This window comes from Phyllostomus discolor, chromosome 10 (genome assembly GCF_004126475.2).
Source record: "Phyllostomus discolor isolate MPI-MPIP mPhyDis1 chromosome 10, mPhyDis1.pri.v3, whole genome shotgun sequence".
Classification (NCBI taxonomy): Eukaryota; Metazoa; Chordata; class Mammalia; order Chiroptera; family Phyllostomidae; genus Phyllostomus; species Phyllostomus discolor.
Genome location: NC_040912.2, coordinates 7,641,352 through 8,218,067, shown reverse-complemented (window position 1 = coordinate 8,218,067; position 576,716 = coordinate 7,641,352). Strand labels below are relative to the sequence as shown.

General features: G+C 45.8%; 7 protein-coding genes, 2 long non-coding RNA genes, 1 other non-coding gene and 1 pseudogene across 16 annotated transcripts; 4 read left to right on the top strand and 7 right to left on the bottom strand.

Annotated features, from left to right (window-relative positions):
• Positions 1-19,445: 19,445 nt before the first annotated feature.
• Positions 19,446-39,435, bottom strand: KBTBD2 (kelch repeat and BTB domain containing 2). Of its 2 annotated transcripts, none has more exons than XM_028525533.2 (4): positions 39,317-39,435; positions 29,919-30,432; positions 24,183-24,348; positions 19,446-22,140 (listed from the first exon to the last, which is right to left on the bottom strand). In XM_028525533.2, exons 2-4 carry the CDS (start codon positions 30,086-30,088, stop codon positions 20,605-20,607), a joined length of 1,872 nt encoding a protein of 623 aa, XP_028381334.1. In that variant the 5' UTR covers positions 30,089-30,432; positions 39,317-39,435; the 3' UTR covers positions 19,446-20,604. The 2 variants fall into 2 exon arrangements, with proteins under 2 accessions (XP_028381334.1, XP_028381333.1); XM_028525532.2 differs by lacking the exon at positions 39,317-39,435 and adding an exon at positions 38,761-39,094.
• Positions 39,436-49,088: 9,653 nt separating this feature from the next.
• Positions 49,089-64,482, bottom strand: LOC114507763 (retinitis pigmentosa 9 protein). The gene is made up of 6 exons (XM_028525752.2): positions 63,798-64,482; positions 60,049-60,079; positions 58,661-58,790; positions 53,160-53,251; positions 50,984-51,045; positions 49,089-49,704 (listed from the first exon to the last, which is right to left on the bottom strand). The coding sequence occupies exons 1-6, from the start codon at positions 63,965-63,967 to the stop codon at positions 49,506-49,508; spliced, it is 684 nt and encodes a 227-aa protein (XP_028381553.1). The 5' UTR covers positions 63,968-64,482; the 3' UTR covers positions 49,089-49,505.
• A 3,373-nt stretch (positions 64,483-67,855) lies between these two features.
• On the top strand, positions 67,856-102,122 carry FKBP9 (FKBP prolyl isomerase 9). The gene is made up of 10 exons (XM_028526084.2): positions 67,856-68,272; positions 77,635-77,780; positions 78,185-78,374; positions 79,019-79,164; positions 83,651-83,840; positions 89,763-89,908; positions 92,717-92,903; positions 96,481-96,626; positions 99,003-99,166; positions 100,785-102,122. Exons 1-10 carry the CDS (start codon positions 67,878-67,880, stop codon positions 100,959-100,961), a joined length of 1,887 nt encoding a protein of 628 aa, XP_028381885.1. The 5' UTR covers positions 67,856-67,877; the 3' UTR covers positions 100,962-102,122.
• Positions 102,123-105,239: 3,117 nt separating this feature from the next.
• On the bottom strand, positions 105,240-154,447 carry NT5C3A (5'-nucleotidase, cytosolic IIIA). Of its 6 annotated transcripts, none has more exons than XM_036010432.1 (11): positions 126,241-126,353; positions 125,453-125,543; positions 121,990-122,044; positions 113,821-113,919; positions 112,499-112,568; positions 111,088-111,134; positions 110,256-110,341; positions 108,626-108,715; positions 107,382-107,544; positions 106,416-106,616; positions 105,240-105,860 (listed from the first exon to the last, which is right to left on the bottom strand). In XM_036010432.1, the coding sequence occupies exons 3-11, from the start codon at positions 122,023-122,025 to the stop codon at positions 105,753-105,755; spliced, it is 900 nt and encodes a 299-aa protein (XP_035866325.1). In that variant the 5' UTR covers positions 122,026-122,044; positions 125,453-125,543; positions 126,241-126,353; the 3' UTR covers positions 105,240-105,752. The 6 variants fall into 6 exon arrangements, with proteins under 6 accessions (XP_035866325.1, XP_028381627.1, XP_035866322.1 ...); XM_036010429.1 differs by lacking the exons at positions 105,240-105,860; positions 126,241-126,353 and adding exons at positions 106,142-106,336; positions 154,184-154,311; XM_036010430.1 differs by lacking the exons at positions 105,240-105,860; positions 125,453-125,543; positions 126,241-126,353 and adding exons at positions 106,142-106,336; positions 154,184-154,307.
• Positions 119,438-119,918, bottom strand: LOC114507816 (60S ribosomal protein L36a-like). Its single transcript, XM_028525827.2, has one exon. It carries the CDS (start codon positions 119,857-119,859, stop codon positions 119,539-119,541), a length of 321 nt encoding a protein of 106 aa, XP_028381628.1. The 5' UTR covers positions 119,860-119,918; the 3' UTR covers positions 119,438-119,538.
• Positions 126,399-136,713, top strand: LOC118497024. The gene is made up of 3 exons (XR_004899566.1): positions 126,399-126,527; positions 135,750-136,000; positions 136,361-136,713. It is a non-coding gene; the product is annotated as an uncharacterized LOC118497024 (long non-coding RNA).
• LOC114508289 lies at positions 144,069-144,197 on the bottom strand (annotated as a pseudogene).
• Positions 147,805-147,919, bottom strand: LOC114508263. The gene has a single exon (XR_003685510.1). It is a non-coding gene; the product is annotated as a small nucleolar RNA SNORA32 (small nucleolar RNA).
• Positions 154,448-157,273: 2,826 nt separating the features above from the next.
• Positions 157,274-159,528, top strand: LOC118497025. Its single transcript, XR_004899567.1, has 2 exons — positions 157,274-158,137; positions 158,543-159,528. It is a non-coding gene; the product is annotated as an uncharacterized LOC118497025 (long non-coding RNA).
• Positions 159,529-159,911: 383 nt separating this feature from the next.
• On the bottom strand, positions 159,912-173,865 carry RP9 (RP9 pre-mRNA splicing factor). The gene is made up of 6 exons (XM_028526183.2): positions 173,610-173,865; positions 167,501-167,531; positions 166,422-166,551; positions 163,066-163,157; positions 161,072-161,133; positions 159,912-160,524 (listed from the first exon to the last, which is right to left on the bottom strand). The coding sequence occupies exons 1-6, from the start codon at positions 173,759-173,761 to the stop codon at positions 160,329-160,331; spliced, it is 663 nt and encodes a 220-aa protein (XP_028381984.1). The 5' UTR covers positions 173,762-173,865; the 3' UTR covers positions 159,912-160,328.
• A 1,928-nt stretch (positions 173,866-175,793) lies between these two features.
• BBS9 (Bardet-Biedl syndrome 9) lies at positions 175,794-507,755 on the top strand. Its single transcript, XM_028525469.2, has 23 exons — positions 175,794-176,461; positions 186,976-187,098; positions 191,050-191,200; positions 194,390-194,454; positions 202,114-202,227; positions 256,663-256,837; positions 263,343-263,427; positions 266,726-266,909; positions 267,553-267,682; positions 308,006-308,187; positions 313,323-313,399; positions 316,303-316,356; positions 324,977-325,079; positions 326,568-326,672; positions 329,504-329,518; positions 336,379-336,519; positions 340,763-340,858; positions 353,126-353,298; positions 355,318-355,470; positions 442,531-442,713; positions 457,934-458,156; positions 507,003-507,113; positions 507,343-507,755. Exons 2-23 carry the CDS (start codon positions 186,987-186,989, stop codon positions 507,372-507,374), a joined length of 2,664 nt encoding a protein of 887 aa, XP_028381270.1. The 5' UTR covers positions 175,794-176,461; positions 186,976-186,986; the 3' UTR covers positions 507,375-507,755.
• Positions 507,756-576,716: the final 68,961 nt, after the last annotated feature.

The window sequence follows — 576,716 nt, the reverse complement described above, 5'->3', positions numbered from 1 at the left end:
CTGAGGAACAGGGAGCATTTAATATGATAAAGGTGGTCAGGATCCTGTTACAAAGAAGTTCTCCTTTGAATCTGCCAGTTACAAGTTTAAGTGAAGCTGGAATGTTACCTTCCTGGCAAGCAGGTTTTGTTCTTCTTTCGTGTTTTGTGGAAGCTGCAGTCGGTGGTCCCATCCCCTACCCCACCCCACCCCCGCCTCCCCTGCCTCCCCCTGGGCCGGGGGCTGTGTTCGGGAGCCTTGGGCTCCGAGAGAAGCCAGCCGGCAGATCCTGAGTCTCAAGAACTCGCGTCTGCTCCAGCAGTTTGGGAAAGCAGCCTGTTGGATGGTGACCGCTGAGTGTGGCCGGTTATTTTATCAGGGATTTGGTTGGGGCTCGAAATGGCAGCCACGTTTTCATGATCTGATTCTCTGACCAGAGGCGTCTCGGTGTTCGGGGCCTCCCACCCGTCCTGGGGGAGCCTTTCATGACAGAGAACACAGCCCTGGTTCCTAGAACATGACGGTTATTCCATGTAGTGTGCAATGTGCCACTAGGAATTTGTCCATTCCAAGTCTTTGAACTTCAATTCAGAACATTGGAATTGTCTTTTCATAATTTCCAACATTCCATCAAGGACAAAGAAGAGGAATGTGAATCTTTGTTCTTTTCACATAAACACCTTTGTACACGTGACTTCCTGCTTTCATATATGAAGGAGAAGAAACTAGCTCCCTTGTATGGTGACACCAGAATTATAAATATCGTGCACGTATAAGGGGTTGGATATATTTTGTAAAATAATACATTTGTATTTCTGTGCTGTTCTAAAGTTTACCTTTTTACTTAAATTAAAGATATAGAAACTATATATTTAAGTCACATACATGGGACACCACTTAGGGGTTTTCCAGTCTTCATCAGCTTCTCACACACACAGGATGCTGCTGGCATCTCTGTGTGAGCAGTGCAAACATTTGAACATTTCAGTGACGTACTGAGCCAGGAAAGGTCGTGGAAGTTTTTCAAGAGCTTCTGTGCTTAGAGAATACTTTGCTTTCTTGAGACATTAGTAATTGACAGCTGGAAAAATAGGGTCGTTTTCAGGGCACTCGGTCATTTGTTCCTCAACTCTGGAAGCATTTGATGAACAAGTTGGTCAAGGCATTTAGTGGTTAGAAAAACAGTTTAAATATTTGCAATTCAAGGCTTCCCACATACCCTTTCTAGGGAAGTCTAGCTTAGAAATCTTAGAAAGTTTTCCTGAGGAAGATTCGCTGTGGCGCGTGTTTTGATCAGGACGGCACTTTCTCTTTGCTCTAGTAAATTGTATCATTTATACCAGGTCTCTGTTTCTGTTGCCATTCGTTTAAAAAGAATGTTAAAAATTACAAATCACGTCTAATCACGCCGAATTGCAAAATTCCTACTGTATCTCTATTTTATAAAGGAAAATAAGAATAAAGTTACCCGTCTGTCCTGCCTACATTTGTGCTTGCCCTGCCTCCTGAGAGGTCCCCTTCATGGTGTCAGCGTGGGTGCTGGTGGTTCCCTAAGAGAGCTGCGCCCAGAATGGCCCGGAGGACTCCTGGCTGACGTCACCTCTCATTCCGACACTGCTCAAGGCGGTGGCTCCATTTTCAAGCTGGTGGCCCCGCAGGCGCGCTCCCTCATTTGTGAGCGGCCCCTGGACTGGGGAGGTGCATAATAGCCCTTCGCCATTTCCTTGACGGCTGGCACATTTTCACGCACGAGTCTAGGTGCCATGCTTTTCTACAAAACAGGAGCTTTGTGCTGTGTCTCACAGAAGAAGCAGACTCCTTTGTCCCCTGGGGAGGCCTGCTTCCTTGAGCCCAGGGTTCAGCTGAAGGGCCCAATGTTCTCTGGCATGGACTGTGGACACCGTGGAGCTGAAGGGGTAACTGGGGCGGAGAGCTGGGCACTGTGGGCATCCCCCCTTTTCAGGGGACCTAATATTTGACAGTCGCTCAGTTCCCTCTGCCTGCTTGCTCACATGCTCCAGTGCTGTCTCTCTGTAGCTTTACTCCCAGCATCCCCAGTGTGCTGTGCCCGAAGGACTGGTTTCCCTATTTGCACTCCTCTCTACCCTCCACACCCAGACTCATCTCCCTGAAACACGAGGACGTTTTTAATGTGCACTGCACTGCACGGTAACCCTCAGTGTCTCCAGCACTAGATCCAAATGCCTAAACCAGGCACGCTGGGGCCACCACACAGTCACCCCTGTCCCATTAGCTTCGCTGCTGATGCCTGGCCTCCACGAGCCTGCCCCCTGGCCATCTGACACCTCTGCGGTGCCTCTGCCTTCCCACCCTCGGGTTGTCAGAGAAGCATTATTAAGAGAACCTGTAACAGACACTAATCAGAGACCCAGCTCCAGCCTCTCTTCCTCATGAGGGCCTCCCCTGGGGCTACTTCGAGTCCTTTCTACAGCACTTGAACTGAGCACTGATGGAGCATTTCATACATAAGTGCTCCCAGTCTTGGAGATTTGCAGTTAGTAAAAAAGAAAGGGGATGGGCAACTTAAGTGTGGAAAACATACAGAAAAGAACAAGAAACACACTGAAATGAATGTCAGGGAACCATTCATGCATCCACAACCCAGGTGAGAAATGGCATATCGCCAGCACCTGAAAACCCTCACCCGTGTGTCTCTCCCAGGCCATACTCTTCCTCCTCTAGAAGTATGTGGTACTTAGCATTTTAAGAAAATTTTTTATTTGGGATCCCCCAAAGATGGCGGAGAAGTAAGTGGAAGCTACACTAATTGTCACAGGACCAAACTGGATTTACAACTAAATTATAGACAAATCATCCTGAATAACAAACAGAACACCAACTAGAGAGAAGCCATAGACAGACAGACAGAAGAAGCTACTTCAATACGAGACTGGTAGGGACTGCGGAGGAGGCATGAGAGGACTGGCTGGCTCCCACGGGCAGCAGCTGAAGTGCTGGAAGGATATTCCAGTGGCTGGGGGCTTCTCCCTGAGAAGTATGGAGCTCTAGCTGAGCTACTCAGCCTACAGCACCAGAACCAGGAAAGGAACCAAAATAACATGGCTGTGAAAAGCAGCAGGGTTTCTGTCCGACAGGGAGAGATGACAGGAGACCCAGAGAGCTCTTAAAGGGCCAATGCACAAAATTCCATTTGCAGCCACTTACCATGTGCTCTGGCAGAGGGCAGAGTGGACTAGACACTTGAGGAGAGTCTGAGGTTGGTGGCTCTGGGGAGAGAAGTGAAGGAACAGCCACCAGGATGCCTGTGCTGAGTCATTCCCCATACTGCAGGAGCCATCTCCCTAAAGCAGAGCACTCCTCTCCGAATGGCATCAGCCTGACCGGAAGCAACAGCCCCACCTTCACAGATTACTCTGCCCCGCCTCGTGGTGCTTAAGCCCCACCGCTGAAGAGTACAGCTGGAAGATGTTCACTGATTATCCCTACAGAAAGTCTGCCTGCAGGGGCCAATCCCCCCAGGCCTGGTGCCAATCCAAGTCGGTCTTTTTGCACAGCCTGGTTCTTTCTGCACACAAACAGGCCCAGCAGAGGGAGCCATAAGCTGTGCTCCCAGCAGCTCAGAGCCAGTCACAGGCAGGGTTTGACTTAGACCTGCACCAGAGTCTTGCAGATCTACTCATTACATGGAAACAAACACAAAGAGGCAGCCAAAATGGGAAAACAAAGAAACAGACCCCAAATGAAAGAACAAGAGAATTCTCCAGAAGAACTAGATGAAGTGGAGGTAAACAATTTATCAGAGAGTTTAGGGTAATGATTATAAGGATAATCAACAGCATGAAAAAGGACACAGAAACCATTAAAAAGGACCAATTGGAAATAAAGCAATATCTGAAATGAATAATACAGTGGAAGGAATAAACAGTAGGTTAGGTGAAGCAGAGGATTTGAGTCAGTAAAGATAGAAAAAAAAAAAAAAACACCCAATCAGAGCAGCAAAAAGAAAAAAAGTTAAAAAATGAGGCAAGCTTAAGAAAGCTTTGGGTCAACATGAAGCATAACAACATCCACATATTGGGAATACCAGAAGGAGAAGAGAATGAGTAAGGGATTGAGAACCTATTTGAATAATGACTGAGCCCTGGCTGGTGTGGCTCAGTGGACTGAGTGCCGGCCTGTGAACTGGAGGGTTGCTGCTTTGATTCCCAGTCAGGGCACATGCCTGGATTGTGGGCCAGGTCCTCAGGTGGGGATATGTGAGAGGGAAAAAAATCAATATGTCTCTCACACATCAATGTTGCTCACCCTCTCTTTCTCCCTCTTTCCCCTCTCTCTAAAAATAAATACATAAAATCTTTAAAAATTAAAAAAAAAATGTCTGAACACTTCCCAATTTGGTGAAGGAAAAAGACACACAAGTCCAGGAAGTGCATCCCAAACAAGATGGGCCAAAAGAAGCCTACACCAAGACACATCACGATTAAAGTGACAAGGCTTAACAAGGAGAGAGTGCTGAAAGCAGCAAGAGAAAAGCAGGTAGTTACCTACAAGGCAACACCAATTAGACTGTCATCTGATTTCTCAACAGAATCATTTCAGGCCAGAGGGGGTGGCATGAAATATTCAAGGGGATGAAAAGCCAGAACCTAAAACCAAGGCTACTTTACCCAGGAAAGGTATCATTTAAAATCAAAGGAGAAATAAGGAGCTTCACAGAGAAGAAAAAACTAAACGAGTTTGTTAACACCAAACTAGTACTACAAAAAATGTTAAAGGGCTAGCTTAAAGAGGTAAAGAAAGAAGAAAACAGGAAAATACTCTAACAACAAAATGGCACTAAATAAATATGTATCAATCAATAAGCACCTTAAATATAAATGGCTTAAATGCTGCAAACAAAAGACATAGAGTAGCTGAATGGATAGAAAAACAAGACCCATATATCTGCTGCAAAAAGTATTTTTATTTTTAAAAAATAAATTTAAAAAAATGAAATTAAAAAAAGAATGATGAAAAATACACAAGACCTGGAGGCTAGATAGCATGTTATTGAACAAGAATGGATCGACAAAGAGATCAAGGAAGAAATCAAAAGGTACCTAGAAACAAATGAAAATGAGAACACAACAATAAAAAATCTGTGGGACACAGAGAAAGCAATCCTAAGAGGGAAATTCATAGCATTACAGGCCTATCCAAAAAAAAAAAAAAAAAGTGTAAACAATCTAACTTTACACTTAAAGGAACTTGAAAAGGAACAACATACAAAGCCCAATGTGAGTAGAAAGAAGGAAACAATTCCTATTAGAGCAGAAATAAATGAAATATAAAAAATGTAAATAAATGAAGTCTTAAATCTAAATAAATGAAGTCTAAAAATGACAAAAAGGGCCCTGGCTGGTGTGGCTCAGTGGACTGAATGCCAGCCTGTGAACCAAAGGGTCGCCATTTCGATTCCCAGTTAGGGCACATGTGACCCAGGTCCCCACTGGGGAATGCATGAGAGGCAACCACACACTGATGTTTCTCTCCCTCTCTTTCTCTCTTCCCCTCTCCGAAAGTTAATAAATAAAATCTTTTTAAAAAATGACAAAAAGGATCAACGAATCCAAGAACTGGTTCTTTGAAAAGATAAATAAGATTGGCAAAACTTTAACCAGACTCATCAAGAAAAAAGAGGACTTCTGGCCAAGATGGAGGCATAGGTAGACACACTGTGCCTCCTCACACAACCAAAATAAGGACAACAACAATTTGGAAACAAAATAACAACCAGAACTGATAGAAAATTGAACTGTATGGAAGTCCAACAACCAAGGAGTTAAAATAGACACTCATCCAGACTGATTAATCAGGCAAAACCCAGGGTCCCAGCACCAGGAAATAAAGCCTCAAAAACATCGATTGAAAACACTGTGGGGGGTTGAGGCGCAGGGAGAGACTCCCAGCCTCACAGGAGAGTTCGTTGGAAAGACCCATGGGGTCCTAGAACGTGCACAAGCCCACCCACATGGGAATCAGCACCAGAAGGGCCCAGTTTGCTTGGGCGAAGCAGCGCAAGGGACTGAAACCTGACAGAGTAGAGCAAGCACCATTGCTCCCTCTTGGCCCCTGCCCCCACATACAGCATCACAGCCCAGCGACTGGGTTGCCCTGCCCTGGTGAACACCTAAGGCTCCGCCCCTCATACATAACAGGCGCAATGAGACCAAAAAAAAAAAAAAAAAAAAAAAGGCCGAATGGAAGAACAGATCAAAGCACTGGAACAAATACAACTAAATGACGAAGAAACAGCCAACCTATGAGATGCACAGTTCAAAGCACTGGTGATCAGGATGTTCACGAATTGGTGAATTTGGTCGCAAATGAGATGAAAAAATGAAGGCTACACTAAATGAAGGAAAATGCACAGGGAACCAATAGTGATGGCAAGAAAACTGGGACTCAGATCAATGGAGTGGACCAGAAGAAAGAAAGAAACAACCAAACAGAAAAGAATGAAGAAACAAGAATTAAAAAAAAAAATGAGGAGAGGCTTAGGAATCTCCAGGACATCTTTAAATGTTCCAATATCTGAATTATAGGGGTACCAGAAGGGGAAGAGGAAGAGCAACAAGTGAAGTTATTTGAACAAATAATAAAGGAGAACTTCCCCAATCTGGCAAAGGAAATAGACTTCCAGGAAGTCCAAGAAGCTCAGAATCCCAAAGAAGTTGGACCCAAGGAGGAACACACCAAGGCACATCATAATTACATTACCCAAGATTAAAATGAAGGAGAGAATCCTAGAAGCAGCAAGAGATAAGGAGGCAGTAACCTACAGTAACCTACAAAGGAGTTCCCATCAGACTGTCAGCTGATTTCTCAGAAGAGACCTTGCAGGCAAGAAGGGGCTGTAAAGAAGTATTCCAAGTCATGAAAGGCAAGGACCTACATCCAAGATTGCTCTGTCCAGCAAGGCTTTCATTTAGAATGGAAGGGCAGATGAAGTGCTTCTCAGATAAGGTCAAGTTAAAGGAGTTCATCATTACCAAGCCCTTATTATATGAAATGTTAAAGAGACTTATCTAAGAAAAAGATCAAAAACATGTACAGTAAAATGACAGCAAATCACAATTATTAACAACCACACCTAAAACAAAAACAAAAATGAACTAAGCAAATAACTAGAACAGGAACAGAATCACAGAAATGGAGATCACATGGAGGGTTAGCAACAGGGGAGTGGGAGGAGGAAAAAGGGGGAAAAGGTATGGAGAATAAGTAGCATGGATGGTAGGTAGAACATAGACAGGGGGAGGGCAGGAATAGTATGGGAAATGTAGAAGTTAAAGAACTTACTTCATGGACATGAACTAAAATGGGGGAGAATGTGGGTGGGAGAGGGTATGCAGGGTGGAGGGGAATGAAAGGGGGTAATGGGACAATTGTAATAGCATAATCAATAAAATATATTTAAAAAAAAAAAAGAAGACCCAAATAAAATCAGAAATGAGAGAGGAGAAATAACCAGCACCAATGAAATAAATACAAAGGATTGTAATAAAATAGTATGAACAACTAGACACCAACAACCCGGACAAACTGGATGAAATGGATAAATTCCTAGGAACATAACAATCTTCTAAAACTAAATCAGGAAGAATCAGAGAATCTGAATAGACAGATTTCCCCTAGTGAAATTGAAGCAGTAATCAAAAAACTCCCAATAAACAAAAGCCCTGGACCTGGTAGCTCATAAGTGAATGTTACCAAACATTCTGAGAAGAACTAACACTTCTCCTTCTCACACTATTTCAAAAAATTCAAGAGGAGAGAAGGTTCCCAAGCTCATTTTATGAGACCAGCATTATCCTAATTCCAAAACCGGACAAAGACACTTAAAAAAATGTATAAGCCAATATCCCTGATGAACACAGATGATAAAATCCCCAACAAAATATTAGCAAACCAAATACAGCAATGCCTCAAAAAGATCATACACCATGATCAAGTGGGATTTATTGTGGGAATGAAAATTTGGTACAACACTCACAAATAAATGTGATCCATCACATAAACAAAATGAAGGATAAAAAAAACAATATAATCATTATCAATACATGCAGAAAATGCATCTTATAGTATCCAACATCCATTTGTGATCAAATAAAAACCTCTCAGCAAAATGTAAATAGAGGGAATATACCTAAACATAATAAAGGCCATATATCACAAACCCACAGCCAGCAACATACTCAATGGGCAAAAACTACAAGTGTTCCCTTTGAGACTGGGAAGAAGACAGAGATGCTGCTTACACCTCTCTTATTCAACACAGTACAGGAAGTCCTAGCCATAACAATCAGACAAGAAGAAGATGTAAAAGACATCCAAACTGGAAAGGAAGAAGTATTTATTTGCAGAAGACATAATACTGTACATAGAGAATTCCAAAGATTCCATGAAGAAACTACTAGAACTGACAAATGAATTCAGCAAAGTAGCAGGATGCAGAATTAATATCCAGAAATCAGTTGCATTTTTACATGCCAATAATGAACTAACAGAAATGGAAATTAAGAAAATAATCTCATTTATAATCACTTCAAGAAGAATGAAATACATAGGAATCAACCTAATCAAGGTTGTAAATGACTTGTACCTGGAAAATTATAGGACATTGAAGAAAGAAATTGAAGAAGATACAAATAGTGGATTAAATAAGGGGAAGCACATGCTGTTTTCATGGAAAGGAAGAATTAATTAAACCATTAAAATGTCCACACTGCCCAAAGAAATCTATAGATTCAACACAATTCCTATCAAGATTCCAATGACATATTTCACAGAAGTAAAACAAATATTTCAAAAATTTATATGGAACCACAAAATGCCCCACATAGCAACAGTGATCTGAGAAAGAATAAAGTTGGAGGAATCACACTACCTAACATGAAACTATACCACAAGGCCATAGTAATCAAAACAGCATGGTACTGGCCTAAAAACAGACACATAGATCAATGGAACAGAATAGAGAACTCAGAAATAAATCCACACCTTTGCAGTCGATTAATATTTGACAGAGGAAGCAAGTACATACAGTTGGCTAAAGGTAGTTTATTCGATAAATACTGTTGGGAAAATTGGACAGATATGTGCAGAAAAATGAAATTAGACCACCCCCTTACAACACACAAGAATAAATTAAAAGTGGACTAAAGATTTAAACATTAGACCAAAAACCATAAAAATCCTAGAAGAAAACATAGCAAAATCTCAAACATAGCTCGCAGCAATATTTTATCAGATATATCTCCCCAGGCAAGGGAAACAAGAGAAAAAAAAAAAAACAAACAAATGGGACCACATCAAACTAAAAATTCTTTTCACAGCAAAGGGAAATATCAACAAAATAAAAAGACAACACACAGAATTGGGACAGCATATTTGCCAATACATCTGTTAAGGGGTTAATATCCAAAAATTATAAAGAACTTACAAAACTCAACACTAAAAAAAAAAACAAAAAAAACACAACCCCATTAAAAATGGGTGAAGGACCTGAATAGACACTTCTCCAAAGAAGACATGCAGATGGCCAATAGACATATGAAAATATGCTCAATATCACTAGCCATCAGAGAGAGGCAAATTAAAACCACAATGAGATAGCACCTCACACCTGTCAGAATGGCCATCGTCAATAAATCAACAACCAACAAGTGCTGGTGAGGGAGTGAGAAACGGGGACCCTAGTGCCCTGTTGGTGGGAATGTATATTGGTGTAGCCCCTGTGGAAAGCAGTATGGAGATACTTCAAAAAATTAAAAATGGATCTGCCTTTTGACCCAGCGGTCCCACTTTTGGGAATATATCTGAAGGAACCCAAAACACTAATCTGAAAGAACATAAGCACCCCTATGTTTACTGCAGCATTATTTACAATCACCAAGATATGGAAGCAGCCCAAGTGTCCTTCAATAGATGAGTAGATAAAACAACTATTTACACAATGGGATACTACTCAGCCATAAAAAAGAAGAAAGTTTTACCCTTTGTGACAGTATGAAAGGACCAGAGAACATTGTGCTAAGTGAAATAAGCCAGTCGGGGAAAGACAAACACTGTATGATCTCATTCATATGTGGAATCTAATGAACAAACTGAACTAACATGCAAAACAGAGACTCGATGACAGAGAGCAGGCTGACAGCTAGAGGGTTGGGGGAGGTTAGGAGTGGAGCGACTGAGCAAGAAGGAAAAAGGACTCATGGACATGGACAACAGTGTGGTGATGGCAGGGTGGAGGGGGTATAAGGGGACTAAATGGTAACGAAAAAATACGATAAAAATAAACAAATTTTTATGTATTGATCTGAGAGAGATTAGTTGTTCCACTTACTTATGCACTCATTGGTTGATGCTTGTGTGAGCCCTGGGTGGGGATCAAACCCACAACCTTGGCATATCAGGAGGATGCTCTAACCAACTGAGCCACCAGCCAGGGTGAGACAGTCATTTCTGTATAATTTTACCTCCTTCCTCTTGTGTTTGTAGTCCAAACAGCACGGTTGATTTTTTTTTGTCTGTTTTTGAACTGGTATCAATGGAGTTGCAGCATTTGTTGTATGTCTTTTCTGGTTAATTTTGGTTGTTAACAAATCATTCTCTTTCACTGCCCGGTAACCCCACTCCACTGCGTACTCGGCCGCAGTGCCCCCCATCTGCTGTAGGGGGCAGCAGCTGTTCCAGGGGGAGCTACCGTGCAGAACGTGCTGCTGTGACCGAGCCGGAGTGCACATCCCACTCACCTGTGCACGTTTCTCTGTGGCATACACGTGTGAACACGCGCATCTGGACATTCTTAGTTAATCCAGCTTGCCCTTCCGAGGGGTGCTGCCGTGGGTCCCCCAGCAGCACAGCATCAAAGGCCCTCGTTCCACATTGTCTCCAACGCTGTGGTCTCCCCGGGGATTCACATTTTTGCTGATCTGCAGTGGTATCTCTTTGTGGGGTTTCATTTGTATTTCCCTGAGTACTCATAAGGTGGACTACTTGCTCATCTAGTCATCGATCATTTCCATTTCCACGCTTGTGAAATGCCTGTTTAAGGCTTGTACCCCAGCTTTTTTACCAGGTTGTCAGTTCCTTGTTTGTTTCAGTTTTTTATTTTATGAGTATGTATGTATGTATGTATGTATGTATTTTTCGGGGTCCTATGTCTTTGTCAGTTATGTGTGTTGCATGTAGCTCATTCAGTGACTTATCTTCATTCTTGATGGTGTCTTTTGATGAGCTGAGTTCTTAATGTAGCCAGATTTGTCTTTCTTGATTAGAAGAAATCCTATCTCTGTGTCTTATGTAAGGAACTCTTCTCTACCTCAAGTCATCAGAATATTCTCTATAATCTTCTAGTTTTTCAGTTTACCTTTCACATTTAGGACTTCATTCATCCGGAATTTCTCTTTTAGGATGGTGTGGAATAGGGGTCAAATTTCTGCGGCCCCCTGCCCCGCAATATGGATAGAAAGTTTGGGCACTTCATACAAAGAAACTTTAATACCATAATATGGGAAGAATAAAGGGTCAGAGTAAAGGAGAATCCTTTTAATCAAGTAATTAACTGGATTGTACTGGTTTAATTTGTGCATATTTTTCTCATTGTTACAGGTTCTGTGCGAAAGCTTTGCCTCAGTACTGGCTCATGGAGATGGATGAAAGAACCTATTTTTTTTTTTTTTACTCTGAAGGGCTGACGGTCCCCAAGTCTAACAATCACATAAACACCCAGCGTCTCAAGAACAGTCCTGGGCAGCCGCAAACCCCAAGGACTAACGTTGCACCAGAGACTCACACTGGCCTCAGAGGCCCAGGGTTCTCACTTGGGATGTGAACCTTAAGATGAACCCAAGTCCCTCACACTGAACTTGAAGCCCTGCCTTCCCCCAGTGAAGTACGCAGTGCCTACTGTGTACTTGGTGCCTACCGTCTCCGTGCCTAGTAGGTGCCCCCCACACAGTTCTAGCTCTTGCTGTTCAGCGGGAGGAGATGGAAAGTTGCCAGAGGGGGAGAAGAGGGCCGGCCAAGGGCAAGCCAGGGTGTGTGCAAGTGCATCGTGGTGGCCAGCTTCTCTCTGATGAGGAAGAGTGGGTGTCTCTTCCCCTGGGAGACCAGAAGTCTAAGTACTAGTTTTAGGGGAGAAGTGGGCTGGGGAGGAGGTTGTAAGAGTGAAGGTCTTCAGGACCTAGGAGAGCAGCGCAGGCAAAGACTCGGAAGCAACGGCTGCTCTTCAGTGTGGCCCAAACCTGAATGGCAAGGAGGGACCGACAAGAGATGAGGCTGGAAAAAATAAGGCCAAGTCAGAACAGGGGATCCCTGTTGGCCTGGCTGGAGGGGTATGGGCTTGACCTAAGGGCAAGAGACCCCTCAAGCAAGTAGCCAGTTGGGTGCTGCACCAGAGAAAGTCCACTCTGGGTTAGGGCCCCCCCCTGCATCCGCATTGCCCTAATTTATAAATTCATCACCGTTTCTCTGAACCCCACAAGCTACCCCTTTCCCCTCTGCAAGGGCCCAGTCTCACGACTTTGCATGCCTTGAGATCACAGGTGCCTCCAACAAAACCCAGCCCCCAGGAGAACTCGTTTTCCTTTGATTTTGCCAGAGGTTCCATGGGGGGAGGGGGCTGGTCCATGCAAGCTGCTACTACACTGTGATTGGAGGCTATGCCGGGGGTAACCCAGAGGACCCTCCATTCCTCTGTCTGGCCAAGTGGAGACCCGAGACACACGTGCCACCAGGGCTGTGTCAGCGTGTTTAAACTTCGGTAAAACTCACTTCTTCTTCGTGTAGTTTACAACCAGGAAGGCAGTGCTGTGTACATTCAAAATGTCCGCGGGCAGAGAACACCCGGATCCTCGTTTATATTTGATCTAATCCGTGGGATTTTTTTTCCCCCTGTTCAACTTCTGCGGAGGAACCACATGCTGTTGCTAGCTCTGGGGAGGGACTAGGTCCAACTAGGCCATCGGAGAATTTGACAAGCAGCCCCTCCCGGCTGTGCCCTAGAAAACCGTCACCCAGCAGCCCTTCCTCGAAACCACGGCGGCGGCACCCCTGAATGGCTGCTTTGTGCAAGCCTGGGTGCCCTCAATAGATCGCTCACGACCCCCCCCCCACCACCACCTTCGGAATGGAAATTCCCAGGTACAGTGTTAACAGGTGAAGATGGAGAGTGAGTGTGTCTTGTGTGGGGGTCCCCTACTTCACGGTCATCTGACAGCACCAGGTCAGCGGGGCTGGGATTTTTCAATCTTGCCTATTTTACAACCTTTCGTGTGTGTGTGTGTGTGTGTGTGTGTGTGTGTGTTTTATTAGCAATAGATCCCTCGTCTTTATTTTGAACGCCATTGATTCTACCCCTTTGAACACCTGGGATTAATGAGTCCTGAGCAGTTTTCTTTGGGGGCCTCATTGGAAATGAAGGATACGAGTCCCTGCTGCTCTGGTTCTGTTATTGTTCCCGTTGACGTTATCAGGTTAAACCCTGTGACTGTTCTCCGTCGAAGAGCAGGCCACGTATCCGAAGTCTCTGTTGCAACTTCCAGGGAACACGGCTTCCTACGTGGACAGCGTTGTGTGTGGGAGCTGTGTCTCAGTGCATGAGCCTGTACCCCTGAGAGCCAGTGTGCACACAAAATGTACTGAAACGCTGCTGGAGAAGGGGGATGCTCTGTATGACAGGCAAACGTCAACGTGTCACCGTACCACCTGACAGCTAGCGCTGGGGCTCCCCTCCGCTGCACCTCCCCTCTGCTGCACCTCCAGCGGGAGGAAGTGAACACTCACTCAGGCACAAAACCCCTTATTGTGGGTGGGCCGCTCTCTGGGCCAGAAGACAGGAGACCTGCTCAAAAACTTTACATAAGGAAAGGGATGAGCCTTGGCTGGTGTGGCTCAGTAGGTAGACTCAGTGCAGACCTGCGAACCAGAGGATCCCCTGTTCGATTCCCAGTCTAGAGCACATGCCTGGGTTGCAGGCCAGGTCCCCCAGTAGGGGGCATGGGAGAGGCAACCACACACTGATGTTTCTTTCCATTCCTCCCCCACCCTTCTCCTCTCTAAAAATAAATAAACAATCTTTTACAAATAAAATAAAGTGATGAGTGTCTTGAGAGGTCCAGGAACATATCATCCAGTCCTTTCAGCTGGAACAATCAAGGAAGGCTTCCTGGAGGAAGGTGGTGTTTGCGCCACTCCTTGAGTGAAGGTGGTAAGATTTTGTAGAGCAGCTTTCCATTCCACCCTGGGGTGTGGGTATGGCCTGTGATGCAGGGGAGGAGTAGGTCAGAGTAAACGAGGCTCTCGGAAGCAGTAAGAAGTGACGACAGCGGAGGACTAGGGCAGAAAGTAGTCTCCGAGGATGCTAAAGCCAGAAGCAACCTGCAGAGTACAGAAACCCCAGGACATTACTCCTGGTGAGAACACCAGGATTCAGGAAGAGAGGGTGAGGAGAGGAGAACCCCGGGGCAGATACGAGAAAGAAAAGAAGTCCCTGGAAGGGGCCATCTGTCCGTGGAAGACCTGTGTGATATGAGACGGCTCCCTTCCCAGGCCAGGAGCACAGAACTTCCATCAGGTAAGCTGGGAAGTTTTGGAAAGTGCAGTTCACTGTATATCAACCTCACAAACCAAAACATGTTGTAAAGAAACCTCACTTTTTTTTCTTCAGGGACCCAAAGACGTTCTACCCGCTTTCAAGCTGACAGATTTCCAGGCCAAGCAGTGTCGATTAAATCAACTGTTTCACTTGACCTACGTAGTTACACAGGTGTGCGCATAGTTAAAATCAAGTTCCAGCTCTGAGTGGCGTAGCTCAGTGGATTGAGCTCGGGCTGCGAACCAAAGTGTCGCAGGTTCGATTCCCAGTCAGGGCACATGCCTGGGTTGCAGACCATCACCCCCAGCAACCACACATTGATGTTTCTCTATCTCTCTGTCTCTCTCTCCCTCCCTTCCCTCTCTAAAAATAAATAAAATCTTTAAAAAAAAAATCAAGTTCCATGTGTAAGACGTATTTTAAAATTTCTAATTATAAGCAAACCCAACCATTTAAAGATGCAGTTTATTCCTGAAGTTAGGGAGACATGGTCAATGGGAAGAATATGGTTTATGTTTGTCAGGCGCATTTTTCAAGAAAATGGCAAGCCCCGGAAGGCTGGAGCATCTGACAAGCAAAAATGACAACCACCTGCCTGCACTTCCATTTTGCTCGGCTTCCTCTGTTAACAGGAAGTCTTCCTCTGTGAAAGGAAGGCCCTTTGCATTTGCTCGGGGCTTTATAATTTACAAGGTAGGCCCCCCTGAAATTTGAGGTACCCAGCACCCACACTCACTCGTCACCTAACCTCTCTGAACCTTGGGCTGTCCTTGGGTGCGATGCGTCACGACGAACGTGTAGATCCACTGGCTTTGGTTCGTGGGCAACCCTCCCCCACAGAATGTGAGCAGGGGGGTCTGTCCGGTTTCCTCACTGCTCTGTTGTCAGGGACGAGAGCGGTGCCTGGCACATAGGAAGCACTCAGGAAACATTGGCCGAACGGGCAGACAGTTCCGATCTGTGCCTGGGTGTGGGGGGGACGGGACTGGAAGACGGAGGGACACCATCGGCAAGCAGAACGAAGAAGGAAGAGAAGCATGCGCTCCTGGAGGAGGCAGGTACCAGAGAGGAAGGACAAGATTGGACGTGAAAAGGAAGTGTGAACTCACACATACGCACACTGACATTGTATCTGACACATGCTTAACTGACTACACACTTGCTATTACTATTCCTTTTAATTACACTAACAAAGGGATCTGAACTATCGAATGTGTAGGCTATAAAGGAAAACAATACAATGAATGCTCACACCCCACTCGGGGCCGTGTTTCTCATCCCTCTGAGTTAGAAAAGGGACGGAAAGAGATGGGGCATGCCGAGAGTGCACACCAAACTCTTCCCTGGGCTCCCAGGCCACTCACTGCCTCAGTTTCCCTCACTTACTAGATTTCTGTGTGCAGAGAACCCCAAAAGGTGAAGGCAGAATACAGCCCTAGGTTGCCGTGTGACCTTGGGCAAGTTCAATAACAGACCTCTCTGAGCCTTTGTCCTGAATGAAGTAAGAGGAGGGGGAATCAGAGGTTTCCAAATGCACTCTTTGATGGGAAACAGCTCCAAGGAAGCCCTGTCCCAGATGAGCGAGTAAGGCCCCTCTGAGGGGAGAGGACCACCCCCTGCAGCCAGCACCTGAGCACTGACGGCTCCTTCCTGGCTGTGGCCCCTGTGACTCACTCTGTGCACCCCGTACTCTATCAAGCTCCCACATGCCAGCGGCAGCCCTTTTCTTCCAGGTGTTTGAATGCTAACACTTGTTTCACTGCCTTGAGAGAGACGTGTGTTTAAGAAGCTTGGTCAATAAAGGGAGCGTGAACATTTTTATGGCCCTTACCTCCATCCGGAGAGCAACGAACTCATTTTAAATGGACCTAACCCCATCCTGAGCCTGGCCAGCATTCCATTCCTTGGAACGGATACCAAGAAAAGAATCCAAAAGGAAGAAAAAGCGATGTGCACGGAGATCTTGGTCATGGCATTTTTCTTCATACTGAATCCTGAGAAATTGGGACCAACCCACAGCCCAGGACTGAGTCATGGCACCTGAGTGTAATGCGGGGAGTATGATGCTCCCTGTAACGTCAGCCACCGCGACAAGGGCTGTGAAAGCTGGGGCAATGTGGAGAAGGGGGAATGCCGCATACAAACATGCAGAGGGAGGGTGGGGGTCCAGCGTGCTCCCCTCTGCATTTCTTCCTCTCCCTTCCCGTCTCTTAGTGTCTTTCACGTTGCCAACACAGAAAAATGAGTTGCTTTATGGGGTCAACGACACCACGATTTCCTTCTGCTTCAACTATTGTGCTGGGGAGGGAACAGCACCAAGGCACAAATAGAGGCAGAGAAGACACTGCATGTGAGTCAAGGCCTCCTGGGCCTTGAGCTAGGCCAGTGCCTCTTCCTCCCCATAGGCACAGAACGTACCTCCATCACCACCCTTCCTGGCCGGGGGTCACCGTCTGCTTTTGAGCTGTGAGCACGTGGAGGCTGGCACTCAGCAGGCACCAGACCGCTGCGACATGAACAAAACCTTCCGACACAAGCAAGGCTCCGTGCCTGTGGCTTTGCAAGGAGCACACGGGACTGACGCGGTGAAAAAGGAAAAGAAAGCAGTGCTTTCAACTGCCAGCTTTACCAAGGGCAGGGTGAAACTGTAAAAGGATAGTGAGTGCCACAAGAAGTAGGCCAAGGGTAAGACACACTCTCCATACCCAAGAGAGCTCAGCTGACCAAATTAAGTCGGATCCAGAATAAACAGTTCTCGTGTGGAAATCCAGCAGTTTCAGAAAGTCCTGTCCCAGGGTAAGAAGGCGCACAGTGCTGATCTGCACAATTACGCAACCCTTTCGGGAAGAGGAAGCGCCGTCGCACTAGGGTGCGTGGGGAAAATCAAGTGAGAAAAGAACAATTCTCAGGCCTCCAAGGACAGGACGTTGTTACTGAAGCGAAGCCAGGCGAATATGCCCTTTCCCATGAACTTGACCAACTTCAGTTTTCCCCGTGTTCACCCAGCATCCAAGGCCTAAAACAAGGTTTCTATTATCAAACCCCTCCAGCGGGAAAATCTTCCCAACAGTCATGAGGAGCGCCGCACGTGAAGGAATGCATGAGACTGAAGCTCAGCTGTTACAAACAGGTCAGGGCCACGCACACTCACAAGCTCCAGGCTTTGCCGGTTATAACATGAGGCGGCTAAGGATTTAGGGCAGAGCCGAGAGTGGCCGAAGCACTGAGATAACAGATGTGAGATGGACAGGTCAGTGGAAATGGAAAAAGGGTCTCATGAAACTTCTGAGGACAATGAAGAATTTGTTACATTGGGTTTGGCTTTTTCTCACCAGCTCTGCTCCAGGGCAGGGGAGGCAGCCCCTATCAGAAAGACATGGACCACTTCGCAGAGGGGCATTCAGACCGGTAAGAACGTCCGATACGAATGCATAGGTCAGGGTACAAGGTCCCAGGGCAGTGAGAAGGGACTCCCTTCAGCAGTGGGTATGGGGTGGTTATCGGGGAGGGAAGCCTTCATTTAAAAACTACCTTAAACAGACAGATCAGAGCGAGCCACAGGCAGGAGAGTAAGCGAAAGCCTGGTTCGAGTTCAAGCCTGTGGGTAAACAATGTAAGACAAGGCCGTCAAGGTAACTGGAAGCCAGATTTACAAGACAGCCCTAAATGAGCTCGAGAATTTGGACTTCCCTCCCGAACACCGTGTGAGAACCCCGGCCATCTGCAGGCCAGGAGGGCTGCGTTCACCAGAGATCAACCCTGTCTATCGGACTTTGGTGTGGGACTCCCAGGCCAGCCCCGAGTTGTGCATACCAAACCCCCCTACGTGAAAAGGACAGTGGTGTTTGTCCATGGAACGATGATGTTAAGACTCAAGGATACTTCACCAAATGGTTTTGTGCCTGAGACATTTTCAATGTTTCTCTCGTTCCCCTTTTCGCTTTACAATTCTTAGGCCAGAGGTCCCACTTCTTCCACCAATTTCCCCACTTCCTTTTACGCTCACAACCTACCAGAAAGTGTGGTGACTCCTTAGGGTCAAGGAGGGACGTCTCTCACCTGTCATTCTTTTCCTCGTCACTGGACTGTGGTGCTGGGACAGACTGAAGCCGCCTCAGTTTCTGATAATCTGTGTTCAAGTTTTACAGAGTAATTTGCCTCAAATAGAAGGCTTATGTTTACTTGTTAAATAGGTCTTTCACTCTGAAAACCACTTTTATAGATTGACACCTGGATAAAACATTTACTACCCATGGAATGAAATTTCTTAAGTGCTAAAACTTGCCAAAAAATGAATCTGGTTCATTCAGTAGGCAGAGGGAGGCAGTTCGAGTCTGTAAACATTACGGAGCAAGACGGGTCATCTGGAATGAAACCCTTACACAGGCACGCCTCATTTCACCATGCCTCACGGATGTCGCCTTTTTATGAATGGAAGGGAAGACCCTCCACCAGCGAAAGGATTACAGCTCAACTCACTGCGGTGGTCTGGAACTGAGAGCGCGGTGTCTGAGGCGTGCCTGTATCTAAACCAGTGGTTCTCAAAGGGACTGACTGCTTTCAAAGATACCGGTGCTAGGTCCACTCGGAAGACTGCACTTCACTGTGTTTGGGATGAGGCTCGGTGCCACCCCACGCTTCTGAAAGCACCTCAGATGGTTCTACTATGCAACTGGGGCTGAAAGGCATTGTGTTCGATCTGTACTTTCCATTGACACAGTCAGGCTCAAGTCACAGTAAGATATAACTCTGGAGACACCACACATAACAAGCCAACCTGACCCGGTAAAACCAAAAGCACACCATTCATTACACCACCTCCACCACAGAAGAAAAACAAATATTGAATATATACAATTTATTTAATAAATTAATGTCATTCAAAATACAGTGCCAGAACATGATGCAGCTGAACATGCTAGTGATGTCTGTCGTGAAGCACCTGTGCTCGTGGTGGGCCGGCAGCGCGGCCGCTGCTAGTGGTTCCCGGGGCTGAGTGCTCGGACCCGCTCGCCCGCACAGTCCGCCTTTCCGACCCCACCCCCCACACAACAGGTTAAGAAAGCACACCCTGACGGCTAACGGAGATCTACACACAATCACTCTACAGTAATGCCTGTTATTAAGTTAAGATGTGATGACCTGGTTGACCCACTTGGAGTCGTTAGGATGGAGAAGTACAACAGCAGCAGGTAGTCGTATGCATGAGCCAATGGTAACGTAATACAGAAAGTGGCGGCCTTTACTGGCAAAGGCCCCACCCGGACCCGCACGATGAGGGACTAGCAACTTCTATTGCAAGTCCAGCGACTTAAGTCCACACCTGGTGAGTGACCAGCTGGTTGGAAGACCTGTGTTCTAGAGAGAGGGGTGTAAGTTAGTGAGAGGAGGACGCATGCACCTAACAGTCTGGTCAGACCGGGCCTGCAGTCGTGGCTTTCCCTGTGCACTGCCGCCAACGGAAGCTCTCCCTCAGCTCTAGGGCAGGACTCAGACATTCCGCTTCCAACATGGACATTAGTGTTAAGTGCAGCAGAACTAATTACACTGAAAAAACAAAACAAAACAAAACAAAAAACCCAAAAACCTGTATTCCAGGACTTCAGAACAGAAGCACAGGAATGGAATACATACACTAACAGAACCTCAGCACAACTTGTGATAGACCACGCTAGGGAACAGGAAACTAGTTTAATAAGTGAACTTTCTGAACTGTACATACACAGGGCTAACAATGTTAGATACTCCAGATTCTATGTTCTCATGATACACATAAAAGTTTCTCAGTTAGTGGATACTCTATTTCATATTATGGAAGCATATCTTTCTGCAAGACTCACTGATATATATTATACTGATGCAAATATTAAGTAGGGCATAAAAATAAAATTTATCAAAGATAGATTTTTATGTACTCCTATGTAGTCCTTTCATAGCCTCTCTCGTTGAGCAAAGAAAATGACAAAGCACAGGAATCCGACGTGCACCTCCTGACCTCCCCACTATACAGGTGGCAGCGCGACCATCTCTCCATCCAGTTCGAACTCCTCGGTCCCGTCCGGTGAGAAGAGATAGGTCGGTGGTTTCCAGGGAGACTCTTCGAGGCAGGATGGATAGAGTTTCCCCACAGTGCATCGGAAGTCTCTCCCCAAGTCCCACAGTACGCGCTCAGATATGTGCTGCCGCAGAGACCACCGGTCGAGCTCCAGATCGTACTGGTAGGTGACGTATTTAGCTCTTTCATTTAGGTGAGTTTCTCGCATGAACACACACAGAGAATTTGAGATCACAACAGCTCGAACACAGGGGTCTGAGTACCTCTTCGCAGGGATGTTGGCTGCCATCTTCCACTCATTTTTATTCACATCATAAATTTCCACAGTTACCGAAGATCCATCTACAGTGCCGGAGGGGAGTCTTATGCCAGAATTGGTAGCAATGTGTAACCCTCCAATATAGAAAATTTTATCACCAAAGGCTGCAGCTGAAGCAAAAGACCTGCTAGTCTGTCTCATGGCCATTTCTACCCATGAATCAGACCTCGGGAAGTAACAGTACATGAGGTTCAGGGTCATCACATAAATGCAGTCATGAACCACAACTGCCGCGCTCCACTGCCAAGCACAGGGCAAAGGGCTTACCATCGTCCACTCGTCCTTCTCAGTGTCGTATCTTTCTACGGTCCTCCGATTAAGTTCTCCACCTACACTATCTCCTCCGATTGCATAGATGTAGCCTTCACAGCAAACCAGGGATGGCTTTACGCGGACGAAAAGCATCGGGGTCTTTGGAAACCAGGTATTTTGCTGTGCATCAAACCAATAAAAGCAATTCACAGTTCTGAAGGCAGTCTGCAGTTTGCTTGTCTTACTGTGATTTGTTTTTGTGTTTTTCAAAGGAATTTGACCACCTGCTATGTAGATGTCATTATCAGGAGTTACAACGGTCCCAACTTTATGCAAATCAGCTGGTGGGCTGCACAGCTTGTAAACTTTTTCTGCTTGGGGACTGTAACAGACAGAAGAGTAAAGACTACAGGAATTTTCTGAAGATGCTTCGATAAAAATCATCATCTCCTCTTTAGTCATCCCAAGTCTTGGTTTGAAAAACTTGGGCATGGATTTGTACAGCCCTTGAACCACAACGGACTTATCATTGGGCGGCAGACCTTGAAACCAGGCCCGCTGGGTTACTTCTGAAAGTGCGTCAATTCTGATTTGGCTGAGAACTGAAGACAAATACTGGGATCGTGACTCTGTGTTGTACTCTAGCCACAGCATAGCAGCTTCGCGAACTGTCTCCTCCTTCTCTACGTTTAAATTGTCACTACTGAGGATGTCTATCAGCAGGTCATGTGACAGCTGCATGAAAGCCTCCTGGTGATACACGGCAGTGAACTTGTGCTCCACCATTCTTTTAGCGCTTTGCTTCAACTCCTCACAACTGAACAAATCGGCAAAACTGAGCAATCGCACACAATTCTCTGCATTTATTTTTTTAATTAAATATTCTCGACAACGTTGTAACACATCTTCTACCTAAAATTAAAAAAAAAAAAAGTTGACAAAGGCATAATAGACAAATTTTATTTTTTGTTACAGAATCAGATCCCTATACTATAAATATTATTTTCGGATACATATTATGGGCTAAGAGATGTTTTATGCAATAACAAAATTAGAAAGACTATGCATAAAGCTTTGCGTTTTTTCCTACCTGTCCAATGGCCTACTTAATTGCCCTATTTAGGAGTCAGTGATACATCAAATAGACTCTTAAAAACCTAAAGGGAAAGGTAAGCAAATTCATGTATAAGTCATATTAGGCTTTAAAAAATATGTAACTGAGAGAACTAAATGAAAACAATGTGAATAAATCATAGTACAAAAAATGATTATTGCTGAGTAGCTGGAATCTGGTTTATGAACAAGGACAAGACAGTCAAATAAAAGCAGAAAATCGTGCACAAGGACTAAGAATAGCTCTACATGCCTTTCTTATCTGGAGAGCTAAAACAGCCAATCACAGGAACAACAAACAACACTTTATGTAGTTACAGATGATCTACAGTCAGGCGTCCTATCTTAGCCATCCTGTAAGCTGACTTATTTTTTCTTAAAAAAGGGAAAGTAGATCTCAGATGAATCAGGAGGGCTACCTCCTGTACTTATTCAACATTACAGTGGTTAAAAAGGAAAAAAATCACAGTGATTAACTAGAAGCAATTTATGAAGAAGTTGGGTTGCTTGGATTCAAAACGTGGGTTGGCCAGCCAGTACTCACTTGCACACTATCAGACAAGCAGCTACTTGTCTAGGCCTCAATTATCTCTCACATAAAATGGGGAATCTCTACAAATAATTATTGTAAGAATTAGATGAGAACCTACATAAAGCATAGTATCTGGCATATAAAAACATCATCACGCCACATGGTTAACAGTGAAAGTCCTAAAGGACCTGCCCCAGGCTCGCCAGGACGACCTGGCCCACCAGGCAGAGTCTGATTTTGCACCTGGACGAGCACGTGCACAGGACAGGAAGAAAACGGCTCGGACAGTGTCACTATGCATAGTGCCACAGTGTTCTGGAATCCACATTGCTTTAAATTCCTCAATTTTTTCTCAATTCTGAAAACACCTGCTTTTAGCTCTGGCTTCATAAAAGTTAATGAAAATTTGTAAGTTGTAGAAAGACAGCACTTCCTCATTTCAAGTTTGGATTTAGGATATGAGTGCCTTTGACCCTGAAGTACCAAGAAGCTACTACCATAGCCTCAGTTTCCCTAGAAATAGGTGTAATTGGCACCTACTACAGGGACGGTATTTTAGTTTAAATACTTCTCCTTAAGAGCTCAATGTGGCCACATGGCTACTGTCCTCATTTAAGTTTGATAATTTCCATTAGAATCTTAAAATTTTCTGTGACAGAAATGGAGATCACATGGAGGGCTAGCAACAGGGAAATGGGAGGGGGAGAGGGGGAAAAGATATGGAGAATAAGTAGCATAGATGGTAGGCAGAAAATAGGGAGAGGGCAAGAATAGTATGGGACATGTAGAAGCTAAATAACTCACGACACATGGACATGAACTAAAGGGGGGGAATGTGGGTGGGAGAGGGTGTGCAGGGTGGAGGGGAATGAAGAGGGGGTAACGGGACAACTGTAATAGCATAATAAAATATATTTTTAAATTTTTTTTCTGTGAAAAAAAGAGAAAATAAAAATTTTCTGCGAAAATACCGTAAGAAATTAGTACATCTAAGGTGTGGCCAAAAACCCCTGAAATACTTAAATTAATAAACACTGTTTAAAATTTACTTGTACTTGAGATCTAAACTCTCAGGTACATTAGGCAGAAATATAAGTTTCATTTTATTTTTTTACAATAATTAAGTTCCCATGATAAAACTGGAGTTTAATGGCTAATCAAATCCTACTGTTTTTCCCTTACACATTTTAAAAAGATAAGAAACCTTTTATCTTCTACGATCTTCAACAAGAAAAGCACACGTTACTGACGAGTCCACGTCCAGGAAGAAACCAACCCAGCCAGCGCCACAAGAGAAGGCCCCGCTGACCTGCAGGAAGCACGCCGTCTCGTAGAGCTGCTCCACGGTGCCGTCGCTCATCGCCAAGTTACCCGTGTACGCGTACGTGATGATCACCTGCAGCGTGGCTGCGTCCACATTCCGCAGGTGGACGTGTGTCTGTTTGCTTTCACTTAGGCCACTCATAAACATGGCCCTACAGCAGAGAGAGGGAAAAACCACCCTTTGGGTTTTGTGTAAAACAAATGCAAAGCTAAAGAGACAAATCAGACAACATGGGACGTTTACACAAGGTGTTTGCTGATGAGCAACCTACTGGGAAATCTTCTGAGGGAGGACACAGGGAAGTATAACCCAGTCCCGAAAATACACCGAACTATTCTGCTATGCCCAGGTGAGCGACATGACAATCCGTTTGCAGGCAAACCTCCTTTTATTGCATTTTGCCTTACAGCACTCTGCAGATATTTTTTACAAATAAAAGGCAAGATGCTCCATCAGCAAAAAGATTTTAATTCCCTGAAGGCTCAGAGCATGGCTAGCATTTTTTATCAAGTGTTTTTAAATTAAGGTATGTGCAGCCCTGGCTGGTGTGGCTCGGTTGGAGCACTGGTCCGTAAACCAAAAGGTCATGGGTTCGATTCCTGGTCAGAGCACACACCTAGATTGTGGGTTCGGTCCTTGGTCAGGGTGCGAATGAGAGGCAACTGATCAATGTTTCTTTCTCAGGGCAACTGATCAATGTTTCTTTCTCACATTGATGTTTCTCCCCCTCTCTCTCACCCTCCCTTCTCCGCTCTCTAAAATCAATAAGCATGTCCTTGGGTGAGGATTAAAAAAATTAAGGTATGTACATTCCCTTTTTACACATAATGCTACCACACACTTAATAGACTATAATATACATGTAACTTTTACATGCACTGGCAAACAAAAAATGTCATGTGACTTGCTTCATGATGTTCACTTTATTGCAGTGGCCTGGAACTGAACCCACAGTATCTCTGAGGGCCGTCTATGCTTCTTATATTCATACAGTGGAACACTATTCATAAACGAATAGGAACTAAGCACTAATATGTATTACAGCACAGACAAACCTCAACAACATTACGCTCAGGGAAAGAAGCCAAATACAAAAGGCCATGTTTACAGGAAATGTCTAAATACAAAGACAAAGGGGGTTGAGTAGTTACCTAGGGCTGTAAGAATGGTAAGTGTAAAAGGGCAAAGATGATGGAAATGTCTTAAATTAGATTATAGAGGTGGTTGTATTATCTCTGTAAATACACTAACATTCATTTAGTTATATGCTTCAAAAATGGGTAGATTTTATAGTCTATAAATTACATCTCAATGGACCTGCTAAAAATTTCCTTTACTGAAATGATTTCCTAACAATATGCAGGGCAGTTTCCTAAAAATCTATTATAAATGGGAAACGATGCTGGAAAGGCAATCGGCACTGCAGAGACACAAAGCAGAATGCTCACATAGAAAAGAGATGAAAAAACAATGCACAGTGTATTCCTATTTGCATAAAAGAGAAGCACCTTTAGTGATCAAAAGTAGGTATCACAACAGTCACTAGCCTGGGCCCCTGGAGGACGAGATGAGGAAAGCATTCAGATCAAGAAATGGTGTCTCTGGATTGAACCTGAGATCGGTTTTCCCCCGGGGGCACGGCTGAACGTGAGTAAGGCTCATGCTGGAGACTAGAATGTGAATGGAAAGATGAATGGCAGTCAGATCAGAGAGGGCTTTCAAAATGAGACACAGAAGTCTGAGCTTTTCCTTGTAATCAATCAGTGGAGCACACTGAAGGGTTCTGAGCATGCATTTATCAGATAATGAAATGTTTTCTAGGTGACTACTTTGTTCTCACAGACCTCAAGGGCCAAAGGCTAGAAACAGGAAAACTAGTTCTGAGGCTACTACTGCAATAATCCTGATGAGAAGCAAGAACATGAGCTAAGATGGCAGAAATGGATGCAAAAGCTATTACAAAGAACCAAGATCTGGTGGTTTTCTCAACATAGGGAATAGGATAGAGTAGGAAGTAGATAAGGAAACAATCAAAGCTACTTATTTTCAAGTAAATGCCTTAAAAATTATTATTAACTTGCCTCAGTTGGTGTGGCTCAGTGGATTGAAAGCTGGACTATGAAGCAAAGGGTTGCTGGTTCAATCCCTGGTCAGGGCACATGCCTGGGTTGCGGGCCAGGTCACCAGTACGGGGCACGTGAGAGGCAACCGCACACTGATGTTTCTTCCCCTTTCTTTCTCCCTGCCTCCTCCTCTCTCCAAAAATAAATAAATAAAATCTTTAAAAAAATTATTGTTAACCATTGAGAGAAAAAAATGTAAGGACAAGGGAGGAAGTCCTGATAAAAAAGAAAGTTAAATGCTGGATATACCTGAGGTAAGGACAGTTGGGTCAAATGGAAATAATACACTAATCCATTAAGCACATAATGTTACCGGAACTTTGGAAGTGAGGCATTAGTGCAGTGAACTATAAACTACCTTATGAAGTGAGGTGTGAAAGCTGAATGAGTTATCTGAGGGGACTAAAAACCTAAAGAAAAACCCACCCAGAAGCCCAATGACGAACCTGAGATAGAATTCAATTAGGATAAAAAAAGTAAAAGCCAGAAGGCTAAGAAAGCTCCACCAGAGAAGCAGGAACCAGCCGGCCAGTGCAGGGCCACTCGCACGGAGAGGCGGGGTCAGCACTGCGGGTCAGGGCAGCAACCCTGCAGAGGCACTGCGGTGGTGGCCTGCGGCTTCTGCTCGGGGCGCTCGGGGCGGCTCCGAACCAGCGGCAGGGAAGGCAGCTTCCGGCCACCAGGGAGTGGCGGGGCACTAACACCATCCATCACGGGGACTGAGGACTCCCCCCCGCAAGGAGACAGGGCGGCCATAAGCAAACCCAACGCATCACTGGAGGCAGCAAGGGTTCTTGAACAACACCCAGGGCCTGACGACAAACTCCCTACAACACACCCTGTGCCCCTGGCTTCCCCTGTTGACGTGCGAGAGTGGGGGAAAGTATAATGCAACCTGGGAAAGAATCATCAGAGCCCTGAGGAACAACAGACGCCTCAGGGGTCACGAGCAGCTTCTGCATCTGTCCCAGAAGAAGGGGGTAACTCTGGAAGAGGGAGCAGGGTGCGGGGAACACTGACTGTCCAGAAGACGGACACCGGACGTCCCAGGCTTGGCTTATGACTCCAGAGTGATGAACCGCCGTGAAACACTGGGCTTCCTGTAGCAGCCTTGACAAGCTGATCGTGAACATTGTAATTTTTTAAATTTATTTCTATTTTTAAAATATATAATCTTTATTATATTTTTTCCATGACTATTGAGTCCCCTTACACCCTGTGAAAATTTTAAACCTTTTTAAGAAAGAGCAAATAATGAATTACGTAACATCGTAACAGACTGAAGTAGCACGACGGAAGAGATGCTAAGTACTTCTCTCACTCGGGGTCTCAAATGAAGTGTACATGTCACCCAAGAGTAGAAACTACTATTTCAGAGGTCCTACGTATTTTTGGTAGGGTGGCATAGTAATTCAAACTACACAGGAAGACTGTATCTAGTTTAAAAGGCAAAATTTCTCAAAGTAAATTTCTAACGGTAAAGACAGAGAGTAGCATTCCGTAAACGCAAAGATAGTGAAATTACAAACCTGCAAACAGAATCCAGTGGAAGAATGCTTGGAAAAGGATCCAATTATTATTGTGGTAGTGTATGATAATCTACTCAATCCAGAGAAATGATATACGTGGGAGGAAAAAATTGAGTGTTTTTTATATTGTGGATTATGAAACTGCCCCAGAAACAGGATTTTAAAGACGAGTGGCTTTAATTCCAGCAAGTACTGGACTATCTTTCTACTTATTATCTGACTTGCTTTCGGGTGAACATACTCTCTCAGAAGACCAAGGATGCTGAAGGCTGGAGCCGGCCAGTGGTAAGGAAGTAACAGCAGCCTTGAAATGTGTTGTCTGTGATTAATGGAAGACTTATTTAAGTTTCTTGGTCTTAAAAGAAAAGCAACTGCAATCCAATCCACTAAAGATGAATAACCTCAGGACTAGACAATGTAAACAGCGTTGTCTATAATAATCACAGCTAAACTAAAGAGGAAAGACATGTGAATAAACCCACGTGTTACTTCCTGATGAAAGATCACAGCCAGCACTTCCGCAGAGGTCGGGAGGTGAGAGAGCCACGGCTGAGGTTATCACCACCAAAGACTCTACTCTGATTACCAACGTCAATCTGGAAATCTGCAGCCAAGGCGTAAAGCTCTTTCCAACAATGGGTAATCAATTTATAGTTAATGGTCATTAAAAAGGGAAAGCAAATCGGGCCCAGGGTCTTGACCGATTCTGTAACCTCCAATTTCTAATACCCTTTAAGCCAATATATCTGGGAAGCTTTTAAATACACAACTTGTGAAATTGTAACTTGACCACTGAATCAGAATTTCTAGGCTTGAAATCCAAGAATCTTTATTTGTAAAAGCACCCAACAGGGTTCTGATGACCAATCAGGTTTCAGAGCTGCTGTCTGCAAACATGCTAAGCTTTGTAAGGTAAGAACACCAGTGTCTGAAATCACATGAAAACCCCACAGTTTAAACGGAAACAACTGTGGGCACAGCGCAGGCCACCGGCACCTGGACCACTGCGGCCCCTGCAGCCGGCACGAGATGTGTCACCCCGAGGCAGGCAGGGGCTCTACACCCACCACATCCTCTCGACAGATGCTGCCGAAGGGCGTCCCCGTGCACATTCGTTGCTGATCCCCACCTGTGACCTAGTATCTGAATCAGACAGAGAGTGGTGGTCCACATTTAACTCATCTTTACTCACGCTGTCCCTTCCAAACACTGAGTAAACTTCAACTTAAGGGCAGAAAATAAAAGACTTTCTATGCCTCAGCTTCTATTCCTCTCATGAAACATAATAAAGGGTAACCCACTTCAAAAAGATTAAAAGTTGCAAAAGATTACAAAAATGTAAACTTATTTGTAATTAGCAAACAACTAAATCGACTTCTAAATTCTGAGGCATAGAGAACACCAGCAATGTTATTCATTATTAAATATTTAAATCTGGCAAAGAGTCTGGTAAGGCTGGAGGATAACACGAATGGAAACAGTAACAGAGAGTGAGGAAAAAATGTATTTTTGTAAAGAAAATACAAGTCCTTAACATGTCTAAATAGAACCAATGATCCTCTAAAAGTTATTATTGAGCCTACTGTCCTCTTCAATTTATAAACAATGACCACTGTTTTTAAGTTTATTTTAAAATCTCAAATGGGAGTAAAAGGGAGAAAACTGTACTTGAACAATGATTAAAATAAAAAAAAATCTCAAGAATAAATGAAAATTACCCTATTCGTTTCTTATGCTATATTATTTTTGATTAAGTACGAAGACTTTTGTTTTTCTTTTTATTGTAAAATAACATCCTGAGCCTTTTTGCTTCACTTGATTAAAACTTTTCCTTAATTTCAACAATTTTTTTGTAGTTAATAAACCTCTGTAATAAAAACTACTTTCACCTGTCCCTTACATATGCAAGAAAGTGATTTAGAAAGTACTACATCCTCTGAATAAAAAATGTAAATAAAACATTAAGACATCCATTTAAAAAATTTTTTTAAATGTCTTAAAAATTCCTGTTGAAATAAGCTACTGTCCTGCATTTGAAATGGCACAATAATGAAGATTACGGTACTTACCTAAAATAAGAGCTGCATGTTGCAAGAACCATCTTATGACAAGGGAACTCAGTGCCCTCAACAATTAATACTATGTCAGTAAACAACTGCTGTTCATAAAACAGTTTTAACTGCTCCAACAGGGACACAGCATACTCAGTGTTGATCTGCCTCTCGTCTTGAGTGGACATGACTGTATCCCACTAACATGCCCCAGAGCAGATTAGAAAAGTCAGTCTCACTGATGGAAGGTCAAGCGAATGTTTCAGGAATAAAGAAAGGAGAAACTCCACTTGCTGTTATCTGCAGCATTCAGGACCAAGACTGACGCCTTCACTAATGAATAGTATCTCATTAAGACTGAAGACTACTCCTAGGTCATCCTGTGTTAATTAGGTTCTTCAGAGTTTTTCAACACAGTCTGCAGACATCTTGCTCAGATTTGCAATCGCTGTACAGCTCATGACTGAAAGACAGTAATACACGAGGTAGGTTTTGTGGCAACATCCTATGTTCTGTGGATCTTCTGAAGTAACTAAAAAGAAAAAAAGTTCAGTTAGAGTATTCATGCCAGTACATTTTAGAATATCATTTTTAAGCAGCAGACTTAAATATAAATCTAGCCCTGGCTGGTGTGGCTCAGTGGGCTGAGTGCTGGTCTGTGAACCGGAGGGTTGCCAGTGTGATTCCCAGTCAGGGCACACGCCTGGGATTCGGGCTGGGTCCCCAGTCAGGGTCAGGGACACGCCAGAGACAACCACACATTGACGTTTCTCTCCTTCCCCCTCCCCCCCGTCTACAAATAAATAAAACCTACAAACAAACAAAAATTTAACCAAATGAAGTACCCGGCCAGGGCTGTATTAATCTTCATACAGTGATCCCTTCCTATAAATCTTTGTAAGAGCATACAGTTTTATTGGGGGAAAAACCGGAGACACAAAACAAGATAATATAGACATGTATTCTTACGCAGAAGACTCCGTATTATATAAATATGAATGTCCTCCAAATTAACTTGTAAGTTTAATACAAACCCAATCTAAGTCCTATTTGCAGAGGACCCACCGGAAGAACGTACAAAAGCTGCCAAGACATTTGGGGGAAGGGAGGGCAAGTTTATCCTCACGGCTTATTTCAGCAATAACGCTGGAACCACTGGCTATCCGCTTGAGGATCAAAACCTAACTTTTAGTCATACTGCATGACATCCATCCACAGAAACTCAAGCTGAATTAGTGTTTAACTTTATTTGTAAATCAGTATTTACCACGTATGGCAAAGAAATTACAAATAATGAACAGAAGAGGGAAAACCCATACAGGAAGCTAGTAACAGTTAAAAACCACCACCTCTTTTCCAAACAGATGACTCTTAGTCCCTCTAATCCAAAAGTCAAGTGGCTGATACCAAACCTGTACATATGAGGATCACTGGAACAACCAACCCTTTCCACAAAATTATCATCCATGTCAAAGAGATCACCTTGTACTTCCTGCCCAGCTATACAATTACAGGAACTGCTAACTTGATATAACTGTCAAATTTCCAGCCAAGTTAACTATGGAAGTAACTAAGACACAGGCACAGGCAGTGTGACTTGGAGTCAGGTAAGGTAATGACTTTGCTCTTCCAGATCTGAAAGTTACACTATAAATCCAAGTTCTGGTATTTACTACAACCTCTCAGACTAGTAATAGCAGGTCAGGTTTTGCAGGCCAACATTTTAGTAAAAACTTGATTTAAAGAGCTTTTTGAATTTTAGAATTGCCAGTGAAGTACTGTATAGGTATAATATTTGGCACTGTAAATGCTTAATAAGTCAACCTGTGAGTTCTACTTCTAGAAATTTTCCTTATAGAAACGTATGCATTAGCAAACAAAGTCCTAACCCCAGCTGAAGGCCCAAACTCATCCCTGTCCACATTTAAGCCAGGTGACAGGAACTGGCGCCCAGGGCCAGGGCGGGCTTGGCTGACACTGCTAGCTCCCAGAATTCCTTGCAGGCTTAGCTGTTCAGGCTCACTCTGGTAGTTTCTTTAACTTCCTACTATGACCTAATTTTTTTTTGTAGTGACCTTTTTGGGCTCCCTTTAATTTGTTATGTCTGAATTTTACTAGATTTGATTTTCTAAATCACATAAGACACTGTATTAAAACAAATGAAGCCTGCTTTCAGAATTTGACAGTTAGCCAATTTTATGTAATCCTCATTACCACATATTTATACAATTCTATTTTCCACCACTTCTGTGATTTAGGATACATTTTCTTCCTGATAAGTTTTATTCTGGATACTTCAGTATTTAAATAGGCAGGAAAGAAGTCATTCAGACATCACATTAAGTAAATGAACAATTAGAACAGATCTGTATCTACTACAATTCAAAATAAAATTAAGTGTCACTTCTCTGGGAACACAGACTTCAAAATGTATTAACTAAAAATAGAAAAAGTTACAAAATTTAAGATGACCAGCCTTCAAATGCCTTTGGCACCCACTTTTCTATAAGATTTCTTCTCCCCTAAAAATAAAACTTGAAATCAATATCCTAAACACTCCGAAACATTTCACAAAGTTTGTACTACCTTACTTAACCACTAATGATCTGACACATTTTACAAATTTTACTTTTAACAAATATGTTGTCATATATCATTCTGTATTTTACTAAAATTTGCTTCAAAATAAGTGACACATTCTATTACCTGCAGAGGTTAGCATCCTCACACTGAGTAATTTTCAGATATCTAAGAAATTGTCTATGCAATCTTCTTTTTTAAATTAACAGCTACTGAAATCCCACCTAACAGACACTGACTGTTCGCCGAGTGCTGGCCATTGCACTCTCAGCACTCACACGGCGCTGCCTACCGCCAGAGCGCCTCACCACCGAGCGCTTTGCTCTTGGTGTAGACCACAGCCCAAACCATAACCATCGCTTCAAAACAGGGTGTTTCAAAACCAAACTAGACAAACTCAATAGCCAAAAAAGGTATGGGCAAATGCAAGCTGGGTGTAAGAAACATTTTTCTTGATATCTAGCTGTCTCGGTCTTTCATTTTCAAACTTTTGACAAAATTTATTCTGTACCGTAAGGAAAACTGTATGAGCAAAGTAGGTAGTTGGCACCTGCCCCCCACCAACAGCAGTTCATAATTGTAGAGGAAAAAAATTTACTGAAGACGTATGACTTTATTAACATATGCAATGATTTCCTAATTTTTTTAAAACCACAAACTTTCGAGAGGTGTACTACTTTCTCTTCTCATCATAAAGACAAAATATTTTAGACTTTATAAGCCATCAAGTCTGTCTCAAATACTTAACTATCCTGTTGTAGCCTGTAAGCAGCAAAAGATAGTATGTAAACAAATGGACATGATTGTTCCAATAAAACTTTATTTACAACAATAGGCTACAGACCACATGTACCAATCTCTGCTGTCAGACTGCTTCTTGATCAATTAAGAATCAGCAAAAACCAGTTATCTGGCTTACATTTTGTCCATTGCTTACGTTTGTTCCTGGTGTCCAAACTGTCCCTCCCCGTAACCCCTCATGCTCATCCCACAAAGCAAAAGGCGGCCTGTTCTTCCTGGTCAGGGCACATGCCTGGGCTGCGGTTTCTTCCCCAGTCCCACCCATGGAAGAGAGACAACCGATCAATGTTTGTCTCTCATATTAATGTTCCTCTCCCTCTTTCTCCCTTTCTTCCTATCTAAAACCAAATAAAAATCTTAAAAAAAAAATAACTGTGTCCCCCAAATGGTGTGACACATGCTCATACATATTATATTAAAATGAATACATCTTTGTATTTCTATTTTTGTTTTCAACACTGCCAAGGTGCTATGGGAAATTAAAATAACAAAAATTAGAAAACATCATTTAAAAGCAAAAAAGACCAGCAAATAATATACATAACTTGTTTTTCTTGGGAAAATGTTTTCCCTTCAGATCACAACGACAAGGAAAAAGCACAAAACCTAAATGCTCGAAAGCTGAATTAAATGTAATTCTTTATCTAACCTGTATATACTTGTATTCCACTTTCTTTTCAACTGAAATATTTTAACATCTCATACCTAATCACACAACTATTTTTGCCACCTGTTGCAGGTTCAGTGGAACATGAAATATTTTTGCTTATCTAGTGTAAGTACCCTTTACTAAAGGTTTAAAAAAAGGGACATTCCTCTCCAAGATAATCTGTTGAAAAAAATCCACAATGAGAAAAAAACTATTGTAGTCAGAAACACTTAAATCATTTTTAAAAAGATTTTACTTATTTTTAGAGAGAAGGAAAGGAAGAGAGAAAGAGAGGGAGTTCCCTCTTTCAATGTGTGGCTGCCTCTCGCACACCCCCTACTGGGGACCTGGCCTGCAACCCAGGCATGTGCCCTGATTGGGAATCAAACCAGCGACCCCTTGGTTCACAAGCCAGTGCTCTATCCACTGAGTCACCCCAGCCAGGGCTGTTTTTAATTTATCAGCTACAGTATGTACATACATTTGAAAAAGAGATGCACACAAGACAGTGCTTGTATGGTGACATTTAGTGGACACACGGATTCATTAGTGGAACCAAGGGGCAGGCTGGGAAAGCTCTGTTGCATGCTGCAATTCCTGGCACAAGGAACTTCAAGATTAGTAGGAGAGTCCTGTATTTTATTTTACTTATAACTGATTACTTCTAATTTTTATTTTTTCCATCACCATTTATTCCCCTTATACTCTGTTCCACGCCCACCCACCCCTCCCCTCAAACATCCTGTATTTTAAAGCAAGTTATCAGAACAGATTTCACAGTGAAAAATGCCTGCTAGAATAAGAAAGAGTCATATAAACATGGTATGAGATTCAGAATTTAATAAAGTGCAATATACTTTGACATGAAATTTGGGGTCTAAATAAATTTTGTCTAGAATATCCAAGCCTCTAAGGTTCTAAATGAGTGAATTCTACCACACAAAATAATTTCAAAACATTCCGTTATTAAATAATCATTAGGATTAAGTCAGTAAGCAACCCATAGTAAATATATAATTCTATTTAAAAATCTGAAACAACTCTTATGGAAAATTATTACAACTGGTTTTCCCCCGCTTAAGGAATCAATGAGACTGATCGGCAGTTAACCGAGCTGTGAACCTCAAAAGGAGGGAGGACACAAGGCGGGGAGAAGGCGGCAAATGAGGGCTGCGCACAAGGCACGGCAGGGACGAGACAGCGGCAGAGAAGAAGGGCGGTGGGTGCAGGCCGTCCCCTGCACACAACACCTTGACGTGTGTATCACTGATTTGGGCAGTGCTGGCGTCTGCCGTCGCCACCCCGGTCAACACAGAGCCTGGAAGCTTTTGTTGGAAAAGAGTCGAGGTGTTCTGAATGTTAAATACTGCCAAAAAATTAAGAGCACGAACTGCGGAGCCAAATTACTTGAGCCGAAAACCCAATTTACAACTTACTAGTTGTTTGACCTTTGTAAAGTTATTTACTTTTTGTACTGGAAAATAGGGGATAAAAATAAACTATGCAGCATGGATTAAGGGTTAGAAGAGTATAAAGAGCTGGGAAGAGCGCCCGACACCTGGCACTACTGTACAAACATGTGCAGCGATTGGTATGAATGTGTCCCTGGTGAAGCTTTCGGCAGCACCTTCCCAACTCCTCACCTCCAGGCCTGCACGCGCCTCGGGGTCCCAGTCGCATGGTCTCAGCACTTACACGCAGCTCTCTTCAACCTGGGTGAACGGTCTTTCGGATAAGGGAACGTCATTCAAGGACTTCAGGGAGTATTTTCTTCACGGTACAAATCATGAAACAAAGTAATTCAACAAAAACTAATCTTGAGAAAGCTGATGCCGGTGCAGAAAAATGAAATGAAGGCCAGGAAATGAAGGTCTCGAAACAAGCCCCCCGTCCCTCCAGCGAGGAGACAGGCTGCCCCTCAGGGAGACCCAGAGGCTGGTGCCGGAGCAGTTGGCTTTCAAGTTACCAAAGCGATCCCGACAGCTGAGGATGTCCGGAAGACCGCGTCTTTAGATTGCCAACCACTACACAGACACTTTTTTTGAGTTGTGACAAACATCAATTAAAAAACAAACACCTTGTCCTTTGAAGAATTTATCCAGTTTGACCAATTTCAGTATGGTGTCCCTACTCAAATCAAATTCAGAGTGTAGGCCTATTCTTCTGTGTCCCTCCTTTCAAACCACATGGCTCCATTGGGTAAATTATGCCCAGCACCCTAAGTAAATTCAGGTCTCAAGTTTAAGCTTCTGTAGCATGTTATGATTAATAAGTTACCTCACTCTTAAAAAATTAAACAAGAACATAAAGGAGACCATGGGGACAGAAACAATTATGAATATAGTATGTCATTTTTATTTTGGATATCACTTTTTTCCCCTCTCAGCTCTGCACAATGACTAAAGAAAGCTTTCTCTAAATTCTGGCTAAAGGGAACTTGGCCTCTAACTTTTTCACTGGGATTTCATTTTCCACCAAGTCAATTATTTTTTCAATTATAAAAGCAGAAAAAAAGATTTCCCAGATAATCAAACGTACTCATGGGGTCATTAAGGAAATAACTCCTTAATGATTACAACTACTGAACATTTCTTGGTTTCTAGATAAATAAAATAAAGTAAAATAAAATAAAGTATAAAGTGAGAAATACTTAGAATGTTCTGCCTACCATGGATGCTACTACATGTCGCCACTTGTCAGAAGTATGGGATGGAGCAGAGAAAGGGAAAAATCTTTAAAGCACTCTTCATCAAATGATTTCCTCCAAATCTCCTACAATAATCCCTTCTTTCCACACTAAGGAATCTAGGTACTGCACATTTCTAGCAAGGGAACCAGGAGTAACCTTCAGATACGTAAAAAGTTACTTGAAATCAACCTGTCATTTCTAGTATTGAGGTAGTCAAATGTTAGCTGTGCACTTCAAACGTCACAAAACTGAACACAGTAAGACTGAGTTACTATGAAGGACTTCGGCATTTTCATTCATGTACTTTATGACAGCAGGATCCACCCTTTCCCCTAGCCTTAGGAATGTGACCAAGGAGAAAAACGACTCTTCTAAATGCGTGAAATCTCCAGGAAAACCAAGGTATCTTTTCATTCAAGTTCCCAGGAACTGACCACCCACCTTAAACACATTCAGTGTTCAGTTTGGACCTACGGTGAAATACCTCATTATTCCCATTAATCGGGAGAAAGAAAAGTTATGGAGGAGTGCAGGCTGAAGTACTAGGACACCTGTGTTCCCACCCACCGGCGCTGTAAATCACTATTTACAGCATCTTACGGCAGTGCTTCCCGTGAGAGCAAAGAGGGGAGCAGAGTTCCATACAGCGTGTGGGACTCTTCCTACAGAACCGCGTAGGGAAACAGCACTGACTCACTACGTGGGAAAGCGTGGACCGTAAGGCACGCTCAGCAGCACTGCCCTCGTCCCGTGGATTGAGCCCCCCCCCCCCCCAAGGCCTCAATAAGCACTAGACCAACAAAAAGATCAAAGCAGAAAAGCAAGCTTCACGCTAGTTAGCAGCCAGATGGGAAGAATAACAAAATCCCACATCAACGAGACTGGAAAATAAGGGACTGGTTTTCTTTTTAATTTACTTTAGGTCAGAGAAAACAAATCCTTATGAAAAAACGCCAGGGAAAAAGGTCCTTACCAAAGGTTAACTCAAGTCAGTCACCAATGGCTGAGAGATCTGTAGTCCACGCTACTCCAACTCAGGCAAGAAATAACAATGAAGTAAAATAAAAAAAAAACCCCGAACTCAGAAGAAGGCAAACACCCACCGCGTTAATCAGAAGAAAATGTAATTTGGGTCCGACCACATTGCTGATACGGCTTGATTTCCGAATGCCAGAAGGCTCAGCGGTCAGACAGAGACCCGTACACAAGCAACACGTGACCAGCCCTGTCCTCTCCGTTTTTACAAGGCTAAGTGACAGAGAGACTCGACACTTCACACGAACATACCCTCTTAGACTTAGTTTCACATTTTTTGGATTCTTTTACTATTTTCACTTGAAAGGGCCATCACGGTAGCGGGTAAATTCTACAGATCTGTAGCCCACGGAGTGTGTGTTCCGCTCCCCTCGAGGTAGATATAAAGAGATCTTGAATTACTACTCCCCCCCAAAAAAGACATGAACTCGAAATTAACTACTCCACATCAAACTAAGGGATATTCTTCTACGCCGTGGTTTCTCAATTCAGAGGGCGAGGGCGGTGGTCGAGTTCAAATAAGTTACCGATTTCAGGCTAAAGTAAACATGTACACAATTTTCCGTTTCAAAGGGCAGCCTCTGCTTTCTTGTTAAAAGTCATCAGATCACAACTAGACCCCGTTAACCTAGACGTCTTTTGGTAACTACTTCAGATGCACAGAGAAACAAAACAAGCCAGGAAGGACTGGCCCTCCTCCGGCCCACCATCTCGCGCACACGTCGCGAGTCGTTAAGGGAAACGGCTTTATTTTGGCAAAGGCGGGCGCTCGCCGAAGCCGGGACGCCGCCCGGGCGACCCGCGGCCGAGGAGGCGCCCCGGGGCTGGGGCCGGAAACGCCCCCGCGAGCTGCGCGCCCAGCGCCCCGGCCCCGCGAAGCCGCAGCGCGCGGGGCAGCGAAGGGGCCGCCGCGGGGTGCGCCAGGCAGCGCCGGCCCCCTGCCCCTTCCCCCGCCCGCGGCGGAAATGTCTCGGGTTTGAAAGATGCCGCCGCCCCCCGCCCGCCAAGCCACAAAGGGCCGAGCCTCCTCCCCTAGTTCCGCCACAGGTCGTCGCGGGCTCCCCCCGCCTGTCCCCTCTCTCCCGGCGCCGGTGACGCTCGCTTACCCGGGTCCTGCGGTCCCAACGGCCGGGATCCGGTGTGGCCCACGGCCCGAAGACGCTGGGCCCTTAGGGCGCGGCGGCGGGGGCGTGGCCCTCCCGCCGCGGCCGAGGCCGGGGTCTCGCCGGGGAAAGCTGGGGCCGCCGCCGCCTCTCCCTTCCGGCTTCCCCTCGCGCCCTCCCTCGGCGGTCCGCGCGGCGCGGAAATCGGCGTCCTCTGCGGGCGCCGCCGCACGCTCCTCGGGGCCCGACCACCGCCAGACTCCTCCCCCGGGAGCCGCGCCGTCCGCCCGCGCCGCCTCGTCAGCCCGGGCCCCGAGACGCCCGGCCCGCCGCCCCCGCCCCGCCCCTGCGGCGCGCTCTCGCCCCCTCGGCGGGCCCCTCTCTCCGCCCCGGAACGTGCGGACCGCGGGCTGCCAGCCAGCCCTTGCCAGGTTTCCCTTTCCCCGCTCGCGCGCGCCTAGCGGCACAGGCGGCAATTTTGCAGTTTCCCGGGTTCTCGAGCCCCCCCTCCCCCGCCCTCTCCCAGGCTCCCCCCCCCTTTTCCTTGGCTAGTGCCTACCGGAAAGCCAAAACAATCGGGGCCGCGCAGGCGCAAACAAGGAAGCGGAAATGGCAGGAAGGGCGGGGGCGACGCGAGGTGACGGGGAAGCGCTATTGAAGGGGTTTCCCGGGAAGGTCAGCGGAGGGCGCGTGCGCGGCGGCGGGTGGGCTGCCCTGCACCCCCTCCCCCGAGACGCGCGGGCCTGGGTTCGCCCGCGGCTTCCGGCGGGCGCTTCTGGCTCGCCCTGCGGGAAGGAGAGGCCGGAGAATTTTACCGCTAGGAAATCCGGGAAGCCAAGTACCAGCTGTTATGCCCTAGGCTGTTTTCTCCCCCTTGAAATATGAAATTTTCAGGGTGGGTCGGGGAAGAGGAATGAGGACTAGACAACACTAGACCGAGGGAATCAGGGAGACCCTGGGCGCTGGTTCAGTGGGCTTTGTCTTTCAGCCCCTTCCCTCCAAAACGCCCTCCACTTTGCCGAGCGAGTTCGGTTTTCCCGATCTCATCCAGAAAGGCTTCAAGTCCGGGTTTCCCAAGGCCAAGGCACAACTCTAAGCAGCACCGGAGCGGCCCGCAGTTCCGGGTGTGGAGGGAGCCTGTCTGCAAGTGAAGCTTTCCAGACAGTTTTGTGCCGCAATGCGGGTTGGTACCTGTCCCGCCGCCGCCGCCCCCGCGGCCCCCAGCAAATTCCAAAGGAGCACCTTCAACTTTAAAAGCCAAGCCTTAGCGGCAGCTGAAGGTGTGGCCCACACTGGATTGGTTAACTTGGCACACAGTTTGGTCTTGCATTCGATGAAATTTATGGATCAGAGATTGTCAGAAAAACCCACACAGGCGTCACCTACCTTCATAACTTCACTCCTGGCACAGACCCTACCTGCAGAACATACACGACTAATTATAAACTAAAAGCACAATGCATAAAGTGTTAACTGTAGAGCCTCTTCCTACAAACTAGGCTGGGCTAGATCAACTGAATGCACACCAAGATGTGTGTATTTGGGACTACAACTGATTAAGGATTTTCCAGTAGGATTTAGAAACTAGATTCATTAAACAAATCTTTATGGAGTGCCCAGTATGTTTAATCAGACTTTGCTCAGTTTGATTAAATGTTTAAGTGTTTTGATATTAACAAAAAAGCCATGCAAAATATTCAGTCATTTAACAAACGTTTGAGAACCTGGTCTGTGCCAGACTGGACCCTGGAGATGCAAGGTCTAAACAGGAAGGCGGAAACAAGCGATACCTGTGGTAAGAGTGTGTTTCATCCTGTAGAAGAGCCATTTAAGATTTTTAAGGAGGAGAATATCTTGAAAAGGTTTTTAGAGGCCTGGCTGGGTAGCTCAGTTGGTTAGAGAGTTGTCTTGATGTGGCGAAGTCACGGGTTCTATCCCTGGTCAGGGCACAAACAAGAGTCAAGCAATGGGCCCTGGCTGGTGTAGTTCAGTGGATTGAGGGGGCACTGCGAACCAAAAGGTTGCTGGTTCAATACCCAGTCAGGGCACATGCCTGGGTTGCAGGCCTGGTTCCCCCCACCCTGTGAGGGCCACATGAGAGGCAACCACACATTGATGTTTCTCTCCCTCTCTCCGCTCTTCTCTAAAAATAAAAAAAATGTGTAAAAAAAATCAAGCAGTGAACATGTAAATAAGTGGAACAACAAATGGATGTCTCTCTCTCCCCCCTCCTCCCTCTCCCTTATTCCTTTCTCTGTAAAAAATAAATAATTTTTTAAGTTAAAAAGTTTTAGAAAAATAATTCTGAAGCATGGTGGATTTCCAACTGGAAGCTGAAATGCTAATTAGGAGGCTGTTAAAATAGTCCAGACCAGAGGTAGAGAGTCTAAACTCATTTAGTGGCAGTGAAGAATGTGAAGGGCAGATTTGAAACTAGCTAAATATAATAAGGGGATGAGGGAACATGGAGTGATTAGATAGTAATATCAGTAACTATGTAACGGCAGGCTAATTGTGAGGATGAAAGAGAACAGTAAAAACGTGTAGTTTTAATAGCTGTAGAGTTAGGAATACATTTGGCTGCAAGTAAAAAAAAAAGATTCCGTTGCAAGGACTTAAATAAGGGTCTATTGGTCACAAAACCAACCTGCAGGTAGGCAGGTACCCTTGTCCATTCAACAGCTTAAGAACAACAAAGCCACAATCTTGATTCTCTTGACATTTCCCTTATGGTTGCAAGATGGTTGCAGCACTTCTAGCCTTCACTCCAGAAGATGGAGAAAGGAATGGTTTCAGACACCTGAGCTTATTTTTTTCAGGAAAGTAAAAATATTTTTAATGTTAATTTTAACTAGTTCTAGATAATCTTATGCAAACTACTCTAAGAGAACAGAAAAAGATGGCAAGTTATCTAACTGATTGTATGAGAGTAACTGATGACGTGAAACCAAGGAAAGGTAACACTAGTATTGAAAATTATAAAACAGTTCTATTTGTAACCTTAGATCCCAAAGTCCTAAATGAAATACCAGCAAATGGAATCCTGCAGTGCATGCTAAAGTATATCAAAACCAAGTTTGGTGTATCCCTGGAATATAAGGATTGTTCAATTAGAGGAAAATCTATTAAGGAATCTGCTTTATTATAAAGTGAAGATTTTAAAAATTATAACTACTTCAATAGATTCAGGCAAACCATTTGCTAAAACTCAACATTCATTCAAAATTTTAAAACTGCTAATCTGGAATAAAAGAGATCTTACTAACTTGATAAAGAATATCTGGAAAATAGCCTACAATAATCCTTTGTGATGAATCATTAGGAATTAAGATAAAACAATGGTATCTGCTACCAGTTTTTTAATTGAATATTGTATTGAAGATCTTAGAAGCTTAAGACCGATAAGAGAAATGAGAACACAGTCATTGAAAAGAAGAAACAAAACTGTCATTATTTGCTGATGGCTTGAGTGTCCACATAAAAAAAATCTAGTCAAGTCTACCAAAAATTGAAACTTAGGAGGGTTCAGCAAGGTTCCTAGAATATAAAATCAACATATAAATATCAATAGTACCCCTGTACACCACCAACAGAAAATGTAATTTGAATCAATCATTTTCAAGGGTAAGAAAAACTATAGAAGATATTTATAAAAGAAATTACAAATTAGAACCTTGTATTTTAAGATCTATCCATGAAGACAGAATCATTTATTCCTATGTAACATCCCACAATCTGTCTCTACTACATTTACCCATTCTCTTTTTCCTGAACATTTAGGTAGTTTTCAACTTTTACATATTATGTGCTATGCCACTGCAACGAACATTTTAAATAAATGTCTCCTTGTGTATATGTGCAAGATTTTATTCTAGGGTATTTCTATAAAAAGAATTGCTAGTTCATGGAGTGTGACGCATTTCCCACTTTTTTTAGATGCTGTCAACTTGCTCTCCAAAGTGGTTTTACCGATTCACGCTCGCACCAGCAGCGCCTGTGCGTTCTCGTCACTCCACTTCCGCCTTCCGCCTTGCTGTTGTCAGACTTGTGTTTCCCCCCACCCCCAAGTCTGCTGGTTATGGATGGCATCTCCCTGCAGATCCCGCAGAACACGAGCTCCCTAGGAATTATGGTTCCGGTTTTCTTAGGGCCAGCGTTGTGCTGAGCCCGTTGCAGGGACTCAGTATTTGTGAAGGGAAGGAGCGCACGGAGGAAGGATCACTGGTGAGGCTGAGCGTCCTGGGTGTGTTTTTTACTGACCAAGGAGGCTCAAGGTGTGGAAACACAGACTGTTATTACAGGTGTGTTTAAACTGCCAAGTTGCCACAAGGGGTGTGACGGACCACCCAAGCACTAGAAAAGGCCCCAGGCCCTGAGAACCCAAAGATCTTAGCCCACTCCTCTTCCAACTAGTAGGACAGCGACTTCAAGCATATGGGCAGATTAATCTCCCTGAATCTCAGGTGTCCTTATCTTAAAATAGAGATGATGATGATGATACCCATTTGGAATCCTGGGCAGAGAACACCCAGTTCACCAGCTGGACCTTAACACCAAAATAACCACCACCGTCTAACCTCAGATACCCCACCGCGCTCCAAACGCCCCAGTTAGCACAAACCTCCTCACAGGGGAGGTCTTGCTGCGGTCTCCCGACCAGGCGGAGCCACTCTGTTCCGTCCTTGACGCGAGCTGGTACTGCCTCCAGCCCCAAACCCAGTTAGCTGGCACCTCCGGGACGTTCTCAGTCCGCTCCTGCCCCTGGTGACCTCCCCGCCAGCCCTCTCAACTGTGCCACCTGGAAGGCCTGTTTGGCCACGCGTGAGCCACCAGAGCCCTCAACCTATTTGCTGAGTAGCCCCTAACTGTGTCGCCGCCCAAGGAGGTTCTTCATTGTCCCCTTCTCCATGCACATCAGGGTCCAGATAGGGCCACTAGCTCCTGGCAGATCCGAGTTTGAGGAGGACTGAATATGGAGAGATTTAGGGGGGCTCTGTTCAAGAAAAGCAGTACAGAAGTATGAATGCAAACACCTTGTGATGTTTCTCTCTCTCACCTTGCTGCACAGTCCGCCACACTCACTGAAGACCTGGGATCCTGCAAATGACTACAATGTGACGGAGGGGGTGACTCATCCTGCCCCCCCCCCCCTTTCCAGATGGTTTCCTGCCTCAGCACCAGCGACCTTCGCCCCCATAGCACTTCAGCAAGCCACTGCCGCGGACCCTGTTCTAATGGGCAGCTGCCCCCACTCTGAAATCGTGCGCTTCCCCTTTTTATTCTCTGACCGCAGTCCCTCTCCTCTGGCTCTTTGGCTGCCATGCGGAAGACCTCCCTCCTTCACTTATTCCCCACTGTTTCACTCCTGTCTGACATTATTTGCTTTCTCTTCCTGACTACATAGGAGGCCACTAACTAGGGTGGAGTAAGGCACCCAGGGTGCAAAATTTAAGGAGGCACTCAGGCGGGGTCACGCCAGTGCAGGATATACACTATGCGCCGTGAGGCAGTCCTTTCATTTCTCACCACCGCACTGAACTTTCTCGAACCCTTGACTTTTCTTCCCACAAAGCCCGCAAAACCGCAGTCCTTGATCCTTCCACCCAATCAGCGTCTCTCCCAGCTGCCTGCGTGTGGCTGAGCGAGGGAGAGAGCACTGCAGGTGGGGGCCGGCACCAGTAGTTACTGACCCCCGACCCCGTGCAGCCCTCCGTGCCACCAGCAACCCTTCTGCGCATCCGTGAATTCCTGCTTCTTCCCATCCCCGCAGCAACCGGGCAGACGCTCTTCTCGGCTCAGTCCACACCCGTTCTCTTCCTCGGCCTCAGGATCCCCGGTTATTCCACTTGCCCAGCTCTAAGAGGGCGTTTCCCTCAGCAAAATGCCCTCCAGCTCCATGTATTGTCACAAATGGCAGATTTCTTTTCCTTTATTTTTCTTTTTAAGGAGTTAGGTTTCAGCAGCAGCTGGAAGAGAGTTGTTGGGAAGGATGTCGAGAACAGGGAAGAGGGGTCCGTGTGGTGGAGGAACCCACACCCGGCTAGAGCCTGGGGTGTTAGAGGGGAGGAATGAGATGATGGGGTGTGACACCGGATAGTGAGGGGCTTCACCCTAAGGAATCTGGTCCTAGTTCCCCACTTCCCTGGCGGGCTGTGATACGCCATTCAAGCACTGCAACTGGAGCGAGTGAATCCAAGGGGGTCAGAAAGAGTGTTCGGGCAGTGGTGTGGGTTACAGATTCGGGAGAGGGGTCAGGAAGGCTACTAGTTACTCAGGTGAAAACTCGGAGAGGACTTGAAGCCCCTTGTATTGATGAACAGAATAGGGAAAGCTTTAAGAGAACAGACTGATAGCTTTGGGCGATTAGTGAGGGTGAAAACATAATCGACACCTGCGTTTCTGCTGTGGGTGATTGGATAGTGGTCCCCTGGTGGTGGTTTCTGGTGACAGCGACCTGCTATCACAGCATTTTGTAGTTTCTCACGCTGTACGATGTGCAAGGTCAGACTGTTACTGGGGAAGTTATCTGTCTCTGCAGTTTCATGAACACCATTCTGTTGGCATTTTACTCCTCAAAGGCAGAGTTAAACCGTGAGCTGAGACTTTGCTCGTTTCTTTCAATAAAGAAAAAAGAAATCCAACGGCCTGTATAAATATACGTGCTAGATACGAGAGGCACTTTGTAGCATTCCTCAACAGTGAGACTGAGTTTTTAAGATCAGCCCCGCAATGCTGACTAAATGGTCTCAAGAACACTGATTTGAATGTAACGTGTTTCCTTTATTTACTGAGAACTTTTATCTTGTCTTCGTTTGTCAGTTATATAAATCTGCATTGCAAAATCAAATGCCGTTGCCAAGAATGTATTTGTATGAGAAAAATGTCTTGTGTTAACCGACACCATTGCACTGATCACCCATGGAGAGTGGAGATGGGGGAGGGGTGTGTGTGTGTGTGTGTATGAATACTGCCAAATAAGGAAGCTTAGAAAGGCAACCAGTTCCCAAGAATGTTTGTTCCCCTTCATTTTGTGGGGATTTTTTTTATTGATCTGAAAGAGAGGGAGGGGGGAGAGGCAGGGGCAGGGAGAGAGATTGAGATTGTTTTGTTGTGCCCTGATTGGGGATCGAACCTGCAACCCTGGTGTATCGGGATAACGCTCTAACCAGCTGAGATGCCCAGCCAGGGTCCTGACATGAATTCTCTCTGAAGCCATGACAGTCCTGAATTATGCTGAATGTGTGTTTGGACGGACTCTTTTTTAAAAAGAGCTGTTAAGTACAAGTGACATTCATAATATGCTGACTCACTAACGTGGCCCAGGAACGTGCCAGTCAGAACAGAGAGCTCCCCTGGCGCTGAAGAAGGGTTTGGGGCGGGTCCCACTGTTCCACCCACGGCCCATCATTTGCCGAGTCCTGGGAGACCCAGGGAGGAACTGGGGGCCGTGAGCTGCCGCACAAGCACATGCTGTCTGAGTGTGGCGAGGGCCTGCGGGAGACGAAGTGACTGACGACCCTGTTTACTTTCTAGGGTTCAGAAATGAATGTTTCCCACGTTCAGCAGTGCCCAGTGAGGGTCCTGGCTTCCTCGCGCCTCGGTCCCCGTTTCCCCACTACACTTAACCACCGACCCGTATTCCCTGGGTGCTGTGACCGGGCCTGATTCCCGCACGACAGTGGCTGTGGGAGAACGTGAAAATGAACTTCAGCAGGCTGAGAGCACACGGCAGAAACAAGACTGGCACTCAGACGGCAACGGCCTACCTGGCCTACCTGGCCATGACCTAGGTAGGGTGGCCGGGATCTCTACTGCCACCGTCGGCAGAGAAATTGACCGCATCCCCGGGAGCAGATGGGACAGATGGGGCCTTGTCTCCTGTTGCCCAGGAGAGGGAGCTGCGTGGTAAGAGCTGCAGTCGGGACATTCTGTGTGGAAACACACCTCAAGGAACCTCGAGAACAAGATGATGGGGATGCCAGAGGGTGAAGGGTCCCGTGCAGTGCAGTGCTGGAAGACTGAAAGGAGCTGGGCTGCATTTGTGCCACCTGGTTCGGGGCAAAGCCACGCCAGACAACGTGGTGCAGCCCAATGGAACTGGACAGAGTTCGTGTAGAAGCTGGGGTGCTCTCGATAACTCCTGTGAGGGTGAAGACCACTCCCTCGAGGGAGTGTAGGAGGAGGAAGTGGGAGAGGGGGCGGCCCCCCGGAGGCCTGTTCCCCCTGCGGCCTGGCCTGCCCAGTCTGACAGAGCTGATGTAGCCGTTCAGTGTGACCCGGGCTGGGGACAGGATGCTGAGCTGGAAAGTCCCCCCGGGTCACTACCAGGAGGGAGTAGAAAGGGAACAGGGGAGAAGTCCAGACCTTTAGCTTTGTCTTAAAGGCGAAAACAAAAGATATTTGTAATGATTCTCTGTATAAGATGTCTTGAGACTCTCATACAACCAACTGAAGGAATAGTAGCATTCCACTGTTATTTCATAGGAAACTAATTTCTGAGTTCCGGCTACAAAGAATAGCTAAAGAGTGCACAGGCATGATGTTTGGTTCGGAACATTGATATTTGTCTTGATTGGAACTAATAAAGTGATTATACCAGCAACCAAGTTAAGAAATTGTGACATTGTAAAGCCTTTGGAATGATAAATTGTAAAACAGTAAATAAGTTGAATTTGCAGATGGGTGTGATTCTTACACATTTTCTCCCCTTCCCCTAATGCCCACATCCCTGGAAACACCACCAATAGGGTTGGGTCATTTGCATATATTGCTGCCTTCATTCCTGTCTTGTGATATTCAGGGACCGTTAGATAAAGTGGAAAGGATGGTGCAGTTGAGGACGGAAGAAACAGAGGTGGATTCTCCATTACAGGACCTTCCCAGAGGACAGGGACCATCCATCCCTGGCTCATTTTCACAGACAAGACACCAGGCACATCGCGGGTCCCTGGTAATGACACTGACAGACATGCCCGAGGGTGGGTTCCAGTGCCCGCTCGTCTTCCGACCCGAGTGCCCGCCTACAAACAAAGGAAGCTGTAGGCGAACACATGTTCTTTCTACCCAGAGCCTGGGACCTAGCCGGTCAGTTGTGGAGCCAGTCTTCTCCCAACACATCGTGCAGGGTAAGTCTGACAAGGCACCAAATGTTTGTACGTGGTTTGTATTGAAGTCTCTCCCAGGGGTGTTCGAAAAAACAGGGCAGGTGTGGGAGAATGGAGGCGGGGAGAGGGCTCTCCAGGAAGGCTCCCTGGGTGACAGTGTGACGGCACACATAGACTGGCTTACCAGAGTTGCCTCTAAGTCATCCTGTTGGGAAATGGCCTTTATTTTTAACTCTCCGTGGGACCGAGGACTTCTCGAGATGGTGTGAGCCCGAGGTACAGCTTGGTAGCCGTACAATTATTCCAGGTGAGATGCAAAAAGGCAAACGAAAACGAAAGGAACTGCTTTCGAGGTTTGCAGGTTCGGTCCCAGTCGGAGCATGGACGAGAGGCAACCAATCCCTGTCTCTCCCACATCAGCTTTTCTCTCTCTCTTTCTCCCCCCCCCCCAAAATAAATAAGATCTTAAGAAAACAAAAAGAGAGACAGGGAATCCAACGCCCAGGGGAAGGGACCAGAAGAGGGAATGCTGAGTTCCGGGGACCCCGAGGGTGAAAGCAGCAACAGACCCTGGCAGAGAGGGGGAGACATTCGCTCTGGAACAACATCCGGCCCCCCTGTGGCCGTCAGAGAACAGACACTGCCCCCACCCCCAAACCTCCTGAGCTGCCTGGGCTGTGCAGTCAAAGCTGGGCATTTCCAGGTAGGCTGTGCCTAACCAACAGGGCAATGTGAGCAGTTCACGCAGTACAGTCATCCCTAATCCCTTAAAATGTGTCTAACTCAATTATTCTGGGGAAAATAATCATCATGGGAAAATGGCCGTAAGATCCAAGTAAGTTAAATGCATGCTTTTTCATTGTTATTACAGGATATTCAACTCCCCCCCCTCAAAAAAACAAACTCGACCCGTGGTGCCAGGGTTTACGAACACGGGTCTTTTCTGTGCAGCAAGGCCCGTCGCCCTGCACACGCTGGGTTAAAAGTGAAAACTAAAAACAGTGCCGACAAGTGTGGACAGCATGCTCGCACTTATGTCAAAAGAGAAACCCCCCCATTTGCTTAAGGTACTTTAAGTATTTCTAGACAGCTCCCCCCAACCTGGTGCTGTTCCCATTGGGGAAGCGAACTGAGTAGCTGGGGAAGAAGGATTTTCATAATTGAACCTTATGTACCTTTTACATTTCAAACACACAGGTATTATTCAGAAATAAAGAAATAAACACATTTGAAAAAATAAATAACGACCTTTTATTACTATCTTGAAGAACAGAGGAAGGTCCAGCCTGCAGGCTGGGAACTCAGCAGCCTCACGGTGGAGGGTGACAGCACCCGGGGTGTGTCCTCAGAGCCCCCTCGGTCCTGCCATCCCGCAGGAATCACACACCCCAGTGACCAGCAGGACGACACCGGAAAGAGCTTTCCTGCCAGAAGTCAGCTGCCGCCTGGAGCAGGCACCTGGGAAGGTGTGAGTCCCTCTCCGCTGGTCACACCTCCACTGGAAGGTAGGTGAGAACGCACGTGTGTGACCCCAGGCAGCCTCACTGGTGTCCTCTCTCCCGGCCTCGCCGACCCCGCGGTCCCCTGCTCTCTGGCCCCAGTGTCCGATCCCCGAGACGAGAGTCTGAACAAGCCCAGTGCCTGTCAGTCCGAGTCCGAGCTCTCGTGTGACTTGGAAGACTTGTGCTTTCGTTTCTTCTTCTTCTTCTTCTCTTTCTTCTTTTTCTTATGCTTTTCTTTCTTCCTCCTTTTCTTGGGTCTCTCCTTGTCCTCTGAGGAGCTAGAGCTGCTCCCATCATCATCTGAGGTGGAATCTTCCAGTAACTGCTTTAGCTGTTGTATCCTGAACAGGTAAGATTGGTCAGAGGACCATAAACCGTAACTTAAAATTTTTTTAGGTGTAAGATTAGCAGTGAGGGTAACAAAAGCCACAAACTTATCACCCCAGTAAGCACATTAAGTACTTAGTTTTGGGTGTTTTCCGCAGCCTCAACCCCATCCACGGCTACTCCCCAGGGCTGGAACCAGGGTGCAAGCATTCTGTGCTCTTTTCAGTGCCCTGAATATTTCTGCATGCTTCTTCTTTGACTTTGGGAAAATGCTGGTTAGAGCTGGGGACAGTGACACAAGGAAGGGCCCGACACAGAAGAAGCAACGGGAGAGCGCCCCAGCAGGGCTGCTGGCAGTTCACTGGAAGGTGCCAGAAAGGGGGGCCTTGGGGACAGGTGCAGGGGGTCGTCCCAGGATGAGCTGTCGCTGCCCACTGCTCCCCTGGTTGCAAGTCTTATGGGGACCCTTATGGTTTAGGAGACAGAGAATTCACTTGAAAAGGAGATTCGAAAGCCCTGGCTGGCGTAGCTCAGTGGATTGAGCGTGGGCTGCGAACCAAAGTGTCGCAAGTTTGATTCCCAGTCAGGGTACACGCCTGGGTTGCAGGCCATGACCCCCAGCAACCGCACATTGATGTTTCTCTCTCTCTCTCTTAGTCCCTCCCTTCCCTCTCTAAAAATAATAAATAAAATCTTTAAAAAAAAAAAAGAAAAAGAAAAGGAGATTCGAGTGGGCGTGCCCAAGGAGAGCGTGTCTACGTGTTTCCATAGTCCCTGCTGTTACGACTTCTAACAGATGCATACATTCCTAAATCACCCCCCACTGCTCCAGTGCGTACCAGCTGATCTACCTCTTCCAGATTTATAACTCGGGACCACCAACTTTTGGGGGGAAAATCACCCTCCTGTGTTTTCACTATCTTTTTTTTATGTTTAAGAATAATATTAACAATGGCTCAAATCCCTAAAGACGTGGGAGAAGATACACTAAATGAGATGTAAGAGAACCAATCACGCGGCTGATCCAGACGCCACAGCGCAGGCTGCCAGCACCAACCCTCCGCGGTGGGAGCGGGCCGGGCCACGCCCACTGCCTTCAGCTAACCCGAGAGGAAGGGGCTGCCCCACTCCTTCCCCGCGCACCCGCCCGTGCAGGGATCACTCCTGCTCCAAGTTTGTCACTGTTTGAAGCGCCATATTTATTAGTCTAACACTGGAATGGTTGTTTCCCATTTACGGTAATACAATTTAAAACTTTAAGAGGATGTTGTTATCATCGTCAGGGAACCTCACCTTATATCCTTCTCGTGTCTTTTATTCTCCCGTATGATGTCATACATGGGATCCTCATGTGCCTTGAGGGTTAGACAAGGTTAAGGTTGGGTTAGGCTGCATGGACCATAGGTAAATAAACATTACGTCCTTATGTTACTAAAACCAGTTATTTTTTTCCAATTTGCTATAGTTTTTTTTTTTTAACATGTTCTAAGACTTCCTAAGGCTAACCATCACTGCAAACTCATTGAGGCTATGAAAAGAGTTTTCCAATTGGAAAAATATAGCATGCAATTTAAATATCCTTTATAAGGAAATAAACCCTGGCAGAATCATGAATCACTATTCAAGGGAGAAATATTGAGGTTATTCTCTTTGCTCTATGTGGATACATGACTAAGAGATGGCGTTTAAAAAAACAAATGGATTATAAGAATGAAACATTTACAGGTACACAAAAATAGATCTTAAATACACTAAACAAAGCCTTGAACTATATAGCAAGTACAGATAATTTAAAATGACTTGAATTCCTAAAAAATAAGTATACATTTATGGGAAATGTTATGGTATGTGAATTTCCTCAATTTTTAAAAAGAAGAAATATTTATTATAGAAACTTTAGATATTACCAAAAAATCAATTAAAAATCTATTACCTTACTACCCAAGGGATAATTACTATTAACATTTGGTCTCTTTCCTTCGATCATTATTCATAATTTATGAAAAATCATACTCATTTTACATATACAACTCTATTGCTTTTCAGTTGTTGTCATGAACATTTTCCTATTAACATTACACATTCTTCTAAAACATCATCCCTAATGGCTAAATAATTTTTGCTACAGTATTTTATGTTGCTATGTTGGACTATTATTTCCTATTTTCCTTTAGTTTCCAATTTTTCAATCATATAATTAATTATGAAAGTTATCCTGATACATACATACTCAGTTGTGTATATAGTGATGTTCTCTTATGTCCTTAAGGTAAATTCTTAGAAGTGGGATTTCTGAGTCAAAAAATAAAACAAGAATGTGTTTAAAGTTTTTGAGGTTTATTACCACTCTGTGTTCTATAGTAGCTATAAGAATTGACACTCCATGTAGAAGTGGAATGGTTGATCAAAATTATTTGAGATTATTAGAAAGGAAAACGGTATTTTCAATGGCTACAACACTTTGGGGAATGCCTGTGGATCCTGGTTGGACACATGCTGACGGCCTTGGCCGTCCAGACGGCAGCGTGCCTCACGTGGGAGATGCAACTACTGGATGGTCAGTTAATACCTCGGGGAAGTGACCATTAAAAAAAAGTGAGGAAAGGAAAGCTTTCTTTTACTGTCATCTAAAGTGAATCTATAGCCCTGGCTGGTATGGCTCAGAAGATTGGACAACCGAAAGGTCACCAGTTCGATTCCCAGTCATGGCACATGCCTGGGCTGTGGGCCAGGTGCCCAGATGGGGGTGTGCGAGAAGCTCTTGCACATTGGGGTTTCTCTCCCTCTCCTTCTCCCTCCCTTTCCCTCTCTTTAAAAATAAGTAAATAAAATCTTTAAAAAATAAAGAGCATATATAACTTATATATACACTTCTAGCTTATAATTTAAAGACATCTACTTTTAGATAAAGACTGGGAAACTAAAACCCTAATTTTAATTTCACAAATCATGTTTCATAACATAATATTTTATGTAAGTTAAAAAATGATTGAATAAATAACAGTGTCTGCTTCAGAAAAAGAAGCACCATTTCCAAGGCATAAGTGAATAACACTTCAGTAAGAAGTTAGTTTTTTCACCCTGGCTGGTGTGGCTCAGTGGACTGAGCACTGGTCTGCAAACCAAAGGGTCGCTGGTTTGATTCCCAGTCAGGGCACATGACTGGGTTGTGAGCCAGGTTCCCAGTTGAGGGGTGCATGAGGGGCAACTACACAGTGATGTTTCTCTCCCTCCCTTCCCCTCTCTCTGGAAATAAATAAATAAAAATCTTTAAAAAAAAACAAGTTAGTTTTTTCATTAATGTAGCTAATCTGTTACAAATTTTCAACTTAACAGAGATGCAGGTATTTGGCCAAAAAGTTTCTGTGAATATATTTTCCATGAACCTCCAGCTCACTCGTGACTGCCCGATTCATGGGTATTCACCGTGTTTTGTAAACATACATTGACACTCTGGGGTCCTACTTACCACTCGGAACTGTTCTAGCTTTTGGTTGCCTTTGATAAAGAAGGGGCACTCTTTGTCGCCCGTTCGGTGACCATAGCGCTTACAGCGCCAACCTAAAGACACAGAAGAAAAGGAAATACTGCTGTAGGATGACGTGGTCTCAGTTAGTGAAGGTAAAGAATCAGTAGATCACATTAAAGTTTTTGTCATTAAACTCCCATTCTAAGAACAAATGCCATCAGCAAATGAACCATGTAAGATCCTAGAAAATCGAGATTGTCAGAAACATAGAATAGTAGGCCCACCCAGAAATAATGATGCAAACTTGAATTTCGAAAGATTTACTGGTGATTTGTAGACATATTAAAGTTTAAGAACCCCTGTTCTAGATAACACTACAACCAATAAAATGAATGAAAGTATGTATAGGATATATATATAGATAGATATGTCTTTTATCATGTCAGGGATGAATCTAAGCTTTGTGGGGACTGGGAAGCAGGGGATCTTTAGGAGGAAAGAATATCTTGCCTTGACAAATTTTACAAAGTCGTATGATTATGTCAGTATCTCGATGGGTCCCTGCAGGCCTCTGACAGGCACAACCGAGGTGCCCAGAAGCTTAAATGCCATTTATTTCTCGGTGAAACTGGCTCTGCTCCCAGCCCAAAGACTCTTATTTTCCAAGTCAGTGCAAATAACTACTGTACAAAATGGTAAGTGAAATGCAACGACCTCATCAGAGTAGTGATTTTCACACTTAAAAAAAAAAAAAAGCTGTAGACTTCTGGGTAAAGATGGCATCTAAACATATTTATCTGCTTCCATTCCCTTCCTGAGAAATCATAAAAATGATAATGAAGAGAATTCTTTTCCAAAGGAATAACCCAGGAAGTATGTCAACAATGGCCAAGGGGCGGTCTCCATAAATCCGTTCCTGCACACGAGCATTGACGGTAGCTGCAAATTTGCCCAAATCGACTTCGGCGAAACCCTGGGAATTTTTAACCGAAGGCTGGCCACCACCTGCGGAGCATTCATGCAAGGAAAACTAGTAAACCTTGATAAGAACAGCAAATTCCAGGCATTTCAACTGGACCCACTCCCAAGCCCCTCCCACCCCTCGTACAAGTTTTGACAAGCAGCAGCCTTACAACCGCGGAGCTGTGCCAGCAGCAGGTTGTACCCTCGGAGGGGGAAGACGCGGTTTGTGCAACCCTTGAAAAGCCCCAATGTCAGCTGAAAATCCACAAATATCTTTTGAGTCCGCCAAAACTTAACTTCCTATTGCTGACTGAGAAAGGCTTGCTGATAACTTACATAGCTGGTGAACACATATTTTGTATGTGGTATGTGTTGTGTACATATAAATAGAAGCCCTGGCCGGCATAGCTCAGTGGATTGAGCGCGGGCTGGGAACCAAAGTGTCCCAGGTTCGAGTCCCAGCCAGGGTACATTCCTGGGTTGCAGGCCATAACCCCCAGCAACCGCACATTGATGTTTCTCTCTCTCTCTCTCTCTTTCTCCCTCCCTTCCCTCCCTAAAAATTAATAAATAAAATCTTTAAAAAAATAGAGTAAGCTAGAGAAAGGAAAATGTTATTAAGAAAATCATACAGAAGAGGAAATACATTTATAATACTCATTGAAAAAGATCTGTGTACAAGTGGACCCATGCAGTTCAAACCCACACTGGGGTTCCATCTACTACTCTGTAACTGTTCAGATTTTTTAAAAAAAATTGTGGTAAACTGCAGGCAGACCTTGGAGATGCTGTGGGTCTGGTTCCAGACCATCACAATAAAGTGAGCATTGCAATACAGCAAGTCGTAATCTTTTCGTTGGCGAAAGGACTTGCCTTCCATTTGTAAATAACACAATAAAACGACGTTTGCCTGTACACATAACATACAATTTACCACCATCGCCATCCATCTCCACGACTCTATTCTTCTGTAAAACCGAAACTCTATTCCTGTTAAGCAGTGACTCCCCATTCCCCACCCCACCCCTGCCCCAGGGATTCGGCAGCAATCACTGTTCTTGTTCCTGTCTCTAGGACTGTGAGTACCCTACGTTCGTCACGTAAGCGAAATCAGACAGTGTCTGTCTTTTTGTGACTAGCTTATGTCACTCAGGGTACTGCTCTCAGGGTTCACCCTTGTTGTGGCATGTGACAGATTCCCTCCCCTTTTTAAGACTTGATATTATTTCATTGTCCATATTCTCTGTATTTCATCTTCCCATGCATCTGGCGATGGGCACAGGCTGCTTCTGCCTTTTGGCTGTTGGGAATCATGCTGCTGTAAACACGGGTGTCCAAACATCTCAAGACCCGGCTTTCAGTTCTTCTCGGTGTACGCCCAGAAGCGGAATCGCTGAGTCACGCGGTCATTTTATTTTTAGTTTTTTGAAGGAAGCACAATACTTTTTCCCATAGTGGCTGTTGTACCACTCACAGTCCCAGCAACACTATGCCAAGGTTCCAGTTCCTCCACATTCTTGCCAACATTTTATTTCTGGGGTTTTTTTTGATAGTAGCCACCCTAGTGGGTATGAGGTGGCAGGTGCCTCAGTGTGGTTTTCATTTGCATTCCCCTAATGATTAGTGGTGTTGAGCATGTTTTTGTGAGCTTATTGGTCATTTGTATATACACTCATATCCTCCTTGGAAGAATGTCTATTCAAATCCTTTGCCAAATTTTAATCAGGTTGTCCTTTTGTTGTTGTGTTATTTAGGAATTCTCTGTACATTCTTTATCAGGTATATGATTTGCAAATGTTAATGTTTTCTCCCATTTTGTGGATTGCCTTTTTATGCTATTGATCATATTTTTTATTCATGGGATTTTTAATTTTTCATGAAGTCAGATTTGTCTATTTTTTCCTTTGGTCCCTGTGCCTTTGGCGTTTCATCCAAGAAGTCATTGCCAAGTCCAATTTCGTGCAGCCTCAGCTCTATGTTTTCTTCTAGGAGTTTTGTAGTTTTAGGTCTTACATTGAAGTCTTTGATCCACTCAGAGTTCATTTTTGTGAATATTAGAGAACGGCCCAACTTCATTCGTTGGCAAATGGAGATCCAGTTTTCCCAGCACCATTTGCTGAAAGGACTGTCCTGTCCCCACTCAATGGCCTTGACACCACTGTCACCACCGTCAAAAGTGATTCCACCCCATAAGCAGGGTTTTATTTCTGCGCCCTCTCCTCCCTTCCATTGGTCCACGTGTCTGTCTTTCCACCAGGACCACACTGTTCTGATTACCGTAACTTTTGAAATCAGGAAGTGTGAGTCCTCCAGCTGTGTTCTCTTTTCCCCAAGATTCTTCAGGCTATGTGGGGTCCCTGAGATTCCAGATGGATTTTACGATGGGTTTTTCTATTTCCAAAAAAAAAAAAAAGTGACATTGGGATTATCATAGTAATTGCACTGAACCTGGAGATCACTTTGGGTGTATCAATATCTTCACAACATCAAGTCTTCCAACCACGAACATGGGATGTGCTGCCATTTACTTACGTTACCTTTCATTAATTTTGGCACTGGTTACAGTTTTCATTGCGTCAGTCTTTCACCTCTTTGGTTAATTCCTAAGCATGTTGTACGGCTTTGATGTTACTATACATGGCAGCATCATTTCTGTGTGTTCCTTTTCAGATTGTCCGTTGCCGGTGTAGAGAAATGCAACGGATTTTTGTGTGTTGACTTTGTATCTTGCTACTTTACCAAATTCACTTACTAGTTCCACAAGTTTTTATTTTTGTAGCATCATTAGGTGTTTCTATATACAAAATCGTATCAAAGAAGCTGATTTTTTAAACCAAGCAAATCGTAGAATCTGTAAAATAAAGATATTCCTTTAAAGGTCCTGAAAATTGGATCCCCTACAAAGCCATGTCAAAGGCAGCTGTGAGAGGATGCACTCCACCGTAACAAGAGAATGTAACAACAAAGAGGATCAACACGCAGGAAGCAGGCCTTGGACTCAGGAAGAGGACAACGGAAACTGCAGAAGGACGGTGTCTTAGAGTCAGCTCGGGCTGCCGCAGCAAAATGCAGACCTTTATTTCCTCCAGGTGCTGGAGATGGGAAGTCCAAGGTCAGGGCGCCAGCGAGGTCAGTTTCTGATGAGTGCTCTCTGTGTGCTCACACAGTGGAGACAGAGAGGATGGCTCTCTGGCTTCTCTTCTTTTAAAACAAACTAATCGCACCAGGAGGGCCACCCTTATTGCTGCATCTCACCCTGATCATCTCCCAAGGGCCCCATCTCCCAATACCATCTCAGTGGGAGTCAGGGCTGGAACATAGGAACTTGCGGGGTGCAGGTGAGGTGGGGTAGGGGCGAGGGGACACAGATATTCAATCCCTAACACACACTGAAGCGAGACTCCTGGAGGATTGGCAGCAAATACATTCAGAAACATGAAACAGACTGAATACCTCAAGCATCTGAAGGTCTTAAGATCCAAGCTTGGGAACGATTTCGGGTTGAATAAGAAATAATGTACATGGAAATAAAAAAAACAATAAAAATCACAAATGAACAAAACAAACACTGCTCCGCAAAAACAAAACAACAGCAACAACAGAATAAGATGACCATTAATTCTGGGGGAAGTAAGAGCGTTATTCAGGATGCTTGAGAGAAAAAGCAGTCAGTTTACTATGTGACTCAGTTCTGAATATTTGTTCTCAGTAAGAGAACAAATACCAAAGAGTGACTGAGCCAAAATTATGACAACACTATTCCCAGGAGGATGAGGTATAATAAGGGCATGTGTATGGTGTGAGCAGGAGTGAGCCCAGTTTTCATCATCCATTGTACAATGTCAGCAGGTAATGCCCACACCTGAAAAATCCATACAGTACAGGCACAACCTTCAGACATAAGACATATCAAGATAACCAACCAAAAGTGCTTCGGTGGGAGTGGAGAAAAAGAGACAAGGAACAGCTATTTTAATTATGTGCACGAAGAACCTCTGTACGCACAGATGTCTTTAACAGGCTGCGGGACCCTTCCTTCCAACGCCACCTTGTGCAGGACGCAGGTGCTGCTGCTCTGCAGGGGTGCGGGTGTGCACGCAGAGCTCTGCCCGGCCCAAACCCACCCTCTGTGGCCTGTGGCTCCTCTCTGGGTGAACCTCAACACCGCCGACGGAGGGGACTGACTGAGGCAAGACCCAAAGGGACCTGCCGTCTGATGCACCCCTTGTGCCCCACGGCACTGCTGCCTCGCAAGACCCTCTCTGTTGCAGGAGTACTGCACACGAGTGCACTCCGCAGGCAGCTCCGTCCTGTGGGGAGGCCGCTGCCCTTGGAGGCAGGAGCCCCGGAGTCACACCTTTGCTGCACCTCTTACCTCGGGCCACTTACTGACACGTGCGCGTTGGTGTCTGACTCTACAAAACAGATCATGCCATGACTTTAACGGAGTGAGGTGAGTGAAAGGGTAAATGTGCTTTGTGACTGGTGGTCCGTAACTTGCGTGTGTTCAGGAGGGCTGGACGCACTTCCACACTCACACTGCATGACTTTGACCTCCTTCCCCAGCGGCATCCAAAGGCCTTTTGTCGGTGCATGAGCCAGAAACTCCCTGGCATGTTCATTGCCTGGTACATCTGGTATGCAGTCTTCTGGCCTCGTCTCATCTTCCTAGAACAGAAAACGGTGTGTAACCGATACGGCCAAAAAGCGCCGGAATTCTCTCCCACCTGCTTGAGAACACAGCATTGCCGGGCTTTCTCAGGGGGTGGAGCTCCCATGGTCATCATTACTTACCCTCCCAGGAACCAGAAAGACAATGAGACCAGACAGACAAATGGAAATGACTGCACCAGAGGAATTACATCATGAGAATGAAGCAAATGTTTTTGGAGAAAAGTTACTAGTGAAGTAAAATAGAAATCTGTCCTTCACAGGAATGACTTGTGAGCTCTATCTAAATTCTAATGCATATTACATTCTAAGACCACAAAAAGGATTTTCAACTGGCCTGGCTGGGTGGTTCAGTTAGTTGGAGCATTGTCCCATAACCAAAAGACTGTGGGTTTGATTCCCGGTCAGGACACATACCTAGGTTGTGGGTTTGTGCCCCTAGGTTGGGTCACGTATGGGAGGCGACCAATTGATGTTTCTCTCTCACATCAATGTTTCTCTCTCTCTCCCCGTTCCGCTCTCTTCAAATCGATAAACATATTCTCAGGTGAGGATTAAAAAAATAAAAGGTTTCGCTACCTCATACTCTTTGTGGAAGGAGACAAGGTATGCGGCCCATTACATGAAGTTGTCGAGAATAGAAATAGCTTATTTTACCTTAAAGGTCACTGTCATGCTTTCCAGTCCCACACATGCTGTATCTCTGATACGCATCTTCACCCCTGAGTAACTGCATTGACAATTAAGGAGCTTTTTTGTCCAGCTTCCGTGAATATTAAATTTACAATGAAATAATTTTAAATCATTTTTTTAATTGAAAGTGTAAATCCTTATACTGAAAAGGCTGCTTTGGCCTTGAACCACTCCTCTAAGTCTCTCTCCCCACTGTGAGAGGATGCCCGGGGCCAGGCTGCTGGAGGGGGGGGGGGGGCTCCTGCACCAGGGACTTGGGGCTGGACCAGTGCCAGGGCTCCCCAGGGCCTGCTGGGGAAGAAGGGGGTGATGATGGCTGAGGGGGAAACGTGGACCTGTCCCGGTTTCCTAGGGACAGACACTGGGTTGATGAAACTTCTACAAAGGACCAGGCTCCTGAGAAAGCCCGAAGTGTGTGACTGGCGTCTGCAGGGAAGAAACAGGACCATCGTGGAGGAGAATCAGAAACCACGGGCAGCTGTTCTCATAACAAGTGACTGAGCCGGAGCACTGAGTCTGACACGCCTAAGAGAGTAACCGAAGGGACGAACTTCACACTGACCTTGATAAGCCCAGGAGGAGGTTTCTCGTAGCTAGAAGGAAAAGAAAAAACCATCATCAACCATGTTATCAGGAACACGACACATTTTAATGAGCAAAAAGCAACTGTAGGCTGAAATAAAAAGGATGTTTTTAATTAAAACCTAAAATTACATATGCCTAAAACAGGGAATATGAAACATGCCCAGCACGCAAGAGATCACATACAAATAAACCGACGCTATACCCCATCCCGCTGAGATCTACAACTTCAACTCACTGAAATTGTAACTAACTGGGTGTCTTAGCGCAATGATTTCATTTTGGGAAGAAGGGAAAGCAAGAGGTTACGGGAGAGACGAGAGGTAAGAAGGCCCTTGCGTTCATTATGGTTCCAAATTGTCACCATAGTTGTCAGGCTGTGGACCTAGCATAAATTTCACTTACTCAATGCTGCAGAGGCTTGCGCTGGCTGGGTGGGCTGAGCGGGCTGAGCATCTGGCTCTCAGTTAGCTTAGGTGGGTGGGGTCAGGGGGCGGAGCAAAGCTGGAGGGAAGGGCCTATCGTAGGGGGAGGAGTGATGGTGATCTGTCCCAGAGGCTCCCCCTTCCATTTCCAAGCCGGACTTCATTCAAGATCCTCCTACCCACCCCTCTGCCCAGAGTGAGCCCACCCGATCCACGCCAGCTGCCCCTGCTCCTCAGCTCTCTGACAGCGCTCCTCTCCCGCCCTGACCTCACTGGATTCCAGGCGCAGGACCCCCGCAGGAGGCCTGGGCGACAGGCAGCATTCAGTAAAGAAAACTGCCAGATTAAGCACCAGAATGGCTGCGTGGGAACGCATTCTCCCTTCGGTCTGCAGACTGCCTGGGCCCTGAGGACACACGTCCCCCAGGGGCTCCCAGTGCGCCTGAACTTCCCACAACTCTGCGGGAGCTGCCGGAAGAGGCTTCTGGATTCCAAATCGGCGAATCTGCCCTGAAAGCTCATGCTCATTTTAAACACTGTACTCACTATTGGCTATCAACAGGAAACCACACGTCCCAGGCCTGCCCAATGCCTCCACAAGGAACATTTCATTTGTGAGGACATCTGGGCACTGGCGCTGGCTTAAAGGTGTGTCTTAACTCCAGAAACATGGAAATGGGCGGGGGGCACCTACATGGTGGGTGCAGGGCTAATTTTCCAAGTTCTCTGTAATGTAATGTATCGCTTCCATCCCCAGCAAAACATGAATAAATGTCAAAAGAGAGAATTAGACATTGATATGGGCCAATACCTTTTTATCACTGCCCCAATAGAGGATGTTCTGTCCTCCGGGGGTGAAAGACCCCTCGCCCCCCAGCAGCATGCTCCAGTCCTACAACGATGTGGCTGTGACCCCGTCCGGGGCGCCACGACAGAGCAGAATCCCATGGGCTTTGGAGACAAAGACTCTTGGCTGAATTCGGATTTGTTCTCCCTGCTGTGCACCTTGGGCAAGTTACTTAACCCCCTCCCCCCCCGGAGCCTCCACTTCCTCACGGGTGGATATTTCACAGCACACACGGGAGGGGCACTCCACAGCGCCGGCTTCCGCCCGGTCTGTGGAGGACGTTCTGATGTTCTCGGGGGCCTCCTGAGGCAGCTCAAGACCGGACCGCTAGCATCGCAAAGGCCACGGCCTGGGCCGGGCACAGGGGGGAGACAAGGGCTTGAGGGGAGGTAAATAACCAATGCCAGAGCTTTCCTAAGCGGACAGAGCAGGACCTGCCCCCCGAATATCACACCATGAACACCTGGGCATGAGCAGACTTAGCTGCTTAGGTGCGAGGCAGTACTTTTCCAAAGCAAATGCATAAAGTATTTTCCAACACAAAGTGGTAGCAAGACATAGCTAAAGCTTAGCAATCACACTGGAAATCTGCATACATTGGGAAAGTGATACAGTTCACCTACAAGCGCTCATTAGAAACACAACTGGTGCGCCTCACACAAGGGAGTTTGGGAGTTCCAGCCTATCAACCCAGTAATCCTTCCAGCCACAGGAGCTGTACACACAGCAACACATGGCCAAGCTGAAATCCAAGTTCCTGAAAAATATGTAACTGTTGTTGCCAAGATGAAAAGAAGTGTGATGGAAATACACATTTGGAAATCTATTATTAGCAATCGCATTGCCTCAAAAGTCCGTTTCACAATCGTTTTCACAAATTTAAAGGAAGGTGGTTCATGATTTTTCCTAGGGCTGAACAATTCATTGATTTAACCTATTAAGGATAATTCTCAAAGTTTAAAGTAACAGTTGACTCCTATATATAAACAGATTTGGAAATGGAAGTGTGTTAATGTGCAGTTTGGCTTCTGAATTCTGAACGTCAAGAAGTCCACATGTATCTTTGCAGTACTTTTTAAGATTTTATTTATTTTTTTTAGAGAAAGAGGAAGGAAAGGAGAGAGGGAGAGAAACATTGATGGGTTGCCTATTGCATGCCCCCAGCTTGGGACCTGGCCAGCAACCTAGGCATGTGCCCTGACTGGGAATCGAACTGGTGACCTTTTGGTTTGCAGGCAGGGGCTCAACCCACTGAACCACACCAGCCAGGGCACAGTTAATTCTTAATACTGAAAAAAGTTAGTGGAGGTCATTCATTACTTTGTACCATCTGAGAAGCCAATTGTTCATTCATTCAGATGGCAATAAATTGCTCTGTGTAGTAAGAAGACTACATTTATGTAAGAGGGGAAAAACGTTGTCTTCCCCATTGTGTATGGGGTAAGAAACCTTTAATTTGGCAGACAGCACCAAACAGAGAGCCTCAGGGGGCCAGCACTGTGGGTGCCCTATCCTGCCACCACTGCCCTACTGAGGTGACATTCAGCTCAAGAGCCACACTGGGAAGAGCAGGCGGGTCTCCAAGAAAGCAAAGCATCGGGTGTCATAGCTCAAGAGGCACTGACTCCTACAGCTGCTTCCAGGATCGCAGAATGACGGACAAGAACGGGAAGGTCATTAATGCAACCTCCCACCTGATGTTTCAATCTCCTGCACAACCTACCCTCCTGCCAGTGGTTACCTGGACTCTCCTTGACTTCTCAGAAGCTGGGAGCCCAGTGCCTCTTAAGTCGGGCTAGGCTCACCTGCAAGAGTGTGTGTGTGACTCTGGTCCTAACTCTTTTCTTGAGCTTCCACCCCTAATCCGGGTTCAAGTCCTCAGGGCTGGAGAGCAACCCTAACACTCTTCTACCTGTCCGGCCGCCTTCGCAGTAGTTAGGGACAGGTCCCTCACCCCTTTGTTTACTCTTACCACACTAACGTTACAGGACTGCGTTTTCTCTTTCCTTAGTAACAGAAACGAAAAGACTGTACCGGGGTCACAGTGGGTCCTGTGACCTGAACACCGTGAAAAGACAGGGACCGAAGCGCACTTCTCGCGTATTCAGTCTCCAAATCCAGAGAGAGCGCGTAATAGAGGCCAGGCGAAACTCTGACAGTGGCACGTGGACAGCAACAGCCGCTCCACGCTGTGGGAGCGCCCCCTGCTCCCCGCCCCCGAGTGCGCCCCGGAACCTGGGGGTGGGGCTTGCGTTCCCTCTTGGCTCTGGCGGCTGGGGGGAGCCGGGCGCCGACCTTCCCTCCCTCTGCGGGGCGGCTGCGAGGCGAGTGCCAGGGGCCCGGGATCCTAAGCGAGCTGGGCCGCCTGCCCCCTACAGGCGGGTCTCCGAAGACCCGCCTATGGCGTCCAGGCGGCGCCCATTTCTCGCAGGAGCCCGGAGGCGGGCGGGGACTCACAAGGACTCCAGGTGCTTGAGCTGCTGCAGCTGCTGCGCGTCTCGTCGCCGCCGCTTCTGCTCCCGGCGCCGCTGCAGCTCCTGATCCCGGGGCTCCCGCGGCTCCCTCGGCTCCCGCGGCCGCCGGGTGCCCCCGGCCCCCGAGTCGGCGTGCCCGGGCCGGGACGACATCGTGGCCCGCGCAGCTCAGGCGGCGGCGAGGACGACACTTCCTCCGCGCCGCGCCCGCCGAGTCACTGCAGCGCCCCCTCCCGCCGCCGCCACCACCCCGCCGCCTGAGCCCGGTGTCCCGGCCGAGGCCGCTGGTCCCCGCCTCCCCGCGGCGGGGCCTTCAGTCCTGGCTCGGACAGCAGAGTCTCCCGCTGCTGGGCGGGTGGGTGCCCGGACGTCGGAGCGCGCCCCCTGGCGGCGGCCGACAGCTACGGATGCTGGCGGTTGGAAGCCCTTCCCCGCTGCCCGGGGACCGCTAGAGCGTGCGATCCCTGGTTAAAATAGTGTGTGTTGCTTTTAGACAAGGTTTGGGTGCGGAAAATGGAAAAGCTAATATATACTGAGTGCTTTTATGTGCTGGTCATTGAGCTAAGCCCTTAATAGGATCTGATTTAATCTTTAAACACTTAATTTCTGGTACTACCTTTATGTATTACCGTACACTAATATTAGATATGGAGACTGAGGCCCAGAGACAGGATGCAAAAGTGTTCGGTGCTTAGCTAGACTGTATTTTTAAAGTTTTATCTGATATGTGGTTATAATAATTGGTTTAGTTTTAACATAATGGAATAAACCACGAAGGAAGTGAAAGTAATTGCATAGGGAATATTTCCCTCAAACGTGGCATTCAACATAATTAATACCTAAAATATCTGGGGAGATGTTTCATATTTATTACAGGAAATCCAAATAAACACACACACACAAAGGACTATGAACAGACATGCAGTGTCACACTGATGTGTCCCAAAACTTGGAAACCAGGTCTCCACAATCCAGCTGTTCATGCAAATGGCCTGGGCCTAGAAATGCCTTGCAAGACATTCTGCATCTAGTCAAGAAGAATGCAGTCTCAGGAAGCTGAGAAGCAAAGAAAATGTAATTTAACAGAAGGAAGTGGGGCGTGGGGTGTGGTGGCTACAGAATCTACAAAGGGAGAGCCCAAGGAAAGCAATGAGGTGGCGTTAGCTCAGCAAATAAACTCTAAGCGCACCTGTGAGTGTCCTGGTGGCTAGAGGAAAATGTGCAGTATGTGGAATAAGGTACAAAATGGATCAAACTTGGTCCCATGTTAAAGAAAACAGCCTCCAAGTCTAGGCACGCCCCTGTGCTGACTCCATTCTCACCCAGCAACATTCGGACAGTGTACCGCATCAGACCGCACCACGAGGAGTAGGGTGTTTAGTCCAATCTCAGGACTGGGGTCAGGGGAAAGGCAGCTCTCCTACCATAAGTGAAAAAGTTGACATTGTGATTTAAAATGTAATATGACTTTGGCCATTGTGGCAAATTGTACTCTACACGTTGGCTGCCATCGTCTCTCCGATCTCGCTTGTTTTCTGCAAATGAGCTTGACCCTCCTCCCGTGGAGAGGTAAGCCCTGTGCCTCTTTCCTTGAATCCAGACCACCTTTAGTGATATGCTTGTAACCAGTAGACAGGAGTGGAAGGGAGGTCTCCTGTTTGAGTGTAGGTCAGAAAAGGGCATTCGGCCTCCGCTTGGTTCTTTTGAAATGTTCCCTCCTTCAGAAAGTTTCCACTGCCCTGGAGGCCACTACGCTGGGAGGAGGCCCCAACTAACTCCTGGGGAGAGATCCCGTGAAGAGACCCTGAAAAACACACAATAATAAAGAACAAACAAAAACAACAACCATGACGACAAAAGAACAAAACAAAGAGGCTTTGAGACTCAACAGACAGAGGGATGTCAGCGCAGGCCCCACTGCCTGACACGGTGCACGCCAGAGAGGAATCTAAGTGGCTCCCATCAAACAGGCTGGGCTGGAACAGCCCGGCCCCTCCTAGGGCGGCTTTGTTGCTGGCCAAGATATGCCCCTAACATAAAAGAAAAGAAGGAAAACATAAAAAGAAAAAATACAAACAGTCTTCAACCACAACCAGGGACCCTATAGCAAGCAAGCAAGCAAAAAAGCTGAAAACTTCAGGATATACTTCTACACAGAAACTAATTGAGCTCTTCACTCTTGCAATTGAGTCTTAACTGATTCAAATATTTGCCTAACACAATGATTTTATGTCTTAGCAGAAAGACCCAGGGATTGGTAATTCCATTTTAGCAATTATTTTAGTCAAGACTCTTGAAAACAAAAAACCGAAATCCAAATCAAACTGTTTTTAAAAAAATGCATTTATTGTCTCATATATTTGAGATGTCATGGGGTAGAGCTTCAGGAATGGCTGGATCTAGGTGCTGAAATGTTAGAGTCAGCAATTTCTCTCTCCGCTTCACTTTCTTTTGTATTGCCTCATTCTGATGGAGGTTCTCCCATTGTGGGGGCAAAGACGGCAACAACTTAGCAGCCCCAGCTGGTAGAAACTTTTCTCAGTTCCATGTATTACACTCACTGGCTTAGCAAGGGTCATGTAGTTGTCATGGAAACAATCAGTGTGGTCAGGGAGAAACAGTACTCAGTCTAGCCAAGCCTATGCCATGTGCCCACCCTAATTCCCAGGGGTGGGATCGGCTTTACCCAAGCCATATAGACTAACAGCATTAACAGGATGAATTATATTAGTAGGCTTTCTATTTCAATAGAATAAGCTCTAGTAGGAACAGTGAACACTTCTTTAGGGCTACACGAAGTTTCTCATTGGATTCTGGGATTGAATAAGGTCTGTAATAATCTTACAATGATCATGTTTTATCTTCATCTTACAGGGGAAACATCCCTTGCTGAAGGTCATTTAGGTAGTCCGTATGTGATATGTATTATTCCTTCGATAAATTGTTGAATTCGGCTTGCTCATATTTTATTTAGTTTTTCTGAATTTGTTTTTATACATGAGATTGGTGCCCAGTTTCTCTCTCACTGTCATTGCCACATTTTAGTATCAGGTCTGTTTGCATCTGCCGACCCTGAGAAAGAAGATGCCTACTAAGTAGGGCTCCTGGGGGCTAACTGAGCTGGAATTTGAAAAACAGAGCCTAGCAGCCGTTCCTACCCAGGGGCCTCTCATGCAAACTGAACTTCAGGGAGAAGCCTGAACTGGATGGGTTGCCTGCTTCGTGTTCCTGCCTTCTGAGCCACGTCCTGGGCAGAGCGAAGTGGAGCGTGGCACAATGGAGAGGACCGGAGCAGAGCTGTCTGGCTGGAGAGGGGCCTCACTCAGGGCCAGGCCCGGGAAGGTGTCTCACAACTGTGCTCTTCATAACTGAGCTGTAATACTCTTGAGCTGTTCCACAGCTGCGCTGTCCTCACGGCCACGCTGTATTTCTTAAGCTAAATGCGCTGAACGACTCCAGTGAATTTCTTGGGGCATCTGAGTCTATTGTGAAGTCACGTGTGTGAGAGCGTGTGGGATGTTTGCTGATAAGTCAGCGGGCCGCCCTGCTCAAAGGCTTGGGGAACACTCACCACCAGCCATTTAGAACTTTCCTCAGTGCGACCGTGAAGGCGGGGTCTGGCAGCACAGGCCTCCCCCTTTCTAAGTATTAAAGGAAATTCCTGACAAAAAGTCCTGAAGAATGGTTTCGGTCTTTTTCAGTGTAGAAGCCATCCTTGTAACTAAGTTAAAAAAAAAAATCTAAGTTTCTCTCCCTCCCCAAAGCAGCAAGGGGTAACTGGATCCGCAGCCACGTAGGGGCCTCTCCTGCTTCTAAATCCGGAGTCTCCAGGGACAGGCGGAGACCAGCGGGTCTGCTTAGGCGGTAAATGCTTTTCTCTCCCAACTTTGGGCCAATGCCCAGTCCCGAGGAGTGCACGATTTCTCCCGCGGGGACGGGTTCCCTCAGTTGCTGCCAGCCCTCTTCCCAGGGCGGGCCAGCGGGTCGGAGGGCTGGGCCAGGCGGCGGCGCAGGGCGCAGCCGGCCCGCCCCGCGCAGGGCCGCAGCTCCTCCCCTCGCTCGGATGTGGCCGGGGGCGGGGGGACCAGGGCGAGGGGGTGGTGGCTGCGGTCCGGGGAGGGCCGGGAGTCTTTTCCACGTTTGCAAACGCAGCTGCTTCCAGGCCCGACCGGCGCACCGCCCGAGCTCCGCGTGCCCTCGCCCGCTCCTTTCCCCGCTGCCCCCGATGGCGTTCAGGGCCCGGGGCTGGCGGCCCCCACTGCCGCCGCTGCTCCTGCTGCTGCTCTGGGTGACCGGGCAGGCAGCGCCCGTCGCCGGCCTGGGCCTGGGCTCCGACACGGAGCTGCAGATCGAACAGCGCTTCGTGCCTGACGAGTGCCCGCGCACCGCGCGAAGCGGTGACTTCGTGCGCTACCACTACGTGGGAACGTTCCCCGATGGTCAGAAGTTCGACTCCAGGTACCGCGCCCCGAGCGCCCCCGGGGCTCTCCCGCTTCCCGCTCTCCGGGCAGGCCTTTCGCTCCCGACGGACCTCCCCCAGCTCCGCCCCGCGCCTCCCGCGCGCCTCCCTCTCTCTCCTCCTACTCAGGCGCTCTCGGACCCTAAACCCCCTACGCTGCGGGGAGAGCCTCCCCGCCCTCGTGGTCCCAGGGTCCTCTCACCCAGGGCTGGAATCTTGGAGAAGACCTTGCGCAGCGCAGTTGGGACGAGTCACGCCTTCCCTCTGCGCCCTGCTCGTTTACTTACGCGAAATCTACGTGGGACGGCCACTCCGCGGGTCGACCCACCGGGTCCACGTGGATGTGCGCCTGCCGCCCCTTCCCGGTTCCTTCTCGCAGGCACCTTCCCACAGATGATGCGCGGCCGTTTATGGAGATACCATAACGTGCCAGGGTAGTTCTAAGTGCTTTCCATAAGAAACTCCTTTAATTCTTACAACTTGAGGCCACTGAGGCTAGGAAACTCGTTTAAGTGGAGTCGGGTTGAAACCCGGACAATCCGAGTCCAGAGTCTGTGCGGCTAACTACGACCACCCCCTTCTGGCCTTAGAAAACCTCCCCTAGGCGGGAGGCAGTCCAGAGCAGCCTCCGAGCTTTGCTGCGGGTCCTGCGCCGTGCCCACGGTTCCTTCCCTTAACCCAAGACCACAGCCCCTCTGCCTCACTTCACTCCAGTTCAGCTTCCTGAGTTAACAGCCCCCTTTGGCTCGAGCTCCAGGCCGTCGCCCCGAGACTTTGTCACCACCAGCCCAGGTGCGGGCCGTCTGAGTGAACCAACGGAGTAGGCTCAGAGAACTGTTGAGCATCTGCTCTGCGCCCTAGGCTGGGCTAGGCTCCTTAATGAAGTTATCTTTTAAAAAAATGCTCTTATCACCCGGGTCGGTGTGGCCAGTTGGTTGGGGCGTCCTCCCGTACACCAAAAGCTCTCGGGTTCAATTCTCCATCCGACACATACGCAGGTTGCAGGTTCGATCCCCAGTCGAGGCCTCTACAAGAGGGCAGCCAATCGGTGTTTCTCTCTCTTCCTCTCCCTTCCTCTCTCCCTAAGAGCAATGAAAAAATGTCGGGTGAGGATTTTTAAAAAATGCTCTCCCTTTGCCTTTTTTGAAATGACAGTGTGTGGATCTATAAAAGCTGTTTAGCCTGCTACAGGGCACACAGCCAGTGCTTAGAAATGCTCGTTTTTACTATTGCTTCAATCACTTCTTTCTTTGGAGATATAATTCACATGCTGTAAACCGCCCATTTACAGTGTGCAATTCAGTGGTTTTCGGTGTAGTGGCAGAGTTGTGCAATCACCATGGCTCTCTAATTCCAGAGCATTTTATCACTCCAAGAAGGAAAAGCTGGACCCCTTAGCCACCAGTCAGCCCCTTCCCCGCCAGCCATAGGTAGCCATTCACTTACTCCTCGTCTCTTACTGGCCTGGTTTCTGGCTTCTTTCGCTTCATGTTTTCAAGGTCTGTCCATGCTCCAGCCTGTATACTACTTCATTCATTTGTATGGGTGTCTATTTCATTATAGGGCTGTACCCCATTTTGCTTGTCCATCAGTTGATGGGCACTTGGGTCGATAACCCTCTTTGGCTGTTATGAATAATGATGTGTGAACATTCATGTACGAGGTTTTGTGTGGATGTATGTTTTCATTTCTTTTGGACATATGCCTAGGAGTGCAATTGCTGGGTCCTTATGGTGACCATATTTAACTTTCTGAAGAATTGCCAGACTGTCTTCCGATGCGGCTGTCCTGTTTTACGTTCCGGCCAGCCGTGCACGAGGCTTCCCATTTCTCCACATTCTCCCAACGCCTGCAATGGTCGGTGTCTTTACTTACGGCCGTCCTAGGTGGGTGTGAAGTGGAATCTCACTGTGGTGTTAAGTGGCATTTCCCTCACAGCTGCTGATGCTGAGCATGTTTTCACGTGTTTATGGACCATATGTGTGTCTTCTTTCATTTGCTTCTTCAGTTAGAAATAGGGAGGAGTTTCCTGCTCGTGCTGATGGTATTTAGGAACGCCCACTGGCACCCGTCGTCTGGCACTTTCTACCCTGCAGGCACGGCTGCCCCTCGGAGACAGTGTGGGGCAGCGCAGAGAATGCAGAGCAGCGACCATCCATTCAGCAAACGTGTGTGCGGTGTCTGCTCCTGCCACTAATAGTTCAGGCAGTTACCTGGTGGGATATGCACAGAAAAAGTAATAGCACACTCTGCTTCTCACATAGAGCTCACATACAGTTTTTACCACATGCCTTTACTTATAATTCATTGGATCTCAAATAAGTTCATTTAACCTTGTAAGACAGTGAGGTAGATATCTCATGACGAACGAAGAAACTGAGGCTCAGAAAGTTCAAGTAATTTGCCCAAGGTAGCCAGCTGCCGAGTGGTGGAGCAGGGCTTTGAACCGAGGCATTTCAGTGCCAGAGTGTATGGTCTAACACATACACGATGGAAGGCAAGCTCGGAGCTGTGGAAGCACACAGAGGGCCTAACTAACTGTGTGTGGGCCGAGGTCGGGGCGTGGGGTCAGGATAAGTCTCAGAATGGCAGGGATAAGAGCTGAGGGGATTATAGTTTACAGGGAGATGCGGAGGGGTGCGGGTTGCAGGCAGCGGAGGACGTGGCTGGTGGAGGGAGACGCATAGTGGAGGCCTGGAGGTGAGGGCATCATGTAGGGGGACAGTCAGGCTCTTCAGTGTGGCCTGAGCTTGGAGTGGTGACATGGCAGTGACCGGGGGCAATAAAAGGACCAGGGAGAGGAGACAGGGGAGGAAGGCTGGGCCAGCTTTAGAGGGATGTTGCCTGCTTGCGTATATGGAGTTTGGACTTGGTCTAAGGATGACGGAAAACCCTTGAAGAATTTTAATCCGGGGAGTGAGGGACCAGACTTGTATTTTACAAAGGTCCCTGTGGCTGCAGTGTGGACAGTGGAGGGGAAGCGGCAGGGCACACAGTAGGTCCTTCACTAATGTGAGTTTTTCTCTAGGGCCCCCACTCCTTGGGGAATTGATGAAGTGCTAGGGCATGACTTTGCCATTCCTGCTCAAGGGCCTTGAGCGAGGGGAACTCGAAGGTTTTTGGGCTCTGGGATTTGCAGACTTTGCCCGGAAGGAAACAATGGCTGTCACCCTGTCCAGAGTCATAAACCTCAGAGGGCCTTTCTTTCCGCGGAGCTTTCTTCCTGCCTCTCTGCCTGGTGCTTGGGAGCAGTTGGTATCGTTTCAGCGGCTGGGCATTTGCAGTTGCCAAGGGCTGGACCTTCAGCCCTCGGCCAGTGGCTCGGACATGGCTTGGTTTCATTTGGAGCTGCCATGGGCTCTTGAGCATGCCCCCGTGGCACCCAGGGAGGAGAGGCCAGCTCTTGCCTGCGGGTGTCTGCGGGCTCTTGCTCTCACGCTCCAGGTCTTGGAGCACCTTGTCCGCCACTCCTGTCCTGAGCCAGCTGTTAGGATTTTTATAGCATTCCTAGTGCCACCCCCTAGAAGGGAGCGATCCCTTTGTTTGCTCTGATTCCCTCCTAGGGACTGATATTTAATGCGTTCCTATTATCTTTAGCAGGCAAACTAGCATCTGCCCAGCTCATCCCCAGCCTCCAGGCCTCTCTGCAGGCCCTTACAGTCCAGACACTCAGTCAACATTCTTGGGGGCATACTGTGTGCCCCATTATGGGTGGGGGATGCTCTAACACAGCGGAGTTCAAACTGTGCATGCATCAGAATGCCCTGGGGAGCTGCACAGTTCCTGCTTCCGTGGTTCTGGGGGAGACCTGAGAAACTGCATTCCTAGCAGCTTTCCAGGTGGTGCTGACTCCGCTGGGCTGAGGACCACACTTGGACAACCACACAGACTCACATTTACTTACTTACTTATTTTTTATCCTCACTTGAGGACATTTTTTTTTCATTGCTTTCAGAGAGAGAGAGGGAGGGAGAGAGAGAAACATCGGTGCAAGAGAGAAGCATTGATTGGTTGCCTCCCGTACATGCCTGGACTGGGAGTTGAACCCACCACCTAGGTATGTGCCCTGACTGGGAATCGAACCCGCAGCCCTTCAGTTACGGGATGACGCTCCAACCAACTGAGCCATACCGACCAGGGCTCATAGACTCATGAACAGAGGTCAACTCTATTTTATATATTCATTCATTCATTTGTTCATTCATCAAGTATTTACTGAACACCTACTGTTGTAGATGCTGGGATGTAGCAGAGAATAAGACAGGCAGAAATCCCTGTCTGTCAGGGAAACTGCTCTGTATGATGATGCTACAGTGGTGGCTACGTGTCATAGCTTGGTCCACACCTGTGGGATGCACAACCCAAGAGAGAACCCTCGTGTAAACCGCAGACGTGGGGTGGCAGTGCTGTGTCAGTCACAGTGTAGGTCACCATGACGAATGGACCGCTGAGGTGTGTGATGGCGATCGCGGGGCGAGCGGAGCTCATGGAGGAGCAGGGGGGTTTGTGGGAGGTCTCCGTACCTTCTCCATTTTGCCGTGAACCTAAAACTTCTTTAAAAAATGAAGTCTGTCTGAAATAAAACTCCTGCCCTTGAGTTGGGGAGGGGAGGAGACACACACCTGTTCCAGTTGGCTTTAGCAGAAAGGGAGGGAATTTTTGGATGGATCTCTGAGTCCTCCCGAGGGTGCAGAGTCATGAAGCCAGGTGACCTTCTGCATGTCCCCGAGGGGCTGCAGAGGGGCTTCCTTCTTCCCCTCCCTGAAAGGCGAGCTCCTGCAGACTTCCACACTGCACACGCGGCTTCTAGCGACGCTAACCGGAATCTGATTCAGGTCCGCACTCCAGGAGAGCATCTGATTGGTCCGGTCTAGCGATGCTAACAGGAATCTGATTCAGGTCTACACTCCAGGAGAGCATCTGATTGGTCCGGTCTGGGTCAGGGGCGCACCCCCGTGGGTGGCAAGGGAAGGGGTGGTAAGGCTCCCCGCGTCTGCAGGCCTGGTTCTCAGAGAGGAGCCAGTGGGCAGGGCAGCACCCTGGATGGTACGTTTTAAGTGTTCTCAGCACAATAAGGTAAGAAAATGGTAATTGTGCGACATGATGAATATGTTAATTAGCTTGATGTGGCAATAATCTTATACTGTATACATAGATCAAAACATCCAATCGTACATAGTTATTTGTCAATTATATCTCAGTATAAAATTATACCTCAGTGAAAATGGGGGATGTAATGTATCCAGTTTTGTTTTGTTTTTTTTTGGTTTAGAACTCGCATTGACAGCGAGCTGACTTTTCCTTCAGTTCTCACGGCAGGGCAGTTTTCTCCCCGCTGTGTGATGGCTGTTCTGTTGTTTCTGGATCTGAGATCAGAATCATCTCAGCAACACGTAACTATATATGTATATCAGTTTTGCTGAAAGTGTAAAAGTTAGTTTTGAAGAGTAATACATGTGGTAATTAAAAACCAGTTAAATAACTCCACAAAGCTTAAAATTATAGTCGCCAGGCTGCTAGGACTGGGGAAGGGGCTCCGGGGTGGGGTGTAGCTGATCTGAATGCAGACTCGCCAGCTCCAGCTCCCGGCTTGGCCACGCCCCCTTTGCGTGCACGAGATTCTCTGTCTTCCCTTCCAGGTCAGTCCCTGCTGCTCCGTTCCCTTTCCACCCTCCAAAATGCTGTTGCCATCTCTTCACACCAACGGTCTCGTTTCCGGTGTTCTGAGTCCTTGTTTCAAAAGAGGAGTTTAGGAGCTCGGGGAGGAATGGGCTGTGGGGGCCCGAGAGAGGAAATGTGTTCAGTTTGCCATATGTTCTCCTAAAGGTTCGTCCTCGTTGCAGATTGAAACTTACACTTAGAAATAGAGCCACGGTGTTTATGGCGAATACGATGGTTTTACATGACGTCTCCAGTCTTAGTGGGTTTAGGGCTGCTCTTCTTGAAGAGCGCCACTGAAGGGTGCCATAGCCACCTCCCAGCACCCCATGGGGCAGGGGAGGGTAGGCGTGTCAGGGGAAGGATGGAAGGGTCTGCAGCAGAGAATGAGCAGGAGAGAAAGATAAGCTGGGGGAGAGGAGAGGGGGTAGGGAGAGGTGGAGGTAATGGATGATTTCCATTGGCCTTTCCAGGCCCACTTCGCCCTGTCCAGTGATACAAGAGGTTTGTTTTAGTGACCCCCTTGTCATCAGGCTTCTGATTGGGTTCAGCCAATGGGGCATCAGCAGCAGAACAGAGGGAGGGAGGGAGGTGTGCAGAATGGAGACGTTTATCCCCAGGCTCCCTGTCTGCAGAGTCGCTGTGGACCGTGCCCCTAGACCAGAGGTCCTGCCTTAGCTTCTGTCTGGTGCCCCGAGCTACCCTCTCTGTCCCTGGATCCTTCCGGCCTGTCTGTGACAACAGCACCCCCTACTTGTCCTCAGAGGTACTGAATGTCCCTGTCTTTTCCCTGCACCCTGTGCACACACACTTTTGCACACAGCCTCTTCTATAATACTTTCTTGGAACTGCCTAGTTTGGGCATATCATCCTGCAGGGCCTGAGCCGGGATGTCTGCAAAGGGTGTCAGTCCGTCTGCCAGATACTGGGACAGGTTGTGTAACTGCTCCTTCCCGAGCTTCCTTTTCATGACCGGTTCTGGACGGGACGCTGCGCATGAATGCGTGCCAGGTGTAGTGATCAGCACACATTTGCCACATTTGCTCAGAACGACTCTATTTTTCCAGATGGGCAGAGTTTTCAGCAGTAGGTAAGACCGGTCTTGCATTGTTAGTTTCTCACGCATGTGGATTACACGTTTTCTTACAGAAGGGTGCTTTTTGTTTTTAGCACTTTGCTCAGGGAGGCATCAGGTGAAGAAATAGTACTGCAAAGCACGAGCAGTCCTTTGTTTTTTGTTTGTTTGTTTGTTTTTTAAGATTTTATTTGTTTTTTAGAGAGAGGGGAAGGGAGGGAGAAAGGGAGAGAACCATTGATCAGTTGCCTCTTGAGTGCCCCCTACTGGGGACCTGGCCTGTAACTCAGGCATGTGCCCTGACTGGGAATCGAACCTGCAACCTTTCGGTTTGCAGGCTGGCACTCAATCCACTGAGCCACACCAGCCAGGGCAGCAGCAGCAGTTCTTACAGATCATCTAGGGAGGCGCTGTGCCTGGAGGGTAAGAATTGAACAGTCCTGGGTTCTAGCTTTTCTCCCCACTTGGCTAACTGTGAGTGTGGGAGATTTTTCACCTCTGAGGAGCCTGAGTATCAGCACCCACCCGAAAGTGTTGTATGAGGATCCAGTGAGGTAGTGTATGGAAAAGGCAGTTTGCCACTGTGCCTGACGTCATAAACACTCTCTAAGTAGTAGTTACTATTCAGGTGCTGTGGATGTAAACAGTTATAAAGTAATTTTCAGCCTGTACATTGGTGCTGTTTGCACATGTTCTGTGTCCAGAGAGTCTCTGAAGCTTTGAGTTCTGGTCCGTTATTAACACAAACCCTCCAGTTTGATGTTTGTTCAGGGCATGGCGGCCGGGCCACGTGAAATTCAAGAGCAGCCATTCGAGGGGGCGGGTGTCTGTCCTCCGGAGGTTGAGGGTGGAGGTGTAAAGCCAGCTAGGGTACAAAGCTGGCCATGTTGTTTTGTCCTCTGGCTTGTTGGCCTGAACTTGGAATCTTGCTTTCTGTTCACTGACCTTGGAGAAAGGAAGGCTATTAAAATGGGCCTTAAAACTGGGAGGACAAAGGGAAGTGGGGTGGGGGGGGAGGGGGGTTGGGTGTGCGGAAGCTGCTGTGGCGGGTCCTGAGGGAGACTGCGGTGTTTTCCTGAACTTTTTTTTAAGAGGAAATGAATAAAGGGTGGATAACCAAACAAAGGGCAGTGCATCCTAATGGGGTAAATTCCAATGTTTTCGTACACAGCTGTTACATGATCATTTCGAAAATTAAGAGAGAGTGAAAGAGAAAAAAATTAAATCACCTAAAATCTACCCATAGATTATCACTGATAATATTTTCAGGTATCATCTTGTGGATTTTTTTCATGTGCATCTATCTAAATAAATTCAAAGTGGGATTATTTTCCATCGTGGCTGTGTAACCCACACTTTCTTCTTTGCCAGTGAATAAAAATGTGTTTTCTTTCAAATTTTTCATTGATGTGTGATTGGGATACAGCGTATCAGTTTTGGGTGTAGAACATAGGGATGTGATGTTTGTATAGACTGCAGAATGGTCACTGCGGTAAGTGCAGGTAACATCTGTCACCAGCCATGGTTACAAAAATGTTTTTCTTGTGATGGGAGTTTTTAAGATCTACTCTCTTGGCCCCTTGCAAATGTGAAATACATGCACATTACTAACTGCAGACCTCAGACTGTGTATCACATCCCCGTAACAGAAGTCTGTTGTTTTTAAATGGCCATACACCCTTCATTGTGTGTCCTTGCTTTAAATGCGGCCAGCACCGTACCCTTGACCTTGAAAGTCATCTCCAGGGTTTCGTTGTTGCGCACCAAGCCCTGCTCTGCAGCACAGTGTCTGACACTCTAGGGGTGTCTCGGCCAGATTGTTTTTGTAGCCAAGGTCCATGCCTTGCTCTTCTTTCACACCCCCCGAAGCACCCAGCGGTCTCCTCTTAGGCTAACCCTGGTTGTGTGCTGACTTGGACACTGCAGAGGGTGAGAGCAGGAGTCATAGTCGTGAGTCCGTGGTTTACCTTCCAACCTAATGGCCTCAGCAGTCAGCCTTTAAATCCCATGTATTACTGATTTGGAGACTACATCGGACTTTCTCTTACCTACAATAGTTATATAACATTGGCATGACCCTTAGGTGTTCAGAGCACTTTTCATGTTATTATGTCATACAGATCTGGGGGTGGCTATAATTAGTTACTCCTGGTTTTTGTTTGTTTGTTTTTTGCAGTGGAAGAACCAGGCTAAGAGAGTCTGCATACCCTTTATGCTGCCCTATGCTGCTGCCTCTCGTTAGACTCACTGACTTAAAAGAAAAGAACTGTATCTTAACCTGGGCCTTAGTGTGTAGGGTGTTGCTTTTAGGGACCGATCACACAGCAATGGCGTAAACTGTATTTTTGGTAGAATATTGGGAGCTGTTTTGCAAAATAAACTTAATATATATTTGCAGGGGGAGGGGAGAGTCGTGCTGATGCTCTCTAACTAGATCTTCGGGCAGCGTTCACAGGAACTTAAAAATTCCACCCTGCAAGAACTCTTCCTGGGCCCGGAGCCCCCCTGCCGGCCGAGTGCCTCGCAGGGCCCTCGCTCTGGCCACGGGTGCATTTTCCCAGGGTGGTTCCACCGAGGGAAGGGTTAGTGACACTTTCCTTTCTCTCTCCCCACCTTTCGGGCCACCAGCTATGACAGAGACTCCACGTTCAACGTGTTCGTGGGGAAAGGACAGCTGATCGCGGGGATGGACCAGGCCCTGGTGGGCATGTGCGTGAACGAGAGGCGCTTTGTGAAGATCCCCCCGAGGCTGGCGTACGGCAGTGAAGGCGTCTGTAAGTTTCCACTCCGTGCTCGTAATCAGGTGTGCAGAAGCCACCAGAGCATTTGCAGGCTGTCTGGTCAGGCCAACTGGAGAATCTTTGGAAGCTCCAGGTTGGGAAATAGGCAGTGAACACACACAGAGCTAAAAGTTCTCTCTGTTTTAGGTTTATTTCTTCTAGCTACCAAGGAAGGTGGTATTGACACAGGGGTAGTGAATGTTACCCTTGTTGAGAGAAAAATTTTGTTTTTTCTCCTTTCCTTCAGTTTCTCATTTAGTGGCAGGGGGGCGGGGGCGGGGAGTGTGGCTTATGCTGGACTTGGGCGCCAGCGTCTTCGAGAGCCCTTGGCAGGACCCTAGGTGTTTACGTGGCCCAGAAGGCAGCAGCTTCTCAGCGTGAGCTTTCTTTATTCCTAGCGGGTGTGATCCCCCCCAACTCAGTGCTGCATTTCGATGTGCTTCTGATGGATATTTGGAACTCCGAAGATCAGGTGCAGGTCCACACTTACTTCAAGCCCCCGAGTTGCCCCCGGACCATCCAGGTGTCTGATTTTGTGAGGTACCACTACAACGGGACGTTCTTGGACGGGACGCTGTTCGACTCGAGGTAAGTCCCGCACTCATGCTGCTCTCCGTGAAACGCCCCCGAGCTCCTCCGTCTGGCCTGCTTTTCACGCCCCCAGAGAATCCTGAACACAGACCCTTCCCAGCTTTCGCCAGCACCGACTTCTCCCCTTGAGGCTTTTGGGTAATACTTGGTGCTCTGCAGTACCAGGGCCAACAGTGTAATACATCTTCGAGACATCTCAGAGTGATGTCTATCTAAATTAACAGTATTTTCAGGTCTCATGGAGTGAAAGGCTCTATTACCAAGCCGTTCGGGCATTTTTGGTTCATGTTTGTAGTGTTTCCGTGGAAGGAGGAGGGTGAAGGCAGGAGGCACATGAAATGATGGAGAAGCGTGGGTGTAAGGTGCAAAACTGGGCACAGGGAACCCTTTCCTCTATTCCCGAGTATTTGGTTAGACAGAAGAACAGGCTTTTTTTTGTGAATCGCTGTGGCTTCATTGCACGCTTTTATAAATTTGAGGACATCTGCCCCGAGATTGGGAGCAGAGATCCACGTAGGCTGGTCTCCGGGGACGGGGGTGGGCCCTTCGTTAGCCGAGATGTGGGTGACAAACACCCTATGGGGAGTGAGCCGCAAACGTCCTCACGGTATGGGGCTTCCCCGTCTCTCATTGGCTTTCAGTCATAATCGCATGAAAACATACGACACGTACGTGGGAATCGGCTGGTTGATCCCTGGAATGGACAAAGGGCTGCTGGGCATGTGTGTGGGGGAGAAGCGCCTCATCACCATCCCGCCCTTCCTGGCCTACGGAGAAGACGGAGACGGTGAGTCCTTCTCGCCCTTCAAGCCGCGCCCGGCGGTCTCTGTTTTTACTGTGGAAGTGAATTCAACTTGCTCTGCGAAACCCCCAGACCTTTCAGTCTGGATCAGCAGTTTTCGGCCACCAGAATTTTTGAAACAGGCAATACATACTTGGCCATTCAGTCAAGGGGCACTGACCTCTTTTCCCTTAGACTGTCAAATTAAAAAGTGACAACGGCCAACACAGCAATAGCCATCTGGTGTGAATGCCCTGTCTTGAACCAGAAATATGGGTCATACAGTCGAGTTGCATCTTGTTGGTCGTGTTGCATAATAAGGTTTCATCTGGTTCATTCTTGGTACCAGCGATCCTTGTAGACAAGTATAGGCACATGATTTTATTTTTTTTTATTTTTAGTTTTTTATTTTTTTAAAGATTTTATTTATTTTTAGAGAGGGAAGAGAGGGAGGGAGAGAGAGACAGAGAGAGAGAGAGAGAGAGAGAGAGAGAGAGAGAGAAACATCAATGTGTGGTTGCTGGGGGTTATGGCCTGCAACCCAGGCATGTGCCCTGGCTGGGAATCGAACCTGGGACACTTTGGTTCGCAGCCCGCGCTCAATCCACTGAGCTACGCCAGCCAGGGCTGTTTTTTTTAAAAAGTCACTTTGGAGCAAAAAGGTAGGTGATTGCTATTATTGTTTTTTGTAAGTCAATCAAAATTATACATTTTTTTTTCATATTGGTAAAAACTATATTTTTTGGTGGGCCGCAGAGGTTTACTCATCAGTTGAGGGGTGCCACAAGACGAAAAGGGCTGAAAATCGCTGGTCAGACTTGCGCTGTCCAGCATGGCAGCCGTTAGGTCCGTGTGGCCGTTTACGCCGCCCAGTGCTCCTGTGCTGGGTGGGGCGGACAGTGAGCACTTCCCCGGGGCGAAGGGCTGTGGGGGACAGTGCGAGTCTGGGTCACCCGCTGCCTGATGACTGCGGGACGGCGACTCCACCTGTTCACGGTCTCGGGCGTTCACCATCTGCCGCTGCCTCGTCAGCTATAACCTTGGGCGTCAGGCTCTCTGGCCCTTTTTCCCATCTGTGAAGTATTTGAACTAGACCGTGTGGAGATTGTAGACCTCAAAGTAGAAGTTTAGCATTGGATGCCAGAATTGCCACTTTTTCCCCAGATTTGTGCCTCCACTTCCAGTATGATGAGTTTCACCTGGGACATTAACACCTGGGACATTAACTCCATGCAAAGATATTTACTGTTAGAAAAAAATTAAAAGCATAGACTATTGGCATAAATGGAATTACTCAGTTACTCGTATTTTGGATTTCAGGCACAGTTAATTGTGCTGATAGGCTGGTAGAACAAGAGGCACCTAGGCCTTTGAACAAGCAGATACATATGTAGTTAAGAAGAGAAATGAGGGGGCAGGCAGGGCAGGAGCGAGTGGTGGGGGGCAATGGGGACAACTGTCATTGAACGGCAATAAAAAAAAAAAGACTAGGAATGAAAACCTGATGCTATTAAGGAATTCTGCTGACAGTGCTACCCAACTTATAATAACCCCCTAGTACAATGTTTTCCAAGACACAGAGCTGGAAAGGAGGAGAACTTGAGTGGATGGGGCTCAGCCTTCTCCCCTTCCCTCCACTTTTATTTATTCACACGCTGGGGACCTGCAGATGGAGTCTTTAAGAAATGGGGTTGGGGGTGGGGTGGTGGGGGAGTTCCCCGCTGAAAGAAAAGTTTGGGGACGATTTCTGTAAAGATGTCTTACTTCTCCCTTTCCCGAGACGTGTCGTTATCCTTGCCAGTGCTCCAGTGGTCTGTCTCCTCCTTGCCCAGTGGCCATGCATTCACCCGGGCGCCCGGATTCTTTTCACGTTGTCCACACGCACCCGGTATATATGATAAAACTAGATGCCTAGCCTACTATGAGGAATATTACTTACTTATGTTAAAGAATTAATAATTTAAATATTTAAAATACATAATGTATTTAACATAGTTACTTTTTAAATACTTTATACTTTAATACTGTACGGAGCTATCCAGGTATTCCTTTGAATAGGTGAATTGTATGGTATGGGAATTATAACTCAATAAAGTTGTTTAAAAAACCCCCTAAATAGTCAATTAGTACACAATAATGCCAGAAACATGTAAACCCTGGGGTGACTTTGAAGGTTTTCTTTTTTTCTCTCTCTTTTTTTATTTAAAAGATTTTATTTATTTATTTTTAGAGAGGGAAGGAAGGGAGGAAGAGAGAGAGAAACATCAATATGTGGTTGCTGGGGGCCCTAGCCTGCAACCCAGGCATGTGCCCTGACTGGGAATCGAACCTGCGATGCTTTGGTTCATAGCCCGCACTCAATCCACTGAGCTACGCCAGCCAGGGCCTTTTTTTCTCTCTTCAATTAAAAGATAGAAAAGGGAAGCCTGGTGAAAAGGATGGTGTGATGGGAGCAACAGGGGTTCACATCTATACGAAGGAGAAGAAGATGCAGGAAAGTGGGAAGGACGAATGTTGGGCTGCACAGCCTCCCCCGTGCACGCCCACGTTGCAGGGACAGACAGCGCATTCCAGAGGCTGACTCAGCAGCCTGGTGGCACGGATTTCATCATCTTGGCCCTCCCCACCCCTCATGGGGGTGGGGCAGATAGCCAGCTGGAAGAGCACAGGCCTGGCTTGCCACGTGGTTCACGCGCCCAGGCCCACTCCTTCGCATGGTATAACAAAAGTGAGGAAGAGGGTTGAGTTGGTGGTTCATCCTTTAACTTCCTCTTATCCCCAAGTACTGGATTTAGAGTTGTTTACTGGTTGATGCTGATCTTTGCGGGAAGAGTTAGTGCCCAATAATCTCGCCCTGGGAGTATCGCCCCGTGAGAGTCAATGTATCTTTCCCGTTAGAAAGATCTGAAAGAGGCAGTGCCATCCAGAAGTGAGATAGAAATGATTTAGGACTATTTTTATTTTAGATCATGGGTGCCATTTTTCCCTCCTACCTTGGCTAACTTTACTTTTATTTATATCTTGTTTTGGGGGGCATTTAGAGGATTGAATTTTGCATATTATCTCAAAAAATTGGCTGTGGCTTCCAGAGAACACGTGTAGGTAGTGTTCTCTACCAGGTAGTGTTCTCAGGACCAGACCTGAGCTTGGGAATTTGTGCTTTTCGATAGCTGTCATTTGCGTTTGTACACAGACTGGGGTTTGCATGTGCTGCACCTGGGTGCACCCACAGAGCCTTGATTTGCCAGCACAAGCATAGAAAATAGGGCCACAGTGTTACTGGGATCTGGCCTGTAGGGGTCTGCCTCGGGCCGGCCTGTAGTGTGTGGGTTCTTGACTTTGTATAAGACATATTTCACAACTCGAGTCCAGGTGACTTTACCAGCACATTTATTACGGCTGGGGGGCATGAAACAAAGGAAAGGCTTAGGGCAGAGGAAGTAACTGGGTGAGAGCCTGGGAGGTGGTCTGCTTTGGCTCCCTAGAGAAGGTAGAGGCAGGAGTGAAGGTCGCAGAGAGAGAGGTCAGCTAAGGCGGGGGCTGCTGGTAGCTAACCACGGAGTCAGAGGAACAGGGGGCTCTGGAGACAGGATTGGGGAGTAAGCCTGGGTCCAGCTGCCTCTTCCCACTGCTCCCTTAGCTGCAGGCCTCCTCGGGACCCTTAGAGTTTGGGAGGAGATAAAAGGTTTGTGTGCGGGAAGGGTCGTGGGTGAGCTCTAGCGTGAGCCACCCGCCTAAGTCTTTGTCCCGAGGGCTTTTTACCTGTTTTTGTGTGGGTGCGAGTCTTAGGGGAGGGTTTCAGCAGAATGGTCATCAGTTTTCTGGGTGCATTTTTGATACCCCAATGTGTCCAAATGAGCGCGTAGCGGGGTTTGGGAATAGTCTTTGATCTATTACAGTGTTTTACTTTTATCTTGGGTCTGTCTGGCTTTCAACGGTGTTTTTGTTACTTGTTCCCCTGACTTCATCTGTCCTTGGGTGTAGTTGGCACAGATGGCATTAACTGGGTCTCTGTTTTCTATTTTCCCAGACCAGGGTGAATTAAGCTATGTATTCTCTCCGGTCAGGGAGGAGAGGTGGGAACCATTGGCCCTCGCGTGTCCTTGGTTAGGGAAGATGAAGTCTTGTAATTCACAGCTGGCTGTGAGCTGCTCAAAGTGATTGGCCATGTTTACGTTTCTCGTCTCAGTTTCCCCGTTCCACGTGCCCAGGAATGTCCCTAGCTTCCTACTGCCCTGCCTCCCCAGTAGTCTCTCGTGTCATGACTAGCACTGTGCTCCTTTTCCTAAAGAAGTCAGGCTTCAAATTACACCTGCTGGCCCATGGCGAGACACCGGGGAAACCGCCCCAGACGGGGGAGAACAGGTGTTTCCTTGGCTTGAAAACGTCAGGGAGGGCGTTGCCCCACCACGGAGGGCGTTGAGTTGAGGTCGCAGTGCCTCCTGGGTCTCCTGTCCTGATCTCACCATGAGCCTCCTCTGCTGCCCTCTAGGGAAGGACATCCCGGGACAGGCGTCACTGGTGTTCGATGTTGCCCTGTTGGACCTTCACAACCCCAAGGACGGCATTTCCATCGAGAACAAGGTGGTGCCTGAAAACTGTGAGCGACGAAGCCAGAGCGGGGACTTTCTCCGGTATCACTACAACGGCACGCTGCTGGACGGCACCCTCTTTGATTCCAGGTGAGGACCAGGGGCTGCAGACTGTCAGTGTAGATTTTATGTACTTGTAGAGAGAGGGGAAGAGAGGGAGAGAGAGAGAGAAACATCGATGCGTGAGATTCTATCGTTTGCTTCTCGCCAGCCCCTGCCTGGGGACCTGGCCTGAAACCCCTGGCCTGGCCCTGGGGACCTGGCCTGCAACCCCTGGCCTGCAACCCCTGGCCTGCCCTGACTGGGAATCGAACCGGCCACCTTTCGGTTCGCAGGCCAGTGCTCAATCCACTGAGCCACTCCAGCCAGGGCAGGTTTCTCTTTTCTGATACTGAATTCCTTCAGGGGCTGTTAGAACTGTCTCCTTGGGACCTGAGGGAGACCAGTCTGAAGGAAAGCAGGAAGACCTCACCCTAGACACCCACTGTCCCCATTTACCGTGCTCAGTTCCTCCAGCATGAACTCAGCAACGGGGCCCGGGGTGGGAAGTGGCCAGAGGGAGGTCCAGGCGGTAGCAGGGGAAACAGCAGACCTGGTGCCAGGAGATGTGGGTTCCAGGCCCTGGGCACCGTGCACTGGCCGTGTGATTCTGGGCAGCAGTTGAGCTCCCTGTGCTTCAGTTTCTTACCCGTTATTAGCACCTTCCTCGAAGAGATGGTGTAAGAGATATAAGGGAGCTAAAAGTGCTCCGCAGACTTTAAAGGATTTTTTTTAACGCAGGGGACTGGTTGGATATACTCACCTTCCTTCCTGCTGTGGACAGGGCTAATGACGGAGCCTCCGTCGCTCTTCAGAGCTGTGTGTTGTTTACGAGGCTCAGCCTGCGGTGTGCGGAGGGCTGGGCGCGCCTGGCATCCGCCGTGTCTTGCTCCTTCAAATGGCATGTGTTGTTCGGAAACCGCTCCTCGAGGGCGAGCAAGTCGTGACAGCCTGCTGCCTGTCTCTCTGAGGTGGTGGACTTCGAGCTTGTTTAGTTATCCAGAAACATCACTGAAGAGTTGTTATACGGTATTATTTTACATGAAGCTCAGAATTACAGTATGCATTAAGATACCTTGTACCACCTGCCCCTGCCTCCCTCACATCCCCTGTAGCCACCACAAGCTAACCACTTTTATTAATAAGTTCCTTTTTGTTTTTTTTACTGTGTGGATTTTTTTTTCTAATGCAGATATAAGTAAATGCAAATGTTATGTTCTCACATTTATGGTATATAGCATAAAGAATATGGTACACGGTATTGTTAGCAGCACAACGGCACCAGAATGTTCCTGGCAGTTCAGCCACCTCTGTTGTTGAGTTCTGGAGCCAGGACTCAGATACAAGCAAAAGTTTATTTAGAAAGTCACAGGGGGAGAAGAAGTGAGCTGTGGAAGAAGTGAGCCAGCTGGGCTGCGTGGGCTCAGGAAACGAGTTACAGAGACAAAAGAAGGGCCCTTAGGAGACAGCAAAGATACACACCTTGGGGAAAGAAGAAGGGGGAAGGGTGCAGGCATGCCCCAGGGAGAGTGCGCAGGGGACAGGAGGGGGCGGGGGAAGAAGCAGGTGTGCTCCGGAGAGAGGAAGAGCAAGCACTGGGTCCTCCATCCCGAGGGTTTTCATCCCCTCTCCAAAGCAGGAGATCTTAGGGGAGGGTGCCCCCTCCATACTGGAGGGTGCCAAGAGAATATGCATCAGCACTTCCAGGTGTGTGCTTTCAGGCTCCTGGTCTCTCCTGATTGGTTGGCTCCAGGGCAGGGGTTCATTAGTCATTGTATCTGGTCCTCACGTCGGCTGTGTGTTGCTCTGTCTGGTTTTGCTGCTTTTCTCGGCCTGGAGCTGAAACACAACTGAGGCCTGGATGTCACCTCCAGTTGGACCAAAACTCGGGCTCTGTGGCCAACAGACCGGAAGCTTCGTTCCTAAGATTGTCTGATTCGGGTCAGAATCCCATCGTCCGGAGGGCTTACTGCTTAAGGCGGTGGTCGTGCAGGGGCTTGTACGGGGGTCATGTGAGGCTGTTCTCCATCCCCTTGTTCCTCCTCTAAGGGAGTCTGCCACAGGACTAGTGAGACATGCCTCCCTGGGGGTGAGGCCCACCCTACACTTGTCCACGCTAGGCTCCCAGGGCCCTGGGGACTTCCGGTACCTCGCCTCCTGTCCTTGCTTTCTGCTCGTGCCTAACTGCCTGCCACAGTATGTCCACTATGAAATCTTCTTGCTTTCTTTCCCCTTGAGATTCTTCTGTGTTAATACTTAGAGAGAAATCATTTATTTCTTATGTCTGCCTGGTGTTTCATTGGGTGAATGTACCATATTTATTTAGGCATTTCTCTGCTGATGGCCAATTGAGTTTTCTTTTTCTATTATAGTAATCCTCCAGTATGTGTGTGTATATATTATTACTTGTCATATATGAGCTTGGTTCTGTCCTTTATTGCCTGGAATTCTATTTCAATTTAAAGGCCCTTTTTCTTACGGATATGAGATTTCTTTCCATATTAATGGAACCACAGTTTTCTCAGATTTCAAATAGGTTTCATTTTAGTATGTCGGGATCCAGTCTGTACTAACGGCTAAATAATATTCCACTGGAGAGATGTGTCTTAATTTGGGTAATCAGTCCCTGTTGCTTTCTACCTTTTGACATTTTAGGTAGGGCCCAGTAATTATTTGTTGCTAAATCTTAAAGGATCTGATAAATTATTTCCTTGGGATAAGTATCTGGAGGAATCTCTGGTCTCCAGTTACGAGTATTTTTACAGCTGTTGGAAAACACCACCAAGTTGTCTGTAAGGAAAGTTCCATCAGTAAGAGTGCCCGTTCCCTGCAGACTTGGAGACGCTGGGCATCCTTTTAAACTAATCATTGACAATTCCTAGAAGAAAAATCCAACTTTAGAGCTATAATCAGAATTTCTCTGATTGGTCTTGAGGTTGAAATTCTTTAAAATATTTATTCACTTTTTGGATGTTTTCTTTTGTGACTTACCTATTTATTTCTTTTGCCTGATTTTATGTCAAGGGTATTGGTATGTGCCTTTTTCTTATCGATTTGAAGATTCTATACTAAAGGTATTAACCTTTTTATGGCTGTATGTATTGTTGAACATATTTTCTATTTATTTGTATTTTAACTTTGGTTATTGTGATTTTTGACCTGTTTAAATATAAACGTTCTTGTTGTTAAATGTATTCTACTTCTCCTTTATGACTCCTTTATTCTTATAAAAATTCTTATATATTCTGTCTTCGGTGACTTCCTAAGAAGTCTCTCTCCTCCTTTAGAGTATATAAATATTCACTTGCATTTTTCTCATGTCCTTTTTTCTTCATTAAAATTTTTTTAAAAAAATTTATTGATTTTTTTTTTTAGAGAGAGAGAAACACTGACCTGTTGTTCCATGTGTTCATGATTCATTGGTTGATTCCTGATTGGGCCCTGACTGGGGATCGAACCCATAACCTTCGTGTATTGGGACAACACTCTAACCAACTGAGCTACCCAGTCAGGACTCTCATGCCCTTTTAATGGTTTTATTTTTTTATCCTGTAAAATATCCTTTATTAAAAAATTTATAAGGTATTATGTTCTTATTATTCAGGTGAAATAATGCAAAGATATATAGTTAAATATAATAATTTCCCATCAGCCCCTTCTATTCTCGCTACCCAGAATAAACACTAATAACCTTCCACAGTCTCTCTCCATGCTTATAAATGCATTCATGTTTAAATCTTCAATCCATCTGGAATTTGTTGTGGTGTTCAGTTCGGATCTGACTATTTTTTTTCCAGATGGTGAGCTAGTGCTTCCAACACCCTTTATTGAATAATTCTGGTTTTTCCCCCACTCATCACAAATCTGACTTTTATTAGGCACGAAATGCTTAGGTACACTCCTGGGCCTTTGTCTGGAATTTCTGTCCCTCACCATTGGTCTGACTCTCCCTGGGCCAGTGTCGCCCCTTTAACGGGTGTGGCCTTTTAGTCTGTATGATAGAGAGCGTTCTTTTCCTTTTTTACACATTATTATCTTCCGCTACGTGACACGTGGACGTGGTTCCGGAACCCGCAGAGGATAAGAGGGTATGCCATGAAGACTTTAACTCCGATTCTTGCTCCTCGGTCACCCCGCTCCCCTCTTGACAGGGAAGGGGTGTTATGAGCGTCACAGGTCTTGCACGCACACGCCGTGAAATGCGTAGCCCCCCATTTAAATTTTTTACAGGGATGAGAGCTTGCCATATCCTGCACCCTCAAGACTGTGGCCTTGATTATTCCTTTTTCCAGGTGAATTTTAGGGCCCCTCCGCTCCCCCATACACACACCACTCAGATATTGACTGGAATTGTTTTCAGATTCGTGAATTAGTTTTGGGGAACATGGATAACTTGACACACTGCAGCTTTCTCATTAGGGAACAGGATGGTTTCCCATTTATCTCTGTCTTCTTATAAAGTTGTTTCAAGTTCTTTGCATGTCAAGCCCACCCTGTCCCTCCAGTCTCTTTCCTGCCTCTTGGCCTTGACCCAGCTGCTCCCCATCAGCCGGTCCCTGCATCCCCCAGTGTCCACCATCTCCCCCAAACCCATGGAACCTTGGCCAACTATTCCAGTGGGTGGCTTTTCCCAGCTCTGAGGGACCTGCCATCTCTCCTGCCACCTGGTGCCCCTAAGGGGATCCCACCGCACAGGTAGCCTCCTCTGTCCTGAACAGCTGGGGCTGAGCAGCTCATGGCTGAGGGTCACCAAACACCTGCTGGCGAGGCAGCCCCCTGGGGACGGGGAGGGGATGCAGAGAGCCCCCTCCAGGGGGAGGGGAATTGGCTGTCACTACCGTTTCTTCACGGCTGGGGCTGTGTGGTCTCCGAGGGGTGTGAGAGGGAAGGCCCCTCCCTGCCCTCCTGGCACCCCCCCCACCATGCCCCTAGCCGGCATCCTTCGGCTATATTCGGGGAGGTAACGTGGATCCGACCGGCTCTTTCAGGGCAGCCTTTTCACCACGGGGTGGAGGCTGGCACAGACCGCTGTGGCTCGGGGCTGGGGAGTCGACGTGGCAGATGAAGTTTCATCACTTTATTGCGGAGTCATCCGTCTTTGGGAAGCTGCTTCTGCCCTCACCAAACTCATGATACTTGAACTCCCTTGGCAATGGGCACAGAGGCTGGAATGCCTGGGCCCCCGCCAGCGGCGTGGGGAAACCCAGGTCCCCACCCGCAGGCAGCGCGGTGAGCCGGGGCAGAGCCGGGAGCTTCCCCGGGCTCTCTGAGCACCTGCTGCTTTTCGGGACTGGAATACTCGTGTGCCATGTGCACAGGTATTCTCATCTTTTGATGCTGGAGACATTGTCCTTGGACACACCGTTAGTTTCTTTTTTTATTGATTGGTTTTAGAGAGAGGAAAGGAGAGACAAGAAGGGGGTGAGAGAGAGAGATAGAGAGAGAGAGAAAAACATCAATTTGTTGTTCCCCTTATATATTTTTTTTCTTTTTGATTGTTCCACTTATTTGTGCATTCCTTGGTTGTTTCTTGTGTGTGTCCTGACCAGGGATTGAACCTGCAGCCTTGGCATATTGGGAAGATGAGCTAACTGAGCTCTTAGCTGGGGCCCACTTTTAGTTTCTGATAAGGGCTCCCCTCGATGCTGTTTTCATGAACTGGACACAGTTGCCCAGTGTACCGTCCAGCTGGCATGAGCTACATTTGTGTGGTTGCTCCTCATCACCGCATCCCATTCATAACCTGACCGGAGGGTTGGAGGGCTCGTTTCTGGGGGTGCTTTTGTAGATGGCCACCTCCACGCTGTGTGTGGACAGAGGGGCCTGCTTCCTGAGATTGTGAGGACACAGCCTGAGGGTTCCCTGTGTCCCCGGGGCTGGTGGCTTCTGTCTCCTGTTGCCTCACGGTGCTGACTAATGTCACGGCTGTGTGGTGTCCCTGGTGCAGAACCTCTGTCTTTTCTTCTTTTCTAGCTACTCACGGAACCGCACCTTTGACACGTACATCGGGCAGGGCTACGTGATTGCTGGGATGGACGAAGGTTTACTTGGCGTTTGCATCGGAGAGAAGCGGAGGGTTGTGGTCCCCCCTCACCTGGGGTACGGGGAGGAAGGGAGAGGTGAGTGCCCGCTGCCTTCTCCAGGTCCCACAAAGCAGCACCGATGGCTGCTTGCGCCCCGGTTCCAAGCATCCAGGGCTTCTTGAGCGAAATGTCAAAACTGAATCCACCTGGCTGGTGTGGCTCAGTGGACTGAGTGCCGGCCTGCAAACCAAAGGGTCGCTGGTTCAGTTCCAAGTCAGGGCACATGCCTGGGTTGCCCGTCAGGCCAGGTCCCCAGTAGGGGGCGTGTGAGAGACAACCACACATTGATGTTCCTCCTCTTCTTTTTCTCTCTTCCTTCCTCTCTCTAAAATAAATAAATAAAATCTTTAGAAAAAAAAGTAAATTCCAAGGCACCCCTTTTTGCTCTTTAACAGCTTTATTCGAGTTATAATGTGTATACCATAAAACTCACCCATCTTAGGTATCCATTCAGAGACTGGTAGTAAAGGTAGTGAGTTAAGGCACCCCTCCCTTAGTCCCGTTTCAGAACAGTTTTGTCACTCTCATCACCAGCTCCCTTCAGAAATCACACAAATAGTACACGTTGACTTAGACACTACAGACAGAGAAAATGAAAATCGCCCCTAATTTCACCACCCAGGAATATGCATTGTAACACGGTAGAGGAAGAGTGGACCCAGAAGAAGTCCATGTCAGTCCCAGACCCTGTGAGTATGTGACCTTTCATGCCAAAAGGGACTTGGCAGATGTGAGGAAGGTAAAGATCTTGAGACGGGGACGTGATCCTGGGTCACTCAGGTGCCCTTGGTGGCCTTACAGGAGTCTTTGTACGAGGGACACAGGAGGTCAGAGAGAGGAGGACTCGCTGAACTGCTGTCTTGGGAGAGGGAAGAAGGGACCGCACGTCCAGGGAGGAGGGTGGCCTCGGGAAGCCGGACAGAGCAAGGACACGGGTCCTGCCCGGAAGCCTCCAGAAGGAATGCACCCCTGCCAGCACCTTGGAATTAGACTTCGGGCCTCGGGTTAGGAGAATAAATCTGCACTGTTTTAAGCCACTAAGTTTGTTGTGAGTTGTTACAGCAGCGAGAGCAAACTAATACAGCCGTGAAGTGCGGGCTGTTCTGCCCCTTGGGTGTCTGTGGATCTGCGTCGATGAGAGGAAGCACGTGTCCACCGATGCAGGTGCTGGCAACACGGGGCCCATCTCCACACGCGACTTCGTGCTTTCTCTCGCCACCTAATGAGCTGTCAGTGGCTCTCTGTGCCTTCAGGCAGTTTTGATGGTTGCATAGTATTCCACGCCAGACTTCCTTTCTTAATTATGTTTCTTCTCACATGCCATTTTTTTTGGCTAGCTTGCTTAGAAATAGTGGATACAGCGTTTATTTTGCTCTTGTTCTCTTTTTGCTGATGGGATTCTGGCTGGCCTGGCAGGCTGTACACATTCCTTTTATTAACCTGGATCTTTGGAATTTCCCCAGTAGGGTATGTCCAGAGTATCTATGAAAAAACAGGTTGGTTGTACCGTGGATAAACGTAATTTATCTCCTGACTTAAATTTCTGATTTATAAAGCCACAACCGACTGCAGCTTAAGACACATTCAACAGTCTTGCCTCAGGTCCAGTTTGTCTAGGGTCTTGATGCTCTGTCGTTTTGTAGCATATAAAGTTCTACTTCTAGCCAAATGCATGCAGAAACAGAAAACGACTTTCCGAGTGCTTGTGTTGTGTAATAATGCCCTCAGGACTAATCCTTCCTCTCTCGAAAAAGACTACATTGATGGAAAACATTTGCTGAAATGACTTTTCTCCTTTTGGCTTTCTATCAACTATGAGACAGAGCTCTGCAGAGAATTATATAAGGTTGTGGGAAGCATCGGAAGGCTCGTAAACTTTCTGGGCAGGAGGCTGCTGCATCCCGTGTCATTCGTGGCCTCGGGGGAGGGGCACCCTGCCCTGTAACACCCAGGTGCTTCTGTGCCAGGTCCACCTCTGTCTCCCCGTGGCTGGCACCCATGCCCACTCAGTAGTGGGGTGTGGCAGGACCCACTGCTAACCCCAGAAGGGTGCTGGAGCAGAGGGGAAGCACTCAGTGGCCGTCTGTGGAAGGAGGCAGTGCTGGGCCCTGCACGGGGCTCTCGGGCTCCGTCCCTGGCACGGTGCTCCCTTGCAGCCATTTTTCTCACCGGGTTGCTGCGGAGGCTGAGAGAGAACACGTATGGAAACGACTTCTGCAAGGGAGAGCGTTGCTCAGAGGTCACGTTTCCAGGCGGAGGTAACAATGGAGGAGGAAAGCACCTCCGTGGTTTTGTGTCGACCAAACAGATAGGACGGCTGTAAAGGCGCTTGGGGAACCCCGGGTGTTCTGTGTCGTCGTAAGGGGTGTGGGTGGGCAGTTTGGGCCGGGGGTCTTTCCCCACGAACGTTCCGTAGGTTTTCTCTCTCTTGAGCAGTGACTCTCACCCTCATCTCACCTCTTACTTCTGGGAGGAGCAGGGTGAGCCTTAATGTGGCTGAGCTCCAGTCTCCCGGTCTGCGGGGAACTTAGCCCTAAATCTTTCAGGCTCAATGGCTGCATGGGGCTGGAGCTCATCAGCTTGCATTGTAGTCCAAACGGTGCTCCTAACTGGCTGCGTGACCCTGGCCAAATCAGTGCCTCCGTTTCCCCACCTGTTAAGTGAGGGTTAGGTAACCTCCAACAGCCCTTGCATCTTCATTCCTCCAGAATGCTGTAGGGTTTCGTGTCTGAGTCCCCTGGGCTCCTCAGTGGACACCTGTGAGGACTTACGTGGTGATGCGAGGAGACACGTGTCCCGCTGCTTGGAGCGTTCCCTCATTCATTTCCCGCGTGTGTCCTCCAGGGAATATCCCCGGCTCGGCCGTGCTGGTGTTCGACATCCACGTGATCGACTTCCACAACCCTTCAGACTCCATCAGCATCACCTCCCACTACAAGCCCCCCGACTGCTCCGTGCTGAGTAAGAAGGGGGACTACCTCAAGTACCACTACAACGCGTCGCTTCTGGACGGGACCCTGCTGGATTCCACGTAAGGGCCCCCCCTCCTGGGATTGAGGGGGGAGGTGAGCCTGGGGGGCAACAGTCGTGCAGTCCCAGGATCCTCCTTCTCTTCTCATCAGATACTGGCTGAGAACTTCCGTCTCTGTTCTGCCTGTGCCCGCCCCCCAGCCTTAACTGCCCCGCCCCCCTTAGCCCCGCCCCCCGCCCCCAGTGCAAAGAGCTAAGCCTCTTTCCCTGCTCAGGAGCGTCATTCCGAGTTCCCGGTGCTCATCCTCAGTTCTGGGAAGTTGTCTTTCTGAGAAACAGCTCTCAAAGCTACTGTCTTTACTGCTTCTTTAAACATGAGCCTGCAGATGGCTCCAGACTCAGAGCCAGGCGCGTCCTTGTGCCCTGCGTCCTGCCCCACTCCTCTCCTCTTCTGCTGGGGCCGGCCCCCCCCTGCCTCCCGCCTCCCGCGCCCCTGCAGTGGGGCAGGATGCGGCTGCCTGTCCTTTCCTTCCGTAAGCTTCTGCCCCGGCTCCCTCCCTCTCCTCAGAGCCTCTCCTGAGTCCTGGGGAAGAACCAGCTGCTCCCTCCTCTGCAGTCTCCTCGTGTCTTCGGCAGTGCCCGCCTTTTGTTTTCGTGTCTGTCTCGGTGGCCGGTCTGAATGCCCGAGGGACGCCCGCGGTATTGATTCGTGTTTTCGTTCCTCACACCTCGCCCGGAGCCCAGCACCGAGGGAGCGTTTCGTAAACGTTAACCGATTGAGAGGACTCTGAAAAGGCATTAGAGGAGTCAACAGTCTACACTAGCATCAGGGGCGCTAAAGGAGCTTTGCTTCTTATGCATCTGCGTCTTCAGGTGTCTCTGCGAGTTAATACAATATTCCTTTCTCTGGGAAAGAGACGCTTTGAGCCTTTCTTTGTATCTCCATGTAAGTGCATCTGTTTTTGTGCTGAGTCTGGCTCAGGTTCCTGTTGGGTCCTGGGGAGAGGAAGGACCTCACATACACAGTGTGTGCTGCACTTATTCCAGATGCGGGGGTCTTCCCTCCCTCCCCCAGGTCCCTCTGCCTCCTGGCTTCCGGTGACAGCGTGCGTCTGGGGAGAGCCAGGCCTGGAGGGCCAGCCCTGGGGACGCACCGCCCAGGCCTCTCTCTGCCTCTGGGAGACCCTGTGCACTCACGCCGTGGGCCTGCTTGATCGCATCCAAACGTGTTAATTATTATCAGCAGCAGCATCTGATGAATCTCTAAGAAAGTAAAAATGCTTCCAAGAAATTATGACATGCGGTCCCTTGTAGCATGTACCCCAGTTACAGAGATGTTAAAATGTGAGAAAATATGCATCACAGAGTCAGTGAAACAGGGACTGGCTTCTGGGGCAAAGGCGTCCATGGACGAGGCCGAACGCAAGCCTCCTTGCCCCCGTGTCGGAGGCCTGCGGAGGGCCGTGCGGGGGAAGACTGGCTCATGGTTGTTTTAGGGCTTCAGTGAGTTCACGGGGTTAGAACAGTCTGCAAGGTCAAGGGCATAGGTCATTGTTCTTGCTAGTGTTCACATTTTCGCCTGGCCGTGGAAAGGGGGCGCAGGGGCGGGAACTGAGCAAAGGAATTCCGACTTGGTGTGTTCGGGATGTGCCTCTTTCTCGGGGTGGGGAGCATCCGCTTCCCAGCCTTCTCCTGTGTGTTTGGTGGGTTCACACTCTTCCACAGCAGCTGGGAGCCACGTGACACTCCCTCCTCTTATCTGAGACTCCATTCTGCATCATGAGGGTCATTTGTGGGGACTGAGTCCTTGCTGGACTCTTCCCGGCGTGAGCTTCAGCATCCTGGGGCCAAGGGCCGTGCGGTGGGGTTCTGCCTACCTGTGTGTTCTGGAAGGTGGGACCTGGTCGCACCCCAGCCCTGGGAGGACCCTACGAACAAAGGAGGCAGCCAGCTGCTGGGAAGATAGAGGGAATGTTGGAGGGAAGCCAGCGAGGCCGGATGCAGGCAGGAGGCAGGAGGCAGGAAGCCTTCCAGAAGCTGGGAATGCCCGGAAGGAATGAGAAGAATGTCTGAGAGACAGACTGGGGGCAAAGGAAGAAAAGAAGGGCCCCGGGGAAGAGAGTCAGTGGGGTTTTCAGACATGACACATGGAGACACGTCGCTTGCTCAGAGGGTTTTCTTAATGTGTGTTGAAACTGGCCTGGGAGAGGAAGAATGGAGATTGGTCATGCGATGCCTGAGCGCGTTCCTGAAACCCAGTCGTCCCCTGGGGGGTCCTGGGGGTCCCAGCAGAAAAGCAGTGTGAAGGCACCTGTGTGCCAGGGACAAAGGAGGGATTGTGTGGGCAGCGGCTGCGCAGGGGCGGCTCCCCTCGGGCTGCGGGCTGCGGGCTGCGGGCTGAGGCATCCTGTAGCAGTTGGTTTTCTTTCTGTTTTGTCCCAGGTAGGACAAATGCAAACCCTGTTTGGGTTTCCCAGCCCCAGAGGACCCACTGGGCCCTGGGAACCCGCTGGAGGAGGGAAGGAGCTGGCAGCCCTGTGCCCTGGGGAGGGTGGGAAAGCAGAGGAGGGGATGTGACCCAAAGGGGCTGACCCTTCCGTGTTGTCCCCGCCTGGTGAGGGGTGCCAAGGGGCCTCTAAGATACTGGGAGGCTCTCCTCCTTGGCAGTGAAGAGCATGCTCACTGTTAGCTGGCAGGAAGTGACGGGAAGGCCATGGGTTTGGAAACACATTTATTTTCAGCAGTGATGGGGGTGAGGGAGCCCAGGGACCGTGGCTGTCAGTGATGGCGAAGACCATGGTTCGGGTGAAACTCTGTGTTATTTTTCTGCAAAGACTGTTACAGACCCAGGCACTCGACACCCCCCCCCCCGCCCCCGACCGAGGCCACCTGTCAGTGGAGTTCTGGGCACTTCCTCTCCGCCCAGCCAAGCGCAGTGTGTCACCTCCTGTTTAGAGCGTTCCCGGGTGACAGCTCTCCTTGTCTCCATCCTGCAGATGAGGAAACTGAGGCCATGCCTCCCAGGGGCAGATTACGGGGCCTGAACCAGGATTCACACGCAGGCCTCACTGAGTCTGCAACCCAGGGTGTAACTGCATTTCCTGTTTATAAAATTCCCATGGAAATGCCTGACGAGACTATTGACTAAAACCTAAAAAAGGAATTGTAAGAGCAGCAGAAAGAGCTTTGTCTTCTCTGAACCACTGGAGAGTCCGTTGTCCCCACGCTGTCCTGTCACCGCTGAGCGCTTTCCTGGGCTGTTCCCAGCGCCAGGGCCCTTCTCCTGCGTAACTCAACCCAGGCATTAAAATCAGGAAGGCGACATCGGTCTCTCGCTACCTGTTCGTTTTCAGACACCACTTCGGTTTGGCTAAATGTTCCCAGACGGTCTTCGCTCGCCAGAGGACCCCGCTCCCGTCTGTTCTCACACTGAACCGTGCCTCTGTCTTCCTCTGATTTTCCCCTGGACGCTTTAGAAGACGGTCGGTGTTTTGCTGCTGTTTTTTGCAAAGTGCCCCCCGTGTGGGTTTGTTGGTTGCCTCGTGACCCAAGAGGGGCTCTGTGTCTCCGGCAGCGACCTGACGTGCCGGAGAAGTGGATGACCTACCTAACCAGGGACTCTCCTCTTCCTCTTTCAGGTGGGATTTAGGCAAGACGTACAACATCGTCCTGGGGTCCGGACAGGTCGTGCTGGGCATGGACATGGGTCTCCGGGAGATGTGTGTCGGAGAGAAGCGGACGGTGGTGGTCCCGCCCCACCTGGGCTACGGGGAGGCTGGCGTGGGTACGTGGCGGCGTGAAGGGGTGTTTGGGGCACGTTCCTCTGAAGTCTGTGCTTTTGGGGTGCCATATTTAGAATCACGATATGCTTCTTCTACTTTGTTTTTTTTAATGTTTTTAATTCTTATTTTTCAATTACAGTTTACTTTCAATATTAGTTTGTTATCGGTTTCAGGAATACAGCATAGTGGCTAGACCACAATGTGGAATCACATACGTTACAAAGATCCCCCCTCGATACTCCCAGTGCCCACCTGGCACCATGCATAGCTATGGCGATGTTATCGACTCTGGTCCCTGTGCTGGACTTAACCCCTGTGACCCTTCGGTGACAACCGGTCTGTCCTTCTCTGTCCCTTCACCTTTTTTGCCTGGGTGCCCAGCCCTGCTTCTTCCCTTTTGAACCCCAAGAATCTGTTGGATTTTTTAAAAAGCATCGAGCATTTTTGTATAAAGACCCGTGTGATTTCTGAGTTGGTGCCACGGTAATGCCCCACGCCCTCTTGAGAAAGCGGGGTTTCCATGAAGTGAACTTGGACCTTCGAGCCCACGTGTGGGAAATGCCCCTGCAGGAGCTGACAGGCAGCGTCTTGTAGGCGGGGCGAGGCCAGGCGCTCCCTTCGGACCTGTGTCCGGGGACAGCGGAAGGCTACCGGCCTCTGCTTTTCACTTGTCCTGGTTTATCTGTCCAAGGAGGCTTCCTATCATGAGAGATGAATTCACGTTCTAGAAGTGCTAGCTTTATCTTTCTCACTCTCACAGCTGTCAGGGTTCATGTACTTGACGGTTTTGGCCAGAGTGAGTCCCCGGGGAGGGCTTGGGAACCACCACCTCCCCCTCCGGTGCGTGAATGCTCCTGCTGTCTGGAGGGGGAGGCGGCGGGGAGTGCTGACTCGTAAAAGTGATGGGCGTTTTGGACTGATTTTCTGTTTTCAACAATTCTTAAATAACTGTAAAAATACTCCCTGCCACTCCTTCCCAATCCGAAAAGAAACAAAAAAAATATGTTGTGTATCCTATAATAGGGTACTCCTGTGATTATATATTAAATAATTATAACATAATCTGTAGTAACAATTTTAGGTAATACAGATTACATTTGTATGTATAGTCACATACTTATATAACTTCTTTTGGGTCCATGCTACATACAAGGTCCATCCAGAAAGTATCCAGCCATGCACTATGAAAAATAGAGACATTTATTGAAGAAGATACAAGAAACACTGTACATAGGACAGTGACCCCTCAGTCCCTTTAGAAATAGGCACCTTGGGACCTCACACAGTTCTCCCAATTGCTATCAGCTGCCCCTTCCGAATTTCCTGAATCTGGTTGGTGATCTGAAATCTCTTCCCTCTCAAAGGTGATGTTAGTTTTGGGAAAAGCCAGAAGTTGCAGGGCGTTAAATCTGGGCTGTAGCAGGGTGGGGCTGAGTCACCTGGGTGACTTGATGTTTTGCAAAAAAACTGCACGAGACGTGATGCACGAGGAGTGCATTGTAGCAAGGAAGCTGCCAAACACTAGTTGCCCACAGCTGCGGCCTTCTGGATCATCTGAATAGTTTCCACAGAAGAATGTTCAAACTTAATGCAAAATTTGGTGCAGATTCATTACTGTACTCGCTCAGTCATTTTGAAGGCAACAGCCACACAGTACACGTGCTCATTCAATGGCATGTACTGCCCCTACTGACTAGTACAGTGAAGTTGTCATTGTTCACGCATGCACAATGGTCCACTCTTGGTCCACTCTTGGTCCACTCTTGGTCCACTCTCCTTGTCCACCAGGTTACATCAATGTTGCTGAAACCATTCTCATTATATTAACAACAGTTGGATTTTTCCTGGACAGACCTCGTATGTTGTTTTTGACTTTGTGTGTACAGTCCTATCTTGGATCATGATTTTAAGGCATACTCTATTATTCTTACAGTTCTGCTGTTAGATTTATTCAAAAGTTCCTCCATCGGAGTCCTTACTAGTTAGTGGCTTTCAAACATTTTCCACCCAGATACACAGTAAGAAATACGTGTATCTCCTGATCTCGGTTACAAATAAATATGTACACGTACATTTAGTTTTATATATAAAGGTGAACCTCAAGTTTCATAAAATGATGCTTAACCTTTCTATGTGCAAGGTACCTGGATCTGCTTTATTCTGTTCCTTCATTTAAACAAAAAATGCAGGTCACCATCCTCTCAAGTGACTTGGTGACTGCCTGGTAGTCACTGCCTACTGTTTGGAGAAACCAGGTGCTGATGCTGAATGTTCTGGCCTGCCCCGCGGCAGCGAGAGCCCAGGGGGAGGTGGGGAGTGGAGGGGGCCCGTCGGCTGCCGAGGGGCGCTGACCCGCCCCCTCCCTGTCGCCGAGGCAGATGGAGAGGTGCCGGGCAGCGCCGTGTTGGTGTTCGACATCGAGCTGCTGGAGCTGGTGGCCGGCCTGCCCGAGGGGTACATGTTCATCTGGAATGGCGAGGTGTCCCCGAACCTCTTCGAGGAAATCGACAGGGACGGCAACGGAGAAGTCCTGCTGGAAGAGGTAACCGACCTTTGAAGGCGAGCAAGTGGGACTGAAGGAGCTCAGGGGGCCTGACCGGGCCGGGGACCCATTCCGAAGGGGAAGGCTTCTCCGGGTGCGGGGACACCTGTGTTTGGTTTGTTTCCTGTGGTGACCGTGACCTGTGCACTCACGTGCCCGGCTCTGTCCCGTGTGCTCTCTAAGGTGAGGCTCTTTGAGGAAACTGAGGCCCCGAGAGGAACAGGCACGGATTCAGGGCTCACAGATCTGGATGGGTTCCCAGTTCCGGGGGGCCCACACACACCTGCCCTGGGCTAAGTGTGCTTCACACACGTTATTTTGGTTGGCCCTCTGGAATCGTCCCTGTTTTTTCAGAAGAAGCCACTATGCCCAAGCTCACACGGCTCCCCATGGTTGGAGCCAGGACCCACAGCCCTGTTTGAGCTTCCGGATCCTGTGTTGTTTCTCCCGTATTGGTTGCCCCTGTGTGGACCTGTCACAGCCCTGGGGAGTCCAGCTGTCATCCTTTCCCCGCCTGCTTGCCCAAGGACATCCCTCCAGCCTTCTCCGCTTTCTCGCATGTCATCTGCACGTCCCCGGCAGCTGGCCTGCTCGCACTAGTGCTGAACCTGGCCGTGCGAGGGGACCAGTGCCCTCCCATTGCTGGGCCAAGTAGTCGGTCCTCACTGTCTGACTCCTTAGCACGATGCCTTCTTTCCCCAGCTCCCAGACACCGCCACTTTCTTAGTGCTCCTTCCGTAGCACCGGCAGCTCCTCAGGAGTCTGTTTCCTGATCTACAATGGGAGTCGGATCATGGCCCGCTGCAACTCAGAGTGCTGTGGCAGCCCCCTCCCCACCTCCCAGGTCCGTACAGTGGCCGGTAAAGGCCCGGCAGAGGCCTCCCACAGCCTGCTCGCTGTGGCCTCCCCGCCCGCTACTCTCCTCCTGCTGGTCTGTGAACACACCTGGCACGCAGGCACCGGCCTCCGCACCAGCTCTGTGCTCTGCTCCGGACACTCTTGCCCTAGATGACTGGCTCCTTCCCTCACTTCCTTCACCCCTTTTCCCAGGCCTTCCTTCTTCACCGGGTCTCACCCTGACCACCGAGTTGATACTTTGCCCCCTTCGCCCCCTTGTACTTTTGATCTTCCTTACTTGGCTCTGCTTTTTTGTTTTTCTAGAGCATTTTACTTTCCAACTTAACATGTAACTTAGTGGTGGTACTCATTCTGAATGTGTCTTTACTATGAGAATATGCTAGAATGACTAGGGCAGGATGTACCTCCAGGATGCTGCTCCACATACAGCGGACGATGGGTTTCTCTTGTGTGAATGAACGGATGTGGGCAGCAGGGTTCTCCCAGGCTGGGTGGCCGGGGGCCAGCCCTGGGGAAGAACTGGGGGCGGGGGGTTGATGTGGGGAGACGGGACGGCTCCAGGAGCCACACCGCTCGTTGCCTGCCTGGACGTTGGGGGATTTTGATCTGCACCTGGCGAACAAGCCAGGCTGCGGAGCCGCCACGATTCTTCTGTCTGCTTCGCCGCCAGCTCAGACGCGGGTTCCGTCCTGTTCGGGCCGGGGCTCAGCGCCCTCGGCTGCTCTGTCTCAGGGTCTGTCCTGTCCTGTCCTCTTTCCAGTTCTCCGAGTACATCCATGCCCAGGTGGCCTCTGGCAAAGGGAAACTCGCTCCTGGTTTTGACACCGAGATGATTGTGAAGAATATGTTCACCAACCAGGACCGGAATGGCGATGGCAAGGTCACGGCGGAGGAATTTAAACTCAAAGACCAGGAGGCCAAGCACGACGAACTCTAACTCAGATACAAGCCACCATGTGACACCAGGGCCCCCGTCACGACACGGCGTGCCGTGAGGGCGTGAGGGTCTCTCAGCAGGTGAATTGTCAGTAAGCGGTGGTGGGTCCCATATCAGGGGTGCGTCGATGCACGTGCTGAGAATTTTAGGCCGCATGCCGGTGATATTAGACAAAATCGGGGCGCAGTGCCTTAGCGTGGGCTGTGTAGGACATGGAAAAGGCTGTCCTGCCAACCGTTGTGTGTGGGTCTCCTGGGTAGTTTTGTTGCTAAAGGAAAATAGTGTCACACAGAAGTTACAGCCATCTTGGAGGGAACAGAAGGGTCCAGGATATTTATGTAAAGAGGATGAAGAAAATTTTTTTTAACTTGTTGGTATTTTGCAGCGTTGCCCAGACGGGCAGAAAAAAATAAAGGGCGTGTCCCAGCAGGGTTCCCAGAAAGCCCCAGAAAACTCAGCGGCCTGTACAGCCTTCTAGTGAGGCCCAACCTCCACCTTCCCCCGACACACACACACACACACACACACACACACCCCCACCCCCTTACCCTTCTAGTTATTCACGCCCCTCACCATTGCGGTCCTCTGGTTGGCTGGGTAACTTGGGTGTCAGTGGGCCAAACTAAAGGCATCTAGGACCACGGGTAGAGAACTTGATTCTGCATCTGCCACATGGGGTTCCCTGCGTCCCTCTTTCTTGTCCCCATCACTCTGTCCCGTAGTGCACTGAACCCTTTGGTCATCAGATACGCCCCGGGCTGGTGGCCAAGCCGAGCTCCACAGTATGTCACTGTGGCCGAGGTGGGTGTGTCTTCCCAACAGGTGAGCGTGAACAAGGTGACACACTTCTGCTGCTCATCTGTGTCCTGGACAGGGAGGTGCCCGAAAGCCGGGGCCTCGCTCTGCAGAGGACGATGAGGACACCACACCTGCCGGCCTGTCCCCCCCGTTTCTTGGTAACCACCCTGTGTCCTCTGTTCCCAACTGGTGGTGGCTCTCACCCTGAAGTCATGCAGGATTTCCCTTCTGAAACTGCTTTGTTTTACTAATTTAAACCGTTTTGTACTGACGTAGCTGTGAGGTAGTCCGTGAAAACGCCAAGCACTCGTTCAGTTGAATGTTGGAAAACTGACCTTTTCCGTGTATAAAATGTTGAAGTCTGTCGTCCGGCTCTGTGGTGGCTTATTTGAATGGAGGCTGAGAGGAGCCCGTGGGAACAAACCGGGCAGTCAGACGAGAACCCGGTGGGACTGGGCCGGTGGAACCGGGAGAGCGCCGAACAGTATAGCATAGGGGGTGCAGGGCCCGGGTCCCGGCAGGAGGCACCCTCCTAGGGACTTCTGCAGAGCAGCTAACTAACGAGAGGGCTGTTGCAGAGGTGTGGACAGGACTGGGGGACCCAGGACAGCCGGTGGCCAGCAACCCCGGGAGGCCATCCTACCACCTGGGTTGGAGGGTCTCGGGAGCCCAGGCAGGGCCGTGCGGTGGGAGCGGTGGAGGGCCTGAGCCGCTCCCGGCACTGGGTCTGCTGTGGCAGCAGAGACGCGTGTCCACCCCGCCACGGCCCCAGGAGCTGAAACCGCTCGGAACCAGGAGGGAAGGGAGCGGAGGGGCTGGTGGTGGAGGTCAGAGAAAGGTGGAGGACGAATCAGGCAGGGTCGGGGCGGGAGCAAATGGAGAGTAACAGGCACAAGGGTGTGAGGAACTGTTAATATATGTATGTATGGACTCAGGTTTTTAAAAAGCAAATGTTTACTTTTTTGCAGAAGCCACCTCAGGGGCTCGGGGTGCTTTTGGGAAAGGAGATGCCCAGGCTTTCTGCCTGCTGCCGCCAGGGTCACTGACACTCCTTACCCGTCTCCCGGTGGGTGCAGCCGGTCACTCAGTTTCACTGCACGGGGTTCCCTCCTCCCGTGCCCGGCAGGCCGATGACCGTGCTCCGTGGAACTGCCCTCGGAGCGCTCAGGCCTGTCACCCCGCACCACCCTCACATGTCTGCGCAGAGAAAAGCCTTGTGCTTATCCTCTACCCCAGTTTTTAGCTGCTCCTGCTTGCGTGTCTTCACTGGGGGACACGGGTTGGGTTGCTCTGGAGGACTTACGGACTGTGGGCCGTACAGCTTCAAGAAGAGACGGACCTTTTAGCGTGTCTTTGTTTGTAAACTCTGCCTGCCTGCCTGTAGGTCCCTTGTTATTTGTGTTCTCTTCAAAATACTTGTCTTAGGTATAACAGCTTCTTTTCTCCTCCTGAGCCATCCACTAGGATGCAGGAAGGTGCAGGAGGGCAGGAAGCAAGTCTCATTGGTCAAGGACTGTTTCTCTAGAACCCCATTCACAGTAAGGACTTCCCTGTTTGTTCACTAGTCATTCCATCCTCACCTCCAGAGCTAATACCTACCTGACTTTACAGATGAGGAAACCAAAGCTTAGAAAGGTTAAGAAACTTGCTCCACATCATAGGATCAAAGACTCAGATCCAAGTTTAACTGATTTCAAAGCTTGTGTCCCTTACAACTCAGGCGTTTTGTAATCAACTTTGTGCTGAAATATCAGACTAAGTACAGAACTTAGCGTGATGGTTGAATTTCCAGGAACCTCGAGCAGTGTCAGGATTAGTCATTCAAGGTCACATGCATCTTCCTTTCTGATTCTCTGTAGTGTATACCAGAGAAAACCCTGAACCTGAACTCTGGATGGAAGAAGTGCCAGCATTCTAATCTGCCTGATCAACACTGGTGTCTGTTACACCAGGGGGCGGTGGTATCTCATGAAATCTCTCTGGAATGAGCTAGTACAGCTGACAGGTTTTTTTTTCCCCCAGTTTCATCAAAATTGTTCATCTTAGCACTAAAACCTGCTTTGCCTCATAAAGTAAAACTTGAAATTCTTTAGAGATGTGGCAGTTACTGTACACTCTCAATGATCAGTAGGGCTGCAAAAGGTATTTTTGTTTTATCAATTCACCCAGGCTACGCTGGGGGATATAACAGCTTACACTTTCGTGGGTGGATAACCTAACAATATTGAGTACTTGTGCGAAGCTATTCTGAATGCAAATACGAGTTTTAAATGCACACACAGATGTCACAGGAAACGATGCACTTCTCTCCAGCTCCCCCGCCCCAGGGCACAGCTCCCCCGCCCATCTAGAGCCCGCATCATCACCCCGGCGCACAGGTGAGCAGACTGAGAGGCAGATTAAACAGCTCGCCCTGGTCTCACACGGAGGGGTAGGAGGAGAAGCCAAGTCCAGGCTCTACGGCCCCTTTCCTCCTGGCTGCATCCCGCAGCTCTGAAAGCCGAAGTTGGAACCAAGTATTTTCCACATCAGTAGTAGCAGGGGCAGCGAGCTGTGACAGGGTCACAGGCACACAGTGGAAGAGGCAGGGGCCTTGGCTCAGTCAGTCGTCAGGGTACCGTGGACGTGGCTAGGAGGGCTGTGGAGACCATGCCTTCATTTTATAGGGCAGTGAGTGACCTACAGTCTTGGTAAAGGACTGATGCATGACTTGAATGCAGTTCAGCGTCCTTGACACGGATACTCTGCAATATGCTTTTTTGTGGAAGCATCCGATAAACTCCTCTGGAAAACAGCCAGGGGGGCAAGCAAGCTCCAACAGAAATATAGGGGTAAAAAGCTATCATGAGATTAGAGACTCCCAATTTTGTTCGGCGTGAGAAAGTCCTCCCGGTAATTCTGACACTCCCGTGCATGCTGCCTGCTTTCATTCAGGACCCTGTGTGTGTGTTTGGGGTTTGATTTTGGAAATATCTAAGCAGGGAATAGTCTGCTTTTTCACCAGCCCTCACTTGCACTGTTGACTGTGGCAACCACGAGAAGTAGTACTGGTTGGGATGGGCAGCCTCAGGACAAAGGTTTGCATCTCTGAGATCTTGCCTCCCCGCCACCTGATTGGGCTACAGATGGTGACCACACCGGGTGTCCAGAACCAGCTGGCTCGTGCTTTGTGCATATCAGCGCAGCTGTTTTAAGAAAACCAATTAGCTGCTCATCGGCGCTGGAGTTACAGGGTTGGAATCGGGGTCAGAGTCATCACAATGGCAAGTCTAAGCCATTTATGGGGCAGCAGAAATTTGCGGCAGGAAGTAAGACTACAGAGGGCAACGAAGGTTCCTGACTCTGTAGTAGGACACCCAGCTACGCTTTGTTTCCCGACAGCCTCTAGGCCACGGATTCATAGGTCACGCACACACAAGCCGGACCTGGTGGGTGCTTAATAAATATGTGTTGAATGAATGAAGAATAACAGTTTTGCTGTAGAATTTAAAAGGCCTTTCATGTTTATTTTCAGTGCATCAATATACAACATCTTATTATAATTAGTGGTATGTGGATTTCAAGTTTTTTTCAAACACCAAGTGCTAGTATGTTTGGGTAAATTTCAATTTTCCCAGAACAAAATAACAAAACACAATTTCAGGAGATGGTGATCAGCATAATTCACTCAAAATACAAAAATGGCAGTACTTAAAACCACACATGTAAAAAACTCCAAAACTTCAATGATAACGTTAAACTACAAAAGTCACTCTGGAAATGCGGGGAGTTACTTTTCAAATTTTGACGTAGAGGTATTTTAATGTTAAAAACATGGTGAGGAGTGTTTTGGGAGACGTGGAGGAAGAGGAACTGCTGGTTGACGGATTCAACATGTCTGAAAATACTTCAAGAGCAAGGATGTGTCATAAATAAAAGTCTTTCCGCAAGACGAACACACGAGCAGTCCTTGCGCTGGCTGAGCCCGCGCGAGAGACGTCTTCTCGGAGGCTGTTATTTATACAGAATCTTCTGTAGGATGGAGTTGGCTAGCTCCAGGGACTCCTCTTTTACTAGAACAATGTCGTACGAGTCCATGTAGTTGTCTAGAAGCTCATCCACCTGATCAACGACAGCAAAAAGCCATTTGGATTAATACACACGAGGAAGCAAATCATTCCTGTACGAACCTCATCATTTTATCTTAGACCTGCTGGGCAGCATGTGGTAAATTAAAATCACTTTCTTAAAACGTCTGAAATGAAGCAATACTTTTAAGTATTCTGAGTTTTAAGGCTCACAGAGAAACTTTCCCCCGTGGGGGCTTTTCTCCCCAGAGGAGGTCTCTCTGGTCTGGCGGTTTCCCAGCGGGCACACGGTGCCCAAGGGACACTGGGCGGCGTCTAAAGTTCTGATTCTCACGACGAGGGAATGCCACTGGCGTCCAGCGGGGAGAGGCCAGTGAGGCCTTTCACGTGCACACCCTCCCCCGCCCACAGCTGTGAGCATGCGCCCTGCATCCCAACCCCCTCACTCATCGCCGAAGGAAGCAGGAAGAGCATGCCTGATGGCTCCAAAGGAACGGCTTTCTCAAGGACCTGATGGAAACCATCGCCTATCAAGTTTCACTCTGGTCTCCTCTTAGAAGGAAATTAGATGACAGACCTGTATACTCACTCTATCATTTAGATACCCAATTTTCAGGATGTGTTCAACATTGGCTACTCCGTCCGCCATTCGCAAGTCGCCCTGGGAGTCCCCCAGCAGAATTATGTTGCTGTTGTCCTTCAGCTGGCTGAAGTATTTTGAGTTCTTCAAGGCACCATCATGTTTGTTAAACACGTGAATCAGATCTCCTTTGAATCCTTTGAGCACGCCCTGTTAAAGACATATAACTGCTTTGAAGTAACAGGTTTTGCAAGTTGTATTTGCTGTAGTTTCATACTCACAATAGATAAGTACTCTGAGAATTAACTTTCCAGAGACTTTAAATGGTGAACACGAGTTGAAAGTCCAATTTTTACTTTTCATTTGGTTCCTAACCGAAAGGTCCTGTTTTATGTATCATATATTGTCTTCATTAGAAGAACTTGTTCAAATGACATCAGTTCTAATTCATTCCCCCACCCACCCACCCACCCACAGATGTTAATTCCTTAGCGTTGTTGTATTAAGTTGCATTTTTAAAAGTTTTGCTAATTGTTATATTAGTCTATAGCTTGGGAAACAAAAGTGTAAGAAGTTAATTTTAAAATATGGATGTGGGGGAGGTGGGAGGGGATAATGGGGGATAATGGGGGAGAGGGGGAAGGGTTTTCAGGAACAGGTATAAAGGACACAGGGACAAAACCAGAGGGGGGTAGGATCGAGGGGGGCAAGTGGGATGGCTGGGGTGGGAGGAGTGGTGGGAGGAAAATGGAGACAACTGTACTTGAGTAACAATAAAAGAAATTTTAAAAATAAATAAAAGTAAAGCAGGGATGTAGACATAAGACTGGGGGAGATGATGAGTCCCACAGTGGGCCTCTCAATGTGGCCCCATTTAGTGAGTACATATGGAATCATAAATAACAAATGCATTTACATGAGCAAAATAGTTACAGATTTTAAAAGTAATGATAAAGAGTAACTTGATATTCTTACATTGTCATCAAAATCCATGAAGTTGGACACTACTTTGACATTTGAATAATAAACCCCAGCTTGACGCATAATCTCCTCCAGTACATCTCCGATACCAGCCGAAAATATGAACACAGGGATATTGTGTTGTTGGAGCTTACTGAAAAAGTTCTCATATCCTTCCCTGCAAGGTGGAGGTACAATATGACCATTAAAGCGGGGATTATCTCCCTCTCCCTTAGGTGATAAAAAAGCTCACATATTTCTACCTCATTCTGTGGCTCACTTGGTTCTCATTTGAAAGCACTGCCCAAGGGGGCTGTTACTGGTTTCCTACACTGGGACAAGTTTTTCAAACAACGGTTAACTTTTACCCTCCTTTTAATAAATTCTAAAAAAAATTAGGTGATTTTAGACTCGTACTGAATGTGCATAAGCCTACGGTTCAGAATTTACACTACTGAACAGCAAATAATCAAACCGTACCTGGAAAAGCCCATTTAGGGTGAGCGGGCAGACCTCTTGCTTGCCATGCTGCTCAAGCAGTCCCTATCGTTAGCGGCAGGGACTGGGCTGCGTTCTCTTCTCGTCTGGCACCTCCTGCCGGAGACCTGGAGCTACAGGTCATGTTTTCATCTGAAAATCTTTTCCTCCCTCTCTACTCTTCCTGGGCTACTGGATAAGCTGCCCAACACAGGAATGAAACACTTAAGAGCTGTCCTCTCACTCCTTCTGACAGTTAATGCTTCCTGCTCAGAAGTCGGTTGCCTTACAAACGTAGCATCATCACAAAAAAAGCATCGTATTTGCCCAGTGAGTTGAAGAAGTTAAGAGGTAGTAAACAGAATTGAAAAGTAAGCTTTTAAATGTTAATATTTTATAATTCGTGTTATTAGAAGTATATTCATTATTTGCAAAAATAGATTCACCTTCCTGGAGATAGCTTTCAAGGGGCTTGCAGGGTTTGCAGGGTGATGCCCACCCCACTGAGCCACACCAAGTCAGGGCAGTTTTGAAATTTTTAATTTGGAGAAAGGAAATGCAAATTAGTACTTTAAGCTCACAGGCTTTTATTCTCTACATCAAGATCTAACACGTCATTCTAAATTCCTTAACCACTTTTACTCTGTGACAGGTGGCATAGTCTGTGTGTTATATGGATATTCTTATATATTATTTTAATAAAAATACACACTTCAATGCAACATGTAACAACAGTTCAAGTCTGTATACCGTTAACAACAAAAAATACACAAGAAACTTACTTGAGCATAACGTTAGATTCCGCTACGACTTCTTGAAGTTTGGCTTTCGGTAAAGCCTGTTCAACAAGCAAACCATGTGATATAGTGTACCTGGAGTTTACGACCAAAGAAAAACAAAGTCAAGGAAAGGAAATGAAAATATCTTTATTACAAAGCATTCTTCAGTATGAGAAAATGCAGTATTTCACTTGTGGTATTTTGGAATTAAATTTCAGATCTTTAAATTCACCGCTAATGAATGTATACCCCACGTGTCTCAAAAGGCGATACACACGTTTTTGCTGGATTTCCTGGTTCTCCCTAATCTCTGGCTTACTTTAAATGCGTTAATAAAACAACGGAAGGATACTAGGTGTCAGCCTGTCCTGGGTCTACAGGTGAGACCTACAACCTCACGGGGCATTATCATTTCTTTGATTTCAACAGGAATTAAAACAAAGCCATTTTTTCACCTGTCTGTGGTCTGAATTTTCATGAAATGCCTAAGTACTGAAGATGCTGCTTAGTGAGCAAGAGGGAAAGTCCTTGTTGTGGGAAGTTTTATACAGGGGTGGGCAAAAGTGGGTTTATGGTTGTTTGCATGGAAAAACAGCACAAGGATAACACTGTGCTTCATGTATTCACAACTGCAAACCTACTTTTGTCCATCATATCCAGGTGCTTTATCATTCCATAAAAGCACCTATAATCACAGCATCTCAGTGGAACAGGCCGTTAGAGGCTCGCTACCTGATACCTGACAATCCCCTCTGTAATACTCCTCAGTGAAACCCCTTCTCTGGTTCGGTTCCCACCCTGTCAGTGAGCTCATTCTCCCAGGGAACCTTATATCACTGCTAGAAAATTCTAACTGCTAGACAGTCCTTCCGTCATGCTGAAAACCAGTGTTAGACCGCCTTCTGAGTCTGCTTCCAATTCCGCATGTTGAGTGAGTCTGGCCTCTCTTCAACATCTTATACCGTAAACATTGATGAAGTGTGCCAGGTACTCAGGTGATGGGATAATGACTACAAATGCATCATTTTTGGTCTCTTAAGATTTTAACACCACCAGATGTTGCTTCTCGAATCAGAGCTCTCTGTTCGTGGAAACACTCCTTGAGTGGGACGGCCCCAGCTCCCAGGATTGTCTCAGTGGACTCTTCTCGACCCACTTGCTAAGTCTGCCAGCATTTCTCTTAACAGAGCCCTCCCAGGGTTCGACGCAGTGTTTCAGCAGGCCCTGCCGCCACCAGCACAGGGCCACGTCTCAGAAACTGTCACCTGCTGGCCCCACGTCAGTTCAGAGTCCATCTACAGCCTAGCGCTTTTTCATTACACACCCAGCCACATCTTGTCCATATACTTTAATGAAAAAAAATTCTTGTTTTAGGTTTAAGGCTTAAGTGCAGAATTATAAATTTATTCCTATCAATCTGCATCTAAACAACAACAAAAAAACAAAACTAATGCCAGACTGAAAATGATGAGAGAATTAGAGCTTATTATTAGAGAAATAGAGATTATATTTAGTTACTGCTGTAAGTCATTGGACAATTCATCAATCTATTCACATGCGGAACACAGGGAAGCAAACCATGAGTATAACTAATACAGTTTTTTAACCCTCCCACTGTCCAATACACACTTACCATTCTACCATATAAGGGTACTTCTGTTCTACAGTGAGAACAGGGTCAACTTCAATAGCATAGTATTTTTCCTTTAGCTGCAGTAACTAGAAAGAAGCACATAGTGTAATCATGAAGACTGCAGAGATGTCATTACTCTGCTTAATTTTATAAAGCAAAACAACAGAAACAAGCATTAAATGGTAAAGATTAGATCATGAGTACCTAATACATATATCAACGGAAAAGACCTTTGTTAATTTCAGTTTACATGTAACTAAATATACCTGCAAAAAGCTACTTTTCTTGTCTCTCTTTTTTTAAGTACTTTCAGGTCAGCAATCAGTGAAACTAATAACCTATCAGTACCAAAACAAATCTTCATTCTCATGTGAAAGTACTAAATTTGATTCACCTTTGGACTCTTACTTTGTTATGACAGACACAGAGACACCTACTCAAAAAAGCAGAGCATTAAGGCAATTTCCTGATAAATTTAAGGGAGCAAAACCTGCATACAACCAAAGTAGTTTAGTTTTAACTTTCCAGGTAAGGTAAGGACACCAGGATATTCTGGCAATCATTTAAAACTTTTTGTGTACATTTTGTTGCTATTAAAAACTAAAATAAAAACAACAAAACCAAAACCACTGTTATATTTTTTTCTCTAAAATATGTTTGAGTGCTATGATCCACAGAATAAGCCTAACATTTATTGAGTGTTTACTGTATACCACGTTTGGCTATAAGCACTTTGCATTCATTCTTGTCTGTGTGAATGAACCTGAAGAAATTCTCCGGCAAAAAGAGTAATGATGTCTTTCAGTAACCGGATTACTGTCAGTGCTCTTACCTTTTTCCGACATTCATCTGAAACCAGCTTACAGTTGTCAATGACATCTAAAGAGAAAGAGCAAACAGCTCATGAAAAGAAGAAACACTCTCACTGATGAGTGACGTACTACTTTAAAATTTAAACGCCAAGTCAAATAGCATGGTCAGGACGATTTTGTTGGTGTGGTGCTTTAATCCACATGGCATCACTAGAGAATCTAATGGTTTTAAAATCCATGGTTTAGTGATTGCTCGTTGAGACCGCTGAGCTAGATACTTCAAAGTCTTCACTGTGAGTTGTATACTGACTAGTCCCCTTAACACCATCCTTTGTAATTAAATAGAAGCAAGGAATGCAGCTGTAAAATACATGATTTTTCTTAATAAAATGTTAATAAACAATGTGAAAATCTGGAAAATATAGATTGTAAAAAAAACCCAAAACATTATAATTTTACCTTTTAATCAATTACTAAAATTTTAGTATATTTCCTTTCCGTCTTAAAGTTTTATGCATTATCAATCAGATAAGAGATTGAACTAAATCTATACATCTGAAGTCTGCTTTTTTTTTTACTTCACAGTATAGTCTGTATTTTTTAAATATGATCACAAGCTCTCCATGAATATCATTCATGATGGCGATATACTCTGTCACGTGGGCATGGCATCATTGATACTATTTCTATAGTGTTAAAATTCTTAGGTTGTTTCCAAGCTTTTGCTAGTATAGATGATTTTATATTGAAGTTAGTTACCACTATTTCTGTGAATACAGCCCCCGCCCCCCCGCAACTTTTGGGGTTAACTGATTAGAAACTTCCCAAAGAGGAACCACTGGGGCACAGGCTATGATTTTCAGGTTCTGATGGAGCTGATCAGGATGATGTCCCAAAGTGTACGCGCACCGGCTGTGAGTGAGAGGGCAGCGCCGCCGCTTCTCGGTCAGGGTGAGGAGTATTGTTTGAGAAACTCACCGCCAAGTTCAGAAAATGAGAACAAAAAGGGTGTCTTGCCTTAGCAACACATTTTAACTTTGTAGCTATTTCCTCACTTACTCTTTAACTTAATTTACACATAAATGATACAGAAGTTTAGTAACATTCCTAGAAAATGGAACTAATGGGTAAATAGTGTTTCTTAAGTTTAATCCAAAATTTTAAATCCATTTCTTGAATAATGAATAGACCACGTTTGGAGAAAAAAAATTCTGAAGCCTTTATTCCTCTTGCAACCAAAACCATACAGGAAATAGCCATTTATGTGACCCGGGGAAAGACAAATCCTCCAAATGCAATAGGAAAAAGCAGGTCCCCTCACTTCCAATGTCCAAAAAGAAGGAAAACTCCTGATCTTATAGATAATGTTATAGGTAGAGGATCTTAAAATAATGATTACTTTCATGATTTTGTTACGTGTGCCACACTTACTGTGACATGTTGGACATCTTTTCCCTTTGTAGGAAAACCTACTCAGTGTCATGTCAAAGTCTGTAATTATCTGTAAGAGAAGGGAAGAGGCATTATAAAAACACAGCTGCAAGGCCAGACCCATGCTGCAAGCTTCCTAAAGGCTCGGCACTGTGCTTGGTACCTGGTCCCCACTGTAAGTTATTCCCTGTACATGGCGTTTTCTAAAGCAGTTCATATACAAAGTCCTGAAAATTACCTTACTACGACTTGCATGCCTGATCCCTGAACCACATAAAATCTGATTAATCAGTATGGGAATGTACAATCGCAGGTAATATGGTTACAGTTATCCAACAGAAAGAAAACACTGCACAATTTCAACACACTTGGTCGCTGTACAAAAATGTAGTGAAAGCAATTAAACTAGTAAGAGGCCTGACTGGTGTGGCTCAGTGGACTGAGTGCCGGTCTGCGAACTGAAAGGTCGCAGGTTAGATTCCCAGTCAGGGCACATGCCTGGGTTGTGGCCAGGTCCTCTGTTGGGGTGTGCAAGAGGCAACCCATCACATTGATGTTTCTCTCCCTTTCCTCCTCCCTCACTTACCCTCTCTCTAAAAATAAATAAATAAAATCTTTTTTTCCTATTTTTTATTTTAATCATTGTTCAAGTACAGTTTTCTCCCTTTTACTTCCATTCCAGCCCACCCTACCAACCCTGCCCACTTCCCTCCCATTACCACCCTCCCCCTAGTTTTTGTCCATGTGTCCTTTAAATTTGTTCCTGTAAATAAATAAAATCTTTAAAAAAAAGATGGAAGAGCAACTTGAAACTGTACATACTTGATATTATTCTTTTTTTAAAAGATTTTATTTATTTATTTTTAGAGAGGGAAGGGAGGGAGATAGAGAGAGAGAGAGAAACATCAATGTGCGGTTGCTGGGGGTTCTGGCCTGCAACCCAGGCATGTACCCTGGCTGGGAATCGAACCTGCGACACTTTGGTTCGCAGCCTGCGCTCAATCCACTGAGCTATGCCAGCCAGGGCAATATTATTCTTAAAATAGTTTAATACTTATGCACAGTATTAGTTAACTTAGTACTTGATATTAAAGAACAGCTAAATTTATTTTAAGACTATTAATTTTTGTTTCCAACATGGTAGTCTATATATTTTTTACCAACTCTAGATATATCCTTCAGATTTTACATTCTGCAAGGACAGGCAAAACTCATCTATCTAAACTTTCTTGGCTCAGATTTCAGCAAAACAGGAGATGAACGTGTCCACCTGAACATCAGAAATGAGGGTCAGCAATAAAGGCTTCTTGATAATTGTTCACCTGAAGTTTATTAGCTCCTCCTTTGATGAGACCACAGATAATTTCTTCTACTCTTGCAGGGTTCTTGATGCGAACTGAAGTTTTCTGAAATTCTGGCATCTAAAAACAAAAGGACATTACATGACTATTTTTAACTCCTCTTTTCTCAGGTTCCTTTGATACCAAGCAGAAGCTTATATTATTTAAAGGTTTTAAAATGTTGAGGCATTATACACAAACAAGCCAACCACTTGTTTGCTTGTTTGTGTATAAATGGTATCAAATTACCATTCATCACCATGTCAAGAATTTTAACAGCACATCAGTAGCTTTCCATCTAGAAGATTAAGACAAAACTACATTTGTAATTAATACATTATCAGAGAGTGTAATTTTTCTAATTATAAAAGTCATGCAGGCTTATGACAGACATTACAGAAAAAATGTCTGGGATTCTATTACCCAAAGATAAACAAATGACCATTTTATTTTTCATGATTTTCATATCTTGGATTGCAAACATGCATATATATGCACACGGTTCATCTCCTCATAGTATACTTTTGCATCTGGCTGTCTGACATTAGTATTATTACACATGCAGTTATAAGAAAATGTTTTCAACAGAGTTCATTAACCAAAATGGAACATAAAAATTGAATGGAGAATATATTTGAACTTTGTGATAAAGAATTTCCTTCTGAGAATCTTTCTGCTTAAGATTTAGTTTGTATTCATATTTACTTTTCCAAAAATTTTTTAGCAGGAAGGAATCAAATATTACAAGCTTATTCCCCACAATTTACCTTTGTACAGATAATTAAATTATATTTAATTTGAAAAGTTACTTCAAGATGTTTGCTCCTTTATTGTACTATATCCCAAATAATTTCACTGTTCTCGGCATAACTTTTACAACAGATTTATTCCAAGTCAGAACAACCACTGAAGAGCATTAGATTTATTTCAAATCAGAACAACCACTGAAGAGCATTAGATTTATTTCAAGTCAGGACAACCACTGAAGGGGCTTAGGCTGCCACAGGGATGGTTTATGCAGGCTTTAGTGTTTCTCAACAATTTAATGTTTTTTTTCCCCTACCATGGATCAAAGTAACTTCAGCACAAGTACAACACTTACAGCCCATGTACAAGTAGACGGGGAGGAGGAAATTATGGGTCACTTAGTAGTAGGCTCCACAGTATAAAAAGACAGTAACAGAACCTCAGATCAAGGTTCTATACTGGCTTGTACCTGACAATCTCTATTTATTTGACATCTTATTATCTGGGTGTGTTATCACCAATGTTAACATACTTTCCCTGGGTGATGGACACAGTTATGAAAAACTCCCTAGATCTAGTATCTGTGCTACAATAGAACCTGACTGGGTAAGTCTATTGGGTCCCATGCTGTCTCTACATAATGGACAAAATTAGAAAAACCAGAGAAAGGCTAAAATGTTCTCCAAAGACTGGAAGATGGGTTCAGAAGTGTACAGGAAAGAGAAATGCAGACATTAAGATTTTCTCCATAACTGAAAGTCTTGGACCCACAATACACTTACTTTTACAGAGCTGCATTTAAGTAGGAGAGGATAAGCTACAATGCAACTGACCTTCATACAGTGATCCTTTTAATGTAACTGGGCTTTAAAGGGTTTTAACTGATGAAGGAAGGTTATCTGAATATATATAGAGCGATTTTTCATTGGATGAGACAAGCAGATAGGCACTTGTTTCTCGATTCCTTTTTTCATTCATTATTCTATTCACCTGCTTAACGGAGACTTACCGGTGCCCACTCTGTGTCAGACGGCCTGACCAGATGCTATGGATGTGATGAGGGGGGCACCACTTTACAGGTTTCCCGTTGAGTTTTAGGAGCCACTGATACTTTGGAATGGCAGCTCCACGGCACTGGAAGTTACAAATGTCTCAGCCAGTAAGTTCATCTCCTAACAACTAAATTCTGCTCTTACCTCTACCTTAAGAGACAGATGCCTGGTAATCAATACATGCTTGACCCAGTAACTAACTCATACGAAAGCAACAGGAGATCGATGTCACTGACTGTACTTTCACCAAGAAAATGGAACACTGTATTGCAGTAAACCCAGGCTGAGGAAGACATCCTGCCTCAAGCAGGTCACATCCTCTGGTTTCCGAGAACGGACAGGAGGGGAGCACCAATGCTTTGGCCAGGCTGACAACTTCTAGACGGGCTTATTCTTGACAACTGTGGTCCGAAAGAGACCCCACGGCTAGAGGCACTCGTGCCCCTGCTTCTGCACCACACACAACCTTTCCTTTTAAGATGGGTCAGAAGTTAATTCCCAGATACCACTGGATGAAATAGCAGTGGTGAGAACGGATTAAAGAGCAGCTACTTTTCCTAGAGAACACAAGAGGGTGGTGGACACAGGTGTAAGAAATGTGAAAGTCATAATTACATCTGCCTTGGGTTACGTGGATACACTACCCTCCACCCCGCAGTACACATAAAATGTCACTAAAATAGACTTTGGGCCAAAATGGAGGCATAGGTAGACACAGTGTGCCTCCTCGCACAACCAAAATAAGAAACAATTTAGAAACAAAATAACAACCAGAACTGGCAGAAAACTGAACTGTATGGAAGTCAGACAACCAAGAAGTTAAAACAGACACATTCATCCAAACTGGTAGGAAGGGTGGAGTCAGGCGGCTGGGAGAGGGGTCGCAGCACAAAAAGTGGTGGCACCCGGCATGTAAGGCATCCCAGGTGTGCAAGACTGCAGCGGGAGGACCCTGGGTGCGCAGGTGGCTGCTGGCAGACCCCAGGTGGCAATGGGCAGACCCAGCGAGGTGGCGATTGTGAAGCAAGGCTCTGCCAGCAACCCAGGGTCTCAGCGCAAGGAAACAGAGCCTCGGGGCACCGATTGAAAACACCTGTGGGGGGTTGCGTTGCGGGAGAGACTCCCAGCCTCACAGGAGAGTTCGTTGGAGAGACCCACAGGGTCCTAGAATGTGCACAAGCCCACCCACATGGGAATCAGCACCAGAAAGGGCCAGTATGCTTGGGGGAAGTGGCGGAAGGGAATAAGATCCGACAGAGAGCGGAGCAAGCACCATTGTTTCCTCTCGGACCCCGCCCCCCCATACAACGTCACAACCCAGCGACTGGATCCTCCCGCCCTGAGGAGCACCTAAGGCTCCGCCCCTCATACCTAACAGGTGCAAAAAACAAATCAAAAATATTGCCCAAATGAAGAACAGATCAAAGCTCCACAGCAAATACAACTAAGCGACCAACAGATAGCCAACCTATCAGATGCACAGTTCAAAGCACTGGTGATCAGGATGCTCACAGAATTGGTTGAATTTGGTCACAAATTAGAGGAAAAAATGAAGGCTACGCTAAGTCAAATGAAGGAAAATGCACAGGAAACCAATAGTGATGGCAAGAAAACTGGGACCCAGATCAATGGGAGGGACCTGAAGGAAGAAAGAAACAACCAAATAGAAAAGAATGAAGAAACAAGAATTCAAAAAAATGAAGAGAGGCTTAGGAATCTCCAGGACATCTTAAACATTCCAACATCCGAATGACAGAGGTACCAGAAGGGGAAGAGGAAGAGCAACAAGTGGAAAAGTTATTTGAACAAATAATAAAAGAGAACTTCCCCAATCTGGCAAAGGAAACAGACTTTCAGGAAGTCCCGGAAGCTCAGAGAGTCCCAAAGAAGCTGGACCCAAGGAGGAACACACCAAGGCACATCATAATTACATTACTCAAGATTAAAATGAAGGAGAGAATCCTAGAAGCAGCAAGAGATAAGGGGACAGTTACCTACAAAGGAGTTCCCATCAGAATGTCAGCTGATTTCTCAAAAGAGACCTTGCAGGCAAGAAGGGGCTGGAAAGTATTCCAAATCATGAAAGGCAAGGACCTATATCCAAGACTGCTCTATCCAGCAAAGCTTTCATTTAGAATGGAAGGGCAGATAAAGTGCTTCTCAGATAAGGTCAAGTTAAAGGAGTTCATCATCACCAAACCCTTATTTTATGAAATGTTAAAGGGACTTATCTAAGAAAAAGAAGATAAAAAAACATGTATAGTAAAATGACAGCAAACTCACAATTATTAACAACCACACCTAAAGCAAGCAAGCAAACAAACAAACAAAGCAAAAAACTAGAACAGGAACAGAACCACAGAAATGGAGATCACATGGAGGGTTAGCAACAGGGGAGTGGGAGGAAGAGAGAGGGGGAAAAGGTACGGAGAATAAGTGGCATAGATGGTAGGTAGAAAATAGACAGAGGGAGGGCAAGAATAGTCTGGGACATGTAGAAGCTAAAGAACTCATGACACATGGACATGAACCAAAGGGGGGAATGTGGGTGGGAGAGGGTGTGCAGGGTGAAGGGGAATGAAGAGGGGTAATGGGACAACTGTAATAGCATAATTAATCAAATATATTTAAAATTTAAAAAAAATGTCACTAAAATATTTCTAAGATATTGGAAATTTTACTTAAATATTTTAGAATGGACCTAAGAAATATAACATTTTGAAATACACCTGAGATGTGTGAAAAATTATCAGAATATCAGAACATTAAGAAGCACACTCAGGAGTGTGCATTTCGTCACACCTCTGTCACTTGCTCAAACCCTGTGCGGTGCACACGTGCCTGTTTGGTGCGTATGAAGTCATGACCCCTTGGATCTGAAGGGCAGGTTACTATGAGTTGTCCAAAGACCTCTGAATTTGATTATGATACAATTTTATGGAAGACAAATACAAGGCTGAAAATTCCCATCATCTGTGAACAAAAGAAAACGAACCATTCCATGAGGCCATGAGGCACAAGGCCGGGGCAGGGGCAAGGCTTCCCCGACAACGATCGGGACGTGCTGCTGCTTGACTGGAGCCTAATCGGCACCAATACCGAAGACGACTATGAAAAACCCAACATGCCTTTATTCTGGCCGATCTTTAGAATATTGTATTTGTGCAGAGCAAACAAACTCCTATTTGTCTACTTCCCTGTTCAAAAACCAATGATTTCTAAAGAAGCTGATGTCAAAGAAACACAGGTTTATTCAAAGCTCTACAGCAATGTTGGATTATTTGATATTATCTTACAGATACATTTATTCAATTATATACATGGCAAGACATAAACGAGCAGCTCCATGGCACAGCCACAAAACTGTCTTAGTAGTCTTCTGAAAATAGCCTACATAAAAGTCACTGTAAATTACTTAAGAATTTCTGCCCAAAACACATCTCAGGGGATGTGTTTTTTCCTTTGTTTTCTAATGTTAACATCTGGTGTAAGCAAAAGACTTCACTGCACGGTACAAAGGAGTGGGCACTACGATTTTTATGAAACTACACAAAAAGTATAGGTTTACTGAGACTGGCACATTTACTCACAGATGACTGATTCTATGATTTACTAGAGATTATGCACGACTGAACTGTAGTGACCGCCATCTCCCTCGCCTCCCCCATATTTGGCCAGTCTCCAGGGTAAGGTCCTATAGGCCAAATTCTCCCACTCATTCACTTACCATATAGTCATTAAGTATAAGGCACTATGTTAAGCAGGTCTGTAAGTGATACAAAAGTTTTAGTAAGATATACTTTTTTTTTTGAGTAAGAATACCACTGCATTTATTTTCATACAGGTAATTTTTCGACTGCTTCAACATCTTCCTTTCGAAAATAAAACAGAATCCCAAAGCTTAGAACTGGATCACTTGGCCCTTTCTCTTCTTATCTCCGCCCAGTTCAAAATGCTTGCATCTTTTAATGGCCAGCATCCTCTTGGATCTGCAGTTAGGCTCAACACATTCAAGCCTCAGCACAATCTTCTTTGTGGTTTTAGCCTTCTTCCGGAAAATCGGCTTGGTCTGCCCACCGTAGCCACTCTGCTTCCCATCATAGCACCTTTTCCCCTGGGCATACAGGGATTCCTTGCCCTTCTTATACTGGGTCACTTTGTGAGGCTGATGCTTTCCACACTTCTTACAGAAAGTCCTTCGGGTTTTAGGCACATTGACCATCTTTGCAGTAAAGCTGGAAACTCGGCGTTCACACTTCTTCAGTTTTAGTAAGATATACTTCTTATACTCAAGATACATATTCTATAACAGATTATAACAGGGAACCCAAATAACTACTACCTTGCCAAGACGCCCAGATACAATACCAATGGAACAGAAGAAACGGAGATTATTTATGTTGAGGTCAGAGGATGACGAGCCAGCTGAGCTAGGCTTTCAAAGAGAAGCAGGGTTTGGCTCGGCTGAGACTGGGGAGGAATCAAAGTGCAGGGTCTAATGTGGGAAAAGATAAGCAGCTCTGTTCGTCTAAACCCCAGTGTACGTGGAAAGGGGTGGGGGAGAGACAGTCAGTCAGTCTAGAAGAAGAGATGCGGAGCCAGACCATGAAAAGTTGAGGCTAACATCCTAAGGAGTTTTTAGCTTACAAGATGTATCATCATTTGTAGAAAAGCAAACCCAAGGCAAAAAGTGTGTAAATTAATGTGATGATAGCAAAAAATAGTAAGTACACTTCATCTTTGGCTTCTCTTCCTTCCATAGTCTTTTTGTGGGTTGACTACATGGTTACTTGCTTCAAAAACAAGGTTCTGGGACCCAAATAACGAAAAGGCATATAGTAGGGCATTCCTACACCACTTTGGTTAAAAAAATAAACTGACCCAAGCAAGAAAAGTTTCTACTGATTTAATGCTACATATCAGATACTCAAGCTCAATTATCAAAGAATCAAATAGCAATCATGCAATGGAGGCAAAGTTCACATCCATGAGTTCGGCTGAACCATATGAAATTGCCAATACTGGACCACATCTGACATATAAAACAGCCATTTCATTGCATGATTCATATGCTTCACCCTAACAGCAGTAACTACACTGATGACAGCTTACCCAGAACTTTGAGTCAGCTCTCTCCTCCCATCACACACTAGATGGAAACTGAGGCTGAACAAGAAATTTACGAACTGTGACACACTACAGCTGTGTGAGTGCTAAGTCTGTTCTGGTTTGTAAGCTCAAACCAGGAAGCTAGAAAGAAACAGTGAAAAAATAGAGAAGAGGAAGAACAGGAAAAAAAAACAAAAAGAAAAAATAAGAAAGATCATGGGAGAAATTGTGAGTTTTAGGATTTTAAAACTGTGAATATGGAGAATGGATATAATTTTTTCCACATGTACAAATAAACATGGTACCTACCTAATTAAGACATTCACTAATGTAATACAGGAGAGTGCTTACTATGTGCTAGCAGGCACTTTACATATTTTTTCACTAATATGAATAAGGACATTTCAGTTACAAGACGAGTAAGGTCTGAGGGTCTAATGTATAACATGGTAATTATAGTTTATAACTATAAACTATGATATAGTTGACATTTATATTTTTGTATAATTGAGATTTGCTGAAAGAGAACTTCAATGTTCTCACCAAAAAATAAAACAGTGAACATGTGAAAAGTAATGGATGTGTTAACTATAAAGGAATCTTTTTACATTCTATACATACATTAAATCATACATTGTACATGTCAAATATCTTATAATTTTATTTTTCTGTTATACCTCAGTAGAGATGGGGGAAAACTGTAAGAACAACATGAGGTCGTTGGCGGTTCCTTCTTCTACCTTAAAGCTGAGGTCCTCGCCCTCCTTCCAGGGAAGCATGGCTCTGAAGGACGGAGGTAAGATTTGAAGCCAGTTCTGCCTCCAAAGGCTACGTTTTTCCCACCTCACCCTGATGTCCACAATGTAAGGAACTATACTGTTGACCAAAAAGGTTTTTTTTAAATGTAAATGCTTGTTGTTTTCTGTTCAGAGGCCTGAGATAAGATGTCTCATGCTGTATGATTTAAGTGTGTTAAGCAAGGAAAATTTAACATGAAAAAAATGGGGTAACCATCTTATATGCTGAGAAACACGGTAATGCACATTATATTTCAAGCAAAAAGATGTCAAAGGTAAGTGGAAATTCAATTCAACAAATTTTTGAGGGTCCACGGTGTGTCAAACATTATGGAGAAAGAGCTGCAGAAAGTTACAGCCCCGTAAGTAACTGTCTGGTTAGAGGAGGGGGGAAAAGTGGTGAATTCACCATTAATAAATAGAATGGGAAATGTTTAAATACCCACCATTTTCACATGTACAGCAGAATCTTGATTAGTCATATCTCGGTTATCCAGTCTTCTGGATTTCCCCGGGTGATGTCACAGTAGGAGAGAGAGAGAAAAGGTACACGTGACACACATGCATTTCAGTCTCTTCCTGTATGTTAATGACTCACGAAGGTGGTACTTGGGGAGTGGTTTCAATGCCAAGTTCCTGGAGCCATCTTCTTTTTCCCTAAGGAGCTCCATAAAGATTTCACTCTGTCTCACACATCTGGGGTTAAAAGTTCGGTATGGAGAATTTGCAGCTTTCCTTTAAGAACTATGTTGTTAAGAAGATTTGAATAGGTGGGTGGATTGGGATGGGAGTAAAAGATAGAAAATTGTACTGCAACAACAATTAAAATAAAGAATATTAAAAAAGAAGATTTGAATAGAGTTAAAGTGAAGTAGATATTTGCAAGAAAATGCTTTACTACAAGAATGTTTTATCAGCATTTCCTCTACATGTCAGGATGAAGTTTGTGGGAAGACTATGCATTACTATTACTGAATCAATGAAGGACTATATCAAAAGAATGTAAAGGAGAAACATGATATACATACTTCATCTTTAAATGTCTCACATTAAAATTTTTAATTTTGTGAAATGATGTGGCTAAGATATGAATTGTGTTTAAATCTAGCATAGTATCCCGTACAAAACAGATATGTAATATTGCTTGTTAATGATCATTTTAGGGGTTTGGATAAAATTTATACATGTTTAGTTTTTAAAATATCTCATTATAATTTTTTTCATTTTTGCAGTATAAAGCATAAGGAAATTACTTATTTACTTTTTGATACTCAATGACTTTACTTTTACTTTATTCTACGTAAGTAAAATTTTATAATAAAAGCATTATTTAAAAAGGGCAACTTTGTTGAAAGATGAAAAAATCAGACTTTTTCTTAAACTTTAGTAATAGAAGTTGGACATTAGATCTGTGTTCTTGATAATTAGAATGTGTTATAACAGATAATATAAAGATTTATTAAATTCTTAAACACACCCCCACCTTCCATTTTAAGTGCATAAAACTGGGAAACGTCTTAAAAAAAAGTATTTTCACTCCTTTCTCAGAAAGGCGATTATTACTAAGGTGATGATGATCTTGTAATTGATGGCATCCTAGAGTTGAGTAAAAAGTATTTCCAAATAGTAAGATGCCTCCAATTTTTCACATGTGAAAAAATAATGTATCTGCTATCCACATATATATATATATATACATACACTTTATATAACTCATAAAAATTTGATCACCACCCCCAAATGTAATTATGATGGTAGTCTGGAGGTTAGTAGATAATTGCAGATACAGTCAAATGGTCAAATTTAAGTCACCTTTGGTCTACCTTCTGTCTGTCCGAGTCAGCTCTCTTAAACACACACCATGGAAGCTGCCTACGAGCCCACTTCCTTACTTATAAAACCAAAGCATAGAACATTGAGTGCTTATGATTTTCCTTTGATGTTTAATATCTGAAAAGGAGACTACGTTTCCAGAAGGCACTATTTAAATAAAAGCATTTTATTAGCTTGAGGAAGAGGAGGGAGAATGTGGAAAAGTACAATCGAGTTTATAAAAATACCATATGCTCTGTGGAACACTGGAAAGGCCCAACGAAAACAGAACTCAAGCAGTGACAGTACAGTTCAGTATCCGGGAGTCTGAGCTCTTTTTGTTGCACATGGCCAGGGAGCCCGATTTCTCTCCACCCCCAACCCCCAAGTTTGGTTCCTTTGGTAGCGTTTGTGCTTAGTTAGAAAAGTAAAAAAAGGCTGTGTTATTAGTTGAAAGAGTAATCGTCTTTCTCATGGTCTCTTTAAATTGTATTTAAGCAAAACGCACACCAAACAGAGTAATGAGAAATTTGCAACTGCTAAGTTTCCAACTCCAGGGCATTATTTTTGATAATCTGGATACTCTGCAAGTTTCAAGTGCAGGTCTTAACGCTCTTCCCAGTCCCCACTGGCAATCTGACCAAAATTTATCTGTGTTAAAAATAATCTCGTATTAACAAAGTGATACTGCAGGCGTAATACAAAAAACAGCCTGAGGTCACTAGCATTATAAAAGTGTAAAGACTAAGGCGCAAATGTCAGCATTCTGGCACAATTCTAAAGAAGACACAGAAAATGAGGGCAGGGTATTTTTAAACCAATCGGCTTGTAAACCTATACTCGGTATATAAAGTTCTGGCTCGCTCTGCCAACAGTCATCTGTCGCAGATGCTTCAGGAGGAGAGTTGTTGGAAAAAACGCATCGAGTGCACAAGACCTGTTCAAAAATAGAAAATACCACCCTTGAACTATGAACTCTCTTCAAAGGATGTCTGGAAGCCTGCCATCTTTGGAATCTTTCATCGTGGACCGGATCGTGTGGAAGGTGGAAGAGAGTTGCTGTGTGCTCTCCGGGGGGGAGTGGGGGGGAGGGGCTGAGGTCTCTGCTGCAGGACCAGGCTAAGGCTGAAGCCAGAGGGAAGACCTGCACTTGAAGAGCAGAGACTTGGAAACCGGAGGTTTCGGCTATCCCGGTCTTTCATTCTGAAATGATTAACTTTACCTTGAAAATACATTTACAAATCAATAAACTGAAAAGTTCGATGGCCACATTGACAATCTCTACTTGTCTTTACACAAGTTTTAAAGAATCTGAATGAAAGTTGGATACTTCTAAAAGCCCATGATGTTCTGTTTTGTGGGGAAATGAAAAAGACCAAATTCCTTATTCTAATTAGCTCAAAAAGTTACAATGCTGCTTTAATTTTGATCTTGAGTCATTTAAACTAAATACCAATAAGGCAATGGAATCTTGGCAAACGGCGTACTATTTGCCTAAGGAAAGGCGTGCGGTGCTGTAACACAGACCGGGTGTCAGTAACTCCACTGGACATCCACAATGAACCCATTTCACTGCCCTTCTCCACCAGCCTGCATTACTTGTCCTGTGCTTGGTCTGTTAATAATAACAACAACAACACTTTCTTAGGGTAATTAGCACGTGGAATAATATCAAACTATAAGTTTATTATTTCCATAGCACTATAAATCAGTTGCTCAAGGCATTTAAATAATTCTCCCTAATTAAAATTTCAAGGCAACAGTAAAAAAACAAACTAGAAAGTGAAACTTTCTCGATACAAATATAAGACAGAAATGAATCTGAACAGCAAAAGGTGGGAGAAGAGAAAGAGGGAGAAGAGGAAAAACGGATTTCAAAGGCCAGTTATTTAAAAATTGGCAATTTACAGCAATTTTCTTAAATAGTAAAACTTAGCTCCTTGTCAGAATTTAATGAATACTTGTGAAAATACGTAATTTCAGAGCCTAGGATTTATTCATCCACCCTTACCATCTACACTGCCCGAATACATAATAGCATGTTTCAAGATGAGTTAAACCAAGACACACAGAAATTAAATAATTTATTCTGATTACCCTTAAGGCACTCTGAGTTCTTCTCTCCTTGATTCTGTCCTAGAACCACAGCACAGGTGGTAAGCAATATCCAGAGATGCTTGGATATAGGCTGCCAATAAAAACCAAGTAAAATACTTTAAGAAATGGCCTGCTGCATTCACTAATTTTCCTGATTTAAAAAAAACTATTAAAATGAGGTAAATTCAATTATTTACATGTGACTTAGTCATAATGTTCACCCTTTCATGGTAATATGTATGTTGAATCTCAATTTTACCACGTGTAATTTGTCATAAGCCTGAGAGACAGTGACCCAGCTTTTAGCAACTCATGAAACATACCAGTATAATCCTATTTCATGATATCCTGGATAAAGCTCAGAGGCACAAAATAAAAAAAATTAATTACCTTTATTATTAGCTATAATAAATAGTTTCTAATTCACAAAGTATGTGGCTATCAGCAAAATTGAGCCACAGCAACTGAATGAACAACAAAACTGGATCTGACAATATTTTTCCCTTAGGAAGAGATTTTCTGAGGATTCTTTGCTTTTCCTTAACATCTAGATGTCAAACAAGAAGCTCTTAAAATTAGATCCTATAAATTTCTGAGACCTAAGACACTGCGAAGTTTTATATATTCAGATCTTTGCAAATTACAGTTTTGCATTATACATTCTATCTTCAGTTTCTTCATTTATGCTTTTAAATGCCTAAAATGTCAATCAGATACTAAACCGAATAAGGATCAGATAAAGTTAAGCAAGAGAAGCTCATTTGTTTGCATGAACTGCACACACTCACCCCGAAGGTAACCGGACCCGCTACGCCAGCAAAAGAAAATTATTCCTGTCTGAGAAGCCCTAATATAGCACAGGTGCAGCTGAGGGGCGGTCCCGAAAGCCTTGGCGAGGCTGCCTGCGAGGACAGGCTGCTGACGCATTACTATGCTCTGCTGACAGGCCTCCTGGCTCGACTGAAGTACCGTGCCAGTTAAGAGAAGGTAAATTTGTAGCATTAGAGCACTGGCAACTTCATGTGCAAAGGGAAAAAGGAACTGCAATATGAACACCAGTATTTCCTTCCTCACGGTGGGTTTTCTTGCGGGGGGCAGGGGTGGGTGTCAGTGTACTTGTGGCATGTGTGTTTTTCTGTGTGAATATTGTATTTCAGTGCAGGGTAAAAAAGATCCGGTTTGTAGTTGGCTGGGGAAGGGGCCACGCATATTGCCCACTGGGCACCGAGTTTCGGTCTGGAAGGTGAAAGGACTTCTGAGAGGGATGGTGCTGACGGTTGCCCAACTGTGTGAGTGTACTTGAAGCCACCGCACTTCCAACTAGTTCAAATGGTTAAGTTTTTTGATATGAATGTTTTACAATTTTTAAAAGATTAGCTCATGTAAGACACGTGGGAAAAAAAGATATGATGCATGTATGTATGGTCAACAGAATACTAACAGTCTTTATTGCAGGAGAGTGGGAATTGAAGTGTTTTTTAATGTTTTGTTTCACATTTTCCTAGTGGTTTGACAATTTTAACAGGACCATGCATGGATCTGCTAAAAAGAAAAAAAATTCTGATCACAAAATGTGAAAACGAATTTTTATGGTGAAAAAAGTTCCTTTCCTGCTGGAAATTAAAGCAGCCAATCTGTTGTGAAGGAATACATTTTTAACTTTTATGATTTATTTTTTTCAGTGCATTTCCAACGTTTGAGCGGAGCTGGTCTCGGTTTCACCCGAGTAGTGCTCGCACCGTGTGCCAGGGCCTGATAAAGGCCGCCACGGGCTCCGGGCGGCTTTATCGTCAGGAACAGGCAGGGCCCAGCCACCCTTCCGTAAATGCACTTTTCTATCAGTCTCCTCTCCTTTGCACTCGAGAGAAATCAAACCCACACAACGCTTCAGTAGTCAACTTGGTGAAGCAGCATTCTCTGTTAGGAACAATCCTCCAAATTTAAGAACTGCTTTAAAAAAAGGACACTAACAAATTACCCAAACTTGGTCTGTACCAAATGCTACAAACCCAGCACTGCTCCCTTGTTGTAGTAAGATGAGAAGACACAATCCATTCGCCTCTAAGAGCAAGTCTGTACTCTGGTCGTGGGGGCTCGAGGGTGACGAGGTGGTTCATTTGGAAAATACGTCTGTGTCAATGGGTGAATATGATGACTTAACTCCTGGTCATGTATTAACACAGTTAGCGATGATAAGAATTTTTGAGCCATCACTTTGAAAGATGACTTCAGATAAATCACCTTCAACAACAACTGCTACAGAATGCTGGAGTTAAGGCTCCACCTCAATGACCAATATCTAAATGTTCAGAAGAATTCAGGAGAGGTGCATAAATTGTGGTATATACATAAGATGTAAAAGTACAGTTTTAAAAATAATTTTTAAAAATAGCCAAAATATACTGTACATGTACGATGTGCCAGATACTGCTAAGCACCCGACATTCCTCACCCCATGTGACGCTCATAACCCTGGACAGTATGCATTACTATCAGCCTCATGTCATGGGCAGATAAATTCAGGCTTGCAGCTGGCAAGTGGCAGAACTGATGCAACCTCAGGCCTCTCTGATTTCAGAACCTGTGCTTATAAATCACTGGACAGTACTGCTCTGTCAGAGCAGTATTCACAGATGCAGAGGTGTGCATGATCAGCCGCTGAGGGGAAAAAGTCATGGGTGTCTACAGCAAGAGTTCCATTTGCAGATTAAATCTTCATCCAAACATGGGAGGTCTAAGACAGAATACACACGACAGTATCAGTGATGGAATTAAGAGGCCATTTTTATCTTCTGAGCTTTATAAAATAAACGAGTTCCTTGGAAAATTAAAAAAAGTGGCTTATTATTAAAAACGTTATAGCCCCGACCAGTATGGCTCAGTTGGATGGAGCATCATTCTGCAAAGCAAAAGGTCGCTGGTTTGCTTCCTAATCAAGGCACATGCCTGGGTTGTGGTTCGATCCCAGGTCTGAGCACCCACGAGAGAGATGATTGATGGATGCTTCTCTCTCACATCAATGTTTCTCTCTCCCTTTCTCCCTCCCTCCTCTTCTCTCTAAACATAAGTAACAGGGATGCTTGGGTCTCTGAGACGGCTTTGGCTCTGCTGGTGTTCTGCATGCTAGTCAAAGGACAGTAGAACACAGGAAGTATGAGTTGCTTGCTCCCTATAGGGGGCTTCTGCTTTTTAGTCCCACCCAGTAAGTGTTACCAAATATCCGCACGGGAGTGGGATGGTGAGGCTGGCGAAGTGTCCCTCCAGCGGGAACTAGCATTCTTCGAGTACTTTCTTACCCCTGTCAGTCCCAGAAGCACGCAAGAGCCCTCTATATGCATACTAATTTATATCAATGAGTAGGCTTAAAATAAAGGTAATAGTTCCCTGTTTTGATAGATAAAGAATCTAAGGTTTGGAGAGGTTAAGTCACATTACTTAGTGTCACAAGAGCTGTTAACACTTTTTAAAAAAATACTACATCGTGTTGTTTCTAGGCAATAACAATGCACAGAGCAATTACACGAGAGGGCTAGAGATGTTTTGAATGTTTTGAAACTGCCACCAAAAAGAGAAACAGGATACAAAGAAGACACTGAATTTAAAAAGTGAATTTGGTTTCAATTAGCTGTAGGGCACTTTTGTTGAGAAGGGATATAAAGGAGCTACAAGTAAGACGTCATAAAGGCAGCTTCTTCAGCGGCACAGTGGACACAATGACTGGGCCCTGTTGCCTGGGAGTTTCTTTACTCATTGTCATAAAAACAGAAACCACTTATTCATGGCTCCTAATGCAAACATGGCTCCTAATGCAAACTCGAGACCCCAGTTAGACGTGCCAAAGAGCAAATAACTTCTCAGACAGGACACAACTTTTTGGAAGATTTTTCTCTCCTTCTCACATTGAAACTGGCTGTTTTTAATCAATGGAGAAAGGGATATCCATTTGTATTTCTGAATAGTTACATCTTTTTAGATACTGTCAATTATCCAATCAATTTAAAAACCTATAATTAGTTCAGTTTGTCATCACAAAGTTTCTGAGAATTATAAAAAGAACAAAAAAGCCCACAGAAAATAAAATCTCTCAATTTAACCTTAATTATTTATTGATTAGTTCATTTCACCTTTAATCTTGGGATAGAGGAGTAAAGGGTATAAAATTATTACATTAATTAATAGTGGTGTGTGAAAGAAAAAACTTCATAATCCCACATAAAACCTGTATTATTTCTCAATAATCTGATCTAAGAGTTAACTACTAACTCACAGTCTACCATAATCCAATTATCATTCAGTCGTGCAACGTACTTTTTAAACTTCAGTATGAACTTGACTGAAACCCTAAGGAAGTTATTTCAAACCAAACGCTAAAGCCATATACAGAAGACAATTCAGTAGGAGGTGAGATGCAGTACTCTGTTTACAACTCTTGTAAAACTTGTTCTGGTTAATTGCTGCACCATGTAAATAGAAGGATGACTTTGTAAACATGCAAGACACCTACCCAAGCACGTGATCTCTCTTAAAACTACTCTGAGAACAGCCAACTAAGCTCCACACTGTGACTATTTAAAACAAAATTAAAACAAGGTGCTGTACATGTTTACATGAATACAGTTTAAAATGTTTGAGGAGCAAAAACAAAGATGAAACAATAAATTACTACATTTTGGGAAAATGAAAAGCAAGTAAAGATCATCTCATAAGTTTTTTATTGAAAATCATTCCTAAAGTTTATTGTTTAGGTTACTGCTGGTAAAGCTGATTGCTGCATTTATGAATTTACACACATATGTGCAAGCTGAGGAAAACCTATGGTTCTGATCTCAGTGCATTCTTAAAAATTGTACACAAAAATCTAAGGCTGAGTAACTTAATTTTCAGAAACTCAAAGTTCTTGAATGGGGTGTATCTCATTTTTACTTTCTTACACAAAAAGTAATATATTCTGTAGTTTAAACTTGTGTGAAAGAGCCCTGACTTGCAGGCCAGGTTCCCCAGTGTGAAACATGCGAGAGGCAACCACACATTGATGTTTCTCTCCCTCCCTTCCCCTCTCTCTAGAAATAAATAAAATCTTAAAAAAAAAAAGAGCAGGCCTTCTTTAAAAAATTAAACTACCGTAGAAGAAGAAACAACATTGTTGCAACAGGAAGGTCAAGTTCAAGAAAATGGGATGTAAGACAGTATCATAAATGAATGGAGTCTTTCTTAGCTCTCCTCTCAAATGCATTATGTTCTAATACTTCAAGGTGCTTAGCACTGAAATTGTTTCCATTTTATATCTGAATCTTTGTGCATGAAATGGAACAAGATGAAAAATTTTGTTTTAATTTTGAACTCTTTCCACATTACACAGTTGGTATTCTGTCTGTTGAAAAGAAGCAGCATTGTTTAGGATTGCTATTTTGGTATGGGTTACATTACAGATGGCAAAAGGTTATTTTGTTTAAGCTTTTATTTTATTATCGGTGTATTATATCCAATATATTTAAATAGAGAGTACAAAGACTTAACTCACTATGCCCTTTTTGATGTGCCAAATAAACTCATTTAAAAAATAATAAGGCAGGAAAATGATAAAAAAAAAACTGTAGCAAAGAGTTACTAGAAATTATATGGAAGAGTAGTAGGTGATAACTTGAGTTTTAAAAGTATATAAGGTTTTGAAAATGTTCATAGGTTTGAAAAGAACCTAAAGAATAGACTTTAAAATTTTTAGGAATTCACGTAGATTTCTCACTTTCAATTTCTGTGAATATTTGAAATTTCTCATGATAAAATATGGAAAAATAGATTAACTTACTTCTGTTTCACTTTTTTACAGTTTGTTCATTCAAGAAACAACAAAAGATAGCCCTTAAAAACTTCTTTGAAAATAAACTCAATGTAGTAAACCAAAGTATGTAATTTAACCGTAGAAAAGTTTTGATGACATGTATTACATTCAACAATATATGTCGTAGAATAGAACTTACAGCCTTCCAAAGCTTTATGGACAAATTTTAGAGTGGTGAGCTCTTTCAAACTTTTAGAGAACAGATGCCTCCTATGTCAGACAGGCTATTTAAAAATACATGGAAAGAAGGTAAGTGATTCAATTCTGTTCATGAAACTAATTAGTACAAAACCCTGAAACCAGCTTGTCAAAAACAGCACAAGAAGAGGAAACATGCCTAACTTCAAGCATGAATACAGACATAAGAGTTCTTAAATAATCAGCGAGTGACAAACGAAACCCAACAGTATAAGGGTCATCTAACACAACTGCATCAAACGTAGTCTAACCATCCACAGCCACCACACAGGAATGATAGGAGCGTGGGGGCCCGCATGTTCTTCTTCATACTCCGTGGTACTTTCTAAATTGTCTGTAATGAATATATTGTACATCCACAAGGAAACAGAGATTATTTTTTAAATCAAAGCTACACATTCCAAAATATAAGAAATTAAGACTGTATGTGTATGATGCTGCTACATTTTGGAAGAAATGAGTTTGGCATATGTTGTCACACTTATGAAGGTAAAGTGAAAAATTATCTATGGGAGCGAAATCATGCCTCGCTGTTTTTGCCTGCAGCAGCCTTCCTCATTCTATGGCTGGGAGGGTAAACTAAGGATTAAGAAATACACACTATTCAAACAGTATGCTATCTTCTCCACCCACTCTGACTACAGCATGAAGTCATAATGTGTCAAAGTGCAAAGGACGCTCTGCAAAACATTCTAAAGAATTAGTACATTGGTTGAAAGATGCCATGGAAAGGTTTGAAAAGGAGGGTCACATTTAAATTGCTCAAAAATGGGACTAAAACAAAAAACACTTGGAACGATACATTTCTAACATACTGTCATGGTTAAACTCATTTTATAAAGAGCCTCTGCAAATCAAGAAAAAAGAACTTATAGGACTCAGAAAAGGAGATAATAAACGGCCATTTATTTTCAAATATTTATTTATTTATTTGTTTGTTTGTTTGTTTATTTATTTATCAGAGAGGGGAAAAAGAGGAGAAAGAGAAGGAGAGAAATATTGATACACAAGAGAAACATGGGTTGGTTGCCTCTTGCACGTCCCCAGCTGGGGACCTGGCCTGCAACCCAGGCATGTGGCCTGATGGGGAATCAAACCTGCAAACCCTCCATCCACAGGCCTGTGCTCAATCCACTGAGCCACACCAACCAGGGCTATTTTTAAAAGCTCGACTTCAAAAGTAATAGAAATACTTAAAAATAACTACTATTTGCAGAGATGAGAAAACAAAATCCCTACTCCCAGGAAAACAGGGACCTCGGGACTCGAATGACGGTGGAAATGTGAACCAGTCCAGCCCTTCCAGAGGGTAACCTGACAGCACATTAAAAGCCTTGGATTTGTGCTTGCCCCTTGACCTGCAATTCCACTCAAACAACCGTGGGGGTGCACAACTGCTGTAAGACTGTTCATGGGTCTATTTATCGTAACAAAAAAACAGGGAAACGTAAAGGTTCAAAATGACGAACTGGCTAAATAAATTATGATATCAGTATATGGTACAATAACATAAAGTAATATAGTAGCTATTAAAATAAGTATAAATTTACTACTAAGGAATAAATTAAGTGAATAATCTTGTTAAAAACAATGTCACAGTATGATCCAATTTTGGGAAAAATTATACTTAATATTTATATGCATAGAGAAAGAAGGGAGTATGCTTATTAAAATATGGGGGTGGTTTAAGGGGTGTAAATTGTGGCTTACCTTTTTCCTTATATAGATTTAGTTATTTTTATATCAGAAAAAAAAAAGAGAATCAAGGGGGAAATGGAGCTTAAAATACATAAATAATTAAAATGGACAAATTCCTTACAAAAAGCGGATCTTAATTCAGGTACTGATGAGTCCTTAATTATTAAAACGTCCCTAATGCTGAGTCACAGGCCTGGAAATCCCTGTGTATGGGTGGACCCCATGAGTTAATTTTTGGAAATCTACAGTGAATCACAGAATCTTTTTTCGTTGTGAGTGGACCAGAGGGGATTCAAAAGTGAGTCAAACACATATAGAAGCTTTATCCTTTACAAGAACCCATGTTTTCCACACAGTTTTAGTGAAATTAAATCTCAGTAACTGAAAACAACTTATGTAATTATACACGCCCAAGAGCGCGACCCGGACTGGTCCTGCAACGAGGACCGCAGGTGCAGCGGGATTAGGCCCTGTTTTCTAGCCTAGATGCTCAGGTTAAAAATTGTTCCTGAAAATTTAGTGTAATGCAGGACGTCTTCCTATCCCCAACCTTTTTAAAGTTAAGAAAGATTATGTTATAACTAGACATCCTATGTTTATTTTATTTACAAATCTGAAAGCTCAAAGAGAATACTGTTTAGAGACCATTTTTAAACATGTTACTTAATTTGACCCTACCACAGGATAACATGATGTCTGAAAGAAAGTTGTGAAAAGAATAGCTTTGTTTATTAATAGAAGGGAGGAGGTAAGAGAATTAACATTTATTGAATAAGTACTATGTGATAAATACTGTTTGGCACTCTATGTATATCACCTCTTTTTAAATTTTAATAACCCTGGAAGGTATTGAGAATAGTATACTGTTGGAATTATCCCATAGTGCAATAAAAAATACAACACAGGCCTGACCTGGTAGCTCAGTTGGTTATAGCATCGGCCCAACACACCAAGGTTGCAGGTTCGATTCCAGGTCAGAGCACATATAAGCATCAACCAATGAATGCATCAATAAGCAGAATGGCAAATCAATGTCTCTCTCAAATCAATTAAAAAAATACAACACAAAGATGGAACATACTGTTTTTTAAAAAAGATTTATTTATATATTTATTTATTTATGAGAGAGATGGGAAGGGAGGGAGAAAGAGAGGGAGAGAAACAGTGATGTGAGGGAGAAACATCAATCAGTTGCCTTTTGTACATGCCCAGAGCTGGCAATGAACCCACAATCTAGGCATGTGCCCAGACCAGGAATCGAACTGCCAACCCTTGGCTTCTCAGGCTGATGCCTAACCAACGTCTTTGAGCCACACCAGCCAGGACTGGAACATATTCTTAATATAACACCCTGAAGGAATCAAAGGGGTAGGAGAATTTTTAGATGAATCCTCTCCACTCCAGAGAACTGGAAATGGAGGCTTAGAAAAGCACGGTGACTTGTCTGAGGCGAAGCCATTATTAGACTGTGGCCCCACTGAGACACGGACCAAGCGCACGCTAAACTCTCAAACATTGTATAGTACACAAGAGGGAATAAGTACAGTACATATTCCCTTACAAGACTGCCTAGTGTTCAAATCACAGATTACTTTACTTTTTAAAGAAAGAAAACACTGTATATCTTTACTGGATAAGCCACAATACTTACAATATAGAGAATAACAGAACAATAATTATGGGACACTAGGTAGGTTTTCCTATTCTACCCAAACTAGGGACGAATGTGACAAAATCATATCCACAGTACACAGTTATGCACAAAGGACAAAATAGAATAGAATATTTAATTAGCTTGGAAAGACAAAAAAATTACAGCTCAGCAACACAGCGACACTTTGCTAACAAAGCAATTCTCATCCCAACTGGGAAGTCTGCTTTACCAAAAAGCTTCGGAGAGCTAGACTCAGACTGGACGCTGACCCTGCTGCTTACTGGTTGTTCCCAGGCAAGTACAGAAATCTACAGTAACCAGCTGGACCGTGTTTTAAGGATTAAAGAAAGTAAACATGCAGTGGGTACTTGGCGCAAAGTTTCCATTCCTTCCTCCTGGTTACAGGATAATCGGACATGGCCAAATTAACCCAAATGGGAATCCGTTTCCAATTGTTTTCTAGTCCTAGTCCCAGTGCAGCCCAGTGTTTTCTAAAGATAACTCAGTGGGTTTCTATTTTATAACATTTTGGTATTCGATACTGTGCTCAGGTTCTCAATCTTTCCCTGTCTCCCTCCATCTGAATCAATCAGGGTCTCAATTCCCTAAGAACCCTAAGCGTTTGACAGAGAAATCTAGGTAAGTTGATAAATTGTTCACGGAGGAAACTGGGTAGGAGCATGATGATTTTTGTTTTGGATGACAGTGCTCTGACTCAGGGTGTTGGGGTGTGGTGGGGAGGGCTGTGCCCTGACAGGCTGCGGAGCAGATAAAATGCGGGCAGGAAGGAGCTGGCGGAAGCCACAACATGTGGCTCTAGCCACCTCCACCTACTGATAGGCAGGAACTTGCCAAACAGTGTAAGCAATCCTCCCGTGAATTACTAAACAATCTTGTCATTTACTAAGCACCCTGAAAATGAGGAAGACAAACAACATGCATGGAAAAACAAAGTAGACAAACAGCATTTACAGCTATAATGTCAGAACGCTGTCCTCCTTGCGTGCAACAAAAATTCTGACTTCCACGGATAAAAGTCTTCTTTAAAAGAAAGGGTTTATTAGGCCACGGCTAGCAAGAAAAAGAAGACAGGTCCTGGGGCGTGGCGCCTACGCCACCAGCATCCGTTCTGGAGTTGGCAAGAGTTTTCACACAACACGTAAGTTGTTCTGAAATAATTTACCGGCACATTAGCTGTAGACAAGAGGGGCTGCAAGCAGCCGACGCCCAGCGCAGGCCAGTTCTGGGACAGGTGCAGAAACTCATAAGGAGGAACGGTCTGCATTAGCTGTGGGTACTGGTTTGGAAAATTCAAGAAGCAGAGGCTCCTGGCTATCTTCTCTCTTAGACAATTGTGAAAATAACCACCTGAAAATGAATCCAAAATTCCAATTTACACTCAGGAGTGTGGGCAGTCTTCTGTGGGTTTAGCCCTGCACTTGTTTCTTTTGGCTCTTCCTCCCACCCTCTGGCCTGCTGTAATTTGATTTAGGACATCTTACCATTGTCTTCTTGTCAGGTCCTTTAAATTGCATGGATCGGTTTAAACAACACCAAAAGAGTAAACAAAAATGCACAAACAAGAAAGGTAATTTAAGCATGCAGCATAGCTCCACTGTGCCATAGCAAGGACAGAAGTCTGCCACCTGCTGACAAAAGTGATAATTGTACAGGCTTCCCGGATTGACATTTCAGGTAAGGTTCATGACACTAGATTTCAAATTAATTATTATATCAAAGACGTAAATTACAGCCTCTAATTTAAAAGAGAATAAAGGTGAAAAGGATTCAAGATTACATACATGCTTCTTTTCACAAAAAATATTCCTTGATCATTTATTTAATCCTCAGCTGAGGACATGCTTATGGCTTTTCAGAGAGAGGGGGAAGGAGGAAGAGGGAGAGAAATGTTGATGTGAGAGAGAAACTGGGGGCTGACCCTGCAAACCAGGGATGTGTCCTGACCAGGAATCAAACCTGCTAACTTTTGGTTTACGGGACAACGCTCTAACAGAGACGCTCCGGCCAGGGCAAGATCACTTATATGCTGAAATCAGTAAGTACACATACTGTGATGCCTGAATTATTTTAAATGAGCAAACAAAATAGGGATCTCCGGAAATGATTCAACAGAAACTACAGGAAACATCCAAACTACTGTAAGTTAAGGATAATCTAAAACACTTCGCAAAAGTCGTAAGGCCTATAGATTTCACCCTGTCATTCTGTGTCTCTCTTTCTGTTTAAAAATTTTTATTCATTGATTTAAGAGAAAGAGAAAGAGGCAGAGAGAGAAAACATCACTTTATTGTTCCTCTTGATTTTTTTGTTTCACTTATTGATGCATTCATTCGTTGATTCGTGGATGTGCCCTGACCGAGACTGAACCTTGCCATACAGGGCGATGCTCTAGCCAACTGACCTGTCCGGCCAGGGAAATCCCTCTCTTTTCTGTCCTCGCTTTCTGCTGCTCTCAGGGCAGTCTTGGATTTCATGACCTTTCATCCAGGCTTTAATCCATTTTTTAATCAAAGGTGGCAGACTGTGCCACCCCAGTGTATGCCTTTTTGGCCTAAGGATTACTTTGAGTAGATTATTTACAGAAACAGCAGACACAGGGAAGGCTCAGAAAACACAGAAATTACCTTTTGTAAAAAAAAAAAAAAGTAAATTTATAAAGGAAATCTCCATTTGTAAGGGTGTCTTTTACTCTGTACCAGAAGGAGGACAACGAAATCACAGGTAATTCTTAACAGCAGGGGAGCACGGCCTTCAATCTGCATATGCACCTGTCGTCACCCCGCCACATTCCCCTCCCCCGTCCCGTAACAGACCTCCCCCACCCCCTCCTCCCTTGTTTCACTGCACCTGTCATAACGCCAAGTCACCTAGCAGAGTCCCTCATCTCCCCAAGGGTGTCTCCCATGTGTATATGGACAGAACAAAAGGGGCGGTTCTGTGCGAAGTTACCTCACAGGGTGATATGACCATAAATTCCTAACTGGGCAGGTCAAGGTCACAGCCCAACCTATAACTTCCTTAGTAAAAGGTTAACCTTACCTTAAACAAGCCTTGTCCATGGTTCTGGTGCAAAGGTTAACACACCTTTGCAGTAAGTATAACCACCCTCAAGAGAGCACATAAGGTTAACTGTGCCATAATCCCGTCCTCACCTTGCTTTCTCCCACCCTCATGTGAGGTTCCTTACACTCCCTCCTTAATCCAGTTTGGCTCAAAGAAATTCTTATAAAAATTATTTACAGATTTGGACGTTTCTTATGTTGACATATACATGCGAATAAACTTCAGTTTTGTTAAAGAAAAAATTCACAGCCCAAAATGCCTTTGCTCATGCTAAATGTCCATGATACCAAACCTAGATTTAATACCTGATGTAACTGTAGCTCTAACCCTCTTCCAGGCACAGTTTTTTTTTTTTAAATGGAGGTGATATTTATTTATTTAGATTTTATTTATTTTTAGAGTGAGGTAAAGGGAGGGAGAAGGAGAGGGAGAGAAACATCCATCAGCTGCCTCTTGCATACCCACAATGGGGGACCTGGCCTAAAACCCAAACACATGTCCTGACTGGGAACTGAACCAGTGACCTTTCAGTTGGCAAGCTGGTGCTCAATCCACTGAGCCACACCAGCCAGGGCGAAACACAGCCTTAATCAACCACGATAGAATTTTCTGGTCAGGTACCATGAGGTGATCTGTCATACAGGCCCTCTCCATCCACCACACAGAGAGGCAATCTATATAAAAACTGTTCCCCTAAAGAAAAGAGGTACTACTGCAAAAGAATTGTTCTTCCTACAAGATCCTTCCGTTTTTTTACCACCCCTCATACAACCCTTCGAAACTGGAAAAGTTACAGAGTCCACACTGCCTGTCACCACCAGAGCCAACAAGTAGAGACAAGGATTGAGTTTTGATGGGTGCTTTATTCAGATGCCAGCAACGTGAGAAGATAGTGGGTTATGTACACTCAAAAAGTGCCTTAACATCTCATCTCAAGCCGGCCTTTATATAAGGAGAAGAAAGGGTAGGTAAGGGGTTTGGAAAAAAGGTTAATGGGATAAGAGTCACAGTCCAGCATGACTTTCCTAGTACTTCAGCACAATTTTTGCAGTATTTCCTTATCTGTTGATTGACAATTCTAAAACTGCATCCCTCCTTGGAATCCAATGGCTCGGACACCTTGTCCATCACTTGCAGACACAAAGGCCCACACAAAGGTCACATTGCTTGTCCACCTTCTGGAGTCAGGTAGGTCACGCATTCCAGTTCTTGGAATACCAGCTTTCTGAATGCCTCAGTCACTTAAGCCTAAGAAGTACGGCTGAAGCTAAAATCTTTAACTCCTGAGTTCCCCATCTATTTGCTCGATGGGATGCTGCTCCATTCATGAATCACCTACTAAGGCCAATGAGGTCTTCAAATTTACTTGGGTGAATTTTGTTTTTTAAGTTTTTTTTTCTCTTGTTAGTCTGTCTTTTTGTAGGTGTTTTTTCTTTATAACCATTTATCTCCCTTATATTCTCTAGTCTGTCTTTCCTTTTAAGGGTTCCCAGGGGAGAATTTAGAAAGGTAGACAGAAAATTAGTTTTCCCTTGATCCACTCCTCACCTCCTGATTCTAGTAAAGCCACATTAAATGTACTTAGTTACCACGTCAATCACACTAAAATGCACTCCAGGCCTGGGAGCACTGCCAACCCCGGGAGGACTTCAACATTAGCTCATGGGATCGGCTACTTCACAGAATCAGGTCTGCCCATCTTTGTCGTGGTTTGTGGTTTAATCAAGTCAACACTCAGGAGATAGTAAAAAAATCGCCCTATTGAGGGGAGAAATGCAGCTCATCGCCTTGAAGTAACACAAATGAATAAAGTAAAGGTACCTAAGGGCATTCAGCCAGAAAAGAAAACTTCTGGACAGATTAAAAAAACTAGTGCCCAGTTCAAGTGTAGCTCCTGCTGAGTTCTTTGTTCTTTCTGGCACTTCTTTCTCTGCTGATCAACAATTCTTTACCCACATCACTGGCGTTTCTTCCCTGGAACACAATGGCTCAGATGCCATCTCCATTACTTGCAGACCCCCTGGGGCACCAGTCTGAATCGACTGTCAACTCCCCGGAGTCCCACACCTCATGCATTCCAGCTTCTGCAATAACAGCTTTCCACATACACATCAACTATAAACTACAGGTAAAATCTTTAACTGCTGAGTTCCCCTTTCACGATCATGATTGCTACCCTTCAAATACCACCATATCCATCAAATATTACCAAATTCCTTTGAAATCCACATAGCCTTTCATCAGTATCTCGTGTTTGTAACTCATTCATGCTAAAGTACTCTAGCTGTTAAGCTAGTTGTGACACGTAATTGTGGGAGCAGCTTCTACACCTCATTAGCATGTATGAAGCCAGTGGCCATGTCTCCAGAACTACGTAAGGTCTAGGTATTTAAGTATGAATGGAAATGTCTTTTGTCTTGACATAGCCAGAAGAACAAAGCTAGTCTGTGTTTGTGTCCTTCACTGCTGTAGTACCAAGTACCTGGACTCGTTGGAATGCTCTATTTTTGGAATGCTACTGACCACTGGTAATACCAGACTGTATACATGTGTTTTACTTTGATCAAACATTAAGTCAATATATACTGAATGGCAACTGGCATGGAAAAAGAAGAGGCACTATGGTGTGGTGTGGCAGACTGTTAATAACTGATTAACGCACCCCTTCCCTTCCTTCTTACTGACGGAATCTCATTTTTTTCAGTGTGGCAATTTGCTCAACCAAAAAGTAAAATAAAATAAAAAGATCTCAGCTTCCCTTGAGTTGGGTGACCATGTGACACTGTTCTCTGAAATGACATGTAAGAAGAAAGTTCTACCTTATTTGAAATAGGTTTCCTCCTTCCTGCTACCTGAAAAATAGGTGTGTGGCCAGGACTGCAACACCATCTCACGACCATAAGAAAAGCTAAGAAAATTTCACAGACTTCTGCTGTGATGTCCTTGTACCCTCTAAATAACACCAACAACTGCCTGCTTTTTGGACTTCTCGTTAAATTACAAAAATAAAAATAGTATCTGTTTATTGGGGTCACTGTTTTGGGGGGTCTTCATTTACCTAAGTCAAATGCAAGTAGCAAAACAGAAAGAACAAGAAATATGTACCAGTTCAGACACTTAAAGAACATATATGACAGTAAATAATTTGACAGAATATAAATTGCTAAATTTTGAGGAAATCATCAGGAAATGCCACAGGAGCTCAGGGAATATGCTTCGTGGAACATAACAGGAATTCAACACATTAAGTAACAATAAAATGGATTCATATCTCAAAAAAAAAAAAAAAGAATTCAACACGGGTTCTAAAAGGTCATAAATCTGAGCAGTGTTATAAATTACATAAATGCTGAGCTAGGGAGATACTTTAAAAACCCTAAATATGAATCCACTTTCCAGTGTAAGAAACATTCAAACCCGCAGAGAATTTTTGGTGAGTCCGAGCCAAACTGACAGACAACTGCCGAGAAGCAGTAGCTCAATGGGTTGAGAAGTGCCCAGGAGAATGGCAGCTCAGCCCCTTACTTTACGCATTAGACTCAAAGGAGGAGCTCTAAGGGGGGTTACACGAAGTCCGCTGGCGACGGATTAGGGAGGTGGGGGAAAGCAAAGCAGGGAAACCTCTGGGATTGGATGAAAGGTAAAACCGAACTTTTACTTGATAAATTTTAATTTTAGACCATCCTTTGAGCTCATCAGGTTAACGTGGCCCCTTTTCTTTCACACACTAAAGCAGTTACGTCTTGGTTTTCCCCCCTCCATTTTCTAAGTATAGACTCAAGACTTGCCTCTTACTCAGTTACAGTGTCCAGACAACATCTGCTACTACCTTACCACAGAAGAAAGGAGGAAGTTTTGTTATAGGTGTATCTCCAGGAAGGAAACACACTAAAGTTCCAAAAGCAGCACCAACTATTTAGGGAGTAACCCTGGGTGTTCACGAGGAAGCTGTAAGTTGCTGAGATGTGGTTAAATTAGAAATGACAATTTTAATGTCATTTGGGGAGCTTTTAAAGACAGCTCCATCTCCCCTACCCTGTGGTCCAAGTAAGTCCCATCCTCCTTGTTGCTCTCTAGGGGATAACGTTAAAGACTATACGTTTGTTCTGGTTTTGTGCTTGCATTTTATTGCATTTGACAGGTAATTGTACTTAGGGAGAATTTAATAAAGGAGATGAGAAGAACTGAGTAAGATTAAACCATCTCGTCTTTTTTTAAAAAGATTTTATTTATTTATTTTTAGAGAGGGAAGGGGGGGAGAGAGAGAGAGAGAGAGGGAGGGAGGGAGGGAGGGAGGGAAACATCAATACATCAATGTGCGGTTGCTGGGGGCCATGGCCTGCAACCTAGGCATGTACCCTCACTGGGAATCGAACCTGTGATGTGTGGTTCGCAGCCTGCACTCAATCCACTGAGCTACGCCACCCAGGGCTCTCATCTTTTTTTGAAAGATTAGTTTCCTATTACAGAAAAAATAAGTAATTTGTTGGTAAATAAAACCAAAAAACCAGAATTGGAATATACCCATATTTTGCTGTGTATAATGTACACTTTTTTTGCCCAAATTTTTGAGGGAAAAATAAGGATGCACATCATACATGGCTATAATGACTACATACCATGGGCATGATAATCCTGTGTATAATGCACACGAAACGTGGGTGTGCATCGCATGTGGTAAAGTATGGTAATCCAGTAATGCAGGAGAAATCAGTGGAGGTTCAGAATGAGTCACCCAAGGTGTGCCTCTAGAGGGCTCAAGAGAAACCTCTGTCCTCCCTTAATCGACGTGAACTTGACATAGGGGCCCTACCCATCAGAAGAGGTGATCAGAGATAACCTTTGACCTATCTGTAGGGCAGAGCAAACTTCTATTTACTTAACATCTGCTCTTATCACCCTGCAATGCAGTCCCCAAGGCACCTTAACTCACCCCCAGCTCAGAATGTCTCAGACACCCACGTTCCCTTTGTGTCTCTGGACCTCCCTGCACACAGGGTCCCTGGCTGTCTCATGTATGTGGGCTTCCATACACATGTATGTATTAAATTTGGTTATTTTCTCGCGTCTTTTCCCCCCAGGGGACAGCGTGAACTCAGTCCCTTACAGTTACAGAACAGACCTGGGGTGGGAGTGGGGGGAGAGCGATATACTATTACCGAATGAACCCACCTGTGTGCTCTGGGGGCCTCCCCCACTGCTAGGTTTGCCTTGCCTGCCACCAGGGAAAGATGTCTCTCAGTGCTAGAGACTGGTAAAAAGGAGAGGGATTATTATTTATTTAAAAAGTCATATAGACTTACACTAATGACTTAATGTCTTCATTAAAAATCCTGAAGTCCTTTAGAATGCCTACAACTGCACAGTCCTTCCTTCTCCCCTTTGCCCAGTCCAGGGTACTGTATCTCGGGAAAAGAAGTAGAAGTCCATGGTTCAGGGTCCCGGCACCAACAGCTGTGCCACCGCCATGATCTCCAGTTAATCTAAAACCACGTGGCACCTTCTCACGGCCCACCGGCAAGAATCTTTTCACCCCTTTTCTTCCAGGCAAAGTGTCTCCTGCTTCCTAAGCCACATGGCCAAAAGGAAGCACCCTAAAGCAGCATGGTCCCAACCAAAAAGCCCCAGCATGGCTGCCGCACTGGGTTTAAATCCCAGCGCCAATCTTCCTCTGCAGCCCTATTTCTGACTCCTCCCACAATCCGTTACTCCTGCCAGCATTTCCGTATTCTTCCAGCTCTACTGCACTGCCATAGTAAGTCTGGGCAGGTGTGGCCCCATGGCGTGGAGCCAATCATCTCCAAGCTCTCATGCAACCAGGGGAAGTTGCCTCCCAGTTCCATCATGTGTTGAAGTCACTCCCATCCCCCTGGCTCGAAGCATGGCCACAGCTGTTTAACATATCCATGAAACCAGTTAAAGGTTACAGATAATGTTAAATGACCGCTCTAGAGGTTACCTGCAAAACTGTTGCTATCCAAAACAACTCTCAATGGCTCTGCTCCATGTGTCCCATTCCCCAACTCATACTTGTGGGGGTGAGGACATCCTATATATATTTTTCTAATATTTCCTGGACACCCTGAGTTCTAGACCCCATTACAAATTCCCATTTGGGGGTCCCCCCTTGGCTGCACCCTGTTACATTACTACCACAAATTACGCTGTCCAATTTCCCACTTTGGGGGAAATCCTAGGGCTCAGCAATAGATAAGCGTCACCCCAGGAAAATCACCTTCGTGACCAGGGTATCTCCCCTGCCAGGTAAGTAAGCTTATCTTCTCTTGTAATCTCGTCATGTCTGTTTGATTATTAAACCAGCTAGAGGAACCTTGAGGGTAAAGTTTCTTCCTTCCCACATTAGGAAAGCAAGGTGGTATGTAAAATTAGGAAAAAGAAGCAATTTAATAGAAGAAATTAGGTCACATGGACAGAAATACAGAATTAAATAGGTAGAGGCAGGTACCATATGGCTGAAAAGAGTAAAACATAATGTAAATAAGAATTTGCAGAAACAAGCAACTGAAGTCAATGAGTATACACTTGTTCAGAGGCAAGGATGTCCCTTATTCTTTCCCAAGGACATCTGTGCACCTGTGTTCTCTATCCCCTGACTTCCTATCTCCTCTGCAAATTGGCTTCATCATTTCCTCATCTTTCTTACATCTTGAATCACTTGCTTTTCACCACCCTCCTGCCTACCATCAGGCTCCTGCATCAATCATTCAAAGACAAAACAAAACACATGCCCCCAGCACACGTATTTCTTACACTCGACAATCACTTTCTGGTTTTCATCACTTCGCTGTCTTTCTAGTGGCTGCTCAAACCACCGCCACAATAGCCTTTCAGTCCAACTTATGACCTCTGCAGTCTGATACTGATTCTGTCCCTAGTTTTGGAAACACTTCCTATTAGTCCACCTCTAACAGCTGTTTTCCCACTGAACACCCCTCAAACGGCACAATTCCCAAGATTTCCCTTTTCTTCTTGCTCTAACATTATGGATAAGATACAATATTCAGCCCTGGCCGGGTAGCTCGGTGGGTCAGAGCAGTGTCCTTAATGAGCCAAGGTTGCAGGTTTGATCCCCAGTCAGGGCACATAACAGAATCAACCAATGAATGCACAAATAAGTAGAACAACAAGTTGATGTTTCTCTTCCCCTTCCTCTCTCTAAAATCAATCAAAAAATAATTTAAAAGAAAACATATCCATCCCCACAATCAATTTTTTAAAATTTCTTTTTATAGGGGAAGGGAGGGAGAGAGGGAAAGAAACATTGTTGCCTCTCACCGCCTGATAGGGGACCAAATACTTGCAACCCAGGCACGGACTCTAACTGGGAATCCAACTGGGCCTCACTGTTGGGGCCCCACAACCAACTTCTTGATGTCATAAACTGGTTGTTCCATCTCTAATATGAAGTGAAAACGTGAATATATCAAATCTAACAGGTTTTTTTTTGCCACTTCTGAAACTGTAGTAGGGGAAGCTCTTCCCAAAGGATCACTGCCATCTCAAGTATCACGAGAGGAGTACTCTAAGGGTAATTGGAAATACTCAGTTCACTCACAGCAAAACCTAAGATTAGGCAAAAATAATCTTAAATGATGCTATAAGCATCATCCTAAAAGTACTATATAATTTTGTGTGCTATGTTCTTAACAAATAAATTTGTGTGAATCTTTTTAATGAATGGTAATTTAAGATACCATTACAAGTAACTGTTATCCAAATTATATTTTATATGAATCATGGACATAAGAACCTTTCCTTTGGGAAAAAAAGTAAACCCTTTTGCTTGATTCCATTTTTCTCTGATTATCACCCCTTTCTTTTTACAAAAAAAGTTCTCAAAAGGAGTGGTGTACCTTGACCACCCTCCTCCTCCTCCTACTAAGTCACCCTATTAAAACTCTGACTAAATCTCATTTCCCTCCTGTCACTGTTTGATTATTCTTTTTCTTAAACTACCTGTATTCACATTCCTTTAGGCTTTGGGAAAGCTATCCAGTATCTTGATACTCCTAAAACCATGCTTCTTTTTTTCTCCAGCAACTTATCTGAGCATTTTCTGCAAAATTCACTCTCTGGCCTTTAGCTCTTTTCTCCTTCTCAGAACACCTTCTGGACTGTTTCAATTTTAACTTCTATGTGGCTCCCCAAATACTCTCCCCCTGGTACAGCCCTCTGTCTCTAAGTGCCTGATGGGCATTTCCACTCAAGTGTCTGAAAACAGGCTCCTCTTCTGTCTGAAGCCGCCCTCCTGCCTCATCTGCTTCTGCTAATTGTATGGTGCCACCTGGGAAGAAACATTTTGGAATCTTTCAAAAAATATCTATTTTTTAAATGTGTTGATTGGAGAGAGAAGAAGGACAGGGAGGAGAAGGGTAAGGGGGGAGAGAGAGACATCAATTTGTTATTCCACTTATTTATGCATTCACTGGCTGATTTTTATAAAAGATTTTTTCTTTAGAGAGAGGGGGAGGGAGGAAGAGAGGGAGGGAAACATGGATGTGTGAGAGAAACACCAGTCAGCTGCCTCTTGCACCCACCATCTGGGGACCTGGCCTGCAACCCAGGCACGTGCCCTGACTCACAACTGAACCAGCACTCTTTCGGTTCACAGAGCCACAGAGCCACACCCGCCACGACACTGGTCGATTCTTGTATGTACCCTGACCGGGTATTGAATCTGTAACCTTGGTATATCTGGAACAAAGCTCTAACCAGCTGAGCTGCCTGGCCCGGTGGAATGAACTCTGAACCTCATTCTGTTGTCTCCACATCCAGTCAAGTAGAATTTGTAAAAGGGTACTTTCAATGAACAACCCATTATAAGAAAAACTTAAAGCATATAGTATTGAAGGTCTGAAATTTGACTCCAACTTGCTTTCAAACTTTGTCTTCTACTCTCCCTAAATTCATAACCCGCATTTGTCCCAACCGGATCTGACCATCCACTGTTCGCTTCACTCTCTTCCTCTGGCTACACTCACTTTACCAGGTACCTCTCATATCCTTCATTCCTCTGAATTTCATTGAACCTGTGGCCCAGCTCGAGTCCTACTTCTTCCAGCTTTCCTTTCTCTGACCACCCCAATCCCAGCACCCACCAGGACAGTGCTGTTTTGCTTTCTTAACTGATGGACCCAAATGCCCATGACAGTGGCTGCATGCAAAGGATATGCAAAAGTCTGAATATCCGGAGGGTTTGTCTTCTATCTATCCTCACATTTGTACATGCCTCGTTTCCTTCAAACTCAAGGTCTTACATTCCTCCTAGTGTTTTTACTTTTTTCCTGGTCGCTACTGTGAACAGGACTCTTTCTATTGCAACTTTGTTTTTGCTGGCATATTAGAATGTTAAATGATTCTAACCTGTTAGAATGATTTTTGTACTTCAATCTGGTTTCTGGTCACCTTAATGAACTCATTAATTCTAACAGGTTTTCAGTTGGATCATTAGGATTTTCTTCTTTATTTTTTAAAGGATTTTTAAAAATTATCTGTAACATAGGCACAATTACTTAAAGTTCATAAATTTTTATTTAAGGTATTTCACATGTTCTGAGTCCTCCATTTCCTCATGAGTTTGAGTCTTAATCCCTTTTTTTGCTCAACCCAGTCAGGTGCCATGACAGTGGGTCCTATGTAACAGGAACAGAGATGACCATGTGCTGGCAAACTATTTGGTCAGTAGCAACCTGCAAGGATTCACTAGACAAAGGACATCTGGAAGATTCCAGAAACCTAAGACAGCTATTATAAAATCTTACTAATTACCAGTGGCCATTACAAAAATCACATACAGCTTGTGTTGTATTTATATCGGACAGCGCTGATCTAGGCAATGAAAATAAGTAAGGGTTAATAAAATGTCCCCAGTAGGCTGAATGCTAGCGATGAAGCAGAAAGAAAATCTAGTGGAAAAATGTTTCGTGGTCATGTCCACGGCACATGAGAAACTGCAGGTTCATTAGGATTTCCAAGGCAGACAATTATGTTGTCTTTAACTAGGGAGTTTAGAATATTCCTTTCAAATATGTATATTTTTCTTTCTTTTTTCCTTAGAATTTTTATGAGTTTACTTGAGCCAACCTGATGACATACTGCGAACCAAGATCTCCAATGCTCAGCTACCTTTTTTCTTTAACATATTGACTAGATCAGATTTATCGTTTTTTTTTACATCTCAGAAGGCACGAGCAAGGTGTCAATCCCTTACTCCTGTTACACAGCAGTCCTCACATTAATGCCGCACACGAGAATATGACGTGTATTTTAATAATAAACTCAAGTGATTTCACACTCATTTTTAATTCGAATTCAGTGATATAGAGGGTTTGCCGAAAATATAATACTTTACAGCCTTCATTTTCTTTGGGGTGGGCTCAGTTTCTTCTTATAACAGATGGAATATATCTGACCTTCTGAAGGCCGAGTGATCTCCTTTTCTTCGAGTGCTACACATTAGTTAATGTGCTACACATTAGTTAATGGGCAAGGATAGCTTCAGAGAAAAAAGGACACAGAAAAAAGAAAGAGATGACACATGCTCATTAAGTAACAACAACAAAAACCCCAAACCACATGTATGTGTGAACCTCTCTTTAAACAAACAAACAAACAAACATACGAACAAACAAACAAACAGGAGTTCTGCTTAGGGAAGGCTGCCACTGCCAGATACCAGACTGGGCAGTGTAGGCGACTGAAATTTATTTTGTCACAGTTCTGGAGGCTGGAAGTCCAAGATTAGATATCGGTCACAGTTCTGGGGGCCGGAAATCCAAGGTTAGTTGGTGGGGTTGGTTTTCTCTGAGGCCTCTCTCCTTGGCTTGTGGGCGGCAACCCACTTGCTGCCTCTTTCACGAAGCTGTCCTCCGTGCACAAATGGCCCTGGTTTTCCTTCCGCTTCTTATAAGGACACAGTGCTGTTGGCTCAGGGCTGCTTCCTAACAACCTCATTTTAGTTTCATCACCTCTCTGAAGGCCTTGTGGGGCTCCAAATGGGCTCGCATTCTGATGTTGCGGGGGTTGGGGCTTCGACATTTGAAGACACAATTCAGTTCCTAACAAAAGGTGACATCTAAAAGTTTTCATAGAATGTTAGGCTGTAAGAGGATGTTAAATTCTGAACCTGCCTGTTGAGGTTCAAGCCAGGAACCAATGTGATGGGTATCACACTTAAGGCAAGGGGAGGAGACCTCCATGCACACTCTGTAATGAGGAAAGGGAGAGACTTGGTTTCATGACTCTTGGGCCCTCACCCATTTAAAGAATAAAAAAGGGGTGAAAAAAGTGATGGAAGACACATCTGTGAAGAGCTGTTTAAGGAGGTGATTTGTTAAGGTGAACTTGACAGCAGGCTGGCGCAAGGGCCTTTGGAGGGGTCCTTTGGAGAACTTAAAATGTGTTTGCTCTGCAGGACTGATGCGTGACCCATGCTACAGAAAGACATGCAGGGGATCTGTTGCGCTGTGTCATGAGGAGTTCCCTATTTTTAGTGTTTGTTTTTTTAAAGATTTTATTTATTTACTTCTTAGAGAGAGCAGAGGGGAGGGAGAAAGAGGGGAAGAGAAAGATCAATGTGTGTGAGATACATCAGTTGGTTGCCTCTCACACGCCCTCAACTTGGGAACCTGGCCTGCAACCCAGGCATGTGCCCTGACTGGGAGTCGAACCTGCAACCTTTTGGTTTGCAAGCCAGCACTCAATCCACTAAGCCACACCAGCCAGGGCAACTTCCATATTTTTCACAATTTGTTAACACTGTACTGTTTAATGGATATTTGCTAAGAGTATAGAATTGAAATGTCCTCACAAAAAAAAAAAGAAAAAAGAAAAGAAAAAGATAAATATGCAAGGTGATGGATGTGTCAGTTAATTTAGATGGAGGGAATTCTTTCACAATGTGAATGTATATCAAATCACCACTATGTGCACTTAAATACCTTACAGTTTTGTCAATTATATCTCAATACAGCTGGAATTTGAAAAAGAAAAGAAAAGGGGGTTCTGTCCTAATGAGCCTGTAATCCTAGAGTTTGTCAGAGCTGGGGCTGAATGAACAGCTCCAGAGAGGCTGGGCGGGGAGAACCTAATGAAGTCCAGCCTCGGAACCCTGTCCTTCAACGCCTAACCCTGTTGGGGTGAGTTTCTCTGCCTGGCAGCATGTGTTCAGTGAGGGCTCAAGCTTTGCTCCTGAAACTTTGTTTTTAGGGAGAGTGGCCATTCCTGGCTGCAAAGGCCTTATCTGAGTCCTGGGAGAGAGCTGGTTGAACCTGGTTGGCTTGCTTGATGGGACTGGGAAGCTAAAACTGAGAAGTGATGGTCAGCAGATATGAGGAAGGACTCGATACTGCATGACTCCAAGACAGACTGGAAGAAGGAAGGAATTCAGGCTTGCAGTTATATAATTCTTTCCCCAATACCAGTTTCATTCGTGCAAACTTCAATTGTATGTGTATAAACTTACAGATGCACATGTTTGGTAACCTCAACCCTTTTAGTGCAGTTTACAAAAACTGCAAGTCATCCTTATGGGGATAATCAGAAAGGGCAGTTTTCACAATAAGCCTTAGAAGAGAGAAACAAAGATGAAAGAAAATAAGTTCAGTGTACAAAGATTATGCCCCACTGGTAGTATCCATGAGGAAAAATGACGGTACAATGTCAGAGAAGCTGACAGTCTGTGCTCTGTATAATAATTACAGCTCCCTCTGAAAGGATAAAGCCAGCCCCAGTTGCTATTGTGGCAGCATTTGCCTAGCATTTGCCTCTGACCCTGTGAAACATGACTGACATTTTACTCTGCTGAGCTTCTGTCCCAGGACAGGAAGTTACTGGAAGCAAGAACAGAACTCACCAACTGCTCCCTACAGCCACAGGCGGAAGATGACACTGGAGCAAACGGCAGCCTCGCCTTCCAATGCCCCAGTGCCCAGGGGCCTCACAGCAGCACCCCCCCACCCCAACCAACCTTTTAAAATCCACTTATAATCCAATAAAAGCTCAAAGCCCCCACCCCTCAATGCTGGTGCATCTCTCCACTCCATGCCCCTCTCCTTTCCTGAAAAGTGAATAAAAACTTGACACCTGTCTTTGTGAGTTCTCTCACAGCTGGCATCACCGACCACCCTAACACCATGTTCAAGTTACAGCGCTTGACACTGAACTGTTTTTATACACAGCGCTGCTGGCACCAAATGTGTTAACGTTTTTCTTCACACCAACCAATTCAACTCTCCGGCAGACTTGATTTTGACACTATTGACAGTAAGTGTCTGATCCCAGGAGTAAAGGGCTCAGTCCCACAAGTCTGTCCCCTACTTCAGATGCCAGTCAGCAAGTCCTGGGTTGCCACCCACAAGTCTGACGGCCTGGGTGAAAATTTGAGAGTTCCCACAATCCCTTCTTTAGGTCCCATTATTTGCACACAACTGGGGAGAGTGCTTTTTTTTTTTTTTTTTTTGGTTTACCATTACAGGTTTATTACAAACCAGGCAGCTTTCCTTTAGGGGTTTTTATGGAGGCTCTGTTTTACAGGCAAAGTTGATTAAGTGATTGGCCAGGGGCCATTAGTCCAAACTCCACAGAAAGGGAGAGGGGCACTGAAAGTCCCCATCCTGTGATCACGCCTGATCTTTCTGGATGCGCCGGCCCACACCCACATCCTGAGGCCACCTTGGGGCCACCAGATGGCAGAGTCCATCTCATTAGCGTGCAAGAGACACGCTTAACACTCCCCAGAATCCAAGTGTGTTCTGAGCTATGAGTGTTCCAGGAACCTGGGACAAACAACAAATGTGCTAGTTCTTATTGTATCGCAGACATAAAAAAAAACCAAAAACAAGGAAAATCTGAGAAACTGTCACTGCCAAGATGAGGTACAGAGGCATGATGACTAAATATGATATGATATTCTAGATGAGATCCTGGGACAGAGAAGGAAATTAGGTAAAAGCAAAGAAAATCTGAACAAAGTATGGATATTAAAAATGAATAATGATTAATTTTAACAAATGCTCCATGCTAATGATAATAACAAAGGAAACTGGTTGTGGAGTATAAGAGGACTCTACTAACCTGCTCTACTTTTCTGTAAATTTAAAAATTTTCCAGAATAAAAAGTTTATTTAAAAATTAACATACGTTGACGATGGTAAATTAATCAGTAATCTTCAAGAGATTTGGGGTACAAGGAAGAGAAACCTGCCCACGCCAGCTCCACTGTTTGGCTGGCCGTTACGACGCCTTGGGGAGCACACAGAATGATGAATTAGGCTTGAGGGGGACGAGACACCAGCTACGTGAAGGGCTCCTCTGGTCTCCGAACATCTCCAGCACGTGTTCTGACCGGCTTCCCCGGTATGTGCATCCTGCTGCCTTGGAGCGCAGTGTAGCTGCACTGCGAGCAGCCCACTAGCAACTGCCTGTGTCTCTCACTTAAAACTTAACAGCAGTACAACCTATCAATCCCAGTGCCAGAGGTCATTTATTGACCTCGTCAGCTTGGGGTGGGCCCACAGGGTTGGGCAGTTACTGCTGGTTCCATCACCTGTGACCAGTATGAGCTACGTTCATTGGATATCCATGGGTTTGTACCGATTCTCTAAGGGGGGGGGATTTCCAGGGTGAGGTCGGGGGGGTGGGTGGGCAGGGCATGCCTCCTAAAACACATCTATTACCAAGAGATAAAACCAGCATTTGAATCCAGGTCTTCAGATTCCCAGTCAAATGTTTATCTCATTTGTATACGTAACCCATTCAAGTTACAAGTTAAAAACATCAAGCTCTTCAGACTTTTTTCCTTTTAACAGCTAGTAGCAGTCTGCACAGATATAAATTAATACAACAGTGGGTCCACATATGTGTATGTCAAGGCTGACCGGTTTCTATACTACAAGTAAGTCAAGTCAGTCTGCCTGACGGCCTTCATTAAGAGAAGTGACGTAGCAGACCACACAGGAAGGTATGGCACTCAGTTTTCTTTTCACATGCACAGTGCAAATTTTCTTTTCCTTTAAACATCAATGTGCGGTTGCCGGGGGCCGTGGCCTGCAACCTAGGCAGGTGCCCTGACTGAGAATCGAACTTGCGATTCCTGGTTCGCAGCCTGCGCTCAATCCACTGAGCTACACCAGCCAGGTCCAAATTTTGTAACAGAAAATTAAGTTTTATGAGTCATATAAAGATACTCATGAATAAATTTTTGGTTTGGGTCCCACCAAAGTTCTCTAAGCAGGACGGCACCATAAACAAAATGAAATGTCTGAGATAAAAATCGGCTGCTGTGGTTATACAAGTGTAGAAAAGAAGTAATAACCCAATACTAATTTAATTCTAGCAATAAACAAAACCTATAGATATTACTGGCATTAGAGACATGTAGTGGTAAACATTTTTTTACTTTCAGTTACAGGAAATATTTCTGTATTCCACTTCCGTCCAGTAGCAACCTAACAGTTTTTTAGATTCCTCGGCTGACAAATTGTAAGTAACACCTGAAACTAAAATAATTAATATTTAGTAGAGTTGTAGGTTGTCAACTGACTTGTCATAAATATTTAACCGCATATGCTCACGTGTGCAGCGCATGATCGGGAGTACACCTGGAGTCTACGCTCCATCCAGAAAGTGTATCAGAAGCAAGGCAGTGAGTAACCTATCTTGACTCTAAAAAAACAAAAATCCCCGACTTTGCAGCAGATACTGCTTACACTGTACCTCAAACAGAATACTTGAAACACTCTTAATACAATACAATTGTAGACAGATTTCTAAAACGTTATGCAAGACGTTTGGGAAGAAAAGGACACAAAGATGCATCCTGGCGGTTCGAGAGCAGAAGAAATAATATCCAAATACAATAGCACTCCAACTGGATAGATGGCATTCTTGCAACCACTGCGAAGTTACACCTATGCATAATCTGGCTCATCCTAGCCGCGGTGCAGAAAGCATTGCTCTGTTAGAACTGGATGAACTGCAAGGGCTTGCGGGGGACGCGGGAGGAGGGAGGAACCCGTCCCGGCGTTCAGTTCATTCCTAGAGAAACTCACTTTGCAGCGGGAGGCAGCTCGCGGTCTCATCACCCATTTGCTGCCCGTTTCCAAAGGAGACCCAACAAAGGCCCGCCTGCCGCCGTCGAGGGCCCAGATCGGGTCCCTTGGGCTCCCCGAGCATTTCTACGGCGGCCGGAGCCCCACCAGCCGTCTCGCGCCCCGGCGCGCCGCGCCCCTGCACTCACCATCTCGATGATCTTGGTCTTCCTCCCCGTCCTCCTTTTCATGGTGAATAGGTACTGGGCCAGCACCACCCCCGCCACCAGGGCGCACACGCTGGCGCTCGCTACCGCGCCCACCCGCGCCACGGCCGCCCGGTCCATGAACAGAGAGCTTCGCGCGCCTCCCGAGCGGAAAAGACCAGGCCGTGGGGCGGCTCAGGGGCCCCCACAGGCGCGAGCCTAGCGACGGGGCCGAGACGCTCTGCGCGAGCCCCGCCCCCGCGGAGAGCCCCAACCGCGAGCGTGGAGGGGCGGGGACCGGGGGGGGGGGGAGGCGGGGAGGGGGCGTGGCCTGGTGGGTGGGGGTGCCGCTACTGTCCGAGTCCTGAAAACGGACTTGTGTTGTGTTAAGTATCCGCCTCTGCGAGAGGGAACCCAGCATTGGTTCGTTCCAGCCCCGCCCAATAGAAATCCGATGCCAACCTTGGCCCTTTGGGAAAGAAAGCCTCCAACTTCCATCCTCCTCAGCCGCTCCGGACTACAACCCCCAGCAGGCCACGCGCGGCGCAGCCTTCGCGGTTGCGCAGTAGTGTAGGCCGGCCAGGGGAAGGGACACGGCGGAGTGAAAAGGCGAACGAGGGTACGTGAGAAAATATTTTCAAACCATATACCTGACGGGGGTTAATATCAAGACTCCGTAGCCCTGGTAGGGTGCTTAGTGGGTTAGAGCAGCGGTTTTCAAGCCATGCGCCTCAAGAGCTTTTAAAACATGCAATATCAGGTTATTTAGTCGGGGAAACTGACCTCGTTCCCTTAGGTTGTCAAAACCAACAACAACAACAACAACAGACCCGACAGCTGCCAAGACAACAATAGCCCTCTGGTGTGAATGAATGGAAATTATACCCGTTTTTGGTCAGCTTTGCAAAAAATGTATTTTTAGTGTACCGCAGAATTCGGTGATTCGATTCTGCGTGCCGTGAGATGAAAAAGGTGGAAAATGGCTGGGTTAGAGCACCGCGCGGACGGGCCGAGCGTGTGTGTTCGATCCCGGGTCGGGGGACACCCGGGAGACGTCTGTGAGAACTGGTCAACGAGTGCATAAATAAGTGGAACAACAAATCGATGCTTCTCTGTCTCTCAAAGCGACAGATATTTTTTAAAAGATTTTATTTATTTATTTTTAGAGAGGGAAGGGAGGGAGAAAGAGAGAGAGAGAGAAACATCAGTGTGCGGTTGCTGGGGGTCACGGCCTGCAACCCAGGCATGTGCCCTGACTGGGAATCGAACCTGTGATGCTTTGGTTTGCAGCCTGAGCTCAATCCACTGAGCTACGCCAGCCAGGGCACGATAAATATTTTTTAAAGAGTATATAAGGAACTCCAACAACTAAACAACAGAAAACAACCCGGTTAAAAAATGGGCGACAGGCTCCGCTAGACGAATGGCCAGCAAGCTTGTGCAAAGACGGTCGAGGTCTCCAGGCATCAGGGACGTGAAGTGGAAACCCCGAAGAGACGTGACGTCGCACAGCTAGGATGCCCGCTGTAAAACAGAGCAAAACAAACAAACAAAAAAAACGGAAAGCAGCAAGCGCCGGTGAGGAGGTGGACAAACGGGAGCCTCGTCCGCCGGTGGCAGGAATGTGAGCTGCTGCAGCCGCTGCAGCGGTCAGGGTGGGCGTGCCTCCTGCTGTTACACCTTGAGCCGCCACCCCTCCTCTGGGTGTCCGTCTGGAAGAAGAGAAAGGGGGCGCTCGGGACCCAGCCCTCCTGGGCTCATTCCCAGCAGCCCCGTTGGAAAGACGTGGAAGTCGCCCACATGCCCGTCAGCAGGTGAACGGCTAAAGGAAATGTGGCCCCTACTTCAAGTGGAGTACCGCTCCGCTGATGCGTGGGTCACCGGCCAGCAGTGATCACGGAACGCTGCGGATGGCTCGTCGAAATGCAAGAAAAAACATGCACAGAGACAGACCAGTTTCTGTGGGGAAGTAGGGACGCAATGGCCACCCCCTCTAGTGGGGAGCGCGCCAAATACTGACCAAACCTGCTTTTAGTGGGCTCGTTTTGCATTAGAATTCGGGTAAAGTGCAGTACTCATTTCGAGAAAGTAAGGAACAATAGATAACAAGGAACTCTGCTGGTCTATTGAGTCGGGGTCAAAGAGCTGTAAGACTTTTAAGGAACAAACTAACTTCCTCCTTGGACCCTTCTCATTCAACTGAGAGCATTCTAAACAAAGCAGGTTTCACAGGATTTTACATGTTCTTTCTAAGCCTGATCACCCAGGGAACCCACCCTTTTCAGCACAGAGCTGCACCACCCTGTCATTGTTTCAGGCTTAGGTGGACCACGGGAACTAAGGCAGCCAAGAGATAAGGAGATTTTTCTCCCAAACAATGAGAACTCAGGCTATGTCAAAGCCAAGGAGCGAGGGTCCATCACCCCCTTTTGCTGTAGCCCCCAAAGTCCTTCTTTTGGGGGGCCTCCCAAAGTGATCGTGCCTAGCTTAGGTCATTCCCCCCTTGGGGAATCTTACCTGTCATTGGCTAACTGACCAAGCTTTGGGGTTCAGTTATGAATGAAGCAGCAGAAGCAGTGCTCCTGCCAGGGAGATAAGCTTTTGTCTCCTTGCTGGCATATGGTTCCAAGGGCGTTCCCTAAGCTTTAGCCTAGGCGGGGGTTACAGCTTCTGATACCAGGCAGGGCAGTTCCCAACACTCAGCCTTGGAAAAGAAGGAACGTCTGCCAAGTTCGAGGGCAAGGGTGACCCTTACGGCATGTTCCCGAGTCACTCCTCTTGTTTGATGAAGTCGTCAGACTGTTAGAAACCGAAAGCAGGACGGTGGTTGAGGGGCCGGCCGAAGAGGAAACGGGGGAGTTGTTCGACTCTATTATTGAGTTTCGGTTTTGCAGGATGAGAAAGTTCTGGAGGAGCCCTGACTGGTGTGGCTGAGTGCACTGGGTGTCGTCCTGCAAAGCGAAAGGTCGTCAGCTGGACTCTGGTCAGGGCACAGGCCTGGGCTGACGGCTCGTCCCCGCCTGGGGGCGTGGGAGAGGCAATCCCTCTCCCTGGCTTTCTTCCTCCCTGCCTCTCTGTGTGCTGTAAAATAAAAAACCCAGAGCTCTGTTTCACCACCAGGGGCCTTTCAGTAACACTTCTGTACGGTACATTTGAGAATGGTTAAGTGGGTAAATTGTATGTGTTTTATACCACACTTTTCTAGAAAGTGCTATGACAGCAGGGCAAAGATGGCTTGAAGTGAGAAGGTGTCCCTTCCTCCACTGCTGTCTTTTTCTGCCGCATCCCACTTACCACCTTTTCCAACCTTTCCTCTTTGTGAGCAGCAGGACTCACTCTCACCTGCCCGGTGTCTTTCAAGGGATTAATGCATGTTCCCTTCTGGTCTCGGTGGTGACAGAGAAGGGATGCAGGGGGATCCTTGGGGTGATCCCTCCAACTCTGTCCTACCTGGTGAGGCTCTCTCTTTGCCTGGGACAGGGAACCAGTTGGAGCAGAAGGAGAGGGACATTTAGGGCAAGAGGTTCTTAGGAAGATGGAGCACATGCATCTAGTGAGAAAACTAGCCTGGCATTAACCGTCATGGGCACGAATGCCCTCTTTTGTGTTTCCTTTGGTGGAGAAGAAGGATCCTGTGACACTCGTCACCTTGTGGCTCTGAAGTGACTTCAGGTAATAAAGATGAGAGACAAAATACAATGAAAAGCTATTGCTCCATTGCTCTTACTGCTCATGAAATTCCAAGGGTTTGGGAACTGTGAGCCAGGAACGGTGGACTAAGTCCAAATATGAGAAGTAAGCATTTGGCCACCTGAGGAACCAAATACATACTCCTTGTAAATCACAGTGTCACAGAAGGACCAATGGAAACCACTGAACTGTGACAGAGGGAAGGTTAAATGGATCAGCACATTCACACCAAGGACTGTTGTGGCCATGTGAAGCTCACAGTAAGCAGTAAGATTGCCCAGGTATACAAAGTGAAAGGAAGTCATAGGACAGTATTCGAAGTGTTACTCAGTTATGTAAAACAAGTGTGTGTTTGGTAATGCATTTTTAAAAATATTGGGAAGGATATATACATAAAACCACTTAAGCAGATGCTCATTTTATACTGTATAATGGCTCTGAATTGGGAACTTTTTATGAACATACATTACTTCTATAATTTTAAAACAATTTTTAAATTCTCACCTGAGGTTATGTTTATTGATTTAAAAGAGAGAAGAGGGGGGAGAAAAGGTAGGGGGAGAAAGAGAGAGAGATCTGTTGCTTCCCATACGCATCACAACCAGGGATCGAGCCCCCAACCTAGGTATGTTCCCTGACTGGGGATCGAACCTGCAACCTTTTGGTGTATAGGACAATGCTCCAATCAACTGAGCCACCCAGCCAGGGCTTAAAACAGTTTTTAAGTGTTTGCAACACAGCAGTTGAAAGAATTTGAGCACATGAGTGAGCAGGGAAAATGAAAGGAAGAAGATTCCCTGAGGAAGCAGGAATACGTAATGATAGCATAGGTAGTAGCAGAAGCAGCTCATATTCAGTTAGGAATCGAAAGGGACCAGACTGTGTTCTAAATGCTTTACAAGCATTAACGCCAATTCCTGATGACTGTGAAGTCAGTGTTGTCAGTCAGGGAAATGGAGACACAAGGAAGGTCAAGCAGCTGGCCCAATCTGATATGCCCAACCCAAATGAACCACTGTATTAATTTTCTGTTGCTGCATGACAAGTTAGCACACAGTGGTTTAAAACAACCACCATCTGTTATCTTACAGTCCTGTAGGTCACCAGTCTGGGCAGGTTCAACTGGATTCTCTGCTTAGCATCTCCCATGACCAAAATCAAGGTGTCTGCAGGGCTGGGCTTTTATCTAGAGGCTCTGGTGAAGAGTATGCATTCGTTATTGGGGTTGGAAAAACTGAATTCCCTTAGCTCTGGGACTGACTTCCCCTCTCCTTGCTAGCCTGTGAGTTAGAATCTGCTACAGTTAGTAATTCCAGTCTGTGGTACCCCGTGCATCGCAGCTCTTCGTCTTTACCTTTGAAGTCAGCAGCAGCATGTGGAATATTTTGCTGGCTTGGAATTGGTAAAAACTCTGGAACTTTACAGGGCCCTTACGATTTGGCTAGGAACACCCAGGTAATTTCCCTCTTCTTATGCTTGTAACAATGATCAAATCATAAGAATAAAATTCATCACGTTAACAGTCTTGGAGATTAAGGGAGAAATCTTGGGGCTGTTTTAGAATTCTGCCTCCCATAACTATGATGATGGATTGGTAGGTTGGCAGGTTGGCAGGTTGTCTTTGTGAAGGGAGGTCTGAGTGCTCCCAAAACCTTCCTTGGAGAGGAGTAGAAAATACTCAGCTTGAAGGACGATGTCTGAGGATGAACTTTAAGGACTCAGTTGAGTTTGGAGATGATGAATTTGTGGGGGTACCAATCTGCACGGCTGTGTGATTACTCTCTAGCAGTGTGGGTTTAGGTGCAGAGGAGGTCTGAGGTTCTGAGACAGCTGGACAAAAGGACTGCAGCTCAGGAAGGGGCAGGGCTAGTAGCTAACTTGTAGGGGGTGCGGTGGCTGCCCAGATTCCAGTTAAAGCAAGAAGTGGAGGGAGGCTCCCGTAAGAGGGGGAGAGAAGGAAGTGTTTTCATAATTGAACCTTATGTACCTTTTACATTTCAAACACACACATATATTATTCAGAAATAAAGAAATAAACACATTTGAAAAAATAAATAACGACCTTTTATTATCATCTTGAAGAACAGAGGAAGGTCCAGCCTGCAGGCTGGGAACTCAGCAGCCTCACAGTGGAGGGTGACAGCACCCGGGGCGCGTCCTCAGAGCCCCCTCCGTCCCGCCATGTCTCAGGAATCACACACCCCAGTGACCAGCAGGACGACACCGGAGAGAGCTTTCCTGCCAGAAGTCAGCTGCTGCTTGGAGCAGGCACCTGGGAAGGTGTGAGTCCCTCTCTGCTGGTCACACCTCCACTGGAAGGTAGGTGAGAACACACACGTCTGACCCCAGGCAGCCTCACTGGCGTCCTCTCTCCCGTCCTCGCCGACCCCGAGGTCCCCTGCTCTTTGGCCCCAGTGTCCGATCCCCGAGACCGGAGTCTGAATGAGCCCGGCGCCTGTCAGTCCGAGTCCGAGCTCTCGTGTGACTTGGAAGACTTGTGCTTTCGTTTCTTCTTCTTCTTCTTCTCTTTCTTCTTCTTCTTATGCTTTTCTTTCTTCCTTTTTTTCTTGGGTCTCTCATCCTCTGAGGAGCTGGAGCTGCTCCCATCGTCATCTGAGGTGGAATCTTCCAGTAACTGCTTTAGCTGTTGTATCCTGAACAGGTAAGATTGGTCAGAGGAACATAAACCGTAACTTAACTTAAATTTTTTTTTAGATGGAAGATTAGCAGTGAGGGTAACAAAAATCACAAAATAATCACCTCGTTAAGCATAGTTATCATTTTTATTTTTGCATGTTTTCCACATCCTTGTTCCCATCCACAGCTATTTCACAGGACTGTACCCAATGTGCAAGCATTCTGCACTCTTCATTGTGCTACATATTTCTGCATGTTTCTATAGTCCCTACTATTATAACGTCTTTTAGAATGTAACAGTTTACAAAAACTTTTAGTCTTCATAGTCTACACTCACTTTGGTATGGTTTTTATTTTAATGTTCTATTGTTTATGCTATTACAGTTGTCCCTTATTGTTACAACTTCTAACAGAGACATACTTCCTAAATCACTCCCCCACTGTGCAAGTTCATACTAAGTAATCTACCTCCTCAAAACCACTCCTCTGATACTGGAATGGTTCTTTCCCACTTAATATAATTTAAAACTTTAAAAGGATATTGTCATCGTCAGGGAACCTCACCTTATATCCTTCTCGTGTCTTTTATTCTCCCGTATGATGTCATACATGGGATCCTCATGTGCCTTGAGGGTTAGACAAGGTTAAGGTTTCGTTAGGCTTAATAGATTGTTAGTTAAATTAAAATTAAATCCCTGTTTCACTGAAATTGGCCCTCCCCCCTGGTTTGGTGTAATTTTATATTTTCTATGTTCTAATTCTTCCTGAGGGTCACCATACTTCAAACTCACAGAGAGTATAAAAAAGATTTTCCAATTATACAAATACAGGATTATAATTTAAATATTCTTTATAAGGAAATAAACCTGGCAAAGTCATTAATAAATAATTCAAGGTTAGAAATATGGAGGTAATTCTCATTGTTGATGTGGACAGATGATCAAGAGAAATTATGGAAAATAAGTGAGGTGGAAAATGATATGTAAGAATGATTCATTTGTCAACCAATGATTGTATGGGTCGGTGGAACAACAAATCGACATTTTTCTCTCTCAAATCAATAAGTAAAAAAAAAGAATGATTCATTTATAGATGCACAAAAAACCTGTGCCCAAAAAGAAGTCTGGAAGCATACTCATCAAGCTACTTACTGTAAGTTCCCTTTGGGGAGAGCAGCAAGTTTGGACTTGAAGAATCAATTTTGGAAAAGCTTATTGAAATGTTTTCATTTTGTTAAAATAAGGCAAATGTAGTAGTGCAGTAGCTATATAATTTAAAATCATTTAAAGTACTTAAAAATATGAATGCACATAGAGTGAATTTTATGGTATGTGAATTATCTTTGAAAATGTTTTTCATAACAATTTCACATAGTAAATACAAAAATAAAGTTAAAAATAGCTATTATTTTACCACCTGGGAATATCCACTGCTAGCAGTTTAGTGTGTTCTTAAAGTCATTATATAATTTACAAAAAATTATAACCATATTATATATGGCTCTATTTTCTTTTTCACTTATGTTTCCATGAACACCTTCCCATGACATTACACCTTCTTCTAAAACATATAATTCTGAAAGTGATCCTACTATAGTCATAAAAATTTGTGTATATTGATGTTCTGTTATATCCTTAGGGTTAATTCTTAGCATTTAGGTTTCTAAATTTAAAAATATTGAATGTTTTTTAAGTTTTTGAGATTTATCACCAAATTATCTGTTAGAGGAACTATAAAAACTGATCCAGCTATCAATGTTAGCCAGATAAATGAAAGCACAATGTCAGCTTGATACGTGCCGACAATCCCAATATACCAGATACACATAGTGAAAATGGCCGAAACTGTTACTCAACAGTGAATTTTAGCAATAACTGAATGGTGAATTAACACCCCTGAGAGGTGACTCTGTTAAAATAAAGTGAGGAAATGACAGGTCTACTTTACTGTTATCTAATGGGGACATATCACTTATGCACACTTCTAGTTTATAATGTAAAGATATCTAATCTGTAGATAAGAACAGGAAACTAGCCCTGGCTGGAGTAGCTCAGTGGATTGAGCAGGGGCTGCGAACCAAAGTGTCGCAGGTTCGATTCCCAGTCAGGGCACATGCCTGGGTTGCAGGCCACGGCCCCCAGCAGCTGCACATTGATGTTTCTCTCTCTCTCTCTTTCTCTCTCCCTTCCCTCTCTAAAAATAAAAAGAAATAAAATCTTTAAAAAAAAAAGAACAGGAAACTAGAACCCTGTTTTTTTGTTATGAAATATTTTTTTACATAATAAAAAACAAGTGAATAACTGTCTGCTTCAGAAAAAGAATCAGTGTCCCCAAGGCATAAGCAAATAACACTTCAATAAGAAGTTAGTTTTTTTGTTAATGTAACTAATCTGTCACAAATTTTCAATTTAACAGAGATGCAGTTAACACCAGATATTTGGCCAAAAGGTTTCTGTGAATATATTTTCCATAAACCTCCAGTTCACGTGTGATTGCCTGATTCATGGGTATTCACCATCTTTTGTAAACGTACATTGACACTCTAGGGTTTTACTTACTACTCTGAACTGTTCTAACTTTTGGTTGCCTTTGATAAAGAAAGGGCACTCTTTGTCGCCCGTTCGGTGACCATACCGTTTACAACGCCAACCTAAAAACAAAGAAAAAGGGGATATATTTTTGTGAGATAATGTATTTTTACTTAATAAGATAAAGTTATCAGTAGCTCATATTAAAAGTATTCTTCATTAGATTCCGATTTTAAAAGCAAATGCAATCAGTAGAGGAAACACGTAGGATCCCAAAAATAGGGGAAAATGAATTACTTCCTCAAGCATCCTTGAATCTTGGAGCTTTAGAAGTGAACCAAACACTTACTAAGCAATCCCATGCAAAAAGCAAAGTGTAATTTCATTTTATTTTTTAACTGTGTGTTACGGGTTGAGTTGTGTCATGCTTCTTTCCCCTTCCCCTCATTAGGTTGAATGTCTTAACTCCTAGTACTTCAAAATGTGGTCTTACTGGGAGATAAGGGCTTTAGGGAGGCCCTCAGTAGGAACAAATGCTGCTGGCACCCATTTCAGACTTTTAGCCTCTAGGACCATGAGACAATAATTTACCTGCTTTAAGTCACCCAGTCTGCAGTACCTGGTTTCAGCAGCCCTAGCAAACTCTAGAGGCATCAGTGTCAACCAAGGAGTCAGGAAGAGGCATTATAACTAAGGTCAGCCAATTCTGCTCCATGCTGGCTGCTCCTGAATATGTGTAGTGACAGGAAAATAATCCTGTTCCCTTTCTATTTTTGAGAGTTGGTAGTAGGAAACCATGGGAAAAAATGAAGTTTAGGGACTCTTGATTGCCACTGACATGCCCCTGACCCTCATCGCCTCACTATTTTGGTTTCCTTCCAGCTGGGGAAGAAGGAATGCACTAAATGCAAATGCAGACCCCTTAAACAGATGTCTGCCTTTATGACAAGGATGGAGGAATGGTCAGTGCCATGGATTGGTGTGTGGGTATCAAGGATCCAGACCATCTGTGATCAAAACTCTGTTAAAGGAAAGGTGATCCCTGTAACTCAAAGGGTGGTTGATGGACCAGTCACGTGGGAGCCTGTTATAAACACAGAGTATTGGGCCCACCCCAGGTGTGAGGAGCTCTGCTCTAGATAGCACTCAGATCACGGAAATCAGTGAGAGTGAGAGTGAGGGTTATATGTATGTTTTTTCTCACCTGGGACAGATCCATGTTTTGTGGAGTCTGAAGCCTACATAACCTAAGGGGAGGTGAGGGTTTTTAGGGAAAAGAAAAATCTTGCCTTGGCAAGACACGGCCGTATGAGCTCATTTTTGGGACGTCACAGGCCTTTAGAAGGTGCAAGTAAGGGGCCCTAAAGCTCAGCTTCATTAACTTCATGGTAAAACTGGTTCTGGTCCTAACCAAACACTCTTAATTTGCAAGTCAGTGAAAAGAACTGAAAATAGTAAGTGAAACACAACTAACTACCTCATTAAACAGAACAGTGATTTATAAAATTTTTAAAAAAAAACTTCAGTGGACTTCTGGGTAAAGATGGCAGACTGAAACAGTCATTTACTTTCACCACTTTCCATCCCATAAAAATGACAACAAAGAGAATACCTTTAAAAGGGCATGAACCACAAGGACAGGGACAATAGGAAAAGAGACAGCAGTAAAAAATGTTGGACGTTAGAAGGCAGGTAAAGTGTGCAAAATGAACAGCAGATCCCAGGAAACTTGATTCTAACCCAGTACAAGGGAGAACTGAGAACCAACTCAGTTCCATTTGGGGAATGCCCTGCATCTCAGGAACTTGCAGCATCCTCTGGAGATGGAATTGAAGGGGTAGCGTAAGTAAGGGGGATTGCACCTCTCCCCAGCCCTGGAGCAGAGGTGCATTCTTCGGAGAAGGTGAAAGGGGGGTTTCTGGCCGTGGAGGCGCCAGGCCCCTTGGAAGGCAAGGTGCCACACTGAACACAGGAAGGGGAGGAGGACGACCGATTGCTGATGCTGAGACTTCAGAGCCTCGTTCCTCACGTCAGGTCCTGAGACACAAGAATGCGGCCTTCACCTTTGGCCAGAAACAACTTTTCTGTTAACCAGCCCAATGAGAGTCAGAGATACTGTTTACAGTAAAATGACAATCTCAGAGCTTACTGTTTACAACAATACATATTTTGTTATCTGTTAATCAGCTCAGAAAGGTCACCCTACAGTGAAATTCAGTTACCAATCTCTGCTCAAAAGTGAACTCAGCCCTTCTACCTCTCTCACTCCTGGACAGGAGGTGGTGTGGTGCCAGCCTCCAAGAGGACCCCAGCAGGCCCAGGTCCTGGCATGCTCACCGTCATGCAGGCGCCTTGCACAGCGAACAGGCCTCGGCTGTGCAAGCAACAGCAAATTATGGAAACAACAGCTTGTAATTGTTGAGGGTAGGCCATGAGATCCAGTGTGGCTTGCACCTTGCTGTCTCTTGGATCACTGGCTCTGGGGGAAGCCTGCTCTAATAAAACATCCGTAGAGGCGGGGATACGTAGAAAAACTGAGGGTTTTGTATAGGAAGAAGTCAACAGATAATGAAGAAATGTGAAAAATCAAGGGGCAGGAATATAAGGGTAGGCAAAAGTGGGTTTGCAGTTGTGAGTACATGAGAGGGTTCATTCTTGTATTATTATTTATTAATTATGGTATTACTTATAACTGTAAACCTACTTTTGCCCACCCTTGTATAATCATGTTATTTAGAAAATGTGAAGCTAAGCTTCAAAATACCCTAAGAGAGGTTCAGGTGGTTAACTTTGAAGTGCGGGGAACGGGGAAAAGCTATTTTAATTATGTGCACGAAGAACCTCTGTACACACAGATGCCTTTAACAGGCTGCGGGACCCTTCCTTCCAACGCCACCTTGTGCAGGACGCAGGTGCTGCTGCTCCGGAGGGGTGCGGGTGTGCACGCAGAGCTCTGCCCGGCCCAAACCCACCCTCTGTGGCCTGTGGCTCCTCTCAGGGTGAACCTCAACACCGCCAATGGAGGGGACTGACTGAGGCAAGACCCAAAGGGACCTGCCGTCTGATGCACCCCTTGTCCCCCATGGCACTGCTGCCTCGCAAGACCCTCTCTGTTGCAGGAGTACTGCACACGAGTGCACTCCGCAGGCAGCTCCGTCCTGTGGGGAGGCCGCTGCCCTTGGAGGCAGAAGCCCCGGAGTCACACCTTTGCTGCACCTCTCACCTCGGGCCACTTACTGACACGTGTGCGTTGGTGTCTGACTCCACAAAACAGATCATGCCGTGACTTTAACGGAGTGAGGTGAGTGAAAGGGTAAACGTGCTTTGTGACTGGTGGTCCGTAACTTGCGTGTGTTCAGGAGGGCTGGACGCACTTCCACACTCACATTGCATGACTTTGACCTCCTTCCCCAGCGGCATCCAAAGGCCTTTTGTCGGTGCGTGAGCCAGAAACTCCCTGGCGTGTTCATTGCCCGGTACATCTGGTATACAGTCTTCTGGCCTCGTCTCATCTTCCTAGAACAGAAAACGGTGTGTAACCGATATGGCCAAAAAGCGCGGGAATTCTCTCCCACCTGCTTGAGAACACAGCATTGCCGGGCTTTCTCAGGGGGTGGAGCTCCCACGGTCATCATTACTTACCCTCCCAGGAACCGGAAAGACAATGAGACCAGACAGACAAATGGAAATGACTGCATCAGAGGAATTACATCATGAGAATGAAGCAGCTGTTCTTGGAGAAAGGTTACTAGTGTTCACTAGTAACGCAGAAATCGTGTGCACAGAAATGATTTGTGAGTTCCAGTTCTGATTCTAAGATTACAAGTTTTCTGCTAACTTTCATGAAATGTATTTTCACCACCAAAGAATTGTATTACAAAATTAATGATTTTTTTAACCTTTTGATTTTTTTCACATTTCCATGGATATTAAGTTTGTAATGAAATTTTTTTTTTAAAAATTGAATGTTAGCAAACCGAGAAGGCTGCTTTGGTCTTGAACCAGTCTTCCAAGTTTCTCTCTCCCAGAGAGGCTGCCCTGGGCCAGGCTGCTGGAGGAGGGGCTCCTCCATCAGGGACTGGGGGCTGGATGAGCGCCAGGGCTCCCCAGGGTCTGCTGGTCTCTGAGCTGGTGACACTTAGGGGACCAGCACCAGGTGAGTCAGAGTTGGCACTGTGGCAGCAGAGCTTGGAGGAGGAGAGAGAAGGGAGTGGCGATGGCTGAGGAGCACACATGGGCCTGCCCCGGTTTCCTAGGGACAGACACTGGGCTGATGAAACTTCTACAAAGGACCAGGCCCGTGACAGAGCCCGAAGTGTGTGACTGGCGTCTGCAGGGAAGAAACAGGACCATCGTGGAGGAGATTCAAAACCACGGGCAGCTGTTCTCATAACAAGTGGCTGAGCCGGAGCACTGAGTCTGACACGCCTAAGAGAGTAACCGAAGGGACAAACTTCACACTGACCTTGATAAGCCCAGGAGGAGGTTTCTCGTAACTAGAAAGAAAAGAAAAAACCGTCATCAACCATGTTATCAGGAACATGACACATTTTATTATTATTACTTTTAATTCTCACCCAAGGTTATGTTTACTGATTTTAGAGAGAGAGGAAGGGAGGTGGAGAGGGGAAGAGAGAGAGATGAGAAACATCGATTGGTTGCATCTTGCATGTCCCCTGACCCGGGATGAACCCCCTCAACCTTTCTGTGTACGGGATGATGCTCCAACCAAGCCACCTGGCCAGGGCAAAAAGTATACTTTTTAATGAAAACTTAAAAATATGTTATATCTAAAACAGTTAATAAAATATGTCCAGCACTCAAGAGATCACAGGTAATGAAACTGATGGTATACCACATCATGTTGAGATCTAGAACTTAAATTCACTGAAATAATAACTAACTTGGGTCTTACCACAATTTTATTTTCGGAAGAAGGGAAAGCAAGAGATTATAGGGAAAATGTGAAGTAAGAAGACCTTTGAGTTGATTATGGTTGTAAACTGTTATAGCAGTCAGATTGTTTACCTAGCATAACCTTCTCTTATTCAACATTGAATAGGGTAGCTCCTAAAACCCTTCTAACAACGATTTAATGTTTTCCCCATCCGGACCCTTTTCTTACGCAACCCCTGTAAAGGCCATTTAAAAGAGAGTAAATATGGGGGTGCAGTGGTTAGCACGCTTGGGTGAGGGGAAAGTGAAATGCTTCTCCTGCCCTCTGAGCCGTGAACAAAAGCATCTCTGGCGGTGTGATACTCTGGTTTGTAATAGGAAATACATTCCTGGTCTTCATTCACTGCTCCTGGCAAAGAGCTCCTAAAACCCTTGTAATTCTTACATAAAGCCATAAGGGCATCTTTCGTTATAATGTTGAGTTTTGTTCCCAATTCCTGATACAGCTCTAAAGCAATAAAGGTGAATATAGTTTCTTTTGTTATTTATAAGAAGCATCTTTCAGTGAAACTGAGTTTATGTTAATGCTGTGACTTTTGGGAAGCTCCTGAGGATGGGGGCTGGGTGCCAGGGGAAGTACCCAGGTGATTAGAGGGTTGGACTTTCAGTCCCGCGTCTAGGGTGGTTGAATTAATCACCAATGCCAAAGATTAATCAGTCATGCCTACGTAATGAAGCCTCTATAAAATCCCAAAGGATGGGGTTCAGAGAGCTCCAGGGTGGGTGAACACATGGAGTGTGGCACCCCTGCATAGGGCATGGGTGGGAGCTCCCTGCCCCTTCCCACGTCTCTTGCCCATCTATCTCTTCCATCTGGCTGCTCCCAGAGCTACCATCCTTTTATAAAAAACCAGTAATCTAGTAAGTGAAATGTTTTCCTGAGTTTCATGGGCTACTCTAGCAAATGAACCAAAATGCAGGAGGGGGCTGCAGGAACCTCTCATTTATAGCTGATCAGAAACACAGGTGACAACCTGGATTTGGCGATTGGCACCTAAAGTGTGTGTGGGTGAGGCAGTCTTGTGGGACCGTTCCTTTAACTTGTAGGTTCTGATGCTCTGTCTCCAGGTAGACAGTGTCGGAATTAAGTTAAATGTGTAAGACATCTACTGGGTGTCCTCTGAGAACAGGGGAGTTGCTCGGTGGTGCTGGACACCCGCCACACAGCTGGACTGTAGTGTGGTGTTGTGAGTGAAGTCCGAGTGTAGCGAGGGAGAACAGGGGTGTTTTTTCCTCAGCAGGAGGTGATGGATGAGAAGTGCCGTGAGCAGCCGCAGCAAGAAGCACTTCCCTTTGGCTTCCTCTCTGCACCTTTGCAAATAAGGAGTGGGAGGGAGCCTTCTCTGAGCGCCTTCTCACCATCCCTGATCCAGAGCTTTTCTGAAGGGATGGAGTGGGAATTATCCCCGAAAGGTTACACAGTAATGGGCAACAGTGTGGTGATCGTGGGGGGAGGGGGCCTAAGGGGGATATGTGGTTATGGAAGAAAATACAGTAAAAATGAATAAATGATTTTTAAAAAGTGAAAAAAATAAATAAAATGATTTACAGTCCCTTAAAAAAAAAAAAGGATTACATAGTAAATAACTTTTGAGGTATGCTGTTTTCCAAAGCAAATACTGAAAATATTTTCCAGTGGAAAGCTGTGGCATGTCTTAAGCCCAGGCTTCTCTTAGCAGCAACCGTTTGCACAAGTTGGGAAGGGGCTGTATTTCACTGGCAGCCAGACCCTAGCAACAGAAATGCTGTGCTGTAGGCAAGGGAGTCTGGAAGGGAAGTGGTCAGTCTATGCACGTGTCCCGCAACCTGATGATAAAGACTAAGGGAAACTCCAAGCAAACATAATTGGTGGGGAGGGTCTCCGGGGAGAGCCAGGGCTTGTGGCAGTTCTGGCACTGTTCAACATCAGGAGGGCCCTACCTGGGAGAACCCTGCAGGAGGAACTATGTTTATAATAAAGCTCTCTGGTCCCAGCTTCCCTTTTCCGAAACCTCCATTTCTCTTCTATGAAAGCCCCTCCACCTTGGCACACAGGCCGGAGTGTGCACGCGGCTTGCCATGTCTTTGTGCACTGGTTGCAACCCTTTCCTTTTCTTGAGTAAATTCTTTTTGGTGACAAAACACTTAGCTGATGTTTTTCGGCTGACTCAAACAGTGCTTTCTTTTTTGCCATAGGAGCTGTACAAATAACATATGGCCAAACAAGCCAAGATCCAAATTCCTGAACAGTATGTAAATGGTTTTTTCCTAGGTGAAAAAGGAATTGGGTGGAACTGCATATTTTGAAATCAATTATTATTAGCAATGGCCTTCCCTAAAAGGTACATTTTCCAACTGTTTCCACAAATTTAAGGACATATGGTTAGTGTTTTTTTCCTAGTGCTAAAGAATTCCTTAGTTTATGCAGCATGTTAAAAAAGATATTTCTCAAATTAGTAAGATGATACTTAACTATTAAAAATAATAGATTTGGCCCTGGCTGGTGTGGCACCAGCCTTTGAATGGAAAGGTTGCTGGTTCAGTTCTCTGTCAGGGCACTTTGATTGGTTGCTTCTTGTACAGGGCCTGATTGGGAACCGAACCTGCAACCTAGGCACACACCATAACTGGGAATTGAACCGACAACCTTTCTTTTTGCATGACAACACCCAACTGACTGAGCCGCACCGGTCAGGGCTATAATGCCTCACTGTTAATGAGGAAGACCTAAGGATCCCTACACAATAGAAAAAACCTCTCAGTAAAAAAGATCAAAAGAAAAGGCAAATAAGAAACAGGTAATGGAAGATGAAGAAGACACAGACTAATGAGTATCCTCAAAGATGAGAGAAGATATGTCATTGATGAAGTTAGCAATAGGATTCTATGAAAAAAAAAAAGGATTCTCAGAACAAAGAAAATCTCTTGAAAATTAAAAATATAATTGGAACTTAAAAAAGTGCAATGGTGGAAGTACTGGAAGATAAATCTTACAGAAAGTAGAATGAAAAGACAAAAAGATGTAAAATAGGAGAGAAAGACAGAGGATCAACAGAAATCTAAGGAAAAAAATGGAGGGAAGGAAATTAAAACACAAATCATGTATGAACATTAAATAGCCATGAAATGTTAAGAAAATTAAAATTTTTAAAAATCCAGGGAGAGGAGGAATAAAAAAAGAGAGAGAGAGAAAAATCCAGTGAGGAAAAAGTTTACATTATCATAAAACTGCAAAATACCAGGATGAAGAATTTTTTAAAGCCTCCAAAGGCAGGGTGAGATAGAACAAGTAACTTATAAGGGAAAGGGAACCAGAGCGGCGTCAGATTTCTGAGCAGTATTGGGAGTTAAAAATGATGCACACCAGCTCTGAAGCTGGGTGAAAACAATTTTAACCTGGAATTCTGTACCTAGCCAAACTCTTATCATATGTGAGAGAATAAAGACATTTTCAGGTATGAAAGGACTCAACAAATTTACCCCGAATGCACTTTTTTATAGGAAGTTACTGAATGTGCTTCAACAAAAATGATTTAAGGACAGAAGGAGGAAGACAGGGGACCCAGGAATGGGATCCAAGGCTGGACAGTGGTGGGGGCAGTCGCAGGATGGTTGCTGTGCACGGGGGGTCTGGAAGGGAACCAGAGTCTACTGGAGGAGAACAGAAGTTAGATTCTAGGTTTAAAAAAATTAACTGACAGATGCTCTGATGTGGAAAAAGTACTCTCACTTTCAGACCCTTTGGAATAAAATTAGCACTCAGTAATAGGAAATTAAGCAAATTAATAGAAGAAACCCCCGAGGCTCTTATTAACTACCTGAAAAACAACACTGGTATGAAAGCAAAAGAAATCATAGAACACCATTTGGCTCAAAAGTGAAAAGTACTGCATAGTTTTAATAACGTTAATACTAACTTTATTTAACAGAATTATAATTGGAAGGGTGGAGACAAGAAAGTTAGGGAAAGAGAGCTGAAGCCTCACTTTCTATGACATGAGGTTGAGAGGGAATGTCTATTGTTTAATAAAAAACAGTATAAGCAGATAATTTCAAAATATGTAGCTGAATCCCAGTAGGAGAAAAACTCCTAATAGTTTACTAATTGCGGCTCTTGGAGGGAGCAGAGAGTGTGTGAAGTGTGTGGGGTGAATGAAGAGTAGGGATGCAGAACCACTCCCCCCCACCCCCTTTTTAATCAGTCTTTTAGGAGTATTTGATATTTGAACTACATGACTCTGGAAATATAAGTTTTTATTTAAATGTAAACAAGTTTGAGAACTAGCCAAACCAAATAAGTGAGCAACCAGAAAGTTTTAAGTTGCAAACTGAAAAATCTCATTGGTCTGGGAATCAGACACCTGGGTTCCTCTTTAGTTTTACTGTGTATAGGTTGATGATTCCTTGATCAGACTACTTGACTCTTGAACCTGCACTTTCTTATCTGCAAAAAGGAGGTTATAATCTCTCTGACGTCTGTGAATTGCACAATAAATGTATAGCATTAACCGCTGTCTGGCACCCTACAGTTAAAGATATTGAGAGGTGGGCTAGGCTGGGCTAGGCCTTGCCTGAGCTTAAGCTGGGAAAGATTTTTGAGTATCTGCCTTATTGAGCAGCTGGAATGAGCCAAACAGAGTCCCTGACCGGGCCAGGACTGTGGGTGCCTGCCATGCAAGGGCCCTATCCTGCAACCACTGGCCTACTGAGGTGACATTCAGCTCAAGGGCCACACTAGAAAGAGCAGGCAGGGCTCCAAGAAAGCAAAGCATCGTGTGTCATAGCTCAAGAGGCACTGACTTCTACAGCTGCTTACAGGATTGCAGAATGACGGACAAGAATGGAAGGTCATTAATGCAACCTCCCACCTGATGTTTCAATCTCCTGCACAACCTACCCTCCTCCCAGTGGTTACCTGGACTCTCCTTGACCCCTCAGAAGCTGGGAGCCCAGTGCCTCTTAAGCCGGGCTAGGCTCACCTGCAAGAGTGTATGTGTGACTCTGGCCCTAACTCTTTTTTTGAGCTTCCACCCCTAATCCGGGTTCCAGGCATCCGGGCTGGAGAGCAACCCTAACACTCTTCTACCTGTCTGGCGACCTTCGCAATAGTTAGGGACAGGTCCCTCACCCCTTTGTTTCTTCTTACCACACTAACGTTACAGGACTGCGTTTTCTCTTTCCTTGGTAACAGAAACGAAAAGACTGTACCGGGGTCACAGTGGGTCCTGTGACCTGAACACCGTGCAAGGACAGGGACCGAAGCGCACTTCTCGCGTATTCAGTCTCCAAATCCAGAGAGAGCGCGTAATAGAGGCCAGGCGAAACTCTGACAGCGGCACGTGGACAGCAACAGCCACTCAGTTCTGCGGAAGCGCCTCCTGTCCCCTGTCCCCCGCCTCCCGCTCCCCGCCAGCGCCCCGGAACCAGGGGGTGGGGCCCGCGCTCCCTCCCAGCTCGGGCGGCTCGCGGGAGCCGGGCACTGACTTTCCCTCCCGCTGCGGGGCGGCTGCAAGGCGACTGCGCGCCGCACTTGATCAAAAACCCAGCCGGGCCGCCTGCCCCCTACAGGCGGGTCTCGGACTGTGGCGTCCAGGCGGCGCCCATTCCTGGCAGGGGCCCGGAGGCGGGCGGGGACTCACAAGGACTCCAGGTGCTTGAGCTGCTGCAGCTGCTGCGCGTCTCGTCGCCGCCGTTTCTGCTCCCGGCGCCGCTGCAGCTCCTGATCCCGCGGCTCCCGCGGCCGCCGTGTGCCCTCGGCCCCCGAGTCGGCGTGCCCGTGCCTGGAGGACATCGCTGCCTGCGCAGCTCAGGCGGCGGCGAGGACGACACTTCCTCCGCGCCGCGCCCGCCGGGTCACCGCAGCGCCCCCTCCCGCCGTCGCCCGGGTCGTCCTCCCGAGGCGCGGTCTGGAGTTCTGGCTGGGAGCACCGGCCCACCGCCTGGCCGGCTCGTGCTGGAGGTTGGATCGCGCCCCCTGGCGGCAGCTGAGGGGCCGGGATGCCGGCGGTGGGACGTTGGGAGTCCTTTTCTTCTGCCTGAGGACCTCTCTGGGCTAGGAGGCTCCCCTCGCGTTGTTTTGATGGTTTAATATCAGTATTAAAAAGTAATGCTTTTCATGATCATGAAATATTTCTATCTATAAGAAAAGTAACTTCTAGGGTAATGTTAATTGGTGGTGACAAACAGGACCTTTAAAGCGTAAGCTAAGATCCAATGAAAGAAGTTTCAAGGTTGGTTACTCGGAGGGTATTATACCTACAGTGAATTTGAAAGCAAAGCTGTGTAGACCCTGAGAAAAAAGGCAGCTACCAAGAAATACTCTTGGTAGCTAACTGGGTTTAAATATAAAAAATGAAAATAGCACTCATTGCTAAATAGGGGCCTATCAGACAAGCCAGTTTCGGGGAGAAGACTTTACTGGACCTACCTCCTACCCTGAACTGTCTGCCTACACTGTGTGGGGGACGGCTGAGCCAGTCTTTATAAGTGAGAGCCTGGAATCCCAGCTGAACCAATAGGACTGAGAATTTCACTGTCTAATCAAAGTTGCACAGCTATATCCCTGACCAATCAGAGCAGCTCCATTCTGACCAATCTGAACAGTGCTGTTTGGACCAATCAAACTGCGAGGATTTGGAGTCCTCGTTTGCATGAGGGTGGACCAATGATGGATCAGGAGTAGGACTTTCTTTTCTATTTATTATTATTATTATTTTTATTTTGAGAGTGTGTTTATTAAAGCTGGTGACCCTGAAATAAAGAGGTGGCTAAGAAGCAACAGGATAGACTAGGCAGGGCTGCGGTCAGCTCACTGGGCAGAGAAAAGTGGGCCTTGGAGACAGTTCAGGGTGTTAGCGGAGGAAATGCTGCTGCTGCCGCCCATTGCTCCCCTGGTTGCAAATCCTGTGGGGGGCCTTTGGAGTTTGAGTTGAAGGCCTGTGGGGGGGATAAGAGGTGGAAGGGAAAGGTGCTAGCATGCTCTCGGACTTCTTTCTATATAGGTTAGCTCCCCTCTGGATTGAGGAGTAGGCTTCCCCCTTTCCCCTGAAGGCTGTGTTTTTCCCTTTGGAGCTGAAGACGTCTCCCTGGAGCGTCTCCCAGGGCTGCCTCTTTGCCACAGCTGTGCTAGGTGGTCCGTGAGTTGTAATGCCATGGAGCTGTTCTACAGCTGTGCTGTATCATAATTGAGCTGTTCGCCATGAATCAAGTTTCCTGCTTCACAGCACCCCCATTTGGGGATTCCTGTTGGTGTTGAATTGGCGCCGATGGTCAACAGATGAAAAAAAATTTGAAAAATGGGCATTTTTGTTATGCTCAATTGTAAAGTTGAGTATTTGCACACCTATATACTAGGAATCCAATCCAATGTATATGCGAAAGAGAATGTTTAGCACGTGATCAGGAGAAATGTACATATAACTTTCTAGCAGCACTTTTTCCACTAGGAAAAAGATTAAACAACCAGAAATGTGCCCCACCATCTCAGTGATCTTGGTCTTCTGATCTACCTCTTCCAGGTAAGCACTGGGCCAGCACTACCCTCACGCGCACCTGGGCCACTGCAGCTCAGCTGGACAGAGCCTCGTGGGTCTCTTAGGGGAAAAGAGGAGGTCGCTCCTGGAGGCTGTGTCCCTGGGAACCCGGATCCTGTGGAAGGGCGCGGACGACCCGCCCCCGCAGAAAGCCCCACCCACGAGCGCCGAGGGGAGGGGACAGAGAGGCTGCTGGAGGTTAGCCGCTTAAGTCCGCGGCCGAGACTCGGTGGGGAGGGTGGCGAATCTACTTCAGCGCAGAAGTCGAAGAACCGTCCAAGGCCTGCAGAGGGAATTTGATTAATTATCTTTCTCTGCTAACGAGCACCCAACAGTTCATCCCAGCCCCGCCCAGTAGAAACCTGACTCCCAGCACCGCCTACTCAGAAAAAATATTCCTTCTTCCGGCTTCTTGGCCTCCCCGGACTACATCCCCCAGAAGGCATCGGGGCTCAGCCATCTGACCTGTGCAGTAGCCTTCGTTGAAAAGTGCTATGACAACAGGGCGAAGATGGCTTGGAGTTAGGCGGGAGCCGGGAGGTGTCCCTTCCGCCGCTGCCGTCCTTTCTCTGCTACATCTCACTCACTGCCTCCTCCTTCATCCTGTCCCGTTCTTCGTGAGCTGCAGCTCTCGCCGTTGTTCTTGCCTGCCTGGTCTCTTCCAAGCGATCGATGCCGCTTTCCCTGCTTGTCTCTGGGGGTGACAGAGAAGGGATGCAGAGGAGCTCCTTGGGGTGATCCCTCCGACTCTGTGGAGCTGGCAGTGCTCTTTGCCTGGGACGTGGGACGAGTTGGAGCCGGAGAGCAAGAGGGAGTAGCGAAGTTAGGGTTGCTTTTCTCTGCACTCTCGGCTCCCGCTCCCGCCGTTCCCCAGGACCCCGGCTGGCGCCCTTAAAGGGAAATCGGCGGAAGGAGAGTTCGAAGAAAGGTGGGGCAGGACCCACCTGATTCGGCATCAGGTAAGAAAGTAGGTGTGGTATTAAACATCGAGGGCATGGATTCCCTTTGTGAGTTTTGTTTGTGGGCAAAATTGATCCTCTATTGCCGTGTAATGGTTTGGGGGGATATGGGGTGATAGGTTTCTTAGGAAGGATGTTTGCGTTGAAAACAAAACGAAACACAACTACGAGCACGATGTGTGTGAAGTCCCGTAAACATTTTACAGAAAGGGTGGTAAGAATTCTTAAAAGATTGCATTCAGGAGTGTCACGTGGTGCACGAGCATCCTGCTCCTGTGGCACTTGAACAGGTCTTGTGAGCAAATGGTCAAAGCAGTTCCCAGCCTATGACTGAAGTGGGATGCACGTACTTATATCCTCTTGTTCCTTCTTGCAACAGGATTATTGCTTCCCGCTCTCCCTTTACACTGCAGACCACAACAGCGTCGATGAACTGACCCGATTTTATTAGCATCTCCGTCCTCCAGCCAAGTCCTGAAGTTGACTAAGATTTCCTGGAGAAATTCAGTTTTTTTTTTTCCTAGCTCACTTTTACTTAAAAAAATGAAACCATGTCACACACGTGCACGAAACTATGAGTCTTAACTAAAGTCTGCCAGCATTCAGAGAGGGAGAGATTTTTCTAACTCATTAGGAATATGTAAGTTGAGAACATGAGAATAATTGGTAGATTTTTTTTTTGGTGAATAGACGGAATCATTATTCAGAAGAATCTAAAAAACTTAAAAAGAATTGCAAATAATTTACAAGCTATTTATGAGAGTTTAAGGGATTTTTCACTTTGTGTAATTGTTGTTCTTAAATTACAACTACACTTATGTTTATCGTACAACTTAACCGATGGAAACATCACTGAAGGGAAAAAAGTCCGATATCAACAGTATATAATAATTTTAAAAGTTTTCCAAGGGTGTCCAACTTATTGCATCTCTGGGCCACACATCAAATACATTGCAACACGTGATCACAAAAAAATCTTGTACTGTTTTAAGTAAATTTATGTACGGTTTTGTGTTGGGCCGCATTCATAGCCACCCTGGGCTGCATGTGGCTCACAGGCTGCAGGTTGGACATTCCTGTACACCTTTTGATGTATGTAAGCAAGTCTTACCTTGCAGGATTAAGACTTTCAAATCTTTCTCAAAAATATTGAAACATACGAACTTATAAAACATCTCTGCTGATTGACAACATATCTATGAAAGATTACTGTCAGCCTTTTGAATGTCCCATTTAAACTTCAGTCCAGAGGGTCGGATTGGCCCTGTCTTGCTCACAGCACACCGGCACCACCATTACTTCTTGTAAGTCACCACTGGCATTTATCTGATGCGTCCTGTGGGTTGGGTATTGAGCTAAGCAGCTACATGTTAGGCCATTTTATCCTCCCCCACCCAGAACAGTTGGGAGACTGGGTGGTAAGGAACTTGTCTAAGGTCACATCGCTGGAGTATGGGGTCAGAAAGACTCCCTGTCCTGTGCTCTCTGCCTTTTGTGTCTTTTACTGAAAGTTCCAACACTCAACCCTTATCATTATGTCTTTGAAAGCAGCATTCTGCTGCCTGTATGTGCGCTTGCCATCTTTCTTGGACTGGAAGACCTGAGTCCTATTTTGCAGAATTTGCGGCAGCTTTAGCACGACCCAGAGAAAGCAAAGCTGCAAATATGAACAACGGCAGTGTCAGAGCCTTAGCCTCCTAATCCCAGAATCTGCCTTCCTGACCACATGTCCCTGCACAGGCATTTCTCCAGCCACCCTTCCGTATTGTAGCACCAGGCCAGTGAGGTGTTGGAATATGCATATCTTAAATAAAAACTCAGGCTGAGCAGACTCTGTGTGGGAGATAATATGTGTGTAAGTAGGTATTAAAAACAAAAAAAAAATTGTAAAGTGATAAGTAGGGAGGAGAATTTCTGGAGCTTAGGGGATAAAAAGATTATCTTCTATTTATCATTCTAATGAAGCATATGAAATAAATCTTTTGTGGCTATTTATAGGTATGCACCTGTTAAAACCCTGTTAAACCTGTTAAAATTATTGTTTTCTAATCATCCTTTAACCCTTTAATTAAATGTATGAACTGCTTTTCTGCATTTTGAACTTGCAGGGATTAGGGTTATTGTGAACAGAGGTGCGGCCTTTCAGTCTTTGTGGTGTGGCTGCACGGGTCTGGGTCCTGGACCAGACAGCCTGGGTTGGGGTACTACTTCCACCACTTACTAGTTGTGAGCCCCTGGGCAGGTTTCTTAACCTTTCTGTATGCAAGGGATACCTGAATAATACTACCTATGACTGATTTTGTATTCTGTTAGGAAGATTAACATAGAATACTTGCAAGGCACTGAGAACCCTGCCTGGGACTAGTCAATGATTAGTAAATTGTAGTTATTCATTTAATTTCCGGGGAGGGGAGATGATGGCCATTGAAAACCCGATTTCTGGGTTTTGTTTTTCATTTGCTTGGAAATAGAAACTCACCGAGGAGCTGGAACTCAACCCTGAATGAATAGGGGATAAAGTATGAATTCTTGTTTCTTCTTTTTAAAATTTTTTTTCTTTATTTTAGAGAGAGGAGAAGGGAGGGAGAAAGAGGGGGAGAGAAACATCAATGTGTGGTTGCCTCTCCAGCGCCCCCAACTGGGCACCTGGCCTGGTGGGCAACTCAGGCATGTGTCTTGACTGGGAATCCAACCAGGTATCTTTCTATTTACAGGCTGGCACTCAGTCCACTGAGCCACACCGCCCAGGGCCTCTTGTTTCTTTTTTTTTGTTTAAGACTAAACCAAGTAAAAGCCAATTTTATACACACTTAATTTTTGTTATTTAGAATACTTTTTATTTTTATAACAGAAAAGTAAGGTTTTATGATTGAAAAATGCCCTGTTATTATTTTTCTTTATCTTCTTTCTTCCTAACCTGCCAGTAACTGACTTCCTCTACCTGCTGTTTACCTTAGTATCTTAAAGTCAAGACCTGTATCTTTCTGAGCTTGGAAGATTCTAAATTTATGGTTAGTTTTTCTTTCTCTCAATGTGGTGGTGGTTCTTCCAAGAGGAAGGGTAAAGTGCATTTTGCTGACTTTCTGGATTTAATGTGCTAACTCACTGTTCTTCTGAGAGAGTGGGAAATGCGACCAAAATATAGGCGCATCCTACTTTAAAAAAGGGAAACTTTATTGTATTATGAGAAAATGTAAACATAAACAAAAGCATAAGGAATACTCAGAAACAACCCCTCATGTACCCAACACCATTTACTCTTTCAAAAATAACCGTTTTATTGAAACATAATTCATATATTATATAATTCACCCTTTTAATAGGTACAATTCAGTGTTTTTTTTGTATATTCACAGATATGTGCGACCATCCATCATACTGCAAATTTTGAATGTTTTCATCACTCAAAAAGAAACCTTTCATCCTTCCTCTATAACCTTCCTGTGCTCTCATTCCATCAGACCTAAGCAACCACTAATTAGTTACTTTATGTCTCTATGGATTTGCCTATTCTGTACACTCTATGTAAATGGAATCATACAATAGGCGGCCTTTTGTGGCTGCCTTCTTTCTCTTAGTATAATGGTTTCGAGGTCCATCCCTGTGGTAGCCTGTCTCAGTACTTCATTCCAACAAGGGTATCTGGCAGCCTTAGGTTGTTCAGACTTGCTATCAGACCCATCTTTAAGAGCAAAGTGGAAAGGAACTCCCCTTTGTCATCTGTTGTCCTGCAGCTAAGTTGTATTTTAAAGTTCAACAGTTTTTGGAAAGGGAATCAGTGGTACGCCAGCTGAACACAGATGAGTGAGTGAGTGAGTGGTTCCTCACTTCTCTGAGAGTAGGCAGTGTGTCCTTCTGTGCGTCTGTCTGTCTTTCAAGTCAGAGAGAAGCACTCGGGGACTATTACTGGGTACTGGCCATCAGCCCAAATTGTTGGTTTTCCTGTTGTTCCTTAACTTTTTAAAGATATAAGTCCTTATGTCCTTATGTAATAAATTATTGTTCACAACGGTGCACCGTACCACCCGGGACATGGGGAACCAGTATGAAGAATTTGGACATTTATGCACTTTTGGAATAATGGAATTTATGCACTTTTGCTATGCATTACCTATGTTTTGCCCTGGGATGAAAGTGGACTTAAGATAGTTGTGGTCTTGTGAGGAAGAGCCATTTGTTGGACCTAGGTTTCAGTTAGCATTGTCCCCACTTCCTTTTAAAATTGTCATAAAGTAGGTCCTGACCAGGTAGCTCAGTTGGTTAGAGTGTCGTCCCCGTGTGCCAAGGTTGCAGATTTGATTCCTGGTCAGGGCACATACAAGAACCAACCAACAAATGCATAAATAAGTGGAACAACAAACTGATGTCTTTCTAAAAATCAGTAAATGAAAAAAATGTAAAGCAAAACAAAGAAATCCTTTCACTGACCTATGCTTTTTCAATTAAATTGCAGGAAGTAGCAGCCCCATAAGACAGGGGGCTAGAGTCCAGAAAGCGGTATGCTGAAGCCAGTTTCTGCCATTAGTTGTGGGGTTTAGGAGAGTCACAACCTCTCTGGGTCTCTCCTATAGAATGGGAGGATCAGCTGGTTGATGGATGCCTTCTAGCTGTTAAAACTTTGTGAGTTGAAAAAACAAGTCTCTTTTCCAAGCTTTGGAAAGGTAACTCGTGGCAGGTGTCCCAGGAAGAAGAAAGGGCAGGGTGAGGGGCGGGGAAGAAGCGCTGTACTCTTAAGAAAACATCTACTTAGGCTGTCAGCTCCCAGTTCAGCCAGTGCTTTTCAAAGTTTAAGATGCATGTGAATCTCCTGGGAAGTTGCGTGGGGCACGCTGAGGTTTTGCATTTCTGAAAGGCTTTCAGGTGATGCTGCTGCTGCTGATCCAGGGACCGCAAGGAGGTAAACTGCCTGGGAAAGGAGGACTTTCAGAAGCCAACAAAGTGCTGGGTGACGAAGGAGAGGTCGATAGAGCAGGAAACACAAGAAGGAAGTCAGTGTTGCCTGTGCTATTTTTTTAAATCAGGATACGTCTTTAATTTTATGATAGAAGACCGTGAGAAATTAGTGCATGATGCAGAACATTTCCACTTACAATGTTGGAGAGTTAGTTTTTACATTGCAGATTTTTTCCCCTTTATTCTAGGAAGCTAAAAAAGTTTGTTGACTAACAAAGGTTTTTAAGGCCATTTTCACATAATAGCTATTTTCACTGAGCCCAGTTATGTGTTTATGTTCCAGCTGCAGCTACGTCTCTTGTGGTCCCTCATCTAAGCATTTTGCTTTTTTACGTACCATTCAATAGGACTGATGGGGAAAACTCATCTCTTTCACCCTTGCTTGGGTATTTGGTGCGCTCCGTAGGCAGACCCTGTGAAGACCACAGTCGGACCCCTTTGAGGAACAGATCTTCCCTTCTTCTCTTCAAGACTCCTTTTAAACTGGCTGACGCAGAATGTGTGCAAAGGCTCCCCTGCTTGTGTGTGAGCCTGCTGATTTCTGTCCTGGCCGAGTCTTCCAGTGGAGCTTGTACCCCCACACCCACCGAGTCTTCATTCTTCATGACGTGTCAGCAGCATTTCACATTGCTGATCACTCTCTTTTTCTAGATCCACTTTTTCCCACTTCCTTCCAGACATCAATCCTGGTTTTCCTTTGATCTCAGTGGAAGCTCCTGTTCAGTTTTCTGGCACATTCCTCCTCTTCTGCCTTACCTCTCGCCCCGGAGCCCTGTCCTTCCACCTTGGAAGCTTGGAAGCTTGTGCTCGGTTTCCTCCAGATTTCCCCCTTCACTCCACCTCATGCACCTTTTCCTTTTCCTGGTTAAGCTTTGTGTCCTTTCTCTGTAACAAGCCATTGCCGTGGTGCTGGTTATATGCTGAGTGCTGTGCATCCTAGGGATTCACCGAGTGGTACTGCGTGTGAGTCATTTTCTGTTCTGGGCGAGAGAACGATGTACCTTCATCTTGGTCGTCCAACAAGTGTGGCATATTACAATTTCCCAATGTATCTGGAGTGCGTGCTGAAAATACATGGTGTTTACTAAATACTGTTACTTCCCTCTCATATACAAACTCCAGTGGAAGTGTGTGAAAGTGTGTGAAAGTGTATTATTACACGTTTTGAATACTTGTGCCAGATTCGAAGCTCAGTCATCTGACAACTTGTATGGTTATATAGTGCTCTTAGTAATAACAAGTGATACAGATGTTTTCCAGAAACCCTTGCGTGTATATTAAAACTCATTATGAGTTTATCTGCTATGTGTCTTTCTTTCGCTTTCTTTAATATCTTGCCCATATCTGACTCATTTCTTTTTTAGCATAAAAAGAGGGTCTGGAATGGAGTTTTCCTTCTTTCTATCTTTTTTATTTCATGTAGTTTGTTTCTTTAAACTTGTCATTTTGAAATAATTTTACACTCACATGGAAGTTGCAAAAATAGAGGCTTCTTAATACCGATGATCAAAACCATTAAATTCACATTAGTACAATATAATACACATCTTATTTCAATTTCACCATGTTTTACATTACAGACATTTTCCTTTTTGAAATATAGTTCTAAGAAGTTAAAATTTATCCCATGAAACCATCACTAATGCCCTGACTGGCGTGCCTCTGTTGGTTGAGTGTTGTCCTGCAAAGGGAAGGGTTACTAGTTTGATTCCCGGGCAGGATACATTGCCTGGGCTGTGGGCAGGTTCCCGGTTGGGGGCGTGCCAAAGGTGGCTGATCAGTGTTTGGAGTCCCTCCCTCTCTTTTTCCCTCCCTTCCCTTCTCTCTAAAAATAAATAAATAAAATCTTCAAAAAAAGGGAGAAACCATCACCAAAGTCGGGTCATGGAACTTTCCCATCATCCCAGAGAAATTTCCCTGTACTAGCTCCTTAAAGGCACACCCTCCCTTAACCCTGCAACCAGCGATCTGTTCTCCATCAGTTCAATTTTGTCGTTTTGAAAGTGTTATAGAAATGGAATTATTTAATATGTGGCCTTTTGGGATTGGGTGTGTTTTTTCACTCAACATCGTGTCCTTTAAGACCCATCCAAGTTGTTGTTACTTTGACTTTAAAAATTGCCGAGTTTTATTCCATGGTGCGGATGTATCATAGTTCGTTTAGCCATTCACATGTTGAAGGCCTTTTTTTTTTTTTTGTTAATGTAGCTTTTAAAAACAATCATTAAAAGGGTAAAAACCATAGCGATAGCAAATATTTATTGAGTGCTTACTATGTGCCAAGTGTTGTGCTAATACTACTATATTCCATCTTAACCACTTTTAAGTATAGTTTAGTGGTGTTAATTAAGTACATTAACATTTTTGTGCAGCTAATCTCCGAAACTCTTCATCTTGCCAAACTGAAATGCTATACACCATAAATAACTCCCATGTTCCCCTCCCCGAACCCTGGCAGCCACGGCTCTGCTCTCTGTGAATTTGACGGCTCTTGGTATCTCCTGTGAATGGGATAATGCGGCACTTGTCCTTGTGGCTGGCTTATTTCAGTAGCTTAATGAAGGTTCACCCATGTCCCGGGGCATGTGTTTGAGTTCCCTTCCTAATTTTTAAGGCCGATTATATTCCATTGTCTGTACATGTCACATTTTGTTTTTCTACTCATTCGTCGATGGACACTTGGGTTGCTTCTGGCTTTCGGCGGCTGTGGATGATGCTGCTGTGAACCTGGGTGTACACGTATTTCTCCAAGAACTTGCTTTCAGTTCTTCTGGATATATGTGCAGAAGTGGGATTGCTGGGTCATATGGTAGTTTTTATTTTTATCTTTATTTTTTTGGTGGTTTTTATCTTTAATATTTTGAGGAACCACCATACTGTGTCCACTGTGGCTGCACCATTATATATACTTGCTAAGAGTGTGAAAGAGTTTCAGTTACTCCACATCCTTGCCAACAATGATTATTTTCTGTGCGTTTTTTTCAAGGATTTTATTTATTTATTTTTAGACGGGGGTGGAGGAGGGAGAGAGAGAGGGAGAGAAGCAGTGTGTGGTTGCCTCTTGCACTCCCCACACCGGGGAACCTGGCCCGCAACCCGGGCATGTGCCCTGACTGGGAATTGAAGCAGTGACCCTTTGCTTCACAGGCTGGCACTCAGTCCACCCAGCCACATCAGCCGGGGCTCTGTGTGTTTTTTTAATAGCCATCCTGGTGGGTATGAGGTGGTATCTCACTATGGTTTTGATTTGAATTCCCCAATGATTAAATCTTTTTCTGATGGGCATCTTTTCATGGGCTTACTGGTCATTTATATATCTCCTTTGGAGAAATAGCAAGTCAAGTCCTTTGCCCATTAAAAAGATTTTTTTTTTGGTTGAGTTGTATGAGTTCTTTATGTATTCTATATATTAACCTTTTATCAGATACAGATTTGCACATATTTTTTCCTATCCATCAGGTTGCCTTTGTGTTCTTTAGTCTTCACGGCACCATTCTTACCTGGATCTTACAGATGAGGAAGCTGAAGTATAGAGAGGGTCAGGGACTGTCAGTAGCCTGGCCCTGGCTGCCTGGTGGTTACGGGCGGAGCAGGGATTCAGACTCATGCTGACAGCCTCCATAGTCTGCACTTGTCACCATCATGTCTTCTCAGCTAATGTCTTGGCCAGCTGTAAGCAAACGAGTCACCTTGGTTACTGCGGTTAGCCTCTGTGGAGGCCTCCTTTAAGAAGCAGGTTGAGCCCTGACTGGTGTGGCTCAACTGGGTGGGCGTTGTGCCGCAAAGCAGAAGGTCGCCAGTTTGATTCCCGCTCAGGGCACGTGCCTGGGTTGTGCGGTTTGGTCCTTCAGGCACGTGCGAGGCAGCTGACTGCCGTTTCTCCCTCACACTGATGTGTCTCTTCCTCTCTTTCTCCCTCCATTCCCCTCTCTCTCTCTAAAAATAAATAAAATCTTTAAAAAAAAAGAAGTAGGTTGATCTACGATTTTTTAAAAAGTAGTTGATCCTCGTTATTTACAAATTCCATATTTGTAAGTTTGCCCATTTGCTAAATTTTATCCACGATCCCAAAATCCATACTCATGGTGCTTTGAGGGCCTTTCATGGTCGTGTGCAGGCTGGCAAAAACCTGAGCCACCTGATGCACACTTCCCCAGCTGATGCGAAACAGTGACTCTGTCGCCTTGTTTCAGCTCAGACTGTAAGCAGATATCCTTTCCGCGGCCTCTTTAGCACCATGCTTGTTTGTGTTTTTGGTGATTTTGCTATGCAAAATGCAAAATCAAATGCCATGCTGAAGTATTGTCTAATGTTCTTAAGTATAAGAATGCTGTGATGAAGGTACCTTATGGAGAAAATGCATGTAAGCTTCATTCAGATGAGTTTTAGTGTTTTTGGCCATTGAGTTCAATGTTGACGGGTCAACAATAAAGTGGCTTTAAGCAGAAACACACATGCACAGAAGTTACGTGTTCAATGGTGGGTGAAAATGTTGTGACTGGAGGCTCGAGGCCACCTAGCACTGTATTTCCCCAGGACCAGTGATTCCGTATTTGCTAATTCAGTGTTTGTCGTGTGACTTTATGGAACAAAACTTTGAATAGGGAGAATTGACTGTGCTTTCTACTAGCATTTAAGTCAGTGCAGCAGGAAGGAAAGCCTCATTTCTGTTCCGTTGACTCTCGTAGCATCCCGGGGTATGTGATGTTGTGTTGTGATTCGGAAGGTCCAGTGGGCGTTCCCATGCTCCCTGTCCAGAACTCAGTGGTGGGTGTGGTGGGTACACCCTCCCTCTAGACAAGGAGTCAAAGCACAGAGAGGTGGTGTGGGGTGCCTGTGGACACACCGGTAGTGAGTGGTGTGACTGGGCCTGCGACCCAGTTTTCTTGCTTCTTTTTTTTTGGTGTGAGTTTCCTCTTTCATCTTGCCTTTCCACAGTTAGAACGGGGAAAGGGAGTGAGTGCTTTCTGGGCGCCTGTCCCACGCGAGTTCCAGCGTTAGGCGTTTGAGGCGTTTGATCTCGTCCGCTCTTCTCTGCAGCTCAGTGCGACAGCAGATGCTGCAGTCTTTCCCGTGACCAGACTGGAGGGAGGTCAGGTGTCTTGCTAAGGAATTACGTGCTAACTAGTGATGGTAGAATTAGAATCTTGATCCTCCCAAGAATATATTTTTTGTCACTTTGTGCTAACTAGTGATGGTAGAATTAGAATTTTGATCCTCCCAAGAATATATTTTTTGTCACTTTGTGCAGTTGTGTACTGACTCTCCCAGAAGGGAGGACTGGCCCAACACACACGTATAATTTCTTAGCCTGACTTTCCAACGTCCTTGCAAAACATCTGATTAATGCTTCCACCTGTTTGGATTTGTGTTTCACATAGGTCCGCAAAAATACAAGAAATTAAAGTTAATGCAGCACTGGTTTTGTCAAAGTTGTCCAAATTTCATTTGCTGTGCCTTAAGAGAGAATTAATTCATAATTCATGTTGTGAAGAGGGTTTTTTGTGTGTGTGTGTGAAGTGGATTTTTTTTATTATAAACACACTTCTTTTGCTTTTTAGAGTGAACAAAAATGTCCTTGTTTAAAGCCCGTGATTGGTGGTCTGCTGTTCTGGGAGAAAAAGAGGAATTTGATCAAGGCTGTTTGTGTCTGGCTGATGTTGACAATACTGGAAGTGGACAAGGTGAGTAACTCACGGCCACGCATCTTGGAGCAAAGCATTACATGGATGAAACAAAAGCAACTTCCTTTTAAATATGTACTTTATAGAACCTAGGTGAACTGTCATAATTATGCACTAATTTTATTTTTTTAAATTATTTTTAAAAGATTTTATTTATTTATTTTTAGAGAAAGGAGAAGGGAGAGAGAAGGAGAGAGAGAGAAACATCAGTGTGTGGTTGCCTCTCCTGTGCCCCCTAGTGGGGACCTGCCCCACAACCCAGGCGTGTGCCCTGACTGGGAATGAAACTGGAGACCCTTTGGTTTGCAGGCCGGTGCTCAGTCCACCGAGCCACACCAGCCAGGGCTTAAAAAGAATACTTATCACAAAGGTTGTTCCTTTGTTCAGTGTGGCTAAGTATTGTCCCCTAACATTTTTCTTCACTGTGTTTTTCTTGCCTGTAATGAAAACAGTGAATCTGGGGGACGAGGTGAGAGGAGAAGATTATGTTGCCAAGGAAGAGCGGGGGGCACTAAAGTGCAGTGGGCACCTGCCCAGTTGTGTCTAAGGGCAGTCGGGGCCCTGTCCTCTCAGTGACAGGAGACAGGAAGGCCTTCTGTTCAGCGGGTCTCCTGGGACCAGGGTCCTCAAAGATCGCCAACCTTGCCTCCTGCCCAATTCTCTGTGAAAGCTCATGATTCCCCTATTATTTGGCAACGTAAAAGGGTCACCCCATGAAAACACCTGCCAGAGAGAGCAATGTCAAAGCCATTTCTGCCCAAACGATCTCATGCCCCTGTGGGTTGTAAACTGTACTTCCTGATTGTCATACCGTGGATGACACACCTGGATGACATACCGTGCACTCATCATTTCTCTCAGGGCTCCTCAGTGGGGTGCCACCCGTGGGTTCCCAACATGCTGACATGTTGCTTCCCCCCGATTTGTGGATCAGCTGTGAGCCACTTCGTCTGTTCACCCGAGCCTGCTGTACACGTCATCCTGTGTGTGTCCCACACAGAAATAAACCACTGATTTTTGTCACTCAGAGGCTGGACCACTGTGTGTCATAGTGTCCTGGGGTGATTGTTATGTATGGAGACTTCCCGTTCCAGATGTACAGGACCCTGGAGGATCATGTTCTCTGGGGGTCGGTGGATCAGAGGGGAGCTTAGGTGTCTGCACTTCGGACAGGCTTTCAAGTTGAACGGTGGCATGCTAAAGTCTACGCATCGTTATCGCTGACCTCACGGAGGGGAAGGTTAATGGGAGGAGAAGTGTGGGACACGCTGTGTTTGAGGAAGCAATGTCGAGCAGGCAGAGCAGAGGGAGAGCTTCGGGAGGGAGCAGCGTGCTGGTCGTGTTTGACGCTGTGAGAACGGGTGAAGTGCAGGGAGACAAGGTGGGATAAGAGGGCGGGAACCTTAGCTCCACGACCCACCCGGAGAGTTAGCGCATTAAAGCGGGGTGGGGGGGGGGGGGCTGGGAAGGGTGGTCAGTGATGGATTCCGAGAAGGGCGCAGGGCTGGGACCTGGGAGGTGAGGTTTGGTGGCATGAAGACTAAAGGGGTTCATCACTGCCCTTGGGTAGGGTGGATGAGTGGGCACAACAGTAGCAAAGTCAGATCTTCACTGAGTGAGGGAGTGGGAGGGTGGGAAGACCAAGTTAAAGAAACTGAGGGGTACAGGCAGGGGGAGAAGAGGGGATGGTTGAGGGCAATGTCGGGTAAGGAGGGTGGACAGAACTCAGCGGGTCACATAGAGGATATAGTTGGTAAAGCAGGCACCCAGAGAAGATGGTCCAAGACGGGGTCCGGTGTGCTGATGGAAGGGGTTAAGCTGACACAGGCCTGAAGGCTCTTTCACTGTGGCCCAAGGCGGGAAGGTCAGGGTGGAAATAGAGGAGGAAGGGGCATTTGCCGTCAGGCTGGGAAGCTGAGGCAGGCATGCCAGTTGACCCCTACTTTGAAGAGATTCGAGAGGGAAGCGATTCTATTAGGCATCCTGATACTGTTTTAGGTGAAGCTGACTCAGTACACATAAGGATCCCTCGCTCACCTGGAGATCCTCGTTGAAATTAGACACTGGGTGTTCAAAGTGGTGCCCACTCTCCTCCAGTTCTCCTCAGTTCAAGACTCAGACCCTCGAGACAGACAACGGGAGTGGGGGTGAGAGGGAGAATCTGACTGGTCCGGGTGGGGTTCCGTGCCAACCTGTAGCCCCGAGGCTGACTGAAAAACGGCTCCTCCGTTTACCTTTCAGCTGCTCAGCCTTCAGACCAGCCTCCTTCGGGCAGCTGTCCCTGGTACCGCTGCACCTGCACGTGGGCGTCCCCTCTGCGGTGGGGACGGCAGGTGCACCCGCTGCCTTGGGGGGGGCACTTTCAGGGAGCGCTGGCTCTTCAAGACCAGCGTGCCTGGGTGCTCCCCCTTTCCCTTGTCATTCAGCCATGGCCGCGGTCCAGTCTCTGCCGCCTCCAGACTAAGTGGTGCGTCCGTCTGTGCTCACAGCCTGTGGGCAGTTGAGAAGAAGAAGAGAAGGAAACATTTAATAGTGTGAGGATGATGGAGAAGTAGGAGAAATTGCATGGCAACCCGAAGAAGTCATGTTGGGGGCCCCCTTCTCTTTTGCGACTGGTCAGCTGGCAGTGTGATCCTGCTACTACGTTTTCTTCCAGCCTTAAGCCTTGCTGGCCATCTGTCTGGTTGGTGTTGGCAGGGCCAGCCCCCTGGGACGCCTCTAGGACCCTTCTGTGCCTCTGGCAGCTGCTGAGACCCCAGTTTGGCTGGTAGAGCTTTCACTCCACGCCCTGCCTGCGTTGTCCCTCCATTGTCACATGATCTTCTTGTATGTCCGCGTCCTCGCGTGGCACTCGCCTCCCTGGCTGTTTTCTTGTCTGATAAGGGTGCTGATAGAGTGCTGCCACACACCTGATCAAGTGGGACCTCATCTTAGTTCAATTACATCTGCAAAGACCCTGTTTCCAAATAAAGTCACAGGTGCTTGGGGCTAGGACCTCAGCCTATCTTTCTGGGGACACCTGCTAGAGGTATAGTCTTCTGGTGAACGGTGAGACCTAGGAATCCCTTTTTTTTTAAAAAATAAGAATTTTACTTATTTATTTTTTAGAGAGGGGGAGAAAGGGAGAAGGAGAGAGACATTGATGTGAGAGAAACATTGATGGGCTGCCTCTTGCATGCACCCTGACCGGGGGCCTGGCCCGTAACCCAGGCATGTGCCCTGACCGGGAATCAAACCAGTAACTTTTCGCCTTGTGGAACGACACTCAACCAACTGAGCCACACTTGTCAGGGTGTCAGAATCCTTTTTAACACAGTGTTTCCAGTAGCTGCAACCAGCTGTAGAGTTGACATTGATTAAATCAGTTTACAGCCTTATACCAGTCCTTTGATAAAACAGCTTGCTTTGACCCAGTTAAATGATTACTACTGATAACCAAATTGAGGCTTAGGAAAAAATGTGATATGTTAATACATTTGACTGTTGGTAAACATAAAGCTACTTTTGAAAAGCTGTATGTTATTAAATAAGCTCACTTTGATGACATGTTCTGTTGGCAGATTGGGCTTTGTATATAAAGCAAGACTCAATTCTTTTACTTTTTTTTAATCTTTAGTTTTTTAGAAATTTTTCTCTTTTTTTCCCTTTTTTTAAAGATTTATTTATTTATTTTTAGAGAGGGAAGGGAGGGAGAAAGAGAGAAAGAGAGAGAAACATCAATGTGCAGTTGCTGGGGGCTGTGGCCTGCAACCCTGGCATGTGCCCTGGCTGGGAATCGAACCTGTGATACTTTGGTTCTCAGCCTATGCTCAATCCACTGAGCTACGCCAGCCAGGGCCAATTCATTTAATTCTTAGATTTGTTTTTTAACATTAAAAAGTTTATTTCCAAAGAAATGTTGTTGCTGTTTGTTTCTTCCTAATTCTTTTTTTTAAAAAAATCTCTCCACAGATAAAATAATTGTGGGTAGCTTTATGGGATACCTGCGAATCTTTAACCCCCACCCTGTAAAAACAGGAGATGGGGCTCAAGCTGAAGATTTGCTTCTAGAAGTTCATCTACAAGATCCAATACTGCAAGTGGAAGTAGGAAAATTTGTCTCGTAAGTACAGCCCACAAGTTCGGGTATTTTATTTTACTTGGAATATATCAGTCCCTTACTGTGTCACATTTATGGATTCTTTAAAGAAGAAAAGACTATCCATGAATTTAATATATTTTCTGGATATTGTCACCTAGATGTTCCTCATTTACTGAATTTTTTTTTTAATGTGGAAACCTATACATTTAAGGTCAAATCATTTAAGACAATTTTTATAGTGACAGACCTAAGATTCCTGGTGGATCAGAAACTTAAAAGAATAGAGATAAGCTTTTGAAAATAACCAAATAAACAAATAGAAAATATTCATTTAAAACACTAAATGTCTAGTTTATAAAAGTGTTTCTTCAAATAATTAGACAAAGTAACAGTTACGCTATTTGGCACATAGCTTTGAAGCTTTAAAACGAATTATGTGTTTGGGGTAGAGAGGTCCTTAGATCGACCTGCAAAATTAAGTCTTCCCTTACAAGAGCTTCATTTTAGAAAACTGTTTATTAGTTCACATTTTGTTTAATATGACCGCTTTTTATTTACTGATGATAGTGCTGATTTCATCTTATTTTCATACATGAATTTTCTTAAAACAAGTCTGTATTTCTTTTTTTTAAAATTAAGTTTGTTGGGCAACGTTGGTTAATAATAACATTATATCAGTTTCAAGTGTACATGTCTATGATATATCATCTGTATATTGCATTGTATGCTCAGCACCCAAAAAGTACTTCTGTCACCATATATGTCACCCCCTTTACTCTCTTTACTCTCCACCCTACCCTTTCCCTCTGGCAACCTTTTATGATTTGGTTTTGTTTGTTCCTTTGTTGCTTTCTGTTTTGTGTCCCACATACGCGAGAAAGCATATGGTTCTTGTCCTTTCCTGTCCGATTTTGCTTGCATGATACCCTCAGGATCCATCCATGTTGTTGAAATGGCAATATTTTATCCTGAAGCCTGTGTTTCTTAATCATTTATGAAAGTATCCATTGTGGAAAGTTACGGAGGCGGTGGTGGTCTTGTTTTCTCTGCCTCTTCTTTTTGACCCCGTTTTGCCTTCTTAGGTCGGGGAGTGCCCTGAACTCTGGATTTTGGCTCACTCCATTCACTTGTCATAATAATTAAAAATTATTTATTGATTGATGTTTTAGAGAGCTTGAGAGGAAAGGACGGAGGGAGGGAAAGAGAGAGAGAGAGAGAAACATTGATTTGTTGTTCCGTCCGTCTGTGTGTTCATTGGTTGTTTCCTGTATGTGCCCTGACCGGGGATCAGACGCATGACCTCGGTGCATCAGGATGCTGCTCCAACTGTCTGAGCTACCCGGCCAGGGCTGCTCATCATGATTTATTGGCCCCAGCTTCCATTTCTTCAGGGCCCTGAGTCCTGCTAGAAAACCCAACTGTTCCCCCTCTTTTCCTGCTGTGTTTCATTCTGAGGGAAGCTGCTTCATGGACGTGCCCGCCTAGGGCTTTCACACACTGCCACAGGGTGCAGGGGGAGATGCCGTGACCGGCGTGGTTGGTAAACACCTACTCCGTCTAAAAGCTGCTGGTGATAAGGTGCCCCTGGTGTACTTCTCTCCTATTGTATGGGATGGGTTTATACCATAAGGAGATGAAAGGATTCCTGCCTCTAAAAAGCATGTCTACCTTTCTGTCTTTTTTTTTTTTTCAAAAAGTGAAGTGCTGTGACAGCTCTTCTGCCCAGCAGCGCTGTGTGTGGCCTCCGTTGCTGTGGTCAGTTGTGGGAAGGGAGGAGGTCAGCCGTAGGGAGTGGGTTCTGTGTTAGCACTAGTGAACTAGCCCTGTGTCCTGCTCTGCCTTTGGAGATGAGGAAGCTCGCAGGAGCTCAGGCTTCAGGTCACACGGCTGGGGTCCAGACCCAGATCTGCCTGACTCCACGCTTTACTGGCTCCGCGTGATGTCTTTTCCTGTGCGTGATGGAAAAAGTATTTGGAGTGTTCAGGGCACATATAAGAAATTTTGAAGGCCATATTGATTATTTGATCATTGTGTATTTGATCAAATACATGTATTTGCATTTTCTGATAGTACAGTGAGTGGTTTTTATATATTCATTATGACAATGTTTTACAGGTGTTATCTCATATAATCCTTGTTTTCTAAATGAGAGACTAGCCTTCTGAAAGATCGAGTGATCACACAAATATCAAGCTGCAGGGTCAGCACCCTAACCAGGACTTCAGATTTCAGCGACAGTCCCTGACCTTTAGAACAGAATCTCCAGGACGCAGGCATACACTGAGGCCTGCTTGCAGATGTGTCTGAAACGGAAGACACTTGCCAGCATTTGAGAGCCACGAGCAGATCTTGCTCCGCAGCGTATGTCAGTGTGGCTCAAATGAACTCATTTATGTGTATATGCAGTTGAGCCAGGAGATGTCACATACAATCCTTGCATTCTGGCTTTTCTTGAAAAAAAAAAAAAATGTGGAGGTGTGGCCATAGCCCAGACCTGAGTAGTAGTGGCCTGCGTTAGCCTGGCCCCTGCCGCAGTGGGTCCTAGCCACTTATACCCCTTACTGACTTATATGTGCTGGCTTGACCCTCGAAGACTTTGGAGTTCGGATTTCTAGACCCTGCCTTCCTTGTCTCTCGAAACCACTCAAGAGGGGCAGGGCGGCAGAGTGGTGACAGTGGTCAAACTGAAATACTTTCAGTGCCTTTCGTTACGCTCAGAACTGGAAGTAATACACGCCATTTAAAACCATCACTGTTATTTAATAATGATTAGTGTTTTGTGGTGCTTTGCACTTTGCAAGGTGCTTTCCCATGATTTCATTTCATGCAATTGAAAACCCTTCTTTTCCAGAAGGGGAAACAGTTCGGAGAGCTTAGGTGACGTGCTGAAGGTCACAGGTTAATGAGCTGGAGAGGCAGGGCCTGCCGGGAGAGCCCTCATGAAGGGGCCCCTAGGCGCCTCCTCTGGGGAGGGGGGGAGGTCCCTGGGCTTCCCTCTGAAGGTGGCTCCGTAGCCCAGCTCCTTCGCCTCCAGGACTGTCAGACTGGCTGTTGGCTATCTCTGTTTTCCAGCGTGGAATGTCATCTGGTGAACTGTTCAGATTGCTCATGGTAGACCGTGGTGATAATCCCTTGTAAAAATTATTGTGTCATTTTTTGGTTATGCCTGAAACTAATATTTAAATTTTTAAAACTTTCCCCATTTTTCAGAGGTACTGAAATGCTTCATTTGGCCGTGCTGCATTCTAGAAAACTTTGTGTCTACTCTGTCTCAGGTAAGGAACATATTTTTCTAATGTCAAATTTCTATTAAAATTGGCTTTTTATTTATTTATTTATTTTTTATTTCTTAAATATATATTATTGACTGTGCTATTACAGTTGTCCCAATTTTTACCTTTTGTGTCCCTCTGCCCAGTACCCCCATTCCTTCTAGCAATCTGCGCCCTGCCCCCTGCCTGCCTTAGTTCATGTCCATCGGTCATGCATGCAACTTCTTTGGCTACTCCATTTCCTATACTGTTCTTAACATCGCCCTGTCTATTTTGTACCCACCAATTTGTAGTCCTTAATTCCTACACCTTTCCCTGATTCACCCCCATTCCCCTTCCAGCTGATAGCCTTCCAAATGATTTCCATATCTATGATTCTGTTCCTGTTCTGGTGGTTTGCTTAGTTTGTTTTTTTGTTTTTATTTTTTAAATGATTTTATTTATTTACTTGTAGAAAGAGGGGAAGGGAATTAGAAAGAGAGGGAGAGAAACAACAATGTGTGAGAGGTACATCAGTCGGTTGCCTCTTGAACGCCCCCAGCTGGGAACCTAGCCCACAACTCAGGCATGTGCCCTGACAGGGAATTAATGGAACCAGTGACCTTTCGGTTTGCAGGCCTGCACTCAGTGATCCACTGAGCCACACCAGCCAGGGCACTTAGCATTTTTTTTAGATTCAGTTGTTGATAGTTGTGAATTTGTTGCCTTTTGAATGTTCATAGTTTTGGTCTTCTTTTTCTTATATAGTTCCCTTTAACATTTCATATAATAATAGCTTGGTGATGATGAATTCCTTTAATTTGACCTTGTCTGGGAAGCACTTTATCTGCCCTTCCATTCTAAGTGATAGCTTTACTAGATAAAGTAATCTAGGTTGTAGGTCCTTGCTTTTCATCACTTCTTGCCAGTCCCTTGTAGCCTGCAAAGTTTCTTTTGAGACATCAGCTGACAGTCTTATGGGAACTCCTTGTAGGTAACTATCTGCTTTTCTCTTGCTGCTTTTAAGATTCTCTCCTTATCTTTAATTTTGGGCATTTTAATTATGATGTGTCTTGGTGTGGTCCTCTTTGGGTCCAACTTGTTTGGAATTTTCTGTGATTTCTGGACTTGTATGTTTATTTCCTTCACCAAATTAGGGAAGTTTGTCCCTCCCTCCCTTCCTTCCTTCAAGGGTTTTTATTTTTACTTTCCCAAGGGAGGGAAAGGGCTAGGTGTGGGGGGATACACCAGCCAGGAAAGTGTTCTTTCATTACTTTTTCAATTAAGTTTTCAATTTCTCGCTCTTCTTCTGGCACCCCTATGATTCGGATGTTAGTACATTTGGAGATGTCCCAGAGGCTCCTTAGTCTATCCTCATTTTTTTGAAGTCTTTTTTTCTTCTTGCTGTTTTGATTGAATGTTTTTTTCTTCCTTATGGCCCAAATTGTCAATTTGATTTTTGGCTTCATCCCCTCCACTGTGGGTTCCCTGTAGATTTTTCTTTATTTCACTTAATGCAATCTCATTTCTGCCTGGGTCTTTTTTATACTGTTGAAGTACCCAATGAGTTCTTTGAGCATCCTAATAACCTGTGTTTTTGAGCTCTGCATCTGGTAGGTTGCTTATCTGTATTTTGTTTTGTTCTTTTTCTGGAGTTTTGTTCTGTTTTTTTTTCCCCCCATTTGGGCCATATTTCTTTGTCTCCTCAATTTGGCAGCCTCCCTGTATCTGTTTCTGTGTATTAGGTAGAGGTGCTTTGACTCCCTGACTTATTAGCATGGCCTATTATAGAAAAGCTCACCTGTAAATTGTGTGGGGCAGAGCTTTGGGTAGTCATCAGGACAGGGCAACCTGTTTCACTGCCTCATGGCTCTGTGTGGGCGAGGACTCAGTAAGGGGATAATGCCACTGCCTGGCTTCTGGAGATTAGCCCAGGAGGAAGCTGTCTCCCAGCACTCACCCTGTTGCCAGTCACTTCACTTTCTCCCCCTGTGCCACTGGTGCCCTTCCAGCTGTTTGCCCTGGTGCTGAATCCCAGCGGGGGTCAGTCTGCATAAGTCCTGAGACCTTTGTGGCCCTTTAAGAGTAGTCTCCTGAGAATCCTAGAGTTTCTTCTGCTGCCCCAACCCCCACTGGTTTTTACAGCCAGAAGTTATAGGGACTTATCTTTCTGGCACTGAACCCTGGGCTTGTTCATCTGGCCTGGGCCTGGGATCCCTCGCTCCTGAGATATCCCTCCTGATTTTTATCTGCCACACATGAATGTGAGACCTCCTGTTCAGTCGTCTCTCCACACCACTCTGTGTCTCCATGCCTCTCCGCTCCTCTCCACCTCTCTGTGTGTCTCCGTGTCTCTGCCCCTCCTACCTGTCTGGATGAATGTGGCTTCTTTAAATCTTTGGTTGTTAGACTTCCATACAGCTTGATTTTCTGATGAGTCTGGGTGATATTTGTTTTGTAGTCTAGTTGTAGTTTTTACTGTAGTTGTGTAAGGAGGCGAAGCATGTTTACCTATACCTCCATCTTCACTGGAAGTCTGGGCTTTTGAATATTATGAAGGAATAGATATTCTCTAATGCTGACTTGGTGGAGAACACAAGACATTCGGTTGAAGGTTTTCTTATTTTTTATTTTTTATAGATTTTATTTATTTTTAGAGATAAGGGCAGGAGAAAGAGGGAGAGAAACACCAATCGGTTGCCTCTTGCATGCCCCTAATCAGGGACCTGGCCTGCAACCCAGGCATGTGCCCTGACTGGGAATTGAACCAGAGAACTTTCAGTTCATAGGCTGGCTCTCAGCATACTGAGCCACACCAGTCATGCCAAGGTTTTGCTATCTTGGTTAGAATTTTCCCTTTGTTCATTTGTTCTCTTGGGTGCTTAGGCTGTTACATTTTCTTGGTCTGCTATTTCCATGCATACTCAAAATTCTCATAGAGGGTTCCTTGTAATCCCCTTTCTTTTAAGGATCGCATCCAGGATTGCTCTAATAGGGCCCACTTCTGGGTATTTAGGACACTTCAGTCTTAAGGAATATTCAGTATCAGTAACAAATTCATTAGAGGCCGAGTCGTAGTGGTTTAAAGTACATTTTCTTTGGTGAACCTCAAGTGCTTTTTCTTTACAGTTCCGCCTTCTTGGCCTCTGGTTTTCTTCACTCAACCTGACCTCGAGGCAGTTATCTGATACTTAATCGGGTTTCATTCTCAACACTGCTCTCTGGGTGCAAGAATGGTAGTTAAATGTGGAATAGTTTCAGCATTTTGGCCTTTATTAAATATAAAAGGTAACTTAAAAAACTTTGTTTCCGTTATTAGATAAATTTTAGTTCAGGTTGAGAAAGTTCTTTTAATGGATATTAATATTGGGAAGTTTTTAATGGGTACTATAATAAAGCCAAAGTCTGTGTGCTTATTCCTTATCCAAATAATACGCATCTTTGGAGTTTGCTGTAAATGTAAGCTTTTAGGATTTGTATTTCTCACACTCATTCTCTTGATTTGGGCTTTCCTCATATTTTTCTTTCATTTCAAATACCGATTTGTTTTCCCCATCCCTCAGCTGGATGTTGTTAGGCAGTCTCTTTCTGGGGGGAAGGTCTGTTGGGTCCCTAAGGCAGGCTCAGTATCTGGCACGTGGTATGTGGTAGGCACACTTGTTGCATGAATGAGTGAACTAGCTTCCGGGTGGTGCTGAGGTTGTTGATCATGGCTCATTATTATTCTCTTCGTGTTACTTTCTCCCTTCCTTTTCCTTCTCTGTTACCCCTATTATTTCCTTTTCCACTCTTTTTACATCAGGGGCCTGGATAGTACCTCTCATGGTCACTGTGGAACATTCTCGTTGGTTCCAGGGTAAAAGAGGTTGCTCCTCCTGGTGGAGGGCAAATACTGAGTGTTGCAGAGTCAGCGGGAAGGCATGGTATAGGCCACTCCATTGCATGAGTGCCGTTGTCCTTTCGTTTTCCCCAGTAAACCTGTTGACTGCTAGTACCCTTAACTGTGTTACATGGACCACGGAAGAGGAAGTCTTGGCCACGGTCACCCCTGAAGACTTCTTAGAGAGTTGATTCCTTCTGGGGGCCCCGTGGCAGCCCCGAGAGGGCAGGAGAGGGAAGCGTGCTGAAAACTAGAAATGAGTTAGACTCAGGGCCTTCCCTTTGGTGGCCAAGGTGGCCCCCTTCGGCGGGTGGGTGTCCGAAGACAGGGGCCTTTAGAGCTGCACTCAGGCATAGGGCACAGTCGGGGGCAGGATGTGTACATTTATTAAAGAAGCCCACGGAAAGAAACTGGCACGTTTGCTCAGAACTTGTCCATGGGACACGCGTGCCCCCCTTCAAACCAGTGTTGAAAATGAGAGTTTCTCGTCACCGGAACGGTGACTCTTACTGCTCTTCTGTGCGTGGCGTTTGCTCACAAGCCGCGTGTTCTGCGGGGATGAAGAGGCGTCTAGACGGCCTTCCCTCACGCCCGCCTCACTTCCCCCTCCGTCTCCTTTCGGCAGCCTCTTACAATACTTGTAGTCTGACCATTTGTATATTTTTCCTGGCTTGGCTTAAATCCACAAGCAGGGAAGTTCATGTTTTTGTTCTTGAAAAATGTTCCTTGAAGTTCCTGCTGAACTTTTACCTAGCTTTTACCGTAACAGGGGGTGCACAAACATTCTCTAGTTTAAGCGAAACCACCGGTGTCTGCAGATGCAAGTGTTGCTGAACTTGACATCCTTACCCTCAAGTGTCCCTCCCCAATTATTTTCTGTCTGTTTTTTTTTACGCCCTGTGTGTGGCTAAAAAAGATTTGAAGCAAACTAGTGGAGGCCTCCTGGACACACCAGACACCCCTTAGTAGTCAGAGGCTACCGTGCCGACTTGGTTTTGGTGGGTGAGTGACGTCAGCGGTGCGCTTACTCTGGGCAGCCAGCAGGCCCCCCGCTGGCCTGTAGGTAGCCCACCTTACCGGACTCAGGGAGAGAAAGCATCACGTGTCATCTGAGGCTCCTCTGGGATGGGCTTTAGCTTCTGAGCAAGTGGTTACAGATGCGTGAGCGTAAGCCATGCTGATTATGTCCTCTTAAATATTCTTTCCCGAAACTTGTGTACTTCTCAACAAGCATTTACTAAGCATTAGACATATTTATGGAATTTTAATGTTTGCCACAAGAGGGCAAAAACATGTGGTTCCTTACTTTTGACAGACTTATATAATCTAATTTGGTTATTTAACACAATGAACCTTTTAACTTACTCTGTAAAGGTTTTTATTTTATTTAACATCATTAGATTTTTCAACAGTTATTTCAAATGGCTCCAAAAACTGTTGTCAGGGTGACTTTTGATTTCTCACAGGATTATTAAAGATTTAAATCAGATTCTGTTTATAGAAGCTCAAACAGCACAAATGTTCTAACATCCGTTTACTTTCTAACTGAGGAAACTTTACAGTAGCTTTAGCTATATGCAGACTGTAATTATGGGTATATACTTACTATATTCAGTCTGTCTCCAAGGGCAAAACCTGTGTAAGTAATTTCAATCGTTTGTCATTGGTGCTTCTCTAGAAAAAAAATGGCCAGAGGTTTCAGGTTTTCAGACACCACTTTGGTTATAAGATGGTAGCTATGGCCAGATTGCTAAGAAAACTGCTAAGTTTTCAAGTGCTGTCACCTGAAATGTGGACGTTTTCCCATGTGAGCGGCGCGCTGTCAGGACACAGGCCCCAGTGTCACGGCAGGTCCGCTTTGTGTCGTGTCCCCGCTCAGCCCCACGTTCGCCGACCCTTCGGCTGGCGGGTGTGCACGAGCTCCTTCCTTCCTCAAAGGGTGTGACCTGCTTTTGGGTGAAGAGTGAGGTTTGTAATTTTTGTAGGGACAAACCAAATGTTTCTTGGAACTTCTTTTTCTTAGGTTAATGCCAGGAGTTACTTGGTTGGTGGCTCCCCGCACCCCCCACCCCACGTGGCTCGTGTGGTGGTCACTCTTCCTCAGTCGTTGCCTTACGGGTTTCACTGCCGTTGGCACTCCAGAAAGCTTTCATCTCCTATCAGGGTTAGCTGGAAAAGTTGAGTCTTTCTCTTTTTTTTTTATTTTATTGGCATGCAAAGCCTATTATTACCATTTTCAGGGGCACAGATCTGAGTAGAAGTGATTCTACCCCAAGAAGTCCCCCTCCGGTAGTTTTTCTCTCTCAACCCTCCTCCACCTTCCAGATGAGTAAGAAAGGCCAGGCTGGGAAGGGAGGAGGTGGAAGCGACACTCGTCATGCCATTCTCCTTCGGGACACTGTCATCGGCTCACCAGGTTCCTGGGGAGTGGTTCAGTGAGGGACACCCAGGTGCCAGGATGTGTGGTTCTGGATCTAAAGACCTAGTTTGAGTGCTGTGCCCTTTAGCAGCTACGTGATTTGGGGAGAAATTTCTTAATTTCTTTTTAATCCTCACCTGAGGACATGCTTACTGTTTTCAGAGAAAGGAAGGGAGGGAGAGAGAGGGACAGAAACATTGATGTGAGAGAGAAACAGATGCCGCTCTTTTGCACCTTGTGCCCTGACTGGGGATTGAACCTGCAACCTTTTGGGTTAAGGGATGATGCTCCAACCAACTGAGCCACCCTAGCCAGGAGTTAAATTTTTTTTTGAATGTACGGTGCCTCAATTCTAAAATGGAAGTAGACATATTTGTATTCTTACAACCTCAGGGAATGTTGGTCAGTCCTTCTGGTCAAAAAGCAAATGCTCGTGTGCACATACATGTCTGCATGTGTGTACACACACCGTCTATATTTAGGTTGTTTTAACGATCTAATACTGTATAGTTTGGGGACTGTCTTATTGGCTTTTTGATATATTAAGTTTTTTTCCTTTAACTTTTACGTTTTTGAATGAGTGAGAAAGAGGTGTCTTCATGGAAAAGCTGTATTCTTAATCGGTTTTCTTTTGAGCACCTCTTTTAACCCTGACCATTTCCAGCTGATCTCTGGGATACAGCTTCAACTGTAAGTGCTCTAGAAAGGCCAACAAACAGAGTAAACTACAGGTAAATAATCTTTTCTTATTTGGAAAGAACTAGAAAGTGTTTACAGCACATATGATTTGTTAAATGCAGGGAAAGCATCCTCCTTTGTTTTTAAGGAGATTTTTCTTGTCAGGCTTAAAATAAAACATCATTGTCCTATTTACTTGCTGAGGGAAGCTCTAGAAAAATCTCTCCATTAAATTAGAATATAACGCATTAGGGCTTGAGTATTTTGCAAATTGGGACAGAAAATTGAATTGCTTGCAAGTGTGGGGAATTTTTTTCCTTAGACACTTTGAGTCATATCCTTGCTCTATTATTGCTTGTAAGTGCAGGGAACTTAATCTCATTTATTTCAGAACTGAAATTGGAAGGTTTGTTGTTATTTAAATAATTGCACGCTACTCATACATAATGAAAATAGATAACAAAGTGTTACCCAGGGTGTGTTTCATCTAGTGGTATAACCTAGCTGGGCGGAAATTGTTTCAACTGTGCTGGCGTTCTTTGTCCTCAGTATGGTGATTGTTCATAATGCACAATGTTTCAGTGTTTGGTCATTTAAAATTTTTTGAAATTCAATTACTTGGAATTGGTGTGGAGGTTGAGAAGAAATTAATATTTTTTAGTGTAAACAAACACAAAGCAATAAAAGGATTTCTTTTTCTCCGTAGGAACCTTGGGTAATGTGGAGCATGGGAACCAATATCAGATCAAATTGATGTATGAACATAATCTTCAGAGAACGGCCTGCAATATGACTTACGGGTCATTTGGTGGTGTAAAAGGTAATTTGCATTTATTCGTGAATGCGTTATTGCCAGTACCAGGTTTGGAATACAGCAGGTCCTCAACTCATAACATCATTTTGTTCAATGTGGCTTAGTTGTAACGTTGATGAAATGTCGTAGACATTTAACTTTTGTTTCTCTCAGCCTCTGGTGAAACTGGTCCCATTATGTGTTGTCTGGCTTACAGTTGAAGAACCTATCTGTGATGTTAAGTGAGAATGTATTTGGCCATGTAGAAAGGGATGATTATGTGGTATGAATCTCAGAAAGAGTTAAACGTGTTTTACCAAAAGCTTTATATTCAAATACCCAAGCAAAATAATAAGGAAAAACTTTACACATGAATGTGTTCGATTTTCCTATAACCAACATTTTTATGTGGTCTACGGAGACATTTCTAAAACTGACTTTTCTTCAGAGTCTGTCTTTTATTCGTGGGCCCATGGAAGTGGAGCTTTCTTGTGGTGGAGCTGTGTGCCTGCCTCTTGGTGGAAAAAGGGGTGGATCTCACTGAAGGGGGTCCCTGCTCCGCCTGCGCTAGTGCAGCCGGCCTGCCGAGCCCTCTGTCCGCCCTCCTGTCTCCAGGCCCGTTGGCACCAGGGCTCTAGGCCCAGGGACCAGGAGAGACTGAAATGCAGGCCTGATCCTGCTGCTCAAGCCCTGCGCCCCCAGAGGAAGGGTGCATTTTCTGAATGGCACAGAGCCATCACCTTTACCAAGGTCAGCTCAGTGCGGCTGGGTTCCCCTCACCTTGGGGGTAAATGTTTCTGATTAGCACAAGGGCTACCCGCAGTGCCGGCGCCCTAGTCCCAGGGCCTCAGGGTGCCTGCAGTTTGGTGCTTGCTTCCGGGCACCAGTGCTGTTGCTGCCGGAGGGTTTTTGTGTGGAAGCAAATGCCTTTCGCGCGACAGCGTCATCAAGCTGTTGGTGCTCACTGGAGGACCAGCAGCCCACTGGTGACACATACTTGTGTGACTTTGTGTGGCCCCTGCAGAATGTGCAACTAGGGATTTTAGAACACATTCACCCTTTTCTAGCTGCTGTTTGTATGAGTTGATTAGCCATTGTATTAAAAAGTAGCCTACCTATTTAGATTTTTCTTCAGTGACAGGAAAAAACAACGTTATTTTGGAAGTATCTTTCATTCCTATGAATTCAGGGTTTTTTAGAAGATTTTGCGTATTTATTTTTAGAGAGAGGGGAAGGGAGGGAGAAAGAGAAGGAGAGAAGCATCAATGTGTGGTTGTCTCTCACACGACTCCCACTGGAGACCTGGCCTTTGATTCCCAGGCATGTGCCCTGACTGGGAATCGAGCCGGCGACCCTTTGGTTGGCAGGCCTGCACTCCATCCACTGAGCCACACCAGCCAGGGCCTGTGAATTCAGTTTTGTCTTACCTAGAGGTGACTGTAAGGAACGGGTGAACTCGAGCACACCAGTTAGCAGTCGGGGGTGTTTTGGGTGGTAATGTGCAAAGAAACCATTTGAGTAATTAATATGAACCGATACAAAACCCTGGGCTGGAATGCATAATTGCTGAACTTGAGTAACAGGAATTCTTTGAGAAATATGGGCAAAGTCTAGGGTTAGGTGAATAGAGGACAGAAGGAGCTAAAATGTGATGAGCGGCTAACTGCTGTCAGTGAAGTCTCCCCTCCCAGCCGCAGCTGCTGGAACTGATTTTCATTGTTCTAAAAAAAATGTCTGACATGATCGGGAGACCTAGGCCTCCCTCCTTTAATTGACATTTTCAATTCTTTTTTGCCTACGAAATCCCCAAAAGCCAAATCGCTAAATTCTGTATATCTGAAGTCCAAAAATTAAGACAGGAGAAAAAAGTGTTTTGGCTAAGTGGACATAAGGATTTTTTTTGGTAGCATCACAACAGTTCTTTAGATCACATGTTAAATGTCATCTTTTATAGATTGCACTGTCCTTTTAATTTTATTGTCAGGTCATAAAATAAAAAGTTTTAAACTAATCAAAGAAAAATAAATTCTTTGATTTTGTGTGACATTTTTGCTGGATTTAATAATGGACTTCCTAAGTGATAGAGTTGCTGTTTTGAAAAGAACAGATAACTTTGTATTTATATGATACCTTCTCTTAGTTCTTAAACTATGCCTTACATTTCAGAAGTGCCTTCAGAAGAAACAAGAGGATATTCTGACATGTTTTACTTTCCTGTGGTTGAGCAGAATAGTACAGATCGAAACAGAGAAATAGCTGAATAGTAGAAGGAATTTTTTCATTTCATGAGTTTGAAACACTTACCCTTGAGGTATCTACAAGAAAACATGAAAAATTGTGGGGTGGTAAATTAGTAATAATTAGACATATTGGGGAGGTTCTTGGGGGTCTGAGGGGTTACTGCTACTGGGTTTCTTTTTGGGATAATGAAAATGTTCCAAAATTAGATTGTGGTGACAGTTTCATAGTTTTGTCAATATACTAACAATTATTGAGTTATATTCTTAAAAGGGTGGTATGTAAATGACATGCCAATCAAACTTAAAAAAAATTAGCCATGGGATAAACCTAATGCTGGAGAGGTTATGGTGGTCTCTGTCCTACATTGCTCATGGTCGTGTAAAATGATACAACATTCTTATAAGGCAGCTGGGCTATTAAGAGCCATGGAAATGTTCTTGGGTACTAAAATGCATGTGAGGAAATAATGCAAAATGTGGGACAGTCACATCAGGTTGCCCTGTGTTAATTTATTCTTCACTCTTTCTATCCTCCCTTCTTTCCTTTTGTAGCTACCTATGTGCATTTACTTGTAGACAATTAGAAGTGATTAAATTGTGTAATAGAGGAGAATGACTAAGTTTTGATGCATCGATTCAGTGGGTTACTATGAAGCTATGAAGATTAAGTTTTGTTTGCTTGAATGAACATCTTCTAACATAATCTTTGTTTGCCTTTCTGATTGTTTCATTAGGATAGACTGTAGGAATAAAATTATTCAGTCAGAAGGTCATAATTTTTTTTCTCACTTTGGAAGCTCAAATGCTATATACATAAATTGTAAAAAGTACAGAATTTAGAAAGCAGAAAATAAGTCACTCCAAGATATACATATGCCAAAAGAAAGCCCATTTTCTAAGTCTGTCTCTAGTGTTTTCTTTTTCTTTATTTTTTTAAAAAGGTTTTATTTATTTATTTTTAGAGAGAGGGTAAGGAAGGGAGAAAGAGAGGGAGAGAGACATCGATGTGCAGGAGATACATCGATTCGTTGCCTCTTGCGGGTTCTCAACTGGGGACCCAGCCCACAACCCCGGCCTGTGCTCTGGTTGGGAATCGAAATGGCCGCTGTTTGTTTTACAGGCTGGTGCTCACTCTGCTGAGCCACACCAGCCAGGGCTCTGGTGTTGTTTGAATGTGTGTTTTTCTAGGTGCGAGCAGATCATTCTCTTGCAGGGGTGTCCAATGGTTTGGCGCCTTTGTGTCACACTGGAAGAAGAGTTGTCTTGGGCCACACATTAAATACATTGTGCCACGTCATCACAAAATAATCGCATCATGTTTTAGGTAAATTTACGACTTTGTGTTGAGCCGCATCACAGCCATCCTGGGCTGCATGTGGCCCACAGGCTGCAGGTTGGACACCCCTGGGTGAAAACTCCCCTACACTTCATCTGGGTTTTAAAGAGGACGCTAAAAACCTCGAATTTTACCTTCCTTGGTATTTATGACGGCTTCTTGTGGAGTTATTAAGTTGGGTAACTAGGTTTAGCAGTCCTCAAGAAAGGAATTAAGTAAAAAGGAAACCTGGCCGTATTGTAAACGAATGGAAGGCAGTGGAGTTTTGGTGTGTGCATCGAACCACCACTAGATGGCAGTCCTCTACAGCCTTGGGCCTTAGTCGGTACTGCTTTTGAGTAGGGTATGGTTAGGAATCAAAAATGGAGGAATTTTGATCCCAGCTAATACTTTGCCTTTTACTAAAAATAAATGCACTTTCTCCAACTTGCAAAAAAGTAATGGAGTGGTTTTTTTAAAAAAAAAATTAATTATAGTAGGCAATGCCTGAATATAATGTAAAAATGCATTTAGGTATGCTTTTTAAATTTTATTTTATTATTATTATCATTATATTTTTTTTATAAGAGAAAGTTTATTTAGAAGGTCACAGAGGCAGAAGGAGTGAGCCAGCTGGGCTGCGTAGGCTGAGAAACAAGTTACAGAGGCCGAAGAAGGCCCTTGGAGCTTAGGAGAGAGAAAGGTAAAGGCAACACACCTGGTGGGGGGGGCGGCAGGGGGAGGATTCACATCAGATCACAATGGGCTCTTGATAAAAATGCAGCTTCAGCCCTGACCTTCCTGGCTCAGTTGGCTGAGCTTCTACCAGCAAAGGAAAGGTTGCCGGTTCGATTTCAGTTCCAGTGGGTCAAGGCTCATGCCTGGGTTGTGGGGCAGGTTCCTGTTTGGCTCCCATGCGCGAGGCAACCAACCCATGTTTCTCTGTCACATTGATGTTTTTCTCCCTCTCATCCTCCCTTCCCCTCTTCCTAAAACGAAATAAGTGAACTCTTTAAAAATGCAGGTTCTGATTCTGTAAGTCTGGAACTGTACCTGAGAGCCTGAATTTCTGACCATCTCCCAGGTGATGCCAAATCTCGGGTTCTAGACTGCTGCCATCTGGCTCTGCGCCAACCGAGTGCTTATCACGTGCCTGCCAGCGCTGCCAGTGCTTTATAGGTTGAGTATCTTACTCAGATACGCTTCTTGAGGGGCAGCGGAGGGATTCTAATCCAGACTCTGCCTCCAGAAGCTTATGCTGTTAATCATACTGAGCTGCCTCCCTTTCCGGGCTGTGAGTCAGTTCACCCTCTTCCTAGTTCAGAAGCAAACTGTCCCATTACAAAGGGCTGTGCTTTGGTTTGGCCACAGTCAGTGCCTGACTTTGATTCTTTGTGGATTGTGGAACACGTGTCGAATAAGCTTTTTGGAAAAGTGCCCTCCTCCAACAATCAGGGAGGTTATAGGTAGGAAGGTAATACAGGATTTGAAACTAGCAAAAGAGTAAGTACTGGCTTTTTTTTTTTTAACTTTTTTTTGCTTGTCTGTTAAAGCAATCTTTTGAAAGCACCTTTTATACATTTGCAGTAACTCAAAGGTACATTCATTTGATGCAGTAAGGTTTGGTTTTACCTTCAGCCGTGTGCAGTGCTTATTAATGAGAAAGAAGTGATAAAGAAATAGGAACTCTAGTTTTATGAACTAGTTGGAGAATATTTGCCTAATATCTTCCATTATTCACTCTACTACGTACCGTTCCAGAACTTAAATTATGACATTTTCCATATTATACATTTTAGAGGGAAATAACTGAAATGTCAATATTAATGGCTGTATTGGGCTTTTTTTTTTATTACAGAGGGGGTGGAGGGCAACGTCTTGAAGTTAAAAAGTGTTGTTCGTTTGATTTGAATCTAAGCTACTTTTATTTTAAAGGGGCATGTGGCTGTGAGTATCTATAAAAACGTTAGTTTATCTTTGCTTCTTACGCTATTGACAGGTTAGTGCTTGTAAAATTTAATGGGTGGCGTAGCATGGGCAATCAAATTACGGTTTGGAAACATACTAAACAATTTTGAAAGGTGGATTCAAATTGATTTTAAACTATGTTAGTAAAATTGATGGAATTTATTTGGTTTGGTTCGTTGAACTCTACTTGGTTTTGAAAAAAAGGAACAAATGATAGTTCTGCCAGATTTTTCTCTGATTTTGTGTTCCTGGTGTCACTACAGCTTCCGGTGGTTGTGGACGTGGTGTTTTACCTGGTTAACAAGCTCGCCGTGTTAGAGCAGTGCCGGGTCTGCGCCCGGAGGGCGTTGGCACTGACTGGCAGAGAGCCAGTGGCGGGGGGAAGAAGGAGCGTCACTGTCCAGGGAGCACAACTGCACGTGCTCGGCTTGGTGAGACACGCCGCTTTGTGCAGTCAGTCCGCTGTGATGCGTCTTGCTACCGTCGAGAGTTGAGCGAGAATTTCCTTTGCTCATGATTTGACTTCGAGACCCTATAGTTAGTTCCATCCTCAGTTACACAAAATTTGCCCTGTAGGACTGTGACAGGTTGCTGAACCGTATGATGCGTGGGAATCTTTCAGGTGCACGACGGGGACACTGAGATGAAATTGCTGATTTGTTGGAGATGTGTGGGAATTTTCAGGGACTGAAGCGAGTCTGGCATTAGTGCTCCCTTGCATCACTTCCTCCTCTGTCTGTCTGTCTGTCTGTCCTTTCTTCCATCCCTGCATCTATCCAGCGTGCATGCACTGAGAGCCTTCTGGGTGCTCAGGCCCTGTACTAGCTTCTTGGAGTGAACAGATGAATGAAAGGCACTTTATGTTCTCAAGAAGCTCACAACCTGGTGGGGGGGGGCAGTACAGACTAAGAACTAACTGGACTGTAATAGAGATGGACATTGCAACGTTATGCTGGGGCCCTGGGGGTAGCACAGCTCTTCCAGGCTGAGTGTGTGTGTGTGTGCGTGTGTGAGGGGAGGGGAGGGGAGTATATGAGGGTGAGCAAGTGTGCCGTTCCCCTTTTTATTCCAGCTCTTCATTTTTTATCCACCTTGATCTGGAGACTACTAATTCCAGTTTCTGGTACATGAGCAGTTGTGTGGCCTTTGGTATAAAGCCTTCAGTGCCCATGGGATGGGCCTCCCAGGTTTCTTCTGGGACAGTTTGTTCCTCTCGGGCAGTGTATTCTTCAGACTTCAGAGCACTTTTAAAATTTTACTTTGATTTAAAAACCTTGGTATTCTCAGGCTACTAATCTGATTTTTTACTTATAGCTGAAAGCCCCGAGTAAGGCAGAGCGGTCTCCGTAACTCCCAGCTGCGCTTTGCCGGAGAAGGATGATGATGCAGTGTGCGTAGGGTCCGTGCAGTGGCCATGGTGCTGAGAACGGCAGACCGCAGGGCGGGGGTAGGAAGAGAAACCAACGCCAGAGAGAGCCGACCCGAGAGAGAGCCTTTGCTCGAGAGACGTGCAGAGACAGGAGGGGGAGGGGAGAGAGTTTGAGGAGTAGCAGGGGGTCTGGAGTGTCAGAGGTCAAGCAGCCGGAGTGTTCCTTGAGAGGAGAGCCCTGGATTTTGCATTTGGAGGCCAGTGTTGATCATGAGCAGTTTATAGAGGAGAGGAACGTCAGTCTGGCTGCTCCGTGGAGGAGCAGCAGAAACCCCGAAGGGCAGCTCTTTCGGGAAGAGGTTTGGCCACGAAGGGGAGACAGAGGGGAGGCCCCAGCCGGAGGGCCCGGCTCCACGCCAGGGGCCGTCTTCCAGGGCGCAGGGCAACATCTTGGTCCGAGGAGCAAATGCCTCCCGTGGTGTTTCTGGAAGGGCGGGCTGGAATGCACTTTTAATGAAACATTATGCTGTTTGGATTATGAAGGGCCAGTTTTGTTCCTTAAGATTTTATTTCTTATCACATAATTTGTGCTTTAGTCACGTTGAATTGCCTTCTTTTCGTGATGAATTTGTGGTTTATGGAAAAAGGCTTTTAGATACTTCATTAGAGATTATGACCGTCGTATGGTTCTCTCTTCAGTTTTCCCCCCGTCTCCAACATTTTTTGCTTTCATCTTACTTATTTAACCCATATATGTTTTAAAGACTTTTATTTATTTGTTTTAGAGGAAGGGAAGGAGAAAGAGAGGGAGAGAAACACTGACGTGTGAGAGAGACCTTTGACTGCCTCTCGCACTCCCCGAACTTGGGTTCCGGCCCGCGGCCCAGGCGCGCGCCTGACCAGGAGTTGAACAGGCGACTCTTCGGTTTGCGGGGTGATGTGCCATCCACTGAGCCGCACCAGCCTGGGCCCCATCTATCTTTCTACATATTATCCCTCTGTCTGTCTGTCTATTATAATTTTACTGTGGTAAGAACAATGAACATGAGACCTACTCTTAACAGATTTTAAAGTATGATACACTATTGTTACCTGTAGGCCCCTCTAGGTTTCTTGATCATACATTTCTGTTTTACATGAGGGTATTTATTTTTTGAGCTTGTCTGGTAACAGCCAACTCAAGCCTTAGAGGACCATTAACATCAAAGCCCAGAACCTCCCAGTTTCTGCGTAGGCCACAGTTGTGCTTTTCCCTTGGGTGTGTTCCTGTTCTCTTTCTAACCTCGCCTTTGGCACCCTGAGGGTTCTTTTGACTGCACTTGACCGTTGGCTTAAGCAAGAATAGGAGACGTGTTGCTTATCATCACCTGGGTCTCCGGTGTGATCGGACCTCTTGCTTCCGTCTCCTCAGACAGGCTCTTCCATTCTGGTCCCACGATGGCTATAGTAGCTCTCAGTCTTGCTTCTCCCATTCTGGTCCACACGGAAAAGTGCCCGCCTCCCTCCAAGGAGGCTCCGCCAAGGCCTTTCCCCAACTGATTGGCTCTGGTTTGCCGTCTCGGAACCAGTCTCTGGCAGCAGGGGCATAAGAGTGAGGGTGGTCAGTCCTCCTCTGGCCGCTGAGACTAAGGGTGGGGAGGAGTGGCTCCTCAGTGGAATAGCGGGGAGTAGTAATCCGTGGCCAGTTGCAGGGCTCTGGAGCTGGCCAAGGAGCAAGACGCGGCTGCCAGATGGCAGTGGTACACCGTGAACTTCATTTTGGGTGTGCTTTGACAGGAGTGCCCATGAGGGAAGGTCCTCAGAGCAGGACACCTTCCACAGACAGCGACACAGGACAGCCACCCAGACTGGGGAGAGGGCAGGAAACCTGTGGCAGGGGTGGGGGAAGGGGGACGACCAGTGGGGCTCTGTGCGGAGGTGACATTGCTCAGGTGCAGGATGGGCGTCTGCGTCAGGGAGCTGTGACGGGCGGCGGTGACTCAGCCTCTCACAGCGTCGGGGTTTGTCTTCTCTGTGGCTAGCGGGCAGGTGTTGGGTGCACTTCCGCAGGCTGTGCTAAGCAGGCACGTGCTAAATGGCCAGAAATATGCTAATCTGGGCTCTATTTAAAGCAACTGGAGGTCTAAAAATTTGAGTGTGGCATCTGTGGGCTTCGAGTTCACAGTCAGCCTGCTGCAACGGAGTCAACAGCAGGGGCCCAGGATGCAGGGGCCACCTCGGACCCATTTATGTAATGTTGACAAAAGAGAGTGCAGTGGGTACTGGGTGGCCCAAAAAGTGCGCGTGTCCACTGCACTTGATTTCTCTTTCTCTCCCAGAACTTCTCTGGTGCTGCTGTGGGACTGATGGGAGAGGCAGCCCACGGTGGGGGGCGGGAGGGTGCGCACGGGGTCAGAGGGTCAGGGCCCAGCCGTCCAGGGTGCGCTCTGCTCTGGGCTGTACACAGCCTCGTGCTGGCTTCATTGTGGGGGGCTCGAGGGTGACCGGCGCTCCAGATGTTTGTTTGTATTTAGGGATTTGCTGTAGTCCAGTTTGAGTGCTTTTCAAGGCCGTTTGTCCGTTTTTAGTCCTGGTGTGCATAGCTATGGCGGGCATGTCCCCAGATTCGTGCTAGACAGAGTGGAACTTGCAATAGTTTGGGCATGATTTTTACTTTGTCCTCTCCTCCCTTCCAATACTCACAAAACCAACATGTGTATGCTCTGGTGAAAAAGTAACCGTGTTCACAAAGGGACATTTGAACACACGGACCTGCGGGAAAGAGAAAGTCAATGGCTCAGTGCCATCGCCCAAACACGACCACCGACGGTGCTCCAGGGCTCCACGGACTGCGACCCACGTGCTCTGAGCGAACCCCGAGTGACCTTATCTCACTGGAGTTCACTGTCCTGCCATCCGAAGGGCACAAACACGGAAAACGCACGCTTATCGTGCGGAGTCTGGTGCTGTACTACGTGGAATGTCAGCGAGTTGTGGAAATAAGTGTGTTGAATAGATGTATTTCTTAGGAAAGCTTTCACTTCACATGACTGTGTCCCGAAATCAGTTGAGGAATTTATTAAATGTTGGTCCTCATTTTGCTTCGGTTGTAAACACATGGATTTACTAGCAAAGGAAAAAAAGACATTAGTTAGGTTTGTCTGTAAGCAGCAGAAATAGCATGGTGTTTGACATTCCTAAATGTTTGGTGGTACATCTATTATACCTGTCAGTTTTTGCATGCCAAGTCACGCTTGCCTTTTCTTTCAAATGGCAAAAAATTTTATATGGTGAGTTAAAAACTGTGCACATTTTAAACTCTGGGAAACTCTTCAGCTACATGTACTGTGTGTCTGAATCACACTTGAGGATTCCTGGTAATGGCGTCCGCAGGTGTGTGGGGAGTACCCTGCACTGGTACCCTGGGGCTGGTGGGGGGTATCCTGGTGAAGTACCCTGGAACTGGTAGGGAGGACTCTGCACTGGTACCCTGGGACTGGTGGGGAGTGCCCTGTGCCTGGACTCGGGGACTGATGGGAGGACCCTAGACAGGCACTCTGGGACTGGTGGGGAGTGCCCTGTGCCTGGACTCTGGGGCTGATGGGAGGACCCTGGACAGGCACTCTGGGACTGGTGGGGAGTGCCCTGTGCCTGGACTCTGGGACTGAGGGGAGGACCCTGGACAGGCACTCTGGGACTGGTGGGGAGTGTGCACAGCAGCCCTTCTGACAGACAACACCCTCTGCTTGTTCGGTCACCTTGCCTAGTCAGGCTCCTTTCCCGGTCTGTACACTTGGAACAGTGCTTGTGAATGACGCCTGTTCCGCGGAATTTGAGGTTTACTGCCATGAAGTCGTTCTGAGAGTCATTCTGCATCTGTCCCTTCGCTTCCTGTCTACATTATGTGGATGGTCCGCAGGTCATTTGAGACTGGGTAGATGACACCAAGCCATGTGTCACTTGTTCGCAGATTGTCCCTCAGTTATGACAGTGCTGATTTGCATACAGAGTGGCAGGGTTTCGGTTAGGTTTTTATTTTGTTGGTTTAGTTCTGCAGCCTGCCATAGCAGCCTGCTGTTGCCCGCCTTTAAAATTTAATTTATGTTCTTAAACTGCTCAGTAGTGTGAAATGTTTTCTGAGAGCTCTCTTCTGGTTCTTGGCTCTGTTTTTTTCTTCTGTTTTTTTTTTTGCACGGTATCTTCCTTTCTCCCTGCCATTTTTCTGCAGTGCGAGTGTGGGTTTGTTAGGCCAATCTCTTCTGGTCTTGCTCAGGCTCAGCTTGACCAGCTCCTGGGGGGCTAGTTTGTTTTTTGAGGAGCTGGTGAATTTACCTTGCTTTGGTGTTCCCCTCTGCCGCCCCCCCAACCCCCCCTCAGTCAGAGATGAGTTCGTTTTCCTTTTGGTGACACACCTTCTTGAGGGCTGGGTGCTGCTCAGTGTCTCTGGCCTGTCCCTTGTCTGTGGGGGCGGTAGGGATGGGAGGGGCAGGCGAAATGGGTGTCTGCCACCAGGGCACCTTGCTGGATGATCTGGCCTTAGTCCCGTCTTCTGTGGTTTTGCTAAGTGTCTCCAATCAGTGTTCATGCCCCCTGGATGGTCTGTAACCTGTTAATCTTGGAAGGTGGGGAGATGTTCTCAGACTTCGGAGGTTTTCTTAGAGTCAGCCCCATCTGTTCCTTCCCCTGTTTGACAGGCCTCATCAGGACCTGTTTGTGTCTCCACTCCCCCTCCTCCTCACCCCCACTTTTCTCCCGACCCCTGGGGGTGTGTGTAGGACTAGGCGAGGCAGCTCCCCTCCAGTCCATCCTGCTCCCCGGACTCATCACTGTTGCCGAAGGTGTTTCACCTGACTGCTATTTCTGTGGTTTATGGCCTCCACTGCTCTCTCTCTCTGCAGAAGATCACCAGCAGTGGTAAAATGTGCTTTTCTTGTCCAGTAGAAGGGAATGTGGTGAAGGTAGAGCTTCTGGCGTTCCGGGCATTTCCGTTTCACCAGGCTGTCTGCGTCCCCCTGGGTCCTTTGTTTTTCACAGCCTTTGTGGAGTTCCGAGTTCTCACCTTCACCAGGGCTCTCTGAGTCCAGCTACCCAGATTTTTGGAAACATTTGTTTCTTGACGGCTACCGTTTTTTGAAGGTTATAGCATGGAACTATGTTCTTTCCTTTGATTCACTGCTGCCAGAGAGTGTTTAGTGTTTAGTATCATGTACTCACTTATTGATTTGTTTAATACACAATATTGCATTTGAAAGAGTTTTTGAAAGTAGGCCTTGGATTGCCAGATTTGAGAACTGGATGTTCAGAAAAGTTCTGTAGATTCAGCAGTTCAGTTGTTTGGATGATTCTGGTGGACTCCTTGAAAGATAATCTTTAAAACATTTTTTATATTATATGATCTATTTATTTAGTGTGGGTTGATTTCTTTGTACTTGATGTGAATGTCTTTTTGCCAGATTATTCTTGGCTTTTAAGTTGTGTGTTTTTTAATGCGGTCCAGTCATTGCTTTCCTATAGGATTTATTTCATTTCTTTTAAGCTTAGAAAGTTGTCTCCCGTGCAGTTTAAAAAAAATTTTTTTATTGCATTTTTTTCCCATTATGATTTAGTCCCCTTTTATACTCCTTTCCTCTCTCATGTGCAGTTTTAAGATTTCTATCTTTTGTGTTTTGATTTTCTAGCAGGAATTTTTATATTATTCATAGAGAAGACAACGTGGAGAGAGAGCTAATGTTTGTTATCTCCTGCACTGCAGTGTGCTGTGCTGTTGCGTGCAACCCTGTGAGAGAGCTGACTTAATCGTTCTTTCCCAGACTGGGAAACAAGCTCAGAGAACATGAGGGTCTTGCTGCAAATCATACCTGGGCATCGGGAGGCTCTGGACCCAGAGTTACCTGATTTTGAAGTCCATGTTCTTTCTTTCTTTCTTTTTTTTTAAAAATTTTATTTTAATCATTGTTCAATTACAGTTTTCTCCTTTTTACTCCCAATCCAGCCCCCCCTCCTACCCCTCCTCACTTCCCTCCCATTACCACCCTCCCCTTAGTTTATGACCATGTGTCCTTTAAGTTTGTACCTGTGAACCCTTCCCATTCTCCCCTGAAATTCCCTCTTCTCTCCCCTCTGGTCACTCTCAGCCTGTCCTCTATTTCAGTGTCTTTGGTTATATTTTGGTTGTTTCTTTGTTTTGTTGTTTAGATTCCTGTTAAAGGTGATATCATGTGGTATTTGTCTTTCACTGCCTGGCTTGTTTCACTTAGCATAATGCTCTCCAGCTCCATCCAAGCTGTTGCAAAGGATAGGAGCTCCTTCTTTCTTTCTGCTGCATAGAATTCCATTGTGTAAATGCACCATAGTTTTTTGATCCATTCATTCACTGATGGGCATCTAGGTTGCTTCCAGCACTTGGCTATTGTAAATTGTGCTGGTATGAACATTGGGATGCATAGGTTCTTTCGTGTTGGTGTTTTAGTGTTCTTAGGATAGAGTCCCAGCAGTGGAATCGCAGGGTCCATGTTCTTTCTGATGCACGCCCCTCATTTAAGGGCCTTGCTAGTTAGAGGGTTGGTGAGAATGGAGAGGAAGGACAGGGCGGCATTTCTGTGAGCTTTGTGAGGGCAGAGGCCACGCCCTTCCTTCTCCACTGGACCTGAGGTCTGGCGGGTCCTTCACCCATAGTGGATGCTGAGTAAGTATCTGTCGAGTGAATGCACCCAAGCAGCCATGTGATTGGACAGGACTGATGTTACACACATGAGGCTTTAGGGGATATTTTTCCACAGAAACAAACATTAGCTAGTGCCTTCCTTTTAGCCATATTCTGAGTTTTGTTTTCTTCTTTCACAAACACATGTTGAGCCGGTGCCACGGTGCAAGACCCGTGGCAGTTACTGCCTCCCGCTGTGGCCAAAGTGGAGGGAGCACCCGGGGCCCCTGGACTCCCCACTGCTCAGGTCCGTTCCCCGTGTGCCCGAGAGGCAGCGCTTACACCAGGCACCAGGCAGGCTCACCAGTGGGAATCACGAGTGTTCCCATCTAGTTGGAGTCGTGGTTCTGCGTGTTATTCATCCTTTTGTTGTAATAATGTTCTTCTGCATAAAACGTGATATGCAGAATTACTGAGTATTTGTGATAACATTCACAGATTGAAAAGTTTTAAGTTTAAAACAATTATTTAATTTCCTTAATTTTTAGTATAAAAGACATTCCTTCTTCCCTTTAACCCTTTATCTCTCTTTTTTGTGTGTGCCTTGTAAAAGCTCATTTTCCTTTAATGCTTCCAGTCCTTTTATTTTATTTTGATGTTTTTGCAGTCAGGTGGAGCTTTAGAAAAGTAGAATTTTTTCAGGGAAGGTTTAATGTAAGAGTGTAGACATACTGTGGGTGTGGCATAGACTCTAAAGGTTGACAGCACAGTGGTCCCACGTTTGTGAGCGAGGTGGAAAGAAAGTACGGCATAGGAAAGTTTCATATGCTTGGAAAGTAATTGTCAGTAAATGAGGTGAACAGATTTTACTGACATATATATATATATATATATGAGTATGGTAGAATGTTTTTTAATGATAAAAATAACTTCTATAAGCTTGTATGGGATTACATTGTCACATAAATAAAAACTTTTGAATTCTTTGGAATAAGAAGCCCGCCAGAGAAAATAGTGAACTCCAGAATCAGTGAGTTGCCTTTTGCCTCATCTGGAGGATGCGTGGATGGCCAGAACACAGCCTTGCTCTTTCGTGTGGGGATGTTAGTGCGAGTGAAAGCTGAGCAGTATTTTCCTTCTGGGGCGTCCACAGATAAGGTTCTGAAAACCCTTGTTTCAGCAGTGAGCCGTATGGCCTTGCACTGGAATAGATGTGGTTGACACTCCAGAGAATAACGTTGGAGCAGAATTCCTATGGCGTGCTGGCCCCTGTTCCTTGCCTAAGCACTAACCTGTAGGTGTTTTATAATACTGGAGAGCTCCCTCATTTGTTTTTAAGATCATTTATGGATCCACAGTGACAAGTCAGAAGATCAAGGGGACCGTAGGACTGATTCTCATTCTGTGCTGGTGTTTCTCATATGTATGGTATTCATTTATAGACTTTCTGGTCCAAGACCCATAAAACAATGTTACTTTGAAACAGCGTCTTCCTGTATGTTACGTCGTATAAAACCTTTAGTTCCTGGGGGAAGGTTATAAAAGAGGATTCCCTGTCATCTGCAAATTCATTTCTTACGTGGCCATTTAAAGCTGTTACTTTTCCTGAAAGGTGGGTTCTCATTCCTCCCCTGCACACACCGTCCATGTTCGGTGGTTCAATACTACACTGCCTGCTGTGGCTAACAGCGGGGAGAGGCTGGGAAGAATGTTTGAAGTTTCTTGGTGTTGTTTGAAAAAAATAATAGTGTCTTTCGTGGTGGCTGGATGCCAAGACTGGAAAAGTATGAATGGGAACGTCTGTGGTCAGGACTGCTTTTGACGAGAGGGTGGTTGAATGTGTGGTCATCCTGATAGGAGCCGACAGCCATTCCTGACCCATGCACATCATGGTCCCCTTCCTTGCACTGGAGAGCTATTAAACATTTTACTCAATTGAGGAGGAAAGGATTACCATACAACTACTTTGTATTTAAATGACACTGAGATATAAAGGTCTCCAACAGTTCCAGAATTCATCTACGGAGCACACTGTCATGGGAAATGGACACTCTTTCCCTCCCCCAGTCTCTCTCGAATTGATTCAGCAACGCTTTAATATTCTATATGGAAACTCTTGCTTGCAGATTTAAATTCTAAAACACAAGGGAGAGGTTTATGCTAATGTTTGTGTTTACTACTACAATGTTAAAGGTATTTTAAAAGTATTGCATTAGTAATACTCTGGATAGAAGAGATATATAACTATATATCTATATAGTCTGTTTGGAAAAAGTCCATTGTTAATATAATGAGAATGGTTTGCACGACATTGATGTACCGTGGCAGCCAAGCAGAGTGGACTGGAATGCACATGCATGAACGATGATGACTTCACTGTACTAGTCAGTGGGGGCGGTAGCCACTGTTGAGTGAGCACGTGTCCTGTGTGGCCATTGCATTCAAAATGACCGAGTGAGTAGAGCAACGAATCTGCATCAGATTTTGCATTAAGCTTGAACATTCCTCTGTGGAAACTATCTGGATGATTCAGAAGGCCACAGCTGTGGGCAACTGGTGATTGGCAGCTTCATCACGACAACATACCTGCTCATGCATTATGTCTTGTGCAGAGTGTTTTTGGAGAAACATCAAATCACCCAGGCAACTCAGCCCCACTACAGCCTAGATTTGGTGCCCTGCAACTTCTGGCTTTTCCCAAAACTAAAATCACCTTTGAAAGGGAAGAGATTTCAGATTCTTGATGAAATTCAGGTACATACGACGGGGCAGCTGGTGGCAATTAGAGCTGTGTGAAGTCCCAAGGCACCTACTTTGAAGGGGTCTGCGGTGTCATTGTCCTATGTACAATGTTTCTTGTATCTTCTTCAATAAATGTCTCTTTTTTATATTACATAGTTGGGTGCTTTCTTGACAGGCCATATATATATTTATATACACACACATATATGTGTATATATATATATGACTAATGTGAATGAAGCTGCTATGAACATCCTTACATAATTTTTATGTGGACTCTACAAAAATAAAAATCTCATATAAATGTAGGGCGACTTTTTAAATTATAGTTCTAGAAAGATTTCCAATTCTTTTTGGTATTGTAATATTTTAAGACACTCAAGATTATTGAGAGTAGAGTTCTAATTTGCATCTTCAGTATTTCATATAGTACATAATTTAAATCCCTTCTGGCTAACTTAGAATATTAGAAATGATTAATGGCATATCAGAATAAGTCTCCCTGTATTATATTAATGTTTAAACTGTAGTTAAAATAAGCAGGGTTTTAAACCTGAGTTTCCTTGCATTGAAATTTGTGACTAAGAACCTTTCAAAGCAGCATTTCTGGATCTTTGCTAAAATAAGACAGTGCTATTTGATATGGAAACAATAACTGTGAAGTGTTCCTAAATCTAATTTAGAAAATTACGTTCATGATTTTAGGGGACTGTGAACGTAAAAATGTGTGAGTGGAAAATAAAGATTTCCTATGGCATTTTGCAGCTGGTTGATGAAGTCCCGTCCAGTTCATTGTCCTGTAGACGGAATTTGTGCAAGGTTTTGGAAGGCAGGGGTTGTGTGTTAAAAGTGCTCGTTTCCAAGGTGGTACAAACTGGTTTTAACAACCCATCATCTTTCATTTACCAAAGGAAATATGTAAAAAGAAAAAGGAAAGTGTTCAGTGGGAGCAAAATGTTGAGATGATGAAAAGCTACAAGGAAAGAAAAAAGACTTTAGAAGGACTACTAAAAAGAAACTAGCTTTTTTCCTCAACAATCTGTCTGAGTTCATTTTGCTTTCATTACATATCTAGCCTGGAGGCAAAGTATGCCGGGTATTACAACAAAGAGGGTGTTATAAGGAGTCCTTTTTTTCAATAATAAAGTATAACATATGTGTACACCATGCAACTTTGTAACAGGAAACTTTATAATAAGGGAGGACTGGGCTTAGCTTTTCCACAATTTTGGAAGAATGAGTTTTATTGGGTGTTAGACAAAGAAATTATCAACTGACTTTTATGTTGTAAGGTTGAAAGATTTGTTACGACCATTTCTAGACTTCAGCAGCGGTTTTAATGTGGGTCCTGATATATTAGGAACAGTGCCTGGCACTATTAATATGTCTACTGTTGCTAGTCCTCTTAAGGGATATGATGTTTAACTTTTGCCTTTCAGTGAAAGATTATTCAAAATCCTGTTATTCTGTGGTTTTTCTCAGTAGTATTAGGCTGTTCTTGAATTGATCAACACATAATATAATTTGGGAACCCAATCAATGGTTCTTTTCTTTTTAAAAGATGGTGACAAATTCTTTTGCAACGTGGGAAATTGGCTCCATCATTCATCCCTTACTCTTTCTTTGCTCCTGCTGCCCGACTTCCTGAAAACCATATTGTTTTGATGTCAGTATGTAGAATAGATTATCTGTTGGGGATTCAGTGTGTGTTAATTATATTGGAAGAAATGTAAACTGGACAAATGATATAGGCTAGTGGGCATCGGGCTTAATAGGTTATTCAGTGAATGAGCACACAATTAGGGATCTTTAATATGCCCAAACCATATTTCTTGTAAAAATTTCCCCTGCTTTGAGATTAACTGGCAATAGCTCTGTTTTTGGCCTTTAAAGGCCAATATATTATGGTAGAGTTTTAGGGTTTATATAGTGCTTATTATAGAATAGTTGAGCTGTCTGTATTTATCACGAAATTACTGAAGTAAGCCAGAAGAAGTGTAGAAGTCAGTCTTTTTACCTTTTGCCTCTCCAGTAATCTATTTTTAAAATCATTATACATACTTTTATTCTGTCCTCTCTCCCACTTAAAAATGATTACACACCATGCACATTTATATCCTATTTTAAATGGAAGGTGGGGGAATGTAACGATACCCTTTTATGTGGTTCCGTCCACTGCAGGGCAGTTAGGTGCGAAGTCCCTAGGCTTAGAAGAGAGACGGCAGGAGTGTGCGAGCCAGATATATTATTGCGTCTTTAAAAATAGACCCTTTAAACCTTGCAAGATCACAGAAGCATTCAAAACAGCTTTTAACTACATGCAGTTAATTTGATAAAAATAGAACAAACGGTACAGACACGCTGATGGAGGCATCGGCACCCTCAGTTCCCCTCCTCTCCAGCGTGATTCATATCTGCCCTTTTTCCTGATTTTTGTCTATTGCTGTACCTCAGTGATAAGGGTTTTGATTAATGGGGCACCTGTTTTCTTATCCTTTTCCCAGTTATATCACTCTTCTCACTTCTGTGCCTACAAACCAGACACTTAAACTTCTGTTTCTTGGTCCGTCCACTCTCAACACCTTGATCCCATAGTTTACAAAACGAGCACGTTAACCACTTGATGTTTACCATTCTTTCTTTCTACCTTAAGTCGCTTCTTCCCGCTCCACCTTTGTTCTTGCCTTGTCAAGCCTCGTGTTCACCTACTGGTCGGTAGTAATAGCGAAGTCTTCCGTGGCTCCTCTGTAGGTGTGTAAAAGTGAAATTGTAGCGGGTTTGAAGCACGTGAGTGAGTGGTGTTCAGTACGTGAGTGTACCAGGGCCCCATTTCCCGCTGTGAGCACAGTGTTCTCTGCTACTCAAAGGAAAATGCTGCTGTGGTTTTTTTTTTTTTTTTTAAACATACTTTTCTTCACGGGTTTGTAGGCATTCTATCATCTGTTTTTTGTAAGAATTCAGTTTTTATCAAATGTGCTACAGAAGAGTTTTGGTCAAAAAGACCAAAGCCGTGTCATGGTCAGACTCCTCGGATTCTTCTGCCTCTGCTTCTGCTGCCTTGTCCTCAGCTGCACAGAGGTGGTGGAGGGGACCGACCCGCTGCTGCTGGGGCAGGTCCCCGGGCCCCTGCATTGCAGACGAGGCTCCCGGTGGGGACACGGGCCAGAGCCTTTGCAAGTGAGCCTGGCCAGAAGGCTCAACATTTCCCCCAGCCACTTTAATGAGGGCATTGACCTCATCCTCCTTGAGCAGCGCCAGGTCGTGGGGCAGGGTGTGGGCCCAACAGATGCAGGCAAGCTCAGAGGCGAGGCCAAGGGGAAGCACAGCCTCGCCCCAGAGGGTGGAGCATCTTATCAGCGGCTGCGGAGAAGCCCGTCCTCCTGTGGAATCTGTCAGCTCCCTCTAGTTCCTGGAGACCGTCCTGTCATCCTGGAGATCTGGGATTTTTCCCTCCTAAGTTTTTAGCTTTCGAATTATCCTTTTTTTCCCTGGAGTAATTTTTTTGTTCTTTCGTTTTTCTGGGGCTTTTCTTATTTCAGGCTTTCCTCAAATGTCTGGTGGTCAGTCTTCATTTGAGGATGGATCAATAGAAAGACTAAGTAGTATGGCTGTTGACCAGCTGGCCTAGCTTTAAAGTGAGTAGACCGGGAGGGGGCTCACAGGGAGGGTCTCCAGACGCGAGGATGCGGGCGGGCAGGCTGTGCACTCTCAGGGGCTGGCGTCTGTGCCAGGCTGTGGTTCGTCCCAGGCAGGTCAACGTGTTTCCAAAAGAGAATCTTCCTCCTCTCTGCCCCGTTTTCTTTTTTGTTTTGGGCCTGAGGGACAGTCAATACCTGGCTGCTGAGTGTGTGACAAGTGGAAGGAAGACAAGAAAATGGGCTGTTGGCATCTGTCCTTGTTGATTGTTTAGCAATCTGTTTATGTATTTGCGTGTTTATCTAATCTTTCTTTCAAAACACTTTTTTGGGATATGTCACATATGCAGTTTGCATATCTGAGGTACACAATTCAGTGGTTTTTAGGATACTCCCAGACTTATGCGGCCACCACCACATCGATTTTAGAACATTTACACCCCTCCAGAATAAACTCGTGGCCCATCGGGGTGGTTCGGAGACTCCGTTTCCAATGTGTGCAGGGGTGGTTTCCCGCACGGCACCCAGTGATTCTCACGGACCAGCCGGGCCCCGTGACCTCCTCCTTGGTTCAGTTAATTTGCTAGAGTGGCTCACAGGACTTAGAAACCAGTTTGCTTACGAGGTCACTTGCTTTCCATAAGAAGATATGACTCGGGAACAGCTGGATGGAAAAGGTGCCCGTGCACAGAGCAAGGTGTGTGGAGAGGGTGTGGAGCTTCCATGCCCTCCCCTAGCAAGCCACCCTCCCCACGCCTCCACATGTTTAACAACCAAGAACTTCTCTGAGCCTCCTTCTTTTGTTTTTTTTTTTTATGGAGGCTTCATTACACAGCATGATTGATTAAATGTTTGACCATTGGTGATCGATTCCAATCTCCAGCCCCCCTTTCCTCCCCAGAGGTCAGAAGGTGCCGCTGAAAGTTCCACCCTTCTCTGATCACATGGTTGGGTCACTGTATCTTTAGATGAGGTTCAGCCACCTCATTAACATAAAAACACCTTCATTAATTTCAACACTTACTAAATTCCAAGGATTTTGGTCAAGAACTGTGGATAAAGACCAAATACATATGAGATGTATATTTTGGTCATTTGAATGACCACATACATATTTCTTATAAATTACAATATTGCACCCATTAACCGTCTCTCCCCATTTCCATCCGAGCTCCTCAGTCCCTAGGCAGTAACACTCTGTCTCACTAGATTTGCATATTCTGGGCATTTCATGTAAATGAAGTCCTACAATATGAGATCTTGGTGATGGTTTTCTTTCACTTAGCACATGATTTCAAGGTTTATCCACAGCGCAGCGTGTACCAGTACTTCATCCCTTTTATTGCAGGTGGCATTTCATTGTGTGGGTAGACCACAATGTATGTATTCATCAGTTGACGGGCATTTAGATTTTCTATGTTACGGCTATTGTGAATAATGCTGTGATGAACATCTACATATGAGTTTTTGTGTGGACAGAAGTTCTCATTTCTCTCGGGCATAGGAGTGGAATTCCTGGGTCCTGTGGTAACTCGATGTTTCACCTTTGGAGGAATGGCCGAACTGTCTTCCAAAGTTGCTACGCTGACTTTAATTCCTACCAGCAGTGCACAAGGGCTCCACTGAAGGATGAAGCTCTCCAGGGCCTTGTCAGCACTTGTTACTGCCCATCTTTTTGATTATAGCAACCCTAGTGGGGGTGTGGCGGTATCTTACTGTGGTCTTGATTTGGATTTCTATGGTGGTTACTGGTGTTGAACCTCTTTTTATTTGCTATTGGCTGCTTGTTTACACCTAACAGTAGCAGTAAAGGCTGGGTGCAAGCTGTATGTCCCTGGGGCCAGGGGCCAGCACTGGTCACCTGGTGGGCTTCCCTTTAGGACAGTTAGGGAGCTATCTGGCTGTTTCACTGAGGACTCTAATACCTGTAGGTGTAGGTCATTTCTCTTGAGGTGTTTTTTCCTTCCCTGGAGATTTAACCCCTGTCCAGGGAGCATGGGCCTGGCCCCATGTACTCTGGAGCCGGGTGGGGAATGGAGGTAGAGGGTTGACTCCCCAGGATGTGGACTTCTTCTTCGCCCGTGTATTTTCAGGAGCTGGCCCCGTTCCCGTGCTGTTGCATACCTGGCCTTCCCCTCACCTGGAGTCCCCTCACCTGGAGTCCCCTGTTCAGCTGAGCGCTTCCAAAGATTGTGCTCTCTGTGTCCTGTGGCGGTCTGGGGGTCTGTCCCTCACGCAGACTTGTGGATAACCCGCTTGTCTTCAGGTCACGGCTCTCCCCTCGTTTTGGGGTGCCTGGTGCTTTCACTTCCTGAGCCCTTTCAGCATTTTAAGGGTGAATAAATCTATTCCTCTGTAGGCACTTGGATTTGACCTTGCTCTGGTTCCCATTCCACCTTCACAGATGGCTACCGCCGGTCTTCCCATTTCTCTGAAGGAGCTGATGTCTGCTTATTTTATTCTTCGTTGTTTGGAGTGGGGTTTTTAATTTCTTTTTTTAGTGGAGGAGGGGATGTAAGAGTCTTTAATTCACTATCTTGAAATATCAAGTCATACTTAGTCTTTTGATATAATGCTCTATAAAATATGGGGGAGAAACTTTTTCTCAGAGTCACTAGTCCAGTGAAAGAACATGTGAGTGGCTGTCTCCACAGGCTCCTAGTTTTTCCCCTGAGTGAATCCATAATGAAGGGGTCAGAGTGGTTGCCAGGCCATGATTACAGAAGCTTGGCTGTAAGTCATGGGCAGAAAGCTTGGTTGTCTGCCCCCGGGGGTGAGTGAGTTACTTCACCTCTGGGACCCAGCGAATGTTCAGACAGTTGAGTAATACCACGCAAAGGCACATGGTTGGCAGCAGGGCAAGTAATATCTGAGGACTTGGCATAATAGTGGACGTGGGATACAAGGGGCACGTAAATGTTTGATGGGACTCTGTCTCTTAGTTTCCTGCAGTTTCGTTCTCAGTGCTGTCAACGGGATTCGTTTTGCTCAGAGAATGGGGGTGGGGGCGGTTTGGACGGACGCTGGGGTAAATCTCATTCTCATTCGGTTTCTGGAGGGAGAGGAGGTGAACGCAGTGTTAGTCCACAGGCTGCCATCAGCATTTTCCTCCAGTGTTTGGGACAGAGTCTGACTGCCCCAGGTTTCAGTTTTTCACTTCCAGTTGGGAGGCCTGGCTCTGTCTCATAACAGCACGTGAGTCATTTCTCACGGTTCTTCCCTGCCACCCAGCGCTTGCCGTGCCCGCAAGAGTCAGCGTCTGAGATAACATCCACGCACACTCAGTGCTGCGCCTGGGTCCGTTCCCCCATTGTCAGCCTCTGGTGTAGAAGATAAGAGTCTCTCCTACTCATTCTAACCAACAGAGACCTGCCAAGGACTTTGAGTAGCTCAAGTCGGAGCATATGCTCCTTCTTGAGCCCACTCCTAAGGTTGGAGGATGGTCTGCCCTTATGGGTCAGGTCTTGGTTACGTGCTCAGCTCTTTGGTGGGCGGTGTGGGTTGGGGAGGTGGTTAGCAGTATTTGGATCACATAGAGTTTGGAACAGATGCCGTCTGACAAAAACTGCACGTTGGCTGTACAGAGAGAAGACCAACGTCTAGAGCAGTGGCTGTCAAACTTCAGTGTCCACCAGGGTGACCTAGAAGGCTTGTTGGAACACAGATCTCTGGGCCCCCTCTCAGATCGTCTGACTCCGGGGGGCTGGGGTGGGGCCCGAGAGTCTGCATTTGTAGCAGGTTCCTGGTGATGCCGATGCTGCTGGTGTGGGGGGGAACCACCCTCTGACAACCCCTACTTTTGAACAGTGGGCCCTAAACTTCAGTGTGCATGCAGTTCTCTGGGAGGGCTTGCCAGAAGTATTCCTTCTAGGGCTTCACTTCCAAAAATTCAGAGTGGAGAAGTTTGGGACGGAGCCTGGGAGTCTGCATTTTGAGCGTCCCGACTAATTCTCGTGCAGGAGCCACAGGAGTTCAGCAGGCCATGCGATGGCAGCTGCTGCTGTGGAGGCTGCACGGAACAAAGACTGTGAGTCAGCGGTCCTCATTTACCGATTTCCAGTGAGTTGGAAATGAGTTTTTATTTATTTTTATACTTTTGTATTTATTTCATTTTTAGGGAGTTGGGGAGTGGGGAGAAAGAGAGGGAGGGAAACATTGATGAGAAAAACATAGATCAGACATGTGCCCTGACTGGGAATCGAACTGACACCTTTTGGCTTGTAGGCTGGTGCTCAGTCCACTGAGCCACACCAGCGCCACACCAGCGGCTCAGGGGCAGAAGCTACTTTTTAAATGTCCACACGTACATTCGTGTCTGCGTGAATATGGGTCTCAGGCCTTGTCACAATTGTGGTGAAGTGATGGACCAGATGTGTTGCTCAAAGTTAAACTCACTGGGAAGATTTTCCTTAGAAGGTTTTCTGTTTTTCAGGGGTACGCTGGGGTGGGAGACTGATAGCACAGCCGGCCATCAGTACTGGGTGGACCCCCCAGTGAACCACGTCTGTGTGTTTTCTCTTCTTCCGTTCGGAGCTCCTAGGGACCCACTCCCTGGGGACCTTGGAAGAGGCAGTGGAGCAGCAGGAGTGGGCCCTGTGGGAATTTGAGCCTCTTGCTCCGTCAACTTATGCTTGCTTTTCCTATATTTCATTTCTACTTAATGTTGAAATGCTGCTTCCCATGCTCAGTTTCATGACTCAGGTACCCACTTCGTGATGGGCAGCTCTGGTCTTGGGTCACATCGCTGCTTGGTGTCCTACAGCGAGGTGTTCAGTCTGTACCATAGCCCAGCAGAACGAGAAGCTGTTTCTCAGGGGGGAACGATTGTTGACTGAAGACTCTGTGGTCTGTGCAGTGACTCTCCCTTTGGGGCTTTTTGGAGGTGCTGTGCGCGTCTCCAGCGGACCTGCCTTCCGCTGCAGTAATTCAGGTACCACGGGGCCCGCCTGCTGGGCCATAAGGCAGGAGGCTCCCATTGCAGCCTCGGTCAGCTGTGGCGCCCTCTCCTGCTCTGCACTCTACCTAAAAATAGTAACCTACTCGACTGTGCTATACCTTGCTTCTGGGTTTCAAAGAGACTCTCCAACTTATGTGCTTTTTTTCTTTTTGGCAGCCAGTGTAACACAACATTTTTTTAGAGGGCGGACCCTGACATGCCCCAGACGTTCCTGGAAACTTCATGGTGTGCAGGCCCTTGAGTTGTTATGGGGTACTTGCCGTTTCCTGCCCACCACGTCTAGTTATAATGTCATCAATGGGTTTGGACTAGCGTTGAGTTCCTTGGGATGGATGGCAGGATGACCAAGTTCCTCGAGGACAGTCTTGTAACAAAGATCAGGAGAACGGAAATAGACCGGAAGCAAGAGAGTGAAGATATCGGTTTTGTTTTTTTTTGCATCACAAAGTGTCTTTGCTTTTAAATGATTATCAGTATACCAAGTAATAACATGTGACATGTAAAACTTCTTGAATTCTATAATCTAGGAATTCTGATGAAGATAAACTAAAAGCAGCCCAAACAGTTACACTAGTCCTCATTGTTCTAACCCTTAGTCAGAAAAGACTGTTTTCAGGTTGGGGACTGATTCACACAGGTTACAGATAACTATTTACTACTTTTTCGTGGATAAAGTCCCTGATCTTTAAGAAAGCTGTAGGGAAAAAAATTAATCTCCATCTTCAAAATATCTTTAAAAAAGTGTATATAAGAAAAAGCCAGTATTGATATAAATGTTGCTCGGGCTGAAAGGCATAGAAAAACAGACATTTCTGTAATGAAAAAAATCACTACATTTCTAAGAAATACAAGGTAAAAAGATGAAATCTTTGGATAAGCTGTAAGTTTGTACAAAGAAGCTAGATTTGCTATTCTCCGAGAAGTAAAGGAACCCACTCTCTGTTACACAGGAAGAATGTGGTGCTGTTTCACAACGGGACATTCTGTCTCACAGCATGTAGGTTGAGCTGTGCTGCAGCTTCGTGTTCCGTGAAGGCACTGGATTGCCGTCCATGGGACAGGGACTTCGTTCTCTTTACCCTGCCCATTTGTGCGGCAGTGTTGATCCCCGGCCAGAAGTCACAGACCGAGGCCGGGAAGTTACCCGGAACTTCATCCCTGTTCTGCCAGAAATAGGCCTGGCGGATGGCCATGCCCTGCGTCTTCGCCACGGCAGCGCTGCAGCTGACAGTCCTGGGATCCCAGAGCCGCAGCGTCCTCGGCCTTAAACCTTTTCTCCCTCTGCGGGTGGTTCTGTTCAATTTCAGCCTGAGCTGCTGGGCCTGCGTCCACCTCGGGCTTGTGGGTATCAGACGCCCTCTGGGCAGCTGCCGGGTGCCCTGTGGCTGACGACCATGGCCACGGCCTGTTCTGCCATCTTCAGCGGACGACGGGAACAGCTTCTGACTGTCTTTGTTAATTTGGATTAAAACAATATACTAGGTTAATATTTGTACCAGGTTTCATGGGATGTGTTGACCTTTTCCACTAAATATACCGTATTTTTAAATAGTAGCTATAATTGGAACCTCTCTGAACTAAGTTTATGATAATCCACAGTCACTATCCAGGATCCATTTGGCTTTTTCACGGGCCACACAGGACACAGAATGAGGGTGCGTCGTTGTTGTGTCTTTCAAGTCTTGGGTGGTGGCACTAGGCTGTGCAGTCCCCTCAGAGAAGGTGCTGAGTTTGAAAAGAGTGCTGTGTTGGTGGGCTGGGGGCAGTCCCGAGGGATTCCAGTTAGCCCTGCTATCACCAGAGCCTTTGTAATAAATGCTCGTCACCAGGCAGGACCTAGTGCAGGTCTCCAGCCAGGTCCTGAGTGTGTCTGTCCCAGCTGTGCACTGAGCAGATGGGACAATCACGGCAGGAAGAGCCGGCCGGCACACTCATCGGGTTCACTCTGAGAAAGACCGTGACCAAGCCTTCATTTGTAACCGGAATTCCGGCAGCCCAGTTTGACTGGTGAATCCTGAGGTGTTTGAATTCTCAGGGATTAGCCAGCCCTAAAAAGGCCTGTGTGTTTTCCTCTTTGTTCGAGGTTACCCTATCCCTCGGCTTCCTCTGGCATTTTTTTTCCCCTCTCTGAAGTGTTTTCTTCTCACATTTTATCCACTTGTTTGTGTACAGATTCTAAGGGGTGCCCCATGGTAAGGATGCCTTGTGTGAGGGAGTATCACCTTGAGAGGCAGGGGGGTCTGATTCCCTCGCCAACAACTAACGGCACCTGCCCAACTTCTGTGCTGTTTGGGGATTAAATGTTATGGTTGATTCCATAGACACTTACTCTCATGACCAGACAACAGTTCAGAATGCAGTTATTACTCACTGGACCCATGTTCTTAAATTCCCAAGTGAGTGGAGGTCATTCTTCTCCAGTAAGGGGTCTAAAGTGCCCCCGTTTGCTGCTCACCCCCACTTCTGTTTGGTTAGAGGAAGAAACTTCACGTGTCTTTATGGCATGTGTTGGAGCCAACGTGGGGGACCAAGAGAGACAGTAGAGGCCTGATGAGAGGAGAAACTTAGAACCATTTTATCATTAAATTTATAAATATACTCTATAAAAATATATAAATATAGATTATGAGGTCGTTTCTCTTTGATTTGCATCCTGTCCCTTTTTCTTGACATTTTTTCTTAGAAAAATTTTATGCTTTTGGGAGACTAACATAAAAGGGAAGACCTGAGTGCTGGTTCCTGCGTTAGACAGGGGAAGGGTTGTTATTACCATCTGTAATTCACTATTATTAGCTCTCTTGTTCTTGCCCTCTTGAGGATCAAAGGCATTGTTTAATGCCATTGAACTCTGATCCCTTATAAGGCAGCACATACTTCTGAGACGAGGCCACCAGGCCTTTTGTGTTCTTGTTAGACGCACGTTGTCATAATGTACACACTGTTCTTTTGGCTAGTATAATGACATCCACACTTCTGCTTTTAATAAGAATAAGAGTACTGTAACCTCTTTGCACATTCTGCCATTAAAAATAGAACGGTTCTTCCATTAGTAGCAGAAGTTCTTTACCGATGGTTGACACTGTTTTTGGTCCCAAACCGAGGCCTCAGTCCAATCCTTGCAAAAAACAACGCCGTACTCGATGTTGTCTGTTGACCAGGGAAAGAGATTAGTGTCCCTCTGTATGGAGAAAAGTGATTATTTTCCGTACAAGTGTGGATACTCTGTTCCACTCAAGGAAGCAAACCACTGGAGTAAAAAAGAATTGCCTTTTAATAATGAATACAGTTCCTCATCTCTTGGAAAAAAAGAAGATTATCTGTGGGGAGCAGGAAGGCTATCAGGTAATAAGAACCGTGCTGGAAATCGGTTTCAGTGCCTGCGGGTTTACCGTGCTCGGCTTCCTCCCCGGTCAGAGCCGTGGGGCGGCTTCGACCTCATTCAGCGTGCGTGTGTGCCTCACAAGACCCCCGTGGGAAGGCAGCGGGCTCTTGGACGGGCCAAACTGCTTTTTTCCCTTCATTGTTTGTTGGTGAAAGTGGGATAGCCTTTCTTTTGAAAATAGTTACCCAATAAAAATGCAGCCTTTTGGAAAAACAGTGAATATATTTAGTGAAATTTGACACTTCATTTTTAATAACTGAAATTTTCTCATACTTGATGTACTTATGGTAATTTTTACTAAAAAGGCTATATGCTAATTATTTGTTATGTTACAGAAAAGAATGTAAGATAATTTTCAGTCCCTAATTTTTTAACACTAAAGATGCTTTTTTTTTTTGGACATTTAGCATTTCTGCTTATATGAGCCATTATTTTATCGGTCAAGTGTTTTGGGCTTAAAGAATCTTTGAAAACAGAGGAAATTATTAAAATTAAAATTTTTAGCTTCCCAAACTCTATGCACTGGTTACTTAAATTTTATACAGACTTCATACAGTGTTTATACTGCGAACATATTCTAATTATATTTTGATACAGAGTAACGTGTAATTCTCAAACTACACATATACTTTAATAACGTGGATCTAGATAACACCGGCGTGCAAACAACAGTAGCTGATCTGAGGTTCAGAAGAAACACTTGCTAGATGAAGGACTTTCCTCTTGAGGCACAGGCTGGAAACCATGTTGAGGCTGCTAAGTGATTCCATCTGACCTGCAGAAAATCGCTCGGTTACATTTTCACTTTGCACATGTCACCCACAAAGCCAGCTGGCTGGAGTGAGCTTTCCGAAATGGACATTTCTGGCTGAGCTTTTGGAAGACTGCATTTTTTAAAATGTAAAACATAAAAAAACTCATTGTTCACCGGTTGCGCATTAAAAGCAAATGGCCAACGGAAACAAGATGGACTGTATAAAGCTCATAGGATAAAAACATCACATTTTGTGTACAATTTTAATTCTATTTGTAGGAGGTTTAAAAATAATAATGCTTAATATAATAAATCAACCTCCCTGAAAAAGTGAAAAGATTTAGAATCAACCTCAGATGTTACAGAGAAGGGTGCGTTGGTATAGCTTCATAAAGAAAAGATTTTGACATTGTTCCTTTTGTAAACATTTAATCACAGCTGTATACAGATTTCATACTTACTGCGTGGAGACTTGGGAAATTGATGTGAATCAATGAACTTTTGTACTTTGAGGAAATGCAATCTGGGCTGGAAAAAAACTCTCCATTCCGGCAAAAATTTCTGAGTTTGAGTCCTTGTTTTGCCATTGATTGACTTTGTGGTATAAAGCACGTCCTCTTTTAGCCTTGGGTTTCCCTCAAAATATGGTTGTATATTTGCCCGATCCTGTCATTGTTAGTAATGAACTGTTATTTAGACGTGGCTTATGCGCCTGGTAAGAAAGCCGATTGTGTGAATGCAGGGGATTATTTTTGCAGTAACGGAACTGGCCCAGCCCGAGCTTGCGCACCACGCCTGGCACTGAGAAATTGTCGAGTGAGTTTTCAGAAGCTGCACAGGCCTTGTTAGGTAGTTAGGATGGACCAGAGGCTTCCTTTGTGAAACTCTTCTCTAGTAGATCCTGCTAGAAGGACGAGATAAGTGAATGCTAGTGTCCCAGCCCTAAGACAGGAAAGAAACCAACAGGAGAAGGCGGCATGCCCGAGTCAGTACTGACTTGTGCCCAGCGCTCTGCTGGCAATCGACAGACCTCACGGACTCACCTGTGTAAGTTGAAGGGCCTCACAACACCGTTTCCTGAGTACCTACTGTGTGCTGGGCATTTTGCCAAGAGTCACTTAACTGTAGTTTGTTTTACAGATGAGGAAGCTAAGGGTTAAGAAATTGCCTTAAGGGTGTATAACCGACAGGTGGGCAGAGGGCACATTTCACACCTGTATTGCTTCACAGCTGTGGGCAACATCTTCAAATGAGAAGTCTTTTGAGTTAGGTATCATGACATGAAAAAAAAAAGACACATTTCCAGGTTGAGGGATAGTCAGAACAGATGTCACTGATATATTTTATTGACACTGTGCTGCCGAACGCGAGAAGCTCTCGGGGGTTGGGATGGCGGGGCTATTCCTCCTTGACCTGCACTTGGGATTTGCTTGAGATGTTGCGAGAGTCCTGCTGTGGTGAGACTGAGTCCTCACCGTTGTAGTGATTCCTATTATATATAAAACTACTTGGCACACAATTGTGTCCCTAAACACAAAGGCTAGATTTAAGCAGTTTTGAGCAGCATCATGATCATGAAATGTGAAGATAATTGTTTCTCAGGCAAGCACACTGTGATTTTTTTTTTATTAGTGAAGGAATGAGTTCTAGTGATATCTTCTTTTGTACATGTATTGATTGCCTATTGTAAGTTACGCAATTCACATGTTTACCAATTTACATTCAGCCTTATACCTCCTAGTACTAAACAAATGCCAATACCCTTCTTAATTTTGAAATTAGCATGGAGTAATAATAAAATCAAATACTCTGAGCCCCTTTTAAATGCAAGTTATACACTTTCACTTGGCTAAGGATAGGGGGAAAGAAATTAGGTTTCATGGTTTTGGTTTAGACTAAGAAATTGGTTTTACAGCTACAAAATTAAAGCCATGCACCTTTTCTAAAGTGTAAGGGCTGAGCCTAAAGCCCCTCACATGGTCAGCAGTGCTTTCTGCACATGCAGTTTCTCCTGTCCTGACTGCGCTTACCTGTTCTGACCTGAGGGCTCCCCAGTGCAGCCAGCACCTGCTCAGAGGCCCTGCTCTGCTGGTGCCACTTTCTCTGGGAAGCCCTCCTGGTCTGGCCTTTGGGTTTGGTTGTGTATGCTGCTTTATTTCTATAGAATTTTTAAAAAGATTTTATTTATATTTAGAGAGAGGGGAAGGGTAGAGAAAGAGAGGGAGAGAAACATCAATGCGTGGTTGCCTCTCATGCACCCCCTTACTGGGAACCTAGTCCACAACCCAGGCATGTGCCCTGACTGGGAATCAAACGGGCGACCCTTTAGTTCACAGGTCCATGCTCAATCCACTGAGGTACACCAGCCAGGGCTATGTCTATAGAATTTGTTTATACATTACCTTTATTATTGCATGTATTAATAATGATTAATTGGTTTTAGTATTCCTTGATTCCCGGTATTTTTCTTGAGATCAAGGGCTATATTTTATTCATGTTTTTAATCTTCAGTACATAGCCCAATTCTGGATGTACAGCAAGTAATTAATGTCTGGAATGAATGAACATGCTAATTATATCTTGATTTAAAAAATATGTATAAGATTGAAATCAAACACAGTACACTCCATGCAAGCAGTATTTATTTAAAACAGCCCAGCTTGAAATTAAAATGTCTTCTTTTGGTCATTTCATTTTAACAAGAAGAAAACAGTATTAGGGAAACTGCTCTCTACTGTGAGAGGTCATGTTCTTGATCAAACCATTCTCTCATTTTTCGAGCAGACAGAATTATTTGTCCGATTCCCACTGTCTGGGTCTTGCTCATTGCATCCGCAGCGTGTCTTGTAGATGTCTTCCTTTATCCTTCAAATTTGTAAATTGTAGTTAGGCATAGAAGGCTTATTAGATTCTGGTTGGATTTTTTTTTTTTGGCAAGATGACTTTACAGCTGGTACCATGTCCTTCCATAAGGAGGCATGAGATACCTGATCAGATATCTGTCTGTTTGTGTTGTCCCTAGCCATTGGCGATCATTGTTTTATTAGGGGTTCAAAATGGTATATCCTGATTTTATCATTCCTTTATTATACATCACCTAAAATATATTAAAAGAACAAGTCTTTAATAAATTACCAACTCTCTGGTTCCCCGAAGGTACATTTCATACAGGAAAGGCAGGGTAAAAGCTTGGTTCTCCCTTTGTTTTCAAAATACAGGGTTGGTTCGCTTGCATCCTCCAAAGATGACAGAGTAGTTGTTTTTGTTATTTGCTTATTATTATGAAGTCATGGATTTAAATATTTGATGCACTTGAATGTATTAGAGTTATTGTTTTTAAATCCTCACCCAAGGGTATCTTTATTGATTTTAGAGAGAGGAAGAGAGGGAGAGGGAGAAAGAAAGAAAGAGAAAGAAAGAAAGAAAGAAAGAAAGAAAGAAAGAAAGAAAAAAAGAGAGAGAAAGGTACATTTATTGCATCCCATACACACCCTGACCAGGGATCCAATTTGCAACCTAGGTATGTGCCCTGACCAGCAATTGAACCTACTACCTTTTTGGTGCACAAGATGTCTCTCCAGCCAGCTGAGCCACCTGGCCAGGGCAAAGTTACTGTTTTTATTAGTGCTGAAAATTATCGCACGTTTGGCTAAGAGAGGTTTTCCAAGTTTGCTCCAGAGCCCTTTAGACATAGTTCCAGTAATCTTTGTCAGCTTTCTTGCTCTCTGTTACGAGATGTTCCAGACTCATCTCGTATATTTCCTCCTCCAGAACTAGAATCAATCATTTTTTAAAGGAGTCTGCTTCTTTTTTGGTGGGAAATGACATTTACAATCTGGGTGCTAGTGGTGCTCATTGCTCCTGAACCTTTTTGGTGGATAGAATATATAAATACTTTTTAAAGGTAAAATATATTATGGGTTCATATTGATTATACTTCTAACTCACATTCAGAACTACAGAACTTTTCTTACCTCACGGATCTTGCATATACATGCACGTGTGTTCTAGACCACTTTGGGAAACACTGTTCTAGTTGTTGGTTTGCAGACTTTTTTTTCCTCCTGAAATACTCAAAGCTACAGCACACCCCTTTGGTAATAATGGCTTGGTGGCAATGATTCTCATTCTCAAGGGAAAACAGAGATGGAGGGAGTATCTATAGATTCTCACTGGTGGGTGGATGTTAGGGCTGTTTGAAAAAGCAGCCCTTACCCAGACCCCTTTGAGAATTCATACCCAGAAAAGGAAAATTTTCCTATGCTCTCCATAATAGATTTTTAATGTTAGAATTTTGAATGTTGGCATGGAAGATCATTTTTAATACATTTTTAACTGTTAGATAGTGTCAGCTTTAAGGTTTAAACAAATACACAGGTCTGTTTTTATATTTTGTAGGTCTTTTATTGACAAGTGTTAGGTAAGTACTGCTAGATTAGAGAAATCTTTCTTAAATAGTAGACAGAACAAATTAGAGGGTGGAAAAGTCATAAATTCATAGATTAGCCTTTTGGTGCTACACATTTTATTGGGAGGGAATGACTAATACCATATTCTCCGATTTATAGTTCATACTCAGAAGTTTTAATTATTGCTTAAAAATCACTTTTTAAAATTACCAAGGCAATATATAATTTGGAGAAAAATTGGAAAAATACAGGAAATTATTAAGAAATTTAAATCACCTTTAATCCTAAAATTTAGACATAAACAAAAATACATATGTTTGTAAATCAAGTATTGATTTAAAAGCTTTGTTTTTTTTTTAAATTGAATTCATCAAGGTGACATAGGTTAATAAAATCATACAGGTTTCAAGTGTACAATTCTATAACACATGATCTGTATACTGTACTGTGTGTTCACTGCTCAAAGTCCAGTCTCCATCCATCACCATTTACCACCCCTTCACCCTCTTCTACCTCCCCCACTCCTTTGTCCCCCTGGTGTCAATGAGGTTTTGCTTGTTGCTGTTTTCGTGGTATGTATGTGTGCGTGTATGTATATTTTCTTTCTTTTTTTGAAAGAGCCATGGGATTTTGATGAGCACTTAAAACCGTAGATTAAAATAGAGTCCTCCCTTTCTGGGTGAAAATGGCAACAATGATCGTAAATTCTTATTTAAAAAAAAATAGAGATGCTAGAGCTCATCAGTATTTTCACGTAATTTTGACTGTATAAATTCTTGTGATGGCACATGCAAGGATATCTTTGAAATTGGAAGAGTCTTGTTTATGAATGAATTATCCACTTGAAAGATTAAAGTTAATTTCCTTGTATGTGTGTCAACTACCATCTTATATAACACATTAAACCTTGCAACTGTTCTATATAATATATAGCCTAGGTGTATATGTGTGTACATATATTTATATATATTTGTATCTGTTTCTAATTTTATAAACAATAAAAGCTAGGTTTGAACAGAAGCCATAGTCTTTGCGATATAATTGAAAACACATGTGTTTCCATATAGGCAAACCTAAGGCAAGTCGTAACACTCAAACAACTCATGTGTTTAGAAAATGCTTTCAGGACTTTACATGTTAAATCCATAATTCTATTACAAATATTGAATTTTGTAATGAGAAGCATTTGTTCATTGACTTAAACTTTTAACAGTATTTAACAATGAGATATTTAACAGAATTTAACAATGAGAATGATGCATCATGCTGTGTCTATTAGAGAAATAGCAGGGATTGAGAAATGAGACATTGGTTAAATCTGAAGCTTGGCATTGATAGTTTAGGTAGGTGTTGATGATGTTGAAATATCAATTTATTTTATTTTATTTTTTAAAAATCAAGTGTCTCTTTTTTTCCCCTTTATTTTTATAGAGGGGAAGGTGGGGGAGAGAGAGTGAGAGAAACATCAATGTGTGGTTGCCTCTTGCATGACCCTTACTGGGGGCCTGGCCCGCAGCCCAGGTGTGTGCCGTGACTGGAATCGAACTGGTGACTCTTTGGTTCTCAGGCCAGCACTCAATCCACTGAGCCACACTAGCCAGGGCTATTTTTGTTTTTAATATTTTTCTTAGAATGTACCATTGATTTTGACTGATTTCAAGTAGTTAGTAACATGTAACCAGGTCACAAATACATTTTAAAAAATTATAAGTAATGTGTTCAGAATCTTATTTATTTTATCTAGGAGAGGGAAAGTTTTCATTATTAACTTTTTCCCATCTCTTTCTTAGAGAGATGGAGTCATTAGAGATTTATTGACTAATGATGTATTTTATTTCATATAATGTTAAAGGATATGAACATTTTTTAAATTTTATTTTTTTTATCCTCACTTGAGGACATGTTTTCAATGCTATTTTTAGGGAGAGAGGAAGGGGGAGAGAGAAACATCAATGTGAGGGAGAAGGATCAATTGGTTGCCTCCCGGACACACCTAGACCAGGGATCAATCGCACCTGGACTGGAGATGGAACCCGCAACCCGGGTATGTGCCCTGACTGGCAATCCAACCCGCAACCTTTTGGTTACCGGAGGATGCTCTCCATACCTGTCAGGGCGAGGGTGGACTTTCTATGAGGAGGAACAACACTGCGTCTCATACATCAGTTTATGTTTTTGTTATGCCAACCATTCTTTTTTAAAATGAAAGCTACTGGTATTATATAGCTGGCACCCCAAAGTGTGAAGTCAGTAAAGAACTATTAAAATATCTTAGATGGAGAGTAGATGTGTATTTGATGAAGAAAGAAAAAACAAAAGACAGCTGCTGATATTATTACTTTTTCTTATGTTATAGATATCTTTTAAAGAAGGCTGTTAACTTGTAAACTTCTATTGTCTTTCCAAGGGCTGAGAAAAACAAACACTTTTCGGGACTGCAGGTTATAGTTATGGGTCTGGCACTGTGCCAGGTGCTCTCATCTGTTTGCGTTTAGTTCTTAAAACAACCTGTGAAGTGTGTATTATTTTCATCCCGCAGATGAGGAAATTGGCAGAGTCAGAGTTCTATAGTTCTGTATACTTGTGTATGTACAGATATGTATGCATGTGTATGTACAGATACATATAAATACACACACAGATATTAAAGATTAAAAAATTTCAAGGTTTAAATATCATAATGGCAATCTCAAGGGAACAGAGAAGAATGAAGTCTTGGAAATACTGATTTTTTTTTTTTTTTTGAAAACAGTGATTGTACCATTAGAGGAATTTGAATGGACAATAATAAAACTAGTGGTGTTATAGTGCACTCTCATTTTTCTCCTTGAAATTGTCATTGCCGCTATATTCTGATTTTGAATTTGACATGTGACAAGTATATTGCAATATTTTATTAGAGGAGTGCCATCAAGTCAGGGGTCCTTCTAGTGATCTGAGTGTGGATCCAGAGAGCAGGAGGTTCTGCTTTTTCGGGGAGTGAGGATGGCACCTTAGGCAGCATGAATGGTTTGTTTAAGCGGCTTCACTTGCCTTCCCACCTGTGAACATGTAGTTTTCTGTTCCCCTTTCCTCTTTCTGTCCTTAACTAAGTCGGGGTTCAGATCTGAGGTTTCTGGGAAATCCACTTGAGGTAGGTCATGAACGACTTGCCTTTCTCTTCTGAAGGAGGTGGCAGTCTTAGCACATTGACTTCTAATTAAAACCAGAGCTCGAGGTTTCACTAGGGAATTTATTATTAGTTTCAAGCAATGAGAATTTGGAACTTGGGAGTGGAGTTTTCTCTTATAAATCTTATAGTGCATTTGGGCCTCAGGATTTAAAAAACCTGTGGACTGGCCACTGTTCATTAAAAAGGTTGAAAGTCATCATTTTAAATAGTTTTGTGGCACTTAAACTTTCATTATAATGCTTGGTTTATGTTTTTATTTTTATTTTTTTATAAAGGTACATTAAATGTAGCAGCTTCTGTTGGAATGATACTAAATTGAGTTCTTGGCTTTTCTGGCAACATTTTTTTGTCTTTGACAAAATTGGCTAGATTTGTAAAGTTATACATATGACCGAAGACGGAAATATTTGTGCCCTGACATATACAAAGTAATTGTGTATGTTGTGTGTGCACGTACAGGAAGTGAGGTGGACAAGTGGAGGTGCCCACCTGGGTAATTCAGACTCTGACGTCTAGGAAATGCTTGGCTCCTTTCTGTCTTTCTGTGTGTATATATATCCATATATCTATATACCTACGTATGTATATCTATATATCTACATATCTATTTATACATGTATAGAAACTTAGATATATGTGTGTGTATGTGTCTAGGTATAGATATATACCCATATACATACCTACATACATACATGGGTGGGCAAAAATAGGTTTACATAATACAAAAATAAATAATAATACAAGAATCAACTCATGTACTCAGAACTGTAAACTTATTTTTGCCAGCCCCTGTATATATGGTATGTAAAAAATTCATTATATTTTTTACTCACTTTGTGTGGCTAGAAACCATATTAACAATTATATATTCATGAACTTTTAGATATATAGCTTTTTTTTGTGGAATGAAACTGCTTTAAGGAGTATTTTTCCTTATAACACTGGTACTTTGTAGATTATTTATAAACTAGAGAATACAGCCAAATGAATAAACACAATTATATGAAGGGTTACTATTAATTTTTATGATAATTGTGGTTATGAATTCACTTTTATATATTTATTTCTACACACATACATACTTTAAACAAAATGGGTTATACTCTTTATTCTCCCTTTTTTTGCCATATAAATTGTGACTATCTTCTCATGTCAATAAATATAAATCTACTACCCTGGCTGGTGTGGCTCAGTAGATTTAGTGCCAGACTGGGAACCAAAGAGTCACTGGTTCGATTCCCAGTCAGGGCACATGCTTGGGTTATGGGCCCGGTCCCCAGTTGGGGGGAGCATGGGAGCCAACCACACATTGATGTTTCTCTCCCTCTTTCTCCTTCCCTTCCCCTCTTTAAAAATAAATAAATAAAATTGAAAAAAGAAATATAGATCTACTTCATTTTTAATGGCATAGAATTTGTGTTATATACATAACTATATATCAGTTAATGTCTGTTGCTATATCTACTGCTTCTCGTATTTTTCTTCATATTCTGTGGCAGAGCCAATCATCAGTGGAGTCTGAGCTTTGGGAATGGCGGGGAGTTTGATGGATGCTTATCCTTCACAAAAGTTGTTTTTTTAAAAATAAGTAGCCTGTTTATTTTAAAAAATCCTTAGATGAGGTTTATATGAGGAGGGAAATAAAATAATCTCTACTGTTGCTGCGAAGCACTAACTAATCATCATGACTATTTTAGTGTATTTATGTTGCCTTTTTACTCTGACTTTTTATGCCATAAAACTGGATTCATGTTGTATTTACTCTTTTAAGGTCTTTTTTTCTCATTTAACAATATCATGAGCATTTATTTACCAAATCAAGAACAATCTACTGTAATATAATTCTAAATGATTGTAGAGAATTCTGTGATATACCTCTGCTGGTGGAATTGTTTCTAATATTTTACTCTCAAAGATTCTATAGCCAGCCTGAAATTTGTATGGAACCACAAAGGAACTGAAGTAGCCACAGCAATCTTTAGAAAGAACAGGTGGAGGAGGATATGGGGGGTGGTACATGGTGATGGATGGAGACTTTGCTTGGGGTGATGAACACACAATACAGTGTACAGATAATGTGTTGTAGAACTGTGCATCTGAAACCTGTGCAATTTTGTTAACCAGTGTCACCCCAATAAATTTAATAAAGAGGAAAAAAAAGAAAGAAGAACAAAGCTAGAGGCATGATACTTTGTGATTTCAAACTATATCTATAGTAATCAAAACAATCTGGTACTGGCATAAAAACAGACACGGAGATCAATGGAACAGGAAAGAGAGCCCAGAAATTAATTTAAGACCAAGGAGCAAAGAACCTATAATGGGGAAAAGACAGCCTTTTCAATAAATAGTATTGGAAAGATTGGATTGCCACATGCAAAGGAGTGAAACTTGGACCCCATTTATACCATATACAAAAATCAGTTCCAAAGAGATTAAAGATTTGATTGTAAGACCTGAAACCATAAACTCCTTGAAGACATAGGGGGTAAGCTCCTTGACATCAGTCTTGGCAATGCTTTTTTTTTGGATTTGATACCAAAGCAAAAAAAAAAAGGGGGGGGGCAACAAAAGCAAAAATGAACAAGTGGCAAATAACACTGTATGAGTTTAAGATGTATGGCATAAATTATCTGACTTACATATATTGTGAAATGGTTACCATAATAAGTTTAGTTAGTATTCATCATGTCATAGATACCAAAAAAAAAAAAAAAAAGGAAAAGAAAAAAATGTTTTTTTTACTAGCGATGAAACTCTTAGGATATACTCTGATAACAACTTTCAAATATTGTATCTCACTAAAACTGGAAAGGAAAAATGAAAGAACAGTTAGCACCACAAAAATCAAAAGGGAAATAGAAATACAGAAATTTTATATTCAAAACAAAGTTGCCTAATGATCAAAAGTGAGAGTAATAAGAGTAGCAAGGAGTAGGTAGTATACATTTTTCTTACTGATCAAAGGATGACCATCTGGATTTACTATTTCTGTTATATTTTTGTTAAACTCTTTGGAATGAAAAGTGGGGTTAGGCGGGACCTTCTCTTGGACTGCATCATTATCATCATTATGGCAAAATGTGTTTATGAGATTACTTGTGACTTTAGAAATAATCACTGCCTATTAAAAAAAAACTGAAACGAAATAACCAAGTAGGACTACATCAAACCAAAAAGCTTCTGTGCAGCAAAGAAAACTATCAACAGAATGAAAAGGCATCCAATGGAATGGCAGAAAACATTTGCAAATTGTGTATCTGATGAAGGGTTAATATTCAAAGTATATAAAGAGCCCGTACAATTCAATGGGAAAAAAATGCCATAGGAATGAGAGTATATTTTAGGGATATATTGCTTAACTTGGCTTTGCTTAATTTGACCTACCTAAGGAAGTTAAGGTGTGGGAGTTGAGTTAGAGTCAGTGTGTTAGGAACCTAATTGCTTCGGTTGCCATTGTGAATGGAATCTTTGTTCCATCCCATTAAAATTGCTTTTAGGGGGGACAGGAGGGAGGACGGTACACAGTGCTACACTGCAGTTACTTTTCCTGCTGTCCCCACTGGTGTTAAGAAGTCAGCTTACAGTCTAGCAGCTCTAGCTGTTACTCCTCTGCTTGTTGATCTGTTTTCTTTCCTTTTTTTTTTCCTATTGCTTTTAAGAGCTTCTTTGGTGTTCCTCAGTGTTTCTCTTGGATATCTAAGGAAGGATTTATTTTTCCTTACCCAACTTGGAATTTATTTGGCGTAACACTGGATCTTAGCATTGGAACCCTTCAAACACTCAGCCATTCTTCCTTTGAATATTACCTCTTCCGTATTCTCTCCTTTGTCTCCTAGGGGGAATCCGAAGGGGCACGCGTTGGACTGTCTTACCCTGGTTTCATGTCCCACTTGTCCTTTGTGTCTCTGTTTCCTGTTCATGCATTCTAGGTTATTTCCTTAGACTTTGTTTCCATTCCCTAAACCACTGCTATTTCCAGGTAATTTCTATTGAAACTACCTTGGAATTTTGTTAACTTTGTTAAGTCTAATTATATTTTTAACTTCTCAAAGTTTATTTGGTCCTTAGAAATCTCCTTGGTCATCAATTAAGTCTCTTGATGATATTTTTAATACCTGTTTTTGTTTCTTTGACTATAAAATGTAGTACTTTTGTATTCTCTCTGGATAATGTCAGTATATGAAATGTTTGCCGTTCTGATTCGGCATGCTATTATTTTTGCTGTCTCATGCTCAGTTTGCCTTAATTCCTTGTATATTGTGATCTTGCCAGTGAGGCCGTATTCCTTGGAGCTTAACCCATGGGGGTGGTCTGTCTGTTCCTTCAGAGACCTGCATTCCTTGTGTCAGGTGCTTGCTGGTACTTCTAACCCAGAATCTCTTTATAGGAAAGTCACAGACCGAGTCTTCGTGGGCAGTGATTAGAGTGAATTTGGTCTGAAAACCCACAGTAAGATCAGCTTGATGTTTGTGAATTCTTTGGAGAGATTTTTTTTTTCCTTTGTCTGGTTCCAGGTTTTGAGATGTGCATTTCATTTTGCTCTTTCCTGGCCTTGAGGGTGAATGCTGCTTCGGAGTTCTCCGTGCACTAAGGGTAGGGCCCTTTGCAGACTTGGCTTTGTGCTGGGAGGAAGACGGTCGTGCCCGGGATCAAGTAGGTGCCCCACACAGTGCGGGCTCCCAGACCTTTCTCCTTCACCGGATGTCATCTGTCACCCTGAACACTGAGGCTGACCCAGACTTGTTTTAGGACAATGCCCCAGGAGCTCTGTTGACCTTTGTGGGGTCCCACTTTCACTTAGTGTTGAGCTTCTGAACATGACTTCCGTTTTTGGGCAGCATATTGATGTGCTTAAAAGCTTTGCTTTAACCTGCCATTTTGCATAAGCATTTTAATGGGAGAGTCAGGGTCTATTTGCTCTTCTCCTCATCTACTTATTTTTAATATTTGTTTTATTTATGTTTGTAAGCAGTTCTTTCAGAAATCAGGCAAGAATAAATGCATTATAACAAGGAATTCACCAAGCAGCTCTCAAGTTTTATCTGCTCAAGTGAAATAGTTAACATTTTGTATTCAAACCTGATGATACCTACGAACACACAATTAATTATGTCCAGTTATGCTGATAGGCCATGCTGAATTTGAAAACAGAACGGGAGTGAGTACATCATTAGGGTACCTCCTTTATGCGTATTTGCAGCCGAGGAGACAGACTGGAGATCGAAAGGGCTGAGTTCTGGCCCTCCCCTTAACCAGTGTGCGTCCTCGGCAGGTCATCAGACTTCCCCAAGCCTTGGGTCTCCCCACCTTTGAATGAGAACAATGGTTCTTGACCTTTCCAAGTTACAGCATAGTTGCTGGCGTTGGATGCACTAATAATGTGTGGGCCAGCGCTCGAAAACTGTCATTATTACTTTGAGGTCTTTAATTTGCTTCCATTAATCTCCTGAGACTTGGTCATCAATGCATTCATTGATTGCTACCTTTGTTCCATATAACCTCTTGAAACCTACCTCAATTTTTAAGCCTTCTTTAATTTCCTCTTTGTATGACATTGTAGCTCAGTTAACCTTAGGGCATAGAGCAGAAACCGAGAAATGTGAAAGCTGGTTGAGAAAGACGTATTGAATTGTACTTGGAGTGTTACTGCGTTAATACATGTCTTTCATGTTAGTATCAGACGGAGCTGTAGTCCAGGGTTTTAGGGCACAAGCACGAGTCTCCATAGGGAGCAGTGAAAGCATGTGTACTGTCCAGCCAGTGTGGTGACAGCCTTTCCAGCCTTTCACTAGGGTTCGACTCTTCGTGTACTCGTCAGCAGAGGGAGCCTTTGGCTCACTTTTCGGTTTCAGAAGCCTGTCGGTGGTGAGTTTGTAAAGAGCCAAAATGTTTATGGAAAATGCTTGTTTCCTCACCCAGGTTTGAAAAGGTTTTGGAACCAGTTTTTCCTTTGTTCCTATAAAGGAAAGGCTTTCTGTCCGAGTTCTTTGTGATAGTGGTTCTTAAGAGCTGGTTGGGGTGTCCTTTGACAGTGCTTCATGCTGGGATAGAGCAGTGGTTCTCAAATGCCATGCCCTGTTAACGTTTTGACGGGCCTTGAGGTAATGAAGGTAAAATCAGCTGACGTACTAACTTTTTTTTAAAGTACTGGCAGAAGCCATTGTACCTTTTTTTAAAGATTTTATTTATTTGTTTTTAGAGAGGGAAGGGAGGGAGAAAGAGAGAGAGAGAGAGAAACATCAATGTGCGGTTGCTGGGGGTCATGGCCTGCAACCCAGGAGTATACCCTGACTGGGAATCGAACCTGGGACCCTTTGGTTTGCAGCCCGCACTCAATCCACTGAGCTATGCCAGCTAGGGCTTGATGTACTAAATTTTTCATGGAGCTACATTTTGTTCAGTTAAAGGGTTTACGCAGTGCTAACATTTTCTACTTTGTACTTGCATGTGTCATATTGTTTTTGCAGAAGCTGTTGGTGATGTTAGTCTCTTTGTTATTTAAGAAAAAAATCCTGATTGGGCAATTCACAAGGTTCACAACCCTATGATGATCCCCAAGAATTTCTGAAATTTTATAGATCAGTGAAATTCAAGAGCCTGGGAATCACTGCTTTAGCAAGTACTTGAGCAAATAAAGACTGGAATTTCTGAACTGAACCATTTCCAACTTTCTGGTCAATTTTTGTCCCAACTTTCCCCAAGATGTTTTCTACCCTTTTATACCTAAAGAGCGAGATGTGATGATCAAATCATCTGCTATCCAAGATACAGATAAGGGCAGGTACGAGGGAAAGTCGTTTGGTGGTTTTCCTTGAGCCTGCGAAATTTAGGATGAAGGTCGGCACACGTTTCTGTCGTGCTCCAGTTACTGTGCTTCGCAGTTGGCACATGTCCCCTTCTGTAATCGTCACAGCCACGTCACAGACTGAATGAAATTAAGCAAAGTAGCTAAAGTCACACACCTGGGATGTGTCAGAGCCAGGATTCAAAACCATATCATCTTACCTTTCTGATTCAAAATCCCGGCTCTTTCCACTACGTGTTAATACTTGAGTCCACATTCGCATCTTTCCCGCATGTGCTCAGTTTGTTCTTTGGTGTCGTGCTGTCCTGCCCTGGCAGCAGCATGCCCCCAGAGAGTATCCTGTGTGGCAGCCTTTTGGGGGTACTTTTCCTGCTGGCAATAATTCCTCATTTCATATCACCCAGAAAAAGACTCTGTGGCCAGGGCTCTAATAATTACTAACGCTTTAAAGTTTATTCTGTGCATGTGTTTGAGGGTAGAGTTTTATATAATGCCAAAGGATGTAAAGATCAGGTTACCCCTTTGGTTTCCTCTTCCAGCGTCCACAGTTTACTCTTACATTTGGGTGGTTTCCCACGGACACGTATCTGTTCCTGTTGGGGGTCCTCCTGCATCTCACCTTCATTTCCTGTGTCTTTCCAATAGGCTTTATCTTTCTTAAGGGCAGAGTTATCCTTGGCCTGTCCTCTTCTTAATATTCCTTCATGTAGCTAGCGTTGGGCATACAATGAGTTCTTCGCCTTTTGCCATAGAGCTAAGCCGTAAAATAATTTAGAGTTACAATTTGTGAAGTGTCATGTATTAAAAACAAATCATTTCGGGGCTTTTACCATACCATTTTTACTTCAATGCCATTCATTCATCCATTCACCAAATATTTGCTGAGCTCAACTGTACACGAGGGACTGTGGCAGGAACGGAGGTGCAGTGGGTAAAGCAAAATGCCAGATCTCAAGGCGTCTCCATGTGAATGTGGGGATGTTGCCAACTATCTTGGCTCACGTGATGATCATTGGTGTCTTATTACAGCAGTCTGACGTGAGTTTTACTTTTATGAGAGTTCCGTTGACTTGAAAACATAGTTTCGGAGCACCAACGTCCCCGGGACTGTACTCAGTGCGGTGAGCCAGACAAGGAAAAGAAAGTAGACTTATCTTCAAGGAATTGATGCTTCAGTTGTGGATGTTGGAATATGCCACATTTAGCTGTGTCAGTAGGAAAAATATTGTCAGTGCTAATGAGGAGCGAGGCAGGATGTCCTAAGAAAGAATGGGGGCGTGGGTGGTTGGTGTCTACAGTGGACGGGGAGGCCGTGACGTGGTGGCACCGGACCTGGGGGTCGAGGCCGTGTGGGAGGGTTTGTGAAGCCAAGACGGGGGAATGGCACCCGAGGTGAGCTGAACCCGACTGACCAACGCGTAAGGCATCCAGGGCTCATGTTACCCGAAGTATCTGGTGCCCGGGACCAGAGGGGAGGCAGTTGTCCAAGTCCATTTAGCAGACTCATCGGAAGAGGTCTTTGCAAGTCCAGCTTGTTCATTTGTGCTTGCTTCTGGAGACACTGAGGTGCCTGGGAAGTTCTTGAGTGTGTTATGGTACGATTGTTATATTCGTTTTTGTGACTTCTATTAAAGATATGGCATATTAACTGCTTCTTTTAGAAGAACCCAAGGAGATTGAATAGACCAAAGGTTGAATGGCACATTGAACTTAGTGATGTGAGCTGACATTTGAGGAAGGTGAAAGCTACATTTGTCATTCTCTTTAACTCACTTTGGTTTGCCTTTTAAAATGGTATGAGTTTAGATAAAGTCGAACCTCAGTTGAGGATTTCCTGACTTTAGTTATTTTTTTTCACCACTTAATTTAATTGGTTATAGTGAGCTCAGCGTTTTTTTTTCCTTGTCCCTTCTTTCGATAAACTGATGATTTTAGGATTAAGAGACTTAACAGTATATAAAAAGCAAATACTGAGCTTTTGGAGTTCTTTATGGGACTGATAATATTGCAAATGGGGAATATTTGTACACAATGAAGAGGTATTTAAACATTTTTCTCTTTTTAATATTTCTGGGGGGAGGGTCTCTGGGTTTCTCATCACAACTGGTTATTATGTTGAGAAAGTTACCTCCCTTTGAAACTAGTTATTTAAAAGCAAAATCAGGCCCCCGGCATTATATTCACACTCGAAGACTTTTTCCTTCGGGTGAGCTAGAAGAAAGGAATGCTGATACGTAGTGGGCACCTCTGTGTGACATCACCTGTCCTGTCTTTCCTGTGTCACTCGGGGTCGTCCTGCGAAGAGCATCAATAAGAGAGGATGGGGAAGAACACGGGTGTGTGGGGGGCGGTGTGGAGGCAGAGCCGGCTCATTCCCAGACGGGGCTGTGGGGACACCCGCTGCGTGCACACTTCTCTAGGGGCTTCAGCAGTTATCACTGAAGGGAAATTGCCGTTTTGAGAAAAGTGAATCTAAAATGGGCAGATAATCATGTTGAATAGCCAGCGGCTGACATGGACCTAAGTTTTGAAAGATTTTTTTTTTTTATAGTTCTTAACATCTTAAAAACCCTTTGCTTTGGCAAAAAAGGAGAATTTCTGATTGTGTGTGTGCTTCTCACGTTAAACTTTATTTTATCTTTTTTGCTTGGCAGGATTTTACTCCTTAATTGTAAGTTTTTCACCTAACTTGGTTTGTAGGGAATAGGGTAATCCAGTAATATCATTTACTTATCATTCATCACATGCTTACCAGCACTGAGTAGTACGTAGTATTTTTATTGCATTTTGTCACAGCAGCAGCATGTGATCTCCTCATGCCACTGCTTTACGGACCAGGAAACTGATGTTGCTTCTGAGATTGAAAAGAGAAGGCAGCAGATCTCGTCTCAGGTTGCAGCTTTGTCGTGGGTTCTGAGGAGCAGACCGCCTCTTCAGCAGCAGCAGCAGCCGCCCCCTCCCCCAGCCCCTCCCCCAGAGTTCTCTGGTCTCAGGCACTCCTTTCTGCACCTGCTCCCTGATGACCGCCTGTCTCTGCACAGAGGGCCTCTGCTTCTGCTTCTCCGTTTGTCTGGCCAGGTCTTTCTCAGTCTGCAAGGCCCTAATCTTCCACCTCTGTTCTTGATTCTTGATTCTTGAGTCTTCCAGACACTGTTAACCATGCTCCCATAGCCTTTTAAATTATTTGAATACGCCTCTGTTCTCGTATTGTTGCCGTATTGGTTAACTCCCATAGTCACTGAATTTCCGAGGGTAGCAACTGTGTCTCTCCTAGCACATACTAGGTGCACAGGGGATTTGCTGAACAAATGTGAGACCCAGAGAATGTTATCAAGCCTGTCGTGATGTTTACATCTCACGAAGTAATTTATGCCGTATTTTGTGATGCAAGTGATGATATAATGTTCAGGGCCTTCTTTCAGACCCAACCTTGCGTTCACATTGAATCCATCACATACAATGCTAACTTAATGAATGGCTGTAATTTCTTTATAATATGTTATTGACCTTGTTCATGGTTCAGGGGGAAAAACTGATAAATAGTTTGGTGGCGCACACACTGGTGGTCTTTGTCGGGCTGTTACAGTTCCCATGAAAATGAGACACATTAAAATGTCAAAAGGCAAGTTCATAGGAAGAGTTAGTGTGTAGACCCAATTTTTATTTTCCTGAGTTTTAAAGTAATTAGTTTCATGAAGTTATTTATTGGGGTAACACTTGCATAATAGTTGAGAATTTGTGCAATTTTTCCCTGGTAATATTTAAAAATATTAGCTATTTAGCTCAACACATACATTCTATTTATTGGTTTATTCTGCTGAGGGCTTTAAAATTTATCTCTTTATTTCTAACTAAGGTTTTAAGCTTAGAGTCTTCTTGAGTATTACATATTATCAGGCACTAATTTTAGAATGCTCAAATAAAATAGGATATGAGGAAGAGAATCATTAGAAAGAAGTTAGCTATTTTTATTCAATTAATTACTAATTGTTAATTATTAAGCATAGCCAAATTGTAGCATGCATCTCAAAACAATTGTGGTAGTCATATTTGTATGATAATATGAGTGAAAAAGCACAAAAAGGTTACTTCATGGCAAATTTACAATCCTGCAAGCTCTAGAAATACATCTACCTTTTGTTTTTAAGTAAGTATGTGTTGAAATCCCCCTCTGAACATTTTTATGTCCTTGCTCATAGCAAACATGTTGTATCATTTTTGAATTAGGTTTGCAATAAAGATTAACGAGTTAGGGTTTCAAGTTTTTATGTAACAACAACAACAAACATTTTTCCGAGCGTGTGTAAAACCAGCGGAAGTTCCACAGACTTTTGGACTCTTCTGTTCTTCTGTATCAGTCTCTCGATGTTTCCTGTCTGCCTTTTTGACTACCTGTACAGCTGTTTTTCATGTGTTCCTGAGACTTGGAGAAAGACCAAGTAGTTTTGACAGCTGCATGCTGAACTGCAATATATGCTTGGCCACAGGTCACGTTTGCATTTCTTCACCTGTGTTTTTACTCATGGTGTAAAAGAAATATGAGCGTAGAGAGAGTCAGAAAACATGGAGCATGCTGAGTAATGGTAGTCTTCTTTCACGCACGCCACCCCACTTCCTGTGCTGCGTCGATTCCGCAGGAAGAAAAAGACAGCAGAGAAGTGGAGGAAATGGTGTTCGGGACTGAACCTCCGTGGGACCCTTGTTGCTATAGTCGTGAATGATGGAAAATGCTGTGGGCCAGCGCGGGGGAAAGAACTCCTGGGCACGAACACACACACACACACACACACACACACACACCCCATTTTAGTGACCAGACTATAATTTAGTAGAGAAAACTGTTAATCTAGCAGTCCGTCCAGCATGTAATTGATTACCAGTTTATGCATCATGGTAAAGCTTCGGCTACATGATATTTTAACACCAGGAAATGAGACACACTATTTAATAAATATTCATTTCATGGGGCTGCCGTAATGGAACTTTCCTGCCTTCACCCCTCAGCTCCGCAGGCGCAACAATTTTCTTTGCCTTTGAAAATGAAAAAATACTGATTTCCAAAATCTTTTCAAAATGGTTTTGGTAGGTCCTTTCTCAAACTGTTCCGAGATCTTGCAAATCAAAAATGGTTGTTTTTCTCTCTTCATGGTCTTAACCAATGGGAGAAGCATCCAGATTTAAAATTCTGATGAAATCTCTAACTTTCCTAATTATTTCAACATTAAAAGATATTTTTCTCTGTATGGTTTAGGCATACTTTTTGGGGAAGAATCATTAAGATGTTGTCATCCATTCATTCAGTTGATTTTACATTTCATGCCCTGTTGGTAAAACTTGATCCATTCATTGGATCAAGTCTGACTGCCTCTGCATGTTTTTCTAATATGTTCCTTTTGCCTCCCAGAAAATTCCTCTTCTTTTACCTTAGACCCCTATTCTTGCTACCTATCCTTCTCAGTCCTGCCTCTATCACGAGACCTTTCCCAGGAAGTTCACTGCCATTGAGCTCTTTGATTTCCTGTAGCACTGAGTCTGTTTCACCTCATTTAGATGGTCTCCGTTAACTTACGTTACTTTTAAAAATGGATTCAGGGTGGTATCAGGGAGCCTCCCGGGGAACAATCATGGTAAAATGGAGCCAGAGAGATTCTGACTTGAGTACTAGCACTGTCCTTTTCTAACTTTTTTTGGCATTAGGCAAATTATTTAAGCTTTGTGAGTTTCACTCTTCTTATGTGTAAAATGGGACAATTGTCCACCTTTTAGAGTGATCGAAGGTTATTGCTAATTGGCTGGATAAATGGTTTGTCAAAGACCGGGGTCAAACAGGTGCTTGGGAAATGGCTGTAGTGGCTGTGGCTCTTGCTGTGGCTCTGCGCTCCTTGCAGCTCCTAATGTGGCACTGCGCGTGTGGGGCGGCACCACGGAGCGCGGTTCACCGCCGGGTCACTTAAATAGCTCCCGCAGCCCCATCGCTTTTATGAAGGCTTCCCGTTGGCTCTGTTCTATCAGAGCTACAGAACTTGCGTGGTGTCTCTGGACTGTTCTTTCCGTTCCCATTATCTGCAAGGGGAGCCTCTGGTATGTCTTCTGAAGTGGCTTCCAAAACAGTGATTGGGAGGATTTATTTATTTATTTAGTTTTGAGTAATGTTTTGGATCGGCCCCTGCATTTTTCTAAACGTCAGCAGCCAGGATTGTAATAAATAAAGCATCTTTCACTTACTTCAAAGGCAATATGTGAAACACATAGAATAAAATCTCAGCCAGTGGAGCTGCAGATGAAGAAACTATTTTGCCTAGCTTACTTCAGCCCAACAGACGCTTATTAGCGTATCTCTGATGTGCCAGGCATTTTATAGTTGTTGGATTACAAAGATGAGCAAGAGTCGGCTCCCGCCTGTGAGGGGAAGACATAGAAATTGATCATTTCAGTCGTTGATCAGTTGCGTGGGGATCCCTGGGATCACAGATGGAGGGTGGTTGAGGGGGAAAGAGAAGAATTCTAGGAAGACAGGAACCTCAGCCCGTGATGTCTCTTTGAGGACAAACGGGATGATCCCCTTGGTTTAGGGACAGAGACCCAACTCAGAGAGACGCCCACATTTATGGGAATTTATTGCCTGCAAAGGTCACCGGTAGGATTGACCCCAGGTGGGCTCGAGGCACCGGCTCAGCAGTGACTCCCGTGGCCCTGTCCTAACTGTGCCCTTGTGCGGTCACATGGCCTCTCCTCTGTGATTCCATACCCGATCCTCCGCACACACTCCTCCCCAAGGTGCAGGAGTGAGGTTTTCTCTCGTTCCAGCTCAACCTAAGGATTTAGTTTCTCTCACTGGCGGTAAATTGTACCTGTCCCTGAGCCAGTCACTGTGACTAGTGACATCCTAACTGGTTTCCGTAAGTCAGGGCCTACCCTCAAGCGTAGAATAAAGTCAGTCTCACTCAAGCCTCGGGGCTAAAGGTGAGTGAGGAAGGGGATGGATGACCAGGAGGCAGCCAGCAAGTGTTTACTAGAGCTGGGGAAGAGAAATGAAAGAGCCTTTTGGGAAAAGGTAGTAATGTAAGCGAAAGCAGGAAGCATGCCCCATCCCAGTGCGTGTGGGAAACAGCAAGCAGGTAAACGCTAATTTGACATGTAGTAAGAGACGTAGAAAATAATTATAAAATAATAATGTGATGCTACATTTACCATCTGTGGGATCTAGTTTCCATGTATTATTTCACTGAATTCTCCCAACAACTAAGTTAGGCATGTCATCTTGCAGGTAAAGAAACTTGAGCCCAAGCTCACAGCTAATAACCGGGGGAGCTGGACTCAAACTCAGATCACCCGCCTTTGGCGGCAGTCCACGTGGACATTGCAGTGCAGTAAGCTGTCCTCTAGCTTGCTGGAGCTTCAGAAAGAAGCCCTCACCCACCACGCTGAGGAGCCGGGTTTCCTCTGGGGCTCCAGTTTTCTTCAAGCTCTAACTCCTTGCCCTGCCACGCACCACAAGGCACTGGCTCTCAAACTTGAGCGTGCATCAGATAGCTTTTTAAGGGGGTCCTAACACCAGGTTTTTCTGATTCAGTAGATCTAGAGTGGGACTCCAGAATTTGCATTTCTTTTCTCTTCTTTTCTTTTTACAATTTGCATTTCTAAGAAGTTTCTAAATGAAGCTGAGGCTGGTGGTCTGGGAGCCACACTTTGAGATCTTTGGGAACTGAAGATTTGTGGTTCAATGATATTCTAACGTATCGAAATGCTGCTTGGAAATACGCATGTTCTTACCTCACATTCTTTAATAATACAGGAAGCAAGACTACATTTGGTCTTAGTGATGTCCTCCCCCAAAGGTCAAGATCATTGCATACGTGTTTTATTGATTGAATTTCTTCTGTCTCTCTGATTCTTGATTTATTAAAACTAAATTTATTGCTCTCTTTCTAGGGCTTGCTCAGTTCGCTAATGCTCAGTTCCCCCTTGACTGCTCAAAGGTATATTTGTGTAGAAAAGACATATGTTTAAACACTTTACTTTATTGGTCTACATTTTTAGTATGAGAAATTAAAATATCAGAAAAAGTAACATGAATACTCATATTTCCACCATCTAGAGTCAACAGTTGTAAATGTATATATGTGTGTTTACACACATTTTACTTTTATGAACCATTTTAAAATAAGTTCCAGACCTTGTGCCAGTTCACCCACAAGTAGAACAGGGCATATCGCTTGGGAAGAACGTTCTCTTCTGTAATCACAGTTCCATGATCACATTTAAGAAAATTAACAATAATTCCTAATGTTTTCTAACACGTAGGCATATTCTAATTTCTGCAGTTGTCCCAATATTTCCTGTGTGTGCGTGTATGTGTGCGTGTGCGTGCATGCATTTGGTATCAGGATCCCATCGAGTGAAACTAAATCCTAAGGTTCAGCAATACTGAACGGACCTTTTGGCTCAGATAAATTCTGTGTTATTTAAATAACTGACTTGATTGCTTTCAGGAAAACCCACCTTAATGATGGCTTGAATAAGGAAGATGTTTATTTCTTTCCTTTGTAACCAACTGGAGATAAAGTGGTCCGGGGCTGGTTGGGGAGCTCTGTTTTACTCAATACGTGGCTTCCGTTTTTGAGGCCAAGATAGCTGTTTCAGCCCTAGCATCCTGCGGGACAGAGGGGAGGGGAGTGCACACTCAGCCCTGTTACAGGCACGCTTGGATGTCGCGCATGTCGCCTCTGCTCCCGTCTCATTGGTAAGAATGTAATCACGTGATGTTTCTGCATGTTAGAGGCCTGGGAATGCAGGCCGTGTTCTGGATGGCCATGCGTGCGGTGATAGTTCAAGTGCCCGAAGCAAGACCGACTCCTGGGGTGACAGGCTGCATCTCTGCCCTAAGTTCTCCTTTTGCAAATGACTGAGCTGTTCCAAACGATATTAAACCCATTTGATTACCCTGAATCCACGGTGATATGGCATTTCTCTTCTGAGCTGTAATCGGGCTTGTAATTGCTCCTATGCTGAGCCCAGAATGTTATTTTTAAAAAATTATTTTACAGATGTTCTGTCATCTTTTTTTATTTAGGGCATAGCTGTTGTTGCCGACAGCGTCAGTGTGTTCACACTTTTCTGATTTGCTATTTTCTTTTCTCTGGGCTGGGAAAGCAGGTGACAGTCCCCATCATAATAATGCTGTGATTGTGTGTTTTATGCGTGCTGTCCAGTACTAGGGACTTGGACATCTTATAGCTAACTTTGGAACTCTTACACAAACTGTCATTTTGCGAGTGAGGAGGCTCCAGCTCCTGGGATCTCAGCAACCTGTGTGTCAGAACTGCACTGTTAGAACCAGAACTGACGTAAGAACTGAGGCCCTGAGTGAGGCCTGGGAATCTACCCGTAAAAAGTTTCATGGTTTTCATTACAAAGACATTGAAGCATCTTTTTCAATGATGATTTAGAGGCATTTTCATACTTTTTTATTTTTGCTGGCTACAGACAAATGGGATTGCTAAATAGTTAAATTCTCAGTAGACAAAGTTCTCATTGCCTAAAGAGATCTCGGTGACTATACTTGTATAACATGCATACAAACTCATAGCTTCTAGGGACACCTTTAAGAAGCATAGTAGAGAAATACTAGATTTTAAAAAGCTTAAAACAGTGATTGCAAAGCCCAGTAAGCATCATAAAAGAATGAGTATTGAGGGAATACTCTTCAAAACAGCTTCAGTGGGAATAATCCTTTCCTCTCTAGGGAGATCCTGGAGTGGTTTAGGTCTCTGTTTAACAGTGGGCATTCTTATGCTGAGGCAGAATTCAACCTGGAGCATCTCTGGTGATAGAACTGTCGAGCAATCAAGGTGGGGTAGGGCATGTGGCAGTAACAAACACCCCCAAATCTTAGTCTTCTTTTTCAAAAAGCTCCTTTGGCAACACATTTTCTTTTTAGAAATTGCCCCGAGTCCATAGTCAGATACCATAATTAGAATATCATCCATTTCAATGCAATTTAATTTTATTTGACCAAAATATTCTTTAAATTTCAAAATTTAAGTGTACTATATTGGCACTTATATCCAAGGTATTATGGAATAGTTCTACAGGACTTGCTGTATGTGGTAGGTATGGGTTAGAGATGACAAATTAATTAGAGGATTGACCTTTTATTTATTTCCTTAGTGAGTAGCTTAACTGTGTTTTTTGGACCATAGGACATACCTAGGTTTTAGAGGAGGAAAATAGGGGAAAAAATTTGCAGCAAAAAATGTAAAATATTTAATAACATACATAACACAATATTTCACCAATATAAATGTAAACAGAACTCAACAGCGGCATTAACAACCGTTATTCCTCCCAAACTGGGGGGGGGGTGCATCTTGTTGTCCGAAAAATATGGTAATTGTTCTTTGACATTGTTCCTCCGTATATAATCCCACCAGCGGAACGTGAAAAGTTACAGCCACCAGATCTTTTTCAGATTAGGGATACTACAGTGTCATGGAAGTCATCATCATTATCATCCTCTCAATCTATTTTAAGAACTGTGAATTTCATGGTTGGTACTTGTAGACTGATAGTAGGAGATCCTTTAAAATCAATCTGTAGTTTAGGGCAATCAATGATTATTAGTATTTTTGACTGTGTATATTTTTTTCACTCCCAACAGTGATTAACACTGTGACTTGTGTAGAGTGTGCTGTGTTCGACGGGCGCCCAGGTCACTGGAAAGAATGAGGCTGGTGTGTTCTGAAGAAAAGTAGCCCTGTGCAGAGCAGTTATCGTATTTCTGATTTTGGGGAACATGATATATTGCAAAGAGTCCTGATTGTCGTTGAGAATTATCTTGAGCTAGGGATTTTAACATACAGTAAATGAGAGTAATTGTACTTAAAAAATATAGACATCTAAATCCTTTAAAATGGAGAGGCATATATATATTGATACACAATAATCTGATAGCTTCATCAGTTCATAATTTAAAGTTTGAACTGCTCCTTTTCCCCCTGGGGGAAAAAATAAACTTATGACATATTTGTGGTGGGTAGCGATAAATATTTAAGAATAGGTCAACTAATTTTCTCTAATTCTTCTTCAGGTCGAGATCTGATTTGCATCCAGTCTGTGGATGGGATGCTGATGGTGTTTGAGCAGGAGAGCTATGCTTTTGGGCGGTTTCTCCCCGGTTCTCTCTTGCCTGGCCCTCTTGCCTACAGTTCCCGGACAGACTCCTTCATCACCGTCTCTTCCTGCCGACACGTGGAAAGTTACAAGTAAGTTTGGATGTCCGGCCTTTGAAATCATGGTTTTTCGGTGTGTACGTTGCTCATTAGTTCTTTTCCACAAAGAGCTTCAATATCACAAATAAAGAAGACCTTCCCCCCGCTTTAAAATAAAATGTACTTTCGGTGACGTAGAGGTATCATTTACGTGTGGTAAGATACTTGAAAGGCGGTCCGGTGCAGAGGCTGAGAGGAGGGGTTTGCAGAGAGGTGGACCTGGACTGGAACCATGACTTTGCTACTCCCGGCTGTTGGGTGGTCAGTGTCCTGGCTGCAACGTGGATAATAACAGCTGTTTGACAAGTTTTTTATGAGGATGACATGGTGTTACGTTGCCATCCTGTAGAAAATGTTCAACAATTATTGGGACTGTTCCCTGAAGTATAAATAATAAAACACAGGGTCAGTGAGAAAAGCCCAATATAAAGATGCATATATGGAATTGTTTTATAAAAAAAAAAAGAATGTATGTGTACATAGGAAGAAGTCTGGCAAGACATACAAACGTTGTTACAAATGTTTATAAAAGAATGATGATAATAGAAGTGAAGTATGAAAACGGCACTGTGAAAGCAGTTTATATTTTTTACTAGAAATCCTTACTGATCTTGGTGACTTGTGTTTAGACAGAGAACTTTTTCTCCTCTATCAGCCACATTTCAATAAAAGTTAAGGTTTTGAGGTTTTAGAGGCTGTGTTTTACGTTGGAAGGGAGAATGAGGAAAAGAAATCCATGCTGGGAAAGAAATCGGCCTGGGGACTTAACAGTGTCTTCAGTAACATTTTTTGTCGTTATCTTACTGATGGCAACAGTTAGAACAATAAATGTCTAAGTAACACTTCATTATAGTTTTTCGGTATTGTTTTTGGCTGCACGTTTTTCCCAGGGCAGGAAGAAAATATAAATCCATCAGGCAACAGCTGTACATTTTTGTCTTCAAGTTTCAATACAGCATCCATAGCAAGGCGGTGCAGTTTTCCCTTCGCACGTGGCAACCTGGCTTTTGTGGATTACTGTCAGGGCACCCAGGACCCAGAACTCTGAAAACAGGCCAGTGTTTGTGACGAAGAAGTTGACGGGTAGAGGTAGTGGATCATTCTGTCACATTCCTGCCGTCGCTCCTGCGGCCCTTGTCCAAAGGAGATGAATGAGTTGTGGCATTGCTACTGTAATAAATAAAATATTATAGTTGTCTTGAGAGGCCGAGCAAAGTATCTGTATAATGCATTCAGGCCTGTCAAAACCTAAGTAGCATTGAGGAGATCTGCTTTTCAGCTTTCCACCCAGTGCTGTGTCTCAACTCCTGCCAAGCAGTGATACTGGTGGTGCTAGACAAGGGTCACAGCACGGAGATCTGAGTGCTCCATGACCTACTCTTTGAAATATGTGCATAGGAATTAACTTGGTAATAACCCCGGGAGCGACTGGATGAGGAAGCGATGTGTAGGTTCCCTTAATGCGTAAGTTTAATCCCACCGAAGCTCACGCTGTTTTAACTGCGGTGATTCAGCATGCCAATCTGTTAAATTCATCTCCATTTAGGACTAAAGAATTCACCACTTGATCCGTCATGTGGGTCTTTGATAGTGGTAAACATGCACGGGTGATGTGATTATTGCGCAATGGTGACAGTCAGGAGGGTTTATAACATTAAATAGTGCGTTGTATTTACCTGCGCTTTCAAGTTGAATAGATAAAAATTGAATGATAATCACAGGTGCTGTTTGGGATGGGAGGAAGCGTGGAAGCCGTAGGTTCTTTTGAAGCTTCACTAAACGTATTTATAATCAGTTAATAGAGTTTAATCAGTTAGTATAAAAGGCTTTTCACACAGGATTCATTTTCATTTTTGATACTGACGTTTAGTTACTTTAAAACAAGCTCGGTTCTGTTCAGATAGGAGCTAGGGGAGGCCGTGGGTCTCCGAGGTCAGTGTGGGGAGCCTGCTATCAGACGCTCATTTGCAGATTCCCAGTCCCCAAAACTCTAGATCTGGATTTAGTAATTTTGGGGAATGTCCCAGAAATTGTCATTGCAAACACACGGGAGTAGAATCCAGGTAGGATTCTAATTCAGGGACACACGTTGAGAGTTGTTTTTCTTTTGAAGTGAGGGAATCGTTGGCCTTTTTTTGGAGGGGTGGCTTCTGTACCACTGTACTTTTGGCCATATTTATCAAACCTGAGAATCGTTTTTTATTCTCTTTTTTTTCCTTGTCAGAGTTATTTAGGCAGTAGATCCTGACCTTTCTACCTTTTTTTCCTCTTAGTCAACCCTTACTTCCTGTTCCCATTGGCACTGAGGCCTTTATTTTTTCACTTAGATTTCTGGTTTTCTTGACTCTAGATTTTAGGGTCCTTCTTATAGCTATCTTAAAATATTTTTTTATCCTCACCTGAGGACATTTTTTCATTGCTTTTAGAGGGAGCGGGAGGGACAGAGAAACACCAATGTGAGAGAGAAACATCAATGGAATGCCTCCAGTATGCGCCTGGTGGGTGGGTCAAATCTATAACCCAGGCTGTGCCCTGACTGAGAATCGAACCCACAGCCTTTTGGCTATGGGATGGTGCTCCCAACCAGCTGCACCACACCAGTCAGGGCTATAGCTATCTTTTTAAAACACCCTTTAAGCCAGAATTTTGGTTTCTCATTAAAAAATCCAAACTTTTTTATATTGACATTTAGTGCTCTCTATAATCCAGTCCCATTTTATCTCTGTTATGTTGACTTTCAGATTTGAATAGACCTTTAAAGTTAACTGGTTCGATTATCCCTCCTTTTTCACCTCCTAGAGATATTTTTTGCCTAGTAAAGTGATTTTTGCACAATATCGTATATTGCCTTCTAATACTGTGTGAAATGTTCCAGAGGATGGCTTGCATTATCAGGTTCCTGAGAGCAGAATCTGTCTTAAATATCTGCTCACTGATGGGATAATTTGGTTTGTTTGTTCAATCTTTCATTTAGAAAACATTTTTTCAAGAGGCTTCTATGTGCCACACACTGTGCAAAGTACAGGAAATGCAAAGTTAAATGAGACTTGTCTCTTGTTCTCAAGTAGAATGTAAGCAAGTGGGGGAGGTGGCAAATCAGTTGGCAGTTTCAGTTCGTTGTGATCCAGACTGCAGCAGAACTGTGCACAGGGTACTGAGGAGGCCTGCAGGGGACTCCTTTAAATAAGAGTCGGTTGTGGGGAGGCTCCCTGAAGAAGTGTATGTATTTGCCATGAGTTTTGTTTTTCTCCTTTGTGACATACACTTTCCCTGCACTCTTATAGTGGCTCCCAGTACATTGTAAATAGATAATAGGCTTTAAATTCATATTTTGAAAAATACATTTGTCAAATTTAATTGACAATACTTAAAAAAGAAGAGTATGTTCTTTGCCAGTCTTAGCCCCTTGTTGAATTGAAATATCTGGGGTTCTCCCTATACATCCACTTTTTCTCTCTCTCCTTTCTTGCACAGGCTGTTCTCTTTCTGAAATGCTCCCCCCCCCACCACTCCCCCTTCTCTGCGCATGGCAATCCCGTCTGGAAGCCTCCCTTCAGGTCTTCTGTGACTTGGGTCTAGGCCGCATCTCCTCCTCCTCACTTCAGAGTAGTTTTTCACATTTTCCACGAGTGCTGTTCATGCTTTCATTGATGCTACATATTTGCTTCTTTTTCTCCTCAACTGAGTTACATGATCCTTGGTGGCAGGGATTTTCTCTCTCTTAAAGTGCTCAGCACTGTACCTGCCTGAAAGTAGGTGTTTAAGAAGATCTTGATGAAGGTGCAAGGTTTGTAGGGGATGTTTCTCTTTTGCTACTGGCTTCTTTCAATGACAAGAAGTCATTGCTTCTCTCTGGCACACTCAAGGATGTTTTAGCTACAGTTGGAAAGGAACAACGTGAGGCTTTGTGTCCAGAGCCTCCATGTCTAGTAGAGTTCCCCGAGTTTAAATATCAAGGGTCCAAATATCCTGCTATCCTTTGAGGTGCCAGCTATGTTTCATTGGAAAATAAATGATTTTGGAGGGTTTCCCTTTTGTACTCCATGACACCTCAGTCTATATTTTAGTTCCTTGCTGCCGTTTTTACGATGTGACACAGAAGAGCACTAAATTACGTGGTTGAGTGTGTCACTGGTGCTCCCCAGGACCCATTAAACACTCGTGGTTATTGAGCTAAAAAGCACTGCCATTCACCTGGACCTGCTGCGTTTGTGATCACCCCGTCTCTGCTCTGGGAACCATGTGTGACAGTCTTTCATGAGATCTTGTTGCCCTGGGCCACACTGTTCCTCGGCAGTCTCAGCAAGGGGAGTGTGTTCTTTAGCTTATATCACTGAGCACTTGCCTGGTAAGGAAAAAATCCAAGAGTTTGCTTTATTTTAGAATTTCTAAGTGTGCTTGGAATTCCTTGGTTCTGGAAATAGATCACCATGTACATTATTGGTCACAGTTCAGAGGCTTTAAAGGAGAACCATAAAATAGATGCCGCTGTAGGTTTGTCGTCATCCGCATTTACTGTCAGCTCTGCTCAGTAATAAAATACTCTTCTGGGTCACCTTCCAGGGAGAGACAGGATCTGGACTTGGACATCTGCAGGCAGTTTGGCTGCGTCTCTGCTCGCTGTTCTGATGTTAACGAGGCCACTTTAGGGGCTCACCCCTTCCTCAGATGAAATAAGAACTCTTTGTAGTTCTGTACGAAGCTTCAAACAACTCAGAAGCTTTGGATTTTTGCAGTGATCTCATTAATATCTCTATCTTCTGGTAGGGTGGTGTCTGCAGGAGATTAACCATGTAGGTAATTAGTTGCCTAAGGTGAGATCCTCAGCAGGACCAGCTCTGGGCTCCTGTTCCAGTCACCAGTGCATGAACCGCGAAGAGTAAAACAATCCTGTTTGGAGGTTGGAATGCGAGGTCTAATTATTTGGCACTTTTGGGGACATAGGCATTTTGAAAGTCAGTCTCAGTTGGTATGGAGACATTTGCTGCAGCTGCCCATGGGATTTTTTCACAGGGTTTTCCAAGGCTGAGCTCCTCCCCCTCCTGCCTGCGGGTCTCATTGCCCGTGACTCAGTCCTCCCTGCCGTGTGTCTGTCCTAAACTCCTCTCACGGCCTTTCATGTCTCTTACTGCCGCATGCCTTCGCACGTGCTGTTTGTTTTGCCGTGACGCCTTCACCTCTTTACCAGCACGATGAGTTTTCACTCGCTCTTTAAAATGTAGTTAGTGTTCTCCTCCTGAACCTAGAGCAAGAACATGTACGTTCTTCCACTGCAGTGTCTGTTCCTGCCACCTTGTTCCCTTGGTACTTACTGTGTGCACACCTTCTGCTAGCACTGTGCATTCTAAGTTACACTTATTTGTACATGAATCTCCACCACTTTGGGGGGTCCTGGTGGGTATAGACCATGTAGTAGTTTTTCCTTTGTTCATGCTTGTATTAGACCCCTGCTCTATGTTTAGTGAATGAATGAAATTCGTATACTTTTTCTCAGGCAACGTGAGGTGTCTTCCTAGAGCTTTTACTGGTTTTCCTCTTAGCTGTGGAAGAACAATGCAAGGAGTTGTGCTTCAGTAGGAGGGACAGGAATCTATAAGTCTTAAGTTTCTTCATTGACAGTAGGATTATTACTCTAACATATCATTGATTAATGGGAAACACGCAAATTTAAACTTTCTGGCTAAATCAGTCATTTCTAGAGTGAATGACATTTACAAGTTAAATAATGATTTGTTCTAAATGTTACTACTGAAATAAAAGCTGTAAAACACTTATAGAAAGTAATAATATCCATTATTGAGAACTTATTACATAGATAGACTACTAGGTTATTGATCTCTCTGCTTATATAGACCTTTATCTGTCTGTTACTTTATCAATGAGTGTTTAAGCACCTAAAATATACCAGATACTGTACTAGACACTCCATTATTTTTTAAATTCTTTTAACAATGCTTGAGTTAGAGATTCTTCTTCCCATTTTATCTATGGGGAAGATCAGACACAGAGTGTTTAACTTTCCACAATTCACTGAACTAGTAAGTGATTTAGCTGGGGCTTAGACTCAGGTCTTCTGAGCTCCATATTATGTGTTAATAATTTCTGCTACATGTGGCTGCCTTGCATTATTTACATTTTTTTCTGTTTGGTGTTTTGGTCCTAGATCTTCCTTGAGTATTGCCATTCGTGACACAAAATTTTAATGGAAATGCTTTGATAGTTGGCAGAACTATTTTCCCAGTATTGGATTTTAGGACATATATGGTTATCATTTCTTGATCATGACAGTTTACATAGTCTTACATCAGTGTCATTCCATAAGAATTCAGTCCTCAATTTTAGTTTTTAAAACCAAGGTCAAAGTGGTTCGTACAGTTTATAGATTAAGTGCTTTATCTTTTTGATCGGCTTTACTGAGATAATATGCATTTAAAGTTTAAAATAATTTACACTTTTTAATTATAAAGTCACTTTTAATTATTCTTTATCTTTTTTACAGGTACCAAGTACTTGCTTTTGCAACAGATGCAGATAAAAGACAGGAGACTGAACAGCAGAAACTTGGTTCTGGAAAAAGACTTGTTGTAAGGCCATTTTTTTAGTATATAAAAATTTCAGTAATGTTACATTTATTTTTTTATTAATTTATTTTCTATTTTTTAGAGATTTTATTTATTTTTAGAGAATGGGGAGGGAAGGAGAAAGAGAGAGAGAACAACATTACTGTGTGTTTGCCTCTCATGTGCTCCCTACTGGGGACCTGGCCCACAACCCAGACATGTGTCCTGACTGGGAATTGAACCGGTGACACTTTGGTTTGCAGGCCCGTGCTCAATCCACTGAACCACACCAGCCAGGGCTTTATTTTCTATTTTTTAAATTAATTTTTTCTATTTTTCAATTAGTGTTGACATTCAAGATTATTTTATATTAGTTCCAGGTGTACAGCATAGTGGTTAGACATTTATGTAATTTACAAAGTGATCCCCCACCCCCACCCCCACCCCTGCAAGTCTAGTACCCACCTGGCACCACACATCATTATTCCAATGTTGTTCACTGTGTTTCCTGTCCTACGCTTTACATCCCCGTGGCTATTTTGTAACTGCCAATTTGTAGTTCCTAACCCCTTCTACCCAGCTGCCCAACCCCTCTCCCATCTAGAAAACATCAGTATCTATGAGTCTGTTTGTTTTGTGTCTTTTATTCTTTAGACCCCACATATAAGTGAAATGATATGATATTTGTCTTTCTCTTTCTGACTTATTTCACTTAGTATAATACCATCTAGGTCCATCCATGTTGTCACAAATGGTAAGATTTCACTCTTTCTCGCTGAGTAATACTCCATTGTATATCTGTGCCACATCTTCTTTATCCACTCAGCCATCAGTGGGCGCTTAGATTGCTTCCGTATTTTGGCTATTGTAAATAATTCTGTAATGAACATAGGGGGTGCCTATATCTTTTCACATTCGTGTTTTGGATTTTTTCAAATACCCGGAAGTGGAATTGCCGAGTCATTAGGTAGTTTATTTCAATTTTTTAAGGAACCTCCATACTATTTCCCATGTTGGCCGCACCAATCTGCAGTCCCACCAACAGTGGGCCAAGGTTCCCTTTTCTCCACATCCTTGCCAGCACTTGTGTTTTATTGATTAATTGGTGGTATCCATTCTGACAGGTGTGAGGTGATAGCTCATTGTGGTTTTAATTTGCATTTCTGTGATGATTAGTGATGTGAGCATCTTTTCATGTATCTGTTGGCCGTCTGTTGTCTTCTTGGGGGAATGTCTGTTCACGTTCTCTGCCCACTATTTAAGTGGATCTTTTGTTTTTTGGTGTTAAGCTATGTGAGTTCTTTGTAAATTTTGGATTTTAACTCCTTGTTGGATGTGTCATTAGTGAATGTCTTCTCCAGTTCAGAAGGTTGTCTTTATTAATTATGCTATTACAGTTGCCTCATTTTTTTCTCCTCTTCATTCCCCTCCACCCTGCACCCCTGTCACCAGCCGTCCCTGTTCATGTCCGTGGGTCGTACATGTAAGTTCTTTGGCTTCTCCACTTTGTAGACTATTCTTACCCTCCCCCTGTCTGTTTTGTATCTACCATTTACACTTCTTATTCCCTTTACTTTTCCCCTTATTATCCCTCCGACTCCTCCCCACTGATAATCCTCCATGTGAACTCCTTTTCTGTGAGTCTATTCCTGTTCTAGTTGTTTGCTTAGTTTGTTTTTGTTTTTCTTTTTAGGTTCAGTTGTTGATAGTTGTGTGTTTGATGTCATTTTACTATTCACATTTTTGATCATCTTCTTTTTCTTAGATAAGTTTCTTTAACATTTCATATAATAAGGGCTTGGTGATGATGAGCTCCTTTAACTTGACCTTGCCTGGGAAGCACTTTATCTGCCCTTCCATTCTAAATAATAGCTTTGCTGGATAGAGTCATCTTGGATGGAGGTCCTTGCCTTTCATGACTTGGAATACTTCTTTCCAGCTCCTTCTTGCCTACAAGATTTCTTTTGAGAAATTAGCTGATAGTCTTATGTGAACTCCTTTGTAAGTAACTGTCTTGTTTTCTGTTGTTTTTAAGGTTCTTTCCTTATTTTTAATCTTGGGTAATGTAATTATGATGTGTCTTAGTGTGTTCCTCTTTGGGTCCAACTTCTTTGGGACTCTCTGAGCTTCCTGGGCTTCCTGGAAGTCTATTTCCTTTGCCAGATTAGGGAGGTTCTCCTTCATTATGTTTTCAAATAAATTCTCAATTTCTTGCTCTTCCTTTTCTCCTTCTGGCACCCCTAAGATTCAGATGTTGGAACATTTAAAGTTGTCCCTGAGGTTCCTAAGCCTGTCCTCATTTTTTTTGAATTTTTGTTTCTTCATTCTGTTCTGGTTAAACAGAATGGTTCTGTTTATTTCTTCCTTCTGGTCCACACCATTGATTTGAGTCCTGGTGTCCTTCCCTTCACTGTTGGTTCCCTGTACATTTTTCCTTACTTTACTTCACATAGCCTTCACTTTTTCCTCTATTTTGTGACCATAGTCCACCATTTCCGTGACCATCCTGATTACCACTGTTTTGAACTGTGCATCTGATAGGTTGGCTATCTCTTCATTGCTTAGTTATATTTTTTCTGGAGCTTTGATCTGTTCTTTCATTTAGGCCATATTTCTTTGTCTGGGCACAGCTATTACATAGTAAGGGGTGGAGCCTTAGGTATTTGCCAGAGTGAGGCAACCCACATCACTGTGCCATGGTGCTCTATGTGGGGGAGGGGTACCAGAGGGAACAATGCCACTTGTTTGGCTCTCTGCTGGCTTTCAGTCACTTCCCCTACTATCCACAAGCAAATTGGGCCTTTCTGGTGCTGATTCCTGGGTGGGTGGGCTTGTATATATTCTAGGACCCTATGGGTCTCTTCAATGGGCTCTCCTGTGAGGCTGGGAGTTTCTCCTGCCCTCGCAACCCCTGCAGGTTTTTTCAGTCAGAGGTTTTGAGGCTTTATTTCCCTGTGTTGGAACCCTAGGTAGTGCGATCTGTCTCACTCCCCAGTTGTTCCTCCTGGTTTATCTGCATGTGAATGTGGTACAACAGCCGCTGCCTTACCCTACATGGTCTTCCAGCCACTGCCTTGCCGCACATCTGCTCCACCCTGGTTGCCTGTCTTCGCCCCTTCTACTGGTCTGGATGAATGTTTCTTCCTTAACTCCTTCATTATCGGACTTCCATACAGTTGTCCTTCTTTTGCTAGTGTGAGGAGGCGAAGTGTATCTACCTACCCTTCCATCTTGCCCGGAAGGCAGAAATTTCTTAATAAGTATTGATATGAAAGTGTTCTGTTTTTTAGCAACTAAATTGATCTTAGGTTTTCCTTTGCAGGTAGATTGGACTTTAAACATTGGAGAGCAAGCCCTTGATATAAGGATTATGTCTTTCAATCAGTCAGCATCTTCTGTTTTTGTTCTTGGTGAAAGAAACTTTTTTTGCCTGAAGGATAATGGACAAATTCAGTTCATGAAGAAACTTGATTATAGCCCAAGTTGTTTTCTCCCGTACTGCTCAGGTGTGTAGAAAGATTCTCTTTTATCTTTTCCATATGTTAAAGCTGTGTTATATACATCAGGAAAAGGCAAACTCACACATGTACATTTTAAACCTCTAGGAAAATAGTTTTATACTGAGCATGTAATGGAAATTTTAACCTTTAAAGTTTGAATAGAAGTTTGATATAAAGCACACATTTGGGTTTGTCGGTCATTTTACTTTGTACAAAATGTTTTGTAGAATGGGCCTCAGGCATACATTAATGCTTTCCAAAACGTGGCAGTTCAAGATGCTTCCAAGAGAACATCAGACTCTTTTTTATGGGCAGAATGGAGCATAGCAATGCCCAATAGAATGACTTTTCTGTAGTGAATGCCCAGTAAATCACTAGCTTAACTGTGTTAAATATTAATGAAATTCATGCTTGCTAGATGAAATGCAAAAATGTTGGCCGCTCTTTCATTATAGTTTCCAAGTCTATAATTTTTTCTTTTAAATGTTAGTTTGCAGTTGAAAAATCATGTCTTATTACTTAAAATCTTGACACTTTAACATCAAGACATTATAATTGGTTTGTATCATAAATCCCCTGAAAGGAATATAATATACTGTGGCAAAGGACAGTTTCCTCATTATCCTCTTTTTCTGTCTTCAACCTCCAGTTTCTGAAGGGACAGTGAACACGCTGATTGGGAACCATCACAGCCTGCTGCATGTTTTTCAGGACGTGACACTGAAGTGGGCCACGCAGCTCCCCCACGTCCCCGTGGCTGTGAGAGTGGGCTCTCTGCAGTAAGTGACTCAGTTAACATTTTTTAAAAAAGAGAATCCTGGCCATGGGGTTCTCAAGAAGTTTTATGGAACAATGGCAAGTGATGTTACTGAGAAATGAATTTTACTGAAAAAGTGGCCCTGCAGTGTGAGTGTCAATGGTAGAAATAATTTAAAACATAACTGTAATTGGAAAAGAGGAATGTAAAAATTCTTTTTTTTTTAAGATTTTATTTATTTATTTTTAGAGAGGGAAGGGAGGGAGAAAGAGAGAGAGAGAAACATCAATGTATGGTTGCTGGGGGCCATGGCCTGCAACCCAGGCATGTGCCCTGACTGGGAATCGAACCTGCGGCACTTTGGTTCACAGCCTGTGCTCAATCCACTGAGCTATGCCAGCGAGGGCGGAATGTAAAAATTCTTAATTCGAACCATTGATAATTTTTATGTAGTATTTCTAGTGATATACCCTTTGTAAATAAAATATTTCAAGAAAATGGTTTGCCTGATAGATTTCTTTTTCAAAACAGGAAAGAATTTCTGTAAGCATTGGATGCTTAGCATCTAGAGATCCCTTGTTGTTGGACTGTGAGACCGTTACACTTCAGACTTGCATTCGACCTTGTGCCCAATGGGGCGGATCCCTAATGGTGATGTGTGTGAGACAGTTTAGGTATTAAATAGGGTTGCTTTGTATTTATAATGAAAGGCAAAATTTATGTCTTGATATTCAATTTGCAAAAGTTACCAAAAATGAGAAAGGTAATGGGAAGTGTGTATTTTTTTAGATTGTCAGTATAAACGGCAAGATCTCAGATTATGCTTAGGACTTAAAAATCTTGGTAAATATATAGAGACACACTTTCTATAAAGTGTTGTAGGTTTCTGGATTTATTCAATTTTGCCTATTATATCATGTTATTGAACATTTATAAACTACACATAGAATTCTTCAGTGGCATGTACAGGATCTTATCAGTAGGACTTACCCCCTCAAATTAGGAGCTTGAATGTTATGCATCACATAAGGCATGTTGGCTGACAACCGTGGTCCCGTAAGATTATGATGGGGCTGAAGAATTTGTATAGCCTAGTGATGATGGAGCTGTCGTCCCATGTAGAACAACACACCACTCACGTGTTTGTGGTGAAGCTGGTGTAAGCCAATCTGCTGACCTGCCAGCTGTATACAAGTATAGCACATACAGTTATGTACAGTGCATAATACTTGACAATGACAATAAATGAAAATGTTACTGGTTTATGTATTTATTATACTACACTTTTTACTGTTATTTTAGTGTAGTCTTCCTATTTATGAAAAATAGTTTGCTGTATAACAGTATGCCGTATTACTTCGACAACAGCCTCATACACCTCATGATTACCGAGTCTCTTAATTGTATCATTTTCTATTGCGTTGGATTTAATTTTACGTTATTTTGTCCATCGTGGTTCCTGAACACACACAACCCACTGCTAATGTTGCTAGTAAGAGGCCACATCGAGGACTGGCCTGGAAACAAAATTAGTGTTGATTAAGAACTAAGAAGGTGGAAGATCAGCGATGGTTATTGATTCCAGTCAGGCCTGTCCCCTTCACCATAGTTACGAACTTGAAGAATAAGAACCAAGTGACAGAAGCTGTGAAAGGGTCTGCTTCACCGAAGGCAACAAGACTTAACAGAGATGGAAGGAGGATCTCTATCAGACGTGCGGAATCCTCTGATGGCCAGACACAGGCGTGTATTCCTTTCAGCACCAGGCTGGCCACGGGCAGAGCAAAAGTGTTTGCAATGTTGGAAGATGAGGCTGGACCCGACTACAGTGCTGAGTTTCTGCTAGCTCTGGGTGGTTTAAATGTATCAAAATTTGTGATTCAAGCTATGTATGGTGGCAGGTGGGTACTAGACTTTTCAGGATAATCACATGGTAAGTTGTATAACATCTAACTACTCGGTTGTATACCTCAAACTAATATTATATGTGAACTGTAATTAAAAAATAAAAAAGGTTCGAGAATTGAAAAAATTACTATTCATCCCATAATGTACAAGTGAGTGGCAAGCCTGTGAGTGCTGATGTGAAGGCAGCGGAGGAATTTTTGGAAATTCTAGATAAGCTGACTGTGGAGGAAAATTATTTACCAGAGCAAATATTCAGTGTGGATGAAGCCTTCGTCTTCTGCAGAGGGAGGCCTGAAAGGACTTCCATCCACAAGAAGGCCAAGTCAATGCCAGGTTTCAAGGCTCGTAAGGACAGGGTAGCAGCCTTGCTTGGGGACATGCTACAGGCTACAGATGGAAGCCCTCTGTGATCTGGCTCAGTGGGAACCCAGGGCCTTTAGAAACAGGAGTCACCCCCCAGCCCCCCAGGGAACTACAGGCACAGTAAGAGGGCATGAGGATGCAGCTCCTCTCCCAAGATGCCCTCTTGAGTTGCTCTGCAGCAAAATTGCGGAGTAATATTTGGGGAATTAAATACCTTTCAAGGCATTTCTTGTTGTTGATAATACTCCTGGATACTCTCCTTTTATTGGCCTTCTTCATCCCAATATCAACATGGTGTTTCTCCCTCCAACCATCACCTCTTTGATTCAGCCAATGGATTGAGGAGTTATATCAGCCTCTAAGACCTCTACCTTGGGAGGACTTTTGCCCAGGCTGTTGCTGCAACTGAGGAAAACACTGAGAGGACACTGATACAATTCTGGAAGGATGGCCACATGCATGATGGTATCAAGAACCTTGCTTGGGCGTCGGGTGATGTCACCAAGAAGCGTATGAATGACATCTGGTAGAAGTCACTCAAGAGGTGTGTCCATGACTTCAAAAGACTTGCTGATGGTGGAGAAGTTGCAAAAATCCACAAGGCTGTGGTGGAGATGGCAAAGAGCTTTCACCCGGGTGTGGGTGAGGATGACACTGAGGAGCTTCTGGAGGTGGCTCCTGAGGAATTGGCTACTGGGGAGGAGTTGGAACTGGAACAAGGAATGCAGAGCTGAAGGAGGGACAAGAGGAAGGGAAACTGCAAGAGAAGAAAAAGAAGAACCCAAATAAAATTCACAGTGAGAGGTGTAACTGCAGTTTTTGCAGATCTCAACAAGCTCCTTCAAAACTTTGAAAACATGGACCCCAATAGCAAAAAGTTTTCATTATTAGGGAAGAATGTTTGTGGTGCATTATATGCGTACAAGCAAATCTACGACGAAAAAAAGAGGCAAACTCAGCAACCCCCTGTAGCCATACTTCTGAAAAGAGGGGCACCTTCTCAATAAGGGCCTCAGGCAGGCCCTTCAGGGGGTGTGCCAGGGGAAGGCTTTGTTATCACAGGAGAGGGAGGCTCTGCCCAAGTTATTGCCCCGAAGACCTTCCAGTGGGACAAGTCGTGGAGGAGGAAGACGGTGATGTTAATGATCCCAGCCCTGTGTAGGCTTCGGCTGATGTGTGTGTTTGTGTGTTAGTTTTTTAAAAATTTTATCGTCCCTTGAGGCTATGTTCATTGATTCTAGAGAGAGAGGAAGGGAGAGACAGAGACAGAGAGATCAGTGTGAGAGACATCAATTGGTTGCCTCCTGTATGCGCCCTGGCTGGGGATCGAACCCACAAACTAGGTATGTGCCCTGACTGGGAATCAAACCTGCAACCACTCGGTGTACAAGATGATGTTCCAACCAGCTGAGCCACTTGGCCAGGGCAGTGTCTTAGTTTTTAATAAAAAATAAATAAAAAATACTTTTTACAGCCATACACAGTATTTGTGTTTTAAGCTAAGTGTTATTACAAAAGAGTTGAAAATTGAAAACTTGTAAAGGGAAAAAGTTACAGTAACCTGAGGTTAATTTATTATTAAAGAAAGGAAAGTATTTTAAAGTAAGTTTAGTGTAGCCTCAGTCATGTCCCAGGCCTCCACATTCACTCACCACTCACTCACTGACTCACCCAGAGCAACTCCCCATCCTGCAGGCTCCATGCATGGTAAGCGCCCTGTATAGCTGCACTGTCTTTCATCTTTTACTGAACCTTTTCTGTGTGTAGATACACAGATACTTACCATCGTGTACAACCACCTTCAGCATTCTGCACAGTGGCCTGCTGTGCAGGTCTGTAGCCTAGGGGCAAAGGTATGGAGCAGGTATGCTCAGCCCAGGTATGCAGCAGGCCAGGCCATCCAAGGTCTGTGTAGGCACACTCCATGATGCTCACACATGACACAGTTGCCTGATGACTCAGAATGTGTCCCTGTTGTTAAGGGACGCATGCCTGTGTTGTTGTTGAAGCTCAGTTAAGCGCATTCATATTTGCATTAGTGGTTAATCCGAAACCCGAATATTGGAAAAAAAGTTTCAATAGAAACTTTTGAAAACATTGAATATTTTCAAAAAAGTTGCTTTTTCATGTTTTATGGGAAGACACCATCATAGAATTCTAATCGGTATCCAGTTAACACAAATTGTAGTTATTTTGTACCTGAAGAAAAATGTAAAGTTTTGAGGTTGACTTTTGCAGTGTTCACAAAATGGTCTTTTAAGTTCAAGCAAACACTCAGACTCACCAGACATGTTGCATACGATTTACTTAGAAGGATTTAGAACAGGAAAAACGTCTTGCCAGCAGGGCCATGTCAAGTATTTCTCTTCGGGGAGAGAAATTCTCGCAACAGCACATCTATCCTTCCAAGAGCTGTTCTCTTTGGCCCCCGAGTGACAGCGCAGGTGCAAGAAGACAGGTCCACGCGGGTGGGTGTGGATTGCAGCCTCCGCGCTCCCCCCCGCCCCCCCGACTGCAGCCAGTGTCTTCAAACACTGAAAGGTCATCGTGGTTTGTGTAGGTGTGTGCAGCATGGGAGAGTGATGTGTGGAAAGGCGTTATTGAGACCTTTTGATTGACCCTCTTACTCTACACGTATGTTATTTACAAGGAACGTGCCTATTTCGAGTCCCCATACTCGGAAGCTCCGAGTTATGGCTCCTCAGCAGACAGGTATAGTTAATGTACTATAGTTGCTGGTCCAGATGCAACTGACAAGTCAAGGGTCTAATAGTAGCTGAAATTATTATGAGTAAAAAATCAAATTTCTATATAGTGCACATCAAGATGCCTATATGAAAAAAATAGCCTGTCACATCTAGACTTTGGTGCTCGTGAAACTTCTATTTCTCATAGCTTTCTTTTAATTGTCTAAAATGATGCCATTAATGTTGCCATTCATGATTTCCCCAGTTAATATATAGCAGCAACTCATTGGAAGATTTTTCTTGTTTTTTATATACTTTAACATAAAAGTATGGGATTAGACTGTTTGAAAGAATTTCATTGTAACTTTTGGAAAAATTTTAAAAGTGATTATTACCGACTTAGCTATAGCGTATTTATATTTAGAAGTTATTGTTTGAAATTAGAAACACTGAAATAATTTGGCTTCTGCTTTTAATTACTTCTGGGGTTCAACTTTTTGGGTAGAAGCTTCCTTGGCTGAATGTGTTTATTTGTAAAGGAAATTGCTGCTATTTTAATATGTTTCTTTTTAGTGAATAAGAAATATTGGATTTGGATCAAGTTGATGCAATTATACTTAATAACAGCATTTTGCTCAGAAACTAAGACGCTTTATTTCTCCCACTCCCACCTACTTGGCAGTCCTAGCCCTCTCCACCTCGTTTATTAGAAGCCAATTCTAAATCCGTCTGTGTTTCCTTCTTTTTTTTTTTTTTTTTTTTTTTTTTTAGGGTAGACGGGCTTCTTGATGAGATAGAGTTCTTTCAGTTTAGTTATTTTAATTTTGGGTTAGACTATGGGAATGTGAAATAAGCATATAGTTTACACAGTCAGAAGAGTCTGAATGTGACAATGTTCTTTAAATTCTTAGCTGTGGTTGCTTTCCATTTATACGGAAGCCAGGCCGAGCATCACACGTCTGCTGTGGTCGGTTTCCCAACTGGCAAATAAAGATCATCATTTATCGGTGACGTATTCTCTCTGGAGATATGAACTGTACCTAAAAGGGGAAGTGGATTTGACTGCAAGTTCAAAGTGGTGGTGGCCTCTCCAAACTTCAGCTGGCAGCCACAGCCGCTGCGCTTTAAAATCTTGTTGCAGCTCATTTTATAGTATAAACAATTTGGTCTGGTACTTCGGAGTTTTTCTTCCTAGACTGTATCCACAATAGTAACTTATGTCAGTGTTTACCATGATAATTTTTAGCCTTCATTGATGTAATACCAGAATGTTTTCCCCATTTCTTCTCTGGATTTTCAGATTTCTTGTCTTCAAGTTCTAATTCGAGTCACATAAAGAAGCCTTCCCTATCCACCCTGGTCTCGATAAATACGTAAAAGCCATTGTTGTGTGTGTGTGTGTGTGGAGGGGGTTGGCTAGGAAGACCACATAAGAGTTTTAAGTTGAAGAGCTTCTCTTACATATAAAAAATGGAGACTCAGAGATGAAAGGATATTATTTCTCTGAAAACAAATTTATTAGGATCATTTTTTAAAATTTCAAAGTGACTTTTTCTTTCTTTTTTACTTTTTCTTTTTGCTGGTAATTGTCATCATTTTTTTTATGCTTTGTAGCAGTGGGCCTAGATAATGTACACTTTTTGCTATCTTATAGTTTTAAGGATTTCTTTTGTTGTTTAATAATTAACAGTCCACATGAAATTGGTAAGTGTTCCTTGAATTGGGGTAGAGCAGAGATTCTGTTTTGAGAGCTTCTGCATTTCGTTAACAGTGCCGAGGTCCTTTTGTCCCACGCGCCTCCCACGCCACGAGTTCACAGGGGTGCGACCGCCTGGCTCCTTCCCCGGGCTGCACGGCACGTGCCCCTCGGGTGCAGCCGGCCGCCGCTGCAGCTGAGCCCACGCCCCTTTGTCTTGGGAAGGAATAAGTGAATCTTGCATAAATGTTTCTCTGCAGCAGTATGTTTTAGTTTCTGAAAGACCCCTTTAAAGAAGAACAGAAAAAAGTAAAATGTTAATCATTTTTTAAAGCTGCATTTCCGTTTTGGGCGGTGTCTGTTGACTCTGCTATAGGCGATAAAGCAAGCAGCTCACCTGTGCTTTCTCCCGCCTCTCTTCCTGCCATGTTCTTGAACGTCTGCACACATTTTAGTGAACATAATTTTCACAGCCCTTTCAACCTGTTCATACATCTAAAAGGACTCAACACTTATCCCAGTTCTTTGACTATTCCTGAATTATCTCAACTTACTTCCTGGTAAGTTGAATTTAATCATCCGGTAGTTTCTGAGGAAAAGCATATAAATCTCCTTGCATTCTTGACAATTGTTTATTGCTCTTATACTTGAAGGTTATCTTGGCTTTCCTCAGAAATTTGGACATCCCATTTGGTATTGATAGTTGCTGTGGGAAAGCCTGAGCTTGGCTTCATTTTTTTTTTTTTTTGGTTAACATCTTATTGAGTGAATTATTTTTCTGTCTTGATGCCTATATCTGACTTATTTTTAAAAATTTTTAAAGGACTGCAAATTCTCTAGAATTGTCTCACAATTGATTAATTCTGTACCAGTTTGTCCTGGGACAAGTGAAATTCAAAAGATTCAAGTTTTTATTCACTACAAGAAAAAATTTTCCAACTATACCTGTGACTATGGGTTCTGCTAGGTTAGTTGTCTTGGTCAATGTTGTTATAAATATGTTAGCCCTACCTTGTCTTCTGCTCATGAGCTAGCAACTGCTCACTGATTATTTGTGTATATATTTTTCTATTTTGATTTGTGTGATTTTTCCCATGTCTCTCTCCCATGCTCTTCAGTTTGTTTTTAGTATATTCTGATTTTTTTCTTGTTATTGTTCCTTAATGTGGCTTTCATCGCTGTAGCTTTTGTTTGAGCTTTTTTAAACAAAGAGAAAATTGTTTCGTTTATTTTACTGATATACTTCTGGTTGTCTGATTTCTTCTTTTGTTACCTTAGAAAGTTCTTGGTGTGGATAGTTCCTGCCTTTTACTTATGTTCCTAACCCCCCTCATCTCCACCTCTTTCTTTATTTGCAATTTCTGCACATAGATCCTCTGTTAAATACTTTGTGATTATTGCTCATTTTAAAAACGGTGACAGCAGTTTGCTCTAGAATCACGTGGGAAGTGATGGGAGAGAGTAACGAGCTCCGACCAACTGGGTCTTTTCACCATCTCACTGGGTTTATTTTCTCTTTTGCCCTGGGGGCCCAGTTTCCAGGGTCCAGGAGTCTGGCGTGTGTAACAGAAGCCCCCTGTGCCCCCAGTCTCAGGCCCTTGGTGCTATGAATCTGTGGCTACTGCTTGGCCTCTGACCTTCCTTGATTAGGCGGCTACCTGATTAATAAATGCATCTTTCACTTTGACTCTGGTTCTCTGAGGTTGTGTCTCCTGCATGCACCTGTGCCCTTCGGTCTCAGTATGCTGGTCTGAGACCCAACTGTGTTCCACCCGGGGCCTGGGAGCCCAGGTCGCCTCTGAGCATCCTGTCCCACTGTGGTCCAGACTTTAACATGTTCAGCAGGAGCAGATGGGCCTCAGAGTTCGTTGGTTGTGAGTATAGCCATTTCCTTGTTCAGTTTCCCTTTTCCAGGCATCAGTGGCGGTGGTTGTTATTGTCGTCCTTTCTGCTGTTGTGATGAGTTTTGAGCAGTTCTGCTCCACCACCTTTGCCTGGGAGTCATTTCTTTATCAGTGGATGTTATTGTTGCTAGGGAGAGAATTATGGACAAGTTGATGTTTGTTGTGTTTGTAAGTAACTAGTTCTTCAGGTATGGTTGCTTGTAGAACGTTTCTCATTTTCTATGTAAACGTCACATTTGTCCCCATATGCTTTGTATGCTATTGTTTCCCTGGATACAGGTGGCAGTGCAGTGAATTTAATCTGTTTAAACCATTTGTCTGCTGAAGAAAGCTTCCTTATGTTATGCATTTGATTAGTCCTTCAGTTCTGTTTGATAGAGTCCACCCTTCAGGGAAACTAATACATTTTGGTTGGCTATTCATTTTCTTTTCCCCATATCTGCTGTCTTCTTCCTTGTAATTTTCATTTCTTTGTCATGCCCGCCCCCCTGTTTTCTGGGAGAGTGTTTTGTATCCCTGGTTTGAGCTTCCACATCATTTGTTTTGCTCTTTTCTGTGTCTCCATGGGAGATTTATGTAGTCTACTGAGCTGTTACCTTTTACCTACCACCTCCTGCATCTTTGGTGTTATTAACCACTGTAGTGCATGGCAGACCATAATATCCATGGTGCACTTGTGCCAGGTATGCCTTACTTTGGAATATTTGATAGTGTTTATTTTGGGACTCTATCTAGGAACATATAATGTCCTACTATTAATTTCTGTTCACTACTTGGCCAGTTATTAGATATAATTTGTTACCTCTGTGTGGATGTAGATAGCATAGGAGGGACCGAGGGCCATGGTCAATTCTATTGAAGCAATTTGGGAGTAGGTGAGTTGCATTATTTTTGATGGCCATCATTATTTACATGCACATATTTCCATTGTGTGAGGTCAAGATCCTTAATGAGGCGATCTGTAGGTTTTATGTTGATTGATTTTCTATTGATTAATCAAGAATTGTGCTTGTAATGTCCTTAGAGCTGTGTGGCTAAGCCAGCCTATCATTTGGTAAGCCACTTTTATAAACTTCCTTATTGCTGCTTTAGAAGTTTTATTCACATGAAAAAGACTTGCAGTAATCTTATAAATAAATTAGGAAACCATGTCTTTATTGTTATTTGCCAGTTGGAGTTATGACCCTCAGAAAAACTATCCTCATGAAATCTTCTGCTTGGTCCTGTGTTTTCACTGTCATTTTATTTTTTATGTAATAATGTAAAACACAGCATCTTCCATTCTCATGAAAAGTTTATTAGTAATTACAGTTCCAGATTGTTTGACTTTGTAACATTCCGTAGTAAACCTGTTCAGTTTGCCTGCCAGAGGTTTTGGAAGTACCGTATGGCCAAGGATAAGGAGTTGCACTTAGAGTGCTGGTTGGGTTTAAGCTTCTCTGTTTTATAAATTAACTGTTTTAATGGCAGAATTCTTATTACCATGTATTTCCACTGAAAGATTTCTTTGGACATATTGTCCCTGAGCCTGGGAACTTCTCTTGAAAAACGAAGCTCTTAGTCTAAATGGAAAAGTGCCTTTGCGTGTTGGGTTTGAATCTCGCACTGTTGACTGGTAGGGGAGTTAACACGATAGTGGCTCCGGGGTGGGGGTGTGGGTGGGGGAGTCAGTGCCCTCTAGAATGGTGGCCAGCGGGAAGGTGCTAGCTTTCCACTCGGTGTGGCGGGCTCTGCCTCAGCAGTGAGCACACGTCTCCCTGACCCTTTCGTTCTAGAGATCCCGTGTCTCAGGTCGGTGGCTTGCTCTCAGCTTTCTTGGAAATAAATACATGCCATTGAGCATCTTCTCTCCTCATTTCAAAGACTCTAATTTCAAAGGTAGAATGAGTTTCTTTTACCGTCTCTGTGGTCCCGTGGAAAACGCTTACATCTTCTAAGTGGCTTCCTGGAGAATGTAAACAGGAAACAAAGTGATGTTTGGGGCGGTGTTAGATTTATATGCTGCCTAGAACTTTGGAACCTCAGGTGGACTGAGTTCCCCTTCCCAGTTCACCGGTAATGGCCTTTATTTTAGAACTGGCTTTGGAGCGCAAATCTGGGCTATCGCCAACATAAAAAGAAACGTTTTCAAATGCGTACATCTTACTGTACAGGCTAAAGCGGATTAAATTAGAATGATCAGCTTATAATTATCTAAAAATCTAACTTATGATTAGAATCCACCGTTACCTGACAGGAAACGCCAGAGCTGCAGCCCGTGCACTGGCGTTGTTGCATCACTGGGGTCTTCGCTTCTGGCACGGACTAAGTCAGTAGCTCACTCCAAACCTTCGAAGTGCTTAAGTGTCAGGTGCGATAGAAACTGCCGATACCTCCCTACATGTTTAAAAAACACATTTGGGCGAAAGATGGTGCATTTCTTCATTTTAAGAGAAGAGCATATTCATTAAAATTACTAAGAAATGTAACATAGTCAATAATCATGTCATCTTTTAGGTCTTCTTTGTAACTTGAACTTGAAATCTGTAAGTACACCAAATCTCGCCTGCTAAGTGGGGCTTTAGCTTTCCATGATCTGACCTCTGTGATCCACTGAATGTGCCCCTGGGCAGACAGGGTTCCCATGTCTTCTGAATGGAGATCTGTGTTCAGTGCTTTTCCTGCCTGTAGATAAAGTCTACTGACTCTTGTTCACTGAACTACAGTGTGAAATAAAAACAGGCAGAAAGAGTTGTCTCCCTGCCTCTTTGATTTCTGCAGGCTTCTAGACGGCAGCCACTGCTCTGTTCCTCCCTGCGGCCCACCTGTCAGTGATCAGTGTGGCCGACAGCAGGCCCCCGCGCCGTGTCAGCATCACTGTGTGCAAACGGCACCGTGCGGGGCTTGCTGCATAGTTGCGTGGAGGAGGATCGTGAGGACCCGCATTATAGCTTGTTGGAATATTTGCCCTTTTAATTTTTTGGTGTTTTGGTGTGTGTGGCATAGTGGTACGAGGAAGTGATGCCCAGGGGTGACGTGCTCCAAGACGGGAACAGGTTTCCCTTGGTTCGGGTGGTGCAGCAAGTTTCTCGTGATTGAGAATTAGTTTATGGATCATTTTTAAATGTATCATTGAAATGAATTACTTTTAAAATAAGGGAATCTATTAATGTATTTTTTATTCCTTGTGTTTTCTCAGATGATAGTATTCTTTTTTGCCAGAAATAGAAATGTGTATTACTGTTTGCTACAAAAAGTTATTTTAAAGAAAATAGTTATAATAAGTAATTTGTGCCAATTTTAGTTCAGCAAATATAGCACTTTTGTAGTTTCTTAAAAGTTAAAAAATTAGGGTGTTAAGCAAAGTAAATTTCTTTTTTTTTTTAAAGATTTTATTTATTTATTTTTAGAGAGGAAGAGAGGGAGATAGAGAGAGAGAAAGAGAGAGAGAGAGAGACATCAATGTGCGGTTGCTGGGGGTTATGGCCTGCAACCCAGACATGTACCCTGGCTGGGAATCGAACCTGGGACACTTTGGTTCCCAGCCCGCGCTCAATCCACTGAGCTACGCCAGCCAGGGCTGTAAATTTCTTTTTAAATAACATGAAATACTATCAAATAATTTTTATCTATTTTACCTGCCTAAAGGCAGACCTCATAGATTTTAGTTATTTCTCTTTTTAAAAAATTTTATTCTAATCATTGTTCAAGTACAGTTTTCTGCCTTTTACTCCCATTCAAGCCCACCCACCTATCCCTCCCCTTCTGTTCCTTCGTGCTCGGCCATGAGTTCGTGCTCAGTGGACGGCGGCTGAGCGAGTGACTGGCTGACAACAGGGGGCGCTCTGCAGATGAGTGACCATTAGAGGACGGCTCAGAGGCACATTCTGCGGCAGAGCCGGGATGCTTTGCCTGTGGAAAATTAAAGGAGCACTTGCCTTCGCTACTTAGGTTTTTTTGACCGTGATGCATTTGTTACGAGAGTAGGTTAAAACTATGGCCTAACACAAGGGTTTTCAGTTTTGTGGGAATTTAATTTAGTGTCAGTAATCCTGTCTTCTCTTCTTTGGATGACGAGCATTTGTTTGTGGAACGTTTATTTGTTTGTTTAGGTCAAACATTTCACTGACCTTTTTTTAATTCTGTTAGACATAGATGAATACCTCATGAAGAGTCTTGGATGCGTCTTCCACAAAGGGCATGATTGCAGTTTGGATTTCTTGTATGCGTAATTATTCACTATGCTAAAGAGCATGCCTGTACTGTTACTTTAGATCATAGAAAAGAAATTTTAAAAGAATTATGTTTTTATTGGCCTTGACTTTGTGTCAGCAGTCACGAGTTCACGTATTTTTATGTACAAAATGTCTCATACCACTTTACGGAAAGTTTATTTGGTTATTTCTAATGGACTTTGTCAAAATTTCTTTCACTTATATAATTGGCATAAAGATATTTATAGGCTTATCAAACTTGTATCCATATATGTTAGCACTGATGACTTAAAATGCATAATTTTTCAAAAAGATTTTATTAATTTATTTTTAGGGAGAAGGGAAGGAGAAAGAGAGGGAGAGAAACAGCAATGTGTGGTTGCTTCTCAGCATGACCCCTACTGGGGACCTGGCCTGCAACCCAGGCATGTGCCCTGGCTGGGAATCGAACCAGTGACTCTTTGGTTTGCAGGCCTGCGCTCAATCCACTGAGCTACACCAGTCAGGGCAAAATGTATAATTATAAGAAAGCTAAATATCTGAAGGGACTGTGGCAAAAAGAATTGATAATCAGAAGTACACAGTATGATTGTTCTCTGGGAAGAACACCAGACTTTTAAATGGTGAAGTGGACACGCGGAGGTCTCACAAGCAGAAGAAAAAGGACCTATAATTTGTCCCAAGGGAGGAGCTGAGTTAATGCATGTCAGAGTACACATAGATTCTACCTAGGCCTTGAACAATCTCACACCTTTAACGGAAACATCTGTTGTTTCTATTGAAATACTGTTTCTTGAGGTCACATAATATCTAGGAAACAGTGTAAGCAAAGAGAAGTTGTAATAACATCAAGTATATTTTTGGGTAGGTCCAACAGTGCGGTGCATCGTCCATCATGTCCTTCCATACTGTCTGTGGTTTGTCTCCTTTTCTGTGGGTCTAAATAATGTGTCTTGTTCCATCAATAAGAACCTGTATCTGTAGACCACTGTGTCACAGGGGTTCATGTGTTTTTAATTCCTAGAACTGTTATTGAGTAATGTATTTATTTTCCCACAATGTCTTCCATTCTCCATGACATACCTCTTTCCTTCATGACCCTCTGCTTCTGGGAGACTTTGTCTTAAAGGAAACTTCCTTACTCTCGGAGTGGCCTCGAACATTTGAACCGAAGGCACAGAAACACAGAACTGCGCATCTCAGTTTAATGCATATTTTCTTAGAAGCCTTTCCAGGGACGTACTTTACTCTGGATTATCTGATGCTGCGACCATAAGAGCCCGTCTGAGCATCTTTCCGTTCGGTGATGTCTGCTGCTGTCACCGGCAGCAGTGCCCTCCCCTCCCCCACAACCACCTCCCACACGCGGACGTGTGTGGGCGAGAATGTCTGTCTGTATTCCCATCGGCTGCCCTCCCCTTCACAGTGTTGGCACGTGGGTGGCTTTCTGGAGAGGGGACAGGGAAGGAGGCTGTGGAGTGAGGGCAGCGAGCCTCTGTGCCCTCGCTTCTGTGATGCCGCTCAGCTTGGCGGTCCCAGCTGCCGGGGACCCGCGCGGGCGCTGGAAGTGGCAGCTTTAATGGGATGCCTTAGGGTTGCGTTCCTACTGAATAAATCATGTTTAGAAGCTTTCAGGCAGTCGTAGTCAGGCTTGTATTTTAAAAAGTCTAAACGAGGCACACATTAAAAATGAATGTATATTCATGGAGCCAAATTTGATTTTCTAGGTAATGACCCATTCATCTAGAAATTCAAATGGTTGCTTCTAGGGTTCGTCTGTGTCAAGTGACAACGTTGAAACAGTCAGCTGTGCTGAGGGGGTCTGCGCTTCGTCGCAAGTGGTTTTCTGGATGGTGCATTTGCCTGCTGCTTTTTCAAACGACCTCTTCTTTCCTGAGCAGACCTGGCTCTAGTTGGAAATAACTTAATCATATGTTTACTCTTCGAATAAGACCGACAGGATCTTTACTTAGTCTTCCATTTAGATCTCTGGTTTAGGAGCTTTTCCTTCGGTTAGCACCACCTGAGTGGGTGCATTGAAAATGTGAAGCACGGTTGCCGATGAAAGGGTGCACAGAGGCGGTCTGAAGCCTCGTGGATTTCTGCCTTTTAAACCACACAGTGCTGGAGTCTGTGCTCAGTGAGGTCGGGTCTGAAATTGGATCAAAGAGGGGAGAGAATTGGCGGCATTTGGGCCCACTAACGTGCAGTGTGAGAGAAAGAGGTGACTTGTCATCGGGGTTGAAGAGTCCCCAACCAGAATGGGGACGTTCCTGATGCTTTGCTCCTCCTCTCCTTCTCCTGATGTTATTTGTGTGCAGTTTTGGCATTTAATCTTATATTTGAAATGGGAAATTGCCAAAAAGCATTTAAAAAATGGAACCTCAAAGATTGACTGTATAGTTAAAATTATTTAAAAAGCAATAAAGTAGACAAAATTAAGAAATAAATTTAAGAAAACCCCAACATTTTTATGAGACTTAAATGTTAAACTTTAGTTTTCCTTTACTTAATTACAGTTACAGCTTTTCCCTCATCTCTTTAAATTTCTAGTTTCCTACCCCCCACCTCTAGGTTTTTTTTAAAACCGTATAGTCTATTATTATTTTAGTTTATGGAAAGAAAACATAGTCCCAGATAATATTGGAGTAGAGCAGCTTTCTATTTTAGAAAACATTGACGCTGAAGAACAGATGTGAGAATTTACAACATGGCCATAGCAGGCAGAGAAATTAAGAAAAAGTTATTGAAAAATACATTGCTGTATGATTTAATCACTACCGCAATGATTATTTACTTCAGATTATTGACAAAATAGTTCAGAGAATATTACAATTGAATTTATTTTTGTTCATTTACAACTCTTGATAGTAGTTTTCTGAACAAGATCTCAGAATTGGTTAGTACTTTTAAGTTACGGATCTGTGGAAAATATTACATACCACATATAAAGTCCTACATCATTATAATTTAATTTGTGCATAGATGATATTTGATCATATTTTGATACATTTTTATTGAGATTATAAACAAACTTGACACCTCATTAATCTAATGCAATTATTTAATATTCACAAATTGCATTATTTGGCATGCTTTCATTTTGGGTTTATGATTTGGGAATTCTTTTAAGCCAGGGAATGGCCACCAGCTCAACGAGCGGTCTGCAAGAGCAAGACGCAGCTCCTGCCGAAATTCGACCTGTGACCCGAAGTTGGCAGGTCTCGTGGCCGGCCAGGGAAAACACTCTCAGGGTTCATGACTTTCTTCCGTCATCTCGAGAGATTCTGCCCCACTTTTCTCCTCCAGTAACTAACCTTTGACCTCCCAGACCTGCGCTTCTTTCCAGCGCGGGTGAATAAACACTCCTGGTATGTGGAGAGGAAAGGTCCAGGGCCCCTGCAGGTGCCCTGGAGCAGAGTCCTTCAGGATTAATCTGGCACCTCCAGCCGTGGTTTGTTTGGGACAGGAAGCCAGATAGAATTCAATAGTTTATCTTGACTCTGAGGACTTAGGACTTTTGTTACAAACAACAGAAGAGAAGAAGACCAATTCCGTTGCCAGTAACATTTACTCTTCAAAGGAAAGTTTTTTTTGTCTTTCTGCGCCTGGTTATCTTCAAGAGTTGCAGAGTGAAAAATAAAATTTCAGTGGAAATATATTTCTGCCTCTGATATAGAAAAGGCATTTAAAAGAGTCATTGTTGACAGGAAAGGGAAAACATTCTGATTTTCTTGGGATGTAAGCCTTAGAAAACAAGCCAAAGTAAAAAAAAAACAAGTAGAAATGAAAAAATCTTATGATTCCAGGGATGACCTGTTGTGAATTATTTCAGAACTCACTGGCTATCTCAGATGGCTGATTTTCCTCTGGAGCTCACCTTCCTGAGCGGGCATCCACTTTGTTTTCTAGGTAAAAACCACTGACAAACACCACTATTCTGGAAACATAAAGCGGTTGCTATAGACAACATATTGTAAATACTGTAAAGAACAAAATAAGTTCATGACTCAAGAATACAAAGAGGCATTTCTTAAAGAAATTGTACCTATTGAGTGGTCTCTGTAGGAGGTGACTTTGGCACATCGACACTTAGAATCTAAAAGTAGGGAGTGCATTCTGCCAGTTCCAGTTAGGTGCTTCTGGCGGCAGACCCGGGAGTCTGGAAGCAATAGAGGAGTCACCAAGCTGAGCAGCAAGAAGGGATAGATCCTTTCTGAGGCATGTACTTTCCACCTTTCTGTAAAATAAACGGACGGCAGGAGATATGTTTCACAATACTACCAAAGCAGCTGACGCCTGAAGTTTAGTTGATTATATTCTATGTAGGAACAGAAACCGCTAAGGACAGAGGTTTGAATGCATTCGGTAAGTTCTGAGTTGGGTTGGTAAAATAGTACAAAATGCAAAATGATGAAAGGGTGCTTTTCTTTAAATACAGAACATAGGACAGAATCCACTTCGTTCGATGCGAGTACCATCATGTTACTGACAACTTCTTGAATAATTGGGCTCCTTAGAAATAGTTATCAAAGACATTTTATAAACATTCTGCAGTTTCATTGAATAGAAATTTTATTATAACCACTCTTTTGGGAAAGATATGCTTGGTTGTTTTATTTATTTGTGAATCTAGACTTCACATTCATTTGATAATAAATGGATAAGAAGAATCAAAGTGCAGTAATAGCATGGTCCAGGACTGGTCTAAAAAGCCATGTTTTTGCTGTGGGGGTGCTGTGATGGTTAAAGAGAGGACTCGCACCACTAGCTTACTCAACAGCTCTGACAGCAAGCTGTTTGAGTTCTCTGGGCCTCGGGCCCCTTGCGGTGAATGGGGCTAATAATAGTACCTCCCTCATGGGGTTATGAGCATCGAATAAGCTAATATTAGCACTTAGAGGAGTGCCTGGCAATAGCACTCTACATACATGTTTTAGTCAACATTACTGCTAGATTTGGTGCATTTACCAATATGCTCACTTTGACACTTATTTTACTTACAGAGCCTATAACTGTAGTTAGTGAATCCGATTTCTTGCAGAAATACTGTTGTCTCTGAAGTAAATCTCTCTTGAAGATTAAGCCTAAGACAGCAACGCTAGGCAAACGTATTTCCTGGTAAATGCTCTATAATTGTTAGCCAGCAACATCCTTTCATGCCCACGGGTACAGAGTTTTATTTAACTTCCTCTGCTTGCTCGATCGCACCAAGTTGAAACAGTTCCAGTCAGAGGGGTTTGGAACTGTGTGTCGTAGAGGGGTTTGGTTCAGGAAGGCTCGAGTGACGGTCTCTGCGAGCAAGGACTTGAGCTGCAGTCCACATGGAAGCCACGTCGAACTGGTACCTCGACACAGTACAAAGGAACAAGTCACACTTTTGTTTTCCTACCTACTGAACCAGGACCATAACCAACCTGGAGAAAAACTACGTTGGTTCATGGTTTAAATTAGGAGCCAGGAGCCTTTTATTGTAGTCGATACTGTTTTTCACTCAGAGAAAATTTGGAAGATGCTTATCTGTTTCGTGCTGCCAAGTGTGTTATTAGTATGCAGACCCCGCAGGCAGCAGCTGAAGTTGTTTTCCAAACACACGCAACCTGTGTAGCTGTTGTGCACTTGGCTTTAGTACTGCCAGCCGCGTTGGGTCTTCTACCCACAGTTGCATGCATGCTAACAAACACTGCTGGTCACAAGAGTAAAATGGAAGGATGGGTACTGCATTGTGATGGTTTTTATCTTTTTCATCGTTCTTGGTTTTAGTTCTTAAAGTACTGCCATTATTTTGCGGCATTTCCGATCACGAGTGTACATTGGAGTTCTGTCTAACATATGGATTTTCTTTTTGTTCAGGGCAGTTATGTAAGTGTATGTTGTTGTGAAATGGTTTGCTTTGATTCGACCCGATCAGAACTTACTTTAGCCCTGAGCCGGCTGAAACAAGAGTGAGCTAATGTATAGCACTGTTTTCCCCCGTGATGCTGAATGGGAGCAGAACCACTTCCTGTGCTCACGTTCTCTTCTAAGATGTATGGATGCTTATTTTATAGGCAGGAGAATTATCCGTACTAGGTACATTTTCATCTTGTGGTAGGCAAAGTAGACTATTGTAAAAGGCATAGTTTGCTTCTTTGCCTCTGGTATGAAACATGACTTGTTAAGTATTAGTCAAAAAGTTGGAGTGGGATGGGTCTATTTACTTCATAGCTGAGTCATGTGGTCCATTTTGCACCATACCTGTGAAACAAAAAGTAATCAAAAATAATAATGACAATAACAATAATTTAGTATTTATTAAGCCCATATTCTGTACCAGGAACCAGTTTAAGCTCTTTGCATTAAATAGTTGACACTACATAACAATTTTTGAAGCAGATGCTAGTATTAGCATTATTTTTTACAGACGAGATAACAGAGGCTTAGAGATGTTAGCATGCTCTTTTGAGGTCCCAGTTTTGGAGCTGGGGTCCAATTCCAGGTGCTTCTGACTTTAGAGTCTGAGCTGTTAGTGTCTATTCTGCTTTTACGACCTTGGATGTTACAAATAGGCCTGACTGTATAGGTCCAGTGCTTGGCACGCTCCTGTAGGGCACTTGAGAAAGCAGTTGTGAACAAGGGTAAGAGGTAATACTGGGGGGTGATGAGACTAGCAGCGGTGGGAACTAGTGTCATCGTATGTGTGAAGGCACAAGAAAAGGCACTGCTTACTGGGTCCTGGAGTAGAGCTGGAGCTGTCGGAGGGGGCCATCTGGCAGGACTGTTGCCTTAGGCTGAGGGACACAGCCAGCCTTGGTGACCTCGCAGGGAAAGTGCTGAGGAAATAAATACCGTGACCCCAATTTCCTCCCTCTCTCCAGTCTCTTGCCAATGATTCCCATTGGCCAAACTCAACTGGAAGCCAGAGGAAAAGGGATCTTTTGATGCAATGGTCAGCTTCTTCTGGCACAGAGCAAATTGGAAACAGATGGAAAGTTTGCAGGACAGACGGAAAATATCCAGTTCATGGATGCACTGCCACAGAAATGGTCTCTCAAAGTCAAAGCGTCAGTGAATCCAGGATTCCCTACTTCTGTCTCTAATCATTTAACCTGCTTCTTTTTAATTTTGCGTTCTATTTTGTCTCCTTAATTACAGATTCCAGAAACAGCGTGGGTTGGTAGGGAGGATGTAGACTAAGATCCTTTTCTTCTAATTTTCTGGGTTACCCTTAGGATTTCAAACAAATGAATATTGGATATGCCTTTTCTTTTTCTTTTTTCCTTCTTCTTAAAGATAGGAATAATATCAGTACTACCTATTCTAGGTAGATGCAATGAGGGTTCGTGCAATAGTAATGAACTTTTGAACTTTGGACATTAAATAATACATAAATACATAAACATTTTAATTTTCATCTGTCTTCTTCCTTCCTAAATCTTTAAGCTTCTGTCTGGGATTATTTTCCATCTGCCTAAAAAATATTTACTTTTTTTTTGTATGGATCTGCTGGTAGGTAAATCTTTCAGTTTTTTATATGTCTGAAAAGATTTCTTTATGTTCATTTTTTTGTTTTATTTTTTTAATCATTTTTTTTATTGTTGTTTGAATACAGTTGTCTCCATTTTCCCACCACTACTTTCCCCCACCCCACTCACCCTCACCCCTACCCTCTATCCTACCCACTTTTGGCATTTTTGAAGGATATTTTTGCTAGGTATAGAATTTTAGATTAGCAAGTTATTTTCTTTTAGCACATTGAAAATATAAATCTGGTGGTTATCTGGCTTCTGAAGTTACTATTGGGAATTTAGCTATGTTATTCTTTTTTCTTAATCTCAAAACTTATTTTTTATTATATTTTTTCCATTACCATTTAGTCCTTTTATACCACTCTTTACCACACAATCACCACACTGTTGTCCATGTCCATGAGTCCTTTTTCCTTTTCACTCGATTCCCCCATTCCCTAACCTCCCCTGTAGCTCTCAGCCTGCTCTCCATCTATGAGTCTGTTTCTATTTAGTTTGGTAGTTCAGTTTGTTCATTAGAGTCCACAGATGAGCGAGATCATATGGTATTTGTCTTTCTCTGACTGGCTTATTTCACTTAGCATAATGTTCTCCAGGTCTATCCATGTTGTCGCAAAGGATAAAATTTTTTTCTTTTTTTATAGCTAAGTAGTATTCCATTGTGTAAATGTCCCATAGTTGTTTTATCCACTCATCTACTAAAGGACACTTGGGCTGCTTCCATATCTTGATGATAGAAATAATGCTGCAATGAACATAGGGATGCTTATGTTCTTTTAAATTAGTGTTTTTGGGTTTGTTCTGTTATATTCTCAGAAGTGAAATTGCTGGGTTGAAAGGCAGATCCATGTTTAATTTTTTGAGGTATCTCCGTACTGCTTTCCACAGTGGCTGCACCAGTCTGCATTCCCCCCAATAACACAAAAGGCTTCCCCCCTTTTCCACATCCTCACTAGCGCTTGTTGTTTGTTGGCTTATTGGTGGTAGCCATTCCGACCTGTGTGAGGTGATCTAGTTATTTTTTTGGTTCTTTTCTGACTGCGTTTAAGATTTTTCTCTTTTTGATTTTCAGCAGTTTTAGTATGACTTTTTTACAACTTGATTCTTTCCAAATTTCTTGTTTCAAGAAGACCTGAAATGTTGGGGTATTGTTATTTTTAAAAAAGAAAATTGATTAAAAAAACAGTAGGTAATGAGGGTTGATGTAGGTAAGTGAACAGGTTCCACTTTTAAATACTTTCATGTATTCTTAACATTGCTTCTTTTTCTTCTCAGATTTATTGAGGTAGACTTGACAAATTAAATAGCATATATTTGAGGAATACAGTAATGGTTTGATACACAGCCATATCTTGGTACTTGTTGGCTTCAGAACTTGTCAGAAGGGTTTGCATATCACCCGTCGCGTGTTGATGAGAAAAAGGTTTCAGCACTCGGCGCTTGCTCACCACTCGGCGCCCCTGCCTTGCGCTGAAACAGAGGTCGATGCCAGTCGCACGGTAGCTCATGAGCTGTTAGGTACGTGTCGGTGTTTGGCATTCGTCGAGAGTTCCGGAATGAATTAATGAGTGTGTATGTGATCACCGCCATCAAGCTAGCTAACACATTCATTACCTCACATGACTACCATTTGTGTGTGTGTTAATATTGCTTCTTAACCGAAGAATGATGAGAGTGCAGGAAGTCAGAAAAGGTCAAAGGGAGTCTAACAAGGTTCCTCCTTTCCTTTATCCAATGCCAGAAAAGTGGAAGACGGGGAAAGGGTAGACTTTCCCCCCTTTACCTGGAGTACCAGGAGAGGAGAGAAGAGAGGCAGGTGATTTTTAGGGATCTTATTGTTTGCTACAGTATAGTGTATATATAGACTTGTTAGTATTCTCATTAGTCTTCATCATTTCATGGTGAAATAATTCATGTTAAAGGGACAGATGCCTTTTAATGAAAAGCATTACATTAATTCAGAAGTATCACACAAAGCGAAGGAACTTGAGAATGGTAGAAGACTGTTTATTTTAAAAGACAAATTACTTTATCTAATGACTGTCAATCTGTAGTCAAGGCCACAGGCTTCTGAAGCCAGGTTTTCTTCCAAACCCCAAATTGATCTTCTGTTAGCACCAGGGAGCCTCCCATACCCGATCCCACCAGGGCAAGGACATGTAGGGAAAGGAAAACAAGGAACTTTAAGATTTCAAATGTGAGAGTCTTTTTTGCCGTCACTAAACTGTGTGGGAGGGACGATGAGGAATGCTTTCTTCTGATAGTAATCTGAAGTAGTTGCCCTAAATCCTGTAAGCCACACCTTGGAGTTCCTGGACTGACAGTGTGTGATGGAAAGTACCCGAAGCATTTTGATTTCTTGAAAGGTTATGTTGTGAAAGAATTTGTTTTGTAAGAGAAGACATACAAAAAGCATGTGCCATTGTTACTACCTAGAATCCAGTAAAAGATAGCTTTTGCAAATTCATTCCACATGTGTGTAGGGGTTGTTTTCACAGTTAGGTTTTTTAGATGCCAGAGTAATTTGTTACATATTTTAAGCTTCAAAATGCTCCTTGAAATTCAGTGTTCCTGTGATTCTAGCATGGTATATAGTAGAAATAGCACAAAATAAAATATTTCAGTGTGTAATTGCAACAGCAAATTCTATGGGCACTGTACTGGATGAGATGATATTTGCAGGGACATCATAGCAGTGAGTATCTGTGAGGGGTCCTCCCCAAAAGCTACTACCTTTAAGAGTTATGTTCTTAAATGATGTAATTTTTTAAAAAAGCAAGAACACAAAACAATTTGATTGAATGACAAGCAATTCAGTGATTACCACAGTATAGTATAGTTTTCAGCTCGTAACATATATTTGCTTTTAAAATACCACTTAGCTGTGTATGTGCAGCAGCAAAATTAGGATTTTTTTCCCCCTTCTTCCTGTGGTGTGTTTATTGGATTTTAAGTGATGGCAAAATCCTGAGGTCATTTGAACCCTAAGGAATTTACAGTCTGCAGTAATAGTAGTAGCAGAAGTTCTCAGGAACTATAAAGGCTGTTCTCCTTTCCCACTTAAAAGGGCACATGCCTGTGTGGTCTGCTACTATTGACGACTTATCAGAGACCATGTAGCATTTTTAAAAATTTCCTGTTGGTACTGAAATGTGTTTTAAAAATGGACTGTCCAGGTTAGGAGCACAATCTCTGCCTTACCTGTTGAATTTTTGTGTATATTTGTTAGCAGTGATTCCTCAGCTGTAGGCACTTTTACAACCTAAAGCTGCTACTACCTTTGGCTCAGTTCCAGTAGATGTAGATGATTTGTTTACTGTTAAATGTGATTGCATGTAAGTCAGTTCTGTAGGCCTAAAAAGGAGATAGATTTGTACTTCAATAAATACCTTTGGAGCTATTTAATTTATATTATGTTCTGGTGCAGTATTATCCCTTGATACTGTACAAAAATGAAGTTTTAAAACAAACCAATTGACATTGTTAGCAGGTCTGCAAAATGGCCTCAATCATGGAATGAAGAAGTTAAAAGCCAAGAAGGAGTAATAAACTAAGAAGTGTTCGTTCATTGGAGGGTATGTGTGCAGAGAGGTGGGAACCGAGATGCACACGTGAATACGCTTCATCCTCTGCCTGGTGAGGGGAGCGTAGGCAGGATGTTGTTGGCCGGCTGCTCTCGGCGGCTCGGGCAGCTGTCCGCCTGTACGCCCCGCGAAGACCACATCGACCACGAAGACCACAAGGTCTGCTGAGAGGGTGGCCATCGAGTTAGGGAAGATTGGGGTTGGAGGATGCAGCTCATCACAGAACCTTCTGCCCTCCCAGAGGAGAGAGTAAGGCCTGCATCAAGAGATTAGCTGCTCAGAAAGACTCATGAATACAAATTCAGAGGTTGATTTGTCAAGATGAGCCTAAGCTTTCAGGCAGGAGTAATGTAGGTGAGAAAATAGACATCAGTGAGCTTCTGAAATTTTTTGTTTTGACTCATTTGGGCTGCAGAATTATCACTACTAAGGTGTGTACTCACAAGATTTGTTTCTTTGCTAAAGGTCTGAAGTTTGGAAGCCTGAGTTTATAGAACTTTAGGAAAACACCATTTATCACAATTCTGAGTATGGGAATTTTCCTTCCCTTCCAAACTGTGTGCCACCCTGATTCTCTATCTCAGCCAGCTGACGGTGTCCCTTAATTATTGTGGCAGTTTTCAAAAGATGAATAGATCTCTTATTGGTATTTTTGAAAATGCAAGCCCAAATCACTACTTAATCAGAGATGTTTTTTAAAAAAGACTTTGGACTTACTGTCCTCAATCCTGACATAGTTTCTGGGGGGGAAATTAGAAGATTCCAATTCTGACTTACGGCCTTTGAGGAGACAGCAGCCATATACTTGCAGAGGGGAAAAAATAAAACACTTTAAAAGCAACATGAAGGCAAGCATCACATCAGTTGGCATAGACTGTAAGTTTAAGTACCAGTTGGTTTTTGGCATAATGGACATTAATGAGCTCTGCAATCAGAACTCAGTCCGTTTACTAGCCATAAAACCTTGGGCTACCTTTGTTCCTTCTCGGATTCTGAATTTCATCCTCTGGGAAAGGTAGGTGACAATAAGGAGGGCTTAGTTTTGTGATTCTTAGTTTCGGAAACATTAGCATCGCCGGAGCAGGTTGTCTTTAAGGAACTTTCACGTCTGGACCCCAGAAGGACCAGGTGAAGGTGGTTTTTAGAAGTTTCCCCAGGAGATTCTCATGTGCTCCTGGCACGGAGAATCACTAGCCTGGACTGAGGTAGTGGTGAATGAGTCCAAGACTTTTGAAGACTTAAAATCCCAATTACAGTTGAGCTACAAGGGCATTGAATCATCTGGTTTAACTGCTTCATTTTGCAAATGAGGAAACTCAGAAGCAAGTAAATAATTTGATTTAGTGACTTATAGAGGGCATGAAGCTGGGAAAGAATTATGGTCATTCTTCGGAACACAGTGATAGTTAATTGCAGTGATATTGAAAGTGATGGCAAGTAGAAAAGAACAGGTTGATGAGAAGGAAGAGTTTGGTTTTCAGCAAGTCGAAGTTAATGTGGCGGAGGGACCGACGGAAGTAGATGTGTGCAAAACCCCTTTTGAAACTGGAGAGACTCTCACACGTGCAAATTAACACAATTCAAGTGCAAACCCTCAGAGCGATCTGGCCATGTGACATTTGAGATTATAGGCTAGGAGTGAGGCTGGCATTTGTCAGCACAGATGTAATAGCTCGTAAACATTGCTTTCTCAGCAGAGAATGGGAAGAAGAGAGGTGTGGGTAGTGTTTTGGGATTCTCAGCAGTAGGAGGTGGGGAGAGGAGCCCTTGGAGACAACCAAGCAGTGGTCAGAGGAGTGAGCAAGTGCAGTGTCCCTGGAGCTGGAGGAGTGGAGTGAATCACGACAAAGATCTGTGTGTCTGCGAGATCCGTGCGCCCACGTGTGTGGGGGGCGGGTATCACCCGAGTGTCAAGGTGCTCACATGCAGGCTTGCTACCTTCTTCCCCTCTTCACCTACCCCGCAGAATCCGACCCTCCTGCTGCGGTCTGTCTAATCTGGTCGCTGGTTTTATACCCAGCCTTCCCAGGCTAAAACTTAGGAATCTTCTCAGACTTCTTTCTCTCATTTTTTCCCCGCGTTTAGTTTATCATCATGTATTCTTATTCACTGGATCTGTCACGTTTTTTATGTCCATTGTCATTATACCATTTCCACTAATTCTAAAGCCTATCATACAGGTTTTTTTAAACTGCATTTTTCCGAAGCAGTGTTAATATTATCATTTCTATTGTGTTAGACCAAAACCATGGTCATCATGTAGGTAAGAGTTCATTTTTGGAGCAAAAGAACCCCCCCCCCCCCACACACACACACACATCCCAGTAGGATAAACGACATCACTTATCCTCCAAACTGGGGCACTTCTGAGAGTGAGGGGATTTGCTGTGAATGATTTCACCAGGACACAGGCCCAAAGAGGGCCCATCCCGTACACCCCAGGACGTGTGGTCATCTGGGTCAGCGTTTCCCAACTGGGAGCAGTTTCACCCCCTCGGGGACGTTGGGCAGTGCCGGCAGGCATTTTTGGTTGTCATAACTGGAGGAGGGAGAGTTCTTTCTGGTGTGTAGTGGGAGGAGGCCAGGGTGCTGCTCCACACCCTACAGTGTGCGGGGTGGCCCCACAACAGGGAGCTCAGCCCCCGCGACAAGGACTCATTTGGCTTCCTTCGTTTAATGCAGCGGTGGGGGAGGGGGGTTAGCCTCCCTCTGTACCAGGTACTGTGCTAGGCTCTGGGATACATTCATGAGCAAAGTGGTCGCCGTCACTGAATTCATGGAACCTGTAGTGGGGAGACCAGGATTAAATCTGTAATTGCACAAATAATACGTTGTGTCAACAGTGGGAAGTCCCATGAAAGAATAATACCTGGCACTTTAGGAGCATATAACAGGGCACCTTACCTAGACTGTGGGCCGGGGCAGAGTTGTCTGACATTTGAGTAGGAACCTGAGGATTGAGTGGGCAAAGATCCTTTCTAAAGGGAGGGGCGGAAGAGCATACCGGTCCCCAAAGGGCCTCGGAGACCAACAGACCCCGAGAGCCGGCAGAGTCCAGTGGGGTAGCAGGGTGGGGTTGGGGGGGGGGCGGAGAGGTGACCAGAGGAGCCTGGTGAAGGAAGCGGCAGTCTGATCCTAGCTTTGTTTAAAGGATTTTGGTTTCCGATGGGAAACCGCTGGAGGTATCTGACCCAGGGAATGATGTGGTCAGGACTGCATCATTGTAAGGAAGCATGTAAGGAAGATCTGTTTCTAGGTGTACTCACGCCTTCAGGGGCAGACTCGCCTGGCCCGTCTGCCTCTGACCCCCATCCCTCGGTCCCTGTAGTCTCCTCGCACCCCTGCCTTGTTTACTGCATGATGTGCAGGCTGCCTGCATTGTTTTTCCTCACAAACATCTCTGGTACCATTTCCGTGGCTTAAAAATAGGGCCCAATTTTTCCCGCTGACATTCTTCTATTCAATACAGTGTTAATCTAAATAGTAAGAAATATATTTTTCCCAATGGGTCATATTAAAAGATGTTTTAATTTTGGAAGGAAAGTAATGTGGCTCAGAAACACTTGCATTTTTTGCAGAGTTAACAGGTTCTTTTCCTTTTTATTGACTTTATTGGAGTGACACTGGTTAACAAAAGCATACAGGTTGCAGGTGCACATTTCTGCAGCACACCCTCTGGACACCATGCCGTGTGTCCACTGCCCCAAGCCCAGTCCCTGTCCCTCACCGGTTACCCCACTACCACGGAGTTAACTCGTGTGCAGAAGAGGTGCCTGCCCCGCTGGGGCCCCGCTGCGTCTGCAGCGGCCCATGATTCCGTACTTCCATCCAACACCTGCCCGTGCTGTTCCTCTACCTGAGATACCTCTTCTCACCCTTCTCGTTTTGTTTAAATTCTCCTTGTTTTTCAAGTCCTCCATGAAGGCATTCCTGGTGTCAAAAGATTGGCATTTCCTAATGTCCTTTCCTATGTTGCCACTGGGCTTTGCTCATCCATTATGTCACTGAGCACCGTGTCTAGTGTTGTCTGGAACAGGATACAGGAACCTATTTTCCCGAGTGCCTGGACATGAGCCACAACTCTGTCACCGTTCACGACATGAAAGACGTGAGATCAATATAAAATGTATCCAACTTTATTTACAGTTATCTAATATCCCTTCCTTAATCGTTTTTATCACCAAATAATGAGGCAGTGACTAAAGGAGTAAGAGTGTTGTATTTAACACGGTGTCACGGAGCTGCACAGAGAATGCCTATCGAATGAGTGGGTGGGAGGGGCAGGGTCAATTCTGTGAATACCACGTAGAGGCTGTGGAGGACTGGGAAAAGGTATGTTTCCCCTTCACTGGGATGTTTCAGTGGCTTCCTGTTGCCTGTGGGGTAAGGCCCACGATTCTTTGCAAGACCTTCAGAGTTCCTTTGTACCTTTAATTTTTGTCACCAGCCACTTTTCCATCCGAATCCTCTCTGGGGAGGAGTAGACTTACTGGCGGATAGGAACACGTGTTTCTTAATGCTTACACTCATGCCGTTCCCACTACGTGCATCTCCTCCCCAGCCTCACCGCCCAAGCAACTCATGCCTTGCCTTCTCGGCCCAGTCTGAATCTTCCTCTCCCTGCTAACTTTGTCTCCATGCCCCTGTCACCTGTGAACATACCATATATTTATGTCTCTTGTGCATTGTGTTTTTCTTCTTATTAGAACGGGAGCACACTAGAAAGCTTACTAGCTTTCTGTGGGATTTCTTGCCTGATAGTCTCACTCTGAGAACCGCGCATGGTGCATCTTTGACACGTAATAGAGATTTGTGGCACCAGTGGCTCTGGCCTTCATAAAATGCTGTGCCCAGGTGTCCTGGACTCCGAGGGGTGTGTCCCCTGCATGGAGGACACTTGGCTGGGATGCCCTGTTCACTCTCTCATCTATTCCTGCTCGTGTTGTCTGCTGTAGGGAGCACTTCTCTCTCTGGTTTCGATGTCCTTTCTCTTTGTTTCTTTGGCTCCCTTGTCCATCATCTCCCAGGGCATGCCTCATGTATTCTTGTTTGATTCACATACCTGTGGTGCCCACTGCACTTGAAGTTCCCAGAGGAAAACCACCAGTGTAACCTGTCTGTTTATCTTTAGCATCTAGAATGGTGCCTGAATACAGTAGGTAATAAATAATTTCTGTAATGGTGAAAGACGTACAAATTGAGTCAGATCCTTATAAACATGTTTTGCTTCCCCAGTACAAAAGAATCACTTCTAGAAGTTACATCTTTTTTCCCCTCTGGTTAACGTTTTACTTGTTTAGTCTGTGAGCATAATTTGTCAGACTTAACAGTGTTGCGCTGACTTTCTAGTTCGTCTAATAAGACGATCTAGTTTTCAAAGGACAGGCTGACCTCTGAGTTCTTTTTTTTTTTTTTTGGTCATTTTAAAAAAATTTTATTTTAATCATTGTTCAAATACAGTTTTCTGTCTAATTCCATCCCAGTCCACTGACCTCTGAGTTCTTGATGCTTAGACATTTCTTCACTGCAAGAAATTTCAGCCCAGTCTCCCCACTACAACCTCTGCAGTTTCTGCAATTTGCCGTGGCATCTTTTTTCAGAGCTCCTGCCACTTGGACACCTTTGGAAGCTGTCTTGGCTCCCCCATTTCTCTTGTCCTTTTCTTGGGCGTTCTAATGACCACGTCTCTCCCATTAAATAGTCCAGCTCCTGATTATTGGGGCTAATTGTGGGTAGCAGTCATAACTGAAAACCGTTTACACTAATCTCAAATTGCAACTTAAAAATTGTCTTACATTTTTGATTCCTTGGAAATCAGTGTGGAAGGGTGGGCAAAAAAAAAATGCCCACGGTGAAACAGGAAACTTAGATTCTATGCTTGATTCTTCCTGGTGCCTAGATTTTTGTACTTATCACGAGCTGTGTATGTGAAAATGTGTTGATAGGAAGCTTTGCCTGAGAGATGGTCATGTAGGAAAGGACCAGGAAGGCATAATTATTTTAAAAAATTGCGGAAGTAACTCCTCAACCCATAGGTGCTAAAAACACACAGGTGGTTGGCTTAATGCCTGACTCGATTCCGGTAAGGGCCCGATGCATTAGAAAATTATGGCACCCAACCGTGTCTTCTTTCCTGCATCAGGGAAGGATTCCAACATCTAGTTTTATTTATGGAAAGATTCATTGCCTTGAACGTCTACTTTAGAAAACTTCCTTCTTTTCCTCGGGAGAGAATATATTTGCATACCAGCTCCCTTGGCATTTATACATTCAAGGCACGGTGCCAGGCGAGAGCCGCCACCTGCATACGCAGTCTTCCCACTCCTTCAGTCATTGCCTTGTTATCTGGCGATTAAAAGGATCAAGGAAGGGATATTAGATAACTGTAAATAAAGTTGGATACATTTTCTATTGATCTCACGTGTTCCATTTGAAGTGTTATGGGCAGTTTCAGAGGTCTTCCTCGTTGACTTGATAGTCTGTAATTATTGATCGGTCCATGGAATGTTGTGGTGTTTCTTATTTGCTTATAAGTAGGTATTAGAGACAAGGACGAATTTAGAATGAATTGTTTTTGGAAAACTTCATGTATATGAAGTCCTTGTCTCTGGCATTCAGGGATACAAATTCAGCATTATATAATCCCTGCCCTGAGGGAGTTTACAGCCTGGTTGGTCAAAGATGACAAATGTGCAAAAAAATTTAAAAAATGCTATAACATTTTATAAGTACTATTACAGAAGTATTATTTAGTGGGTGTAGTGAGGTGGTCTGTTTTATCTGAAGGTAAGAAGATTGGCTGTGGAAGAGGTAATTTTTGAAAGAGGAGTGGGCACTCGGGAGGTCAGTTGTGTTAATTAGCTTTGCTGGGTAACAAACCACCTCAAAACTTAGTAGCTTGTAATAACGAGTGTTCATTTAGGTCATGATTCTGGGGGTTGTCAGTTTGGGGCTAGGCTTAGCTGGGTGCCTCTTCTGCTCTGTGCTGTGTGTTGGTTTCCTGGGTTCGCTGTTACAAACTACAACAAGCTGGATCTTTCAAAACAATAGTAATGCATTCTCTCACAGTTCTATAGGACAGAGGTCCAAAATCAAGGTGTGAACAGGTCTGGTTCCCTCCAGAGGCTCTGAGCGAGAATTGATTGCATGTCTCTCTCCTAGCTTTTGGGAACTCCTGGCAGCCCTTGGTGTTCTTGGCTTTTGGTCTCATCACTCCAGTCTCTCTCTTCTTCTGCCGTTACCTGGCCGTCTCCTCCATGTTGCTCTGTGGCTTAGCTTTTTTTCTTTTGTCTCTTACAGGGATACACATAATTGTATTTACAGCCCACCCTAATTCTGAGAATGATCTCATCATTCTCTTAGCCAAAGCAAGATGTGAGTTTAGTCCAGAATCAAGGGGTGCAGAATAGACTTCACCCCTTCATGGGAGGAGTTGTAAAGTCACATTGAAAGAGCCGTAGATACTTGGCTAAAGAAAATTTAGGCCATTTTTACAGTCTGCCATGCTAATAGAGAGGAATGGGCAGGATGGAAGAGATGGTTAAGTGGGGGCAGGAGTGGGGAGGAGCACACTTGTGGCATAAATATAGAGCTAAAACTTCAGGTGGTCCCTAGGTCATGTCAGGGTAGATTCACACATCATCTCTATAGGTAGTGTGTGGGTGGTGCCGTTTATATATGCAGGTGGGGCAAGAGGAGGTTTACAGTTATTTGTATGGAAAGTAATACAATACTTAAAAAATAAAATAGAAGAATAAAGTCCATGTTTTGCATACTCACAACTGTAAACCTCCTTTTGCCCCCACCCTGCATTTATGTATGTAATGCATTTTATTTGCTGTTTTTTAACCCCCCAAATTTTTACATTATAGACAAGTTCAAGTATATATTAAGGGAGTCATATATACTAATGAACTCCCTTGTACCCAGTACTCAACTTTAACAATGATCAATATTCTGGCATGCTTCCTTTTTTTATACCTCCACCTCCTTTATTTTAAATTTATTTTTTAAGGTAAAATTTATATACATTGGGAGGCACAAACCTTAATGGTACAGTTTCAACAAATGGATACACCTGTGTAACCCATGGCTCTCTCAAGTTACAGAATGTTTCCATCACCAGAATTTTTGTGGGTCCTTTTCCAGTTAATAACTCCCTCCTCCCCTGCTTCCAGGCAACCACTATTCACACTTTTTTTGGTAATAGATACATGTTGCTTATTCTGGTACTTCATGTTAATGGAATTACACAGTATATACGTTTTAATAGCTGTCTTATTTTGGTCAACATATTTTTAAACATTCTTTTTTGTTGCATGTAACAGTGATTATTTTTTATTGCTTAGTAGTGTTTCATTTCATGAATATACCATAATTAATTATCTTTTCTCCTGTATAAGCCTTTTTCCAGGCAATGTTATCAGTTATCTTAGATAAATAATTAGGGGTAAAATTTCTGGGTCAAAGGCTTGATACATGTTTAATCTTACAAGAAGCTGCCAAAGGTAGGGGACTCACTTTAGATTCCCGCCAAGGACATGTGAGTGCTCTGGTTGCCCCACATCCTCTCCAGCAGTTAGATTGACTCCTAAACAGGAAGGTGAAGGCAGCGTGGAGGAAGGGTGGAGGAGACAGGAGCAGAATCCAGGCTGCTCACGAGAACCACGTAAGAAGCCCTTTCAACCCAGGGCACGCAGGGGAACTGAGCTGCGAAGAACAGTGGAAGAGCGGCACATGCGTACGGTCAGGTACGGTATTTTTCTGCAGCTACTCTGAGGTTCAGAACACTCAGGGGCTGGGGAGAGTTGAGCATGAAGCAACCTCAAAGTTCTATTAACATCATCTCCTTGTGCACAGGACACATCAGCATTAATTCAGATTTCAGAAACAGTCGTTGAAGAACAGACCGTATTTCGGTGTCCAGCTTAAGCTTTTATTTCCACTGTTAAGATTTCCCTCATCTCCCTGGCTAGCAGTGACTTTCCTACTTCTGAACAGTGAAGTACTTTTTACTCGTCTTGGGTACTTATGTCTTCTACCCCATGTTACACTTGTCAGGGTGCAATTCTTATTCTTTTATGGGAGTGTGGTGTCTTTGAGATCATTTTTGATTTTTGATTCCATTTATCCATGTGTTCTATAGCACTGCAGATGGTGTTTGAAAATAGTTGAATGAATGCATGAGTGAACAAATGAATGAATGAAATATAGTGGAGAAATGAGAGGCAAATAATAAACAAGAACCTAGAACCAAACCGCGCACCCCTTTTTGCTTTCTGGTTCAGTGTTAGTTCAGTGAGGGTGCTAAAGACCCCAGAGCTGTTTAACCATCAGAACAATTACAATTGAGGTTTTTCCAACATGAAAATTATTTCTCTTTTGTTTAAGACATACTTGTCTTCACAAGAACTAACCTGAAAGCCCCATCCCTGCTAGATTCTGTGGTTAGTCATTAACAGTCATTAATCTACTTTATAATGCAGATAATTTTAACAATTGATAACTCGCATCCAAAGAGATCTTAGTTTTTTTCTAAATGTACAATGTTGGAACCTGCTGATAATAGCAACTTCCAAATGGCTGTCTGGTATGCTTTTGCTACTGAATCCCAAACAGGTGTGTCAGCTGGTTTCCCATCAACCGGAGGGAACAGGAAATACCCATAATCACTTTGTATTTAACTTTGTAGATTGAAGGGAAATGTTCATAGGACATTTTGCATAGAATTGGCCTCTTCTTTTCCTTTTCTTTCTTATTTTCCACATTTCATTTCTGACTATTTATGCATTGTGCTAAGAAAAATAATGGAGAAAACCCTTCTGTGGTTTATTTAACATACAATTTAGTTAAATGTAAAATCATTGTGTAAAAAGCATTTTCTATTTGTTGACTACACAGTCTACTCTAAAAAAACCATTTTGCATGAAGAGTCACTTGCTGCCTTCTGAGGGCAGCCGTGTGGAGATGCAGAGGTTCGGGTCTGGAGCCAGAAAGCCTGGCTCTCTGTGGCTTCGCGTGTCATCTGCTGGTAACCACGATCGATTATTCCGTCTCACCTTGGAGCCGGGTTCATTCCTGTGTTCGCACAGTGGAGGCACTCAGTGCTTTTCCTCACCAGGTGATTGGGGATTCAGTGAGACCATGTGGCTTTACCTTCTAACTAGGTTTTGATGTCTCCCCTTTTCCCCATTCCTCTCATCTCCGCCTGGGCCCCCACCTCCCCTCCCCTGCACTTACTGTACGCCCTCCACCCGGAGTGGTCTCTCCACGCTGCAGTCCGAGGGGTTCTTGGTAAGATGAATCTGATCATGTTACTTCTCACTCCTATACTTAAAACCCTTTTGTGATTTCCTATTGCTTGAGGACAAACTTCACCCTTTTTAATAGTCTGCATGGGTCTGTGTGATTTAACCCAGTTTCTTGGCCCCATGTTGACCCACTCCCCCCGTGACTTTCTTTGTTCCAGTGCCCCGGGCTTCTTTATTTCACTGAGTGTTTAATACATCGTCTTGTCTTGGAAATGCAGAAAGGCTGCAGGGGGAACAGGTCTGAGCCGGGCAGGAGGACCCAAGATCAGGAACTCAGTGGCAGCCACGTTCAGCTTTAGATGCCCGTCGGCCCGGCACGTGGGGAGCGGTGGAGTGGGCTGCTGCCCATCCGTGGCTGGACTTGGGGGCGAGGTCTGTCCGCGGGTGTGAACACGGGAGCTGGCCCGAAAGGGGTGTTTCAAGTCACGAGACTGAGTGAGTTCACCAAGGCCAGAGCCATCTCCCTTCGGTCTACCTGTTCCTCACCCGAGGGTCTGCTTCTGGGAGGACGCAGCCTGTGCGTCCTCTGCCCGGTGAGGCTGCGTGCAGTTTTCTCGTGCACGGTCACACACTCTTTCTGCCTGCTGTGCTGATGGCACCTGCATGTGATGTTGCAGTTGCTATTTTTTTTAAAGCGTAAGTTTACCATTACAGCTAGACCAGTTTGTTAGGGGCAGGACCCTGTTTTATTTGCCTTTGCAGCTTCTGTTATTGCGTGATGGTGGAACGACTTGGATTACATTCGAGTGACCCAGCCCAGCGTGGTGGGGCTGAGAGGGGGCGTAAGGAGAGGGCCGTGGAATCATGTGCTCCTTTCTGAGGCAGGGTAAAAATTGCGCGAAATAAATATTGTTTATGTTTTCAAGAGTTTTTGGATATGGATATAGAATAATAAAATCCAAACTTACAGTTTAACTTAAAATATTTCTATTTTGTGTAAAAAGCAGTTGAGCAAGAGGACATTTGATTGAGTGCATTTCTTTTCACTTATTTTTAAAACAGTTGCTCATTCGTTTTGTTGTATTAGCAAACAAAAGAAACTGTTCATTTTTTAAAGTCTCTTGTAAGCTGTATTTTAAATATTTTCAGGTTGTATATTTTATAGCTTGGCCTTGTCAGAAAGAGAGAATTAGATAAACATTTTAGTGCCGTAGATTATTTAAACTCTAAGTTGACGATTCAAATTCGGTATGTGGGGATGGAAAATGGAACACATTTTTTTTCTTATGAAAACAAAATAGTTTTTTATCTTACTTTGTGAGAACTGTAAGACATGATTAAAAATAGCTCGTAATCACTAACCAGAGGACTCACCATTTTGTTAGCATTCAGGGTTTTTTTTTCTTGGTCTGCGTTTTATATCTGTATTTTATAAAATTAGGATAAAATGTTTATGCAGTAGTATTTTGGTTTTTCACTTAATATTTATTTTTTACTATTTTTTCTGAGAGCAGATATTTTGTAAGACGTGATATTTTATTGCCTTCTAAACATTCTATTACAGCTGTATCATGATTAAAAAATATTTCCCCTTTTTCTTATCATTTAGTTGCTTTTAAATTTTCTTAATAACTGTGAAAGGAAGTTACTGTATGAAAGACAATGAGCATTTTTAAGGCTTTTGATATGTATTTCTAAAATGTTCTCTGAAAGGATTTGTGACCAATTTACATCCCTGTTGAAAGTGTGTGAGAGTTTCTATCTCCATGTACCTTCTGTAACAGTGGGGCTGATTTTTAAATACAGTTTTTGCTAGTTTGAGGTTTTAAATAGTCAAATACAGCTTTTTAAAGTATATATTTTATTGATTTTGGAATTTTTAAAATCCACTTATTGACTATTATTTTTAATGTGAATTGTACATTTCTTTTGACCTTTTTATTTTCAGGTATAATCTTATTTTCATTGTTGTAAGAGTTCTTTACATATTAGCTGAAGTACTTCAAATTGATTTTACAGGTCAAAAACAGTTGAATATTCTTAACTTCACATGGTTTAACTTAAATTATGTGTTTTATTGGTTGCCAATGTTTTCCCAGTTTGCCTTTCGTTCTTTTTGCCACGTTGTTTTTTAAAGCATATAACAAGTTTAAATTATTGTTGTGGTTTGGTCTAGAGATCTTTTCCTTTGTAGTTTCCTCTATAGCTTTCTTGCAGCGAAAGTTCTCTCCATCCCAAGGGCAGATAAATATTTTTGTAGTTTCATATTTTTAAATTTAACTTTTAAAATCCAACCAGAGTTTTGTTTGAATGTACTATTAAGGCGGGGATCTGTTTACTGAGTGATAAAACAATTACTTTCAGATTCCTGAGCAAACACTATTATTGAGTATCATGTCTCATTGCTAAAAATCACAGAATCATTGTGTGTCCTGTGCACGTAACACCTGTGACCTCAGTTCTTGGTGAAATACTGGTGTCCTGGGTTGGCGGGTGGGCTTCGAGGATCAGCAATAGTCCAGAGACCTTAATGCTGGCGATGTGAGCTCCGCTTTCACGGTGTAAGGAGCGCGGTTCACAGTCCTTGGTCTGCTCGACGGCTTCTTGCAGCAGGAATTCTGTCACAGCTCACAGAACCTGCCTCACACGTTAACTCGTACGGACGATATTGTTAAATAAAGTGTTCTTGAAGTAGAAAGGCTTGAACATCTTAAAAATGTCTTACTTTTCCTCTTCATACTTAAGTTGGGTTTTACTTTAAAGGTGATATATATTTTTAAAGATTTTATGTATTTATTTATTTATTTATTTTAGAGAGGGAAGGGGAGAGAGAGAGAGAGAGAGAGAGAGAGAGAGAGAGAGAGAGAAACATAGAAACATCAATGTGTGGTTGCTGGGGGTCATGGCCTGCAACCCAGGAATGTGCCCTGACTGGGAATTGAACCTGCGATACTTTGGTTCTTAGCCCGCGCACAATCCACTGAGCTATGCCAGCCAGGTCCCTAAAGATAATATATTTTAAAGTTTGCCCTTTGTACAAGACTCCAAGAGATGATGTGACTTACTAAGCGGTGCCCGCTCCACACAGGGCCTTCAGACAGAAGTCCCACGGACTCATTCTGGAGTTGTCGGTGCTCGTTGCAGGGTTACTGTGGGGCAGAGCGTGCAGTGTAAATGGGTTCATCTCTGGTCTGCATTTCCGTTACTTGATTTAAATTACATGCAGTGGTTCTTACGCTGTTGACATCGGGTGAGTCCTTTCAGTAAGGGGGGGGACTCTGGCTCCTCCCCTTTTTCATTTGGGCACCTGAAGCACCAGTAAAGAGTGTTTTTGAGTGTATGTATTTCTTTTTTTTTTTTATTGTTCCAATTTTTATTTTTGGTTTAGTTGAAATAGCGCTAGACTACTAAAACAAACAGACCTCAATTTGTACAATAGCTTTAGGAATACAGAGCAATTTACTTGATATTTTTAGATCTCAATTTGTTAATTTTGAAAATTGTTTGGCATCAACCTCAACATTTCTCGTTGAAACATTTTTTTTTTATCTATAAATCATGGTTTCTCTAGTACATAAGGATCTTCTTCTTTTTTTTTTTAATAATTGTTCAAATACAGTTTTCTCCCACCTACTCCCATTCCAGCCCACCCACCCAACCCTCCACTCTTCCCCTCATCACTCCCCACCCCTAGTTTTTGTCCATGTGTCTTCCAAATTTGTTCCTGTAAACCCTACCCATGAGTGTATGTATTTCTATTCAAACTCTTCCTTTCTGAACTCAGAAACTTAATAGGTTCAGATAAATTTTTAGATAAATCACTTGTTCTATGCTATCTAAAACAGTGGGACAAAATTGATTCAGTAATGAGTTGTGTAACTCAGTGACCCAATAAATTTGCAAAGTGAAGGATGCTGGGATTAGGCCATGCAAGGTTTCCTGCGTTATGGAGCACTCAGGGGGTGAGGATGAGGTGGAAAAACCCTTCTGGGTTCAAAGGGCTGATGATCCCTCCCTCCCCGGGAAGCCAGCCAAAGACCTGCCCCTAGTGTCCCAGAGTGTCTGAGGATTCATGTCATTGGGTCCCTAGGTGTGTGTGGGGCTGTGTGGAATGGGGAGCCCACTACAGGGACCACTCTGAGGGGCAGAGGGTTTGCCCTCCTGAAATGGGCTTGTCCGAGCTGGAGGTTAGCATCTCCATGACCACTAGGGGGCTTCCGTTGCCAGCAAAGGAAGGGCCAAGCCCCCAGGTACTGTGGTGTTGCTTTTCACACTTTCTTTCAAGAACATAATTTCATTTGGGGAGTATTTGTTTTCTGAGATAGATCGACAGAGCCAATTCATAAAAATTAAAGACCTTTGAGAGTCCTCTAGTCTTACCTTCTCACTTTGGAGATGAAGAACATTTAGGAAGGCTTCTCTAAGTTGACTCAGTATCTAGTGGCAGAGTCAGAGTTAGAAGCCAAGTCCCTCATCCACTCCGAGTGTTGTTCTTTAGCTGTTGAGTCAGTGATGTAACTCTCTTGTTCTATTTCTCTGAGGCTACGCCACAGGGCGAGGTGGCACAGACTGCGCCTGGGCTCTGGGAAAAGCGTGTACGGATGTCACAGTGAAGGCAGGCGGTAAAGGGGTGCTGGGCCGCCTGATGGGAAGGCTGGGACAGTGTGGCGCCCACTCTCCGTGCAGTCGGTGCACCAGTTCGCCACTTTCCGTGACTCGGTTTTGGGGAGTTTTAAGAATTCTTATTTATTCTGAATAAGGCCTAGACCCTTATATAATGTATCCTTTTCTTCAGATGAATAGCAAGAATTAAAAAAAATTCTTTTTCTCTAAATTATGTTTATGATTTTCATTAACATTTAACCTGTAGAACCGAGTTGGTAACCCTTTTTCTTTGTAAACAAAATCCGTGGTCACTGGAAACTAAAAACATCAGGCAAACAAACTCATTATGTATCAGCTCAGAATGACTTACGACAATGTTGAGTGATTTTTCTTCTGGGAAAACTATGGAGGAAGCAAGTAGTGTTCATTTCAACTACTGTTAATAGCAAATTCAGCACAACTTACGACTTCTGTTTTTAAAAATCGTGGGCTAAATTTTTGATTTCTGTATCATGGCGAGATTCCAGAGCAGAGCAGATCAGAGGGAGTCTAAGGGAAGGAGGAGTGAAAGGGCGGGGAGGAAAAGAGATCGTCGGGACACGCAGATGGTGGAGAAGGAGCCGCCGAATGGGAAAATGGGGTGCTTCCACCTGAGAGGGAAGGGAGGGGAAGGAGCATGTGTGAAGGAAGTGGTTGGTGGCCCTGGGGAAGGAGGGCAGACGCGAGTCCCATGGCAGAGAGGAGGAAAAGGAGGAGGGCAGGGGTGCGTTCCTCTTCACGTCCTCCCGGGGTTCACTCTGCCACCCTCCTCGCCATTCCCTTTCAGAGTCCTGCCTTGGCTCCTGGGCCTCACCCTGGCCTTCAGCCGGCCAGCAGCCCAGCTCTGGGTCCGCTGTGGCTCCCCAAATGGTGCTCGAGTGCTCAGTATGAATGTGCCAAGTGGGAGCCGGAGAAAGGAGGAAAAGATGCAATACTTGGATGATGGAATACTACTCAGCTGTGAAAAAGGAGAAAATTTGACCCTTTGTGACAGTATGGATGGACCTGGAGAACATTGCACTAGCTGAAATAAGCCAGTCAGGGAAAGACAAATACCATATGATCTCACGCATATGTGGAATCTAAAGAAACAAACTGACCTAACAAGCAAAACAGAGACTCATAGATGCAGAGCAGATGACAGCTAAGTGGGTGGGGGGCGGGGAGGAGAGAGGGTGGAGGGATGGAGCAAAAAGGGAAAAGGACTCCTGGACATGGACAACAGTGTGGGGGTTGCTGTGGCGACGGAGCATGTGGGAACTAAATGGTAATGGAAAAAATACAATAAAAATTAAATAAAGGAAAAAAGATACAATAATAGAAAAGCTCTTGAAGCATGGTTTGCCATGTAGTTAGGCCCCCAAAATGGCAGCTGTTATCATAATTGTTAAAGTGGTTTTTTTCCCCTTTGATAAATCAGAACATTGGGAATGCTTCTGTAAATATAAATCATGTTTGAAACATTTGAGTTGAGAGTTTGATGTGGAACTTTAGAAATAGATACGTCATTTTCTTAATGGTATATTGAAGCTTAATTGAATAAAAATGTAGTTGCTCAAGTCTAAATCCACTGAAAAATTATGTCTTCTTTTCCCTGCTTTATTGTAGTGATTTAAAGGGAGTGATCGTCACTCTGAGTGACGACGGCCACTTGCAGTGTTCGTACCTGGGGACGGACCCCTCTTTGTTCCAGGCCCCGAAGGTTGAATCTAGAGAACTGAACTATGATGCGCTTGACTCAGAGTTGAAAGAACTTCAGAGAATCATCAGAGATGTGAACAAGTCACAAGGTATCTCATTTGAAGCTTTTTATTATTTGATTTTACTGTTCATTGTAGAAGTTACATTATTGTGTATGTGGGTAACGTTGTGTATGTATGAATTAATTCTCTCCTCCAGGCTTTATTAAAGTCATAGTTGAAAAAACTGTGCAGCTCTTTAGCACACAAGGTCTTTGTGCTCAGTCTGTATTTTGTAGCTTCTGAAAAATACGTCCTATTTAACATACTGGTTTTGCTAGTATCCCTTTTGCAGGGATGGTGCTATCGAGTTTTTTTCTTTGTACTCTAAAAAAATAACAAGAACTTTTTTGGGTAGTGGCTTCAGGCCTTGATAAGAGCATTAAAGTTCAGAGTGGTCATTTATTAACTTCTAATATACCTGAAAAAAAGTGTTAGTTGCTCCTTTTAAAAGAAACCAAAGCAGTACATGAGTTGCCACTTTGTTACTAAAAATGTGGTCATTTATAGCTTAGTAATATACTTTATGCTTGTAGTTAATTAGCCGTCCAGATGGAGGGCAGCCTGTGGTGTGCTGATTTCTAATGACTCACAGACTGATGATGTTTTCGGTTCCTGAGTTTTGGATAACTCAGTATTATCTTACGTTGGGATTCACGGGGGTATAATTTTATTGTAAATTAAAAGGAGAAACAAAACACCAATCCTGAAGTTTGAGTTGGACATGCGAAAAGCATTACTTCAAGTTTCCTTCTCAGGGTCAGGTAAAAAGTATTTTTTTAATGAGAAAAAATATGGACTATTTTCACATAAAAGAAATGTTAAAACAAGTAGGAATAATAAAAGAAGCAGAGCATCAAAAGCCAATGAAAACAACAGAGCCAATCTTAATCCTGGTCCAATCATCTTACGAGATTTATGTATTTTTGAGTCTATATTACCAAGACAGATTCAGACGATATTAGATAATATATATATATAAATATATGAGTATTAAAAAGTAATTATTCTTTGGCTTCACACCTTCTCTTAGAAAGTTTTGAAAGCAAACTAATGAAACTTAGTTCTTTTAAGTCGTATCTCCAATTAGTTAATTTGTTGTCAGCAGCCCCTGTCAAGTAGAGAATGGTTAAAATTGAATGTGACACATTGCAATGTGCATTTTTCCCCCATTTTTGATACTAGCGTTTTGGGATTATTGGAATTATAAGTCTCACTTTGTCATTTAAAAATATAATTGGGAAAGAGTGGCATGTATATGAAACATGAAATTTCTAGAGTTCATTAAATAAATGTAATGTGACTTTTCACTCCAGATTTTGCCTTGAGATTTTGCTCTTTCCATAAACAATGTGCTAATGATATTTTGATTAACACTTAATTGTGTAAAATGTTTCTCAGAAAAATCCCTCGCAGCTAAAGGTTATTTTTTTGTGACCATGGCGATGCCCTTGGGTGAGAAGGTTAGGTTGTTTTCCTTGTCATCGCCTTGACCCTTTGTGTAATTTGAAATAACTGCTAATTAGGTTAGGGATGTGCCCACGGACTTGGGTGCAAAGTTCATTATTTGTGTAACCTTGGGTTTCAGTTGATATTTGAAGTTCTCTGCCCTTTCTCCACCATCATTTGGTTTTATTCCTGAAAAAGAAACAAAGAGAACCTTTTTTAAAAAGAGAGACTTTTAAAATACTTTATTTCTCAATATGGAAAAAAATTAGTATTCTGTACTCTTATAAAACTGTGGTATATTTTTTATTAAAATACCTGTAATTATATGAAAGCACTAAATTGTTTCAGTGTAGAAAATTATGAGAAGTTAAAACTCTGAACTTTTTGATGACCTCATTATTCATTTAAATGCCACTTATTTTAGTATAGCAACTTAAGATTACAAAAAAATTTCACAGTCTTGTGGGTTATGTTCAGTACTTAAAGCTTTTTTTTTTATTTCTTCAAAGTAAGGGTTGCAGCAAAAATTTAAAGCCCATTTAAATAGTACATTTTGTTGTACACATGGTGTATATTATCTACCGAAATAAAAGTGTTTTGAACCCGATTTTATGTGTGTAATGAGGAATGCATGTTGTAAGGATGAAATTACAGTAATGATTTCAGAATGGCTCATGGATTCTGAAGCTTTTCGTGCTCAGCTCCCTGGTGTGAACCCTACCCGGAGTTTCTGTTCCCAGCAGTCAGCAGCGCCTGTCGGTGGGCACTTTCAAAGGTGGAGTTTCCTTGTGGCACAGACAGTCGGTCAGGTTCCCTCCTTGGGGTGAGTCTGAGGGAGTGAGCGCGGATACTGAGCCTCCCGCCCAGCGGCGCCTTCGGGAAGGGACAGAGAGCAGCGGGACGCGGGGGTGTTGTCAGAAGTCTGCATCCCAGGTGAAATACATCCAGGATAACCCAGCTGCCTCCACCACCGAGTACTGCCATCATTCGTACTTGGAGGCCTTGTCGGAAGGGTTATGTGGGGCTGCCTGTAACAGAATACCCAACTAAAGTGGCTTGTGCTCCTTTTCCGTGCAAGAGAAGGCCCTCGACGGGCAGACCAGGGTTGGCCTGGCAGCTCCCCTGTCATCGGGGACCGCGGTTCCTTCTCTCCCGGAGCCATCTGTCGGCCCAGGGTGGCTTGTGGAACTCCTGCCCTCGCATCTGCAGCTGCGTCAGCCCCCAGGAGGAGCTCCCCTGGAAGCCACACCCTGGACAGCTTCTACTCACATCTCACTGGCTGCTCTAGGCTGCAAAAGAGGCTGGGAAACTTAGGGTTTAAGCTGAGCACTTGGTTGCTCAGAATAACACTGGGCTTCTTTTAGTAAGAAAGAACTGAGGAATGGTGGTTGGGTGGGCGATGAGCAGCCATCCGCACTCTCACTGAGGAAGTTCTGGAAATTCCTATCCCAAATATTGCAGTGTCGGTGGGCACGGTTGATGGCCACGGTAGGCAGGTCTTCTCTCTGTCAGACAGCTGCTTCTCCCGTGGCTGTGGCCCGTGCTTTCCATCTTCTCAGCCCGCCACCCGCAGCGTGTGGGCGACGTTCCTCTGAGAGTCAAGGGTGGTCTCAGCAGACCCAGGCATCATGTGCAGATTCGATTTCCAGAGAAGAGACAGAGTTCTCTTGAGTCCCCCCTCTTATTGAGGAGGTTTGGCTTTCCCAGGAGCAAGTGCCAGCACCCCACCCGCACCCAGCTTTTCTTCCCTCACTTCTGCCAGGATGAATCCCCTGCTCGTGCCTGAAACAACAAATGGTCAGGGGAGTGAAGTCACCGTGATTGAATTTGACCAGTCCAGTGACTTTGAGATGAAGGTGGATGCCTCGACAGAATTAGTGCTCGGCCACAATGAAGGAGGGGGGAGGGTGGGTGTTGAGTGGGCAACCAACAGCCTCTCTCTCTCTCTCTCTCTCTCACACACACACTCACACACACACACACACACACACACACATACACACACGTCTGTCCGGAAAAAGTCTAGTCACTGTTAATATAAGGAGAACAGTTTGCAGGACATTGGTATAAATGGGCAACCAAGGAGATTGGACTGGAATGCACATGCGTGAACAATGACGACTTCACTGAACTACTCAGCGGGGGTGGTAGATGCTGTTGAGTGAGCACGTGTACTGTGTGGCCGTTGCATGCAAAATGAGCAAGTAGAGCAACAGATCTGCATCACATTTTGCGTTAAGCTGGAATAGTCCTCCATAGAAACTATTCGGATGATTCAGGAGGCTTTCGGGGATGATGCAGTGAGTGCAGCGCAAATGAAAGTGTGGCACAAATGCTTCAAAGATGGTTGAGAATCTAATGAAAGTGATAGGAAGTTCGTTCTGGAAGGCCTGCAACAAGCAAAACACCCGAGATTGTTGAACGTGTACGGGCTGCAATCTGACAGCGCAAGAACTAGAAGCTGATCTGGGGATTCTAAAGACTTCTGCGCCTGAGATTTTGATGCAGGATCTTGGCATGAAATGTGTCGTGGCAAAATTCATTCCGTGGCTTCTGCTACCAGAGCGGGAGGTCCATCGTGCTGCAGTTGCCAATGACATCATTCAAACTGCTACCGATGAACCAGACTTCCTCAAGGTCATATAATGCTGGGAGAAGCATGTGAAGTCCCAAGGTGCCTGCTCTGAAGGGGACTGAGGTGTCACTGTCCCATATACAATGTTTCTTGCATCTTCTGCAATAAATGCCTCCATCTTTCATCTTACGTGGCTGGATTCTTCCTGGGCGAACCTCATATGCACATGCACACACTCGTATTGTGTGAATGTCATTGATGTTCCTTATTTAGGATCTCTGTCACCTGTTCATACTATCCTATTCACCACAGACATTTTTTAAACTGTGAAACTTGAAGTTGTGACACTAACATGAGTGTGGTGAAGAGAATTCAGACAGCACTAATTAATAGGGCAAACCGCGGATCCTCCTCCGTGAGGTTGTTGACAGGGAACCTTTGTCAAGAGCATTTGTGCGCTCCTTAAGGAGATATTTGTGGTTATGCAACTACATATCAGACACATCGTGCTGCGTCTTCCGCGCCTTGCTTCTTTACTAATAGGCATATCTCGGAGTTTTTCTTACCAGTATGCAAAGATGGACAGTTCTCTTATTTATAGCTTAGACCATTGCACAGCACAGATACGCCATAATTTAGTCAACTGTTTCCCTGTTGACAGCAATACAGAGATTCAGGTTGTTTGGTTTCTGTTCTTAATAAGTGCGAGCAGCAGAGGGTTTCCTGGGCGTGTCTGTGAACTGGCTGTGACGGTCACAGTGCAAGTAAGTCGTACAGGTCCTGCGACCCGACAGTTCTGCTTCCCCGCTGTAGAATGACTTGCCTCCCAACGTACTTCCCTTCAAACCAGCTTCCCTTCGGAAGGGCTGTACCGATTTGGGCTCCCGCCAGCAGTTAAGGAGAAGGCAGCAAAATTCCCAACGCTGGTCAGTCAGTAGGTCCCATCTTAGCTAATATCTTTGGGGGAAGAGACAGCCTTTCTTTGAAGTATGGTAGAGGGGACAGGATTAACATCAAGCTTCTAAGTCTGTAATGTGTTAGTCTTTTAAACTTGTATGGGTATGGGGTTGTTTTTTGACTTACAGTATAGATAACCCTTAACTATACAGCAGGTTTTACTTGATGATTAAATGTCTTTTCTTTTTCTGTTTTCAACTTACAGGTGTCTGGCCCATGACCGAGAGGGAAGATGACCTGAAAATCTCCGTCATGGTTTCTCCTAACTTGGACTCCGTGTCTGTAGGTGTATTTGCAGACTTTGAAAGGGTTTGTGATTGTAGTGGACTTGGGTGAATTGGGGCCAAAATGTATTGGTTTAAATTATGTGCCTTCAGAAAGAAACTTAAGGGAGGGAGGATAACAACTTTTAATCTTTGTTATTTTCTAGAAATAAACATTTATAGCCTCTTCGTGTGGTGAGGAGTTCCTTAGGCAGATTTCTGTCCCCCAAAAGGGGAGGGGGAACAGTAGAAGGGATTCTTACCGTTATTCTGAATCTATTTTTTTTAAGTTTAACTTTTTCAGTACCAGAATATTGAGATAGTTCTAATCCAGATGAATAACACTGACCCCACAAGACTTCTGTTGAAGGTTCAGTGAGGTAATGTTCGAGAAAGGCCCAGCTCAGGGTTTGTGAGTGTGCAGTCTTTCATACATTATGGTGGTTGTGAAGGCGGAGGAGATGAAGAGTAAGCAGTTGGGCCGGGGATCATTTTTCCCTCTATTTCTGTCCGTGTGTCCCAGGGCGAGGTATTTAGTTCTCTTAGTCTCAGTTTTCTCATCTGGAAAATGAGAATGGTAGTAGAATCTCTTTGGTTGAATTGTTATGATAATTAACCAGCATCATCAGTATCATCAAATGTCATTTTAGTTCTCCCAGCATCATCACCATCAGCACCATCATCACCACTACCACCTCCTACATTTCGCTACCCGTGTCCTTCACCACCATACCTTAGTGCTTATCACACACGAGTGCTCAATATATACTTGCTCCGAGAATGAATGAATGAAGCTGAGAAACAGGAAGGATGAAAGGGGGGTTGTCCTTGGTTCTGTTGCCCCATCTCCTTGTCCAGTCTTCTGTAAGCACTTGTTAGATTATGACGGGTCGTGTCTTACTGCCTGCCGTTTGGGCAAAATCTATGCGTTTATCTGTGTTCCTACCAAAGGCTGATCGATTTAGACAAGGGATCGAATTCACTGCTTTTATGTAGTTGGAGTTCACGTCATATAATTTTGCTAAGGAAGCGATTTTAATATCTAGGTATCAGAGCATAATATAGTAAGTAGTTGTCATAAATGTTCAAAGGTTAATTTTAGTATGAACAGCCAACCCCAGTTGTGATAAAAATCACGTTAACGTGGCCGTGGCGTAGACAGTTGGGCACACTTACAGGAATAGGACCGCGTGTGAAAGACGCATCGCCAGCCGCGCCACATAGTAGAGGCACTGTCTCAAACGTTGCCCGCTCCGCACACGCCGTGCCTCACCCCGCCTGAAGGGCGCAGCCCGAGTGGAACATTTCTGCTCCGTTAGCCGACAAACGTACACACGTTTTCTTGCCTTAGGAATGATTCTTTTTTTCCCTCTGGGCCACTTATTAATTTTTTTTAGATTCTCTTAAACATAGGCTTTTTGGAATGAGGAATTCCCTTTCTGTTCTCTAGCAACTTTTGGTCTTTGTAGGAAAAGGCTTATGTAACGGCGCTATATCGTAATGTGTGTTTCCCTGCTGTCAGTCTGGGGTAATGTTTCCTTTCAGCTAGGTGCCTCTTTCCAGCTTCGTTTTCCCTATCACTCATTTTTCCTTCTTAAGAGAGTCTTGAGAGTGTAGCCTTCATTCCACTGGAAAACGTGAGACCAGCGACTCATGTGGCTCTGGTATAGCCACGTGTCTTTGTGTAGCCGTTTCCCTCTGGCTCCACTTCTACTTCCCGAAGGACTGCTGTCCTCGAAGTCCCTCGGTGCTTAGACGATGGGTTGAAAAGAGCAGGAAACAGGAGATGTCCGTGTCTTTTCTAGGTCTCTGGACAGCTAAAGTAAAGCATTTCCTGGATTCAAAGTACTACTAGAGCAGAAAGCCTGGCTTAACGTTTTATTTTGAATCATTAATATGAAAGCACACATCTACAAAATAGTGCAATTTCTATTAGAATGGGGTCTTTTAGAGAGGAGGCGAGCATTTGGTCCTGTCCTCCTGCATGAGAAGTTGGATTCGAGTTCATGTGTGATTTCGTAGGGAGTCATAAATAGAATTTGGATCTCCCAACTCTTGACTGTGCTGGTGCCCATTATATCATAGCAGTCTCCATTGCTTAGATGTGGCTTAATTTTTCCTCGTGAAAACATTTCAAATAGGTTAAGTTAAAGTACAGTGGGCCCATTCACTGGCTGGATAGAGATTTTAGGGCCTGAGTTGTTCCCCAGGTATTCATTTGGGTATTACTAGAAAATACGTTACCCCTTCGTTTGATTCTGTCACAGAGTGAGACTTTTCCTCTAAATCTACCAGTCTAAAAAATAAGTTATAAATTGCAAGGAAATGTTTGCTCTATGATATTATACTCCAAATTCTTTGACAGGTAGAGCCAGGTAGCCTGGGCCAATGCTCAAAGAGTAACTAGTTTATCATATGAGCTAGTGGAAAAAAAGTCTCACTCCTACCTTTATTCTGTTTTCTAGGGGTAAGGGTGCTCAATATTTATATTATTAATTATGTGTCTTAGTTACATGTTCATAATGTTAGTCAGAATTAAACATTCCTTTGTCGAGTTAAAAATAAAATGGCCTAAAAGAATGGCATAATGTTTATCTGAGAAATGCAGGGTGGCCTTCTTCTATATAATATGAAGGATGTGTTACTAGAATTAATTAGTTTCAACACTTAAGTAAATTTGGCAATGGAGTAGCTTGATAATAAAATATGTGGCTTTTGGGGGGCGGGAGGGTGGATGTCTGAATATTATTAGCTCATGACTTTCTAGATGAAGACATTCAAAAAGTCACACTGACTCTCTGAGTCCGTCATTAGGGTGATAAATCCTTTACGGTTGTTTTTTCCCAGCTTCGGTGGTGAGACGTATGGATTGCAGCCGGGTTTTCACTCATTATTTCCTTCCTTCCTTCTCTGTGCTTGCAGCAAGCTCCTGACGCTGAGGTGGGAACTGACCTTGTCCCTTCAGTCACCGTGAAGGTATTGTACCGTGCTTCTAGACTGTAACATGCAAACAATAGTACACATTTTGTCACATTTGTCACTGTTGTCACCCTATAAATCACCTTTGGAAATGTCAAACACACACTTGACATTTCCACCATTTCCTCAGCCTCGGGGGTGAATCCATAACCTGCATTGTTTTCTACAAATACAAAACTGATCATTGCATTCATGGCAATGTGCAAGTAATACAAACAATTGTTATGACTTATTCTTATTTAAATGTGTTACATGACCCAGGATCTTTTTTTCTAGATACAACATTAACATTAAAGTATGCTGAAGTGTGTCATCACCACAGACCAACCAGCGGATGGAAGCATCGTGTATATACCGGGGAATTATGTGAATGCTAATAATATCTTTCTTCCATGTATCATTATGTGTGGGTTGGGAAAGAATTTCCAGTCATCTATCTGCCATAATATTAGCTTTTAAGGGGTGTATTTATAGCAAGAACATATGAAATGAAGAAGCCACAAAGTAGAGTAGTGACAAATTGGTAGTCCTAAAAAAACAGAGGATGAACGATGTGGTTTTGGTTAAACGTTTTGGTCCTGTCATTGTAGAATGTTAGACGAGAACTCGCATGTAGAACCCTCTTAAGGCATTTCGATTAAAGTGTGGTAATCAGTCAGCACACTATTAAGCTGAAAGTATTTATCACTGCCCAGTCCTCGGAGCCAGGAAAAGTTGTGGATCTTGGCGATTCACTTAGTTAAAACTTGGACCGGGCTTCACATTTTCTTAGATTATGGGTTGCTGTCCTTGGAGAAGCTTGACAGGGTACCAGGCTTTACCAATTGTGTTCGCCTGCCCTGGGCCCAGCGGGTGGCCCTGGTGTGGGGATCTGTGGTCGACACTGAAGGGAGCCCAATCTTTTAACAGTTTCCTAAGCTAATTTTTTTGGCTTCTTGCCACTGGAAACAAGGGTGGTCTTTCCCCAGTCTTCCCGCCCCTATTCCATCAAAGGCTCTATCTCATTAATACTTCTGAGTCTGGAAAAGCGTTAGTGGCAAGAAATCAAACGCTTAAGGAAAAAAAACCTGTCCAGTTCCAGGAATGATCTATAGACTTTTGTGTGGGGGACCCTTTTTTTTATCTCTATCTACTGATATTGTTCAGACACACACACATAATGATTCAGGCACACAATATAAATTGTGAAAAAGTCTTGTCGCTAAACCAGATAGTGTTGCTCACGTTAATCCCCGCCCCCAACGACTACTTATTGCTGTAAGTAAACACACCCTTCTGTCCCATGAAGGTCTTAGTCTTTCATGTGTAATAGCTGCCTTGAAATGACGGCATGGCACTACTGGAGAACTCTCTTTCATTAGTGCAATTTACTATATTTGAGAATGACTCAGTCGTTCCTGACTCCCTTCCTCGTTGCCACTGGAAGAGCTCAAGAAAGACGGCAACACACAAGGGTTGCGCACAGTCCGCTGGACGGACGCAGCAGACACAATGACTTCCTGATTCTGTCTGACAGTTTCTGTACACATTTCTGCTATAAGTCGCTCCTTACAGCCTTTTAGAGCAGCGGCAGCCAAGATATATAACCATGCAAGTTTCCATCATAATAAATCCTGTTAATTGAGAAAATGTTTCCATCCGTTCCAACGGGCGAAGACGTGGCTGCCTTGAGTATGTGCGCGTGATGTGAGAGTGGTTGTTCGTACCTGGCCTTTGGAGTCGCAGTTTTATATCTAGGATAGAATTTGGTATTATATTCCCTAAAGATCATGTTTCATTTTGTCAGAAGCGGAAAATAGCATGGAAAATTCTTTTTATTAATGTTTTATATTTTCCCCTCAATATTTTATAATTATTTTTCTCTTAAAATACGAGGTTTGTGATCTAGCCAAGTCTTTAACTCCTTTTTTGGCTCTAACACAACTCTTCTTTGTTCCTGTAGTTATTTTCCTCACACATCTTCTTGATTCCCTTTCGAAAGTGCCTAGCCCATTGTTAGGGTTCAGTAAGTCCGTGTTAGTGCATGAGAGCTGTTGCAAGTGCACGTCTCGGCCAGATGCAGACACTCCTGTGACGAGGGAAAATGTGCCATCTTGTTGAAGCACACATTGTCAGGCTAGGCTGAGTCAGGTGTCTGCTCTCTTACAAGTGGCTTGTCACTCTTTAATTGGACTTTTCATTTTTGTTCCTGAAACTAAGTTTTCAGCTCTCTTGTGCATATTGACTCGAAGGTCTTGGGCATTTATTTATCTTCTTTGAACTTCTGTTTTTATTTTATTATTTATGTACTCTCATTTTTTATTTTTTAAATTATATTTTATTGATTATGGTATTACAGTTGTCCCAGTTTTTCTCCCTTTGCTCCCCTCCACCCAGCACCACCCACTCATTCAGGCAGTCCCCCCACCATCGTTCGTGTCCGTGGGTCATGTGTATAGGCTCTTTGGCCACTCCGTTTTCTCTACTGTACTTTACATCCCCATGCCATTCTGTAACTACCTATTTGTGCTCCTTAGTCCCCTCACCTCTTCACCTGTTTCCCCACATCCCTCTCTGGCAACCATCAAAATGCTCTCCATATCCATGATTCTGTCTCTGTTCTTCTTGTTTGCTTCATTTGTTTTTTAGGTTCAATTGTTGATATGTATTTATTGCCATTTTATTGATCATAGTTTTGATCTTCTTTTTCTTAAGTAAGTCCCTTTCACAGTTTATATAATAATGGTTTAGTAATGAACTACTTTAGTTTTTTTTTTTTGTCTGGGAAACTCTTTATCTGCACTGATTCTTAATGACAACTTTGCTGGGTAGAGCAGTCCTGGCTATAGGTCCCTGCTTTTCATGACTTTGACTATTTCTTGCCAATCACTTCATGCCTACAAAGTTTCTTTTCAGAAATCAGTTGATAGTCTTATGGGAACTCCTTTGTAGGTAACTACCTGCTTTTCTCTTGCTGCTTTAAAGATTATCTTTTTCTCTTTAACCTTTGGTATTTTAGTTAGGATGTGTCTTGGAGTGGACCTCTTTGAGTCCATCTTGTTTGGGACTCCCTGTGCTTCCTGAACTTGAGTGTCTATTTCCTTCATTAAATTAGGGAACTTTTCTTTCACTATTTTTCAAGTAGATTTCCAATTTCTTGCTCTTTCTCTTCTTGTTCTGGAATCCCTGTGATGTGAATGTTGGACTACTTGAAGTTGTCCCAGAGGTTGCTTATACTATCCTCGTTTTTTTTTTTTATTGTTTTTACTTCTTGTTGTTCTGATTGGTTGTTTTCGCTTCCTTATGTTCCAAATCATTGATATGATTCTTAGCTTCACCCACTCTACTGTTATTTCCCTGTAAATTGTTCTTTATTTCAATTAGTGTATTCTTTGTTTCTGACTATATTTTTTTATGCTGTTGAGGTCTTCACTAAGTTCCTTGAGAATCCTTATAACCACTGTTTTGAACTCTGCATCTGATAGATGCTTATCTCCATTTTGTTTAGGTATTTTTCTGGAGCTTTGATCTGTTCTTTCATTTGGGACATGTTTCTTGGTCTCTTCATTTTGACAGCCTCCCTGTGTTTGTTTCTGTGTATTAGGTAGAGCTGCTATGACACCATGTTTTGGTAGAATGGCCTAATGTAGTAGGTGCCCTGTAGGGTCCAGTGGCACAGCTTCTACTGTCACCCACACTGGGTATTCATGATGCTCCCTTTGTGGGGCTAAGTACACCCAACTCCTGTAGTTGAGCCTTGGTTGCTATTGGTGGGTCAATGGGAGGGATTTAGTCAGGCCGATCAGCTTCAAGTACTGGCTGTGACCACTTACCACCAACCTCTGCTCTCTGGAGGATTAGCTGTGCCGGGGCAGGGTGGTGGTGCTGTGACATAATCTGTAGCTGTCCACTGTGTGTGCAGGCCCTGGAGTTTCCCTGACAATGCAGGCCAAGGTCATCCCCGACTTGTGTTTTTCCCCAAGGCCACCCTGCCTAAGCTGTAAAGCAATCTGAGATGACTGCTATTTGTGTTGGGCTGGAGATCCCAGGCAAAGCCAAACTGCATCTAGACTGGCTGCTGTTAGTGCTGGGCCTGGGCCACTTAGCAAGATATATGGGGCAGAGGGCTCACTGAAGCTGGCTGTTGTTTGTTTGAAAGGATTTAGAAAGTAGTGAAGCATGAGCCAAGACCAGCCATTCACATGGAAAAGTCACTGTTAACTGCTATAAGTTGGGTGGGACAGAGCCTCGGGATCTTTAGGATGGGGCCAACAGTGTTAGCCAGGTTAATGGGGTCTCAGACATGGCACCCACCGGCCAGCTTTGTGGCTCTGTGTGGAAAGGGTTCAGAAAAGGGACAATAGCCTCTGCCTACCTTTCTGTCTATGAGAAAGCTGTCCCCTAACTCTTGCCTCGATGCCAGACACTTCAGTTTCTCCCAGTATGCCACTAATGCCTTTCAAGCTGCTGTCCTGGTGCTGGAGCTCAGAGGGAGTGAGTCTGAGTAAGTGTGTGTGGGTTCTTTAAGAAGAACTCCTTGGGATTCCAGAAGTTTCTTCCACCAACTTTTGGTTTTTGCAGCCAGAAGTTATGGCGACTTATCTTCCTTGCACTGGTACCCTGGGCTTGAGGGCCTGGTGTGGGACTGGGGCTCCTCGCTCCCGAGATAGCCCTCCCAAATTTTCATCCACCACATGTGGATGTAGGATCAGCCCATTCTGCATCTCTTCCCCGCCCGCCAGTCTGGATGGATGTGGTTTCTTTAATTCTGTAGTTTTCAGACTTCCATCCAACTCCATTTCTGCTTGTTCTGAGTGATGGTTGTTCTATAATTTAGTTGTAATTCTGATGTGGTTGTCCAAGGAGGCGAGCTGTGTTCACCTGTGCTGGGATCTGACCAGAGGTCCTGAACTTCTGTTTTTAAACTGTAAAATGGGGATACTTTTTCACTTACAGAGTTGTTTTGAGACTTAACCACAGTTGATTGGGGACATGGGTTCTGAGTTTGGCAGACAGAAGTTCAACTGTGGTCCCACCACTTGTAAACAGAGTAGCCCTGAGCAAATTATTTAGCCTCTCTAAGCCACAGTTTTCTTTTTTATAAAATGGTGTACAGTAGTAATAGGTGTTCCACCATGTTGTAGGTATTAAGTGAGATGATGCACATAAATAATTTATTATCATGGTTCTATGACTGTAGAAAGCTGCTAATGGTTATCATTACTATGAATAATTTCATTTTTAAAATGTATGTATAGACTAGCATTATATTATTATTAATAGAAAAATATTTACATTGTCTGTATTTTCAGTGGACTGGGTATTTGAAAGAATGGTGTCTGTGGTGCATATATCATTTCTTCTCATAGTTACCATCAGGGTTTTATTAAAAAGGCATTATGCTTATAACAGTCAGAAATTGTTTAGGAAGCTTTTGAGGATGCATATTCCCCTCACATAATCTCAGGGCTGGTAAGGTAAAAATTGAGGATGGATTGTTCATCTGCTGTGTTTATTGTATTTGTACCCAATAGTGAGTGTTCTTTAAAAAGTTTTACTTTGCAAATCAAAATTATGTTTATTTTTAAGTTATGCAGAATACCCACATTATTTAAAATTAATACAAGACATTTACTAAATCTAATTACACGTGTATAATAATGTTTGTAGGCCAGTGTGTATTGCTGTGTATTGTTTTCTTCTCTATTATATGCATATATACATATACATATATACATATACATATGTACATATACATATACACACACACACACACATATATATATAGTCTGTCTAGAAGGTATCCAGCCATGTAAAATGAAAAATAGAGACATTCACTGAAGAAGATACAAGATCCAAGAAACATTGTACATAGGACAAGGATGCCTCAGTCCCCTTCAAAGTAGGCGCCTTGGGACTTCACTCAGTTTTCCCAGTGTCTCTTCTGCTGTTCAAAACACTCTGCAAGATCCTTTGTTGCAATCACCATCAGATGCCCTGTTGTATTTTCCCGAATCTCGTCAATGGTCCAAAATCTCTTCTGTTTCAAAGATGCTTTTAGTTTTGGGAAAAGCCAGAAGTCTCAGGGCATCAAATCTGGGTTCTTGGGGGGCTGAGTCACCTGGGTGATTTGATATTTTGCCAAAAATCTCTGCATGAGATTTGATGGATGAGTGGATGCATTGTCATGATGAAGCTGCCAATCACCAGTCGCCCATAGCTATGGACTTCTGAATCATCTAAGTAGTTTCTGCGGAGGAATGTTCAAGCTTAATGCAAAATGTGATGCAGATTTTTGCTGTACTAGCTGTCATTTTGAATGTGACAGCCACACAGTACACACCCTCACTGAATGGCGTCTACCACCGCCACTGACTAGTACAGTGAAGTCATCATTGTTCACACATGCACATTCCAGTCCACTCTCCTTGGCTGCCAGGTTACACCAGTGCTGTGGAAACTGTTCTCATTATATTAACAATAGCTAGACTTTTTCCAGACAGATCACATATAATTAAGGAATAGGTGATGCACGTGTTTTAGTTAAGAGAAAATTTAAAAATACTTTTATTAAAAATACTTGCATTATGTCAGTTAATAGTGATATGTACTTGTTTCATATATGAGTGTCTAGTAACTAGACTGTACTGTTCTGTAGCAAAGGTGCTAGGCAGAGAGTGCTTCTCAACTCTGATTATACACAGATATCACATGAAGATCTGAAAAAAAATGATCAATATCCAGGTTTACTGTGGTAAGTCTGGCTTACCATACCAGCCATGTAAACTCATCCAAAGGAGACTTTTCAAAGAAGCTGGGACTTTTAGGAGACAAAATCGAGAGAGAGAGCATGCCTAGTGGAAGCTAGATTGTTAAGCTTTTTCTTTGATAGCCTGAAAGAGATGGCCCTTACCACTGGCCCAGTCAAGACCGTTGGGCCTGATGGTTAGTTTCTGCTGGCGCCCCCACAGGGGCGGTGAGGGAAGTCCTGGTCTTGTCTGCCCATCGCCGGCCCACTTCCCAGCTAAACTGCTACCCCACAGTCCTCAGCTGTTGATCCTAATTGCAGTGGAAAGGTTTTGTTAGCGTCAACCAAGAGCAGCGGTTTAGAAATCCAGCCAGCTTAGATATGCGACAGTGAATGTTGCCATTCTTTGATATTTTTCTAGAATTAGTTATGTCAGATATTTTTGTGGTAAGCCGTGGAGGAAAATAGAGTGTTTTGATATGGATCTAAGCTAGTATATGTCCACCTAGTAAGGAAATCTTTAAGTATAATTAACCTGTGTAAAGGTAATGTACTGGTACTGGATAAGATAAATAATTCGTGATGCCACATCTGTGTGTGAAAAACAGAATGAGCATGTCACATTTCATGATGTAATTATTTTATCAGCCACTGATAGCAGATTTTTCTTTTTTTGCTTTTGATAGAACATTTTTAAGTTAAAATTTAAAAAATTTTAAATTAAAAAACCAATTTCTCAATTATGTTGACATACAATATTATACTAGTTTCAGGTATACAACCTAGTATTAGACATTCATATAACTTAAAAGATATATAAGGATAAGGATAGAACATTTTAATAGTTTCATTGGGATATAATTCACATATCTTACAATTACTCACTTAGAGTGTATAATTCAATGTTTTTTAGCATGTTTGCTGAGTTGCGGACCATCACCACAATTTAATTTTAGAACATTTTCATCCCCCCTAAAAACAGCCCCATATCCATTAGCTGTTACTTCCTGTTTCCTTCCTCTCTTGCATTCACCCCCTCAAACCCCCAATCCATTCATCAGCAACCGAAAGTCTATTTTCTGTTTGCATAGATTTGCCTATTGTGGACACTTGGTATAAATGGAATCATACAACATGTATTTCTCTGTGACTGGCTTCTTTTACTTAGCTGCTGCTTTGAAGGTTTGCCCGTGTTGTAACAGGTGTCTGCACTTCGTTTCTTTTCGTTGCCGAATAGTGCTTCATTGTGTGGATGTACTGCATTTTACCTACCCGTTCGTCAGCTAGTTGGTGGACGTTTGGGTTTTTTCTAATTTTGGCTCTTATGAATAATGCCAATTTTAACATTTCTTGCGTGTACAAGTTCTTGGGTGAACCTATGTTTTCATTTCTCTTGGCATGGAATTGTGAGATTGTATGGTAAATTGCTGTTTGATTTTTAAAGAAAGTGTCACACTTTTTTGTATGACTGTACTATTTCACATTCCTATCAGCACTATATAAGAGTGTTAGTTTCTTCATGTTCTTTCTGGTACCTGTTTTTGCCTATCCTTTTGATGATAACATTTCGGTGGCTGTGTAGTGGTATCTCACTGTGGCTTTAACTTGTTTTTCATAGTGATTAAAGACACGAAACATGTTTTCCTGTGCTTTTTGGCCTGTCCTGTATCTTCACTGGCGGGAAGTCCGTTCAAGCCCTTTGCCCAGTCTCTAACTGGCTGGGACATTTAATCCGCTACCTACGTCACGTGTTACGTTTTGTGACTACTACCAATTTTTTCTCAGATGATGTTTGCTAATTATTTGCTAGTGATTTTCTTAGGCCGTTGAGGTATTTATTAATTTGGATAGAATATAGTTTTCAATTGCTATCAATGCCTGCCCCCTTAGGTTGCACTGCAGACCCGCGTGGCATTGCAGAAAGCCAAGTTGTCAGTCTATGTGCAGCCGCCTCTAGTCCCGTCATGTGACCGGTTCGCTTTTGAGTTGATGGGTAAGTGTTTTGTTTTGGCCTAAAGTCTATCAAGGTGTGAGGGCTTTTTTAATTAGAAAAATTTTTATTAGTGTATTTATTTCATGGATATATTTCTTGTCTGAATCATGAGACTGGTATCACAAGAAATTAATGCTTGTGTTGTTTTGCTCATAGAATTTTCCCTCTGAACCTCAAGCATGGTCATTCAATGAATGGTTGAGTCTGAAGTAATTACAGATTTCCAAGTGCTTTCCTTAACTAGATGGGCCTGTAATTGTACTTAAACACTGTAATTGGGAAGGCTCTCTTTATTGGTGTTTCTCTAGTGAGCTCTTTATTGAATCAGTAATGTTTGAAGAAAGAATATTGACTTTGGAGTCTGGCCTGAATTTGAATCCTGGCCCCGACTCTCACTCTGTGTGTGACCTTGGGCATGCTCCCTTCGCGATGACTCGGAGCCTCGGCTTTTTTAAATCCGCAGAAAGGGGATAATGGTGTCTTTCTTGTAAGACAAGCAACGGCTGCTTTGAGCATTCAATTAAAAATGGATCTATGTAATATATCTTCAGCAATGCCTAAAGTAGTAGACACGTTGTTAATGGCAGTTCTTATTTTTTGCTTAGAATCTCTTATCCCTTACCACTTATATCTGAGTTGTCATTAGTCCTATTGAAGTGATTTCTAAAATATTTTTAAGCCTTTTTCTTTACTGCCACTGTTCAGCAGGGGATCCTATATCCTCCTCCTGAATCAGGAATATCTCTCTCTTTTGCCTTTGTATAACCAGCCCTTAGCTAGGTGCCTGGCTGGTAGTGGGCACTCGGTAAATGCTCACTGGCCGAGTGGAGGAATGGTTGGATGGCTGGAAGTAACCTTGGAGGCGATATCCAACCATTGGTTTCTCACTTTATTTTCTAATTTTTCACAGTACTTCCAATGGATCTTTTTAAAACACATTCTGAAAAACATATCTTTCCAATGAAAGACTTCTTCAGGTTCTCGAACGCAGGCTGGAGGTCAAACGCTTGCCCGTAAAGGCTGTGCACACTCTGCCGAGCCTCTGCAGTCGTGGTCATGCCCGTGTGCAGCCCCACCTCGCTTTCCCTGCAGTCCGTGTGCTCCCCCGATACAGCACTGCTCCCCACTCCGAGAGGCTCTCGCCCTTGCACGTACCTGTCCCTGCTCACGCTGCCTCTTCCTCTGAGGAACGGGAAGCGCCGGGGTGGGGTGTCAGGCACCTTGTCCTGGAGTCGGGTCCTGGCGGTGTGACCTGGGGCCAGCCTCTTCCTCTCTCTGTGGCCAGATTTCTCCGGGGGGAAGAATGGAGAGAAAGAAATGGAGTCAGTAGTGCCGCCCACCTCATAGGGTTGTTGTGAGGGTGAAGCGCATTCATCCATGTAAAGTGCTTAGGACAGTAGATGGCGTGCAGAATATGCCTAATTTTAACTGTTGTCAATAATCACTGTCCAATTGGCATACCTTATGTTACTTTCACGTTGCTTACAGCACCAGAGACGACCAGAACAGTAGCCTTTTCTGTTTATCTGAAAGGAAGTTTTGTACCACCCGAATTGGAAGGAAATGCTGTTGTTTCCTATTCCAGACCAACAGGTAAGCGTACAGCTGTTCCGGAATTTGCAAGATTAATCAATCACTCCTTTGCGCTTGTTGGAATTATGAGCTAAATGTTGTAAGTGTTAAAATGGGAAAACACATCGTAAAATATTATTAAATGAAAAAACGTTATTTTTTAGTGTTAAATAAATTGTATGTCCAAATTAACGTCATGTTGCACATAATTAGTGGTAAGTATTTAGCTGATGTCTGTACATGTTGCTCGACTCTATCTTTTCAATTATTTTTAGTCTCACTAGACGGATGATATCTAGTCAGACTTCATCTGTTTGAACTAAAGAGAAAAGCCTGATCTGAGTGAGAAAAACTATTGTGTCTCCTCCAACATTGGGGAAGTATTCAGTTTGAGTGACTAATACTCTTTAGTGTCTTACGTGTTAACATATTTAAGAACAGATCTACTAAAATGTGGTCTGTATTTTTTCAAAAAACCCTCTTTAGATTAAAAAGGTTATCCTTAATAAAATCATCATTGCCGAGGATCCGGGAGGTGTGTGAAACGGGAAGGTGCTGGTCAGAGGGCACCTGCCCACTTCAGGTCTAGGGTACGTGAGTGCTGGGGGTCCAGTGTAGTGCGGCGGCTGTGAGTAACGATGCTGAGAGAGCCGGTCTCAGGTGGTACCGTAAGTACCGCCTCAAGTGGTACTTAGTGAGGAGACGGAGACGTTACCTACCCTGGTTGTGGTGATCTTTTTGCAGTGTATACCTGTGTCAAATCACCAGGTGCTGTACTTTAAACTGACCTGTATGTCAATAATATCTCAATAAAGCTGGAAAAAATAGGAGGGGAAAAGGTAATCTTTAGTCCAGTTGAGATTCAATTATTACCAGTTTGAACTTAATTGAGTCAATTTTTTATATATTTTTCATGTATAGTGAATTTTTTGTGGTAACACTTTGACAGTATGTTGATTGGTAGAATAAGAATAATTTGTCAGTGCTTTTAAAAAAATGTTTAAATGTAGTGTAACTGATAATAAGGTATTTCAGCAATTTTCCTTTTTAAAAAACATTTCTATATAATTTTCTCAGTTTTTTCCCTCTATTGGTGCCCACTTTGCTTATTTTAGCAATTTTTAAAAAGATTTTATTTATTTATTTTTAGAGAGAGGGGAAGGGAGGAAGAAAGAGAGAGAGAGAAACCTCAATGTGTGGTTGCCTTGTGCATCCCCCACTGGGGACCTGACCCACAACCCAGGCTTGTGCCCTGACTAGGAATTGGACCAGTGACCCTTTGAGTTGCAGGCTGGCACTCAATCCACTGAGCCACACAGGCCAGGGAGCAATGTTTTTTAAAAATATATTTTATTGCTCTCCGAATCTCCACATGTCTCCACATCTGTGCCCCTCCTACCAGTCTGGATGAATGTGACATCTTTAATTCCTTGGTTGTCAGACTTCCATACAGCTCGATTTTCTGATGATTCTGAGTGATAGTGGTTTTGTAGTCTAGTTGTCATTTTGCTGTGGTTGTGTGAGGAGTCGAGCTGTGTTTACCTATGCCTCCATCTTGACTGGAAGTCTAAATTGTTTGCCAATGTTTCCAACAATTGTAGTTTTCATTTTGTCTGCCTGAATTTTCGGGCTTATACATGGACAGTTCTGTGCTCTGAGATGATTTTATAACTTTAGTACATGTTTTGAAAATCTGTTCCTTCTGCTTTGTAAGTTATTTTGCTTTAAATTGTTGAGAAATTCATTTTTAGCCAGAAGTGACCACTTTAATTATTTACCTTATTTTCAAAATTTGGGGTTATATAAATACTTTATATTTAAATGGTTTTGAGGAAGCTGCCTTCAGAAGGAAATAGAAAACTTTAAGGGATGAAGGACTGATGGGCTTTTAGTGAGGTATTTCTGAAAAGAATGTTGACATTTCAATGTTGCTATGAATCGTGAACTAAAAAATGAGATATAGTTGATTAAAATCTCTAGATTATTGATCATTAACCAAGCAGCTCAATAATCATAGGCATTGTTACACTTTTTTACCTAGTTACACTTTGAATATGCAGGTGTAGAGATTTTTCATGCCCTAATACAATGAGTTGTTTTATTTCTTTTCAAGGAAAAGTAATGACACTATTTGAAAATAAATTTAAGATAGAGAAATGGGTCACATGGCAAATGGATAAAATGCTGAAAAGTACATTAGAAAGTTGTAATGTAAGTCTGTGAGCTCATTGTTGCACACACCACTTTTGGCTGTTACGCTTTTCTATAGCCAGAATTTAAAAGATTACAAATTACTGCTAAACCACAGAGCATAGCATTAATTGGCTGAAAGTTAGTTAGAAATTAAAGTAAAAGAAGTCTATAAAAGTGAAGATTTCCAAGAGAAGAAGACACATTATCCCATAGTAGTATCTACTGACTGGAATTATAATATAAGAGACTAATTGGAAATATTAATATTATGTATTTGGTCTTTCACTCAACTTTTTTTCCCCCAACAGTTCATTTTATGCTCTCAATGCCATTTACTTATTGAGTTTGGTTTGCTGTTTGGCTAGATCATATATCTTTACCTCTTTTTGCCATATTCATGCTGGAATAATACACCCTCATGGACTTGGAGAATGGAAGTGCAGATATATTATTAGGTTTCATTTATTCATGTTTTACTCCTCAATTGTGGATTGATTTGACTAATTTTATTGGAGAGCCATTTAAATCATCAGAATCTTGAAAATTTTAATTTACATATTTTTAGCAGATATGTATTAAATTTATGTTGTAATTTTATCACTGACCATTTGTTGCATTTTTTTTCCCTTCACCCTTTTTGCATTGCTTCTGGTGGACAGATCGAAATCCTGAAGGTAAGAAGATAATTTATAACAAAACGAATTTCTGAACTGCAATGTGGTCAGTGCATTGAATGGGTATTAAGCCATGAATTAACTCATTTTATGGACTTCTATTTTCACTGTGGAAACCTCTTGAAGGATGATTCAGTTCCCTGATCCAGCTACAGAGGGTATACTAGACGTTTTCTTTTGTAGAGTCTTGTCATTCAGATTACTTGTTTCAGAATCATGAAAAAGAGTAGAGCTCCTTGACTCTTAAAAACAAACAAACCATGTGTCATTGACAAGTTATTTCCGTGAGTCATTGGTGGTTTACCTATGTTCTGTTACCTTATTTTACTAAAATAAAGAAATAGGAAGGAACAAAAGATGTTTGCCCCTGAATGCTAAACTGTCTGCTTTCTGTGTGCCCCACGGAGCCACCTCTGCCTCTGATCGGAATGCCCTGCCCATTCATCCTGTGGGCCTGTTGCTTGTTCTGTTCAGGATTTATGGGGGAATGTCATCCGAGGTCTGACCCCTTGAACTTGCTGGGTCAGTGTTAATTGTTACCCATTCTGTATGCCCCCAAACCTCTGTTTATCACTCTGCTATACTCCTTATCGTAATATGAGTGTCACTAAGTTTGTTCCTTCGGTTCCTCTAGTAGGTTTTGAGCTCTTTGAGAGCAGGGTTCAACCACTCATGTTTGAATGACAAAATATTAGGGCAAATGACAGGAGCTATAAAGGAATAATCTAATTTGATTATTTTCCTCCTATGCACAGACTTTATTTGGTGGTTTACCTCAGTGTTGGCTATTTTAAGATAAATATTACATAACAATGTTAATTAGTAATAACTGTATAAAATATCTAATGATGGCAGTATTTACTCGTACAGTTTTTGTGATGCCTGTAACCTGTTACATAGTATTTGGGAGGTGAAAATGTACTTAAAAATATTTTAATAGAAGTACGTGATTAGCTTAATAACCTAAAGTAAACTTGTCAAATTAGAATTTGGGTTATTAAAAAACCTATTATTAATGAATATTTATTTTGCTTTGCAAGATTGCATGTGACTGATAAGATTTGCACTAATTTTTGTATAATACCATGTTAGTATTTAAATGATTTGTTTTAAGTTTAAAAAATAAGTAAAGGTTATTATTGAAAGTAATTTATTCCCTCTTACTGTAAATTCAGTCCCAAACATTAGGGGAAAAATCACAATATATTTTAATATAGAGCTAAAGCTGGTTTTAATACTCTTATATTTTAAAACTATAATTACGCTTTAGGGAGTATGGTTGAAGTACTCAGCTTCGTCTAGTAGGCGAGGAAACCGTATGTTGCCACACAGCTCTCACTGTGCACACCAGGCTTCAGATTTCAAAGCCTGGTCCATTTTATTGTCCTGACCTGTTCAGGCTGCATTGTGGGTCAGCGCTCTTGCTTTTACACGCGGAAAGGAAGAAGCTGACGAGGTTTTCTGCTGTCCCATAGGAGTGGGTCTCCATTATCCCTGCATTACAGTCGCACGACATGGGCAGCATAGGACACGAGTGCAGGTGGAGCACGGTGCAGAGCCAGACATAACAGGAAGGGGTCCAGGAAGCCCTGGCTCCCAGACACCGGTCCTGCCCCGGGCCCGTGTTCGCAGCACCAAATGACTCTAGCAGGCCCTGGGAGGAGCTCGACAGGCATGAGAGAGAGGCGCACTGCGTACACACAGTTTCTCTACTCCGAGACCCGTGTTCTTTTCCGTCTCATTTAAAGCACATTTCGGCTTCCCTCTTGACAGTGACACTGGGCTCTTGGCCGTGCCAGGTGTAATTAGAATTCCCTCCCTGGAAAAAGCGTTGTGTCAGGAGTGATTCTGATGTGAATTTTCTCTCTAAGTGTTAAATAATTTTGTGATTAATGGCAGTATTGTAAATGGGACTATCCATTTCCACTAACAGGCTACAGAGGGAAGTGTTTGAGGGAGAGGTGATGGTATTTGGTAAAAATTGCAGCCCAGTCAGGCTGATGAATGAGTGGACCAATATTGGGGTATTATAAATGACCGAAATTTTCTTTTCTCTCAGTGTAACATTCAGAGTTGAATAAGCCCATTTTCCAACTATGTAGAGAAAATATCGCCGATGGCCGGCAAAGTTGGGACCAATGAAGTTGCTTTCAGCTCAGTTGAAAGCTAGTTAGAAAGTCTTTAAATATATGTAATTCCTTCCTTCCTTATACAGATACACACATGCACACCTTCACACACATCTCCAAGTGTCCCTGGCTTCGAGTCTTAGATACCATCATAGCCTGAAGAGTAATCGATAGCCAAATATACATTTCAAGATTCTCAAGCAAATGTAAATCTCAGTAGAAATGTGCCTCTCTGATAAAGCCCAGGACTAAATACTAGAGACTGTATTTTGAAATGGTTGAGTTTTAATTTGCTGGGAAGTAATATAAACACTGGCATTGTGATTTTTCTTTCTAAAGGTACAGTTTCTTTAAACTGGTTTCTAAAGGATTTCATATTTTCCCTCCTCATGGTAAAGCTTTTCAAGCTGCCATGATTTAAAAAATAGCCATAATCATTTTATTAAGTATGAGTGCCATCATTTTTCAAAATAATGTTTTCCAAATGTCCCATGAAACGGGTTTACAATTCCTGGAGAAAAAAGAAATTCTGGAGGCTCCTATGAATCTGAGCAATTGCAGACCATTGCCCAAATGTGTGATATTGCCATTAATGACCTAATGGAGCTGTGAATTGAGTTACAATATGTTTCCCTTGTTTGGTTAGTTAGTGCTTGTAATCTGTTTGTTTCAATTTCTGAGAACATGTATACATCACCAATTTCTTTAGCTCTGGGTTCTGAGAGATTTGGTAACAATCTTTAAATATAGACTCACTAACATAAAGCAAGTGTTGATCATGATTAATTAGTATTATTATTTTTTTTTACCACAAATTCATTCAGTGCCTGGTCCAAGTGAAATAGAGCCACAGTTTTAGCCACATAGTTTTAGAAGAACATTTACACCTAGATTTTGTTTGAATAATTAGCTCAGACTTTTGGTTCAAAATACATAGAAAATAGCTTATTTTTGTGCTCATGTGAAATTACCAGAAAATGAAGGAAGTTTTCCTGTTATTCTGTTTATTAAAAATGAAGGAAATGAAATGGTGTTGGGAGATCTGGACAGCTACATGCAAAAAAAGAAACTCGACCACCAACTTACACCATACACAAAAATAAACTCAAGGTGGATAAAAGACTTAGCTATAAGTCACGACACCATTAAAGTCCTAGAGGAGAACATAGGCAGGAAAATCTCAGATATTCCATGCAGCAATATTTTCAACAATATATGTCCCCTAAAGCAAGGGACATAAAGGAAAGAATAAACAAATGGAACTTCATTAAAATAAAAAGCTTCTGCATAGCTAAAGAAAACAGCTACATGAAAAGGGAACCAACCATATGGGAAAATATATTTTCCAATGATACCTTGGACAAGGGTTTGATCTCCAAAATATATAAAGAACTCACATAACTTCCCACCAGGAAGACAAACAACCCAATTAAAAAATGGGCAAAGCACCTGAATAGACACTTCTCCAAGGAAGACGTACAGAGGGCCCAGAGACACATGAAAGGATGTTCAGCATCACTAGCCATCAGAGAGTTGCAAATTAAAACCACAATGAGATACCACTTCACACAGGTCAGAATGACTGTCTTAAACAAATCAACAAACAAGTGCTGGTGAGACTGTAGAGAGAAGGGAACCCTAGTGCACTGTTGGTGGGAATGCAGACTGGTGCAGCCACTGTGGAAAACAGTGTGGAATTTCCTAAAAACTAAAAATGGAACTGCCTTTTGACCCTGCAGTTCCACTGCTGGGATTATACCCTAAGAGCCCTGAAACACCAATCCAAAAGAACCCATGCACCCCAATGTTCATAGCAGCACAATTTACAATAGCCAAGTGCTGGAAGCAATCTAAGTGCCCATCAGTAAATGAGTGGATCAAAAACCTGTGGTACGTTTATACAATACAATACTATGCAGCAGAAAGAAAGAAGGCGCTCCTATCCTTTGTGACAGTGTGGATGGAACTGGAGAGCATTATGCTAAGTGACATAAGCCAGGTGGTGAAAAACAAATACCATATAATCTCACCTATAAATGGAACCTAATCAATAAACAAACAAGCAAGCAAAATATAACCAGAGACACTGAAATAAAGAACAAACTGACAGTAACCAGAGAGGAAGGAGTAGGGGGAGAATGGGGAAAAGATGGGGAAGGGTCGTCAAGGACATGTATAAAGGACCCATGGACAAAGCCAAAGGGGGGTAGGACTGAGGGTGGAAGGTGGGGGAGAGCGGTGAGGGAAACATGGAGACAACTTATACTTGAACAACAATAAAAAAGAAAAAAATACTAAATATATATACACACATATATAGTTCAGTGTCTTTTGTTTGTTCCAGTCTGCATCCATTAATTGAGATTATAATTTATATATTGTAGAGGAAACATATTAGTAGGTATATTTCCATAATTTGGGGGATATAGGGAATATATAAAGTTTTATTATGAAAAAATAATGCTTCAGAATATTTTTTGTGGTGTCTGATTCAGAGTTGTGGTTTGGACAGTAGCATATCATGCTACCACAGTGTTTAGAGTCAAAATATTTCACCACTGTAAAGTGCGAATACACATGCCTTTAAAATCTCACAGAATTGCAGGAAATCATACTCTGGGACTTTTATGAAGAGCCACCAGTTATAATTTGCATCTGGGATTCCAGGGGAAGCAAATTTCACATCTGTTGGTTACGAGCAGAAAATGGGCTATATAAAATTGGATGGATAATAGATTATGTTGAAGAGAATGACAAATATCCTCCACATGCTCTGAAAAAGTATCTAATTGACCTCATAGATCAACGTGTTTCCATCGTGGCTGATCTCTCACTATCCCAGTGAATAAGTAATACTGAAAGGTGTATACCCCTAGCTTGGACACAGAGTAAGCCACTCAACTCCAATTGGCTTTAACAAAATGTATTGCCAATTCTAGGGATCCTACTTTGGGATCATGTCTCCAGACTTGAACTACTCTGACTTTGCTATTTTTAAGCTGCTCACTCCACTGTAGAGAAAGGAATTAATGTGTGGGTCCATCAAGTAGAGTACAGCAGTATACTGAGATACAGGTTTTGTATATTATCTTTTATGGTACGCAGTCAAAAATAGAATTCTAGCCATGGCTGTGTGGCTGAGTTTGTTTGAGCATCGTTCCATGCACCAAAAGGTTGTGGGTTCAATTCCCAGTCAGGGCACATACCTAGGTTGTGGATTCGATCCCTGGTTGGGACATGTGCAGGAGAAACTTACCATTGTTTCTCTCTCACACTGATGTTTCTCTTTTGTCTGTCTGTCTGTCTCTCTCCCCTCCCTGTCTGCTCCTTTTCCTCTCTCTAAAATCAATATACCATATCCTTAGGTGAGGAATTAAAAAAAAATCCTAGAGTAAAAGGAGAGAAAACTAAAGTTGTTGAATTGCTTTTCTAGATTTATAAGTAGAGAGCCTAATTTGCTTCAGTTTCAGTTTCATTCTCTGTAAAGATATTGAAAGGAACTGATTTTTTAAAAAGTTTTAATTCTGTCCCTGATGATGTGGCTCAGTTGGTTGGGCATCGTCCCATAAACTGAAAGGTTGCTGGTTTGATTCCTGGTCAGGTCACGTGCCTGGGTTGCAGGTTTAGTACCCTGTTGGGCACGTATAAAAGGCAACCAGTTGATGTTTCTCTCTCACATCGATGTTTTTTGCTCCCTCTTTATCCCTCCTTCCCCTCCCCCAAACAAAATTCAATATGAACGACCCATGGACATGCCCAACTGTGTGGGGTTTGACTGGGGGAGTGTGGAGGTGGGCTGGGAAGAGGAGGGCAAAGGGGGAAAATTGGGACAGCTGTAATAGAACAACAATAAAAAGCGAAGAAAAAGAAAAATATTTAAAAACTTCGAATTCTGACATAAAATTCTTTATTTGTCAGATATCTATTTCAGTATGCCTGAATACATAATAAAAATCAGGCCTTTCAAAGTGTCACTTAACTGTGATACGTAAAGTTAGGTGGATTGAGAAAAATTTAATTCATATGAAAGTCATATTCTTAATATTAATGAAAAAGTCATGAACTTCAGTAGCACTTAAGTAGAGCAAATTCTGCCTTCATACTTGTAATTTATTGCAAATGGTTAATTGTAATTTGAATTTTTAATAAGTAAAAAAAGGTAAAGATTAAAAAACTTTGGGGCAGAGAAATTGTTAGATATGGTCATATAGAGTCTTTATGATGTAAATTTCATGTTCATTGCTCGCTTTAGCTGATAAATTAGATCTAGAACTTTGAAGGTTTTAGTTTAAAGATTGCTCAGTAATAGGCTATAATTATTCATATAGGTTTAACTGATGACTTAAAATATGGTATTACTGTTAAAAGCAGACCTTATGCCTGTGTTCATTTTTAACATTTTATTTTTGCATTTCAATTAAAAAATTCTGCAGTACTCTTTATTTTTAATTTTTAAATTACAGTTGACATTCAATGTTATATTAGTTTCAGGTGTACAGCATAGTGGTTAAGCACTTATATAACTCACAGAGTGATCTCCCCAGTGTTGCTTTGTGCTTTTTGACAATAACATAAAATTGAATCATGATGATGTGCTGTTATTTCAGTTCTGCTGGACAAAAGGGGCTGGCAGCAAGCTTTTAAACTGAGATACGTTGCTACTCGGACTTTTGTTTTTGGTCACATTATTTGTCAAATCTATGACTCTGCATTTTTTTCTTTTTATTTCAGGCATTCCTCGAGTTAGCCAACGTAAATTTAGGCTTCCCCTGAAATTAGTCTGCCTACCAGGTCAGCCTTCAAAAATCGCAAGCCACAAACTGACTGTCGATACCAACAAATCCCCAGTCAGCCTTCTCAGCCTCTTTCCAGGTAGGACTTTTGAAGGAACATGCCTATAATATCAGAAATGTTAAGAATTTAGAAAGGAATCCTTCATCAGCAGGTAATGATGGGGTAATTATCAGATAATTGTTAAGTCAGAGTATAAAAATGCCTCCAGGGTTTTTTCCTGGCCTGTTCAAAGGCGAATAGCTTATATCAACAAGGTAATAAGGTGTACCTTTTAAGTTTGATTAAAATTAGTATAATCATTATTTTGCTTCAGTATTCAGAAATGAAAACATCAAATGTTTCTTCTTAGACTGTGGAATTTTTTGGCTTACAATGTAAATATTTATTATTCATTTTCATTGTAGGTTTTTGGCTGTGCACCTTTTCAAAGTATAGTGTTATGCCCCCGAAAAGTAATCGCTTAAGTAGGTGCTCTCTCTGGCCCTGCTGTGGGCAGCAGCTGGAGGCGGCCAGTGTTCATTCCTGGGCTCTGATGGTGTGGAAGGGGCTTCGTGTATAAAGCTCCAACATCCCAGTGAACCTTTGGGGTAATCTGTGAAGGTGTGACTTTGTCCAGGTGTCAGTGTTTTCTTTCTGAGTAGCCTGGAGAAAAGAGAGGTGCCGACTGGTTAAAACATCTTCAGTAGCCAGGGTGTCTGATGTGTCCCATCTAGTTACTTTCTTGGGGATGGGGTGGAATTAAAGAAACAAATCTGGGAATTAGATCAGCCCTGGGAAATCCCTCATCAAAAATAGCCGCTGCTGACTGTGCACGCATCCTCGCCCTCGCATTGGTGGGGAGGATGTAGCACGCAAAGAGTGTTTCCCACGAGGTTTAGCAATTTATGGTAAGCCAGCTCTTCTGTTATTAACTACTTAAAGTGCTTAACATTTATTTTCCATTAATTTGAAGTGTTTAAAAAGCTTTATTTATGTATAACTCCCAAAAGCCTTCAAAGTGGAATGCTTTTTATTATAGTTGATCTATTTAGTTTGAATTGAATTGGGATATATATATTATATACATATATATGTGTGTTTTTGGCAAATAGTTTTGTACCTTTTGGTTTTCCCTTTTCCTTCCTCCTCAGTCAATTTTCTTATGACAGACTTGGATTATAAAAAAGGCAGAGTCATTACCTTTATAACATCTCGTATAAATGTATTAATTCCATGGGTCTCCTATATTATCCTGGGAACCTAGTGGGAAATTATATGTTGCACACCGAATTTATTGGTGCCTTTGAGAAGTGTTTAAGACTCTGGCTTCTGAGTGGTTGCTGTCTACTGCAGATGGGTGAAACCCACAGAGATGGAATGAAAACGCACGCTTTCGGTCACAGCGGCCATTTCCGCACGCCAGGGAGAGCTTAGATAACTCATCCCTCTTTCTCCTGATTTGGGGCTTAATTGGTTTTGATATCACAGGTATCTTAGGCTTATCAGCACGTATTTGCTTCTTTTCTCACTTTAGAAACGGGACTCAATGACAGATTTTTAAAAATGTCCCTCAGGCTCCAACATACATGGCGTAGGGCGCTCTTGCCAGAGCTCCTGGGCTCGTGTCCCCGCGGAGCGTGGCAGAGGCCTGGAGCTGTAGGTACCGGGTAAGCTCTCTAGGCGCCTTTTCACTTCTCCTGAGTCCCTTTCGCTTTTCGTGTGGGTAAGACTTCTGCATATTGATGTCGAAGTTGCTATTGAAAATCTGCTCTTTTTTTTTTTTTTAAAGATTTTATTTATTTTTAGGGAGGGAAGGGAGGGAGATAGAGATAGAGAGAGAGAGAAACATCAATGTGCGGTTGCTGGGGGTTATGGCCTGCAACCCAGGAATGTACCCTGGCTGGGAATCGAACCTGGGACACTTTGGTTCCCAGCCCGCGCTCAATCCACTGAGCTACGCCAGCCAGGGCTAGAAAATCTGCTCTTTAACTGAATGAAATAAACAAAATGAATGACTTTCATTGAGAAGAAATAAACCTTTTAATCTACATCTTTGTTTACTTCAGTTCTTTATTTGTAAAAAAGTATATTTAAAATAACTTTAATTTTCCTTATTACAAAAGAAATGTGAAATTTGGAAATCAATAACCAAAGGAAAGTAAAAAAACAAAAAGTTCGCTCCAACTTTATTCTACATCAACGTATGAAAGTCTTAAATATACAATGAGTGAAAAGTGGAAAAGTATCAAGAGTGCTTTTTTTAAAGATTTTATTTATTTACTTCTTAGAGTCAGGGGAAGGGAGGGAGCAAAAGAGGGAGAGAAACATCAGTGTGTGAGAGTACATCAACTGGTTGCCTCTCTCACACCCCCAACTGGGAACCTGGCCCACAACCCAGGCACGTGCCCTGACAGGGAATCCAACGTGCAACCTTTCGGTTCACAGGCCGGCACTCAATCCACTGAGCCACACCAGCCAGGGCAAGAGTGCTTCTTTTGAACAATTACAGGATTCCAGCACATTCAGTATAAACACAAATCTAAGATCTCCAAAAAAAAAACAAAAACAAAAACAAAAAAACCCCCAAGAAAAACCCAACCCATACACACTCTACCACATATGTTGGATCTTGAGGGAAAAATTTTTAAAAATCTGTCATTGAGTCCCTGAGTTCAATGATGCTCTGTGTTTTTCAGCCATATTTTCTCCTTGCACTGTATTTTGGGTAGTTTCTATTGCTGTTGACTCGAGTAGTTTTCTAGTGCAGTGTGTGGTGTGCTTGTGATCCTACTCAGTGTGTTGACTGTTTTTCATCTCAGACATTGTAGTGTCATTTCCCAAAGTTTGATATGGGTCTTTTTTTTCCTTCTTAAAAATATCTTCTGTGTCTCTAATTTTTTTGAACATAGATAACAATATAATAACTGTTTAAATGCCCTTGTCTCCTGACTCTGTCGTCTGTGTCATTTCTGTGTGAGTTTCGATTGATTTGCTCCTTGTTATGGATCGTAATATCTTCCTTCTTTGCATGTCCTAAGACTGAAGAACAGAACTTCTGAATTTTATCTAGTTGTATGTTGACTATTTTAGTTTTCCTCTAAATATTCTTGAGCTTTTTTCCTGAGACACATTTAAGTTCCTTGAAAATGTCTGATCCTTTCAGGTGTTTCTTTTAAGCTTCGTGAGGCCGGATGGGAGCAGCATGTATTCTAGGGCAGACTTCACCTCCTATGAGACCTGAGTCTCCTATGAATTCTTCATGATGCCTAGTGACTTAGGCCGGTTCCTATTCTGGCCAGTGCGAACAGGGATTATTCCTGGCTCTGTGTGGAATCATGGATTCCATAGTCCCGGTAACCTTTTCGGGTGGTTATTGTCCTCGCCTCACAGTTTCCTTACAGACAAGCACTGGGTGGTATTTTTATATGCACTTGAGGGGCACTCCGCAGATCTCTGAAGATCTCCCTCTGCCGCTTGTCTCTGATACCCTGCCCTTGAACTTCGGCTACGCTGGCCTTTCCAGAGTCCTAGCTCTGTCCCCAGTTCTTGGGGACAGTGCTGGGCTGCACTTGCTCCCCCTCCTTGTGTTGCAGCCTGGAGAGCTTCCGCCAGGCAGCGAGCTGCTGCCGTCCAGGGCCCACTTCATTGCTTCTTGTTTGTCAGGGATCATCGCGGTTCACGTCTTCATTTCCAGGGTCTTTTAAAAAATGTTTCGTATTCTTTGCTTCCTTTTTTTAGTTGTTTTAGATGGAAGGGTGGCTTTGGCTCCAGCCTCTCTATCGTGACCTGAAGTGAAAGTCTCCAACAGTATAATTTTTTGTTTGTTTTGAGTCAGGATTCAACTGGGGTTTACTTTTTGCAGTTTTTGGATATGCGATTTTCGATACGTTCTTTTCCATAGGTTTCCCCCTTCATCTCCCTTTCTAATTGTTTGTTGAAGAGTGCAGATGAATTCTGTTTAATGTGTTTTACTCCATTGCAGTTACTACCTTTTGTGGTACTTAAATATTTTCATCTCTGGCCACTGGTCGTGTTGTTAAATTGGCTCTTACATCCTTTTCATGCAATTCCTCTGGTCACTGAGAGTTTCCTTGCTGTTGTTCTAGGTTCACCGTGTACATTTCCTGCCTGGGACTGAGAAAGAACTGGTGGGAGAAAGGGAGTGGATGACTGCGGAGGGTCGTTGTGGGGCAGAAGTTTCAGCACTTGGGAGCAGTTACTGTGGCTCATACGTGGGCTGTAGACATGACTAGTGACATAAAAGTATTTCTCATCAGCTAAGCTTCCTATTTCAGATGTTAAGTATTTTGCCTTGTGACTTTTTCCTTTTCTTATTTTGTAGGCTTTGCCAATCAGTCGGAAGATGACCAGGTGAATGTAATGGGTTTTCGCTTCTTAGGAGGTTCCCAAGTTACTCTTCTTGCTTCCAAAACTTCTCGTAAGTGACACCATGGTATGACGGCTTTTGAAACTTTCTGTTAAGTACACTACATCAACACCAAGGGTTTCTGCAAAGGGTGATGTTCAGCTAAATATTGAAAAGGGCTATGGTATTAATTATAGAGGAATTATAAAGGTATTAATTATCAAAGTTACAAAAGTAGGATCCTGTTTTATTAGAGATGAATCTTTGTATGGGAATGAGGAGAGCCTGAGAGAGGAATTTAAAGAACTGAAAAATGTTTCTGAGATAGGTTTATGGTGAACTCTCTTCAGGGACTACCAGGAACTGGAATTAGTTTTTTTAAGAGTGTTTATTTCCTTATACACTTCTTTGGATATTGGCAAAGATGAAGGTGAAAGTGAAAGACTTTCGCTGAGACTAATCTCAGTGGGATGAAAAGTACTAATTATATAAAGTTTGAACTTCAGATTTAAATACACTTTATTGATTTTCTTGCTTCGCATAAGAGTAACAGTTGAAACTACTCAATGAAAAACTGTCTTTTGATGTATGTAGGATACCAGACCTGCTAAACTCACCCAGTTAATTACACCTTCACGGAAACAGAGTACATTTTAAGGAAGTGTGTAACACATTTTAGAAACACTGGAGTGTTAGGCAGAATGAATCTATGTGTATATACAGGGTGGAGCAAAAGTAGGTTTATAACTGTTCATGTGGAAAATAATACAGTAATTGAGAAAAAATAATACAAGAATAAACTCTGTGTTTCACGTACTCGCAGCTGTGGCCTACTTTGCCCCACGCTGCGTTTGTGGACACACACGCGTGTTCGGCAGAGCACCGACCTCAGCTGTTTAAATCCACACACGTGGCAGTGGGCTGTCACTTTCTGCTCTAGACATTTGTAATTTTAGTGGGGTATTGCTTATATAGTCAGGATTTGTAGTAAAATAAGGACATGTCCTTTTTGAAAAATAAAGCTGTTGGCAGGCGGAACATACGTGCCTGGTTAGAAGCTGTGACAATGTTTCTGGGGCTACAATGGTCACAGCTTCTGGAATATACAGATTGGTGGCTGGTGAAATATACATGGATACACCTGGATATTCTAGATTATAAGGCCCAGAAATCCAAGACAATTCTGAGAAGAAGGAGAAGATTCTGTATTTCTGGAGGGTTTTGTGATTGGCCGTGATTGTAATCTTCTCATCGGCACCACTGTGTTTCGATTAGCTCTCCTCTTCACTTGGATGATGGAATCAGTGCGGTACATGTCTGTTTGTTAAACTCTTTAGTTAAACTCAAAAATTGTTGCCAACATTTCCGTGGGAAGCTGTACACATCTGTTTGACTTCAGGTGATGAGGGTGTGTGATGAGTCTGCAGTTGAGGTCATTAAAGAAAGGCAAGAGGTTATTCTTTGTGAAAAATGGGGATATTTCTGTCCCAATGCGTTATATTTATCCTTTTTTAGATAAAGTAACTTCCAGAGCATTGCTGGGGGACATGATTATGTTACCATTAAGTAAACATCACCAAATATTTGGCTATTTACCCGATTTAGTCACATGCATCTGCATGGGGGGCAGTCTCTTGACATAGCCGTGGTGTGGGCAGACAGGCTAAGTAAGGGGGTGGGAGTAGGGCCTTTAAAGTAAGGAACCACACGAACGGTGTCACCTGCCCCCTGAAGAGAAGCTGTTACAATTCCCTGACGGTTTTTTGGCTTCAGGGACACACAGAATTCTACTTAGGAACTGCCCTTGTTGACGGAGATAGATGCGTAGGAAATCCAGCTTCCTGGGGCGGGAGCAGGTGTTGGAGCGCCGTACTGCTCTGTCAGAGTATCGAGCCCCAAGGGAGCAGTGAAGCAATTTGTGCCCAGTCTGCGCCTCGTCTTTGAGAAAGACATATCATCTTCAGTCTAAAAATCTGGGTTGACAGAAAAACTCTGCATATTCGAAGAACCCATTTCTTCTCTAGTAAACAGGCAAGTGCCTCTACAGAGTTGCCCTTGGATCTTGGAGAGTTTTTTCTCTGGGTTGTACATGTTCATTTCTTTTTAAAACCAGCATGGCAGTCAACCAGGGCATCAGAGTGGTGTGGCAGCACAGTGTGCTATGTGGCAGCTCATTGAGTTCCGTTCCCTGATTCAGGAGAGATCAGGCAACACAGACAGGAAAGCGTGCACGAAGCTCATCGTCTCAGGTATTAAATCGCAGTGACTGGGGCAGCTGAATAGGTTTTTCTTTTCAGGAAGTAGAGTTGTTAGAGTTTATTATGTAAATTCTGAAGAAACAAAGCTTCGAAGGTAAAGGTATTTAGGAAAAATACTCTACACTAGCAAAATTCTTAAAATGATTTCCACAGTCCTAAACTGAAAGTAACGAGACGGGTGGCAGATGATGTCTGTTACTTTGATCCTCGGGACAGTTTCACAGACGTATGAGCAGGTCTAAGTTAACTAACTCACACACAGTACACATGTGCAGGCTTTTTGTATATGACACCTCTATGGACTTGTTAGGAATAACAAGACAGGTCAAATTTTATGAGATCAGATATTTTTCTAATCAGAACTGTAGACCATTTCTATGTGGGCGTCAATGACTTTGCCTGACTCAGTCCAGTGGGACGTCAGAAGAAATACGCTGTTGCCTGAATGAGTGATGTATTCCTGCCAGGCCCGTTTCTTAAGATGCAGATCCACCTGGTGACTTACCACCTCACACAGCGAACACTGCCCTTTCTCTCCCGGCCTCCCCTTGCCCCTTACTGCGTCTGTGCTCTCCTCGGTCGTCTTCTCTCTAGCTCTGTCTTAACCTTCACCTGTCCTGCATCTATTTGTGCCTTGCCTCGTTCTGCATGTTTCTTAAAGGATTTAAAATAACCTACAAAAATTTACACAATTGGAAAGGAGAAAATAAATAGTGAAGGAAACAGAGGGAGAAAATAAGAGCATGCAGTTAATAAAGGTAAGGATTTCCGAGATCAGTACTCAGATGGGCCCTGTACAACCAGTAAGGTGCTCGCAGGCTAAAAACAACAGGAGAGCATTTTAGTTTTAATTTTCAGAATGTTCAAAGGGTAAATCAGTTTAGGAAATGCACAGCATTTACTCATGCAGGGTTCAGGAAGCAGTTTCTCTTCTGAATGTCACAAAGATAACTTCTTCAATAATGTCTCTACAACTTATCTTTATAATTATTATACTTATGCAGTTATAACTTACGAGCAGCAAATTTTGTAGACCATTAAAAATAATGATGAAACTCAATTTACTGTGTATAATTCTATCTGAGCTCAAATCGGGCAGTCTAAACTGCAGCTTAATCCAAGGATAAATTTAGAGCATCCAGTGTTACAAGGATGAAGTGTTTTCAGAAGGGATTGGACAGCCAAACTCAGTAAATCAGAAGTGAGATGTAGCTGGAAGGAATGTTTTGTTTCATTTTTAAATGAGCAGTATTAGAACACATTTGAATATTAACCAAAATGATTGAGTTAAGCGGGAGAGGCAGATAATCAAGAAGGAGACAGAGATCACAAAGCAGTAAAGTCTTTGGGGACGAGGAGGGGTGGGATGCAGAGTCTGGGGTGGGGGGGGCAGACATTTTGGGTGTCCAGGGGGATTGAAGGACAAGCTTTTGTAACTTTCTGTGACAGGAGGTATAGGATGCAGATCCAGGGAGACTCTGTAGACTTGTTGGTAGAAAGATAAGGAAGCTTGATGAAAAACTAACTTTGAAAAAAAGGTATGACCTTGGTGTCTTAGAGAATAAGGAAGCAAACTCATGAATAAGGCAATGTTGAGTCTCATTTGAAGTTCAAGATCCTGCATTCTGAAGTGAAACCAGTCATCCTTCATCGACTCGTCCTAGCAGTGATTTATCAGCCTCCAAGCAGCTAAACGCAGGGCTGGGATTTTGAAACAGAATTGTAGGTAAACTATTTTTATGAGAATATTTATAATAGTGGACTACCAAATCTAAAATGACAAGAGAAATAAAGATTAGAGAAAGCTGATACATGGTGAAAAATTGTGGATTCAGTGGATCCCAATAAGGTTGGAGAAGTGAAATGGGAATTACAGATCGCGTGAACTAGAAGAACCGAAGTGGTGATTGGAGAGCGAATGAGATGTTGAAGTCAGGAGTTCAGAGGGACTGCAGATTCAGATGATGACGAGGTCGTCAGGAGAGGCATGACGATGGGGGAGTGGCTCGTGAGGATGGAGAGAAGAACAATGGAGATGAAGACTTCAAAGATAGGGGGGTCTCTGGGTTGTGGATATTGAAAGAGCCTATTTGATGTTAGCACAATGAATGAGAAAAAGAAGCACAACTAGGTACAGTATTGTGAGATCTTGGAGCACTGAGGATCAGGAGCAGGTCCTCAAAGAGTAAAAAGGAGGCAGCAAGGTACTCAATGAGATTTAATCAAAGTCAGTGGATTCTGGGAGACAGTAGAGTTTTCTACAAGACTTGAGGGAAATGCCATGTCCAGTGTGGCTCAGATGGTTGGGTGTTGTCCCACAAAGCAAAAGGTCCCCAGTTCGATTCCTGGTCAGGGCACATGGCCTGAGTTGTGGGTTTGGTCCCCAGTTGGGGCTGTGTAAGAAACAACTGATTGATGTTTCCCTTTTTTTCTCTCTCCCTTGCCCTCTCTCTAAAAATAAATAAATAAAATCTTAAAAGATTTGAGGAAAATGATTTTCAACTTAGATTTCTGTACCCTGCTAAACTGTTCATTAGTAGTGAGTGCTCAGTAAATACGTATTTTCGGTGTCACAAGCAAGGTTAAGCAATTGCAGATAGTAAATTTATGTAGTCTCAAGTAGGCCTTTGGAACTGGAAAAGATAACTAATACACCGAAAGATTATCCTGAAAGATTTTAACATTGTAGAAAGAGTGATTGAATTGTACATAGTCTAATTAATTAATTATTTTTAAAAAACAAGGTCAAGTTTAAAAATCGTTTGCTTGTCTCTGGATTATTTTGCTTTCAAGTACAATGAAAACATTGTAGTCATGCATATCAATAAGAGTTGGGCCTGGTAAAGCCTTTTTTTCCTTTTTTTTGTATATGCCATATTTAATTTTTTTTTTTTACTTATTTAAGTCAAATTTATTGGGGTGACATTGGTTAATGCATTCCAAGGGTAGGCCAAAGTAGGTTTACTGTTATTCATGTGGAAAATAGTACAATAAGTAATAACTAATAATATAAGAATAAACTTTGTTCCTTGTACTCACAACTATAGACTTACTTTTGCCAACCCCTGTATATAAGTTTCGAGTGCATAGTTCTTTAGTACATCGTCTGTATATTGCACTGTGGGCCCACCACCCAAAGTAGTCTCTTTCTGTCACCATGTATTTTGCCCCTTTACCCTCTTCACCCTCCTCCCACTTCCTTCCCCTCTGGTGACCGCCCTACTGTTGTCTGTGCCTATGAGTTTGTTTGTTTTGTTTGTTTGTTGCTTTCTGTTTTGTAGCTTACAGCATATGTAATCTTGAAATACGTTAACCTGTCTTCAGAAACAAAGAAGGGGAGAGGCTTGCTCTTGCCTCTGTTCATTTTGCATTTAGCTCCTGGACTAACGGGAGAGACAAATGGGTGGAGAACCCATAATAGTGCTTGGGATGCTTACGGAAGTCCACTTTAGGTGCTATTGAAGCCCCAAGGAATGAGGTTCCTTAAGAGATTTCCTTTGTAAAGGATCTCAGAGGATGAGTAGGAGGTTAGGTGGAAGACATTCCACAAAGAGGAAAAGCTCTCTTTAGATGCTTGATAGAGCATGGGGTTTTAGAAATCAGTGAAGTTTCTTTCATGCTGTAAGTTGTATATAGTAGGGGCTTTGTGATAGCTTTTCAGTGGAGCCAAACGTTCTAGGGGTAACAGTAACAATTAAGCCCAAAGACACATGAAACCTACCCCGCGCACTGGGAGCCCTTGAGTGTATGCAGTGATTCATCAATATATTACTGCTTAATATTTCTTTGCAATATTATCAAGGGGCAATGGGCAAACTATATAAACCCAGCTTGGAAAAAGCCTTTTGAAAAGTAAATTTAGAGAAATCATCTATAGTTTCCACTAATATTGGAGAGGTTGTGTATTTAGAATATTATACTAATATCTACTGAAATTGTTTATATTACTTTCTCAAACTTTTTGATTTAAAAAGCATTCATCTGCCTTTCCAGCTCACATTTAAAAATTTCCACATAGCATAAATTATACTGATGCTTTGTTTATGACAGGCATACAAACATTATTTATATTGATGAGCTTCAGATGTCCTGACATGAATAGACACTGACGTGGTGCATTTCTGTGCCCTGCTCCGTGAAATCCGTTATTGTCTCCACTTGTAGTGCAGTGGAGTGGCCATTGACTGGGCTCCAGTCTTCCAAATTTGTTTCCTTTGGAAGCCAGAGTGGTTATTTCCACTGAGCTGCTATTACAAGATGCAGAGGCAGAGATAAAAAAATAAATCGAATGTTCACTTTGGAAGCTATTTTAATTACCAGTATTGTAAGGGTGTATTTTGAAATAAAACTTTCTTCTTTCATGTTATATTATTATAAATAGATTTTTATTTCTTCTTTCCATGAAATGTATACTCTGGAAAGTCTCCAGGGCAATGTTAACCACTTTGGAACACAAATACTGAGAAAATGCTTAATAATCAAAATAATGCCTTATAAATCTTTGACTCATTCATTCTTGTTGATTTTTGGTCATCTGAAACAAATGAACTTAAAAATAATTGTGTTTATATTTCTGAATCCAAAGTATAATTATAATTTTTTATTGCAAAAAATATAGTTTTCTTTCTTTCCTGCATGTATTAATGATAATAAGATAACTGAAGCCAAATATGTTACAGAAAATATTAAATCTACTTAAATGTTAATTGTTTTTACAATTCCATTATTTGGTGGCATTTATGCATTATATTTGGCCATAGTGGTGTATTTGTCTTAGTCCGCTTGGGCTGCTGTAACAAAATACCATTGCCTGGGTGGCTTTTGTTTGATAAAAATTTATTTCTCATAGTTCTGGGGGCTGGAAAGTCCAAGATCAAGGTTGGTGTCTGCTGGAGGCCTGTGTCATGGTTCATAGATGTCTGTCTTTTTGCTGTGTCCTCACATAGCAAAGGGGCAGGGGAGCACTCTGAGGTCTGTTTCAGAAGGGCACTAATCCCAGTCCTGAGGGCCCCACCCTCATGACCTAGTCACCTCCCCAAGGCCCCGCCTCCAAACACCATCACCCTGGGCATTAGGGTTGAACAGAGGAATTTGGGGGGGATATAAACATTCAGTCCTAGCAAGTAGCTGCTGGGTACCTATAATTTTATTTATATTTCGATTTTTAATTGAGCTTTAGATGTTTTACTTAATTCTACGCTTTTTGTATCAGAGTGTTTTAATTTTTTGACTATTACTTTTTTGAACATCTAATTGTGATTGATCTAAATTTTGTAATTCAAAGATAAATCACATTTACACAGGTCTTTCCCATGCAGCATTATATTTTATCTCCATGCCAGCATTGTGAAGTATGTTTTATTTTCCTCTTTGTGTATATGAGGACAATAAAGATTGGATAATATATTTGTATTAAAGTCACAGATTTAAAAATTTGCTAGATTTTAAGGTTTGCTCGGAGGGTGATGAGACCTGAGAAATGGAAACTCCCCCACAATGAGATGCCCTTAATTGCTACACCTACCACCATCTGTTGCCTGGACTGTGGTTATAATATCCTCACTGTAAGCCTGTTCTTGCCCCTTTCCAACTCATTTTGTACTTGGCAGCTCTTGTAATCAAAACAAAGAAACACAATTATTCATGCTACTCTACAGCATGAAGTCGTCTGTGTTATGATAATATCCACCTCTTTACCAACCCTTCCAGGTCTTCCTGTATGTTCCAGTTCGGCCTCACATCCCGCCTCCTCTAAGGGCACGCTCTTCCTCACTCTGGCCCACGTCTGACCTTTCTTAGTCCCTGGATCTGTCTGACTTCGTCTCCTCAGCGGTCTTTGAGCTTGCTGTTCCTTCTGCCGGGCCTGTACTTCCCATCCTTAAAGTCCAAGCTTTGTGCACAAAATGACTAGGAATGGGGTTTAGACTGAAAGTTGATAGTTTAAATCCCAGTTCTGGCTTACAGTTAGTCTGAATGACTGGAAAATTACTGTGCCTGCAAACAGGGATGAAATAGTACAATTATAATGTGTAAGAATCAAATGAGATAATTCCTAAAAAGCATGTAGCAGTTTCCTGGTACACTGTTAAGAGATAGCTAAATTTTAGCTGGCAGTACTGTTTTCATCATTGTCACATTAGTTCCGCCACTGATGACAACTTCCCAGTGTGGCTTTCTCTGACCACAGTTAGCTCAAGAAAGAACACTAGCTAGTTTTTATCCCAGTACCCTCTTTTGTTTCCTGCAGCATGGCCCTTTCATAAGTGGTAACTGCTTATTTGTCATTCATGCATCTGTTGTCTGCCCTTCTCACTAATATGATGACCAGTGTATGTTATTACCCATCGGCGCCCCAGCACTGACCACTTAACAATAGCTTTTGAATGAATGAATAGGTGCAGTGTTACCTCGAATCTTCTTGGGAGCATCTACTAAAGATAGTCTTGCATTCTGGCAGTTCCACAAAGGAAATTGCATTCATTTCTTTCCTTTTCCCTTTACTTTGAACCTAGTGCACATGACTTTTCTGGCTTTTATTTAAAAATTTTTTTTCTAAGTGTCATTGAATTTTTTTGGGTGACACTGGTTAATAAAGTAATACAGGTTTCAGGTGTATCATTCTATAACTTATCATCTGCACCACTCACAGTCAAGTTTCCTTCCATCACTATTTGTCCCCCCAACCCCTTTCCCTCTGGTGATCACACACTGTTGTCTGTGCCCATGAGTTGTTGTTGTTTTTGCTTCATCCCTTCACTTGTTTCACCCAGCCCCACCCTGTGCCGCTCTGACAGCTGTCAGTCTGCTCTCTGCATCTGTGAGTCTGTTTCTGTTTTGTTAGTTTATTTTATTCATTAGATTCTGCATGTAAGTGAAATCATATGGTATTTGTCTTTCTCTGACTGGCTTATTTCACTTAGTATAATGTTCTCCAGGTTCATCCATGTTGTCACAGAAGGTAAGAACATTTTCTTCTATGTTTATGGCCGAGTAGTATTCCACTGTGTAAATGTACCACAGATTTTAATCCACTCATCTACTGATGGGCACTTGGGCTACTTCCAAATCTGGGTTATTGTAAATAATGCTGCAATGAACGTAAGGGTGCACAGGTTCTTTTGAATTGGTATGTCAGGATTCTTAGGGTATATTTCCAGCAGCGGAATCACTGGACCAAAAGGCAGTTCCATTTTTAGTTTTTTGAGGAAATTCCATGCTGTTTTCCACAGTGGCTGCACCAGTCTGCATTCCCACCAACAGTGTACTAGGGTTCCGTTTTCTCCACATCCACTCCAGCACTCGTTATTTGTTGATTTGTTGGTGATGGTGATTTCGGCAGGTGTGGGGTGATCTCTCATTATGGTTTTAATTTGCACTTCTCTGAGGATTAATGACACTGAGCATCTTTTCGTATGTCTATTAGCCATGTGTATGTCCTCTTCGGAGAAGTTTCTATTCAGATCATTTGCCCATTTTTAAATTGGATTGTTTGTTTTTTTTGGTGTTGAGTTATATAAATTCTTTATAAACTTTGGAATAGTAACCCCTTATCAGATATATCTGCGAATATGTTTGCCCGTTGTTTGTGTTGGCTTTTCTGGTGCCCTCAGCTCTCAGGGCTAGTGGATTCGGCAGGTGAGTTGTTCCACCCTCCTTGACAGATTCTGACAGCCCGTCGGGGGAGTCCTGGCACTCTGTGGGAAGTCCGAGAATCAGTGAGGGCAGTTCACTCTTCCCCCGTTATTCTGTCTTTCCAGGTCTACTGCGAGCTCTTGAGGGCTGAGTCTGTTGCTCTATTAGGAGTTTATTTCCAGCATTTTGCACCAAGTTATATTCATGAATGGAAGAGTAAACAAATACCTGTCCCAGTTTAAAATGTTGGCTCCCAAACTTAGCTTGTATGGGACCCTACATCTAGCAGATTCTACTACTGTGGTTTGTCAGCATCATTCTCCCTTCCACCTGGTTGCTCCCACCCCATCACAGCTGGGATCTCTGGTTCTCTTCTAAAGCATGCCGCTTTCAGTGGCGTTTACAGAGAAAGCTAAAAGCTGTTATATCTGGCCTTGGTCCTAATATCTTTGGTGGGAGAATCGAGGAAATCATCTGATCAGCACCATGGGCAGAAGCCAGTGCCCAGAATAAGGCGGTGAGGGGAGGCTGGGGGAGCTCCCCGGGGAATGGGGTGACAGCAAAGGGGACCAGGGTGTTTGCCGTGCACCGTGGCGGGCATGGCATACCCAGTATATCTTATTCCTTACGTAACTGAAGAAGAGGTTGATTAGGGGAATGAGAGAGGCATATTCCTGAATATCAGCGGAGAACCGTACATGGAAATCCTAATGACCAGGCTGAAGATACGATATGTTCATAGACTTTGTTGAGCTACCATCGGGACTACAAATCAATACTCCGTGTGTCCCATGCCATGCTCCCAAAGCAGGAAGACATTCACTCTGTGCTCCCAGCATTTCTTTCTTCGTGAAACTGCACCTACTTCAACAAAGGGCAAGTTGAGTGGGATAGGAAGCTTAGTCCTGGATCTCAAAAACTGTGTAATCGCCCTGAAGAGACCGACTATAATCCTCTGGGAAGTTCAGTAAGAATACGTGGTTGTGTGTGGTTAAGTGCGTGGGGAGCTGCAGACATACTAAGTCCCTCCCGAAATTCAGAGAGCTGCAGTTTCAGGAGGCAGTGGAGACCCATGCTGACCTTTAGATTAACAGCTGGAGTTCCCACCCCTGCTCCGTTACTAACTGGCCAGATGAGCTAGCAGATTATGTACCCTCTTCTGGGACTGGGTTTATTCTTCTGTAAAATGGGCATAACAGTGTTCCCCCCAGGGCTGCTGAGGTGACACAAGAAGGTGAATGCACAGTGCTTCATTTTGCACGCACGTCGGCCCGTGTTGGGCTGCTGTGGACGGTGGAGGAGCAAGGGTTTCTCGGGGTGGATGAGGGCGAAGCCAGGCCCCGCAGCGTAGGGAGGATTTAGGCAGGTCGGGAAGAAGTGAACAATTTGAAGACCTTTGGCTCATAACAAATGAGCTCATTATCCGCCTCTCGTGAATTCTAGCTCTGATACTTAAATTGCTTCGTGGCCTTCGGCAAGTCTCTGAGGTCCTCCGTGCCTAGTTTTCCTTTTTATTAAAAAAAAAGGAAGGTTGTTACAGTCACAGTGCCTGGTAGATAGCTGGTGCTCCAGAACAACAGGCTCTCTTTCGTAGACGTAGTTACTGCCACTGTGGTCCTCCTCATTGTCATCCCCGCTGTCGTTGTTGTCCTCGTGGTCACCAGGGGCAGAGACGGACAGAGTCTCTCTCTCTTGGAGCTGAGGTCTCAGGGACTGGAGGCAAATCAGATTTATATTTGGGGAAGGGTCTGATCGCTAAATCTCCCTTCAAATAGAAGAATTACTTGAAAGATAGAAAACTTTGTTTATGATTGCAAGGATTTAAGCTGGCCCTGGTGTCTAGGACATGGGACTCTCTACAGAACAAATTGTATTTCACATCAGTATTCTTTTCCCCCCTACTTTATTTATTTTTTATTATTTATTCTATTACAGTTTTCCCAATAACTTTCCCCGTTGCCTCCCTCCACCCAGCCCCCCCCTCCCTCCCACAGTCGGTCCCCTTCCCCTTGTCCATGTCCATCACTCACTCATACGTGTCCTTTGACTAATCCCCTCCCCTTCCGGATATTTTACAACGGCTGTATTTTCTTACGTTTTAAGTAAAACTTTTTTCTTTTAGGAGGACCCAAATTTGGATTTTGTTCCTTTTATTGCACTGAAACCTGTTATAAGACACACACGTAGTACAATGGACCATACGCTGCAGCTTGCCACTGTGACCACATACCTTTGGCATTGAATTTGACAGTTGTTAAGTTGTTTCTGCTAATGCAGAAAACCTCAATAACACACCAGAAACATTTGAATCAAGACAGTAGAAATCATTTCCATATTCCACAAAAGAAATCTCTGTCCTTTTTGTTTTGGTATTCATATCAGAGTTAGTGATAATGCGTCTATTTTCAGCCAGTAATAAGCATTTTCTGTGATTATTTTTCTCTCTTAGAACGATATCGCATTCAGAGTGAACAGTTTGAAGATCTTTGGCTCATAACCAATGAGCTTATAATCCGCCTTCAAGACTATTTTGACAAGCAGGGAGTCAAAGACTTCACATGTTCTTTTTCTGGATCCGTGCCCCTTCAAGAATATTTCGAGTTGATCGATCATCATTTCGAGGTGTGTATGGTCCCGGCCCACGTGATTCATAATTTTAGAGCACACAGAAGGGAGAGGTGCTGCCGGGTGGGAACTGTCACACCCCCACTCTTAGGCCACGTGCTTGCAGTTGCTCTTTTGTGGGCGGTGGGTTTCGTGAGTCCGCTCCTGCCCTCTTGCCTGGCTGGTGATCAGTTGCAGACATTTAAGAGGGGCTGCCTGGAGCTAAGCATGTGGTCTGGCCGCAGAACAGAGCTGATTAAATTCTTCCACACGGGGACTTAACCTCTGACCCCAATAACCCAGTGCTGAAACTGTTGGAGCTAATCGGCAGCCATTTGGCTAACTAATTCTAGCGAGCCCACAAATGAGGTGTGATTATAAAGTGAAGTGATTTTTCCTTTTCTTTTTTAACAAGCACACCAGACCTTCTACATCTGAATGAGGGCTAAACACGTATAATATCCTCCAGTATCGGGCATAACGGGCGCTTAGCAAATGATGAATGGCCAAGTGTCTAAATAAATGAGATCCGACAGCAACTTGGTTGCCTGAGTGCTTTTACATTTCTTCTGGGGAAGCACCTTCCGAGCCTGTTTTGGATTCTCGTGGGGGTCTTGTTGGTGTCCAGTCTTTATCCTTTGAAGACAGATTTGATATTGGGAATAGCCTAGAGTCATGTTTTGTGAATGAATTGGACAGTGACGGTCTTTGTTTAAAATTCACCGTGTTCTACTTGCTTAATAGCTTATAAATAGACTTTGAAGGGAATTACAAAGGAGACTTCCAAAAGAATTTTGAATGTCATTCAAGGAAGCATCAGTTTCTAGCATGACTACTTTTTAAGAAATCAATAGGTGTTTGCATTTCATTTTATAGACTATGGCGTGTGTGTGTGTGTGTGTGTGTGTGTGAGAGTGAGCGAGAGAGGGAATGAACATGTCATGTGACTTGCCAGTCATACGAATATCCTGCCAAATTTCTGTCCCTTTCAACACTCCAAAGGCATTGACTTCAAGTGATAAAGACTTCTTTTAATATAGTGTGAACATGCAGGGAAAATCTCAGTGCATACAATCCAATAAAAATTAACATGTCATCATCAAAGAAAGTTGAACTTACTTGGGCTTCCCTTATATATGCAGATATGTGATAGGGAAGTGTACTTTTGACCAAATTGAGGCACCAAAATTGGCAATTTGGGAATATTTAGGAGTTTTCAGGGTTGATAACCTTTGCCATTCCCTAGGGTATACTTTAATAAAGTCCTGTGTCACTGGGGTGTAGTGGTTCACGGAAGCAAGGACTGTGCTGACTGTTACCGCGCCCCTGCGGCCCCTCGGCCGGCCCTGCCCCGCACGGCCAGGCCAGGGAGCTCCGTGTGTCAGGCGGCCTCTGCGCCTCCGCTCGCCCAGGAAGGATTGTGAGGATGAATCGGAGCAAGAATAAAGCAGGTTTTATTCAGGTAGAGAAAAAGAAAGAGGCCAGAGTGTGGGCACCGCTGTGAAAGGAGTGAAAAATATGCGTCTGAGTGAAACATTTCTTTTTTTTAACCATACAGAATTATTTTCAGTCCTTTGTTGTGTGGGTGTGTATGAGTGTGGGTGTGTGGCTTTGAGCTTTGACTGTACTCATACGGGTCTTTCTTATGCTGAAATGATTTAAAAATTCTAATTTTCTGGTATTTTTATTGTGTCTAAACTTTTTGACTCATCTGCAGTTGATTTTGCTATAAATACTAGGGGATACATTGTTACTCTTCTCTCCCATGTATTTAATTAGTTTTCAGAAGACTTTTGTTAAATCATCTATTCTTTCCCCAGTGATACAGGGTATCTTGACTAAATTTTTATTTGACCTATTCTGCTATTTTATCTATTTTTTCATGTACCAAATGCCACCAATTTAATTCTTTTGACTCTGACACGCTTGAATTTCTTCATTATCCTTTCAGACTTTTATTGGCATTTTCTGTATTTTTACTTCAAGTATGTTTTGTTGTGCACATTTAACCTGAATTTAAGAAATTCTTCACTGTAGCTGCGGCTAAATGGTGAAAAATTGGAAGAACTCTTATCTGAAAGAGCCGTCCAGTTTCGGGCCATTCAACGCCGGCTGCTAACGAGGTTCAAAGACAAAACACCTGCCCCCCTCCAACACCTGGACACCTTGCTGGATGGGACTTACAAGCAGGCGAGTATACTCTCACTGAGTTTTCCGCAACCACAGTCTGTTGATGTTGAAAATCAGAGTTTTTTTTTCCCAGAGTTAGCTTCCCTGGAGTAAAGAAAAAAAAACTTACTATGTAAACACCAATAACTGCATTGACAGTGCCTCTGCTTCTTGAAATGCTCACGGTTACTGGCAAAATCAGCACTTGGAAGGACAGTCCGCAGCAGCCGCTGGGTGTTCTGGGAAGAAGAACTCTGGGCTTGGAGTCCAGAGTCCCTGGTTCTGTGTTCGCTGTGCGGCCTTTGGCAGCCCCCTTCCCCTCTCAGAACTTCAGTGTATTTCCATAAAGAGTGGGGTCACTCCGGACTGCGTCGTTACAAAGATTCTGTGGGACTGTGTGCATGGCAGTGCTGGTGAGCTGCTGCACATGCGCAGGCCACTAGTTTCTTCTGCGCAGGAGCAGTCACGTGACCCCTGGCAGGCACTAGTGCGGGTCCTGTTCCACGCGTGTTTCTTCAGTACACTCTTTGTCCTGGTTTCGTTACTCCTGCTTTTCCCGCCTCCTCCTTCCCACCTCTGTTGACTGTCCGTCTGGCTCTCGGGCCTCCTGCGTGTCGCCCACACCTGGGGCGGCAGGTAAGCCGAGTCTCGTCTTTAATGACGCGGGATCTTCTCGTGGACACAACGCAGGAGGGTGTGTAAAGGGATTTGGTGAGGATGCTTGATTTAGTGCTTCCCACGTTGTCTTTTTCCCTTTTTATTGTGATTCTAATACAGTTGTCCCACTTTCTCCCCCACTGCTCTCCCCTGCCCTGCCCTGCCCAACCCCCCCTTCCCACAGTCAGGCCCCCTCATTGTCCATGTCCGTGGGTCATGTATACGTGTTCTTCAGCTGGGCCCTTCAAGACTCCCTTTGTCTTCATACATGTACAGTGTCGGGGGTTATTTTTTCTGCTCAGCCTTGGGCTTGGGTTTTTCCAGGGTATGTACTATCACGGAAAAGATGATCAAAACCACGGGTTTTCACTTGAATCTATAGTTTTAAGTCTCCGTTCTTTTTTAGATTAAAAAGAGAATGAATCAGTTTTCAAAAGAAAAGTATGAATATTATAAGAAATTTGACTTAGCTTTAATGTACTTGACTACTCAATTTTATTATAAATATTCACATTAAATTATGGTGAGATATTGTTCTGTATTTTAATTCTTTTTAGTAAATTTCATAATAACATAGTTAATACATGAACACAGTTTCCCCATGAAAATTACAAGATTATACATGGTGCTAAATTCTCCAGCTTGGTTCTTTGTTATGTCCTCAGAAATGTAGTCGCTTTTATATGTTTTTGTGTGTTTTCAAACCTTTTGCATTCAGAAATGAAATATTGCTTTTCGAGGCTAAAAAAACTCACACAGCATCGCAGTGCAAGTACTGGCCTACCTCTTTTTCCCTGTTTCTTCTCACAGTATGTGCGGGAGCGCTTTCCTTGTGAATGCGTGGGTCTACCCCCCGTTTGTGGTGGCTGTGTTGTGCGATAGAGACATTCTGTAGTCTGGACAAACCCCGGTCTGTTAGAGGATACATCTTAATAATAGTTTTAATGTTGAGTTTAACGCCGAGAAAAATCCCTTGCAGACAACTCTGTTGTGACCACACTGGCGTACGACATGCCTCGCTATCCCACACCTTCTGTTTAGTGTAAATTCTTCTCATCTGTACACTTTGCGTGGACAGCGGGCAGGGTTTGTTGGGCAGGGGAGCCAAGCCTGTGAGGGCAGCGGCCGTGCTGGGGCCCCACCTCATTCTCCCTGGCGTGACTGCACGGCCTGGAGAACCACTGGACTCTGCGAGCGTTTCCCAGTGCACCAGTTTAACATGAGGTCAGCCTGCGTGGAGTCCTTGTTCTCTGGTGTGCAGGGAGCTTTCGCTTTCTCACTTAGCCCTTCCGTGGGTCTTAGCGCCGCTGCAGTGCCACCGGGCGCAGTGAGGTGCGCGCTGTGAGCTGCGCGTGGGGTTTGCATCCGGTCCCGTTTGGCAGTGTGCGTCTCGGTGCAGCAGTGCCAACGGGCTGATGGGAAAGTGGAAGCAGTAGCCGGTATCCTAAAACTCTCAGAAGGCAGGGACTTTCTCCTTTTTTTGTCTTTATCACCACCATTCGCAGCATAATGCATTTCTTGCCTCATTATAGGTACTTACTAAATATTTGTTCTGTGGATGAATGCTTTATTGGCATTAAGGTACTTTCTTGAAATTCTATGTCTGTGACAAGGGTAGCCCTACAAAGAATGGAGTAGCAGAGAAATCTTTTGGTTCGGGATGGCTAATTCTAAATCCTCAAAGGCCACGAAAACATGAAAACTCTCTTCTCTTTTCCTAAATAATCAGGGAAAGTGTCATAGCTAGGAAAGCTTTATAACTGCACGTTCTTGACTGAGAAGATCTTTCCTGTTCTTTTCTTGTGAGTATGTGTGTGCCAGTGTTAAATATGATCCAATTGTGTGTTGAGATGCACCTATGCACACAGGGTGTTGTTGGGGTCGAAGCCCTTCGTATTATAAGTGTGATGAGAATTAACTGGGCTTTTTCAGTATTAATACATATCCAGAAGCACAAAAAGTTTGATTCTCCTCATTTCCTATTTACATAATTGTTGAGCTCTTCCTCTCGGAAGGCATTTTTCCCCCCATAAAACATACCCTTTTAGCAGCGAGGATAGGGTGTAGAAATGTAGAGCTGGAAGGAGTTTGGGGGTCTCATTGGTGACTGGCGATGGATCAGGAATAGCAGCGAATTCCAATGAAGTCCTTGAGACACACTGAAAGTGAAGCCTGGGCCCTTCATATACGAATGGTTAGGCATTGCTGAGTAGGCCACAGTGTGCGGGAGTTTGCATGGCATGCCTGTTCGTAACAGAGTCCGGGAAGATACATTCACTTGTGGGTTCTGAGGTCAAAGGCTGGTTTCCTACTTCTTCACTCACTGGTAGTAGCTATTGTTACTATTTAGGCTCCCGAAGGTTTGCTGACTAGATGCAGATGTAGGTGAGGCCAGGGCAGGCTCTGTAGAACCTGTGCTCTCGGTGTTTAGCAGAACCCTGGGGTACCACCAGCTGATACAGTGAGCCCGTGAAGGGGGCTCTAATCTCCCACTGACCTGGACTTTAGCAAGAGCCTTTAGTTAGAGAAAGCCGTTGCTTCTTAGGTTGCATGAGACGACAATATTGTTTCTGTGAATACATGCTAGGAAATGCTCTCCCGGGGGGGGGATGGGGGGGAGTCCAGCCTTCTGGCATCTCTGGGCCACACTGGAAGAAGAGTTGTCTTGGGCCACACATTAAATACACAAACACTAATGAAAACTGGTGAGCAAAGAAAAGGTTTTAAGTTAATTTACAATTTTGTGTTGGGCCGCCTTCATGGCCATCCTGGGCCACATGCGGTTGGACACACCGCTGCTAGGGATTGAGGTGGCATAGTGTAATGCTTAAGAGCTTTGGGTCTAGCGTCAGCTTGCTTGCATGTCAGCCCTGGCTCTGCGGCCTGGGGCAAATGACTTAAACAGACCCTCCCACCTGTGGCAATGGCGCCTCCTTCCTGGGGTTGTGATATGCAAACACATAAAATGCTTAGGATAGTGCTGGTCCACAGTAAGCTTGCAACAAATGTTAACTACGGTTTCGGGGACTGTTCTCAATGGTTATTTGACTGATTAAGTTTGCCATCTCAAAAGTGGTGCTGTTCACTGATCAGACAAAAGGGGTTATGGTAATACATCATCTTTCTGAGACTGCTGCTTGTCGGCCTCACGCATCTGGATCTCAGCTGACAATCAAGAGGCTCCTGTACCCCGAGGGCACCCTCAAACTCCTGTAGCATACATACATGCCTTGGGCAATGTTTGGTTCCAGAGGGGACCCCAAAAGGGAGGGGGCGTCACCACATCATGGGGTCAAGTGCCCCCTCTTCCCTGAATCCCTGATTGTTTCAATATTTAACTGGAAGATAATTTGATTGTTGTTCCACTGTTTCTTTCTTTGCTTTCCAGTGAGGCTCAGCATTTTAAAAATAATAATTGGTCATTTGTATTTTTTTCTTGTGATTTACATATGTGCGTCTTTTCTGTCAGGCAGTTTGGCTTTTTCTTGTTATCTTGTGAATATTAGAAGTTGCAATCTTTTATCATACTTTGTCATTCATAAAAATGTATTTTGTATATAAGGAATATAATATCTCCTCATGTATAAAGAACTTTTACTAATTTGTCATTTGCCTTTATTTTTATTTATAATGTTTTTTGACGTAAAACTTTAAAAGTATTTCATAGTAAAATCTATCCATCTTTCTTCTTTATGCTTCTCTGTCTAGGAAAGCCTTTTCCATGCCAAGAGTATGTGAACACAGACCTATAATTTATGCTAACATTTTCCTGCTATCATGCTTTATAGACACTTTTAAATCCATGTGGAATGTATTATGCAATTTAGTGGGAATCTAATCTCCTTACCAAAAATGGTGAGCTAGTTGTCTGGGCCCCTGCTTATTGCGTAATCCATTTCTCTCCCACTGAGCAAAAACCCTACCTGTGCCACTCACCAGTTTTACTGTGCAGCACACCACCCCAAACCTTAGTTAGTGCCTTCAAACGACAGCACCTCATCATTGGCCCCGAGAGGAAGAGGAAGGGATGCAGTGGGCGTCAGTGAGAGCTCGAGGGCTTCTTTCTGGGAAAGACCTCTTGGTTCCGTGACAGTGAAGTGACAAGGGTGGTCTCGTTTAGGAACACTGCCCTGCGACTAGTTGTCGCTAGGCATGCTGTGGGCCGCTGCCTCTTTTTAGACTTCCAGCAGGCAGGTCACGGGCACTGAGACCCTACATCACTAGTCAGGAGTCTTGCTGCCCATGGGGGCCAGCCAGCCGCTTTTCGCCTGCTTTTAACTGCGAGCCAGTCCCTGTGTCCTGTCCCTTCGAGTGGGCGGGGGCCCCAAACCCACATCCCCACACTACCAGTGCTCTCCTGCTGGCATGTCTGTCTTGCACAGTGTCAGCCTGCTGCCCCATCGCATGCCCCGGGGGCACCCACCACCTGCCCCTCACTGAGGGCGGCCAGTGGCTGAAGCGAGGAGCGAAGGCCAGCCCTGTCCTTCTGGGAGAGCACTTTGTGATTCCCGCACAGGAAGGAGCTGGCCCCCAGAGAATGAAGATTCTCCAGTTGCTCCCCACAATTTCAATAATTTATTCCAGAATTTTCGGGGAAGAGCTTCCTTTTTGAAAGAACATTCACCTTCTGGCTTTAGAGGCATAATGTTAAAAGAAAGTAAGCATGTCAAGAATTCCTTTTTTTTCAGCTGCAAGAAACCTAAATATCCTCATCTGTATAACTGGAATACTGCCTTGTCAACCATCTGAATCTAGTTGTGGATGGTCTGAGACAGGGATTAAGGGAAGAGAAGGGGAGTTCATATTTATCGAGCATCTGTTGAGTCTGAGGCAAGTTTCGTGTATTACTTTATTTAAAACTCACGATCGTTTTGGGAGGGCGGCCTTGTCGTTCCCATGTTATGGAGGAAGAACTTAAACTCCACGCAGAGTTGGGCAGCTTGCTCGTTGTTACTGACCACGAGCAGTCAGCTCCAAAGCCCGTGCTGTGCTAACCCAGGTGGCACTTTTATTTAATCATTTCCAGGTGGCACGTAGACATCCTAGGTTTCTTGGGCAAAACCACAGTCAGGTTAAAGAGGAGGGAAATTCACGCAAAGCTTCTGCACGGCGGCCGGGCACGTATCTGGGAGCCCCCAGTGTTCATAGCGTGAGCTCCTTGCACAAAGGTAACGCATCTCCTGGAGCGTTCCCTGGAGTACACATCACCTCCGAAACCTGCGTACCAGAGGAAGAGGCAGCTTTGTTTGTTTGCTAACTTACACTGAAGTTCAGCTTTCTTTGCCATCAGATGCTAATGCTTATTGCATTTGGCAGGAAAGCTTTGGAAAGTAAGTTCTCTTCATGTTGTAAGATTTTCACGTACGTTTGTTAGTCAAAGCAGGATGGTTGGTTGAACTGAAACAGAGGAAAGTTAGGCTCACCCTCCAGTTTGGCTCGTGTTTTGATGCTTTTATGTGTACTGAGGGTTTTTTTTCCCTCTCCACTTGAACACTGACCCTCTGTTGAGGCAGAGGAAAAGTGTTTACTAATCCGAAAGTTTAATTGTGTCAGATGACATGTGTGTGATGTAATGACTGATAGTCACTAATGTTCTAGAAAGGCACTTGGCTGATTTTTCTCTTGTGCAAAACAGAGGCTGTATGAGGCATAATTTTAAACAGAGATCCTGTGGTTTGGATTTGCTATTTGTTACTTCTTCTGTACTTAAAACTTCCTTCCAATCTGTTTATTTGTATGGAACTGATATAGAAAAATCATTTTAAGTCACGCAGGAGTCTGAGAGCTTTTCGGTCTGTGACTTTTAAAAGGAGCGTGATTTTGGCGGATAACACAAAGGGCGAAGTGGGGATGCCGTCAGAGGCTGAGTCCCCTCGGGGCCCTGGCGGGAGAGACGGGCCGCTGGTCGGTTCGGAAGGGGGCACCGGGGACTCGGGGTGGTGCTGCACTTGTTTTTCTCCTGCGCACTTAAGGGCTAGGAGGAAGCTCTTTCCCTGAAGGAGAGAAGAAACAGGTCAGAAAGGGGAGGCACAGAAATTTGCAACCACATGTTTGTGGGGCGAATGGGAGAGCTAAGTTTAACAAAGAAAGATGGTTAAAAAGAGAAGTTTGTATGTATTTATACCCCATACTCCTACCCTTGTGTATTTACGTAAGAAAATAGTTCACAAAGGAAAAACACCTTCATCGAGTTGTTTATTTACAATATTGATCACCTCTGTGAGAAATTAGAAACCAGCTTTTCGTAGTTGGAAAATGATTAGGTTATTATAGTAACACCATTTGATATACTATCATTTCATGTCATTATTTTAAAAAATGGAATAATATAAACATTTCTAGTAATTGAAAACCACAGATTAATATATAGTAACAGATAAGGAAATAGATGTATCTAAAATAGATAAGCATGCAAAATTTGAAGAGAATCCAAAATTGAAAATGGTATACTTTATATTCTTAAATAATCTTTAATATTATTGTGATCATAATTTGATAAGCATGAAAATAATTTTTTATAATATGTGAATGTACTTAATACTACTGAACTATACCCTTCAAAATGGTCAAGATGATAAATTTTGTAGTGTTTGTGTTTTACTACAATTGAAAGGAATAAGAACTTTTTGAAAAACGGGATACGGTCCCAAACTCCTGGTTTTTATTAGTATTTTCTGTGAGAAGTTCTGTCTCCTGTATATACCTTAGAAACCCATTTTTCTGGTCTCCGCACGGTTGGCACTGCGGATGATCATTCCGAGGATGAGCTAGTTTGTTCTTCACGTGCTTGAACGAACGCGGGAATAAGGGTGGGGCTGTCTTGCTGACGCTAACCTCACTAGCCCCTCCACCAGACGAGACAAATGTACAGAGCTCTTCCAAAATTATGTAAGTTTTTCTTCGTCCAGGTCAGCGTGCAGCCTTGAATGCGATCTCCAAAGTGTGCTTGTTAGGAGACCTCACTCGTATTCAGTATGCATGCGCGTGTGTGGCTGCACGGTCCAGCCCAGCAGAAGTCTGCGCGAAGCCACAAGTGTCGGCTGTATGTGCGATTTTCAGTTTTCTAGTAGCCACATTAAACATGTAAAATGAAACAAGTCGAATTAATGTTATCATTTCAACATGCAATCAAATAAAAATGGTTAATGAGATTTTTATATTTTTTTCATAGTAAATAAAATAAGCATGGTTCATTTTACACTTGCAACATGTTTCAAGTGCCGCACACCCGCAGGCGGCCTGCGGTGGCTCCCACAGCGGCCACTACAGTACCAGCTGCCGTTGTCAACTTGTCACTTTATGTTGTTTCTTGTAAAGCCTCTTTTCTTGACTTTTTCCTTCCTTTAGTTGTTGTAAGTTCTTGTTGATGATCAGACCATCGCTGGCCCGGGGGCTTCCGCTCACTGGGTGTAGATAGCAAGCAGCGGGGAGCACAGAGCACTCTTGCACTGGATGGCTGGGGGACTACCGGGACCTCTCCTCACCTACGCCGAGTCTCCGGGATTTTTGTTTCTGTTTCTGGTTTTGTTTTTAGAGGCTCAGTCTCCTGCTCCCTCTCCGACCACGCAGCATCTTTCCGCCCCCTTCTTCCCTCAGGCCCCTTCCCTCTGCCTCTCTCTCCCCTAAGCCCCAAGGACCCTGCCTCTGGCTCCGTGAGCTGTTTTTGGAGCCTGTGCAGCCCCACTGGCTCACCCCTCCTACCTCTGTGACTTTCTAAGTAAACCTTCTCTTATAATCTGGAAGACAGAGAAGAGTCATATCAGTGTCCATAGACTTGGCTCCGAGTCCCAGCTCCCCCTGGCTCTCTGACGTGGGGCCTGTCTCCCCACTCTCTGGGCCTCGCCTCTTCGGTTTCCTCGGCGGCCCCCTCGGGAGCTGTCTGAGGAGCCTCCACCATGGTGCTCCTCTTCTGGTAAATTCTCCACAAGTAGTTATTGTAGCTGCATGACAGTTAGGGCAAGGGACGTGGAGTCTTGCATTTCTGGCAGTTTAGAATTTCAGAAACAAAGGGAGGCATCAGGGTCACCTGGGGTCAGCTCCAGACTGGGGTGTGGTTGCCGACCGGGCGACACTGTTTGGACTCCGATGGCAGTGATGTAAGCCACAGGGCTTCGCGAGACCGAACTAGTCCTCCCACTAAGTGTGCGAGTGCAAAGGAGTAGCGTGACATTGGGGTTATGCTTCCCTGGGTTTACGTGTGCAACGCTAATTGACATTAATGGGTGTTGCTCATAAATCAAAGGGAGAACAGACCTATTAGTGTCTAAAAGGCATTCTACTTTTAATATCCATCTGGTATGCTTTGCTTCCCTGGGGCGTATGTGCTTATGTGCTTTTTACAAATTGAAGGCATACTTCTTTATCTGCGTGCTCTTCAGCCAGTATTTACGTTTTCTGCTCGCTAGTGTTGGTCTGAACAATTCCCTAGACTCTAAATTCAATGTCAGGATTTTGCTTGGGTGAACTTAGCAGATTCAGAAATTTGATCATCTGTCTGATATAAAGCACGCTAAGCCCAAGTCATCAGGGGGCATGCTCTCCTGCTAAAATTTCATTCTATTTGGTGTTTGATCTTTTTTTTTAAAATTAGTCTTTTGAGATACACGCAGGAGCAAGATGTTTCTAGTATTACAATAAAGCTATTTATGGGCCCATCATAGGGAAATGAAAATCTTATCTTTTTGTGTCAGCGATGAGAGAAAAATATATAAGTGGCCTCCAATTATCTGTAATTGTAGGAGGTTTTCTTTCATTTATGTTATCTATCTTCCTGCTTAATCCCATCCAGCACAATTATTCCTTTTGTATTAGTTTTCTGTAAATGGAGTCCTGAACGGTTTGAATGGTGAATTAACAATGATCATGACCCTCACGTCCCTCCTGTCTTCCTTCCCTCCCCCGCCCTCTCTCTTTAAATACAGGGGACAGACCAGTTTCCTTGTAGAAGGACCTAGAAATACTAAAAGAAATGTACAGCCTCTATAGGAACATCTGTGAACAGCTGAGCAGTGTTATCAATTCTGATGTGTTTCTCTGTATGTTAATAAACAGCGGGCTGATGGTGCCCCAAGTATTGCTTCAAAGTTAACAGATGTAACCAAGGATAAATTGAGGTGATGTGTTTTTACAGTTTAAATTGAGGTGATGTGAGACTCAGCTGTATGTATACCCAAGAACAAGGTTACAGTAGGTAAAAGCAATTTAATTTAATTAAAAGAAGTGAACTTGGAACAGAGTTTTAAATGGATTTATTTATTATTTTTTAAATTATATTTTACTGTTTATGCAATTACGTTTGTCCCAGTTTTTCACTCTGCCTGGGAGTCACAAATAGCATATTGTGCCATCAAATCAGCAGCTATTTAGCGTCACTGTTTTCGCTGGTGGGTCGGCCCCTATTTTTAAGTTTCCTTTCATATGATTTTCACATCTCCTACAGCTGAACACTAGGTTCGCAGCCACCGCCCCTCCCACACAGATGTCGATTCTCTGCCCCACTCCCCTGCCATCTAGGACCGGCTTCTGGCCAGTCCTTAATGTCCTCGTTCACTTGGTTCGGCAGTCAAGAGTGAAGGGCTTGGACACCGTGTGTCCCTGGAGATGTTTTCCCCATGGTGGTGACAGTTTTCACTGGGCCATCTCCCTCCTCCACCTTTGACCCTGCCTTTGTGATTCGAGGCAGAGGCGTGTAAGAGGAGCGGCCCTGGCTAGAGGGAGGCCCCGAACTCCAGGAAGCCCACAGGTCCGGGTCCCTAGGATCTCGTGAGTCAACCACCACATGACACATCAGCTGAGACTGATCTATGAAGTCCGTGTCCTTTTGGGAGCCTTTCCTGATTTTATCTCCCCCTCCTCGTTACCTGTAATCTCCACTTTACACTTCAGGAGCATTATGATTAAGCCTCTGTTATGACATTTCCTTATATTATTCTGTCTGACGTTATAGTTACTTGAGTACGTGCCTCTTTTCTGCTGGTGACCCATCAGCTCACGGACGGCTGGCGACAGGGACTTTGCTCTCACATCACTGCACCGAGCGCGGTGACACACTGGGGGACGTGCTCCCGGACTGTCTGCCAAAGGCATTTGCAGAGAAGGGTCTGTGTTAAGGAAGAGGCTTCATTAGCGAACAGCAGAGGCAGGTAGGCTGAGTGGGCTCACTCAGTTCTGCGTTAGCTGCAGCGGGACTCTTCCTCTCTCCCGTGCTCGGGCCGTTCTTCCATCTATGTTCCGGCTCCTCGCTTCCTTTAGGGCGTGGATTTCAGTGTGGAATATTTCAAGTGCTTTCTTCCTGATTCTCATGAGCCCCTTGTTCTCCTCTTCCCTTGTCTTTGGGAACATCAGAACGCTGCCTCTCTCCCTGTTGCCCCTCGAAAGCATGCCTCCAAGTTCATTTGCCTACAATTCTAGCTGCACCTGGCTCAGTCACTTCTCCCATTTCTGTTAGCCAGTCCGCAGTGACCTTGAGCCATCGCTCACCCGGCCCCACAGCCCTTCACTCCCAGGAGATGACTGTAAATCCTGTGTCATGGGGAAGGTGGAGACCCTCTTCTTCAAGGTCAGCTCTTCCCTCGACCCTTTGGACCTTCCACTAGCTTCTGGAGCACTACTTAATTAGCCATGCATTCTGGCTCTTACATTTTTGATCTCTGCCCTTTTCTGTTCCTTGCCTACAGTCTATAAACATGCAGAAGTTTATCCCAACCTAGACCTGCCTCCTGTTACCTTTCTTTGTGTTTCTTTTTTAGATGTAACCCATCCTTACCTTTCACCTTTCACACACTTGTCTCATAAGAACTATCCACTTGTGTTTTCTCTAGCTTCTCATCTTCCACTTTATTAATCCATCCACCATTTTACTGTGTTAAAAAAGCTACATAATAGTAACCCTGTGAACAAATGTTCAAGGGTACCGTGTAGTTTTGTTAGCTATAGGCACATTGTTACACAGCAGATCTCTAAAACTTTTTCCTTCTGCAGGACTGAAACTCGATAGCCTTTGCCTAGCAACTCCCCTTGCCGCTCACCCCACCCTCTGGCCCCCGGCCTCCCTCCCAGCAAGATCAGGGAGCCATGTAGATAAATAATCTTTCTCAGACTATTCTGAGTTGCTTTTAAACTTCAGGCAAGCTAAAGACAGTATTTGATGAAGTCAAAGCTGTTTTTTGTTTGTAATTTTGGGGTACAGTGAAGTGATTTAGGGAGTGCCTTTGATATTAGATCCAGTTATGTAGTTTGAAACATCACATACTTTATCAAAGAGTGAGGTTGGCACATTTTTAACTTAGAAGATAAAATTATTTAGGAGGTTAAATTTGGATTGTGCACATGTAGAAGCAGACCACAGAAGAATTTAACATTCCCCCCCCCTTTTTTTTTTTTTGGCTTTATGTACTTCTAGTATAATGCAGGCCCTATGTATACATAAGGAAATAATTAAATACAGAAATTCAGCCTACTTGTTAGCCAGAAAGGATGCCTGGAACATGTGGATAAGCTTGGATATTTGTCTAATGTTAATTGGAATATTGGTTTTCAGTTGAAGATGCCAAATCTTCAGAAAAGTAATTGGATTTAGCTTCCTATTTAGCAAACTACTTCAAATCCCTGAAGTATCCCACATCCGAAACTAATTTTTCTTGATTGTATCAAGTTTAGTCATGAATAGAACAAGGGTTGACATAGTTTTTTAATATTTAAAATATTTCTTGACAAGGTTTCAACACTGTTGCTTGTTCACAAACCTTATTGCGAGGTTAACTAACGACAGATGAAGTCCTAGCTCTGTGGGGCCAGCGTCACAGTTTTGCAAAGCTGTCCTCTTGAAATAAGCCCATTTATTGTTTTTTCCTACACGTTTAAATTTAAAGTCAGATTTTGATGGGATTTCAAGAAACAAGACAAAAAAGGTGCATTTCATAATTGCTTTTTATATAAACTTATATGTGCTTAATTTGACTCCTTTAGATTGAGTCTTGAAAGCATTATTCAGCCTACAAGTGTTTAATGTGATGTGTCAAAATATTTGTAAATGACTTCAGAAGTGTATTAGAAAGAACAGGGTATTTGATCACTGGAATTCAGGGATTAAGAGATTCAGGTTAAGGACCTGTGTGAAATGTTATTGAACAACTATCATGTATAGGTTTTGTGATGGAAGGACTTACCTAAGGGTGTTTCTGATATGGTCTAGAGCCTAAAGGGCACGGATTCCTAATACTGATGGTAACTGTGAAGGTAGGTGGATATTATCTCTTAGTTTGGTCCTTTGCCATTGAGGATGATCACTTAGATATTTGAAAAGATAAATTGGTGCTTCCCAAGTGAAATATGAGCAGACATATATAATTTAAGTGTTTTATCAGATGGAAATCATTTTAATTGATGTTAAGAGTGACTAATAGGAGCTTACAGCTCAACAGTGGATTATTCTAATGTGTTTTTTGTACTAGGACCCATCCTGTTGGAGAAAATTTATTGCCTTGCTTGCACGTCCTTTTTCTTCCAGGACACCAAACTCATATAGCAGATAAGTGGTGTACATTTTAGTTAAAGTGGATTCTCCATCTGCTTTTAGTCTGTCTCCAGGGTAGAACTGACAGGCAGGCCTACCACTGTTCCCTACTGTGCCTAGAATAGAGTCTGGTACAGTGCACAGTAGGTGCTGAGTACGTGTTTGTTGAGCTTGGTGGTCCTGCCCAAGGGTAGTCAGCATGTTTTTAGGGAGCTCCTGAAGGCAGGCCTTCTGTCTCTGCCAGTAATTTCCTCTGGGACCAGGGTATTATTTTGCTAATGAAATATGCACTTTATAACTTGCATGTTTTTTTAAAAAAATAGATTTTAGAGAGAGACAGGGGGAGGAGGGGAGGGAGGGAGGAAAAAAAGAGCAGGGGAGAGAAAGAGATAGATATTTGTTGTTCCACTTATTCGTGCATTCACTGGTTGATTCTTGTACGTGTCCTGACTGGGGACGGAGCCTGTGACCCTGGCGTTATCTGGACGATGCTCTAATCAACAGAGCTGCCCGGCCAGGCGAAACTTCCACGTTTAGACCTGTGTTTATCATTCCCACTCCTGGGGCTGAGCAGTCACTGCAGGTGCTGTGGGCGATCCTGCTAATCCCCCTCTGCTGTGATTGCTTTAACTAGGGAGTTGTTTCTGGGATGTGTTTTGTCGCTGTGGAATTTTTATGATCCCTTTGTGCTTAAAAAGCAATTATCATCTTGGAACAAGAATAGGCTTCATCATCTTTCTGGTGTTAAGTTGCAAGTGTTTGAAAGGTTTATGCTGTGTATCATTTGAGGTAAATTATTTCCTACATTCCAGTTCAGTTTCTGGTTCTTTTAAATGCGCGTCTCCTGACCCTGAATCACGGGTTCAGATGAGGTTCCTCATCTTGCCACATTTTTTGTTTCTAGTCTGATAGTACTCTCCTTGAGTTTGGCTTTTACTCCTAAAATAAAATTTATTTCCTATAAAATCTAAAGCTGGTGACTGCACTATTTGATACGGTTTAATAGGGAATCTTAGGCAGTAATTGGATTCCCAGGGCCTAGAAAAGCAGCCCACTCATTTTTTACTAGGAATTTGTTTTTCTGAACTCCTTTTAGCCCACACTGTTTGCAGAGCGCCTCACAGGGAATGGACCCCAAAGTATGTCTGCGGAGCTGGCATGAACAGCTGGAGACAGGCTGGTCAGGGTGTCCTTACTTCCGGTGAGTTAACCACCAAGCCCAACCGAAGCCCAGCTTCCCCGCGTGGACGGAGCAGGCACAGTTTGTGAGTGGCCCTGCTTCTAACCTCACGTGGAGGTTGAGGTCAGCTGGTAGCGGTTTCTCTCTCTGCTTGGGGCCCGCGGACGTCTCCATTCCCTGGGAGAAACAGCAGAGGAAGGGCCCTTGGACAGGAGAAGTGACGATTGCCTTTCGATTGGGTTCTGTAGTGGCATGAGTTGAAATTACACCCACGTGGGAAAGGTTTACAGTAGTCTCTTTCAAAGTGATCATAAATGCCTTCATTTTATATATCTTTTTTTTTTAAATTTTATTTATTTATTTTTAGAGAGGGAAGGGAGGGAGATAGAGAGAGAGAGAAACATCAATGTGCGGTTGCTGGGGGTTATAGCCTGCAACCCAGGTATGTACCCTGGCTGGGAATCGAACCTGGGACACTTTGGTTCCCAGTCTGCACTCAATCCACTGAGCTACGCCAGCCAGGGCTTATATATCTTTTTAAGAAGTTAAGAATTGTATTACATACTATGATGGCAGAAAATTTGTGTTACAAGATGCAAAACTAAAATGAAAAACACCCATAATTCCTTATGAGCTTTCCTCTTCCTCTCTGAGTGCCTTCATTATTTTAACAATTGGGATCATTATATATATATATATATATATATATATATATATATATATATATATGATGTACTTGTCCTATTTTTCTTCTTACTTTAGTGTTTCCCTTGTCATTACAAATATTATTATAACATATGTTATTACATTTAAGGCTGCATAAAGTTGTGGCCATGTGAAAATCAACGTAACCAGGTTTCCGGTGCTGAGTAAGTTGGTTGCTTTGCTGTCATGCTTTGCGTAAACACTGCTGCAGTGAATGTCTCTGGGGGGGAGACTCGGTACCTTCGTGACCATTTCCTCAGGACAAGTCTGCAGCTGTGGAACGATGGGCCAAGGTCCCCGTGTGTTTGCAAAAAGGGTCCTCACACCTGTCTCCCCTCGGAAAGGCTGTGTCGGGTCCTCTCCCTCCGGCAGCACAGGAGAGAGTCCATCTGCCAGCATTTCTGACCGCACTGGGATTACCATTAAACCACAGAAAGCCTTCGCCAGCGTTATAGATGGAATGGCGTCTCCTCGCTCTAGTGTGAGTGTGTGGTGTGGCCTTGGTGCTGATCTCCGTCAGCTGTGGGGGGGGGGGGGGGGGGGGAGTTGGCTCCTCCCAGCTCTGCTGTGGGATGTGCAGGTTAAAGCACAGAACTCCTCCCCGATTCCTGGCTTCTGAGTCATTGTATAGTGTTTGTCTCTGGGCCTCGTCGTGCATCCGCTCTTCCCCGCGCTTCCTGGACTCAAGAAATGTGGGCAGAACTGCGGTCCTCAGCCGGCGTTACTGAGGGCTCTCCTCCTGACCTCGGCTCTGACCCACCGCCCTGGAGAGTGGGACCTTTCACAAGACATGTCTTGACTTTAGATTGTGGCTCCAAGCCCATTTCCTTCTTGGATGTGCCTTAGATGTCGTCTCCTGTCCTTTCACCCCAAGAAATCCGCCCTGTAGTCACTGATTTCCAAAGTGGCTCCAGTGGGACCGCTGGGCCTCAGGGGAACCCCTCGGGCCATCAGGCCATGGGTGGGGGGTCAGCCTTCAACCAGAGCGCCTCTGTTTTATTCTCTTTGGGTACTGGGCGTCGCCGAAGGTTTCAGTTTTCTTAAAGTGTGGGAACTGTTGCTCTGGTTAGAGTCAGAGGGGCCTTAGAGGCTGTCCGTGCAGCATCCTACTTGTTGGGTCTCTGACTTGCGGCCACCTTGGCCTCACTCTAACCCTTGGAAGGAAGCAGCGGGCCCTCGCTTCTCCCCTCCCCCCCACCTCTTGTCTTTAGGAAAAGCATGGGAATAAGTCATCTTCACCTTTGATCGGACATCAGAACTGGCTAACCGCAGGGTTGTTATGAAAACATTTATTAGTTGCCAAAATTAAAAACCGGGAGACTCTGCACTTAAAAATTTGACTTTTGGTTTCTCTTGAAAAAACTTAGAAGTCCCAGCCATACCAGACCTGTCCCCTTCGTGGGGGTCCCGTCGTCTGCTTGTAGCCGGCGCTGCTCCTGTCTCCCGGCACCTTTTCCCGTCAAGTTAACGATGCCTTTTAAAAAATATTCTAAAGTTAACAGGAGAGGGAAGTTATTCTTTTACCCACAAACATTAGCAAAATCAGTGATAGCTGATTAGTTATGGACACTGACCCGTAAAGTGTTTCCCCAGGGGCCTGCTAGAAGCCATTGACTGGACCCTGTGGTCTCTCATGCATTCACTCATCCAGCATCATTCTCGGGCCTGCTGTGTGCCGGCTCACGAGCCAGTCACCAGGGCCTCAGCAGCTAGCTCATGAGGTGGTCCTGGTCCCCGCCGCCCCAGAGTGTCAACCCCAGTGGGGTTTTCCATGTTATCGCAAACTTACAGCTTGTGAGCGTCTCGCAGGTGGAAATGGCCGTTCCAAGTGACACGGCGGCGGTGGAGGAGGTCATTGTCTCTTTTCAGTGGGCGGTAAGTGACGCTGAAACCGCATTGGCCCTTTTCCTGTTGATGTGAGAGAAAAGAGTAGGGCCGTTTGCTTCCCCGATGCTCCGAGGTTTCTTTCTAGGAAAAGCGTTTCTCTGTCCTTGCTCAGCATGAGTTAGGGACACTGGGCGGGGGAGCTGAGGGATTCCACACGTGTTAGAATGGTTGCTGTCTGTCCTCCAGTAGCTTCCAGTCTCGCTGGGGAGATACACGCACCCCAGCAGCTGCAGCAGACACACAGTTTAACCGTGCAAGGAGTTGTTAGGTCTTGGGTCTAGTCCACAAAGCTGTTTCAAACCTTTACTATAAATAATACAGTAACCCCTTATAAGTCCATTATTTTCTACTAGTTTTTCATTTCAACTGTGTACTGGTTCAGTTCCATTTTGGCATATTAAGAGCCAACAGAGTCTTTTGAGGATTGGTTTGTGAAATAACCACAATTTAAAGTATTGTCTCACTGGGGAAATTCCTTCTAGGGGCTTAAATACCCTGCTAATAAACACACTTCTGGAATCTTGTAATTAATTCGAGTTGCATACTTCCCATTTTTAGAATTTCATGCTTCTAGGTGTCAGACATCGCAACCAGCTGCAGTCCAACCTTCTCCTGGGTCCACCCTTCTCTGGGGTGCAGAACCCCTTTCCTTGGAAGCAGTCTAAGACTGCAGTAGCAAATGGGTCTCACCTCCTACACCGGTGCTCACCTGTGGGTTGTGGCTGCCCAGAATGCCGAGTGGAGAAGGGTTCTGAGGCTCTACTCCGGCTCTAAGGCAAAGTTTTTCATAGCCAATCAGCAGAGTCTTTCAGGGGCACAGGAATCAAGACTGTTTTAGGATGTGCCTCACTCTAAGAAAGGAGATTTTCTGACTAATCACAGCGGGTTCTCGCTCTCAGCCTGGAGGAGTCTTAGCAGCATTTTCTCTTCGTAACAGCCATTTGTTCGTTCAGCCAAGGTCTCGAGGAATTTCACCCAAGGGTTACAGCGCAGGAGAGAGCACACAGTGAAGACAGACAGAAGTGGCGTTTCCACTGACCCGCCGCGTTCCCTTCCTGAGTTTGTGCACTTGCCCCTCTGCCACAGGTGAAGACCAGCTGGTGGAGATGACGTGGCAGTGTATATAGCGCCTGGGTCCTGGGTCCTAGGTCCTGTGAGGACAGGGACACACTTGTCTCGTTCAGTGTGCCACATTGCCTGGCACACGGTAGGGAGCTCAGAGTTTACAGAGTGAACGCGTTAATACAGCTTCTGACTTCTTGGGAGGACATTGAAGATCGGCTCTTAGTGGCCTTGAAAGTTACACGGTACTGGTCTTCCCGGATGCTTAGGCAGGACTGTGAGTAGACATGGGGCCAGCAGAAGGCTGATGGATACGTTTTCACCCTGGTGATGAGGAACGAGAGCTGACCGTGCCGCCGACCCTCTCCCTCGGGAGACAGTGTGGCACGGTGACTTCTTGCAAGGCCCCCCTGAAGCTTGGGTGTGTGCCCCCTCCGCTCTCGTCGAGCTTTAGAGCGAGGTCACGGGGGTCTTTTCACAGTGGAAACCATTCTCGCTCAATTAATTGGATGAAAACAAAGGCTGGCCCCATGCCCCGCGGTTATTGCTTTACAAGCAGGAGGTGCAGCTTGCATTGTCGGCTCCCCAGGTTCTGGCCGGGAATGCCACGGTGGCTCTGCCCCTGCAGAGAGCGCCGGGTTTACGGGCACCTTGTAGCCACCTTTCTGGTTGACTTAATAGGGCGGAAGGCAGCGCGGCAGGAGGAGCTGCTCCCAGCGCAGGATCGTGTGGGGCAGGAATTCTGGGAGCACGCTAACAAAACTCTTGAAAGCGTTTTGATCTTTTTCCCCTCTTTTAAAAAGAAACAACAAACAAAACATGCCAGTCAGAATCCAGAATCCAGAGCCTTTCATGTCACAAAGTGTCCATTTACTGCAGCATTTAGCAGGCTAATAATGCCTTTAGCTTAAAGCGGTTAACAAGCACACTTCACCATGCTGCTTTTATTTTCTTCCCCCCGCCCCCTGCCCCCCCAGCACTCAGCAAAATCCCATTATGCAATTGGGTATTATTAAATGTTAAAAAGTTAATTTGTTCTGCATTCCATTAAAATTGCACTTTTTTTTTCATGTGCATTGGTCCTTACATCTTGTTTAAAACCTATAATTTAAGCTCACACTGTAGTCAAGTCTTAAGTAACCTTTTGCCCCTCGCTACCTTAATTATTCTTCATCACACACATTATTTCAGGAAGATTGTGCAACAGGTTAACGCTGTGTTAGTTAATGAAGATATCTGTAACTTAAAATCCAAAATGTGGATGTGGAGTTTTAATTAAAACTGTACATCAATAATGAAATAAAATGTACCTTTTGTTGAGGAAAATAGGCCTTCAAAGTGTTGGAGGTTGTTTGAATAACCACACAGTTTTTTGGTTAAGGCCAAACAATTGATGGGAATGAGAAGCTTATTTCCGTTTAGCATATTAAAACATGTGCTTTGTATACGTGACAGTTTTCCAATTAAATGCATTGTTGTCTTGTATGACGATACTGAGGGATTGTAATACAGTCATGAAATGTGAAACCAGACCCTAATGATGACGTGGCGGAAACACCTTTTATGAGTTGATTTCAGATCTGTTAGGTTTTTTTCTTTGTTCCTCTTTTTTTTGGCAAACCTGTGAACAAATAATAAACAATATTAGGCACCAACGTTTGTGAGCCCACACTGAATACTGTCTCAGCGCTTGGTTCTTCATTCGGCTTGCTTTCGTCTGATGACCAGCACCTGCCGCTGGACTTGCCCGGGGTCAGGGACAGCATTCCTCCCGGCGCAGCAGTGGCAGGGGAAGCCCTTGGAATTACTGCGGGTCGTTTTAGCATAGAGAATTCATATCGTGTCATATCACAAAAAAAGGGGGCGGTGGCAGAGAAGAAATGAGGAGGTCTTGAGAATAATGGATTCTGGGAGTTGAAGGGAGTCTTAGAAATGTGGTTTGGTTATTACCCTGATTTGCAGGAGAATAAGGAGAAGCCCCAAAGATGCAGCAACCTGCAGGAAGCTGGGACGGGACGAGCTCAGGCATCTCTGAGGCAGGTGGGTGGACTCAGAAGAGGTTTTGGGGTCAGATTCATCCGGGTTTCAGTGCCCACCTCACTGTTAACCATGGGCAGATGAGTGGAGCTTTCTGAGCCTCAGTTTTGTTTGTGAAAGGGGGATAATTTCCTGCCTAGGGGCCTTAAGGGATTTCATGAGGTAATGGATTTGAAGGGCTGGTTCAGGGCCTGGCCCTTCTGAGTGCTTAGTTGGAGTGGATTCCTTCCCCTTTGTGAGGCCAGTGGGTTTTCTTTTTTTAATTAATTAATTTTTTTAACAAGACACGGTTGTCTTATAGCAGGTCGTTTGTACAAAACAAGATGCTGGCCACTTTGGCCACGAGGTCTGGGTCTGTGGCCGGCCCAGTGCCAGGCACAAGGGGGCAGTAGTGTGCACGTCGGCTTCTGAGGACACTGTCGGAAGGTCAGGGGTCCACGCTGTGGCTAGCCCACCGTTTCGTTCTGTGGTCTGTGGACTCGCTTTTGATAGCTCAGCAGAGAAATCTGTGGAGGGAGGTGATGTTGAGGAGGTCGCTGCACTACCCCCCGCCCCCCAAAGAAATGTTCAGTGCAAACCATCCCCGTGAACTCTCTTCAGAAGATTTATGCAGATTATGCAGTCAAGAGACAGGGCCATTCCAGACATTTCTTTCCAGGCACAGAGGCCAAAACATCATTTTAGCAGGTATTAGTACGATTCGAGAAGTATTTTGTGTATGCTGGGATTCTGGCCAACATCTGTGCCTGCAGCTCCCGAGGCAGGGCTTAGGCGAAAGTGTCCCTCACCGCCCTCGGAAGGCTGTGGAGACAAGCGGCCCCGATGCTTTTCCTTCGCATCCGCGGCTCCGTGGCCCCTCCGGACGCTCGCTGGGTTCTGCAGTGTGGGGCTGGCACTACCTGATCGAAGGGGCTTCATGCTACATGTTGATGGCAGGTGTGTTTTGGGGGAAGGGGGAAAAGTGGAAAAAAAACCCACAAAGAACCCTGAGGGACTGGTCGTTAGAGAAAGCAGGTGTAAGTCCTCTGCTTCCCAACAAACTGGAAAACTGCTTTAATTTGGAAAGGGTTTTCATTTTCATCTTCTACATGTACCAAATGATTCTATGAAACGTGACGTACCAGTTAGGTACATCTGGGGAACTGACAAGATTCAAGGTGTATCTCTGAACTTGTTAAGAAGAGATGAGAAAGAGATCTGTCTGTACAAACTAACATTTTAAAATACAAGCTCCAACCTACTGTGATCAACTGTCACGTGTGCAGCTATTTATTAACTAACATGCGAGCACAGTGACCCCGGTAATTGTTTGTAAGCCAAAGAACATTCCCATTTATCCACAGGAATGTGTCCACCTCCACGGAACGTTCTAACCAGGTGTGGTGGAGACCTACGTCTTCTTTATCGATCATTTTGTGCAGAACACCAGGGGAGGTTCCAGCAGAGTGCAGCAAAAGCCAGTTATTACAAAACATGCTCTTGTCTCTGCTTAGTCCGCCTGGAATGTGGAGACGCAGAGGCATTTCGGGTTAAAAAGACGATGACGACAAACCCTAGAGACCCCGGGGCCGTGTGCCCGAGTCCTGTGGGCAGGCCCGAGCAGGAGACGCGCTCTCTCGTTCACGCGGCAGTGCTGCTCTTTCTGGAAGAAGGGGCCGGGGGTCAGCCCCGAGTAACACCTGAAAGTTAGCATGGCACCGTTCATTCTCTTTTCTCTGAAATACAGCTTTTAAAAAAGCAATAAGAACTACGTATCAGATGTCTTTGTCAGACAGTATAGGTAAGGAGAGGGAAGTAATGAAAATTGCTCTCATCCCTACCACCCAGGAAGAAATCATATTTTAAGTTTAGCACATGTCCTTCCAGATTCGTGAATGTGTCGTACTGTGTGTAAATAGAAATAAAAAAATCAAAATATTTTAAAATGGGGTCATGATGTATATGCTCTTCAGAAAGTTCTTTTTTTCTATGTAAGAGTGAACCATTAACATATTCCATGTTAGTATATGCAGTTGTAGCTACTATAGCTTTTTAACAAATACAGCTACCTGAGCTGCTAGCAGTTTTAATGACATTTGCACGGTAAGTTTCTGCCTTTCGGGGAAAAAAGTGACATTCTGCTTTACAGTGCCATGTAAGTAATTCATTTCACCTTGTGCATAAATATTATTCCGATGCAGGCCCCTGCGTATTTGATGCGTACCACAAGGAATACATATTTACTATTGCAGACTAGCTGGTTTTTCTTTCTGGTGGTGATTTATTTTAAGAAGCTCCCCTCTCTAACTTGGAGCCCACTTTTGGAGAGTGCTTTTATTTACTAGAACGTGATCACATAGTGATAGTAACTTTAGTTTGGTACTTTTAAAGTATTGGTTAAGTAGGGAAGTAGATACCTATCTTTTCTTGCTTTCTGTCCACCAAATTCTATTACTTCTGATGGCCCTACTTAAATTTCTACTTTAAAAAAATAATAATTCTCTCTGCTTGCAACATGATAATTTAAGAAAAGAAGCATACAAGGTTATATATACTTGGCTTTCCACGAAGAGGAAAGAGCTTATTGCCAGAGAAAAGAGCTCTCGAGTTTTCAAAAGATGCAGTTAATAAATACTAACTGTTCCGTTCGCACAGCAGCTGTTTGGACGGTGCCGGCACCTGACTATCCCTGATGGGGTCCTGAGCGGGGAGGGAACTTGGGGTGGGGGGATTGAGTCCCATCAGAAGGGGCATGTGCTGCTTGCCCAAAAGCCCAGAGCAGGCACCTGGATGAGGGCCTGGGACCCAGGCCTTGTTGATTTGGGAGCAAGGAGATTAGAAAGTAGGAAACTACAGCCAGGTTAGAGCAATTACGGAAGCTACCTGCTGAGGGGTTGTGGATTTAGTGGGCCTGGCTGTGGCCTAAGTCTGGCTGCGGGAGCACAGGTGTGGACCAGGTTCCAAAGCCCAGACATCTGCTGCTGGGGCAGGAGCAGCCCTGGGCCTGCAGGGACACAGTGGGCGGAGCCTGGTGGGGGGGGCCGGGGGCGTTGTGCAGAGTCGGGCCCACGCTAGGCACGCCCTTCATCTGGTCGCCAGCAGGAGCAAGAGGGGTCTTTTATACGGTGTCTAAAGGATGTATAAATGTAGAGAAACGAGGAAAGCATAAATATAACTTGCGTTGTTTTAGCAACACAGTTCAAAGTCAGTAAACCTCAACCATTGTAGATGCCCTAGGAAATAAATTAAAGGGCTGGAGATAGTCACTTTACGAGAATTTGTACATCAGGACATTTAGAAAGCAACTTTAGTTTCTGGTCTTCAAAGATGAAGCTTGAAGAATTCTTTCAAGACGTAATGCAAGCCTTACCTTAAAAACTTGTAATTGGGGTAAGCAGCCACCAGGGGGCAGTCATGACTTGTGTAAACAGTCAAGTATTTCTTTGGTGAGCATTGAAAGGACCACTTTTCTGTTTAAAATAAAGCAAATAAAATAAAAAAGAAAGCTCAGTAAAATTTACAAAACAATGAATTTCTTGACTTGTTTTAAAAGATACATTAACCTTTCAGCTACTAAGTGGCATTTTTTGCTTCAGCCTCAGGTTGCACAGCCTTTGACTCGACTTTGCCTGATACTGACTTCTGTTTTCCTCATCACCTTGTAGCTAGGAAAGCACACACATACACCATGCATCTGTATTTTTATTTTAAAATTCGATTTGTTTTCTGATTCTGTGTCTGAGGAACAAGTGGCTACAGGGAAGGTGGGGTAGGGAGGGGCAGAAGGAAGCTCCCTGCCAAAGCGAAAGGGCTAGCGAGAGGACTACCCTCCGTTCTCACGAAAGAGGCGACCCACCCTGTTCCAAAGCACAGACTTCTGCTGCCAGCTAGATGCTGCCTGGCATGCACCAGCACTGACAGCCTCGGCCCTTTCCTCTCGCAGGTCTAAGGCTCGCCTTCTTGGGTCCACTCTACAGGGGAGCGTTTAAGAAGACCGATTCCTGGGGCAGCCAGGGAGAAGGGGTTTTTAGAAAGAGGCTCTGTGGGGATTCTGATGCGAGGTCCAGGAAGATGCCTGGCAACTTTGTTTCTCTTGTAACTTGTGAGAACTGTACCAGTAAGACAGTTCCTCGGGACTTTTTGTAACATTCTGTGTTATTGGAAACAGGAACGTCCAAATGTCTACAAATAGTCCTGGCTGGTGTGGCTCGCTTGGTGGAGTGTCCTCCTGTCGACCGAAGGGTGAGCGGCCTCCAGTTGACCAACATGTTTTGGGTTGACCCTGGTTGGGGCGCACGCCTAGGTTGCGGGTTCTGTCCCTGGTTGGGAGGCAACCACTGGGTGTTTCTGTCTCACATCCTGTTTCTCTCTCCCTTTCATCTAAAGCAATGAAAAAATGCCCTGAGGTGAGGATAAAAAAATTCTAAAAAATAAAAAAAGCAAAATATCTACAAATAGTACATGTAATAAGGTTTTAAGCAGAGTCAACACAATTTGGCAGAAAATTTTAGTATGCAGACCACAGTTTAAGGGAATTTCTTATTTGGGGTTTCTTCTTCACATGGATGGCTCCATACCATTTGTTTTTAAATTTTGGAGTGGAAATGCACTTTCTTGTTTAACTGCTGTTCATGAAAGATCTGGAATGCCAGAGTAATCGAAATATTTTTTCTTATGACTTTGCTTAGGGATTTGACCATTCTACAAGTAACAAGTGTGAAAGTGTGTATTCCCCATCACGTTGTGGTTTAAAAAAAGTCATTTATGATTTGTTTGGTATAAATTTAGTATTTTATAACTGCTCATTAGTCTCTACAAACTGGGAAATGCAGGGGGAGGAGACTGCATTCTCGTTACAGACGAGAAACTGAGCGATGAGGGAAAGCATGGTTCCGAGGACATCCTGCCGTAATATAAACTCCCTGAAGAATACTAGATGATTTTTATTTCTGTGTAAATTTTTTTTAATTTTTAAAAACTGATTTGAGAGAGGGAGAAGAAGGGGGTGAGAGAGAGGGAGAGAGAGAAAGAAAGAAAAACATTGGTTTGTTGTTCCGCTTACGCATGTGTTCATTGGTTGATTCTCGTATGTGCCCTGACGGGGGGGGGGGGGGGGGAGGTCAAACCTTGGTGCATTGGAATGACGCTCTAACCCACTGAGCCACCCGGCCAGGCCTCCCTGCCATTTTGACCTCCACGGTTCCGGTGTAATTGGGGAGGTTGCCTCCCTTCCCTGCCCCGTGCCTAAACTCAGAGGCTGGTTCCTGGTCCCATTATTGAGTCTTTCACTCTTCCCTCTGTATCCAGTGGTTTGTCGTTAAGTGATTCAGAGCAGGGCGAGGTACCAACAGGCACACTCTTGAGAACAGTGTGGCTGCGGGGCGGGTGTCTCGTAGAGATGGATGCCAGCTGGCCTGCCAGGTCCGTCCTCCCCAAAAGCTCAGGGGGTGGGGGCGGGGGTGGGGGGAGCTACTTCACGGGAGGAGCTGGAAGAAGCAGGGAGGTAACAAACCTCTTCTGGGACCTACTCAGGCTACCTCGACACGGCCTTTGCTTTGAAACACCAGACAGGCCTCGCGTTTTATTTTGATGTGGAGCTGCAGATAATTAAACCAGCGTCTCTGGCCACTTGCTCGTGCAATGCAGCCTGACCTTTCAGTGGCAGCCCCGTGAGGGGGGGAAAGAAAACAGAAGAAGAAAGCACAAACACAGAGACTTTGAATTAGTTCTTCCAAACAAACGGGGAGCTGATTTTTTACTTTAAAAGAAAACAGAAAGGAAGACTGGCTTTGAGTAACATTTATCAAATTTAGATGAAAATAAACCCAAGGGTCCATAAGGTCCAGTCCTGTGGAATAAAATACTGGCACGAGGAGAATGGAAACATCGCGTGTAGGAAAATGCACGGTAGTAGAGTTAGAAAAGGAAAAATCACTAGTCATGACCCGGTGTTCCTGCAGCCACACCAGCCCGCGTCTAATAGGGATTCAGTGTGCTACAACAAAGAGGGTTCTGTAAATGCAGCGTGATAGAAATGGCCAATAGGCATAATAGCGGCTATGTTCGGAGCCCTTGCTGCGTGCCAGCTCGTGCGAAGCACTTTCCCTACATTATCTCAATTATTTTTAAGAGTTCTTTTGCACGGAGGGACCCTGTCATTTTTTTTTTTATTTCAATAATTTAATGCTTTAAAAAAAAGCATTTCTTTGTGTAAACACTTTCCTGTGGATTGGGGACTTCAGGAAACAAATGGAAAAATATTAGCTAACCTCGTACAAGAGAGAATGATGGTATCGGGCACATCTGGGGTGTACACCCTCCCTGGACTTCCCAGACTGTGATCCAGGGAATATTCTCCTGGGAGATTTGAATAGGTGTTTTGTGAAACACGGGTTTTTAAAACCCTGCACTCAGTATCCTCCTTTTGGAGATCCACTCAGCTACCTTGGGTTATTGAAGGCTCTGAGAAGTTCTCTAAAGAAACTTTAACAAGCAGACCGTGTTTAATATTCCCCTGGTTCATCTAAGCACAGAACACTGTGTGTGTGCACGTGTGCGTGCGGAGGGAAGCACATCCTGTGAGTGCCCAGGGGGTGCCAGGAGATAGTTCTGCACGGGCTCTCGTGTTTCTGTCCATCTGGAGAGCTGAGACACTGCCCACCTTCGGTCTGGACTATCTTTCCAAGGGTACTTTTATAGGGAATAGCCGTGGATGAGAGAGGCAGTAGTTCCTCCAGAGCAAAAGGTGGGTTGTTAATTGCCTAGTACAATAAAGATAATCATTCTTTACTTACCGCTAAAAAACACTTAGGTTCCCCAAACTCTGGGTTCCCCTCCTTACCCTAGTCCACTGCAGGTGTGGGTGTAGGTGTCGTTTGGTCCATTTCATATCGCCTGTGGGAGTCGGGGCCGGGAGAAGTGGTGCAGTTGCTGGCGTCCTGGCTCCTGCTCTTGGTGGAAGTTAGAAAATCCTTTGCCTCTGACCCAGGAGTCTTGAATCTTCTACAAGCATCCATGGATCTGTGGCAGGTTAACTTGCTAGTTTGCAGTCGGTCAAAGCCTAGGATCTGTACAATTCTTGACGGTTAGGTAAGGCTACACTATATGCTCAGAGCTCTCCGTGGTTGGTTAGATCTCCTTCTCGCCCAGTAGACTTGGGTGGGACGGGGTCAAGGGGGCAGAGGAAAGCTGTGAAGACTGGAGGAAAAAATAGAGGTTTTAAAACGTCTCCAAATCAAGCACCTTCTACAATCCTGGAATATTTGAACCTCCTTGCAATGTTGCTCCTCTAAGCCAATTAATCTTTGTCCCTGTTGCGTTCCTTTTAGGTTTTATCATTTAGACATCAGCGATCTTTTTGCTGCTGTTCTTTTCTGCGCTTCATTTTCCCAGGTGCAGAATTTCTGTTGATGTAACGAAACCCCAAGCGGCAGTGGGTCATCAGTACTGCAGCTGCTGTAGGTTCGGGGGAGGGAGGAAGTGCACACCTTGGAGCGCGCATTCTGCACCCGGCCCTGTGCTGGGCACGTGTCGTGGGGTTTCTAACACAACCTTCCGTGTTACTCAGGCCTTTGCATCATTATACTCAGTTTATATGGGAAGAAGCTTGGGGCTTTGTGACGTAGTTCTGAGAATATTCACGTTCTGTGTGACGTTCTAATAGCCATGTTATAATGTGCTTACTAAACACCAGTTACTGTGCTAAGTGTAGGGTATTTTCTTATTTTACCCCCACAGTGGCCCTGAAGTAGTGACTATTATTATCCCACTGTATGCATGGGGGAACCGAGGACAAGGGAGGAAGTGACCCCTCCCAGGCCCGTAATTAGCAGAGCCGCGACAGGGATGTATGTGTGGCATCAATACATGCCCTTCCCCCCCACCCTCCCGCCCCAAACGACGACTCGAGGTTTTATGAAGATAGTGGTAGTTTGGCATGAGCTTAGGATGACTGTGGAGCTGCAGTCCAAACTGGGCCTGTGGGAGAGGGGAGGGGGCGGTATTAATAACTGCGCCGGCGCACCCGGTATCAGTGAGCCCAGACGGTCGCGGTCACGGAAGGGCAGGGTGTGCCGCCGCTCGCCCGGGCGCGAACCAGACGGACGCACGACCGCATCCCGGACTCCCGGTGCCTGTGCAGCGCCGCCCTTTGACAGCTGTGGTTCCGGGGTCTACCTCCCCCCGAGTCACCATGAACCCACGTGGCTTTAAATACACGTGACGGCGCTGCGCCGGTGTTTTCTCGCCGGGGCGGCCCCGCCCTGGTGGACCGGTCCCGCGCGGGTGGGCAGAACGGGCCGCCGCACGCCCCCCCTCCCGCCGCTCGCACCTCCCTGTTCGGTGGGTCTCCAGAACTGTGTGCAGCCCCGAGTTGAGAAATAGTTCAGACGGTTTTTGAAAAAAAAAGCAAAACTAGAGAGAATTACTTCCCTCTGTCTTCCTCTCCTCCCGAAACCGGGGGCCATGACTGACTTGGCTTTATGGGGTCCACATTCCTCGTGGGAATGAAACCCAGCTGAGGATGGAAAACTGCAACGCTGGCTTGTCTTCCCGTGTCAGCTGACGAAGCATGAGGTTCGCACGCTTTGCTTTCCCTGATGCCAGTATCAGCGGGAGTTAGAAACAAAGGGAAAAAGCACTTAAGGTACAGATCTGTAATAACTACAGTAGTTTTCTTGTTGTGGTTAATACGTAGTTGTTTAATTTGCCTCTACAGGGTGCTATAGTGGTTTTCAATTGGTTTTTCTCTATTGCATTACTTACTAGATATTCTGATATTGTTAGGCTAGCTCCGTAAGTACATTTTGTGCATTTTTCTATACTGAAGTATTTTTATTTTATTGTATTTTTTCCATTACCATTTATCCCCCCATCCCCTTTTCCATCTCTACCCACCCCGTCCCCCCATACTGAAGTATTTTTAAAGAGTATATTCTGTGAAACAATCCCACCATCAGATAATGTTTCTTTTGGAGATTAACCGTACACTTTATGTTCAAGACTAGGAGAAATGCTGGAAATAACTTGTTCACTTTGTGTAGCCCTGCATTTCTCAAATTCCCCTAATTTTTTTTTCTTTTTTTTCCTTCCTTTTTTTCCCCTTTGCAGAGCATCTGTTAGCTTTCTGCAGGACCAGAAGCACACCCTGGAATCCACTGGCATCTGCAGAGCTCTCCATTTAAAAAATGCCACGCGTGCTTGTTTTCACAGCTCCTTTTCTTTCCTAATATAGTGCTGTGTTCACTTCCCCTCTCGTTTTTTAAGAGTAGTCTGCCTTGGGACTTAAATTCTACCAGAACTGTTACTTGTTTATTAAATGTCCTCTAATTTATTACACTCAGACTCTGTTACAATCTCTTGTGCCTTGCCCACTGTGGGATTGCATCGTTTCTTTTTCAGACTTTTTACTTGAATGTTTGCGTAATTTATTTTTACTCTTCCAGAACACTGAAAGCACACAAAGCTATGAATTTGCCTTTGGATACAGCCTTGCCACCACACATGCTGATGTGTTGTGACGATGCAGCATGGCTCAGTGAAGACAGCAGGGGTTTAGGGGGCAGCAAGACCTTTATTAGGGTCCTGTCCCTTACTTTATAACCTTGAGCCCCCATTTTTGCTATTGTAAAGTGGGACTATTAATACTTACCTTTCAGGTTTAAAAAAATGTGATTAAATTTTGTCTGTAGAGTTCATAGCAGAGTACTTCGAAGGTAGACTGTTGGCCAGTGGGTTCCAATCTTTATTATTTTTATGATTTTATGAACCTTAAGTTCAGTTTTGATTTTCCTTTGACACAGTAGTTGTACAGTAGCTGTTTAGGAGAGTGACTTTACTTGCTAAATAGCCAAGTTTAAAAACATACAGTTTTATTAGTTTTTAGTTTTATAAATTGATCAGATCATGTGGTCTTTAAAATCTCACGTGGCTAAACCCACACAGGCAAAGGACAGATTTGGATTCCGGCGGAAATCTCTTTGAAGGTCTAACTCTTTCTGTCGAACCTGGCTTTCCTGTTCAAAGCAAGAGCCGAGTGTTTAGCAGAGATTGCTCCTGACGTGTGGTGGGTAGCTGATGCGTGTTCTTACTTTGCACTGCTTTGTAGCCAGGTCTCTCTTTGTGTGTATTCGAGAGGACCGATGCTGAAATTGGAGACAAGAGCAAATCAAGGGCCCCTTGCTAGCTACCGTGTCAGCCAGAGAGAGAGCCTCTGTGTTACACTCGTTCTTGTAAAGACCAGCAAAGGAAAATACTTCATAACATCGCCAAGAAACTCATGTCATTCTGTGCAACACTTATGTCAGGGATTTTTTTCTTAAATTCTTCTCAAAAATCTCTAATTGGCTTTGTAATTCCATTGTGATGTGATTTTATATCTTCCCTTTCTTTTATGATGAACCTGAAGGATTCCATGGAAAACTGGCTAATCTCAAATTTAAACTGTTTTTTTCCATCATTATGCTAAAAGTGTTAAACAGCGAAGACAGCTTTGTTTCTTTTTCTTTCTTGTTTTACAGGAAAAAAATTAGGTGAACAATGCTTTTAGAAAATCAAAGGTGTATTTTATAAGTCATAATGGAAGATGATTTGAAATAAAAATGACATCATTTGTATTAAGCCGAGCTATTATGAACATCTCTAAGCAACTTTTTATGATAAACATGCTTTTCTTTTTCTCCCCAAGGTGTTTTTCCCATTTGTACCCTGTGTGGCATGTTCTGCCCTCAGAGTTTCCCCCGTAGGATTTTAGAGTTGAGGAGCTATTTACCTGCTCACATCCTCTCTCCTTACTCTCTCCTGAGGCACCGGTCTACTCTGTAATTCAGACCCAGGTGAAAAGGAGCTGACGCATCTGTGAGGGAGCCAGGGCCCCTGTGTTCCTTGAGGCCACCTCAGCTGGAGATGGACAGCCATGAATCGTGTCCTCTGTGCTGCATGTTGGGAGACCCTTGATTTAGGGACATGGCGGGTGTGTGCTACAATGGACTCTTTTATATCTGCCTTATTTCTGTTCTTCGCTTTAACATATGCATACAATTTTCTACTAATTGCAGAGATGGACAATTGAAGTTTTGCATTTCCTAGCATCACAGCCAGTCTTTTGTTGAGGGTTGTACATATAGCGTGAAAATAAATGTCTCTGTATCCGTAATTTACCTTCCATGCCAGTCCTCTGTAGAAGGCCTCTCTCTGATACAACATTGGTAGAGAACAATTGGGCAGTGAGAAAGCAACAGTTGTTATCGATTTTTTACCTCTTTCTGGCAGAGTTGCAACAATTTGCCATACCCTAATCCAGTACAGATATTAGATGGGTTGCTATACTTGACTTGCACTTGAAATTTCTTCCTCTGTTTTTACTCTGCGTATTTATTTTCCATCAGCTTGTAATGCTGTAACATTGATTGGTGCAAGTGATGTATTATTCATGCCGTTCTGGTTTCATTCCATTAGTGCCATCAGCATTAGTATTCAGTCTGAGGAGACACGATTATGTCAGGAGCTCTCTGGATCAGCTTACCTTGCTGTACAATTGTTCCGCATTCACAGAAGAGACCTCTTTTGTGTAGCACATCTTTTTATTTTGTTTCTGCCAATTGGAATGATATAAGAAGCTAATATGAGGCTGATATAAATATAACCTCTTCAATAACTTTTCAGTGTACAAATAACCATTGTATCAAATTTGGAAAATTTGGAAACAGAAGGAAGAAAATCAAATTATCCATAATTTCATCCCTCTGCCTGAAAGTGGATCCACTTCCTTGCCTTCTAGTCTTTAAAAAAATTATTAAAAGAAAATAAAGTTAAGTTCATGTTGTATATACAGTTTGAATAGTGATTTTTCTTTATCGTTATATGTAGTAATATTTTGGAAAATATGACTTTAATGTGTTTATAATAATTATTCATACTGTATCATTTTCAAACATTTAGATTTTTATGGTATTATTTTATCAATAGTCATATGCATTCTTATTCATGTATCTTTGACCATATCTCTGGTTATTTCCTTAGGATAGATTTCTAGAAGTGAAATGAGAGCCAAGGAATGCAAACGCTTAAAAAGCTCTTGATACATATTGCCAAACAACTTTCCAAAGACACTGAACCACTATTGTCTGTTTGGTCAAGAAATTACAATCTTTTTTTTTTATGTTGCTGTAGTCATTTTTTATTATGTTTCCTGTCTTTTCAGTAATGTATTCATTAAAATAGACAAATCAGGGCACTCTCAGATTGCTAGATAACTAGAGCAACTCGATGGTAGCCCCCTAGTGCTGTAAGCCCCTGACACTTTGCTGGACCATCCTCTCTTCCCATGTCATTGTTACGACTGAAACTGCCAGGTCCCATGGTTGAAGGCATGAACCGAGACGTGGCGCGGGCCGGAGCGTTCAGACCGAGAACAACAGTTCTGGTAGTCTGCCGCAGGAAAAACAGCCGCCGCTTTCCAGGGCTTCATAGATAACAACTGCGATTTCATTGCTTTGCCTGTGTTTTCACCTATTTTTAAAAAAATTTTATTTATTTATTTTTAGAGAGGGAAGGGGGGAGAAAGAAAGAGAGAGAGAAACATCAGTGTGTGGTTGCTGGGGGTCATGGCCTGCAAGTCAGGCATGTACCCTGACTGGGAATCGAACCTGCGACATTTTGGTTCACAGCCTGTGCTCAATCCACTGAGCTGCGCCAGCCAGGGCCATTTTTCACCTATTTCATAGAATGATTTAGTGACCTAGTTTTGTCTTTTTATTTATAAATGTCAAAAATCAGTAGAAGATCCTTGTAACCTAATCAAAACAAGTTTCATTTGAAATGACATTGCTGTTCATTTACTCATTGGATCTTTTTTTTTTTTAATTATCTATCATTGATTTTGCTACTACAGTTGTCCCAATTTTTTCCTCCTTGGCCCCCCTCCACCCGGTAACCCCCATTCCCTCAGGCAATACCCCCACCATTGTTTCTGTCCATGGGCCTGAGTGTAAGTTCTTTGGTTACCCTTTCCCATGCTGTACTTTACATCCCCCTGGCTATTGTCTAACTACCTATTTCTACTTCTTAATCCCCTCACCTTAAGTAATGGAGTCCAAAATGAACAGTGATGGATGACAGAGTATTACATGAATTTAAAGTAATGTGATTTTGACCTCATAAAAAATGCAGAAAATCCCAAGTTCAAAGGGAATGTTTTCACGAGAGCATTGTGTCTCCGTTACTTCCTTTTAGCCTCTATCGGAAGGCATTTGAGGGAATATTAGGCAGTCTCACATCCTCTGGAAAGGCATTTGAGGGAATATTAGGCAGTCTCACATCCTCTGGAAAGGCTGTGTGAAATGAATACGGATTTCTGTTCCTCCGCCCGGCCTGGTGGGAACCCTGTTTTACTGCCCTGTTGAGTAGCCCTAAACTTGGGCCGACCGCGAACACTGCGTTGGGGAGGGTCATTTCTGGTGCCCTCTCTCCTCGCACACCTCTCGTCAGGGGCCCTGCATCGCCAGACCGCTTGTTGGTGGGGACGGGGAGGAAGCCCTGGAATTATCCAGGCTCTTGGGGTCACATACCAGTTCTGTGTGTAACGTTCACTGGCTATATATAAGACTTTTGTCCAGCTCTTGAGACTTTGTAAGCCTGGGTTTTCTCGCCTGTTATCGAGGGATGACGTCACTGCGAAGGTTTGAGGGAATGACGAGAGAAACGCCCCATGTGCAGAAGGCGCTTAAGGAAAGTCTGTCCCTTTCTTGTCCTTGTACATAAGACGTGTGGCAGGTCGGGGCTGGGCCCAGGGCTCTGGGGAGGGCGGCCAAACCAGTGAGCACGCCTCGCGCAGCCCTCGGAGAGGCAGTGCCTGCGGAGAGCTCCCGTCCGTCCGTCCTCTGCAGCGCAGATGCACCGACGTGCCGAGCTGAACGCCAGGCTCCGTGTGTCGACAACATCCTGTGTTTGCAGCTGCTGGAGCCGGGTTGCCCGGTTTGCAGGAGCCGTGGTCGTAAATATGTTCTTCACAAACAGCAGTGCGTGTTCGCCGCGGAGTCATATTTTCCATGAAAGACATTAAGTGGGTTGCAGGAGGATTCAGTGTGTTCCTCTGTTCCGCTGAGTTTTTGGTCCCTTCTGTTTCGGGTGTGTGCAAGTGTAAGTGCTCAGAATCATCAGCACGGTTTGGCCCTTCATCGCCTGGAAGCAAGGGTCCCGGGAAGAGTTACTAGGGCATTCCTTGGGGTCCCAGGTGGCGCCAAGCGTCCACTTGGAGGGGTGGCCAGAGTCTTCCTCTGAGCTCCAGCAGCCTGCCTCAGTTCCTCGATAGGGAGAGGACTTTTTTCAGTCTTTCATGAAAGCACTGTGTGCATGCAGCTTCAAGGTGTCGGCCCCCGAACTGCCAAGTAGGTCGCCGCCGCCCCGAAGGTGGAGCCACTAAAATTTGGGGCTACCTGGGATGAGCAAGGACTGTTGGTTTGCCCTCACCTTTCGATCTTTCTGCTGCTGCTTAGCTCTGTCCTGGGTCCTAGAGATGGGGGAACCCTGTAACGAAGGCACGTGGGCACCGCCGTCACTGGTGACATGGACTCCCGTCGCAGTTCTGCGTGTGTGGGGCAGTGTCCTTGCAGGAAGGTGCCACTGACTAAAAATTTTGCCTAGTTTTTATTCATGGTTGATACACTATCCCTTTGATCAGTGTATTGACTTTGAAGCATCTCGGATCTAACTTCAGATTGTCATTGCTCAGGAAGTTAGTTGCTTGACATTCTATCATTGACACTTATAATCACATAATTTTTAATGTCAGACTCTCATACTAGAAACAATGAGTAGAAGCATCTGGTGTGTAAAGCCTGCAGCGAAGGCACTGGACCCACCGAAGTTGTGTGAGGTGCCCTCCCTGAAGACTCGGGCCCACTGGTAGCGCCCGGTTTGCCATCATAGCTTTCAGGTCCCCTTCGACTGTGATGTTTAGGGAACTGTCCCGATCTTTCGATTCCACATCTGATTTATTTAAACATAAATGTTTTCTGAATGATGTTGAAATGGCTTAACCATAAATAGCAGATAAAATACTAAAGCTGTAGAGCATTAGTGGTCTGAGATCATTTTTGTGTAACTTGCCATGTAACTGTGACATGATTTATTGAACATGAACTCGGCGGTGATATTTGCAAGCGAGGAAATGTTAGCAGATGATTCAAAACATCAGGACTTGGAAAAAGAACAAAGGCACGGCCTGCAGGTGGACAGTGGCCACTGGGCCTTCTGGAATTCGTACCTGTCCGTCACAACCTTGTCCCTGCTTCAGGCCCCTCTCAAACGTGTAATCCTTGTCTAGAAGGTTCATCAGAAGCCCGATTCAGCGTCATTCCCGTTGGGGTAAGTTGAGTTCGGTTTACCTGGATTGGCCTTGGCATTGCCCTCCATACCGGGAGAGCAAGTGTGTGCGCAGTGTGAGTCCAGGCGGCTGCCTCTCAGCACCCGCACCCCCTCCTTCCATGCAGTGGCGACTGCCAGCCCTGTCTCGGGGTGACCCCAGGCTGTTTTCAGTGCTGTCCCTGAGCGTTTGTCGGACTGTCAGCTTACACCGCTGAGTGTCAGCGGAACCTCCGAGTGGCGTCCATACGACTGTCTCCCAAGTTCTTTCGGAGCATTCTTTTGAATTCCACGTTAATCCCTTGGCTAGAAAGATAGATGAATTTTTATTGAGAATTACTGCACACGAGAAGTGAGAGCCTCCTATGGAAATGTCTGACCACTGTGCTGTCTGCCCGAAATGGACACAAATATTCCGTGTCAACTCTAATGGGAAAATAAATATTTACAAACCTAGATCAGTGAGAGCCTCTTAGATAACAGTGTTCATACATTTCCAGTGTAGCTCTCCGGAGAGCTTTCGCACCTTCACAGTAAATTCAGCATTTTTGCTGAGTGCGACATTAGGTTCTGGAACTCGGAGACAAAGAAGACACTGACTCTCTTTAGCTATTGCAGTCCACGGGCAAAAAACAAAAACCACATCGCAGTACCCTGTGACAAGGACAACCATACAAGTTTTATGTTGTTTTGTTTTTTAAAGTATTGCAGAACTAATCCAACTGGCTATCCACATGTAAAAATTACAGCTAGATCCTGACTTCGCACCGTAGACAAAAATATATTCTAAGTGAATTACATACCCAAGTGTGAAAGGTATAGCTTTTTACAAGAGAACAGAGAAACATATCTTTATAACCTCAGAGTTGGGAAGGATGTCCTTAAAGAAACGACTGTAAAAAGCACAGCTAGTCCTTAAAAAAAAAGGTGACTATAGTTTGACTACATTAAAATGTAAAACTTTTGTACAACAAGGGAAACTATAAACGAAATGTAGACAAAATGTTTTTGGTTTATTCTCCTAACAAAGGAGGATGTAAAGAACTATATATAAATAAGGAAAACACACCTGGGAGGAGAAGGGCCGTGGGCATGTGAAGACAATTTCAAAAGAGGGATATGTACGTAGCCACAAGCACATAAAAGGATGCTTAGCCTTGGTAGCAGTGAGAGAAGTGTAAGTGAAAACCACAGTGACATTCTGGTTTGCACACGAACTGAAGACGTTGAGAAGTCTGATAGGGCGGAGTGCGGGCGAGTCCGTGCAGCCGCGAGAACGCTGCGTACACTGCCGGCGAGAGGAGAAGCCGGCACACTGTTTGCAGAGCCTTTACAACCAGCTGACTGGGGCTCCGTGTGCCCACATGTAAAACAGTCCCCAAACACGATGCCGAGACCCTAGTTCTTAACCGCAGTCGGCGCTCCCAGGGTTCCGAGCGCTCTGCTGGTGCTTCGGCAGGCAGGCAGTCGATGCAAGTGAAAATAGAGCTTCCAAGCGCCGAGCAGCCAGTGCAGCAAGAATGCCTGGACCGTCGAGCAAGCTTTATGGGCGTCCAGTCTGCAAGCCTGGGGCCGGCCAGCTCAGGCCTGAGGGGTGTGCTAGGCAGGGTCCCGGTTCTCCTCCCCGGCCAGCTGGGAAGGGCAGTGTCACCTTCTGCTGCCACTCACATGCCTCTGCCATTCACAGCTCTGTTCTACTCTTTTTGAATACACTTGTCTTTTTGCAAGAACTTCCTCTTGGAGTGCTGTGGAGTGGAGGGTTTTGATTTTTTGAGGTCTTACTTTGTTTTGCTTATATTAAATGGTCTAGTCTGAGTGTCAGATAATGCCATTTTGTGGTATCATGTTGGAGGAAGTGCTATTATCCTTTTTGTGCCATCCACGACTTCAGAGATTTCCATAGACTGAGGTGCCCCTGTCTCCACAGGGCTGTACCCACGCCCACTTCCCCTCTGTCTGCTTCTTCTTACGGGAGCCCTTTCCTCTCTCATCTCCTCCGCTCTCTAGAGGAGCGAACAGGGAGGTTGTGCTGGAGATTAGGTTTTGTTTGCACAAGGTGCTCATCTAGAGTCGTACACGGCATACTGGGGGAAATTGGTGGTGTCAAATCAGAAAATGTATCCTGGTGGAATCATGCAGGATGGTCTGGAGGTTAGAATTGGTTGTTTTCTAGCTATGTAATCTTGGCGAAGACTCTTAGTATGTCTAAGTCATACTTTCATCCACTGAAAGATGGAACTAATAAAACTTACAAAGTTGTATAGTTTGATTTATTTTAAAGTACCTTGAAAATTACATAGCACTGTGCCAGTGTACGATGTTACCATCATCAGTATTCTTCTTAATGATAATTAACATTCTTTTGGCCTTTTTTGGCCTCATCAATACCTGATGCCAGTGTGCTCATAGCTCAACCCAGAGTAACTCTCATCTGTATTTTCTTTGAGACCTTTGTTTTTATAAAGAAAGGGCAGATTATTTACCTAGAGATCAATCACAGCTTGGGACATCCTTTTTAACACAGAGTACTGGTGTAACCTAATCAAGAAGGGTGACCTTTTGTGTTAGTACATCTTTTGTTCAAATATGGTAGACCAGTAGATCAATCAGCAGACTTCAGTCCAAAGGAGCCAGAGATGTAGATGAAATTTGAACAGTAGGAGTGTGTTGGCAGCATTCGAGGACCTATAATGGTATATAGCAATGTGACAGTGGCATATAATGACTTATAATTTAGCAAACGGACATGATCTGCAGGACTAGAAATCAGAAGAATGGTTGTTTTTGAGGAGGAAGTGGGATTCACTGGAAAAGGGAGGGAAGGAATTTTCTGGTCCTAGGTTGATGGAAATGCTCTGTATAAGGAGTCAGGTGTTGGTTATACAGATGTATATGTTATAAACACTCATTGGACTGAACACTTACAATCTGTTTAGTTTTGTGTATAATTGTGCTTCATATTGAAAACAAAATGTTTAAATGGAAAAAGTACCAGGTGTGAAAGCAATAATCAAGTGGATATACATTATCATAGTGCAAGTAGAACATATCATTTTGATGGAAAACAGGTGAAAGAATAATCAAACTAGACCGGAGTGGAGTTAATCCAGGAATGCCCCCTATTTGATGAGCTCTTGAGCTGGACCTTGATGAAAGGATGAACTGTGGATTGGAAAAAGAAGGGCAAGGTCTTTCCAGTCCTGCAAACCCAGATGCACAGGGGCACCTGGGGAGCAGCGTGCACCCTAAGGCAGGACAGCAGGCTGCTTTGTGAAGGATTGATGATGGAGTAGCGATATTTTACGTGCCTTTTCATAAATGAGAATCCCGATAACTGCTTCTTGAAACTTAATGCAGAAATTAATTTAATGATGTTTTGAGTTATTACTACATAATATATGTGTATTCCTTTAGAATGTTCTTTTAGAGATCTTGAGTATTCTTGTGAGTGAAGCCTGAAGCTTGAACACACACTTTTTTGCCTTCATATCTCTTAACATCTCTGTTATGCCAGGAGGTTGGTGTTCACAAGGTGATCACCCATTTTAATGGTAATAGCTAATGTGTGCTTGTGCTTTATCTCATTCCCTTTTTGATTTGTTTTGTTTCCTAAGAATCCATTATGAAGACTTCAACCCATCTTTTGCGGAGCTCAGGAAGTTTAAGATGTGTGAAATGCATTTCTTTTATAGGTTATCTCAATTCAAACCATAGAAATTGCCCATCAGTTATAGGGATCTTTTCAGCCATCCCTGGCATGTAGTTCTAAGAAATTTCCATATTCACTTGGTGTAGCAGTTGAATCTGTGACCTGTTGGTCTAAAGGCTTTTGATATTGATTATTGTGTTACGTTCATCAAAGAACAGGATGGAGGTTAAGGTAACAGTTTGCATCGTCCAGGTTGTAATGTATCTCAGAGAAAGCGAGCAGTGTGGGTTTGGTGGGTTAGCTCTATGTGGAATATAAGCATGAACTTTTCAAAACTGACATGTTCTCAGGAAAGTCTGAGTGACATGTATTTGAAGCTCTTTGGAAACATTTCACCAAATTATTGTATGTGTCGTGGCATCAGAGGCCATGAAAATAGATAATTCTAGAAAGTTTTTTTAAACCACAGGCTAAAATATTGCAGTTGATTAAAATGGAAGCAAGCCCATACTTGTCTGAAAAATGATTCCTTTCCTTTGGTTGGGGAGGAAAAGGTGACTAGACCCTCCAAGAGGAGCGGCAGTGACGGAGAGCTGCACTGTGAGGACACTGTATTGGAGGCTGTTGTCCCTGAAGAAGCCGCACCTCCCGGATGACCTGGCCACTTGCGTTCGTCTCATCAGCTTGGTGCCTGCGGCTGCCTGTAGTGCACCCAGGCCCGGTCAGAGCCGTAAGCCGCTTTCACCTGGGTGGGCCTTGCTCAGTTTTCACACTATGTAGACATAGGCAGAAATTTAAAAAAAAATATTCACAAGGAATCTCTTGGAAAACTATGAAAGTCTATTGGAGACGTGAAGCATTTTTGGCGTCTTATATGTCAGGTGTGAGAAGCTAATGGAATCGGTTTTTACGACTTGCGGAATTGGTTTCGCTGTTCTCCGTTCGCACCCTGTGTGTAGGCAGATGGGTGGAGCATCTGCTCATTTTCGTGAAAAATTATGGCTGCTTCGTAGTGGAACTGGCGAAATTATCAGGAATTTATAAATTGGCCATTGGTTTTTGATAAAAATGGACTTTGTTTTAAGCTACATGCCTTAATAACCAAACCTTTCTGCCTGTAACTGTTCCCCAGAAGTACTTGATTGGGGTTTGATAAAACGATGGAGATGGAAAAGGAGACTCACTGGTTATTACATCCGCTGGTTCATAAAAAGAACCTTTCAGACCCGCGTGTTCTGAGTGTGGCTGGTGGAGGACTGGCATTGTCGCCGGGGTCATCTTAGGTCCAGGGAGGTGTCTCCCGGCCCCCACACGCCCACTCTGGGACCTCGTGTATCACCCTTCCCTGTGGACTCTGTGTGCTAAGTAATGCCTACAAGAGAAGTATGTCACGTTTACATGTTTTTATTAATACCATGTAGAGCTATGTATTCAGGTTTCTGATAAGCGTGACATTATCTGTATTGCTACAAAGAGACTTGGTGTTTGACTTACTTTGGAAGCCACATTATACATAAACAAGCATGTTCCATCATTGAAAAAATATTGAAAATATCTTGTGGATTCTTCATTTCGGCCTTTAAGGAGGCATTTTCTTGTAGTCCTGCTAGCAAGCGTTGCCCTGTACTCAAGCCACAACGGGGTACACAGGACACCAGACCTCTTCTCTGTGAACGGGGATTGTAACTTTTTCAAAGAGGCTTCACTTTCAACAAGTTTAGGACAATAAGGCAGATGCCTGAGAAAAGAAGTCATCAACAGAAGTTCACGAGTTACCGAAATACAGGGTTCAAGCCGTGCTCAGCACCAGTCGGAGTTAAAAAATTAGAGGAGGTGTCTGAGTTGATGAGCGGCTGGAATGGGCTCCCTGACCTCTGAAATGACCTTTCCCATTACCTCCCCGGGTCTGAAAGATGATTACCCTCCTCTGCTTTCCCCCTAAGGCGACCCTGGCCGGAATGTCCGCTTCTCCCTTTGAAGGGCTTTGCCGCGGTGCCGAGTGTTGGGTAGGGATATGACCTCGAGCGTCTGTATTTCACCGGGACCCTGAATGGGGAGGGCCACCCCCGTGGCTGGCTGTGGGGGGGCCGGGGTTGGTGAGGAGCCTCCCCACATCCAAACCAGTCTGCGCCTTGGTAGCTCCTAATAACATGAGGATCATTCTCCTCCACTCTGAAACTGTTTTTTTTTTTTTTTTTAGTTGTCAGTTTTGAAACAGTAACTCTATCATTCGAAGAGGTAAAAACAAGTTATTTGAAAATGGTGGAATAGGATTTAGTTATTTTGTTTGATATAGATTAAGCTTCTGTTTTTCAACATTTTTAGCTACTGCCGTATCTTCCCAGCACTTTTGGAGTTGCAGTACTGAACAGTTTAATTGGGTCACGCAAATGTTTTGTACACTGCTAAGGACTATAACTTGAGATACAGTGAATCCTGTGAGGGCCGGTCATTGCAGAAAGCTGATTTGCAAGAGCTGAACGTTCACATTATACTAAAGTGAGATATAAACACTCCTTTGTAACTTGCATGTCATTACAACACACAGATGGCTTGGCTCTGGGGACACGTGTATTTAGTGAGTGCCGGCTTGGATTCCCGCCAGGGCCGAGGCTCCGTGATCTTAAGAGCGAGCCCGGAACATCGCGCGATGGGAGGTCAGGCCAACTGCCTTTTCGTTACCAGGGCTCCAGCCCGCGGCTGGGGGTCCGCGCCCGTGGCGAGGAGGTGCCCGGTACAGCCTGTTCTCCCACAGCACACTCGGAGCTTTCTCACAACTGAAGACAAAGCCCCGTCTGTGCACGGAGGAGACCTTAAGAGACAAGTAGAAAACCCTGTAGAAGAGCCTTTGCAGCAAGTGGTGACCAGTTTAGTTATTTTAAGAGCTGTTGCATTTTCCATGATATTTAGTTATCTGGGTAGGTGGCGAGTGTACATCCTTCCTTGTGTTCAACAAGATTGTGTGTGTTGGGGGGAGGTGAGTGGAAGGAGGGAGAGGAAGCCACCTATGTGCTGGGTCAGATCCCCAGGTCGGCTGTTGAATGTTGACGAGTCTGGTCTCCGTGAGAGGGGAGTCCCTGTGAGGACCTGTGTGCTGCAGGAGGGAGGACGAGCCTGGGTTCGAAGGCTCTAAACCATTGACCGGGCGATGGCTGCACACACATGCCAGTGGGGACTGAGCTATCAGAGCTGCTGTTCCAGCGAGTGCTCCGATTACAGAATGTCATAAGTTCTGAGTGGTCTTCCCAGTGTCTTTCCCCCGTGAGCCCTGTTATTTTTAGGAGGCAGTTTTGCAGAATGGGAAGTTTTGTAAATACACATGTATTGAATTTATATCAGAAAAGCTGGTATTCCCGGGTAAGTATCTGCTCAGTAAATGACTTGCACGTTGATGTATAAAGGTAAACATCTTGTAATAAGATCTCTGCGATCAGATTGGGAAGGTGAGGCATCAAAAAAGTTCATGCGTTACCGTATCATAGGAGTATTCTCCATTTTTCAAATTGCTCCTCATTTTGTTGAAACTATTTGAACCCATCTCAACGGTGTTAGTATAGTTTTGAAGCAGGTAACATATAATTGCATCCTCCTTCTTCCAGATAATGTATTGAGACCTAAAGCCTCAGATTTAAATTTATTTGGTGTGAGAGTGGGGCTTCTGGCAGACAGTTGCTTGAGATTAAAGCAGCCGCAGCCGCAGCAGCAGCCGCAACAAGCCCTTTTATCATGGAGACAAGGCCACCAGCCTTTACCAGTGAATATAGTCACAGCCCTTCTTAAGTGAGCAAAGGAGGACCTAAAGCCGCTAAGAACACGGTCCCTGTGAGCAAAGAGAATCCCTTACCCAAGCCAAAAGTCCCCGTGTCCTCTGTGCAATATCAGGGAACATGTCTGCGTCTACAGATTTGGTTAATGTTTTGACAGTAAATATTAAATGAATATTTAGGCATTAGTATAGAGCTAATATTCACAATACAATTAAACAGTAAAGCGCTTTTCTTGAAAGAGCTCAGAGTTCCCTTGCAGGGTCCGGTGTCGTACCTGCCGTCGTGTCTAAAACCGGGCAAACACTCGCCATTGGCTGGGTCCCTGCTCAGTGCCGTGATCCCCTCTGACAGAGAGCTGGGTTTTCTTGGAAAACTAGTGTCTGGCTGAGAGAAAGAAGAAAATGATTCAGTGAGAGAGTGGCTCAATTTTTGCCCTCTTCGTTGTCTGTGTGCATTTCTTATATTCCATCAAAAAGACACTAGCACATTTTCCAGGGTCCACTTGTGCAGTGGGGGGCACAGGAGGGGCCTTCCGGCCAGCATCTGGACAGGCCCGAGTGTGTGGGGAACAGACTTAGTCCAAGTGGACTGTGGGCCACATTTCACCCGGCATTAGGCCAATGGTGGCAAGCCCTGTTACGGAGCTGAGGTTGCTTTCTACTTTAGGGAGGGCAAAAAAAGAAAAAAAAAAAAAAGCCAAGCATGGGCAGTAAAGAAAAGAATGAACTTGTAACGTAAGCAGAGAAGTGTGTCCCGTTATCCAAGTCCCAGGTCAGACCTCAGGAGCATCCATCCCAAGACCATGCAATAGTTTTAGGATTCTGTTTCTTACACATTATCGTGGAGGGGGAAACAGGAAAACAAAGATTGCTAAAGATGTGTAAGAAGAGACAGACCAGAATAGTCCAGTGTGTTCCTAGTTGGCAGTCTTCTCCTGTCACTTCTAGGCCAGATGGCCACAGGCTGATAGTGGTGTAACAGTAGGCCCGAGGGCCACCGTTAATTACCGCAGCAGGGGTCAGAGGGACACCCCCCAAGGAGACAGACTTCCATTGGGTGGTCCCATGAGAACCGGTATTTCCGAGGATGAACCTCAGCATGATGAGCATTTCCAATGCTTTACAAATAATAACAACAAATAGTATCTACAGTTTCAGTAGTCATGACTTGAATTGACTTTGGGTGTTGCCCTGAAGTAATTAGAAATAATTTGCATATAGGAAATTTAGATCTGATTTGGATGCTTGTTAGAAGGTTAGTCAATGAATTGTTTCCAAAAAGGCTTTTTTCCACAAGTATCTTTCTTAATTTGCTACTAGATATACTTACTGGTTTTTTTCAATAGAAGTTTATCACTGATCTGTTAAATATTTTTTGAGTGTCTGTAGAATGATGAGGCTGACGATCTTAGATTAGCTGCTTTGGGTCATGTGTCTATTAGAGAACTGTGATTTTTATTTATTTATTTACTTTTAATCCTCACCTGAGGATATATTTACTTATTGACTTTCAAAAGAGAGGAAGGGTGGGGGGAGAGAGGGAAAGAAAGAGAGATACATCAATGGGTTGCCTCCACACATACCCCACTCAGGGATCGAACCTGCAACCCAGGCATGTGCCCTGACTGGCAATCGAACACACAACCTTTGTGGTGCATGGCATGGTGCTCCACACAACTGAGCCACCCAGCCAGGGCACTTCTGTGATTTTTAAACTAGTGCTGACTTTGGGTGCCTTTTTCCCTAGGTATAATAGATACATTAGTTTTGGTCATTTCCCCCCCAAAAATGGAGAGTCGGAGCTGATTTTCACGAAGAAGAAAGGGTGGATATATGTCATTCAGGGGCTTAGGGTGCATATGTGGTGTCTGGCATCCCTTTCCTTGCAGACAGAATCCCCAATTTAGTTGGGGTTTGGGGAAAGCAGTGGGTGGGCCAAGCGTGTTTGGTGCCTAGTTAAACCCCTCCATTTCCTAAGCTCTCCATCAGCTCAGAGCGGACACGGCCCACAGTCCTGGGTGGGGAGGAGGAAGAGGAAGGCCTTGAGGACCCATCACCCTGACTTCTGGCTGCCAGAGTTCTGGCCTCTGTTGGCCCTGTGGCTGCTGCGTTGCCCACCTTATGGGAAAACAGGCCTTGCTCTGGGGGGGGGGTGTTGCTGCCAGACTCTTCCCTTGGCCCCCAAAGGCCCCGATCCCAGCCCTGCTCAGACCTCCAGACAGTCCCCAGCTCAGGCCCTCCCCCTCCTCTGCTCCGTATCCTTCCTGGTGTCCGCACACATTCCCTTAGGCTAGGGGCAGCAGACCAGGTTGAGGTGGGGTCCAGGTGCATGCATTCCCTTGTGCCTGGCAGCCGCCCACTCCAGGGGCTCCTGTGGAGTCTCCCGTGGGCTGTTACGCAGGTAGGATGGGGGAGGGGTGCAGAGCAGCCGCTCTGGAATCAGACAGATCTGAATCCGAATGTTGGGAACTGCTTCATCTCCCTGTTCCTGGGTTTCCTGAGCTGTAAAATGAGGACGCTTGTATCTGTCTTGTTAAGTGAGGTAGTATTTGTAAGGTGTTTGGCGTAATGTCTGGGCATGTAGCAGGACTCACTAAAGTGGAAATGATTTTGTATGATAGTGATGATTGTTGAGATAAACCAAAAAGAAATCATGAATAGGGTTATTTCTTCTAAGGGGCAGGAACCTGAGATGGTTTGCTCACACAGTGTCAGAGCTGGTGCCCAGTCTGTGCGCCGGAGAGCCCCGTGGGGAGGACCCGCGTCAGTCCCCTTCCCCGCTGCCCCCTAGCACCCGCCACCAGGCCTGCCTGGCACAGCAAGAAAAATCGTTAACGTTTACTGAACACTTAATTGATATTCGTCCGTTTGAAATGCTTTATGTGTATTAACTTATTTCCTTCCAAGAACGATGGGGTTGGGATTATGACTACCCCCATTCTGGAGGTAAATTCACATCCAGAGAATTTAGGCAATTAGCCCAAGGTCACGCACATCAACTGGCCAAGGAGGCCGGCGGTCTGGTGCCAGCGCGGCAACCCTTGTTGGATGCACGAGGGAAGAAAGGAGGGAGGGAGGATGAAATCCCGCCTCTCGGCTCCTAGTGTGCGAGGTTGAGCGTGGCAGTTGGCACAATCAGCTACCGCATGTGGAACTGGGTTTTGCACTGCTGTAGCAGGAGCTGTCCGCCCCGAATGATGGCTTTGGGGAGCACTGTGATGTACTGTGTGCTCCCTGGGGCTTCCCTGCAGTCAGCAGTACAGGAGCGTGGACGTGAGTTACCACCCTTAGCAAACAGATCACTAGCGAAACATGCTGCAGGCAGTTTCCCACGTGTGGGCAGGCTGGCTTTCTAAGACGTGCAGTTTCTGTTTGAGACAGCGTGCTCCACCAGTGAATGCCTGAGTTCCCCAGTGGGGCAGCCGGGGCAGGTCTGGGGCCCAGAGCCTGGGAGAGGCCTGGGGGCTGCGTGCAGCGAGGGCTCAGCACGACCTCAGGTTTTACCATTTTTGCGAAATTGGCTATTTTGGAGAAATTCCTATAGTTTCTATAAAAGATTTTATGTCACTGGAGGGCATGGAATGCATGTATCTGTGCTAGAGTGCATTTTTCAGAACTTATTCACATATAATCTGGAAATAAAACATGTTTTTAGTTGAAGATCATGTTAGTTTTATTAGTGCATAAAAGTTTAAATTTGAAATGTTTGCCAATGTATTAAGAGCTGTAAGAGTTCTTAATACACCCTGAATAACTCATTGAACTTATAGTCTCAGAAATTTGAATAAGATATAATGATGTAGAAACAAGAAATTAATTTGTACAAAAAGTGCTCAAGGACTGTAAGGAGAGCCCTGTTTTTGTGCTTGCGACCCCTCCCAACGCAGTGCCTTAGAAGGCGAGACACAGTTTGAGTGGAAACACAGCGCTGTAAGGAAGCAAGCAGACCCATCCGGCCGTGCGTGCAGGCCTTTCTCCTTTCTGCTGCGGGAACCGGCAACACAAATGGCGCTACGTTTGCTTTGGCCAATAACAGAAGTACCTCTTTCTGAAACACAAATGTATGGAGTTGAGTTTATGTCCAGGTTTCTCCTTCCACAATAACACTCTGTTTTCCTGAACTTTAGCTCTCTCTCTCCCTCACCAAGAGCCGCAGTCCTTTGAACAATTGAAATAATGTTCACAAAGCCCTTACGGTGTACTTGTAGGAAAGCCCTGTACATCCTCACCTTGAACTTTACCCTTAACCGCTGTCTAACCTGGGAACAGGTGCCCAGCATACTGGTGCCTCTGCTCTCACTTTTCTCGGGGGGGGGGGCGGGAGCTGGGGGGGGGGGTTCCTCCCTTGAGGGTGTTTATTAAATGCAGTGGACACAAAACTGAGTACAGTTTATGGACTACAGTAAGTGCTCAGTAAATGGTATTTATTACATATTATTAAAATACTGTACTCTTAATGTTTCTTGTATTTCAAAAACACAGTGGAATAAATGTAGTCATTTATGAAGTCGGGGGGCTGTTATGAGAAGACACTCGGGCAACAGTGGGCCCCGCGGACCGTGGGATGGGGAGAAAGAAGACAGAAGCTGGAGAGTTGGGTGCGAGAACAACTGTGCAGTGGTCACAGCCACGCAGTGTAGGATCAAAAGGGCCCCCCCCCCCCGTAATTTCTTCCAGCTGGATAAATGTGCAGCCTAATACAGCAATCGGTGTTCGTAATTGTGACTTCTTTGAGTCATCAGGAAAAGGTTAAATTACATGAAGCGCGCTCCATTTAAGAAGTCCATGGGGTTGGAGCACAATTTAGAAAGATTTTCCTTCAGAATAGTGACTGTTTTACTAATGGGCCTATCCCCCCACCCCTCCCAGTTTGTCTGAAAACCCCCGCTGTCCTGTGTGACTAAGATTTTAAAGGGCTGGTGGCCGGGCTCGATCTCAGCTGCGGTGCCGGCGGACGAGGCGGTTCAGGTGATGGAGTGGTCTGAGGACTCAGGGGCAGCTGCTGTAGTTACAGCAAAGTCTCGTCACCGTTGTCGAGGCCTTAGAACCTTCCAGAGGAGACATCCATGGGAATAACGTAGCGTTTCAGTAAATATATGCATATAGACTTACCATTTCCTAGAGAACGTGCAACTGGTGTCTGAAGAATAGGAAAATATGTTATAAAACCCACCTGATAAAATGCCTCAAAGAATGCAGGGTTTTGCATTTCAGATGGCAGATTCAACTCTGTGTAGAAGCTGAATTAAGCCATTTAGAATGTTTTTGCCGCTGAGACCCCTCCCAATGTGTCTAGTCACCAGAGTTGCCACTTCTTGAGTATGTCAGGGGATTTACTGTACCATCCTGCCTTCAAATGTGTTTTTGTTGTGCTACTGACATGGGATTCTGTGAGTCATTACCTTTGCGTGCATTTTATTTATTTGCTTCCAGGTATGTTATTATTTTTCACTTTTTCTCTGAATTCCATGCATGAAACAAAAGAATGCTGTGTGAAATGTACAGCGGAATAGGCAAAGTAAATTTAACTTTGTGCCTCTGGAAAAAAAAAAAAGAAAACTCGTGGTTGGCTGGCCTCTTTAGTTTTCCAGCTGAGCTGTTGGTGACAAGTGGTTGCTTATTTGACTCCACATATTTTGCTTCAGTGTTAAGAAAGAGGAAATCATTTATTTAATTAGTGCTATTGCATAAGTCAGTATATCTGCCTTCTAGATACTTAGTAACAAGCAATTTCAGAACTATTTGGAATGTGAGGAGATAATGAAATTATCGTGTGAGGAACAATTCGCCATCAAAGCAGATGCATGGGGTGAACACACACACCAACAGCCCAGTTAATCCGGGACGTGGTGCGTGTTTGTGTAGTTAACATCAGTGCTCCTTGGTAAACAGTTTTTGTTTATCATAGAGATCACAAATATTTTGGGTCATACTACATAGAGGGGAGGCGGCCAAGTATCTTGGAACTGATTTAGGGATGGTAAGTTTTTTAAAAATTTAGGTTCTAAGCTGAAATACTTTAAATTATTTGGTCACTTCAAATTTCTGGCCAGCTTTGAATTTGAATATAGGTACCAGAATTAATTCTGTATTAAAGAAAAAATATGCATTTAATGAAGAAAACATGCCACAATGGCCGCTGTGTTGCTGTGATTTAGAATAAGGAAAGACACTTAAAAAAAAATGAGATGGTGTCTTCACTTCAGAGTCTTTCCTCTTAAATGTGCACCTGGCTGATTTGTGTTGGTCTAATGGAAAGAGTCATTTTTTAAAGATTTTATTTATTTATTTTTAGAGAGGGAAGGGGGGGAGAAAGAGAGAGAGAAACATCAATGTGCAGTTGCTGGGGGCCGTGGCCTGCAACCCAGGCATGTGCCCTGGCTGGGAATCGAACCTGCGATGCTTTGGTTTGCAGCCCCACTCAATCCACTGAGCTACGCCAGCCAGGGCTTAGAAAGAGCCGTTTTTAAGCTGCATTTGGAAGACTGTTACTTTGTCCTAGGTGGGTTTAATGATTCTAGATTTTAGAGTGAGGAGGCAAATGCTGAGGGAGGACCAGGGCTTTCCTGTTTTCCATCTCTCTGCTGAAGTGTCCAGTTGTGTCTTTGGTGTGGGTAAATGCGCGTTTCTTCCAGACGAAATGGAAAGGTCAGGATTGCCATCCGAGGCCACAAGACCGCGAATATAGGATCACACTGAATAATGTCCCTGCATTTCCCACGGTGTCCGATGGAACTTTGGTTAGAAAAGTGGCAAGATGTAACATCATCCAACAAGTTCAAGTTTTTAAATAGAACTAACAGGACAGAAAAAGGAAGGGTTACCAATTATTCTTAAGGCTGATTTGATGGTGACACGATTTTTCTTCATAAAAGAGGTAGAACAAACGAGCCAAGTGTTAATTAGTGTGATGACTGGTGAGTCCAAGGGCCGGGGCTTGGTCGCCATGGTGCCTGGGAGAATGCGCGAGCATCCCCTGCAAGGGGGCCGCAGGGCACTCCAGACCTGTCTGACAGCTGGTCTTTGAGAGAGAGACTGGGATTGATTTGCACACCCTCTCCACTGGCTCCTGTGGGCCTCTTCAGACATTGTTTACACGGAGGGTCATCTTTCTGGAAAATCCACGGGGCACACTGATTAATGAGTCACAGAAGCAATTAGCTTTGTAATACTGAGAGTTATTGGCAAGAGGCCGTGCATTCTCCTAAGGTCCAAGAGGAATGTCAAGAATGAAATAAATTAGTTTATGCTTGTTCAGAGGAGTTCTTACTCTAAAAACCAGCCTCTTATTGATACACCTAGAAATGGAGTGGGACAGATTGAGGGGTCGTCTTCCGCTTACCCTGAGGGCAAGATTTTAAGACTTTCTTTGGACCAAAGGGTAAGGACTCATGAATCTTGGCTAACACTATTGTTTTAATAAGCCCTTCCACTATAGTTAATTGATGAGAAATGTCACCGCACTAATTTTCACTCATTATGAGATCAGATGGCTTTAGAAACTTATTTGTTGATGGAATAAGATATAATTTTTGTAATTAAATGTTTCACCGAAAGCACGCACCTTAGGATAGTCTTCTGTATTTTCCTTAGCCCGCTGATGATTTTGAACTCGAGGTGAATTTGTCCAGCAGCGTGTAAGATTTGCATGTGGAAAAACTTTAGTCTAATTGTGTCTGAAAATTTAAAGACCCCAGTATCTCTATTTAGAGTTTAAAAATACAATTTAACTTTTATTTGACAACTCTTAGCCAATGCTCCTAAAGTGTTCCTTCCATAAATCACCCTATCATTTGCCAAACACTTGCAATTTATAGATCAATAAAAGTCCAAAGAGGTTAAGTGACTTGTCAAAATAACCCAGCAAGCAGCAGAACCAGAAGAGTTGGGGCTTTTAATTTCTAGTCTCTTGCTCTAAGACAATCTGCTAATTCTCCACTGAGCTCAGCACAAGACACTTTAAATGGAGATTCCAGGTGCACTTTGTAAAAGGGACAGTTGTCTGGCTCGGATGAATATGTATTTTTTTTTTTGAATAGTACTCATTATACAAGATGTCTGGTTTTGGCTACACTGTTTATGTCACTCTTTATTTAAGGAGGAACGTAAAACTCAGCTGAAGAAAGGGTGAAAGGCACCCCTCTGTAAAGCTGATTTCTGGATGAGACAAAAAAGTGAAAGAGAAAACAAGCTTCTTTTACCTTGAGACAGTGTATCTGTTTGTTTGTTTGGTCCATAAAGTTTCTTCCTTGAGAGCATCTAATGTCAGTATACAATCAAACTCGCACTTAAAATTTTTGCCCAGTTTAAGAGTGTGTAGAAATGGCTTATCGTTTTAGAGAGATGTTTATATGAACGATTCCTTAGTCATTTCTCTTTGTGAAAAACCCTTCTCTGCTTCTAGGCTAAAGCAAGTAACAAGAAGCTAAAGGTTGCAGCTAATTGTCCAGAACGCAGAAACCCATTTCTGACAGGAGCCAAGGAGTGACACTGCGCCTGGCCCAGGGGGTAAAGAAGCTGGTCCCTGTTAATGACATGTTCTTGTCCACAGACAGGTGTTTGCCCCAGGGGAGTAGACTTCGCATCTTTGCGAACGCTACCTTGCAGAAGAGCGATTCCCTGGAATAGGTGAACGTTTCCCTGCTTCGCAGCCCGAGTGTGCTGGGCCTTCCTCTCGGCGCTCCGGGTTCAGCGAGCCTCTGCCGGCAGCGCGAGAGCCGGGCTGCCAGAGACTGCGACAGCCTCCTCCCTTGGTGTTCCTGCGTCTCCCTGGAGGTCACTGTCCCTGTCCTTACCGGAGCTGCCCAGTGGCCGTGGAAGACAGCTTCTGGGAAGAACATTTAGTGCTGGGGCTTTTCTCTTTTCTCTTTTCTAGCAGGAGGCTCTTGACAGCAGCAGCGGGAATGAAGTTAGGGAGTCAGGAGGACAGCACTGGCCAGGTAGCTCAGTCGGTTGGAGCATCACCCTGATACCCTAAGGTTGAGGGTTCAATCCCCAGTCAGGGCACACACAAGAGTCAACCGATGAATGCATGAGTAAGTGGAACAACAATTCGATGTTTCTCTCTCGTTCTCTCCTTTCCTCTCTCTAAAATCAATAAATTTTGAAAAAGTCATCGAAAAGGCCTTATGGCTGATAGTTGACGGGGAAAGAAGAAAACATTCAAGAAAAGAACCGGGTCCTTTCTCCCCCGATCCTCCTTCCCCTCACTGTGTTGGCTGTTCACACCAGCCGGAGCCCAGCAGCGCTGTCCTGTCAGCGTGCTTGCTGAATTATATTGTTCTATTTCGTTCGTCATTTTGGAAGTTTCTTTACAGCAGGGGCGCTCAGTGTGGGAGGGGATTTTGAGCCCCACCCCCAAGCCCTGGGCACTGCCTGGCAACATTCTCTATTGTCACAGCCGGGGAGAGGGGATGTGGCTGGCACCGCTGTGGCAGAGGGGCAGGCGCTGCTGAAAGGCCTGCAGGGGAGCAGCAGGACAGCCCCCACTCAGGCGTCGCCAGGGACGTCAGCAGCTCCGATGTTGAGAAACGCTGCTCTGATGAGGAAATGAGAAGGCTTTTGAAAGAACTGGCCTGTCTCTGCAGATTCATAGCCAGCTTGTGAGAGTCCAGCCGCCCCGCTCCAAGCAGGGAAGGCTCTGAGCAGGGTTTGTTTTTGTTCAGTTTTGAGCACTTCAAGTTTCCGCCACCACAGGATGCTCCGGGCTCACCTTGTCTGTGTCCTGGTGCAGCCCCCGGCCGACCAGCCGTTTCTCCGAGGGGCCTGGGCCCTTTGCTGGAGAGCAGGGCTGGGGACCACGGCCCAGGGGCCGGGCATGCTCCTGGGCACTCGGGGTTCTCAACCCCATTATCTGCACTCCCTGTGCTCACCAGGCCAGTTTCAAAACTGTGAAAAGACTCCTCTTGTGTTTGAGCTTATGTGGAACATTCTGGTTGCTCAAGCAGTATTGGAATTTCAAATGTCATTTTTTAAATAAGTGAAATATCTAATGTGATTTGTAAAATACATGTCTTCTTTTATAACACACTGATGGCATTTGGAGGCTTCTTTCCCTGTGAGTCCGCTTTTGTTCCTGAACACGTACAGTAGCTCCCGCGGCGGGCAGGTGTTTAATCCTGCCCTGTCTGCCTCCGGGTGGTTCGTCCTCAAGCACACGTGGAGATCCGCGCCGTGGGCAAACCTGGCCGAGGGAGTGCCATTGTGACCGAGTTAGGTTTCTCTGAGAGTCTTCAGTCTTTTTACTAGTCCATGCTCACATCTATGCAGGAATTTAAGATTTAAATTCTACTGAGATGGTTTCTCAAATTTCTTGGCACTGCCTTTAACTACTGTGCTTATTTAAAAAAACGGCCTTCGATGCCCGTGGTTGGTCTGTGTGGCTTGTTGAGGCGTTCTCTGTATGTGGCATCAGTAGCTTTGAAAACATTTCAGGCAAGTGAAAATAATTTCGGTTTTAAAACAAAACAGGGCAAGATTTTAAAAAAACATTTTGTTTTTTTAAACATTTATTTTTTTAGGGAAAGGGGAAGGGAGGGAGAAAGGGAGAGAAGCATCGATCAGTTTTGCCCCCAATCAGTGACCTGGCTTGCAACCCAGGCATGTACCCTGCCCGGGAATCGAACAGGCGACCTTTCGGTTCACAGGCCGACTGTCAACCCACTGAGCCACACCAGCCAGTGCAGATTTTTTAATTACTTAAATGGTTATATGTATTGGGAGAAGTCCTTGAGATTTATTTAGACATAAATTTTATAATTTATCACCCTTAAATATACACATAAAGAAAAATATAAACAAAATAAATTGTTCAGGATATTCTTAAAACTTCAGTGCATTCAGGGTCTGTTAGGGATGACTTTTAAACCTGAGTTGTCGTCCTGTCCACAGCCCTGGCAAGCAGCAATCTAAGCTCTGTGTCTGTGGTTTATCTACCCTGGGTATTTCATGTAGACACAGTCATGCAACACGTGACATTTTGTGTCTCGCTTCTTTCACTTAGCATCACATTTAACAGGTAACACTACTCCATTCCTTTTTCACGGCCGAGTAATGTTTCATTGGGCGGCAGTATCAATTCGTCCATCTATTTGTTAAACACATTCAGGATGCTCCCGCCTTTCTGGTTGTTGTGTGCAGCGCTGATAGCAACATGCACATGCGTGTGCTCATTTGAATGCTCGTTTTCACTTCGTTTGGGCGTATTCCTAGGAGTGGGGTTTGGGGTCATATGGTGATTCTGTGTGTAACCTTTTGAGGAATCATTAGATAGTTTTCCACAGCAGTGGAGTGATTTTAAAAAAGTATTCCTAACTTTAAGTTTGTTACCTAAATCAAAATATCCAATTTGGAAGCATCTCTCTTCAGTACTCTGTTTTTAAAAAATATCCTTTAAAAACAAATCTTTGGATAATTTCTGTGTTCCTCTCGGGGGAGTGTGTAAGACTCAGAAAAATATTCAAGGCTTATAATTTCTAATCTTCTGCTCTGAGACAATTAGCTACTTCTCCCCTGAGCTTAACTTGAGCCAATTTAAATGTTCAGATACAGAATCTGTTTTCCAGATGATTTGACCAAAAAAAAAAAAAAAAGAAAAAAACAAACAAAACTACATTAGTGTTTAATAGTCTTTTATGTATTTAAGTAGATAATATTTGTTTCCTCTGAACAGGAGAAAAAGAGATCAGCATTTTAAGATGTACCCATGAAATAGAATGCTAATTTCTTTTTTTTTCCTTGTTGGGCTTTTCATGATTTACTTAAAACGATATTACTTTGCATCGGACTCTAATTAAACTTCACAGAGCATATGCCGTTACCAAGTGGATTCGGAAATAATATATGCATTCTGTGGCGTTTATTAGAGGCAACTCCCAGTTTGTATTTTCTAAGAACTTTATTGATGTGACATTGTTATTTCCAGTGACCCAGAAGGGGAGTCAGGGATCCTGTGTTAGCTTTCTTGTATCTGAAGTGAATCCACACCGTGCTGGTTTATTGCAGATGCCTGGTGATGCGCTCAGTGGAGTTGTTGGTGAATTCTGTGGACAGGAGACCGCACGGTGCAGGAAGCACACCCGGCTGGTTCCCGGGAATATCGCCAGCACCTGACAGTGGCTTTTCTACATACTAAATATCAATCCAATGAGTGAACAACTCTAATGTAGAATATAGTTATTTTCTTTTTTTTTTTAAATTATGTTGAGGTGTTTCCTTCTGTACACACTTTCTTGAGAGTTTTTTTTATCATAAATTGATGGTGAATTTTGTCAAATGCTTTTTCTGCACATATTCAAATAATCAGGTGGATTTGACCTTTCATTTTTTTAACTTGGTTTTTCATGTTGATTGATTTATGAATGTTGAACCATCCTTGCATCCCTGGAATAAATCCCACTCAGTCATGATGTATGACCCTTATACTTTATTGTGAATTCAATTAGTTAATATTTCCTTGAGAATGTTTGCATTTATGTTCATCAGGGCCATTGGCCTGTAATTTTCCTTTTCTGTGATGTCTTTGGGTTTTGTTACCAGGTTTATGCTGACGTCATAATGTAACTTTGGAAGCATTCTTTCCTCTTCAATTTTTTGAAATAATTTGGGAAGCATTGGTGTTAACTCTTACTTAAAGATTTAGTGGAGCTCACTTATGAAGCCTTCTGATTCTGGACTGCGGTTTGTTTTTGAGAGTTTTGTAGTTACTGGTTCAATTTCATCACTTGTAATCAGCTCCTTCAGGTGTTCTGTTTCTTCATGATTCAGTCTTAAAAGGTTGTGTGTTTCTAGTAACTCATCCATTTCTCCTAGGTTCCCCGATTCGTTGGTGTGTCATGGTTCCCAGTGGTTCCTTGTAACCTTTGTACCTCTGTGGTGTTGTCACTGGGAAGGATCGATCTGGCCTACAGCGTGTGGGTCCTCACCTTCGTGCGGGAAAGATTTCACCACACAAGGCCGGTGATTTTGAGAGCACGTTTGTTACAGCTGGGGACGGTGAAACCAGGAAGGGCTCAGGACAGGAGGAGCAGCGGGAGGGCCCAGGCCAGGCGGGGCTGCTTTGCCTCCCCGGAGATGCTGCTCCCCGGAGATGCTGCCGGAAGGAAGGGGGCCCCACTGGGCTGCACGAACTTGCTGAGGAGTGGAAGTCACAGGGACAGAGGTGAGCCGAGCCCCGGCTGCTCTCCGCTCCCTGGAGAGTCAGGGAAAAGGGGGCCTTGGAGACAGGTTCAGGGCCAGCCCAGGAGAGCAGTGTCAACTGCTCATTGCTCCCCTGGTTGCCAGTCTCGTGGGGACCCTTCGAGTTTAGGAGAGAATAGTAAAGCCGCACGCCTGAGAGGGGAGAAGGGCGTGGGCATGCCCCTGAGAGAGGCTGCCACATAAATGCTGTCTAATTGCTGCTATTTTCTGAAGCAAGTTCTTTCTATCTCAAAGGCCATTTTAATTTTATTTCTCTATGTGGTATCTTTATGCTATTCAAACACGAAGATACGTAGTTTTTCCTTGGGGCAGGTACACTAGGGTAATGGTTAAGTAATAAGAGTCAATTTAAATTTAAGACCTTGACTCTCTAGCCTGATTACACAAGGACATTTTATTGGGCTAATACTTGGTTATTTGTTTGCCTCTCCTATTGTGAAATGCTCCCATTCTATTAACTCTGTGAAATAGTCCAAATCTGTGGCCATAATCCTGGCTGTCTTTTATAGCCCAGATGTGTTTTGCATTTACAGTTGAAGTCAATCAAAGCTTTTCTTGCAATCATTTCCTTGGTTAAGGAAATAATGTAGAGTTTTTTTGGCAAGGAATAGAATGTCATTGTAGGAAGTGAAGTCACATAGTTCCCCTTGGGGCTTGGCACTGAAAGATGACTCATATAGCAAATGTAACTCTTCAGTTGCTGCAGCGATTAGACACGGAGGTTTCTCCTGTGGGTGGCTACACTTATCCGAAGACCCCGTGGGCCGAACTGAAAATACGTACTCACAGTACGTTGACTTGGAAAACTGCAGTGGTCCAACTTGGGGCTGGGACAGTTTGAAGAACTGTTCCCATCATTTCTGGCAGCGACAAAAAAGTGATGATGAGCTCTACGTGCCTTGCACTACACGTTAAGAGGAAATCTGTGCTCAGACCCAAACGTACGGGACGTCGAGAGACTCTGAGTGGGTTCTGAAAATCCTGCTGCACGTGTGCGGCAGCTGCTCGGGCACGAGGCAGAAGGGGGTTACTGGGATGGGAGGGAGGGGGAGACGGGGGGGGGGGGCAGACGAGGCAGAAGGGGGTTACTGGGATGGGGAGAGGTGTGGCCAGGAGGGCGCGGTGGGACTGCTCTGCTGGATTTGCTTCAAGAAACACCCAGGAAGCCCAGGTTCTTTCTGCTTTTTAAAAATATTCTAAAAAATGTATTAGGGAACATTTAAAGACAGCCTGAGTGAGCGGATCCAGTACAAAGCCGTTCTGCACGTCAAAGCTTTTCAGGGTTTGGAACTCCAGGGACAAGCCGGGAGAGGGCACGGGACAGACGGGGCGGGGGGGGGGGGGGTGCCGGGGTGTGCCGAGCAGATGGGAGGCCTTTGGGAGCTGGAGGGTGCGCGTGTGGAGTGATGGGGTTGCGGTCTGCGGGCGTGTGCCAGGGTTTCTCAAAGGGAGCGGTTGTGTCCAGGTCGCCCGTGGATCGGGTTGTTCCTGGCCAGAGGATTGAGGCTATAAACAGCTGATCAATTAATTGACAAAACTAAACCAAGCTGGTTGCTGGGAGTCATGGAGACCAAAACACAGATGTCCAAAGTTTTAGATTTTCCCTTTGCAGCCAACGGTGCTGGCGTCGTACATTCATTCGCAAGTGCAACAGCACAGGGAGTTTCTGCGTGAACTCTCCGACCTGGGGATGCCCGTAGGCTGCTGTGTGTGTCCGGTTGCAGTGAGGGGCCTCGTGAACGGGAGAGACCGTTGGATCGTTTGGAGCAGTGAGCGAAGTAGGTTCCCGAGAACTTCCCTGTTACGGTGTCCCTCCTGGCTCTAAAATTTTTGAATTCTAGACTGTGAGTCTACACCGTATCTCCAGCCTCATCTCCAGATGCGCTCTCACCACGGCCTCCGATCTTTTATTTTTGTTAGAACTGAAGTTCAACCTTTGTTGAACGTAGGACTAGAATGGAAGCTCCCCGAGGGGGGAGGCCACGCCTCCTTCATCTCTGGGCCTCCCCCTCCGGGGCCAAGGCGGGGCCTCAGAGAGACTTCCCGCCACACCCAGCCGTGGTGTTGCTTTGCTCTTTCCTAAACATACAGCATTGCAATAATTATTTTCCCTAGCATCTCATGTGTATTTTTAGTATCTGCTTTCTAGATTTTTGTCAACAGTGAATACCAGCATCTTTTTTTCTCAGACAAATGATCTGATACAGGTCATTCAGTGAACTGTTTCTGTAGTGAAAAATTAGAACCTAGGGTTTTTGGGTTTTTTTTTTAAATCATGTCCAGATCTCCTAAAGTCTTGTCCTCTTCTGTTGATACTCAGGTCTCTCCCTAACCTCCTCATGCAAGCTCCCCCTCTTCCCCTTGCTTCTGTGTTCATTGCTCAGCTGGGAACCAGCTCCAGTTGGCCATGAGGGTCGCGTGTGGTTCTCGCCTACTGAGCTGTGTGACGAATTCCCTCCTTTCAAAGTGGTACCGGACTTCCGTTTCAGCATAAGAGGCCTTGGGGGACGTGAAGCCAGGGGGGACAGAAGAGAGGGGTGAGTGTGTACTCAGCCTGGGCTGTAATAAGATTCTACCCCTGAAGAACTTGAAATCTGCTGTGGAAGAGAAATCACACACAAGCGCACAGGCAACGCACGAAGAATCCAAGAGAATTCTTGGACCCGCTGAGCTCTTGTGGCGAACTGGGCAGCAAAGTGCACTGCAGTAGGGAACCGGCCGGGGTGGGGGCCGTGGGGGCCGGGGTGGGGGTTGTGAGCAGGCTTTTCGAGAGCAGATGAACTGGGGGCAGCTGAGACAGAGACGGTGACAAACCTGAGAAGATTCTATAATATCACGCCAAATCTCGGTACAGGTTGTCCTCCTGTGTACGATTCATGAATCATTCTCAGTGTGACATTTTCACATGTGGAATCAAGTACAGTTTTTAGCTGGTGTCACTAAAAAGTGTGTTTTTCTTTAGCATTAAATCCAGGCCACTTTTTGTTGTTCAGGCGGCTCATTCTTTAACTGACTTGCCCAAATTTCTCCTTTTCATCCTTTCACTGGGCTTGTGAGTGGGCGATTCTTGTGGAACAAGGGAGGAAGGTGGGAGCGGCGGTCTCTTCCTTGTTCCGCAGCTGTAGCCTGCCCGCCTGCACAGAGAGGCTGGTGGAGAAGAAGTTTTCAGAGTTGGCCGCAGCGGGGCAGTGGAGTGGAGTTTGGATTGGTCGGCAGTATTGGTTGTTCGTGTAAAAGATGGCATGTTGGCTGCATATAGAATCGGAATCATTGGACCGGGGATTCCTGGGGTGTCGCGGCTGGGACTCGGGTCCTAGGTTGCTCCCTTGGCCCCTGTTGGGTGCTCATGACCTGCTGGGGCATAGCTGTCTGACGAGAGCTCGAAGGGAGCTGAGAGGTGCGGAAGCCAACGTCCGGGAAATTTAAGGGCGTCTCGTTAAGTGACTGGAGCAGGACTGGTCCCAGGTCTCCTCACCTTCCTTCTGCTGGGCTTTGCCCCACAGCACGTGGCCAGAGGCCATGGTGGAGCCTGCGGGGTGAGGCCCAAGGGCCAAGCTGGGACGGTGCCCCGGGACAGGAAATCGAGGCAGCTGGGGTAAGAGGGGTTTCCTGCCAAATTTGCAAATGCTGGTTGTCAGCAAACCAGAGCTACAGAACCATTTTTAGAAAATGTCCAGTGAAAGTAGAATTTTCGAAACCTGTGCGCTGCCACCAGGTCGGTGAAGCTGGCTTTATGGGCAGCCGGGGCTCCACACAGACTGGTGAGGGCACCCGGGCGGAGCTCCAGCGTTGGGCTGGAGGGCCTCTGGCCGCAGCCCCTGAAGCCACCCACCCCCAGGGGCCTCTCTCCTCGTGTCTCAGGACGGAGCCCCACTGTCTCTCTAGGGCCTGTTGACTCACAGAGCGACTGCTAGGGAGACGCTCACGCATCTCATCTCTCTAGGCTCTGGCTGAGAACTAGGGAAGTGAGTGAGCAAGGAGGGGGCAGGGGCTGCCCAGTGATGACTGACGGCCTGTCCAGGGAAGCGACCCTCTCATTTCTTCAGAGGCAGCGGGCACATCTCAGGCACCGTGTGGAGGTCCAGGTGAGTTTGGTGAGTTTTGAGAGAAGAGAAAGAGATGAGGAGCAGATGGGAATCTTGGATGAGAGCCTAGACCTTGATCATGAGGGATTTTATTTACTTTTTGATACTTAGAGTGGATTATAGCAAAGCAAGATTCATAAGGAGGGTCATTTTCCAGAAAAAAAAATGTAGCACTGATTTATGCAATACTTTAGAAAATAGCTCTCAGAGAAGACTCTGGATCTGATTCCAGTAAACAGGCCACTGTACTAAGGAAGCTTGAAGCTGGGTGACCTCGCAGGCCTGAGAAGATGAAGGCATGCTGTTGAACAGCGCGGGGCCGGCTGGCGTTTATGGACGGACCTTCCCTAGCCAGTCAGGTGTGAGTTAACTGGTGGGGAGGATTTTAGCAGTGAGTTTTACTGCAGGATGCATGGACGAGCAGAGTTCATGGTTGAAGCCAATGGCACAGTCTGTTGTGTGAGCTCCCTGGGCCAAATGGCTTCTGTCCTAGCCTGGGTCCTGCCACGCAGTAGCTGGCTTTACTTTTCTCTTCCAGTGAACGTAGAAACTTGATTGCTTGTGGGTCTCACCACATGAGGAACGTTGTTAACAGCGTCAGGGACCGTAACCACGTAGCAAACTTCTTTCCCACTTGGTTTCACAGGTAATGCAACGATTGCATCCCACGTCCCTCCTTCACGGTGCCTTGAGTGGGCATTCACCTGGTGCCTGGGGCCTCTCTCTAACCCTGGGCTCGGATCTGGCTTGTGAACCCCACGTGGCCCTGCTGAGCTCCAACTCTGGGGGGGCTCTTCTTTATACTTGGGGAGCCTTTGTCAGTCATGACATTCGGACCATCCTTGTCAGTCTTTTCTGTTTTTTAAAAAGCTTTTATTTATTTATTTTGAGAGAGAGGGGAAGGGCAGGACAAGGGGAGGGAGAGACACATTGATGTGTGAGAGAAACATCAGTGGGTTGCCTCGCACATGCACGCCCCCATCTGGGGACCTGGTCTGCAACCCAGGCCTGTGCCCTGACTGGGAATCAAACTGGCGACCTTTCAGTTTGCGGGACAACACCCAGCTCACTGAGCCACGTTGGTCAGGGCCATCCTTGTCAGTCTCGATAGATGATGCCTTCCCCTAGAAGGTGTACATTGAGAAATCAATGAGGATTATCTCCGAGTGCAGTTGCCTTTTAGGAAGATTAGTGTTTTTGCAAACCAAAAGAGTTGCCTGTGGACTAATGTGTTTTAAATAATCACATTTACATTAATTTGTGATAGAAGCTTCACATTTATCTTAATTTGTGATAGGAGCTTTACACCATTTAAAAATACTAGTTTTCCAAAGAGTAGCTTCTAAAATCTGTGTATTTGTGTACTAAATTAGTTTCCATACTTTTTTCTCACTCATGACATTGATTCTGGTTAGAATATCTGTTTCTCCTCTGTGTTTTCATATGTTCTGCAAACTCCTACACCGTGATTCCTTGTCTTACATGCTCTGTGTGTACTTACCATTTTCTGCACCAGACGGAAAGCTGCTTGAAGGCAGGGGATCCTGTCTTACTTGTCTTTGTGTCTCTGGAAACTAGCACAGTGCCAGCTGCATTATACAGGGTCCGGCACAAATAATGCCTCCTTTTGAAATTATAAACTCTTTCCTTGCAAAATTATAAGCATGTGATTCTATAACATAACAATTTCACACTCAAGCACAACCTATGACATTTTAGGTGAAATGTTCAAATTAAAACTCAAAATTATCACACCTGTATTATTACTCTACCAGCCACACTCAAGCAGGCCTTACTTCTGCCGGACCCTGGATATTACGTAAATGTGTGCAGGGCTAGTTTAGATTGTGTGGAAAAGGAGGGTCTTCACAACTTGGAGATTTTAGGTATTCCTTTGGGTTTGGTGAATCACAAATCTGAGTTGATTAGAATCCAAGTGGTGGTCTCTTCAGTTGCTGTTGATTTCTTGGAGAAGACGGTTTCCGGTAGGAAGGGCCGGGCTGTGTGCTTCCCGTGGTAAACTTCTGGTCATGTTTCTACAGTCACCACCTATTAGTTCAAGCTGCTCTGGTCGCGGTGGGGAAGGGAACAGTTACACTTCACTGTTGTTGGGGAAATTTTAAATTTGTTTCAAACCAGAATTGTTTTCATTCTAGAATTTGTATAGATTATGAATTCAAACATACATACACTAAAACATAGACTTAAGGTAATTAAAACTCCTGTGATCATTTGAGTTTAGCCTTTTTTGGGGAGGGGAGGACTTGTTATCTAGTCTTTTTGCCTCTGAATTTTAATTTTTTCTTATTATTCATGTACTACAGCTCCACTGTGGAAAAAATTAACATAAAAATCAGGTTCTTTCCATCTCTCACTTCCTCTGACTGTGGAATATTGGTCCAGCCCTTGGCTTGCCTCCTTGCCTCTTGGTTGCAAGATGGCTGCTGTAGCTCCAGCTGTGCCATCGAGACAACATAATATCCAGAATAAAAATGAGAACCCCTCCCTTCTGTCTCTCTCCCTTAGACATACAGGATGCTTTCCCAGCGGTCTGCCTGCCTGCCCAGCAATATTCTTTTCTAATCCTGTCGATCACAGTGATCTTATGCCTTCCTGAGCAGCCCATTCCTAAACCAGTAACTGGCTAGAATAATGAAATTACCATGACTGGCTTCAGGGCTTGGCAAGCTCTTTTGTAAAGGGCTGGATAGTAGATATTTTCGTCTTTGCAACCCATCTTGTCTCTGTGTCAACTATTCGACTCTGCTGTTGTCGCAACGATAGACAATGTGTAAATGGTGGCCGTGTTTCAGTAAAACTTGCTTTGCAGAAATAGACGGCAGGCCCATGGGCCATGCACGGCCAACTCCTAGGGCCTCTGAGCAGTGACCCTGAAACAGTGGCATGTGTCAGAACCAGTGAGGAGCTTGTTAAAATGCGAGGTGCCAGGCCCAGAGTTCTGATTCAGCAGATTTGGGGTAGAGCCAGAGAATTCACATTTCTAACAAGCCCTACTTGATACTGGGTTGAAGATCAAGTTGATGCTGGTTCAGGAACTTCAGAACTTGTGGCTTAACCCACGGTTTCCGGATACTCTTCAGTGTGTGTGTGCAGGGGTGGGGGGGTGGCGCAGGAGGTGGGTGGGTGGGCCATCCTGTGCATTGTAGGATGTCCAGCAGCATCCTCGGCCTTTATCAACTACGTGGCAGCAACCTCTGGGCCCTTCCTCGGTCTGATGAGCAGAGAGGCCTGAGACATTGCCCAAAGCAGTGTGCCGGGGGGCAAAATCTCTGACTCTCCCTCCTGCTCAGACTGGCACTATTCAGCCCTGTCCCCTGGGTCTGCGAGCAGGTTTCTATTTCCCTGTCCCAGTGGGGAGGAGTGTCCCTGCCCTGGGAGGAAAGAAGGGACTGAAGGACTGTTGTGTAGGCCACCAGCAGTGTCCACTGCTGTCACATTGTAATCCTGATTTAAAAAAAAAAAAGGTCTTATTGGCCAAAATAGTCCAGAAAATGGAACAAGAATATCCATTTTCTAAGATTGTCTTGAGCATGTAATCTAATTGCATAACTGAAGGAACTTAGCAGAGGGCCTGGCAGTGCATACAGATGGGTGGACAAGTCATAAGCAAACATTCTATGTAGTAAAGCGTTAGTTAAAGGTGGCATCTGTGCTTGGTTCTTATAGGATGTTTTTTTATGCAAAGTCATAAAAGTTAATGTTAGGTTAATAAAATTTTGTTGGCCTTGCAAATACACGAATAGTCATTAATTTGTTTTCTCTTTAATATAGTTAAAATGTGAAAAATCCGTTTTTGATAAATTTATGGGCCTGTTGCTTAGGAAGTCTTTTACTCTTGGATGATCCTGCTTGAACTTGAACTTTGTGTATGGAGGCAACAGTGGAGACCCATGCGTTGGCTGAGCCATTCCTCACCCTTCCCTCGCTCCGCTACGGGTCACAGAGGGCACAGGCCGCACCCCTCAGGACCCCTGGCTGCGGGGCAGCGCTGGGAGGAGACCAGGGGGTGTAGGGCATCGGTGTCCACGTCCCCCCCTCATCCCAGCTGCTTTAGGCAGCATCTCATCAGCGGCTGCATTTCCCCCAGGGCCCCAGCTCCCTCCAGAGAAGCCCACCCTTGTTCTGTGGTGGGGTCCCGGGTTCCTGGGCCCCAACCCCTCTGTCTCTTCTCATTCTGTGCTTCCAGCCTGGAAGCTGGCAGTCGCTTCCTGTTGGGGCTCACCTCTAGGCTACCTCCACACCCACCCCGCCTCACTTCTCCTCGGCTCCTCCATGCCCCCGAGACCCCACCTCCCAGCCCCTGACTGGCGAATGTGCCAAGTGGTTTCCATTTTCTTGGTGAAACTGATGCTGATACAAAGCCCACCCCCCACCGTCTGGTCATGCAAACCGAAGCAAGTTATATCTCATCATGAGACGCTGTCAGTTCCCAGCTGAAGTACACCTAGAGGATCTACTGGAATTGTCAGTGATAGCCCGTGTACTAATGTCCAGTGGTGGTAGCTGTTGGTTTTAGATTCTCATAAACGGAAAAGGAGATTAGAAATTGATAGATTATTTTCTACGAGGACCCATGATAATCTGGAGACAAAGAACACTAGTTCTGACATTGAACTTCCCGGGTTCAGTCGGACCCTTCCACTTACAAGCAGTTGCAGCTTTAAGCACGTGGTCTAACTTCTCAGCACCTCAGTTTTCTCATCCATAATGGGAATTAGGAACAGCGCACATTAGGTCTCAAAGGGACTCTTAGGAGGATTGAGTAACGCACCCAAAACACTTTCACAAGTGTTTGGCTTCTAACGAACACCCCGGAAATATCCGCCCTCGTCATCACTGTGCTAAACCGTCCCAGCCAGAACCGATTGAACCAGCCTGCCACTGTGGAGAACCGCAGAGCCTAAAAATAAGTGTCTGCGTGGAGCAAGGAGGAAAATGTGTGCCGGAGGGAAACGCACCCCGTGCATACTGGCTTCCTGAAACCTTTCTGCCTTACTGTTTGCGTGACCGACTGCCTTCCAACATGCACGCGTGAACGCCTCACCATCCCATAGTAGAGGTTGTCATTTTAAAAAGGCTTTCCCGAACACCAGGTCCTCAGCTGTGAGAAGAGTAGGGCAGTTTCCCCTGATGACGTGGGCTTAATTGGCCAAGGGCAGGGAGTGACCCGGCCTGCCAGTTCTGCCAGCCACCGTGTCCTGGAGCCATGCAGCACGTGCCTGCGCCAGTGCAGCATTGGCTCGTCCCCCGACCGTGGGCATTGTAATCACGGCCCGAGAGCGGTGGGCTTCCCGGAAGGCATTAGTGCAATGTCCGTGCGAGTCTGTGCGCGGACCGGGCGCTGCGCAGGCACCGCCCCGGTAGACGGAACAGATGCCGGGAATGGACGACGGGCGCATCTGGCGAAACCGCACAGGGGCGCGTTGTGCAGTGTGTTCGTTCGTTCGTTTGTTTGTTTTCAGGAAGAAGAGAGAAGTCGTCTGAGAGATTAAAAAAAAAGCAGGAAATAGGAAACATGACTTGTTAATCATTAAAAAGGTTTTTTAAAAAACAGAAGGTCTTCTGTTTAACAGTTTGACTTTTCTGTGGGTCACGCTGTATTCGTTCCTTCATTCGTCCTGAATTTCTTACAAGCGATCCAGGATGTTGGAAACACTTCACCCAGAGGTGGAAATTCGTTTTGTCACTTGTATCCAGCTGAGTTCCTAAAAATAGTTTCGGTCGCCTGTTAGGTTTCTCAGGTAACTTGCCACAAAGCAGAACTGAAGCGACAACAACAGAGGAGGAAAAGCAACATGTATTTCATTCAAGATCGAACTTATTATTTATGCATTTGCACATTAATTACTGATGTGTAAATTGAAAGGCAGATTGTTATTAGGATTCATTTTTTTTCATTTCTTGGGTGAAAGTCGTCCCACAAGAGTTGGAGCTGGGTGACGACAGGGCGTGACGCTAAGGGTGACGTAAGACCAGCCTGCTGTGAAATGCCCGGCTGGAATGCTTGCAGTTTCCATCCTGAGAGTTATGTGTTTCATCTCAATGCTGGCCCTGCAGAGTCCTGGGGATGTGGTTCCTGGGGAAGGTATCACGGATGTGGTTCCTGGGGAAGGTATCACAGAAGCCCCCCATGAACATATCTGCCCACACGAGGTCCAGCGGACTGGCCTGGTCCCTAACCAGGTAGTTAGCTGTGCCATCTGTCAGGGTGACAAGTCAGTTACTTGGATACACCCGGGGGAACTGGGTCGGCGAGGCCTGGTGGGATGGGATGGCGGAGGGGGACCCTCAAAGAGAGCTTTGTGAGGGTGAGAGCATTTGAAGCGAAGGAAGTCATATGTCTCCGGCTTCGAGGCAGCAGGTAGGTTTTCCTGAGCCTGCTGGAAATTCCAGATCTGTGAAACAGTAACAGACGCGGGCCATTAGGTATGATGGAGGTGGTGAGAGGGGGTATTAACATTGTGCTTGTGGACCTTTCTTGAGGTCAGAGACTCCAGTGGGACTCTGAGAGCTCTGGGTTCTTTCCTCCAGAAAATACATAAAACACCCAAAATGTTGCCTTCAGTTGCTGGGGATTTACTGACCCGGGAAGCTCATTCTTGGGTCCAGGTTACAAAGCATTAGGCTAAAGGAAAAGTAGGTTTTTTTGGAACACGACAGTTTTTATAATGGTATTATTCCTTTGGGAAGCTGTTGGGAGCATTTGTAGCTTTCTGGTTTGGGGGTTGGCATGGTCACGGTAACTCTTCCATTTCTTAGAGAACGCCCATGGATTTCTGTTACATAGAATATTGTAGCTGATGCAAGGTGCGACAGAGTTAAAGCTATTGAACTGAAGAAGTAAGAGCTTCCAGTATTCAGCACAGGAAATACAAAACATACATTACATGTAACTTTATTTCACAATACAAGGTGTTCTCATTGGAAGCTTTGACTTAGTTATAATAACCAGGGAGATTTGTTAGTGAATAGAGATGATTCTGCATTTTTTGTCTGTTTTGTTTCTTTTAATTCTGTGCACATCATATCATGATGTATCAGAGCTAGGTATTTTGTTTTTATGACTGTTTGTAGATCTTGACTTACACAATCTTGACATGTCTGCAAAACAGTCAACATAGATTCTTCTTCCAAATGGGCAGGAGAAGCAGGACGTGCAGGTACAGAAGATGGTATTTTAGAATTAAATCACGTAGTGTGATATTTATCGGATAATGTTGCGCAAAACGCACAAAGCATCTAAAGTACATTCCCATTCATGTAAATCTGTATACTCATCTGTTTATGCATAGCTGAGCCTCCGGAAGCATCGTCTGAAACGATGTTTCCTGAAATGGAAATACTGCCTCTCCCCAGGAAGTGTAATCCGAGGGATCGATTTGATTCTCCCCGTTTGCACCGTCCCCGAAGTCTGCTTCCGTGACCTGGCGGTGGTCCGAGCGGAAGGGTGGTGGTCGGAGCAGAGGAAGGAGCAACTGTGGGGAGAACTTTTGCAGGCAGAGCAAAAGTCCTTGGGGTGCCCCTTCATGGAGGGGTGACGGAGGAACTGTGAGTTAAGTCTGATGTCAGGGTTCGGGGCCCGCCGGCATGGGGAGCAGCACATTCGGGAGGGACGTGCCCCCCGCAGGCTGGGAAAGCCACAGCTGGAGCTCGGCCGGGGGAAGCGGGGATGGGAGTGGGCAGAGAGCGGTGCTAAATTTGTGATCCTTTTTTTCCTATCACAGAGCTCAGCGTTCTTGAGAGAAAACAAGTGTCTTCTCAGTTCTCGTACAGTCTCGAAGAGGCTGGACAGTGGTGCGGCGTGTCCCCATTTAGAGGCCGAGAAAGTAATGAGAGTCAGGGGAGTGGGGGAGCTTCCAGGGACCTTCAGCGCTCCCGGGCGGCAGAGGGAGGGTCTGCCGGTGGGTCACTGCCACAGATGCCCCGACTGGGAGAGGGCTCGTCCCTGAGGCTCACGTACCCCACGGGGACTGGTCCTTCAGCCGAAACAGGCTCTCCTTTTTTAATCCAGATAAACAAGGGCTCTGTGGCCGAAAGCCGCGGTGGCCTAGTTTGTAAGTATAACTAATGACATAGATGAGCCTCCACGAGGAAGGGCTCAGAATAGAAAATCCAGTTGTGTAATTGAGACAAAAAGGGATATCCTGGAAGTAATGTTATGTTTAGTAGTGAGTCTTAGAGCTTCTAATTACCCTGGTCTTTTCCCTCCCCTAATCACTAATTTTAGAAAATGCTTCTTTCAATTTAGGAGTTAGTCAGCCTTAAATTTGTCTGCCGAAACTATGTCAGAAACCACATTATTTCCAGTTCAGTTGAAATTACATGCTATTAAACCCGAACCTCCCCAGGTTCCGTGCACTTGGGTAGAAATGTTGGGATTTAAAGCATTAGTGCCTCAGAGGCTGCAACCTTCCTGCGTGGGCCGGGTGGGCCTCCGGGCGGTTCTGGGATGCCGTGGGGTTTATGTGTTTCCTCGGGATGAAGGTGTGTTACTCACCCCCGCTGTCAGGGTGGGTTGGATTAGGAAACCACATTCTGCCTCCATTTCGTTTACTTCTTTTTCTGGAGGTTTCTCCTGTTCTTTCGCTGGAGGCATATTTCTGTGTCCCCTCAGTTTGGCTGTTTCCCTGGGTGTGTTTCTGTGTGTCAGGTGGGTTTGCTGTGTCTCGCAGTCTTGGCGGAATGGCCTGATGTAGGAGGTGTCCTGTGGGGCCAGTGGCGCGGTTTCCCTGGTCACCTGAGCCAGGCGTCTCGGAGGAGTCCCTTGTGTGGGGAGTGTACGCCCTCCTGTCGCAGTTGAGTCGTGGTGGCCTGTCTGTGAGGATCCAGGGGTGGATCCAGATACACAAGGGCTCTATGCCGCGGTGGCCTAGTTTGTTTTTTGTTGGCGTGTGGTTGTTGAGCTGCAGATGGGCCTTCCCGGTACTGCGCTCTGCCAGGAGTTTGCCTCCTGGTGGATGTGGTGTGATGCGGGGATAACAACTTCGACAGGTGTGGGAAGGTAGGTTCAATTAGTTGACACATTCAAGTCCAAAATTAAATAGTTGATTAGGTGAGAGTCTTAAGGAGGCGACCGGTTCGCTTTCTCCAAGTTGTTCATTTTTGCGAGCTCTTCGCTGCCATGGAGGAGGCCCTGGAAAGGGTGGATTCACCTACTGGCCGAGTCCAGTGCCCGGTGACTGAGTAGTTGGGTGTAACCCTTATGGCCACACAGTGGTGGGTTGAATCCTGCTTTCCTGACTTTGGAAATGACTCCTTTTTTTATGATCTTTCAGCGGGTGGTGGTGTGTGTCTTTGGGGCAGACAACCAAAGTGGTCTCTGTCCCCTCCAGAACTCAAGGACATAATTTAGCCTTACTGGTCAAGACTTCCTTTTGAGTGGAGTCTGGGGCAGAATTCTTTCCCTCCGTCTGAGTAATCTTGGCTACATTGGTTTTCGGCTAAGGATCAGGAGCAGCCTTAGCACAAGGCACTGCCCCGCACCTTGCACTCATAACATTCAGGTGGGCCGGAAGTGGTCGCTCTGTGGAGGCTTGGCTCAGGGGCCGTCCCGGGAGATGCCCGGGGAAAGCAGGCCTGGAAGGCGGGCTGCATCAGTGTCTGCTCCTGAGAATAAAGCTGCAAAGGAAGGACATGGGTTTAAATCAAGGTCTATCTTTGCACTTAGGGAGTTGCTGAACATAAAAAGGGTTCTTTTAAAAGCCATTCTTGAAAGCGAATAAACCCCTCTAATTGTGTCATTTCATATTTTTTACACTCGGGATCCTTGCCTCACTTTTGCGTGCGTGGATTTTAGGGCATGGGCTTGTTGCAGAGTTGTGAGGTTCACGGTACAAAGTCAAGACCCTGCTCTTCCTTTACCCTAATGGGAAGCCAGAGCCTTGCTGTGCTTGTTACTGTGATCGATGCCGAAGACAAACCCCAAGTTCCTTTCCAGTATCTTCTCACTTGGTGCAGTGAGCCAGGGGCCTGTTCAGAGGGGGTCCTGGTAGCTGTTCAGATGAACAGGGGAAGTCTCACGGGAGCCTTTTTTTCTGAGTCCTCTCCGGTTGCTTAAGGCCAGACTAATGCTCCCAGTTACTCTCACCAGCCCAGAAGACACGCCTTGTCGTCAGAGCCAGTAACGTCTTGTGTTGCATTGGTGATTGTCGGGTAGCGTCTCGCCCCGTGTCTTCACCGTGTGTGTGTCCAGAGCCAGTGACAGTGTTTTATCTTAGACATTGAAATTCAACACCAGTGTCGCAGAAAGCAAAGTTCTTTCCATAAAGTTTTTTAATATTGAAAATCCTGTGATCTTCACCCCGTGACTGTTGAATGTCCCCTCTGCTCCTAGGGAATTTGGCAAATCTTCACTCTTAAATAGCATTCCTTGTGTGAGGACGTGGGCCAAGGATTTGTTGTCATTCATTGGTATCCCCATTTCTTAAACAGTAATTTGCTTCAGGTCTTATTTTTCCCCAGATAAGGTATGGATTTTGTATTCTATCCTTGTAAATTATTTGAATAGTAGACCTTGATTTGAGGAATTGAGACTATTTGGATATGTTAAGTTCCTTATTCTTTTAGTGTAATGATGTCTAACATTTATACTGCACCTCACAATTTACTAAGAACTATTACATCCATTCTTTTTATTGGCCCCTATAATAACTGTGAAGCCAGCCAGCATTACTTTGCTTCTTTTTACATTAGATAAACAAGAATCGCCTAGAACAGAATGACTTGCCTGAGATAGACAGCAACACTGGCATTCAGACGGTGAAGTCAGAGGCCTCTGTCCTCTCCACCACAGCAAGCAATTTTTAGGCAGGTTTTTCATCTATGTGAGGGAGTAACATCGATTGGTCGCCTCCCGTATGCACCCTGACCAGGGGTTGAACCTGCAACCCAGGCACGTGCCCTGATTGGGAATTGAACCTGCAACCTTCTGGTGTGTGGGATGGCGCCCCTACCAAATGAGCCACCCGGCCAGGACAAAATTTGGGTGTTTTATGCCTTATCAGAGCAGTGTTGACGACTAAGACCTTCCCATCACTTCCGTCTCTATTCAGGCGACAGTGCTGTCTTGAACATCGGTAAACTAAGATGTGACTGGTCGGCCTGTCACTCTCAGGTTCCCGTCAGAATGGATTTCTGACATCCTGGAAGTTTTATGGTGAGCAGTTCCCCAATAACGCATATAAACTTTCAGAGTACTGTGCTTTAATGATCAAATCGTAGTTTTTCTAAAGGGTGCTAAAACCTGCTTTTCTAAGGTGTCCTTAAGGGGATTAAACTGATGGCTGCGGATGAAACTCTGCCGTGCTGTGTGGGACCAGGGATCGCTTCCTGAGAGTCCGTGGGCTGCCTTGTCGTCTGTGCCAGGACTCCTCCACGCCTGCAGGTGCCGCTGTGGCGTGCTGGCCTGAGATTTAAAATTCTTCCTCCGGATGGCGCTGTGAACGCTGTCACTTTATCCAAATTCGGCTCGTTATCACATTTTTGGATATTAATGCCAAGAATGGAAATATAAAGTGGCTGTGTGAATCAGTTACTGGCGCGATGATAATCTTTTTCTTTTGTTATTCTCTGAAAATACACTCGGGTTTCTGGGAAATGGACTCTATTGCAGGATTCTGATTTAAACTGTGACACCCATTTAATTCAGTTCAGTAAACTAGAAAGTGATTTTTTAAACTGGCTTGTAACTCATACCTCTCTTATCAGTTACTGTCTTTCTCTCACAGTCGATTTCAGCCACTAAGAAGGAGGAAGACCTGTGGGTGGGTTAGAAGGGCCTTTCACCCAGTGAAACCCAAATATGGACATTTCAAGAAAAGATCTCATGTTAATTTTTGCCGCATTTATTTGCTTCTGTTTGCAGATTATTTCTCTGCCTTCTTCTTCTTCTGCTAAGGCAATTTTTTTTTCTTTTTGCTTTTCTGCCTGTTTTGTTTTTGCTTTTATTTGTGTGTTTTGTTTCAACAGAGAAACTTAGAATTAGAATATTGATCCCCAGACTAAAACCATCATGGATTTTTCCCATTTGATTTCATTCTGGTCTGTATTAGAAACATACCTAGATATTGACTGTCTTTTAGCTAATTTTAAAGTGCAACATCACTTAACTCACATGATTATGAAAACTGTGACCATCTCACAAGTGTTGATGGACCTGACCCCCCACCCCCTCACCTCTGACCCTCACCGAGACATGTTTTTTTCCCGAGTTAAGGTCAGTACACTACCTGCTACCTGGTGTGTGCTTAATTGATATTTGTTGAAAAATCAAATAAAAATACATTTTCTTCTTACTAGGGTGATTCAGTCTTAGCCTCTATTCATAAGAAGTATATTTTCTTCTGTATACTTTTCCACTGAAATCATAAAAAAAAGCAGAATTAAATTTAAAAACTAAGTGAAACATTTGCAGAAGGGAATCTTCTAGCTCCAGGGAGCTGTTGTTTTATAGAATCAGTGTGTGCAGTGAAGGAACATGGGCTTGTGGCTGGGCAGGCCGGGTTCCAATCTGCGTGTTTGTGGACGGCCAGTCCTTTTGTTTTCCTGTTATATTTGTGTTTCAGTGTTTGTTTTCATCTTTATTGAATTTATTGGGGGTGCTATTGGTTAAGAAAATTATATAGGTTTCAAGTGTACAGTTCTATAATACATCATCTAGATATTGTGTTCACCACCCCAAGTCAAGTTTCCTTCCATCACCATTTATCCCGCTTTACCACCTTCTGCCTCCCCCACTCCTCTTCCCTCTGCCCATCACCGTTCTGTCTTTTCAACCTTTCCGGGCATCAGTTTCATTGCGGCCACAGAAATCCAGCAAACAGAGCTCACAGCTTTGTTATAGAGATCCACTGTGTTCTGCTGGGAAATGCTTGGGCTTTGGAGGTTTTGGACAGACATGGTTTGAATATAGACACTGCTGTGTGGTTTTGAACAAGTTTCTTACCTTCTCTGGACCTTGTTCTATCTCTGTAGTCAGAAATAATAATCACCTCGAGGGATAGTTGAAAGGTGCAGGAATAAGATACGTGGAGTTGTCAGGACTGTGCCTGGGACGCAGTGGACATACAGTAAGCAGCAGCTGTTGTTCTTAATGAATTTGTTCTCCTCCCTAGACTGCTGGTTCTTTGCAGGCAGCTCTTAAATCACATACATCACCACCACTTGGCGCAGACTTGACATTGCACACTGCCTTCGCCGGTTGGCTCCTACATAACCCTTACATTCTTTTCAGTAAGTAGTGATAGCCACCGGACAGCTTAGAATGGATAAGAATGGGCTATTTTCCCACAATATCACTCCCAGTTATAATGAAAGTCTCCTGCTAAATTTTGCCACACGTGTAGACATTTATTAAGTGAACGTTTATTAGCACGAAGCAGTTCATGCACCCTGTCCTGAAGGCTGGTCAGTGCTCTGTGTCTTTTAGGTGCTAGACTGGCACCTGCCTGGGAAGGTTCACCTGAGGCAGGTTGGACAGTTACCCAACACAGGACCCCTTACCCTCCTAACGGGCATCAGATAGCTGGAAACCTGCTGCTCCAGAGGCAAGGCCCTGTGTCATTCAGGTTCAAGCCTTGGGCCATACCCATCGGTGTCCTCCTGCAGACACATTTGGCTGCCACCCCTGTGGGGAGGGTGCTGCTGGCAGCTAGAATGTAGAGTCCAGAGGCGCTGCTCAGCTGCCAGCAGGGCCCACACCCCCCACCCTCCACCCCAGTAGAGGATTATCTGACCCCAACTGTCATTAACAGGGAGGTGGAGGAACTCTGCTCTAGAGGGTAGCTTAAAGTGGCCCACGTGCTCCCATTATATGTATGACCTTGTCTGGAATGACGTATTTTATGTTACATCACAGACTTTATAACGCTGGCCACATAAACTCAGTGGTGAAGACTTGAATGAATTTAGCAATTCCTTGCAATGTAATATATGTGGAAGGTATGAATTCAGGTCCTATTTACTACCTATGATAGACCCAATACATCACACGGCCTGTAAGAACTTCTCGGAAATGAGAGGTCGTGGTCTTGTCTACTTGGAAGGTAAGCATGGGCTTCTGTGCCCAGGTGGTGCTCCGTGAACTGCCGTCCTAACAAACGGTCTCGGCCCTGGAGGGGTTTGCAAGGCAGTGGCAGTCGGGCGCCAGGTGTCTCCAGCAAGGCCCTTTCCAGTGCTTGAAGTGCCCCAATCGCCTGTGACTGCAGAAACAACCCATTGATTCCCCCAGTTTCACTCCGCATGGACCAGGCCGCTCCATTCATCGCTTTGTGTATTATCTCCGTGTGGTTGGAGCCGCACAGGCCTGGAGAGGCCTTGCCAGAGCACCCCCAGAAAGCTGTGGTGTAACAATGTAGTTTACCTAAGACAGCGAAGTTAATGAAAACCGCAGGTGCGCAAGAGGAATAAGAAGGAGCTCTCTGAAACAGAAGAGTCACAGAAAGAAAGAAAAGCCTCTGCGGTGTGACTGTATCTGAAAACGTCGTGCTCACCCTTCAGCTCTGAAGCAGTAGCGTCCTCCTTGCCGGCTGGGTCCCCAGTCCCTCTCTGCGCCTTTTCGGTGGCGCATCAGCAACGCGCCGGTGCCCGCAGCGGAGCGAGGGGGTCGGCCTGCGCTGCCTTGGCTGAAGGAAGGCTCCCTGAGCCCTGGCTCCTGCCCAGGCCGCCACCCTTTCCCGTCAGGGAGGCGGCACTCAGGCTTGCGGGGGTGGCCCCGCGGCGACTCCCTGTCTGCCTGCGGGCCCGTGCCCAAAACATTCTAAACCGAGCGACTGTTCGCGTCGGACCTCCGTGCTGTTTTTGGACGGGGATCGCGGAGGGGTCTGCGGGCGGCCCGGCGCTGCCGGCCACGGACGTCGTCGTGGGCGTCCACACTGATCCGTTCAGCGCGCAACCGCGTCCCCGCGAACACGCACTCTCCTCTTCACTGCCGATTCGGTTCATTATTATTAATGATGGCTTTTTAAACCGGGGTTTCACCGGGCTGCGGGCGGATAATTTCGTGGAGCGGGGTGAAAGCGCGGTCAGCGGGAGCGCGGGGTGTGAAAGCAGTAATCAGGGCGCAGACCGGCCGTGTTTTTAATATTACATTAGCCAAGCGGTGGGGTTAGTTTCCTTTCGGCTGATTAAGTTACATGTCTGTTTGGTGAATAAACCTTGCAGAAATAGCGAAATTTGTCTCGGTGTCACTTGTAAATGATTTATTGTCTTTCGCATTTAACATTTTTATGTGTCAGTGGTATATGTTTTAAAATTCCCAGCCAAAGTCTATATTGCAGCCCTGCCTGCCTTTTATATTCTTCTGGGCAGAACATTAAACAAGAAAAGAAAAAAAAATGGGCCTGCAGCATATAGCATAAAGACATTTCTTGGGAATAATTTGTTTTTCTAAATCTGGTTTTATATGAATTCTCAAGGCATTCAGCAAGTGTGGATTGGTGGCAAGGAGAGTTACAATCCTAGACCAGAAAAGCCGTCACGACTTCTGAGAGTTACAGCAGTCGTACCTGGGTGTCCCGAAGCATCAGGTGATTTAGCCAAGGTGGGGGGGCGGGTCTCTCTTTATGAGGACAATAACGTGTGTGACTGAAGTTTTTTGCCCAAAGGGTACACTTTTCCTTTTGTTTTAATTGCTACCCCCAAATGGTAGCATGGTTAAAAATATATTCTAACCCTGGGTTTGGTTTAGGAATTTCAGCTAAATGCAGGCTGTAGAGGAATCTTAGGTTTTCACTCCATGTGAGGTGTGAAAGAACGCAGCCCAGTCCTCTCTCCCGTCTATACAAAATTACATAGTAGCGAACGCAGTTAGGAATTAGATTCTCGTTCTGCCTTTGAAGTAAGAACTCAGGGTTCTCTTTTATCTCGCCGAGGGTTCGGCAGGTAGAGAATGGAACACTTCTTACAGGCTTACCCGGCATTGAAGTCACCTCCACACTCATTCTGTCTTCATGTTGAACCTTATTTGCTATTGGTAAAAGAACACGTCTTTTGGATAAAAGCTGGACGTTCGCAGCCAGCGTTAACTTTAGATCTGGTGAGCTTTTCCTTCTTCCCTGTGTCCAGGCCTCTGCCGTGTTGGAGTCTGCAGCCCTAAACGCTGTCGCAGGCAGTGTCGTGGAATGGGGCCGTGTGCCCTGTTTCCTGCCCGCTTCCCAGTCCCTCTGAGGATGAGCGTGTGTCCTTTCGACCAGAGGGCGGCCGCGTGAAGAACCCCTTCCTCTCAGTGGTCATCAGGGCTGTCTGCAGCTCGGTGTCAGGTGGCTGTGTCTGACGGTGCAGCGGAGTGACTTTTCCAGAAGTGAATGGCAGATGGGCTGAGGCAGGTCTGCCGTTTCCGTGGGGCATCACGTGGGTTCCGTGCACACTGGGGGCCTGGCAGTGCGTGACGGAGCGTGTCTGGGATCAGAGAGACAGCTGAGTTCAGGCCCCTCGTTGCGCTGGACTGCAGGTGGACTGACCCGGAGGTCCCTCAGGTCAGCCCGTGTTCACGGGGTGCCCCCTGCACCCCGAGTCCTGGAGAATTAAGGGCACGCAGGGGACTTACCAACTGCCATGTTTACACTGGGATTTTCTGGGCCGGGTATGAGTTTAATTTTCTTTCTTCATTCTCATAGGTAATTCAGAAACATTGTATTCAAATCACCACTTTTTCTAGCACTTTCAATAAGGTCCAAAAGAAAATTAAACAACATCCAGCTCCCTGTGAATAACCAGGGGGGTTTCTCAGAGTAAGTCATTCTTATAGGACTTCTATAGAATAAGTTATACCAGGCAAAGCTCTTTGTGTTGTGTGTATTTTAATAGAATTTCTGGAGGAGTCAAAAAGGGGGCCCAGTGCATGACTCTTCATGATACATTTGATACGGAGTCTCACGACCTTGCACTGTGGAACTCGGTGAGCTTCGGCTGCAAGAGGAGCACTGTCTCCCTGGGTGACACACTGTACAGAGGGAGGGGCGAAGGGGCCCTGCAGAGGAGCCGGCATCCCTGAAGAGCTGGGAGCTAGGGGTGCGCCCCCAGGACCGGGAGAAAGGTCCTCCTTTTTCAGTGTCATGGGGAACCTGGCAGAAAAGGTAGACTTTACCAGGTGTTACTGAATTGAAATAAATCCTCAACTGTCAGCTGTATTAAGAATTGATAACCAGGAGCCAAACAGACTAGAATGAGTAGAAGGGGCCCTAACAGGCTTTACCAAGTATTATCACGTAGAGGAGAAAACAGCCTGAGGGCGATGAGGTAGCTCTCCAAAGCTTGTCCAGCCAGCAGGGAGCACCGCCAATATCCGTGCTGAGGTCTTACTGACTTCAGGGTCACACGGTTATTCTGTCACTCAAATCATTGCTGGCCCCATCTGCAATATGCCATAGCCATGAATATATCAGAGTTGTAGCTTAAGTAGGGGTGCCTTAATTTGTGTTTAGTTATTTTTTAAAAGATTTTATTTATTTATTTTTTTTAGAGAGAGGGGAAGGGAGGGAGAAAGAGAAACGTCAATGTGTGAGAGTTACATGGATCACTTGCTTCTCATGTGCCCCAGCTGGGGACCTAGCCCGAAACCCAGGCACATGCCCTGACTGGAATTGAACCAGTGACCTTGTGGTTCACAAACTGACACTCAGCCCACTGAGCCACGCTAGCCGGGGCCATTTGTGTTTATTTATTTACATTACATGAATTATACTTTCATGTACTTATTATTTTTTACAGCTTTATTGAGATATAATTTGCATAGATATAATTTACAGATTTAAAGTATACAATTGAATGATTTTTAGTATAGTTTTATTCCCTTTAAAGAAACTCTACACTAATAAGTAGTTACTTTCTGGTTTTCTTATCCCTTCAGCTCCCCTTTGTCTTTTGGTCATAGCATTTAAGCCCTGTATATTTAAGGTGATTATTGATAGATATGTATTTATTACCATTTTGTTTTTTAGCTATTTTCCTCTGTTTTTCTTTCTCATCTTCTCCTTCTCTTCCTTGGACTCCTTCTCCTCCTCCTCCTCTTCTTCCTTTTTCTTCTTAAAACTTTGACATTTGTTGTAGTCCTGGTTTGGTATTAACAAATCCCTTTAGCTTTTTCTTGTCTGGGAAACCCTTTATTCTGCCTTCAGTTTTAAATGATAGCCTTGCTGGGTGAAGTATCCTTGATTGTAGGTCCTTGCTTTTCATCACCTTGAATGTTTCATGCCAGTCCCTTCTGGCCGGAAATGTTTCTGTTGAGAAATCAGATGACAGTCTAATTGTAGCTCCCTTGTAGGTAACTACCTGCTTTTCTCTTGCATCTTATAGGATTCTGTCCTTGTCCTTAAGCTTTGCCATTTTAATTGTGATGTGTCTTGGTGTGGTCCTCTTCGGGCTCATCTTGTTGGGGACTCTCTGCACTTCCTGGACTTGGATGTCTTTTTCCCTCACCTGATTAGAGAGGTTTTCTGTCATTATTTCTTCCAATAGGCTCTCGATCCCATGCTCACTCTCTTCCCCTTCTGGTGTTCTCGTGATGCGGATGCTGTTGTGCTTCATGTTATCCCAAAGATTTCTTCAGCCCTCCTAATTTTTTAAAAATTCTTTTTAGTTCTTTCTGCTCTGTTAGCGTGTGTTTTTCTACCTTGTTTTCCAAATGGCTGATTTGATCCTCTGCTTCACCTAACCTACTATTTATTCCTTCCAGTGTATTATTTATTTTAGATATTCCATTCTTTATTTCTGACTGGTCCTTTTTTATAGTTTCTGTGTCTTTTTTCATGCTGTTGAGCATCCTTACAATCATTACTCTAAACTCTATATCTGATAAATTGCTTGTCTTCATTTCATTTAGTTCTTCTTATGGAGGATTCCCTTGTTTTTTTCATTTGGGGCCTGTTTCTTTTCCTTCCCATTTTGGCTGCCTCTTTTTGCTTGTTTCTGTGTATTAGGTAGATCTGCAAAGATTCTGGTGCAGTCCTATGTCAGATGCTGCCTGTAACTGACTTTGGGCAACCTGTTTGGAGCTACCAGCAATGCACAGCTTCTGGTTTTCCTCTGCTGGGCCTGTTTGTATGCAGAAAGAACCGGGCTGTGCACCCAGACTGGCGTTTATCAGCCCTGGGCCCGGGGGAGGGCCAGCTAACGTCTCAGAGCTCCCAGAGGTCCACCTTAGCTGTTAAACTAATCACTAGTATATCACTTTGTGGGTGGGGCAGAGTAATTCCTGCAGGCGGGGCTGTGGCTCCACCTCAGGCTGATGCCACTTGGAGGGGAGTGCTCTGCCTGAGAAAGTGGCCTCTGCAGTGTGGGGAATGACCCAGCTCAGGGGTCCTGCTGGTTGCTCCTTCAGGTCTCTTCCCAGAGCCGCCAGCCCCAGACTCTCCTCCTGTGTGTCCAGTCCGCCCTTCCCTCCCTTTGCCGGAGCTCAGGGCAGGTGGCTGCAAACAGGATTTTGTGTGTTGGCCCTTTAAGAGGCTGTCTGCATCTCCAGCTGTCTCTCCCCGGCAGACAGAAACCCCACTGCTTTTCACAGCTGGATGTTATCTGGGTGCCTTTCCAGCTCTGGTGCTGTAGGCTGGGAAGCCCAGCTTGGGGTTTCTGTAACCTCACACTTCTCAGGGGGACCCCCCGGCTGCTGAAATGTCCTTCCAGCACTTGAGCTGCCACCGTGGGGGACTAACCAGCCCTCTCGTGTCTCCTCCGCACTTCCTACAAGTCACATTGCGGTGGTGTGGGTTTTCTGTCTGGCCTTGGTTACAAGGCTTCTCTCCGGCTAGTGCTCAGTAGGCGATTCAGGGTGTTTTCTCTACGGGTTTGTTGCAGTTCCAGTTTGGTCCCAGGAGGGGAGGTTTGTGCAGCTCCCACTTACTCCCCCGCCATCTTGGATCTCTAGTTGTTACTTTCCCTTCCCACCTTTCACCCCCCCCCCCCCCCCCTCCGTTCCAGCCCGAAGCAGCTGCTGTGTTTATATAGATTTGCTTATTTTGGGCATTTCATGCACATGGAGTAATGCAACACGCAGACCTTTGCGACTGGCTTCTTGATCTTAGAATAATGTTTTAGGGTTCATCACATAGTGGCCTGTGTAAGTACTTCATTTGTTTTCATGGCTGAATAATATTCCACTATATGCCACATTTAATTTATCTATTTGTCAGTTCATGGACATTTGAGTTATTTCTACTTTTAGCTGTGTACACAATGTGACTCTAAACATTCATGAACAAGTTCTTCAGTGGACATATATGTTCATTTCTTTTGGGCATAAGCCTTGAAGCGGAATTCTTAGGTTGTGGTAACTCAGTGTTTAACTTTTTGAGGAACTGACAGATTGTTTTATTTTTTTTATTATAATAACTATTCAGTGTCTTTTTTTATTTTAAAGATTATTTTAAAGATTTTACATATTTATTTTTAGAGAGGGAAGGGAGGGAGAAAAGAGAGAGAGAGAAACATCAATGTGCAGTTGCTGGGGGCTGTGGCCTGCAACCCAGGCATGTGCCCTGACTGGGAATCGAACCTGCGACACTTTGGTTCGCAGCCCGCGCTCAAGCCACTGAGCTACGCCAGCCAGGGCTACTGCCAGACTGTTTTCAAAGCAGCTGCACCATATTGCATTCCGACTGGCCATGGAGGAGGGTTCTGGTTTCTCCATGTTCTTGCCAACACTTGGTATTGTCCATCTTTTTACCTCTCCTGTTAACTTCGTATAAGTCTGTGAGTTAGCCAGAGAAAAATGTCCTTACTGTTCTTTTATGCGTAAAAACTCCAATCAGCAGATGTTGAATAAGAAGCCCAGTGCATGTGTGATTAGAGAGGAAGAGAGGCACGAATAGTTCAAAACAGCAGATCACTGAAAGCAGCTGAACAGTTTTTGAACCTGTCGCTGATGGCTATGATTGCTGTCAGAGGTCGCATTTTGCACCGCTGCACCTGAAAGGTGATAAGGCGAGGGCCCAGAAAAGGGGAGTGAGCTGAAAGCCGACATGAAGCGACTGGGTAGAGAGGCCGGAGCTAGAAGCTCTGTCTCCTGGACTCTGGGATCATCGTCTGTCCCGGCACAGCGCGCCCCATTGGCCCCCGGGGACTTACAAGCTCATCCGTGTCCTAGGAACTCCGTTTTCTCGACTCATTCATCCGTGCCGGCCTTTTACCAGATAAGCCTATCTCACTTCACAGGGGTATTGGAAGGCCAGCAAAGCCGAAACCTCCCCCTGGGAAGCTTTTGATAGAATCTGTTCCACATATTACTTATGGTGAAACTGATGTGCAGGCAGAAAATTAGTGCAGGCAGCCTGACTTGGGGACGTTTCTTGGATCAGATTGCGTGGGTATGAACCCTGGCTCTTGCTGCTCACTCACTGCCTGACCCTTTCTGTAATTGCTTCCTTATTTTTAAAGTGGGGACAACAGCGGTATCTGCCTCGTGAAATTGTTTCAAGAATGAAATGAGATAATCCCTGTAAAGAGGTGAGCGCCATGCTGGGTCCTAGAAAGCCCTCGGCAAATGTTGACCAAGTCTCATCAGAGAGCGTCCGCTTGCTCATACCACCGAAAACATTGTAAACTGAGATTTTCTTAGACAATAAATGAATCATCCTGTTAATACAAGTAGTATCACTAATGCAGTAGGCCTGGAAAGGAGCTGTTTTCTACGGTCATCGTGATTTTGAACTATTTGCATCATAATGCATTTAAAAATCATGAGCAAATTTCCTCTCTGCTGTAACTTCAGGCAGAAACCCACCTGGAGTTTTCAGCCCGAGGGGACGCCGTGTTAAGAGCCCCAGCCGTGGGAAAACTGGACCAAAGCACATACGCCTGTTGTTTCCTGTGATGGACGTTCCCTTAATATCTTTGTTGGATTATTTGATCAAGATAAAAACCCACTGGATTATTCTAGGGCCCGCTGTCCACGTTTGTGTGTTGCTGCAGGAGAAGGGCGCCCCGTAGTCGGGAGTCAGGGTCAGAATCCCCGCCCTTCTCCCTAGTCTGTGACCGTGGGCCGTGTGTTCACCTGAGCTGTAAGCTTATCGGAGGAGCCGTGAGCCTCTGTCTCCTCCCCACAGTGTCGGGGCCCGGGGGACCCACAGGACCCACGGTTCCTACTGCAGAGGGTAGTCCCAGGGGTAACCTGAGCCCAGCAGCCCGAGCGCAGGTCCTGGCCCGTGGCCGGGGATCCGTCAATGACAGCCAAATAGCAACGCAGTGGGGTCCCGTGCGCCACACCGGAGCTCCGGGGGCAGATTTGATGGCGCGTTTAGGTGAAGCGGTTGGACATGTCCTTGTTCACATCGCATGATTCACGTCTCCTCGGCTGCTGCGGCTGCTGCGGCTGCTGCTTTCCTGTAACCCGTTTCAGAGCCCGTCTTGGCAGCTGGAAGTGTTTGGGATTAATTTCACACTCACTTTACGAGCTGAGCGCTTTCCTGCAGGCAGCTCCCTGGGCCTCTGCCGCGTTACTTTGGCATCGGCCGACGTGGCAGTGGGACAGGGATGTCCTTTGGGGTCTCCATTTTATTTGGAAACGTTCAATTTGAAAAAGCAAAACAAAGGCCATCAACACGTTGCGCTCGAAACCGTTGGTATTTATTGTTTCCTAAGCCCTTCCCTTGCTGTATCCCGTGGAGCACCAGGGAACACACATCTTGCACAGCCCGTGATGAGCTTGGGAAGATCCCTCCCCCTCGCGCTGAGGTCCTGCAGCTGGTTGGCCTCGATTTCTCAGTTCCAGGTGAGCTGCGAAATCTTCTCGGCCTTGGTCAGATCTGACTCCTGATGGGGCCGGTTTTTCCAGCCCTTTTTTTTATTGTGTTAATTCCGCAACATTCATTTGGCTCTCGTGGAGGACAAAGTAAACTTGGCTGTTACGTGCACAACCAGATGGAGAACACGGAGATCTGTTCAGTGTTTCGTGCTGGCCGGTGGGTCAGGGAGATTTTCCTTGGGGGTAATTTACATAAGGAATTGTTTATTCCTTTTCTTTCCAGTTCCCGTGACCATTTGGGGATAGCAGACTCTCTCCACGAGGGCACAGACACTTGCCCAGGCGGGGACTGGGGCCTGGAGAAGTGGGTGGCGTGTGTCCCGGACGGAGGCGCCGTGGGCCCCGCTCAGGGAAGAGCCCGTGGCCCTGTCCGCTGTCTCACGGAGGAGTCTCTCCTCCACCACAGCTGCGCGTAGCAAGTTGGGTGGGTCCACGCACTGACATGTTGTTACACTTAGTAAGAGTTTTCCCTTGGTAGTGAGGAATACACATAAATGCCTCTCTCAAGTCCCAGCAAATGCCCCGAATGTTCACCGTGCTCCGACGTGGCTCAGAGGGTCCCCTCCATCCGGCGAAGCCCACACTCCGAACCCTCTGTGGCTCCCCAGTGCCGACGGTGTGGAATGCATGTTGTTCATCCTGACGTTGTGGTTCTTTGACAGCAGTTGCTCACATTGTCTTCTTTTGGCTCATCAACTGCTGTTCCCCGACTGGAACACTTGTTCTTCTCCAAACAAGCAGCCTCAGTCTTCTGCGTCAATGCAGTTGGTCAAGTCGTTACCTTCAGTTTTTCTTTTTTTTTAATTCCCACCTGCAGATTTGTTTAGTGATTTGAGAGAGAGAGAGAGAGAAACACCAATGTCAGAGAGAAGCATCGATCAGTTACATTCCATACACAGCCGACCTGGGATCGAACCCACAACCTAGGTCTGCACCCTAACTGGGAATTGAACCTGCAACCTTTTGGTGCATGGGATGATGCTCCAACCACCTGAGCCACCTGGCCAGGGCATTCCCTTCACTTTTAGAGCCCCCACATCCAGTATCTATTCTTGAGGACAGATTTCAGGTACCTATCCTAAGTGGCATGTTGGTGAGTGTTTAGCCACCAGCTCCCTGGGGAGAAGGCTGGCTTTGAGGCATTGTTCACCTCTGTGTGGCACATCCTTCCACCATGGCCAATTTCAGGCGACCAGCATGATGCCACAGAATGTAGACTTGGGAAAAAATGGGCAGTAGCCATTTCTATTTCCAGTCTGTAGGGGATAATAGATGTAAATAACCTCAAGGGCCTAGATAAGAGTCAAGTAATTAGGAAGTAATTTTGAGCATGTATTACCTTTGCTTTAATGTATTTAATTTAATTTTAAAATTATGTAATTTCATTTTTCATAGTGGCCGTGTTTGACAGCTGGCTCACCAAATTTCCGAAACTTGAACAATCGGTTCTCCTCCCGAGCCGGTTGGAGCTGGCTGCTGCTTCCTCCTTTCCTTTCAGAGACCCTGCCCATTCAATAGTAGCTGGGCCCTTCTGCACACCTGTGGGGGACTTCAGGGCTCCTGCGGGCTTGGGAGCGAGAGACTGCGGCCTCTGAGTCCTGGCCTCCTGTTCGCTGGGTGATGGTCGAGCCAGCGACTGAACTTGCAGTTTGCGGGGCAGAATGGAAAGGCAGGCCCTTGTTAACGGCAGGAAGAAAGCACCGTCCAAACAGCTACTAAAGTGGAAAGCGTTTCCCTTTCCTCAGTGGCCTCCCTTTCACACCTGCTGATGGTATCTAATCTTCTCTAGCTCATGTCACCCCAAGCAAGGGAAAGTTAACATTCTAAACTGTTAGTATGAATTCGGCCATTCATCTTTGTGTTACACGATGCCGGTGGTAGGCGCGAGTCTAAGAGCGTGTAACTCTAGCAGCTAGTGAGCACGTCTCCTCTGCTCCTGTGCATGCTCCGTTATCCCACGGACTTCACGTACAAACCACAGCTTCGGAAACGACGTTATTAAGAATTTCAGGACAGCAGGGCACTACACCAGGCACGGAGCCCTCCTAAGCAAGGGCGCCACGTGCATGCCCTGTGTGCAGTACTGGCACACGCCTTCCGCGGGCTAAGCCTCGGGGGCATCACCTGCACAGTGGAGGTCGTGCCAGCTAAGTCACGGTGGACATGTGATGGGCAAACGCGTAGAGCAGAGTGCTTGGCATGCGGTCGGTGCCCAGCTCGCTGGACGGGTTATTCTCCACAATAACCCTCCTGTCGGTGGCGTTCTTCATTCCAGCCTGTGGGGCCTTCCCTGCGTGCTCAACATTTGCCTCGACCTGTTTTCCTTTCTCCATTCTAAACTCTTTGAAGGTAGAGCTGTCTGTCTCCATCGAATTCCCTGTAGTGCTTCCCGCACATTTCTGCACATACCTGGCACTCAGGAGGTATGCATGACCTTGACCTTTGTATGATCTGGCCTTATTGACAATAAGTATCTGTGCTATAATACCATGACCCCCGCAATGAGGCTTAATTGGTAATGTTCCCAGGAAGGGAAAAATATATAAATTTAGACTTTAGCAGGAGGTAGCTGTAATTGTGGGGAGGGTGGGGGGGACACAGATGATTCCAGGTGTTTTGGTTTAAGGAAAGTGGCTTCTTTCTGTCTCTGCGAGCGGACTGCTGGGAGTAATGGGCAAGGGATGAGTTCCAAGCCTCCTTGGATTAAAAAAGGCCCCAGGGATATTAACTCTGGCCCATAATAATTTGTCCCTTTGGTAACTTCTTTCACACTTACTTTTTGTTCCGCATAATTAGGGCATTATTACAATAGTGTTTCTTTCCACTAACTGGTTGTGTATGTATGTTTCTATCCAAAAAATTATAAGATCCTCGTGGGCTGCAGGATATCTTGCCCGTCTTTTGAATACGATGGAAAGCAGCCCAGTGCTAGGCACACAGGAAACAAAGTACTTGATTGTGCTGCTGACTTTGGTCCAAACACCCGGGGCTCCCTGGAGAGCCTGAATGTGGACTCCCTCCTGCCTTTCGCAACTCCTGCAAGCCCTGAACCACGTGGCAGAGAACCCTAGTCTGCTGTCTTGTCTTTCTCTCGCCTGCCTCTCTGTTCCAGTGTCTCCTGGGTGCTCTGAGGACCGTCCCCCTACAGCGCCACTCCGCCTGTGGGATTTGGGAGGAGGGATTGGGGAGGCTCTGTAGAGTCTGCTTGTCTGAATGGTGGCGTTTTCGCAGGCTCTTTGGGCCAGCATCAGCAGCCCGTGCAACGGCCCCGAATGGGCCATGTGCACTAGACTTCCGCTACTCACCTGAGCGCCAGTCACTCAAGTGGTCGGTGGGCCTGCAGGGAGGAGCACCCGCTGCTCTGGCTCTCACCGCCGTCCCCATCTTGGGCTGCCAGACGCCGTGAGCCCTGGGGCCGGTCAGTTCATTACTTCTAATGAGCGCAGCATTCACCAAGGCACTCATGTAAAATAAAACACCAATGGGCAGCCTTGGATGTCCCATCCAATTGCTGCTTTAGTTCTTTTTTTTCCACAGGACTACTCAAGAGGGTTAAAAGAAAAATAGCAGTTCTACTCCTTCCTGCCAATTTTATCCCAAGTAGGTTTGGCGTTGTAAAGCTAACACACCTTAAACATTTTTTTTTCTTCCAGGTCCCTGTGGGCTGGTGCCTGACATTTGTATTTTAAAAATGACACATTACTCAACTGGCTAAGTGCTTGGACATTATCTGCCTTTTGGATAAAATAAAGAAATATTAATATTCCTACCATGACATGGATAAAGAATAATAATCAGAGGGAGATAGTGATTTTCTGAAAAGGGTGCAATGAACTTACGGTTTTAAATTATGAGGCAAATGCAGTTATTTTATTAAGAATTTTTAAAGTCGACCCATCTCTGCAGCTAGTGTTAAAGGCTATCATAACTGTAGTAGAGGTTACTTAGATTATCATATATTGTAGAAGGTCACCGTGGTGAAGCAACACTGAACAATGTCCCCATTAAGCTGATTCCATGGATATTTTTTATCTCCTGGCCATATGGATTTGGAGTTACTTGGGGCATATTTTTCACAGAAGGAAGGGAGCAGATGAATGATAACTCTTTTATTACTCAATATAGCTTGTGTTTGGGGAGACCAAGCTCATTGCGCTGTTTGAAAGAAAAACAGGAGTGAGCCAACGGTAATTTGTGGAGGGCCCAAGAACTGGGAAATTACCCCTAACCGGAGTTGGTGATTTCTGCAGATAATCGCTCTAGCAGACGCTATCGAGGAGAACCAGGACAGCCTGTTCCAGGCCCTCACCCGGCTGAAGAGCGCCACCCGCCTGCTGATCCTGCTCATCGGACTGTGGCAGAAGCTCAGCACGGACCAGGTTGCGATTCTGGAGGCTGCGTTCCTGCCGCTGCAGCAGGACACTCAGGAGTTGGTAAGGACCCCCCGTCTGCAGCAGGAACGGCCACTGCTGTTGGAAAAGGGTGCTTTTAGGGAGATATCACATGGCTGTCGTGGCTTTGCTTGTTGGTTTGTTTTGTGCACGAGAGAGAGAGAATGAGAGGGAGAGAGAGAGAGGTTGAGAGAGAGAGAGAGGAACATCGGTCAGTTGCCTCCCGTACATGCCCCAACCAGGGATTGAACCCACAACCTCGGTGTGTGCCCTGACCGGCGATGGAACCTACAGGTTTTTGGTGTACAGAATGATGTTCCAACCGAGTCACTCGGCTGGGGCACATGGCTATCGTGTTTTTTAGGATACCACATAGTGGCTTGGGTTTTTAAATTTTTTTAACCCAAATCCTGTTTTTATAAAATTATTATAAAAATGTCAAATAAAAGCCTTCATTTTCTAGAGCTATTTTAAGAATCGGCATATGGTCCATTTTTAGGTGGTACCAGTCTGTTATTTTATGTGCCCTGCAACCCCTGAGAGGACAGGGAAACCGCCTGTTGACCGCCCGGGTGCCCGCGGCACCCTTTTGGGCTGGCTCATGCTTCCTTCTCCTGCCGGAGGGAGCAGCCAGCCGTTTCACTTCGCTCGGGGTCCCCAAATGCAAGTGTCGCTCCCAGGGTCGGAGAGAACTGAGACAGCTGTGGTTTGCGACAGGACTAGTTCATTACGTTTATACAGTCTTTATACACAGTTGGTAAACTCTCGTTTACCCTTGATCTTTGGAATATGCGGTTTAAATGGAAAGGGGAGAAATGGGGTTTATATTTGGGGTTTTGGGTAAAGGACTACTTAAATAAAAAGATTGCAGATCCATTGCTTTGTAGAGGTATCTATGATCACCAGTTGCTTTTATTACAAAGAAATAATAGACTTTTTGGAAATTAGAGAACCTTGTACTTAGTTATTGTATTGTTGGGAACCATTTCAAGAAAAAAAGTCATTTCAAATCTTTTTAAGCACAGGTACGAGAACATGGTACTAAAAATAACTGTACTAAAAATACCATGTTTGAGTGCTTACTAGGTACCAGGTATCACTTTAAATGTTCTAGAAGGATTACCTTGTTTAAATCTACACATGCCCATGTAAGGTAGTAAAGGTACTATTTTCATCCCTGTTTTACATAACGGAAAATTTAGGCTTTGAGAGTTAAGTCCCTCTCTGAAACCAGTGGGGTGGAGCCAGGGTTTGGGACCAGGTCTGCCCGCCCTGAAGTACATGTTTTTGACTGGCACACTGTACTTTAGCAGGCAAGGTCACGGACACGATTTTGAAAATAACAAACTTTGTCCGTTGAATCCAGTTTTCTACAGTAGTGTCAAAAGATTGTCCAATTTAAAAAATCCACCTTTATTTTATATCCTGAATCAAATACTAGTAAATCATTTGGAAAAAATGAGGAGTACACTTTTTTTAGAGAGATAAAATTGTAGCTAAAAGTGACCTGTGAGAAAGTGGAAATGTTGACACTATCATACAGTTTTACCTCGGTACTCGTTCATCCGTTCTGGGATGAGCGTCAGAGCCAACAAGCACTGAACAATGAGGCATCTTCTCTTGCGGGGCGGCAGCGACGTGACTCATGCAAGCTCTAGCAGGTGTGCCGGGTCCCGAGCAGGCACTGACTGTCGAGGCGCTTTCTTCTTGTCAAAATTTGACAAGTCCATGGTGTGACGAGTTGTGAAGCCAACGAGTACCGAGGTGTGACTGGAGTAGAAGATAAGAATACAGTGGTTCGAGCTACACTATTGAGAACGATCACTTACGAGCTCAGCTTTAGTCATCAAAGAGACGGGGGTGGCCCCAGGTCCCGGTCCCACCGCTCAGTGACCAAGTCCCGGTGGGCAGGTTTCTAACTGCTGTAAACCCCTGCGTCTGTAGCCACATGATGGATGCCGGCATAGGGCCCGCCCCAGTAGGTCATGTTGAGGTATCTGAACAGAGTGCTCATCGTGATCGAAAGTGGTTTGTACAGTTCACGTGCATTGCTTACATTTTGCGCTGAAGTCATGCAAGGTAGCCATTATTACCTTTCCAGGGACGGTTATTTGTGTCCTCCACTGCACTGGAGGGTGGGAATGTCATCTGACTCATTTTCATGCTTTCAGAGCCTGGCACAACGCCCCACATAGTGCAGCCAGTGTTGGTTGGGTGCCTGACGAGAGGTGATGGGCAGGACGGACGCAGTGCATGTGCCTGGGAGCGTGGGGGAGGTGGGGCGGGCCTGCGGTGTGATTTACAGGGCCTGGTGCAAAATGGCAACGTGGACCCCTTGTTCCAGAAAAGCAGGGAAAGGGCTCAAGTGCTGTTAAAACAGGTACCATGAACAAAGCCTTTACTTGGTGCAGTCTGTCTTTCTCATCATGGTGTTTTTATTTGTTATTTTATGTTCTGAATATAGGAAAATTAAAAATTTACATTGTCACAGCATGCATTTGACCATTAATCTTTATAACGGGCAATGCCAGTTTTAGTACAGATAGAACAGCATTAGACTCATTTCCGGACTCATCATAATAGCACCATTTGTATCTGGCAGCCAATGCACGCGTATCTATTTCGTTCTTGCAGAACTGTGGAATCTGCACAAAGCCTGTCTGCATTTCACTTCTTGCAACGCACACATCTGCCCACACTTTCTACCTTGCGCTTCCTGATGATGAAGGAAGGACCAAGAGCCCAGTGGCTCCCTGTCACTGCCATCCCTGAAGCGTAGTGGTGGGCCAGTACAGGGAAGTAGCAGGAGTAAAATGGGCTTCCTTCGTCACTCCCGTTTCTTTGAATCTATTGCCTTCTTTCCTCATGCAAAACCAAGTTCTAGTTCAAACGAAAAGCCTTTTAGGGCTGTCCTTGCCCCTGCTCTACCTGTTCAGGTGTAACCTGCCTTCCTCGTACTTGCTCTGAGCCTCCCATTCATCCCGGGACCACAGGAATTCAGAGCTTAGGAGCCCGTGTATGAACAGGGCAGAGAGGAGGAGGGTGCGCACATGGTTGCGTGTCTTCCCTTCTCACACGCACTTTATCGTCTCATCAGACTTCACTGACAAGTTCACAGATAAAATCACTGAGGAGTTCAGGATGGTGACAGCCGGCATGAAAGCAAATGCGGGGCCCTTGCAGGCAGGGGGCCGCTGTGTGGCTGCACTGCGCACGTGCTCCTGAAACACGGTTAGATCCAAAGGAAGGGCTTCCTAGAAGTAAGCATTCTCAGAGGTAGGGATTGCATCCCAAGAGAGACTGTGGGATTTCCGACTCTCGAGATCTTTCGGAGCAGCCTCATTTTACTGGGAGTGTAAGTGTATTCATCCCTGTAGGCAGGTGGATGGACTTGGCTCTTCTCACAGCCCCTTTCCACCCCGCAGCCATATTCTCTGCTGTCAGCCCTCCCAAACCATGTGGGGGAGGTTCGTTCGACTCTCTTCTGAGTTCGGTGGGATTAGGAGGTGTGTATACTCATTATGTCCATTGAAGTCATTAACGAGACAGGACGTTGGATAAAAACAGAACTTGGAGAGGAATGAATCCATAAAGACATTTTAATATTGCTTGTTCTGCCCTTCATCTTTGATTAGGCTGTTGCATTCACATTGGACTTACACTGTTGAGACAGCTTATATATCTTGAGAAAAAAAGGAATCCTTTTTCATTCTCGAAGATGTACGCACACGGTGTGTGGTTTGGACACGGCAGTTCACAATCCCCCGCATTATGCCTGTAGACCTCACAAATAAATGCTGTGTGATGGGCGTCCCACTGAGATGTGAAAATGAAATATGCAAGCCTGAAATAACTTGGAAGGAGGGTGAGGTGGGGAAGAAAGGAGTCTCTGACCAGAATGTCGAAAATATATCCCATATTGAAGTTATTATGATACCACAAAAATCTGAATGTAATTTAGCCCGTTTGGTTGAGGGTGGATGGCAGAGTGCATGTGGAGGGGGGGAGCTTCAGACATGTGGACGGCGTTTTCAGCAGAGACTCTCCGTTCAAGGTCAGATGTCCCCAGACGCATTGAGAGGTGGAGGAAAGCGCTCGGGAGATGTTTTATTTGCGTTCCGAGCAGCACCGCATGATGGTTAGTTCTGTTTCACGTAGATGGCGAGCGTTCCAAGGCAGGCGAAACGCTGTAGTCGACTGTGGAATATTTTCTTCTTTAATGACATTAGGTTTGCAAAGCAAAAGTGTTCAGAACGTATCATTGCTAATGAAAGTAATGTTCCTTGCACTATATTATTGGGTTTTTTTTTTTTTTTTTTAAGAAAAATGCCATCCCATTTGGAACAGAACATGTTTTCTTTCATCTCTCTCTTTAGTAACACTTCTCCACTTTTGCCACTTCTTGGTACTATTTTGGGGGCAAATAAATGTTGGTATTGCAGACTATTATATGTGGTTTTTTTTTAAGGTGCTGAAAGTTATATATGCTAAATGTGTTTGGGTAGGGATACTCCCTTTCACTGTAAGAAAAACATTAAATGTTCTATTTGGCCTCTCCAAAAAGAGCTCTCAACCTCAGTTCCATGGTGGATTCGGTCATACGCCCAAAATAACGTCCTGCCAGAGTACCTGACAGGGCGCTTCTGAAAGGAGTTTTCTCCCCCTTCGGGTTAGGGACTTGGGATGTTTCAGGGCATCTGAATTCTCGGCGCAGAACCCAGACCTGCCCCTCCTGACACTCGGCTGTGGACGTTCTGCAGGAAACACCGTCTGTCCTCAGCTCAGCGGGGGCCGTGTTACTGGCCTGAGCGTGAGAGAGTGTGTAATTGTGATGTTGGACACGCCCCCTCCCATGATGCTGTGCAGAACCCCAAGCCGTAAAACCGTACACATCTTAGGATTGGCTGAACACGACCAGTCTTTTACCCCGTCGTGGGGAGTCACATTCAGTGCATGTTTATTCAGTGCCTACTGTGTTTCAGGCGGTGTCCTGAACACTTGGCCCACCTCTGTAAGCAGAGCACACGCCACCCTCTGGGGGTGTACGTCAGCATTACCAGCAGACAAATCCGGGTCGTATTCAGCCGTGAACACACTTGCGTCTAAAATGGTAGCCACTTACCGTGTGTGGTCATTTAAGTTGAAATTTAAATAAATTAAAGTGAAATAACATTAAGATTTAGCTCCTCAATCTCACTAGCTGTATTCGAATTACTACTCAACAGCCACAGGTGGTAAGTGGTGGCCCCGTGAGACAGGGCAGATAACAGGACGTTTTCATCACCGCAGAAAATCCCGGTGCATTCCAGCAGTTGTTAAGAGAGAAGGGGTTTTGTCAGTGTGTGAGCGAATGCAGCACATTTTAGCAGATGAAGGAAGTGGGATAGGAACCAGCATTGAGTTCTGCCGTGGTGTTGGCATTAGCCGCCCTGACTTCTGGCGTTCTGGGATGAGCCTGGTCCTATGTATGGTAACCAGACTTGTCCCGGGGACAGGAGATTTCTCGGGGCAGCGGGGGGGTGGTGCATCTACATGCAGGGATGGCAAGAAGCTGCTATTCTTCTCCGTGTGGCCTCAGCGGGCCGTGTCATCGTCTCGGATCCCTTCCTGTCCAGCCCGCACACAGCCTCGTGATCCTCGTGAACTCAGCTCTGGAGGGAGCACTGTCGCTCGGAGCTGGTATGCGGTGCCTCCTCTCTGCCCTTTCTGACCTCTGCGAGGACCTGCTTCCCGTTCTCCTAGTAAACAGCTTAGAGGACTGAGGGTCTTTGACACGAAGTCCAGCAGATGGCAAGGCAGCAAGGAGGGGCGTGCCGGCTTTTCCAAACGGGCTCTCTCACGCTTCTGCCCCAAATGTTCGTGTGTGCCCACATGTCTCCAGAGGAAGCTCCGCTGACGCAGCTGCGGTGCATTGGGGTGGGGACCCGGTTACAGACAGGCCTAGAGGCGGAGGCATACGGGCACGTGGCAGAGCATCGGGCCTTCCGCTTCGCCTTCGCGGTGCCTAGGCTGTCCTCAGCGGGCGTTGTGCACCGTGTGCAGGAGAAACGCTGTATGGGGTTCTTCAGGGTTCAACAGTTAACCTTCCCCAGCACTGAACTTTAACCCCCCCGGGGAAGTGGAGATGGAGGTTTGAATGCCCAGCCTAACTTTCTGATGGATTGTTCCTTTTGCCAACTGATAGGGAATGAGAGGCCTATTTTTAACATGTTCAGCGTGGCTCACGTGAGAAAACAGATGTTTGTAATGGGAAACGCAGTTGTGTGGCGGTTCTTATCAAGGCTCACTTACCGGGTTTCCAGACTTGGACGTCACGGGTCAGGGTGCTGCGAGGGCCATTGTGCCGCCGGTCTGGACTGAGTGGTGACGGAGATGGCTGATCGTTACCGTTATTAACGACTCGCCTTGGAGGGCGGACAAAAGGAGGAAGCCGGCCGCCAGTGCGCAGCCTGCTGTTCTGGAGCGTCAGAGTGGCATCGTAATCACGATGGACCGTGGGAACGCAGTGCCGGCAGCAGGTAGTCCGGTGACTCCCGAGATCTGGGCCCGCAAGGCAAACTGGAAGGACGGGGTTTCTGATGTCCGCAGTGGCCACACCCTCTGTGTTGCTGCTGGTTCGATGTGACACAGTCACTCCATCAGAGCTTACAGGGCCTGCCCAGTGACCTGCTTGCTGTTTTAAAATTGAGACAGTGAAACACATCAGAACTGGAGCCAAGTAGAATACAGTGAACAAGCGATGACATGTGATTTTTTAAAACTCTGCTCATGTATGTCAAATATGGGCCCATGTAATACTATGTGAGCATTTAAGAATAAAGACACTGAATAACCGAGCACAGAATGGATTAATTGGAGCTTCGCTCTCCTGCATGCCAGCTCAGATCCTTTTGGAAATGAGATGCGAGTTAAATATGAAAACCGAGGAAGGGAAAATGGACACCACCACCGTGGGGAAAACAGTGACCCTCGCCCTCCCCACACTGCTCACCCTTTGATTCAGGGCTGCCAGTGTATTTACATTAGTTCCATTCCCTTAAAATACCTCTACACAACCTAGATCGAGTCTACTAATTACGAAGCGCCGATTTGGCCGTTTCTGGGGCCTTGCACGCTGTTAGAAATGCACCGTGGGTCCCGGTGACCTGCTGCTCTAAAGCCAGCGCTCTCTGTCTGTAATAGCATGCAGAGCTGTGCCCAGCGGCGGTCCCATCCCTCACCGCCCCAGTTATTGTTCCCTGGAAATGTTTCTAGGAAACCCCTGGGCTTGCGTGGTGGCATTTGAATTAGCCGTTCTGCCCCTGCCTCTGGGTCGGCCTGCCCTGTGTCTCTGCTAGGCTCCGCCCACTGTCTTCCGGCCCCTCGTGTGCTTGCACACTGGCTGGGGCTCTCGGACCTGGTTCAGCTTGGACTCCAGAACCAGGCAGCCAGGACTTACGGTCACTTGGCTCCCGCGGGTCTTCTGTCAAAAAGTCACTTTCTGTGACTTCCCAGGTGCTCCTCCCCTCCCCCACCCCGCTTCCTTCTGGAAAGCTGACTTTTCACGGGCACACAACCACAACTTCCTTTTGTCAAGCGGGGCTGACAGTGCCTCTCTCTTCACCTCAAATAGTGTCCTCTGTTTAGCCCTCTGTCCGCCCTCTTCAAGAGCGGATACGTTTTCATTTCCTCCCTATTTATCCTGGCTCCCATTCTCCTGTGAATTTCACTTGCGGGTATGACATAATTTAGCTTTCATTATATACTCTAAAACTGTCCATGTGCATGTCTTACATTCTAATAAATGTAAGGATAGATTCTTCTATCTCCCCACAGAATTAAAGCTTAAATTAAACATGTAGTCAGATATAGGTATCTGGGGATTGCTTGATAACCTTATTTATTTTTGTAACATTTTATACAATTACAGATTCTCCTTTAGTAATTTATAGTTTTTTAAAAATCACTTTTTTAAAAGGGAAGAATTCTACTTTAATTTTGCACTGTCCATTTTTTTGGCAACCCACCTCAAATATTTTTGGGTTCTGTAAGTGCAAAACCTGATCTCCCCTGCACAGAGGATAGAGACACAGATGATAGCAGACCACCACACACTTCCATTTATACATATATTCATTCGTGCCCTGTAATTGCAATCAGTAAACACAGACATTTTCCATCTTAATATATTCATCCCGATGAATATAATAAAGTGAGAGTGACTATTAGTTATACTTCACCTGCACTTACTTAGCCAAATTTGGTAATAGTGCTGACAGGTATGTAGTGAAATAGACATACTCATCTGTTTCTTTTTTTAAAAAAGATTTTATTTATTTTTAGAGAGGGGAACAGAAGGACAAAGAAAGGGAAATAAACATCAATGTGTGAGAGATAACATCCGTTTGTTGCCTCTTGCACACCCCCAACCAGCGACCTGGCCCGCAACCCAGGCATGTGCCTGCCTGGGAACCGAACTGGTAACCTTTTGGTTTGCAAGCCTATGCTCAGTCCACTGAGCCACACCAGCCAGGGCACCCACCTATTTCTGACACAGTCTTTCCAGATAGCCCTTTTGGAAAATGTGGGCCATAAAACTAACCCAACACTTGGCTCTGGTGGTCTAAATTAATACACTCCAAGTAATTAACTGGAATTTATTTGGTGCTGTAATGTTTATGTTTTTAATTATGAAATGCTGAAAGCAACCTAAGTGCTAATGGTTGGAAAATGCAAACTGTGGTCTATCAGTTGACTAGAATCCTAGGTCAGGCTGGGGTTCAAATCCCTATTTTGAGGAATAGCTGTGCGTCCCCTGGCAGATTACGGTGCTCTCCAAGCCTTGGTTCTGCCTGGAAGAGGAGCGAGACTGGCCATTCAGAGTGCACTCCTGCTCGCTCTCCCTTCGCATTCCTAGAGGAAGGCCGTGAAAGTAGGGAGTGAGCGAGCGTGGCTCTCCGGTGCCTTGCTCAGGAGGCACGGCCAGGGGGTGCGGGAAACAGTTTGTGCAGTGAGGCATCGGCCAGTGCAGAGGCCTCGGACCGGGGGTCCTGGCCCTGCACACCTGTCAGGCTGGGGCAAGGGCCGGGCCCGCACCTGAGGAGCTGCTACACAGGAAACCACTTTTTACATTCCAGGTGTATCTTTTACTGTGTTTTTTTTTTTTTTTACTCTATAATCTGGCCTTCAGTAGGTCACCATGGCTTACTACAAATGATTCACTGAAGCATCATAAACCAAAATGAAAATATATTTAATAAGGTTTTTCTTCTTCAGTAACTCCTATCCAAATTCTATTTCTTACCCAAAGTAACCGAAAACCCCATTGCTTGTTTGGTCTCAGTGAACTAGACCCCATACTGAGCCTCCCTGGGGCGTCTTCACCCTCACCTGCAGCTTCAGGGTTTGGGTGTTTGGTCACCTTTGTCGCCTGGAAGGCCGAAACACCGCTGCTTCCAGCACGATAGTGACCATGGAGGCGCTAGACCGTGCCTACAAGCGTTGCATTGCGCCTGTGGCCTCCTTTGGGAGCCCCTTGTCAGAGGTGTGCAGGTGACATGAGGAATCTCTCCGTCCCCTAAAATGCTCACAAGGGCTAATGTATTTAAGGTGCTGATGCGACTCGGGGCCTACGAGTCGTCCGAGACGTCACAGCCGTCGCTGTATTCCTACAGTGCTTCAGCACTAAGACGCCCTGGTTGCGAGTTTCGGCATTATTTCATGCAGCGCTTAGAAGAGACCCGCTGCCAATTCAGTGTTACGACACAGCGGTTTTTTATGACCTAACGCCTTTAGTAATCGTTGGGAGTGCTCTTTTAGACTCATCTAGACCTAGGTTTTACATGAGAAGAAATAGAGAAGCCACATACATTGGTTAAGGTATTCCTGAAATTTCTGTACGTTCAGCGTTTGACTCCAGGCCACCACTACCCACATTTTCCCACGTGTAACCCTGTGGTCCCAGGCTCCACGAAGGGCATTGCTGACGCAGCGTTTGAGAGCACTGTTGCCTTTCTGACTTTTTTCCTGAGTCTCTGATATCCGTTCTGAGCATTTTCAACTAAACTCAAAGCCTCAATTGCCCCCCTCAGCTGAATCATATGTTGCTGGATGTGAAGCAGCTTCTGTTCAGCATTAGCAGAAAACTTTAGGCAAATTGATGTTTACTGCTCTACCAGTCTACCGTGTGCTGCTTTGAATAATCGGCCCCGTCTCCTCCTGGCACTTGGCGACTTCCCTGCCTCAGCCGTATTTGCTTGGCATGGGGCGGTAGGCAGTCTGCGTGCGTCTCAGAAACGGGACACAGCACAGTCCTGTCCGTAGCTTCCTGTCGCGCAGCCTGGAAAGCTCTCAGCTTTTGTTTTGCAAGAAAATACGGAATCGCTGTTGTTCTTTTGTCATGAGTATTGGTTTGCTATTTCACGTAAATCAGCGGTTTCTTGTACTGTTAGACATCATTTTCCTCAGGCTGGCCCTTCTTTGCACTTTGAGATTGTTAAGAACACGGCATCGTGAGTGGGGGAGCCGATACCTTTCCTCCTCTCTTGTCCTAGCTTCAGGAAGGTTTTCTCCAGACTTCTGCCCGGTGGGCACTCAGGGAGTCTGTGACCCCGTGTGTGCTGTGGTTCCACAGTCGGAGTGGCTTCAACAAGCAGTCTCAATGATGAGTCCCTGAAACGAGCTTCTGCCAGGCCCATCAGAGTCACGTTTTCAGGGGGCAGGGTTTCCCAAGGCCATTTCTAGATGTCAGTTTCAGTAGCTGATGCAGCTGCTAAAAGTTTGACCCATCCAAACTGGTAGAGATCATAATGCTTCTTCATTCTGCAGTAAAATGTCGTTTAATTGTACGCAGACCATTCACTTGGATACAGAAACTGATTTAAATTTTGGTTCCGGGAATGTGTTCATTGTGGCCATACTTTTTCTGGGGGAAGACCTATGATATGTCCTAAAGCGTGTTTGGCAAAGGAACCTAAGGTGGTCTGATGACAGCGGACTGACAGGCATGCACGTGACATGGGACAGACGTGCTCTGTGGCACAGGGGTCTGGAGCAGGGCGTTTGGAGCTAGGTGGTCCTGGACTCTGGCCTCTCCTACTGGTGGCGTGTAACAGCTAGAGCCTTAGTTACACGTTATGATTCCTGTCCAATAGGATAGTGTAGGATTTGGTCGTAATAATGCTTGTGAAATCCTTTGCACATTTTCCAACACACAAGGCCCTAGGTAGTTTTTACTCTTGCTGCTGTTGTTGTTATTTCTGCTGCTATTATTATCCATGGGCACTAGCTCAAGAGACTTTTTAAAAGAATCTCACAAGTAAGAATTATTGCATGGAATTATGTACCTGCCTACAGGTGCTCAATATGTCTCATTCTATCTGCAAGCACCTGGCAAGGGGAATTGTTTTTCTGGTTTTAAACTGGGGAGGAAACTGAGCCCCAGAGAGCTGAACTGTCTTTTCTAGGACATGCAGCTGGTGAGGAAAGGTGCTATGAGTCAGCCGAGGTCTTTTTACCTGTGCCGAGTCCTAGGAGACATGTATGAGCGAGCCTAAGTCCTTAGCTGGGGCGGGGGCGGGGGGCAGAGCTGCCTGTCAGGCCTGGTGGGCAACGACCCCAAACTAGGACTCTCCTTCCTGGGCCTCCCTGTCCCATCCATCCTGGTCTGCTACTTACTATCTTGTTAGCTTCCCTATACCTTCCACGAAGTGACTTTGATAAATTTTCCTCGTCAGTCTCAGTGGGATAATTGGTCCAAATTATCCCATCTACCACCCCCAGAAGCAGCTTTCCTCTGGAGTCTTCGTCAACAGTTTGATTCTCCAGTCTGCATTTTTGGGTGAGCTGCTCCTGAGTAGTGAGCGCACGGGACTGGAGGACGCATGAACGCTCCGTCAGGGGACTGGCTCTGCGGGGCAGCCCTGGGGTTCCCTTTTGTCTGAAACCGAACATGGCTCTCCAGGACCCAGTTCCACGGTAATGCAGGGGGTCTACTTCGTGTTCCTCTGTCCATGTGGATCTTGGGGTCCGAGAGGGGGCCCAGGTCCGATGCAAAGCGTGAGTGTAAACAGGAAGGATCAGCACAACTGCTATGTGTTGAAGCCACACTGGTTGTCGGGGGCTGGAGGTGGCTGAAACAGCCTCCCTGCAAGGTACTTCTTGCTCTCGAGATTCCAGATCTCCACAGCTTTGTTTTACCTTTCATCAGGCAGGTGTGCTACATGTTTGATCAGTGAATGATCACATCGCATTTTTATTTCATGAAACACTCAAAACTCAAAGGCTCTTTTTTTCTTTGTCTTGTAAACATTCCTTTTCATTATCATATTTGAGTTTGTGTAGCCATTCAGGCCCTCCACATAATGACCCTGTATTTTCACAGCAATCTTCCTGAAGTATTGGCATCATGCCTCATTATATTAAAGAAATAGGCATGCCAAATACCTAAACATGACACGGTTTTTCACTTGATTGGCAAGTTGGCAGCAGGGAAGGAAATTCTGCAGTATCTCTACATGAACTAAATGCATTTCTGCTTAAATTACCTAATATATACCTAATATTACCTAATATATAATTACCTACTGGGGCCTACTTTTGGAAGCGGTACCCTGCCTAGATGAGCAGTCTCTAAGACGGCAGGGACTGTTTTAATGCTGACATGACCGCAGGGCACCCAAAAGCCAAATTGTATTCGGAGGGCCTGTCCTCGGTACTCTCCAGAAGTCGTCGCCAGTGGCTCCAGATCCACTGGAAAATCTGTCCCCTCCTACGACATCTGGGTTACTGCTCTGTCCTCGTTTGCCTCTTCCCATCGCTATTGAAACACAGTTTTAGGTGTTTGTCTAGTTTAGATTTTGGCAGTTGTATAGGGATACCTTTGTAGTAACTAGTGACTTCTTATTCTCTAATGGCTCAGAGTAAGTAGCTGGTTTTGCAGTCTTGGACATCTCTTGAAAAAAATTTCAAGGTCTAACGTAATTCACTTGTTTGTTAATTTGCCCAGTGGCATCTGTAATGGTCCCGAGGATAAAAGGACTCCTGACTTCGGCAAGCATTTGGAAGGTCCGGAGGGGGTCTGCACAGAGTGTGCTCGTGGGCTTGGAGCACCAACTGTGCAAGACTGGTGGGCAGATGTTGGGGGGAGGGTGGAGGCGGCCTGCGGCTCAGTCGTCTGCTCCCCGCGCAGCGAGGGGGCGCGGTGCAGGTGCCCGGAGAGCAGAGGCAGCCCGAGGCCAGGCTGGCCGGGGGAATCCCCAGGAAACAAGAGGGACGGCTGTGCCCTTTGCTGCCATTCCCTCCCCAGCCTGGTATCTCGGGGTCAGCTTGGGATTCTCTAGTTAGCTGTGTACATTTTTAAGTGTCTAAAATTGGCGCTCAGTCAAAGGCAAGTGGTTAGGGTAGAGAGAGAAGTCGAACCCGTGTTTATGTAAGGAAGAGCTGGAGGAACTGGGGATGTTTGTTCTGGAAGAGAGGGTGCTGAACTGCTGTCTTCCCAGATACAGAGGGCTGTCATGCAGAAGGGAGGTTGGATTTATTCTGCCTGGCTCTGGAGGGTAGAGCAGGGGCCAGTGGGGCAGATTTTGGCTCAGCGTAGGAATAGCTTTTTACTGGTTACACATGTCCCTGAAACTAATTAACGGCCTCCAAAATGGTAATTTTGGATCCTGAAAACAGCCACGCCTAGGCAGATGGCTGCTATTGTAGAAGAAATCCTGGTGGAAAAATCCCTCAAGACTGGACTAAAGATGCTCAGGTCCTCCCCGTCTGTAGGATCCTGGTTCTCTCTCTCCACCTCTCTGTCCAGCAGACCCCTTTCTTGAGCACCCTCTGTTTACTCAGCGCAGTCTGGAACTCGGGGAGCTCCGGCACCATCTTGGGAACGCAGGCCCGTGGGTGGTGACCATAGCCCGGCATGTGTGTGTGGGGGGGCAGGTGCTGGGATGGACCTGGCTGTGGGGGGCCTCAGGGCCCTGGAGAGGGTCCACAAATGTCCATGGAAGGCAGGGCCTGAGCTGAGCTGTAAGTGGGGGTCGCCCGGGTACAGAGCGGAGACAGGGCATTGCAGAGGGGAGCCAGGGTAGAGACCAGGTGAGAGTGTGGGCACAGGTGGGTAGGAAGAGAGGGCAATGGAGCAGGAGTTGGAGCAGAAGGTGCTTTGTACCCTAAACTGAGCATTTGGATTTAGGAGTGGCCACATCCGATTTGCCTGTTGGAAAGGTGGCTCAGCTGACAAGGTGGAGGGTGACGTGGCACTAACAGTAACGTCTCCCAGGTCTCGGGTTTCTCGCCTCGTGTAGAAGGGGTTGGGCTGCTCTGCATTATCCTGTGGGAATAAGTTCATTCGCTGACTCCCTCTGTAATTCCGGGTTAATTGTCAGACCCGTGGTGCTCCAGGCCTTCCTGGGCACGAGTGGAGTCACCCTGGCCACGAGAGCCAGACTGCACTCACACTTCCCGGATGTGCTGCTGGCGGACGTGCACCGCCAGGTGCCCTGGGGGCCCCAGAGATGCCCAGTAGGTGCGCATGCGCTGACCCTTCCTGCTCTTCACTTGAGTTGTTACCTGAGGATTGCGCCTCCTCGCCCCGCTGCTGCTGGTGCTGATGCCTCCCAGGCACCCCGAGGTCACTGCCTAGCACCCACATTCCCAGGGCTGCAGCCTGCACTGTGCTATTCTAGAGGCCTTCACTGTAGCACAGCCACCCTGTCCCTCGCACAAGGGGGAATCTTTATGCTACTCTGTCACCTGGGTCATGAGGTGGGACTGGGTGGGCTTGTGTCTCACGAAAGCCCTCTGGTCTCTGGTCTCTGCCTGCAAGCTCAAGGCTGTGGGCCCAAGAGCTGAGAGAGAGAACAGGTTTTCCCCCACGATATCCTGAGGGGCCCCCTGTCCTGACTTGTCCCTGACCTCTTGGCAGAAAGATAAGGCACAGTGAACGGGAATCCTGGCTGCGTCGCCCTCAGGTCTTCAAAAGCACCCACACCTGAGATGACAGTGACCGTTGCCAATTGCTCGTGCCTGGCACAGGGACGAGGCTTCTCAGCACCATCTCATCCTGTCCCCCCAGCCCTTGGAGGTGCAGACCGTCTGTGTCCTCATTTGCAGAGGAGGCTGAGGCCAGGAGGAGTTAAGTGCCTTGCTCAAGGTCAGGCAGCCTGCAGAGCTGGAATTCAAAACCAGACTGGTCTGGGGTAACCTGAGAACCCGATTAACAACAGACAGGTGCCTGCTCTGCTCATTACCACCGTCCCGTATACTTAAAGTGGGCTTTTGCCTCCAGGGCTGGGAAGAGACGGTGGACGCTGCTGTCTCCTACCTCCTGAAGACCTGCCTGTCGAAGAGCTCCAAGGAGCAGGCTTTGAACCTCAGCAGCCAGCTGACCAAACCCAAAGACACGGGCCGACTGAAGAAGCACATCACCTTGCTGTGCGACAGACTGGCCAAAGGTGGGCGTCTCTGCCTGAGTGTGGACGCGGCCGCCCCGCCCACCATGGTCATGCCAGGTAAGCGCCCGCCCGCGCTGCCGAGCACCGCGGGCCTTCCCCACGCAGGGGTGCGTGTCCGGGGTGTGCTTGGGGTACCACAGTGCTGGTGGCCAGGGAAATTGCTTTCACATTTCTCCTCCGATTTCCCCGGGTAACCACTTGGATAAATATTCTTGGGGTATGTGCTTGCTAGACATTTCTAGAATGGTATGCCTTTTTTTTTTCTTCTTCTCCCTGCTTTTAAATGTGTGATCCTTTTTGTTTTGCTTCTCACCAATGAAAAGTGGATTAGAGAGTGCAACTGAATGGGATCTCGCGATACCACATTTCTTGGATGAAAATAGCATCTCGCAAGCGCTAATGTTATCCAGATGAGCCCCGGCCCCTCTGCTGCCTGCTTGGACTGGGGTCATCAGAATGCGGAGAAGAGACAAAGAAGAAGCCTGGGGAATGGGAGACGAGGCACCCGTCAGCCAGGGTGTCAGCCAGGGTGAGAGGGTCAGCCCTCCCCTGAGTGACAGTCAGGCATGGCCATGGGCATCCAGGCCAGCCCTGCCCGCCCACAGGCAGAGGGTCCCTTAGAGGCAGTGAGTGGTGCACCCCAACTTCCTGCTTCTGAGGGTCTCTCTTCATGGCAGCAGGAAGGAGTGTGAAGTGAATGAACTGGTTAAGTGCAGCAGCCGTGGCATCTATTTCCTCCCGAAGCAAGGACCGGAGTAAGGGACCTGGTTTTCTCTTCTTCCTTCTTACCTGCCTTGTGCCCCCCCACCCACCCATGCTGATGCTCTTCCTGCTGCTGCCTTTCCTCCCCAATCAGCACTTCCAGAAGAAAAAGGAATGCAACCAGAAACTCAAAAAGATAAACTCGGAGACCAAGTAGCCTACTCTAGTGGGTGCGGACTCCGGGGGCAGACGGCCCAGTGTTTGGGTCCTGCCTCTACCCCCAGCTCTGTGTATGGCCCTGGGTATGTTGGCCAGCTTTCCAGACTGTTAGTCTCTTCCCTCTGGGAGTGGATATAATAATTCGCCTCTGGTGGCCAGGGCCTCAGATGCTTGTAACGCACCTAGTGCAATGCTTGGAGCAGAGACACACTTAGAAAATTCAAGCTATAAGTTTTACTGTTGTTATGGGTGCACGTGTGATTCGGCCTCTGAATTTGGTGTAGGGGCAGGGAATCCCTAGTCTGGGGTCCTGGGGTTCTATATTCCATGGTTTTTAACATTAAATATTCCTAACTTGGCATTTCAGAATAGAAATGCCATAAAAGCGATTGGAATAGTTTGTCAAATTTAGGTCCTCTTCATGTCACCCTTTTTAACATCTTCCAAACTGGTCCTTCAGCCTCTACTTTTTCCATCTTCTGTCCACTGTTGCCAGATGGTTTTCCTAAGAAATAAGTATTTAGGCTTAACGAGATAGTAAATAGAAAATGTTCACTATAATCAGCACTCAGTATGCGGCTCCCCTCCTTCCTTGCCAGCTGGGAACCCGAGTGGCTGGGGCAGGAGAAATGTGTGGAAGAGACGGGGACTGGGCCCCTGGGTGGCTGGGGCACCTGCCTTCTCTTCCCCACGCCCCTGTGGCCGTGTCTTTGGGAAGAGCCACGGAGAATCCAGTGACAATGCTGTGCACAAAGACCGGGACACCCGGAGAGAGTAGAGGCTCCCCTAGTCTCATTTGTTGCTTCTGGGACTTTGGTCACTTGGTTAAACAACGACATTTGGGAGCAACGTGAGGGCTGTGTCCCTGTGAGCCCTCAGTGCAGAGTTTTAACTGTACAGAAAGAAGGGGCAGAGGAAAGGAGGAGGAGAAGGGAGGAAAGGAGAAGTGAAGGAAGATAGAAAATATGTCCACAACCAGGAGTCTATACACCGGGGGGTCTGTGCCTCTCATGCCTCGTCCGGCCAAGTTCATCCCGCTGGGGAGACCGGGGCTGTGCGCCTTTGAGCCTCACTGTCACGGTCATACTCGCCGCTGTACTTGCCCGCGACGCCCCCTTGGACTCCGGCCGAGTGATGCTCTCACTGGCCCGGACCAGTCACGATAGTGAGCGGGTTCCTGCTCCGCCGGCGCTCTTTGCCACTGCCGTGCCCCTTTGCCGCCCGGTGACCCTGTCCACCCTCGCACTCAGACCTTCACACGCTCGTTCCTGTGCTCTTGCACATTTTTGAGGTCGAAGAACCACATCGAATTTCTGCTGTTTTACAAATAGAAAGTGGAGCTAAGAAAAGCTAAGTACCTTGCCCAGAGTTCCACGCTTACGGGAAGGGCTAGGCCTAGACTCCAAGTCTCCCAGCCCACTGGGACCGCAGCGGTGCAGTGCATTTCGAGTTCCACCCCCCCCAGCTCCCCGCCCGCCCCGTGTCAGCGGTTCTGGATCTGGCCTCCTTTCCCTTCCACGGGTCCAGCGCGTGGGAGGGAAAGGGCAGAAATAGCTTCACGCAGCCTCTTCTTCGCTGTGAGGATTAACGATACATCTTTGTTTTGTGCTGAATTTTTATTGTCTCCACAGTTGACGTGATGCCATTATCACAGAGATGACAGTGCTCTGGATTCTTTCTGTTTCAAGCCAGTAACTGTGCACTTTCCAATGTGAGTTTAGCTACGATAGTCGTTTCAGAATACGTGAAGGTACGGCGGCGTGTTGGAAAGGACGGGTTACTGGACACACGAGCGTGCACGTATTTTTCACAGCCGTGACCTCTCGCTAATAGCTGGGCAGGAACTCAGAGATCATCCGGGCTCGCCTCCCGCCCCCAGCGGCTGAGCGAACCGCGGCCCGGACAGAAGTGCCTTCGTGGTTGGCCGGGAAGGGAGGGGCAGCGGTGTGTGTGCTTTCACCCTGTTCCCTATTAAACTGCGGGCGGCGGATAAGCATCCCAGAGTAGGAACCCCTTGGTGTTTCCCGGCTCGTGGCCTTATGAGCCCGGCGCCTTGGCTGGGCCCTTCTTGGCTCCGGTGAAGGCTGTGGTGACAGCGTCCACCCCGCGTCCCGTGCTGGAACGTCTCTCCCCCTCGGAACCCCCTGGGGGCCTCCTTGGCCTCACAGCCCTCCTGCTGGCCTTACCGGCCGTCGGGTTCCTGTCACGGGCTAGCCTGTCCCTTCCTGCGTGAGTCCTCCTCATCGCAGGGCCGTCAAGCTCACACACCTCTTCTCCGAAGCTCTGCCATTACGTCTCTGCGCTGGGGAACGACACTTGCATTAATGTCTCTTTTCCGGTCTCAGCTGTGTGCGTTCCGCCCCGAGGCCGGGGTCACAGAGGGTCACCGGGCAGTGTTTTTGGGAATCAGAATGTCAGTGCCTTTAGCGGCCTAGCTGGCATTCTCATACACATGTGTCCCCTGCCTCGTCCCTGCAGGCGCTTGAGGCCGAAATTTGCGTTAGATTGCTGGAGACATCCTTTGGTGCCTCAGTGTCCAGGACTGCATTTCAGTGGCCTCATTCCAGCCAAGACTTGAATCTCTCGAGCACACAGGCACAACTGAGGGCATATCTGGGCGGGCCTGACTCGGGGTATTTGGAAACGAAGCATGTGAACCTCTCGAACGCTGGCACTGTTAGCCTCTCTGTTTGCCCCGTTACACTTGACCTCATCTGGTTGATGCTCTGTCCACCGAGAGGTGGTGTGGACCAGCGACGGCCCACGGGCTTGCGGAGCCAGTGGTGTGTACGGGCCCACAGCAGGGCAGGCCGAGCAAGCTGGGCGAGGACCTGACTCACACGCAGTCCGGGCTCATCAAGGGTCTCGAGTGAGCATTTCCTCAACGTGAGTGAATGAGTCGGAGCCGTAACGGGCCAGAGCTTCCCCGTGTTTCCCTTGGCACCGTCGGGTCCCGGGCCCACAGGAAGCCACGACTGGGGCGGGAGGCAAAGGAGCTTTGAACGTAACATGAGCCTCTTCGTGGGTACGGGTTAGGAAACTTATTTCGAGATGCGGTGTGGACCACCCAGGAATTAGGATTTTGTGCATTTTTACTGTATTGAGTGGGTAGGAGAACAAAGGAGAATAAATCTGACTGAGGTATCTTTTCTGTCCTTTTGGGAGATTTATTTAAAACTACCACTTTTTAATATTTAAACAAGTCAATGACTTTTTTGCCTTGAGGGTTGGATGTCATTTTTAGGCTATTTCCGAGTAACCCATTTTACACTAAATTTATATTTCAGAATTTAGTTCTTTGAGGTCTCACTTAGGTGCTGGATAAGACATTTGGTGTTGTCAGTGTGGTTTAGCTTTTGGTTTTATGTTTTATTTGAAATTTTGTAAGTTTGAAATCCTTAAGAAAATTTAGACCAATTCAGTATTGGAAAAGTCACAGGAAAAATTACTAAGTGGATTCTGAATTGATTTCTCCTACAGAGAATATAATACTTTGTGTATTTTTTTTTAAAGGAGCAAGTTTCAACACGGGAAAATACTTACGAACAGTGGACTTTGCCTCCGAAGTTCGTGGGGTCCAGTTAGCTTGGCCCTTTACCCATTGTGTGACATAGGACATGCCTCTTAGCTTATCTCCCTCTCGGTTCTCTCAGCTCTGAGGAGGAACGACAATGCTGCTTTTCCACGGAGTTGTTGTCGGCCAAATGAAAGCCAGTAGTACTTGGGAAATGCTTAGCAGGTGCCTGACACATAGCAGATTCTCACTACATACGAGCTGCTTTTAACCGTAATTATAAATGCTAATGTAAAATCTCAACCGTACCTGTGGGAGCTTAACAAACGTATTCTAGAGTTAGAAGAGTGAAAATACAAGGTCAGACAGGAAGTTTTCAAAGGGGAGAATGTCAGAGTTGCCCGTTCAGAACACATGTTATAAAGTAACAATAAATGGCCGTGCTGCAATTATAACAAAAAGAGAGCTTGTTGCCCCAGATAAAAGGCTCAGAATTGGTTCAACTGTGGAAGGTCTGAGACGAATGTCAGAAAAAGACGGCCTGAAACTGGGGCCAACGTTTCATTGTTTTCGCTGGTAAAACAAAAAAAAAACCACGGACTTGAAAAATAAGTAAAGTTAAAATTAACCGTACGTTTATTGTAGCCTATATTTGCCAAAATGTATGTTATACCTAAAATTATGTGCCTAATTCTTAGAGACACCCCCAAAAGAGTTGTGTGGGGTCTTGTTTTTGCTTTGTTCCAGGCAGGACGGTGCATGCCGAGTCGGAGTGCATGGATGGGCACCTTTACAAAGAGGGTCCTGTTTAGGGAAAAGTATTTCCAGGCACCAGCCATTTTCCTTGGAGTCTGTCCCTTTTTTGTACGTTTCTTTTTTGTAGCCTTATTTTCCATCACCATTTGTCTCCCCTGTACCCTCTTCCACCTCCCCCCCGACCCCTAGGAGCCTCTCTCCATCATTTGGTGTGCAAGTCATTTCTTCAGAGACATCTGTCATTCATGGTTCTTGTCAGGTTTCTTCTCTTCCTCGTTCGCTGCGCTGGCTGCCAGACTTCCTCTGGTTACTGTCCTCGCACGTGACAGGAGCAGCTCTCCAGTGACGCGGTGACTGCCGTCACTCTTGCGTCCTCGGCAAGACCCGCAGTTTCCCTCCGCAGCCAGTGTATGTGCATTTGCAGCCGTTCCAGGCGGCCGGTGAGAGGGGAGCCGATACAACGTGTCGGTCCTGGGGGGTTCACCCGGTGTTCGTCATGAAAGACACTGGAGTGGGGACTGATTGTATAAAGTGGTCGGTGGGTGTTGGAGTGAACATCTTGGCGCTGTGACTACAGCTGGTACAATGATAACTTCTATAAATAGGAGGGCCCACCCCCCCTAATTATATATGTAAATATTTAGAATGTGCTGTTCGGAACTCAGACCTCTTGTGTGAATGTGGCATTTCAAAGCGCTGGAGAGAGGGCAGGATGAATGAGACAAAAAAATGGCACCAGGAATTAGCCAACCGTGTGGACGGAAAAGAAAAAAAACAGATTCCCTAGCCTATGCCACGTGCCACGGCACATTTCAGATAAAGGAGAGATGTAAATGTAAAGCAGTGAAACCACAGAAGAACTCCCAGGAGACAGAAGTGGCTGGGCACACAGATCCAGAGGCAGGGTAGGCCCTTCGGAGTCTGTCGGCCAGAGCACACCGACCAGGGCGAGCATCAGTGGCAGCTGCCCCGGGCGCAGGGTGTCAGGTGGCGTCTGCGCGTCTTCCTGCTCCTGTTCCGTATCTTGTGCGCGTGTGTTCCTCCAAGGGACGTATGGAGCTTACTAAAGGGACCATGATGGAAAGTACCAGTAGGAAGCCAAGTGTAATTATATCGGAACTGGTAGTCAGGAAAAAACAAGGACCAGTTTTATAAATCAGAGGTTATGGCTTTTTATTCCCCAAGGAAACGAGTTATCCAAGGGCAGCAACTGGGTGTTTATGGGGCTCGTTTGCATTTCGTTGCTGACACGGGAATGCCCGCGTCCTTTGGGGGCCCTGCCTGCAGGTGCAGCTCGTCTGTGGATGCTGCCTCCCACCGTCTCTGAGCCTCCTCGCTGGGAGTGGGCCACGTCGTCGTGGTCGTGCAGGGCACTGACCTCCGAGTGGTTTTCTCACCTTCTCACAGTGACTTCATTGTTGCTAAACCTGGTGAGTGCTGCGCCTGCGACCCACTTGGCTGCTCCACAGCGTGTCACAGTGACGCCACTTCCTTCTTAGACTGTCCTCACTCCTTGGCGTCTCCCTCACCTCTGGAACCTGTCCCTGTCTCCTCAGACCTGTCTTTTCCAGTCTGCCTGGTGGCTGCTGGTCCTGCTTCTGTCTCTTGTCTAATGGTGCTCTGACTTCATGCTTTCCTGGACAACCTCATCGACCTGCCACCTGGAACCCACGGGCTTCCAAGCTCACGCCTTGCTCTCTGCCTCTCTCCCAGCTTTCACGCGCCTCTCTTGCTGGCCCACAGGCCTCTCCCGTTCCACACACCCGAGTGGAACCCGTCTCCTGTGTGTGCGAGCTCAGTGCATGACACTACCCCACGCCCAGGCCAGGGACCTCGGAGACAACCTTGACTCTCCGTTTCCCTTACTCACCGTGGTGTTAGTCACTGGGACGTGATGACGGCACCTCCCAAATACATCTCCTTCGCCATCGCCACTGCTGTCACCTTCCTTAAGGCCCTGTTTCCTACTGAGACCATTAAAACGACCTGCCAAGAGTCTTCTTGTATTAAGTCCTCCTTTATTTTTAGTATTGCCATAAAAAACAACTTATGAATGTTCATAGCAGAATCATAGTCAAAAAGGGGAATAGCTCTCAATATTCATCAACTCATGGGTATATAAATAAATGTGGTATATCCATACAGTGGAATATTCTTTAGTAATCTGAAGAACCGTGACATGATGAACCTTGAAAAATTATGCTAAGTGAAAGAGGCTGGTGGTCTGAAATCACACATTGTACGGTTCTGTTCATATGAAATGTCCAGAATGGGCAAGCCCATGGGGACAGAGTATATTTGTGTTTGCCTAAGGCTGGGGGAGATGGGGTGGGTGGGGAAACGGGTATGATAGCTAATGGGTGTGGGGTTTCTTTTAGGGCCAGAAAAATATCCTCAGATCAAATTGTAGCGATGGCTGCACAACTCTGTGAGTATACTAAACTATCGAATGTATATCTTTAAAAGTATAAATTGGCCCTGGCTGGTGTGGCTCAGTGGATTGAGTGCTAGCCTGCGAACCAAAGGGTCGCCGTTTGATTCCCAGTCAGGGTGCATGCCTGGGTTGTGGGCCAGGTCCCCAGTAGGGGACACATGAGAGGTAACCTCACATCGGTGTTTCTCTCCCTCTTTTTCTCCCTCCCTTGTCCTGTGTCTAAAAATAATAGAGTCTTTAAAAACATACTTTAAAAAAAAGAAAGAAAAGTGTACATTGTATGATATGTGAATTATATTGCAATACATTTTTAAAAATAGCTCATATTTGTCGGTACCCAGATAAACATCTTCTTTGTAGAAATTTAGAAAATTCAGATGAGAAGAAAATTAAAAATCCCTAATAATCTAACCACCTGACAGTTGCAAACTTTACCAGATACAGATTTATGTATGTGTACACATACATAGTCTACACATGTGTATATACACGTTCTGCCTGCCTTTTTTCTTTGCATGTATGTACTTTTGCTTCATTAAATTGGATCGTTCTGTACCTACTGCTTCATAACCCACTTTTAAAACTTTAGTTATCATATATCATTATTGCATTGTTAAATATTATACATTATTTTAGTAGCTGCACACTTTACCAGTCCCCTTTTGTCAAATATACAAACTGCAACTGACTCTAACATGATAAATAATTATTTAGTGAATACTCTTTTAGCTAATTCTGTGTGCATCTGCACTGAATTTATGCTCTTTGATGAGTATGAGTTTCCTTCCAAAAATAGAGGTCTGGGTTTGTCACTTCTCTGCTTGAAAAGAGGCCAAAGCTCCCTGTTAGCTACCAATTACATCACGAGTCCTGAGCCTGAAATGCCGTGTTCTTACTAAATAGAGCGACCCCACCCTTCCAGCTCTTGTATGGTGCATTTTCTTCCTCAAGACCCGTTAGTGATAGAGAATTACTCAGTGTTTTCCCAGCACACATGCTTTGCAAGTTTCTGTGTGTTTAAATAATTTCCTCAGCCGAGAGAGTCCGTCTCTGGCTGGTGGTAAAGTCACACCGATCTCTGAAGACCTATTCAAAGGTGGTCCACAAGGCACCCCTGTCCTCCCGCTGCTGCTGTCCCTCTCTCCTCCGTGCTCCCCGGGCCCGTGGGCCCACGGCCGGCGTAGCACTTAGCACAGGCCCAGGCATTTAACACTTTCATCTCATCCGCTACCCCTGCACCAGTTGGCTGGGACCCCCACATCCCAGTACCGCAGGCTGGGCGGCCAAACCAACAGGAATTCATGCCTCACAGTTCTCGAGTCTGGAGCTTCAAGATTAAGGTGCCAGCTGGTGCGTGTCTCCTGAGGCCCCTCTGCTGGGCGTGCAGATGGCCGGCTTCTCCCCGTGTCCTCACGGGGCCTCGCCTCCATGCTTGCTCACTCCTGGCGTCTCTCCCTCATGTTATAAGGACACCGGTCCTTCTGGATTAGCGCCCCATCCCTGTGACCTCATTTAACCTCGGCTGCTGCTTTGAAGGCCCTGTCTCCCAACACCTCACACTGTGTATGGGGGTTAGGGCCTCAACCTGTGAAGTCCGGGGGGACGCAGTCCAGCTCGTAACACCCCGGGGTGGGGGGAGAAAAGGGCGTGGAGTGAGCCGTCTGTGTTGTGCGCTGCTCTGCGACCTCAGAGCCCGCTTGTGCCTGGCAGGTGTATGGTCGTGCCCCCCATGCATTTTTAAACCTTTTTGTTTTGGAATAACGTAAAATATCTATAACAGTTTTAATTATAGACTCACAGGAAGATACAGAAGTACTACCCAGAATCCCTGCCCTTCCTCCAGCTTTCCCCAGTGGGACTATTTTATATAACCATAGTGCAGTATCAGAAACAGGGAGTGGACATTGGTCCACCTTATATTTTCAGAATGAATCGGTGGAGCTTCTCATAAAGAGGGTAAGTCTTGAAGTAGGTGTGAGTTTTAGGCTTTAGAAACGGCAGAGGCAGATATTGTGGGTAGCAGGGATGTGCGCAAGGAGACGTGGGCCCGTAAGGAAGCTGGGTGAGTTTCAGGTTAGAAATTCAGGTGGCTAGACCGGTGGGCACTAGCCCCTCGGGAAGTTGGAGGCCGCATCAGAGAGACTGAGCAGCTGCTAATGTAATGGGAGCTGTTGCAGGTTCTTAAGCTGCAAGGACTTAAAAAAGCAGTGTTTTAGAAATACTAATCTCACAGTGGTGTGCGGGATAGAGGGAAATGTGAAAATAGGGAAGAATACAGATAGTCCATCAGGTTTTTTGGTTGCCGTTGATAGAAATGATTAAGCTGGTGAAGTGAATCTTGTTTGTTGTGGATAACGTGTTTCATTTATAGTACAGTGAGCTTCCACGGATGTGGGTGCACCCAAGAAGAGACCTGTCAACAGCTGGATCTGAGGAATTTTAGCTTAAGGGAAAGACTGAAGCTTGAAAAGTATATTTTCGTGTCCTCAGCTTCGAGTTCATATTTTTGCAATTGGATGAAACCTTGGGGGGCATGGAAACATCGGGGCAGGACCACTAGACTGAGGGTTCAGCTGCAGAGCCACGAATGTGGGACAAGAAGTGAATTCTGTGGGAGGAGTGAGTTTCAAGGAATTCCCAGAAGAGGTGGTATCAGCACTGTCAGGGGCAGTGAAGGTCAAGGAAAGGTCCTTTGCCAACTGGAAGGAACGACAGATGAAGGCAGATGGAAGAAGGAGAAGGCTGTTGTCAGGGTTTTAATTTCTTTTCTTTTTCTTTAAAAAAGATGCAGAGAGGTTTGAAGGTCAGGGGTGGTGGCAAGATGAGAATGTTAAAATCCAACCTTCAGGTTAAGTGGGAAACTTTGAGGAGGCGGAAGAATAATCTAGAATATAGGTAAACGGAATAGATTTAGTATTTGAGAAGAGAAAAACATTAGAACCTGGATTTAAGTTGGGAATGTATGGAGATTAAAAAAAAAAAAGTTTAACGAAGTCCAGCCACATGAGCTTTGCAGAAGCTGTTTCTACCGACTGGTGAGAGAGCGGGAGGCATGAATGGTGGGGCAGGCACGAGGCCGACCTGCGGCAGCCACTCACTGCGGGAAGGAGAAGCGCAGCCACTTAGCAACTGTGTCGCTTCGTATTCTTTTGGAGTCGTAGTTCCTAGCTTGAAACATTGAGATAATACCTGCTTGCTTTGAAACAACATACTGTTTCAAAAAGTAGACTATATTGTGTAAGAAAGCATTCAGGCCCTGACTGGTGTGGCTTGGTTGGAGCATTGTCCTGTATCCTGCAAGGTTGTGGGTTCAATTCCTGGTCAGGCACATATCCAGGTTGTGGGTTCAATCCCCAGTTGGGGTGTGTATGAGAAGGCAGCCAATCAATCTCTCTCTCTCTCTCTCTCTCTCTTTCTCCCTCTCCCTCCTTTCCTCCCTCCCTCCCCCCGCCCCCCATCTTCCTTCCCCCCAACTAAAATTAAGATGTCCTTGGGTAAGGATTAAAAAAAAAAAGCAAGCAGTCAATTATTAATAGGATGGTTCTTATCCATTGCAATAGGGAGGTCTTAATGGGCTGAATGGAAGGTTAGTGGAAGAATATTTGAACCCAGGATTTGGACTGTGTTCAACAGGAGAAGCAATTAGGAGTAACTCCAGGGGAAGTCTGCCATCAAAGACTTACTATCCCTGTGTGTACTCGGCAAATACTTGTGACAGACAGCTGGCTGGTAACTAATTATTGTACAGTGTGGTGACCAAAGCCCGTCCCTGGAAGTGGGGTTGTTGATGCCGGAAGAGGATACCGGGGGAGTTTGAGGAATTTCCTTCCGTGCAGATGTTTAAACTAATGTGGACACTCTCCGGCCTGAAGATAATTGTGGGGGAAGCCTGGCTTGAAAGCGGAGGAGTAAATTAAATAGCTGTTAAAGGACACGACTATTTCTGTTTCTTTGCTGTGTCGTATGGACAGATCGGTCAAATGCTGACCCTGTACCTTCGCCCCGCTGGGAAGTGAGCTGCCTTTTCTTTGGACTCTTTACGTAGAAAACACTACAATGGGAATCCTAACTCTGTGACTTTCGTACCCTTAAAATTGCTGACATTAGCCAAAAGAGGGGTATTTCAATGCCTGGGGGCATCCCTCAGCAAGGTACCATCTCGGAGGCTTTGCATTCTATCAGAAATAACCGTCCTCACTTGCTGTTGGCGTCTGGGCCGTTGGATCTTCAAATGTGAGGATAAACGTGGTGTGTATTCTAGCAGTTGCTGGTCTGAAGGGGTTTCTACAGTCGCCGTAAACTTGTAACTATTCCGGGGGAGGGTTTCTTCCCGCTCTCCTCCATATTCTAATGAACACACTGCCTGCTTTCTGCCCTTCCTCAGCTGCTGCTCCCGGTGCCTGGGGTCTCCGTAGCAAGTCTGGTCTTGAACAATAAGACGTTTCTCCACTCTCAGTGTAAATTCACGAGTATCGTTAAAGTTGTGTTTATTGTTTTTAATTTTCCTGGAGATCCCAGGGTGCCTGGATAAAGCATTTGAAGTGCTTAAAAGCAATTCATCGATCAGTTACCTACATGAGACCACCATCCAGACTTGTTTTATATCATTATTTTTATTAAAACATTAAAATGTATGAGTAACGAGAATGTGCACAGGTAGATGGGGCAGACCCAACAATTTGGCCCATTCCTGAGGCTGAGTTGTTTTTTAATTCTGGCCAACACACACGGCCTAAGATAGGAGGGACCCCACTTCTGACACCGCATGGCCCTGGCAGCAAAGATGGGCTCCTCCCCCGTGGGCTGGCGTGCCGAGTGAAGGCGGGCTCACGCTCCTGCCGCCAGCCTTTAAAAGCTCTTACACTTAAAAAAAATGACTGTGTTTAGTGTGTTTATTCAGATGCACTGTTGGAACAGTCAGTCCCTTCTAATGTATGTATAATATGGATCTCTTAAACAGTTAAAAATTAAAATGAACACCTATTTCACTTGGTCCTGGTGGCTCTCGGAGCGTGCAAATATCTGATTCTGGAAAGCCCAACACCTTCAGCTGTCTTCCTCCGTGTGGCGAGTCTCACCTCTGTGTGTGGCTCTCAAGTGCAGCCTTTCGTTCCTAACTTCACAGGTTCCGGTCAGCTGCAGTCCTTGAGTTTCTCTGCAGACCGCTCTCTGAGCCGTCCTCCAGGGTCTCGCGGAAAGTGTGACCCAGAACGAGGGGAGGTCACTCTCTAGCTTTCAGGAGCCGAGCTTCACGCCGATACCGATGGGGCGGTCTCTCCCGAGTGCAGGCGTGTGCGTGGCGGCCGCTCTGAGACACGGGTGGCCTGCGTGAAACACAGGCTCGGAAGCCGTGACGCAAGAAGCCAACACACCGCACCGTGACTCCTCGGCCGGGGGCTCTGGGCGCACGTGGTCACAGGATCGAGGGCTGCGGACGGAAGTCAGGCGGCTGCAGTGGAGAAACTCGAGGCCGGTGCAGCGCGCCGTGCCCTTGTTCATCGTTGTAGACCGTCCAGGTGGCTGTGTGCTCCCGCAAGTGACTTACCTGGTGTTGTCTTTTGAGTTTTTAATCGATAAAAAAAATCTTTTCTTTCAAAACTAGACGAAACATCAGACTGCGTTAATTTTTTTACACTTAACATGCTACCGCTTGGAAAATCATTTATGATGTATGCATTTTATGGATTTATAAATTATATACTGCATACGTTATTCCTCTTCAAGGGGCATCGTCCACCAGGCGGAGAGGGAGGCCCCCCGGGAAATCTGTGGAGTGCGTGGTAAGTTCCAGGCGCCGTTCTGGAACGGCGGACAGTGCCAGACCAGAGCAGCGCGACCCTGCTTCCAGGCCCTGACGTTTGGTGGGGGACAGTCACAGGGAGACGAGTTTCAGAGGCTGATGATGCAGTGGTGAAAATAAGTGAGGGTAAGGGGAGAGAGTGCCCGTTACAAACGACTTGTGCCTGTGTTGTCGTGATAAGTAAAACCTCTTTTTTCCCCAGTAGTGAAATGGGGGATGGTATATTTTAGTATTTGAGACAGATGCCTTGCATGAGTAGATAAACAATTCTGTTTGGTTGTATAATATAGTTCAGTTTATTACTATTAATATTATTTGGACTTTGTAGTTTTCAAAGTTTTCTAATGAAGAATGTTTCCGTTTTCAGGGAAAAAAGGCCAAACTAATTTTTGAGTTGTTTCCCTTACAAATAAATTTGATGGATATCGCAGTGACCAATAAAACATTGCATACCATAAACACAATTTTCATATTATTTTCAGCATATCTTTATCTTGAGCTTATTCTTACATTGTGTTCTGTTGTCAGTCATTATTAGATGTCTCCTCTCTGTGGAGTGGCTTGGACTCTCTGTCTTACTGGACTTGGACATCTCTGAGCACGGAGACTTCTCATTCCCTTCCACAGCCCTGGAATCCGTGTAATGGGAACTCAGGGATGCTCAACACATCATCGTGAAAGCGATTTGAACGAATGGGAACATTTCCTCTTTCCTTTCCCAGCTTCCTGTCACTCGGCTCTCTACTGCAGTGTGCCCCCCGCCTCCCAGCACACCCACCCCACCGTCACCCGCCCCACCGTCACCCGCCCCTCCACCAGCCCTTTTGCTGCGCCAGCCTTGTGCAACCCTGTGGGTTCCTACCCCAGGGTCCCCTGTCAGGTTCCCCCTCTGAGTACATCTCTAGCTTTCCTCGGGTCTACTCTAGAACTAGAGATTGTCCTAAAATTAACCGTGAAGCTGACCCAACTGCTAGAATTAATAGGAATAAACTGAACGGTATTATACAACCAAACAGAATTGCTTTCTCCTCTCATGCTGTGTGATCTCACCTGGTCCTTCCTTGGCGACTCAGTTTCGTTCACTTGTTTTGATCGGTTTCCTCACTCGGTCCTAACACTGAATTGCTGTGATTTTGCTCAAGCCCCAGCCTCTTCTACCCGCCGTCACCAGACGCCGCAGCGCAGGCGACATCATACCTGCTGTACCCTGAAGGTCAGAACCGTCCAAAGCAAACTCCGGTTCCCACCGGGTCATCTAAAATTTCCTTTTTGCTTTTATTCATCTTTTGTCTCTCTGTGTTTTCTCAGAAAAAGACACGTGTGCTCTTAGCATCAGACTCAGACTTGTCATCTTGCCTCCAGGACTCCGCTTCTTCTCTCTCTCTCCGTCCTCTCTCCGCCAGCAACGCCCCCCCCCAAGTCCCTGCTGCCCTGTCTGCTTTCGCCACGCAAGTCTCACCATCAGCCTTCCCCCTGCCCCTGCCCTTTGCACACAGTTCCCTTGCCTTGAACACCGTGCTCTGTTCGCCCCCTGATGCTACCCCTGCCACTGATGCACTTGCTCACCAGCTAATGTATATCCATGCCCAGGTCTCAAGTTCAAGGTCACTTTTCTTGCTCATGGGCTCTCTGACTTTTCTTCATAGCACGGAGCATAGTTCACAATTACATCTTCATTGTGGGTTTAATATCTCCCCCACTGGAAGGTTGCGCTGTGAGTTTCATGAGGCAAGGGACCACATCTGTATCATCAGTGCCGTAGACTCGGCCGAGTGCCTGTCGTGCCCTGGGTATCCCAGAGACAGTCGATGGATGAATTACATCTTCCCCCGTTTCCTCAGGGACCTTGTAGTCCCACATTCATGTCAACTGAACCATCGATCTTTTCTTTTTTGTTGTCGCATTCACACTTCTTAACTTTGCTCAGTTTTTCTTGTTTTGATTATGTTAAACTGTCTTGTTATTCTTCCCCGCCAGACTTATAAATTATACTAATTTTACTGTGGTCTCTTAAATACAAATTTGGGATGAAGCTGAATAGCGGCGTCTGTAAACAATTCCTCTGTTGGCCCAAGGAACAATATTAGGAGCTTAATGAACACATGTCAAGTTCTTAAAAGGGGTAAAGGAGCCTTATTCATGAAACAGGACTATTTGTTTTGTTGTTCATGTAACAGATACTTGAAAAAGTAGCACCATGTTCCAGGCACTATACTGGGCATTCGGGTGTGCCGATTCAGAAGAGAGACAGCGGTCCTGCCCCCACGGGGCACGTATCCTGGAGGGAGATGCAGACAATGAGCAGGTGTGCAGCCACGCAGGGGCGTTCCTGGGTGTGTTCCGTGCAGTGAAACAAGCGGGGAGTTGAGAGGGTTGGGGTGGAGCTACTGCAGGCAAAGTGACTGGAGACGGCTTCTGGGAGAGGAAGGGTGAGCGGCTGGGGGAAGTCAGCCACGCCGAAGGAATGGAATTTAAAGGCCAGGATTTGCGAAGAGAGTACAACATACGTATTCTCATAAAAAGGGGGCGGGGGGGGAGAAGGAATATGTGAGGTGATGGATATGATGGGGGAATCCTCTCACAATGTATTCATATATCAAATCAGCACATCGTGAACTGTGTTTTTTATTTTTATTTTGAATCCCCTCCCCTTACCCTGAGGACATCTCTCCATTGCGTTTAGAGAGAGAGGAAGGGAGGGAGAGAGAAAGAGAGAGAGAAGCATCAGTTGGTTACCTTTAGTACGTGCGTGCCCCAACCGGGGGCTGAACCTGCTAGCTTAGGCGTGTGCCCCAAACAGGACATTCCCACCCGTGACATTTTGGTTTGCAGGACAACGCTCCACCAACTGAGCCACACTGGCCAGGGCACACGCTGTAGACTTTAGATATCTAACAATTTTATTCGTCAGGGATACCTTCATAAAGCTGGGGGTTGGGGTGGGGGGCATTTAAAAGCCTGGAGGGGATACAAGGCTCTCTCTGGCCTGGTCTTAATGAGGAGGCATGGCAGGGGGCCCGATCGGTCGTGGGGTGTCCCTTACCTCCCACGGTGAGAAACTTAGATGTGATCCTGTAAGAAGTGGCAAGGCACTGCTGAATGGTTTCATACAGGGAAGCTGCACGATCTGATGTAAGTTTTAAAGACTTGCTCTGGCTACTGTGTGTGTGTGGGGGGGTGTGATCTGGAGAGGGGATGGAATGGGAACGGGGAGCGGGTAGAGAAACGTCGTGGAAGTTCAGGCAGGAGACCGCAGTGACCGGGCGTGTGGCAGCGGGTAGGTTGAGAAAGAAGCAGGGCGTTTTCAGAGGCTAGAGGCCCGTGAATTTGGTTGTGGGTTGCACGTCGGGTGCGGTGAGGGAGGAGGCGGCGCTGACTCCTGGGGTGCGGGCCTGGGGAACGAGGGGACAGCGGCACTGTGTGTGCATGTGGGGGGGTGGGGGGGGCGGGGCAGAATCAAAGACTCTGTTTCGGGTCTGTCTCACTTGGGGGGCCGAGCGGGCCCCCGGCTGTGGACGGCAAGTGGCCTGGGGCTCAGGGGAGACGCCCGGGCTGCGGAGACGGCCGGAGACGGCAGTGCCCCCCCCTGCCCCCCCGCGTGGTGTTGCAGTCAACCAGGTTCCCTCCATGGGGAGAGCAGAGAGGAGGGGGCGCTCGTCTGAACCCCGGGGCCTTGCAGCATCTGGGGCCAGGAAGGGGGCCAAGGACCGGGACTGGGAATCGCGGAGAGGCAGCCAGGGAGTGAGTAAGAGGAAGCTGAGCGGGAGCAGTCACGTGGCTGCCAGGAGAGGAAGGACGTCCAAGGTCAGCGTGGCCACGTGCGGCCGGCCGGGGCGGGCACAAGGGGGACAGGGCGGGGGCCGACATTCTCTGACCTGGGATTCTTAGGGATTTTGTGACGTTTCTTCTCTTATGCATTTACTCCTCATCGCTAATGGAAATAAAGGTTTACGTGTTTTTTAACCTTTTTCTTCGGGCTGTAGAAAGAGCAAAACTAAGCACTGTCTGGAACAAATCCCCCCTTTCTCCCGTCCTGTTATGTCTTCAGAGGGACACGGTGTCAGCCCGTCCCTAACTGAACAACCTCACGCTTCTTGTCCGAGGGCTGGCCGGGCCCTTGGCCTTCTCCCACTCCTTTTTGCTTGAACCCTCGGCTCCACGTGGGTCAGCTTCTTCGCTTACCCCTTCCTGTGTTGCCGGGACAGCCAGGCGGTGGAAAATGATGGGGAGCAAGCAGACGTGGTCCGCACCGCTGGGAGCCTCCCTTCTCAGTAATGAAGTAATGACAAGCATCCAGTGACAAGACGAGGTCAGTGCTGTGACGGCAAGAGAGGACCGAGGCTCCGACTTGGGGGGTGGCCGTGGAGACCCAGAGGAGCGAGTGGATGGAGAGGAGGGCCTTGTCGGGAGAGGACCTCACTGGGGTCTGGAGCTGGCCCGGGGGGCCGGAGCTGAGTGGCTCCCGGATGCTCGTTCCCGCCACCGGCCGGCGCGCCCTCCCCGAGGAGGCCTCTGGGCAGAGCACAAGGCCCGAGGGAGATGGAGCATGAGTCACTTCTGTCCGCGTGGAACTGGAGGGCTTATCTCATGTCTGCTTTTTCCTCAGGAAGGCTCCCCCGAATAGTCTGCCCTCAGCTAATTGTTCTGACTCATATCGATTAAATGTTAGCAGTTTCATCTGCTGCGGCCCAGCGCTCACGGCCCGTTGGCACCTCGCACTACACTGCCTGGTTCTCCGATTGCCGTGTGCGCGCGCTAAGTTAGAACCTAAAATCCGCGTGGACACAGATGAAGTGATTCCTGGTTTTGTTCCTGCGACTGAGAGCCCTTGGCCGAGCATGAAGTTATGCTGGGGCGCAGATGTGGCCTCCCAGGGTCGCTTGGTGACGTTCCTGAGACCCAGCACAATTCCTGTGAGTTAATTAACAACCTACAGAGATTCAGTAAATACCATGTGTGTTCCGGGCGACAGGATGGGTGAGATCATGGCCGTCGAGTCGATGACACACTCCTTGTGACCTACTCGCGTAAGATGCTTTCTATTGGGAACTACCTTGTGATTAAAGTCGTGAGACCCAGGCGACTGAAGTTCAAGTCAACCCAGGGTGAAGAACCCCTTAGGAGTTTTCTCAGCCTTCAGTTTTGCTTCCTGTGAGGTTTTTTTTTTTTCCTTCAACACATTACAAAGTATCTTCTAAATTGCGTCTGTGATAGAACTCGATAGCCCTCTTCATGCTTCAAAACTGGCCTCAGCGATCTCAGCGTTGGAAAGTTGGGGTTTTATTTCCCCAGCTGTTGCAGTGTAACATATTTGAAGACAGAGGCACTGTCCTGTAAGTTTATAGCCGAAATAAATCTATTTTAAAGGTGTGCTGGTCCGAGGCCAGGTGGCATAATGGGAGGACATAGGAGCTATTCACAGTTTGAGGAGCTGGCAGGGACTTCATCCCGGGCCGCCAGGAAAATGACTTGAGGGGCATGGGCTTGCCGGAGTCGTCCACGGGCATCCCAGAGCAGCACAGAGCCACTGTCGGGCCTAACGTGACGTGCCCTCCGGGAATGGCATTGCCACGTTCACCACCCGGGGGCGAGAGGGCAGCGTGGGTGACTCCAGGAGGCATTCTGAACGCTCGTTTCAAGAACGACGAGCCCATGTAAAAGAAAGCAGGCCTAAGCTGTAGGGCTGTGTGTGGCGGGGGCGGGGGAGTCGAAATGTAAGCTTTCCTATTCTCCGGTCTTTGTTTGGCTCATCAGTTATTTAGCAAATATTGACTTAAGCTCCTCTTCCTGAATCTTGATCACTTTAAGCATGGATTTTATTACAAGACCAGTTACCTTTCTTGTCCCTGGTCTTGGCCCTCCTATAAATGCCAATAATAGTATTCCAAAGAGGTGTTGTGAAAAACTTATTAGTATTAAAAATAGATATCATGATAACGCTGTCTTGAATACTTGTAAAATCATCTCTCAGTAATCCCAAGGTGCCTAATTGGGCCGCTTATCTGAAGATCTCTCACTTGTTATCATTTGCATTTGCCAAGAATGTCTAGGAAGGTATGCACTGAGTTTCCATTTGAGTAGCTTTTTGAATTACTTAAAGGGCCATCATCATTAATTCATATTTAATATCCGAATCTAAGGTTTCCTTATTGCACTAACACACTGTGGGTTAGCCGGAGACATCACTTAATTTGAGAAAGCAGAAATGCTCAGAGGTACCAGTCAGACTTTGATTTTTATGGTGAAAATTAATTTCAGTAGCTCCCAGACGTGCCCTCTATTAACCTGGCCGGTTCCGTTCCTGGGCTGTCGCATCTGGCGTCAGTCCTCCACACAGAGCATTCTGGGTGATGAGAGTTCCGAGGGACCGTCACCTGGAGCGCCATGGGGGTGGCGGACCCTGCACAAAGGGTGTCTGTCCTCTTTCTCTGCCCAAGAGGGCGGTGCAGTCTGACACTGGGCTGCACGTGGACGTGGGCATTTCTGACGGCTCCATCCAGGCCGACGTGCTGCCGGCCGTCCTCTTCCCAAAGACCCTACGGTTGGGGGGGGGGGCACCCCCTGGGAGGCAGGGTGCTGTTCCCCCAACTCTGAGCTCCAGTTTCCTTTTCTCTACCTCTAATTGTCAGGACCTCAAGATCTTCCTCTCAGTGGGAGTCTGGGATGCAGCCTTCTCCCTGCAACCGTCCCAAGTTCTAGGTCACGGCCTGTGGTCCTGCTGGCTTCTTGGATGGAGCCCTCTGATGGCTCGTGAAGTCCATTCACAGAAAGTCACAGAAAGAGGGAAGGGGAATCGGGGACACTCTGTCCTTACTCAACATACTCTACTTCACTTGAGGCATTTTCAAGTTAAATTGTACTTTGATCATTATCTCTTGGAATTAAAAACTCATTTATTTTGTAAATCTTTATTAAGTACCTATGTGCCTATTGCCGTGCTACAGTCAGGATATGCCGTAGCGAATAGCAAAGAAACGGCTCGGCCTCACTCGAGCAGCGGCCCTAGTTAGGAAGGATGAGGACACACACACACACACACACCCCTGACACGGGCTCCCAGACTGCGGTGAGCAGCAGCAGGAGGGCGGTGAGCAGGGCAGCACCGTGCGGAGTGGCCCGCAGCAGTGAGGCCAAATTGGGGAAGCTGCTTTGAGGAGAGACGGGGAGTAGGAGACGCAGCAGCTCCATGGAGGTGCACTGGTTTGGCTTGAGAGCAGGGCAGCCGTCCAGTCCTGTCCCGGGGGAGGGAACAGGGAACGCAGAGGGCTGGGGCAGGGGGGAGGCCACGGGGATGGGGAGGATGACAGGAGAGGCCCCTGCAAGCAGGCAGGGCCCCGGTCACGGAGGAGGCATCCTTCAGAGCTCAGGTTTTATTGGAAATGACGATTCTCAAAAAAAGACGTTTTTCAGGAACCTGTGTCCCTTAGATCAGGTGACAAGTGGCAGCCCCAACCTTGGGGAGCCAGCCTGCGTTTGCACCATGGAGTGACTGTGCGCAGGCGCCCGAGGCACGTCCGTCCGGAAAGCACTCTGCTGTGTCGGAGGCCTGAGGCTGCGCTCCCCGCCTTTACCGCCCTGAGAGTGGGGGGAGCAGAGAAGTTTAAAAGGCCACGGCAGCAGCATTTGAGAAAATGAATAATTCAAAGCTAACGAGGTCATGAATTATAAATTGTAAAAAATGAAGCCTCGCTTGTGATTAGAGATTCATAATTTTCACTTTATAGCGAAGCACAGTTGGCTGGCACGCATTCCTGCCTCACTTCATCTAGGCACAATTAGGCCCGACACATTAGTGCCCTGGCGTGCCGACGGCCGGCCGGCTGCTCGCGTCGAAGCCATTAAAGTTTAATGCACGCAGCTTAAGCGTAAGTGGTCACAGATGATTCATAACCCTGCTCCCTGCTTTTGGGGAAAATGATCGTTAGCAAGAGAGTTGTCCCCAATGGCCACACTTATCTTGGTAGCTGGTTTCCTACACATTTCTCGGGTCTGCAGGAGCCCGGGAATAAACATCGCCTGGCGGATGGGTGAAGCACAGTGATAATTGCTCTGGAGGTAATTGCTCCGAAACCGCAGGATGGCTGATGATGATGAAGTGCAACGCTGCAGCTGTTGACGGTTTCTTTTTTAATTCCCGGTGCCAGGGAGGTGCAAGTGATAGGAGCGACTCTTCAAGAATGGAGTTAGCCAACCACGATATATTTTTTTTTCCCCGTTAAGGAGCCTATGCCAAGAGTTGCCCACAGTATTATGACCTCATCATTTAGCTGCCGGGCATGGAGGCAGGATGAGCCAGCAGGCTTGCCTGGCCAGAGCTTTAGACAGCAGCTGAGCCCAATAAAAACAGGATTGTGGCTTGGGCGTGTGAGACTTACTGGCCTGGTAATACTCGAATGCTCACCTCACCCAAACACTGGCCAGATCCTGAGACGCTGCACCCCGAGGTGCTGCCAGCAGAGTGTATTTACCTGTACAGTCCACATGGACACGAGGTCTGATTCCGCCCCTCCAGAGCCTGAAGTCCCTGGCCCTCGGGTCTTCCTCTTCCCCGCCTGTAGCTCCTCTGCCCAGGAGTCCCATCTTGCCTACTCCAGCTGGGTGCCTCCTGTGGTCCTTCCCAACTCGGATGTTGTCTGTGACCACTTCTGCCTCCCTCCCACTCCTCACGGTCCTCTGTGCCTGAGCCGTGCCCCCCGCCCACCACAAGTTGCCCGTCACACCTCTGTGGGGTTGCATCGTATTACCGAGATCAGTGTTCGCTCACTTGCTGCGCTGTGGGCTCCTCGGGGATGGAGGTGGTGCTTGGGGCCCTAGCTGTCAGCACGGAGTCGGCGCCTGGCAGATGCTCTGTGTTGCACAGATGGAGGGAGATGCCTCTCTTCCCTGGCTCTGAGGTGACGCAGAGCGGTGGATCTCCTTCAAAGCAGTCCAGGTGTCATCCCGGATTATTTCTGGTACTTACAATATTACCAAACTTACTTCAGTCTCCTCATCACATCACAACCTGACTGCTGCCTTTTCTGAAAGAAGGCATCTTTACAATCCGTTGACTTATTTAATGAAGGGGCACGGTCCGAACTTGTTGTAACGCCATAAAACCCTCACAGGACTCATTCATTAACTGTGATGAGATTAGGCACACCTGGGTGTGGGCTTCGGCTCAGGGGCCCTGAGAACTGCTTTCGTCTGAGCAAGTTCACGGAGTCTGAGCGCTGCTGCTCTCTCCCCGCCCCCTTCGCGGCAGCTTCAGCGGCTGTGCCATCGATCCATCAGCCTCGTCCCATGACGCGAGAGGATTTCGGAATTGGGAGGTCAATCTGCAAGTCTCCATGCCAGTATGCCGGGCCCTCCTTATCTCAAACCATGCCAGGGAGATAGATGCTGATTCTTCAGCCTCTCTGGGGAGAGACTTCCACAGACCTCTCGGCTACGGGTTCCATGATCTCACCAGCCTGCCCATCAGGAAGGTCCCCCCTCCATGTCTGACTTTAATCTCTCCTGTTGCGATGCAAGCTCATTTCCTGTTGTCCTGGCTTCCGTGGGAATGAAACCCAATAACTCACCAGCACCCCCCCCCTTTGTCACTGAAGATGTCTGACTTCCTCCAGGCGTCTCTCTCTTTCTACTGAGAAATGGATCCCATTTTGCCTTTTTCTCCTTCTGCCATTTTTTGGAGACTCTTCAACTTGTGTTGCAGCAAATGTCAGGAACTGTACATTTCAGGCCTGTCATTTTAATCCTGCATCCTGTTTTCCCAGGTGCAAAGAGCCCATGGACACCGTGGTCACGTGCTTGCCGGCTGTGGGATTCAGCCGTCTCCAAGTGATCTGTGACCCTGCCTGGCACCCTCTCCGCCCCACTTTCCGTGCTGACAGTGAAATGTTTTTTTTCCTGTCTTACTTCTTGCTTCTTCATGCCTAAGTTTCATGTGGCCACAACGGCAGTGTTTCTGAGTCTTAGGTCTCCTCGCCGCTCTGCCAAGATCGGGTAGGGGGTGGAGGGAGAAGGAGATGGGGCAGTAGCCTCTCCGCCTCTGGCCTTTCCCAGATCCCAGAGGCTGGAGCCACCACAGCGGGCAGAAGCCACGACCTCCAGCTCCTGGAGCACTGATCTGTTTGGGAATCTGAGTGAAGAACTTGGGAACAATACGAGAGGAAGATGAGCTGGAAAATAAATGTACAACTTGAGTCGACCACCTAAAAATAGAAACCTCTCCCTAAAGATTAGAAGGGAGATGATGACGGGTGTGAGTGAGGATGAAGTCGAATTAAACAGGAAGGCAAGGAGAAGAAGAGGCAGAGCAGGAAGACAGCGCAGATGTGATCAAGTGTGAAGAAGGAAAAAAGACTTCACTTAATATCCCTAAGCAGGAAAATATCACAGTAAGATTTCTTAGTAAAACTAAAAAATAAACAAGCGTAAAATTCTACTATAAGAGACTCAATTGATAGCATAAATGCGACGAGATTTTCCATAGATGGCTGTGTAGACAGTGCTGCTAATTCAGCGGCTCCTTGCAGATGGGTTACCAGTAACCGCCTCTACTTGGAGGAAGGATGGGCGTGATGAACTTGACCCCTTACCAGTTCTGTGTGTTCTGGCCCTTCAGGGGTAACCCTCGGCAGTAAATAGAGTTGCCACTGAAACTAGTGTGACTTCAGGGCAACTTCAAAGTAGGGATAGAAGTAGTATGTTTTCTCCCACTAACTGGAGATTATATTAATGACAGCGTAATTATAAAAGGGCACGCCCTTCACTTAGTGGAAGCCAGCTGATTTAATTTGAGGGAAGACGACATTCTGTCCAGTCTGCAGATGGAAACTCTGGTCAAATGGTACCTTTTTAGAGAAAGAAAAGGAAGGGCTATTTAATTTTCTTTGGAGTGGCCGTTGTTAATTTTGAATACTCCGAGGTAGCAGACGTGCATTTTAAAAGGAAATCTCTCCTGAACGAGTCCTCCAGAAGTCATCACTAATCAAGTTCATTGTCACCCTATTGGATGGATGGCCCAGCCTGAATTCTACACTGAACTTGAAACATCTGTCCTATAAGACAAACTTAAAAAGCTTAAAGTCCTGGCAGCTGGCTGATAGGAACCATAGAAAAGAGGAAGGAGACATTCTTAGCATTTCTTCGCACAACCAAAAAAGGTCCATTTTGATGACGTACTGTTGCTGCCATGGTGAGCGGGAGTCACGTGTGATTATCCCCTCGGAGTGTGTTTTTGACTTGCGTCACTGAGGCCTAGGCAGTTGTGTGGGGTCCGAGGAGTGTAAATCAGAGACGCCGTTAGAACAGGGGTCCAGATGCGTCACACCACCTCTGGGGTCAGGCTGGCGCATTCACAGAAATCAGCTGGTGGGCAAGAATGTGACGTGTGTGGGCACAGGCTGGGACGGAGGCTCCTGGATTGTGAGACGTCTCTACATTTCACTCCAACTTTAAGCCAGGGTCAAGGCCACTGCAACCCGCGATCTAAAAATAAGTTTATTCTTAGGATTAGTAACCGTTGCTTCATTTTAATTCATTGTCACCTTTTGGCCCCCATCCTAAGAAACCGTTTTTGAAAGATTTACGATCCCCGCAAACACGGGGGGGTAGCGTCTACCTGGAAAAACTCATTCTATTTTGAGCCACTTCTGATGTCATTCTGATCTGAAATCAAGACATCGATGAGACTGCCCTCCTTCTTGAACAGGAGACAGCGTGGTGCTCTCGCTGCCAGACGAATGGCGTGTGTTGGTCTGTTATCCCGCACTTTAAAAGCAACTTTTCATTTCAGTCTGGTGTAAGATGGATTTTTATGTGAATAACTCAGTTCTCTGCCCAGCGAGTTGCACGCACAGGTCCGTGGAGCTGCGGCGTGGACAGCAGTGATGGAGGAGGGAAGGAATGTCTGAGTAGGAGTGCAGCGTGGTGTCTGGGCCAGCCTGCCCGCGTTTGGTGCTGAGGCAGAGGTGGAGGGGAGGCGGTGGGGGGTGGTGCAAAGCGAGAGCCTCTTCCAACAGCGTGCACAGTGGGCCCGCTTGCAGGACCACAGTGTCTGAGAAAGAAGCTCGCTCAGAACGTCAGCTCTCAGCGCGCCGCTGCCAGTAAAAGACCAAACGCTTACTGGAACTTAGGCTTTAACTCATTTTAGCTTTGAGAGATGAAAAAAGAAATTGTGCCTGGAATTCATCAATTTAAAAAGTATCTTTCATTATGTGACTGTGTCTTGCTTTAAAGATAAAGACTCTCTTATTTTAAGCTGCTCCTTCTCTCTTTGTTTAACTGACAGAGAGAGAGAGAGTTCTTTTTTTATTTGATGTGCATTTTGGTTACAGTATGATCTATTCTTTCTGTCTCCCTCTCTTTTTTTCCAATTTCAGTTGACATTTATCTTACATTAGTGTCAGGTGTACAGCGTAGTGGTTAGACATTTATACAGTTTATGAAGTGGTCCCCTTGTTCATACCCACCTGGCACCATACACCGTTACTACATTATTGTTGACTGTATTCCCCATGCTGTAGTTTGCATCCCTGTGACTATTTTGTAACCACCAACCTGTACTTCTTGCTCCCTTCAGTTTTTTCCCCCAGCCCCCCAACTCCACTCCCATCTAGCAACCACCAATTTGTCCTGGGAATCTATAAATCTGTTTCTGTTTTGTTTGTTCAGTTACACTGTTTTTTAGAATGCAGATATAAATGAAATCATATGATATCTGTGTTTCTCTCCAACTTATTTTACTTAACATAATATCCTCTAGGTAGGTCCATCCTTGTAGTCACAGATGGTAAGATTTCATTGTTTGTTTTTTTTTATGGCTGAGTAGTATTCCATTGTGTGTGTGTGTGTGTGTGTGTGTGTGTGTATCTGTATCTCACATCTTCTTTATCCAATCACCAACTTAGGTTGCTTCCCTATCTTGGCTTTTGTAAATAATGCTGCAATGAACACAGGGGTGCATATAGCTTTTTGAATTAGTGTTTTGGGTTTCTTTCAATAAATTCCCAGAAGTAGGATCACTGGATCATAGGGCAGTTCTATTTTTAATTTTTTGAGAAACCTCCATACTGTTTTCCACAGGGTCTGCGCCAATCCACAATCCTACCAACAGTGCATAAGGGTTTCCTTTTCTCCACATCCTTGCCAGCACTTGTTGTTTGTTGACTTATTAATGATATCCTTTCTGCCAGGTGTGAGGTGATATCTCACTGTGGTTTTAATTTGCATTCTCTGATGATTAGTGATGCTGAACATCTTTCCACCAGTCTGTCGACCATCTGTATGTCCTCTTTGGAGAAATGTCTATTCAGGTCCTTTGCCCATTTTTGATAGGGTTGTTTGTTTTTTCAGTGTTAAGTTGTGTGAGTTCTTTATAAATTTTGGATATCAACCCCTTATTGGGTGTATCGTTGGTGAATATCTTCTTCCAATCTGTAGGTTGTCTGTTCATTTTGTTGATGGTTCCCTTTGCTGTGCAAAAACATTTTAGTCTGATGTAGTTCCATTTGTTTATTTTTGCTCTTGTTTCCCTTGCTCAAGGAGATAGGTCAGAAGCAATATTACTAAGATCAAGGTCAGAGTTTATTGCCTATGTTTTCTTCTAGGAGTTTTATGGCTTGGGGTCTTCCATTTAAGCTATGGATCCATTCTTACAGTATTCACCCCATGCCTCTCTGTTGTCCTGTTTGTAATTCTCGCCTCTCATACCTCTTGTGTTTTAATGTCGGAAGGCATTTTAGTATAAGGCAACCAGCACTAATTTGTTAGAGTTCATGTGCTGTGGTTGTGGAGCATGACACATTGAGGTCGGTGACAGGGATGTGCGTCCCAGTCTACCATTTACTGGACATGTGATTTTGAGCAAGCCCCTTAACCCATCTGAGCCTCTGTCACATCAACTGATACAGTGGTGGCTTTGGGAGGGCCGTTTGAGACAATGCATGGAAGATAGCATAGGACCTTTAGTCTGTGGGTAATGCTCAATTCGGGATGACTTTTAAACATTTTATTTTGACTGAAAATAATTTATCCCTTTTGCATTAGATGCTCTAAAACTACCGCGGGAGAGTGCATAAAGAAATTCTTGGCTGTTACTTTAAAACCCTGATTAATTGCTTCTGGAAAGGAGGCGAACATCTCATGTGTGCTAATTATATGATCAGAATAACAATCTCAAAAATGTTTCTGTGTTGCCTTACCAGGCATTTGAGATTGAAAGCAGATCCAGTCTGCTTCTCCAAAAACTGAACTCATTGCTGGGAGGCAATCTCTCTCTTTGAGGTAAAGGATGATTTGTACTGATTTTTTGGAGCTAACCCTTCATCCCTGGCTGCAGACCTGCAGTGCAGATGGAACATCAGGAGGAAATGCTTGCGTAGTGCGGTGGGCGAGGCTACCTGGGGAGGTGCAAATAGCGTAAGGCTGGTGTTGGGTGAACCTGTGTACATCCAGGTTCCACCTAGTGACTGCATATCATTTGCTCCGGTGTCATTTCTAAAATGATGGTTATCATGCTAATTCACAAGGGTACGGAAATATCAGAAATGATAACATGCCTTACTTAAGCTGGTATCTGGCGTACAGTAGATGCTGAGTAAATGCACTCTCCCCTGGTCCCCTTACCGCATTGGAGGTGTTTGCAACTCACCCTGCTCTTGAGGCACTTGGACTTTCAGCTCTCATTTCTGACCTCTTGTTAGCTCCGTCTGCTTGGTACGGGGAAGCCTGTTTCTGCCTACTGACCAACTAAAGCATTTGTGAGCTGGCAGAAAGTGCCTTGGTGCCAACCGACGGCTTCCTCCTTTCTACCCATCCCAGTCAACAAACACTGTCATTCTATAGTTTACGTTCTTGTTCTTTCCCCCAGCCTTCTGTCTGTTTCTTTCCCACTGCACGAAGACAGCGGGGATTGTTTTAAATTCTGTCTCTGGTTCAGAGCTGCCAGGTTGTGTGTATTCTCTTGCCAGTAAAGGAGAAAGGTTTGCATGTTGTGCATTTAAGCTTTAACAGCCTCTCTCCGGGGCTGACTGGGAGACTCGCTCAGCTGCCGGCATCCAAGTGAGGTCGAAAGCAGAGCCCAGATCAATACAAACCACGACGGCTCTCAGCTCCCCGCATGAGGTGTCCGTTGTAAGGATGACTCTAAAGTAGAGCCGGAAAAAATCAGAGCTCTTCTTAGACGGCAGCTACGGAGTATCCATTTACACAAGTGCCAGGTGGGGAGTGGAGGGGGTGCTGATCCGATTCGGATCACTCACCCAGCGCCGGAGAAGAGCACAGGGAGTGTGGTCTGCAGGTACCATCTGGGCCCGTTCGTTTTACCTTCCAAGTCTGTTTGGGCTTGTTCCCTCTAGACGTGGAGTCTGTTGGTTTCTGCCTGAGGGGTCACAGACTCCACTTTGCGCTTCACATATTCACATGGAGAGAGACCATATGGACGTGTGCCGATGAGAAGGTTTGGATCTCGTTGTCGTTAAGATGGTGGCATGAAGCTAGGTTGGTGATCGAGAAATGCTCCAGATGAGCAATAATGAATGTTTTTGGAAAACGCTGCCTGCACTTTTGTGAATTTTGAAAGATCTCATACTGCAGTATTCGTGTATCTGTGTATATGTATGTGCTTGTCTCCTTATAGTTTTATATACCTGTAATAGGTACATGTATATATGTTTTGTGCTGATGGTAAGTTATTTCCTAGAAGAGAAAGTTTTGAGAGTAACATCAGCCTTGAAGTTCCCATTTAATGAGGAGAACCAAGCATTTCTAATAAGGACTCCTGAGCTAAAAATTAAAAAATTGTTTTGTTTGGTTGCTTCCAAGTAGCATCTGTGATTTGGAAGTAGAGTGAAAAGATTTAGTGTCTCTCAAATGAAAACACTTGGTTGCTATTTTTATAGCTCTGGTTATTATCAAAGTGCTATCCTTTTCTCTTTTCCCACAAGGTGATTTAGTGAGTCATATGTGTACAGTTCCTTTTTCCCAAGAAGTTGTAAAATACATGTGTTATTAGCATAAAGCAAAACTTCCAAATGAAATATTCTAAACTGGCTTAAAATTTCATTGGGGAAGAATGCACATTTGAAAAATCAGAGACACATTTTTCCTAAAGAAAATCACAAGAACAAACATTAAATCCTTTATGTGAAGAGTGTAAAATGCTATTTAAGAACATAAGAAAAACAGCCACGTGGGGAACTAGGTTTCCCTGGCTTGTGAGTGCCCCCCATTCGGTGGTTTGTCCGAAAGGGAGGTCACAAAAGGCCCCGGAGGCTGGGACGGCCCTCAGGAGGGGGCGCTTGGTGCTGTGCTGGGAGAGATGTAATCAGTGTGTGTGTTACTGCAGGGGTCCCTAAATCAGGTCCAGTGAGCTCTCTGTTAAATACGTGGGGTGAGCCTACCTGAGACCCCGTCTTCGTGTTTTCTCTTTCCATCTGATGATACAGGGCTCTTTAGTTGACCCGAAATTTTATAAATTCATTTATTCTCCATCGGCTGTCTTTGCCTTCTTCTGCCGTAAGTGTGGACATGTAACATTAGATGTGTTTCCGCAGACCCCAGGACTCTCCATAGATAGCTGTTGCCAATTCTTGCTCCTTCTTTCAAAGCCGAACTTCTCTGAACCCGCTCCCCTCGCCATCCCTCCGGACCTTGAGCGGCAGTGGGTGCCGCCGCCGGTCCTGGTCCTTCCTCCCGGAAACAGTCCTCTCCCGGCTCCACGACGCGCTTCTCCTGTGTCCGCTCTCCTCTCTGCGTGCTCCGTGGGCCTCGCTTCCTTCACTTCGCCCGAGAAGATGATACCCCTTCAGGTTCTGTCCTTGGCTCTCTCCTCACCTGCTGGCTGGTTTTAACTCTGTCATCGGTTTCTTGTCCGTGTGCTGAGGACTTCCAGATTTGGGTCCTCTCCCCATGTCTCTCCCCCAAGTCCCAGGCCCCCACCGCCAGCCCCTTGCTGGCCTTCTCACTCCCATGTGGCCTGTGCACCTTCAGCTCCGCATTTTCAGGAACATGAGTCATCCTCCACGCCCCACCCTCCCGGGAGCCTGCTCCTCTTTTATTCCTCCCTCGGGATGAGCCCCCACTGCCACCTGTGCAGCTGGCCCTCCGTCGCCCAGCTAGAGTGCAGTCAGTGCTACAACCTCTCGTCTGGAACCATTCCTCTCCTCCCTGCACCTCCCCCCCCCCACCCCCTCGGGCTCTAGGCCACCACTACGGCCACCCTGGCCTGTTTTAGCCGCCTGCTATCCTTTCCCCGAGTCCTTATTCTGCAACACATGCTCCCCGTCTCAGAGCACGCAGAAGGGACGCCCGTGGCCAGGATCCTACTTCAGTGGCTCCCGTCGCCTCCAGGACTCAGTGTGAACGCCTCGCCACGGTCACGGCCCTTCCGAACCTCCCGTCTCATCCCTGATTTTTTTTTTTTCTAGCCCTGCCTCTCGCTGCTCCCTGCATGTCCCTCGCTCCACCACACAAACAGGCTTGATTTTCTCGGCCTCTAAGTATCTGGACACGGCTTCCTCTTTGGCACACCTGCCCACGTGCCTCACGTCCCACGTGCGTCTGGCCGGGTGCCCACTGACCTTCACGGCTCCGCTGGCGTGGTGTGGCCCCCAGAAGCTCGTGCTGCTCCCCACTTCCCCCTCCCACTCCCTGGGCACGGTTTGTGTTTCCTCCGCACCCCATGCCTACCGCAGCCCGCACCCCACTGTGCCAGAGGTGCCACCTTACTCCGGACTTTCCCCACCCCTGCGCTGTCATTTCCTTACATTTAAGATGTTGAAACTTGTTCATAGTTCCTGGAATATAGTGTGTGCGTGGAAAGCATTTCTTGAACTGAGCGTACAAGGGAATGCCTGTGACCGTCCCTTAACGTGTCCTTGGCGGTTTGGCCGTTGTCATCACGTCCCCCATCTTCCCGCAGTTTCAGGATCTCTCTCCTCATTTCACGTGGGAGCTGAACTTCAGAACACATTGAGCAGCATGCACTGTTAAGTGAAAATACTTCACTGTTAAGTGGCACAATACTGTCTGGAGTAGCGTCACAGTAGCCTCCCCTTCAGGTAACAGGGAAGGAGCGTAAGAAAACAGGCGTGCGTCGGGGCATTTGTGCCACAGGAATACGGGACGGAGAAACCAGAAGCAAAGAGGTTGGCTGCCTGCCTGCGGGGAGAGAGTGGTGAAGCGGTGGGCAGGAGGGGCTGATGGGGGCGGGGGGAACTGTTCTTTTCTGAGAAGTCCTGCATATTTTGCTCTGATTCCTGGAACCGTAGCAATCTTACACACCCCCCCCCCCACCTCTCAAATGTGGGGGGACTCAGAATAGCATACAAACTGTAACAGAAGAGCCTAGCTCCGCTGTGCATTAATAGCCCATCCACACTGGCGAAGCGCACTAATCCGAGGAATTCCGGAAAGCGGTGTTTTGACTGGGTGTTGGGAGGCTCAGGGCGAAAAGAACTGCACCCACACGGGTCCTGAGCTCAAGCCGGTGACCCTGTTTCCCGGGGAGCCGTGGGTTGTCGAATCTGGAACTGCTTCGTGTGTGCGCCAAGGTTGTAGACACTGGACCGATGCGGGGGGCAGCCCTGTGGGACGGGACTGAAATCGCAGGTAGTGGCGTGGACATGGTGTGTGTGTGCGTGGGCTGTGGTCGGTACACACACCACGCCCTGGCTCCTCGTGTGCATTCCCCGTGTGCTGAGGGGCCGAGTCGAGGACACACAGCTAGGGCCAAGCCCTCCCAGCGCCTTGCTTTCGTAAATGCCGTCTCCCGTCAGGGGTATAAGGCTAACGATGTGGGCAGCGCACACTTTTCTTAAAACATAGCTTTACCTTCTGCTTTTTTTTTATTTTTCTCTATCACAAGTATTGTCCTGTGTGTGGAAAAAGCATTTCCAAGAGTAAAAACACACCAAGATGCAAGGGATTTTCGCATTAAAGGTCAATAGTCATAGCCCCTTTATCTTTAAGACAAAAATGATAAAATTTTAAAACGTAAACAATGGCGGAGATGAAAAGAGCAAAGGAACTGAGGCTCCCGGAGAGGAAGCAGATTCCGGAGCAGAGGCAGGACCGAGCTCCGCCTGGGGTGCTGTGTAGGGCCTGGAGGACCCCAGGCGCGTCTGGGAGCCGCGGAGAGCCCGAGGGCCTCTCAGCAGCTGGAACGGCTTTAACAACAAATAAATGATGATGCTATTGGACTGTAACCCCTAGAATAAAATAAATATCCGTGACCCCATCTGGACATAAATAAATAATTGAGTGACTAACTGGGGGATAGGGGACAGCCCTTCCCCACGGGAAGTTTTATTTAAGAGACGCAGAAGGAATGGGGGAAATACAAGGTCATCACCAGGCAAACGCCCGCACGGCGGCTGCAGGTGCACCCACCGGGGGGTGCTGACATGGGTGGGAGGGAGTTTGAGGGGAAACAGGGTGTTGGCATAGTCTCAAGGTGCCCCCCCAACACGCTCACCAAGTAGAAAGGGAAAACTGTTACTTGAAGCGAAGAAAGCGTGTCGACGCCGTCTGTACCGAACGCTCCCAGGTAACGTCGCTCCTAGCGAGACACGCCCACGTTGGGTACCACTGACGTGAGTCCCTGAGGAGCGCACGGACTTGACTTCTGGAAGCAGTGAAAACACGAATCTTCAGTACAGTCAGGAGGAAGCACCAGACAAACCCAAACTGCAAAACATTCCAGAAGAGAGCTCCTCATTACACTTCCACAGGGTCAAGGTCATGGGAGACTGAGAGACCCTCACCTATTCGAGGAGACCACAGGATATAGGACTGGACGCAGGGTGGACTCTCGGACTGGACCCTGGGAGGGAGCAGGGACACTGGAGGGAAGCCGGCGAGTGCAGGCTGCGGGTTAACTGGTGGACAGCGTGGTGCCCGTGTGGATGTCCCGGTGCTGACCGCTGGCCGTGGTTACAAGCTGTGACACGGGCGAAGGGGATGCGGGAACCCACCGGCTTCTCCTGTTACGCAACCTTATCTGGCTGGTGCAGGGCAGGCGATGGAGTGATGAACCGCTCTGAACTCCAGGCCTTCAGGCTGGTAAATATTTGTCTTAAAAAAAAATGAAATGATTAAGAAAATAGATATTCCCTCCGCTCCGAAGCAGGGGAGGACAGAGAAGGATGGGTGCTGCGTGCTCCCCTTGGCTCCGTGTTTCCCTCCGCTGCTCAGCGGGGGAGGAGGAGTGCGCTCTCATGGCCCCCTCGCCTGGCGAGGGGCGTTCGCGCCGCATGGTGAAGGCCTTTGTTCGAGAAGTGTCCCCGCCCGGGGAAGGCTGGAAGGTCGATCCTGGTGTACTGTGACACCGTAGCTCTGCGTCTTTGTGATAATTCTGTACCAGTGCAGTGCTCTCATTTAAGTTACCATGTTTCCTTTTCCCATCAACCCTGAAGTAAGGAGGGGAGGTGGCGCCAGCCCTGTGCAGGGAAAACAGGCTTCGGAGCTTAAGTGGCTTGCCTGAAGTTCCAGAGCCCGGGCTGGGTGGAGCCGGTGGGAGGTGGTGAGCCGGCCCCTGCCTCATGCTCATCCTACCCCTCCCCTCACACAGGATGGCTCCCAAACCAGACTCCTGAGTGGCCCCAGACCACAGTGATTGTCCGGCTGTGGCCAGGGATAGAGCAAGAAGGTGTCAGGGTTGCTTCTGTCTTTCACGGGCAGTCGGCTATCACTTGTCCTGGCCCTTTAAGACCATTTTAGCCCTGGCTGGCATAGCTCAGTGGATTGAGCTCCGGCTGCGAACCAAAGTGTCGCAGGTTCGATTCCCAGTCAGGGCACATGCCTGGGTTGCAGGCTATGGCCCCCAGGTACCGCACATTGATGTCTCTCTCTCTCTCTCTCTCTTTCTCCCTCCCTTCCCTCTCTAAACATAAATAAATAAAATCTTTAAAAACAAGTCATTCCATAATGCATCGTATTTGCTATTAAAAAAAAAAGACCATCTTTATACTTCTTTGCATGTTTCTGCCAAAAAATTGAAGCCTAGTTTTGGCAAGTCCTGGAGGGCAAACCAGAAATAACACAGGAAGCCACGTGTGTCGCCACTTACCTCGCACACTGCCTGTGCCCCAGCCTCCAGAAACATAGTGGCAGGGCCGCAGGGAGGGGTTTCTGGTTTTATGGCACAGTGCCTTACAGGGAGGGTTCGTCACAGCTGTGTCCCGGGATTCGTGAGCTGCTAAAATCTGTCCCATGTCAGTGTGTGAGCTTTCCTGTTTCCTGCTTCTGGGACACAGGGCGATGGCGTAGCCTTCCATCCGGACCCGGAGCACGCCGAGCGAAGGAGAAGCACGTGTGAGAACGAGCACGAGGCACTGGCTGCAAGCCCGGAGGAAGTCCGCCCTGGAAGCACCAGAGCTCGGAAACCCCCTGCATTCAAAGGACAGGACGCGGCCCGGCTCTGGGGGCTGTCTGTTTCTCCCTGTTTGGGGGCTCATTCTGGCCCTAAGTCCTAGCAGCTTGAAAATGCATGGTTGCCTCTCGCATGCACCACACTGGGGACTTGGCCCACAAACCAGGCACGTGCCCTGAGTGGGAATTGAACCGGCAACCCTCTGGTTTGCAGGCTGACAGTCCACTGAGACACACCAGTCAGGGCCCATTGCAGGCTTTTAAGCAGAAGAGTGTGGTATGGTCTCTGTCCTCTTACTATAGTTGCACCTGGTTTCTGCAAAAATTGATATATTTCTTTAACGAGTCTGATGATGACAAGGTCAAGCTCACGTGGCCAGCATTTCTGGGCACCTCTGTCAGCTTCGGCTTTGTCTGCACTCCCCTGACACGCTGCCCATCTCAGTGGCACTCAGGTCAGCACGCACGCAGCGCGGGGCATCTCGAAGCCTTCAGGAGCTGATCTGGCACATTAAGTGTTTAGATGGACTCAGAGAGAAGGTGGGATTTGGTTGTCAAAGATGTCTTTAAAATGAAACTTGGTAAACATCCCCAGTCCTCGAGTTGCCTTGTCCAGCCGTTCTGATAGGACCTTGTGGTGCCGCCCTTGCTGCTGGTGGCAGGCAGCTCAGTGCCTCGCTCGCTCCTGCCTGCCGCCCTGAGCACCCACCTTCAGAACAGGACCCCCGACCAGCGCTTAGTAATGTGTCGGCCTCCCCCTCCCCCCTCCTTATTTGTGGTTGTAAGTTATCTTAGATGCGCCCTCTTGTGTCATTTGGCTGGTGTCTGCAGTTTGGCCCTTCGTGGCAATGGAAGGAGACTAGCCTCACCAGCTGTGTGGCGCTCAAGGGGCACCTGAGAGCCACCGTGTGGAAATCTCCTTTCTGGACACGTAAGCGACTTAGCGTGTATGAAAGTGTCTGACACAGTGTCTGCCAAGTGGTCGGTGCTCAGGGTTGGCTTCTTTTCCTCGCCCCCCTCCCTGTTTTCATTTTTGCTTTAGTTTTGGTCTGTTGGCTGATGCCGTGGTGTTAGTCCACATCTGACAGGTAGGTAAGTAGGTGGATCGATGGGTAGTTTATCCATCTGCCCATCCACCCACCCACCCACGCACCATCCATCCAACCATCCTTGCTCCTTGATTCCCTCTCTGTGTAATAGAGTTCTTTCCTTTGGTCTTGGTACTCTGTTTCTGTAATTTTTTATGGGTATATGTTGTGTTTACTTACTTACTAGGTGAAACACGCCCTGAAAATGTTGTTCTATTGATTGTGCTTGATCGTGACAGGTACAAACCGAGTAAGACACAGTCTTGTTCTAAAGAATCCCTTTCTTTTCCTTACTACATTGCTGTTCATTTGTAGAACAATGTTAAATAACAGTCGTGACAGACGGCCAAGTTCCCCGTCTGTCCCCTGACTAATGTATGTATCTGCTACACTCGTAAATTTGATGTTTCCTATTAATTTCACCCAGTTCTTCCTAGGTCACTGGGCTTGGCTTTGTTTCTTTTTAAAAATCAGAGAAAATGTTCAGTGTTATTCCCTGCTGAGATGTAAGAAATTACATCAATTGAATCATATTGTATTCCCGGAACAATTTTTCCTTATTTTGCTTTGTGAGTTTTGCCTACTGAGTTTGATTTGTTGACACCTCACTCTGGATTCCTGCGTCTGTCCGTGTGCGCCCGCATCCTCGTGGTCCGGAGGCTTTCTCCGCCCAGCCCTGAGGCTCGGGGGGGCGGGTCTTCGTGTCGGGCTGCCGGCTCTGCCACTGCGCAGCGCCTTGAGAGACGTTCCGTTTTCTTCCTGTGATCGTTCTTGTAATCACGCTTCTTTATTTTTGCTGCAATTAAGATTTATCATGTGGACTCCTTGGATCATTCTTATAATCACACTTCTTTATTTTTGCTGCAATTAAGATTTCTTATGTGGACTCCTTGGAAGCGCACCAACTTTTAGAAGACCGGTCTTGTCTTCTCCGCAGTGTGGTTGGAGAAGGCAACACCTCCCCCTTCCTTCCGGCTGTAGCTCCTGCCTTCTCTGCCACGCTGCTGCCCTCCTTTGTGGTTACCTCCTGTCGCAGCATCCGGCAGTGCTGAACCCTCTTTCAGTGGTCCGAGGGTCTTTCAGACAGTTGAAGGGTCGGCCTTCACCGGTGACTCCTGTGCCGATTCCTTTTCTCGTGGGACGAGACCTGCCCAAGCCCTTCCCCTTTTCTTTTGAGCAAGAGTGTGGGGGGTGGGAGGTGGGGGGAGGATATGGAGGTGTCTGCCTTGATCCTGTCTTTGCCAGTCGAATAACTCTTATCTGAAGAGTAACTCACAATCCTATGACTGCATGTGTCTCCTTCCTGTCAGGGAGAAGCAAGATAATAGAATGGTTTCAGATTTGGACTTTGGAGTCAGCACAAAGCAGATTCTCATACCTAACTAGCTATATATGTGACTTGGAGCAAGTCACTTTTACGTTTCAGGGCCCAGCGCCGTCGCCTGCGAAGTGAGACACTCGTAACTGCCGGTTCAGTGGCCGCGAGACGGGCAGACCCGGGAAGGAAGCAGCGCTGGGCTAGCGCGTCACGGCACTTAGAGCGGCGCTGCTGTAGTTCGCACTCGGCTCTCACAGATGAGTCCCGGGCCCCGCCCCTGCGTGTGCCATGGTCTTCTTTGCATCTTCTTACACAAAAACTGCATCCTGCGTGCCCTGCAGAGCCCGGAGTCTGGGCTGTGCCTCCCGCCTCGCACGTCTGTACCTCCTTCGGCCCCGCGGTCTCTGCCGTGTCTCTCTCTCCGCCGCAGTGAGCTGTGGTCCGGGAAACCCAGGCTCCACTCCGGAAGGCGTTGTTGTCTGGTCTTGGGTCAGTCAGCCTTATTTATTGTAACAACTTCCAACTGTTGAACTTGACTTCGTCTCCGATGCTTTACATCGTATCTCACTGACTCCTCACAGTCATTCATCAGGAAGAGAGTGTTTCTACTTTGCAAATGGGGACAAGGAAACTCAGAAATGTTAAGTAACTTCCCCAGGAGCTGGGTGGGTGGTGTCCAGAGGGGTGGGGTGCAGGTGTGACCGACTTGACCACTCCAAGTTGTTGCGAGGGCCAAGGTCAAGTGGGAGTGTTCCATGACTGTGCAACACGGTGCAAACGCAAGGGCTCTGTCAGCCTAGTCTTCTCTCCTCTCTCCCGGCCGCTTCCTTTTATTCCTAAACCCTCTGACGTGGGCGGCACTGTGGGCGGCCACCCTCATCTCCTCCCCTCCACCCTCTCCCTCCCATCCTTTCTTCCCCCGTGGCGTCCCCACAGAGCCACTTGTCCCAGTGAGGCCCGACTCCAGGACCCTCCTCAGCCAGAGAGCGCCCCTCTCCCTGGTGTCCTCACGCCTTTCCGACTCTCTCGACCTGTCTTTTCTGTGCTTGACACCATTTAAAAATTGTTTCCGTAGCTTAATTGTGTGCAGGCACCTTTAGATTTCCCCTCTGTGTCTGCAGAGCCTCGGTTTGCAGTGCAGGAGGCGCAGGAGGGCGGAAAGGGGGGAACAGAAACCGCTGGGAAGGGCTTGCTGCGTTCCGTCTTCAAAGGGAACAGAGGTGGGCTGGTCCGAGCTGTTTCACAATTGGAAGAGAGTCGTAGTACCAGAGTTTGGACGGAACCTGGCTTTTTATTGCCAAAAAAAAAAAAAGGGTATAAGATGGAAACGGGGGTCAATGTGAATCATTCAGAGCGATGTTCAGCTTTGAGGCTGGTTCACCTTCCCTGGAATTAGAGATTTATGCTAGGAAAGGGCTGGGGAGGAATTTGAAGTGTTTATGTTACCAGAGTGTAAAACACACCGTCCAGTTGTGTATCTAATCTTTCCCTGGGCTTTCCTTTAAACACGCGTTCAGAGGTGGAGTAGCCTGGGAGAGCTAAGCCATTCCAGGCCCAGACGCGATGCCCGGGTGGAAGTCAGATGGATCCTTTTCCACGGGTTCGGAGAAGCTTCCCAAGCAGGCAGACGTCTCTGTACCTCCCTCTGCAGTTCCTCCGTCCACAGATAACTTTTACCAAGAACGAGAGTTACAAGGGCTCTGTGACTTCTTTCTAACTTTAGCTCCTGCAAAAGTTACCTCGGGGGTCCCGTTTCTTCTCTGGGCTGGACATCCCATCGACGCGCCCCATCAGCCTGCGTCCTCCGTGCATTGCCACCCAGTGGGCCTCACTTCTTAAGGAGAGGGGTCGGCTAGCACAGGGGACTCTCCGAGCCACCAGAGCAACCGGGGCGGCTGCGGGGGAGGAAAAAGAGGTTCTGCACCCACAGTCTGCCGCAGTCACCAGCCTCCCGTATTCCTGCGTGAGAAATAGGAAGGGTTTGGGTTTCCAGGGCTTCCTCCTCCTCTCTCAGCCTCAGTTCGCTCACTCGGGTCAACAAGTAGGTGTTCTGTGCCCGCTGTGTGCCGGCATGATGGCGGGGCTTGGGGTACGGCAGCAAACAAGCAGACGCAGGTCCCTGCAACCTTGGAGCAACGTTGGAGCTCTTGTTCCAGCGCGGGAGGCAGCGAACCGAAGCGTGGGAAATAACTGACCTCACAGTGTGTTAGAAAATAGCGTCAGTGTTAAAAGGTGACCAGTACTGTGGAACGAGAAAAGGACTATTGGAAAATGAGCAGTGGCAAGAGTGTCATTTTATATTGTAAAGATTTTATGTATTTATTTTTAGAGAGAGGAAGAGAGGGAGAAAGAGAGGAAGAGAAACATTGAAGTGTGAAAGATACATCAGTTGGTTGCCTCTCGCACGCTCCTAACTGGGGACCTGGCCCGCAACTCAGGCACGTGCCCTGACTGGGAATCGAACCAGTGACCTTTCAGTCTGCAGGCCACCAGTCAGTCCACTGAGCCACACCAGCCAGGACCAAGACTGTAATTTTAAAGTGGGTTATTGATAAAGCGACTTTTGAACAAGGACTTGAAGATGGTGAGGCATTTATCCATGCGGAGATCAGGGACACGCGTGTCCCGGGTGGAGACAGCGGGCCCGGAGCGTTCTGGGACCAGCGAGGGGGCCGGCCAGCACGGCAGAGCGGGGGAGGAGAGGTCAGAGGGCTCAGGGCACGGACAGCCTCCTGGAGACCTCGGGTTTTTCTCTGGGTGAAATGGAGAGAACCATTTGGAACACAGGAGTGATCCTGGCTGCTGTATTGAGACTAGTCGTTGGGGGCATCAAAGGCAGAAGTGGGAAGTCAGTTTGAAGTGCACTCAGGCGGGTAACTCGGCGACAATCCGGGAAGAAACGGTGGTGAATTGTACCAAAGTGGTGGCGCTCACGGTGGACGAGGGGAGACGTGGTCTGACCCTGGGTGTACTGTGAATGCAGAGACTTCCTTCCCACGGTGGCCTTGGTGTGTGGGAGGGGGGAGACGGGAGTCCAGACAACCCCACGAGCTGTGGGTCAGGCCCCGGGGAGGGGGACGGAGGTGCGAGAGGCCGTGGGAGGGACAGGTCGGTGGGGAGAGGCCGGGAGTGCGGTGTGGGGCACGTGGCGTGTGAGACGCTGTCAGGCAGCAAGCGGAGATGCTGAGGGAGCTCACAGTTGGGTGTGTGCGCCTGAAGTTTGGGAGAGGAGGCCGAGCCGAAGGTGGAGAATTAGCAGTTGGCAGCGTGAAAATGTCATTTAAACTCTGAGGCCGGGTGCGGTCAGGGAGGGAATGGGGTTCGTAAACAGGTGAGGTCAAGACTGGGGGCCGATACTGTACTTTCACATGGTGTGGGAGAGCAGCAGGACCCGTAAGGGGAACTGGGAAGGGGCATGCCCAGAGGTGGGGGGGGGCATGGAATCGGTAGACTGAGGCGTCCCGGAAGCCAGGTGGGAGGATCAGCCCCATAAACGCTGCTCCTGCGCCCGGTGCACCGAGGGCTGAGAGCAGCCTGCGGGTGTGGCATGGGGAGGTCCGTGGGGACCCGGACAGAAGCTGCTTCTCTGGAGGGCGGGGGGGGGGGGGGGGGGGGGGGCGCGCTGGAGGCGGGGGCTAGACTGGGAGGGTGTAGAGAGAAGGGGGAGGAGAGGAGCTGAAAACAGCTGCCACGGGGCGGGGGCGGGGGCGGGGCAGGGAACTGAAAGGAGGTGCAGGCAGTGGGGTCAGGAGACGGCAGCATCCCCCAGTGAGTGTTCACTGTTGTCCTTTGTTATTTGCACAGACCAGACGGCAGTCGCTGTCCTTTCCTGGCCAGGCCGTTGCTGCCTGCTGGGCACTGCCCTCCGCCCGGCCAGACACCTGGGGAGGCGCTCCCGGACAGACAGACACAGTGCGTGTCCCCGGGGGTCAGACGGCTCAGCTGCCGTTCTCCGGGTTCTTACCGGTCCCCGTTCTCCTCTTCTTCGGCTTAGGGGAGGGGGTTTTGGCAGTAGAAGGCAACGGTGATGATGGTAATAATGGTAACACTTATTTTCTAACACATATCACTTCCTAGGAGGCAGCGTTGGAAGTGCTTTACATAAATTAACCCATTTAATCTTCATAATTGCCCTGTGAGCTCTGCACAGTGATTATCCGCATTTTACAAAGAAGTAAACTGAGGCAGAGAAAGATTAAGGAGCCAGTTTAAAAGGATGACCGGTAACAGTGGGGCTGGGGTAGAACTTCTGACAAGCCAGCTAGCTGAGAGTCCCTGCGCTCGAGGGCGCTGGAGAGTTTTCAGGGCTCCGTTTCACGGAGGGTGAGACCGGGCGAGAGTGGGGGAGCTGAGCTCCTGCAGGCGCGAGGGAGAGGAGGGAGAGCACCGGAACCGACTGGGCGCCTCCCCCGGCTCACCAGCTCGCGCGTCGCCGGGCCGTCACCTGGAATGATGTGGTGGGACGCTCTTCAGAGATCACCTGTTAAAAGACTGTGTTTCCCCCAGTCTCACGGATTCCCTTTCAAACCCTCAAGCACGCATTAAGCACCTCTTCTTTGTGTAAGAGGAAGAACTGGGACTGCTTCCCTCCGTGTGTTTACTTTGCTGTGGGAAGCCTGTTTGTTGTGCAGGCCGCAGGACCATCTGGGGACTCCAGGCAGAAAGGCTTGCATCCGTGACCGTAATCCTTCGCCGTTTGGGAGGGGTCCTTGAAACGTCTGTGTCCTTGGAGGCGGGGCACGAGCTAAACGACCCCCTGTGCAGCGCTGATCGTTAGTGCGCGGGGAGCAGCTGCCACTGGGCCCTCCCCCAGCAGTCCCTGCCTTCCCCAGAGGGACCTACCAGCACCCGTCAAGTGCTCGCTGGGAGAGTTAAAGCCGCATCAAGATCACTGGTGTTCGCTTCCTTCCAGGCATACACTCAGACGCACCGCTTCATTCCTCCACCCCCCCGGCCACCCCCTGTGCTCGGCAGCGCTCGGTCAGCGGGCTGCCTCTCCCTCCCAGGGCCCGTCCGCTGGCTGCCTCAGCTTCCCACGGCAAAGCCAGCCTGCCTCTGCCTCTGCCTCTGCCTCTGCCTCGCCCTGGGGTCTCAGCGGCCCCTCCAGTCGCGTCAGACCGTCCTGCGGGGACAATCTGGAGTCGGGGTGCTGCTGGCGGCCGGAGGCAGTGGCTGCGACCGTGTGGTGCTGAGCCTGTGGCCACTGTTAGGGGAGCCCTTTCGGGGGGTTCCTGTGGGGTCCCCGGAGGGCAGGTGTCTCTGAGAGCAGGTCACCGATGATTCCTCCTCAAAGTTTGCTGGGGCTCCGTTTTTGGGTGGGTTATCTTAACGCCCCGTGGACGGTTTTTGCTCTGGCCCCTGGGTCCAGCGGGAAACATCCCCGCTGGGCTGCTCCCCCACCCCATCCTCGGCTCCCCCTGGGCGCTCCTCAGGGGTCCCATGTGAATGTGTGCTGTCCGCGAGGCTTGCAGCTTCGTGTGCAGTGGGCTGTAACTGTAACGACTAATGTCTGGGGGGTGTGTGGGGGGTCAGGACTGACAACAACAGCTGCCACTGACTGGGGGTCCACTCTGTGCCAGGCCCTGGGGTAACCGTATTGCGGGCATGAAGTGATTTCATCTTCATCCCTTATAAAGTAGGCCCCACGTGTTTGCATTTCAGGGAGCGGAAACAAAGGCCCAGACTCACGTGGCTTCGCCGCAGACACGGGGACACTGGCCGTGCCCCCTTTCAGGGTGCCCGTGAGCACGGACGGGGCTGGCCCACCATTCCGCGTGCATTTCCCTGCGCTGCAAAATATGGCACCGTTTGATGTGCCGTGCTAGGAATGTCAGAGCTGCTCTCACACGAGTCCCGAGTCGCACGCGGGAGAAGACGCCGCGGCAGGGGCTGTGGCAGACCCGTGGGGCCCCTCTTTCCCCTCAGCCGCAGCCGCCCCGCTGAGCTCCCGGTTTCGTGATGGCCACGTAGACACCGTCCTTGCTAAAGACAACCCCATTTGGCTAAGGTGACGGCTTCTAATTGGGCTGCGGAAAGAAACTCCAGCTGGGGAAGTGTCGCCAGGGTCCCTGGGGAATTAATACCACGTGGTGCAAGGGCAGGCTGGGACGAGCACGGCCTCTCCTCGTTACGGGGTGTCCGGGCGACGTGGAGTTACGCTCTTACTATTCCATGTTTTTAAGGAATTATTATTGCAGGACCATTGGCTTCCTTTCTTCCTCAACTGTAGCTATAACGTTTTATTTGTACGTGTGTGCTTTTGCGAGAGAGAGTTGGTCTCTGCAGAGGGAGTCAGGAGAGGAAAGTATTTGAAATGGAAATGTCTTAAAATTATGTCTCTTTCCACTTGTACGTTGGATTTCCTTGGGATTTAGAAACAAAATGGAAACTGAAAACCACACCACCTTTCTGAACATGCATCCGTTCAGAGCAGGCCTGGCAGGCGGCGGGGGTCTCTCGTGTGTCGCAGGGCGCCCCGCGGCGGACCGGCTGGCCGGGACCAGCACACGCCAGCCTTCCCTGCCCCCCTCCCCGCCCCCGTTTCCCCAGGGCTGGCCGCGCGTTCGTGTTTCTGTCCGGAGGATGCAGTGGCCTTGCTGACGTGTGGGAACATCGTGACGGAGACTTGGACAAAGTAGCGAGCACTGTTTTTCCTTAAGTTCCATGTTTCTGTTCGTACTGGGTGTGTGTCTTTCCATGCGCTCCAGGTGAAGAAATAAACGTGCTGGAAGAACACATGTCATGCAGTGAACTGGGGAGTTCTCCCCGCCTGCGGGGACCAGAGCTCCCGAGCTCTGCGCAGCAATCCGATGGCACCGTCTCTCCGTGTCGGAAGAGGTTGCGCTGACCCCAGCTCCTTCCCCCTGGGCTGGGCTGCACCGGGAGTGATCAGCGTTCCCCGGGGCCAGCAACAATCCACCTACATGTGGTGGGGGGTCACGATGCATTCACATAGTGCGGAGACCACTCTTGCCAACAATTAATTGGGGAATTCACTTTATGAAGCCCTGTTTACAGACTGACATCTGGAGAAATTCTTACCCTGGACCCATTCCAACCCATTGGATTTATGGACTGCGCTAGCTTTTCTGTAAATAGGGCTTTTTTTGGGCTTGGTGAGTTCTGTTTACACAGTTATCAGCGGACGAAAACAGCTCTGTCCCTGTGCTGCTCAACCCTCGGAACGAGGTGGACCTGGGTTCGAAGCGGCCGTCCGGCCCAGAGAGCACTCAGACACCTCTTGTTGTCGTCGTGCTGCGGAAACATCCTCGTGCCAGGAGCCCCCGCTCGCTTCAGCCCAGACCCTCGGGCTGGAGCCCGCACCCCCCAAGGGACCTAGTACTCGGCCTTTATGGGGAGTTTAAAGCTTGTTGAGACACATGCTAGACCTCTTAAAATATATTAGGCTCCCTTTTATTCTCACCCTCGGTCTCTGCCGGGAGGTGTGAAATGGAAATAGTTTCAGACACAGGTACATGCAGAGTCTTGAACGCATTTCAAGTTCTCACCGTGTGTGGGGGGATCAAAGCTTGTCGGGCGGTGGGACTGAAGTCCCAAACGTTCCACGAGGCGTCGCGCCGGACACGCCTCACTGGGGCCCTCACCCGCCTCACTGTGGCCCAGCACCGTGCGCCACCTCAGTCGCCAGTGGACGGGCCGCTGTCTGTCAGCATGGCTGGCGTGACCGCCGCAGGTACGGGAAGAGAGAGAAGTTTAGAGTGGGTCTTAAAAGACCCCAGAACAGATACTGTGTGCTGGAACTGGAAACCTAGGATTGTGTGAAGAAAGGCATCTCCTCCTGCTTCGCTGAGTTTTGGGGCTGTGAGGCTGTATCAGGTCAGGGGCGGGACGCCCTCACACCGCAGCAGAGTGCGGGACGGAGTGGAAGCGGCGACGGGGAAGGCCTGGGCTCGTGCCCGCCACCCCTGCTGGAGAGCAGCGTGCCGTCACGCGCGCTCAGCCCGTCCGCCCGGCCACAGTGGGAACCCAGGCAGCGGCGTGTCCGTTCCCCCCAGCTTCCCTTCCTCCCAGGAGGGCGGTGCCTGTGGTGTGTAGGAGCAGCCTCCTGCTGGGTGTCCTTCTCGGAGGAGGCATCTGCTCAGCAAGCCCCTTCGCAAACCCGGTTTCACAGACAGGCGGGCTCTGCAGAATGGCCCGTGGGTCAGAACAGACGCACACGTTCCAGCAAGCACCGCGTTCCCAGTGGCGGCGTGTGCTCGGGGGCACGGGAAGTCCAGCCGTGGGGTGGACGGGCCCCTCGATCTGCATCCGCTTTGGAAGGAGGGGTCCCTGGAGGGCCGATCAGGGGAAGCACAGCCCACTTCTCCTGCAAGCCGTTTGGTCTTTATCTCTGCTCTGGCCCTCGTGGAAGTCCCTCTCCACGTTTTACCCACAGTTCTTCCTCGCGGTGCTTGCTAATCTGCAGTCGGAGGTGTTCACATAATGGAAAACATTAGTATTTTTCAGACTGCTGACATGCTTTTTATACTTTAATGTTTTATCACCCACACCTTCAGTAAGCCACCCCAGATACTGTACACGGGGGTGCATGCACAGGAAATTGAATATGTTGATCAGTAATCATTTCCCTCCCCGCTTTCTCTTCATCTTCTGTCTTCCTCTCTCTTCCTCCCATTATTCCAATTTGCCAAATGCTTGGCTTTTTAGAGCTTATATGTCCTCGAGCCAGAAGTAAAATATATTTTTAAAAAACTAGAAAAGTGAGCAGAGTAGAGAGAATTATCAGGAAAACTCCCATACATGTCTGCATGCCTATGTGTGTGTGGGGGGGGCCACACATACAGAGGGGGGTGGGGATGAAGAATAAAACTTTTCCAAATGACTGTATTTGCAGGAAATATTGTAACTACTCAGAGTCTCTCAGGGGAGGTCTTTGAGTTAAGACAGTGAAATATTCTTTTCAAAGCACCCCTTCCCCACACTTCACATGGATTAGAAATCTTTGAAATCTGAACGCGAACCTCAGAAACCGCTCTACCCGTCAAGTGCATCTTGATGACGAGGGCCACGTCACTAGTGTGTGTCCCGACGTTCTGCGCTCTCTGGTCCCCGGTGGCAGGCAGTTCGCACGTGCGGACGGAAGGTGCTTTGGTTGGCAAGTCAGAGCGAGGTCTGCGGTCCTTGGTGGTTCTCAGCGCGTCTCCTGGTTCCGTTCCTCTTGCGTGTGGGGGAGGTGGGGGGAGCAGAGTGATCTCCTCATCCCTGCAGGAATGGAGCGTGCGCACCCACGCACCCAGTTGGTTGCAGAGGCTGCTGTTGCAAGAAAATGAGTCAGTAAAAGTTCTCAGATCTACCCAAAGAATGGTTTGCCAATCTCCTCCCCTTCTCCTCCTCCTCCTTCCAGCATAGCCGTGTCTTTGACCCATGGGTAGATCTGCTTGTGTGAACCCTCCCCCTTCAGACTCCCACCTTTAGGGACTTTCATCTTCACCTAGTTTGCAAATTAATATTGACACCTGTACCATGGGGTCAACGCACCCTTCCTTACAGGGTTGTTTGAGAATTGAGTGACTTAATCCATTGGGAATTTGAAACCCAAGTGCCCAGCACACAGTAGGTCCACGTGCTATGACTTCCAGATCAGGAAGTCCCCAGCTCTCGCTCGCGTTGGTCAGTTGGCTCGCACGTGCTACACACGACGTGGTGTGTGTTTGGGTGACACCCCGCGGCTGTGGTTCTCTGCAGCTCTGCCGCTGGCAACGCCGTTCCCCACTCCCGGAGCTTCCGGGGGGGGGGGGGGGGGGAAGGGAGGTGCCTGAGCACGGTAGTCCTGGCCTCGCCCCGCTTTCTCCCTTCTGCTGCCTCAGGGGTGGAGCAGTGACTCAATGCCATTAGTGAGTGTGGAAGGAGGAACCCAGCCACCCTGCAGCCTTTTGTCCTGGGATCGGGGCTGTGTTCCGCCGGGAGCACGCTCTTTCCCTTCCTCTCCGCCAGTCAGTCGCCTCACAGGCCTGCACGTCCCCGTCCCCTCGCACCCTGGTTCTTATTCGCCGGTTGATGAGGGGCCAGGAGGAGAAGGTGGCCACCATTTCTTGGCTTCTCCAAGGATCCCAGGACCCAGAGGTGGCCCTGGCCTTCACGGTGCTCAGCAGCACCCCAGCAGCCACGCTCGGCAGGCAGAACACGCCGGCACCGGCACCGAGGGCTCTTCGGCTGGCGCTGCGGCCGGGAGCCGCGTAGTGAATGACGGGGTGGCTCGGGCTTTGGGAATCGCCGGGCCTGAGTGCGAGTCTCATCTCACTGCACAGGGACCCGTGACCCTGGCGAGCTGCCAAGTCTCGTGAGAGCTTAGTTTCCTTCTCCGTGACCTGAGAAGGATGATGTCTATTTCGTGGTGTGGTTTGTAGGAACTAGATGAGATAATATGGGCAGAGCTGGTAGCGTTTTGAAAGTGCTTAACAGTGGTCGTGATTGTTACCGTGACCTGCAGGCTTGGGACAGAGGCTAAAGACAAGCCTGGTAACAGCTGTGTGGTCTTGTGGGTCAATGTCACCCCCGATAAATCCAGTTTTTAAGAAAGCTGGTTCTTCTGGGTGGGGCCCTGGCCATTTTCAGGTGTGGCCGGGCTCATTCCGTCGCATCAGCGGATAGTCCCGACACTTCCTGGGCGGGAGCCCACTGGGGCTGTGGCCGCGTCTCGTGTCACGCGTGCGGGACTGCTCTTCCTCCGGGTCTTCCTCAGCGTCGGTTTCTTCTCTGTCGCAGCTGATGCGGAGGGCTGCATGGGGTGGTTCACAGCCCGGGGCTGCTGACCCCTCCCTCTCTTCCTTCATAAACCCCTCACCTGTGAGGCCCACCCTGCGGACGGGGGCTTTGGAGTCGGTGTGTGGGAAACCTCAGAAAAAGAAAAAGACATCACACTTCATTAACAAGAAGAATGTCTCGGGGAAGCAAAGTGCACAGCACCCCACATGTCCCTGGGTGTCCGGGAAACGAGGGCAGATCGGCCAAGCCAGGTGCAGACGCGGTCGGGGATTCGGGGATGCTCACGTGAGCCCCCTGCAGGGTTCTGCTGGGTACAACCTGGGGATGTACGCCCAGCGTTTCCAGAGGGCGGTGGTGCCAGCTCGTCCTCAGGCCACCGTGGGCGTGGCTGGGAACGGAAGGCTTCCCCAGCGCCATCCGCGGCTTTGCTGTGGAGCGCTGGGGCGTGTGTGTCTGTGCGGTCAAGTGTTGGGGTTCAGGGAGCGAGTCTCAGGGCAGAGAAAACCCCCCCAGGCGCCGTGTCGGGGCGCCAGCAGCCCCCACCATGCCCGTGCCCAAGGAAGTGCTGTTCTCTGCTGACCACGCGCTCTGTGTTCGGTCCCCCCTGACGCTCTGGGATCAACGGGCGTGCCTGCCGAAGGGCCACGGCCACGCTGCACGGACGCCACGTCTGTGCACGGTCTGCCCTTTCCGACTGTGAAGAGGATGAGCTGGAAGACAGCACTGCCACTGCTGCAGCTCAGCGGTCGCCCGTCGGGCTAGTGTGTCCGTGAGGGCAGTAAGGCGTTCCCAGCGCTCTCACCGAGAGCGGCAGTGACCCTGTTCTTCCTGGGCTGCCCCTGAGGACGCTGCCACGCCGTCGGTTCCCTTGACGATCGATCGCTGCACGTTCGTTAGCTGTGGCTGCCGTGTGAGGGGCAGGTTCCCGCCCCCCCCCCCCCCCCGCCCCCCGACGCACGGCTTGAGACGCTGTTTGTGTTTCCCGACCAGGTGGCTGTGCTCCGATCCCGGAGTCCGACCTGGAGGAGAGGGCCGTGGAGCAAGACTCCGCGGAGCTGTTTCCCGGCCACCAGCACCTCCTGGCGGAGACGCCCGTGCCCGGTAAGGGAGTGGGTGGTGGCCTCCAGTGCCACGTCCCGCCCAGCCACGGCGCTCGGTGCTGTCGTACCAGGGAGCACTCCGAAAAGCCGCCTGCTCCCCCCCCCCCGCCCCCCGCTTCCTCCTCCTCCTCCTCCTCCTCCTCCTCCTCCTCCTCAGCCCCGGGGCACCTCGGGGGGATCATCTGTGTATTCCTTTCACTACTCAGACCTTCTCCTCTCTCTTTTTCTAGAAGTTTCACCCCTCCGAGGAATCTCGGAGTAGTTCCAGTGGACTTGTCCGGCTGAGGGGAAGACGGCTCTCCCAGGGCCCACCCTGCGTGGACCCCGTGCCAAGCAGCGACGCAGGGCCGGTGGGGGGCTTCCTTGGGCTCGCCTGTCGGGAGAGGACCTGGTGTGGGGGAGGGGCCGGGACACCGCTGCGGCGGCCCCAGCAGGTCGGCTGGGACTTGCCTCACCGGGGAAGGGTGTGGCTGCTTCCTGGTCACCCCTGTGCTTGCGGCCTGAGATGACATCTTTCGGGGACAGCCTTTGTATTGCAGAGACCTAGATCCAAACTACTTTGATACCCATTATTTTTCAGAATTCTTATATAGTTCACGTATCAAGTTTAATAAAGCATCTCATTGTCAAGCAATACCTTGGATCTGATTTGTCGTCAGAGGCTATTTAACCAGAGGCTGCAGTTTCTTCGAAGGAGAGGCACTGAAGGAAGCGAACACTGGGCCAGTCCGCGGTGCGGCCCGGCTGGGGCCCGACCTCGCACACGGCCCGCTCTCTTCGGGCGGGGAGTGGAGGCAGCTGCGCGTTCTCGTGTCGTGCGTGAAAACGTTTTCAGGGAAGCGAGTACATCAATGTCCTCTGCATCACCACAGTGCACGGCACTTTCTAAAAACCCGGGTTAAAAGGGGATTCACACTTTATTACAATTAAAGTGCAAGGTTTTTACATGTGAGAATCAGAGAGACTTTGCCAGTTTCAAGCTGGAACTACCGTCTCGAGACCCGTTCACTGAAATGACAGCGTGTCCGTGCCGGCCTTGAAACGCCTGTCGGTACCGGGGAGCGGCTTGCGCTTCTCCTTTTGTGGAATGTCGGAAACCGCAGAGGGTGTCTTATGCGTTGTTCCTGGCCGTCTTGTTTGGGATACGCAGCAGAACCGCACCATTTTTAATTGTCACGTGTGGGAGCGGACAACCTCTAGACGTCGGGCCAGAGGCAACCGTCAGGCTCACCTCTCGGGCCTGGGGGGCGCGGCGGGAGAGTCGGGGCTGGCCGGGCGTCTGCGGCTGGGTCCTCGACGGTGTCCTTGAGGGGCGGCTGCAAGAGGGGTGTGGGACTCCTTACACGTGTGTTTCCTCGACGTCTGTGTTCACTCCGTGGCCCTCACGGGCGGTTGGTACTGGGCACGTTCCATGTGCTCCTTTCTGCCCTTCCCTCTGTCTGTCTGGAGTCACGTCCTGTCTGTCCGTGTTCTTCCGATGGCCCTTCTTGAATGGTTTCTTTGTCCCTGTGTTCCAGTGTCCGGCGGCCCCGGTCATCAGCCCTCCTCTCCCTTCCCTGCCCCCCCCCCCCCCCAGTTCTTGCCCTTCGCCTTTTGATTTTCTCCCTCATTTCCCACGGCGTGAAACTGACGCATGCCACTTGATTTGTCAAGGTTCCCTCAAGGTGCGTGGGTGCGGTGACGCCCCCTTTCAAGCCCCTCCTCCCTGGTTTTCCTTCCCTGTGCTGCCCTCGTGGTCACCCTGCCCTTTGAGGGGAGAAGTCAGGTGGTCCGGGTTTCTTGTTAGCCACGCAGTCCCGTTGTTACCCACGCAGTCCCGCTGTTACCCCCCATATCAGAGCAGGCCTCGTGCAAGGGCGCGGCAAACACTAAATAAGCTCTTCCTGTGTGCGAGGTGCTTCATATGCACATGCCCGTCGCTCCTGACACCACTGTGACGTAGCTGATGTTGTTTTCTGTATTTTACTGACGAGAGTCCTCAGGTCCTTAGGGGCTAAATAACTAATCCAGGATCCCACAGTTAGTATGCAGCACAGAACTGGGGTTCTAACCCCGAAACCCGGACTCACACCCAAATGTGCAGACCGGCGGCGGGACTACAGTCAAGTCCACTTTACCGCCGAAGGCTCTTAGTACAAGACGGCGCATTTCTCTTGATTTCTAATGTGGTTGCGCTTTTTAAAAATATACATATTTGCCATTTATGTTTTTCCTTTGGTGAATTACCCATCCATGGTCTTCGTTCCCTTTTTGGGTGGGGGCCTGGGTGGTGGTGATGTCATCTCGCTGATTTACAGGAGCGGTTTGAGGTGACACTGGTCTTTGGTTGACCGCGTACGACACAGACACCGTTCTCAGGCTTCCTCTTTTCACTTTGTGTCTGAGTTTGTTTTTTCTTTAATAGGAGTTTTTAAGTTCTTACGGAGATCTATGGACGCGCTTCTCTGTGGCCTCTGCCCTCGGTGTCCGGCCGGGGGGTCCGACGCAGCCTCTCCTGCCGCTTCCCCGTGCTGGCCGGCGGCCGTGCTCTGGCTGCTGTGTTCTGTGTGTGTGTGTGTGTGTGCACGTGCGTGTGTGTGTGTTGTGTGTTCAGGCACGTCCCCCCTGGCAGTGCGCTGGGCCGTGGGAGCCATGGAGCTGGGCTCACTCTCACTCTCAGGTCTCTCGGAGCTTCGCCCGATGTGCGCCCCAGGTTTGATTAGGCTCCTTCGCCCGGGACCGTCACCAAGTGTCAGCTGCTCCAGAACCCTTTCAAAGCCCTGCTCCCCTCTGATGCTTGGCCCCGCTTGTGTCCCTCCCAGTGCAGGAGGACTGGCTCGCCAGAAGGCTCCTCAGCGCGCTGACAGACTGTCGTGCCCACACCCACACCCACACCCGCCCTCCAGACACGGCCAGGCGTGTTCCCCTCGCGTGTGAGCGTATTAGGCTCAGCTTGGGCGCGCTGTGCCTGCTTAAATCCTCCAGCACAGTGGCAGGAGGGCGAGTCGGCCACGGCATCCATGTCCCAGTTCTCCGATTCCCCAAGCTCTTTGGTTTCTGAGCCTCCAAGGGGGCTGCTGGCTGTCTCTGAGGCCTGAGTACGCCTGGCGTCACGGGGCTTCCCCCGCGTGGGGAAGAGCAGACTGTGTTGTGCATGGCTTTGCTCTCATCTTGTTCATCTTTAAAAAGCTACTCTTTGGCTTAAAAGTGGCTAGGCCAGGAGACCTCTGTGTCATCGTTGTTTTCTTTTAACGCCTGCTTCTGACCAGCTGATGACCTGTGCTGCCCTGGGCATGATTCCCAATCACGTACAAACGGTGGCAAAGATGAGCGAAAGAATCAAAACAGAACATACGTGACGTGTGTTCAAACCCCTTAAAAAGCATCGTATCGATGCAGGATGGTCACTGGCCATCTGCCACAGCAGTAGGGTCCTCACCGTGTGCCCGGGGGTGTCACCCACAGCCTGTGAGTGGGAGATGCACACAGGGTGTGCCCGCCAGAGAGCAGCGGGGGTGGCTGGTGGGGAGGGAGCCCTACGGGCAGTTTTGGCCTCAGCTGAGCAGTAGGATCTGTGTTTTCAGAGTATTTTTAATGAAGAGGTACTGCTCTTGTCATGAGAGAAGGGACCCCATCTTTGTATGTGTGTGTCAGGATCTCAGTGTTAATGACGTAAATAATGATTAGCAATGGAGTCCCATGGCGTGGCGTTGGGTAGATGAACAGCATGAGTTTTAGAGAATGATCTACTTAGACGTTGTTCTGTGGTAATTCTGAGAGGTGAAGAGTATAATGTGATCAAAATAACATGATCAATGTAATTTATAGCACTAATATAAGCATAAAACTATATTGAAAATTACGGTTTTCTCTTCATGTCTTTAACCTCTCCTGATGTGGAAAGTGAGTGCATCGATCCAGCGCGAAAGCAGTACCAGCATTCTGACTGGCGCTGACTTCTCTGTAGCCTTGTTGAAATAGCTGGTGTTTAATTTTCTATTTTAGCCCCTAAACTGTGGGAGTCATGCGGCGGCCCCAGGTGTTGGGGGTTTTGTAGACTTGGACTTGGAAGGATGGAACTTATAGTAACACCACACAGCGGCCAAGGCCCAGTGGGAGCAAGATGCCCGCTGGGATGGTCAGCGTCCCGGGGCCTGACCCCTGGGCCAGGGAGAGGTCCCTGTTCTGGTTGATGTTGGAGGGGGGTGGCAAACCCCCTAATTCTCAGGCTTTCCATGATTTCATTTTAACTGTATTCAGCCCAATCCTTTCTTTGAGGTTTAGTCTGAATGCATTTCTCTCTATCCGGACACCAAGAGCTGAGTTGGAGGCCCTCTCGGAACAAGAGGGGAGACACGGTGGGTCACGTCATTGAGTCACATCTTCTGGCTTTTTGTGACGTTCTCTTCTTCTTCATCTTTTTGTTGTGGCCACTGAATTAATGACTCTCAGTAGCCAGTTTGTCGTTGAAGTCCTCACTGACATTATCGTCATCACCACCAGTGTTTTATGTCAGTCAGCCAGCCATTTAAATATTTTTCCAGTGTGTTCATGCGATGGCCTCTTTATCAACTAGACTATTAAGTAATCCGAGATCTTCCATATTACTTCCATTTGAAATTTATCATCTCATCTTGACAATTGTTGCTGCTTTTATAAAGGAGTGAGATGACAAAGAACGTCACTGTACGATGGGTTTGTAATTGTATTCTGAGTTAGCCAGTGTCCCCGACAGGCAAGGACTTCTGCTTTGACTCAGTGTCCATGACACTGGAATCTTCTCCTCGTGCTTTCAGGTGTGTGACGTTCAAACCTGGTTCCCCCTGTCACGCTCATACCGCAGGCGCCAGGGGCACAGACTGTCGCCCCTGTGTGGCCACCCTCTGCTCTGCACCCTCCTCGTGCACGGGGTGAGGGGAGGGGGCCATGGCAGTGGTGGGATTCCTGGAATCCATTCCTTCAGCAGAACAGCAACAGATCATTTAACCATATTCAGAGTTGACCGCAAGCCATGCAAATATACCCCATTAACCCGAAGTGTAAATATACCCCATTAACCCAAAATAAACGTCTCCCGACTCACCTTCCCGGTCGCCAGGGCCCCGAGTGCACAGTTGCTCCGATGCCCGACGGCAGGGAGGCCAAGGAGGAGAGGCAGTGTGTACACCCGTCAGGACTAAAGCGTCTTTTTCAAATGTTACAAAGACGTGGCCATGTGCCTGGGTAAGGAGCGTGCCCTGAGGTTTAAGCCTCATTCCATCACTAATCTACCTTCACTATAGCATGAGAGTCAGGATAGAAACTATGCGTTAATGAGTTCATTTGTTGTTGTTATTGTTCTTGTAATTCTTTATCCATAAAAATAACTCCAAAAAATGTATGGGACTAGGGTATGTACGTGGGGATGGCGAGGGCGGATTTTGTAAGGAAGCATAAAATCCCTTTACGTGCATCCTGGGTCACGTCGTACATGCCAGTGTGAGCCTGGGCCTGGCTTTGGGCTCAGCCCTGCTTACACCTGCACCTTTCGGTTTTGGCATTAAACTTGCCTCTTAGGGACACCAGTAAGCCCTGGGGACTCACCGGGCAGCAGGTGTCTAGTGCGCATCCTTGATTCTGTGGAGAGATGCTTCACCTTGAATATTCAGGGGCAGTCATACTGACCCCTGACTCTCAGCAGCCACTCCAAGGGAGGTCACCAGGGGAGTGAGCCAGTCTTCCCTCCTGGCTGGCAGGGGACTATTTGAGATTTAAAAAGCATAAAGCAGGCTGTCGAATGAAACAGACCCCAGCCTGGGCTCCGGGATCATCAGCATGGTGAGAAGGAAGGGGTTTACAATGCTATTAGTCTAGCTGCATTCTGTTGAACTGGCCTCCGTAATCAATGTGTGTTCCATCTGGTACCGGTCTCAGAGAGAGAGAGAGAGAGAGAGCCTCACGGTGTCTCTGTAAACTCTCATTTCTGTGTATCAGGCATGTGCTAAGAACGTTAGGATCATTTGAATGTGGGGAGCAGTTGGAAGCAGATCATTTTATGTAAAACAAAAATAAAAAACCTAGAAATGGCATTTTCTCACTCAGGACAGAGTGCTAATTAAGCCCAGACTCCAGTCACTTGCTGTTCAGTGAGGTTTAAGACAGGAATGTTCACTGACGCCTTTAACGTTATTTTCCTGCATTTAGGCAAATAGTCTTAATTATTTGAGGACAAAACTTAGGAAATCTCATTAGGTCACTAGTCGTAGGTAAGGAAGCAGAAACTTTATTTTACTAAGCTTTTGGGGATGAATTAAGTAGTTACTTATTCCTTGGGGAAAAGGATGGTGTGTAACCCTCATCACTCACACTCAGCAGCTCACAAAAATGAAAAAAATAAAAGCAATTAACAAGTAATTCTGAAAGAAAACATGAACATTCCCCAGACTTGAATCATACACGAGATGAAGAGAGGATAAAGTTGGGATTGATTTTTCACTTTTCCCAAAGCGTCAATAACAAACCATAACACGTGTACACACACGTGCGCACATACTTTACGTGCTCCGCCTCCGAAACCAGTGCCACCCGGACGTGGTCCTCCCTTTCCGTCCCAGGAGCTGCGATGAGCTTCTCCCCAGGCCGGACTCCAGTTTTACCGCCTCCCCTGATGCCTTGGTTGCCTTTGTTCTTCGTCTGAGCCCAGCGTTTGCAGGCATGGAACTGACCCCTGCAGTGGCATTGGCTCGGGCCACCTCCCCATCATCTTTGGTGGTGCAGTCTGTGACACTGGACCCCCTGGACGCAGGGACATAGACACGCCAGAAAATGAATCTAGACACAAACCCTATGAACTCAAAATGGTTCAAAGACCTAAATGCAAAACACAAATCAGTAAAACTCCCAGAAGATAACACAGGGGGGAATATGTTGTCCTTGAGTATGGAGATGACTTTTTAGATACAACACTGACGTTGTAATCCATGAAAGAAATAGTAGATAAGCTGGAATTTATTAAAGTTAAAAACATCTGCCCTATGACAGACACTGTTGAGAGAATGGGAAGACCCAGACTTGTCTTTACCGACAAAGAACTGTTATCCAGAAATACACAGAACTCTAGAAACTCAACAATAAGAAAAAAATCCTGATTTTCAAAAACTGGGCAACAAACCTGAACAGGCACTTGACCAAAGAAGATACATAAATGGCAAATAAGCATATGTAAATACGCTGGGCAACATACATCGTTAGGGAATTGCAAGGTAAACAAGGGGCCGTGGCACCCCTGTTGGAATGGCCTGAGTCCGTAACAGTGACGCCACCACGCCGGCAGGGACAGGGATGCGGAGCAGCCGGAACACCCGCTCGCTGCCGGTGGGAGTGCACGAGGACACTGCCACTTGGGGAGACAAGGCAGCAGTGTCTTGCTAAGCTAACCCTACTCTTACCATGCAGTCCAGCATTCGCGCTCCTCGGTATTTGCCTGAATTCACTGAAAACGTATGTCCACAAAACCTGCATGTGAATATTTATAGCAGCTTTATTTATCAATGCGGAAACATGGAAGTGACCATGATGTGTTTCAGTCAGTTAATGGATAAAAATACTGTGGTCCAGCTAGGCAGGAGAACTCTTTCCAGCGCTGAAATAAATGAGCTGTGCGAGCATGGAGAGACTGCAGGGACCCTGGGTGGCGAAGGCTGTGCTGTGGATGTCTGTGGTGGTGGTGGAGGATGCGGGGAGCTGCTGGTCTCCTTCCTCCATGAGGGGACATCGTGGTCCAGGGGCTCCCCCGAGGCACCAAGCTGTGCCGGTCAAATGCTCCCTATGATATTCTATGCAGCCGACCTCAGTTGTGCTCCACCGGATTGCTGCAGCTTCTTGCATGGTCTCTCAGAGCTGTTTGCATTCATAAGTAGTTGTTAAAATGCTTTTCTATGGGGGATGAAGGTTGGGACCTCCTAGTCTAACACCACTCTCAAGAAAAACCATCCACTTTTTTTGGCAAGAAGGACCAGCCAGTAGCAGAGAAAGGAAAAGATACACAAAGTATGTGGGTTGGAAAGGAAGGTACCAAGTTGTCAGTATTTGCAGATACCATGATTGTCTGTATAGAACACTCACCCAAATTGCAGATAAAATACACATAAACTATTGTCATTGTTGAGAGTTAACAGCTTTGCTTGGCACCAAGCCAATATGCAAAAGTGAATTTTGTGTCTCTGCAATAGCAATTCAAAATTAGAAAATGAAATTTTAACAATAAAGATAGCACTTAAAATGGCAATGAAAATATAAAGTGCAAGGGGAAAAATCACAAAAGATATGTAAGTTTTTATGTAGAAATTTATAAAATTTAAATGAGTGGAGAAAGAGAACACGTTCTTGAATAAGAAAACTCAATCAAGATGATAGATTTTAATGCCATTCCAATAAAAAATCTCAACTGGGCTTTTCATTGTCCTTGACAATCTGATTCTTAAATTTACATGGAAGAGGAAAGACCCCGGAGTAGTCACTCCTGAAGAACTCACTGTCAAGTACCAAATGTCAAGTCTAATCGTAGAGCTTGGAGGCAGCATGGAATGAATGCAGGATCACACTAATGGGTCAGTGTAACATGAGGATGTGTCCAGAGACAGAAATGCCCAAATATGAGAGAGAATATTGCATAACAGATGGTAAAGCATGAAATTTTCAATAAATGCAGTTGAAGCAATTATAAACTACACTGGGAAAAATGAAATTATTGTATTACTCATACCTCAACACACAGAAAAATTAATTTAAGTTGGGTTAAATATTTAAGTGTGAAAGGGAAAGCTGTATGTATGGTAGAAAAACATGTAAGAAAATGTGTGTATGACCCCAGTGTAGTGAGGGACTCTTTATTTAAAAATTCAGCCATAAAATAAACTATTGTTAAATTGGACTGACTTAAAATTAAGAATTTATATCCATCAAAAGACACCATAAATAAACTGAAAATCCTCTCACACAGTGAAAGAAAATATTCCCAATGCATATAAACAGTGAAGGATTCGTATCTCGAATGTATAAGGACCTTCCTACAAGTCAATAATGAAGAGCCATCTTAATAGTAATATAAGGAAAAATATGAATGGATGTCTCACAGAAGGTAAAAAAGACAATATAGTAAAATAATATGCTCAAAATGAAAATTTAAAAGCATAATCTCGATGGTAATCAAGGAAATGCAACTACAACTGCGTTATGATTTTGCTTCCACCAGATAGGAAAAAAACGAGTCTACAAATGTCAGTTATTGCAAAGGGTGTGGAATAGCAAGCACTTGCGTCTGCAGAGGTAGGAGTATTGGTTGACTCGGCGATTTCGGTCAAGGGTTTGGCATTCCGTAGCAAAGTTGCACATGCACGTGACCTGTAACCAGGAACCACATTCCTAGGTGTGTGCCCTAGAGACTCTTGCACCCGTGCCCAAAGGAAATGCCTAAGAATGCTTACAGGAGAGTTATTCATAAACCAAAAAGCCACCAAACCATCCAAATAGTCATCAGATAGGATATCCAAACTCTCCAATAGAGCTGACCAATTTTAACATTTTTATGATGAGTCACTATACAACAATAAAATTTAAAGCTACCAGGATTAACATGGATGACTCTCAAAAACACTTGTTTAAGCAACAGAAGCAAATCATAAAATGCCTACATTATGATTATTGATAAAAAGTTCAAAATCAGATTACACATAACGTATTGTTTTGGGGATGCTTATCTAGGTGACAAGCTGTGAGGCAGAGATGAACCAAGTTTTGGAATTGAGGCCACCTTTTGCAGGTAGAGGAGGGAGAAATTACCACTAAGGAGAGGTATCAGAAGGCATATTTTATTTCTTGAGCTGATTAGTAGGCAAATCTTTTTTCATCTTATTTTTAAAAATATATATATTTGTGGGTTTTATATATTCTTTGGGTTGTATTTATTTTACCATAAAAAACTGAAAACAAATACCATCATGTCCCTCAAGATTATGATACATCTCAACCTTTGAGAGATGAGCCCCAAGTTGCAAATCTCTGTATCACCTTGCCCATAGAGGTTTTGGTTAAACTTTACTTTCCTTAGTTTAGGAAAACAGTGGGTACTTTTGCTCTTCAAATGTTAAATGATATGTAATGCTGTATTGAATATGCCTTTTCTAATCGTATATACCCATCCTCTGTTTAGATTGTGATTTCTTCTGCACCCACCACCTACTCCTCCTTGCCTCCACCCTCACCCCTTGAGAATTGTCATACAGTAGCCATGGTAGAAGCCAAGGATTGCTAGTGGGCAGTGAGCTTTGCAAATATTAACTTTCTGATCTAACAGTCCCATCTGTATCTCCTCGCCCTGTAAACGTTCTGTTTGGCAGTGCTTTGGAGATCTCCTTCTCCTCTTTCACTTTCTAATTAAGTTGCAGCGTGTTTTCTCTAAACTCACAGTGAGCTTGGCATGGAAGTAATTTGCTTCACCAGGTGGTGCTTCTCACGTTCCAGATGTTGATGTAAGTCCTAACCCTCCATCAGCGTGAAGAGTAACAATAGCACAGTAGTACTTATGATTCTACCACGAGTTGCAGAATGGAGTTGGTAAAGAGTAATTTCATTGGTAGATAGAGTAACCGTGTCACTGATTATTCAGGCGCTTTTGGGAAGGAAAGGGGGGCACATTAGTAATTATTCTGGGACAGCAGGCACAAACTGGAATTGTTCCAGGCAAACTGGGATCTGTGCTCATCCTGATTATGGAAGAATCTAGCTCAATGGGCACCTGGCTCAAGACCCACAGGGTCTGGCACAGGTCCCATCTCAACAATGAAAACAGTGTGAACAGCATCTGCCCTGGCTTTAAAATCGTGTCCTCCCGTAACTGTGGCAGTGATGTTTGCCCGGCTTCACGAACACCCACACATGGGTGCCTGTTTATGGAGAAGCGGTTTTCTTAGCAGTCCATGCGAAATGATGTGTCCAGCTATTCTGTGAAGGAGGGTGATTTTGTATTTTTTGTCATTTTAAAACTGTGATTATCAGCCCTGGCTGGCATAGCTCAGTGGATTGAGCACGGGCTGCGAACCAAAGTGTCGCAGGTTCGATTCCCAGTCAGGGCACATGCCTGGGTTGCAGGCCGTGGCCCCCAGTTGCTGCACATTGATGTTTCTCTCTCTCTCTCCCTCTTCCCTCTCTAAAAATAAATAAATAAAATCTTAAAAAAAACACTCAGGAGACATCTCAAAGTTACTTTAAAAATAAACAAAGAAACAGACAAACAAAAAAAAACTGTGATTATTGCCTGAAACAGCACAAAAGGTAGGAACTTGGGTTTTATTCCATATGGACTCAAAATTTAGACAAATAGTTTAGATATAAAACAAGGAGAATAAAAGTTATTTTTGGAGATGAGATGGAATTATTTATACAGGTTTATGAATAATAAAATAATGAGATGAGTCTTTATTGAGTTCCTACTGATGTGTCCAATACTGATATATATATATCTCAAAATATATATATATACACACACAAATATGTATGTATGTATGAATATCTGCACTTAATCTTTTTAACAGCCATATTTAGAAGTTATTATTTCTATATTGTCCATATGAGAAAACTGTTAAGGAATTTGCCCAAGTTACATGAGTGTCTGATTCAAAAGCCTGTCTTCTATCTATTATGCCTACTCACTCTCCATTTTGTTTTTTGTTTTAATACTTATATTGCCCCTGTACCAGTACCAGGGTCATACTCCCTTTGGACATTTGTAAGTTGGCTCGTTAATTCTAGTATGCAACTAGCATTGGATTTATTCAGTTGATGTTAGGAAGCATTTTCCCATGATTTTGGATTATGGTTATATCTATAGAGCCTAACCAATCAAATGAGGAGCCAAACAAACAAACAAACAACAAAAAAAGTGGAACTTCTAGAGAAAAATATAATGCATGAGATAGAAAATACACTAGGTAGGCTTACCAGTAAATCAGACATTGTAAAAGAAAAGATAATGAAATTGAAGACAAAGCAATAGATACTACCCAAACCAAAACTCAAGGAGAAAAAAATCTGCAAATAAAATAAAGCCACTTCCGGCCAAGATGGAGGCGTAGGTAACACACTGTGCCTCCTCGCACAACCAAAATAAGGACAACAATAATTTAGAAACAAAATAACAACCAGAACTGACAGAAAACTGAGCTGTATGGAAGTCTGACAACCAAGGAGTTAAAATAGACACATTCATCCAGACAGGTAGGAGGGGTGGAGTCAGTGGGCGGGTGCAGAGGGGTCATAGCAAAAAAAAAAAAATGGTGGCACTGGGCACACAAGATGACAGCAGGCAGACCCTGGGTACGGGGTGGCAATGGGCAGACCCAGCGAGGTGGCCATTGTGAAGTGGGGCACTGTGCACAAGGTAGTTGGCTGACTGGGTGGTCCCACATTCATGCGCAGATAAGCCAGGAGAAACTGGGGAGCGAGGCAGACCATGCAACCCAGGACCCCAGCACCAGGAAATAAAGCCTCAAAACACCGATTGAAAACATCTGTGGGGTTGAGGTGCCGGGAGAGACTCCCAGCCTCACAGGAGAGTTTGTTGAAGAGACCCACAGGGTCCTAGAATGTATACAAGCCCACTCACATGGGAATCAGCACCAGAAAGGCCCAGTTTGCTTGTGGGGAGCAGCAGAGGAGACTGGGATCCCACAGAGAGCAGAGCAAGCGCCATTGTTCCCTCTCGGACCCTGTCCCCACATACAGCGTCACAACCCAGCGACTGAATTGTCCCACCCTGGTGAACACCTAAGGCTCTGCCCTCAATGTAACAGGTGTGACAAGACATATATACATATATATATATATATATATATATATATATATATATATATATATATCCCAAATGGAAAAATAGATCAAAGCTCCACAGCAAATATAAGTAAGCGGCCAAGAAATAGCCAACCTATCAGATGCACAGTTCAAAGCACTGGTGATCAGGATGCTCACAGAATTGGTTGAATTTGGTCACAAATTAGATGAAAAAATGAAGGCTTTTCCTCCCCATACGGGAGGAACTGAACTGTGCGGAATTGGGGTGAGAAGCAGCCTTCTCCCAGGGAGAAGTGCTGTCACAGCACCCCCGTGACTCCCTGAGGCCCTGCCACATCCAGCACTCAGGCCCACTCAAGCTACAAGCTGTCTCCAGTGGCTTTTCCACAGGAATGGCTTGTCTTGGCCCACGTTTCAGGCTCCCCTAAATTCTCTCCAACAAGCAGCATCTGGCTTCAGCAAGCCCTGCACCTCCTGCTAAGCTGCCCCAGGCACAGCTGTAGGAACAGCAGGCCTTGGCTCACAGGTTGGCCTTGCCTAGGCACCTCTAAGCCCAGCACAAGTAGCAGCCATCTGCAGACTGCTTTGTAGCTAATGCCAGGGGACCCTGGACAGAACACAGGCAGAGGCCGACCTTGGACATGCCGACAGCAATCAAGGCTCAACTACAAGAAGAGGGTGTACACAAACCACAGAGTGGGCATGCATTTAGTACCCAGCTGGGGTGATAGGGGAGGCTGTGTCACTGGAACCTACAGGACACCTAATACATCAGGGCACTGTCAACCCTGGGAGATGTAGCAGCTCTATCTAATACATAGAAACAAACACGGGGAGGCTGGACAAATGAGGAGACAAGGAAACATGGCCCAAATGAAAGAACAGGTAAAAACTCCAGAAAAATAACTAAACAAAATGGAGAAAAGCAATCTCTTAGATGCAGAGTTCAAAACACTGGTTATAGGCATTCTCCAGGAACCTAGGACCTTGGCAGCACAAAAAGATCCAGTCAGAATGAAGGACACAATGCTTGAAATAAAGTTCAATGTGCAGGGTATCAACAGTGGAGTGAATGAAGTTGAGAATAAAATGAACGATACGGAACATAAGGAAGCAAAAAACACCCAATCAGAAGAGCAAGAGGAAAAATACAAAAAATGAGGATAGTGTAAGGAACCTCTGGGGCAACTTCAAGCATACTAACATTCACATCATAGGGGTGCTGGAAGGAGAAGAGAAACAGCAAGAAATTGGAAACCTATTCGAAAAAAATAATGAAAGAAAACTTACCTAACTTAGTGAAGGAAACAGACATGCAAGTCCAGAAAGCACAGAGAATCCCAGTCAAGATGGATCCAAAGAGGCCCACTCCAAGACACATCCTAATTAAAATGCCAAAGGTTAAATATGGAGAATCTTAAAAGTAGCAAGAGAAAAGCAGTTAGTTACCTACAAGGGAGCCCCCATGAGACTGTCCATTGGTTTCTCAAAAGAAACTTTACAGGCTAGAAGGGACTGGCAGGAAATATTCAAAGTCATGAAAAGCAAGGACCTACAACCAGGATCACTCTATCAGCAAAGCTATCAATTTAGAATCGGAGGACCAATAAAGAGTTTCCTAAACAAGAAAAAGCTAAAGGAGTTCATCACCACCAAAGTGGTATTATATGAAACGTTAAAGGGTCTCCTTTAAGAAGAAGAAGAAAGTGAACAATAAGGTGGCAATAAATACATAGTTATCAACAACTGAATCTAAAAAAATAAGCGAACAAGCAGAACAGAAACAGACTCATAGATACAAGGAACATTTTGACGGTTGCCAGGTGGAGGGGCTCAGGAGGAAGGGGGCAGAGGGTGTAGGGATTAAGAAGTACGAGTTGGCAGTTCGGAACAGTCGTGGGGAGGGGAGCTGCAGCAGAGGGACAGAGTAACCGGAGAACATACACGCAGGACCCTGGACATGGACAACGGTGTGGGATGGCCTGAAGGGGTGGGGGTGGGTGGAGGGAGACAAAGGGGAAAATTGGGACAATTGTAACAGCATAATCAATAAAATATAATAAAAAATAAATGCTGGGAATCTGGTGAGATGTGCCTGCTCCGGCCATTTCTATTCGACATGATACGGGAGGTCCTGTTTAGCACAGTAAGACCAGATGAAAAGCACCCAGGTGCTGGTGGGGGACATAGAAACTGGAGAAGAATAAATAAAATTTTGTATTCACAGACAACATAATCTTAGAAAAACTACTAGGATGAGTGTATTTAACACAGTCACAGGAGACAGGATGAATGTAAGGAATCAGCAATATTACTACATGCTAGCAACCAACAACTGGAGAGTGACGTGAGAAGAAAGAGCTCTTTGCTGTCCTCCGACCAGAAGGGGGCCGGTGGCCAAGCGCAGCGCAAGGCGCCCCTGTGTGCAGCGAGGCGCCCAGAGAGCGAGAGCGTGCGCGAGGGTCTCCACTCCGCCAGGGCGGAGGCGGGGCTGGGGTCCCGGAGGGGGAGTGGGTGGGCTCTGGGTGAACTGAGCGACTGCTCTCAGCTGTGTCCTTGCGTTCGGGCCACCTGTGGAACAGCGTCTGTGCCCGACGAGCAGAACAACACTGACCTCCAGGACTCAGCGTTTTAAAGGGGCAAAAGCACAAGCATGGAGAACGTGCCCCTTGGGTGACTTAGGGGGTGTGTTTCCAAACTGAAGAGTCTCATTTCCATAGATACGTTTAATCCTGCGTTTGGACCCGTGTCGGTTTGCCACTCACGTGGGAAGTGGTTCCGGGACCCATCCTTGTTGCCCGTGCTGTTTTCTCCTGGCTCTCGCCCTGAGACTCGGACAGTGGACTGCTGTCCCAACCCTCGGTTCCCAGCTACACGAGGAGGGTGAAGGACACCTGCCTCGGCCAGGTGTGAGGACAGGGTGGAGGTAAAACACAGAACATTTTCCGTACGAGGCTGCCCAGACACGCGGAGCTTAACACTACAACATTCTGCCTCTTCCCCGTTCACATATGTTAAAACGGTGTCTTTAAACTTTACTGGAGTGAGGTACTTAAGCCTCCCAGGTGACATCTCACGGTGACATATCCTTATTTAATGTTAAAACTACATTTCTGTGAAACCGTGTATTCAACTGAATCTCCCTTGAATAAACACAATCTTTCTTACATTATCAGCAAATTATACTCCGATAATTGCACTTGCTACTGTGGTTACCTCGGAGTTCCTCTGAAACTCCTCTGTATTTCATTGCTGTGTAAATATTTAGAAGGGTTTAAAAGGCTCATTTCAGATTCGGGCCTCCTCTGTCCAACAGTTTGTATTTCCAGGCCTTTCACACCGTTCGTGTTCTCTTTTGTGAGACCTAGCATGGGTCTCACATTGATACTATTTACATTTTTTTTTTGCAATGTGCCACAGGTTTATACAACTTTCCATTTAAATGTTTTGATGTGATTAGCTGCTTTTAATTACATCTGGAACCCCCTTGCCAAATAATGATTAAAACCCACAGACACGGTGTGGTTGAGACACCAGCAAAAGCAAAGCGGATCCATGTGAAAGCTGCTCCCAGCCATGTGTCAAACGCAGACCCGTTTCATTCGTACGTGGACGGAGGACTGAATTCACAGTGACACAGAGCAGAAGATGATTACGGCGAGAGAGGGAGGTAAGGGACCTTCAAAGCGCCTGAGTCCAAATGCTGCTTTGCTCTTCCTTAAATCAGCATAATGGATTCTTCTGGGGAAAATTTCGGAGTAAAAAAGAAAACTCTCATATAATTACGGTTCACAGTAAATTGCATTTACTGCCTGTTGAGCAAACGCAATTGGATTTACTGAACCACACTCTTTCCCGCCCTGCACAGTTAGAAGTGAAACTCCCTGCTCGCCGGCTGTCGGAGGCCCCGGATGCTTCAGTGCACGGAGGGTCCAGGCTGTGCCTCAGGTCTTCAGGCGGCTCCTCCTCTCCCCTTTCCCAGCAGGTCCCACAGCCTTCAGCATCAAGTTCAAGTTCACATCCTCGGTGGACCCAAGTCCCTTCATGACTTTCTCTGGCTTCTCTCCCATCGGCCCCTACCCACCACACACACACTTTCCTCTGGCCAGGAGGTACTTCCTGGGCATATGGCTCTACACCTCCCTCATTCATTCATTCATTCATTCATTCATTGTTATTTAGTCATTCGCCCCACAGATATGATGGGCGCTTTGCTCAGTGGTAGGGATCCATCGGAAGCCAGAAGGAAACCCTCTCCCTGCCCTCGTAGGGCCACAGTCACGTGGACGAAACAGGCTTGAAGACGCTCACGGGCATCTCTGAAATGATGCCTCCGATGGGTGATGCAGAGGTGAGACATGCGAGTTACAGAACCCCCGTTAAATACGGGGACTCGATCCGGCTGCAGAGTCGGGAAGGCTTCCCCGAGCAAGTCACCGTGGCGCGGAGCGGCGGTTACCCGGGTGCAGACAGAGCACGGGGTGGGAGCAGGAGTGTGGCAGGAGCTGCGGCTCAGAAGACAGGAGAGGAGGGATGGAGCTGGTCCCCAGCGAGGGAGGAGAGCGGTGGGGCCAGACTCATCAGAGGGAGACGGACAGACCGCCGGGGCTCACGGTCCTCCAAGGACTGCAAGGCTTATCCTGCTGGCAGTTGTTCCAGCGGCTCTGCCTTCCCTCTGGACTCTCCTCCCCCATCACCTTCCTGTCTCAGGGCTCAGCGTGACGGTCCATTCTCGAGGAAGCCTTTGGTGGCCCCACCCTCTCTGGAGGGCCAAGTGTCCTCTCTCTGGAGCTCTGGCCTGTGGACCTTGCACCCTCGCCTCCTTTCCCAGGCTGTCGCACTAACGAGGACTGGTGGGTGCTGTGGGGGAATGGCTGTGGGAAAGCATGAGTGGAGGGCCTCGCTTGAATGCTGAGCATGGAGACAGGCAACTTGGCCTCGGAGTCCGATTCTCCCAGGCGGTGGCCCTAACTTTTGCAGCACCAGGTCAGGAGCCCCTTCCCTCTAAGAGACCCCTTGCTTTTAATCCAAACCAAAGCTCAGCTCGCTGTAGCTTCAGAGGGTAAGGAAACGCTGGCCCCGGAGTGGGGGCATGGGATCTGTGGCGGAGAAGAACTCAACCGTGACCTTCTGCACACCACGGGTGCCATCCCGCTTCTCGTCAGCCTGCCAGCCCTGTGCGCGCTGACAGGGCTTACTGAAGGCATCCAGGAGAGAGAGGCGGTCCCCCCTTGGGGATGTTCCAGGGAGCCGAGGGAGGACCAGGACGGGGGATCGGAGCCGCTAATTGGGGCATAGATGGAACAAATTGCCCCTCATCACAGAGACGTATTGTATTTCCTGTTCAGGGAAAGGAGAGATCTGCCTACAAATTAGGCTGCAAACCGTACAGAAGGAATTGTCTGCTGGCCAGACGGGTGTGCAGGATGCTAATGAGACACGGCATGCGGAGAGGGGGGGCGCCCCAGCAGGGACGCGGGCTTCCTCGGGATCTCCTTTGCCGTCCTGTCCTGCGGAAGGGCTGCGTCCCTCCTGCCACCGGTGTTTCCTGGCACTCGCCAGGTTTCCCCTCCCTGGGAGACGGCTGAGCCCTCTGCTCAGCTGTCACATCCTGGAAGCAGCAGTGACAGCCCTGACAAATGTCACTGAGGAATGTCCCTGTTTGTGGTGCCATGGATGGCATGGAGAAGAGCGTGGACACTGCCTTCCATGGATTTCAGAATCGAGACGTGAAGGGCAAGGCCGTGTGAACACTCCTCCTGTTTGTAAATGAGCGACGAGGTTAGACAGGTGCCCAGCCCAGAGGGTCTGCGGCCACCCCACCCCTGCACCCTGTACCCTGCAGCCCCTCCTCCTCAGAGTGACTGCGCCCACCCACGGGTGCCTCTGCAGCTTGGAACAGAATTACTAGGGTGCCTTGTGTGTTGGCTTTAACTTTAACTTATATACAGATGATAAAAAGGTCACAGCTCTATACTCACTTATGCTTCCTTTAAAAACAAAACACAGTGGAGGTACAGAGAGATGTCAACAAAAGCATCGAACCAACTGCTGGTTTCTTTTGGGGGGTGAGTTGGACTAAGTGGGCCATTCCGAGGCTGGCAAGGCAACGTTTTCGTTTTAATTAAGGGCGGATTTCTTCGGTTCGTGATGAGGGATCCCAGAAGCTTTCAACTGGATGCACAGTGGGCAGTCCCAGCCCTCCTAAAGCGTTTGTGGGACCCCTTGGGCGGCTCAAAGGTGGATTAACCACCGCAGACAGGGCCCCCGGGGGGTCACGACATTCTGCACGAGGGAAGCCCCTGGCCCGAGCACTGGACTCTTGAGAGAGGCCCCGGCCTGCTGCCCCTGGAAGCCTGGCCCGCACACCACATGCCTCTCTCTCCACCTGCTGCTTCTGACTTGACTGCTTTTTCCATAAGGCCAAGCGTGCGTGCGGTCACTGACTTTACTAGAAAGCACTTCATATCGTTTTCTGGAGTTTTGAACAAGGGCTAAAAATACTTTTAAGACATCCCTTGATTGCCTTTTCTTCCGAGAAAGCTGCCAGATACATTTCAGGGGATGCATTTTGGGAATGTTTTGTAGGAAAAACCGTATTTCTCAGCTGACAGACTTCACGGACCATATGAATAATTGTCTTGCGTGGTGAAGTTGGGGCAGGGAACTTTTTTTCCAGCTTTGAAAAATACTGGCATGGGGGTGAGTGAGGGGTTCTTTACCAGGTAGAAAGCCCAATGCTGCATATTTATCATGTTATTTGGCGGGTTTTCCTACCTTCCCAAGATCCTCGGCATACCTTCCTCATGCAGTAATGAAGGAGCAGCCTGGTACTCCCTGCTCCGGGCCCTGCGCGACCCACTGCTGCTCTGAGGGGTGTGGTTTCTTCTCCTCCAGTAAAAGCTGTGTCCGCGTGGTTATCTCGGAAAATGTGCTTTGGAGGTCAGGGGTTAGGGACACTTCCTTCTGCCTGGAGCCCACCTTCTGTCCACGTGACCCAGAGCCCTGTCCCCACCCGGCCCTCTCCACCCTGTGCGTTGAGCCCCGCTCTGCGTCCTCACCCAGTGTCTCCGCCCTCTCGGCGCACGGTCCCCAGTCCGTAGTCCAGCCCAAAGATCTGACTGGGGAGTTGGCAGCACACAGGCACGACACAGCCGTCCGCTGTCCCCAGGCGCCTGGCCACCCAACCTCAAAAGCTGCGCAAACTTGCTTCTCGCCAGGCCCTGGGCCCCACGTAGGCTGGCAAATGAAAGCCTGGGCGCCCCCTGCTCTCTCTCCCACGTTGGAGTCCGCGCGTAGGTGACCGGAAATCGGCCAGAAATTAAATGCCGATTCCTGGGTCCTAACTTTAGATTATGACCCAAGTTAGGGTCATGGAGGGTATCTAAAAGGTCTGCGAGATTATTTTCTTTTAAACCCAATATGTTATCTTTACATCTGAGCTACACAGTTACTGGGCTGGGCGAGGGGATGGCTCTTTAAAGGGGCGGGGCTACGGGGGAGAAGCGCGGTCCCGGGGCGCTGGTCCAGCGGGGCGGCTGTGCTGGAGCTCCCGTCGGGGGCAGCGATGAACCGCTTACACCAGGGACAGGGGTTTGCACCGGCCCCACTGGGTTGGAACAAGGTAGAGAAATGGGTTTCCTCTTACACGACAGTTCTCAACAGAAAACGAAGACCGCTCGGAGACCTGGTTCCAAAGGCGTCTGAGGCCCAGTGGGTGGGCCGAGGTGATTGACTGCTGACGTCTGCCTTGGGCACGGGAGTGGATTCCGGTGATCCCACGGGGATCGCGCGTTCCGCATCCCAAATTCAGATTCTGGGCAGCAGAGGGAGGAAGAAATCCCACCTCGTGACAGCAGAGCCATGCTTAACGAGTGCCCGCTCGTTCCGTGGAGTTGGGCAGCGAGAGGTTCACAGCAGCCCACGTGCGGATCCGGCCAGAGCTCCGGGAGCCAGTGCCTCGCTGTGGGCAGGGAAGGCAGTGAGTGCTGCGGGGTACTGACGAATGTTGAGCTCAGAAAACTCTCTCTATAGAGGATAGATAATTAAGAAACAAAAAACACGCAACTCCACTGTAGGCTGGTGGGGAAAAAACTGTAGAATGAGGGAAAGGGAACATCTTGTAGACAAAAAAAAAAAGTCTGCTTCAGATTTCTAAGCAGAGATTCTATCTTTCTGCTTAGAAGGACAATAAAGCCACAGCAATGTTTAAAAACAAAATAAAAACAAAACATGCTCTCTGAAATAAAACAATGTTCACAGGAAGATCAGGCTGAGATGAAGAGGCGGTGGAATACAATGAAATTCGCTTATTTTCTGTAGGTTCATCTTGTTCTTTTGTTCTGAGTGGTTTGCTCTTCTGTCTGCAGCATTTCTTCGTTTCTCGTACACGGAGTTAAGTGAGAGCGTGTTCTCCGAGCACAGTCCCGGGTGAGCTGCGCCCCACGACCTTTGCTCTGCCAGGTCGAAAACAGTCTGTCTACTGTCTCAGCTCTGACACCCTCTGGTATCCGCATCCCTGGAAAGAAAGTATGAAAATATTTTCTATGAAGGGGATTTTATGTGCTGTCTTCTGACCATTACTTTCCATGTTTATTATATTGTAATCAGAGAATAAGAGTTGTGGTTTTTACTTTCTAGACTCCTTCCCTGGAGACCATTGCATCCTCATTTTTTTTTGGTAAATACTCTGTAGATTTTTACTTAGGATTCCTCTGCACGATCTGTTGAGTAGGCTAAAGTCTCCCACTGTGACATTGGCTTTGTTACTCTCTCCTTCTTCTAACAAGTCGTTCTGTTTACTGTATTACTACTCAGGCGCTGCTAGAGCGAGTCATTGAAAGGTTTCTCCCTTCTGCCAATCCACCCTCCCTTTGTTGGGTCTGATGTTTTCGAGTTACGTGTTTGGAATACTAATGTTGTTACAGCCAATTCTCTTAGGGAAGCAGCATTTATCTGATGTAGTATTGTCCATCTATTTTTAGCCCTTCTGAATAATTTTGTTGAAAATGTGTCTCTTTTAAACATTGACATAGATTCTAAAAAATTTTTGCCCCCAAGTCTCCCGTTTCTTTCAACAGGAGGAAGTTTGACAAATGTTTCTGTAATGGGAAGTGTCAAGCGTACACAACGGAGGGGACCATGAATGCTACTCTGCTTTCTAAACAGTCAGTTCCCACCGAAACACGGTTTTTTAAAATTTGGAAAAACTAACAGCAGGGATTTTTATTACAGATGGGAATGCCCCGGAAGAAGAAAAAAAATTAATGCTGATATTAAAAATATTCTGTATCATGCCTCTACTTAGGCATAATTCCCTGATAAATGCTTGAAGTAGTAGTCTTAATAATGAGTAAATATTCTGTGGATTTTTACTTAGGGTTGCCCTGCGTGACCTGTTGATTAGGTCAAGTTTCCCACTAAGACATTGGATTTGTTAGTCTCTCCTTATTTTTCTAATAATTTTTACTTTATACATTATCGTCTAGGTGCTGCTATAAAGAGTCATTAAGAGATTTCTACCTTTTTTCAGTGTATTCTCTTTTTGTCCTGTCCAATATTTTCATTTAAGTTATAATTTTAAGTTTACCGAGGAGTTTTTCTCATTTCTTTATTGGTTTTTCTCAGATCCCATATTTCCCTCTTGTCTTAGATTTGTGTTTTAGATTTTTAAAAAATTTTCTAGGAGCTATCCTTTCATAATTCTCACAGAGAAGGTTCTTGATGAATCCATTTTCAGTGAATATTTTTCCCATCAATAGAATTTCAGTTCAAAATTCTTTTTTCCCTTTGAATTTTGGAGTTCTTGTTTTCCTGTCCTTTTGCATGTGGGTTACTTTTTTCCCATTATGGTAAAAGGATTTTCATTTTTGTTTTGCAGTGTCCAATCATTTATTCATAAGTGAAGTTGTTTGCCACATAGCAAAGCAACAGACAGATGTATTTGAGTAGCTAGAGCTCAGAAATTTATAGTAACTTTATATATGATTTTAAATATTTACTCAAAGACATACATCGACCACCTGAGACCGGAATTAATTGACAATCCCGGTTATTCACGATCCATCAACCTCTCCCTCCCCGAGTTTCCACGCTCCCTAAACCGGGCCGCTGCCCGGGTATTTGTCGGCGGAGACATTCTGCCCCAGCAGGGAGAGGCCAGCTGTAGGGTGTCTCAAGCAAACATTTTCCTTTGTTCTTCTCCAGCTTATGAGGATGTTTTTCAAGCACTGTCCCTCACCCTTGAAATTCAAAGGAAATGTCTTCTCTTTCTTAGCGATCGCTGAAAGCAAGAACCGTGCCTTCTGCTCCAGCGGTTGCTAACATCGGCTAAATATTTTGCAGAGACAGATGGGGAGAGGCAGCGTGCCATGCCGTTAGCGGCTGCCGTCAGAATTCCCCTCTTCCCACTCGTGGCTCCAGAAGGGCCTCCTAATTTCCTCTCCTCCCCCCGCCCCTGGTTTGGAGTAACTTAATGCCCCCTCTGTCTCCCTTTTCCTGAAGAATTTGTCCTCTTTTCAGTTGGCTGAAGCTAAAAACGATTCGAGAAGGAAGGAAGGGTTAAAAGCTGTGTTTTCAGTTTCTGGTACTGAGAATGTGGACAATTAAAAGAGAAACACAAGCTGGATTTGCTTTTAATGAGATAGATACGGTTTCCACTTTGCCCCCGGTAGGATACCGAACGGAGACAGAACTGAGCGCCACGGAGCGAGGCCGCTGGCCGAGAATAACAACGATTGTGTTATGTTGTCCGCTCCATCCTCTGCGAGACCCGTTCCAGGATCCCTTCTGCTATTTTCCTAACACTTAAATGGCTTCACATCTGCAAGTAATTAGTTGCAAAATAATCTATCTTGGGACTGTGGGCTAGCGAAGGGTTGGGCAACAGGAGTTCCGACCGTGGTGTAACAGGGTGCACATGCTGTGTCCCCTCGGCCCCCGTCCACGTGGATGGCTGTCGGCACAGTGCGTGGACGTGGCGTGTCCCGCGAGCCTGTGATCCCGGCCCTCTGGGAAGCCCGTCGTCTGTGAGGACGGCACCAGGAACCACACTCACGCTCACAGACGCCCTCCCACTGTACACAGCGCCCTCCCAACGTTCTCTTAATTCCTTTTCCACAACAGCCCTGAGAGAGGGGAGATGGGGAAATTCCACTCTGGGGCAGAAGGAACCACGGTCATTAAGCTACTCGTCAGTAGGCGACATGATTTGTTTTGTTGGGTTTTTTTTTTTTTTTCCCAAACATTCTGTTAACAGCTTATGACTGTCAGAACATACACAGAGAGAGGTGCCAAAAACGCGGTGGCAGCGTGGCATGGAGAATTATTACAAAGAGAATGCATTCATGGAGCCCGCTCCCAGGGGGAGAAGCAGAACCCTAAGAAGCAGAATCGCACCTTCACAGTTTCCCGACCGCCCCGAGGGGAGCTACCACCCTGCCTCCTAAATGGGCGGTGGGTTTACTTGAATGAATTGTGTGTGGACGGTGAACCAGGACCTTGCCACGCATGGATGCACTACACGTGTGCTTGATCCGTGCAGAAATAGTCTTCACGTGACGGAATTCGACACACACGGGAAATGATGACGCGACGAAGGTGGCCCGACCTGAAGAAGATGTCTGGAGCGTTACAGGATGCTTTCTCCATTTCTGCTAAGAACTGACGGAAACGCGGTTTACGTAGAAAGAGAACAATACCTTTCTTTCATTCTCAGAACTCCGTGGGCAAGGAGGAATCCATTCATTTCCTTCTACAGAGACTTTAAACTTGAGGCCATAAGTGCTAACTTTGAGATGTCTGTCTGCTTCGACCTTCCCCACAGGCCAGGAGTGGACAGAGTGATTTTTCCAGAGGGTTTTCTCTCTCTCCCTTTCCATTTCTGTGCTGTGTTCTTGTTAGGGAGATGATGTTTGGCTGGCACAGGGAGGCAGTGTCTAACTGGCCTCCCTCCCTTGGAGGTGAGAGCGTCCCCGGGGATGAAGGCTTTGCTCGCTGCCTTTCTTTCGGAAGGGCAGAGCCAGAGGCTGACGGTAATCGTTCCAGCTGGTATCCTTCATCAGATGAATTCTGGAAGCTTCCCCTCCCGTGTCTTCACCATGATTTTCCTCCACCGTCTGGAGAATCAGGAGCCGACGGGCAACCAGGGACTGGTTTGGAACAGACTGGGGCTCCCGCACACAGGGGCACGCAGGGGAATGCAGGGGAACGCAGACGAAGAAGGCCCCCAGGTTCAGAGCTGCCTCACAGTGGGGTCCTGATGTTAGCGAGGGCTGGGTTGCCGCCGCCTCCTTCAGAAGAGACCTGCTTCCTCCTGGGAGCGCGTGTGTCCCTCTGCTGCCCCCCCAGCCCGGTCAGATGTCTGAGCTGGCTCTTCTGACTGGGGCCACTTATTTACCTACTTGGACGTAGTTTGAAGCCCGTAGTTTCTCTGTCTCACAGCCGTGCTATGGACACAGATTCCAATAACTTTAGCCGCACATCTTGTTGAGCTGTGTGGTTATTGGAATGTTTATGGAGATATTCAGAATATAGAATATTTATGTCCTTCTGATTTTTCCTTTCCCATCTTCTGTCTCTGCATAATTTTACAGAGTTGTCATCACAGAGCTAGCCAATGTTGCTTCTTTTTAACAATATTATTTTAATTTCCCCAATTTTCTTTCATAATCCTATGGATGCTGTCATTATTTATGAATAGGCCTGTAATATTTTGCCAAGTGGACATGTCATGCCAAATTTTATCACTTTTCTGTCGTTGGAAATTCACACTGGGAAGGCAGGCTACAGTGCGTCTGGCATCCATAAATTCAGCTCGGGCCGTTTTGAGAGACGAGCCCTTGGCCCAGTCAGCATGTAACAAATGTTCGTGGAATCAGTGATTTAAAAGCAAACTAAAGCTGGGCAAAACAGCACACATGGGGAGAAGGCTGAAGAGTCCTTTAGAATGTTCAGTTAAGACACGGAGGTCTCATGTTCTGCAGGAGTGTCGTTAACTGGGTAAGGCCCCCTCAGGGCACCCCACCCACCCCGTCGTAGGCTCTGGGAATGGCAACTGTGCACGCTGGGTAATTAAGTTGGGGGTTCGGTGGAGTCAGAGGCAACGACTGTGTCTTGGAACGAAGGTCCCCAAAAGTGCTTCAATCTGAGGGTAACTTTCACTCGGGGTGACTCCTGGATGTCACCGAGTGGCCTGGTCGTGTGGTCCCCTCCCCTTCACGTGGCAGTGATGCCTGGACCTGGGCAGCACAGGAGGCGGGCGGCACTGGCGGTGGCCAGTCCCCATAAATCATTTCTTCCGTTGTCGGGACACACTCGGGCATCCACAGTAGTTCTTTTCCAAAGTGTACAAGGCAGCACAGGCCAAGGGTGTAATCTTGGAGCTATTTAAATAGAGCGGTTCCAGTCAAGACAAGCAGCTGTTCCCAATTATTAGTCCATATATTCTGGGTGCCAGGGACAGCCCACAAGGATGTCACTAAACTGAGTTTTAAAGTGACCTCCCAGTCATATGAAAATCTCCTAGCTGTGGTGTTTTCCCCACAGACCGGTGTCCTGTTGAGCAAGGTCGCCACACTCCCGGCCCCCGTGAATCACTGCTACCGTCTATAGAGGAAGCCTGTGTTGTTCCAGAGGGTTCCTGAGGAGCGTGGCCTTGCCCTCCAGGGCCCCTTCTGTGAGTGCCCTTGACTGAAAGGCTGAGCCCACGGATGAGGCAGGAAGCTGAGGGAAGACCCAGCCTGCATGAGCAGGAGGGACCGTGCTGTTTGCAACTCATGTGAGCTGTGCCAAAGCGTGATTCCGAGGCCTGGCTCCTCACATACATCTCTTTTAAAATAAAGATTTTATTTATTATTTTTTAGAGCGGGGGGAAGGGAAGGAGCAAGGGAGGGAGAGAAACATCAATCAGTTGCCTCTCACACACACTCCAACTGGGGGCTGGCCCACCACCCGGGCATGTGCCCTGACTGGGAATCAAACCAGCGACCTTTTACTTTGGGGATGATGCCCAACCCACTGAGCCACACTGGTCTGGGCCTGACACTCATCTTGATGGTCCCTGTAGGATCATGGGACTTGTGAGCCGTTTGGAATTAGGGGAACAGGTCTTTCTGTCTTTGGGGTTTATCGCAGGTTATAGGAGTAACTTCCGCCAGCGCTGTCCTGGGAAGACGCGAGCTCCCACTGAATGACAGGGCTCGCCCACAGCACCCGTGGGTGCCCCCTTCCGCCTGACGCTGTGAACTGCAGTGTGAGAGCAGGTGTTCCCCAGCCACGCGGCCTGCGTCTGAGTCTGGGCTTCATCACCTGCTACACGCAGCCCTGGGAAAGTTCACTAATCGACTTCTTCTTCATCTCCATGTCTGCACCTGCATAACGGAGATAACCAACTACCAACTTACTGGGATTGTTGTGAGAAGTCCGAGGGGCTATTCACTACTACGAGTGTGCTTGCCGAACGGCCAGGCTCCTCTGCCTCTCTGTGGTCACCGCCTGCTGTCCTTCCTCTCAGGGATATATGCACACACCCATGCACACACATGTATACACACACGTACACGTGCACACACTGATATGTCCACACATGTGGACACACTCTGCTTCCATTTTACCTGGCTCCCTTTACTGAAGTCATCCCTGTATGGAGCACGGGTTCTTTAAATTATTCAAGGCCAACCGTTTTCCTCTTCCTCGCTCCCCATACGTGGCGGTGGCAGGGAGAGGTCTGCACAGCTGTCTCACGATTTGCAGAGCTGAAGGAGTCCTTCGTTAGGCTAATGGAATATCTCCTGGGTCCCCCAGAGCCTCACCCCACGCAGGCTCCCCCAGCCGCCTCAGGTCGGTGAAAAGTCCCTGGCGGGGCGCGTTTGTCCCTCCTGCAGCTCTGAGAACCCGAGCTGGGGGACGCACACGTGGTGAGCGTCACGGAGAAAGAACCCTGACAGCGGTGTGTGTGGCTGCACAGGCCTCGGAGAGACGGAGCCGTAGCGTATTTATTTCACAAATAGGAAAAAGGCCCGTTTAATGAGTCGTCAGGGTCTATATCCCCGAGCGCACACGAAAGCTCTTTGAACGGCAGCACACGGAGTGCATTTAGTTGCGCTGCGTTCCTGCTGGGGGAGGTGCCGAGCCGGCTCCCAGCACCCTCGCGGCGCGGAGCCTGGGGGTCTGCGCGGCCGCCTGCCCTCCCGCACCCGGCGCGAGCGCGACCTCGGGGGCGGCGGGTCTTTCAGTCCACACGGATGCAAGCTCACGGTGCATGTTTACGACTCTTTTTTACATATGGTTTTTACGGCTTGTTTTATGTCGACAAGGTTGCTAGGTTATGTGTCCCCGAGTTCAGCGTTTCCCCTTGATTCCCGCAGACCGGACTGGGTTCGGCGTGCTGCATTTGATATGCTACCTTTTATTAGGCAGAGGCCCTTTGATCTCGGCCGAGGAAAGGCGCCGCGTGAATGCAGAAACCCATTACGATCCTGCAGAGAGCGGCTTTATGGGCGAGGTCCAGCCCCGTCAGGCTGCTGGACCGAGCGGTGCACCGGGCTGCCGCCGGCTCCTGCCAAAGTGGTATTCAGCTGAGCGGACTGGTGTTAAGAAATTCATGTTTTAAGTAAGCTTTTCATGTAAGCTCCCCTCCTCTTTACCGCTCCCGTTTTACTGTGTGGCCGCTGTGGTCTGAGTACGGCACTGTTTGCCCGTTCTGCCGTCGAAGAGCATTTGAATTGTTCCCAGTATTTGGCTATCCCCGTGCAGTGCTGCTGAACATTCCTTCAGGTGCCTCTGGATGGGCGTGCGTGTGTGTCTATATATAGACAGGATGCTCAGGAGTGGAATTCCTGGGTCATAAGACTTGGCCTTGGTGGATACGGCCAGTTTTCCAAAGTGGCTGTGCGAAGGTGTGCTTCCATGAAGTCATGTGTGAGTTCTCTGGCTGCTCCACAGCCTGTCCGACACCACGGCATGTGCAGGCAGTTTTAAACACTGTAGCCATTCTGGTGGGTGTCAGGTTGCAGCTCTCTCCGTGGTTTTAACTTTCACCTCCCTGATAACTAATAGTGCTGGACACCCTCGCCTAGGTTTATTCCCTTTTACAAGGAGCCTGTTCAAGTCTTCTGTCTATCTCATTGTCAAGTTCCTTTTATGGGTTTATGGGGGTTCTTTATTTATTCTGGCTATAAGTCCGTTGTCAGACATGATGTATGTATTGCAAATATCTTTCTGTGGCTTTCTTACTCGTGCCTTTTGATAACATCAGTTCTTGATTTTTATGTGTTTCAATTTATATTTTTTTTCTTGAAGGAAAAAGTGTTTAATGCTTTCTGTGAACTCTTAAGAAATCCTTTCTTATTCTAAGTCATGAAGCTATTCTTCTATGGTTTGTTCCAGAAGAGTAATTGTTTGATGTTTTCTATATAGTTCTACAAACCATTTGGAATTGATATTTTGTTTGTCAAGATACAGGGTTTTTTTTTTTTTTTTTCTATACAGTTTTGCAATTTCTCCAACATCATTTTTGGAAAAGATCACACTCTCTCCACTGAAATTCACATTTGAAACAAGTTCAAGGTTGAAATTCACAGCAGGGAATCGGTCTCTTCTCATGCACAGGGTTTCAGGTGGTTCTGTGCAGCACCCGCCCTGGAGTGTGCTGGCAGCGGGGGTGCCCGGGCTCCCCGCAGGTCCCGACTCGCTGCGGGAGGTTCTCGGGCCCCGAGTCTGGCCTGTCGTCTAAGGGTGGGGTCGCGCCCAGCCACCCCAGGCTGGCCAGACTGCACCTCTCCGCCTCACTCACCCACGGAGAGGCATTCGTACCCTTTATGGATTTCCGGGGTTGGGAAGACCAGCTAGCGAGTCAATTTGGGGCGATCTTGCTCATCTTACGCTAATGTTTTGTTTGATGGGGGCCATTAATGACCATTGATTCGAACTGCCCACGGCCATTCCTCGGTCTCCCTTGCCACCCATCCGGTTCTCGCCACAGTGCATTGCACGGCCAGCCCTTGGAGACAACGTGCCCATGTCCTAACACAGCTTCACCCATTGGCTCGTCCTTCTGTTTGGACCCATTACATTCGATCAGCCTTCCCTGAGCACCTACCTGTTGCCAAGCCTTGTCTTAGAATCAACTCTTCATCCTCAACGTTTTCACGTCCCTAGCAGGGCTGGGGACACTGGCCAGCTTCTTAAAGGACAAGTGCCAATGAAGAGTGGTCGATGGCACCAATGGGGGCTGTGTAAGGCCGCCCCGCCTGTGGGCGGTCCGAGAAGCCTGAAGCCATGGTGCTGAGCTGGGCCTCGACGAGCGTGTAGGAGTTGGCCGGGGGGTAAGTAAGTGAATGAGGAAAAAGACACGGAACAACTCGGCACGTTGGCCACTTTCTCGTCCTCCCGTGTGGTGTGCACCCCCTTTGGCAGCCCGGGACCCCCTGGAACTTGGAGGGCGGGAGCCCTGGACCATTGACTTTCAAACAGAAACCAGACAAAGTCCCAATCCGCATCAGTGAAGTTTGGGGTAAGGTGGCATACGAACCACAGATGCCCATGGTCCTAGAGATCGAAACCCACGTCTTCTCCAATGGTAGACATGTAGACCAGCAAAATCTCAGAGCCCTCGACAGGGAGTGTGTGAGTCTGTGGCTCAGGGCTGGCTGCAGGTGTCCCGGCCTGTCCAAGGACACCGCCCGGTGCCAAAGGGGCACCGGCCCCCTCCTGGCCCAGGAGGCTCCAGCAGTGGGAGGGGCCCCTTACGGACCCTCGTGGGGGGTGGTGGCTGGACGGAGGGAACTCTGAGGACAGCCACCGTTCCCAGTGAGCTGAGGTGGCCTCGGTGGTGTAAGGAGGGGAAGGCTAAGGCTGCTGTTGTATCACAGGTAACAAAAAGGGAAAAACCCTGCTAATTCGGTATAAAAATAATTCGGAGCCATAAATACCCCGAACTGAAAGCAAACTCCAGAAAGGCCCATTTTGAAATTGGAGGTAATTAATTCCTTATGCAATGTGCTGAAACTCAACCCAGGCATGCCTTTTCTTTTTTCTTTTCTTTTTTTTTTTGTTCCTCTCAGACGGTTTACAGTCCGGTGGAAAGTAAAACCAGGCAGTCCCTCGGTGTGGTACAGTTTTACTGTGTGTCTCTTTTTATTATGTTGCTCATTTCGCTCATGTTTTGGCACGAACGTGCATGTAGTGAATTCGGCTGCCCCTGCCCGGGGGGTGCGCTGTATTCCACCGACCCCTCTCCCTCCACAGGTAGATCGCCGGACTCTGGGCTCATTTTTCAGTCGAAGAGAAATTCTTTGGATGAGCGCATCAAAGGGAATCTCTGATATTAGTTTGACATTTTGATTTTTTTTAATGTAGAAATAAAGCTGACGCTTAGGAAAATCGGACCTGCACTTAAAAGCAGGGCGTCGTGAGCCTCCACGCTGCTTTCCCCTTTCGGGGTCTCCGTCTCCAGCCTTCGTCTACAGTCCGGTGGGAGACCCTCGCAGCCCCACTCCCCGCCTCATTTACTCTCTGGGCCCGCAGGTGCCCTTCTCGTCGGGGCGTCCCCGGCCCCTTGGAGGCGCGGGAGACAATGCAGCTTCTTCTCTTGGAACTGTCTTGTGCTTTGGGGGGCCCCCCACCCTTCCAGGGGAGAAGAGAATAACTGAATACACAGCCCACCCGAACCCTCAGGCCTGAGCAGTAATTGAAAGAATGTCTCTCGATCAACCTGTTTTGGGGGACGATGGCTCTCATTCCCTCTGCAGCGATCTCCATCCCGAGTCCCCTGCTATGTACGCGTGGAGTGGAGGCTGCCTTTCTCGCTCTGGTCCCTGGGTCCACATGAGGGACTCCAGTCCCTTCTGGGCCCCAGCTGCCCGGTGGTTGCTGGCATCACCAGGTGGCCTTGCCCCTGTGTGTTCTGCTGGCCTCGGCCGATGCCGGAGGGCCCCTCTCTGCTGAGGAGCGTTCCCCAGAGGCCTGCCCCACTCCCTGGCTCAGTCGCTCTGCTCTGGCTGTGCCAGGTGGTCCTGGGGACAGGCCTGCTGGCTTGCAGCGGTGTCCGCCCCACGTGTTCTGTGGCGTCCCCGGGCCCAGACCCCAGCCCTGCACCCGACTGTGCACCCTGCCGGCATTGCTCTGCTTGGCTGCCCCGTGTCCACGCGGGGCCCTGCGTTGCGCCTGGCCCCTGCCTTTCAAACAGGGGGGAAGGTGAGAGGCCCTTCTGCCCTGGGTGCTCCCCACAGCTGCCTGACAGCGCCTCCTACGAATCCTCACGTGGATCATGCTTAAAATAAAATGACTCCCCAGGAATGTCAGAGCTTGGTCATCGCCACGCATTTGGAGACCAAGGGAAGCACTGTTTGTTGTTAAGGAGGTGCCGAGTAGTCCCAAGGCACATTTCCGTGTGTCCGTCCACGGCTGTAAGGCTGCTCCTCCGGACAGCGGCTCGCTCCTCCTCGCCCCCCACTGCCCGGCCCTGCATCTGGCCCTTTAGGAATTGAACTGCACTGTCGCCTCCTTTGGGGGAGCAGCCCAAGCTTGGGCTGGCAAACAGGTGCCCACAGCCATCATTACTTTCTCAGCTGATAAAGCTTATTGCTGGCAGTCCTGGGGACAGGGGTTCTGAGCCCGGAAGCCTGGTCCTGGTGTCATTTTAACCCTCTTAACCCCCAAGTCTCCTAATAACGCCCCTCCCCAACCCCAGGCTGTAGCGCTGGAATTTATGCCTTCACGGCACACTAATGCCTTTTAAGAAATGCAACAACAAAAAAAAGAAATTGTAAATGATAAGTTCCCCCCATCCAGAGGGTGCTGGAGGGTGCTGGTTTTGTCTGCCTACATTTGGCAGCAGAGAGGAATGAGAGTGTGCTGATAATGTCCTTGCTTCCTCATTTCTTCTCCTCCGTGGTTATTGATTTCAGGCGAGCCCTTGTCGGAAAGTTCCAGAGAGCACCGCTCTGTGGAGATCACCGGTGTGAAGGTCACGTCGAGGAGGTACCTGCACCGAGTGAGCAGAAACTTTCAGAGGCTTTTAAAGGGGCTGTGAACTTTCTCCTTGGGGTTGTTCAGCTAAGCAGAAGAGACACCCTGGAGACTGGGGTGCCGCTAATGAGCCGGTTCACAAATATGCCTCCTGATGCCTTGCATGCACTTGCTACCACGGTCGGTCCTCTGGATCGATCGCCTTCGGGGGGTGGGAGCTCTGGGGGCGGCAGGGTAGGACGACAGAGGGGGGATCCCCCACGTCGGCTGAGAGTCCACACTGAACTTAGACCATGGTCAGGGAGTCACCTTGTGGCCTAGACGGCAAGAGACAAAGGGCTTTGATGACACCATGGATGGATTCGCTCAGGGTTTATTTTTACAGAGATTTCCTGTGAATGTTTCCTTCTTTGGCATTTTTTTTTTTTTTGGTCAAGAGCGTGTGCTCACTTTATCATTTAGTTTCTTTCTGACTTCAGGCTGTGGATGGCTCATTGTAGCATTCTGAGTTTCGACCCCAGATAGAAAACCAAGATCGAAATCGGAAACGAACCTAGAAGAATCCTGTGGAATCGCATGTGCTCTATCGCTTTTAAATTGCGATAGTCTCCAGCAAGGGAGGCGGAGCGTGATTCACCGCCATCACCCGATTCCAGACGACGAGGCCGGGACGTCCAAACGCCTGTTCAAAACTAATGCAGCCCTCTCAACAACAGTGTCTTTCTGACTCTGCTTATTTGGGGGGTATATTAAAAATGATATTCTTTCTCGACTTTATAGCAGGTTAAGTGGCTCTGGATGTGAACACGTTTATTCTCTTTTCAGCGTAGTGTTTCAAAGTTTATAGTAAGCTGAGTCTTTCAATTTCCAATGTTTGTGCATGTAAGCTCTTTACAGCCAGAGTGAAAAAGAAAACATAAACATTTGTGTTCAGTTTTCTTCCTACATGTTATCCTTGGGATTCGTTCCCGCACTATTGCCATTCAGAGCTGTAATTCTCATGAGAACCTCACGTACAGATACACGCTTGTATCAGCACTGTTCGCAGAAGAAGACGGAGACAGGATGGCGAAAGATGCGGGCAAGTGTTAGGGTCTCTCGGATGGAGCAGGAACGGAGGTGGTCCAGCTTGCCTCGCTGTTGGTGCGCTGGTAACAAGGAGCGGCTGCTCATGAAAGAGTAGGGCGTTTGCATCCATTTCATCTTTATTATGTCAGTGATTCAAATGCACGTGGTGAATGACACCGATTCACGGGCTTGGTGTGGGCAGAGTTCAAAGGCCCCATTAGCCAAAGACCTGGGAACCGAGACGGAACCGCACCCCCAGCCCTGCCCCACACACATTTACTCGGCAATAAATTCACAGCGTAACTTTTACGGGAAAAATCAGAAGACTCAATTAACATCGTTATCTTCCTCCTTCGGCGCTCGCTTTGAAGCACGGCCCGCCGAGGGACCGGCTGGGTGGGACAGAGCCTGGTGCTAGGGAACAGCCGCTGTGGAGGGCAAGTGGCGTTTCAGCGAGAAGCCTGAGTCACGGTCACTGTCAGGCTCAAGGCCTCGAACTGGTTCGTTTCAAGGTGGAGTGACATGGGAAGGCTCTGCGGAAGGCTTGAGTGACAAGTGTGCAGGGCCCTGCGTCCCCGCCCCCACTCTGGGCCTGGGGAGGCGGGGCTTGGTGAGTGGGTGGGCAGCCTGTTTCCAGCAAAGGGATGCTGTGTCGGCAGCGGTAGACCAGTTCCCTGGCGGGCGGCACCACCGACCGACTCGGCCTGGGGTTTCTTCCCCTCCCATGTCACCTAACCTCGGGGGACTTCCTGGGGGTCCTGTCTGTTGGCAGTGTGTGGCGTGGGGGTGTCGGTACTGGCTCCTCGCCAGGCTGGGACTTCCTGTCCGTTGGCCTCGTGCCGTGCAGAAGGGGAGCCCCAGGAGATGGAGAGAGGCGGGGGTCAGAGTGCAGGGCCCGCAGCTCTCGGTCTGCGGCGTCTCGCCTCCCGAGGGGGAGCACGGCTGCGTGTGGGCGTGGAGTTGCGGCATCAGCGTCCGGTGGCCTGTCCTCGCACAGGCTGCCGATTCTGCTGGGAGCCTTTGCTTCCTCAGGAAATGCTGATGGGCCTGTACCGGCCAGGTGGTTTAGATGTTACATTTTCTAATTGTCTATTCAAAACAGATTTTTTGTTTGTTTTCAGGGTTTTCTCCACTTTATTTTATTAGCCGAGTTTCTGCTTAAATGATCTTGCCTGTGTCTGCTATTGCTTGAGGTTTTTGAGAACGTGGGAACGGTGTAGTCTGAACACCTGGGGGCTGCCAGTCCCATGTGCAGCTCGGAGAACGAGGCCCTCCCCCCCGTGCGCAAATCCCCAAGGCAGGGGGACACTCCCTCCCTGGGAGGGGCACTGCTGTGTTTCTATTTAAAAAAAAATGCTTTATCTCGTAGAGCCGCTCAGTTCACAGAAATTGAAAGGCAGGCACAGAGGGCGCCCACAGGCTCCGTCCCCACTGCTGCGCCCCTTTGTCGGCGTCCCCCACCAGGGTGGTGCGTGTGTCACACCTGGGGGATCTGTACGGACACCTCAGCATCCGCCCGCATCTGTTGTGTACTTTAGGGTTCACGCCTGGCGTCGTACGTGCTGGGGGTTTGGACAGTGTATAACGACACGTATCCCTTGCAGTGGCATCCGGAGCATTTTCCCCGCCCTAATAACCCGCGGTCCCTCTGTCTCAACCCTTTGCTGCTATTGATCTTCTCACTGTCAATTTCACCCTTTCCCCAAGGTCGCAGAGCTGGGACCCCACCGCTGTGGGGGGCCTTTTCAGGTGGTCTTTCTTCATGGAGCAATACACACTTAAGTTGCCACCACGTCTCTTCATGGCGTCTAGCTCATTTCTTTTTGGTGCTGAGCACCATTCCACTGTCTGGATGGACCCCTGCGTATTTAGCCATCACCTGCTGAAGGACGTCTTGCTTGCTCCCAAGTTTGGGCAATTATAAATAGAGCTGCTGTAAGCACCCGTGTGCAGGTAACTGGGAGAATTTAAATTTGAATGTTGGCAGGTTTATCCCAGACTTTTTATTATTATTATTTTTTCCTATTATTTTAAATCACAAAGCAATAAACCGTTAAGTCTGAAATCTTGCTAAAAATGTTTGGCATTTTGAGCCTGTTTTTCTCAATAAAGTTATGAGCTATTCTTTGCCAAAACAGACACTGGGGTTTGTTGTGAAAGTCGTTAAAATATAATTGAAACCTATTGCTATTTTGAGTCACTCGGAATTTTTTGCATTTTTCCCCTGTGGTCTGGTTTCGAATTTAATTAACTTGGAAAACGAGGTTGCTGTCACCTATGTGATCTTGAAAACTACATGTGAAAGGAGTAATATCCTCCATGTCCTGTACAAATAGACTGCAAAATGGGGTTAGTAATTCGATAATTTAATAGGAAAATCGTTCTATTTTCAGTGACAGTTCATTTACTCTGGTTGGTCACTGCGAGCAGGCAGGAAGGGGTGTAAGGGCCCAGAGGGGAACGTTATCCCGTGAGCTTCAGCTGGTGCCAGAGGCGGAGACGAGCCAGCCCCCTCTCGCTCCTCCCCTCCCCCCTTTCGCAGACAGACGAGACAGCCGTGCAAATAAAAGTCGATCAAAGGCGAAAGCAGGAGAACATGGGCGTGTTGTATGTTGATTCAGGTCTAGCAAAAGGCAAAACCAGTCATTGGTGAGGAAGGGATTTTGGAATAACCTTGAGAATTCTTTTTAGTATATGTTTTTATAAAGTGGGCTGTAGAACAGTTTTCCCTGTGCAATATGGTGTTAGAGGTGCACATGTTCAAAAGAGAAAGGAGCAAATGGTCCCCCTACGTAACGAAAATCAGGGTGGAGATCGAAGCAGCTTTTATAAATCACACATTTTAGGAGATATATCATATACGTTCCCAGCTAATGGTTCTAACTGTCAGATATGGAGAGAGGCAGGCGAGGGACCTGAAAATATTTTACAGTCAAGCACATTCTCTGGGGGCTCAATCTTTGGATGGCCTGCTCTTTGATACGAGAAAGAATTTTGCTAAATTCAGTCTTTATGGTAAATAAATGGCCTCTTGTGGGGATTTCGAGCTTCTACCTGCCTTTCGATTCTCCCAGGATTCACCGGGTGCTCTGTTGGTGCTGCTAAGACGTGTCTGCATTGGTCATTGGAATCCGTCCTTGCTGCCTTGGAAAGACTCTGCTTATTTCTGCTTGTTTCTGAAGAACGGGACCCTCCTCGGAAGCAGGGGCACCGCACAGAGAAGAGGGTTTCTCGTGTGTCCTCCTCTCCTTCCCTCCGCCACCTGGGAAGCAGGGTTCAGTCCGAGGTTATCTGTTGGGTGCGGGTATGTGCCAGGCGCTGGGCTAGGTCCTACCACATAGTCCCAGCACTCATGGAACTTTCTGGAAAAGGTAACGCGTCTCTCCCAGGTGGACTACGAGACTAAAAATCTTCCTTCCCAGACAACCAAAATAAATATTACCCATGTAAATAGCCTAATATTACACATAGAGACATACCTCCAGTCGGCCCCTGTTGTTGGCAGTGTGCTGATAAACTAAATGTATGTATTTTGCCCTAGTCACTGCATAATTTACCTCGCACGTCTTTTGCATTTTAAAAGCAAGAGACAATTCAATGGAGCTAATTAGCTCACAGCTGGTCCAGTAGGTGCTCGGTCATCCTTGCTGTTGACCCTCGAGTGTCTGACCCGCCGCAGGTGGCGTCGGGGGTGCAGACGCTGTTCTCTGGCGCCAGAGTTGCTAACACTCGTGGACGGCTCTACAGTCAGGAATGAGGGGCAACAGAGATTTCTGTTGTGACTCGGACTTCTGGGCACCTACAGATTAGATCTCGGCATCCTTAACGTGTCTGGGGAGAGGTGGACGACCCGACCCGCTAGGTTAACAGTCAAAGGGACAATGACAGGACTCGCTTTACTACTGGCTGTGAGGATGACCGGGGAGGACACGCTGGGGCCTGGCTGGGGGGTGTCCTGGGGGGGAGGGTGTGCTGGGGGCTGCAGGCTCAGGGGTGGGGAGGCCTGAAGCTTAGGCAGTTTGGGTGGGAGTGGGGGGAGGTCCCACAGGAAAAAATACAAAAGTATGAATTAAAGATGTATCAGAATGAAGGAAATCTCAAATTAAAAAACGTAAAAGCCAACAAATTGGCACACACATCGCAACCCCCAGAATAATCACATGATTTTTAGATTAAGTAGCTGCTGGGTCTCTGATCCTGTGAATTGTTTTTCCTCCTATTGCTTTGATCTGCATATAATGCATTTTGTTATACTTTCCTGTGGGGTGAATAGGGGTCGGAAGATAAACCTGTATTTCCTCTGGCATGGTTGATGAAATTGACCTTTTGGGGGTTGGTATCTTTGCTAGTGGTAGTTTTTAGAAGCATTTTTCAGCTTCATCAGTTGTGGTTGACACTGTATAAAATTTTAGAATTGTCCAATTTAAGGAAAATCTCCTTGAAGTTTATTTCAGAGCTCTTCATTTTTCTTGTGAAATAATCTAAATACAGGGTGGGGTAAAAAGTAAGTTTACAGTTGTTCATATAGAAAAATAATAAAATAAATAATAATGCAAGAATAAACTCTGTGTTTTGCATACTCTCAACTGTAAACCAACTTTTGCCCCACCCGCTATTTTTTGAATGACAGCACTCATTAACCCATGTGTCACTGACATCCTTGTTTCATCCAGCACTGTAAGTGGTATGTGATCTTCATTCACAGCAGTAACTTCATGTAAACAGACCAAAAAAGGCAACGTGTTCATATGATTTATTTTTCTTTTTTCGATGAATTACCAGGGAATCTAAGAGCCTGTTCATCATTTCTATTTAAAATATCTCTCTCCTTCTTAAGGAATTAAAGATGTTTGTGTGCTTAGAAAACTTAATTTGCTTCTTTATGTCAGAATAGTTTCTGTTGGTCGCATACACACGTAGATGAGACTTCCTTATTTGGTGCATTTGTAACGAACTCATGGGCAGTAGAACTTCCATTTTGATCAGTGTTGGTGAGAAATGCAACCCCTTCCTGACACTTCTAACTGGAAGGACTTTCTGTAGAGCAGCCCCTGGCTCTCCACATGGAAGGTCTCGTTGCCCTTCCACTGCCCACATCCGTCAGCTGTCGAGAGCCGTGGACTCGCTGACACATGGAAACAGTCAGTGCGGAGGGAGGGCTGTGGGCACGATCCTGAGAGTGATTCCTCCTGGGACCACTGGGAACTTGTGTTGTGAACCTTAGAATCATGCCCTCCCTAAATCCGAATCATCTGTCCCCAGCTCAGTTTCCTGCAGGTCCATGGTTCTCAAGGAGGCAGGGGAGGGGGTGCATCCCTCCTCCCACCTCAGGTGATGTGGGACCGTGTCTGGAGACATTCTGGAGTCCAGGAACAGAGGCAGGGATTCTGCTCCCCATCCTTCAGTGCTCAGGACTAGTCCCACTGGGGGGGAAGTCTCCAGCCCCAAATGTCATAAGCCACGGCCATTCTGATGCCACTGATGTGAGCAGCAGTGTGGCAGGGGGTGGGGTCAAAGTGGAAGCGTCTGCAGTCCTAACTGACTGTGGTTCAAATCTTTTCGTTCCGCACATTCTGGGAAAGGATGCCCGTGCAAGCATGTCCCTGGGGAAAGTACACATGTCCACCCTCTGCCTCGGACAACTTGACCTGTGTTTGGGGGGCCAAGCTCTCCGAGTGGCCCCAGGGCACAGCCACTGTTGAGGACACTGCACTACACCTAGGATAGCATAAAGCGTCATCTCTCCTGCCACCTCTGACCTCCGGGTTGTCTTGCCTGGAGCCCAGGGGTAAGAAGGGTTCTGATGCCTCCTCGTCTTGCGAGCATCATTATAGTGTCTGCCAGGAGCTGGCACTGGGGAGTGACATCCCTCACGAGTGTCCTTGCTACCCTGGCGCTTTCCCGCATCGCCCTTCCACTCATGGTTTCTGGAACAGGTATTCTTCTAAAACACGGAAAAAGGTAAGGGCGCAGGTGAGTGTTAGGATGGTGACGGGAAGTGGTCAGAAAAGGCCTGAGTTGCTATGGCATTGTAGGTATTCAAGGATATTTTTTGTTTTGACAGGTGTGGCTCAGTTGGTTTGCAGCATCGTCCTGTAAACTGAGATGTTGTCGGTTTGATTCCCGGTCAAGGCACCTGCCTGGGTTGTGGGTTTGGTCCCTGGTTGGGGTGCGTGTGAGAGGCAGCCCATCGGTGTTTCTCGCCCTCTCTGTCTCCCTCTCTGCTGCTCCCTCTAAAACAATTAGCGTGTCCTTGTGTGAGGATATATATATATATTTTTTTCCTAGCAGTGGTTATCCCCTGCCTTTGAAAAGAATCATGGATTATAAACAGCCATGATTTAACCTTTTCTTTTGCTAGGCTTGGAACTGATCTAGGAACCCTCCAGGGGCTGTGCTAAACCAAATGGGAAAGGCAAGGCCGAACGTCAGAGTGGCTCTTCGGCGTTTGCATCAGTTGGCTAGGGCTGCCATAACAAACAGAGTACCACGGGCGCAGCAGCTGAAACCACTGAGAGTTACTGCCTCTCAGCTCTGGAGGCTGAAGGCCTGAGATCAGGCTGCCGGCTGGACTAGCTTCCCCAGGGGCCTCTCTCCTGGGCCTGCAGATGGCCGCCTTCTCGCTGTGTCGGTGCCCGGTCTTTCCCCTGTGTGCCCGGACCCTTAGTGTGTCTTTGTCTCAGGACGTCTTCTTCCTATTAGGACGGCCGTCAGATTGGACGAGCACCCACCCTAACAGCCTCATTTTCACTTAATCACCACTTTAAAGGCCCTGTCTCCAAAGAGAGTCACAGTCCCAGGCATCAGGGGTTAGGATTCAACATATGAGTTTGGGGGGCACACAGTTTAGCCCACCTCAGGGCCGATCCTCGTCAAGTGTTGAAACGAATGCCTGTCCTTGGTGACCGGGCACCCAGGCTTCGGGTGGGAGGAGTCTGAAGCCGGGGCAGCTTTGTCTGCCAGGGCCACGTGGCAGAGTCTGGAGACATTTTTGGTTGTCGCTGCTGGAATGTGGGGTCGCTAATGACACACACTTGGTGGAGACGGAGGATGCTGTAAATACCACACAACGCACGGAACAAAGAGCGATCTGGCTCCCGACGTCAGCGGCGTCAAGGCTGAGAAACCCTGTGGTGCAGAGACCTCCCTCGGTTTGAGTCCCTGCAGTGACACCTCACAGCCGTGCGACCCCGCAGCACCCTCCGTCTTTGTGAATATCCCCACCCGCGAAGTCCTCATGGCGGGCGAACTGAGATGATCTGCTGCCGCTCTTAGCGCGTGGCCTGCCTCCCGGGAGGCTCTCAGCAACCCCTAAGTGCTTTATAGGTTTCTCACCCGCAGACGCCTCGCTGGAGAGCTCAGGCAGGAATTAGCATTGGGTGGCGTCCAGCATGAGGTCAGAGGAAGGGCCGTGCCAAGCACAGGTAGGTAATTGGGCCGCGAGGAGGCAAAGGCCAGGACTTGCAGAAGTATATTGAATTCCGTATTTCCTTTGGATGCTTTCCAGTTTCAAAGATGTGTCTACTTCGTTGGGCGAAATGTGGCTTGAATTAGGGACAGCCCTTTGTCTGACTGCGAAGGTGACATCATGCCTTTCCAGTATCTGTGCCGCCTGCGTCTCCTTCCTCGAAGTCATTTAGAAGGAGGGCTGTCAGCACATCCGATTTCCTGCCGGGCGCCGGGGCCAGAAGGGCCCGAGGCCGAGGGGGAGGCCGAGGAGGAAGACGCATTTCTGCGGAGGGGAGGGCTGTTGGACACGTCCCAAGGCCCTCAGAGTTTTCTGCTAATTAAAAGGCAGTTAGAGAGCATTTGTACAGTAGGGCCTATGCACTGCATTCCACAGAAAGCTTTATCTAAGCAATAAAGTAGTGGTTTTGTGCTTTTTCATGGGCTTCCCCCAACCCGGTGACACGAAGTGGGGTCCACGGGCTAGCAGCCTTCGCTTCTCTGCTTCATCAGGATCTTGTTAGAAACTCAGGATCTCCCAGGACCGAGGGAGGCAGAACCTATTGGGGTGGCCAAAAAGACCATTTGGTTTTTTCCATAAAAGACACATTTTTCATTTTCACCAATAACTTCACTGATTTTGGTATTTGAGTATGTTGGCGATCTCCTGCTATTGGCTTCTAGTGGGTAGAGGCCAGGGGTGCTGCCAAACATCTTCCAATGCACACGACAGCCCACAGCAGAGGATTCTTTGGCCAAAATGTCAATAGTACCAAGAAACTTCACAAACCACTCCTGATATGTTCAATCAGTCACAGCACCTTTTCTACACACTGCACAAATCCTTTTTTGCATTTCAGTCAGGTTTTTAGCTTTCTTGAAATAATAAAGCATAATACACTGACCATGTTGTGTATTTTCTTTCATCTTCAATATTAAAATGGCTGCACAAAAGCTCACCAATTTTGATAAGTTTCTTTAAATGCACGCTGATATGACAGCTGTCACCATACAGTTTAATAAAATCGTTTCAAAGGAAGTTAAAGACAACTAAGCACTACTAGAGCTGTCCTATGGAAAAAACCGTAACGGACTTTTTGGCCAACCCAATCCACTGGCGTGCGATTGCCCAGGAGACTCCTGTGACGCTCGGCTCCGGTCTGTGTCCCAGCCCCCTTTCCTTTTCACTGGGCTCTTGTCTGTCACCTTTGTTGTGGCTCCATGGATCTCTGTACTTTGGTCTTTACTTGTGAGCCCCCTCAATCCTTTTGAGGCCTCACGGGGTACAAATATTTACTAGTTTCCTCCTCTGTCCTCCACCCCAGGGTTGGTGCAGATCTTTTCTGTTGGAGAAGCCCAGGCTGTTCCGTGAACCATGGAGAAGGTGGCTGTGTAACAGGTCCATGGGGGGACAAGTAGGGGTCCCCCTGCTAAGCAGATCCCCACCCCCGCTAAGGGGTGTGAGTCCAGGTCCCTGTGAACAAGTCGCTACCATTGTCCTGTGTTCCCTGTACGTGCCCTGCGTGTGTGGGTTTGTGAGTCCTCACAAAGGTCTGTGTGGTCATTGTTTGGTCTCCATTTGACAGGTTAGCAGTAGAGGCTCAGAAAGGCTATTTCTCTGTAATAAGGAAGCCTTGGGGTGGGCTCTTGCAGAAGCAACCCTCTGGACACATATGCAGCCTGTGAACGGTGTGACTCTTTTCTGCTTTTCCTGCTGCGTCTGACACAGGAAGAGAAGACCTTCTTGAAGACGGTTTAATATTTTCTCTTTTTGCTTCTGTGGCTTATTATCCATCTGGCATCACAGTCTGTTTGTTTGTTTGTTTGTTTGTTTTGAGGAGGGGGGGAGTATTGTAATTTTAATGCCTACTGATTAAGGACTAAGCATTCTGATCGGGGGTCCTTATCAGAAATGAGCAAACTCTGAAACACATCACATCCTGTTTTTCTAAAAATAGGGAAAAAGAAACAAGACAGAGAGAATGCAGAACACAGAGTCTGTTCTCTCAGATAGTTTCCAAAACAAACTGCTTTCCAAAAGTCCAGGTGAACTTCTGTTCAGCCAGGTGAGTGCTCTCGGGTGCATCCAGCCGATGGGCAGTTTCTGCTGGGTGGGAGTGGGGGGCGGGGCTGCACGTCCCCAGTTCACATAAGTTCCCAGAAGTACTGTCTTCAGGTCTTTTTGGCGGGAAGGCCACCCAGCCCCTGATTCCATCATCCACTTAACGGTGTCTGTTGAGCGCCTACTGTGCAGAGGTGAGTGCACCGTGGACCCTGCATCCAGGAGTTCACGCTTCCAGGCCCTCAGACCCGCGGGTGCACCCGCTGTGAGCCACGTGGGGGCTGCGAGGCCCCGTGGTTCCAACACTGAGCTGCTTCTCCACCCGGCTGGAGAAGTAGACTCCCTAAGAAGTGAGAATCCAGCTGACTCTGGGGGAATGGTCACACGGAGGTAGGGACGTGGTGCATTCACGGGGCAAAACAGGAAAGCTGTTCCAGGTGGGGGGTCCGCAGTGGGGGTGCCATTGCACGTCATTAGCTGAACGCCATCTAGTGCTGTGAAGAGAGAGGAGGAGACACAGTTCTCAGTCTTCTTATAAACCCGTGCTTGCACCGAATTCCAAGACATGTTTTCGTATGTGTCTCCTTCCTCGCTGAGAAGGGTCCGTTATCCTCTGTTCTCCAGGAAATGCTCCACAGCCAACACGTCACTTGACATTCCACCCTCGTGCATCGAGCCGGACGGCTGAAGCGCACGCACTTCGTCCTGTAGTTGTGATCCGTGACGATCACATTACCGAGAACAGCAGCCTTCGGAGCGAGATCCACCGATTTATCACCGGCGCTTCAATCAACGCCCCGTCACTTGAATAAATATCCACTTTGCTAAATTACTTCCTGTCAGTGTCAGCGAGAAAAGGCGTGCCCGAGAGCCTTTGTTTGGCGTGAGAAGTGAAGACCCACAGAGTAGGGATGGGCGAACTGAAAAATAAATTTCTCACATAGCTCAAATATCCACGTGGTGAAGTAAGTGGAGCATTTCCGAGCGTCTGTGCCAAAGTATTTGGCTCCAGGGTGTGAACCAGTGTCCTCGCTTCCTGGAGGCAGGAATCAGAGAGGACGGTGAAAAAGCACGAAACCCGTTCTGACACCCGTCTGTCTGCTCAGGGAGCGGGGAGAGCTGTGAATACGCGCCAGGTGGCTTGTTAAGCCCCCCTGATCTCTAACGTGTCTCCTCTCATGACGGGGGCAGCTGCTGCTGCTCGTGGACTTGGCAGAGGCTGTTGTTGATAAGGAGAGCCCAGGAGGCTGAAAGGCCTGATGTGCGGCCCTTTTCCCTCCCTCCCTCCCTCCCTCCCTCCCTGTGCGGGGATGGTCTGCCCTTTAATAATGGCCCACGGCGCGTGGGGGCAGGCTGGCACTTTGCAGAGTGGTTTTATTTTGTCCCTCATCAACACTCACTGTGAGAGCGTCACCCCCATTTTCATGGGAGAAACTAGTTTATTTGTCAAAGTCACCTCGCTGGTGAGCTGTGGGGCCGGGTTTGAACCCAGGTAGTCTGACACGCACCGGAGCACACTGCTTCCCGTGGTATCTGGGCATGCGGCGTAGGCGTTACGTCTCAGCCTCTTAAATCCCCACATCGGGTTTCTTAGAGCACATTCTTTCCCACTGAAACAAGAGTTATCTACCTACCCAGAGAGGTCGAGAGAGAGAAACACTGCTAAGACTTACGCCTGAGATGCTGTGGCCACAGCAGGAAGCATCCATGAATCTTTCGTTACAGACAAAGTGGTTTTGAGCAAGTCACTTAACCTCTCTGGTCCTACATCTGCAAGCTGAGGGGATGAGGTCAGGGGCTGTCTGTGGCTCACGCAGGCTCCCTACCTGTCAATCAGATTTGCTCAGCACGTGGAGAGGTGGGGGCTGGTGTCACAAGTAGTGCGTAATTTAGTTTTGGTGTTTACATTACAGAACTATGTTAGTTGTGTAACATACACAACTAACAGCTGCATTTCTAGAAACCCAGCCTGAACTAAGTAGCTTATGTCCAAACTGGGGTGCTTTATTCATTTCGTGATTGGGCACGTCATGAACTTGGAAGACTGGGGGGCAGCTGGGCGTCAGGAAGGGGTCTGCATCTGGGACACCGAGGACCCCCACATCCCTCCCTCCTGGCCTCTCCTCTCCCCCTCTACTGGGTACTTGTCTCTCCTTTCTTGCAGAACCGTCTTTCCTCTTCAGCTGCCCCAGGGGCAGAGAACCACTGAGATCTGACCCACATTAGGCAGGGACTGATTTCCTGGCTTGAGTCCCATTTGGGCCAATCAACAGCAGCCAGAGGCGAAGTCACGTAGTTGGGACAAGCAGCTACCCCCCCACCCTTGAGGGTAGGGAAGAGCCAAGTGTTGGTATTGGTCAGGATGACCCACACAAAAGGGTGAGAACCACGGCTCTTATTTATCCAAAGTGGTGGCGAAGATGAAGAGACCCTGAAAGACTCAGACACACACGCAGAGCAAATGACTGAGCAGATTAAGAGCAAAACACGGATTTTAAGTTTTCATTTTCTCTGGTTACTGGAATGTATGTCATGAGCTCTCTTTAGAGGACATTCTAAGTACCCGAAGAATGAGTCTGAGAAAATGACATCTCTTCTCCTCCCCCAAACGTTTATGTTTTCAAATGCACATTCAATGGGTCCAAAGTAAAACCAAATTGAAAATATCCCCTGCCATAGCCAGCTGTCACTCAAACCCTCACTTTATAACTGTTGGAAAAGATTTTATCAAGCCATTTTAGAGGTGAGCAATAAATACAGCCCACACTTGTTATACCCTTGAAGCCTCACACCCCAGTCCCGAGACTAGGGCTGCAAGGTATCCTTGTGGCTTTCTTGAAGGGCCCCAAGGTCACATCTTGTCTGAGGGACCCGGGCCCCTGGAAGTAAAGGAGAATTTCCTTCGTGTGAAACTCAGCTCAAACATGCTCTGTCACGCTCGGTGGAGTTGTTTATAGGCTACTTCCTTTCAACCCCAACCAGCGGGCCCACGGCTGCATTTCACAAGCTATTACAAACAGGAGCGCTCTCTTTTTTTGTGTGTGTGGCATCTAACCATTTATTTTGAATATTACATATTTGGAAAAGCATTCATAGAAAATGATGGCTTTGGGGGATTCTGACTATGCCCTGAGTGAACGGGATCTATAATCTGAAACACACTCACATTATGCAGGAATGAGGACCGTGGGCTGTTGCCACGGTTTTTTCTCAGCACTTGAAAGCTTCATTTTTCTGTTTTTAGGGAATTGTGTTTTGATTTCTGTTTTCCATAGACAGTAGCAGACGCTTACCTCCCTTAATCATTCATGACCTCCCCTCACTGTTTTTATTTTGGCTCCAAAGAGATTCTTCTCCTCCAAAAAATACCCTGCTGAACATCGACACATTTTTCTCAGTATCACTTCAACCAATGCAATCTTTCGTTAAATTACACTCTGACAGCTTCTGAAACACTTTGAGGAACATTTTATCATCTGATGCTCTCCTAACCTCTGTGAAGTTGTTACTGTTCTCTTCCCTGTTTTTTCTGAGGAGGAAACTGAACTTCTGAGGGCTCCAAAAGGTCACACGAGGTGGGAATTTGCACTGGGGGCCCTATGTCTACAGAACCTGTGCTACCTACTCCCCATTCCTTCATTCATTTTGGTCTCGGTAGTATGGCACACATAAAAGAGGCATGTCCCTGCCTCCAGACATCAGAGACTCCAGACTCACGGAAGTTCAACGGAATGTGATGCATCTCCCGGGAGGGTCCGTGCGCTGGGTTTGCTTGAGGAGGCGTCGGCCGACTGCGGTTGTGTCTGCCAGCGCCGCACTTGACCGCGCTGAAGGCTGTTCAAGCTGCCCTGAGTACTTCTCACGGGTTGCCCTCAGCTGGCTGGTGTTTTCCCAGTGAAGGTTCGAACAAGCTGATGGCTGTGGAGCCAGGAGGGAGGGGACTCTCTCGTTAGCTTTCTCATTGGTTTTATAAGCAACAATGATGTATGGTTTTCTGGAAGACCGAGGATGATAGAGCAAAATAGATGCTGCAGACAAACATTTGCATAATCGTAGTTCACTCTGGCCGCTGGGGAGGAAGCTAAGGGTTCTCCGACCCTGGAATGTCATATTCGGCCCCTTCCTCTTGTCGAAGCTAACTGCCTTTGAGTGAGGTTTCAGAGCTAAATCTGATTGATTTCACAAAAGGGACCGGCACACGAATGTGCACTTGAATACCTACAGGGGACTCCCCGTTCTGCAAAATGTAACAGCATTCCAGCCGAGTCCAGAGAGTAGATACACCCCAAGGGTAGGGGCACTTGGTAGACGAATCCAGTTAATGCCCTTGCCTTCCCATCGGGGGTCCCCCCGGAATAACAGAGGGGGGGAGGGGCAGGATTACCAGAGGGAGGGAAGGCCACCTCCTGTGCGCTTTGGCCAGCGAGAAACAGCAGCACAGGTGTGCCCGTCATTTTTAAAAAGTCAAGAAGACAGGAGGGAGCGAGCCCTCGCCTGGAGCTCACAACCGCCCCTTGACAGATTCCTTCGTTCTCCATCACACTTCTGTGCCCCAGCCACTCCCGCGCCCCGGCTTTCCTGTCCGCCCTTTCTCCCTGCTGGTGGAGGAGACGTCCCTGCCGCGTGTTCTGTGCTCATTTGGAGACTGACCCCCACCAGGTGCCACTGATGAAACAAGAGACTCCTTTTTCTTCAGGCCTGTTTTTGGCACAACGAACTGACAGGTGCCCCACGCAGACGCCCAGCAACGAGGGAACGGGAGACATCGGGCAGCCCCCGAACTCCAGCCGCGACCCCGCAGCCGGAGGCGCAACAGGAACTGAGGGTGGGGGCTGGGCGGCCAGAATCAGGGCAGGTGAAGCTTGGAGAGTATCTTCTGCACTCCGAGGATTACCCTCCGTGTGGCGGACAGAGAGGGTGATGGGTAGGAACCGACCACGTTCGTTTAGCATTTAAAAGGCTGACCGAAGGGCCTTGCGGGATCAGATCCGTGTTCCCGGGATGGATTTCCAGGCCTGGGGAGTAGGCGCGCGTCCCAGACCCCCTCCCACGCCACGGGCCGTCTCAGAGGGGGCCGCTGCGCTGGCGGAGGTCCGTGCCCTGTAGAGACTCCATTCACTGCTTTCAGCATGCGATCCCTCCAGTCTGTACCTTTTCGGAAACTCAACCAGGTGGAGAGTCGGCAGACAGCGCCGCGAGCAGGAGGGGCTGGGGGCTTCGGGATAGCAGCCCCTGCCTCCAAGTTTATTCAGACCCTGTCTGTGTGAACCGGAGCCAGTTCCTTCCTTTCTCTGAGCCTCAGCTTTATCCCGTCTAATTCTGTAAAATGGGTAGAACAGTGTCCTTTTCAGAAGACTGTTGTAGAAATTTAAAAAAAGATGATTTGACCAAATAGTAGTGAATTTTCAAGTGAGATTTGTTTATTAGCATTATAAACAACTTTATAATTTAAAAGGAGAATACTTCGTATTCTAATACTAATATTTAATAGTAATTAATGTTAATTATACATAGTATATTACACATGATACAATATGATGTGATAGATTATATATTATATAATATCAATATGCTAATATATTAATTTAATGTGCAATAACTCAACATATACTATAATAAGTGTTATATAATATTAAATATTATGTGATATTAATATTTTGTAATATTAGAAAGAAACTAAGCCAAGAGTCCAACTTCCTTTGTTTAGAAATATTTCCGTGTCTATTTCTCTCTATGGGCTTTGCCTTGTTTTGGTCGAGGGCGGCTTCCTTCTGGCCGGCGCGGCTGCCGCACGGAGCATGCGCTGTGTTTGCCCTTCCCGTCCTTGGGACATTCCCATCCTCGGGGCGTCCCCGTCCTCGACCTCTGGGGAAAGGGGCTGTCTCTGATCTGAATACATTGCCTGTTTTTACATTTTTTCTTTCTGATTTAAGTCAAGAAGTCCTAGGAACCTGGATGTGGCCTGGGGAGTTTTGGCAACAAACAAACCAACCAACCAACCCTATTCTGGATTGAAACCAACACAAACAGAGACGACACGTGTCCCGACACCACCTGTCTCCCGGCCCAGTGTTTGCCGCGAAGAAAGGCCTTGTTCAGAATGCAGTGTCTTTGGGGTCACGTGTGCCGGGATGGCCAAGCCCTGGTGATTCTGGATCAGGCGTGGGTGAGGTTTGCCTAGAATGTCTATCTCACTTTTTAGCTACTGGCTTCAATTTCCCCTGGCATCAAGCTAGTTTTCAAACTCAAAGGGGGTGGGAAGACCGATCGATGAGATCTTCCCCTTCACTTTCGCTTGACCAGCCCTTGGAATCAGGCGCTGAGAGTGTCAATCGGGAAGAAACGGGGTCCAGGAAGGGAGAGCTGGCTGGTGAGAGTCGGGGGGGCCTGGATGGACACCCAGGCTCCGACCTGGCTGGGTGACGGCTGACATGTTACGTAGCTCCCCTGTCCTCAGTTTCCTCATTGGTCACCTCACAACAAGAAAAACAAGTGAAATAGATAACTTCCTTGCCAATTAATATGTCAAGACAACTAATTGGTTGAATATTGACATTTTCTGCCTCTGGTTGTTCAAATTTTATCTGCAATTTTTAGTGCACTGGAAAGGCATTTAAAAATATTTGTTTGAAAATCTTTGTTTTGTGATTTTGGGTATGTTTTAGCCACCTTTAATGTACTCTAATTGCTTTCTCTATTTGCTTTTGAGATTGGTTATATTTCTAATTTATTTTCAGTCATTTATGAAAATGAACAAAGTTAGAAACAAAAGATACAATAAAGAAAAAAGGGGATAAAGAAGAAATTAATAAAATTAAAAGAGCAATTAAAATAATGCCCATTTTGTCTCTTTAGCCAGTATTTTCCCAAATTTTATTGCAAAATATTATTTATTTTTTGTACATTTTTTTTGCTAGATATTAGTGAAAAGATTACTAATAGGTCATTTTAACAATAGAATGTGGGACAAATAGCTGAGGAGTACTTATCTAGATTATTATTATTTCTACATTGCAATAGATGTCATTGTACCTTTTTCTCAAGGTCATGACTGTCCATCTAGATGGTGCAGGTTTATTTATTGCAGTTACTAGAAAGTGAAAGGGACAGGACTGCCAGAAAATGTGTTGAAACTTTTTCAAAAGCAAAGTACCTAGAAATCACAGAAATGTCTAAAGAAAATTAAAATAAAAAATTCTAGCTGAAAACCAGGAAGTCATTTCAGGATATACATAGACATCATCAATACTGCAAGATGACGAAACAAGAATATCTGAAGCATTTTACTTCTAATCAGTTTGCTTGGATCTAGGCATCAAAATTGAAAACTCATTAAAAAATATGGCCAGAGCAGAGCCGGCAGAATTGGCTAACAGTAAATATAATACTTGGAAACCAATGCTCTGGAAAATGGACAAAAATGCAAACGCGCACATAAAATTTTGGGTTGCTCTCCAAATTAAAAAATTTGTGAACTTCATAAAAACTCATAAAGAATCCCAAAACTGTTTAATAATATACCCAAGTGACTAATACGTATCAACAAAAAAACATTATGTCTGGAAATATTCATTTTTACGTAGTTAATCACTTGGCCAATTTATTATTGCAACCAGGTTATTCTAAAACAATTCACATGTAATCACAATTTCCGACCTTGTAATCTGGTGCATGAGGACAAAAATAGATGTTTGCAAGCTGGCTGAATCAAAGCAGACAGGTAATGAAGCTGAGCTCTTCATATTTTGGGAGGCTCAGAAAACCTGGTAACAGGCCAACAAAGCATAAGCAAGGAGCGTAACAAGTTGAAATAGACTTTCAGATTTGAGGATTGTTGGAGGCCAGCTTCTACGAATCACCTTGCGTGCAGCCTGTGTGATGTTCGCATCCTTTCAGTGGACCTGCTCTCTTGGGCAAACAGACATGCACAGGTAGTTGACCCCATTCTACCACTCACTGATGGACCTGTCAGTTTACACCGCGAACGTCTGGTAAGGCTCATTAAAGGAGGAGCAACTGGGGGCTGGCTAGCCTCCAGCTGTTCCCGAGTTCCCTCTCTGGTCATCGTGCTATGGGTTTGTAGCCACCGGCGGCGACCAGCCCTTGCTCCGTGGCCCAGGCCCCGGTGTGATGGGCAGCCCCGTCAGGATTTTCGGTGATGTTCCTCTGTAGTGCTATAAACACACGCATATATTCGCTGAGCCAAGTACTATTTTTCATGATTCTTTTTCCTGTTTTTTATAACTTTTTTGCTTTTTCTGTAGTTGATAATGATCTCATTTCCCGCTCTGTGAGCGTGGTCTCTGGGCCAGCTGCCCGGTGGCCATCCCGGGAGCCCCTGTGGCCCACCTGGTGCCCAACCCGCCGGCCGTCCCCCGCACCCCAGCTCGCCCGCCTCCCAGTGTCCTCCCTCACGTCCGTGAGCTGTGTCTTCTGGAAGAAGCTCGAGAAGAAAGTCCGTGGGCATGTTGGAGGCTGTGTTTGTCTTAAGTTGTTTTTATTTTATTCTTCACTTGATTTATGGTTTACCAACATATGACTCTTGAAAATTTTTTACTCAGCATTTTCTGGCCTGACATCGCCCCTAATGTCGTTATGGGGAGTCTGATGTCATTGCGTTTCCCATTCCTTTGTGTATAGCTTTTGCTCTCTCTTCTGGAACATTTAAGATTTTCCCTTTATTGTTAGCGTTCCAGTAAGTTCACGATAAAGTGCTTTGGTGACGCCTTACTGGGGCCTTGCAATTTTTTCTTTTTTGGCAGGCCCTTCCAATGTAGAGTCTGGGAAATTTTTCTTATATCTTTTTCTTTGATAATTTTTTTTTTTTGCCACAGTTTCTAGTCTCTTTGTGTGTGTGTTGGGGGGGGGGGTTGGACTTCCTGAATAAATTCTCTACCCTGTCTTATCTTTTCTCTTATTATATATCCCTCCAATGTCTTGTTTAACTTTTGGGGAGATTTGTTTGACCTGACATTCTAATGTTTTGCTGACCGAAAATATTTCCCTGGTGTACTTTTCCGATACACAAGAACTCTTTTTCCCTCCCTGCTGATTCCCCTTACGTAGTACCCTGTTCTTGGTTCCTGGTTTCCTTGACATACTTACTCCCCTGCTTCCTGTGGGATCTGCTGCCTCTCAGTTCCATTTTGGTTGTTTGTTCAGTTTGGTCTTCCTTGTTTATCTTGGAAGCGTCCTTCAAATGTCTGGCAGCCCTGGTCTTTGTGCAGGTGAGGGGCGGGTCACCAACAAGACGACTGGAGGTGGGCGTGCGTGACGCCTCGCTCCAGGGTGGTCTCGTGGCTGGCTGGCTGTTTGCTCGGTGCCTCCAAGGTCAGGATCTAACAGATCTTTCCCATGAGCGGTACGTTCTAGAAGAATCCTCCCAGGGCCTGCCGTGAGTTTCAAGCTTGGCTGCTGGTGTTCAGAGGGGGTGGGAAAGGAGCCTGGCAGGTGTCATCCATCAGTACTCAGACTTGCGCTTAATCATTAAGTGTTTGGTGTAGTATTTTCCCGAATATCTGGGTCCTTGTTTCAGGAACCTCTTGAGTTTGCTGGGTGCAGGCCATACCGACTCTCCCTGATGGGAAAGCGTTCCCGGAGAGAGGTCAGGGAGAAACCCGGGGCTTCACTGACTCTGACGTACATGGCAACTACCCCCCGTGTTAGGTGCCCCCCCTCCCGCCTGCGTCCTTGGTGCGTCTGATGCCTGAGCGTCCCCAGAGTTTCAGAGGCCCAGCTGGCTTCTCCGTGGTAGCCCACCGAGAGGCGCCCATCCAACCCTCCTGCGCCCTGCGGGGCGTCCTCTTTCTGTGTGAGCTGTGCTGCTCGGAGGAAGGTCTCCCCAAAACTCTTGAGGTCGTTGTGTGTGTTTTTTATTCTCCTTACTGTTTGGGATGGTTTTTGAAAGGATAAGGAGATGGAAGTGTCTTTTCTCTATCGGTTTTCTGGAAATGCGAGATACTGGTGTGACCTTCCACATCAGAGTTCGTGGGGACTGGACCACCGCTCTCCGTGATTGCACAGACGAGCGCCCGGGCCCTCGGGGAACTGGGCACGCCCTCTTTCCTCTTTCCACCGTAACTGGGTTTGGTGTTCACGGAATTTTGAACCTGTGCTGACTTCTGACCTTTGTTGAGTTGCCTTGGACTGTCGACATCTAGTTACCTGATGGTGCCAAGAGCTCCTGGGAGGGCGGCTGGCGGGGAGACAAGCAGAGCCTCCCGGTGAATGGCCCTTCCCCGCGTGGGTCTCCCGCTGAGGTCGGTGCCCCGCGCTGCGTGTGATGATGTGCAAGAGTGAGTGATCTTCATCTGTGCTGCCGAGCCCTTAATCTGGCGCCAAGGAACCATAACTGACTTTTTAATGCATTCAGAGTGTGAATCCTGATGGTTCCTTAAGGAACTATGTGAACTTGGGCAAGTGAAACAATTTTGCAATCTCAGTCTCTCCTCTCATAAGTTAGGGACACTAATGCCAGAGCTATCGATAATATTAAATGAATTAAGAAGTTAATTCATTTGTTTGTTTAACAAACGTGTCTTAAACTCCTTCTAAGGGCCGGGCATTATGCACGGTGATGCAACGATGAGTAGGCCCCCAGCCCGTGATAGCAGTTTGGCCGGCAGGGAAGCCCAGGAGTGATCATCAGAGGATGCGGTGGTGGGTGCTGGGAGAGAGGGGGTGACGTCAGTGCAGGCGAGGGCAGAGCCCAGCCGGGGTGTGGGAGCGTGTCCGGGATTGCTCCAGAGGGAGGACACCTGACACTCGAGAGGCAGACCGTACAGGAAGGGTAGGGGCCATGCAGGCGAAGAGGAAGTAGAAGAAGACTCCCTGTCCTGGAGACAGCAGGAGCAGAGGTGCAGAGGTGAGGGTCAGCACCGTTTGCACAAGGAAGGGACGATGATTTCGTGCTGACGGATTGCCCACCAAAGCCTCTGACACCCCGGAAGTGCCAGCCGCCTCCCTCCCTTCAGTCCCTAGGTGCGGTCTTATTAAAAATTCAAGGGGTCAGCCCTGGCTGGTGTAGCTCAGTGGATTGAGCGTGGGCTGCGAACCAAAGTGTCGCAGGTTCGATTCCCAGTGAGGGTGCATGCCTGGATTGCAGGCCACGGCCCCCAGCAACTGCACATTGATGTTTCTCTCTCTCTCTCTCTCTTTCTCCCTCCCTTCCCTCTCTAAAAATAAATAAATAAAATATTTTAAAAAATTCAAGGGGTCCTCAATTCCCTTTTTAAAATGCGTTCATTGATTTTAGAGGGAGAAAAGGAGAGAGAGAAACATGGATCGGCAGCCTCTGTTAGACCAGGGATCGAACCCCCAACCATTTGGTGTGTGGGATGACACTCCCACCAACAAAGCAACACCAGCTGGAGCCAACTGCCGCAGCCAAAACGTAGAGATTCCTGTCACGCACCAGGTATAGCCACTGCAGGGTGTGGTACAGGGTGCAGTGTGTGTGTGTGTGTGCACTGGCACATGGGTGTGTGCTGGGTGTGTAGGTAAGCTTAGGCTTTGTCCACTGCGGCTGATTTCCCATAGCTTTTGTTAGGAAGCCAATTTCTCCCTCTTAGCAGTTCCCTTTGACCTCTGCCATTAGTATATTAGATTAGAGTATAATCTAATATGCATGTATGTATTATACACACAAAAGATACACTAATGTGGTCTATTCGGTTATGCTGTGCTGTACTTCCCTATGAGCTCGCTGTATAATTCTCTATGAAAACAGCTGTCATGTTCTGTGAGCCCCGTGTGCTCAGACCGGTACCACAAAGGGGACTTTTCCGAGCACGGGGAGGGATTGGCCTGTTCCCGAGTTCCCTGAGCAGGCGTTCCTGCCAGGGCTGCGGTGGAGCTGAGACACAGCCCCCTCGCTGGGGGACTCTCGCTCAGTGCGAACGCTGCATTTGGGGTTCACGTGGACTTTTCTAAGTACATCGTCCACAAAAGGAGATGGATTAATTACCTGTAAGTTCTTTTTTGTTGTTGTTTTGTAGTTTGGAACTTAATAATTATCAGGCCCTAAGTTTTTGTATAAATTTATTAGGCTCAGTAATAACAAAATTAATCCACTCGATCGATGGCCCTCCAGTGTACGAGAGGTGATGGCCAGGCTTCACGTGGCTTCTTTCCATCCTGAGTTACCGGCGTTCTGTCCAGCTAGTCCACGAGGGCTTCTCAGTGATGGCCGTCCTGCAGTTTCGCTGTAATTCTGACATGGTCGTGGAAGGAGGTGAGTGCAGCATTTACCCACTTCGCCATCTTGGCCGGAATCCACCCGCAAGTTCTTAATTTTCTCCCTTAGACTCAGAGACAAGTGGCCATGGATGCATACAACTTGCTCTACTAATGTTCGTGGCTTTGCTTGTGTTTTCCATGGAGAGCATCGCGTGGCTTCATGTTGCTGCACTTGGCTTATCTCAGAGTAGGGGCGAACATTTTCCTCTTGAAGCGTATCTATGAGACGATGGTTTAAACAGTCAGAGAGGTAAGTACGGTCTCCCTCGTGGCTGTTGTCTGGGGTGGTGGGCTCTGGTGCCCGAGCTGCCTTCCAGGTTCTGGAGCACGGTTTCCTGGATATTCCCAGTTAAAGTTCCATCCTTTTAAGGGAGAATTCCACTGTGGAAACCTCACAACCATGGCTTGCAAATGAAGCACGGAATATTATTTTAATTTACATGTGAGATGTCACTCTGAAATGAGAATGAGTTTTTGGGTACCTTGCAGAAATGGTTCTGAAGGTAGTTTTTAAAAGTTTCAGAAAACATTAATATTAATTGAATTTCTTTTCAGTTGATATTCATTTGCTCATTTATTCATCAGATATCTATCAAGGCCCTTTTATTATTATTGTTGTTATTATTGTGATTCTGATACCATATTAGGTACTATGAATCAAAGTGAGGGATAGATTTCATCTGTTTTTTGATGAGCGATCAGTCTACTTCGGGTGGTGGGAATGAAGTAAACATGGAAGAAATACATGAAATACAGTTTGATAAATTCTATGTCTCATATATATATATATATATATATATATATATATATTACATATTATTCAATAGTGATCAGTTCCCGGGTTGGTGGGGAAGGCTGCACAGAGAAAAGAAGGATCCCCTCCCAGGCTGACTTCCCTAAGAATCGGAACTGTATGGGGAAGGTTTAGGTTCTGCCTTTCTTTGAAAAGATAGGATCGTTACTTCGTAGATATATTTACAGTGGTAAGATTGTACTGGATGTTTGAATTTCATACACCTATAAATTTACTATTCATGTCATCTATCTATGAATTTCCATGTGCCTATGGATTTCTGGATAAATTAAAAAAGAAAGTCATCTGCCCCATGTCTTTTAGAAGTAAACTCTATGGTTATTTTTCCAAGATGACGATGGACATAAATTCTTTTCATATTGTTCAAGCAAGAGTTGGAATTGTTACTACTGTTTCTGCCTATTCCCATTAACACTTTAAATGAGATATCAAACACAAAGTTATCAAAATGACAAACTGAGACCCCTGAAGCCTTTTTTGTTGTTGTTGTTGCAGCAAATAACTTAGTTGAGATGAATGGAAAGGAATGGCAATAGAAATGACCAAAAAGTGTATTTTACTTCACATTTTTAGGAGACTGCTATTTTGGTACTTTGGGGTAAAATGGAGAAGCAACAACTCATTTGCCTAGTGAAAAGAGTTAAGAACAATTCTAAATTCTTTAGAGTAGGACCTCAGTTCTCGAACTTAGTTCATTCTGGATGGCTGTTCAGAAGCAATTTGTTCGAAAACCGAATGTCCTTTGTGTCCCAAGAGACACGTGACTGGTCTTACAGGTATCAGCATGAAAGGGCTGTCGGGCTGAGAACTCATGTTTTGTTTGACAAGACAACATTGTTGCCATGAACAGCTTGGTGGAGAATCTAATCGTTCGAGATGGGAGACAAAATTTGAGAACCGAGGTCTGTGTCTACTCTCAGTGATCTTGTTTTCATCATTGGTTTCTTTCCACACAGCTTTCTTGTGCAGAAGTAAACATCATCTCAACCTCAAGACAGCTGTAACAACACTTATAATTTATTCATTGATCATAACATTTCAAAGGCAAAATATTGCTCCTAACACCAGAATTGGTTGCAGCTAGTGCTAGGTCCAGGAGACATTAAAAAAAAAGAGTTCTAGATCCTTCCTTAAAGAATGAGAGTCTAACTAGCGTCTCCATAATTTAATGACGCTTTTAACAACGCCTGTGAAAAGTCTGTGGTGTACCTGTGGCTCTCTCATGCACAGACTCTTCTATGATTGGAACCCTGGGACACCTTTCGAGGGTGACTTCCGTTAGTACAACATGTCCACTTATTAAGTACGAGTGCAGCGCCAGCATTCGCCAGGCCCTGAGTGTGTGCCGAGGATGCTGGCGGGCGGATGGGGTGTCGGCCCTCGTGGACAGAATGGGCTCGTGGACTGAAGGGGTCGGTGTACAAGGTGTGGCTGATGCTTCTGGTTGCTCAGACGACGTGCACATGGATTTCAGTTTTAGAAAATCCTCAGGTCTAGAAAAGCACATGGTGCCGAAATGCTGAAACCCTAAAACTAGCTGCATCTCCCAGCATGGGACAGCTATGTGTCCACGTCACAAAAGAGTGTGAGCTCAGCTCTGATGTCGCCTCCTGATAGGTGACTGAAGTTCGGGGCTGGATTTCTGGTCTACGACAGGTATGTAGTGACCTGTTGTCACATATGTTTTCCTGACCTCTGTTTATTTCAGCCATTGCTTATACCTGTGACCCATTGAGGAAAAAAACATGCTTGATAAGAAAATTAACTAAAAGATTTTCATGGTAAAAATGAGGCTTGAGGCCTGAGGTCTCGTGAGAAGTGTGGGTAGAGAAGGGTTAACCAAGCCCGTCTTCAACACGGAGGGAAAAGATCTTCTCAGACGTGTTCTGAGACCTGGAGGCTCCTCCTCGTTCTCACCCACTGTGCATCCAACTTGACACCCCTCGCAGGTCTCGAACCTTCGGTGCGCTGAGATGTGGTCGCCCGCACGGACTTGGTCAGGAGAAGGCCTGTTTGTGATCGGTTGACCGGTTGGCCCGGAGGGACTTTGTGCCAGCACAGCCCCAGGGCTGAGCCGTACGGCCTGTGCCTCCGGTGGCAGCAGAACCAGGCCTCTCGGCTGCTCTGCGTGGCACCCGTGGCCGCGAGGCTGAGTGAGGTGTGGGAAGGCGGGGATGGCTGGGGCTGGTTTGCACGGTGCTCCTCCTCCGGTTCCCACAAAGCCTCTTCCTTACGGAACCTGTCGGGTAGGCAAGCTTCAGACTCAGAGAGACCGTGCTGACTCCCACCTGGCCAGGTGACTGTCAAGGCACCAGAGAGATCCAGAATGCTCCCTGGGGCGGCCTGGGCTGTCCAGACCGAAGACCCCGAGCTGCTCAACTACTCCTCCCAGGCCGGGCCCTCCCGAGAAGCTGAGGGCAGAAAAGTGGAGACGGGAGCCTGGTGGCCAAGCCCAGAGAGCAGGATGCTTTCACAGCAGGGGCCATGCTGTGCCAGGGCCGCGGTGACAAAAACCACCCACTCTTGCTTTATTGTCCTTCGAACGGCAGACCCAACATTCGAATCTCGTCTTAGCTGCCTGGGTCCCCTGCTCTGCCCTGTCTGGGACCTTCTCTTGTGGTCCGAGCTCCACCTCCAGAGGAAGGAGGGGACCCCAAGGTGGCTTCGCCCTGGAGGGCATCTGTGTTTCCTGATGCAGCGACCTTCGCTGATTTGATGAACATAAGGAGTTACTTTCTCTAAACATGATGGAGGGCTCAGAGTTTATGTTTCCTTTATCGAGATTACAAAACTTCTTAATCTTAAGGTGGAGAGAGAATTTTCCTCATGTGATAAAAATAATTCCTGGGAGACACCTCCTTTATTCTTTGTTGGACACGAAGGCTCGGGCACGGTGTTTTACTTCTCATCGAAAATCCATCTATCGGTTTAACCGTTCTTCGTTTCAAAGTTCATGTCCATAGGACACATGACGTGCTGTGCCGGTCCCAGCCCCCTGATTGTAAAGGGGGGGAACTTTGTCTGTATGTGTTTTTAGATTTTATTTTACCCCAAACGTCTGAGTAGAAGTGTATATTTAAAGGTGCATGTAAAAATGCAATCTGAAAGTATCTCCTCACATTCATTTTATTAGAATAGCATATGAATCTCAAATTTATGTATAGAAATAAAAAATGTGTAAGCACAGCTGATTTTTTTTTTGCCAGAGAATGGAATTCTTTGCTTTATGAAATGACTGCACAGTTGACTTAAGTGGCATTCCTCCCCATTTGTTTAACAGAGGATTAGGAACATGAAAAATTCCTAAGCACTTGGAGGTGCACTTAACCTCTTAAGAACATTTCTAAGGAGTGAGGCAAGGCATTCATGTGCTTGTCTTTCACTCGGCAGACAATGTCAGGGACTTCCTGCGGGCTGGCCGCCGGACCGAGTGCCAGGCACGCTGCAGGGGCGTGTCCTCGCACCAAGGCAGGCAGACCCGGAGGATGCACTCACCACGGTGTCAGGGCCACGGCGTCAGGGCCACGGCGTCAGGGCCACGGCGTGCTCTGCCGAGGCTGCTCAGGGACCACAGAGAGGCCCATCCAAGTCAGAGTGGAGGACCAGGGGGGCTTCTGCAATGTGGTGAGTGAGGTCTGACCTTCGTTCTGAAGGAGGAGAAGTCATTCACCAGCGGAGGAAGCAGAAAGCGTTTTAGTTACAGAGAACAGCATGGGGGAACCCCCTCAAGAGAGGATGCGTCCTTGACCATGACCTTGCTGGGTGATCCAGAAGGAGAGCTTGAGAGAGAGACAGAACAGATTCCTACTCACTGGCTGCTCCCGTTCCATCTCCTTGGCTGGTTCCTATCTTTCTGCCTTAGTTCTTCTTTTAAAATATTTTTTTTATGTTTCCATTGTAGTTGACATACATACAGTGTTATATTAGTTTCAGGAGTACAACAGAGCGATTAGACATCCATACACCTCACCAAGTGAGCATGCGTGTGCGTCCAGTGCCCACCTGACACCACACCTACTCCTCATGATATCGTGTCACTGACTGTGTCTCCCTTCGTTCTCAACTCCGGAGTGTCTGACAGCATGAGCCTGGGTCTTCTCTGTCCGCACTCACACCTTCAGTGACTTTGTTCGGCCTCACTCACGCCTTTTAATTCCGTCTCCTCGCCAACAGCTGTCAAACGTATCTGTTTGAGCCTAAATGCTCTCCCAAACAAAAAACTTGCATGCCAAATGATCTATATGGGTGCCTAATAGACCTTTCAGGCTAAATATGCCCGAAACTAAACTGTTCATCCTCCTGCTACCCTGCACCCCCGCCCTTCCACCCACAGAGGTGCCTTCCTCACCTCCACCGATGGACAACGCTGCAGTCTTCCAGTTCCTCAAGCCGAAATACTGTGAGTTATTTTTCATGTCATTGAGGTAAAATTCACAGAAAATCAAATTCATCACTTTAATCCCTTTGAAAGACGCATTTGGCATCTTTTAGTACATCCCTCAACGCTGAACGCACCACCACAGTCTAATTCCAGGGTGAGCATGTCCATCGCCCTGAGGAGTCATTCCTTCCCCGCTGGCCATCGGCCCCACGCTCTCTGGCTCCCAGCTCCCGCGACCCCTCGTCCACTTTCTGCTGGTTTGGGCTTGGCTGTTTCGGACATTGCAGAGACATGGAATTGTGTATCACAGGGCCTTCTGTGTCTGGCTTCTTTCACTGAAGCATCATCCTTTCAAGTTTCACCCATCTTGTCGGTGGAGAGTATTTCTGACTTCTTGCTCTGTCTGCCACGTCGTGGTCACTCCATCCAGAAGCCCGACCGGCCCCGCCCTCGGAATGCAGCTGGCATCTGAGCGCCGCCCAGTCCCTGCGCTGCAGTCCCACCCCCCTCTCCCCCAACATGAGACTCTGCCCCTCTCTCTGCACCGCTGCCTGTCTCTGCCTGTGCCCCTGCCCTGGTCCCCTCCCTCCAGGGGACGGCCCACACTGCGGCCAGAGGGATGCGCAGGGCCGGGTCAGCCAGCGGCATCTCCTGGATCAGTCGTGGTCTTAGTGGCAGCGGTAAACACACAAAGAAACGAAATGACTCAATAACAATGTCTATCTCACATTCAACAGTAATTACAAACTATTCTGTGCCAGTGTTCCAGGAAAGATTAAATATTTACTTGAATTAATGGGTTTTCCCTTTGAAATGTGAATGCAAATAGCACGTACCTATGTCGTAAACTAAATGGATGATGGCAAGAAAAGAATCTCCACCCTTCAAGTGTAAAAGAAGAGTCTATTACCTACCTCACAGCTGCAATTTCTCACTTAGCAATCCTCCGTTACGGAGAAACAGATTTCTGATAGCTGAATAATGATCAGACAAGCCAGTGTAATAAGTGTTTTGGGCCCAATTTTCCCCTGTTCAAAATATCCCAGTTAATGGTTTGCGTTTTCCAGGTAGCATATGGGCAGGAAATCTGGAGTTATAAACTAGGCGCACAGATGAATCACTGGGTAAGATTTCTCAGGCTTTGGAACCAGCAACGTCTATTGTTTTTCTTTTTCTCTGCGTTTCTCAGTGTCCGGCTGTTTTCTAGGGGAAGCACACCAACAGTGGGGAGAGGGTGCCCTGCATCAAATATATTTTTGTGAAACGTGCTTTAAAACACAAACCCGTTTAACGTGGGTTGAGCTAGACATTAGTTACAAACATGCTTATAAAGAAACACAAAAGTTCAATTTCCAGCAATGTGGCAAACATGTGACACTTAGAAATGTTAGATAAATGAAAATGTTTGAACAACAACCACAACAAAACCAAAAAAAAAGCCCCTCCAAAAACCAAGATCCCAAGTTAGAGCACGTCGCTCGCTCCTCTGCTCAAACCTGGCAGCAGCCCCCCAGGCCACTCGGAGTAAGAGCCCAGGTCCCTGTGATGCCTCACAAGGCCCTCGGGCCTTTTAGAACCTTCCAAAGTCCTGACGGAAGCCGCGTTCTCCACCCAGACTGGCCTACTCGCCTCTGTTCTTGCTGAGCCACGAGACCTTCATGCTGCTCCTCAAAGGCAACTCTTTATTTCTTTTTCATGATCTTATGTATTTTAGAGAGAGGGGAAGGGAGGGAGAAAGAGAGGGAGAGAAACATCGATCTGTGACAGAAACCAGTGGATACTGGTTTCCAGCTGGGGACCTGGCCCACAACCCAGGCACGTGCCCTGACTGGGAATCGAACTGGCGACGTTTCCGTTCATGGACCACGCCCAGCCCACTGAACCACACCAGACCCTTCCCACTGCCTAGAAAGCGGCCCACTCAATTCCTTCAGATCCGTGCTCAAGGGTCACCTCCTCACCGAGGTCCCAGGGACCCCACCCTCCTTTCAAATGGCAGCAGAGCCTCCCACTCCAGCACCCCAACTCCCTTACCTTGCTCTTGTAAGCCTTTCTAGAATGTGTACTACCCACTAACTTGCCCTACTCTTTCTGTGTGTGTATGTCATTCCGAGTGTGTGTGTGTGTGTGTGTGTGTGTGTGTGACTTCCCACGAGAATGTGCATTCTACAAGGGTGGAAGTCTTTGTCTGTTTTGTTCGTGGATGTATCCTAAGTGGCTAGAATAGAGCTTGGCATATAGTGGTTGCTTGACAAATAGTCCTTGACTTGAATAAGTTAATAATAATCATCATAACAAATATGTTTAGGGCTAACCCTTGATGGGTCTTCTGATGTTCCAGGAACTGTGCTAAAGGCCATCCTTAATTTAATTATACTTCCTCTCATGGGGTTCTCACTAATGACTCTGTGGGATAGACGATAATTTTTCCCACGTTTAAACAATGAAAAAGAAACTCAGGTCTGATAATTTTCCCTGGGTTTCACAGCTCATGAAAGCCCAGATTGCTAGCCTTGAACTCTGTATTCTTCATCTCAGCGTTGAAGAGCTGGAGAAGGGGGCGGGGTGGGGCCATACGGGGCTCGGACCTGAGGTCCAGGGGGAGAGCTGATCAGTGTCCAGTGCAGGAGTGAGCGGACGGACCTGCTGTGCACGGGGTGTGGGGGGCTCAGTGGTGGCACCCCGGAGACAGTCCCATCGGAATCCCCAGAACTGGCCACCTCGTGTGGTGAAAGGGACTGTGCACATGTATAGAGTGAGGGGTTCTGAGCCGGGGAGACTCCCCTGGATCATCCAGGTGGACCCGGTGGGAGCACGGAGCCCTTACAGGGAGGGGCAGGGGAGTCGGGGGAGGCAGAAGGATGGAAACTGAGGGATGCGCTTTGAAGATGGAGGAGGGGCCGTGAGCCAGGAAAGGTGAGCAGTGTCTAGAATCTGCAAAAAGCAAGGCAACAGATTGTCCCCATCATATCCATAAGGACTGCATCCCCACGGACACCAGCGAAACTGATGTTGAACTCTGACCTCTGAAACCATACGATAATGAGTTGATTTATTTTAAGCCATTAAATTGGTGGTGATTTGCTACAACAGCAGCAGGAAACTTACCCATGGAATTCACCCTTAGTTCTTGAGATTAATGGAGAGTTGGTAACGACCAGCCTTGTCCTAAAACCAAGGAGTAAAGGACCTATTATTTCCAACCTCAGATCTGCATCTTCACTTTCTCCTTGTGCGTACATTCTGAGTCTCTGCTCTGTGTGAGGACACTGCCATGACTAAGACATATTATCTGTCCTCGCAAGGATCCGGAACAGTTTTAGATGCTTTTATCTTGCCCAGCGGGGGTGGAGGCAGCGTGCTCCTTAATGAACTCATTCTGGGAACTAGGTTATTTTAAAATGTGTTGCATTGGAAGGTGCTGCGTGTACACTGGCCTGTTTTCTGAAGATAGCATCTTCCCCTTGTGGTTCTCAGCCCTCCTGCCAAGGCTGACCCGCACCAAGTTCTGTGCTGAGCCTGGTTCCTCCCCCCGGCCCTCCCCCCAGACGCTCTGGCCACCTCTCCGATCACCGCCTGCAGCCTGTGGGCTGAGAAGAGCTAATGATGCACCTTCCTGACGTTCAACACAAGTTATACAGACCCAACGCCTTTTCCAGCCACTCACTCTCATTTTGAAAGGTTAGGACAGATCAAGAAAAGCCCACCCATAAAGAACTTACTTGGCAGAAATGTAATGCTGAGAATTGGAAGGGAGCCGTGTTAGAGGAAGAAACCTATGAACACATTCAGCACACCTAGCTTCGCACACAACGTTTCAAAGGGATTGGGCATGCTGGCGGTGAGGCCCCTGGGCCCAAAGTCCAAGGTCAAAGAGGAAAGGAAAAGAATGCAAGTGTCTCTGCAGCAGAGAGAGGTTAGAGAGAGCGGATGAAGCAGCGTCTGAGAAGTGGACGCACAACCCACCAGGCCTTCGGAGGCGTAACAGAGAAGGCGGACACGACAGTGAACGGCAGGGCGGAGGGAAAGCAGGAGTCAAGGAGGGCGGAGCTCGGGGGACCTGTGTGATGTGCGGGTAAAGGACACGTGGTGGACAGGGCCACCGGGCACTGAAAAATAGGCTGGGCTGCCAACATCCCCCAGGCAAGGAAAGCCACTGAAAGATCAGTGGGGGTTTGGTCCATTCCATCTGGCTTCATGCATCGACACCTTCATCCCGCAGGCTCCGGGCACTCAGACTCGGAAGGGAAGTTCTTCCCGAACTTCATCCATCTCTGCACATCGACGACGTGTGGAGGAGCCGGAGTCATCATCCTCGGGCCTCTACCTTGTCAAGTTCACCCTTGACCTTGAATTGTTTTCTTCTGAAAGAGGGGAGAAGAGAAGAGCTCCTCCACCCCCACACCCCCTCCACCCGGCCCAGGGAAGAATGGTTTGTAGAGCTCGCAGCCCTGGTAGTAGAGGCGGGGACAGGCGAGGGGACTCAGCGGGGGGTGGGGGGGTGGCAGGGGCGGTGGTGTGAAGGTGCAGCTCTCTGTCTCTGGGCTGCACGTCTTTTCTTGACGCTGTCCTTCCCGGAGCAAGATAGGGGTTGTCCGGGATGCAGCAGAGGAGCGCATGGAATAACAGAACCCGTCTTCTTCTCCCGAGGGGACGGCTGGGCAGCAGGGCCCCCGGACAAGGCAGGCGTAGAACCAGGTAGGTGAACGGTCCAGGTGGCCTTTTTTTCCCCCTCAAGTGCTTGGAGTTCTTTTGATGAAAATGCTGTTGAACAAGAAAGCAATTTTTCCTTTCTCTTGCAGCCTGAAGAAGCTGTCACACAAGCTAACGTGGACTCCTGAGCTCGCTCCTGGGATCCTGAGACACCTCTCTGGACTTGTCCCCACGGAGGGCTTGAGTCCGAGTGCGGAGGTGGCGCAAGAAGGTGGCGAGTTCAGAGCGGCTGGGAGTCTGGCCCCGGGCTGAGCTCCTCAGGGACAGGAATCCCAATGGAACCCACTCCCCTCCTCTTGGCATCGTTTACAGCCGGTAAGGAGTTAACTTGAGTTAGCTGCTGCCTCCCCAGCTCAACCCCGACTTGGGAGAGAATTTAATTTCCCAAAAGCAGAGCTAGAGAACAGAGAGCTGCATGAGGAACATAACAGTCCCTTCAGGCCTGGGCCATCTTGAAGATTCAATTTCAAGAGTGTTTTAGTGTAAACACATTTCTAAGGTTTCCTAATGCCAGCTGATACAGTCCTTTGGGGAGAAATTAAATGTGCCCAAATAAAATAGGAGCAAATGCCACAGAGAAATTCTCATAAACTCTTGCAAAAAGACGTATATATGTGTATATATAAATATGTGTGTGTGTGTGTGTGTGTGTGTGTGTGTGTGTATTTATTACTATTAGCTTTGGCCAGAGATTCAGGAGAGACAGCTCCAGAGATAAAGGAGAGCAAAGATTAAGCCATAAGACGTTGGATTCCAAGAGACTTAAAATAATCTTCCTGCCCTCACAAGGGAGTTGCCGTGGGCTGTGCTCGCCGATCGTGTCACTTGCTCATGTCCCAGCAGGGGGCTGGCGTCCACAGCCAGCACCGGGCCCCGGGCCCCGGGCGAGTGACATTCTCAGTGTAGCTCCGGGTCCTTTCTGCTTGCTCCCTCTGTGCTGCCTTCGGGACAAACGCGGGGCGGCCGTCCCTCTGCTCAGGAGGGACAGTCAGCTGTGTGCGGCCTCTCGAGTCAAGATGGCCCGCGCTGATCCGACTTGAATTCGGCAAACACTTCCTGACGGCCTTTCCTTGGGCAGAGGTTCAGGGCGCTCTTCTCTGCATTGTGGCTGCCGGGATTAACCGAGTCTCTTTCCGAAAGGATTTCAGAACCTGGAAGGGGCTCATCAGTAACCCCACCGTGACCGTGCCTAGGCAACAGAGGGTGCTGGGGAGGCCCGGGAAGGCGGGTAATTCTCTCTGCAGTGGGGAGCAGAGGACCTTTGTGAGAACAGTGTCCAGAGAAGCCCGTGCTGGAGCTGACTCTGATACTCCGAATTGCCAATGAATTCGATAGAATAAGCCCCCGGCTTAATGCCCAGTGGGAAGCATTTGTCTGTCTGTCTGTCTTAGTGATGGATGTGACTTGTGTCTGAATATGATTTTACAGTTCCCTTCGCAGTCCTGCCTCCTTCCCCTTCAGGCCCAGGGTGGTAGACTCTCAAAGACAGGTCACGCCGATGGCCATCTTATTATTTTGCTAATACTCAACCCATCCTTTCGGGGACTACAGCCATCCTCTCCCAGGCAAAACTTCAGGGCCCTGACCCACTGTGAGGGGGCACACTGTGTCTCCCCCAAACTCCCACATTGAGCGTGACTCTATGTGGGAACAGAGTCACCGAGGAAGTAATCAGTTCGAATGAGGTCATCCTGGAGCAGGGTGGGTCCCTCATCCAATGTCACTGCTCTCCTTGTAAACAGGTGGAATTTGGACACAAACCCTCCCAGGGGGAAGGCGGTGGGAAGAGACACCGGGAGGAGACGCCGCCTACACCTCAAGGACAGAGGCCCGGAGCCCGCCCTGCACTTACAGCCCTCGGACGAGCCAGCCCTGCCAGTCGGCCTCGACCTCTCGCCTCCCAACGGTGAGCCAGCACGTTCCTGTCGTTTCGCCGCCCCGGTGTGCGGCCCTCTGCATCATCAGCAGCCCTGATCGACCCAGACACCCACCAAACTGGCATCATGGACTCAGTAGGGGGCACAGGACCCCCGAGGTGCTGCCTCCTCTGTCGCATCCCCCCCCACCTCGGGGTCGACTGGGGCAACTTCCCGTCCTACTCCCAGAGGTGCCAGGCGTGGGCTGTGAACCAGTCTGGCCCGGCCTGGGGACCTTTGTCTCTTAGAAGTGGGAGGGAAGGAGGGTCAGAACTCACAGATTGGCTTTCCTTTCCTTTGTAGGATGCTGGACTGGGAAGAAAACCAGAAACCGCCCTCGGGGCATTTAATAATGCTCGGCGTTTAACTAGCAGTGAAAGGAATTCACGAGTGATTTCCTGGGATATTTTTAAGGAGAGAAGGTATTTTTGTGGATTTCCTCGTGAAATGACCAAACAACAACACCAAACCCGATAAGCCCTTCATTTTATTTTCTTGAAGATGAGTAGCACTCTGGTTTTCAGTTTTCCTCTGAATTTCAGACCTCACTGCTTCTTTAATTCTTTAATTCCACGCTTCGTTGTTACCTGCTGTCCGAGGGGCCCATGACCGACTTGCCCTGATTTGCAAATGTGTGTGTATTTGTCCCAGGGACAGGGTACAATATGATTCCGCGTTTCATTTTATAATGTGAGAAGCTGTTAGTACCCATAAAGCCCACGCACCCAGTAGTTTGAATTCTGGATGTGACCGAGTAGGAAGCAAGCTGCAGAGAAATAGGGAGTCTAGAAAGAGCATCGAAGCCGGAATGAGAAAATCGGACTTTCACGTGCGTGCTCGGACGCTCCCTGCCTCTGAAGCCTCGAGCCGATCCCGTGGCCTCCCTGCATGTGGCTCAGGCTCCAGAGGGGCTGTGTCTGTCTCCCTGTGTCCACTCCGAGAACTGAAATCAGATGGGGGTCCTCAGGTTAGCCGCCACGATGCCCCCACACAGGCACATCCTGGAAAAGAGCCATGGGGAATTCATTCAGTTAGCTCAGTTAGAGTAATACATGGCTATTATTTGGATAATAAATGGATATCAATGAACGGGCATTCCAGTTGTGCTGGGTCTGAGAGAGCATGTTTCTTCTCAAATTTAAAAGCTTTTTAAAATTAAGTGAAAGGACTTGGCCTGTAATCTATTTGTCAAGGCACGTACTTTTAGCACATGGGGATTTACTGTGTACCAGAAAGGGTTTCTTATCTATTATCTCGTTTAGTCCTTATAAAAGCCTGAGGTGGGAGACACTGCCACTACTCCCACGGGGAAACTGAGGCTTAGAGAATGACTGTGTGCTCCAAGTCCCCAGCCAGGAAGGGGGGGAACTAGCTAGAAAGAGGGTTCACACAAGGCGGCTTGGGGTGGAGACCAAGCTCTTAACCCCCACACTGAGCGGTCTGCCTCTAGGAGAAAATAATCCCAAGCCCCACCCGCTCACGAGCCAGAGGATAGCTTATGCACCAAGTATTTTTTTTATGGAGAGGGATAGCTAACGAAAGGAGTTAGATGTATTAGTGCTACAGCATAAAGAATGAAGCCCTCTCAGAGATCCTGGCTGTCTCTAATCTCTTCTTGAAAGAAACATCCTGGGAAAGGCTACATGGGAGCGAGCCACGGATGCCCAGCCTTGGGAGAGAAATGGTTTCCCACATCTGAGATGACTCACATCTTAACCTCTGTGCTCTGACTCCTCTCTCGGTGCGTTTCCTGTGATTTACTCTCCGGGCGCCGCTCCGCGGCACATTCCCAGCCAACGCACGCAGACACCATCCATTTCGCAGGAGACACTCACTGTGCTTTTAAGTGGCCACTTTTCCCCTCACTCCCCATATTTCTTCTTCCCCGAGAACACATCACCCACCACGCACTAGGTTAGGAGGCTGAACGCTGTCACGGGATAGGAATGGCAGGTTGACTCTGTGGAGTTCTGCTCCACTGGTCACAGCCGGCTGCCCCTAGGTATCGGGGGCTCCTACAGTCTCCCCTGGGACCCTGGGGGAGTCCGGAACTCTAGCTTCTGGGGTCATGTGGCGCATGGAGGGCCGATCACTGCCCGATAATTAGGGGCTTACTCCCTTGATTCTGCCTTATCAATCTGGTTCACCTTGCCTCAGGCACAATTTCCTCCGTAAGGGTTATCTCTGCAAACCCC

What these genes read in the sequence shown, in the direction of transcription:
- KBTBD2 (XM_028525533.2), bottom strand. Translation starts at nt 30,088, where the DNA reads ATGTCCACTCAAGACGAGAGGCAGATCAACACTGAGTATGCTGTGTCC. An exon ending in ACATGCAGCTCTTATTTTAG is followed by an intron (nt 24,349 to 29,918) that starts GTAAGTACCGTA and finishes TCTCTGCTGTAG; the next exon opens with GGCCATGTTTATGAGTGGCC. An exon ending in AGACGGCGTGCTTCCTGCAG is followed by an intron (nt 22,141 to 24,182) that starts GTCAGCGGGGCC and finishes TTTTAATTTTAG; the next exon opens with GTAGAAGATGTGTTACAACG.
- LOC114507763 (XM_028525752.2), bottom strand. Translation starts at nt 63,967, where the DNA reads ATGTCGTCCCGGCCCGGGCACGCCGACTCGGGGGCCGGGGGCACCCGG. An exon ending in CTCCTCCTGGGCTTATCAAG is followed by an intron (nt 58,791 to 60,048) that starts GTCAGTGTGAAG and finishes TTTCTGTTCTAG; the next exon opens with GAAGATGAGACGAGGCCAGA. An exon ending in GGAGGTCAAAGTCATGCAGT is followed by an intron (nt 53,252 to 58,660) that starts GTGAGTGTGGAA and finishes CTGTGTCTTTAG; the next exon opens with GTTGGCGCTGTAAGCGCTAT.
- FKBP9 (XM_028526084.2), top strand. Translation starts at nt 67,878, where the DNA reads ATGTGGCCGGGGGCGGGGGGACCAGGGCGAGGGGGTGGTGGCTGCGGT. An exon ending in GGGACGCTGTTCGACTCGAG is followed by an intron (nt 78,375 to 79,018) that starts GTAAGTCCCGCA and finishes ATTGGCTTTCAG; the next exon opens with TCATAATCGCATGAAAACAT. An exon ending in GGCACCCTCTTTGATTCCAG is followed by an intron (nt 83,841 to 89,762) that starts GTGAGGACCAGG and finishes CTTCTTTTCTAG; the next exon opens with CTACTCACGGAACCGCACCT.
- LOC114507816 (XM_028525827.2), bottom strand. Translation starts at nt 119,859, where the DNA reads ATGGTCAATGTGCCTAAAACCCGAAGGACTTTCTGTAAGAAGTGTGGA.
- NT5C3A (XM_036010428.1), bottom strand. Translation starts at nt 154,321, where the DNA reads ATGGACCGGGCGGCCGTGGCGCGGGTGGGCGCGGTAGCGAGCGCCAGC. An exon ending in AAGATGTCCAACATGTCACA is followed by an intron (nt 111,135 to 112,498) that starts GTAAGTGTGGCA and finishes CTTTCTCTTTAG; the next exon opens with ATGTCATTGACAACTGTAAG. An exon ending in TACCCTTATATGGTAGAATG is followed by an intron (nt 108,716 to 110,255) that starts GTAAGTGTGTAT and finishes CGTAAACTCCAG; the next exon opens with GTACACTATATCACATGGTT.
- RP9 (XM_028526183.2), bottom strand. Translation starts at nt 173,761, where the DNA reads ATGTCCTCCAGGCACGGGCACGCCGACTCGGGGGCCGAGGGCACACGG. An exon ending in CTCAAGCACCTGGAGTCCTT is followed by an intron (nt 167,532 to 173,609) that starts GTGAGTCCCCGC and finishes TTTTCTTTCTAG; the next exon opens with TTACGAGAAACCTCCTCCTG. An exon ending in AGACACGAGAAGGATATAAG is followed by an intron (nt 160,525 to 161,071) that starts GTGAGGTTCCCT and finishes TTACCTGTTCAG; the next exon opens with GATACAACAGCTAAAGCAGT.
- BBS9 (XM_028525469.2), top strand. Translation starts at nt 186,987, where the DNA reads ATGTCCTTGTTTAAAGCCCGTGATTGGTGGTCTGCTGTTCTGGGAGAA. An exon ending in GTTCTGGAAAAAGACTTGTT is followed by an intron (nt 263,428 to 266,725) that starts GTAAGGCCATTT and finishes TTTCCTTTGCAG; the next exon opens with GTAGATTGGACTTTAAACAT. An exon ending in TGGATGGGACTTACAAGCAG is followed by an intron (nt 355,471 to 442,530) that starts GCGAGTATACTC and finishes TGATTTCTGCAG; the next exon opens with ATAATCGCTCTAGCAGACGC.